The sequence below is a fragment of the Notamacropus eugenii genome, chromosome 3, assembly GCF_028372415.1.
Source record: "Notamacropus eugenii isolate mMacEug1 chromosome 3, mMacEug1.pri_v2, whole genome shotgun sequence".
NCBI lineage: Eukaryota > Metazoa > Chordata > Mammalia > Diprotodontia > Macropodidae > Notamacropus > Notamacropus eugenii.
The window spans coordinates 61,464,932-61,952,518 of record NC_092874.1 but is presented as its reverse complement, the minus strand read 5'-3'; the positions used below and the strand labels follow the sequence as shown (position 1 = coordinate 61,952,518).

At 37.0% G+C, this 487,587-nt stretch overlaps 2 protein-coding genes across 6 annotated transcripts; one reads left to right on the top strand and one right to left on the bottom strand.

Moving 5' to 3' along the window:
- Window positions 1–1,332: 1,332 nt before the first annotated feature.
- LOC140532787 (uncharacterized) lies at window positions 1,333–2,874 on the bottom strand. The gene is made up of 2 exons (XM_072651672.1): window positions 2,793–2,874; window positions 1,333–2,470 (listed from the first exon to the last, which is right to left on the bottom strand). Exons 1-2 carry the CDS (start codon window positions 2,812–2,814, stop codon window positions 1,848–1,850), a joined length of 645 nt encoding a protein of 214 aa, XP_072507773.1. The 5' UTR covers window positions 2,815–2,874; the 3' UTR covers window positions 1,333–1,847.
- A 137-nt stretch (window positions 2,875–3,011) lies between these two features.
- Window positions 3,012–453,594, top strand: NEBL (nebulette). Of its 5 annotated transcripts, XM_072651667.1 has the most exons (33): window positions 256,253–256,457; window positions 257,387–257,675; window positions 258,974–259,047; window positions 294,467–294,545; window positions 302,121–302,275; window positions 315,091–315,188; window positions 315,328–315,399; window positions 325,707–325,811; window positions 330,723–330,833; window positions 341,066–341,176; window positions 358,556–358,657; window positions 359,708–359,809; window positions 371,192–371,305; window positions 373,117–373,218; window positions 382,120–382,224; window positions 384,262–384,369; window positions 388,246–388,356; window positions 390,634–390,744; window positions 392,256–392,366; window positions 395,519–395,629; window positions 395,834–395,944; window positions 397,692–397,796; window positions 399,572–399,664; window positions 403,996–404,088; window positions 405,643–405,735; window positions 409,237–409,329; window positions 410,854–410,946; window positions 413,848–413,952; window positions 415,082–415,253; window positions 420,209–420,301; window positions 421,735–421,881; window positions 441,543–441,649; window positions 447,921–453,594. In XM_072651667.1, the coding sequence occupies exons 6-33, from the start codon at window positions 315,102–315,104 to the stop codon at window positions 448,095–448,097; spliced, it is 3,045 nt and encodes a 1,014-aa protein (XP_072507768.1). In that variant the 5' UTR covers window positions 256,253–256,457; window positions 257,387–257,675; window positions 258,974–259,047; window positions 294,467–294,545; window positions 302,121–302,275; window positions 315,091–315,101; the 3' UTR covers window positions 448,098–453,594. The 5 variants fall into 5 exon arrangements, with proteins under 5 accessions (XP_072507771.1, XP_072507772.1, XP_072507768.1 ...); XM_072651668.1 differs by lacking the exons at window positions 256,253–256,457; window positions 257,387–257,675; window positions 258,974–259,047; ... (2 more) ...; window positions 420,209–420,301; window positions 421,735–421,881 and having other exon boundaries at window positions 314,753–315,188; XM_072651669.1 differs by lacking the exons at window positions 256,253–256,457; window positions 257,387–257,675; window positions 258,974–259,047; ... (3 more) ...; window positions 441,543–441,649; window positions 447,921–453,594 and having other exon boundaries at window positions 314,752–315,188; window positions 418,805–420,301.
- Window positions 453,595–487,587: the final 33,993 nt, after the last annotated feature.

Sequence of the window (487,587 nt, the reverse complement as noted above, 5' to 3'; positions counted from 1 at the left end):
GTTTCTAAGATCTATGCTTCATGGTAGCCTCTCAATTTGAACATTGTGTCTTTAATAGAGGAGGAAAGAAAACATCCAACATTCTCTTTTGCAATTTCATTAGCTTCACATCTTTGATGAACCAGGTGGTATTCATAAATGATTTGCACCAGCATGCAGACCAAAGGATTTACTGTATTTCTCAAAATCAATATAGGCCTTTCCCTAGTATTATTTAATGCTCATGATTAAGCACTGAATATAAATATTCTGAGAAATGGAGATGACTTAAAGACTACAGAGGTTCAGTGAAGGACAGATCCTAAACAGGAAAAAAAAGAAATCAATGTTTTTTTGTTTTTTGTTTTAGTTTAGAGAAAAGGCTCAAGGAATATCTTTATGTACATGAAGGCTTTTATGGGGGGAGGGGAGGCTGCTGGTCAGTTGTCCTTCAAGACAGTGGAGCTCCAGATAAAAAGAAATGAACTTATAATAGAAGGAAATTTTGGTTGATTAACATAAACGATTTAACTGTTTGTGTGGAGAACAGTGGAATGGACAGGACTACTTTGGACAGTTTGAAGGCAGAGGGCTGGACCAGGAGATCCCAACTGGCTCAATAATTTTGAATTTAGAAAGCTTAAGTCCAGATTACAAACACTATCTCAGAACCCTTTTGCATTAGTAAAGGAGGCTTTAAAATCTGTAAGAGATATCCTGAAGCCAAAAAATGAATTTGGTGAAAATAAATTACAAGAGAAAGCAGATGGAATAGAGGTAAAATATAGTACTTAGTATTTGATTCTTAGCCATGGAAAGCAGAAAATAACTCAGTTTCAGTTTGCTAATAATTAATTCAATGCATAGTTAAAATATCTGTCAGGTCCAAAATTATAGACTTCCATTAAATCCCCCCATCTCTCTGCTAAATTAAAATTTTAGATAATGAAATAATTATTTAATTTATTGCATTTAAGGCGAGACAGGAAACTAATATTGATAAACAATCCATTTCTTGTGAACGTAGATTTTTTTTTTTTTTAGACTTCAAGTACTTTCAAATGAAATGGACACTGGATTTGTTGTTTGGCTTGCTTTTCAGATGTGATTGTGAGTTCCATAATAAATGATTCAAAGGCTTCCGAGTTTCACTGACGCTTCCTAAGTAGTTACCTTTCTCAAAGAGTTACACAATAGGGCATTGTTATGTAAGAAACACTCAGTAGTGCCTCCTACCTAATAGAGGAAGTCAATAATTTCTTCTGATACAGCTCTACCAAAGGCTGAAGCTAAGGTGCATATTTCTATCTCTCTCTTATACAGCCTTATAAATTAAAAAAAAAAATAGCAAGTATTATTTAGCATTTACTCAGTCTTAAAGGTGCGTTTTGTTGGCTTTTCTGTAATACTTAGCGTATTAAATTATTAAAACTGTTTAGAAATTCTGCTCCATTCGCTTTTCACGTTCTCAGCTTGGAGAATAGTCAAGTTGGCGGATCCATTCGCTTCATGTTCTGATTTTCATTAGAATGCCAAGAGAAGTTGTATCTGAAATTCTCATGCTGGGTGAGGTAGTTGGGGAATTTACCTGTCATTTATCAGTGGATTTTGATTGCAAAACTTAAAAAACAAACCAGTGTCAATTGGTGTTTCTTAATAAAATAAACATAGGAATGAAATCCCACATGACCAGCCTTCCCTCAAATAGCAGATTTTTTAAAAAACGAGGGGGGATGGGACGTTGGAAGGAAAAGGCAAGTCTTTTCCGCCCCCCTGCCAACAGCAATGGTGCCGGAGAACTGCATCTAACAGGATGGTTCCACTTCCCCAGGGAGAGATCTTATCGTGCGACTGTAACAACCAGCCCTTCACCTTTCAGTCCTCCAGTGTGGAGCCTTCTCTCGGGGATGGGAAAAGGGGGAGGGGGGGTCCTGCTCCAGCCGGTGCTTGCAGCCAGCTGCGAGTACAGCGGCCGCCGATGGTGCCTGGGGCTCCCAGCCTGGGGGATAGATTATAGCGGAGGGAATAAGGAGCGAATTCACTTGACTCTGCTCCTGGGTGAGAGAGGAGGCTGGTAGAGAGACAGTTATCCCTTCTCCCTTTCCTTTTCCCAGTCTCCCCGGAGGGCTGCCGGTTAGGGGCCAGTGTATGCGCGGCGGGGGCGACCGTGGAAGCTGTCGTCCCGCGACCGGCCGGACGCAGAGACGCCCGTGGGTGGACTGGCGCCTCCTCCCAGCCCCCCTCCCCCCTGCCCCCTCCCGAGGGTGCCGGGGTACGGGATGAGGAGCGGGGAGCATCTCCAACTTCTCGGAGCAGGATCTCTGCTCTCCTCCTTCTTCTCCTCTGTCCTCAGATTTAGCGCTCCAACCTACGCCACAGCCCCGCCGCCGCGGGCGCGGTTTCTCCGGCTCCCTTCTCTCCCTCCCTAGATACCCGACGTGCTCGTTCACTGCAACTTGGGTCCAGGAGCGTCGGTGGGTTTGGCTTATTCCTGCACAGCGGGGAGAGAGAGAGGTAGAGAGGGAAGGGAGAGATTATCTATCTCTATGACTCATTTGTACCTAGAGTGAGAGGGAGACGCAGCCCGATCAGCAGCAGCAGCAGCAGCGGCGGGGACAGGAGGAGGAGGAGGAGGAGGAAGAGGAGGAGGAAGAAGAGGAGGAGGAGGGTGCGTTGCAGTGCGTTGCGTTGGTGCTGTCGTTGGTGGCCACACGGGTGCAAGGAGCGGGACGCGCACGCACACACATACAGACACACACACACACACACACACTCACGCACCCGCCGTCCCTCCCTCTCCTCCCCCTTCCTACCCCGCATGCCGTGGAGCTGCATTCGGCCAAAGGAGAGAGCCCGGGGCTGTAGCCACCGCCACCGCGGCCGTCTGCTTCGACCTTCCAGCCCCGAGCAGTAGCAGCAGGCGCCGCTGCCCCCAGCGGGGGACGCCAGACCGCCCGTCCGACTGCCCACCGGCCCGGGGGTGAGGGGGGCTGGTGGGTAAGGGGATGTCACAGAGGCTCTCCGGAGCCCCGCCGCAGGAGCAGTAGCAGCCTCCGCCGCCGCCTCCTCTTAGTCGTCACCTAGTCCAAGAGCAGCGAAGATGAACCCCCAGTGCGCTCGCTGTGGGAAAGTCGTGTATCCCACAGAAAAAGTCAACTGCTTGGATAAGGTAAGCGAGCCAGGGAACGAGCCAAGGGGAGAGCCAGCCCCCTACCCACGGCCGCCTCGGCAGCCGCTGCACCTGCTAGAAGTTTGGCTTTGGAGAAGGAAGGAAAGCGGCGTGTGTGTGTGTGTGTGTGTGTGTGTGTGTGTACGTGTACATACAAGGGGTTGTTTGGGTGGGCAGCACAAAGGAACCCCCCCCCCCCCGGGGAAGGTCAGATGTTGAGTGTTTAAATTTTCAGTTGGACTAGAGGGTTCCGAGGGGGAGAGAGGGCTGCAGATCCTGGCATCGCTGCCACTAGGCAGTGCTCGCCTGTCCTGCCCGAGAAGGGGTCGAGGATGGGACAGGGCAAGCCAGAGAATCTCCCAAGGGGCCGGCAGACCTGCTACATCAAGGGAGACCCTCGACCTCCCCGCCCCCCCTCCCACCTCCCTCGCTCCTTCGGAATGTGATGGGGCATCGCGCGGAGGTAGAGAAGCGAATAGTTATTAATATGCCACGGGGCAGCCACTGCCGCATTGCTAACCGCTGTTCGCCTTCCCCGCCCCGGCTCCGGACCTCGAGCTTTCCAGAGAAACCCGAGGCTTTGGCGCTGTTCCCGGGCCCCAGCACCTTTGACGTTCGCCTTGGGCGGACGCTCCGCTCTCTGGGCTGAAACTCTGGCTTCTCCTGCGTTACCTCCCTGTCCTCCTGCCTCCCTCTGGAGGGAGTTCAATGGAATAGGTGAAGCCCCGCTGTCACTCCGGCTCGACAGCTTTCCGGGGTTGAAAGAGGCCGGGTGGAAGGCACAGCATTACACGATCGTTCCTCCAATGTAACTGTGATTGCTACTTTAAATCGTTCAGAAAGCGCCCGGCAGGGGCGAGGAAGGAGAGGAATTACACAGATGCTCCGGTTCCCAGGCCATTGGCAATTCCGAGGGATGCCTTGTTAAAACAAACCTTTTTCAGGATCCAGAGTGGGTTAGGTAGAAGTCGTAGAAAAGAAGTGATTCTAACCTTATCTCACTCTTATTGTTGTTTCCTTTTTTAAAAAAATCGCCGGACTTTGTTGTTTTTATCGATGCTCATAAGATTTTGAGTTGGAAGGGGACTTAGCGAAGAGATAAGCTAGTCCACCTTCCCTCATTTTGCAAGTGAGGAAATTGAGATCCATAGAAGTTTGCTCAAGGTCACATGAGTAGCAAAGAGCTCTTAGAGGCAGGATTGTAACCCAGGTCTTCAACTCCAAGTTCCTTGCCCTTTCCACTGCCACTAGGCAGCCAGGGTACACAGACCATTCCTACGAAGTAGGAACCTCTCTGAGAGGTTCAAACTAGGTTTTTTTTTTTTTTTAAAGCTACTTTTCGGGGCAGTGACTTCTCCATTTAATCAGTTTCAGAGTTGTTTATGGGTACGGTAAATAGAAATATAATAAAAATCTACTACAGAAAGCTTGTGTTTCTTTCATAGAGTAATATCAGTTGATATTGTTAAGGGATTTTAAGGTTTTTGAAGAGTTTTATGTACATTCTCTTTTGATTTTTAAGTAATCCAAGGTGTTATTATTCCCATTTTCCACATAAGTACACTGAGGCTCAGAGCACTTAAGTGACCCTAGGGTCAGGCAGCTAGTAAATGTCAGGCAGAATTTGAACAAAGCACGCCTTTGACTCCATGACCAGGGCTTTCCCACTATTCCGCCTCCTCTCTTCCCAGAGTGTATCCTGCATGTACTATTGTCGCTCCGCCTTAAAAACCTGAGAATAACAACTTACTTAAAAACTCCTTTTAAGGAGGTTCAAAAGCTGCTTGCTTCATTTAACTACGAGTAGGCAAGCACGTCTTCTGTTAAAATTCCTTTTGTGAATAGATTCTTAACCTTTTTGTTCATTATAGAAACCATTGACTGTGTGGTAAAGTTTGTGGACTCGATCTCAGAGTGATGTGTGTCAGAACATCCAATTCAGAGTGACGTTAGTTAACTCAGCGTCCAACTTACAGTGATATTAAATGCCTGAAATAAATGGAATACGTGGAATTACCAAGGAAACCACTTTGTTGAAATGTAGTTATCAAAATATTTTTAACGGTTCATATACCCTAGATTAAGAATTCCAGCTTTAGTGCATTTTCAAATATTAGTAAGAAATTGAATTAACATTTTTAATTCAGGTAGAGGCAGTGTTGCCAAGTGAGTAGAAGGTATGGTTTCATATTCCACCTCAAAGCCCTCCTCCAAGTCCCTTCCTTATGTCTTCTATGATTTTTAATTCTATATCAAACCTGGAAAATAGTGATGGCATAATATTTCAAATTTTTTCCCCCTAGTACTGGCACAAAGGATGTTTCCATTGTGAAGTCTGCAAGATGGCATTGAATATGAACAACTATAAAGGATATGAGAAGAAACCCTATTGTAATGCGTAAGTATTATAAATGGCATGTGTAGCATCAATGGGAGAGTTCAGACTTCTTACTATGAAGAATTGACTCAGTCAGCCCAACTGTGGTTTGTAGTTAATTTTCTATTCCTAGAAAATGGTTCCTTTGTAGAAGTGCATGGAGTGAAGTTGGGTTCTGTAAGATGATAACTATATCTTTGAGTAAGAAGTTATTCATGTTTTAGGTAGATTTTCTGTGTTTCAAAATAGAAAGTAAGGGGAACTTGTTTGAAGGCTATGGAAATTATCTTTATCCAAAGGATGAAAAGCTAACTCTTTATCAGATAAAGTGTGAGCTCAGCGTAACAGGCCTCTGTAGATTCATCTTTTGTATTAATTTGGTTAGGTCATCTGGTTTTGCTACGATTTTGTATTGCAACTTAGTTCATGGGAATATAATCTTCTTTAAAGACTTCAGCTGAACTCTGCTGAAATGGTGGGGGTTAAATAGAGTAAAATAGCTTATATAGACATGGTTTAAGGTTTTCAAAGCAGTCACAGCAATCCTGTGAGGTGGGTACTAAAAGTATTGGTACCACCATTTTATGGATGAGGGAACCTGGACTCCAGGAGGTTAAATGACTTATTCACTTATCACAACTAAGCTTGAAGCTCAAATCTCCTGATTCTAAATCTGTTGCTCTTTTCATAATCCCACACTGACTTTAGCCCCCAAAACTCAAGAACTAGGTACAACTAAAGTTGCCTAATAATAACTGATGTTTCAATGTTTTTCAATTCCAAATTTTCTACATTCTTTCACTCCTTCCCCTGCTCACTGAGAAGGAAAGAAGTACAATACCATACATCTATTAGGTCATGCAAAATATATTTTCACATTAGCCAGGTTGTGGAGGGGGGTGAAAGACAAGAATAATACAGAGAAAATAATATGCTTCAGTCTGTACTGAGTTCATTAGTTCTCTATCTGGAGATGGATAGCATTTTTCATCATGAGTCCTTTGGAATTGTCATGGATCATTGTATTGGTCAGAGTTGCTAAGTTTTTCACAGTTGATAATTGTTACAGTGTTGCGGTTACCATGTAAATTGTTCTTTTGGTTTTGCTCATTTCACTTTTCATCAGTTCATATAAGTCTTGCTAGGTTTTTTCTAAAACCATCCCCATTGTTATTTCCTATAGAAAAATAGTATTCCATCATATTCAAATATTTTGCCATAACTTATCTAGCCATTCCTTAATTGATGGACCGCCCCTACTTTTTCATTCTTTGCCATCACAAAAAGTTGCTGTGTGTGTGTGTGTGTGTGTGTGTGTGTGTTTTAATACATATGGGTCCTTTTCCTTTTTCTTTGATCTCCTTGGGAGTAGAGACCTAATAGCAGTAATGTTGAGTTAAAGGTATGCACAGTTTTAATAGCCCTTGCGCATAGTTTCAAAATAATCGACATTTTTAATAGACCTTTCAACCATCAGAAGATAGGTAATACATGAATATTACCATTCTCAGATGAGGAAATGGGTTTAGAGAGGTCAGGGTACTTACTCCAGTCATACAGTTATTAAGTACCAGAGGTGAGATTTGAACCCAGGACCTTAACATTCCAAGTACAGTACTGTAGCCACTAAAGCCGTATTGCCTCTATAGTTAGTGTGATAAAGTTAGTTTTGCCACTGGGGTTGATCCTTATTGGGTCTGATGCTAATCCATTTATGAGATTCCAGGGAAGCAAGGAATCTCGAAGGTTTGAACTAGGTCAAGAAGCAGCGGGAAAGAGTTAAGCCCAGCTGTTATTGATATTGATATGATAACAGATCATAACTTCATTCATTGGGTCATTTCTTGCTCCCTTCTCTTGATCCATAGAACTATTTGTTAAATGATGGAGTTCTGGAACTCTCTGAAAATAGAAAAGTAGGGTTTTTTGTCGTGAACCCATGAACCATATCATTCATGATTTTTTGTTTGTTTGTTTTGTTTTTGCAAAGGTATTGGCTTGCCATTTCCTTCTCCAGTGGATTAAAGTAAACAGAGGTTAAGTGACTTTCCCAGGGTCACACAGCTTGGAAGTGTCTGAGTAGCTTCTCTGAGCAGTCTTACCTTAAGCAAAAAATAGTATGCTTAAATTAGTAAGCAAGTTGGTCATGATCCACAGGTAAAAAAATGGTCCATTGCTACAAATATGCCATATTACACAGGCCCGGGAGCTGGGATTATATTTTGTTTCTCTTTATGTCTTCCTCATCAATTAACATTGTGCTCTGTACATAGTGAAGATACTCAACAAATGCATATTAGTGGTGACCTAGAAGGTACTTAGTAAACACTGAAAACAATTCTGTGAATCCTAAAAACTATATAACCTAGCTTTGAATCAGTATAATTAGGATGAGGTTCTTTACTGATTATAAATGATTAAGAGTTATCCACAAATCTCTGTGGGATTTTTTCAAACTAGATAAGAAAATTGAGGAATTGATTTTTTAAAAATTCAAATAAAAAACCCCCACCTTAATCATCCATCAAAATGGAGAACAAGTATTCTGGGAGAATCTTTTATGGGATCTCTTGGGAGAGGTATACTAGTCAACTGGGGTTCAATGGCTGTGGGTCAAAGATAGGAGTCCAAAATAAAAGTAAAGAAATTAATTAGTATGCCAAGGAAGGCTACTCAGCTTCCTAGGATACATACTTGTTTTTCATAATTTTTCAGTTTGACTTAGAGTACATAGCCAATCAACAAGATTCTTCGCCTATGGAGAATAGATAAGTAAGGCATTTCACAGGAGAAGGAAGGATAAATAAGGGGGGGAGTGGGGATCATTCAAAGGAAAAAGATTTCTAGAGGAAATCTTGTTATGCAGTTGACACATTTCAGAGAAAACATTCCCTGTTCAAGGGCAGGAGATGAGGGGAGGTGACCAATTTTTTTTAAAACAATTGTTAAAGTATATTTAGACAAAACCGCATATGTCTCTTACCCAAGGACAACAAGTAGTCATCACAACAGCCAATGAAATCATCTTCTTTACCATGTCCTTGCAAAATTTATTTTATTTTTTTCTCCTTTTTACCACTATTGAGCCACCAGGTGGTTGGGAGATTTCTACACTGTTAACCTATTAAGGTGTCATGAAATGATTGTGGTTTCTCCCCCCTTCCTCCTCAACACACACACACACACACACACACACACACACACACACAGAGTTTGGATAAATGAAATCTACAGCTGATCTCAAGCTCTATCTTTATCAGTATCAAAGGTATCAGAGCTGGAAGGAGCCTCAGAGGCCTTACTGAAGAGGCAAGTAGCCAAATGAACAGATTTGAGTTATATATTCTTTCATTTCCTCTCTATGGAAGCATATGGAGGCAAGAGAAAAGGGAAAAAAATCCACAAACTGGGTAGGTAGCCAGTGGAGAATAAAAAGTAACCTTTATTTCCTGCAACAATTTTACTTTGAGCTTTGAGATTTTCTGACTGGATGCATTTAAACCTGTAAAGACTTAGGTTCTACCAAGTAGAGCCTTCGCAAATGGCTGTATATTTGTCAACCAAGGACCTACTCATCTAAGTTTAAAGAAGTTAACTGGGCAAATCATGTGTGTGCGTGTGTGTATACTCTTAAAACTGCCTTCTCTAGTCTCTTACTTATTGCCTCATTAAGTTTTATTAACTGTAGAATAGAAATGGAAAACTTCCCTAAAAAACTTTGTGCTCCTTAGCATATTGTGTTAGTTTAGTCATTCCCAGTCAAACTTAGTCTTGGATGAGCATAATTAGGATCTTTATGAACTCATATGAACTATAAAGCAAAAAACATTGTCCATTTCTATCTAGGAAAATCCATGTTTTGATCCAAAGAAATACTTTGGATAGAAACACTACCCACAGTGTCTTTGTATCCTCAAGCTGAGCACCTGCCCCAAATTTCCCATGTAATGCTAAATATAGCATCTTTTAAGTATAAGCAGGCTTTCTAAGGAGAGCAACACAGATCTTTGTATAAACAAGTGACTTTCTTGTCCCTTGCTCCAGCTGGCATAAAGTGAGCAGGGAAGGGTTATTGGTTTTGAGCTCACCAGGATGGAAGAGTTTTACTTAAATATGCGTATTTTACTTTTCGATCCCTCTAACACAGCTAGCTGCCTGTTACAAGGCTGTTGTGAGAAGAACCCTACTGTGGACTAGTTAATGTTTATACAGTCCTTTTAGGTTCTCAGAGTCCTTTATGCATATTATCACATTTGATTTATACAACAACCCTGGGAAGGACTTGCTATTATTATCTTCATCTTACAGATGAGGAAACTGAGGCTGAGAGAGGTTAAGTGACTTGCCTGGGGTCACATAGCTAGGAAGTATCAGAGATAGCAGTTCATTTGGTTTTTCCAGACCAAGTCTAGCGCTCTGTTGGGATATAGTAGAAAAGTCTCTAGATGTCAGGTTAAATATTAGCTTGGTTATTTGTTAATTATTTGACCTTGGGCAGAGCACGGTCCTCAGTTTCCTCATCTGTAAAATGAGGGGCTTCGATCTGTTTTGAAGGTCTTTTTCACTTGTATGTCCTGTGCTCATATGATCTTGGACAAGTAACTTGACTCCTCCGAGTCTTAATTACCTCATACATAAAATAGCAATGTACTAGTGGCATTAAGCACCTCACTGGACTAATAGAAATAAAATACTTTATTAAGGTACTACGTATATGAGTTACTACTATTATGGGCTTCAGGAGAATAGATTAGAGAGATTCCTGTGATGCTAGGCCACTAATGGAAGGTTAGTATGATGTGCAATGGCAATGAAGTTCAAATCCTAGTTCCACAACTTAGTACTTGTATGATCTTGGACAATTTATTTAGACTCTTTGGATCTCGTTTTCTCATTGTGAAAAGTGATGGGGTTGGTCTAGATCTAGAGTGGGGAACCTGGGGCCTCAAGGCCATACGTGGCTCTCTAGGTCTTCAAGTATAGCCCTTTGACTGAACCCAAACTTCGTGGAACAAATCCCCTTAATAAAAGGATTTGTTCTGTAAAATTTGGACTCAGTCAAAAGACCACAGTCAAGGTCCTAGAAAGCCACATATGGTCTCAAGGTTGCAGGTTCTCCTCCTACCCCACCCCAGATGATAATTTTTGATTTCTAAGATCTCTTCTGGATGTGAGACTCTCTGATCCTTGTTTAGTTGTTTTAGTTGTGTTCAATGCTTCATGACCCCATCTGGGGTTTTCTTGGCAAAGATATTTGAGTGATTTGCCATTTCCTTTTCCACTCATTTTAAAGATGAAGAGACTGAAGCAAACAGGGTTAAGTGACTTGTCCAGGGTCACACAACTAGTAAGTCTCTGAGCCTGGATTTGAAGAAGACTCTTTCTGACTCCAGGCTTGGCTCTCTATGCATGGTGCTGCCTAGCTGCCTCTCTGATCCTGCATTGCCTTAATAGCTTAGAATACCATATAAGCCAAGCATCAGATGTCTGATTGTACTCTACGTTAGTCTTATGAGGCAATCTTTAGACAAATTCTCTTCTAATTTACAATGCCTTGCAGAGAGTAAGTGCTTGAAAGATGCTTGAATTGAATTCAGACCCCTCCTACCATAACCTGTGCTAGATAGCCTTTATGAAAATGGTTGTGTAAAATAGCTACTAGAATTTTCTCATCTCAATGGTCTTTTACACATACTATACAACACTCCTTGGAGATGAAAGATTCTATGTGGAGGTAAGGTAATATTTTCTCTGTACCTCATTGGGTAGCATTTATATTTAATGAACTCAATATACATACAGATATTAATCTGGGACAGTGACATTTTCTTTCATTGCTTTAGATTCAGTTTCAGTCATTGCTCAATTACTGGCCCCATTTCTGTTCATTGAAGCCAAGGTGTTTTCAGGAAGGACATATGTGTGACATTTCTTCTGAAATTAATCTTTATCACTGAGGATGGCCATAGAACATTCATCATAATGATGTAGGTAATCCAGTCCACCTTTTTCGTACATTAAGAAGCTTGAAAATTGATGTCTGGAGTTCTTTTAAGAAAAAAGTATAATTCCTCTTTATTTGGATCTAAAAGAGATGTTATCTTTAATAAATAAAGTAGGACTATGTTTGCAAAGATTGCCTCCTTAGTTTCAATACGTTGATTTTTTTATAGTCCTCTGTTTTCATAGGGGAAACAAGTCTTCTGTTTGATTTCATGTAAAAGGGGAACATGTAAAAAGGATATACAATTTGCATAATATTTAAATTTTGATCTTTTGATAGAGTGATCAAAGTAAAGTTAGTGCAGACTAGATGTGCAACTCCACATAATACAAATTGGTTCCTAAAGCAGCAGTCTGCACTATTAAAATATTTTAAAACAACATTGATCTGCTTTGGTATATGCCATATTTCTGTAAACTTTCATGTTTCATTGGGAGATGATGGATGATGAAGCCCAGTCAGAATATTTTTTTCATCAGGGAACTTGGGAAGAGAAAAACACTACATAGTATTTTTGTTTATTTCTTAGATGTGCTGAGAATATAGAGCTTGACTATTAGGTAAAAAAAAAAATAACCATAAATCATGAAAATACATTCTAGTAAAAAAAAAAAAACCCATAGTAAAAAACTGTAGTATTTTTCTTACTCAAATAAAATCATGCAGATTTTGATACATTAGTCATATGAAAGAAAACGTATCCAACAGACAATTTTTTTCTCAGTGGTTTTTTAAAAAGAGTTGTGATTAATTTCTCTTGTGCAAAGTCAAAATGACATTATTATGTATAATTACTTTCCAGGAGATTTTCTTGAGTTGTGATTACTATCTTTGATTATATCTGTTATTGTTTTAATTATCTTTATTTTATGCATTCTCCTTCTCCCTAATTATTTATTAAGAAGGAAAGCAGTTCTTTATTTTGTGACTTACCTCTTAGAAATAGTGATGCCAGTTATTGATCAGTTAATGAGTTTTATCCAAAACACAAAGTTATTTTTGGGCAATGTAGGGTTCAGATAATGGAGCAATAGATTAATTTGGCCAGATTCATCCATTTTCAGAAATCGCTTACCTTACAGAAGCTGTGTATTAGATGCAGTAAATTTGCATTGGCTCCATTCATATTTAACAATTACAGCAACTTAGAATCTAGAACTATAATGGTCTTAGAAATTTCCTACTCCAGTGATTCTTAACGTGGAGTTCAGAGATCACTATGGGGGTCCATAGATAGATTTCAGGGAGTCTGTTAACTTGATAGGAAAAAAAATCTTTATTTTCACTAACCTCTAACTGAAATTTGTCATTTCTTTAAAAATGAATTCAAGTGACCTATATTATTCTGAGAAAAGGCCCATAGTGTTTTTCTCAGACTACCAAAGGGGTCCATGACACAAAAAAGGTTAAGAACTCCTGATCTAGTCTAATGTCATCATTTTACATATAAAAATATGAGGCCTATGCTAGGTATTAGATTTGGTGCACCTTGGCCCAGAGTATAAACACTATGGTCATGTAGATAGTAAGTAATCTTGCTTGTCAGGCTGAGATTTGAATGCCAATCTTCTAACTCTAAAAATCCCTAATTGAATCTAGTGCGTCTTCTATGTTGGGTTTAGTGGACCCAAACATCTGACTTTAATACCTACATTTAGAATTATTCTAGTAACATACATACCTTTACTAATTGACTCTGATGTTGTTCTTACAGATTTCTATCCCATCTTTCCGTGAATATGTCCCTACTTAGCACTCGGGTTTTCTATCTTAGGGGACCCCTATATGTGAAGATTTCCATTTATTTTTAAATATCTTATTTTTCCCCCAGTTATATGTAATAACAATTTTAAACATTTTAAAAAAAGTTTTGAGTTCCAAATTCTATCCTTCCTCCTTTCCGCACTCCCCCCCCCGCCGAGATGGTAAGCCATCTGATATAGGTTATACATATACAGTCATATAAAACATTTCCGTATTAATCATTTTGTGCAAGAAACTCAAACCAAAGAAAGAAAGAAAAAAAGGAAACACGTGTGTGTGTGTGTGTGTATGTATATATAAATGAAGCCTTTATCGGAGATATTTGCTATAAAATTTCTCCCCAGTTTTCTGCTTTCCTTCTAATTTTGATGGCATTGGTTTTATTTGTGCAAAACCTTTTTAATTTTATATAACCACAATTATACATTTTGCATTTTGTAATGCTCTCTATATCTTATTTTGTCCTAAATTCTTCCCTTATTCATAGAACTGACAGTTAAACTATTTTGTGCTCTCCTAATTTTCTTATTGAATCACCCTTTCCATCTAAATCATGTACCCATTTTGACCTTACCTTGGTATATGATATGAGATGTTGGCCTAAACCTAGTTTCTGCCAAATTGTTTTCTAATTTTCCTAGCAGTTTTTGTCAAATAGTGATTTTTTTGTACCCAAAGCTTGGATCTTTGGGTTTATCAAACACTAGGTTACCATGATCACTTACTACTACTATGTATTGTGTACCTAACCTATCCTACTGACCCACCACACTATTTCTTAGCCAGTACCAGATTGTTTTGATAATTACCTCTGTGATTGCATATTGATAATACAGTTTGAGATCTGGCATGACTAGATCATCTTCCTTCACTTTTTTTTCATTTATTTTCTTGATATTCCTGACCATTTGTTCTTCCAGATGAATTTTGTTATTTTTTTTCTAGCTCTGTAAAATAACTTTTTGGGAGTTTGATTGGCATGGCACTGAATAAATAATTTAATTTAGGTGGAATTGTCATTTCTAATACATTGGCTCAGCCTATCCATGAACATTTAATATTTTTCCAGTTGTTTGGAGATGTCCATTTATAAGAAGAGATGCATTAAATAGTGATTATTTGATTAGCAGAACATGCTATTTCTATTTGTGAAGAATTCTCCACAGAATTCCTTCACATGGTCAACTCTTTAGTGAATTTAAAGGATAGTTTAATTTACCCAGCTTCACTACACTTGTAACTTCCAAAGGAGCATAATCAAGCAAGGTAAACTTGTATTTCCTAAACTGAATTGCTAATTTTACTTATTTGCAAAGTTAAAGGAAAAAAAGGTGGGATTGGAATGGGAAGACAGAAGAGGAAGCAATTCCTTCTATGATAAGTTTAAGTGATGGTTTCTTAGTACATAGAATGAGTAAAAATCAGAGTATTTTCCAGACTTTGCTATTAGTTTAAAGTATATTGTTGCTATCTTGTTTTCTTTTGGGCTAGGTTAGTTTTGAGGGTTTCTCATTTCTTTGTCTAGGACTCCTTAGTGTTTGAATTGTAGTCCTTTTATATGTACACCTCATAGTATGCCTCTAAGGCTTTACCTGCAAATAAAAACAGACTTCCTTCTTGGCAAATGCATGTAGGAAATAAACCAGATGTGATTGTCAGTTCCTACAAAATCTGGCAGTTCACAGTTGAATAGAGCATTCTGCCCTTTTGAGTAAAAACAATCAATTTCACTATTGGGATAAATCTGTCAAGATGTTAGGAATCAGCTCAGCTGTAAGCCCTTTAATTTTTTTTTTTGTAATGTTTTCCACTCACAACAGGTACCATATGGACTGATTGCATACTTTATGATGGAATTTTAAACGATTATCATTACTCTGCTGTTTAGGGTTCTTGCCAGATGATCAGATGCCCTGGACACATGTGGATTGTCTTGTCCCAGGGGAAGCTCAGATCAAATTGTTGGCTGAGAGACAGAAAGGGTGGGATGGAAAACTGGCCCAACCCATTTCATGTGAAACTGGCAATGGGTTTGGTTCCCTGGCTCTCTTCCCCTTCCAACCCGTCCCAGTTGAGCTCTGTGTTGACACCAAGAATCCAGATCTGAGAGTAACCTTTGATGAAGACATTTAGGCCCAGAGAGAGGGCTTGACTTTTGCAGCCACAGAGGTAGTGTAGAACAGAGCCAATATTCAAATCCATACTCTTTATTTCAAATTGTTCTGTGCTCACGCTTCATCCCGTTGGACCTCCATTGTTCCTGGAAGAATCATGGAGAATTGTTTGCATAGAGTGGCAAATGGAAGTAGAACCCTATGCCACAGTCCATGTTCTCAAATCTTAGGTGAGCCTTGTGGTTATGAGCACAAACAAAGTGTAACCAAGTGACGGCTCTTGGTGCTAAGTGAGGGGGCTAGGCTTGGAACCTGTTTGATGTTCTAATTCAACTAGTTTTATATATAAGAAAGGGTTGCAAAATGTATGCATTGGTTTCTAGGGGTGGGGAACCTGTGGCCTCTAGGCCACATGTGACCTTCCAGGTCCTTGGTTGGGGCCTTATGCTTTTACAGAGCAAATCCTTTTATTAAGGGATCTGTTCTGTGAAATTGGATTCAGTCAAAGGGCTGCACTTGAGGATCTAGAGGGCCACATGGGGCCTCAAGGCCAGTTCTCTACCCCTGTTATCAGTATCCCATTCCTCATCTGTGTGAGGAGCAAAGGAGATAACAAATGTAAAGCACTTGACACAAAGTAAGCATTTTATATGTTGTAACTATTATTATTATTATTAAATGGAGTGTCCCTGTTCGATGCTCCGGATACTACCTAGTTACAAAGCTAAAGATATTCTAAAGCAGCGATTCTTACACTGGGGTCTGTGAAATTGCTACAAATATATGGTGATAAGTGCATGCCAGTATCATTGTTTTCCTTTGTAATATCTTCATTTCATTTAGGCACTGAAAAACATTATTCTGAAAAGGGGTCCATGGGTGCAACTAGATTGCCAAGCAAGTCTGTGATATGAAAAAAAGTGGAAACCCTATATAAAGCTTTTCTTATTGATACTTCTGAGTTAGTTTGACTTAATAAATAGTTATGTAGAATAATTATACTGGGAAAGGTTTCTTCCTTTCTCCTCCTGCTATGGCAAGATTATGCTGCATTTGGGAAACTAAGGTTTAGTTTCAGTTCAAGAAGCTTGCAGTGTGTGGGAGTGCCAGTTAAAGCCAATTAGAATAATCCTTAACTGCTTTACATCTGAGGTTCCTTATAGAACATAGTTTTCCCTTGCAAATTAGACCTTTTGCCTCTTCACTCAGACCTGATGTTGGAAAGTGACTGTTTTTGCAAGGAGGGAAGGAGAAAATCTCATTTAAGACCAAGAAAAAGTTTTTAGTGTCTGTTAAGAGTAATGTTTTAAAGCCTGTTTTAGTGAATGCTTAAGTAAGGGGCAACACCATGTTGGTTCAATGTTACACTGAGGGCTGAATTTAGGACGAACTGAGTTCCATTGATGGCTCTCTTCCTTAGCACCTGTGGGCAAATTAACCTCTCTGAACATCAATTCCCTTGTTTGTAAAGTGGAGATGATAGTATCTGTCATATGTATTTAAAGTGTTTTGCAAATCTTAAAGAATCATATGTCAGTTATTATAAACATTCTTTTAAGAGTTTTATTCTAATCTATTTAACATTTTAAATGTTCATTAAGGCACGAAGAAAACGTTTTTGTTTTAACATTTTTGTGCTGTGCTGAAAATTCTTTTTCCTTCAGGTCTATAAAACATAAGTTTTATATTTTACTATTTTGTGTTTTTTTCTTATTTTCTATTTCTTAAATTAATAAATAATCTAGGGCTAGTCAGGCCTGACATTTATGGTATTCCCATTTTCTCATCATTCCATGGAGGTGACCCTAGATTCTTCAAGGCTATGCCAGCCTAGTAAGTCCTGCCAAGCTGAATTGACTTTGAATATGGACACAGCTGTGGGCTATATGACAGTAGTTCAAGAAGTGTTAGGAGGCTGGTTATCAATGGGTAGGCCACTAATTAGTGGACTTTTTTCTTCTCAAGGCAATTGAGTTAAGTGACTTGTCCAGGGACACACAACTAGTACGCGTCTGAGGCTGGATTTAGACTCAAGTCCTCCTGACTCCAGGGCTGGTGTTCTGTCCTCTGTGCCACCTAGCTGCCCTGGAACTTTTTGGTCATGACAATTCATGAAAACATCTGCTAAGGTGAGGAAGGGCTAGTGAAAGAGAAGAAAAAGGGAGAAATATCTGTATAGATGAATTTATATATTGCCCCAAACCTTTACATATTCAAGTTGTGTTCTATTTTTGGCCTGTGATTGATGTGACAGTACAAAATATACTTAATAGATAATAGCTAATATGATGCCTACTATGTGACAGACACTGTGCTAAATGCATTGCAATTATTATCCCATTTAATCCTCACAACAATTCTGGGAAATAGGTGCTATTATTATTATGTCTATTTTACAAATGAGGAAACTGAGGCAGACAAGTTAAAGTGACTTGTCCAGGATCACACAGCTGAGGCTGGATTTGAACTCTGTTTTTCTGATTTTAGGCATGACCCTCCATCCACTGCACCATGCAGTATCTTTTATAATTTGTTTTTTTAACTTCAAAAGGCTTTTTTTGGAATGTCAAGTACTGAGGATAATCATGTTTTAAAACATTTCCAAAAAGAGGTTTAGATAAGCAGTTTTCTTTTCTTCACAATGGTGTGGAACGGCATTGGAAAAGATTTTGAGTTGAAAAACAGTGAATAGCCTCCAAATCTCAGAGAGATGCAAGGTTAATGCAAGATATAGATGTGCTTAACAGTATATTGATTCTATGTCAAGGGTCTGTATATTAATGCATTTCAGTGTGTCATCCTTAAACATTTTGTAGTTGGGGGCTTTAAAGAGTATTAGTAGTTCATGAGTATGTAAGGAATAAGAGCTTCCATAGACAGGCGCTCACATGACATTCTTATCCTTTGTAAGAGCCTCAAAGCCATCTGAAAGCTCCCTCTCTGGAGTTAGAGGAAGGTAGGTGGGCTCCCCCCTCTCCTTTCCCCTACTACTATTGCTCATACAATTAGTATGAACTACTAGATTAAGGACCTAGGCTTTTAGTAAAGGCATATGTGGGATCAAAACTTTCATATATGTATATATATATGCGCATATGAACATTTTATCAAATCTTATTGATTCTTTCATGTGCATGTTGATAACATAGGTACAGCCGTGTCTGCTAATGTATTTTTTTAAAGTTTGGAAGACTGATGTGTTCTTGAATAATGTAAATCTAATCCCTGACATTTAAGAATATAGTGATATAGTGATTTCCCTCAAGTGATAGTGAAGAAAGTGCTGCACTTATAATCAGGAATACTGGGGATTCAAACCCTGCCTCTGACATGTGTTGGCTGTATGATCTTGGTGAAGTCATTTAACCTCTGACTCAAACAAGCTTTTAAGACAACCCACCATATCATGGATTATTAGCATCTCTTTTGCTGAAAAGGGTACCCCATGCTGGGACCTCCTTCCCACCCTGAAGAAATCAGAAATCCTAAGCATTTGGTGTCCTGTAATCCTAGTATCTGCCATGCAAAGTCATTCTGAAATTGAATAATTTGACTTGGAATGGTTAGGGCTTTTCAACTCAGCACCTGCGTGGTGTTTGTTTCCAGTGAGTGGTACACTCATTGTCTGCCTCTGGAGTCCTTGATGGAGCCAGGTTCTTTCAATAACAACTTTTGTGTACTTTATGCATTCACTGTTGACATTCCCCACTCTGTGTAGGAGGAGGTGTGTGTACAATGGGGCAGTAAGTGGACCTGGTTCTTGTTACTCCTTCCCTTACCCAGCAATCTGAAAAGATCGTGTAAAGAAAAACACCTCATTATCTTCGTGAAATCTCGTTTTTCATGCCAGGGACAGGCATAGACCAGGCAAGCAAACACAGCAAATTTAGCACAGAGTTTTGCAAATACTTTGACCTTCAAATGGCTTTTTAATTTGTCTGGCAAGGGATTGGTGTCAGTATCAACCCTTCTCTTCCATGATTCTCATCCATATTTGTACATAAGTCCTGCATAATGTAGTTTAACTCAATGTAGTAAGTGCTTACTAAGCACCTACTATGTGCCAGATACTGTAGTAGGGGTTGGCGATCCAAAGCCAAGATAAAATAATCTCTTCCCTCAAGGATTACATTCTCCATTCTATTTCTCCAATATGTTCACACAGTCAGCCTCTATCTTAGTGAAGGCCCTTCGTTGTGTGCTGGCTAGACATTTGCAAAAGCCTCCTGATTGGTCTCCTTATTTCCTGTCTTTCTTCTCTCCAAACCATCCTCCATATAGCTGTCAAACTGATATTCTTAAAATGCCAATCTGATCATTTTCTTTCTCCGCATTCCTCTTCTCCCCTACTCTGAAATCATCAATGGCTCCCTAGGATGAAATACAAAATCCTCCTCATTTAAAGTTCTCTACAGTTTGCTCCTCCACACCTTTCCAGACCTTTTTCCACATCACTCCCCTCCTCATGTTCTCACTGTTACCTGCACCTCTCATTCCTGCCTTCAGGCATTTCCTCAAGCTACCATTATCACCTCTGCTGGCTGTTGATTCCATAGATTCCTTCAGTGCTTAGTTGGCATCTGTTTTTGGACATCATTTCTCTTGACTATTCACATTTGTTACAAAGGTTTTTTTTTTTTTCTTTCTTTTTTTTTTGGTGGGAGGAAAAGTGGGAGAGAACACAATACTTGTTAATTAAAAACAAACTAAAGCTACATTAAAAATTGTAACATAGGTGTCTCTTCTTATTTGAAGCCTTTCCTGATCTCCCCAGCTGCTAGCATTCATATTTTTTCTTGAAATGACTTCTCTAGCTTTTATATTTTCTTGAGTATATGTTATATCCAAAGCAGCTAGGTAGGGCAGTGGATAGAGTGCTGGGAGTCAGGAAGGTTCATCTTCATGAGTTTGAATCTGGGCTGAGACACTCACTAGCTGTGTGACCCTGGGCAAGCCACTTAACCCTATTTGCCTCAGTTTCCTCTTCTGTAAAAATGAACTGGAGATGGAAATGGCAAACCACTCTGGTATCTTGCCAAGAAAACCCCAAATGAGGTCATGAAGAGTCGGATATGACTGAAAAAATGACTAAACAACAAAAATATTATATCCATCTGCCCAGTGGAAAGTCTAGACTTCATTGCTTCGTTTTTGTCTTTGTAGTTCAAACACTTATCATGGTGCCTTGCACACAGTAGGTTCTTAATAAATGTTGATTGTATTAGTGAATTGACTAAACATGTATTGAATTCTGTTGAAATCATTTTTGACATGGCAACTTTGCCTGTAAGAATGCTTATCACTAGTCAGAGAGTGTCAGGAGCCATTGAACAACTTCATAGGGTGACTTATTCTCTTGGAAGTGGTATGAATTCTTGGGATCACAGAAGCTGCCTGCCCTCTCTTCTCTTTTCCAGTAACCCTGTTCCCAACTCCTCACCCCCACTTTTCCTTCCCTTTCATCAAGCCCTGTGCCTTTTTATTCAGTCTGTTGTTCTCTTCTTCATCTTACCAGCTTCTGAAACCTTCAGGTTCTCGTTTTCAGTTCCATGGGAAAAAATATACCAACTTTTTAGGGATTTAAAGACAATTAATTTTGAAATAGGGGGAAGATATGATGGAGAGGGGGTAATGAGGTGGGTAGATAGGTCCAATAATATTGAAAAAAAGATGATTGGTTTGCTTTTACAAGTTTTTAATCCTACTTTAATTTTTCAGATGCTTTGATGCTTTACTGTGCCTATTTATCTCATTAACTTGAGTACAAGACAAAACCTCTTTGAACTCTTGTCTACCTTCTCCTGTTAATCTTTTATGACAATGAGTGCTCACCCATATACTTGGGGGCTTTATTCTGGATCAGTGCTCTTCATATTTTTTTGATCACATATCCTAGCAGGAAAAAGTTTTTGAGCAGGTACCCCCAAGTTTTATACATGCATATATATACACACATATATGTATATGTACATATATATTTATGAATTATATGACTATAATTACATGTATTTTATAAAATATACAAAATATTTTTTAAAAATGAGATAAAATGAAATTAATGGTATTCAAAAGACAAATTTAAATTTAATTTATTTATTAATGGTACAGAAACACTTTTGGTCTTAAGCAGGAGACTAATGAGGCATGTATTATGACTGAAGTCAGAGTACAAGAAGGAGGATGGGACTGTATGGGCTTAGGGTTCTGGACTTGGGAATGACTGTTCACCCAGGGAGGAGTGCAGCTGATGACTATCAAAGCTCATACCGGACACAGGGAGGGGAAGGAAACAAGGGTACTCTAAACAGCTCTCCTCAATCTAATATTTTCCTTATGCATCTGAGAGGATTGTGCTGTGTACCCATTAAAGTGTATATTACCTGCTTTGGGGAGGGGAACCACTGTTCTAAATCTTTAGAGATTTTATTATACCAAATAGAGCATGTGGTTGTGTGACCAGTTAATTTTCTTTTCCCATTGTATATCTCTTTGATGATATCATTTAATCTTGCTTCTGTATAGCAAATGAATAATTCATACTAATGAATGAATGAATGAATGAATGAGTGAATGAAAGAAGGAAGGAAGGAAATACTTATTAAAATGCTTGCTATTTCTCAAACACTTCACTAAGTTCTGGGTATTCAAACCACCACAATAAATATCCAGAGTCTACTCTCAGGTACTTACACACTTTAATCGAGGGAAACAATGCATAAAAGGATTTGCTTCAGGGAAGATGGAAAGACCTGGATGTCTAATGGTGTAGCAACAGGGTGGATGGCAAGGCCAAATGATCCTAATGGACAGATAAGGAATAATAAATAAAATTACTTTAGATTTTAAACTAACCATTAATATCACATCCTAGTAGAATAGATATGGAAATGAAAGGGCAATACCTTATTGAAATTGAACTAAATTTAAGTGCAGGAAGTGTGCAATAATAATATAGTAAAGCCATACTTTGTTTGAAGGAAACTGATTTAATATAGGTGCATCAAGAAGGTATATGCTTGGATGAAAATCCATAAACTTGAAGACGTAAGAATTGGGAGTAACATTTGTGAAAAAGATACAGAAGTGTTAATATGGACTGTTTAGCCGTAAGGAAGCTATGCATGATGAATGATGTTTTATCTGCTTATTGACCTGGAATGTAGGCAAGGTCTAGTAGTGATAGAGGATTTCAGCTACCTAGATATTTGCTAGCAGTCTCACTCTGCTTAACAGAGAAGTTCTGATAGATTCTTCCAATTCAAGGTTCACAATTGTAGAGGATGCTTCAGAGAGTGACTTTGGGTTTAATTCTGAAAAACATAGAAAAACTCATTAGTGATACGGAAATTGTAGGAGCTTTGAGAGAAAATTACTCATATAATTTTGAGGCACACTGAAACATTGGGAAGTGAGTTTTAAAACTCCAAAAAAAAGATATGTATGACCCCAGTTTAGCAAGGGGCTAAAAGGGAATATAGTGCAAGAGGAATGGGAAACATCAATAATAAAATTCTGACTATATAATCAGGAATAGGGTCAAAAGAAAAGTAAAGATTAAGATATATACAAACTGATTTATTCACATAGGCTCCTAATTCATATTTTTGAAGAACGTGTATACAGAATATGAAGAGGGGCATATAATTAGGAATAAATAAAAAAGAATAGATTAATCTTTGCAATAATGTCAGAAAAACTAAATATCAGAATGACCTAAGGTGTGTGTGTAAAAGACAGAAGACAACTGAAACAGTTTTTTTTTCACTGCTATGTATAGAAGATGAATAAGGAAGGATTATGGGGACAGTGCTTGGAAAAGATGTAATGTTAACAAAATACAAAAAGAACATTCTTCCACTCCTTTTGTATTACCATTTTCTTCATTTAGAAGGATAGTAGTCTAACTGGAAAGGGTAGGATAAACATCTCTAAAAGGGAAGTGCAGCTTCAGGAGAGAATGTAGAGTTCAAAATCCTACTGAATTGCTTTCCAGGGTACTGAAAGAACTTGCCAACGTTACTGTGTCATCAGTAATCTTTGAGAAACCACAGAGAATGGGAGAACAGTCAGAAGACTGGAAATAGGCAAATGTCACAAGTTTTCAAAGAGTACAGATGATAGAATCCAGAAAGTACAGGCTTGTCAGTTTGACATCAATCTCCTGTAAAATTCTGAAACAGATTTTGTTAAACAGATGGTTCATGAGTACTTAAAAAGGAGTTAATCATTACAAGACATCATGGTTTCCCTTAGAACAAGTCATGCCAAACTAACCTCATTTCCTTTTGGTGAAGGGGTTATAGACTGGCTGATGGGGTGTATGCTGCAGATTGTAGCTTTTGATTTCAGCAAGAATGAAATAAGATCTTTGTGAATGAGATGGAGAGATGTAGGCTGGATGATAGAACACTCCTCCTAACATTGATACCAACAGCAATAATGATAATAAGTCACACCTGAAGAGTGTTCTTATATTTTCTGAGTATTTTTCTCATAAAAATTTGAAGAGGTAGGTAATGTACCTTTTTTCAAAAAGACAAAACCACCATTTTATAAATGCATAAACTCAAGAAAGTCCAAGCAACTCTGTCAAGGTCGTGTCACTTGTCAGTGCCAGAAGCAATACTTAAAACTAGACCATTTAATTTCAGCTCACTTTTCTTTTCAATGTTACCATGCTCTCTCTAAATCATACTGGAATAATTGTACAAAGAGTGCTATTTGAATGGATGAAGAGAGAAGTCTTTAGGGGTATGTTAAAAGTTAGCTCTCTCCTGATCACTGTATTTATTAATGATGGAAATCATAGGTGAAGTCATGGATGAAAAGCATGAATTACACATTTGTGGATGCCACAGAATAAGGAGGGATATCCAGAATGTTGAAGAATGAAATAAAAATTCAAGCCTGACTTGATATGTGTGGTGGCTGAAATATTCACTGGCTTCCATAAGCCCCAAAGCACTCAAGTTGACAGATATGTATAATAAAGATAGGAACTCAGACTTGATTTCTTACCTCTTTAGAGCATCTTTTGTCCTGGCTCAAATTCATTTTCACCTAAACTAGAGAGAATCTTGGAGCCAGTAAGAGTGACTTACTGCAAGTTAGCTTTCTTCTCTAGTGGAGAAACAAATGTCAGAAAGGTAAAACCTAATTTTAGCCATGGGGCACTTTACCTGATGTTCATTAACTGGATATTGTGGTTATGATTAAAAAACTGGCATTCTGACCTTATAAAAGAGATTTTAACCACAAGACTGAAAGGGAGATGGTTAGGTTGGCCTTAAAGATAGGAATGTGCCAGAGAAGACTGAGAACAGCACGGATCAATGAAGCAATGAACCTATCAGAGATGCCTTGCCAAGAGAGTTATAGGTCCAGCAGAGATGCTGTACCCATCAAAGTTGCCCTACCCATCAAGGAGCAGGCCTGGTGAGAACAGCACAATGATGCTTTTTATCTTTCTTGGTATCCCTAACACTTAGCAAAGTGCCTGGAACGTAGTAGCTTGTTGACTGGTCAACTCACTAAAATCACTAATAGTTTTGGAGGTATAAATCACCCTTCCATGTATACCAGGTATGCCACCGATACTGGATATCTTACCTCTTGACTCCTCATGCATGATCCCTATGGATTCTCATTGTCTCCATTGATAATGTGTATATTTATGGGAGGATGTGCCCTACATTTATAGAGAAAATATACTAATATAAACCATCTTATTAGGCTATTTTACTTTGCTTTAATCTATTTTCTCAGGCTTAGTAGAGGAAAACTAAATACACAGGTCTGTGTTAGTAAGCTTTCATTTTGAATATACCTTGAACATGGAGTAGCAATTCTGGCTATCCCATGTGTGATATTAGGGGAGCTACAGGCACAACTTAAAATGACACTTAAGTGAGACAAATGTAAAGTCTGCTACTCAGGCTCAGAAAATCAATTGCACATGTACAGGATTTGAGAGGGCCTGGCTTAGTAGCAATTAATCTGAAAGATTTGGAGTTAGGTTTGTTTTTGTTGGAAGGTCAATATGAACTAGCAGTGTGGTAATCATAGAACTTTAGTGCCTAGCCTGGAGTAGAAAGAACTTAATTTTAGAGAAAACAGGATTTCTCTTTCCAAATTCTCAAAAGATTCTTGGGGAAGCTAATAGATTTCCTTTGTGTTACCTTGGATGTAGAATGACAGCCAAATAACAGACATCTCAGGGAGGAAGATTTTCTTCTTACTAGGAGAAAAGAAGGTAGCCATTGGAGCTGTGTAACAATGGAATAGGCTAACTCAAACAAGATGGTGCTCCCTGTCATAGCAAATGTTTAAGAAGTCATCATATGACTATTTGTTGGTTACTGAGAAAAAGAAGCCTACTTTGCCCTACCTCACAGCATTGCCGAGAGCATTAAATAATTTGTTATATGAAAGTACTTTGAAAACTGTAAGGTACTATATAAATATACGGAGTTGTTTATTATTATTTTTGCATTCAGTTAGATATGTAGTATGTAAATGTTCCTCCACTATCAGAGTCTTTGATTCTATTATTTTGCATGTGTACTGAGGAAGTACTTGTAATTCTGAGAAAGCACATGAACATAGAATTGAGAAAGAAATGAAAGATTGTTCTGATCTTTGAAGATGGTATGGTCATGTGGTGAGGTCTACAATATACATCCAGAGGGAAGAAGAGTGCAGGAATCAAAGCTCAGATGAAAGAGTAATTTAAACTATTGGTGATATTTTAAAAAATGACCAGTTACTCATAAGATGCCTTTTTTATATTAAAGATGTTTCTGATTTGTCATTCTTTTATGTAATTTATAGCATTGAGATGTAGGAAAGTCTGCTGATCTTGAAGTCAGAAGACTTGGGCTTTTAATTTGAGTTTCATGGCTCCTTGCGAGATTGAGTCATTTCATGAAAGGATGGAGTCTGGACTTGGTGATCTCTTTGGTTCCTTCCATGGATTTAATTGAACTGTCATTTGCATCACAGATATAATTTTTATCGCTGTATCTAATTTTGAAATAGCTTAATACAATAGAAAGAGAATGAATCTGGAATCAGAGTTTGGATTCAAATTCCAGGTGTGACATGATTTATTTTCTGAAACATCTTTCTGTAACTAGACTTTTGAGCAAGTTACAACCTCTCTCTCTCTCTCTCTCTCTCTCATACACACACACACACACACACACGCATTCTCCCCAATTACATGTTAACATAAAATTTTTAAACATTTTGAAAGAAGTTTTGAGTTCCAAATTCTATCCCTTCCTCCTTCCCTTCCGCCCTCTTCCCTGAGACAGTAAACAATCGGACATAATTTATACATGTGCAATCATGTAAATCATTTCCATATTGATCATTTTGCACAAGAAGACTAGAATAAAAAGAAAATGAGAGAAATAAAGAAAGTAAAAAAATAACATGCTTCAGTCTGTATTCAGACGGTATCAGTTCTTTCTCTGGAGGTGGATAGTATGCTTCATTCATCAGTCCTTTGGGACTGTCTTGGATCATTGTATTGCTGAGAAGAGCTAAGTCATTCACAGTTCTTCATTGTATAATATGACTGTTCCTATGTACAACATTCTCCTGGTTCTGCTCACTTCACTTTGCATCAGTTCATGTAAGTTTTTCCAGGGTTGAGTTCAGTTATGTAGGTGTAAAATGAAGGGGTTGGACTAGATGACTGGCCTCTTTGAGTCCCTTCAAGCCCTGGACCTAAGAGCTTACTTTTATTTCTAAAGATATACTACCCTTTTAAAAAAATCTGGTGGTCCCGGTGAAGTACCAAATATGTTAGTTTGTGAGAATTTTTCCATTTTAAGCCTTTTGTGTCCATCTCAGAATTATCTAGTGTTTGGTCATTTCTGATGATAGGAAAGCACATTAAATTTAGAAGAAAACTGATTTTGTTTTAAGTTCCTAGAAGATGGTGAGGAAAAAGCTGGCAGCAGTAAACTTCTAAGGTTTTCTCACCCCTGTTCATTTCACCTCCAAACCAAATCCTTATTTGTTTGGCCAGATCTGGTAGGGCTACTCTTCTGCTCACAATTCTTCCATGGATTTCCTGTCCAGTACAAGTCCAAGCTTCATGGCTGGACATTCAGGGCTTTTCATGATTGGCACCACCCAACCTATTTTTGAAAAAATATTTCTCTGTTCCTTTTCAATGTGCTTTTTAGGGTAGCCACACTGAACTTTAAGCCCTACACTATACCCTGTCTTTGTCTCTTCCTTATGTTTGAAACGACCTTTCTTTTGTCTGACTTTTGGATTCCTACTTCCTTTTAAAAACCACCTCAAATGCTATCTCTAAAAAACTTCCCTTGTCTTTCCCTCCATCCCGCTCCCCGCCCCCGATCTCACACAGCACTTTAAACCTCTTTTTAAACACTTATATATTCCTTTGCATATAGTCTAATGGGGATTATGATATGCAAATAATCAAGAGGTCAGAAGCAATATTTGTCTCACCAGGGCTTCTTAAACTTTTTCTACTCACAACTCCTTCAGAGTTTCTTAAACAGTGAGTCACGATCTCACATGGAGTCGCAATCCACAGTTTAATAGTGTCTTAGGCTTCTGCAACTTTGCACATAATAGACTCTTAATATACATTAAAAAAAAAAACCCTTAAAAATTTAAAAAATTTCAGAAAATTAAAAATTGTTTTGGTGGAATTGGGAAAAAAAAGCAAAAGAAATAATTAGTTTAAAATTATACAGAAATGGACACAATTCTAACAACTTTATTTAAACAATAAGAAGAGAAATCCCATTCCTATGAAGTTAACTTTAGTCTATGTTGAAGATTTGGATAGGGGATTTGTGGCCTTGACATTTCTGCCAGTTAGGCTCCATGGACCATTTAAAATTTTGATTAATCATTTTTTAAAACATGAAATATTCTCAGGTTGTTTAGGTTTCTAAAATTACTTTTGTTTTATTACTGTAATTTAGGATTTTCTGTATAATTTGAAACTTGGCAGAGTTTTGTTGTGATGGTGGCCAAACTATATCTGAATATCAGGCATAAAAGGGAGATTTAAAACCATGTTATATGCTATAATAATGACTGTGTTGGTGGCAGGTTGTTTTTTTGGTAGACAACAGGCGTCCTGTTTAGGCCAGCCTTCCAGCTGCCCTTTGCTGCCTGGCAGAAGACTTATTCTCCAATTAAGTTGATTTGTTATAAAAAAACCAAACCAATAAAACCCAACCAAAACACCTCATTTCCACCCTTGTTATAATCAGATTTTAACTTTGAAATTCTAAGCCAAGGCTATCTTTCTAATTTTTTTAATCCATTTAAAAAAATATATTTATTTTTAGTTTTCAACATTCACTTCCACAGGATTTTGAACTCTAGATTTTCTCCCCCTTCTTCTCCTTCCCCTCCCCATATTACTTGTTTTTAAATATGGTGAAAAGAACATTGGACATAGGGTTGAGCTCCAAGTCTGATTTCTCACTTTGTCATTTTGTAGGTGCTATATTTCGGCACCTCTCTGAGACCATTTTCTTCCTCTGCAAAAATTATGCCTTTGGTCTAGATGAACTTTAAGGTTCCTCTCACCTAGCAAATAGTTAAAAGATAGAGTTTAGAAGTTCAGAGTTCTCCCCCCCTTAGCTGGCCTATTTTCACCAGTCCTTTTTGTGTTTTCTGTTACCTTAATAATAATAGTTATGGTGATAATGCCGTATATTTGTCTTACTCTTCAAACTTTACAGAGCACTTTAACACACACTAGTACTGTGAGTCATATCTTTGAATTCTGCTAAAATCTTAGCGAACAGCGTGGTTTAAAAAAAACTCAGTTTGATGGCTTTTTGGCGCTAGGCCTACAGTAGAATTAATTCACAGAAGTGATTTATAATCCAGTAGTCCGTGCTAATGAGTGAATCTAACACGAGCCTTGTTTCAAAATGCCTTTCCTTGATGTCCCGTTCATTTCCCTCCTTGCCTGGAACCAAGTTATGCTTTACTCTTTCTTTTCCATTTTCTCCTCTCAGGTTTAGTGGTTGGCTTTTATGCTTAGCAGGGAAGGTTTTGTCTGTTTGTACATTGTTTTAAAATTTAAAGTGCTTAACTTTTTATGTGGAGGGTTTCTGGTAATGACTCAAAACCACTTGTGAATGTTTATTTTCAGACTGGAATACATTTATGAGTTCTTTTAGATTTTGTTATAGGAAAAGGCCTTATTTCTTTCTTTTTTTTCCTGTCTCTTGATTTTAAATTAAACAAATATTTTAGTTTGTTGGTATAGAAAATATGTAAAGATTTTTTTTACAGTGCTGTTAATTGAGGAAAATGCACTTAATTGTCTTCTTAGCATTTTATCTAGAATCATAATTAGAAAGTTGGAAAGGACTTTAGATACTTAGAAGGCATTTAGTCAGCTTTCTTGCTAGTTGGTGTTTGAATCCCTTCTATTAAACGTACAGCTTTGTGTTTTTTTTGTACATTTCATATTATGTTTCATCAAGTGTTATTGGTGAATTTCTTAATAGCTTCAAGGAAACCTAAAGACAAATGGAAAATGAAATCTTTTCATATTTGTCTCATTTAATAATCTTATTCTCATGTACTTTATAGAATATTGTCTCTCTGGATGATAGTAAAATTTTGATGTAGTTTACTGATAGGCTGAAGAATTTTTCCCATTATGTTTTTCTGTACTTTAAGCAAGTAAAGAGTTCTTAAATATGGAACTCAGCAAAAACTTTTACCCAAAATTCATATATTGAATGAACTTGCTTAAAAATAGATCCAAGATTATTTTATTTTTTAATTTTTAACTTTTTTTCAGTTTTAAAATAATGGCATTTTGCTATAACCGGAATCTGCATTATGAAAAAATCTGGCTATACAAAATTATGCATTAATAACTAAAGGGTTTATGGGGAAAATGGAGTTGAGAGTACAATGCTCTAAAGCATTGTCAGTGATGCACTAGAAAAAAGGAACCTAATGAAAAAGGTGACACAGTTTTATACATGTTAAGTAGTTAAGAAATATGTAAGTACTACAATAAATAGTGGATACATTTGTGGCCTGCTCCACATCTTGTTTGTGGATGGCATTTTACTTGTGTCAAGCCTTAGAACACATTGAGAGTCTGTTCAACGAGATCCACATTTATTCAACATAAATCATCCTTGCTGTCCACATTGGACATGCACATTGGGTGAGAAATACATATTGCTCAATTTATGATATGCCATTGTGTAAGCAGTCAGTTGATTAGTCTAGTAATATATATGTCCTGGCTCAGTATACTGCAAGTGAATGGTGAGCTGGGAGTGGAATTAAACAGGAGTTGGACAACATTTGGAAACTGTGCAGCACCTTCAGTGATTCCAAGATAATTGTTCTTAAAGAAACCAACCTTTCTTCTCCTGGTGTTGCTATATGGTTGCAATTTATAAAGAAATATTACAATATTTGGTGACCCAAAGGCCATTGGAAAGATGGGTGCCATTAGGCTGAAGAATGTTCCCAAAGATAACTTGTGGCAGTTGTGTGATAGCTGGTGTTCAAGACATAAAACAAGACTATGGATGACTACAAAAGGAACTAGGTTGATCATGTAATGAGCATGTTAAATAATGGTAACCCTAAAATAGTAGAAGAACCAGAGGAAAGACTCCTTGACACTGGATAGGTTGTTTTTGGGATGAGAAAGTAATGGATGGCTTGCGACTAGCACTCTATGGAGACAGCTAGGTGATACGGTGGATAAAGTGTTGAGTCAGGAGAACCCAAGTTCAAATTCAGCTTCAGATACTAGCTGTGTGGCCCTGGGCAAGTCACTTCACCGTTGTTTGCCTCAGTTAACTCTAAAATGGGGATAATAATGGCATCTACTTCATGGGGTTCTTGAGAGGATCAAATGAGATATAATATTTGTAAAACATTAAATACATTGCTGACATAATATTTGCTTAATAAATCTTATTTTCTTCTTTCTTCATATAGATGGAGAAGGAACCATATGTGATCATGGACCTATAAAATCTCATATATTTGTAAATGTATGGATTACCTTCTGTTACTATTAATCACTAATCAATAAGCATTTATTAAGTGCCTGCTGTTTGCCTGATATTGTCTTAGGATCTAGAGATGCAAAGATAGAAATGAAACAGCCTTTGCCCTCCAGGAGCTTGTTTTCTGGACTTTTTTACCCTCTCAACAAAGGCTAGGAAATAAGAGATCTGTATTCTAGCTTTGGCTGCCCATCAGACAACTGTTCTGTGTTTAAATTTCCTCCTTAGTCACAAAGGCATCATCATTATCATTTAATAATGAAATAAAATAAAATAAAAGAATACCTTATGAAGGTTAAGTGGTTGTTATGGAGCTTAACAAAATGATATATGGAAAGGACTTTAAAAAACAGTGTTCTACAGATACTAAATGCTATTATGTATCTCATGTTTTTACACACAAATTGATGCATAAGGAATTTGCTATTTTTCCAAAGTAAAATATAAAACTAGTAACTAAGAAATGGAATCAGACTGGTGGTCACTTAGGCTGTCAAAACAATGGTTGACTGACCCACACTTTCCATATCCTTGCTTAACTTGAGAAGTTAAAATAAGCTTCCAAGATCGTGATTTGTGCTCAGTTGTTATTCATTCTTAAAAATAAGTCCTGGTTTGAAAATAAATCAGTCAGCAGATCTAGTAGCTATTATTATTATTATTTTTGTTGGTTCTATTTCCCTTTGACTTGGTTTCCTTCAGAATGTCATTTAGTGGGGGAAACACATCAGGATATTTGTTGGCAGATGTTTTTGTTATTTTAAGGGAATGGATGGATGTCTTGGATGTCTTGGAATGGAGTCTTGGAAGTATCAAAGTAAAAAAGATTTACTACGTGTAAGACATTATTATAGGTACTAGGACGCAAAGACAAAAATGAAGACTGGACATTCAACACATAAAGAGACAGGTAAATGCAAGATGATTTGAGATGGGAGAGAGCACTAACAGTTGAGGTATCCGATTCAGGCACTGAACATGAACCAGGAGTTGGCCCCAGTATTGAATAGGAGGAAAGTACGTTGGTAAATGAACATAGTCAATGCAAATTTTGTGGAATAAATGGAAGAATTGTATTTTAATTTCAACCAATGTACAAGTCTTTATGGATATTGTGTGTTTGCTTTATATTTAAATGAATATTATATAGAAATGTAATATATACATCACATACTATAATGTTGTTCTTGGGGTCAATCCCATAAAATCACTTTATAATGAGACCCATTTTTGGCATGTTAACTAAACCTCCCTGGAAGGTACCCAAAGTGCATTAACCTTATATTGAATTCTTCTGTACAGTGAAAAATGCTATAAAGACATCCCAGGGTATTGATAGGAAATAAAATCCATACTTTACATTATGTGCTTTTGTCTGATACCCAGTAAAATGTTTTCTCCATTAGTCAGTTCTCCCCAAACCCCCCAAAACCCATTTATTAATCATCTACTATGTATAAAGGATATTAGGTACAAGTGATATAAATATAACTATGTAAAATATATAAAAATATAAATGGAATATAAAATGGAAAATCATCCTTTCCCACAAGTAGATTACATTCTTTTAGGGGTGGGTGGACTGGAATAATATAGCAAGTAGGTATCTTAATGACTAGAGTGTTGGTCTTGGAGGCAGGAAGATCTGAATTCAAATCCTGCCCCAGAGGCTTAGCCTCTTTCAGCCTCAGTTTCCTCATCTCCAAAATGGGGACAAGAATAACATTTACTTCACAGGCATTTTCTGAGTGTCAAGTGAGAAAATATACATGCAGCATTTGGTAAGCCTTAACTGGTTGCTATGATGATGGCTGTGATGATTACAGGTATGCCTGGAAAGTTAGACTAGGGTCAGATTAGAAAAGACTTTAAATGGCTGACTGAGAAGATTGTATTTGTTCCAGTACACTGGGGAGCCATTGAAGGCTTTTTAACAGACAAGTGAAATGGTGCAACTTGTGCCATGGGAAGATAATTTTGTCAGCTGCATAGAAGATGGATTAGAGAGGAGAAATACTGAAAGTTCCAATTAGGGGATTGTTGTCATAGTGCAGGTAAAAGATAATAATGTCTTGGACTAAAATGGTTGCCATCTATGTAGAGAGAAGGAGATAGAGGAGAGAGATGTTGTGTAAGTAGAACCAATGAGACTTATCAACTGATTGGATGTGGGGCAGGGTGAGGGAGGAGGGAAAGCTGAAAATGATTCCCAGGTTGCCAAAGTGGGTGACCTGGAGGAATTGTGATTTTTAATAGAGAAGTCCAGAGGAGTGTTGAGTTTCATGGGGGAAGGTAGAGAGTTACATTTTGGACATGATGGTTTGAGATGCTCATGGGACATCCAGGTGGGGAGAGACAACAGACGGTTGTTATGTGGGACTAGATCTCAGGAGAGAGGACAGGCCTAGTCATGTAGATCTAATAGAAATTATATTTGGGTCTTTGAGAGTTAATGAAATCACTTAAAAAAGGAGTGTAGAGAAAGAAACTGGGGAGAGTACTCAGATGGAACCTAGTTGGAGTGGGGTTCTACATCGGGGGTGGGGGGAACATGGATCCAGCAAAGGTGACTAGAAATAATGATTTTAGAGAAAGGAAGAGAACCCAGAGAACAGAGAACATCTAAGAGGATGAACTGGACAACACCACCAAATGTGGCAGAGAGGCCTGGCTCGTTGACTAGACATGAAGAGAAAACTTCTTTGTCCTCTTGGTGCTTAAGGGTAGGTTCTTTTCTTTGGTGTGGCCATCTAGACCCAGTTGTTCAGTACAAGTGGACAAAGGAGCTAGGATGGGGGCCCCGGGCATTAGAGCTACAGCCAGAGGAATAATCCCTCTTTATCCTCTAGCTACTGGCATTACTTATCCGGGCATCAAATGTAATCAAACTGTACTGGTGGCTGCCCTTCATGTGTGTTAAAATATTACTCCCCCATCCCCTCCAATTTCCATACCTTGGCTTATTGTATTTCCAGTTCTTTGCCACATGGAATCTTTCAAATCAACAACAACGACTTGCATGTGGCACATGCCCAACTGTGGAATCTCTGGGTCAAAGGGCATGGACATTGTAGTCATTGTATTTGCATAAGACCAAACTGCTTTTGTGAATGGTTGTGCCACTTTGCAGCTCCAACAATGTGTTTATGTGCCTATCTTTTTCATAACTCCTCCAACTTGGAAGCAGATGCTTAAGGAGTGTTTTCTGAATGAAGAAGTGAATACACTCATATATATATATATATATATATATATATATATATATATATATATATATATATATATATATATATATATATATAAAACTTTTCTTTTGTTTTTCTAAACATTATTGTTTTTTCAGAGAAAAAAAGGAAAAGAAATCTGAAGTGACTTAGCAACTATATGTTGTTGTTGAGTCATGCCTGACTCTTCATGACCCCATGGCCAAGATACTGGAGTGATTTGCCATTTCCTTGTCCAACTCATTTTACAGATGAGGAAACCAGGGCAAACAGAGTTAAATGACTTGCCCAGGGTCACTCAGCTAGTGTATATGTCTGAGGCCAGATTTGAACTCAGGAAGTATGGGCTGGGCACTCTATCCACTATACCACTTAGCTTATGAGGACTATTCATTTCTCAACTGGTGCTGATATTAGGCACTCCCTGCCCTTTCCTTCTATGATTCAGTGGCCATAATTGACTCTGAGTGGAATTGACTGTTGCCATGGCAAACAAGGAGGCCAAGAGCAGCAAGAGCTCTTTAGCTAAAGGGACTTCAGAGGAAAGGGGAAAGTGGGGCTGTCCATACGCAGCTGGGCATAGATACAGTCACTTCCCTCAGAGATCAGTGGTGGACAGCAAACTGAGGTAGCTGTCAAGCTCAGCCACAGATAATCTTCCTGATACTTGACTGATGCAGCCTGGATCTTGCTTCTTGTAACTACACTTTCCCAATTCTCCTTCTCCTCATCTTCTTTCCTCTTCCTCCATTCCCCCCTTTCCTGTTCCCTTCAGCCTTTGCCTCGTTTGAACCAACATCCTTCTCAGACGCTGCTTTCTGCTTCTGACCCCATTTATCTACATAGTTTGCTTATCCAGCTCTTGACTGGGTTCCCACTGTCATTCTGGCCCCTTCTCAGCTTCAAACTCTTCCCTTCCTCTCACCCCCTTATCCCAACACCCAAACTGGGGATGGCTCTGGGTGGCCTTTGGACCTTACCCATGCAGAGACCTTGACAGTTCCCGAACCCTGCCCCACCCAAGGTGGAGGAAATAGTACAGCCTCTTTCTTGACTAGAAAAAAAGAAAAACAACACGCAGAGTTGTATTTTTTTTTTTTTTTTTGCAGCTACATAGTGGCTGACTTTGTTCTGAGAGCCCTTCCCTGTAACCTAGCATAGGGAACATTTTTCTGCCCCTCTTCGGAATATATAATTCCAATACGGAGGGAATGAATGTTGACAGTGGAATGTTACTCTGAATCCAGCAGTGAAGGGCTTGGCCACCTTCCATTTCCTGTTAATTTTCCTGTTCAATTAAGGCACTTAAGAAAACATTTGAAAAAAGTTTTCATTTTGTGAGCTAATAATGAATGTCATCGGGCAGCTGGCAAATCTGTTGGCTTTCTGTGTGACTTTTGGACAGAAGGTATACAAGTAATTGTTACTGCAAAGGTTAATTAAAGCTGCGTAATGATTCTGCCTTTGGAATATTTGAAGCAGGGAAATTGATTTACACAGCTTCTGGACAATTCTCATTCACATCTCATTTTTTTATTTGCCAAACATCCTCACCAGTTCCTTTTCTTGGCAGTGCAAATGTTTGGATACATGCTGTATGTTCTTAAGCACTCGGGAATTTCACATGCTTTTTTGATTCACAGGTTGTGCAGGTTGGATGATGGCAGCTTGACAATCTAAACATACATTTCATGCCACATTTTAATTATTTGAAAAATATTAGCAAGGAAGATAAAGTTATTTTACTCTGAAATTACATTTTTTTTGAGGAGGGAAGTGGCAAATTAAAATTTATGGCAGTGGCTCTGTGGAGCAAAATTTGTCAAAGTTGATGAGAGGTGAGTGCTCACAGCATCCTAATACACGTTCCTTAGCTAAGAAATCTTTGAAGAAGTGAGTGCTGCAAGTACGTTGACATAGCTACTAAGCAATGATGACAATTGTTGGCTTAAAAATCAGTATTTTAAGAAAAAAACCTGCTAACCAGGGAGACGCTGGTGGCCTAATGGACAGAGTACTGACTTGAATGTCTGTAAGACTTGGGTTGTTGTCTAGCCCAGTTACAATACAGATTGTTTAACAATGGGGAAATCACTTAAACTCTCAGTTGCCCTGGCAACTCTCTGAGACTCCAAGTTACAGAGGACTTGCTGACCTGAATTGCTAGAGGAGTTTTCTTCAGGGCTGGGTGGGTTATGAAGTCATAGCTCTTGACAAAACTGTAAGTGTGTGTGTGTGTGTGTGTGTGTGTGTGTGTGTGCGTGTATGTGTGTGTGTATACATATGTATATATTTATGTGTATAGGTATCCATGTATAAGCAGTTGCCTGGGATTCTAAGAGTTTAAATGCTTGCTTGGGGTGATAAAGCCAGTATATGTGATTATGTGTGTATATGTGTGTTTATGTACATCTATCTATGTATAAACGCATGTGCATTTGTATGTATGTTGTAATATAAGGTTTCTTGTTTTATATTTTATCATAGGGGTTGAGATAGCAAAGGATCATAAAAAATCAAAGAGCAGTTAGTAGAGGGGATGCATGAGAGTCCAGGTAGGAAAACAAAGTCTAGGTTCTGTGGAAAATCAGCCCTGTCTTAAGGGGACCTTCAAGTCAGAGGGTAGGCAAGCTAGATCATGGTCTTGGGGAAATCAGAGAGTAGAGGGTAAGAACTGCAGGAAAAGAGACTGTAAAATAGGATCAAGAACTCAGGCACAGAAAGACAGGATGTCAGGGATTCAGGAGGTTAGAACAGGTCCAATGGGATGGACAGGTTGATGGGGTAAGTTCTAGCTGTAGGATTATGAGTAATGCTTAGAGTGGAGGCTTTCTGAAAATGTCTCTGTTTATGTTCCCTGCTGAGTGCAGGTGGTCAGGCATCTGCCTCCAAGTGGAAAAACAGAAATGGGAAGGTACTGAGAGCATCTTACCCCTGTAGGGACATGGCAACTGGATCAATTTTGGCGGGATGGAACAGAGAGGTCCACAGGTAGCTTGATGGTACAGTGGATAGAGCAGTGGACCTGGAATCAGGAACACATGAGTTCAAGTCCAGCCTCAGGCTTCTTAGCTATGTGACCATGGGTAGGTCACTTAACCTGTATTTGCTTCTGTTTCCTCGTCTGTAAAATAGGAATAATAATAACAGGGTTGTTTTGAGGATCAAATGAGAGAATTATTGCAAGATGGAAACTGGGGAAAAAACTCTTTGCTGCAAGTTTTTCTGATAATGGGCTAATTTCTAAGATATGGAGGGAACAGAGGCAAGTTTATAAGAATAAAAGCCATTCCCCAATTGATAAATGGTCAAAGGATATAAAATAGGTAATTTTCAAAAGAAGAAATCTAAGTTATCAATAACCTTATTAAAAATGCTCTAAATTATAATTAGAGAAATACAAATTAAAACAACTCTGAGGTACCACCTTACACTCATCAGATTGTTTAAAATGACAAAACAGAAAAATCACAAATGCGGGAGGGGACTTTGGGAAAAGCAGGAAAACTGCTCTGTTGATAGAGCAGTGAATAAGTCCAACCACTCTGGAATGCAACATGGAACTATACCCCCAAAGCTTATAAAACTGTGCACTACCCTTTGACCCCAAAATACTTCTCCTACGTCTGTATTCCAGAGAGATGAAAACAAAAGGAAAAGGACCCACATGTGCAAAATTATTTACAGCAGCTCTTTTTTTATGGTGGCAAAGAATTGGAAACTGAAGAGATGCCCTTCAGTTGGAGAATGGCTGAATAAATTATGGTATATAAATGCAATGGTATGCATTTATACTATAAGAAATGATGAAGAGGATAGTTTCAGAAAAAAACCCTGTAAAGACTTGTATAAGTTAATATAGAGAAAAGCCAGCAGAAGCAGAACAATTTATGCACTGATAACAATACTGTAAGATAATTAATTCTGAAAGACTTAGGAATTCTATGACCATCCATAATTCCAAAGGACTCATGATGAAACATGATATCCACCTCCAGATAGAGAAATGAAAGACCCAGAGTCCAAATCAAAGCATATTTTCTTTTCCTTCTTTCTTTCTTTTCTTTTTTTAAAGACATTACTAATCTAGGAATTCATTTTTGCATGACTACGCATATTTTTGATGGTCTTTGTTTCTCTTGCCTTCTCAATGGATAAGGGAAATAGAGATGAAGAAAGAAAAATTAGAACTAACAATAAAATAAAATTTGAAAAAATAAGATTGCAGGGGTCTTGAATGCTAGACTACTTTCCAATTTTCTTAAAAGTTTTTGTTGAACGGTGAATTCTTGCTCTTATAGTTAGGATCATTGAGTTTGCGAAACACACCATTACTATACTGATTTGTTTCTGAATATTTTGAACCTCATCTGTTTCACTGATTAACCTCTATTTCTTACCCAGTACCAAATTATTTTGAAAATTATAGCTTTGCGGTATAGGTTGAAGTCGAGTACTGCTAGGCCCTCTTCCTTCCCATTTTTTTTAATTGCTTGCTTTGCTATTTTTTGTTAATTATTAATTATTATTTTTTTGCTAATTTTTGTTCCTTCAGATGAATTTAATTTTTTTCCTAGTTGTATATAAAGTTATCTTTTGGTAGTTTGGTATGGCAATGAGTAAATAAATTAATTTGTGTAGTATTCCATTTTTATTATATTGGCCCAACCTACCCACAAGCAATTAATATTTCTTTAGTTATTTAGATCTGCTTTTGTTTGTGTGAAGAGTTTTTTGTAATTATGTTCATAAAGTTCCTGTATAGGTCTTGGTAAGGAGAACTCCAATTATTTTATATTGTCTGTAGTTAATTTGAATGGATTTTCTCTTTCTGTCTTTTCCTGCTTTCTGGTTTATTTGGGTTTATTGTATATACTGTGATTTTGTTGAAGTTGTTAATAATTGTTTCTGATAGTTTTTTAGTTGACTTTCTAGGGTTCTTTGAGTAAATCATCACGTCATCTACAAAAATGATAGTTTTATTTCCTCTTTGCCTATATTTATTCCTTTAATTTCCTTTTCTTGTCTTATTGTTATAGCCAGAATTTCTCATGCAATGTTAAAGAGTCATGGTGAAGATAGACATTCTTGCTTTATTCCTAATCTTACTGGGAAGCCTTCTAGTTTGTCCCCAGTGGTAGGTAATGCTGGCTCATGGTTTTAGAGAGATACTACTTGCTGTTTTAAGGAAAACTACATTCCAATGTTTTCTACTGTTTTAAACAAGAATGAGTATTTTTTCTCAAAAACCTTTTTCTGCATTTATTGAAATAATCATATGATTTTTGTTGTTTTTGTTACTAATATGGCCAGTTATTCATATAGTTTTCCTAGTATTGAACCACTCATTCCTGCTATAATTCCAGCTTGGGTGTAGTGTCTGATCTTTGTGATATATTGCCATAATCAAATTGCTAGTGTTTCATTAAAATTTTTTTGTGTTATATCCATTAGAAAAATTGGTTTATAGTTTTCTTTGTTTTGATTCTCCATGGTTCAGGCACCAAGACTATATTTGTGTTATAGAAGTATTTTGGTAGAATTCCTTCTTTACTTATTGGTTTCCAGTTTATGTAGTATTGGAATTAATTATTCTTTCAATGCTTGGTAGAATTCACTTGTAAATCTACCTGGCCCTGTTTTTGTTTTGTTTTGGAGTTCATTTATGGCTTGTTCAATTTTTTCTAAGATAAGGTTATTTATTTAAGTATTCTATTCCATATTCTAATTATCTGGATGATTTATATTTTTGTAAATATCCATTTCGTTTAGATGAGTGGTTTTATTGGTATACATAGTGGGGAAAACAACTAATAATTCTTTTTATTTCTTCTTCATTGTGAATATGTGAATATGCCTTTTTTCCTTTTTTGTTGCTGGTAACTTGGTTTTCTTCTTCTTAAAAATGAAATTAGGTAAGAGCTTATTTGTTCTTTTAAAAAGCTCCTAATTTTATTCATTAGTTTGATTTTTTTAAACTTTCAGTTTTGTTAATCTCTTCTTTCATTTCCAGGATTTCTATTTTGATATTTAATTAAGGGCTTTAAATTTGTTTTTTTTTCTGATTTGTTCATTCTTTTATTGATGTAAAGCATTTAGAGACATAAAATTTCCCCTAAGTATTGCTTTGTTTACATCCCACAGACTTTGATATGTTGTCTCTTGCTATTATCATTGATGAAATTATTGTTTCTATGTTCTTTGACCCATTCAGTCTTTAAGATTAAGCTAATAGTGTTTCCAGTTAATTTTTTCTATGGCTTTTCAAAGACACCTTATGGAATATGATTTTTATTACATTGTGGTAATATGTAGAAAAAGATGTTCTTACTATTTTTGCTTTTCTACATTTGTTTGTGAAGTTTTATACCCTAATATATAATTCATTTTTGTGAAGATATCACGTACACCTGAGAAATAGGTAAATTTCTTTCTATTCTCATTCAGTATTCACCAGAGGTCTATCAATCTATTTTATAAAATGCTATTTATCTCCTTAACTTATTTCTTGTTTATTTTAGGATTAGGTTAATTTAGCTCTTAGAGGGAGTAAATTGAGGTTAGGGTTAGTTTTACTATTTCCTCCTGTTTGTCATTTAACCTTTCCTTTGAGAATTTAGATGCTAGGCACATATATGTTCAGTACTGATATTAATTCATTGTCTATGATCTTATTACCAAAATGTTATTTCTCTGTTTAATCCTTTTAATTAAGTTCATTTTTTGCTTTGTCTGAGATCGCGATTGTTACCTCTGTCTTTTCTATTTCATCTAAAGTATTTTAAATCCTGCTTCAACTCTTTGTGTATCTTTCCCTATTTCAAATGTTTTTCTTGTAAACAACATATTGTTGGATTCTGGTCTCTAATCCATTCTGCTCTCCTTTTCCATTTTATGGGCAAGTTCATCTCATTCACAGTTATGAGTGTTATGTATTTCCTCTTCTGCCCCCATTCTACTCTATTACAATTTTTCTTCTCTTTCCCCTCTCTTGACTCCCTTTTAAGAGCTGGTTTTGCTTCTGACTCTCTCCTCCTTTAATCTGCCCTCTCTTTTATTCTCTGCTCCCCTTTCCCTTAACCCTTTCCCTCCTGCTTCCCTATTGGATGTGATGAATTTCTGTACCTAGCTTTGTGAATGTGTATTTCCCCTTCCTTAAACCACTTTAGATGAATGTGAAGTTCAAGTGTGGCCTGCTTCCTCTGACTACCCCCTCCATTGTATGTACTCTTCCTCATGTACCCCATTTATGGGAGAGAATTTCCCCATTCTTCTTCTCCCTTTTCCCCTCTTTCAGAGCATTCCTTTCCCCTACCCTTCCATTATTTTTCTTTTTGTAATCATCCAAACATAATAGAATCACAGACTCTGTCTAATCAGACTTCTTTTAAGACTGGTGATGATGAGACCCTGAGGAATTCCATATATCATCTTCCCATATTACAATGTAAATAGTTTAACCTTGTTTAGTCCCTTATGATTTCTCACAATATTTACCTTTTTATGCTTATCTGGAGTCCTGTGCTTGTATGTCATATTTTTCTCCTCAGCTCAGGTCTTTTCATTAACAATGCTTGAAAGTCCTATATTGCATCAAATATCCCCCATCCTCAGTCCCACTCCCCGTAGAGCTATGCTTAATTTTGCTGGGTAGATTATTCTTAATTGCAATCTTAGATCCTTTGCCTTCTGTACATTCCAAGACCTCTATTCACCTTTCATGTTCTTGACTGTGGCTCCCATGGTGCTTGAGTTACTTCTTTCTAGCTGTTGCAGTATATTCTTCTTGACCTGGGAGTGTCGAATTTTGGCTACAGTGTTCCAGGGCATTTTCATTTTGGGGTTTCTTTCAGGAGATGACTACTGATGAATTCTTTAAATTTCTGCTTTTCCCTCTGGTTCTAAGATAACTTCTTGAAATATGATGTATAGGTCCCTTTTTTGTTGATAATTTTCAGATAGTCAAATGATTCTTAAATAATTTCTTCTCAATATGTTTTCCACATCAATCATTTTTCCTATCAGATACTTCACAGTTTCTTCTATTTTTCAGCCTTTTAATTTTGTTTTATTATTTATTGATATCTCAATAGAGTTATTAGCTTCTATTTGGTTAATTCTACTTTACCAGGACTTATTTTCTTCAGTAAAGTTTTGAATCTCTTTTTTACCTAGCTGTTAGCTTTCTTTTCATATCTTTCTTTCATAGTCATTTAGTTTTTACAGTAAAAAAAATTTTTTTGGGCTATTTTTCAACTGTTCTAGGAATTCTTGTTGGGCTTGTTCTAATTCGCATTTTTCTTTGAGGCTTTGCTTGTAGATGTTTTTAAGTCATTGTCTTCTGTCTTTGTGTCTTGAGCTTCCCTCAAATCATAGTAGCTGTTTATGGTGGGGTTCTTTTTTGTTTACTCAGTTAGCCTATTTTTTTTTACTCTAGACTTTATGTTGATGTCAGGTTCTGTGCGTTCTTGAGGGGAGGGAAAGTTTTCCCTGAACTTTGTTCTTTTTTATTCTTCTGATACTTTTCACACCTTAGTCTGGGGGCCTGCAAATTTTCATTGCTTCCCAAGTGGTATTGTCCAAGGAGAGATCTGTTTACTGATGAACCTCCCCAAACTGAATTTTGTACATTTCTGACCCAGGTTTGGATCTCTTGGCTTGCTCATGTTCTTTCTTCTACCTGGAATATCTTCCTCTCTTTTTTCCATCTCTTACATTCCTACTATATGTTGAAGTGTAGTTCAAATATCACCTTTTGAATGGAGCATTCCCTGATTACTTGTCTTCCCTCAGACCTCACATAGAATATTAGTTCATTAAATGAATGAATGATGATCCTTTCAAAACAGTAAAAAGTACCAGACTCAGAATCAAATAGAGCTCTAGCACTCATGATGTGACCCTTGGAAAGTTAGTCAAATGCTCTGGCCCTTAGTTTTCTTATCCCTCATATATGTATTTTTTTATATAACTCTAGTGAGACAATGCATATGGAATTCTTTATAGCTATGAAGGATTAGATAAATATAATCTGCAATTATCATTGTTGGACCCTATTAGTTCTGAATTTATTGCATTTCAGATACAGTATACATGACATCTGTGGAGTAAAAAAAAAAATGGATTTTTTTTTGAAATTTTAAGATCTTTGCACATGGAGAATCCAGTTGAAAAAAGAAGTAACTTTTGCCAGGTTTAAGAAATGAAAAATTCTTTCAATGTGTCTTTAATTTCTGGGTCTAAATTTTTTGTTTTAGAATATTTTACATATTAGATATATTATTAGGAAATATAAATTTAACAGAAAAAACTTTGGTGAATGTACCTCATATCATTTGTTGGTATCCACTTCTGAATTTGTAGCATGCATGTGCTTTACATTAATAAAATTACATTTCTTTAAATTAGTCTATAATTAGAAACCCTTCCTCCCCCCCCATCCCCTACGCTGTTCCAAATTAGTCAAGTTTTTACTGTTTTCCTAAAGGGATTCTTGTTGGAAACTCTCCCCATCTGTTCTCCAGGATTCTTGATTTTTTGGTATATATGTGTGAGTTCTGCAGTGTAGGGAACTCTTGGGTGTGGAAAACTCACGTAAAACTCCAATTTGTCTTTATCGCTTTAGAGAGGCAATCATTAACCTGGGGTCCATAGCCTCTCAGGGGATTCATGGATAGATTTCAGTGGTTCTGTGAACTAGGAGTAGGACCAAAAAAATCCATCTTTTATTTTGACTAGCCTCTAACTGAAATCTAGCTTTTCTTTTAAAATATCCTTCTGAGACTTCACCAGAATTCCAAAGAGGTTCCATGACACATTGTTTTAGGGAGCTGTCTGGGGCCCTCAAGAGATCAGGTGCTAATGGTCACCTAGCTAATCTATGTCAGGAGTACTTGAGTGCAGATTTTCCTGACTCTGTCCATTCTGATAATCTATTCTCTGGGATAACAAGCTAATATGTGGTACTTCTAATACATATGGCTAGTACCCAGAGTGGTAAGTCAGTATTTCTACTCTTGTCTCACTCTTTGCACAAGAGAAGAGTGACCACAGAGATATGGTTAGGATGTACATCTGATATGTGTTTGTAACACATTCCATTTATGACATAGATCTCATCAGCAAGTCACTATGAGATTTATTCCCTTCTAAAAACTCCCTGTAGAAAATTTCCATTTATTGTTACTGTCACTGCAGCTAATCATGCATGTTGTGGGGGAAGTGAAAGGTTTCTCTTTGCTTCTTTTGTGACAGTGAGGCCAAAAGCCTGACCATTCTTTTGCTTGTGGATTTGACTATCCTCCCAGTGTTTCTGGTTGCTGTTCAGTGGGAGAGGTGGGAGTTAAATCTTATTTAGAGCAAACTTTAATCTTTTATAGACTTGTCCATCATCCAGCTGTTTTCCCTACAGGATCCTGTACTAATAACAACTCTAAATCCTAGCAAATCATAGGGTGGTAGGTAGCCTTTAAGTGGATCGACAAAATTTGAAGCAATTATGGAAAAAACACAAATTTTCTTTAATGCTTATGTAATATAAACATCATCATTGGGATTTAGCACTGTCTTTGGAATCTGGTGTTTCCTAAATTCTGTTGTAAAAATTCATATCTTTTTACCTTATGTGACTGCTCTCATTCCTCAAGCAGTACATTTCATTCTAAAGGCTTTTGAGAGAGTATATCATACTAAGTCAACAAATCTATTTCAAATGTGTTTGTTACTAAGCAACTGTTACTAAGAGCTTCTGTAATTAAGATGAAAATTCCAAGGTAACAGTGCCCAAACACAGCACCATCTTTGGATAATATAAGAACACAGTGAACACAAAAAAAAAAAAAAAGAAAGAAAGGAAGAAAGAAAGAAAATGAGGGAAGTCTTTTTCCTGAGAGATGTCACATCTGGGAATTTAGAATCTGCTGGCTGCCCACAAGCCTATCCATGGCAGAGCTTTGTTCCATGTGTTACACAAACCTGTTTGTGATTTTTCTGTTGCATTAAAAAAAATGTTAATGCTTTCTACAAACACGTAGAGTATGTGTTTGGTGCAGTCAGCATAGATTTAACGTGGAATGGTAATCCTAATGAGGACTGTGGTATTTGACCTCAGTGGATGGATACTGAATTTAGATGTGGTGCTGAGATGAATAGATTTTTAAATGTGCTCTCCAGGAGGCAGAGGGATAGACTGGATGTGGAAATGGAAGACTCGAGTTTCAACCCAAGCTTTGCTGCTTTGTTCTTGTTTGGGCCCATTTCATTTTTGTCTTTGTGTCCCTGGCACCTCACACACAGTGCTTGGCACACAGTAGGCACTTAATAAATACTTGCTGATTAATTGGTCACGAGCAGTTTGCTTCCCTTCTCTGGGGCCTTAAAAAAAGTCGTCCTCTGTGAAATGAAAAGGTTGGACTATATTATCTCCAGGGTCTCTTCTAAATCCTGTTATCCTACAAAATGAATGCTTTTTGTAGTTATGAATGTTTGTCCTAGATTATACAGTGATGGAGGCATGTTCCTGTCTTTCTAAACTTCGAGTACATACTTGTTATTTTTGTTTGGGTGAAATAACAGTCCATTCCTCTTATTTTAACTGTGTCTTCCTTGGCTTTTTAGGTAATTTAAAATAAACTGTTTTTAAAAATGCCTTTTCTTTTGAAAAATGTATTAGAGCATCAACATACTTGGTTTTTTTAAAGAAAGCTACAGCTAGACAAAATCTATTTTTCCTCCTGTCTCTTTTTAAAAAATTAAAATAGGCTTTACTTAAACCTTTTCTTTTTATAGTAATCATTTTTGAGCATAATTTCCCCTGATTCTAATGCTAAATCTTCCCCTATGACAAAGAAAAATAATTAAGTTAAAAACAGCTGATAGATTAGCTTGTGGTATCTGCATTTTGTCCTCAGTCTTCCACCGCTTTTAGAGCAAAGAAGGAGGTTTTGTTATTTGTTCTCTGGGGCCAAGAATCATTATTACCCAGAGTTCAACTCTGATGGGTTGGGGGAGGGCTCTTTTTCTTTTTTCTGCCTTTTCTCTTTTCTTTTCTTTTCTTTTTAAAAATATTTTGTTGTTAATCTGGCACTTTTAAGTGAAGTGTGGACAATCTGTTAAGGTATTCTCAGTGTTTAAAAATCTTAAAGTATTTTCCAAACCAATGTTCTGGAGTGGTACTTAGAACTTGTGAATGTGTACTTTGTCCACAAAGAATTCAACTTTTCTTAGCCCATAAAATAAAGTCATGTCGTTGTCTTATTTGAAAGTGCTTTCCGCACCACCTCATTTCTAAATAGAAATACGATGATTTTCTTTAAAGTTTGAAGGGTTCCAAGTTCCCAACAGTGGAATATTACAAAAATGAGTACTACTATACCAACATGCAGATTGAGTACCATTAAGAAAAAAAAAGATTTTATTGCTTTACTGCAAAAAAAGAAAATCAGGACTATTAATGGAATTTATCCATTTTTTGTCTGTGTTCCTAATGCCTTATAGAGAAGCTTGACACACAATATGCACTTAAAAATGCTTCTTGAAAAAAAAAACCCAAACCAAAAATACCACCTCACTTTTTCATGGTGTGGGGGGTGTGAGGAGACCCAACTTGCAGTCATAGGAGTGATTCTAAGTTGGGAATCTCTTACCACTCCAAGAAAGAGAGTGCATAGTCTACTCTAGCTGTTATTTAGGACAAACACTGATGGGGAAAAATAATAACAGTGGGTAGACAAAGGCAGGATGGTACAGTAGAAAGAAAAATGGATTTAGAGACAAATCTGGGTTGGAATCCTGACTTTGAAATTAGAACCTCTGTGATCTCATACAAGTCATTTCACTTCTCTTGAACCCAGTTCCCAATTGTAAAATGAGGAATTGGAGCAGTCCCGAGATTTCTCTCTCACTTGTCTACCATAGTGCCTAAAATACCACCTTTAGTGAGCTATTCCTTTGAGTTAAGGCATCAACACTCTAGGTGTCCTCTTTTAAAATTCAAATAGCATCGGGGTTGGGAGACTCATTGCACATTACATTAACACAATAACTGAGGGAGAGCTCTGGGGGATTTGTACCAGGTATTTTCACTTGGACTGTATTTAGCCATGATTGAATGATGTGGCTGACCCAATTCCATGACTAAAGAGAATTTGGATGCACAGTGAGAGAGAGGGGAAAAGCTAGTTAGGACTTGGGGTCTGTGCAGGCGGAAGAAGGTAAAGGGTGGCATCACAGAAATGTATGGCTAGAATAAACTAAAGGCCAGTTATGTAGTGAGAATGAGGAAAAGCCCTCTGCCCCACTGATATTCACACAAAGTCAAGAAGTCTAGAAGTTATCCCCTGTGATGGACAGGGATGGACGTGGATGGCTAGGAGAATATGGATGACAGTTGTGTGGGTTGGGGTGGACAAATGGGATGTGAAATGTATCCTGGGAGGGAGTGGATGATGATGGGATCACAGATTCATCAAAGTGTTGGTGTGTCACATTAAATTCCTGTGTTTCTGTGCCATCAATTGTTCTGCCCTCTGGGGGATATGGTCATATGCTATGTGATTTTCTGGTCATCTTATTCTCTAGACGTGATATTTCACTATTCTAGAACCAGACATACCATTCATGGAAGGCCCTCACCTTTATTCCTCTTTGAATCTTAACTATCCTTTGTAGTGAATGAATGGAATGCTGAGCTCAGGGTAAGAAAGGCCTAGGTTTGAGTTCCCCTCTGACCTTGGCTTTGTGACCCTTGGCAAGTCACTTTGCTAACGAGACCCCTAAGGTCCTTCCCAGCAGATGTCAGAAACAGCTCAAATGTGGTTTCCTCTAGGAGACTTTCTTTGATTCCCCTACGAAGTAATGGCCTTGGTCATCTAGTCTCTTATAAGATACTTTGTTTAAGTATATACTTATAAGATACTTTGTATGTCTTCCATGGTTAATATGTTTTATTTTGTATTCTAATTATATATGTATGTATCAGATCCCCTTTCTAGGCTGTAACTTCATGAGAACAGTTAAGGTGATATTTCCCTCAGATCCTAGCCCAGCATTTGACTTTGAATTTAGGGAATGGTTTATAGTAAATCCGTGCTTTCTGCACTGCCTTTCAGAATCCTTTTCCTCAAAGCTATGAAGGTTTTGGAACCTCTCACCTCAGTTTTTTCTCCCTTCTCAAATTTCCCCAGAGCACTTTGTCTCAATTCTGCCTTTGTCCCTTCCTAAGTGTCATGGGATCATAGATCTGGAGCTGGCCCTCTCGTTTTATAGATGAGCCAGCGGAGGCTCAGAGAAGGTGAATGACTTTGAACCTGGAGCCCATGATACCAAATCTAGCGCTCTGCCAGTACATGTTAAGAAATCTGCTAGCATAAAGTATATCCCAAATGTCTTAGTGCATCTCAAAACTTCCCTAAGACTTTAGGGCTACCTCATTGAAATGTTCCTTATCCCTACTGACTACACACTACCATTCATGGAGTAGGTGCTTAATAGATGTTTGTTTAACTTGGATGTGGGCATTAGGCTCAGTGAATAGCTCTTTATCTGACTGCATAATCTGAGGCCATTTGCCTTTCCATGGGGCAATACTTTGTCAGATCATTTTTCTCCCTCACATGTAGCTGAAGTCAGGGCACAGATGGAATAGGAATTTTTGATAATAACTTACATTTGCATAGAGATTTTGTATTTTTCAAAGCACTTTCACACAGACACACACAGACATACACCCACAGACACACTATCTAATTTCATCCATACAGCAACTTTGCAAGGCAAAGAGGGCAGCTAATATTTATGTTTTAAAGGTGAGGGAAGTAGGCATGAGAAAGTTGAAGGCAAATGGAGCTCACACAGCTAGTTGGTATAACTTCACACAGCTAGTTGGTATAACTTGGACTAATCCACATCTCTTCCTAGTTGACTGTCCTGATTTTGAGCAGAGGAGGAGATTCTAGCATGTGATAGGAGGGCTGTGTGGATCTGCAGTATGCGTGTGTGTGTGTGTGTGTGTGTGTGTGTGTGTGTGTGTGTGTGGTCAGGACAGTAGTACAGGGTTCTTGAAAGGAGAAAAGAACATAGAAAAGATACAGCACAAAAGATAAGTTTCCCAGGCTTCATAATTTTGTCTATGCTTAGCTCTATGCTTCCACTGTGGAAGAACAATTACTTAGAATGCTAAAGGTTAATAGGCAATTAGTGTAGTACATAGAGCACTGGACCTGGAGCAGGAAGTCCTGAACTCAAATCCTGCCTCAGACACTTAATAACAGTATAAGAGTGTGACTTTGGGTGACTAATTTAACCTCCGTCTCTAGATTAGGGTTCAAATTCTACCTCTGCCAAGTGGATGTATGACCCTGGGCAAGTCACTTGGCTTCTCAGTGTTCCAGGTACTCCCCTAAGACTATGGGTTGTAGAGAAATTGCCAGGCTGCATTGGTAGAGGGAATTTCCTCATCTAGTTGTTCCCTATGCCAATGAAGTCAAAAGTCTGCCTGTCTCTAACCTCTCCTCTAGTCCATTCTTTATCCCACTGCCAGACTAATCTTCTTTATATATTGACATAAGCAATGCTCTTCCTTTGCTCAGAAATATCCAGTGGCTCCCTATTGCCAGTGTGGCAAAGTGGCTCCCTATTTGTAAAGTTTAAACTTCTTTGCCTGTTTCCAAGCAGTGTGGGGCTGTTCTCTGCCTCCTGAATAGATGTCCTGCACTTTCCATCCTCTGTGTGTTTGCTCACACTGTTTCCGTGCTTGGTATGCTCTCTCCCTATGTTTTCTCCTCAACTCTTCCTTTGAAGCTAAAGTCCTCCTTTTTCCAGGAAGCCTTACTTGATCCCTTTCACTCTTAGAGACACAAAGAGACTTGTTTTGTATTTCTTTAATAAACTTACCATGTATTAGAGTTTTTTATGAAATTATTGAAGTAGCTGGTGGTGCAGAGGACAGAGTATTGGATCTATAATCAGGAAGACCTGAGTTCAAATCTGACCTCATTCACTTACTACCTGTGTAATCCTGGGTAAGTTACTTAACTTTTGTTTGCCTCAGTTTCCTCAGTGGTAAAATGTGGATAATAGTAGGACCTATGGGTTATTGTGAAGCTCAAAATGCTTAGTACTGTGCCTGGCACATAGTAGGCACCATATCAATGCTTTTGCCTTTACTTATGTAGTTATATCTTCTTATAATTTCCATCAAGGTAGGTATTATATCTTGTCTAAATAGTACTTAATTAGTAATTGTTGAATTGCTAACTTTGGCTTGTCTACTAACATGTTCTTTCCCTAAAGTTGGATCCTACCTAGTCCTTGTTGATTATTGCTTGCTTTTACCTGTGCTGGTAATAGCTGACCTGTACATGACTCCTGATGGCCTCCATGGGTCTTCTTGAACCATACAGGGCTTTAATGAACAGATTTCATCTCTACTCCTGACTCTGGGACCTGCTGTAGAACTCAGGGAGTTTCTACTTGTGGTGCTGGCCTCCCTTGTCCTCAGAGAAGCCCAAGTGGATTAACCTATCATTGAATTCTTGTGAGGTTGCTCTGTGGTGGCTAGGTGTTAGGAGGGAGAAGGTGAGCCAGGTTCAGTGAGTTGACTTCGTAGTCACTGTTACTGGTTACCTTTATAGGGAGGAGACAGGCTCATTGGTGTCTTCTGTTGTGTGGGCAGCTGGCAGGAATGATGGTAGCAACTTGAATCTGTTGCTTTCTTGGCAGATGAGTATCAGCTGGGATTCGAAGTAATAGCTAACTTTTTCTTTTTCTGTAGGTCTGTTTTCCCTCTTGTGTGTGTGTGTGTGTGTGTGTGTGTGTGTGTGTGTGTGTGTGTGTGTGTGTGTGTGTGTAAGAATTACCATTTGCTTGGGGTTTTTTCACTTTTAGGACATGTTTCCTGTTTGACCTTTCTTTGATGAGTTGGACATTTTGCCTTTTTGGGGAGGGAAACTTGGATATTTTCTTGTTTTTGAAATGTTCAACAGCAATTGGAGTTGTGTTATCTCCCTTGGAACAGAAAAAAGAAAGCCTATTGAAATTCCTGTCCCTACCCCTAATCCTTCTCAAAGAGGTTGTGTTTCTCCTTCCCTTCTCCCCATCCCAACTTTCTATAGAAATGTGATAAGGGTCTAACTAGGAATTTTTGTGCATATAAGTAGCATGAAGTACTCTCTCCATTGAAGGGTGTGGGTGCAGGGAAGTCAAAGATTCCAGCAAAAAACTCCTATTGGGGGTGGGGTGGGGCTAGGGAGAGCAGGGTGAGGTGGGGAGAAGTGGAAATTGTGGCCCTTCATCTGCCATTTTCCCAATTTAACAGTTTATGAATCAGATGCTAAGTTTAGTTATTATTATGCTGAGGAAGGACCTCAAGTGGAAATCTGGGCACCCTGTGGCAAAGCTGTAGTCTCCCCACTCTCATAATGGCTCTGTTGGTAGGAATGGCTGGATGGTTGAAGGGGTTGCTTTTCCTTCCTTCCTTCCTTCCTTCCTTCCTTCCTTCCTTCCTTCCTTCCTTCCTTCCTTCCTTCCTTCCTTCCTTCCTTCCTTCCTTCCTCCGTCCAATCCTACAGGGCCTGATTGGATGGCAGCTGTACCTATTCTGAGAAGTGGTTTAATAGACTGCATTTAAACTTGTGAAGAGTAATTAGGCAAAGGAACAGGGCCAAATGTTTTCTAGCTCCACTGAGGATTCAACTTGAGTCAATGAGTTTAGCTCAAATGGAAGAATTTTGATATAAAAAAAGAACCCTCTTAGAGTAGGAAATTGTTAAATAAGAGAGGAAATAGCTTAAGGAGGGATTTCCTAAATTGGTATTATTGGCCATGTGGCTTCGTTAACCATCTTTAGCTCCTACAGCTGTGGTTCCTGATCTCTTACATGGGTCTTAGTTTTATCTTGTAGAATTCCATTTCCAAGATGAGATTGTGGGGAATTGACTCAGCCTCAAGGTCAACCAAAATCCCAAGAGTAGCTGCAGAATCCCATGAGGACTCTCGATGAGATGGCTAATCCATATAGTATCCATTTATAATCCATTTATATTTGAATAAAAAACAGGGTCATGTGCTACTAGTATTATCATTATTTCTTATAGTTCCACTGTCAGGACATGTATGATCATCCCCATTTTTCAGAAGAGGAAATTGGGATTCTGAGAGTTAGGTGAGTAGCACAAGCTCCCACAGCTGGTAAATAGTAGACCTGGAGCTCAAATCTGTTGTTTTTTTTGACTCCAGGTCCAGTGAGCTGTCCATTGTATACATTATCTCTCTAAGTCAAGTGTCTGATTTTTAAACAAATGATAACTTTTTCTATCTGAATGGATATCACACCTTTCAAAATAATTACCTCATGAATTCACACACACATACCAAAGGTGCTGCCATTGCTGTAAATATTTTTGAAAATTTGGAATTGACTTCAAAGTCTGTGGAACCTGGAAAACTTGAGATGGCTATTTTCCAGCAGTGTTTAAAAAAGTGTTACCTGCTGCCATTTTGGGGGAGATTACTGAGATGGAGATCACAATTAAGTGGACTTCTTTTTGATTCTTTTGAATAGCTTGCAGTGGGGACAAATCTCCCTTTGGGGAGACTGATTCTAAGTTTTGAAAATAACCAAAAGCAATTTGAATCTAGGTCTAGTAAATGTGGGCAAACAAGCCAGGCAATGCCATTTAAAATTAAAAACAAGCTATGACTATAAAAGAATGATAGTGATTTCCTTTGATAACTTTGATAACTTCCTTAGATAAAAGAGAATTCTTTTTTTTCAAAAGCTTTATTGATTCTCTTTATTGACATTACTGTCATTTCCCAGCTCCTATTTCCTTCCCTTTCCTCCACACAACCCTTCTTTGTAACCCAGAAGTACAATTAAGTCAAACAAATCAGTGCATTTGTCGTGTCTGACAAAGTATTTCTCTGTGCCTGCAACCCACCATCTCTCTGACATGTCTGGAAACAGTTCTTAAAAAGGACTTAAAATATTTTGAGTAATGACAGCATTGTTGAAATAAGTGTATGGCTTTCTAAGGTGATTTCCTTGAAGGGGGCAATATTAATTTGAATAAATAAATTGTGATCTCTAATTTTTTAAGAAAAATATTCTTTTGGACTTTTATGATCAGATCTCTCCTGTGACCCCATTAAGATTATATAGATAATTAGATTTCCTTATATTAATATTAGGAGTAATTTTCAATCTCTGAGTACACACTGGTAGAGGAGGGTGGGAGGTGGTTCAGGGGCATACTGGATATCAGGGAAACCCACTCTAGACAAAACATATTATATCTATGTTGAAATGAGTATTGACTGTACAAGAAGAAAAACCTTGGGAGAGAAAAATTGAAATATGTCCACAGTATCATTTATTATAATACGGATTCAGACAAATTATGGATTCATTACTGCAAGTCTGACATGATATGATTAGCATATAAGGTTGATCGATGATTTTCTGTTCTCCTACACCCATATTAAAAAGGGATCCTGCAATGCCAATGACCTAGAAATATACATATTATATAATAAAAGAGTAATATTTGTCCCTAAGTAGCAACTTTTATCCAGGCTCTGTAGAGTAGTTCATGAATAAAACTCCATTTCATTTTTATGATGTGCTAGTATAGGTACTTGCTTTGTTATTTTTCTCATAATCTAGCATGTCTGTTGGAAAAAAACAGAGATCATCTAGCATCCATCATCGTCATGGCCATCCTCATCCTCATCATCAAATATTTACAGGTCTCTTAGTTTTGTATTGGCATTCTTTTGGAGACTACTTCATCCTTACCTAGTAGAATTCATTATACAGCCCCAAATACTATATGGCTTATATATCCATGTCTATATCTGTATCTAATCTATCTTGGGTAGAATATTGTCTTGGAGTATGATTTGTCTTTAGATATTCCACCTCCAGGATTTACGTTACTCTATCCATGTTACTTTCATGTAGTGCTAAGTTCTCCTCTTTGGCTCTGTCTCTCTCTAGACCTCAAACATAGGTTAATCAGTGATCTTATTTTTATAACATCTTGCCTAAATTCATCTTGCCTGAAAACTGTGACTTCATTATTATATTGAAGCAACCCAACTGTCAGTGAGACTTGAGCATTTGCTTCAGTTGCCAGGGAAAACCTGGGAAAATTGAGATGGCTGTTTTCCAACAACATTTTAAAAAGTGAGTGTTGCGTGCTGCCATTTTGAGGAAGATTATTGGGAAAGAGATCACAATTCAGTAGACTCCTTGTTGACTCCTTCTTGTTTTATTCACCAACCCAGAAACAGCAGAATTGAAGAAAAAAAATAGTTTATCGGGAAGGAAAAAAACGAGTCTGGTTCTGTTTCTATCTTCAGGTCAGTGTTCCATGTCATGACCTGTCAAACACATCAGAGAGTCCAAATGTGTTACAAAGGAGCAAGCTTTAGTAGTGCTGTGGCTGGCAACATGGGCTTTGTTGGTTTTGTGCTGTGTTTTGCTTTTCCTTGCTAGAGGAAAGAGTTCTTTGTCTTCCTTCCTTCCTTCCTTCCTTCCTTCCTTCCTTCCTTCCTTCCTTCCTTCCTTCCCTCCTTCCCTCCTTCCTTTTTTCCTTCCCTCTTTCCTTCCTTCCTTCCCCTCTCTCTTTCAATTTCATTTATTTATTTAACTTGGCACAAAATCCTCATTTTTTGCAAAGTCTGAGGCACTGAATCAAATGGCAGATGACAGATCCTATAATTGTTCTTGATATTCTGTTGTTTCTCATTAATGATTTTATGAAGGATAAAATAATTGGCCTTCAAGCTATCAGCTACTTCTATTATACTATTAATGCCAACACATCTCCAGTGCATTTGCTTATAGCATATGTTTATTCACTCCTTTAATAAATGTTGAGCAGCTACTCAGAGCAAATCTCCGGGCTAGGCACTATGGGATTATCAAGATGAATATAATAACATGAACCTTACCCTCATGGAGTTTATTGTCAAATGGTGGAAATAGGCCGCCTGCCCAAATAATCTGAATACACTAGCTATAGGGGTAGGAGATAGGAACAGAATGTGTAATTTAAGTGGAGAGTAAAGATGTTATTTTTTTATTTTTGAAGAGGACCAGTGACATCATGGGGTAATGTCTTGACTTGTGCATGAATTGGATTTAAATGAGGCAGAGCTACACCAAGTTGTCAGTTTCACTCTGTCTTCTAGAGTCATTGAAGTCCAGTGGCAAGTCAAATGTCAAGACAACTGGCGATGGCCCAGGATACAGTTTATGACCTTGGTATCTTTAATTTCTGACCAATCCCTAAGCACTCCACAGCACCTGCTTCAGCTGCCTTCATGACCACTGTAACAAATTGTTGTCATCCACCCATTCTGCTGGGGAGATAGAAGAAGGGAAGGGAATGACCATTTATTAAGTGCCTACTACGTGCCAGACATTGTGCTAAGCACTTTTACAAATATTACTTTATTCGATCCTCATAACACTCCTGTGAAGTAGGTGCTATTGATGAGGGCTGGAGAGACAGAGGTGTAGGAACTCCATCTGGAAAAGAATTCATGGACTCAATCATTGTTGAGGTCAAGATAAAGGTTTATTATGCTTTTCAGCAGGCAAGAGTTCTTAGGGAACCTTAGAGGGGTACAGGTAAAGTTTATATAGGATATTCTGTAGTAAAACATGTGCCATATATCCTAACTAGGTGATGGGGGAGGGGGGAATTAGGGAGTGATTAGTTCTTAAAAGAATATGCACTTTTGGTATCTATTGTGCAGATATTTTACCCAGAATTCATTGGGAAATAACCCAAGAGGGGAGGCTGCATGGAGGTGTGGTTTTGGGCCTGAAACATCGCTAAGTCAATTAATGGTCAGGACTGACTAAGGAATACCAGGCTGCTCTCTTCAATGTCTTGTTAGACATGATAAATGTTAGGGAGTATATGTATGTCTGAGTCTAGAATGCATGCGATTGGTCAGTGAGTAGTAAATGTCGTTTTGACCCAGTACCACAGCTGGTTCAGACTAATATGTTCTGTAGGTACAGCTGGCCACTGTATAAGAAGAAGAGATGAACATTTTTCTCAGGCAGCCTTTGCTCCAAGGCTGTGTCCTTGGGCTGGGGAGAAACTGCCTGGGATAGTGTTTTGAGGCTAGGGAGAAAAGTGGTTTTAGGATTGGGGCCCAAGCACATGCACCCAAGCATCCCATCACTATCATTATCCCCATTTTAATAATTGAGGAAACTAAGGCAGAGGTTCTGTGACTTGTTCTGGGTCACCCAGCTAGTCAATGGTTGACTGCAGGATTTCCTGCTTCTCAGCTCCGTCCTTGATCCACTGCTCTACCTGGCTTTGTCTTAGAAGGAAGCTAAGGAGGTGTTGCAGTGCCTTCCTTGCAGTTTTCCTGAGAGATAAAATGATCTGGCCAGGGTCACACAGCCAATAACGGGTCAGAGACGTGACTAGAATCTGAGATTTCTTGGCTCCAAGGCCATCTACTTTATCCAACTTTGTCCTGCTGCTTCTCACAACTAACAACAAAAGACAAATAACTCTAACAGAATGGGAGAGGGCAGTTAAAGATTCTTATTGCTGTCAGAGTTTACCAGGGAGAGAGAGGATTGGAATTAAATTAAACTCAGTAGACATTTTAAAAAGTACACTGTGCTAGCTGATGTAGTTACACAAATGATAGAAACTCTGCTTCTAAGGAGCTTGCCATCTTACAGGGGAAAACATATCCAAAGATTACTGGGATGCAAATGTGATAAATGCAGAAGCAAATTTGAGCAATGGATACAAATTTGAAGAGGGAAGGATTGCTTTTGTTGGAAGGGAATGGGGAGATAATGGGAAATTTTCACAGAGGAAGTGGCTCCTCTCTTGGGTCTTGAGGGAGAGTAGGAACTTCAAGGTAGAGATGTGAGTAGGAGGGGGTGATGTGAGTAAAGGCAAAGGAGATCAGAACGGGGAACAAAAAGTGCTTCAGTTTGACTGAATGTTGATGTTAGTTGTATGTGATACAGCTGAAAGATAGGCTGGAGCCAGATAGAAGAGGACCCCGAAGAACAGGATCAGTGGGTTAATAATGATAGCTAACACTTGTAATTATAGTGCTTACTATGAATGTACCAGGCACTGTGCTAAGTGCTTTACAATTATTGCCTTGATTCTCACAAAAATCCTGGGAGGTAGGTGTTGTTATTAGCCCTGTTTTACAGATGAGGAAACTGAGGCAAACAGAGGCTAAGTGATTCATCCAGGGTCACACAGCTAGTAGATGTCCAAGGCTGGATTTGAACTCAGGTCTTCCTGATTTCAAGCTTGGTGCTCTCATTGCTGTGCCACCTAGCTGCCCCTAAATTATTCTTTATTTAGTAGGCAATTAGAAATCTAAAGGCTTTTGAGTTGAGGAATGACCTGACCAAAGTAAAGGATGATTACTTAAGTTGCAATGTGGAAGATACAAGACATATATGGGAAACAGAGAGGACGAGTTTGAGTTTCTTAAAATAACCTAGTATAGTGGCATTGAGGACCTTGATTGAGTAGTTGACTGGGTGATAATTTGAGGGATCACAACAGAAAGGGAAGAGCTAGTTTTGACTCTGAGGTTATGAACCTGAGAGGATGGCAGTTCTATCATCAGGACTTTAGGGGAAGTGATGGTGTATCTATCTGTTAATCTATATCCATCCATCCAGTCTCTCTTTCTTTCTCTCTTTTTGTCTCTCTCTCTCTCCCCCTCTCTCTCCCTCTACCTAGCTTAGATGTGTAGATGAGGGCCAGAGATGTAAAAGAACTCACCTGGTATTACATAGAATTAGTAGAAGAACTGGGATTGCAATCATTTATTAATCATCTCCTACTGTGTGCACCAGGTACTGTGCTGGGTGTTGATAAGACAAAAATAAAGCAGTTGCTGTCCTCAGGGAATTTACGTTTCCTTAGGATAGAGAAATGTACACGAGCACTCATGTATTATATTTGTATATATGTACATGTGTCCCTCAAATGAATGTTAAGTTCCTTATGGGCATGGATTTAAATCATCTATAATCTCTCTCTGTCTCTCTACCTCAGTCTCTGTCTCTCTAGGTACCTGACTCTTTTTCTCTGTCCTTCTGTCTCTCTGCGTGTCTGCCTGTCTGTCTTTTTCTGTTTCTCTCTATCTGCTCTTCTTTGGTTCATGTTGCATTTCGTCTAACCATCTTCTCATAAACTACTTTAAATCACTGATCCAAGAAAATACCTTATTCTAACATTTTTCACTGATTTGAAGTTTCTGGTCAATGGCTGACCCATGGCTTTGAGTTTTTCTATTTGCATGGCACAGTGTGAGGAGAGGACAATATTTGGATTTCAGTCCGTGTAATGACTTTTGGCCTTCAGGCATGGGGCCAATTGCCAATTAATTAATATGAGCATTTCACAAAAAAGTTCAGGCCCAGTACAGTATGACATTTTTAACCAGAAGGAAAATGGAGGGTTAGAAAGGATATAGAGATCAGCTTCTAAAGAGCCTAACCTTGTAAAACACTTTTAATACACTTTTTGGTAGAGATTTAGTTTTGTAAGGAGGTCATCTAGTAGGAAGAGGGAACAGCTATTTCTCATCCAGTACTGGATGAGTAGGGCAATGGTGTGGAGTGGGGGTAGAACAAAGAAGGATGTGAAAGCTCTTTGAGTTTATCTGGGAAGTCCACAATGGTAGAAGAGCTATCCTGAGGGTCAGGTAGCTAAAAAGAGCCCAGGCTCAGTTGGTTAGATAGACCTGGTATTTGGAATCAGTTTGGTGAAAGCTAGAGTGAGACTAGGTCAGTGGCTAGGCCAGAGTCTGTAAGGTGGTGTCTGGGGCCACAAGGGAAACCCAGAAAGGAAGTATAATGTTAATCTTAAGGAATATGGAAAATTGGGAGTTTTAAATCTCTAAGAATAAGGAAGCCACAGGTTCCTTTTTATAGCAGCTTGAAGAGTACTGTTATATATACAAATATGTATAATAAAAAGGAGGCCTGATTCTGGCTTTGGTCTGTGCCCTGTGGTGCACATGTTCACTTCAAAGAGAGCTCTGTAGGGTGCAGACAGAAGAGAGAATGCTTTTATTTCAAACTTTGGCTTAAATCCACCACCCAACTATTTTTCATGGCAAAGAGACAACAAAACTCATTCCTTTAAATTCTTCTGCTTTTCACATTGACCTACCTGTTTTGTTTTGTTTTTTCTCCATCTTCCTTTTCTGGTGGACCAGTCTGTAATATCACCCCAACACTATGCTTTAATGGTTTTAATGGAAAAAGCCAATGATTGGATGGTTCCTATTTACATAGGAACCTGTTTTTTCATTCTTCCCCCCATCCTCTTATAGTAAATCTTCAGAATCCAAAACAGTTGTTTATAGGGCTGTTTAAAACATAAAGCATTCTCTTGAAAGGAATTCCGTGATGTAAAAATGAACTCATGGTGATTTCATTTCAATATAATGAAACCCCTTAGTGATGTGAGGTTATAGCTTCATCGTAATGCGCAGTCTTGGGGCTGTAATGATTTTTGTGTAAGCTTACAAAGACCCTATGATTCCATTAATCATAGAAATTAGAGAGGTAAAGACAGCTTTGGATGACTCAGTCTATCCTTGGCTAAGGGGAGGTTGTTCTTTACATTATATTTTCCTAGCGAGCTTCCTGGGTAGTTTTAAATGCACATTGTTGTCACTCTGGCCTCCTGGTTTACATCCTGCCACTTCTCCTATTGCCTTGGTTTATTGGAGCTTTAGATGAGCTACTGCTGTTATTTTTCTTCCAATCTAGTTTTCAATCTGTTCCATAATCTCCCTTTGGTTTCCTGTTTCTTTTTTGTCTCTCTAGTGTGTCTGGTCTAGTTAGCTCACTTAATTATGCCTATAAGAGCAGTGTGTCTCAATCCCTGGCCCAAGGCAAAGTTTTACTGGTTGGAAAAGCTCACACCTTATCCTCTTGTTGAGTTGTTTCAGTTGTGTCTGTACTTTGTGACTTTCTATTTTGACCTCATTTGGGGTTTTCTTGGCAAAGATACTAGAGTAGTTTGCCATTTTCTTCTCCAGCTCATTTGACAGATGAGGAAACTGAGGCAAACGGTGAAATTATTTGCCCAGGGTTACACAGGTAGTAAATGTTTGAGGTCGGATTTGAACTCAAGAAGGTGAATCTTCCGACTTCAGGCCCAACACTCTATTCACTGTGTCATCTAGCTGCCATACACCTTATTTTACTGTCCCCCTTACTGTTTTTAATCCCAGTTCATAGCCATACCAAGTCTAGTGAGAGGTTACTGAAAATCTGTCCCAAGGTTTCAAGATCTGGGGAAATGAGGTTAAAGGCATAGAGATCCAATTGAGGATAAATTCCTTGTTCATGCCCTGAGTGAAGCAGAGTTGAGCCCAGTGCTGTCCTCTTCCCCACTATTCACCAGCCTGGCATGTCCCTCTGTCATTATCCAAGGTCTTGTGGGCAAACATATTCTTTTCATGGGTTGTCTTTTTACCCACCTCTGTGTAACTGCTCCTCACTGGAGACCTTTCTCACAGCAGTCATAGTCATCTGCAATGGCCTCAGAGTGCCAAGGGACTCTATCTTTCCCTCTTTTTCCCTGACTTCCTTTCCCTCCATCAAACTGATTTGCTCAAGTATGACTCTTTTCTTGCCCCCTACTGTGCTGAGGCTTTGCAGGCCAGAGCAGTCCAAGTCAGAAAATTAATTTATTCTACTGGTTGGCTCACAATAGTATAGTTCTGGCCAGGAAGCACTGAATTAAAGAGTGGGGCAAATGCAGTCAAGGTTGATTTAATCACCATAAGGGCCAATTGGCTCTGCATGGGGAAAAACTCTGGCTTGGTATGAACCTATCACCACTATTGAAAAAACAATTCGAATCCTAAATCTTACTGACAGGGGATTGATAGCATCTTTGACTATGAAGATCAATGGAAGTCAACCTTGATATCCCAATATTCATACGTTTGCAATGTGGAAACCATTGCTTGCAATTCACAGGTCTCCTCAGTCATACCCAAACCAAGAGGTAGTTATTGGGGTTAATGGGATTGTCTGGAGTTATGATGGATAGCAACAGCAACATTTAGATCACTAAATTAAATCAAGTCCAGAAGCATTTATTAAATGTTTGCTTATGTCCGAGGCACTGTGCTAAATGTTGGGTCTGTAAATACAAGCAAAAAGAGATAGCTCCTTCCTTTAAGATCACTTTGAATGGTGAAGATATTACTGAAAAGGAAGCTGAAAAGTGGTGAGGGGGTGAGTGGGGAGGAAAAAGTATCCATACTGGGAATTACGGAAGAGTCTGAACAATCAGCCCTGAAGCAAGGAAAAGAGTAAAGGATGCTGGCCTGCTCACTTTCTCAGACTGGAGGTTCTGTGAGGAATATATCGGTGGTAGAGGGGAGAGGGGGAGAAGGCTGCAGCAATGGAGGGATCTTCCAGGATGAGAAGGTAGCTTAAGTATGATGGCCGTGTCTAAAAGGTTAAGAATAGATCTGGAAGAGTAGAATATTCTAGAAGGTAACTTCTCATTTTTTCTCATACACAAGGCCTTTCTAGAGGTCGTAGGAGGAATTACATTTTTTGGGAAGTGAGGAACAGAATGAATCAATCATTCATTAAATTGAAGTATTAAAGGGCCTACTCCATGCCAGGTACTGTGCTGTGTACTGGGGATACAAAGAAGCAACATAAAGATGCTTACATTATTTTAAAATTTTTATTTTTTCCTTATTTTTTATTTAGTATGTTGTTTTTCCTCATTTACATGTAAAAACAATTTTTAACATTCATTTTTAAAACTTTGAGTTCCGAATTCTCTCCCTTCCTCCCCTCACAATGAGAAAGCAAACGATTTGATATAGATTATATAGAAGCTTGCATTCTTTTGAAGGAAATAAAATGTACAAATATAAGCCTATGCTAATAAATGCTAGGGCATTTTGAAGAGAATTCATTTTGGTTTTGGTCATATCCTTATCAAAAAGTAGGAGTAAATAAAGTTCCAAAGGAGGTACTTTACAGGAAGGTATATCAATCAGAAAAGGAAGGATGCCATGATTAGTATTCTCAAGAATTTACTTTATAGGAAGAAAAAAATAATGTTGGCATGGTGAGTAGGAATTTATGCTGGACTGGGAGGCTCTAGAGACCTGCCCACCTCTGATGCTTAGGGTCAAAGAAGCATCTATTTAGAGCTAAAAAGGCAAATTAGAAGTCATCTTGTCCATATTGCCATAATTTTACAAATGAAGAAACTGAGGCACACAAGTGATGTGACTTATTCCATTCACATGATAACATATGACAGCACTGGAATTTGAACGTGGATCATCTGAATGAATCTAGTCCGCATTTCACCAGACCAGTTGTGTTGTGTTCAATTTAGGCTATGTGAACTTACATTGTGAGATCCTTGAGGTCAGGGACAGTCTTGGACTTTCTTTATATTCCCAACTACTAAGTACAGTATTTGGCATGTAGTAGATGCCTAATTAGTGCTTACTGACTGAGCTTGAATTTTTTTTCATCTGTAAAGTAGAATTAATAACACTTGAAGTACATACCTCCTAGGATTGGAAGGAGGGCAAAATGAGCATATTATAAACCTTAAAACATCGCATAAGTATCAGTTCTTACTATTGTGAGGCAGAGAATGATGCAAAAATTTCTAATTGTGTGGTACCAACTATATATCCAGTAGACGTTCAGATGATGGACACTTCAGGGTGGACTGAATGAGTCAGGAAAGGTAGCCTTGAATGGTGAGAAGGGTTTGGATAGGAAAGGTGATAGGCAAGGGATAACAACAGACAGCATTGATTTGTAAATGAGCATATCTGCAGGAACAATAAGTAATTAATGACATTCATGTAGAACTTTAAGCTTTAAAGAGATTTTCATCAACATTCTGGTGAAGTTTTACTATATTTCTAAAGGGTTTCATGTAAAATCTTCTGTCCTCTAGGGTGAGAAGCCAATTTTGTATAGTGGATCTATTATGAAAGGGAGAAGGAAGTAACTTTATTCCCCATTTGAATTTTACCTTTATGATCGTAAAGCTGTGTTTCTGAAATGCTCTTTTGTCACCTTTTAGGTTATAGACCTCATCAGGTTACTTTATAGCCCATCCTCCCCCCCAAATCTTTTTGGAAAATGATTTATTAATGCTCTCATTGTCATTGATGAAATATTCTTAGGATGTTCAAGGTCTCCCATGTTCCATGTATGGTTGTTAGGACAAAGGTTGGGTGACATTTTTGTCTTTAATCTTGACTATCCTCCAGAAGGCTTGGGTAGTCTTCCTCAGATTATGAGAGGTAGAGATAGTTTAATAAAGGTCTTTAAAAATCTCGTATTTCCTCAACAAGTGCCATGATTAACAGTTGTCCCCAAACTAAATGACTGTTAACTTTAATGTTTGGTAGGAGCTGATCTACTTGTTTGCTAAGGCAGTCAGGAAAGTTGTCATTATTGCCTGTTGTAGCTTCCATCACCTATTTTCTGTATTCAGCCTTTCTCTCACTGCTTCCCAGGGTGAACCCTCTGTGATGGTTAACTATACTTTCCTCCATTTCCCTCAAACATGCCATTTTTATTTTCAGTTTTGGATCTTTACATATGCATATATTCTTTTTATGGAATGGCTTTCCTCATTCCCTTAATGCTAGATCCAATTCATCCTTAGGAAACTATATCAGATTTGGACTTTTGACTTTAAGGTAATTATGAGAAATTCAAGAAAAAGTGCTAAGTAGTGAACTGGATATATAGACTATAGACTTTTAAAAATAATATTTTATTTTTACACAATTACATGTAAAGACAATTTTTAACATTCATTAAAAGTTTTTTGAGTTCCAGATTTTCTCCTACCCTCCCTCATATACCCCTTCTCTGAGATGGCAAGCACTTTGCTGAAGGTTATATATATGTAATCATACAAGACTTATTTCCATATTATGTTCGTCCTTTGTTGCCAAAAAAGACCATGCCATCAGAGAAATGATGACATAACTTGCACTTGACTTTGTTTTGAGTGAGGGAGGGATGTGCAGGTCACCAGCCTCACTTCTCCTCCAGAGCCATCTGAATTCAGTAACTGGATATTCATCAGGTTGACTGGAGATGACCCGGGATGCACTGGGAGACCTTGGGCTCTTTAGGCCACAGTCTTTGTAGGTCCCCACTTAGAGTGAGGTAATACCCATTCATTGAATAGGCCTGTTTAAGAAGTAGCCAGGGCATGAACCATTTAATGAGGCCAAGACTCAGTACACCTATACTGTTCTACCATTTACTAGTGGCATGACCTAGGATAATTTGCTTAACCTCTAAGAATCACTCAGTTATGGAATAATAAATTAATATCCTTACAGGTTGACATGAGCCATTGCTACTATACTACAGTTCATCCTACATATGCAAGTCTGATGATGTCAGTCTCCTCCTAGTAAATCTTTGATGGCTTCTAAAATACAAGTCCAAGCTCTTCAGCCTTCTCCAAGGCCCAAAAGAAGGGCTGCATCCTGCCTTTTCAGCTTCATTTAATTTTACTGTCCCTTGTCTACACTGCAATCTAGCTCATATTATATTCCTCCTCACCATCTCCCAAACACATCCTGTAACTTCCAGTCTTCATGGAATATATCCTACTTCTGGAATAAAATTTTCACCCACTGCCCGTGCTCCAGTCTGTCTGCTGCCATACTATCTAGGTAAAATCACCTTAAGTCCTCCATGAAATGTGTTTGTGACAGTACTCTTGCCCTCAACAACTGGAGTCAAGTACTCATTATTCTTCCTAGAATAGAACGATATTCTAATTTGTATTACTGTTTGTCCTACACTAGATTATAAAATGATTACTCTCTTTCTCAAAACCTACCAGTTTTCACTAGTGTTTGAACCACAGATAACCATAATGATTGTTTTTGTTCTTATGGAATTTTAAGGTTTTAAAAGTGCCTTTATATGATTATTGCATTTTCAGTCATTCATCAAGGATTATTATTTCCATATTAGTCATGTTGTGAAAGAAGACACAAAATAAAAGAAAAAAATGTAAAAAAGTGAAAAGTAGTATGCTTTGATCTGCATTCAGACTCCACCAGTTCTTTCTCTGCATGTGGATAGAATTTTTCATCATGAGTCCTTCAGAGTTGTCTTGGATCATTGCTTTGCTGAGAACAGCTAAGTCATTCACATTTCATCATCATACAATATTGCTGTTACTGTGTATAGTGTTCTTTTGGTTCTGTGCACTTCACTTCACTTTGCATCAGTTCGTGTAAGTCTTTCCGGGTTTTGCAAAATCAGTCTGCTCTAGACTACTTTGAAAGAGAAGTCAGGTTCAATATGTATTTTGAAGAGCTATGATAAGAGATACTTGTTGAAAGGATCAAATGAGCCAAATAATTGTAGGGGCTTAGCATAGTTCTGGGCACAGAGTAAGCACTATAAACATTTATTATTAATATTTTTATCATCATCATCTCTCTTACTGGTATTCAAACTCCTTGAGGGCAAAGACTGTCTCACTTATGTACTCATATCCTTTCTGTGTAGAGCAGTTCTTGGAACATCATAAGCCTTTATCAAATGTTTTTTATCCACCCACCCATCTACTACAAACACCAGTCTTGTAATTGTCATTGGATAAGGAATCAGTTCTGGATAACAAGAGCCACAAGTGAAGTGGAAGTAGACTAGAGAATGATAAGAAAACCCCTTTCCTTGGATTAAACCCATGTGAACATGGTGGAAGAGTGGGAGTTCTCAATGTGTGTTTCTAGGATGCTTGGCCAGTGCTAGAAAAACTCCAGATTCTCTAGCCCCAGATTTCTGAAATGATCTGAGCTTTCTGAGTGTGCTTGGTTTTCTCAGTCTGTTTCAGCAGGTCCTCCCTCCTCTTCAGGGAGGAAGTTAGAGGTTACTGTATGGAGAATGAAAAATGCCGTTTGTTAGATCCTTTGCCAATATTCCAGTCTCCTCTTGGAACACAGAGCATGTTATACATGCACAACTTACACAATGGGAAAACTCCTTTGAAGAAGTAGCCGTGGCCATAGAGAAAATTCCTCCATAACAATAAATGCACATCTGCATCCAGCACTGGTATCATATTTCACTCCTGCCTTCATATATCACATCCAAACGTCTTTCTCCCGAGGTGTTTTCTTCAACTTCTCTTTTCTACATGGATTCTGTCAGATTGAGTCACTATAGCTAGGTGCTTTTATGTCTTAAGAACTAATTATTAGGAGTAAGGTGATAGAGCTTTGACATAGAAAAGTATTAGATTGCTTTTATCACAGAATAGTGAAAACAAATTTCCATGTTATTTTTAGAGCCACTGTGGTTCATTGGCAAGACCACTAGATTTAGAGTAGAGAAATTTACCATGATACCTCATTGATGTGTGACCATGATCAAATTACCTATCCTGTTTGAGACTCATTTTCCTTATCTGTAAAATGAAAATAATAATACTTTTTTGTTTGGTTTCTATTTATTTTATTTTTAATTTATTGAATAAAACAAGCATTTCCATAACACAGTAGAGTAAAAAAAAATGATTGCATATGAAATTGCAAATATACTATGTACAAATTGCTATTCCTTTCAAATAGGCAACAAAATTATCATGAAAATTTCTTTTTTTCTTCCCTCCCTTCGCTGCACCCTAGAGATGGCTACCATTAGACACAAATAGGGATGTGTGTATATATGTGTGTGTGTGTGTAAACACACACACATATATATAGATATATACATACACACATATATATGTGAAATTATTCTATACATGTATTTATCAGTTTTTTCTCTGGATGCAGATAGTATCTTTATATGTCCTTTCTAGTTAATTTGGGTATTTATAATAGACAAAATAACTTATCTGCTCAGTCATTCTTAAAGCAATATTGCTCTTATTGTATACATGTTCTCTTGGTTCTGCCCATTTCACTCTTCATCATTTCTTGTCTTTCCATGTTTTTCTAAAATCATTGAGCTCATCATTTCTTATATCACAGTAGTATTCATCACAATCATATACCACAACATCTTCAACCATTCCTTAATTGATGGGCATCCTTGCAATTTCCAGTTCTTTGCCACCACAAAGAGAGCTACTATAAACATTGTAGAACACCTAGGTTCTTTTCCTTTTTCCCTAGTCATTTTTGGAAATAGACCAAGGAGTGGTATTGCTGGGCCAAAGGGTATAGGTAGTTTAATAACTCTTTATAATAACAATAATAATAATACTTTTAATACTTACCTCATAAGATTGTAGTGAGATAAACAAACCTTAAAGCACTATTATGAGATGTCCCCAACATATTAGAACAATTTTAAGCTTTAAAACCAAACTATGAATTATTGAGACATCTTGTATGTATCATCGTAATAGATAATGGCTATATGGCATGTCACATTTAATGACACTATTGAAACTAAATTAAACCTTTTGAATCATGATATGTTATAATGAGCAATCTCAGTCCTAAAGAATGAAGCTAAGGATACTGGCTATTCTTTTTTCCAAAAGGAAAATGAAGGCTGTCCATATAGAATGTGCTGTATAGTGTCAGAAACAATTACTGTGTCAATTACTTTTGCTTAAATATATATATATATATTTGTATACACACACACATATATATACATTTGTTATAAAGAAAGATTCAGTGATGTTGGGTCGAGGTTAGGAAAAATACCATGGTCTTACAAAAGAAAAGACTACAATAAAACTATTAAAATAAAGCCAATATCAAATCACTATCAAATAATTCCTTATTGAAACGGAAAAGACACTGGTTCCAAAGATAGAGTTCTTAGGTTCAGATTCCTTCTCTGATGCTCGCTGCCTTCATGGTGTTGGCAAGACAGGTCATCTCTCTCAACATCATGTTTTTCATCTGTAAAATGAAGTGGTCGGACTAAATCTCTGTAGCACCTCCTAACTCTACATCTGTACATTGTTGTAAGAGATTGTTACTGGTAACATAACTGTGAATTATTGTCAGAGTTTAGAAAGGATTTGTTATTGGATCTTTTAATAAACTGTATATAGGGCTTTGAAATTTGCAAAATGCTTCTTATACATTATGCCATTTGATTCTTGAAACAGTCTTATGAGGTAATAGATGCTGGAGGTTTTATTCTCCTCATTTTATGGAAAGAGAAACTGAGGCTCAGAGGCATCAAGTGATTTATGTCATCAAATAGGCAAATGACAACTGCTGTCAGAGATGGGATTTGAACCCAGTATTTCCTTATTCTGAGACTAGCTCTCTATTCAGTGATTTTTTTGCCTCCCCTCTACTCTTTTACTTCCTCAACATTAGTAGTAAATTTTAACATTGGATGTTGGTCCCGAAAGTCATTGCAGCTTTAAACTATTAAAGCTTATCAGTATTCATAGCATAGCAATAACTTATGAAGCTAACTATGAAGACAAATTGATGCTCTTATTACTACCCATAACATGCATAAGTAATTAAGAAATCCATCAAGAAACTGCCTTTTTTGGGGGATAAATATAGTTTCTGCCTTATGGTGTACTCATGAGGGTGTCTGAATATAGATAACAAATGAGTTTATTTGGCAGTAGGAGAGACACTTAACTTTCCTATTGTATTTACTTAACCAGTTCTCTGCATAATAAATTGTCATCTTTCCCTCCAGCGACTGGAAAGGCAGATGAACTTATCATTTCATTGCTATAGGGAACTCTTAGGTGAGGAACTTCTATTTGATATCCTTTCTGCAACTGAGGTTAAGTGACTTCTTCATGGTCATGCTGTCAGTATGTGTCAGAGGCAAGTTTAGAACCTGTCTTCCTGACTTTGATGGTTGGATCTCCAAAGGCCCTTCTAGCTCTAGATCCTGGGGTCCTGTAAAGAATATTGTGTAATGGAAAGAACACTGAATGAATGCCCCTAGAGGGCAGAGACCGATTCTCTTTTCCATTTGTGTCTCCATTGCCTAGTACAGTAGTGCTGACATGCAGTAGATACTTAATAAATGCTTGTTTAATTGAATCAAATAAAAAGTCTTGCAAGAAAAAAACTCTCTGAGATCCAGCACCTGGGGTTTGGCAAGAACCCTCGTTTTTGCCATGAATGAAAAATTTCCTTGAAGTCTCTTCATCATGTGCATCTACTCCTACACTTCAGAGGATTCTCTGGAGGTTCTGTCTTTCTACTCTCCCTTATGTCCATGTTAGACTCTTCTGGTTGAATATTTCATCCAAAGGATCACAAGAAAGGAAACTCATAGGAGAAGTACTTTGCCTTAAGCTCCCAAGGACTCCTTTTCAGGGAAACTATTGCACTAATTTAACAATATGTGACCTCACAATTTGTCTTATTTATTTCCTGTCACAACTTTATGGAATAACTCATTTTATCCTAATTTTTCAGATATGGGAAACTGAGTCGCTGAAGGACAAATTTATATACCACTGTCCTCACTCAAAGCACTTAGTGGCAAAATCAATTTTGGAATTTAGAATTACATACGTAAATCTGTTGTCTATTTTTTAGCATGTTGAATATGTTCCTTTTGGAGAAAATTGTAAAAAGTCAGGGTCAGAGGGCATGCAGAGAAGAAAAACAACTCTACTTCCAAAAACAGAATTGAGATTGTGTGAGCAGAGGTATGTGCCCCGGGGTTCCCTGAAAATCAAACTACCATGTCTTCAGAAGAATGGATTGAGCGCCTTTCTCTTTTACACAGGGTGCAAAAATGTTGCTTAGCAACATTGATTCTGTTGCTGTAACGACTGCTGCTACCTCCTGAAACTGACAAGAAAGCTATCTTCATTTTCCACCTTTTTCACCATGATAAAGGAGAGACCAAAAAGAAGGCAAAGTTGAAGAAGAAAGAACATGATGGAAGTGGCATGAAACAGAACCAGCTGATATGGAAAGACTGTGGAAAAAAAGAATATGTTGTTAGGAATGATGTAGATGCTTACTGATGATTGAGAAGGATTAATTTTAGTTAATAGGGCTAATGAATGAAAAAAACCACTGGGAATGAATCAAACATGTATATCAAAATGGGAAATTATCACTGGTCTGATAGACATCTTTACAATTTGGACGTGAAGTTTCTAGAGCATCCAGGTGTCATCAAATAGATTTCTCTCTCATCTCCTTTTCTCTTGTAATTCTTGGATTTCCTGGTTTCTTGGGTGAATTAGGCATGAGGGCTTTGAAGGTGTCTGATTTGATGGGGCAAGATTTTTCTCTTATCTCTCATACATGACAAAAAACCCTGAGCCGATCGTCCTTTGGTTCCCCATGTCTTGTGGAGTCATGCTTGATTCTCATGACAAGTAGCACACAGGAAGGTGAGGTTCCTGCCAGGTAGGAGAAACCACAAACTTTAGTCCTCTGCTCTGTTTACACATAGAATGTTGCCTGAACTTACTACCCTTAGGGGTACGGCTTCATTCTGATTTCATGGAAACAACCAGGACAGTTAGAACAGAGACATACAGGGGCACAGTCATGTTATAGAAGAAGAAGGAATGAGAAATTATAGATGGCTTATCAGCACATCCTGTTTCCAGCTTCACCTGGCACAGATGATAAGTTCTTATAAAAAGTTCTTATAAAATTGGTTGATTGATTCATGGCAGGTTTTTGTATTGGATGGAGATGACTTTGGATTGTTGAAGGTTAAGTCAGGAGAGAAAAAGCTTTGGTAGATCAATCAGTCAATAACATTTATTATACACTTACTATATGCTGGGCTTTGAGTTAAATGCTGTGAATTCAACGAAAGGCAAATGCAGTTCTTGCCCTCAAGAAACTCACATTCTAATGGGTGTAGGCTAAGTGCAAATAACTTTGTATCATCAAGATCATATATACACATACATAATGCATATAGTATATCTGTATGTCATATAGTATGTAATATATAGCATAGCATCTTTATATTACTAATTGAAGGTCATTTGAGAGGGAAGTTACTAGTAGTGAGGGGAAACTAAGAAAGATCTCCTAAAGAAGGTGCGATTTGAGCTGTCTTTTTTTTTTCCAAAGGCAAAACCAAAACATTTGTTTATTTATTTTAGTCTTTTTAAAATTTATTTATTTATTTTTAGTTTTCAACATTCATTTCCATAAGATTTTGAGTTCCAAATTTTCTCCCCATCTCTCCCCTCCCCACCCCAAAACACTATGCATTCTGATTACCCCTTCCCTCAATATGCCCTCCCTTCTATCATACCCCTTTCTTCCCTTATCCCCATCTTCTCTCTTTTCTTCTAGGGCAAGATAGATTTCTATACCCCATTACCTATATTTCTTATTTCCCAGTTGCATGCAAAAACAATTCTCAATATTCATTCCTTAAACTTTGAGTTCCAACTTCTCTCCCTTCCATCCTCTCCACCCATATCCACTGAGAAGGCAAGCTATACAATATAGACTATATATGTGTAGTTTTGCTAAAGACTTCCATAATAGTCATGTTGTGAAAGACTAACTATATTTCCCTCCATCCTATCTTGCCCTCTATTTATTCTATTCTCTTTCTTGACCTTGTCCCTCCCCAAAAGTGTTTACTTCTAATTACTCCCTCCTCCTATTTGCCCTCCCTTCTGTCACCTCCTACACACCCCACTATCCCCTTCTCTCCTACTTTCCTGTAGTGTAAGATAGATTATCATACCAAATTGAGTGTGCATGTTATTCCCTCCTTAAGCCAAATGTGATGAAAGTTTCACTTTTTCCCGCTCACCTCTCCCTTTCCCCCCGCTATTGAAAAAGCTTTACCTTGTTTCTTTTATGAGAGATAATTTGCCTCATTCCATTTCTACCTTTTTCCTCCCAATCTATTCCTCTCTCACCCCTTAATTTTATTATTTTAGATATCCCTTCCTATTCAACTCACCCTGTGCCCTCTGTGTCTGTGTGTGTGTGTGTGTGTGTGTGTGTGTCCCTCCAACTACTTAAATAATGAGAAAAGTTTCAAGAGTTACAAATATCTTTCCATGCAGGAATGTAAACAGTTCAACTTTAGTAAGTCCCTTATGATTTCTCTTTCCTGTTTACCTTTTCATATTTCTCTTGATTATTCTGTTTGAAAGTCAGATTTTCTATCCAGCTCTGGTCTTTTCATCAGGAATACTTGAAAGTCCTCTATTTCATTGAATGACCACTTTTTCCCCTGAAGTATTATACTCAGTTTTTGCTGGGTGTCATATTCTGGAATATCATATTCGAAGCTTTTCAGTCCCTTAATGTAGAAGCTGCTAGATCTTGTGTTGTTCTGATTGTATTTCTACAATGCTTGGATTGCTTCTTTCTGGCTGCTTGCAATATTTTCTCCTTGACCTGGGAACTCTGGAATTTGTCTACAATATTCCTAGGAGTTTTTCTTTTTGGATCTCTTTCAGGAGGTGATTGGTGGATTCTTTCAATATTTATTTTACCCTCTGGTTCTAGAATATCAGGACAGTTTTACTTGATAATTTCATGCAAGATGATGTCTAGGCTCTTTCTTTGATCATGGCTTTCAGGTTGTCCCATAATTTTTAAATTGTCTCTCCTGGATCTGTTTTCTAGGTCAGTTGTTTTTCCAATGAGATATTTCACATTGTCTTCAATTTTTTTCATTCTTTTGGTTTTGTTTTGTAATTTCTTGCTTTCTCATAAAGTCATTAGCTTCCACCTGCTCCATTCTCATTTTTAAAGAACTATTTTCTTCAGTGAGCTTTTGGGCCTCCTTTTCCATTTGGCTAATTCTGCTTTTTAAAGCATTCTTCTCTTCATTGGTTTTTTGGGCATCTTTTGCCATTTGAATTACTCTATTTTTAAAGGTGTTATTTTCTTCAGCATCTTTTTGAGTCTCCTTTAGCAAGGTGTTGACTCACTTTTCATGATTTTCTTTTATTGCTCTCATTTCTCTTCCCAATTTTTCCTCTCCCTCTCTTACTTGATTTTCAAAATCCTTTTTGAGTTCTTCCATGTCCTGAGACCATTGAACATTTATTTTGGAGGTTTAGGATGCAGAAACCTTGACTTTGATATCTTCCTCTGATGGTATGCATTGTTCTTCCTTATCTGAAAGGATGGAAGAAAATACCTGTTCACCATGAAAGTAACCTTCTATAGTCTTATTTTTTTCCTTTTTTGGGCATTTCCTCAGCCAGTTACTTGACTTTTGAGTCCTTTGTCAAGGGGAGGGTATACTCTGAGGACCTTCAAGTTAAGTTCTCAGTTCCTCCAAGGTGGCACAATCAAGGGGAAGAGTTTACTTTTCTCCTGGCCTGTGCTCTGGTCTGGGAGTGACCACAAGCTTTTCTGCCCAGGATCCTCTCTAAAACCTCCACCAGCTCTACCATGCCAATGCTCCTCCTCACCCCAGGACTGACACTCAGGGCTGAGATCCAGACCAGCAGCTTGATTCTCCCAGGGTCTTTAGGTTGAAGGCTCCAAAAATGGGACTGCTGCTGCTGCCTCCTGGGGCCAGGGCTAGGGGAGGACCCTGCTCCCTTCTCACCCAGGTGAAAGAGCTTTCTCACTGACCTTTGAAGCTGTCTTTGGCATTTGTGGGTTGACGGATCTGGAAACCACAGCTGCTTGCTCGGGATTCTGCACCCATCTGGGAACCACAGCTGCTTGCTTGGGGTTCTATGCCCTAGCCTGCTCCAGTCCTGTCCCTGCCGCACTGCACAGCCAAGTCTGGGCTGCGCTCTGCTCTGAGCCTGGTGTGACAGACCTTTTTTGTTGATCTTTCAGGCTACCTGGGGGTGGAAATTTCTTTCACTCTGTCATTTTGTGGCTTCTGCTACTCTAGAATTTGTTTAGAGTCATTTTTTACAGGTATTTTATGAACTGTGGTGGGAGAGTTCCTACAGATCATCCTTTTACTACATCATCTTGGCTCCACCCCCAGATTTGAGCTGAGTATTGAAGGAAAGCTAGGAAGTAGGTTTGAGGAGGGAAAGCATTCCAGTTATGGTGAACAACAAATGAAAAGAAATGGAGATAAGAGATAGAGTGACATTTGATAAACACTCTGTATCCCAATGTAGCTGTTTTGTAGAATATATGGAGGAGAGTTAAGCTGGCTGGAAGTACAGGAATGAGCCAGATTTTGAGGGATTTTATATTTGATCCTGGAACCAATGGGATCCTGGAGCCACTGGAATTTATTGAGTCAGGAGATAACATAGTCAGACCTATTTTTTAGGAAAATTATTTTGGCAGCTGAATGGAGGATGGGTTGGAATGGGGAGAATCTTGAGAGTAGTAGACTGATTAGAATGCTATTGCATTAGTCCAGGTGAAAGGTGATGAGGGTATGCACCAAACTGGCAGCTGTGAGAATGGAGAGAAGGAGATATATACTTAAGATTTTATGAAAGTAGAAAATACAAGATTTGTCAAGTGCCTGGATATATGCGTTGTCAAGTATGATGCTGAAACTATGAACCTGGGTGACTGGGAAGAGAGTGATCCCCTGGAGAGTAATAGAAGAGGTGGGATGAGGGGAGAATTTGGGGAGAAAGACAATGAGTTCTGTTCTGGATATATTTAATTTGATTTGACTATGGGACATCTGACCTAAAATATCTAAAAGGAAGTTGGTCACTTGAGACTGCAGCTCAGTAAAGAGATTATAGCTGGATGGATATGTAGATGTGGAAATCATCTGCATAGAGACAGTACTTGAATGATAATACTGAAAAGAGAAGAGAGCACAAAGTAGGGAAAGCTTTGGGGGAGTTGAACAGTTTGTGGGCATTGACCTGAATGAAGAGTCAGCAAAGGAGACTGAGGATCATATAGGTGGGTAGGAAGGAGAGGAGAGGGAGAAGCAAAGAGAGAGGAAGAAAGGGAGAGGGAGAGACAGAGGAAAGGACAAAAGGAGAGAGGGATATGTGTGTGTGTGTGTGTGTGTGTGTGTGTGTGTGTGTGTGTGTACACAGAAATCATGAAAACCTAGAGAGTTATATTGTAAACTTCTGATGTCTTTGTTGAGTTGTATCTGACTCTTCATGACCTCATTTGGGGTTTTCTTGGCAAAGATACTGGAGTGGTTTGCATTTCCTTCTCCAGTTCATTTTAAAGATTAGGAAACTGAGGCAAACAGGGTTAAGTGACTTGCCTTGTCACACAGCTAGTGTCTTGAGACTAGATTTGGACTCAGGAAGATGAGTCTTCCTGACTCTAGACCTGGCACTTTATGCACTATGGTACCACCTAGCTGCCCTTGTATATTTGTAGAGAGGAGAGAGTGTGCCCAGGAGGTGGGAAAGTGTCAAAGATTATAGAGAGGGGTTGAAGGATGAGGAATGAGAAAAGATCATTAGATTTGGTAATGTGTTCATTGGAAACTTGAGAGAAAGGAATTTTAGTTGAGTAGTGAGATCAGAAGCCTGATCGCAAGAGGGTTTAGAGGTGAGATAGAGGAGAAGAAGTAGAGGCACAAAATATAAGGCACCTTCTCAAGGAGTTTAGACAGGGAGGGCAGCAGAGATACTGGAAACTTTTTTCAGCTTTCATCTGTCTCTTAAGACTTCAATACTGATACTTTCTGAGGATTGCTATTCCACTAAGTCTTTCCACAGTGAAGTCTAAGATCCTTGGCTTAGTGTTTAGGTCAGACATTGATCAAAGTTGGTATCTCAACTAATCTGGTAACAAGTCTGAATGTAAGAAATAAAAGTCCTCAGGACCTATCAAATACTCAAATGTATCTGTAGTCTCAGCAGTTTGAGAGCTCCCTTCAATGAAGCAGATTGTGTCCCATCCATACCTGCCTAGCTTTGCAACTCTTGTTCATGTCTTCTCATAATTCCCTCACAGATTACACCCAAAGGGCTACAGACCCTTCTCACTTACTCTTGACATCATGAGGATATCAGTGGCACACTCTGATGAGTGTCATTTATCATCCTCACCATGTAACCAAACTATCTTTTCTTTCTATCATACATACTTTGATGACATCATCATATACTTCTTTTAAGTTCTTAATTGGTTATATGCTGTAGCCTGTACACACCATCATGTGCCATTGCATTGTCTTTTGTGTGTTATTAATTTTTAGTGCTTCAGAGATGATTGTTGTATTCCATGTTTCATGTACATTTAGCAACACCAACAGACTCATGGAAGAAGTAGCTACCAGGGAGATAGTAATTCTGAACATTAAAGCTAAACCATCCAGTCTTTAATTGGTCCATTAGGCGGCAATGTGCCTCATGACATAGGCATAGTTTTTAACATAGTTTTAACATAATAATGTGAATGACTTGAGCTGCTATGAAGGTATTTTAATGTTAGAAATAACTTAATTTCTTGATTCTACAGCAAAGTCTCAGTTAGTGGGAATAACAACCGTCTCCCTCCCACCAAGAGAGCAATTCAGAGAATTCTTTATTTGCAGAAATCAGGACTTAACTGTACTTATTTTATCCTGTTAACGTCATGCACAGAGAGTTTTCTCTTCACAACCCTTTTAATCAATCCTTGGAGGTAGTGGGTATTGACTACTCATATGAGAAGTTTCAGCTGTTCGAGATTAAATCTTTTGGACCAGACACAGACACGTCACTGCAGCTCTTTGGAGGGTAGATTTTTGATGTGCATTGCAGATGATTTTTTCCCCAGAGTTAAGGAAAAGTCAGAGGACGAAATAAATAAGTACCGGGAGGGAATTTAGAGGGGTGGGGGAGAAAACATATGTTTTCTAATGATATTTTAAAATAGATGCAGGGTTGATGAGACAGAGACAGAGGAAAACTGTTCCAGATGGCAGAAGGAGCAGGAATGGCAAATTCTGTGAAAGGACAGAGACTAGGCTGGCACTAGACAGGTGGAGGAAGTGAGTGGGGAGGAGAGAGAGGAATGACTTGTGAAGTGGGATGTAGAAAGGAGCCATGAGAGGGAAAAGCTGGTGGTATTTTGAGGTTATGTAGCTAGGGAATTATACTAGATTTGTGGGAGTTACACCTTTCATTTTAGTATTCTACTGAGTAGTTTAATGCCAGTCATAGTTGGCACATAAGAAGATATGTCTATACATTTGCAAAAACTTGCTTGATTTGATCTCTTTTTTAATAGTTGTGAGCAAAGCGTAATGACCATCTCAACAGACCCAGTACTGCCCAGGAAAGGAGAAGTTTTCCCCAGGTTGGGTGATGAAAGAGTAGCAATAGACGAGATAGAGTGAGAAGGAGGGAGGGAATGTTTTTTCCCCCTTTTTTCTTTTTTTTGTAAGTTTTGCTTGGGGGTTTAGAATTTTAATGTTGTTTTTGGTTGTTAGAATACCTCCCCCTTTTTTTTAAAGCCCATGATTGAATGTTGAACAATAGTGATACTTTCCTCATAACTGTCTTGTTAGTCATCTCTTTAGGTTCAATTTCTGGTTATTAAAAATGATTTTCAAAAAAATCTAGTCCTGCTTTCTTTTTACAGGGGAAATGATTTTCTCTTTGTACTTTCTGGCATGACAAGTCAATTCATTTAATGTTTTTTTCTTAAAAGCGCCTAATGGATTGCTTGACACTAAACTAGACTTTATATTCTTTCTCTTCAGATTCAAGGGTGTGTGTGTGTGTGTGTGTGTGTGTGTCTGTGTGTGTGTGTGTGTGTCTGTGTGTGTGTGTGTCTGTGTGTATGAGGGAGAGAGAGAGAGAGGGAGAGAGAGAGAGAGAGAGAGAGAGAGAGAGAGAGAGAGAGAGAGAGAGAGAGAGAGAGAGAGAGAGAGAGAGAGAGAGAAAGAATCTGGTTATCCTCAGAGGCTGAGCTGCATCTCCATCCATGTCATTGCAGTACAGCCACCTACCTCTCTGTTTCTGTAGAACATTCCTATTGTGTTTTTTAAAATGTACCTTTTCTAACAGGATTCTTTTCAGTATTAGGTAATTGTTGTTATCAACATTTTGCTTCCAGGATTATAGAAAATAGAAAGGGTTCTAAAATAGAAAATTATAAGTCTTCATTCTATGTGAGACTAGGGCTTAAACATGTTAACTGGGTGTCTAGTCCCATTAAACAAGAAAAGAAATTGTGCCCTAAAGGTGTTTGCTCGTGTATCACTGGGTTCTTTTTATGTATCAGTGACTCCCACATCAATAATGAAGTCCAATAACTTCTTTTATTGTCTAACTATGCATCATGTTGCAGGGAAATGCCAATAATGTCATTTGTTAGGGCTGCAGTGGCGCTTTTCATGCCAATTGCATCCTGATGTCATCAGGAATTGACCTCAGCTTATCTTTTCTGTTGACATTTTTCAGGCTTCTTCATTTTGTCTTGCTGTTGCTTCCCATACAGACAGGTTTGTAAATTCACTGATAACCAGAATGATAAAGGTAAAAAATCATTTTAACAAGTCTGACAATACATCAAAATTTGATGTTGTAGCCAAGCATCATTAAATTGGTAAATATATTACAACAGTACACAGAAGAGATATGGATATTATTACGTTTTTTTAATTGGCATTGCAGAGCAAATATTTCCTTTATTTGCCAACAGTAACCTCACTCCTACAGTGGGGTTTTGCAGGTAATAAAAATCGCTCACCTTTAGAGAATGCTTTACAGTTTGCAAAGCACTTTCCTTTTGACAACCCTTTGATGAAGGTGTAACACAGTTGTTTTTATCCCCATTTCGTATGAGAAAACCAGTGCACAAAATTTGTGGTTTATCCATTTAACACAGCATGCAAGAACCAGAACCAAGGCTCAAACTCAAAGTATCTGACAAGTAGTTTTTTTAAATATGGAAATTTTATTTGACTCATTCTGAACTTGAACACACACAAAATTAGCATTTCCATATACACAGCAGAACATAAAAAGATTGTATATGAAACTGAATTTCCATTTCATAATGCTTTTTAAAAAGTACACATAATAAATTGCATTCATACTTTCAAAACTGTCCTATGCTTTTTTCCTTCTGCTTTTTGGGGTGCATCTTAAAAACATTTCAAGGTCCTCTTTTTTGCCATTACTGGAACTAATGTCTTCCTTCCTCTCCCATTTGAAAAAAAGAAGAAAAAACCCATTATAACAACTAACTATGTCAAGCAAAAACAGACCTGCACAGTGGCTATGTCAAAAAATGTTATTTCTCATTGTGCCTGGAGTCCTGGAGTCATTTTATAATCACGAGGTAGAAAAGATGCTTCAATTGTAGGTCCATTGGTGATGTGGTTGGCCATTGCTTTGATCAAAGTGCTGGTCTTTCAGAGTGGTTTGCATTTCCAATGTTATCACTGTGTAATTGTTTTCCTTGTTCTACTTGTCTCACTCTGCATCACTTTGTATTTCTCAGGATTCTTGAAAATTGTTTCTTTTCTTATATCTTATGGCACAATAATATGATATTTATTTGGATACCAAAATTTGTTCAACTGTTCCCTAATTGATGGGCACCCCCTTAGGTACTAGTCCTTCTTTCTTTTTCCCTCCTCCTCTTCAAAATCAGAAATTTCTTTCATTCTTGCTCTCTCTCTCTTCCCCCTCTCTTTCTCCCTTTCTCTCATTCTCTCTCCTCTTTCCTCTTCCTCCCATTCTTGTTTATAACTATTTCCCCTTTGATAATATCCTCCCTCTTAGTTTCCTTCTATATCTCATATGTTTTCCTTTTAAATTTGATATATTCTTATACCAAACTCTGTGTATGTGTATATATGTTTCCAGCCCTCCTTTGTCTGGTTCAAGCAGTTGTTAGGCTTCTCTGAAATGTGCCTCTCCCCCAGCTTCCTTTGTGTGTGTGTAACAATCTTTACCTTGTATACCTTAATTAAAAAAAAAAAATAGCCGGTTTCACCCCCTACTTTGACCTTTCTACATTAGTATATTCCTTTCATTCTCAATTCTCTTTCTCTTCTTAAAATCCTTAGAACAGTGCCAATATATCCCCTAGGTCCTTTTTCTTTTCTTTTTTTAAAAAAAATTTCCTCAATACTTTTAAAAGATATTATGATCGCGAAAGGGATACTTGTTTCTGTTCACCAATTAGGATATTACTGCTTCTTCATTTTATAGTCTCTTCCAATTGCTCAGGTAAATTTACCTTCTAAGCTTCTCTTGACTTATGTTTGCATTGGAAGTCCTTTATTTCATTAGAGGTACATTTCCTTCCCATAGGTTTAGACTCATCTTTCTAGACTGTTATCCTTCATTTAAGATTTTTAGGTCTTTTGAAATACTGTATTCCAAGCTATCCTTTCACATATAGTAGAAACTTTTAAGACTTGTTTGTGTGATGCTGACTGTGGCTTCTTGGCATGAGAACATCTTTTTTCTTTATGCTTGCAGTAATTTTTCTTTTATGTGGTAGTTTGCGATTTTGGCTCTGACAGTTATTGGACTTTTCTTTTTGGAGTTTCTTTCAAGAGGTTATTGTAGGGTCTTTATATTTTCACTCTGATCTCTAGTTCTGCTAGATCTGAACAGATTTCATTCATGTTCTTGAAATATAGTGGTGAGGATTTTTTTTAAATTGTGGTTTTCCAGTGATTCCAGTGATTCTCTAAATTATCTCTTGACCTTTCTTCTAAGGTCAGTTGTTTTTCATTTTATATATCTTATACTTTCTTTTCTTTTTTCAGTCTTTTGATGTTTTAATATTTCTTACTGTCTCATGAAATCATTGATCTTGTCTAGTGTTAAGGGATCTGTTACTTGGGTAAGATTTGCCACTTTTTGTTCTAAGCTGGTTATGCACCTTCCAATTTTTTCTTCAGATGTTACATTTTTGATATTTTGCTTAATTTCTCCTAGGTATTCATGCAAGCTCTTGGAGTATCCTCTGCAATTATTATGATCTCTCTGTCTCTGTCCCTCTGTCTCTGTTTCTCTGTCCTTGTTTGTCTGTCTCTGTCTCTGTCTCTCTCTCCTTGTCCATTGCTTGGAAACTTTTGGCTGAAATTTTGTAGAAGTCATTCATAGAGTTCCTCATTGAAATTCTTTTATTATTTGACCTGGTGGAATTTTTAGGTTTTTACTGGAGTAGGTGTGGGACACCTTGTTTGCCTCTGTTCAGGCTGCCATTTTTTTTTTTTTTTGCCAGAAATTGACCTGGAGTCTTTCCCCTTGAAATATACTAACTCTAGCAAATACCTAATAAATGGTTGTTGAATGAATGGACAATAAATGAGAGGTATATATGCAACAAAGGATGATTTACTTTTTCTAAACCACTGGCTCTTAATGAATATGGCCATGTTTGTATTTATTCTTTTTTGTAATATAAATAATGCCATTTTCATAAAAATTTTATGGAATTGAAAAGGTAGGCATATCAGCCCAGGTAGCTATTGTCTCTGATTATCTTTTTTAATACTATCATCCATAACTTTTTTTATTCTTTTTGAGATATCATCATCATCAGCATCATCATCATCATCATCATCAGTAGCTATCTAGAACTTTAAGGTTTGCAAAGTGCTTTAGAAATATTATCTCATTTAATCCTTACAACTGTGAGTTAAGTGCTGTAATTACAAAATTGTGCAGATGAGGGAGCTGAGGCAAACAGCAGTTAAGTGACTTGAATGGGGTCAAAGAACTAGTATTTAAAGCTGAATTTGGTCTTAGGTCTTCCTCACTCCTCCTCCAGTCCTCTAGTTAATTCACCACCTAGTTACATCTAAAAATGGATCCCTTAGTACTTTCAGCATTTTGTCACTTCTGACATGTTTGGTCAGGTCCAGATACTTTTATCTCTAATATAAGATAGTATGTGTATCCATATTAGACGAAGGTGTTAATGAAATGTGAAGTGATGCAAACTGAGTGCCCATATTGAACAAAAAACCCAGACACAAATCATATTTACATACCCTAACATTTCCCAAATTGTGTTCTTATGAAGAACTCTGAAGTTCCATGTGACATAAAATAGGAGTTCCATGAGAAAATTCCAGTGCCATCAATATTCCCCTTTTAAAATACTAAATATAAAGTGATATATGTATAAAACATTTGTTATTCATGGTAATCTTTGGTATGAAGTATATTATTTTTCCCATTTTTATATACAAATTTTCCTTATTTTTCCTTTTCCCACCATATTTCATACTCATAAATTCCTTGCAGTAGTGTTTAGATGGATATTCAAGCCCAATATCGTCTAGTGGGCAAGATATTTGGGCAGTCCTGCATCAAGTGCAAAACGTAAACATAAATCACTGGAGTACTGTTTTATATTTCACTTAAGGGCAGTGAGGGGACACAGTGGATAAAGTTTTGGGCCTGGAGTCAGAAAGACTCCTCTTCCTGAGTTGAAATCTGGCCTCAGATGCTTACTATCTGTGTGACCCTAGGCAAGTCACTCAATCCTATTTGCCTCAGTTTCCTCATCTGTAAAATGAGCTGGAGAAGGAAATGGTCAACCACTCCAGTATCTTTGCCAAGAAAAACTACAAGTGGGGTCATGAAGAGTTGGACACGAAAGTGTGGAACTCACTATTTTGTAAAAATGAATGCTAAAAACTTCTTGAGATGAAACTGGAAAAAAATATTATTAAAACATTTTTAAAAAGAGGTGTGACTGAAAAGTGGCTGAACAAACATGAGCTTTAACTATTCCATATCCCTCTGTAGGATAACCTGTGCTATACTTTTTCAATCATCAGAATTTTCCAGTTTCTAGATAAAATTCTTGAAAATAGTTTCCCTCCATTCTTTGCCCACCCACTCCCTCCCTCTCTGTATAGAATGGGAATTCTAAATCTTTTTTGTGTCGTGAACTCCTGTGGCAGTCTGGTGAAGCCTGTGGATCCATACTTAGAATAATGGTTTACTACCTACATCCATTTCCATCCATAATGGATGGAAACGCTACATTTCTGTTAGAGGTTAGGAAAAATGATTATGCATCTTTATCCTACTATGTTCATGGACTCCCTGAAATCTGTTCACCTTTGGAGGGATATATCAGCCCTTGTTAGCAAATGAGAGGAACAGCCTTTAAAAACAAAACAAAACAAAAACTTCCTAGCATTCTTGTTCTGCTAAGGTTGATCACTGATATGTCCCTGTCTTACTTTTGTCCTCTCCTAGTAGAAAGGAGAAGAGAAAAGAAATCATTTGTAAGAGCTTAGTTCTCTCTGTGACAAAAGTGCCTCCCTCCTCGAAAAATAATTGTGAATTGGAGCATTGCCACCCTCAGACAAAGAGCTGAAGGTTTCAGTGTAAATGTGACATATTTAACATTTGATATATTTATTAAAAAATTATTGGAGCTTCGCAGGAAAGATAGTGATTGTCTTAAGCAGACAAATGCGTATTTTGAATCTCCAAGTGGAAATATTCAAACTAAATGAAAAAAAAAATTAGTAAGGAGCTATGGTGTGTAAGGCACTGTGCTAGAAAATAATGACACAAAAACAAAACCAATACAGTCCCTGCCCTCACGGTGCTTAGATTCTAATGGAAAGATATACCATGACAAATATAGCCACTAGGCAGATAAGAAACGAAATATATAGAGTAGAAGGAGAGAATTGACCCCTGGGTTAGGTGGGTTGCTGATGTCAAATGATGGACTTGTGGATAGCTAAGCAGATATTTGGAAAACTATACACTGAAAACCAAAGAAAGGAATCCAGAGACCCAGGGTGCAGAGAGGTCAGTGCTTGGAAGGAATTGTTCAATCCTTTTAGCCTGTGTCAAGCTGAATAACATAAACTTTATCATAATATTCCTTAACTCTGAATTGTTTTGTACTCAGAAATTTCCTCATATCATTTTCCTGCAAAAGAGAAGTTTTAGGGAATACATAGATACTGCCTTCAAGTAATTTAAAAGTTATTTTGTTAGAAATTGAGGGGATGCCCGTCAATTGAGATATGGCTGAACAAATTGTGGTGCATGATTATGATGGAATACTATTGTGCTGTAAGAAATGATGAGCAGTATACTTTCAGAAAAACTTGGAAAGACTTGTACGGTCTGATGCAAAGTGAAATGTACTGTGTACAAAGTAACAACAATATTGTAAGATGATCAGCAGTGAAGGACTTTAGCTGTTCTCAACAATACAATGATCCAAGAAAACTCTGAAGGACTTAGGATGAAAAATGTTATCCATTCCCCAGAGAAAGAACTAATGGTGTCTAAATACAGATTGAAGCAGACTTCTTTTAACTTTATTTTTCTTGAGATTTTTCATCTCCGTTTTCTTTCACAACATGACTATTATGGATATGTTTTGCATGACTATGCATGTGTAACCTATATTGAACTGCTTGCCTTCTTAATGAGGGGACCTGGGGAGGAAAGAAAGGAGAGGATGTGGAATTCAAAGTTTTATAAACAAATGTTAAAAATAGTTTTTATGTGTCACTGACGTAAAATAGATAAAATTTAAAAGCCATTATTTTGTAGAGGAATGATCAGGCTTGCTTTGCTTATGCAGAGGGCAGAGCCAATAGCATTGAGTACATAGTTATTGTAGAGGGTCAGATTTTGGCTCCATTAATGCTTTCAGTCATAAAGGATCCTGATGGAGTAGTGAGTAGCTCTGCCCCTCAAGTGTTGACCACCTGTCCTGAATATTTTAGAGAGGATTCCTATTCATGGAATAGGTGGAGCTTAGATGGCTGTTTGGCTTCCATCTACCTTTTCAATCTTATTTCATGTATTTTCTGCTCTAATCAGATGGGTCAGATAACTTTTCCCTGCATAATGCCTTGTCTTGTTGAAGTCTATCTTCTAGGACTAGCATGGCGTGCCCTTTCCACTCTACCTCTAAGAATGTCTGTTGTTCAGTTGTTTTTGGTTGTATTTGACTTTTTGTGATCCCATTTGGAATTTCCTTGGTGAAGATACTGGAGTGGTTTGCGATTTCCTTCTTCAGTTTATTTTTCCAGACGGGGAAACAGAGGCAAACAGGGTGAAGTGAGTTGTCCAGGGTCACACAGATAGTAAGTGTCTGAGGTCGTATTTGAACTCAGGAAGAGGAGTCTTCTTGATTCCAAGCCTGGTGCTCTGTGCATTGTGGCACCTCTTTGCTGCCCCTAAGAATCCCTAGCTTTCTTCAAAGCACTGCTCAAGTGCGTTCTCCTAAACCAAACTTTTCCTGATCTCTTACATTGGTAGTGCCCTCTCCCTTTTGATATGACTTTGCATATACTGTCACACTGTACAGGATATTCCCAAAGTCTTCCCATAGTACTAAGCTTTAAATATTTGCATGCAAAACTCCCATATATCTGTGCTTATTGTATTCCCCCAGTAGAATTTAAACTCCTTGAGGGCAGGGACAATTTCTCTTTTTTATTTGTATTTTTAGAGTGTAGCATAGTGCTTGCACATGATAAGTGCATAATAAATATTGGATTCCATTAGAAATGAGTAAAATATGATGCTGTTTTCAAATATAAGCTGGTGAATGAGTAGTTTATTATTTTAAGAAGTTTACTCAGTTGCTTGTTTGTTCTGGGTTACATTGGGCCTTCTGCTCTCAGATCTGATCCCAGTGTGACTTGGGAGAAGAGACTAGGATTTGAGAGATGCCTGATTGTGGTAGGGGGCTCCCAGATGGTGGAAAAACATAAGATGAAGAAAAGGAGAGTCTCAGAGTCATGAAACTGTTTAACGTATCCATTAAGACACACACACGTATGCAACACAAATAAGTTTTTTTCTATAATCCTTTCTTCTATTGGAGGGATACACATTTTGAGAAAAGGCTCCCCTAAGAAATCTTTCTGACTCCTCTAAGCCGTTGCCTCAAATTATTACTATTATTGTTATTGCTGAAGTAAATTGTTGGAGAAGCAAACTGGTGTGTCTTGAAAATAAAATTGTACTATTGAATTCCTGTTACATGAGGTAAAAAGCTGATGGGATGATAGGACTCTCTAAGCCTGTTCCTCTCCTCCTGTAACCTCTACTCTGGGTTGTAAATCAGACACTATTACAGGAAAGCTCTCCTTAGATTTCACTGGACCCTCCTTTCTCCCATCACTTTCCCCCAAATTGATCTGAAAATATAACACTGCCTCTCATGTAAGATTGAGAGGATTTCTGGGCTGAGGGACCTACTCTCGTAATGTTCCCAGGCTTCTTAGGCCTGGGTCTCTTTAAGATGAGAACTGACCCCTTCTTCCTATGCATATGGGATTGGGGTGGGAAGAGAGGGATTGCCCTTTTAATTATGTTATTCATCAGATTAGAATTATATATATATATATATGAGGAAATTTACTTTAAAGTGGATCACAAATTATGATAGGCAATACCAAATCTAAATATGACAGGCATAATGATGTGGAGGACAAAGAGCCTTTATCCTCTTTCTAGTATGAAAGAGCTGAGTTCAAGTCTTGCCTCTGAGAAAGCCTCAAGAAGCTCTCAAAGACTTTAAGTTTTAGGGTAGGCAAGGATCAACTTTGATGGAGGGAGTTATTACCTCCTCAGGAATTCCATACACCAATGAACTCATATGTATGGGATAAAAAAAAATTATGAATATAATGGAGAGGAAGAACAAGATTTAATCTTGGAGCAACCTTGTTTAATAATACTAACATGAAAATTATATTCTTGTGGAATTAGAAAAGGACGTTGACAAGACAAAGAATTTTGAATGTAAAACATAGGTTTCACAGTTTGAGAATGTAAAACTTAGAAGCCACAGCTCTGTAAAACAGTCTTGATGTTTCCCCCTTTTAAACCTATAAAAATATAAAGTTTTTACATATGGGATGGGAACAATGGACTCAGCCATCTGATTTTGCTTCCCATTATCTAAACAAGTAAAATCTTTGTGTTTGGACTCAATGTCCCTCCCCCCCTTAAAGAAAAACCCCAAACTAACCATACTCTCTATTTAAACTTCAAATATGATTTCTACTCATAATATCTCATCTTATTAGGAGGGAAAATAGGAAAACATAGAAGAATAAAAAGTCCCCCCAATTTTATAAAAATATCAAAGCAATCCTTTCTTTTGAGGGGAGGTAGGCGAATGCACCTTGCCCTTTGGGAAAGATATTAGTCTTTATTTGACTTTAGCTTGAGCACCATCTTGATTTATGTAGTCTCTATCAGTCTGTCAATTATACATTTGTCTTTCCCACTCTTTGCCCAACGTTGCTTTTGGCCTCTGTCCCTTCTCATCTTACCTTTTTTGGATAGAGAGTTGATGCCTTCCCCCAACCTACTCCTGCTTCCATGCCTATCTGACACATATTACCCTTCCCAAATTTTAGAGTTGATTGGCTCATGACTAGATTTTCCCATAATTTTATTTTATATTTATCAGTACATAAAAATAAATTCTGTATTGAATTTTTTTTTGGGGGAAAATGATCATTCTTCTTTGCAGTTCCATTTTATTTACTAACCAGTTGAGCTATTTGTCTACTAAACTAAGAAGCTAAAGTTCAAAATTATAAGTCTGATTTAGGAATATCACAACATGACTTTTTAAAAATTATTTTTAAATCCAGATTTTCTGTTGACAGTTTAAAAATATTTTTAGCAATAGTAATAACCATACTAATAATGTTATACAATGCCTTTATTCCAAGATTCTCAGAATGATTTTTATCTGTTTGGATTGATTCTATTACTGTGAATTTATAATATATATGTAATATATAATATATATAACGTATAAAATAACTTTTTTTGGGTACATTAAACAATTGCTTGAATGGACAAAAATGACCTTTAGAAGGGTTTACAAGCGTAGTAGTCCAATCCTCTCATCTCATACTGCAATATTTTTGCATCGCAGGGATCAGAGTCCAAAAAATTTTCATATCCTTATAATAGAAATAAGGAAAAGAGGAAGAAGGGGAAGCCCATTTCCTGAATTAGGATTCATAAATTAAGTGTCTGCTGTTTAGTTAGATATGAGGCTGCACTAGTAGAAAGCTCACTGATGTGGGGACATGGCATCCTTGGCCATCATCTCCTTTTTCCACTTGGAGCTGCCACTATAGAAGTAGGAACATAGACAAATCTTGTCTCTTGGCTATATGGTAAGACTCTTTTTAGTAGGTAAGACAGAGACAAACATTTCTTTTCACCTCTGAAGTTGTAAAATGAATAAGATGCCTACAAATTCTGTATTGAGCAGGACAATCTTGGATTCTTAAATTCTGTCCTTGAATTAATATCCTCTTTGATATAGAATATGTTTGAATGTAAGCTCTTTGAGGACAAAGACTTATTTTTGTTTTATATCCCTAGTACTTAGCTAAGTACATTACACGTAGTAGGTACATCTTGGAATGAATGGATTCCTTTGAATCTTCCTTACTTAATGTTTTGAGACTCACTGGGACCAGTCCTTTTCCTTCTTCTTCCTGTTATCTCCCTCATATCTTTCATTCCTTTTATTTTCTCCCCCCTCTCCTCTGCTCACCGAAATGTGTATTTGTTTGGTAACCTTACACCCTCATATTTCTTCTATTTTCACTTCTAGAAGGAATTTTGCAGCTAGGGCTGTTAATCTTTCCTTCATTCAGTATTTATTAAGTTCACGCTTAGTTCAGGGAGCTGTAAAAGTTTCCTGATTGATCCTCTTTTACATAGCCATGCCCATTTCCTTTCTGATTCTACCTAATTTTCTTGGCTACAGTTTCACTAACTTTAAAGCTGTTGGGCTTTCTTGGATATCTGGAGAACGTGCAGCCTCTTTTCTCCTCAGAAAATTGATGCACGTGAACTCTAGCCATTAAAAAAATATATGATGGAGGAAATTGTTTCCCTTCTCTTTCCCTAATAATAAGGAAGCATTTCCATCATTTGCTGGGCTGTGTTACTTTAGGCAATGCTCTGTTGTTCTGGAAACCTCCTTTGTTATTTATCAATTGCAGTCTATCATAGAGCAGTTTGTTTTCCATCCAGAAGATGTATCTGGTCCGTTGGAACTCTGGTGCTCTGATGCCAACGGGCTGACTTGAATTTATTATTGGTGACCTTGTGTTGCCATTTGATGTTAACGGGGGTTTGCAAATGTCACTGTCATGAAATAAAATAGCATTTGAAAAGAAGTCAATTTCAAAGCATGACTGAGTAAAGGCCTTTTCTAGACACATAAGAGAAAGGGGGGTAATCAAATTGAGTGATGAGCCTAAAATGATCAATCAAATCACAAATAAACACAATTTTCTGATGAGAGTCAGGATGGGAAAATAATCTTCCAAAAAGGACAAGATGTTTTCTGGTTCCAAGAAAAAAACAAAACAAAACAACTCTGTACAAAAGGAGGTCAGCAAGAGACTTAGCATGCTTCATGCATTGTGAATAATACATGTCGTGGAAGCTGAGAAACAATTCAAGGAAGTTCTATTTTCTCTTATAAAAGAGTTTCACTGGTGGCTTATTTATATGTATACAAGGTAGTAGATTTCTCAAGAAAAGTCCAATTTCCTTTTTTTTCCCCAGAGACCAAACCTAGAAGTGCTGCTTAATCTAGAAACTTTTGGGTACTCTAGCCACAGAGGTGTAGTCTGGAGAACAGCCACACTAATCCTTTCTTATTTGGTCCTTCCAAATCTCCAGCTTTAATGGAAGGGAGCATTTGTACTATTTATTTCTATGTGTTGGACTAGCTCATAATTTGTGCTTTAAATAAAGCATATATATGTATGCATACATGTACACACATATACATATATATCAATACATACATATGCACACTCCCATTCATTCCATGTAATAGTAAAGTCAATAGCAGCCTTACCCCATTAATTAAAAATACATATTTTTAATAGTGAGATGAATAGCAGTGCATGTTTATTATTCCTCTTCTCAGGGTGGTTCAGTGCCTGAGTTTTAATACAGAACAACACCACCGCACAGTAATAAATTATATTGAAATAAATGTGGCATTTTATAGCCTAAATAAGCCTTTCTTCTTTTAGAAAAAAAATTTCATCTGTCCCTCCCACTACTGTCCACCACTGGGTAAATTAAAACAAACAAACAAACCAGAAAAATAAAGTCCTCAGTACATAGTGGCATAGTACAGCAAAATTAATTCTTAACATTAGTTTTGTCTGTAAATGTATGCCTCTTTCTGTATTTTAAATCTTAACACCTCTCCTTTGGGAGGTGAGAGGGGTGTTTTATCTTCTTTAGGTTGGACTTGTGGCTTATCACTTCTAAATTCTTTTTTTCCCTATAATTTTATCATTATATAAATTGTTTTCCTAATTTTCACTTTACTCTGCATTGATTTGTAAAGATCTTCCCAGTTTCCTTTGAAGCTATTAATTTCATCCCTTCTAATGGGATAAATATTCCTTTACATTCATATAACACAAGTGGTTTAACCATTGCCTAGTAGGAGGATGCCTCCCTAGTTTCCAGAATTTGGCTACCATGAGAAGAACTGCTATAAATATATTTTGTACACATAGGCCCTTTTCCTCTTTGATTTCTTTGGATACATTATCCAGTTTGTTTGCTGGCTTGGCTGCATCTAGACTGATGACCATCACTATATGCAACCTTGAAAACAGATAACTCATCACCTCTCTCTACCAAAACTGAGGTAACTGTGGATGTTTGAAGACTATAGTTGGAAAATGCAAAATGTGGCAGGTTCTACCCAACTGGAAAGGCTTCAAGTATGGTTCCTGTGCTAGACTGTATATCTCTTAACCAAGAAGCAATATAACTAAATCTATAGAGGCTCATTATCAGAAAATTGATCTCTAAGTAATTTTTTAATTAATTTTTTTTGGACCACAGTGACTCATGAAACATTCAAAGATGTGGAGAGGTTATGATTTACCTTGATTAAGTAAAGGAGTACTTGCACTAAAGAAATGAAAGTTCTTTAGATGTATTGAGATAATTTAAAATTCCTGAAGTTTCTGTATTTTTTACCCTGTACAATTGTACTCTTTTTTTGGGTAAGTTATTCTTGGTTGTAAACCTAGGTCTTTTGTTTTCCAGAATATCATATTCCAAACCCTCTATTTCTTTACAGTAGTTGCTGCAACATCTTGTGTGATCCTAATTGTAACATCATAGTAGTGGATTTCTTTCTGGATAATCTAAGTATTTTCTCCTTAACCTGGGAGTTCTGGATTTTTCATTTTGGCCACAATATTCCTGGGAGTTTTCATTTTGGGGTTTCTTTCAGGAGGTGACTAATGGTGGATTCTTTCAATTTCTATTTTATCCTCATTTAAGGCTTTGTGCTCAGTTGAGGCAGCTCCTTTCTACCCTGGACCTGTGACCAAGAACTGTGTGTAATGGATAACAGAGCAGCTGAATGGAGCCTCTTCCTGCTTCCTTGGGATCTCTCTCTGCCCCAGGGCTTCCTGCCCTAGTGCTCTATTGGTCTGTTTGCAACTGCTACTTTGGCCACCATGATGTGCTCCTGACTGGTCCTCACCTCAGTGTCTGAAGAGCTCTCTGTCTTCTTATGTTGCTCTGCGCTGGAAAAAAATTTAAAAAAATGACATTTCTAGGGTCACACAAGTAGTAAGTTGCTGAGTCTAGATTTGAGCTGGGTCTTCCTGATTCCAGGAGCCAGCATCAGCTGCCTGAAGGCATTTCAGGATCTTTGTAGTATCTCAAGGACATCATTATGTACTTGCATTTTAATTCTTATTGTACTGTTATTTTGAAAAAAAAAATTTGTTTGCTTTCTTTGGCGATTTTAGAGTTTAGATCAAAGGGGGAAGTTTATTATAAAAGGGCAATCACATCTCCTTCCCCTGACCCCAAGAATTCTGGTTCTCAACTTCAGGCATGGTATGCAGATTGAAATCAGGTGGTGAGGTTGGGGACTCACAATTAGTGGTGATATCCTTGGCCACAACTGAGGACTACTCTCAAACCAAGTGGAGGCAAAGAGGCCAATCAGACTTGGCTAATGTCCTAAAGGAAGCCTTAGTGCCCCATGTGTAATTATCCAAATGCAAATGGGAGTGTTCAATAGTGTTACAACAAAAGGAGAGCTTGGTCAGCTGCATATACACTCAAACCATTATTTTTAATGTTTCTCTTTTGTATGTTATGAAAATACCTTGGAATGAATTAGGGAAGGACAACAAGGAAGTAAAGTTCAGTTACTGGTGATTTTAAAAGACCATTTACAACCTGCAGCTTTCTTTGGTTTTGATGCTGTGCACAGCGACAATCTGTTTCAGCAAATTTTCTAGAAAAAGATTCTCATGGTGATAAATGCTGTTTTGCAAGTAATTCAATTCCAACAGCATGACTCCTGGAGGCCTTAAGTGCCATGCTTGTCTGACCTGATGTATGGAAAGGATGCATAGTTCAACGGGGAGCTAAGTCAGTCTGAACTTAGGCGTTCCATATTTGCTATGGCATTAAGGCTAGCATTGCATTAATTTTTATGTTCAAAGAACTTAACATGAAGACATAAAATTAAGGCATGTTTATATTAATGAAATCAATGAAAAGCTTAAGCCTTATGCTTTCTCAGATGGATTTCTTTCTAAATTATTTTGCAGGTTCTTAACATTTTTCTTTAGTGTGGACCCAACTGGGTACAGGCTCTGGAAACCCCCTTGAACTCTCCTTGAATTTTCCCACTACATTTGGAGTTCACCTGAGGCTATAATCCCCTTAACTGTCCTTTCATTATCCCTTCACCCAATTCCCTGTAACTCTTAATTTAGCCCAGGCCTCCTTTGTCTGTTACCTCTGGATTGCCTCTGTCTACTTCCCTGCCCTTGATCCTGTCAAAATCCCATTTTTTTGGTTCCTGGTCTCTAGTCACCCCAGCCTACTGACCACTCCCTAGACCCCTCTTCCATTCACTCCAGATTACTTGGCCAACAACCCTATATCCCTCCCACAGTCCTTCTGTATATAAGATCTGTCTTATCTCCATGAAAGAGCTCAGATTCAATCTGGCCCGTTTACATTAGCAATGCAAATGTTGAGAATCCTTAAGAGTCTGGTCAATATGGTGGATCTTTAATAAACCTTGTTTTTCTTTGACTGAAAGAAGGCTTGGGTCAAATTCACTTGGGAAAGACCCCTGTTTCAGGGTCCCAGCACCCCTAAAGCTCAATAGACCTACCAGCGTGTTGGAACGTTAGAGATTTGGCAGAATGAAAAGATGATACATTGTCTAGTTGCCTTTTGCATCATCTACTTCAGTGCTCAATTCCTTTCTACTTTTTAACTCTGAGGACAATTGTTTTATGTCATTTATTTATTTTTTTAAAATGTCACTAGATTTCAAGAAAATAGACGATCTTCTAGTCATTGCAAAGAAATAGTGTTTCCATGTAAACATTTCTGGAATTTTATATACCGCGTCAAATCTCATTACTCCCTTTTTTATGTAGGTTCTTCTGACCCATTAATGAGCTACTTTTTGAAAAATTCCTCACTCTTTTTCTCTAGGAAAACAATAGAGAAATGAACTTTAGGGAAAGAGATTATGAATTTAAACCTGGATTTTTAATTGGGAAACAGGAGTGATCCAAGTATTTATTTGCATACTAGATTTGTTCTTCAAAAAGTTATATGTGCAAACCAGATTCTTATAAATTAAGGCACATTTTAACCCCTCTAGATTGCTATTTCAAAGTACCTTGCAGGGATTCATTTGGTAACATGAATTTATTTTTTATTATGAATAGGCATCCACTATATGGTCAATTTTATGTTAATTGAGAAACCTTCAGGGCTTTTTTTTTCAATATCTTATTTTCCTTTGTGACCCTCAACTCAAAGCTTATTGGCATAAGACTCTTCAATTACTCTACTCTAGTACAAAGAGCTGGGGAAAGGGATGTGATTGAAGTGTTGATGCCTTTAGATGTCAGTTTCTTCCTTGATTCTCTCTTCAGGACCTGAAGAATCTGGAACTTCATGTTTTCTTTCTTGAATCTGGAAGCCAGAAGACTAAAGTCTCCCTTCCCTTCTTGTTTCTTGTAAACATTGCTTCTCATGATCATAGAACGTTGAGTAATCAATCAGTTTCCACCAATGGTGTCTTATGTAAATGGACAGAGAACATCTTGTAATTAGAAAGGCTATAAAGGTACCTGAAGATGTTACAAAGACTTTGTTTCCCATAAACACCCACAGTTAATAGTTACATCCCCAGAACTTTATGTGTGGTGGTGATGAGGTTCAGAGTCTGGGAACTTCCTTGAGCTCCCCTGGAATTTCCTCACTTAACCTGGCTTTTCATACTCAGATTGAGCTCTTTTTGCTTCTCCTCACAGAATCTGGCTTTTCATACTCAAATTGAGCTCTCTTTGCTTCTCACAGAATCTGACTTTCCATACTCAAATTGAGCTCTCTGTTTCTCCTCACAGAATCTGACCTTTCATACTCAAATTGATCTCTTCCTGTATCTCCTCACAGAATCTGGCCTTTCATACACAGATCTGTGATCATTGTCTGTTATCCCTTGATTGCCCTCCCTTCTTCCCACCCAAACCCTCCATTGTCTATCTCCTGATAGCCTCCAGGTGTTTCCAGTCTTTGACCCTCCTTGGACTTCTCCTCAAGACCCTTTCTAAACCCCTCCTCCCATCACCCTGGACTACCAGACCCCCCCCCCCCCCCCATCCCTCCTATACTCTTCTGTATTTAAGTTCCATCTTGCCTCCATGAAGGTGCTCAGATGCAATCCAGCTCAGACTCTGTCTAGCTGTGATTGTGTCTGGCCCGCTTGTGAATACAAGCGTTACAAAAGCTTAGGCTCCTTAAGAGGCAACCCAATTAGGCGAATCCTTAATAAACTTTGTTTTCTTTGGCTTTAAGAAGGCTTGAGTCGAATTCATTCGAGCATGACCCGGACTGTCGGTATTTTGGGGTCCCCTTCACCATAAACCTCATCAGTGGGGCACTTAATAATTTCTTAGTTAATGTTTGTTGATTAACTGATTTCATGACAGAGATGCTTTCTAGACTTTTCTGAAAATATTGATGTTGGGAACATCTCCTTAGCTTTCCTGAGGAACTTCCCAGAATTTCTGGGGTCATAGGCCCTTTGAGGGCTTCTTTAACCGTGGTAGAAGTTGGGAGGTTGTTTCTTGGTCTGGGAGATTTCCAAAGGGAGTAAGATAGCTATTGATTCTCGTTGGACAACCGAGCTTATTTACCTTGGAGAGGCTTACAGAAAGGTCCAGGTTGATCAGCATGCCCCATCATGTTATTGGAACTAAGAGTTGTCTCAAAGACAATTTCATAGGCTTGTAGTCTATCAGTCTATTAATTCTAAGTGGGAAGAGATAACAAGAGAAACAGTGTCAGATGTAGCAGAAGGAGAGAGTACCATTGAAAGATCATATAGGCAAACAGTGACATGATTAGCCTTTGGCCTGCAGTCTGTTTAAGCTCAGCTACAGTGACTGCTTCCTATTTTGTTTATTTATTGTGTGATGATCTGTTGCAAATGACTTAGCTATTCTCAGTAATACAACGATCTAAGACAGTTCCAAAGCACTTATGATGAAAAATGCTATCCATCTTTAGAGAAAGAACCGATGGACTCTGAACACAGATTGAAGCATCTTTTTTTTTAGACTTCCTTAATTTCCCTTGTTTTTTCTTTTGTCTGTGTTCTTTCACAACATGACTAATATGGAAATATGTTTTGCATGACTGCATATGTATGACCTGTATCAAATTGCTTGCCTTCTCAGTGAGGGAGGAGAGGAGAGAAGGGAGAGAATTTGGAACTCAAAATTCTAAAAAAAAATGTTAAAAGTTATTCTTACATGTAATTGGGGAAAAATAAAATATTGAATAAATGTATTTATCATTTGTGTGCTTTAATTTCCTGATCTCAATTTTTAGCACCTCTTTCCAAACTAAATTCATATTTACTTTGTATGTATTGTGCATATATACATATAGAATTCCAACAAAGTTTCAGTATAGTTCTAAGCTATTAAAGTTGCCCTAAGACTCTTGAGAGACCCTTTATTTAGGTATTGTTTCCTTGTAATAGAATGTAAACTCCTGGGTTGCAGAGACTTTTCTTTTTTGTGTTTTTTTTATCTTCAGTCATTAGCACAGTTCTTAGCACATAGCGAATAATTCATATGTTGTTGTCTTTCACTCTGGAAGAGGACCAATGACATCACAGAGGTGATGTCTTGACTTGCACTTTGCTACTACCTGTCAGTTGGCAAAGCTGTGTAAAGTCATTAGCCTCACAATCTCCTCCATAGTCATTGAAGTCCAGTGGCAAGACAAAGGTCAAGATGAGTGGCCATGGTCCAGGATGCAGTAGGTAACCTTGGCCTTTCTAAATTAAGGCCTTTCCCAGGTCTATTTGTCTGAGACCACACCCATTCAATGACTAAGGGCTAAGTTAGAGTTGAGACAGAAGATCACTCAATTTACCATCAAAAAGATATCAGTCTGGAAGGGGAAGATCCTTAGAGTTTCTGGCCAGAACAGAAAACAATTGCTCTTGATGCTCATTCTAAGCCATCAAAATCTGAACAGTGAACTCCATAGTCTTGGGTTGGGGCTATTATTAATAATTCAAGGAAATCCAGAGTGATTTGAGTTTAAAGATATAGTCAAGTAGCTCTATTTAAAACACAATGCGGTTTTTTTCAATGCTTGACAATTAATTGATGTTTTAGGCTTCAGAGAATGCCTACTTTTGCAAAGGCAGCAAGGTCCCCTGGGTGGATTCCTGGAGTTGGAAATAGGCGTATTTTTAGGAGGACATCCTACAAAGGGTGCCTAAGCTCCCAACATCTTTTCCCATTCGTTAGAACCTAGGATAGAAATAGTAGGCAACTCATCCATACGAATAGATGATAAAGCTCACACATCCAATTTTCTTAGAGTTTCTGCAGTTACGAGTTTTTTGACTGATAACGTTTTGGTCTCAGAGATTAGTGAAGGAATGTGATAGTTTAGGAATATTCCTAGGAATATGGGGGACACTGATGATCAGAAGTCTCTAGTTTGATTCAGAATTTCTGAAGCTCTTGGATTTGCCAAGAAGCACTTTTATTATACTCTGCTGTCTATTCTGCCATGATTGGTATGGCAATCCACCTTACCACCCTGTTTCCCATTTTTCTTATGTGTACATAAAATCATGTTCTACCTCTCCTGGGAGATCCCAATTTCCAGGACAGAGTAGGTCTCTCAGACCTGCGTACTTTAGTGGGAGAAGCTGGGAAAGTCTTGTGACCTGAGTCTACTAAGAGTTGTGCTGACTGAAGTACTTAGCCCTGAGAAAATCCTAGGACATAGCTGTTTTATATTTGATGGTATAAACCCCAGAGTTGGGTCTACTAAGAAAGACAGATGGAATTAGGTGATATGTGGATTTTACTCATTAACTGGCAGCATGCATGTGGAGCTGTAGTTGGAACTGAGCTCACTCACTTTGGTGTTAGGCTGCATGGTTCAAGTACCCTTCCAGTAGGAGCTGATGTCACTTCATCATAATGTCACCCCAGAGAGACCACTCTCAACCTTGGGCTATCAAGACAAAAAGATCTGTCCCTACCCAAGCTTGAGTAGAACACTATCCTTGTAAACTTGAGTGAGATCTGATCAAGATGAGTAAGTCAATGCAGTCTCATCAGGAAAATTGAACTTAAAGTCAGGACTTTGGAAGAGTGGGATGGGGGTGGGGAAACTCTGAATCTCCCCAAGAATTGGTTATTGATAATCATTTCTCACATTGGTGGGTGACAACACTGAGAAGACTGTTTTTTTATGCTACTTTCATCTTTGTCGTGGTTCATATGGCAATCTACCTTGCTACCCTTTCCCATTTTTCTTATTTGTACATAAAATTATTTACTTTCTTATTCTTGGTGAAGGTTGTACTTGTTAACATTTTCATGGTCGTAGAGGTGTTAGATAAAGTCAATGATTAGTCAGCTTTGTGAAGGTGGTAGAAAGGCATAAAACATTCAGATTCATTCCATTTATTTAGGTCCAGAGAGATTCAAATAAAATGTTACAATGTGCTAAGACACAGAACAGTATAATTTGTTATTTTTGAATGAGATAGTTTGTTGAAACATTATTCTGTTTTCTTTAAGAGGAATAACAATGTTCATGACATTGGAGTATAGTCAAATTCTGCAGCTTTGTCTTGGGTTTATTTCAGCATTCAATCACCTGCAATGTCCATTTATTGTATCTTGTATCACAAACATTATCTATTTAGTACAATCTCTCTTCTCTTCTTATTTGCCTCAGGGAAGATGAGTATATTTGATTTATTTTCCTGAAAAGCTGACGCATTTACAAGGGAATTGTAATATATTTTTAAAAATAAGTTGTGTATTAATCACCTTGCTTCACGCAGTCTTCTAAAAGTACCAAATGACAGGAGACTCAGGTAATACCTCTGGAATGTGTCGTTGAGCCCGAATTTGCACGTGCTGTATCCAGAGGCTAGCTTAAGTCAAGTTGGATTTTAAGAATAATTTTCTAAATCATAGTTATGAGTCTTTGTACCTTTCCAACCAGTATAAAAGTGCTTTTGAATGGGTTAATTCTTTGTTTCTGTGGGAGGCCTTATAGGCAGGACCGTCTTGATTTTTGCATGTGGACAACTTAAGTACAGACATTGATTATGTGATCAGTCTAGCATCACAAAGCAGCAAGAGCAAATCAATAAAATTCAAGGGAAATTTTCTGTTGCTGAGGAGATTTCATGGGAGTTGTCTTTTCTCAGGAACAACTTGTACAATAAGTAGGACCTAAGGCATTTTATTATGCAGTCCCCTAGTTACCAAAAGGTCAGATTTCTTGCAGCTTTAGGTAGACTAAGTCATTTTATGTGCCATGTCAGAGCATATAGAACAAGAGATGGGGTAGAACAAGCCCAGTTCAGAGTTAAGAAATTGTAAATCTATAAAAATGATCACAAATCTCAAGCATCAAAGTCAATTTTATTATTGTTCTTTATTTCATAGGAGAAAATCTTTTAGGTCTTCACTCAGAGTCCCTATAATATTTACATACAAATGATTCATTATTTAATTTATTTATTTTTAAATCTATATAAGATTAGAAGCTCCTGATTTTAAGGTGAGGAAGAGGGTTATTCAAGGCTAATCATACAGAAAACAGTGAGTAATTACGAGCTGACAGCTCAGTATTAATTGTGGAGGAATTTAGAGAAATATCTGTAAAAGAAGATACATAAAATTAAAATGATAATGCACAGCCTTCTGAGGCCATTTAGTGTAGGGAAAAAAATCCCTCACGACCTCATTAATTTTGAAGACCTCACTGTATGATATAACATAGTTTAAGAATTGATGTTTATAAAGATAATTCCCAGTCAGTAAGAAAAGCTTGTATTTCCCAAATGTAACTGAGCCTCATTCTACCTGACGTCACTATTTTCACAAAAACACAGGATTAGGAAAAGTAACACTATAGACCCATTTAGTTTCCTTGTTACCATGTTCTAAATGTGAGATGTTTTGTTGGGCAGCCAAAATTCAGAGTGGAAAAACCTTTCAGTTAAATCTTTAGGGAGATCTTCCACAACATAACCCTAATATAGTTACACTGGTTTCCCTTCTGGACCTGTTCCCTACTTGAATTTTTTCTTTCTCCCTTCCCTGTTTCCTTATATCTAGTTTTTCGCATTTGACAAATAGGGAGGATGAGGTATCTCATGCATAACTACCTGCGTTTGTGTCTTTAACACCAAGGATGTATAAGGGAGAGGGATGGTGAAGGGTGTCATGAGTTTCCCCACAAAACTATGTATTTTTCTATCCATAGTTCACTACAACCCTCAGGAAGAGAAGCCTGTGAAGCCTCAGTGTAGAGGGGAGGAGAAGGAGCATTGGGAAAGAGGACTGCTGAAGTGGATTCATATATTGGCGTGATTTACAATTCACTAGAGTTCTTTGCCTGTTCGCATTAGAATAGTTAGTGTTAAAAAAAAGTTTGGTGCTTAGAAGAGATAAAAACTTTAGGTATTAGGAAAATTTACTTACATAAAACTCCCTCACTGTGCTGGATAAATTAGGTATTATGGTACTATTTAGTAAAATTAATGCCATATCTCTTGGCTAATCATTCAGCGGAAGATAACCTTAGAAATCTCACCCCAGCTAGATTACCGGCTATTTTTCTATTTAAAAGTAAATGAGTGTGAAGAATTCCTAGGGTCGTAGGAATTAGAGTCCAAAGAAGCTTAAAGGTTATCTAGACTGATCTTCTCATTTGGTAGATAAGGAAAAGGAATCAGAGCAGGAGGAGATCAAGTGACTTTCCCAAGGTTACGCTGATGGTAAGAGGGAGAAGGAGAGTTGCTGTTCCATATAACCCTCACTGCTTCTCAACAATGTCCTGTGAGAGTGATGATAATTTTTAGTGTGTATAACAGGAAATATGCAATCTAGTTTAGATAATTTTGTTTAGAAAATTATCCATAAGCAAATACCCATTTTTGGGTGGGGCATGGCAAATTCATAATTTGTAGTTTTTAGATAGAATTCAGAGAGGTAATGTAGTGTTGCACATAGACATACAGTCCTGGAGCTAGGAACACTGGAGTTCAAATCCTACCTCAGACCTTGAAGAAGTCACTTTAATTTCAATATTCCAAGGAACTCTCTAAATATTATAACTTGCTGCTGAGTTCTGAGTTTTCTTTGGTGGAGGGGGTTTCCAGACTGAGACCTCCACACACTGATGAAACCATAATCACTGTCGTGACTTTGGGATGTTAGCTATATAAACAGGTCAAGAGAATTCTTTAATGTGTGTACTGGAAAAGTTTCCAAAACACATTTTTGCCATAAAAAAATTAAAGAGGCAAAACAAAGTTTGCTTTAATAAAAAAAATCAGATACGTTTGGTTGTTGTCCTTGGTACTTGAAGAGGACCAAAATGACATCACTATGTTGAGGTCAACCTAGAGTATGTCTGACAATAGCTGATCAATCCCATATGAGCTTGGAAGATTCTATCGCAGGTTGAGCACAAGCAGTCCATATGAACCTTGGGGTGGAGATGTCTCTAAGTTTGTGCAGCTCACGTTTCTTTTGAGCTACTACAATTCTACTTTGCTCATAGAACACAACACCTCTTTGATGTGGGCATGTCATGCTGGGTCAGTCTGTGCCATTGTCTTCTCTGTCTCACAATTGATTTCAGAGTTATTCAGAGAGAACTGGAAAGTGTCCTTGTATTGCTTCTTCTGACCTCAGTGTGAGTGCTTACCTTGTGTGAATTATCCATAAAATAGTATTTTAGGCAAGTGTATGTTTGACATTTGCACAGTGTGCCTAGCCCATTGGAGTTGTACTCTCTGCAAGTAGGGTTTGAATTCTTGGCAGTTCAACTCAAGAAAGGACTTCAGTATTCAGTAACTTATTCTGCCAGATCATCTTCTAATCTTCCTAAGACAGTTCAGGTGGAAGTGATTCAATTTCCTGGCATGGCACTGGACTGTCCAGGTTTCACAGGCCTACAGCAGTGCTCTGTAGACCTTCAGTTTAATAGGCAGTCTAGTACCTCTTCTCTCCCACACTTTCCTTCAGAGACTCCCAAACTCTAAGCTAGCTCTGGCAATGCATGAGTCAACCTCATCATCTATGTGTACATCCCTGGAAAATATATACTGCCAAGGGAAGTAAACTTATCCACAGCATTCAAAATTTCTCCATTTGCTGAAATTGATGGTTCCATGGATGGATGGTATGGTGCTGGCTGGTGGAGAACATTTGTTTTCTTGGTGTTAATTGTAAGGGCAGTAAAAAAAAAATCAGATATATGAGTAGTCCAAACTGAAATGATTGAAATTGAAAATGATTCTTAGTACAAAGATTCTTAATTTGGGGTCTGTGAACTTTTTTAAAAATATATTTTGACAACTGTATTTCTTAGTTTACTTTGTTAGTCTATGTATATTATTTTACGCATATAAAATTATTCTGAGACAGGGTTTATAGGATTTACTAGACTGCTAAAGGGGTCCATGATACAAAAGGTTTCAGAACCCCTGTCCTAGTTCTTTGAATTAGGGTGCTATTTGCAAATAACTTTTCAGGAGTATTTCTAGGTTATAATTCAAGATATGCCTATATATTTATTTTTTACAGTTTTATCTGTTGCTTGGTTTCCACAAGACCCTACGTATGGGTCTTATATTCCTTGTAGTTGTGCTTTGTTAAAAATAAACCAAATATGCTGAATGCTAAATATATTATCAGACACACATGTTGATTGGATTTACCGAGCTGCAATTTTCTTCCCTCTTTCTTCCCTGTTATAAGGCATAGCTTGTTGGGTAGGGAGTGAGGGAGAGATAATTTGGAAAACAGGGTGATGGAGAAACAGAACAGTCATTAAAAATGAAAAAAGAAAACTTTCAAACACCATCCCCTCCATTAAATACTTATGGAAGAGACTAGTCAGTTTTTATTTATTCAAAGATTCAGATATTTAAAAGTTTGATTGAAATCATTGTCATTGAAAACTGGTTGTAGAACCCTCTAACATGGAATAATGGGGAAGTTTGCTAGTAGACAATGAAATTTCTAAGTTTCAAATTATTTTCAAAAGAAACAATTTTTACAAATTACTTTTTAGTACAGCATGTATCATGGGCTAAAACTATATTTGGCTAATAATAAACAGGAAAAAGCATGGCCTACAATCTCAGAAAGGTGATTTTCCTAAGGTTTTGTGGTCATTTGTTTTCAGCAGGAAGACTGAGTGCATATGTAGGAAAGAACCATCTGGGCACACAACTCAAGACAAGCAAAATCCTAATTACAACAGAAGAGAGGAAACAGAACTGCCATACCTCCCCCCTTCTTTTTGTCCATAACCTATAGTTCTTTCCTCTAAAAGCATCCATGTCCAACAGCCCTAGCATGCATATACTCTCCCATCAGGTCTACCAATGAGTTGATCGATAGCCGTGTCCATGACCACATGGTAAAAAAATGTAAAGCCTTGGCAGCAAACAAACTTGAGCAATGCTTCTACATGTGACCTGTATGCTTTGACTTAAATATTGCTGGTGACTTAGAAGTAAGAAGGCAGTGACACTGTTTCGTTGATTCAGTATTTAGCGAGGACAAAACCATATGCAAGGCACTGAGGTTCTAGTGCTTTCCTAACAAGACATCTCCAGTTCTCTATTTCATTGGATTCGATGTCTGGATTCTATGTTTTATGCCCATTTCTTTCTTTCCATTCTTTCTTACTATGGCCGACATCCTAGCTCAGGGCTTCATTACTTACCATTTGCCTGACTGCAGAAATAGTATCTCTAATTCTGCTTTCCCTTTGTTTCAGTTTATCCTGCTGTTATATTTTCTCCTGGAAGCTCAACTCTGGATGCATCATTCCATTTCTCAAAAACCTGTAATGTTTTTCCCATTTCCAATAGGAAAAAGTCTACATTTTTTAGCCTGGCATTCAAGGCTATTTACTTGAGTCAACTGACTTTTAGTCACTTTTATATATGCTGTATTTCAGTTAGACCAGACTGTTCTCTATACATGCCCCTGTCCCTGCTCATCTGGATTTTATTTGCTATTTCTACTTTTTGAAATACTACCTACACATTAAAGCCTAACTTAAATTTTACCTTCTCCAGGAAGCCTCCTGCTGCAGATCATTTCCTTCCACCTACCCCCCCTGCTCCGTCCAAATGGAAGGGACCTTTTCCTCTTGTTTTAGGACTTTTCGCTTCTCTTGAAGACAAATCACTTTCATCCTGAGGATGGCAGAAAGAGAACGCTTCAGAAAAGGGTGGTACTGAAGGAATTAGGGTTGAAGAAAAGGAAGGAATGAAGGAAAGTGGGATGTCAGTGGACAAAGATGAGGAAGGAGTGTCTCCTATGTATACAGGGACCTTGTGAATAAAGACATGGAGATGGGAGAGAATGGGGTAGAAATGGGGCATAGTGCTTCAGTTTGGCTAAAAGCCTAAGGAAATGAAAGGAAGTATGATCATAGATTTTGGAGATGGAAGGTATTTCTGAGGTCATGTAGTCCAACCTTTTGATTTTAGAGATGAGAAAATTTAAGCCTAGAGAGGTTGTGAATTGCCCAAGGCCACATAGGTAGATATTAAGTGACTGAGCTGGTATTTGAGCCCACTTCCTCTGTCTCTGAATCTAGTGCTTATACCAATGTTTCCTGGTGCAAGATAAGCCTGGAAAGAAAAATTGTGCAACAGAATGTGGCACATCTTGAGTAATCATATCAGGAATTTCTTTATTGGTAGGATCTAGGGAACATGTATAGGCAAATAGGGAGCTTTCTGAGTAGAAGAATGACTTGATCAGAGCAATGTATTACACTTGGGTCCAAAAGTCTTCTTGAGTCTAAACACTTGTGTTTTCTTCAGGCAGCTCTAATGTAGTATGATCTTCAGATGAGTCACCACCCTGGTTGTCCTCTTCTGGATGTTGTGTGACTTCTCAACACCCTTCCTGAAATGAGATGCCAAGAATTGAATACAATGCTCTAGATGTGGTCGGATGTAGGCAAGGTCTAGAATGCAGCACAAGGTAATGTTAGATTCATTGGATTGTTCCTTGAGGACAAGAATTATCTTTCCCCGTGCTGGTGCCTGGCAAATAGTAGTCATTTAATAATTGTTTATCAGTTGATTGAGCAGCCTTTTCATTTGCTGTGTCATGCTGTTGACTCATATTTAGCTTGTAGACCCCACATTTTTTTGGACAAACTACCATCTAGTAATTCCTACCATAGCTTGTCTTTATGGAATTGATTTTTTTTCTGAAGCTAATTATAAGGGCTTCATTAATGTTCAGTGAGTTTACCATATTCAGTTTGGCTCAGTGTGTAAGCCTGTCATCCACTGTGGGAGCTCTCTTTTCTACTGAGAATGTGATAATCATAAATGCCGATGCTTCTTCTAAGTTACTGAGAAAAGTGTTACTTACCAAAGAATCCAATACAAATCCCTGGAGTACAGCAGTGGAGTACTGTCTCCTTCCAAGTTGACATGGAAGCATTAACTGTACTTTGGGCACAGCCCCAAATCAGGTAACTCAGTTTTGGCATAATCATCTAATTGATGTCTCTTTATTTTATCTGTAAGAATATCATGATAGGCTTTACCAGGTGCTTTGCTGAAAAGCCTGCAAAAAAAAAAAAGAATGAAGATCCAGAAAAATTGGAGGAGTCAGGAAAGGAAACAAGAAAAAAATAATCCAAGTTAGGAGTATCAGAAGTGAACCAGGTCCAGACATTTGTTTGTTTTGGTGGTGGTGGTGGTGGTGAGATAATCAGAACATTCCAGGGACCTAGCAAGAACTGTTGCTGTTGTCCTTTGATTTTAAGGAGGACCAGTGATGTCACAGGTGATGTCTTGACTTGCTCATGAATTGGATTTAAGTGAGACGGAGTTGCCCAAAGTCATCAGCCTCACTCTCTCTTCCTGAATCTTTGAAGTCCAGTGGCAAGACTAAAGTTGGAACGACCAGCAGTGGTCTGGGATGCAGTGTATGACCTTGGTATCTTCACTGTCTAACCAAACTCCGAGCATTCCATGGTGCCTCCTACTTCAGCCTCTGTCATGGCTGTTGGAGCAAATTGTTCTTGTTCATTTATTCCACTGGGAAACGTTTTCACATATTTGGGGTAGACATCTCCCTAACACACCAACAGGTTTGAAGTCTGTCATTACTAGCACCTAGTTTAGCCTATCTACTGAGGCACTACTGTGGGGTGTGGCTGCGACAGCTTCTTGAAGTCACAGGTGAGTGTTGGGTAACAGGTGGACACCAAAGGAAGATGAGCAGCCCTGAAAAGGGCTCAGCAAGCCCCCATACCAGAGATGCTAGTCCTATTGAATATCCCATGCACCCTAGCATGAGCTATTAGTGGTATGGAAGTATGTGGGGATGGGGAAAAACAGAATTGAAATGATCGTTTTGGGTGGGCCCTTTGGTGGTCTTGAACTGAAACTCATCCTCGATCCTTGGTAGTATTGCTTTATAGAGCTTATAGAACTCTAAACTACCAAGTTCAGAATCTAAGGCAGAATGGGGAAACCCAACAAGATAGGGACAAGGTATGGTTCAGAGGTGGTAAAGTAGTGAATCAACAAGGATTTATTAAGTACTTGCCATGTGTCAGATACTATGCTGGGTACCAGGATCACAAAGAGAAACAAAACAGCCCCTGACCTCAATTATATTCTATGGAGATAGAAATGTGGGAAGGGTATGACACATTAAATTGTAAATAGATATGAAGGCAAGGCTAACCTAGGGCTGGGAAAAGGGAAGAACAGGGAATACTCTATAGAAGATGGAGTTATGACATCTGAGTCAGACATCGAGGGATAGATAGGAAGGCAGAGCTGAGACAGAGGGAAGCGATGGAGATATTCCTGTATTTCTATAGGCAAACTTCCTGTTAGCCATTTGTAAATTTTATGTGGAATTGAAGCATAATGTGGTTATCTTGGTTGACTCCAATGAATATGGATGTCCATTGGGTCAATGAACAATATGGAATCAACAGTGCCACCCTGTGGCATCAGGTTAATAAGCACTTTATTAAATTGTAATAAGATGGAGTGTTTTCAAGTCCCACAGGAATCAGAGAATCTTTTTAAAGATCAGTCCCCCCCACCCCTAACCCATCCTTTTGAAAAGAAGAAATTGATCCAGGAAGTGAACCTTTTGCCAGAGTACTCGATCTATTTCGTTTATTAAAATCATTAAAACCCTCAGTGAAGACCTGCCTGATTCATCAAATGCTGTAACTATTTATTTTCCCCTATGTAAATGTGCACCCCCCCTCAACGTAAGAGAATGGTGAGAGTACCTGGAACAGTCACTGTGGAGTCCTGATTGTGTTGGTGTCTGAGGCTCCCCGCACACCTCAGGGTGTTAAGCAAACCAAGGTGTGCATGGACCTGCAGATAAAAGCATACCATGGACTGTCTCAAGTCATGAAATCGTTATTTGTGTGTGTGTGAGAAAACAACTCAACACCTCCTTTCTCACAATCTGATTTTCTGTAAAAAATGTTCTGCTCATGTAATATGCTGTATAATTGTTGCTGCTGCTTATAGCATGAAACCCCCCCCCCACAATTTTTGTCTAAGATGCATTTAAAAGTCACTTTGTTCCTGTCCTTTTTCTCTATAAGAAGCAATGTTTGATGGTCCTAATGTTATTTTATGGGGTGGTAAGTGCAGTGAGTTAATTCAGAGGTCTAATTGAATAAGCAAAATGCAGCATAAGCTTTTTCCTTTATGTCTTCACCTGCTGATTTTATCATTTGCTTTTCTCTTTTCTTTCCTCATGGATTTGTTTTCCTTTCCTGATTCTTTTTTTTTTTAATCTCACTCTCTCTCTCTTTTTGGCTTTTCTTTTCAAAAAACTCTTCAAGTTCTCAAAATACAGCTGGAATTCATAGCCATAACTCCAGTGCTTCAGGGATCTTGTCATTAAGGCCACATCCTGTTTCAGTCTGCATTTCATTTTTAAATCTTGCTTGTTTGTGATATTGCTTCGTTAAATAGGCAAAGAACCTCACCCCCCTCTCCCACTGGTTCTGGGGAACTAGATCCTTAACAAAATATTTGAGATTTTGAACTTTCCAGGCATTTGTAGTGGACAATATACTATTTCCTCTAAATACATTGTAGGTGGGGAAAGGAGGAGGATTTTAGAGGATGTATATCATGTGTCAGCCACAGCAGACACTTTATATCATGTCATTATGGTGTTCACAGCAATCCTATGAGGTGGATAGTATGGGCATTATTATCCCTTGTTTTAGAGGCGAGGAAACTGCAATTTGGAGAGTGAGTGACTGGCCTATGAGTGGAGGAGGAATGAAAATCCAGGTTAGTTTCTCACACCTGGAGATCCAGGGCTTTTCTCTTATACTCGTTGGCTTCCCAGCACCTGGGTTGATGAGGGAAACAGTTACTATTTAGTATTTACATTCACTCTGAGCTAGGAGGGCAAGGACCTATTGGCCAGTAACCCCTGAGTGTCTTCCTCTCCCAGCTTGATATTTCTTTTTTGGTTAAAGGGGCCATCACTTGAGTAACTACTTAAAGAGGCCTATTCACAGAAAGGGCATTATCTCACTCAAAGTGAGAACCTGAAAAAACCTTAGTCTGGGTCTCCCATTGCATCCTGGGGCATCTCCAGTTGTGTTAATGAATATCTGGCCACTGAACCCAGATGGCTCTGGAGGAGAAAGTGAGACTGGTGACCTTGCACAACCTTCCCTCACTCAAATCAAAGTCAGCTGCAAGGCCTGTGATCATCAACATGATGTCATGGTCCTCTTCCAGAGTGAAGGACAAATATAAGAGGATGAGAGAAAGAATAAAAACCTGCACATGGATTACAATAAAAAAAGACTTTAAAATATGTGGAAATAACATATTTTTAAAGTAACTTAGTGAAACTTACTATAGTCTTGAAATCAGTATTCTGAAATGAATTATTTGTTGGGTTCTTTTAAACTGTAGAAAATAAATACTTTTTCCAAAGACCTCCCCTTCCCCCCAAGAAACATCAGAGCTTTCATTGGGCCTTTGTGGGTGGTCATACGGCTTGCTGAAGATTGAGAAGAGAGAGACTCCTTTCACCAGCTCTCACTGTTTAGCTCAGGAAGGACCTTTCACTTCCAGGAAACCAATTCTGATGGATAGAAGCATATTAACATATCACGGTAAAAAAATCTCCCTTTCCTTAGTTCTCAATCAAGGATTTCAAGCTTCACTCATAATGTAGGAAGGCGAGGGACTGAGAAAGTGATAAACTGGGAGAAATGAAAGCATTAAGATTGTTTCATATTTTTCCTTACTGAGCTTAAAGAAAGGCCCCTTAATGTTAATCTGTTTGTGTAAGATACAAAGGAAGTCCTGGGATGTTTTTTTTTTTTTCTTGATCTCATTCCCTTTTGGGCATGGAGGGTGTAAAAGCTCTTTTTAAACTTTTGCTCTCATTTCATCAAGGTACATAATAAACATCTCTTTAATATACTATTAACAAAGGGCAGGGGTGGAGAGAAGAAGGAAAATTGTAGAGAAAGCTAGTAGGAAGCGGAGAATGACTTTTTAGTATTTACACAAGCATTTTTTTGGCAAGGCACCTAGATGAGTTGAGTACTTTTATTATTGATTCTGTATGAAACTTTTATCATTGTATGTTTTGATTTTCATACTGTCCTGGGAATGACATTCTATTTTCCTGAATCAAGGGAATGACTTTTCTCTCATCTGTTGTTTCTTTTCCCCCCTTTAACGACATCTTTAAAGTTAAAAAAAATAGCTGAAAAAGGGGTTCTACACAGAAAAGTTATATTTGTTTGAAAAAATGTTTTGGATCATTTAGATGACATTAAATGTTTAACAAATGCTTATTGGTGACTTTTTTGGTATGCAAAGATTTCTTTTGAATATTATGGAAACATAACCAACTGAAATTAAGGGATTCATATGCAGACTGGAGAGGATGAACATAGAGCACACACCTAAAACATCAAAATATTGAAAAGAAAAACATTTTCAAGTACAGATCAATATAGACTAAACCATCCATCTATTGCTGAATGTTGCAGAATTCTAGAGTGATTATACCTAAGTGGAATTGATTCATAGAAGAGTTTTGTTTAGCAGAAATTTGAAGAAGGGGGAAAGATATTGATTATCATGAGAATAGTATGGTCATCTCAATACATCTACTAGATGAACTATTTCCATTCTCATTTATAAAAAAGAAAATCATGAAAACCTTATTAAATGTGATGGATTCTTTGCTTATGGAAGGTAATAGGGAATAAATCTTTAAGAATGTTACAGATTGATTTAAAGTATCTGGAATGTCAATCCCTTAAGTTTCAATAGGCATTTTGATAAGGATTTATTAAGCGCCTACTTTGTGCCAGACCTTGTACTAGAGATACAAAAGCAAAAATGAAATAGTCCCTCTTCTACTGGGGGAGAAAGAGCTGGGAGCAACACGTACATGGATAAGTAATTTCAAAGTCTATTTGTTTTTGGAAGGGGAACACTAGCAACTCTGAGCAACAGAAGAGGTGGTACTAGAGAGCTGAAATTTGACTTAATTCCTTAATTTTCATCATCTTTAAACTTTTTTTTAAAGAGAAAGAAACAGTCTAACTCTATGATCTAGACTAGTGGAATCAAACTCAAATAGAAATGGATCCCTGTGGGCATTTTAATTTAGAAAACCACAAATTAACATTATCTATGTTGCAGTATATTTTTATTTTATTGAACATTTCCCAATTGCATTTTAATCTTCAATACATGGGGCTCTGAGTTTGACACCTCTGTTCAAGGCAACCATGAAACATTGTTTCCCCAAGGTGGGTAAAGGAGGAATTATTAATATCTTGAATGACTGATATGGATGTTCTGCCCTATGTTTCTTGATTCACTGACAAAATAGTTGCTTCTTTCCTGTCTGATTTGAGTAGGAGGTAGAACAAGTCAAACTGATAGCCAAGTCTTAGGAACACTAGGTGATTTATAGTTTGTCTGATGTTTAGGCTTATCTCCTTTCACATTCATTCCTGTCACCGACTCTATTGGCCAGCTGTTCCTTAAAGATCAACTTTAGTATTGACTCTCTCTCTTTCCCACAACCACTTTTCTTAACAGTATCCTTGGCCACCTTCTTTGCCACTTACTCTAGAAGTGTTTGGGATTGGACTCTGACAAATGGGGTTCAATATAAAATCAAACAATTTTCTACCTGGAAGGAATCTAACAGATTTAGTCAGTTCAATCCTTTGTAATATTATGGACAAACTAATTGACACCTCATAAAGTTAAGTGACTTACTTAAGGTCTTTTAAAAGCTTAGGTTAGTTTGAATATGTGTAAGATTTGAGTTGGATGAATAGACAAACAATCCATTCAAGGGAGCCAAAACAGTGGTTGTAAATTAAAAATTCTGGAAGAAAGCTTTGTAATTAAGTCATTCCATTTTGTGGGATTGTGAGTGATGGTGGTTCACATGGTAGGTAGAACTTTTGACAATGGTGTTGTTTCTTTATTCCTCCTTTTCTCACTCTCTGTGTTTTTGCAGGGAGGGTTAGCTCTTTGGACATCTGATAAGGAAAACAAATGTTTTTCTTTCTAGACATGTCTACCAGTTTAAAATATTTATAGTTTTATCACTATTGGAATGAAGATTAATAACTTACTCATTCCCTAAAGAAACCAGAACAAATTCTAAATCACTCTAGCGCAAAAGAGTTAGATAAGTATGTTTAACGTTTCTTATTAGAGGTAAGTATTTTGGCAAATATAATAAAAGATTTATCATTCAGAATGACTGCTTACAGGAGAGAGTCCACTAAAACAGTGCCTCAGTTTCAGGGATGTGGTATTAAGTCTAATCTCCCCACTTAGGAGTTATCACTCCTCTGGAAACTCATAAAGATAAGGGTTCTTGGGTAATTAGGATATTATACACTCTTTCAAACAGCATGATTCAGTCCAAGTAGGGATTGCTGAGTCCCTAAATTAATCCACTAGGGAACAAATCAAGTGTATATATTACACATGTATATATGTATTATATATAATAGATGTATATATTGGCACTATAATAACTTTCAGAGTTTCACACTGATCTCCAACCATTTCATTGAATCAAGATAATGTCTGTGATTAAAACATATCTAGAAGATCAGAGGCTAAAGAAGCCTGCAGAGGGATTTACTTAAATGATCTAATCAGCCTTTCTTTTCACAGAAGACACAAAACTGAGAACCTGACAACTTGAGGTCATTAACAATTGCAAGGCACTTTTCATAAGAGTCAGAGTATTTAGCCCCAGTGTCCTGGCCAAATTCCAACTCCAGTAATTCCATTTTGCCTCCTGAAAAGTACCCCTGTGGCTTCCAGTAGATGCAGTGTTATTGTGTTCTCCTTATCCTAAAGTGTGTGGTTTTGTACAGGGATAGCTCTGTATGCTGTCAAAGAGATGCTCCATTGCTGTTACATGACTGCATTATGGATGGAGGGGGAAGCTGCCCCTAACTGTTGAGTGCTTAGCATAGACCGATTTCATAGTTAACGATATTAGGGCTTATCTGTAGTAGGTTTTGTTCTGATTATTTCTTCCTACTCCCAAACATGTGATAATGAGTCCTACCCTTAGAAGAGTAGATGATAATCACATTCAATGTAATTGCAAAGGTCCATAGCGATAATGTATTAAACTCGATAGCATGTGAAGTTGTAAAACCATTTCTTTTTTTTAAAGACTAACCTTAAGGCCTTCTTAAAGTGAAATTTTATGTAATTCAATTTCACTTAAGCAGTGTTCATTAAGAACCTACTATGTGCTAGTAGTACGCTGTGCTAGGCACCTTGTCATCCAGGAGCTTACATTGTCCTGAAGGGAAACAATATGCAGAGGCTTGAGGAAATAATAAATATGTTGTATGAGCAATAAATAAATATGCTTATAGAATAAACACAAAGTGATTTGGGGGAGGTACTTGAGAATCTCTAACAATTGGAAGTAGGAAAAGCCTTTTGTAGCAGGCAGTTCTGGAGCTTAGTCTTAAAGGGAACTGGAAGTTCCAAGGAGAAAGAAGGAAGGGAAAACCATTCCTTTTAAGAGACCACATTACCCAAAGTCATGGTGGCATGAAATGGAGACATGAATTGGCTTGAAGTAAGAGTGGTCACTAAGCTGCTGTTGAAGATAGTAGATTTTCCATGAGCCAGGAATTGATTTATTTTAGGCTAGGCAATGGCTTTTTATCAGCCAGACTGTTATCTGGACCAGAAGTTTTCAAACTTGCCCATTTGATGTGAGTAGAAGAAGGTTAAGTCTCAAAAGAAGCAAAGTCCCAGGTGTGATAGATAAGAATGGGATCAAGAATATAAGTGAAAGGGAGGAACTTGGCCTTTATAAGGATGAAAGCCAACTCATCATCTTGTTGGGACATTTCAAGGTGCAGAGGACAGAAGATGAAGATGCTTGTGTTGGATGGCTTGCATCTCTTCAGTAAAGGAAGATGTGTGGTCAGTTACTGAGAGAGAGGGGACTAGGGTCGTGTTTGAGGAAAGTGGAGATGGTTTGGAATAATTGCTGTGGAGTGATAAGAAATGAATGAGATAAACTAGAAGATTGCTGTCATTTTTAGGGGACCCCATCAGAATGCTTTGGGGACTTTCTCTAAGAGTATTTGTGTTCTCAGAAGTATGAACTAAATAAGGTAGATAGTAAGGCAAACCCCCCAACTGGGGATTAATAGTGTATCAGTGATGGACAGATAAGGGACTGTGGGCAGTGGAAAGGTTGAAAAGAGTAGAGTATTGAAAGGGATGATCATTGGGTCAAGACTGAGAAAGAAGGGACATTAAGTAAGAACAGAAGCGATCACTGGGGAAAAAAAATCAAGGGATCAAGACAATGAATGTCATGATGAGTGAGAGCAAAGAGCAGTTCAGAAAGAGTGAGAATGTAGGAGAGATGGAAAGGGAAAAGATTGTGGTTAGGGAGGAGAGCAAGAGAGTTCAAGATTTTGAAGGTACAGCTTTGTTTACAAAGGGCTGGTTCAGGGCCAGGCAGAGGTAGATTGAGACAATCTGGAGTAAGACGAATTGAAAAAGGATTACTTTAATGCATGGGGAGGTAGAGAAAAGGAACTTTTGCTTAGGGTAGTAGTTCAGAATATTGGAAATTGAGAGAGTAGGAGGTTAGGAGCTGAGCTGAAGGAGTGAGCTCAAATTAACCCCAGGGAACACGTAGTAATCAGAATTAATTAAAGGGGAGTTTGTAGAATGATTCAATCCCCGAAGTCTAGTTAGAACTTTGAGGTGATAGTGATAAGTCTTCACAGACTGCAGAAATCAGGGGAATTTTCACCATCTAGATGTCTTGGGTTCATTGAACAGGGCATTCGCATCCTACTATTGATTTGTACTAAACTTGCAGTCAGTAAAAGTTCTTAAGTCTTTTTCATAGACTTGCTAGGTCTCCTTCACTTTGTGCTTATGTAGTTGATTATTTTTTGAACTTAATTAAAGACTTTATATTTATCCTTATTTCATTTTCCTAGTTTTTGCCCATTGTTCACCATGCTAATATATTTTTGAATCTTGATTTTGACCCACGTTGCTGTATGTTCTTTTCAAATTTCAGAACCATGACCATTATATTTTCATTGAAGTTTCTCATAAAAGTACTACAACAGAACATTGCCAAGTTCACAACTGTTCGGCGTACCACTGGAGACTTCCCTCAAGTCATAATTAGGTCCCTTAATTTATGCTCTTTAGTTGTGTAATCACTTACAAATGCACCAAACTGGTCCATAAAATCCATCCAACATTTCTCAGTCCTTTTTTTGTGAGGTGTTTTGAGACTTTGTCACGCTCTTCTGAAGTAAAGCTATATCATGTCTATGGCATTCTCCTAATTCACTGATCTAGTAACCCTTGTCTAAAAATGAAATGAGGATTATTTGGCAAACTTTGAGACATACTTAAAACCACTTTCCCTTAGGTTCCTTCCTTCCTTCCTTCTTACTTTATCTATCTGCCTTCCATCTCTCTATCTGTCCTCATCCCCATTCATATTTCTCTCATTAATCTTCAAAAGTTCATTTCTCCATTCACTCAGTCCTGGAGAGAGAGAGAGAAAGAAAGAGGGATGGAAGAAGGGAGAGAGAGAGAGAGAGAGAGAGAGAGAGAGAGAGAGAGAGAGAGAGAGAGAGAGAGAGGTGATAAGGATGGGAAACTAAATGCTTCATTACTATGATAAGAGGAAGACTCTAGGGGAAAATGATTGCTGAGAATACACACACAACATATAGGCATATTCATTTTTATATGAAGGGGAGGAGAGGTTAGAATGATGCATTAGAGTACTTGCTGAAAAAATGTTCATCATACAAATTAGAGATCATAGGGGAAGAGATCTTAAACCAATTTTAATGCTTACTATTAGACTATATTACCATCCTCACCTACCATACAAATGTATGTAGAAGCCTGTCTAAAATTAGAATACAAGAGTCTGGATAATTGGGGGCTCTTATACAAGATATCCCTTTGTTTATATAAATAAAATTAACAGGACCTCATTACCATGCACAGATCCTTTGTCAGGTTACATACTAATTTAAATCTAAATGCAAGTAGCTTAATCTCTGTTGAAGGCATTGTGGAGCTAATACTAATATGAGACTTCATATTTTATATATCATAAATTAAGTGATTGTAAACTCTTATGCTACTCCAGAAAATACAAGTCTTTTGAAATAAATATCTTTTTTATGTTTTGAAATATTCTACAAAACCAATCAAATGAATGCATTGTGCTGATAATGATTCCGACCAGTTCAATAAAACAAGAAAACTTAATAGGCTGACAGTCTCCTTTAAACATGAGATTCTAATGTGCAGTCCATTCAATAGACTAAACTGATTTCCTGATTGGTTCCCTCTCAGTGGTGTGACTAGGCTGATAGGGTACTTTGGAGTAAGGAATTTGAATTTCCCAAAATATTTGTTCTTTTATTTTAAAGACAAAACCAGCTGCATATTTTATTTGATTTATTTAATAACATTTCCAGTTTGTCCTTTAAGATCGCTATGGCCATTTAAATGGTGTAGTTTCTCCTCAAGTATCCTAGAAAAATGCATCTTAGCTGAGATGTGCATCGTTACATTTCTTTGCTTTCTTATCTAAATTTAGGCTTTTCATTTCTCTCAGTTTAATTTTGACATAATTCTTGACATTATTATTAACAGCAGCAACAACAATAATAATTAATAGTGGTGGTTTGCAATAATTAGCATGAATTAAGTGTTTATCTTAACCAAACATGAATTACTGTAATTTTTATAAGTAGTCTTCGCCATCTGTAATTTTTTTCATACAGATCTCTGTATATTTACCAAATGTTAACCACTGTCTGTCACTACGTTTACAGCCTGTAATTTATTCTTGTTACACTTACCTGTGGTCTACAGTATTTTCAAAATTGATACGGCAGATTATGGACCAATGTCATGTACTGGGTTAGATGATCAGCAAATGTGTTTTCTTCCATTTCTGTCAATGTCATGCTCATTGTGTGTTCTGTAAGTTGAAAGAGAGATCATAACTAAATGGGCCTAATGCCAATGTTGTGGAAGTTCAAGATAAACAACTAACTGTAAATATGTTTGAATACTTTGGGCTAAGAAGGATGGTATCTTTATGAATTATGTAATTATTATCCTATGGAAAAGAAAAACTGAATTAGTGTTTAATGTGTTCTGTGCTTTGAGAGTATGTGATGGAAATGGAATTGGATCTGGGAAGAGTTTGCTTCCTGATCTCTTAAATTTTCTAAAAAGGTTACATTGAAGGTGAAAAGGATGAGTGAATCTTCCATTGGTTGACATATTGGCTGTATGGGAGTATGATTAGAACGCATATTGTATGACAAAGGTAGCATGAAGATTTGTAGCTACTGATTGTAAGATGAGAAAGCTTGCTTCTGGGCTGGAGGGCTAGGGGGATAGATTGGGGAGGTTCTTTTAAAACTCATCACATTTCCCTTGTTGATGGTCTTATCTAATACAGTTTCTCTTCCTATGACCATTCTAATAATAACGTGCCAGATGGAGTGAAAGTATGCCATGCTGGTTTGGACTGGCCCCATCTGTTCGTAGTCCCTGGGGCCTGCAGCTGGAGTTGGAGGGCCAGAGCACAGGGGAAAAAGATAGTGGCAGATGGGAAAGGTTTTATATTTGGTTTGGTAGGTGGGGGGATTCACCCCAACTGCCCCTTTCTTCAATATCATTCTTCTTATAAGTGTGTGTGAGGGAATGGGGAAATTTCCAATGGGAAAACTGGTTGCTCTAGGGACTGGGCACTTCCTAATTGAAACTAGAAATCCTACATGCTGGTATGTCAATACCATGTCCCCACTGAGCAGGCTGGGTTCAGATAACTTGTTTTGTTAGATCCTGCTGCTGAATTTTCTGTGTTCCTTCCACCTTCCTGATGCCACATTAGAAGAGAACAGGTACTTGGCTCCTGGTAATCTCTTTCCTTTCTACCATGTTTTACTGTTCAACAAACCAGTTCAATCAGTTCATCAGACACCTACAAATGAAAGCGCCATGTTAGGTCAGCTAAGTCGCACCATAGTGCATAGAATGCTGGATGACCTGGTGTTAGGGAGACTCCTCTTCCCTAGTTCAAATCTGCTGTCATGCACTTACTAGCAGTGTGACCGCGGGCAAGTCACTTAACCCTGTTTGCCTCAGTTTCCTCATTGGTAAAATGATCTGGAGAAGGAAATGGCAAACCTCCCTAGTATCTTGGCTAAGTCACCTAACCCTGTTTGCCTCAGTTTCTCCATCTGTAAAATTATCTAGAGAAGGAAATGGCAAACCGCTCTACTATATTTGGACGTGACTGAAACAACTAACCCAGGACAAGAATAGGGATACGAAGACAAAAAAACTCCCAAAAGTGACTTCAAGAAACTTATGATATACTTCTAGAACTTATTCATAATTAACTTCAACAAGTTCGATTAAGCAGCTACTACGTCCCCTCCTTTGTGTTAAGTGCTAGTGATGTAAGACAGCAGTGAAAACAACCCCTACCTTTGAAATGCTTATGTTCTGAAGTGGGAAAAAGAATGTATATCCAGGTAAATAAATACAAACTAGGTACCAACGTAAATATAAAGTCATTCTGGAGAGAGAACAGCCGGAGCAGGGATCATGAAAGGCCTTGGATGGGAGGTAGTATTTGATCTGAATCTGGAAACCAAATAGGATTCAGAAATGACAGACAACAAAGGAGAATATTCTAGATACAATTGGTTCAAAGGCATAGTGGTAGGAAATTGATTATTTCACAAATTCATAATTATGGGAGTCTACTAGGTGTTCTCTTGATAACGACCATCTAGAGAAACAGCCTGATTTAGCATGGTCTACCCAAGCCAGCAATGTATAGGGGTATTACTACATTCCTCATTGTTTTTTACTCTTTATTGCTTATCACATCATCAACCACTCAGTATATCCTTTAATTTTCAAAATTATCCATTTCTACTTTTGTATGACATGTAACAGAATACCATTTTAATATTGGTGCTAATTGTGCTATTTACGACACATTGGGCAGATTTGTTGGCAAGGAAATGACATTGTTTTTTCCTCATTCATTTTGGACAGATGTACAGTTAGTTGTTTAATTTATAAAAGAAGGGAAAATGGTCTGTTATTTTTAGAAATAATTTTAGATATACCAAAATTAACATGGCAAAGACCTGTGATTTTGTTGGTCCCCTGAGGCTTGGAGTAACCCGTACATTGTTCACATGGCTAGCAAGCGTCAGATGTGCACGTGGGCTATTGGCGCCTGACCGGTGGTTGAGCCTTCTGAGCTCATCCTAGTCTGATCTGTAACAGCTGGACACCCTGTACCTTGATCCCAACATTATGATGTCCTTTTGGTCTCCTTTGAGCATGAAGGCCAACAACCAAGTTTGAGAGGTGGGTTTGGAACCTAGGATCAGTTCTCTGTCCAATATAGTGTTCATGGGCAAGTTACAAGGAAAACTCCTAAAAATCACAATATCTAAAAAGCACCAAGGAAGTTTTACAAAGGAACAGAGAATTAATGGCTTAATTAGGGCAGCTACAAAGCACTGGACTGGAGTCAGAAGACCTGAGTTCAGATGTGACCTTGAACACTTTAATGGCTGTGTGGCCATGAGCAAGTTACTTACCTGCTGTCTGCTAGCGACACAAAGAGAGAAGTATCTTAATTTCTTCATCTGTAAAATGGGGCTAATAATAGCACCCGCTATTGTGAGGATCAAATGTTATTGTGAGGATCAAATGAGATCCCATTTGTAAAGCTCTTTGCAAACCTTAAAATGCTATGTAAATGCTAGCTCTGGTTATTATTCTTTCAGTTCCCTTTAAATGGTTGCTGAAACCACAGTTCTGTTCACAAAAGGGAGTTGTAAGTATTAGTATTTTTTTTCTTAGGTCTTACATCTTAAATTAGAAATCATGGATTTTCTTTTCAAAAAATGCTTGGCTATTGTGTCAGGCCTTTGTAATAGCTGATGACCTGGATTGTTTGGCTGAGAATGCAACACCCTTCCCCTGAGAAAATCAGTGCTTATCTTGACTCTGCAGTAATCACTTTGAAATACTTTAAAAGTTTTAGAGGAAAAGAACAAATCTGCAGAATTTAGTGGAAATATCTTCCTTTTAATTCATTTGAATGCAAACTAGGTTTTTTTTTCATCTCAGCTTCCAGTATGTATTTAAATGTGCACCAGATGAGTATTTTTAGCATCCATCATTACAGTATTTGTTTAAAAAAACCTCCTTGGGATCTCTGAAAGGTTTCCTGTTGCTGCAGTAAGAATCTGAATTATAACATAGATGGCATTGATTTGCTAGCTATAAAAAGAAAATTTTGATGACCTCACTTTTGTTTCTATGGTTTTCATTAAAGGGGACATTCTTACGGAAGTTTTTATTGTGCCTCTTACACTTAATCACACCCTGATCTAGTAATTAGTTCAGATACTGATAACTGATATTTACTATTATGTTTATGTTTGTCGATATCTCTTATGGGCTAGGTGATGTGCAGAACAGAAGTCTTTGTCTTGACTGAGATTTCATTCTAGAAAATAAGACAGTATGAAATCAAATATGTTCAATTAAGCAAGTGATAGAGTATATCTATATTCAGAAGTTAGTGGTAGATTATAACAGGGAAAGCGATGGTCAAAATGATGAGGGAGTTGATTTTAACTAGTAGCTATTTATAGCAGACTCTCCCTCCTGCCCCTTTCCACTCTTTTGGTCCAAAGTCTGCAAAACCTTGTTTTTAAATGCCAGGGGGTTTATTGTGTCAGTTTGTAGTCACTGTGACAAGCTGAACATATGCAGACAACAACTCATCTGAAAGTCCTCCAGGCTTCAAAGGCCTGTCACAAGATCACAGACACATAAAGCAGGGAGGGTTAGAATGGACCTCAGTGAGGCTAGATAAAGGTCAAAGCAGCAGATTCTCCTGGGTTCTGAAAGAAGTACAGAATGGGGCTAACCTTGCTAGATACTAATTCAGGGGAAAAGTTCTGGGGAGGTTTAGTGTATTACAAGCTCCATTTGAGCCATCAGTGTGATATAGCAGTAGAAAAAAAAGCCAAATGGTCATAGACTTCATTGAGAGTGGTCCAGTATCCGTGATGAGGAGGGAAGTGAAAATTCACTGGACCCGTGCCCTGGTCTGACCACATCTAGAGTGTTGTGTTTGGGTCTGAGGCCTCTGAGTAGGATGGCATGCATCCACGTTAAGGATGGCCAGGAATTCCTTTGTATATACCTGTGAAGCTGCCTAGAAGCTGCCAGGTAACCCAGTGGATCAGACCGTGAGTCCGGAAGACCCGAGTTCAAATCCAGTCTTAGACACTTACTATGTGACCCTGGTCAAATTCTTAATCTCTGTTTGCCTCAGTTTCCTCAGCTACAAAAAGAAGATAATAATAGCTTCTCTCTTCCAGGATTGTTGGGAAGATCAAGTGAGATACTTTTTTCAAGTGGTTAGCACAATCCCTGGAACATATCAAGTGTTTAATAAATGCATGTTTCTTTCCCTTCCCTTCCCTTCCCCCTATAAATGTACATGTGTGATGTTGGGGAATTTCAAGATCTTCCCTGCGCATTAATAGGCATATAGAGCCCTGGCCCAAAGCTAATCAGACTCTGAGCTACTGGGAGTTTCCAGTTAAGTGCTGAGGCAGGAGGATTTTCAAGCTCCTCAGCTCTGACCCAATCAGATTCTGAGCCTTTGTTATATATTCTGGGAGGTTAGTGTTTCTCTTTGGGGATTTGCTCATGAGAAAGATCTTTAGATTCCCTGGATGAGACTCCTGTTTGTTCAGAGCCCACAACTACTCATGTCCAGTGGTGTTTGTAGATGGTTGCATTACCTTGTCAGACAGTAGGAGCCCTGCCTGTTGAATTTTGTGCAAATTTCTCTGCTTGCATTTTCTATACTCATTTCTTTCTATAATTAAAGGAAGATTGTTGACCCCTTTAAGATTGCTTTCCTTTAGAAAAGTAGATCTAAGAACCTGTGCTAGCAGGCCATCCTGGGTATGCTAGGGTGTTTGCTAAAACATTACGTCATCTCCCTTAGAAGCAGTTAAATGATCTTCGAGCTCCTTGAAGGCAGGGACTGTTTTCATGTTTGTCTTGGTTTTCCAGGAACCCAGCATAGTACCTATTGATTGACTGAGTTGATTAATTGAAATGGGGATATTTAGCCTGGAGGAAAGAAGAGCTAGTATAAATGGGTAGAAGTAACAAGTAGGCAGATTACTGCTTGATCTGAGGAAAGACTTCCTAAAGACTAAGGCTGTGTCTAAGTAGAATGGCGTGCCTTGGGAGGTTACAGGTTCCCTTCCATTAGAGGACTTCAGATGTGGACTGGGGATGCAATAGAAGGGATTCATGCCTGGGGGAGGGGTGGTTAGACTAGGTAACCACTGAGCAGTGGAGTAAGAGGTCCCTTCCATAGTCAAGGTGGGGGATTTAACAAACCTGGGTGTGTGTAGAATTTGTAGCATCCAAGCTTTCCCTCTAAGGGGGAAAGTTGATTGTATTTTCTCTTTTTTTTTTCTTTATTGAGTTGGGGAAAGCCTTTGCAAGCTCTAAGACAAACCATAACCTATATAGTAGGAGTAGTTCAATCATGTCTGACTCTTGGTGACCCCATTTGATTTTTGTTTTTTGATAAAGATACTGGTCTGATTTGCCATTTCCTTCTCCAGCCCATTTTACAGATGAGGAAATTGAGGCAAAGATGGTTAAATGACTTGCCTGGGATCACATAGCTAGTGTGTGAGAATACATTTGAACTCAGGTCTTCTGACTCCAGGCTTGGTGATCTATCCACTGCAACATTTTTGTAAAAATGTAAATTTTGTGAAATGATATCTGCTTGTTAAAATTGTGTAACCACAAATTGTGGTAGGCCTGTATTCTTGTGGAAGAATGATAATCTATGTTGTTTGTGAACTATGCCGCCTGGATTTTATCAGAAATGATCCTAGGTGATTTACTCAGGGCAGCAAATATTTCACTGGTGTAGAGTATAAAGGGAGGCACTTATGCTTCCCATCTTACCCTCCACTTTCTGACTTGGTTGATGCAGTCACAGGATGTAGCCACACTTAATTTTTCAATTTGTTGACAAAGTGTACCTAAAACCTGTGATCTCTTTGAGAATTGTGACGACCTTTCAGAGTCAAAAAGGGAACTTCCTCATCTCCTGTTGCTCTCACAGGCTAGGGAGATGACCAAGGAACTATCCATGCTGTATTATCAAAATGCCATGTTGGTTTTTTTTTTCAGTGCCAAATCATCACATTCGCTGTAACTAGCTGGGGAGACTAAATGTTGAGTTACAAATGTGCTTGGTCAGAGGTAGAAAAGGTGACTTTGTACAAATTCCATGGAATGGCCCTCATTCCCCCATTCTCTGTCCATCTCTAGCCCCATCCCCTCTTAGATCCCTGTATGGGTTATATCACATTATTCCCTATACTTGATTCTAACACAGCTAATATTTCTTATCCTTGTCCCTGGGGTTAGAAACACTTAAGCTTGACTTTTTTTCCTTCCATGATGCATTGCTACCATCTGAGTTTTCATTATACATTCATTTACATTTATACAGAGTTTTGTAGTATATGCAACACTCTCCTATCTGTTATCTCATTTGATCCTGAGAACAACTCTGTGAGGTGGACAGTACGGTAATTATTGTCTAGGAGTGATTTGTGTAGTGTCCCACAGCTGATAAATGTGAAAGGAGAGGTTTGAACCCACGTCTTTGGGGCTCTTTGTATTACACCAATTTGCCTTTCCGTGTGTCCCACACGTATACACACCCAGACGAGGCTGGTGACCTTGCACAATCCTTCCTCACCCACATCCAAGTCAACTGCGTCAGGTCATCTTTCCCTAATGTCATGGTCCTCTTCGAGAACGAAGGACAAGCACACACAATAATGCACCCAGAGCTCTTCTTCCTAACCTGACACATTGTGATACGGGAATTTTCTTTCCTTATGGGTATTACTCATGCTCTCTATTGATCTGTTCTATCGTACCAGCTAAAAGTCTTAAATGGAGGAGTTGGCACAGGAAATATTCATCATCCCGAGGCATTGTGACTTCATGTACTGTACAGCTGTTGTTTACCTACAGATTATCCCACTCAACTTTCTATCATTGTCTGCCTCAGGTTTTGCTCTTTTTCCCCCCTCTGTGCTCTATTTTGCATGTTTGGGGGATGGGGGTGGGGGGAAGGATGCATAATAGAATATGAATTTCCTCTAGCAAAGAACAGTTTTCCAGATTGGGCCTTTGTGATTTCAAGTATAGTATACGTGGATTTCATAGCATTTTTAAGGACTATAACACAATAGCATAAAAGCTTCCAGGGGAGCAAAATGCCAACCAGGGCTTTGGGGATGTGCTGTAACAATGATTTTTTGAGATGTAGCTACTTAAATGCAAAAAAAAAGAGACCCCAACAAAAACCAAAAATAAAAGTAGATAGAGAAATATTATTGTACTTAGGATATCATAGATTTAGGGCTGGAACAGTCTTTAGAAGATATCTAGTCCAACCCCCTCATTTTACAGATGGGGAAACTGAGGCTCAGAGAAGTTAAGTGACTTGTCCACAGTTACAGAGGTTGTGAGTGACAGGCCCAGGATATGAAACCAGTTTCTCTCATCCCAGATTCAGCTCCCTTTCCTCTATAACATACTACCTCAAACAAAATCCTCTATGGAAAAAACTTTCCTGGACAAATCATTGCTGCCTCTGCATAAGAAAGGGGAAAAGGAAGAAACAAGCACTAATTAAGCACCCACTGTGTACCAGAAACTGTGTTAAAGTGCTTTACAAGTATTATCTCACTGGATCCTTACAACCATGTGAAGTAGGTGCTATTGTTATCCCCATTTTACAGCTCAGGAAATTGAGGCACATGGAGGTTAAGTGACTTGCCCAAGGTCACACAGCTGGTACATGTCCGGGGCTGGATTTGAACTTGGCTCTTCCTGATTCCAAGTCCAACAATCTGTCCATTGAACCTGCTCACTGCATAAGAAAACTGCCGGCTCAGTGACTTTTAGAATAAAAACATCTTTCAACACAAGCCTTCATTTATGCAACTCTCCTGGAGCAATTGTGCCCCCCTTTTTTCCCTGAACCTCTTTTTCCTTGAGTTGGCAGTAACTGCTTTGGTCAATGCAGAGTCATCTATAGCGGGACTTAGAGTAAACTCATTTACGATGAACTTCAAAATCCTGTTCATTCGAAAAGCCATTTGTCTCTCTTAGTTTTAGATCTGCCCTTCTTTGCCTGAAGAGTTGTCCTCCCACCCTCACATTCTGTGTAGACATTTGTCGCAGCATTGTCAGAGAACACCTCTACTATCTGAATATGCTTTTCTCTTTGTGTCTTGTTTAGATGATTAGCACCATAATTTTTTTTTAACCTTACAAAATTCACGTAAGGGATTTAACCTTGCTAGTATTTAGGATGACAGGCCTTTCTGGCACCGTATTTTTAGTCAGAAGTCACTTTTGAAAGGCTTAAAATTTATGTTGTCTCTTTAAGTGATAACTTCTCTGTTTTATCCTCCTTTGTATACCCTTTCCCCACAATGAAACAAAACAAAACAAAATTCCATAGTATGGCCAGGGTCCTGTGGCTGCTTCTCTGGTCCCTGTTTCTGGATAGATAGCCCTTCATTAGACCCCTGCAGAGGCAAGATGGCGTCATGAAGACCTGACATGCTGAGTCACTGGCCTCTCTGAGTCCCTTTTATTTTCAGTATGTACAATAGATCATTGAGCAAAATCTATTTTAAAATGGACACCATCTGGTGCTAAGTGGTGCATAAGATGAGACAGAGATCACAGGAGACCAGACATGCCCTTTGCAAATACTATACAAAAGGTATAGCAATAAATTATCTTTTATACTTTTATGAATTTTGTTTTGTAGCACATTAAATAAACATTCCATTTATTTAAATTATGAGCTTTAGGTACTCCTGAAACTTTTCTAAGTTAACGAAAATTGGCAGCTAAGTGGCACAGTGGATAGAGTCCTGGACTTGAAGTCAGGAAGACCCAAGTTCAGATTCTGACTCAGACATTTACTTCGCTGCTTGACTCAGGATAAGTCACTTACTCTCTCTGCCTCTGTTTCCTCATTTATAAAATGGGGATATTAATAGCACTTATAGTTTTGTAAATAGTATTTCAGTTTTTCTACTTACATGTGAAGATAGTTTTCAACATTTATTTCCTATAAGATTTTGAGTTTCTGATTTCTTTCTGTCTTTATCTCTCCGTATCCTTTCATCCTCCTCAAGATGACAAGTAGTATATAGAAATGCTGATTTAGAAATAGCACTTATTTCACAGGGTTGTATGAGCATCAAATGGGATCACACATAAAGTGCTACTTATGTGCTAACTATTAGTACTATTAATTTTATTTTTTCTTCATTACATACGATGCTGTCTATGGATCAGCCCTTGCTTAGTGTGGACAGGTGCATGACATAGGCTGGCCTCTTGATGATGACTTTGGCCATGGTGACCCATGAAACAAACACAAATACAAAAAGGCCCTCAGTCCCACATATTTGCCTTTTCCATCTTAAATGGTGGTGTCTGGAAGATAAAGGAGGCAGAAGGCACTAACAATCATGAGGTTTTTAGAATACTAATAAACATTAACTTAATTTAATATTTTAATTGTGAGAGCCTGATACAGTTACCAGTGAATAGACAGTGTGCCAGAGAAATTGAATCACACCAATTTTGATATTCTTACAATAGGAGACAAAAGGAAAGTTGCAGTTAAATGGAAGGATGGCTCATAGGTTCTTTTTCAAAAAGCATTAAAAAAGGAGTTGGCGCAGTGGATTGAATCACATAAAACCCAAAGCAACAAAAATGTTATTTCATAGGACATTTGGTTATTTTGCATTTCAGTGCTCATAATAAGTATTTAAGGAAAGACCACCATGAAGATAATTGCAGACTATATGCCAACATCTGTTGAAGGAGATAAGGAGATAGAGAAATTCTGTGAAAAACTCTACTCGACTTTTCAAATTGAACCAATATGTACCTTATATTTTGTACTGCATTTTTAAGAAAAATTTTTACAAGTATTTATTATCTCTCCCTCTCGCTGTCTCCTGATTGGACAATAAAACAAAAAAGAAAAACAAAACCCTTGTAATAAATATAGTATAGCAGAACAAATTCCCACATTGGCCACAACATATACTTTAATACTCAGTGGGTGACCACAATGTAAAAATGGGAATAAGAGGGTCATTGCAAAAAAAAAAAAAAAAAAATTAGAAAGCATAGTTTAGGCTTCATGAACAAAAAGGCCAAAAGAAGTCTTACAGACTCCTCAGAAGCTTTACCTATTTATATCATACTCTCTTAAAGAATATAGTTTGAAATTGCTGGACATGGCCAGTACTGCATAGGATCACAGAAAAGAAACAACAGGTTACTAGTGTGGAAGTCATTTCTAGATGACTAAGCACATTTGAATTGTTAATTTGTCAGAGAAATGATCAAAATTAACCAAATAATGAGAAAGGATGAAAATAATGATGATAGAAAAACTGTTGCTTGATTTAATTTAATTAGCTGTTGATGCCAAAAAATGTGAAACAGACATGTTTAGACAGTGACACAGTCTTTATTACCATTTTTTCGCTATACTTTCTTCTTTTTTAACAGCCAAAAACAGCACAAGTTTAGAATATTAACTTATTTGTAATGTTTTATGGAGGATGATGGTAGGAGATTATGAGAAAAATCATTGCTGAAGAAAGTGAGAAACATTGGAGGGGAAAAAAAAACAAAGTTGCTGTAACCGTGGTGACAGACTCAACTAATCAAAATCATGGCGAGAGCATTTAAGGATGAAGCTTAGAAAAGGACAAAAAGTGGATGAAAAATGTAAAGATTTCTTAAGCTTTTTACAGCAAATTCTTTTTTTCATTAATGACTTTGGAGCATCCATGTTTTACCCCTGACCTGAATGTCTTATTTTGGGTATGGGAAATTTTTGAAGTAGTCGATCTGTTTTCAAGATATCTGAAATAGAAGTGAGGATTCCAAAAGCTTGGGAGAAAAAAATCACATACCTTTTTCTTAAAGAAAAAGATGATGAAGACAGTATTGATAACCATTAATTCACATGCTTAGTTTACCAGTTCTCTAAAATCTTTGATGAATGGACCATGAGAGAACAGACAGATTTTCACAATATTTACCATCACATAGTTGACTGAAAAGTGTGGAGAATACAAGATGCCAATATGGTTATTGTTTGGAGATTTTTTTTTTACTGGACCTAAGATTTTAATGGTTTAGAAAGTTTTCATTGAATAATTTTGTACACTCATGCAGATCAGCACCCTGATCTTAATTTAATGTTGCCTTGGGCTGTTGAACAGTTAAGTGATTTTCTAGGGTGCGGTGGGTAGCCTATGGCTTTGAGGACAAATGTGGCCCTCTAGGTCCCCATGTGTGACTCTTTGACTGAATCTAAACTTTACAGAACAAATCCTCTTAATAGAAGGATTTGTTCTGTCAAACTTGGACTCAGTTAAAAGGCAGCACCTAAGGACCTAAAAGGCCACATGTTCCTCACCCCTGCCCTAGGGTTTCAGAAACTACATGTTAGGGTCAGGGTTTGAATCTGGGTCTTCTTGATTCTGAGGCTGACTCTCCACTATTTCATTTTGCAATGATTGGTGAGTAATAATTCCAATAATCATATGTGGCATTTATATGGTACTTTACAAAGGACTAAAATGAACCATTATCTCATTTAAGCCTCACAGTAGCCAAATGAGGTAGGTGATACAGGTGTTATTGTCCTCATTTTACAGATGAGAAAGCCAAGGCTCAAGAAGGTAAAGTAATTTGCTCAGGGTCACATGGCACACTTAAGACTTGAAATTTGAACCCAACCTTAACTCACATCTAACATTGTGCTGCCTTGCAAGAATAAAACATTTGATAAGCATAGCCAAATGCTACATAGAAGATTCTCTTCCACTCAGGTGTCTTCCTTGTATATCTTGAAACCCTTTAGGGGTAACTGACTGATACCACAGCAAAGATAACTTTGATCATCCCTTGATTATTAATATCTAGCAATGCAGAAAACGGAGATATCCACTTGTGAATGAAAAATGTTTGACACAATCATCTAAAATATCCAACACAGAATTCAAATGGAAGAGGGATTCTCTGTGGACAGTAAGATTGTCTAGACATTCCTATTCGTGGATAACAGATTGTTGATTACATCCAGCTTCTGATCATTGCAGAACCTCCTAAATAGGATCTGTAATCATGCAAAAGAGTTAGCTTAAATATTCACATGGGAAAAATCAAGTTTTTTTGAGCAACAATTATTATTCGTAATATTTGGATGGACAACCCAGAAGGCTAATTCAGCAGTATATAAATCTTGGATAGGATGTTGCAGATAGTCAATGAACTATTCCCTGAATTAAGTGGAGAAAGATAGTGGGTCTGATTGAATATGGGGAAATTGTGTATTAATTACTCTAAGATTTTCATGAAAACAAAGATCCATTTAAAAAAATACAATATTCCTCCAGTGATGCTGTGTGGCTGTAAACCAGGGAATATCTGCCTTATTTTCTAAAAAATTAAAGTTGTATGTCCCAAACGGCAATATGGAAGCCTCATACTTAGGGCTGGAGTATATTACTAATGCATAGCAGTAATGACATAAAATAAATCATCAGACAGATATGTGACTAAAAAATGAAGTGGCCAGCTTTTGCAGTTACTTACAGTGAGAGATATTCACATCGGTATCCATGCGTGTTGGCTGAATCCCCTGGGGAGGACGTATGAAAAGTCATGAATGATAGTTGTACTGGTTGGGAATGTGTGGAGAGGTTGTGAGTTGTCCCTTTGGAGTGAAAGACCAATTGAAATATTGAAGGATATATGACAAAAAAAACCACAACTTTTTAGTTGTAGTTTGATGTGATTACTTTCACATTATTGCCATTTTGTTCCACTTTTATTTCTAAAACATAAATATTTCTTGGATCTGTGGTTTCAATTGTGTGTGTCTGCTTCCAACAGCACCTATTGTAATGGATTCATGTCTTCTAATCCCACTTAACTCTCGTTCCAATCCCTCTTGTAAATCCTTCACAGCAGTCCACCCACTTTTCTCTAGACTTTCCTATAGATCTTTTGACATTGCAGAGTTCTGAATGGAGCAAGCAGGCTATCATTCAGATATGTTATTCTCTTGCTATATGACGGGTCCTGTTCCCTTTCTGGTCAGACATCTCTTTGATAGATTAAGTCTCTTTCTGTAATACTTCCCCCCATGAAACCACTCATTGTAACATACAAAAACAGTTAATAATAAAATAACCAATACTATGTCTGTCCATGCCTGAAACAGCATGTGTAAAATTCTTTATCTGTAATCTCTCCCTCCTGAGAGGAAGTAATGTCTTTTATTATCTGTCCACTGAAATCAAAATTGGTCATTTTTTGCACTACTTTTTTCTGCACAAATTTAATCGTTGGAAATCTATTGTAGCCTATCTATGCCTACCATGCGTCTCTCCAACGCCCTTTGAGGGGCTCATGATTTCTTTCTCTTGGAAAATGGGTCAGTCCAGTATTTTCAGCCTTATAGCATCCCTAGGAGAATTTTGGTGTTAGAGAGATTTTAGTTACAGGGACAATTTTCGTACCTTTGAAGATACTGCATAATTTCCCAATGTAACTCCCAGTATTCCACTTTATTTTTTTTCCTATTCTAGTCTCAGTTTATTGTCTTAAATGTTTTTCCAAAATCTATGTACTTAAGAACCAATTCTATGTGGGCACAAATGTGAAATTGTTTTAGTTAGTTTCACAAATTGAATTAAAAAATTTTTTTGTGATCCTGGGCAAACCACTTAACTTTTGGTCCTGTGTTACCTTGCGTATAATGAGGAGATTGGATTAATAACTTTTAAGATCCCTCCTAGCTCTAAATCTATGATCCTAATATGAATACACAGGTACCCTTAACATACCTTAGCACCTTAAGGATCCATGATTTTGTCTGTATGTGGATTTCTTCTAGCACGTTGGTCACAGCTCATCCATTCTTTAGCAGAATTCATGACTGCTGTGATGCGGTGAGGTCTGGTGATGAAGCTCTTAGCTAGGATAAACCTTGCATGATAGCCATAACCTTTCTGTCTGGGTGTAGAAACTGAGAAACTCCTCTCATGAACATATGCTTCTATTAAATGCATTTCAATGTCTTGTGAGCTTGGTTTCATGAACATTGACCACATTGCAACTTAGCTTGTACCCAGCAACTCTAACTTTCGCAAGTTTTGTTTTTGAAAACATGAGTTTGAATTGAGAAGACATAGAGAATTAACGGGACCACTTCAGTGTTCAGTTGTAACACACCAAAACCACTTAGCTCAATGTGTAATATAATGAGCATATAATAAATTCTTGATTATTATGGCTTCAATTTGCCTATCATGAGCATTCTGGTTAGTCTTTCGCTCATAAGTGAACTTTCAAGATCACAGATTGGAATGAATCTTTGGAGTCATTGCAATGTGTGATCTTGGAGAGATCCTAGGAGAGAGAATAGGGCTGTAGTATTTGAAAATGTTTTCTCTTAAAAATGTTATTGAGGTTTAATTGGTTTCAGGAATTTTGGAAAGGGGCTTATATTTTATTGATGTATTTGGGTTCATCTCTTTTGTAGATATAGGTCAGTTTCTTTTGTTCTCCTCTGTGCTGGTGTTAAGACACAGAAAGAATCTGCTAAGATTATATACACTGGGTGAAAGAGATAGCAGGAACCATAATTAAACTGTGTTAATTTTTTCATAGACTTTACAGTTTACAGACCACTTTTATGTACACACTGTCATTATTTTATCTACCAAATTACACTTTGAGGCATGTAGGACAAGTATTTTTATACACATTTGACAGATCAGTAACAGGTTCAAAAAGCAAGTGACTTGTGCAAGATCACATAATTAGGGACAAAACTAGGGCAAAACCCATTTTTTTTCCTACTATATTGTTTCATAGCTTATAAAACAAACCCCCTTTGGTTTTCCTGTTGTTCAGTTGTGTTTGACTGTGATCCCATTTGGGGTTTTCTTGGCAAAGATGGTAGAGTGGTTTGCCGTTTCTTTCTCCAGTTCATTTTACATATGAGGGAACTGAGGCAAACAGGGCTAAGTGACTTGTGCAGGGTCCCCTCGTGAGTGAGTGTCTGAGGTCAGATTCGAACTCGGGTCTTCCTGACTCCAGGCCTGGCACTCTATTCACTGTGCCACTGAGCTGGCTGTTCTCCCAGTTAAGAAATATCAAATTTGGAACTTTATGCTGTTTTGGAATATTTATATAATGTCAGAGCTCTTCTAAATTTCCTTGGAAGTCATTTGCTAAGTTCCTAATAGTTGTGAGGCTATATGAAACCCCAAGATGGTATGGCTTGATACTGAATCTTAGATAATTTTGTGTCTGCCTTAAATGTTTAGTTTGATAGACCTGTCATAAAAGAGTATTCTTTCTTTTAAAGAAAGATTAAAAAAAAATCCCACCCAAACACTTTGAAACTTACTTTGACTATTGTGCTATTGTTTCTAAACTATCTAATTTTACTTTTTATTTTTAATTTATTTTTATTTTATTTTTTTATTTTATTTGTTTTATTTTGTAACCTATAGATAGGCTACAAATGATTTTTGGCTTACACACTTTTTTTTTGCTATGAATTTTTCTAATGGTAGTTTTTCTTTCTCCCTATTCATGTGCCTTCCAAATCATATTTGAGTATTTCATTCATTGAATGTAAAAATATTTAGTTAAATCTTTCAGTGCATCGTGAACAATCTCAGAATAACGTGGTGCCAAATTGATTTCAAAACACCCTCAAACAGAGAAAAATGGACTGTCTGTGGGATCTTGGGATACAAGGAGAATATGCTGGTCTCAGCCTCATTGGCAGAATGAAAGGAGACAAGTCCAGCATGTTTGGACTTGTACTGGCTCTTGACCAAAATCAGAAATATTAATGGAGTATGCCACTGTTAGCCAAGTCTGATAACCTGCAAAATGAATGTTATTCATTTGGACAGTAGCTCTTCTTAGTAGCATTTCTGAGAAAATACACGATGTTTATTGCCATTGACTATAAAAGTGGTTTTACATTGGTTTTGTTTTCAGTAATTCCTTGTACTTTCAATTAAAATAGATTTAAAGGAAGAAGGTATCAGCTTCTCCTTTTTCTTAGTGATGTCCCTAGGACGATTTTATCAGTGCCAGTTCTGGTAGTTCCATTCTTGATGACCAAAGTGTATTAGACTCAGGAGAGCACAACAGAGCTTTAAAGGTTCCCCTCCTGTAAGCAGTCTCTCCTGCATATGTTAAGATCATGCAAATTTCTCTGAAAAATGAAACCAGCAAGATAAATGTATTCACTGACCCTCAGATTATTAATGTCAAGCAAGGCACAAAAGGACATGTAAGGTGGTCTATGAAGTTAAGGATACCATAGTTGTACACTGTGCATATGCATTCCCAGATCTATATATCTAGATCTGAACTTTTGGATAGCTTCAATTACATTTCCCATGGGCATCTTAAATTAAATGTGTCCAAAAGGAAAACCATTATCTTTTTTTCCCACCACTGCCCTCTTCTCAGTGTCCCTCTTGCTCTTGTGGGCACCTCTGTCCTCTTAGTCACCTAGGCTCTCAATTTTGGTGTCATCTCCACCTCCTTACTTTCTTTCACTTCCTCTGTTCCATATTCTTCAGGAGACCTTCCCTAGTCCTCCTCCCCTCTCTCTTTACCCCCACCTTCTAGTACTTTTACTTTGAGATTCCATTTCATCTGCTCTGTTTATGTCTTGTATGTATCGTTATTTATATATTGTCTACCTCATAAGAATGTGGAGATTGTGTGAGGTTTGGGGCTGTTCTTTGCCTTTCTTTGTATTGATCAGTGCTTAGCACACCGCCTGGCATGAAGTGCTTAAGTCCTTAATAAAGATGGAACAAATAAGCATTTCTTAAATGCCTTCTTTGTACCAAGTACTCTACCAAGTGCTATTTTACAGATATCTCATTTGATTATCACAGCAACCATGGAAGGTTGGTGCTATTATTTTCTCCATTTTACAGTTGAGAAAACTGTGACAGACAGAGGCGAAGTTACTGGAACTGAACTGATCTTCCTGACTACAGACCTAGTGCTCTACCCACTGCTTTACCTAGCCACCCAATAAAGTCAACAATAAATGTTTGTGGACATTATGATGACTTACCAAGGATGATGTACATATGCTACCGTCATGGACCCATGCATGGTTCAGATGAATGAGGAATTTCTTACAGACAGTGATGTCTTACAGATGCTACTTTTTACATTTGCCGTTGTGCTGATTGTGCCAAGCTTCAGAAAAGCAATGGGAATTTTTTGGCAAGACCAGCAATTACTTAAAAGAGATCAACTGAATAATCTGGTCAGCAAAAATTAAATGGCTATAAAACACCCGTTGTCTGCCAGACCATTTCATGAAGCTGACTGACGGGTTCACTGAGAGAGTACATATCTGTCTTTCTGTGTCTGAGGGTGAACACTGAGGGTGGACAGTGAGTTCATCCCATCATTGAATTGAAAAGAAAAGGATAATTTGCACTGTTTTTGAGACATTGTGTAGTTTTCGGTGATTCCAGATTTTACGTGCATAAAAGAACTCACTTTTTAATGCAAATGATTTCCGGGGGATGCTATATGATCATGAATCTTGGAACACTACACACTCTGAAAGGTCAAAGTTGTGGATGACTTTGAGAACAATGAATATAGATACATGGTTGGCACATTTTGGTTGTAGCTTATTTCCAGGGTCCTTGAAGGCAGGAATAATATCTGCTTGATATGTGCTTAAGTGTTCATTGGCTGGATAACTAAGTATTTGATAGGACTAATGAGTTGTTTTTGGTGATATATCTTAAGTTGACGCTAGACTAGTCTTAGAATCAGAAGACCTGGGTTTGAGTTCCAACTCTGTTCCTTGCTAGTTATGTGACCTCGGGCAAATCATTTCCCTTCTAGGAAACTCCATCCCTTCATCTATAAAGCGAGCAATGAGCACCTCCCCCAACCCCTACTCTCAACTGAGTACCTCACTTCTTACTTTACTCAAAAAATTGAACCCAGTTGGTGTGAGTGCCATGTTCTTCCCTTCTTTTAATCTCAAAACCCCAGTCTTTGAAAATGAGGTGGCTTTTTTCCTTGTCAAGCCCAAACCCTATGTCTGTGCCCATGGTCCCACATTCTTCTTTCTTTGCTTGTGGATTAGAATCTCAATCAAGTCTCTTTAATCTCTAGCTTCTCCTTTTGACTGGTTCCTTCCCCATTGCCTTCAGATATGTTTATCTCTTCCATGCTTAAAAATTCTTCCCTAAATCCTATCATCTTCTCAAGCTGCTATCTTACATCTCTCCTTCCTCTTTCAGTAAGACTCCTAGAAAAAAATTGTCTACATTACCTGCTTCTACTTCTTCTACCCTCTTCCACTCGTCAACACTGTGCAGTCTGGTTTCAAACTGTCACTTTGCCTTCTCCAAAAACTTTTCTCTTCGTTGCCAAATCTCATATTCGCTTTTTCAGCCCTCATCCTTTCTTGGCTTGTCTGCTGCTTTTGACACTGTTGACCACCCTTTTCTCTCATCTATTTTCTCTGGGTTTTTGCGATACTGTTTTTGCCTTGTTCTTTTTCTACCTTTTTAGTCTCCTTAGAGTCTTCTTAAGGCTCTGTCTCAGGCCGCTTACTCTTCTCTCTCTCCATGATGTTATCAGCTTCCTTACTTTAATTATCATCTGTTTGCCATTGACTGCCATGTCTATATATCCAGCTCTGCTCTCTCTCTCTCTATCTCTCTCTCTCTGTCTCTTTCTGTCTCTCTGTCTCTCTCTGTCTCTCTGTCTCTCTCTCTCTCTGTCTCTCCTCTCTCTCTGTCTCTCTCTGTCTCTCTGTCTCTCTCTCTGTCTCTCTCTCTGTTTCTCACTGTCTCCTTAATCTAGCATCACCAGTTATTTCTTGGACATTTTAAACTGGCAAACCGGCCATATCCAAAATAGAAATTATCTTTCCTCCCAAAGACACTTCTTTTCTAAACGTCTTTACGTTTGTTGCCACCATCCTTTCCATCTCCCAGGTCTGTAACCTTGCCATTATCCTCAACTGTTCACTTTCCCTCACCCTGCCCTTTTGAAATTACACCCCCCTCCCCCAACAACACTTTCAATTACAACCTTATCATCTCTTGCCTGGATTGTCGCAATGACCTCCACATTGGTTTGCCTGCTTCGTCTCTCCCCACTTCACCTGCCACACTGCTACCAAAGTGATTTTCCTTAAACAGAGAATTGATCATGTTATTCCTGACTCAATAAACTCCAGTTGCTTTCTACTGCCTTTGAACAAAGTACACTTCTCTGTTTGTCATTAAAAATCCTTTACAACCTTGTCTCAACATTTGAGTCCGGCTTCATTGGCCATTACCTCCCCTCATTCCCGTACCATTCCGACACTCTTTGCTCCAACCACACTGACCTTTGTGTCTCACATATGACATTATCCTGTCTCCATGCCTACAACGCACTCCCTCCTCTTCAGTACCTCGGGGAATATTTTTCATCCTTTATGAAGGAGCTCAAGAATCCCCATGAAGACTTTTCTGATCCCCCCATCTGCTAGGGCCCCCTCTCCCAAACAACATTCTGTGCGTCTCCTTTGTATTTATTCTTTTTGTATTTATTCAGCAATGCTGATATACATCCTTCTCCTCTCTTCCATTAGAATGTAAGCCCTTTGTGAGTAAAGGTGATTTCATTTACTGTGCTTGTATCCCCCAGCACTTAGCCTGTCACATAGTAGGTGTCTGAGAAGTGTCTGTTGATTGACTGAAGGGATTTGAGTTAGATATTTTTTAAGTGGAAAGAGCAGTAGATTTAGAAATAGAGGATTCAGATCCAAATCCATCTGTACGACCTTGGGCGAGACACTTCATGTCTCTAGGCCTTAGTCTGTAAAATGAGGGGCTTGTATAAGCTGGTTGCTAAGGTCTCTTACAGCTCTAAATCTATGATCTTAGATTTCTTTTCACTCTAACAGTCCATTATTCTTGATTTTACTTCTGGGGCCAGCAATAAAAATGGTTTCTTGGTATATACCCTATGAAAAATTGCCTCACTTGTTAAAGCGTGGTAAAAATCATGTTTGTATAGCTCCCTCTCTAGGCCATTATTATATATTTTAGGGTAAGGAATCACTGATTTGAATATAGGAATGAGCTGAGAGTTTTTTCCTTTGAACCATAAAAGCATTTTGGATAATTTCCCTCCATTCTCACATGATGCTCACATATATTCACACATAGTAATTGTAGCTATTTTTGATATGGCAATTGGGTTAGATTGTCAGGGCTACATACTTGTAATGCAGTTTTACAGACCTGGTAGATAGATTTGTGAATTGCTGTTGGATGGTCAATAATTATTCAAAGCTGTTGGAGAATGAGAGAATTAGATTTTATTTATGCCGTGACATTGGTATATCACATTTGACCTCTACAAAATTTTTTAAAAAAAGTTTCATAATATATCTACAGCAGGAGTTATGATATCAAAGGTTTTTTGGGGAAGATGGAGAAACAGAGAGCTTTTTGCTTTGGATGGATTTTTTTCTTTAATATTCATGTTAACTGAATGTTGTTCTTTTTATAATATCCCTTGAGACCCGTGAGAGTTCTTTTAAACCTACAAGTACTCAAAATGAAATTATTTGGAATCGTAAATGTTTTCCCAGAAATTGTGGGTTTTAAAAGTTTTTCTTGGGCTTTATTCCAATCATTTAGGCTTAGTTCAAGATTATGATATGCTATAATGTATCAGATAGAATTAGGGAAGCATATGGCTTTCCAATTTTCTAATAGCAGAGTCTTCTTATAAAAATGACAACATTGAAATGAACACAGCTCTGCTTATTGCTTCTCCAAAAACCCTCTCTTGGACCTCAGATATTATGAAGCTACTAGTGTTCTCGAACGTTAGCATTGCATTTTTGATTCCAATGTGAAACATATTTAGAAGTTAATTTCCCTTCTTCAAGACAGTAAAGATTTATTAGTTTGTGTTTGCAATAGAGAAATCATAACTTAAAAAAAATTAATGGGCTCATCCTGTAAACTAAATAAGGAGCCATCAGCATCTATTTCAGTCTTTTCTTAAATGGAATTCATCTTTGTAGTGTCTAAGGCAGTTGATTCTCAAGTTTATATGACATTTTTGATATTTGGGAATTTTGGAGTAGAATACTTATACTGTATGATTTGGAGTAAATGCTAACTAGTACAGGTCATAAATTTCTTTCCAGCCTGAGTTACATTGAAATAAAATTCCTCTGAATGCAATTAATAGAAGCTCTCAGGCAGAACCAAGTAGGATCATAGTGGTTTTTTTTTCCTTTAAAAATTCCAAGAACATTTTGGAAAAACACACATAAGCTTTCTGCAGCACCACTTCCCTGGGTTTAGACTTGTGTGAATTACAATAAAATGTCTTTATTATTTTTTACACCTCCATTGAGTCTCTCCTATCTCCAGGCAAACAAGGAAAAGCCAGTTTCACTGTTCTTGTTCTATAGCCACAGAGAACCATGACCTACTCACTGACCAGTTGCCTTAGAGATAGTGCTGAGGCCAAAATGCCTGGCAAATTGATGTGACAAATCAGCTGCTTTAGAAAATGATTGAATTTAAGCATTCAGAACCACGCAAGACAACCACCCACCTGCACGGAAACTAGCTTGGAAAAATTGGTATTCAATTTGTCAGCTTGGATTGTATTTGTGTGTTTTCCTCTGCTATTCCTAAAATGTGGGGAAAAGAGAACAGCCACCCACACAGTTATATTTAGGTTATTTCTAGTTCATTACTCACAATATCATATCCCCTAAGTCTTGTGGGAAGGATATTTGGAAAGGTTCCCTTGCAAAAAAATGGCCAAAGCCCTGGATTTTCATGTAGCAATTTTGGGTCTGCATTTGTAAATGGTTTTGGCTGTTATAAGCTCTAGTCCATAAACTTGCTGATAAAATATTCTAATGAGTGCCAAAAGGAGGTCTGCTGTATTGCTACTTTCCCTGTATTAGTGGGATGCTAATTTTGGATTTTTATCCTCCCTTAAGAGTTAGGGAAAAGTGGAATTCACTAACAGATTTTTAATGCAGCCAGGTGGTTTTTTTTTTTTTAAGTTCTTTCAAGACTTCTTTCAGGACTCTGGAACAGTAAGCTATAAAGACTGCTGCATTGAGATGTACAAGATATGGCAGGGGTGGATCGATAGTCATTCATCTGAAAAAGTTCTGGGTTTTTTAGTAGATTGTAAGTTCAGTATGAAGTGACAGGGCACCCTTACAGTTAAGAAAACTGATGAAAACTCAGGCTGCATTAAGTGAAAGCAAAGATCCTCATTTTGGCCCAGTGTCAGGAAAAACTTCCTAATAATTCAAGCTATCCAAAGGCAGAATGGTCTGTTGAGAGACATGCTGACTTCCCCTTCCTCAGAAAGCTTCAAGCAGAAGTTGGATGGACCCTTGTTGGGCACATTCTGGTCGGGATTCCTTTCGTGTATGGATTGGACTAGCTGGCTGCTGAGATCCCTTCGAACTCTTCAAGTGATTCTGTAATTCTCTGAAGCTCAACAGACCAGAGAGATAATGGCATTACTGTTTAGTTCAGTCATGTTTTCAATTGTATTTTACTTTTTGGCCTTTTTGTGACCCCATTTGGGGTTTTCTTGGCAGAGATGTTGGAGGGGTTTGCCATTTACTTCTCTAGCTCATTTTACAAATGAAGAAACTGAGACAAACTGGGTTAAGTTACTTGCCTAGGGTCACATAGCTAATGAGGGCCTGAGGTTAGATTTGAACTATGGGTGATGATGAGCCTGACTCAAGTCTTAGCACTCTATGCATTATGGCGCCGCCTAGCGGCTGTAATGATATTATTGTACAGAGCTCTGAATCACATCTGGAGTACTCTGTTCAGTTCTTGGTGCCATATTTTAGGAAGGAATTTGACAAACTGGATCATCAGTGCTTGAGTTCATGACGTATGAGGACTGTTTGAAGGACTTGAGAGATTTAGGCTGGAGAAGAGCAAAGCCTAAAGGGACCTGAGGAGTTATTTTATCCAACATCCTCATATTACAAAGGAGGAAGCTGAACTAGAAGGCTGGTTAGTTGCCCAAGTTAATTTAGGAAGTGGCTATCAGAGATGGAATTCAAAACCAGGCTTTCTGGCTCCAAAATTGAGTGATCTTTCCATTATACTCCGGTATGAAGGGTACTTCTGTGGAGGGTGGGCTAAAGACTAAATGATTTGCAGAATTTTGCTCAGGGACCTGGAATTTTTCCATTGCAGGTTATTTTGCTGGATTTGGGGAATTTTACTATTGGCATAGCTGGGTTCATTTCAAACTCTTTTTCTGCTCTTCCTTTGCAAAATAATGCATGCATGCATTGCCTTCTTTTCTAATTGAAACATATCAGTTATGAATTCTATACACCAAGGAGAAGTGAGCCATGCTGGCCATAAGGTAGGTATTAGCTTTCATACACACACACACACACACACACAATGTATATATAATAATATAATATGGTAAGTATAATATGTAATAAATTATTTATGTGTGTGTATGTATGTATACATACACATATACATCTTGGCAACAAAGTTTATCGTGGCTAAGCTTATGATATCTGCCTACCTTGGGATCACATGTAATGCAGCTCCAGAAAAAATTTTTTTTAAATCACAGTAGGTGGAAGAGGTTTTCCTACTCCTTGGAAGAACCTAAATTTGGCTGCTATAGATTTGAAATCTGTTTAGCTTTTGGTGTTTTGGGTTCATACTGATTCTATGGTGAACATGATGGAATCTTTTAAATGTGTTAAATGCCTGCTGTGTGCAAAGCCCTGCAAATAATCCTTAGGGAAGATTTAAAATGCTTAGATAGTGTATGGACAACACCCCTATAGTCATATCACTTACCTAATAGGCAAACAGCTAGGATAAGTATACTAGAGAAATGCAGAAAAAAGTACTTTGGTACCTGAGATAATAATTGTAAAGTGTCTGTCACTGTGCCTGGCCCATAATAAGTGCTATATAAATGTTAGCTATTATTATTAGCTATTATCCTCCCATATACTGAGATTTTATATATCTACTCTCTTTTGCTTTTTCTCTCTGTGATATCGACCCCCTCCCTCCAATTGCCTAAGAATAAATACCTACCCCAACCCTAGCTTTCTCATTCCTGTCCACTTCAAACTCCTTCCCCCTTTTCTGCCCCATTCCAGATCTTCCTCTTTGCCCTCTGGAATATCCATTCCATAATCAACAAATTTCTCTTCATTTTAGAGTCTTTACTATCTTACTACTTCCCTCTTCTAGTGTTCACCACATCTGGCCTCTTTCAGGTAACACTGTATCCTTGGCAGTCCTTTCTAGTACTGTTTGCACCTTATCTAATACTTCTAACTCACTGATTATGGTGGGAAATTGGAATATTTTTTGCCTCCCTGTTGCTACTTCTAGACTGTTTATCCACTGCCATAATTCAGGAACCTTTCCTCTTTTGATGTTCACTATTCAAATTTTTCACCTAATCCGAATCCTAGTGGCTACCTTCCCCCTCATAATATTTTACTTAATTTCTCTTTGACTTCAGTATCTGGTTCATAGTGTCTTTTTCTACTTGTACTCCTGTTTTTGTAGTAGAGGACTTTGGCATTCACAATAATATTCCCTCAAAAAGTCTGCTCAGATTTTCAGTTTACTCAATTCTTATGTTCCATTCTTCCACCCTAGAGATAGACAGAAATAGTGGTGACCACAATCTTGCCATCACCTACTTTCTTGTTCAAGAACTCTGAAGTTCCTTTGTCTTTCCATAATCTGTTATCATTCCATCCATCTTTCCTTAAGTCTTATTACTCCTAAACGTATTCTTTATCATCACCATGACCTCCAATCCCTCCACCCTCAGTACTTTCTCAGACCTTTACCCGTGGTTTGTATATTTTTCTCCCTTCTTAATCTTGAGTTAGTTAAACTCTACATTATCATCTACTTTTAAATCCCTTGTTCTCCAGTCCTGTTTGAACTCATGCTTTTCCAAAATTCAGTCATGTATTATTCCTATTATATGCCTCCTTTGTATATACACAATATTTTTAAACTTTTATTTTTTCAATTAACAAGAACTTATTTTTTTCTTCCTCCTATCTTTCCCTTCCCCTCTTTCCCACCATAATTAAAACAAAAAACCCTTCTATCAAATATACATAGTCAAGTAGAGCACATTCCCATGTTGGTCATGTCCAGAAATGTATGTCTCTTTCTGCATCTTGAGTCCATCACCTTTCTGTCAGGAAATAGGGTAGTATGCTTCATCATTGGTTCTATGGAATTATGGTTGGTCATTGCATTGACAAGAGTTCTCAAGGCTTTCAAAGTTGTTCATCTTTGTAATGTTGTTGTTTTTCTATAAATTGTTCTCTTGGTTCTGCTCGCTTTGCTCTACATCAGTTCATTTAGATATTCTCAAATTTCTTTGACCTTGCCCCTTTTATCATTTCTTATGACATAATAGTATTCCATTATATTCATATTCAATAATTTGTCCATCCTTTCCCAATTGATGAGAATCCCTGTAGTTTCCAGTTCTTTACTTTTACAAAAAGAGTGATGATGCTCTAAATATTTTTGTACATATGAATCCGTTAATTCCTTCTTTGATGTCTTTAGTTATATAAGCCTAGTAGCTATATAATTAGGCCAAAGCACATGCAGGACTTAGTGTCTTATTTCCAAAAGACATAGTTACAAATTGCTTTCCAGAATAGTTATGGCAATCCCATAGCTCTACCAACATTGCATTAATGTGCCTGATTTCTTACAACTCTTCCAACATTTTCTGAAACCATTAGTTTTATCTACAGGAACTCCTTACATATATAAAATAAAAAGGCTGGCAAAACCCCCCTAAACATTCTGTGGTGATAATAATATCACATATTTCTACAGTGAGTAATGTTTTTTGAAGTTCTTTCAAATCAATTAAGCCATTTGATCACAATAATTCGGTGAGCTAGGGAGATGTCATCACTGTCATTTTGTAGATGAGTATGAAAAAGGTAGCTGACATTTGCAAAGGACTTTAAGGTTTATAGTATGCTGTTACAAAAATTGTTTCCTTGGATCCTTACAACCAACCTATGAGATAGATACTATCATTACCATTATTTTAGAGATGAGGAAACTGAGGCACAGAGAAGGTTACATTTTGCTCTAGACTATGCAACAATAAATAAGAAAGCTAGACTATTATCTAGGTGTTCTGAATCTTAATATTGCTTTTGCAAATTGGTATCCTGAAATTAATTCACTATGATGGTTTTAAACTTGATATTATGAAGTTATAAATGTGAAGGAATCAGGTCTAGAGTTAGAATCATATATGCCTGGTTGTCAGTTTGATGATGTTCACACACTGGGGGAAAGGGAATGGTTATATTGTTTACCTCATGGTTCAGTTAGTCTTCTCCTCCCTTTCTCCGTCAGCGTGCTCAAGTTGGGCTTTCTGGGTATATTTTCTTAATATGCAGTTGTAATGGGGAACCCTGACTTAGGTTTAGGTTTGATATTGAAATTCGACAGATCATTCAACAGTTAACAAGAGGAGGTTATTCAAAGATATTGTAGCATTTAGGTTGGGTAGGCACAGTCTTCTTTATTACCCTTTGGAAAGGAATCTGGCCAGCTAGGCAGAGTATGGTGACTGATGTAGTTTTGGAATATCTACCAAACCTGAAAGGCCCCTATTTATGTAGGTGGCCTCCCACTTAATTCTCAGGCCTTTGCTCTGTTGAGTATTTCTAGTTTATCCTGTTTGTAGCTTGTTTGCACATAGTTGTTTGCAATGGCAGTTACGAAAATACCACCTGTGCTCTTAAGGTTTCTTGCCCAGATTTTAATAATCCCACTTAATGATTTCTAGATGTCACTTGATCTTATAATTTGTATCCACACAAATCATCAGAGATGGGTAATAGTCACTAGGTCTGATGAGATGGAGAGTTTCTCTGTCACATAGATCATATGGTCTGTTCCTTGTTTTTATAGTTAAGGAAACCAAGCTGCAGAAAGGTTAAAAACTTGCCTCACGTCATAAGATAGTAAATAAAGAAAGCCTCTGGCTTCAAAGTACTCACTGACTCAGGGTTGTCATCACAAATATTTAACATTGATTTGTGCTATAATAAAAGGATGTCTTTGAATACTGCTGAGCAGTGTTAAGTCCCTTAATGACCTAGAGTGCAGAACCATTTGAGTCCTTGTATCATTAAACCTTTTTTCTGTATCTTCCAGTGTCAGTGGTCAGTTCTTGTTCAGATTGCCTTTAACTGTCCCTTTGTTCTCTGTAGTCTTCTGCTTCTAATTTGCTACGGACTAGGAACCAAAGCATCAAGTATTTAAATTGTGTGTAAAGTAAGAGGTAATAGGTAACTCAAAAAGCAGTTTTTCTATGATAAAGGTCATGAGTTTCAGCCCTTGGACTTTATGGCATTTATTTTATCTCTTCAAAGGTCCTTGTGTGTGCGTACTTAATTTCTGGTTCCTAGCTATGTTTCATGTAGGTGAGTTATTATTAGTACTAGTTAATAGCACAGAATCTCTTACAGGTTGAATATGACAATACAATGACTAGAAAAAATATAATAGCCCAAAATGAAAATAAATGAAAGATTTCTGAGTTATAAATTAGTACTAGGCATTTGAGTAAGTGTGAATTAATTCATGGTCTCAATAAACCCTGAGGGAACAGATAAAATCCTATTTCTGAAAGGTATGTCAGAGAGTCACAGAACTGAAGGCCCCTTAAAAATAATGTTGTCCAACCATCTTATTTTGCAGCCAAGGAAAATGTGGTTCACAGAGGTTAAACTATGTGCCCAAGAAAATGCCATTCAGGGCAGAACTGAGACCAGAGTAGGTCTTTCAACTTCCAGTCTTAACACTCTTTCAATAGTAATAGATGATGATGATGTTTCATGAAAGCTAGTATTTATATGGAGGTATTAAGTTTGCAAAACACTTTAATAATAGCTAATAATAATAGCTAACATTTACATGGCATTTATTATGTGTCAGACTTGGTCCTAAACACTTTATAATTATTATCTCATTTAATCCTTACAACAACCCTGGGAAATGGGAGCTGTAATCACCCCCATTTTACGGATTAGAAAACTGAGGCAATCAGAGTTCAATTGACTTGCTCTGGGTCACACAGCTAGTAAGTACCTGAGACTGGATCTGAACTTAGGTCTTTGTGACTCCAGACTCCCAAACTCTATCCTCTGTATGACCTAACTACACCACTTCCCACTTTAAAAATATTGTCCCATTTGATCTTCACAACAACCTTTGGAGAAGGTTGCTATTATTATCCCCATTTTACAGATGAGGCAAATGAAGCAGATGGAGGTTAAGTAACCTTGCCCAAGGTCACACAATTACTAAGTTTCTGAGGCCAGGTTTGAATCCCAGTCTTCCTGATTCCAAGTCGAGTGCTCTTTATTACTTCTCAAATAGAAGGAGACATTGGATGGTGGTATTTTCACTAAGTTACAGTTGTGCCCATGAGATTCAGGCAGAAAGGCCAATCATATCTTTGCTACCATCATGAGGCTTTCTATTGTACATCTCAGTTTATTATTTCTCTGCTTTTATTTAATTTGGGTTTATTTTGTGGGCAGTTTAGTAAATGTAACATACGAAGAGGTCTTGAAGGAAGAATTACCATCTAGGCTATTTTCTGAATGGCAGCAATCAAGAGCTGTCACGGTGAGTAGGTGTTTACATGTTTTTAAGCCCTGGTTTTCAGGATTTGTGACTCTCCTTGGAGGAATTTGGTATTCAGAAGTCGATAAGTAGATTACATTGATCTGTAATGTTGGGTTGTCATCATGACAGATGGAATGCCGACTATTTCAGAACACTGTGTTAGGGGGAAAAAAAACAAGAGGACTGAAATTGCTCATGCTAACGATGCTCAGAGCCTCAAGAATATAACACTGTACAGTCTTTTGAGGCTGCAGTGTCTTAACTTTTTTAAAAAAACATATACTTTAAAAAAAAAAACTTAACTTAAAAAAAAAAACTATATATAGTGATGTTGCCTACTGGGAAATGAAGAAGCCTTTGTAAAAAAGAAAAATCCAGCTGTCACTGATTAGATCCTTAGGAATCAGCTTGGTTTAGATTCTAGATAAACTTTTCTAGTTTATGTAGTTCTAGATAAACTTTTCCCACTCATGACCCCTTTTCACCTGAGAAATTTTTATGCAACCCTGGGTCTACAGGTATAGGAAATAAGTATAGCGATCATTCACTAATAATAAATCCTAAAGAAATTTATTTTAAAATAATTCTTTGGTATACATACAACTTTACATTTATTAAAGAGGAAAGCAAGTCTGCTTAATTATGAGATGGATGTACTTGTTATGTTTACATAAAGAATTAAATCTTGGCAGAATCTTTGATACTGCAGGCCATGGAGCACCATCCATGTGTTTCAGAGTTGATTGATATTTTGGTTTTATAATCTTCAATGCTGTGTTTAGAACCAAGGCTGCACTGGAGTCACACAGTGCGACATGGGCTAGTGCTGCCAGAAACACCTCGGATTCATTGCACGTTTGATTTTGAATTAATTTTTGGTTGTTGCATGTTCAGAAACCTTTTCACTGTTGGCAAATTTTGGGGGACCCCCACATTCAGTTACATGACCACATATGGGGTCCTGACCCACAGTTTAAGAAGCCCTGGTCTAGTGACAGTAACACTGGATTTGAAATCAAAGGACTTGGGTTTTGATTCTGGCTGGTGTGTCCTTAGTTTCCTCCTCTGTAAAATGGGGATAATAATAGCCCCTACCTCCTTGAGTTGTTTTGAGGTTCAAATGAGATAATAATTATTAAATGCTTAGCACAGTGCTTGACACATAGTAAGTGCTATATAAATGTTAGGTATTATTATTAGCCATTATTAAAGTGTTTTTGCAAACCTCATACCTCTGTATAAATGCTAGCTATCATCATTAATTATCATTGAAAGAGTGCAAGACTGGCAGTTGAGAACTAGGTTCTAGAGAATCTGGAGGCAGAACCAGGACCAGAACTCTTTTGTCCTGTTTGTTAAAGCATTTGTATGTGCCATAAATCAGGACATTGAGATTATATGTCATTCATTCAGTCAACAAACGTTTATTAAGCACCTCTGTGCTCTATGAGCAAACAAGAATTGAAACAGCTCAAAGGAAATGCAGAATGTGAAAATTTAGAGAATCAACCCCAAATGTTCATGGGAACTTTTTGTGCCTGAGCTGTGGTAGAGCATTCCAAGTTCATGTTGCTCTGGTCAGTCATAGTCGGACACACTGAAACTTGACGCTAGCCTAGTGGCGCTATTTTGATCCTCGTCAAGAATGAAGGACAACAACCAGCCAATCAATCAATTAAACACCTACTAGATGCTAGGCATTATGCTAAGGGCTGGGGATAAAAGATAGGTAAAAGACAGTCATTGCTCTCAGGGGAAGCAGGTACAAACAACTGTGTACAAACCAGTAACACACAGGATAAATTTGAGATAATCAACAGAGGGACAGAACTTAGAAATAAGTGGGGTCAGGAAAGGTTTCTTATAGAAGGTGAGATTTCAGTTAGAACTTGAAGGAAGTCAAGGAAGTCAGAGATGGAGCTGAGGAGGGAGAACCTGCTAGGTGTTTGGGACAGCCAATGTTGGGAGCTGGAGGATCTTCTTGGAGGAAGAAGAAGGCTGTGTCCCTGGATCACAGAGTCAGGGCTGAGGTACAAGGGTAAGAAGACTGGAAAGGCAGGGGTTGAGGGGATGCTCTGGAAATTGTTTAGATGGAATTTTGCAGCAGATTCTAATGACAACCTAGTTCAAAGGTGATAACTATTCCTATACTGGGCACGCCTCATGTGTAGTCCAGTAGACACTCCATTGAAAGTAACTTTTGAAAACTTCATTTTGATTTTCTCAGCATGAAGTGGGTAGGGGTGGAAAACAAAGTGATCCATAAATGATAGGGTTCTTTAAAGTGTGAATTTAGGTTTAGCGGTAGTATCAAATGTAAATAGAAATGGGTCCACTAATCTGTAGAGAAGGGCAGCTAAGTAGTGCAGTGGGTAGAGCGCTGGGTCGGGAGTCAGGAAGACTCAACTTCCTGAGTTTAAATCTATGAGCTGTGTGACCTTGGGCAAGTTGCCTAATCGTGTTTTCCTTAGTCTCCTTATCTGTAAAATAAGCTGGAGAAGGAAATGGCAAACCACTCTGGTCTTTGCCAAGAGAACCCTAAATGGGGTCAAGGAGAGTCAGACATGACTGAAATAACTAAACATCATCATCAGCAGCAGCAGCAACAGATCTGTATGAGATCATCCCTGAAGGCTGCGTATTGACTTAGTTTTAAAATGTAACATTATCTGTGTTTTATTATATTTTTACTTATCTTGTTAAACATTTCTAAGTTATATTTTAATCTAGTTCATTGAGTGTTGTGGGCTACATGTAAGCTACAGTGAGGCATGTTTGATTTGTCTGATGTAGAACATCAGTCTTCGTGTTTGGCAGCTAGTTGGAAAGATGGAAATAGTGCTGACCTTGGAATTAGGAAGACCTGAGGTCACATCTTGTGTTAGATACTTACTAGCTGTGGGCAAGTTGGCAAATCTGTTGGAGACCCTGTTTCCTCATCTGTGATGTGGGGATGATAATAGCACCCACCTCATGAGGTTGTTGTGATAAACCACTTGTGAGTTGTTTTAAGGCAAACACTTTCCAATTCTCAGAGTTCCGTAGAAATATGAAATGTTATCATAGTTAATTTTTCCTCCAAAACGAAACAAGTACAATGGACAGAGAGTGCTTTAAACATTTTAAATGCCTTTTCTATTCCTCCCCTAATCTGATTTAATAGCATTCATAGGCTCAAAGATACAGAGATGGAAAGGACCTCAGAGGCCAAGGGCATATCTAGGGCATGTCTTTGAGCTAATAGATCTCAGCAAAAATAAGCATTTGACTCAAGTATAAATGTGCACATTAAACCAATAATTTCTTATATTTCTTGAAGCATTACTATATTTCTTCATGATTCCTTGTGGTCTCAGAATAAATTAGCCAAGACATATTTTATTAAAAGAGTTACTGCAGGTGGCTAATTCTATCATCTTTTTTTCCTAGACAATTTGTTACCCAGTTGTCATTAGTGATAAGCCAGTAGCATCTCTGTAAACTCTGTTTTATAGACAGTGATATATTTTTGTTCTATAAATTATAGTCATTGTCTTAAAAATATGAAACTGCAAATTTGAGCATAAAAGAATTAAAACTGTAAAATACGTTTCCTTTTCTCCATCAAAGACAAATAATTTTCCTCTAAAGTTTCTCTAAAACTGTTTGTAACAACTTGATAGCAAGTGAAATACAAATAATGACATTTAAATCATTATTTTTATAGCCAGAATTGAAATAGGGCCTCTCATTTTAAAAAGAAAAGTACAAAATAATTGAAAATGTAGATATTTGCTTTTGTTTTTTTAGCTACTGAGGAATCATTATTTTTTTCTTTTCACATTTTTTTTCTCAATACTCAGTGTTTTTAGGGAGTAAATAGATGCTGAGGTTATATTTCTCTCTATTTTTCAGTTTTCATTTGTTAGCACTATTCAGGAACAATCATGAAGACTTTAAGAGAAGATTTATTTCTTTAAAGGAGACAGTATGTTATGATGAAAGTATGAGATTTGTAGTGCCTGACCTTGGACAGGCAATTGTAATTCAGTAAACATATGTTAAGTACCTATTTTGTGCCCTTTACTGTGCTAAGTGCAAGAGATGCATGGACAAAAACATAAGCATCCCTGTCTCAAAGGGTGTTGACTAGATGACCTTTAAGATCTCTCCTAGTTCTCTGATCCATTGAAATGACATTTTTAGACTTTTCCTCACTACAATTTGCCAAGCCTTTAAGTGGTCAGTTCTAGGCCCTCTAACTTTCTAGGATTTACTGTAGATGCTTCTGATTCCTTAATCATCCTTCTCTTATTTCCCTAAATTTGAAAGACCAAAAAAAAAAACCAAAAAAACAAAACCCCAAACCAACCAACCAACCAAACCCCAGTTAATTTACTTTTACCAAGGGAGTATACTGACAGTGGATTGATTTTTCAAGATTTGATCTCAAGGAGTGGGAAATTTTGAGAAGCAGAAGGTAAATTGGAAGAAGAAAGTTGTCTTTAGCATTTTAATAAAAAATTCTTCAATGAATCTTTTCATATTAGAGAAAAAGAACACCCCTGTTTTTCTTCTGGTAGTGCTTTTATTTCCACTGAGTGACTAATTAAAACCAATCTCACAGTTTGGCTCCAGGCTATTTTTCCAGATTGATTTCACATGACTCTCCCTCAATGCACTTGACATTCTATCCAAACTGGCCCACTTGCTGTTCCCTGTATGAGACAGACCCATCTCCTAGATCAGAGGCTACATTTCCATATCACTATTTCCTCGTGTCATGCCACCACCTTCACTATGCTGTAGCTGATGGTGCCATTTAGCACCATCACTTCTGCTTCTTAGTATCTATAGATCCCTTCATGTCTGAGTTCAGAAGTCTTGTCTGATTTCTCAGGAGTTAATGTTAATTCTTTCTAACTCATTACTTCCCAATTATTTGGCATAATTTTGTTTCTTTGCATTTGTACATTTTGTAGTTTGTCTACCCCTAGAATAAGAGACCTGTAAGGGCAGACACTATTTCCCTTTCATTCTTGAGTGCGTAACCTGATGCTTTGCAGGATTTCATTGTAGGAACTTAATGAATACTTGTTGAATTGAATTAAGGGTGGTTGGGTTCTATATGAATGACATTAGTATTTTACATAGTCTGTTCTCAACTGACTCAGAACTTTATGTTCTGTTCCGTTAAATTGTCCTTTCCAACTTAAGTACTTAGGCTAAAATAATGTGTAAGGCCATTTTCTTCAATCTAAAGCCCAAAATCTAATAAAAATCCCTCCCTTCTGCCAAGGTAAATATCTAAAAAGATCTGCAAGTGGTTAGTACTCTTGTTGACTTGTACTAATGTAGCTGAGCAGTCATAACTCATTCTTTTTAACTATAATTGCCCCCAACCTCACAGAAGATATTAACATTTGTATTCTAAGGCCTTGCAATTACACTTGCAAAAGACTTCCTTGTGTAGTCCATTGGTATAAATCACGTAAATAATGAGGTGCATGCAGTTTAGTTCTGAAAGATCTATTCGCAATGGAGACAAAACCAGGTAAACTAACCTCCTGGTTTTTCCTCCTGTTTTACTAAAGTGTATTCAACATCCTGGTAGGAAGAGGGAGGAGATCTTTTCAACCATTATTATCATTATGCCCTTTTGGGCCAAGAATAAGAAGCAAATGGAAGGCTTTAAATGAATGAAAAAACAAGGAAATCCCTTTCCTCTATGTGTGCCTGCACATGCACCCACACGTTTGTCGTTGTCTTGATTTTATTAAGGAAGAATTAAGGTTTGAGCAGGGTTCAAGAATTAAGGTTGAACAAGGAGAGCAGCTGTCCCTCTTGAATTGAAAAGTTAAGCATTCAAATAAAAGAGCCAATTATCATGTTCATTGTGTACAGGAAGCACAGGGGAAGACATCTTGATCTTGGATTTTTATAAGATTGCAGGCTTTCAATATTCTGACAAGGCTGCTTTTAAATTAGTCACTGTTGAGTGCTGCCTTTTGGGCAGGCTGACAACCGGTGAGGAGTCAAGGCACTATTTGGCTGAAAAAGAAAAACACTCCAAATGGCACCATCAGCTACAGCATGGTGAAGATGGTGGCATGACATGAGGAAATAGTGATATGGAAATGTGCTCTGAATTCTTTGGGGAATGCTTCCCCCTCGCACTATAATTTGTTATATTTATTGTGTTATCCTGTACTCATTAGCTTTTTGGTGACAGACAACCTCTGCTTTCAAAGTTAAATCTTTTTAATGAGGTGGAGTAGGGAAAGCTCTTTGTAGCCATTAGGCATCATATAGTTAAGAGTTGGCATTACAGATGATGTTCATAATAGCCAGTATCCAGTTAAGATGCATATTGACACAATCTTACAATATCTTTACTCCTTTCTTAGGAAGCTGGCTCTTTTTTGCATTCATTACTTTTGCACTACTTGGGGGAAAGTCTCTGCAGGATTAATTAAATGGTTAATATCTATCCCTTTCATGTGATTTAATTGTCTGAGTATTAGTAAAGACGCCTTAACTGTGAAAGACACTTCTGTCTTTGTTTTTCAAAATTGAAAGTGCAATTTTGATCAAGTACAGTCAACTTAATTTAATTGTCCTTTAGTCAAGAGCAACACAGTCAAACTGCAATGAAAAACTGCATAATTATCTGCTAAATGTGGGCTATTTGTTCAGATTGGTTGTCTAGACAGCAGGTCGGCTGGATTCTGCTCCTACATTACGTTTAGTCTTTATTTCTGTTCTCTGACTCAGATTCCAGTGAGAAAGGATATTGATTTGTCCCTTGAATTGGCTGATGGGAAAGTATAAGAATCTGCAACACTGTAACATCTGTGAATGATCAATAAATGCTATAATGATAATTATAGATGAATATTTTTGGAGCCTATTCATGATTAGATAAAAATAATACTGATGGATACCGATATATTCCTTTAAGGGTGGTGATACACTGTACGTGTTTGATTTCATTTGAGCCTTTCAGTCCTGTCAAGTGGGTATTTCCAGTATTACTATCACCATTTTACACATGAGGAAATTGAGACTTAATGACTTGCCTGTGGTCCCACAGTATTATAAGTCAGATTTGAACCCAAATCTCTGCTGACTACAAACCCCAAAGTCTGGATTAAGACTGGTTTTTCAACAGGGATAGTGGATAGAGTAGAGAAACATCATCTATGTACAATTTAATTTTTAAGGCATTTCTTTAAATTCCTTTGTAGAGTAGCTGAAACAACCTACAGATCCACCAAAAGTGTATTTAATGTGCCTATTTTCCCATAGTCTGCCCAACATTTGTTGCTTTTCTTTTTTTTTTATTTTTTCAGTATGATGGATACGTGTTAGAACTTTAAGAGTACTTTTAATTTAGATTTCTCTAATTGCTAGTGATGGGGAACAGTTTTTCATATGGCTATTGATTTCTTCTGTGTCTTCCTTGGAGAACTGTTTGTTTAGAGCTATTTATCAATTGGGGAATAGCTCTTCTTATAAATTTGAATTAGTTTCTTATATATTTTTAAAATGAGATTTTCAGGATTAATCTTTTTTTTCCTTCAGTAATATGACTACTAGGTTTATGTCCCAGAGAGATCAAAGGAAGAGGAAAAAGATCCATACATAGAAAAATATAGTAGCTCTTTTTATGATAGCAAAGAGCTGTAACTAAGAGATTTTCCATCAATTGGGGAATGGCTGAACAAGTTAAGGTGTGTGAATATAATGGAACACTGTTACACACTAAGAAATGAAAAATGAAATGGTTTCAGAGGAATCTAGGAATATCTATGTACTGATACAGAGTGAAGCCTTTTTTCCTTTCCAGAAATCTCTTCCTCTCCCTGCCCCATCTCTATTTTGCTATGGTTTATTGTACATTTCTCTGACATTCTTTCTGGTTTTGTTTGTGATGATTTTACAAAGGAGCAAGGAGACTGCCTAAGGCAAAAAGGAATCTAACCTGTCAAAATTTTGTATACTTTAGATATTGCTTTTAAATTAAATTCAGTTCAGTTCAGGAGATATTTAGTAATTTGTGTCCATTGTGTGCAGAGCTATGTTTAATCAGTCAAGGTCCAGGCATTGAGGATCAAACAACCTTTGCCCTCAAGACACTGACATGGCAAAGTTGCATTGGTAGACATAGAAGTACGTGCAAAGCAGACACAAGGTTATCATGAAATGTTTCATGTAGAAATGTTTAAACCATTTCAAAAGAAGTAAGAGATTCTAGGAGCTAGAAGTAAGGAGGGACAAGATTTTAGGCTCTGGATACAGCCTGGTCAAAGGCACAGAGATGGAAGATAAAATATATATGTGTGTCAGAGACGGTGAGTAGGAGAGTTGGTCTGAACTGTAGGATGTGTGATATGGAATAATGTGCAATAAATCTGGAAATGTAGACTGAAACTTTATTTTTTTAAGCAGTGGAGAGACATACAAAGTTTAACTACATCTTGGAGATGAGACACAAAGAGAATGATTTTCTTAGAGATTTGTACTTTCATTGGTTCAGAGCTTCCCATGGGGAAACTTCATCTACTTATGCAAGAGTAGCAACTAGTCTGGCACTCATAGTCTTAGAGAGTTCTTGGGTCACTGAGAGATTAAGTAACTTCCCAGTATCTTCCAGCTACTTTGGATCAGAGGTGAGATTTGAACTTGGGTCTTCTAGAATCAAAAGCTGTCCATTTGCTATTCCACTCTTGGAGATAATGATATTGGACAAAAATGCACAATAAATATTTTAGAAAGGGGTAGAATGCTATTTGAGATGTGTGTGTGTGTGTGTGTGTGCATGTGTGCATGTGAGAAAGCTATTAGCAACAAATAGAATCAGAGGAAGTTTTATAGGCGAGGTACCATTGGAAGTAGCCTTTAATGATTGTGTACAAAAGAATGAGTGCTATAGGGTGATTAGCCCATAAGAGATTAGGGGAGATTTTAGAAAGCAATTCTGACCCAGAATCATCTATACTTAGTCCAGCCTCCCTTTTTCTTGAGTGGACTTTTCTCTCTCCTAACCTCACACTGCTCCAGTTAAAACCCTGAATATTGTGGTACAGAAACCTTAAAATATTATGTAAATGTTAGAGTTATTGCTAACATGATATCTGGGAAAGTTTGAGTACCAAGCCAAGTTAGATTGTCTTTGGCTGGCTGTATCCCTTATAAAGGACTGCTGATTAAGAGTGGTGCTATTATCGGGAAAGTGGGTTGACATGGCAGGAGAGGAAAAGTCATTGGTGTAGAAACTCAGGTTCCATATGATTCTTGATGAAGTAGCCAACATATTTCTCCAAAACAAGATCTAAGATGAAAATAGCTGCGACTAGGTATGGACTGATTTGTACTCTTTGGCCATAGTATCTAATTACGAAGCCAAACTTACCCTCTGGCAACCCAGGAAGTGCATGAGTTTGGATCAGCAGCACTTTCTTCCTCTTCACAGATCTGTGCTTTAGGAATAATAACGTTAGTGGTTGTATGGAGGATAGATTGGAGTAGGAAGGGACTTGAGGCAGTGAGACCAATTAGATTTTTATCAAAACTGTACAAGTGGGAAGTGATGAAGGCTTGGTAGGATGGTAAACCTGTGTGTAGAGATAAGGGGACAAATACAGGAAATGTGAAGGTGAAATTGATAAAGCTTAGCAGATGACTAAATGTGGCATCTGGGGCTCTGATGAATTGAGATGACTTCAGAGTTTGAATAATGGTGGTGCTCTTGACAGAAATGCAGAAATTCAGAAAAGGAGTGACTAGACGGGTAGGAAAGTGAAGACAAAATGTTTGTTTTGAACTTCTTACATCCCAACCCTCCACCCTTCTTGAGAAGAGAGGCAATTTTTTGTATGTGAGGTCATGCAAAACATATTTCTCTATTAGCCATGCTACAAAAGAAAACCCCCCAGTAAAAATAAAGTTTTAAAAGTATATGTCAGACTACATTCAGAGTTCATCAGTTCCCTTTCTAGAGGTAGACAGCATTTTTTATCATGAGTCTTTTGGAATTGTTTTGGACCATTGTCTTGATCAAAGTACCTATGTTTTTCACAGTTGGTTATTACCACAGTATTGTTACTATATGCAGTGTTCTGGTTCTGCCTTACTTCACTTTTGCATGAGTATATAGAAGTCTTTTCAGGTTTTTCTGAAACTGTCTTGCTTGTAATTTCTTATGGCACAATAGTATTTCATTAAAATCATGTGCCACAATTTGTTCAGCCATTCCCTATTTGATAGGCAGGCAGCTAGGTGGTACAGTGGATAGAGCACCAGTGCAGCAGTCAGACCTGAGTTCAAATCTCACTTCAGACACTTGACACTCACTAGCTGTGTGACCTTGGGCAAGTCACTTAACCCCAATTGCCTCATCCTGGATCATCTCCAGTCATCCTGGTGAATATCTGGTCACTGGATTCAGATGGCTCTGGAGGAGTAGTGAGGCTGGTGACCTGCACAGCCCTCCCTCACTCAAAAGAAAATGCAAGTCATGTCATTATTTGTCTGATGGCATGGTCTTCTTCAGCCATGAAGGACAAACATGCACAATTAATGGGCATCTCCTTAATTTCCAATTCTTTGCCACCCCAAAAAGCTGCTATAAATATTTTTGAACAAATAGATCCTTCCCCCTTTTCTTTGATCTCTTTGAAATATGGACCTAATAATGGTATTGCTAGATATGTACATTTTTATATCCTTTTGGACATAGTTTCAAATTGTTCTCCAGAAAGACTAGTCCACAATTCTACTAACAGTGTGTTAGTTTCTCAATTGTTCCACATCCCCTCCAGCATCTGTCACTTTCCTGTTCTATGTGAGGTGGTATCTCCGGATTGTTTTAATTTGCGTTTCTCTAATCAGTATTTATTTAGAGCATTTTTTCCTCTGATTATTGATAGCTTTGATTTCTTCCTCTGAAAACTACTTGTTCATATCCTTTGACCACTTATCTGGGGGACTAGCTCTTATATTAATGAATTTGACTCAGTTGTCTATATCTTTGAGATACAAGGCTTTTATCTAAGATGCTTGCTGCAAATTTCTCCCAGTTTCCTGTTTCCCTTCTAATTTTGACTTCATTGATTTTGTTTGTGCAGCGTTTTAATTTCATGGGATCAAAATTATTTATTTTGTTTCCCATAATTCTCTCTCTCTTGTTTGATCAAAAACTCTCCCTTCTTCCACAATTCTGACAGATACATTTTCCCATGCTTTTCTAATTTACTTATGATATCTAGATTGCTATGGTCATTTATTTCTGTGTATTGTATACCTAATCGATTCCCCTGTTGCATTCCTCTATTTCTTAGCCAGTATCAGATTGTTTTGATGATTACCACTTTGTAATATGGTTTGAAATCTTGGAACTGCTAGGCCATGTTCCTTCACTTTTTTTTTTTGCATTGATTCCCTTGATATTCTTGACTTTTTATCCTTCCAGATGAATTTTGTTACTGGTTTTTTTCTACCTCTATCAAATAACCCTTTAGTAGTTTTATTGGTTTAACACTGAATAAGTAAATTAACTGGGGTAGAATTGTCATTTTTATTATATTGGCTTGGCCTACCTAAAAACAATTAACTTTTCCCCAGTTATTTAGAAATATTTTTATTTGTTTGAAAAGTGTCTTGTAATTGTGTTCCTGTAGGGTCTTGGCAGGTAGACTCCCAAGTACTTTATATTGTCAGCGTTATATTAAATGGAATTTCTCTTTCTTTGTCTTCCTGCTGAATTTTATTGGTGTCATATAAAAATGCTGATGATTTATGTGGGTTTGTTTTTCATCCTGTAACTTTGCTGAAGTTGTTAATTGTTTCAACAGTTTTTGAGTTGATTCTCTAGGGTACTCTAAGTATACCATTATATTATCTGCAAAGAGTGATAATTTTGTTTCCTTGTTTCAATTTTTTATTTCTTCAATTTATTTTTCTTGGGTTTTTTTCCGTAGCTATTTAGCATGTCTAATACTATACTGACTGATGGTGATGATAATGGAATTCTTACTTCAGTCCTGATTTTATTGGGAAGATTTCAACTTCATCCCTATCACAGATAATGCTTGCTCTTGGTTTTGGATAGATGCTACTTATCATTTTAAGAAATGTTCCATTTATTACTGTGTTTCCTAGTGTTTTTCACAGGCAGAGATGTTGCATTTTGTCAAAGGCTTTTTCTACATCTATTGATATAGTCATGTGTTCTTATTGTTATTGTTATCTATGTGATCAGTTATGCTGATGGTTTTCCTAATATTGAGCCAACCTTGCATTCTTGATATTAATACCACCTGGTCATACTGTGTGATCTCTGTGATAGGTTACTATAATTTCCTTATGATTATTTTATTTAAATTTTTTGCATTGATATTCATGAAGGAAATTAATTTATAGTTTACTTTCTTTGTTTTAGCACTCCTTGCTTTAGGTATCAAAACCATATCTGTTTCATAAAAGGAATTTGACAGGACTCTAAGTTTACCTATTCTTTAAATTGTTTATATATTATTGGGATAATTGTTCCTTAAATGTTTGGTAGAATTTACTTTTGAATTCATCTGGTCCTGGGGATTTTTTTCCTTAGGGAGTTCATTGATGGCTTGCTCAATTTCATTTTCTAAGACAGGGTTATTCAAGTATTCTATTTCTTCTGTTAATTTGGGCGGCTTATATTTTTGTAAATATGAATTCAATTTCGATTGTCAGTTTTACTGGCATATAATTGGGCAGAATAACTCCTGGTGGTGCTTTCACATTTTTTAATTTTTGATACTGGTAATTTGGTTTTCTTTTTTTTTTTCTCCTCCAAATTAACCAATGGTTTATTTATTGTTTTTTTCCATAAAACTTGAAACTGGTTTTATTTATTCAATTTTTTTTAACTTTCAGTTTCAATTTTTACTTTCAATGTACTTTAAAATTTTTACATTTGTTAATCCATCCTTTGATTTTGGCAATTTCTTTTTTGGTGTTTCACTGTGGATTTCAAATTTGTTCTTTTTCTGTTGCATGCCCATTTTATTGATCTGTCCTTTCTGTCTTTTATTGATTTGTCATTTAGAGATATAAATTTCCCCCTAACTAGTGCTTTGGTTGCATCTCACAAATTTTGGAATGCTGTCTCATTGTTGTCATTCTCTCAGATGAAATTATTGATTGCTTTTGTGATTTGTTCTTTGACCTAATCATTCTTTGATTTTAGATGATTTAGTTTCCTATTAGCTTTTTATCTATACTTCCACAGCCTTTTATTTTCAATGTAATTTTTATTGTATTATGGTCTCCAAATGGTACATTTAATATTTCTGCTTTACTGCACTTGGTTGTGGGGTTTTTATGCCATATTGTCAGTTTTTGTGAAGGTACCATGTAGAAGGTATACTCCTTTGTATTCTCATTCACTTTTCTCCAAAAGTCTATCATATTTATCTTTTTAAAGATTCGATTCATTCCTTGACTTCTTTCTTATTTATATTATGGTTCGATTTATCTTGCTCTGAGAGGGGAAAGTTGAAGTGTCCCCCACTAATATAGTTTTACCATTTATTTCCTCCTGTAATGCATTTAACTTTTTCTGTAAGAATTTGGATACTGTACTGTTTGGTGCACATATATATAATTGGCACTACTTCATTGTCTGTGGTGCCTTTTTAGCCAACCTATAGTTTTCCTACTTTTTAAATTAAATTTATTTTTTGCTTTAGCTTTGTCTGAGATTTTGATTGCCACCCCTGCTTTTTTTTCACTTCAGCAGAAGGAAAATGGATTTTGCTCCAGCAATTTATTTTATACAGTGTTTCTCTCTGTTTCAAGCTGCAACATTTAAAATAGTTTGAGTCACAAAATTTCTGGGTAATACAATGATTTTATTAATAATGCCAGCATTTTAATAAAAGGATGGTCATTTGACTGTCTCTTCTTAGACCAAAGACAGTCATGGCAGTGGGCTCATGACTTATATGCCCATTAGAAGAGGGGTGTTCCTGAAGGTGGCAGTAAACCCTGACTGGCTAATAATGAATGAGAGAATGAATATTAGGATGAGGGACTGGACCTGAACTTTGATTATTTTATTTACTTCTGAGTTACCCCCAACCTCGGGCAATCTATTCAAAGAATTTATTCCCACCCAAACCAGAGAATAGCATGGTTTCCACATCTGGGTGGGTTCTGGATAGAGGAGGTTAGCTCAAAATTCAGTGACTGAGGTCTTGAAATGAGGGTAATAGAAAAGAGGAAATCTGAATTTGTCTAAATCAGTGGGTATTAGTAATCATTTTTCTCAAAATGTGACCCATTTTGTAGGTGAGTTCATCCTATCCACATTCAGAGTTATGATTACTAACTGTGCATATCCCTCCATCCTATTTTTTTGTTTAGCTTTCTCTTTTTATCCTGTTCCTCCTCTAAAGTCTGTTTTGCTTCTAACCACTACCTTCTTTTGACTGCCCTCCCTTTTATCACCTACCCTTTCTCTTACCTCCTTTCCTTCTTATTTCCCTGTTGAGTAAGATAGATTTTTATTAGTTTTTCTCTTCCTACTGTTTCTCCCAGGGCATCCCTCTTTCTTGACTATTCAGTTTTTTTATATCATCTGAACATAATTGCTGACTCTGACACTATCTTTCTATGTAGAATTCTTTTAAATTTCCTAATAATGATAAATTCTTAAAAAGATACATATATTATGTAAACAGTTTAATCTTATTGAGTCCCTTATAATTTTTCCTTATTGTTTACCTTTTCATCCTTCTCTTGAATCTTGTATCTTAAAGTCAGATTTTCTATTCAGCTCTGTTTTTTTCTAAATCAGGAATGCTTGAAAGTCCTCTATTTTGTTAAATATACTTTCTTTTTCCTTGAAGGATTTACTCAGTTTTGCTGGATAGGTTTTTCTTGGTTGTAATCCCACCTCTTTTGCTTTCTCATATATCATATTTTAAACCTTCTGCTTTTTTAGTGTGTTAGCTGCCAAATCTTGTGTGATTCTAACTTGTGTGGTATTTGTATCATTTCTTTCTGGCTGTTTGAAATATTTTCTCTTTGACATGAGAGCTCTGCAATTTAGCTATAGTATTTCTGGAAGTTTTTATTTTTACATCTCTCTTGGGTGTGATTGGTGGATTCTTTCAATTTTTGTTTTACTCCCTGGTTCTAGGATATCGAATCAGTTTTTGTTCACAGTTTCTTGAAATATAATGTGTAGGCTCTTTCTTTGATCATGGCTTTCAGGTAGTCCTGTAATTCTTAAATTATCTCTCCTTGATCTGTTTCCTAGGTTTATTATTTTTCTGATTATGTAATTCACATTTTCTTCTATTTTTTCATTGTTTTGACTTTGTTTTATAATTTCTTGATATCTCATGGAGTCATTAGCTTCTACTTGCTCCTAATTTTTAAATCATTTTCTTCATTGAGCTTTTGTTGCTCTTTTTTCATTTGGCCAATTCTGCTTTTTGTGGAGTTGTTTTCATCAATGAATTTTTGAATCTCTTTTACCCTGTGGCCAATTCTGTGTTGTTTTTTTTTTTTTTGTCTTATTTTCTTTAGTATTTTTTTTTTGCCTCTTTTACCAAACTGTTAATTGTCTTTATATAGAGTCTTTATTTTGCTGTTGTTTCTTTGCCTAATTTTTCCTCTACGACTCTTATTTGGTTTTGAAAAATTTTTTTTAACTCTTCTGGGAATTCTTAATGGGGCTTGTGTCCAGTTCCCACTTTTTCTTTTCTTGGAAGCTTTGTTTGCAGCTGTTTTGACTTCATTGTCTTCTTCTGAGTTTTTGACTTGATCTTCCCTGAAAGCACCATAGCTTTTTAAGGTCAGAATTGTTTTTGTTGTTGTTTGAACATTTTCCCACCTTATTTCTTGTTTTTGAACTTTATGATGATGTTGAGCTTTGTTCCCAGCATGGAGGGTTGGGAAGGACTCTGTCTCAAGTTTCAGATTTTTTTTTTTTTTTTTACAGTGCTGTTCTCAGAGATAATTCTGTGGGGTTTGTAAGTTTTTGGTGCTTCATAGAAGGTGTGATCTGAGGAGAGGTGTGGTCACTGCCCTCTTATTCTTGGTCCTTACCCAGGAAAGGCCTCCTGATCCTTTGGGATTGCAATTGATGCTGCTTCTCAGGGTCCCTATTCCCTCTGGAACAGAAATGATAATTTTCCTTAGTCCCTGATCCCTTGTGACCTAAAGTGATATTGCCCCTCAGGGCTTATATTCCCTATTGTCCAAAAATGCTCCTCTCTGCCCTTGAACTATGACCCAGAAATGGATATAGGTAATGGAGCTGCCAAACAACATCTAGTCCTACATCCATTGGTAACACAGGGATACCCTGTAATCTTCCTGACCAGTTCCTAAGCTGTGTTCTCTGGCTTGAGAGTTCCCAAAGCTGCTGCTTATTCTGTTCCCCACCTGGTCCCTCCTCTGTTCATCCATGTGGGCTCTTGGTCAGTTTCCTGTGTCACTGTCTTCTCTTTCTGACCTCCTGTGTTGTCTTGGACTGGAAGGATGTCTCACTCTGACTTTTTGTTGATTCTTCCACTTCAGGATTCTATTTGATGTGTTATTTGAAAGTTGTTTGTGGGGCAAAGTTTGGAGAGATTGACTAAATGTTCTGTACTCTGACATCTTGGTTCTGCCTCCCTTTAAAATTTTTTGAGTATATCATTGGTCCTTTTGATAGTCTGAGGAAACCTATGGACCCTTTCTCAGAATAAATTTCACTTAGATGTTAGTAAAAATAAAAATGTAGTTTTTTCCCCATCCAAATTTATGGACTTCCTAAAATTTACCCACAGCACCCATAAACTCCATGTTAAAGAACCCTTGGCCTCAAAGCAGTGAAGATCTTCCTTTGGTTCCTTTAATGTTTCAAGGCTACCAACAAGGCATTAAGGTCTTTTATCTGTTTTCTTTCATTTTTGATACCTAACCATGCCACCTTCTTTTTTAATTATACACATACTTGAAAACCAAGTTGGACAGTATAAATATATTCTATAAATTGTGGTATAGCCACAGTTATTTAAAAAAAAAAAAGAAACCCAAGCATGGAAATAGATTCCATGTCCACTGAAGTCCTCTTTTGGTACTGTGCTATGGTGTGAAGGTCACTCTAGACTCTCGAGGCCTATGCTAGGAGATTAGAAGCTCAGGCTGGTCTGTATCTTTATAGGAAGTTTATATTCATGGGCTCTGCCAACGACTATTTCTGTTTCTTGAAGACCAGCTTGGCTGAGTAAGTTGGTCACAGGGAGTTGATGAATTTTTTAGTCCCAGCTACTACTGAAGGCCAATGACAGACCCATGAGATGATGTATGTAAAGAGCCTTGCAGTTCTTAAAGAGTTGTAAAAATGTCAGCCATTATCATCTGTCTCCTATATCCTAGAGGGCTTGCAAATTGCATTGACCACTCAGTGCCAACTAATCAGAAATCCATGAAATATTGAAGTAATAGCTTCCTGCTAGATATTTATGTTGAACGAGTAACTTTCTAACTATTTGTAAGACTGCATTATACTTAGAACTCCTTGGAAAATATGAGGGGGAAAAACCTAAATTGTCATTTAACTATCTTATCTAGAGAAATTATATATTTTTCTTTTAGTGTAGGCTTCTTCTTGTTCTAATAAAATGAGTTATTTTCAAATTTTAAAATATTTTAAAAAGTTGTTACTCATGCTTAACAATTGCTTTCAGATATCGTAGCTGCCACTGTGTGCATTGAAAGGTTTCTAATTTTTTTTTCCCTATCATTGGTTCCTTTGATAGTGTGGTGAAACTTTTGGACTCTTTCTAATAATAATGTTTTTAAATTCATAAAATATATAAAATTATAAAGGAAATCATTTATATAGAAATAATATTATGTATATATATTTTTTCATCTAAGTTCATAAACCTTCCAAAATCTATCCACAGATTCCCTGATCCCCAGGTTAATAACCAATGATGTAAATGAGAGGAGTTCAGGGGTTGGAGTCAGAAGAGGAATTGGGTTTGAGTCCAGCAGCTATACTGGGGGGAGGGAACCTTTGACTGAATCAGTCAAAGGGCCATGCTTGAGGACGTAGAGGGCCATACATGGCCTCAAGACCACAAGTTTTCCACTCCTGGTCTATACTGATACTTAGTACATATATGGTTGTGGGCCAGTTGCTGAACATCCTCTAAGCCTCATTTTCCCACCTGCCAAATGAGGATAATTATTCCTGTAGTTCCTTCCTCACGGGACTGTTGCAAGGCCCAAGTGACAGCGTAAAGTTCTATAGAAATGCCTGCCACTGTTAATTGCAATTATGTTTTACTGACAAAATATAGTATGTGCTTTTTCATCCTTCCAGGAGTTCTGTTAAACTAAAAATATGCTGTTGAATATCTCTTACTGGTAATTGGTAATTGGTCTCCTGTGACCCCTCTCTCATCTGATGCTCCATTTAGCACTAGGAAGCTTTAGCAGTAAGATTATGGCACTTTAAAATGGATTTTGCTCTTCGGTTTATTGAATAGACTGAAAATATAAGAAAATAAGAGCAGCTCAGCTGCTTTTTTTTTTATTCCAGCACTTGGTCATCGTTTAGATACAGTTAAATTCTTTGTATTAGCCAGTTTTCTTCTTGACAGTAAATGTTTTGTAAAGCACACATCTGAGCTGTGGAGTATCATTTAATGCCTCGCTTGTGCATTAACGTTATCAATAAAGTCAACAGTTTAGGGAATTGGTCATCTCTGTTAGTCCTTGCCCTTTATAAACAACGTGTAGTCATACAGTTTTTCTTTAAAGTTAACTTTTTGGATTAAAATAAAGCTGAATATTTCACATACATGTAACATTTCCCTCCAGACCATAGTGGTTTCCTAGTGTGGTAGGTCAGGTTTTTATGTATAATCCTTTTGACAGTGGCTCCTGTTATATATAAAAGATAGATGTTACTATTTAGTCTTGCTGAGGAAGTAAATCAATAGGTGGAAAGTCATTTAACCCATATAGCCAGAAAGAAAATTTGTTAAATTGTTAGATGGCTTATTGACTGTCCTTTGGAGTGTCAGCGGTCTGGAGAGGGAATCTACAACTCCCTTCAGTGAGGGCTTGTATTTCATGTATGAGAAAGAACTATATTATCAAAATCCATATTTTTTTCTTTCCTCTAATCTCTCTGTGGCAGTGCTTACAGGGCTCCATTTTGAAGGACATTCAATATTTCTTGGTTTTCATTATCATTTTTTCATCTCAGTGTTGATGTTAACTTACTCCTGACAGCAGCTGTGAGTTGTGTAGAGGTGGATGGCATGGGGAAGAAGAAAAGAAATAAGTGATAATTGCATTAAAGAAATTTACAAATGGGCATCATTTATGTGACCCCTAGTTCTACACATGGGGCAGCTAGATGGTGCAGTGGATAGAGCACCAGTGCAGGAGTCAGGAGGACCTGATTTCAAATCTCACCTCAGACACTTGACACTCACTAGCTGTGTGACCTTAGGCAAGTCACTTAACCCCAGTTACCTCATCCTGGGTCATCTCCAGTCATCCTGATGAATATCTGGTCACTCAGATGGCTCTGTCGGAGAAGTGAGGCTGGTGACCTGCACAGCCCTCCTTCACTCCAAACAAGTGCAAGTCATGTCATTATTTCTCTGATGGCATGGTCTTCTTTGGCAACGAAGGACGAACATACACAGAGTTCTACACATGGATCTCTTTTTCTCTTGCTCAGAGTTTTTTTTTTAGTAGACTCCTAATTGGTTTCCCTCCCTCAACTATTTACCTAATCTAACCCATCTTCCACACAAATATTTTCCTAAAATGTAGGTCTAACATTGTCACTTTCCTGCTCAAAAAGCTCCAGTGACTCCCTATTACCTCAGTGTTCAAATACAAATCTCTCTAGCAGTGAAAGCCACCCCCCCAATTATTTCCCTTCATGCACATTATGTGATAGTCACATTGTCCTTCTTGCACTTTTTTGCTCATAGCATTTCATCCTTAATCTTCCTGCCTTTGAACACTCTGTCCCCTCATACCTTCACCTGTGCTTCTTAACTTAAAGTTCATCTCAGGGGGCATCTCCTACAAGATGCCTTATTTGATCCTGGCTCTCTGACACCTCTTGCTCCCTTGCAAAAATATCCCTTTTAAAACAAATTTGTCCATATTTTATATTTATGTATCTGTATGTATTATTTCATCTAAAAGAATGTAAATGCCTTGAAGACTGGGCAGGTTTTTTGTCTTTGTACTAATCACAGTGAATGGTTATCCAAGTCACTTAAATGCTTTGTTGATCATAAGAATAGACTATTCTAAAAGATCCATATTATTAAAACTGTAAGAGTCCAAGAGAAAGTATGACTACCACAACACATCCTTTATTAACAATAAGTCAGAGTAATGGCATAAATGTATTTTTATATAAATGGCCCTAATCAGTGCCAAAATATGTTCCCCAATTGACCACAATAGTAAAAGTAAAAGTCTTTTAAGAGGCTGATTTATTGCACTAGTATGAAAGGGGTAGTGCTAGATGCTTCAATAGGACTAAAAACTTTATTATAAGAATTTCACTTATGTTATCTCACAAATATAAAAATATAATGATAATAGAATGTATAGACTCAGTAGCTGGTAAGGTTTCTTGTGGAACCAGTCAAGGTAGAAATTACCTGACTTGGACACTCTCATAAAATCTACCTTTCCCTTGTCTCTCTCTTCTTCCTTACCTATTCTTCTGAAATCGCAAGAACTAGACTTTTCAAATACAATAGATTTAAGTTTTAAAATTTGTTTTCTGACAGTGAAGTATCAATAAAAACTATGGACAAAAGCATACGCATTTCTTACCTTTGATCTCTTTCCTTTCCTTCCTATCTGAAAACCCAGGTAATTAAGGAAAGACCACTGCATAGGGTTCCTTTTGGGAGGGGGAGGGCAGGGAGGAAGTGCTTTGTTTTTCAAGTGTAGTTTGGATGTATTTAAAGCAAATTGGAAAATAAGCTCTGTCAAATGTTTCAGAGTAAAGTGTGCCATAGCAGTAAAAACATTTGCAAAGGAAAATGTTCCGATGATTTTGATTCTTTGCATGGCATGGTGCTGAGTTGACTTCCTTCCAGCTCTCCCAGGAATTGGAGGATGCTTCCATTAAACAAATCTGTTAAAATTTTAGTTTTTTTTCTAAAGAATACTGAACACAACATAGATTGAAATTTCACCCCCTCTTATTTTTGGACTGAAGTGTCTCCGGATCACACCTTCCCTTGGTCTTCTCTCCAACTCTATGAATGATGGTTTTCTTATAACACAACTGCATTTAGTTTAACACTCTACATCTGTCCAGTGGTGCCCAATTAAAAGCATATCACACATGATTCTATCTATTCTAGGTATAGAGTTCCTTATCCCTTTTTCACAACTTTTTGACTGATTCATAATCATTGTTTATTTTTTTTTGTTCTCCCTTTTGGCAATTTTTGATGTCATCTCCATCTCCTGGTTCTTCCTCTCTAAATTCCCTAAACTCTCTACTACTATTAGGAGATGGCCTTGCCATCGGTCAGACTAATGCTATCTGAAAACTCCCTCCCTCCTTCCATTCTTCTAAACCTCTCAGGGTTCTTACTTACCTTCTCTCTAATCTTGGAAGAAGAGGTAGCCCTTAATTCACACCATTTATTCTGTATTCTTGAGTCCTTCCTTATAATCTTGTATCATCAGTCTTCCCTCATCTCTCATGCATCTTTAAGTTTTCCCTTAAAGTGCTAAAGAAATGTGTTGTTACATATTTTTCTCATTTTTTTTTCAGTGGAGCTTGGACAGAAACTATCCTGGGACAAGTCATTATCCTAATATTATTCTTTTACATTTAATGTTCTATGTATTGGTACACAGGTAATACAATAATTGCCTTGTGTAGTTACATAAACATATTAGGATGGAAAACCATCCTCTGTGGACTCAATCAAATCATCCTTAGTCCAGTGGTAGACAGGACAACAGGAATGTCAAATGCCTTCTCCTGTTGCAAAATTATTTTAATCTCTTCTTCTTAGTCTCCATATTTTGAAAGCTATGTAGTTCACATGGTTTGGAGGTAGGTTGAGTGTTGGGTATGATGACATCTTTTGAAAACATTATTCTTAACTATCAATACAGTATCCATGGAATTGTGGAACAGTTTGGTCTCTGAGAAAGGTTCAGTTTCAGCAGAATTTACTTAATTCTCTGAAGTATTTGAGGTCAGTATATTGTGAGAATTTGTGGTTTGTCAGTCCATGAGAGAGAGCAAGTTTCTAATATAATAGTAATAACAGCTAACATTTATATAAGGACAGCTAGGTGGTGCAGTGGATAGAGTGCTGGGCTTGGAATCAAGAAGACTCATGTTCCTGAGTTCAAATCCCATCTCAGACACTTAATAGCTGTTTGCCTTGGTTTCTTCATCTGTAAAATGAGCTGGAGAAGGAAATGGCAAACCACTTCAGTATCTTTGTAAAACAAACAAACCTAAATCCAAATGGGGTCACAAAGAGTCAGACATGACTGAAAATGATGGAAAAGCATTTATATAACACAACTATTTTCTAGGTGCTGTGCTAAGTGCTTTACATTTATTGTCTCATTTGGACCTCATAGTGGCCCTGGTAATGCAGATTTGTTGTTATTATTCCCACTTTACAAATGAAGAAACAGAGGCAAACAGAAGCTAAGTGACTTGCCCAGGGTTATATAGCTAGTAAGTATCTGAGACTGGATTTAACTTCAGGTCTTTCTTACTCTACCTTATAAAGGGACAGCTAGGTGGTGCAGTGGATAGAGCAGGAGTCAGGAGGACCTGGATTCAAATCTCACCTCAGACACTTGACACTCACTAGCTATGTGACCTTGGGCAAGTCACTTAACCCCAGTTGCCTCATCCTGGGTCATTTCTAGTCATCCTGATGAATATCTGGTCACTGGATTCAGATGGCTCTGGAGGAGTAGTGAGTCTGGTGACCTGCACAGCCCTCCCTCACTCAGAACAAAGTCAAGTGCAAGTCATGTCATTATTTGTCTGATGGCATGGTCTTCTTTGGCAATGAAGGACGAACACACACACCTTATAACTCTGGCCACCAAGTCATATCTTTCTAGGGGCTAAATTTTTGCACAGTTTTTGCCATTTTCCTACACTAAGTGTAGTCTCCTTAACAAAAAATCTTCTCTAATTTCTTGGTGGCAGTGACCTAGTCCTGAATTTCTGTTATAAATCCTTCCATTTCCACAATCTGTATGACCCAGGCATTTATTTGACTCTTCTTTATTGATATAATAGTGCTGAGTTCATGCAGATGTTGCTAATGGTAGGGTCCTTCTGTTTCCTTTCTTTATAAGATCCAATCAGCAGGTAACCACTTCTGGTGATGTTTGACATTTGATACCTGTAATCAGCCTTTATTGTTGTTTGCTGATGTGATGTCTGCTTGTTCCAAAAGTACTCCTATGGGTTTTTGGCTTATTTAATTTGTGCTCTTCCTCCTGTTTGGTGAGAAAGTATTAACTTTAGTTGAGTGGCTCTGAGTTTTGTTACCATTGTGTATAAATATATATAAACACACACACACACACACACACATACACACACAGATCCATTGTTGCATTGTTGTCTATTCTCCCATGCCAAAAGTATCCATCAAAACTCATATTGTATAAGTAGATATTCATTGCTCTAAATGTATTCTGCCCATTAAGCCACTCGTGCCATTCAGTCTCTTACCATAGATGGTTTCAGCTTTCTCCTTGAGGATTTATGTACTCTTTGTCCTGATAGGAGAAAACTGAGGAATTTGTAAGCGTTACATCTATCTGTTGGTTCAGTTTGGTCTCTAGATTCAACCTTGAAGCCTCTAGTCTTGATTTTTAGGAGGCATGTTAAGAATATTATACTTATCAAGCCCAAATGACATTTTAATATTGCTAGAAAATGTCTCTAGGACATTTTCCGTAGTTTTCTGTGGCACAATATAACAATGCCATACATGAACACATTGGTTATGATATGGTCCTCTTATTAATTTCTATTTAGAAGTGATGATAATGGATTTAAGGTTAGACACAAGTGGTTTCTAGGGGAGAAATTACATCTTTTGATGTGTTGGTAGCATGTTTTAAGTAGAGAATAATTTTCTATATTAGCATCCATCACCTTAGTATTTTTCTTCTACATGATCTATTTTATATATTTCCAGTACAGGATTAAGCCATGACTGTGGAAGTGAATCAGAGACTTAGATACACTCAATCATGTTGGCTTAAATATAAAGGCCTTCATGGATAGATTGTTTAATAATTACTGAATCAATAAAGAGTTACCCTTTATATCCCTGAGACTTTTGGGCACATGGTTTTTGCTCCTTGGCCTTTTTTTTCAGGAGGGGGATTGTTTTGTTGTGTTTATAGGCTTTTGAATGACATAGGTTGTGTATTCCTTGTATAAAATACATAAATATGTAATTGGCCTTTAAATTAGAGGGTTCACTGGTATTCTTTTCTTTTTGGTAATACATATGTGATGCTTTGAGATAATAAAGATGGAGTTGGGCTTATGCGTATTGTGCTTTGGTAGCAGTTAAGGCACTACTACTATGAAGAGTCAATAATTATGGATTTTATTTGAACCTGCATTTTTGGAGAGGAACTATAATTTGTCACCTGCTTTGACATAACCATTTTGGTGGTCATTATCTAAGCTTTTGGCTTCACTTTTGATCCAACTTGTGCTTTGTTTTTTTAACACTAAAGTGACTAGAGATTTTCCACATTCTCTTTGCAGAATTTTCTCTTTGTACTTTGCTTTTCAGGGTTCTATAGAACGGTTATTTTTTGTTGTCTTTGACATTGCTTTGTATTTTCTTCTTTGTGCTGCTTTCATGGTTAATGTTACCTTAATGTATTGACCTCCCTTTTAAAGTGTTGATTAATGGTAAGAAGCAGTGTGGTATGAGTGGATAAAGAGTTGGACTTGAAACCAGAAGATGTGGGTTTGAATCCTGCCTCATATTTTTACTAGCTATGTGATCCTGAGCAGGTAACACGACCTCTTTGTATCTCAGTTTCCTTATCTGTAAATTAAGGGGGTTGAATTCTATGACCTCCACAGTCCCTTCTAACTCTAAATTTTTAATTGTGACAAAGAATTTCATATATATATGTGCATGTATATATATTTATCATATTTCATTCCTCATTCATAGATAGATTATTTAATAATTACTAAATCAATGAAGAGTTACCCTTTATATCCCTGAGACTTTGAATTGGATGTTCATGTTTTCTGCTATCCTCACTAGCTAGCTAGTGTTCTCCCAATGTTTTCTCCAGGTCTTTAGCTGTTTCCTTAACCCCATCCTGCCAGAATTGCTTTTGATATCTAACCTTAGAATATTCTTAGGGCTACCTTTCTTCCTACGCTTGAATCTAATTTATATTCAGATATTTATTATTATTTTCCACTTTAATATTTTTTCTGCCTAGCTGTAGATATAAGCATATCTGTCTTATTCCTTAAACAAACCTCTTCCCTTTGACTTGCCACTTCCTTAAGCAATTTTCCTATCTCTCCTTTTCTCTGCCAAGTGGAAAGAGTGGTCTATGCTCATTGTCCTCACTTCCCCACTGCCCCCTTATGACTGAATCCTTTATAATCTCGCTTCTGTCCCAGTCATTCTGTTGAAACAATTCTCTTGAAGGTCACTAATGAAATGCTGATTGAGAAATACAATAGCTTTCCTTTTTTTTTTGCTGTTATGATTTTTTTTCCTTAGTAGTATTTATTGCTGGTGACCAGATTCCCTCCCCTGATACCTTTTCTTCCTATAGCCTCCATGGCTTCTTTACTCTCATAGATCTTCTCCTACCACACTGAGAACTGCTTTCCTGCCAGTTTCATCTTCTCTTCCTATTCCTAAAGTGTAGATAACATCCTAAAGTTCTATTTATAGTCTTTTTTCTTTCTCTGCTCTTTCCCTTAGTGAACACATGCTCAAGACTTTAATTATAACCTATATGTGAATGATTCCAAAATTTATATTCTACCCCCAACCTCTTCCAAGAGACAGAACCCTGTATTTCCAGCTTCCTGCTAGATAATTTCACCCAAACCCAACTTATCCAAAATTAACCTAATTCCCTGGAAGAGCAGCTAGGTGATGCAGTGGATAGAGCACCAGTGCAGAAGTCAGGGTTCAAATCTCACCTGAGACCCTTGACACTCACTAGCTGTATGACCTTGGGCAAGGTGCTTAACCCCAATTGCCTCATCCTGGGTCATCTCCAGTCATCCTGATGAATATCTGGTCGCTGGATTCAGATGGCTCTGGAGGAGAAGTGAGGCTGGTGACCTGCACAGCCCTCCCTCACTCAAAACAAAGTCAAGTGCAAGTCATGTCATCATTTCTCTGATGGCATGGTCTTCTTCGGCAACAAAGGACGAACACGCTTCCCTGGAAAGGTAGTATTCCGCAATGGAAGAGTACTGTTTTAGAGTCCTAGGACATGAAAGTACCAAGTTTTAGAATCCTAAGCTTCAGAATCCTGAGCAGTTGAACTCAAGTCCTCACTCTATTATTTACTAGATTTGTGACCTTGAGCAAGTTATTTCACTGGTTTGGGCTATAATTTCCTCATCTGTAAAATGAAGGGGTCAATGAAGAGATCTCTTGATACTCAGATATGGCTTATTGACTCTTTTACATCCATGTATTTTCCCATCCACATATCAAGATCATTCACAATTCTTTAGAAAATGAGATAACAGAAATAATTCTGCCCTGTGACTCTGATGATGAAAATCAGGCAAGGAATAAAAAAGGCAAATCTACGTGTGCCAAACGTATTCGCCCTTCTCATGAAAGTGATCCAATTTAGAGTCTTCCCTATGGATGGTGAAGTCCTTGAGATGCTCTTGTTTGTGTATGACATTGTATGGATTGCATGAAACCCTAGAACATTGTAGAATCTCCTGGAAAGTATCTGTGATCACAGCAAAGAGTTTGGACAGTCCATCTGCACAGGAAAGACCAAATGGACATAGAATATCTATTACCTGGATTCTAGCATGCATCTAAATGGACACCATCTAGAACATTTCCAGCTGTACGTATGTATGTATGTGTGTATGTGTGTGTGACAGACAATAGAGATGGACAATGATCAAGGCACAGCTTTGGAAAGGAGAAGGAAAGTGGATTGGACGGCCTTTGGGTAATTGAAAAACATTTTACCCATCCCAGTCTTCCCCAAATAGTATAGGCCCATCTTTTCTATTTGTATTGCTATATGGCTATGAGACCTACCCCTGAAGAATGGAAAAGAAGCATCCTAAAAAGGATGATGGAAAGGTTTTTAGCATGAGCAGGCTGCAATATATAGCCAAATAGGAACTCTGAAAGAAAAAACAGGCATAAAGGATGATCACTAAATGTCAGGCAACCAGACACAATTTCACTGGTACTCTTGTGATGTTGGGAGGAAGCAAGGAAGCTTGGGTGGATCTTTCTATGGCAAACGTTTGGGAGGGTGTGGGTAAGAGTCGTCTATGATAGGTGAGCATGGAAGACTTGTAATCGGTATTATCAGAGAGAATTTCCAAATGGTTGATATCATTGATGTACTGGAGTATGGGAGTTATCTTTTGCTTTTGAGTGAAAAATCCAGTACTTTACACAATAACATGAGGTATGTGGTCAGACAGTGGTTTGTCTGGAGAAGATTTGAGGATTTTAGTCAAGTATGTGCTCTGCCTTTTCTACTTGCTAACTGTGCGAACTTGGGTAAATCAGGACTTCATTTTTTTCATATATAAATGGAGATAAATAATGCCTAAATTAATAGAATTTAGAGCTAGACGCACATTAGAGGTCATCTAGTAGATGTCCATCTCTTCTTAATTTGATAGAAGAGAAAACTGACTCTGAGGGGTTAACTTGTTCAAGGTCACACAGATAGTAAGTAATAAGTTGGGGATCCTTTGATGGCAAATATATTACTCCTTCCCCTTTTTCTTATTGTCTCCTATGTTACTTATTTTACAGGGCTATTCTGAGATTTGAATGAGATAATATTTGAAAAACTTTTTGTAAACTTTATAAATGCCTATTGTTATTAGAAATCCCATACTTGATAAATATTTTAATGAATCAGTGGATTGGTTGTTGTCAATACAGGATTAAATCATGAGTTCTGGGTTGCACATTTCTAAGATTGGTGAAAGTCTTCATGATGATAGTGTGGATAAGACTAATTGTCTTGTTAGTTTTTAAATTGCATTGGCCTGAACATTAAGTTTTGAATTTCATAACATTTAGTGGCTGATAACAGCAGACTTTGTGGCAGACTTTGAAACAATTATCATTTAGAAATAGGTGTTACAGCAAAAAGAACATTAGGTTTAGGATCTCAAGGCAGAAGTTTGACTCTTGACAATTACTAGGTGTGTGATCATAGTCAAAACATTTAACCTCTCCAAGCTTAGGTTTCCTTAACTGTCAAATGTAGGTGATAATTCCTGCCTGGTTTATCTCACACGGCTGCTAGGAGAGAATTATTGGCATGGCTCAGCTTGGGCCAATTACACAAATCTTATCATGGTCTCCCCAGTTTCTAGTACCCTCTCCCCTGAAATAATTTAGTTTGTATTTTTTCATTACCTTATTTATGTGTATGTTGTTTTCTCCCAATAGAATACAATCACCTTGTAGGCAGGGACTATTTTTTGTAGCCTCTCAAGTAACAGGTGATTAATGAAGGTTAAGAGAAAAAAAAATGAGAGCCAAGAAAGGTAGGGATAGTGAGGGGATAGAAAGAAAACTGTGACCTAGGTTGAGGCTACCTTGTTTTTACTTTTGTATGGTTAGCTGTGCTAAACACTGTGCTTGGCACATAGTAGGCACTTGTATGAATCTACAAATGAAAATCAAATGAAATAAAATATGTAAAAGTATTTTAGAAGGGAAAAGCAACAGATGTATTAGCGATGATCGTTGCTGTTACAAAAACAATTTGATTCAGATTTGGGAAAGATATTTAAAATGTTGTTAAACTTTCCTATCTTAAAAATATAACTCTTATGAAATGCAGAAATATTTTTCTTCCATAAAAGCAAATCCAATTAAAGTGAAGATTCCTCAACATTCATGATATTGGCCCTCAGGTGAAATGTCATCTTATGTTAGAATCAGAGAGCAAAAAAGGTAGTCCACAGCAATTCCTCTAGTCTAGGCTTTCACTTGAATAAAAAAAGGAGGGCCAGAAAGCAGGTACAGTAACGTATTTTATACTTCTGGTGGCTCCAGGTCAGAACTTTTGACTTCTAAATGCTTTTAAAAGGTAAGGTTGCATTTTCTCAAAAAATGGCAGTATATTATTAAATCTTAATAAACCCCACCTCTGGAAGGAATAATATGCCAGACTTGAAGTGGTTCATATATAAATCACTGCATAATACAAATTGGTTTGACACTAGAGTTTTGCAGTTAGATCCTCCAGCTGCGATGGATAGAAACTCTGAGGTATGGTAGCCCTGATACTTGAAATGTGGGTATCCTGTATTTTAGCTCTTTTGATTATGAATCTATAATCATATTTAGTATATTTAAATTTCTGTTCTTTTAGCTGTCCCCTGATTTTAAGGCTCTTATTGATATTTAATCTTCTTACTCTTTTTTCACACTAGCCTTGACCTTCTGAAGGTCCAAAGCTTAAATGTCCCTTCTCTGTGCTCACGTGCCCTATGATATTGATGGTACTTTGGGTTCTGTGCTTGGCTTGATCTTTTTGAGTACCTTACTCTACCCTCTTGTAACTCCCTTCTCTTTTCCCCACATAACCTTTACTGCATTTCTTCTTTACCTTCTCTGAGTATCCCTGCAGACTAGATCCCTTCTTATCTCCCATATTTTCCCCTTCCTCTTTTATTTTTTGGATTAAAAATTTTAAATTAAATTTCCTTTTTAAAGTGATCTCAACAATCATCAACAAACACAAATATTTCAATATATGAAAAATTTATATGAAACTGTCATCTTTTATGTACAGTTTGTTTCTTAAGGAGTACAGATACATCCTTGTATCTAGCATAGGTGTGTATAGATATGAAACGATACAAACACATATAAACAAACATTGTAAATGATACATATTTTGTTTTTTAAAGAGTATAGATTTAGCCACCTATATATTTACATATACAAGTGCATATGATACAAACAATACATATGTAAACTTTTCTTAAACTATGTGTATATGTATACTTCTTAAAGATAGCAACAAACTTCTATTTTTATATTCCTTTTCCTTTTTTGTTTTAATTTACACATCTAAAATGTTTTATTGTTGCTCTTTTTATGAGGCAGCTAGTTGGTGCAGTAAGCCTGTAGTCAGGAAGACCTGAGTTCAGATTCAACCTCAGACACTCACTAGCTGGGTGACCCTAGGGTGTCAAATATCTTAACCCCTTTTTTTTTAAATTTCCTATCTATAAAATGAGAAAGGTAATAACTGTTACTTCCCTGGATTGCTGTGAAAATGAAATGAGATAATATTTGTAAAGTGCTTTGTAAACCTTAAAGTGTCATAAAATATTATCTAATATTATTTATTTGTTTGTATCTATCATTACCTAACCTCTTCCCTCTGCCTTTCCTCACTAGGAAAGTCCTTCATTTTTCAAATATGTGCTCTCCAGTGAAACAAATCAACACGTTAGCCATGTTTGACAAGGCAGGTCTCACTCTGTATCTTGAGTCCATCCCCTTTCTCTCTCAAGGGGTGGAATGTACATTATCTTCTTTCTTCTCTTTGTTTTGTTTTGATCAGATTTCTGAGGTCTTTCAAAGTGGTTTTCCTTCATATTATTGTCATCATCCTATATATAAATATATGTATATATATTGTTTTCCTAGTCCTGCTTTGTTCATCTGAAAAAAAAAATCAAAGGCATAGAGTATTACTTACTGGATTCTTGAATATTATCCTACTGTCCTCAGTCTTTTCTACAAGATTTCAATTGCTTTATGGGTCATATAATAATAATGATAGCCGCTGGCATGTATATATAGCTTTAAGGTTTGCGAAACATTTACAAATATCTGACAACAATTCTGGGGAGTAAGTTGCTATTATTATCTCCATTTTACATTTGAGGAAACTGAGGCAAAGAATGTTTTAAGTGATCTGTGCAGGATCACAAAGCTAAATAAGTGGCAAAATGCATAGATTACTAGACCTGGAGTCAGAAAGACCTGAATTCAAATTCTGCCACTTAACTGCCTCAGTTATCCTTATTATCAATTACCCCAGAGACTTTTGCACTCAAATTGCTATGGTATTTTTTTAAAAACCTGGTCTATGATGGACACGTCTCCTTCGCTGGATTACTGTCTAAAGAGTTTTTTTTGAACCTCTAGCATGATTTACTTTACAGAAATCTGAAAAAATTCGTCTTGGTTCCTGTTGCCCTGAGCATGACTTTTCCTTGCAGACGTCATCAACACTTTTGCTTTCACTACTTGGATGCACTTATGTATGATTTTGTACCAGAGGTATTCACATGTAGGTCATATCTTCCTTTGAGACTATCAGCTCCACGAAAGCTGGACTGTGTCTCACCTCAAACTTTGTAAGTCCTGCTAGAGCTCAGCTCAAAGATTTTTTCATGCAGTAGACCTTAATATGTGTTAGATTTATTATATTGAATCAGAACCAAGAAATTGTAATTTGGCAGCTTGGAAGAGAACTTGAATCCCTAAAGTTCTGAACTTTTTTTGTTTTGGAATACATGAACATAAGTAGTTTCTAACGTATGTTCCTTTCACCTCCTTTAATTGACTTTTTTTGGATTATTAATATTAAGTTGGATTTCTTTTTTTTCATGGTCACAAGTTTGTAAGATTTTTTTCTCTCCCAGTTATATCCCTCTAGGGGATGATTTTGTAAGCAATCATGGATTAAATCATGATTAATAAATTATAAAAAATTAAGTCTATAAAAGATAGTGTTGCAGAGACATGTAGTTCAGATTTTTTTTCTTTTTTACTTTTCATAATTTAAATATAGTTGATTTGCACAACATTTTTGTAAATTTGTTTGGGGCTGTGTTTTGGCAATCCCATATTTGACCAGTGGGCTATGCTTTTCTTTTTCCTTTTTTAAAATGGTATTTTATTTTTTTCCAACTACATGTAAAGACACATTTTCACATTCATTAAGAAAATTAAAAAAACAACAACTGAATTGCACACTTTCTTCTTCCCTCTACTCCTTTCCCACTAACATAGTAAGCAATTTGACATAGGTTACATATGTGCAATCATGTAATGTATTTCCACATTAGTCATGTGAAAGAAGCAGACCAAAAAGAAAAAAATCAAACAAAAAATAAAGTGAAAATGTTACGCTTCATTCAGACTGTAGCAGTTCTTTGTCTGGATATGGATAGCATTTTTCATCATATGTCCTTTGAATTGTCTTGGATCATTTTATTGTCAAGAATAACTAAGTCATTCCTAGTTGATCATCATGCAGTGGTGTTGTTATTGAGTGCAATGTTCTGCATCAGTTCATATAAGTCTTTCCAGGTTTTTCAGCAATCATCCTGCTTATCATTTCTTATAGCACATTAGTATTCTATCAAAATTATATACCACAGCTTGTTCAGCTATTCCCCAGTTGATAGGCATCCCCTCGATTCCCAATTCTTCGCCACCATGAAAAGAACTGCTATAATATTTTTGTAAAAGTAGGTCTTTTTCCCGTTTTCTTTTTAAAAAAATCTCTTTGGGTTACAGACCTAGTTCTGGTATTGCTGGGTTAAAAGATATGTACAGTTTGCTCCTTGGGCATAGTTTCAGAATGCTCTCTAGAATGGTTGTATCAGTTCACAACTCCACTAACAATACATTAGTGCCAGTGGGCCCTATTTTTCAAAGAGGGCTTTAGTATTATTTTAGTTTTAAGCCATAGTATGCTAGTAATTATTCATTTATTCAACAGACATTTTTGAGTACTTACTGCATGCACAGTATTATTCTGGGCATTGAGGGAAATAGGAAGTTATCATATAACACTCCATGATCTTTGCCTTCGTGAGGTTACAATATGGTAGATGCTATGAAAGTAGAATATCTGTTAATTTTCTTATAATTAGTTGAAATGGAATGACTTTAAGCAGGTAGTGTTGAAGAAAAATAAACATTTTTAAGGAGGACATAGTTTCAGAGATCGTGGCTCCGCAGTGGACGATTAGGAAGCAAATACCAGTATTTAGGTTTGCCCAGTGTGCAGTGAGAGTTCTAGGTCAAGAAAAGTTGGTAGCATAATCGTAAACAGTAACAGACCCTGCAGATAGCAGTCACCACCTACAGATTGTCTTGTGAAAAAAAAAAAGAACCTACTACTAGTCATGGTTGTGGACACACTCTCCCAAACAATAACCCCTTGCATTTATGTAGAGTTTTAGAATTTACAACGTATTTCTCTGTAGAGAACTGAATTTGAGGATGAACAAGATGAGTGGAAACAGAAAGTACAAAGAAGAGGGGGAAAATAGAATGGAGGGAAATACAGTTAGTAATCATTACAGCAAGCTTCTCTGATAAAGGCCTCATTTCTCAAATATATAGGTAACTGAGCTAAATTAATAAAATATATATATATTTATAATTTATATATGTATATATAAATTTATAAAAATAAGTTGATTTCCTCAGTTGATAAATGGTCAAGGGATATGACCAGGTAGTTTTCAGAAGAAGAGAAATCAAAGCTATTTATAGCCATATGAAAATATGCTCTAAATCACTATTAAGTGGAGAAATGTAAATTAAAACAATTCTGAGGTACTACCTTACACTTATGAGATTGGCTAATACAGTAGAAAGGAGAATGACAAATGTTGGAGAAGATATGGGAAAATTGAGATATTAATGCATTGTTGGTGGAGTTGTGAATTAATTGAACCATTCTGGAGAACAATTTGTAATTATGCCCAAAGGATTATAAAACCATGCACATCTTTTGACCCAGCAATACCACTAGTAGGTCTATATCTCAGAGAGATTTTTTAAAAAATGCACAAAAATATTTATAGCTACTCTTTTTTTTTTTGTGATGGCAAAGAATTGGAAATTGAGGGGATGTCCATCAATTGGGGAATGGCTGAACAAGTTGTGGTATGTGACTTTGATGGAATGCTATTGTACTATAAGAAATGACAAGCAGGATAATTTCAGCAAAATCTGGACTTACATGAACTGATGCAAAGTGAAATGAGAAGAACCAGGAGAACATTGTGCACAGTAACAGCAACATTGGATGATGATCAATTGTAAATGACTTAGCTATTCTCAGCAATACAGTGATTCAAGACAGTTCTGAAGGACTTATGATGAAAAATGCTATCCATCTCTAGAGAAAGAGCTGATGGAGTTTTAATGTTGATTGAAGCATACTTTTTAAAAAAACTTTTCTTTTTTTTGTCTGTGTTTTCTTCTGCAATATGACTAATCTGGAATATGTTTTGCGTGACTGCACTTGTATATCCTATATCAAATTGCTTGCCTTCTAAATGAGGGAGAAAGAGAATTTGGAATTCAAAATTTTAAAAGATGAATGTCAAAAATTATTTTTCAGGTAATTGGAAGGATAATAAAATGCTAAATTTCAAAAATGGTGATGTTGTTGTTGAGTTGATTCAGTCATGTCTGACTCTCCACGACCCAGTTTGGGGTTTTCTTGGCAAAGTGATTTGCACTTTCCTTCTCCAGCTTCAGGAAACTGAAGTAAACAGGGTTAAGTGTCTTGTTCAGGATCACACAGCTATTAGGTGCCTGAGATCAGATTTGAACTCAGAAACATGGGTATTCCCTGCTCCAGACCCTAACACTCTATTCACTACACCACTTAGCTGCCCCTAAATGGTGATAATACTTGTAGTATGAGACAGCAAGGTGGCATAGTGGTCAGTTCACTAAGCCTAGAGTCAGGAAGACTTGAATTCAAATCCAGCCTCAGACACTTATAAGTTGTGTGATCCTGGGCAAGTCATTTATTCTCTGTTAGTCTTGGTTACTCAATTGGAAAATGGGAATCAGCTCCCAGGGTTCTTGAGAGAATCAGATGAGATATTATCTGTAAAGTGTTTAACATAGTTCCTGGCACATAGTAGGTGCTTAATAAACACTTTCCCCCCTTCCCCTTCCCTTCACTATTATGTATCTCACAATATTATTATTAGGTTCAATTGATATAATGTCTGTAAATGCTTTGCAAATGATAAAGCACTCTCTAAATGTCAGTTATTATTAAGTGGGCATATATTTTATAAATAAATGTACCTAAAATAATGTCGTATAACCTTTTTATAAATTAATTGTGTTCTTTTAGGCTGTTCATACTTGTTCTATTGGAGGTTTTTTTTTTGCCTCTGGTATGTCTAAATATGCCTGATTATAAAATTGTATGAGGGGTCTTACAGTATACTTAAATATTGATATTTCAATTTCACTTGTCATTTTTCAGTCACTACCCAAAGCAGTCCTTCACTACAGTGGCAGATACACCCGAAAACCTTCGGCTGAAGCAGCAAAGTGAATTACAAAGTCAGGTAATTTCTCAATGACTAATTTAGCATCCCTAATACTTGATGCTATAAAAGCACCTGTTCAGAGATTTTGTTAATAGTATTGCTAGTGGGGTTTTATGGGGGTGTTTAATGTCATTAATACTATCATTCAAGCATGTAAGTATAGTTATAATTATAGCAAATACTATATGATTTGGCATATTAATTATTTTGTATGTAAAAAATGAACCGACAATGTAATAAAAATAAATGACAGTATTAGCAATGACTATGCAGTAATAAAAACATGAAAATCAAAATGAAATAAAAGAAGGGAATGATTTTGCATCAATAATAAAATTAGTGTTTACTTGTTTGAATGATTTGTCATTCAGTGACTTAAAAGCAATTTCCCAAGAATGAATGCTGATTTAATGAATTTTACTGCTGCTGTATTTGTACAAGGTGAGCAGGTGACTCCTCACACTAATTTAGAAGATTTTCTCAATCCATAATAATTGAGGATGAATTGATTATGATATTTATTTTCAGAGACTTGGTTTTCTGCATCTTGGTTCATAGTGGGTGCTTCTTTAAGCCTGTTTTCTTTCAGTTAAGTTGACAAATTTTGTGTCACTCTCCAACCTTTTGAATATTTCTTGAGGTAAATGATTCTCTCTCTCTCTCTCTCTCTCTCTCTCTCTCTCTCTCTCTCTCTCTCTCTCTCTCTCTCTCTCTCTCTCTCTCTCTCTCTCTCTCCCTCTCTCTCCCTCTCTCTCTCTCTCTGTCTCTAGGGCTTTGCCATCAGACTTTCCACACATATAAAATGTTTATTTTGTTCAAATTTGATTTTGGCCAAATGATTAGCCTGGAAAAGAGATGAAAAGCAGAGGTCAAACTAGAAAAGAAATCAGCTTCTCTGTATATCTTTAATACTAATTCTCCAGCTTTGTCTTTAGTTTCATTTTATCCATGTTTTTATATGTAAGGATTCATTATTGCCATGCAAAAAATTGAGGTTTTAGATAAAGTATTCTGGTTAGGAATCTTCCAAAAATAAGGCAATGTACTCTGGCTGGAGCGAATGTTTGACATCTTTTAGAGGCAAGGTCTCATTCCTTTTTTAAGAAATTTAATCTTAACAGCTGTTCATTTTGGCTATCACAAACACTTGTCCATCATTCTGCAGACAGGAACTAAGTGGGAGGGATCATTGAATTGGGAGTCAGGGGACCTAATTTGTAGCTTTGATTTTTTTAAAATGAACTTTTATTTCATTAAAAGTTTCCCATTTACGTGTAAATTTTTAAAATGTTCATTTTTAAAATTTTTGAGTTTAAAAATTCTCTCTCTTCTTCCTGCATTACCCCTCTCCTTGAGAAGGCAAGTCATTTGGTATTGATTATAGATGTGAAGTCATGTAAAACAAATTTTCATATTAGCCATGTTGCAAAAGAAAACAGAAAAAAACAACCCAAAAAAGGAAGTAAAAAAAAAAAGTATGCCTCAATCTGACTTCAGACTCTGTCAATTCTTTCTCTGGGGATGATAGCATTTTTCATCATAAGTCCTTCAGAACTGTCTTGATCATTGTCTTCTTTGGAGCAGCCGAGTCTTTCACAGTTGAGCATCTTTGCAGTACTGCTGTTATTGTGTACAATATTCTCCTGAGTAAGTTATTCCCCAATTGATAAATGGTCAAAGGATATGAACAGGTAGTTTTCAGATGAAGAAATGAAAACTATCTATAGTCATATGAAAAATGTCCTTCATCGCTATTGATTAGAGAAATGCAAATCAAAACAACTCTCAGGTAGCACCTCACATCTAGCAGATTGGCTAACATGACAAAATGGGAAAATGATAAATGCTGGAAAAGATGTGGGAAAATTGGAAGACTAATGCATTGTTGGTGGGATTGTGAACTTATCCAGCCATTTTAGAGAGCAATTTGGAACTATTTCCAAAGAACTATAAAACTGTGCATAGCCTTTAGCCCAGTAGTATCACTTCTGGTTCTGTATCCCAAAGAGATTATAAAAATGGGAAAAGGACCCTCATATACAAAAATATTTATAGCAACTCTTTTTGTGGTGGTTAAGAATTGGAAATTTATGGGTGCCTATCCAGTGAGGAATGACTGAACAAGTTGTAGTATATGAATGTAATGGGATACTATTGTGCTATAAGAAATGATGAACAGGTGGACTTTAGAAAAACCTAGAAGGACTTATCTGAACTGATGCTGAGTGAAGTGAGCAGAACCAGAACATTGTACATAGTAACAGCTACATTGTGTGATGACTAACTTTGATAGACTTACCTTTTCTCAGCAATGTAAGGTTCTAAGACAATTCCAAAAAACTCATGATGGAAAATGCTATCGACATCCAGAGAAAGAACGATGGAGTCTGAATGCAGAGCAAAGCAGACTATTTGTGCTCTGTTTCTTTGTTTATTCATTTATTTTTTGTTTCTTTTTTCTTGTAGTTCCTCCTATTAGTTCTAATTCTTCTTTACAGCATGACTAATGCAAAAATATGCTCAATATGAATGTATATGTAGAGGCTATATCAGATTCCATGCTGTCTTGGGGAGGGGACAGGGAGGAGGAGAAAATTTAGAACTCAAAATCTTATGGAAGGGAATGTTGACAACTAAAAATTAATTATTTTTTAAAAAATCCATCGATACAATGAAAATGGATCTATAAATGTAATTAACGTTCCACACCCCTGGACATCCCACCTCTCTAAAGGAGTGGGAGGAGAGGTGTCTTTTCCTATCTCTTCTTTAGGGCCATATATATTTTTCATAATTTTAAAAGTTCTCTTTTGATTGTTTTGTGACTTTTGATATTTCCATTTATGTTGTTGTAGTCAGCGTCTATATTGTTTTCTTGACTTAGCTTAATTTGCATCATTTCATGTTGGTCTTTCCATGTTTTTTTTTTCAGTCAGAGTTGTTTTGTCTAAAAACAGTAATATTTTATTTCATTACTTTACTTTGATGCGTTCAGTCATTTCCCAGTTCACGCCTAGTCTTTGGTCATTTGTTTCCAGTTCCTAGTTACCAGAAAAAAGGGTATTATAAGTATGTTAGACATATGTGAACTTTCTATCAGTGACCTTCTTGAGATATATGCCTAATAGCAGAAGCTTTAGGTGAAAGGATATGGACATTTTACTCATTTTATTTGCATACTTCCAGTTTGTTTTCTGGAGTGGTTATATTACTTCACAGATCAACAAACAGTGGATAAGTGAGCTTATCTTTCCATAACCCTCTAATATCTCCAATTTCCATCTTTTATTATTTTTGCCAACTTGCTGGATATGAAATAAAGCCTAGCCTTTACTAAAATTTGGATTTCTCTTTTAATTAATAATTTGTAGCATTCTTTTATATGGTTCCTAGTATTAGAAGAACTGTTTACATCCTTTGGTTTTATCTAGTGGGAAATAGAGTATTTCTAAGTAGTTGTATTAATAGATGGTATTTATATAGCTTATAAAGCACGTTACAAAACTATTATATCCTCATCATGACCCTTAGAGGGAGGTGCTGTTATTATCCCTATTCAACAGAGGAGGAAACTGAGCACAGAGAAATTAAGTGACTTGCCCTAGGGTCCCCAGATAGTAAATGTCAGAGACGAAATTTAATTTCGTCTTTCTGACTCCAGTCATCCATCCACTCTATCACTTAGCTTCCTTGCTGTTCAATGAATTAATCCATACATACTCAACTTAAAAAATACTTTCAAGTTTTAAGATTCCAGAGGTCAAAGCTCTGGCTAATTTTGCAGTCACACAATATTTTAGAATGTCGTTGTGGCTCATTGACTCTATTTCTGCCACAGTTCCCATTTCTAGAAGCATATGTGAAGATTTCATATTCTTCATTGAGTTTTCCTGATATTTCTGTCATATCTGATGTGAACTTCTAAATACGAAGAATTCTATCTATCTCAATAGGTTAAAAAAAAGTCCTCTGTCTGCTAGTTAAATACAAGTAACCGTTTAGAATAATCTTCCCTTTTCTTTTTTGAGGGCTTTTAAATTTGCCATCTTTTGATTTTTTTTCTTGTTTGTTGCCTGACTGTAACCTAGCAATCCGATTTTTTTCTTCAGTGAGTTTATGACATGAGGTTTCTTCTGACTTCTTCTTAAGATTTTTGTGTCGGCAAAAATAAGATAGTTTTTAAATGTTTTGTTTGTGGGAGTGATGAAGATTGGAAGGGGAGGTGAGACCTCCCTCCGCACTCGTCTTCTACTACTAAGACCAGAGTACCAGGGGCAGGTCACCTGGAATGAATTGGGGGATTCAAGAATTCTTGAGGTCAAGGTAAAAATTTTATTATGCTTTTCAGAGGGCAAGAGTTCTTAGGGAACTTACAACCTTAGAGGAGTAGAGTTAAAGTTTATATGGGATATTCTATAGAGAAGCTTGTGCCAAGTGTAATAGCTAGGTGATTCAGAGTGGGATTAGGGAGCGGTTAAGGAGTGGTTAGCTCTTAAAGGAACATGCACTTTTAGTATCTACTGCACACGTATTTTACCCAGAGTTGAGCGGGAAATGATCAGAACTGACTAAGGAATACCAGGCTGCTCTCATCAACGTCTTGTTAAACAAGATTAATGTAAGGGAGTATACGTATGTCTAAGTCTAGGATACTTACGATTGGTCAGTGAGTAGTAAATGTAGTTACGACCCAGAACATAGCCAGTTCTGTCAGTATACAGCTAGTTCAAACTAATAAATTTGATAGGTGCAGCTGGCTACTGTAGCAGAAAGGGAAATAATATTTTTTGCTCAAGCAGGCTGTGTCCTTGGCCTAGGATAGTGTTTTGAGGCTAGGGAAAAATGTGATTTTTAGAGAGAAATGTGATTTTAGGATTGGGGCCCAAGCACATGCACCCTATCAGGAGCATATTCAGCACTCTATATTTTGAGCAGAAGCCTGCCAGAGACAAATCCTTAGGTCACTGTTTCAATTCTGGCTTCCAAAAACTTCCTAAATTTGTGGGAAGGTAGGTGACCTAGCGGAGAGAATGCTGGGGCCTGGAGTCAGGAATCTGGCCTCAGATATTTACTAGATGTGTGACTTTGGATCAGGCATTTAGCTTCTGCCTGCCTCAATTTGCTCACTTGTAAAGTGAGGATAACAGCAACCCCTACCTTACAGGTAATTTTGAGACTCAAAAGGGATAATATTTGCAAAATACTTATAGCACAGAGCCTGGCATTCAGTAGACACTGTGAAATGCTTTTTTCTTTCCCCCTCTTAATCACACTATTCTAATTCTCAGCATCTCTGTTTAAAAGACAGAGAGGGAGGGAAAAGGCTGAGACTCATTATACTTTAGGAAATCTCTTGGACAGAAGCCATTTTCAAGCAAGTATTCTGAGTATTCCCAGACGAAGACAATATTCCACAATTAAATAAAACAGAGAGCTCAGGTGGAAATTCCCTTAGCAGTCTATCAGGGGTGTGGCCTCCAGGTCACATATGGCTCTCTAGATAGGTGCTCAAATGTGGCCCTTTGACTGAGTCAGAGTTTGGACTAGGGGCCATATATATAGGCTCTGGGCTGCAGGTTGTAGACCCCTGGTCTAGATTCCTTAATCAGAACAAGTCACTTAAAATTCTGGTGCATCTAGCATTTTTAGGAATTGTTTTCCTAAACCATCAATTAATCCGTTAATCAAATTAATCCATTAATCCAGTTAATCCACAGCCACTAATCCAGTCAACAGTGAGATAGGTAATGACTTTAATTAGATTAAAATGTGTGTGGGGTGGGGCAGTGAGGAGGGAACTTCTAGGTGTGGCAACTACCTCAGTTTATTTTCAGATGTTTAGAGTCCTTTCTTAAAACTGGGATCCAATTTCCTCTCAGAAAGTAGTAAGATCTGTAGTTGGAATTATTTGAAAAGATTTTAGGGCAGAGCATTATTCAAGAATTCATAGTTAAAGGCTGATAAGGATTTCTCAGATTAGGTGAAAGATTTCAGACAAAAACACTGGCTTGATATTATTTCTTAATATGTAGGCTAACGATGAAATGGAACTATAGGAGGGCTCAGAAATTTTCCATTCTTCGCCCTTTGTTCAAATATTTTACTTTATTATTAAAATACCGAATAGGTTTCAAAAGCAGAATATTAATATATTTCACATTTATCTCAGGGATCTTAACAAGCTTTGGAGATGTTAGCTCATTAACCTTCGTAACTCCCTTCACCTTGACAATTGCTGTAAAGTAGGAAAATCATGATTACGATTTTCCTTTTTTTTTTTTTTTTTTTACTAATGGAGCAATTGACACAAGGCAGTTCAATAGGATATTGATGGCAGCGATGGAATGTAACCAACGTTTTTTGATTTTGCTTGGTCATGGCCAGGGTTCTATGACTTTTCCTTTGTTGATAGCTAGTTTTCTTCATAGTAAGTTATTATCCTGAGAATGGGGGAGAGGAGGGAGAGAGAGAATTCCCTCCCTCCCCCCACTGTCTTGCACAGATATGATTCACTTCCATCTGTTTCAAACAGGATTGGCCCCATATAAACTATATTTGGAAGCTTATCTTTGTTGCCTTGCAGCTTCCCTTTTTTACCTCACTCTGCAGTTTCTTTCTTTCTTTCTTTCTTTCTTTCTTTCTTTCTTTCTTTCTTTCTTTCTTTCTTCCTTCCTTCCTTCCTTCCTTCCTTCCTTCCTTCCTTCCTTCCTTCCTTCCTTCCTTCCTTCCTTCCTTCCTTCCTTCTCTCTCTCTCTCCCTCTCCCTTTCCCTTTCCCTCTCCCTCTCCCCCTCCCTCTCCCTCTCTCCCTCTCTGTCTCTTTCTCTCTCCCTCCCTTCCTCCCCCCCTCCCTTCCTTCCTTCCTTCCTCCTATGGGGGGGGGGGAGGCAAAGGCACTATTCATTTCAGGTAAGGATAAGCCCCATGGGGTTGGTGTTTGCGTGTCTGTATGGATGGGGCAGGATGGAGTGGGTGGGAGGCAAATGGAAAAGTATCAACATTCTGTGTATGGGGTTTAGTTAGTCAACAGAGGGCATTGAGAATAATCCTCTCTTCTAGTTTTAATTCCTAATTAGGGTTTGTAAGTCTCCTCTTAGATCAGGGGAGGGGTACCTGTGGCCCCAAGGTCACATGTGACCCTTTATGTCTGCAAGTGCAGCTTTTTCTAGACTGACTTTTTCTAGATTCTGACTCTATACATTCTGACCTGCCCCAGCAATGGGGACATCCATGGAGTTCCATTTTCAGAGGGGCGTGTTTTAATTAGCTGTTATTTACGAGGGTTATCCCTCTCAGGCGTCATTGCATCTTGATAATTTTTTTCAAAAGATATTAAAAAGCCATTAAACCCTAAAGAAGGATATTTTAGGAGTAGAATTTCAGGCATCCTGTTAGATAATTTGAGGAACATTTGGGACTAGCATTCTGGGATAGCTGTCTTCAAATAACAGACTGACGTTGTTTCACAGTAACAACAACCGCCAAATAACCAACCAACAGTAACTGGCATTTATATAGTGAATACTGGGTGCCCAGGGAGTGTGATAAGCATGTTACTTAGCACTGTTATTTCATTTGATCTTTACAACACTGGGAGGTAGGTGTTTTTATTAATCTCCTTTTAGAGTTGAAAAAGCTGAGGCAACTTGCCCAAGGTCATACAGCTAATGAGTATCTGAGGCTGGATTTGGACTATGGTATTCCTGACTCTGGGCCTGCTGTTTTATCCAGTGTACCAACTAGCTACCATTCCACAAAAAACAAATTCTTAGGACATTTCTTAATATTTCTCCCACCAGTCTTTGCTGCTTCTAGAGTTCATGCACAAAATTTGGAATATTTCATCTTAGTTGTCACTTGGGGCTCAGGCCAGATTCAGATTTCTGCCCTTGTACTGGACTGTATGTAGTATAGTAATGAGTGCTCCAGCATTTTGATGGATGAACTTTTGGCACTGTGTGTAGGAAAATAGGAACCATATTCTTTTCATCTGACTGAACTAATGGTGTAGAAATCCTCCAACTACATGGTAGCTTGATAGTGGAAAGTAAAGAGAAATAAAATGTAATGAACTTTGTAAAGTGAATAAGAAACACCTTCAGTCTTGTCTAAATAGCTGCCTCAACCTTGAAATTTTTTCTCTTTCACAATTATTATAAAAGTATTATAAAATATTATAAATGCTAGTCTAGGTGAGAAAAGAAGGAGGCCTTCACCTCCAGGATAGTACCTGTGGGAGAGACAGGTATTGTGGAGATGGAAATGACAGGACTGGCAAGTGATTGGATGAGGTGAGGCGGTGTGTACTGGGATTCTGGGAGTACTCTGGACAGAGACGTTTGGAAGAAGGTAGAAAGACAATGAGTTCCGTTTTTGGACAGAACTTTGAATTTGAAATTGCTATGGGCCATCTACTTTGAAATGTCCAAAAAAATTGTTGGTGATGGGGGACTAGAACTGGAGAGAGATTTGGGGGCTGATTATGCAGATCTAGAAATCATCTGCATAGGGATGGTATGCATTAAACTCCTAGGAGCGAGTAAGGTCTCCATCTGACAGAGTACAAAGAGAAAAGTGGAGGATACCTAGGAGGGTCCCAAGTGTTCTGCTGTCCTTAATGTAGTTAGGAGCTACTACCAATGTTCTGTATCCTCTTTATGCTTACTCAGATCTCTCTAGTGCCTTGTGGGTGACCTGCAATTTTGATTCTTCAGAGAGTGTAGTATTTTCTATGGTTTGTAGCCATATGCCAGCCAATTTTGGGAGAATATTGGTGTTGAAAAGAAGCCTTGAGGAGAAAGCTTGGGGTTATGAAAAGTGCTGTGCCATTTCTCTCAAACAATATAATCTACTTTGGCTAGATTTGCTAAAATCTAGCAGCAATTCTATAAATAAAAATCATTTCTTAGTAGGCACATTCCTGACATTGCTTATAACATTGATTGGGAAGTTAAATATATCTATATGTATTAACACAAACATAGGTATAATGTAAGCCAAGCCATGGTAGCAAACTCTAGAGTAAAGCAAGAATACATTTTTAAAAAGGGTTTAAATTGGCAGCCAAAAAAAGGAAATTGGAAGATAATTTGAAGGCTTACACGTCTTTTCCTCTCTTTCTACTTCACACTGAAGATAAAGAGGAATATAATCTTTGTCAAAAAGAAAAGAAAAAAATTTGTAATAAACTCTTGATGAGATGTTTGCCCAACCCACCCAATTATAAATTAAATACTTGTAAAGGAAACTATAATTTAGTCTTTTCTGCCCGTTCAAGTAACAATCAGGGCTGCTACTTCATTGACAGTTACATAAACCCATATGTTCTCTCAGGTAGTTAGGTGGTGCTGTAGATAGAGATCCAGACCTGGAGTCAGGAAGACTTATCTTCATGAGTTCCAGTCTGGCCTCAGACACTTACAATATGTGGCCTTGGGCAAGTCACTTTAACCCTCAGTTTCTTTACTTGTAAAATGAGCTAGAGAAGGAAATGGTGAACCACCGCAGCATTTTTGCCAAGAAAACCCCATCCAAATGGGGTCACAGAGAAATAGACGTGACTGAAAATGACTGAACAGCAACAAAAACAAAATATGTCTTAGGCTTCTTTCCATTTACACTGTATAGGTCTTACATGTTCCAAGCTATTTTAATATGGTCACCCTTATTAGAATGTGAGTTCCTTGAGGTCAGGGACCGTATTTTTGCCTTTCTTTACATCCCCAGGATTTAGCTAAGGGCCTGTGGTTTTTCAGTTATTTTTCAGTTGTATCTGACTCTTCATGGCTCTATTTGGGGTTTTCTTGGAAAAGATACTGGAGTGGTTTGCCATTACCTTCTCCAGCTCATTTGACAAGTGAGGAAATTGAGGCAAATGAGATTAAGTGACTTGCCCAGAGTCGTACAACTAGTGTCTGAGGCCAGATTTGATCTCAGGAAGGTGAGTTCTTGACTCCATGCCCGGACGCTCTATCCATTGGGCCACCTACCTGCCTCAAAGATGGTATTACTTTCTCCCTTATGCACTTCTTAGGGTTATTTGTTCAAGTTCAAGGCAAGAGCACTTTTCTAAATAGATAGCTACAAATTGATTTTTAAATTCTATTTGCACCCTGTTTGGGGTTTATAGTATTTCTACTGAACAGCAGGAGAGCTTTGGTTAGCCAAGTTCCTGCCCATTCAAGTTACATTATGCAGCTTGCTAAACATCCACCTCCATCCCACCTTCATTTCTCCCCTTCATATAAAGCTTGTTAAGCAAAATCTTTGGAGTTGGGATTCTGCAGGAGCTGCTTCATAAACTCAAGATGCCAGGTTTTGACATGCAGTGTCGCTTTTCATTTCAGCCTTATTTTCGTGGTTTTGTTTTCTTCCTTTTTTGAGGGTTTTGATCAACTAGTAAGTCAATCAGTAAACGTGTTTAAAGTGCCTACTACGTGCCAGACACTGTGCTAAGACCTGGGGATACAAAAAGAGGCCAAAGACAGTCCCTGTCCTTAAGGAGTTAAGAATCCAAAGATTTTCCCCTGATCCTCTCTGAAATGCAATTCTTCACTCTTACATTTTCTTTCTAGCAGCAGTATTTTCCTTTTCTTTTTGCTGATGCCTCCAAGCTTGAGCTGTCAGCTAAGGTAATTCAATGCACTCCTTTAGCTGCTCAGAGCTAGAGTTTGGTGGGTCTGTGCAATGCCATATCTGTCTCTTTTCCCTTTCATATGTAGAGCTAACTTAATGCAATCAGATTTCATGAAATTAATGAGTGAGGTGACCAGATAACTCTCTCCCCATAAGACATCTTCTGAAAAGAGGCATAATCTTCTGAAAGTGTCAGTAAAGTATCACCCCATGGGGGCACTGGGCAGTATAAGTCAGTTTTCCCTATGACATAGGATTCAGACAAAACCCCCCAAAGCCTTTGAATGTGAGTCAAACTAGAGCCTAAGCCTGATGTCCCTCATTAGTGTGTAATAATCTTTCATCTCCCGTAAAGTACCTCTATTTTATTTTGCCTGAAATAATCTGACCTGATTTTCATCTCCCTTTGCCCTTGGACTTGACTCAGAGCTTCCATAGTAATCAAAAAGCACTCCATGCAAAGAATGCTTATGCCAGAGCATCACTGAGGATGAAAACTGGGCCCATAAAATTGGTGGTAGGATGACAATTATATCAGTGTCTTGTGGTTCATGGAGCACCATGTAACAACTTATTCCTCAGGATCTTGGGTCTTTGTTCTAAAATGAGAGTTGACCTTTCAAGAAAAATGTCTATTGAATTTTTATATGAGGTATAATTTTTCTTGAGGAGCTTGGTTATAATTCTTTAATCGTATGAGTTAGCTTTTTATCCTTGGTAAATGAATAGAGTGATCCAGGTGCCAGGTAGCAAAAATGAAAGGACTGTGTATTCAGTCAGTCTGGCATAGTGAATTCAGTGCTGGAGTTGGCGTTAACAAGGCCAGAGTTTCAGTTGTACTTTAGGTATTTATGAAATGTTGAAAAAACTTTTTGCAAATCTGTAATCCAACTTTCACATGATATAATTTATCCATGGCACTTAGATACTTTTGCAAAACTCCATATTCTTATGAGGATAAATTGTTATTAGTATATTCAATATTATATTAATTATACATAATATTATTGTATATTAATTACCCCACTTCAGTTAGGATGGAACTCTTAGCTTTTACATTTTTGTATACAGACATAATATTCATAGTTTTTGTTGAGTCATTTCAATCATGTCCAGCTCTTTGTAACCCCATTTGAGGTTTCCTTGGCAGAAGATACTTGGAGTGGTTTGACATTTCTTTCTCCAATTTATTTTATAGATGAGAAACAGAGGAAAACAGGGTGAAGTGACTTACCCAGGGTCACATAGCTAGTAAGTGTCAGAGGCTAGATTTGAACTCAGGAAGATGTCTTTTTGGTTCCAAGACCGTTGATTTATCCACTGTACCACCTAGTTGCTCCTACATATGCATACACACATACATACACATGAATACACACTTGTATTCATGTGTATGTCCTAGGCTAATGGAAGTCAGGTAATTAATAATTATTTCATCTATATCTGTTTCAATGGGCAGCACCATCAACCCACAACTAATAAAGATTAAAAATGCACTTGTTTTGTCTATGGTCATATTTTAACCATTCTTTGCATTAAAAAACAAACAACTTTTTAGTATGTTTTCATCAGTCTTGCAGTTAAATAACTGTAATATGCCAGATTCTATGTTGGGTGCTAGGATTACAGGAACAGGAATAAAACAATCCTTTTTCTCAGACTACTTACATTCTCCTGGAGGCATGCAGCATGTACACAGATAAGAAAATAAGAAAAATATATGAAAAAGTATCTATTGAATAAGTTGATGTGATGTCAAGATATAGAAAGCACTAATGAGGAGAAGATTGGATGTAGGAGGTGGTATTTGAGTTGTGCTTTGCATGAATAAACTGGAAGGGAAGAGCACTTATTAGACACTTACTACATGCCAAGCACTATGCCAAACACTGGAAATGTGACTAGAATACTGAGACAGTGCTTACTCTAAAGGAACTCATGTTTTAATTAGGCAAGACAGCACATAGAAAGGATTCAGCTTCAGACAAATAAAAAGGTCAGATAATCCTTAGGACTTGGTGGGCCAGTAGGGAAGACAATTAGGTGCCTTGGATTGTGGGGAGAAATGGCTAGATCAGATGGTCCCAGACCTATGACTGTTAATAGGAAGGTAGCATGCCCAAGACTTGGAATGTAGAAGGGCTCTCTCGGTTACTTCTAGTAGAGGTATGAATGTAGATGATCATCATTCAACCAAGAAGGGGTGTCTATTGCCTGGTGGGGAGTGGGGAGCGGGCAATGGAGGCAAGGAAGGTCCTTAGCTCCCAGTGAAATATTGGTGTTTATCCTCTTTCAGGCTGTACGTTTGCAGAGGGAAATGGAGTATTCAAAGAAGCAGAGATGAGGATTTATATTAGCCCAAGAATATGGGACATAGCCTGGACAGAGATATATAGGTGGTTGTTGGAATGTCAGGAGAAGGAAATAGTTCAAAGGTTAGTTTGACTGATATGAAAAATACATGGAGAGTATTATGAAACAAGATTGCAAGGGTAAATGGGAGCCATCTTCTGAGTGCTTTAAATCCAGGGGGAAGATTTTTAATTTTGATTAGGTGAAATAGGGAGCCATTAAAGATTTCTTAGTAGGAGAGTGTCACTATCAGGTCTGTAGTTTAGAACTACAAATTTGGCAGCAGTGTAGAGGCTGGATAGGAGAAAGTAAGGGGACCAAAGAGAAAGCTATTGCCATAGTAATATGATACCCAAGTTGTAAGCTTGGATGCCTGAGAAAATGGTGGTATCCTACATAGTAATAGAAAAGTTAGGAAGAATTGGGGACTTGGGTGGTGATGAATGACTTCAGTTTTGGACATATTGAGTTTAAGATGTCTACAGGGCATATAGTTTGAGATCTCCTCCAAACAGTTGTTCCATAGGAAGGGGAGGTACTCTTCCTTTTTTGGGGAGAGGCAGGGGAGAGATACAAAGATGGTCTTGTCAGAAAAGTGCTATCTTTGATACATCCTGACTTTGTGACTCTGTGTAAGATATAACATCTCTCCATTCCACAAACAACATTCAGTGATTAATTGTAGAGCAACTGTCAGTTTGTGTTGATAGAGTTTCCTCACTGAGGAATTGCCTATACAAATTAAATTGTAGATCTAGACAATAAAAGGCAAAAAAAAAAAAATCACCTACCTCCCCAAACCCAAAGACTTGCTCATTTTGTCATGGTCAAAAACTTAAATTTTTTTTAAAGTGAGGACTTTTGACTCTTGTTCCTTTATATTGCTTTGTTGATCTCAATCCTTGGGTACTCACAGGCAATTAAGTAGAAGAGTGGATGATAGACTGTTGGACTTGGAATCAGAAAAACCTAACTTTGAATCTACCACTGGGACATAAAGTCACCTCTGGGGCATCTGAGACACTAATTGTATATTTCCTGGGTAAATCACTTAGCTTCTCAGCCTCAGTTTGCTCAGCTGTAAAATTCAGATTAATAATGATAATAATGTTGATAATATATATCTCACCAAATTGTTATAAACATCATAAGAGAAAAATGTGTAGAACACTTTGAAAAGCTTAGAGTGCTGCACAAATGCTACTTGTTATTACTTGTCTTTATGGTCACAACAAATAAGAATTGTATCTTTTTGGGAGAAGAAATAGAGGCAACTATGACCTTAATAGTGGGATTGGGCAAGAAGGGTAGGTAATATTAGAGAAGGAAAAGCTGCCAAATGAGTATTAAATTAAAAAAGAAAAGAAAAGAAAAAAAAAACACCTTGTATGAGATAAGGAACTGTCTGGCATGTATTCATTGTTTGTTGGTTATTTTTCCCTAGTGCCTGAACCCCTTTTCCAAAGCTATTATGGAAAAAAAGACACTGATATGCTACCTTGTGGAAATGGTTCAAAGTTTAATGATTCCTCATAACTGCTGCTTTGTAGGACTGATTGATGCCTGGAAGGTGTGATAATTTGAATCAGGTGCTGCTGTGGAAGCAGAGAGATTACCTTGATTGGCTTTTAAAAGAGGGTGATACAAGAAAATAGGCAAGGGGAGAGAGGAAAATTATCTTTACCCTTGAAATGTCTTTGTTTTGTGTTCCACATAAAATGAATATAGATAAAAATAGAGAATGCTTTAAGTAAATTTTAAAATATGAAGAAACTTGGCTCATTAAGCATTCTTTTTATGATTCTATAGGGCTGAAACATCTTTGAGTGCCTTTCTTTTTATGAGTTAATGATATTTTATGTTTGGGGGAGACTTCATAAACAGAAAATTTTTGAGAAGATGGTGTTATGGTTAGTCCATATGTATAACTTCAACCTGAATGAAAATAGAAGAATGTGTACCAGATAATTGAATAGCAAAAACTCTAAAAAATATAGTTGAAAATCTGTTCATCATGATAAGAATGTCTTGGAAGAAATCATTGAACATATACATGTATTTATTCATATATGAGGTTTCTGCTTATTAGTTTTACTCTATTTTCAACTCAGGGAATGATAGAAATTGTAGTGTGATCTATGATGTTTTCCTGTGCATTTTTCTTTGTAGTGCCTTGGATTTGTCTACACAGTACAATGCAGGAAAGAATTGAAACAATTTCCTTGATAATTGGGGCCATGTGCTATAGATTTATGTATGAAATGGCCATGTAATTGAGACAACATTGTGGCATTAGTTATCTGGATATCTGTTTAAAATTTCCATTCCAGTGTGTACATCTATGGTGATAGATATGCTATCACCATATCTTCGACATCCTTGTGCTATTCTCACCTGACTTACCTTTATCTCTGGAGCTTTTTCCTGGTCAAATCTTACTAATTAAGAACTCTACCTGTGACATCTTTCAAAATGAAGAGTTCTTGATATGGAGTCTGTGAGTGTGTTTTGAGCAATATTCTGATGACTCTATTTTTATATGTGAATTCCTGTATGTCCTATGTATTTAAAACTATTTTGCACAGAGGTCCATAGAATTCACCAGATGACCAAATGGATATAAGATACAGAAAATATGAAGATGCTTGTCTTGAAGACCCTTGTATGTGAAAGCCAGTCACTATCAACAAAATCTTTGGGACCAGTCTCCAGAAAAGTCCTATTCTGATGTTTCATCCTGGTGTGACACTGACTCTGCTTTATTGAAGGCTTCCCTGGTGGTGTATAAACTGTGACCACTGTCTACCAAGCTGGAAAGGCTTTGGGTAGTGTCCCCATTGATAAGCAAGTTTTGATCTCAGAACAAGTCTGGTTAAAGACAGTAAAGCTAAGTATCTTGATTCACCATTTTATGATGATTTATTTGGTGGAAATACATAAAACAAAGAGACATTAAAAACAGTCCTCAGTCATTCAGCTAGGGTCTGGAACAGGGTGGTGAGCATTATGATGTAATGGAAGAGATAAATCTTAGAGTTATTTCAGAGAAATAATTGTCAGATTTTAGTGACTCATGTGACATGTAAACAGAAAAAAGAAGTCATGCATAATGAAAGGAAGATTCTCGGAGGTGGTTAAATACCTGACTTACTCTATCAGAAGCCTAAGAGATTTTAAACTGGGGAAAAACTCTGGATCTTGATGTAAAAAATAACCCTGATGTGAAAAGCAAAATGCTGTGCTTTTAGGCTTCTTATTCATTTAAATAATTCATAATAACAGATTATTTTAATCAAATATCCTTTGCATTCAAGTACAAAAATACGAGGTCAATAATAGTAAAGTTCAGTGTGTAGAGAATTGTGCCAGGTGAATGGGAGTGATCATGATGTCAGATTTAGTTAAGATGCTTCTCTGGTAAGGATGAAATGCCTACCTGCCCTCAAGGAACAGTAGGGGGAAAAAACACAGTAAAACATGTCAAATGCATTAGTCATTTAACAAAAAATACTATGTGTGGTCCAAGGGGGTGCAAGTCTTTACCAGTTAGAAAGAATCAGGGAAGGCTTTATGGAAGGACCTTAAAGGCTGAGTAGGAATTCACCAAGGAAAGAGGGCATTCCACTAATAGGGAACAGCTTGGGCGCTAGGTATGTTGAGGCAGACAGTTGTTTAATTTGGTTAGAGTGTAGATTGTGTGAAGTGAGAAATACAAGTTAAGTGCTAGGTTATTATGGAGGTCCTTGAATACCAGACATAATACTGTAAATTTTATTCAGTAAGGAATAGGGAACCATTATATATTTTTGAGAAGAGGAGTGATATGCCTACTTCTATATGTAAGAAAGATTAATCTAGCACTGGTGTGAGGTAGAGATTGAAGTTGGTATGGTGGGAGGAAGAACGTGGGAAGGACTGAACTTTGGAATAGTCCAATTATACAGACACAAGGGCAGTAGGAGGAGAAATTGAGATGAGAGGATTGAAGCTGATAAAGGTCATGATGGTTAGATGGGCAGGAGCTGGCAGCTGGATATGAAGGGATGAATGTCAAAATCTTAAGTTTATAGACTTGGCAAATATATACTTCAGAGGGACATTATCAAATGAGGAGGGGAAATGTTTTAGAGGAAAACATCTATGGAGGCTAATTTTTAGGGATATTGAATTTGAGGTGCTGATGGCACAACCAACTGAAAAGATTCTATAGCAGTAGGGGAAATAGGTATGGAACATAGCATGATAGGGTGGAAGGAATATTGAGCTTGGTTCAAAAATGGGGAAGCTTTGTGACTATCACATTTCACCTCTGAGGCTTGTTGCCCCATCTGTGAAATGGGGATAAGTAATATTCATGGGAGTATTACCTACCTTTCAGAGTTGTGAGGATGAAGAGGAAAAAGTATGTAAAGGATTTTATCCACTTTAAAATGTCAAATAAATGTGCCATTTTGCTCCTATTTCTTACCTATGTAGTGATAGCAGAGTTAATGAGATTTCTAGGGAGAGAATAGAGAAAAGGGTTTTGAGCATCTCATCAGTACTACCCATATTAATGGGTCACGATAACCAGAGAAGTAGTGGTTCAAGGGCTTGGAGGACCAGGATAATGTATCCCTGAAGCAAAGAGAGGTGAAACTATTCAGTATTGGGAGCTGTCCAACTGTATCAAAGACTAGAGAGAGTTCAGGAAAGATGAAGACTGAGTAGAAAGTAGGTAGTAATAGTGGAGTGGGAGTGGCACAAGGCAGAAAGGAAGCATAGACAAGGAAGACAGTAGATAAGTAGAATTTATTATTTATTTAAAAAGGAAAGTAAATAGTGTGAAATGGAGAGTCACAGTGTCATTTATTATTTATTTAAAAAGGAAAGTAAATAGTGTGAAATGGAGAGTCACAGTTTTCTATTTTATTCTAAATGTGTTGTTGTATATACAAAAGTTTTTTAATTTTGTGTAATCAAAATTTCAATTTTTTTCTATTACAGGAGTCACTATCCCTTGTTTGGTTAAGCGTTTTCTCCCTAGTCATTGTGGGGAAAGGTATCTCTTTCTATTCTCATTTAAAAAAAAGTTTTTAAATTTTTTTTAAAAGTACACACATTTTTTGTGTGTTCTGTATGCCTACTCTTTTTTGGTATCTAAGCTCAGAATAAAAAGAAAATATAAAAAGCTGGTTAGCTATAAAATGAAGGCACTGAGAATAGACATCCACCAGTTATTTCAATTGATGGTCCATATTATTTAATATTATTCCTATTTCAAATTCTAGATTTTTTTCAACATGTAGGAATTGCTTTTTGGTATCAAAAGGATATGTCTCCCATTTACTATTTGTTTTTAATCTTGTAAAAACAATCTTTACTTTTTAACTTGGGTATTTGAAAAGTTCTGATGTCTTTTTCTTCTATAAGAGAAGACACTTAAAAATTCATTAAAAAAAAACAACTATTGAAAAAGCTATTACTACCTAGGGGTAAAAATGAGCTAGGAACATTTTGATCTTTTGTGTGCTTTGAGGTCAACATGTAAATCAGAGAAATGTAGGGGAAAAAAAAAATCTCAGAATCCATTTGGGTTAGGTTTGCTTGTAGATACAGTGGTTTTGTATACCAAATTGCCACCTACTGGGTCCACAAAATCTGCAGTGATTTTGTGTCTGAAAGGAAAAAAAATATGGTTAGCTATGACCAAAATCTAATTTTAAAGAGTATGCTAAAAAACGTGAGGTCCTACTAGTATGGTTATGTATTATGCTAAGATCTTCATCTCCCAGTTATTTAAATAAAGGCTTGACCAGTAATGGGGCTCCTTAATTACCAGCTTTCACATACTCTAGGGAATGTGCTGGCAGTAAAGTGGTTGCTAGAGGCACTACAAATCTTGTTTGTCATTTAAATTTTATACCACAAAGTGCCACTACTGTCTCTGGACTATATTTAAGAATTTTATTGATGCCTTTTGTTTTTACTTCACATTCATTAGTCATTCTGAATATATATCCTCCCCCTGACTCTGGACCCAATGAGCCTTACTTTATAAGCAAGAAAATGAGCTAAGCCAAACCAAATCGACACAGTGACCACTTTTGACAATATGATGTAATATAGCTTACTTGTGGGGGCCTTCCAAAAGAACACAGTTGCTTTCTCATCCCTTTTCCTGGGATAAGATTGGTCACTATAACCACTCAGTGTTTGGATTCATTTTAGCATCTTTTTGTCTATGCTATTGTCACTGTATGTATTGTCCTTTCTCCTGGTTCTGATTCTTTCACTGTATTGGTTTGTGTAAGACTTCTCAAATTTCTCTGAATTCCTTATGTTCATTTTTGCTACAGTAATAGTATTACATATGTTTACTGTAACTTGTTCATACAGTCTTCAATTAATGGACACCTACTTTATTTCTATTTTATTTTTGTTACCACAAATGTGCATTTATGCATATCTTGTTATATATGGGGTTCTTCCCATTACTGACCTTATTGAAAGTATATAGCCATTAGTAGGGTCATGGGATGCAGTTTTTGTAAGAAAATATCATTTTTTGTGACCTTTCTTTGGGAATAATTTCAAATAATTGAGCTCTTATCAAGTGCTTGATGCGTAATAGGAGCCTGTTAAATGCTTGTTGACTAAATACTTGCACTGCAGCTTTATTAAGTATATTATTATAGCTCTTTTGCAACAGCTGGATCAAAATTAATTATTTTGACCTTTTGTCATCTTTGTCAGTCTTCTAGATATGGCATGATGCCTTAAGGTTGTTTTGGTTTGAATTAAATTTTTTTTAGTAGTGATTTGGGAGAATATTTAGTATGGTTGTTGACAAGTCTGCATTAAAAAAACTGATTACTCAGATACTTTGTCTATTTATCTATCATGGAATGGCTTTTTCTTATTTATTTTTTGTTAATTCACTGGGATATCAGACTACGATGAATGGTATTTGCTGAAAAGTTCCACTCCCTCCTGTGAACAGTTTTCTATTTTATTCTAAATGCGTTATTCTATATACAAAAGTTTTTTAATTTTGTATAAACAAAATTATCATTTTTTTTTCTATTACAGTAGTCGCTATCCCTTGTTTGTAAGGCATTTTTCCCCTAGTCATTGTGGGGAAAGGTATCTCTTTCTATTCTCATTAAAAAAAAGTTGTGAAATTTTTTTAAGGTAAAAAAGTAAAAGAAGTTGTGATCTTTTGTCTCTTGCATTTGATTACGTGTCTGTTTGTAACTCATTGTAGTATACAGTGTGAGGTGTTGCCTTCAATTTATTTTCTCTGATGGAACTGCATGCCTGTTTTTCTTGCAGTTCTTGTTGAATAGGGTATCTGTTGTCAATAGTCTGTGTTTTCAGGTTTATCAAACACTGTGCTGCTCAGTGAATTTCTGTATCTGGCCTGCTCTTCCTGTTTATTTTTTGGCCTTGAATGATATGAATATTATTGTTTTGAGCAGTTGTAGCTTGGTATTATTTCTCTAGGAATTATATGTGATTTACCAGATATATAGGAGACATCTATAAGATAACTTTTTATCCAACACTCTGTTGTATCAAAATAAATACTTTTCATTCAATAATATTCCATAATATTCTCCAATAATTTCCCCAATGGTGTGAAGAAACATGAGTAAGAATCCACCTAACCGCTATGATCTTAATTGAAAGCATCTCCTAGAATGAGGTTCGCAGTCAGATGGGAGTTAAGTCCTTCCTTGGAGCTCAGCAGGGTTTCTAGTCCTTTACTACATGGATATGTTTCTCCTAATCACTGCACAGGTCTTTTTCATGTCTCCTCTCTATCCTTTTTCTCTCTTGGTCTCTCTCTCCCTCTGTTTCCTCCTTCCTTCCTTTCCCTTTCCCCTTTTCTTTCTCTCTCCCTCTTCTTCCTTCTCTCCTTTTCACCTTTCTTTCCCTTCTCCTTCTCTTTTCCCTTTTCCTTTTCTATTTCCCTTTTCCTTCTTACTCTCTCCTCCTCCATAGTTCTTTGACTGACTGCCCTGTAAACATTGTTTTTGCAAACTTTAAAATAGTACAAATATGAATTGTTATTGGTATTATTAACAAATCAGCATAGTAGAATCTTGAAACCGTTTTGTCAGTTACATGACCATAAAGATGTGGACCATTGTGTGAGGGGGAAGAAATGTGAAATCAGTCTAGGCTGATCAGGATGAGGTATTTATTAAGTGCTTATTATGAGTCAGGCACCAAGCTACAGTTGGAACCAGATTTTAAAAATCTTTAAATGTCAGAGAGGAGTTTGAATCTTATCCTTGAGCAGTAGGGAGCTATTAAAGTTTATTCTTTTTAAAGCTCAATTTTATTTTAAAAGAAATCAAAGATTTATTTTTTCTCCCTCTCACCTTTCCTCCCTTTCCCCTTCCACCCTAAAGGGAAAAATCCCCTTGTAATAATTAAGCAGAGTCAAAAAATTCCCATATTGGTCTCATTCCAAAATATGTCTCATTCCATGATTTCTCCATTAGGGGGTGGGTGGCATTCTTTTTCGTAGGTCATGAATCATGGAATCATGATTAATCATTGCATTGATCACAGTTCTTAAGTCTTTTCAAACTGTTCATTTTTATAGTGTTGATGTTATAGTAGAAATTGTACTAGTCATGGTAATTCACCATGTCTCAGTCCATATATAGCATCCCAGATTTTTCTGAAACTATCTTTATTCACTTCTTACAGCACAATAGTATTACATCACATCCATATAGCATAATTCCCAATTGATGAGCACTCACTTAGTTTCTAGTTCTTTACTGCCACAAAAAGAACTGCTATAAATATTTTCATACATATTGGACCTTTTCCTCTTTCTTTGATATTCTTAGTCATAGAGACCGAGTAGTGGTAGTGTTGAGCATTGTACACACAGTTTAGTTTAGGGATAGTTCCACATTGCTTGCCAGATGGCTGTACCATTTCACTTCTCCACCAATGGTGCATTAACATGTCTTTCTACAGCCCCTCCACTATTTGTAATTTTCCTTTGACAAAAAGAACAAATTTTGGAGGAAAACAGGCACATTGATGCACTGAAGTTTCTTGAATTGGCAGATGACATGGTTAGACTTGTGTTCTAAAGATATCAATTTGGCAGCTGCACTTAAAAACCTTTCCAATCTGTCCGCATCATATCCATTCATATTCAACTTGTGCTTCAAGAACTAGGGCATCCCACCTCTTCCATGAAACTTCTCCAGATATCTCTAGCTCACCTAAATCTCTGTGTCCTTTTTATTTCTCTTGTACTTGTCAGTACTGCACACTTTAGGACTTAAATTGTTCCCTAATTCATATATACTAATTTTGTCTCCTTAGGACAGTTGTTAGCTTCTTGAGAAAATAGGTTCTGACTCATAGAAAGACTATGCATTTTAGATTCAGACCGAGTTTGAGACCTGGCTTCTGTACTTATTCGTTTGTGATCATGGACAAGTAAGTCACTTCCTGCTTCTCAGATTTAGTCTCTACTTACATCAAATCAGGGTAATGATACTCCTCCTTATCAGGTTCTTCAAAGGGAAGCCCTTAAAAATTTTTAAAGCTCTATAGTACGAGTTAGTTTTCTTCTTGGTTTCTCTCTATAGTATCTAACAAAATCCAAGTATTTGGTAAGTATCTTTTGATATATTAAGTGAATTAACTGATAACTATTGTGGATTCAAGATATGGTTTCACTGGGCACCAGAAAAGCTGTTTTCAGGGCTTTGAAACAGAAGCCAATGGATTTTGTTATGTAACAGCCCAAGAGAGCACGTTCACTTTGACGGGAGGGGGGTTATTGGAGGAAAGAGTCGGGGAGGAAGAGAGAGGAGGGAGGGGTTTTCTGGCTATTTGGATTTTGCTTCACAGCAAACTGACAAGTTATATTTTCCATCTTGATGAAGCAGAGACATAAATTGCTTTGTCACTGTCATTGTTCTCTTCTTTCTCCTTTCCCTCCTCTCCCTCTTATAATAGTAATTTGATTCAGAAATTCTTAGTCAGGCAGGGCTGGTGCTGTCCAATTGCTGACGGTTTTGATTACTGTAGCAATGATAGCTACTAAACTTTCTATTTTCTTTGTAATTCTCTTCAGTGCCTAGCATAGTGCCTTGCATATAATAAGATTTTTCCAACCCCCCCCCCCCCCAATGTTTAGTGATGGGATGAATCTTCTATTAAGACACTATTTGAGATCCCATTTCTATGATTTAGTCTGAATGATTTTTCTTTCCTTGGACCGTACTTATCAGTAGGACAGTAGGGGACTTTGGGAAAACTGTGGTCCCAATTCTAACAGCTCTTCATTTTCTGGATTCTTTTTAAAGAAAAAAGCCAGTTTTTTATGATGAAGAATCCTGATAGAATTTATTTTGGCTTACTTTTAAAGTAGACATTTTGATTTTTCCAGCTGATTTTCTTTTTTCTTTTTCTCTTTTAAAAATGCAATTTTTGTGTGTGTGGGTATCAGCTGGTCAATTCATTTTCTTCACATTTGTTACTCATTACCATGGGATTGACTTGGTAAATTCACTATTTTATCAGCTTTATCCATGTGTTCTTATGTATTGAATATATCATATTTTCTGAATGATGATTTTTTGTCTGCCTTTCATGTTTCAGACTATTCATTTCTTTAATTATGATTTCTGAACTACTTTTAGCCCCATTGTTTTTACTGTTGCTACACAGTTTTGAGGATAGTGAAATTAGGAAGGAATTGTTCATATTATAAAAGGATTTTTCATTTTTTTTTACAAGAGGATTTATTTCAGGGATCCATTAAATAGTAGGCTTTTCTGATGCATTTGTATATTATTTTAGCTACAAAAATTGATCTTACATAATTTGTAATAAAAAATTAAGGCAGAGACATGTTAGGAAGCCTTTGCATTAATCCAGGCATGAGGTTAGTCTGAAGTAATATGATTTCAGTAAGAATGGAAAAGGAAAGGCTGGTAGAAACATCTGGGTCAGAGAATTCAATGCAATGAAGATTTGCATTCCTATTGTGAATTAGACCTTTCACAAGGTAGAGAAAGTAAAGTTGAGAAGGGTTGATGAGTGATTAGATCTGGGATGAAAGGAAAGAATTGGAAGTGACCTGGAGGTTTGGAGTATGAATAACCTGAAGGTATTATGATATTTCTGACATAAATAGGGAAGTAAGGAGGGTAAAGTCATTGGGGGAAAATGATGAATTGGTTTTTGAATTTGAGATGATGGAAGAGTATCCAAGTGGAGATATCTAATGGGAAGTTAGAGAAATGGCCCTCAAAGCCAGAAAAATGTCTGAAGTCAAACATGAATTTCCAGAATTTAACAATATCTTCCAAAACATGATGACTGACTTTATGGAAAATATATTTCAAAACTGGACTTAGACATTTGGAAAGAAACCATTTGTTGCTAAAATAAAGGTGATTAAGTTCTCTAAATACTCTCCATTTCTTAGAAGTACCTATCAAAACATACTTTGACAATGATAGGACACATGAATATGGCAGGATTAGGCCATAGTTTTATAGAGCAGAGAGAATCTCTATTACCACAGTCTGTTTGGAGAAGATGTTAGAGGCTGCTAAAACATTGATTCTGGTCAGCTTTGTCTTTAATAATTGGATTATAGATTTGCATTGTAGACACTACTTAGAGCTTTGTTTTCAATAGAATGCATGGCAGCACAAAGGTATTATATTTAGGGAGCTCACAGTGATCATGTTTTGTTGATGTTCATATTTTCTTGGCTGAGACAGTATGTCTTGGTGGGCAAAGAGACTTCCTGACTTCATGTCAAGAAGAAACTGACTGAAGTTCTACATCATACCATGTGACCTGGAGGAACTCATTTGAGCTCTCAGTGTCCAAAGCAAACTCTTCAAGACTGTAAATTACTGTACCAGTAGAGGACATTTCCATATTGGGAGTTCCCTACATTAATGAATCCAGCCAGTACAATCTAGCCTACAGTAAGGAGAGGGATTGGGACAGGATCAGTGATTTCACTGATGTAGAGAATTGCTGGATAAATAAACTACTGAGTTAATCAATCAACATTTATTAAGCACCTGCTATTTACCAGGCACTCTGCTAAGGGCTACAGATGCCAAAAGAGGCAAAGAATAGTCCCTGCCCTCAGTGAGCTTACAATGTAATAGGGGAGGGACCACATACAAACAAATATATAAAACAAGCTCTATTTAGGACAAATAGGAAATAATTAACAGAGGAAAGGCACTAGAATGATGAGGGGTTGGGGAAGGCTTCCAGTAAAAGATGAGATTTTAGTTCCATTTGCAAGGAAGATAGGGATGTCTATAGTTGGAGCAGAGGATGGATAGCATTCCAGGCAGCAGGAAGAGCTGGTGCAAATTCCCAGAGCAAAGAGGTGAAGTGTCTTGTTCTTAGAAATAGCCAGGAGGCCAATGCTTTGGACTGAAGAGTACAAGTCAGGAATAAGGTGTAAGAAGACTGGAAAGGCAGGAGGGGGCTAGGTTATGATGGGTTTTGAGTGCCAAACAGAGCATCTTGTATTTATTCCTATAGATAATAGGAAGCCCCTGGAGTTTATTGAGAAACAGAGAGAGAGAGAGAGAGAGAGAGAGAGAGAGAGAGAGAGAGAGAGAGAGAGACTGTGTGTGTGTGTGTGTGTGTGTGTGTGTGTGTGTGACATCAGATCTCCATGTAGGAAAATCACTTTAGTGTCTGAATGGAGAATGAACTGGAATGGGGAGAGACTTGAGGCAGACAGATCCACGGGCAGCTATGGCAATAGTCCAGATGTGAGGTGATGAGGGCCTGTACTAGATTGGTGGGAGTGTCAGAGGTGAGAAGGGGGCATAGTTGCAAAGGTGAAATTGACAGGCCTTGGCAACAACTTGGATGTGGGGAGGTGAGAGATACTCTACCAATGAAGGTTGTACCTCATTTGTAATCACACTGTTAGAGAGCCACCTGAGTACTGAAAGCTAGGTGATTTGCTAATCGCACAAGGTTAAATCACACAACCAGTTAGTCTGAGGAAGAATTTTAACCCAGGCCTTTCCAGCTCTGACCTCTCAAACCCACACCTGGAACACATATACCCTCCCTCCCTCCCTCCCCCCCTCTCATTTTCTCTCTCTCCCTCCCTCCCTTAATAAAGCAAAACTTTATATATAATATATATATATTAAGAACACTACGTAGCTTTTAGTCACAAAGTGACCCTGATCTGATGTGAAAATAAGTCTTCAGTCTTATCTTATAATTTCTTCTCTCTCTTTTTTTTTTTCCTTTTGGCTCTTGGAACAATAAAGGTGTCTATAAATTACCTGCCAAAGTTATTTGTTAGCTTGCCTTGCAGTCTATGACCACGGTAGTCTCTGAAGGCTTGATGGGAGCCTTTGAAGAGATGTGGACTGAATTAAATACTGCTTACTGGAAGTAAATAGGAAAGGTAAGCAGTGTTCACACCTCTTCAGTTGCTCTCATCAAACCTTCAGAGACCTTGATTGGAAGGGGGTGGCTGGGGCCATATCATACCAAGGGAAGGAAATTGTTCCCTGGTTTGCAATGTTGTCATGGTTTACAACTATTGTTGCTACATCCTCACATAATCACTTCCCCAAAGGGGAGTGGTAAGTTATATGAGTAAATATGTTGTTGATTCCAGAATAACTCTTAATAAAAAATTGAAAAAGGGAGTATTACCAATTGATACTTTTCATAGGCTTAGTATAATGGCTGTTTGCAAAAATAGGATATAAGTAGTGTTGTTTGGACAACTTATTTCTGGGAATAATTATGAGAATATTGGGAAAACTTTGGGTAAAAAGTCAAAATTGGAATCAAGGGATGCTCTGGAAGCTGATGGAATAATAATGGTATCTCTAGAGAGGCTAACAAAGGTCATCACAAATTACCTGATCACATCTCATGACTGTCTGTGTCCCTTTAAACGAGTAATCTTTGGGCAGTTTTGATTTTTTTAAAAGGATAATTGCAAAAATTTCAATAATTAAAGGAGTTAAAAACCAAAAAAAAAAAAGTCCAATAAGACCACCAAAGCAAAACTATTTAAAGATGCTCTTAGTGACTATACGTTGGAAAATCTCAAAGCACTGCAAATATGATCATTAAAAACATTAGCTTTTGCATGCATGAAAACAGCTTAAATCATATACAAAGTCTCTCTCTTTCTCTCTCTACACACACACACACACACACACACACACACACACACATACATGTATACGCACCCCCCCCCCCCCCCCCACACACACACCTCAGCATTAGACAAAGGAAGTCAAACAGAAGTCTTTTTGTATTTAGAGACCATTAAAAGACAAAACCGCAGTGTTATGGGAAGGAAGGAAAAGCTTGTATAGTATCCCCTATTATATAGGAAGCAAAACTACTTTGGGGGAAGAAATCTTGCCGAGACAATATCCTGAATAGACTGGAAATTTCCCAGCCATTCCAAAGTGTAAATAAAAGGATGATTCCATGTTGTGGTGATGGGCAGAAATGACAACCATGTGTTATCTTCCATCTGCACGGGTCTTCACAGGTGGTACTTCCTCCCTACTTGGCCGACTTTCTTGGAGGCTGTGAAGCCCAGACTCCCGGCTCTTGTGGTGAAAGCTTTAAGAACACTGTGGACATTTGAGTAATGAGGCAGAATGAGTTTTCCTAAGAATGTGGATCATAGAAATTTGTCTAAGGAAAGCTCATCTTTTTGGGTGGGAGTTGTCCTCTTCTTAGATTAGAAATGGGATGGTGGAGTTTTTTTTTTTCTTGGAAATCATAAAAGGGAAAGAACCATCCCCAGAAAAAAAACCAGTTGGTTGAGGAAGCAAGAAGCTAGTCTGCTGCCAGCAATATGTAGCTGGCCTTGGCCCTTATCTCCTCAGGAACAATTACTTTTGCACCAAGGAGTATTTGCAGAGACAGTTTTGAAGCAGCTGCGTCAGCATTCAACATATGTGAGAACAGTTCACAGATAAATTACCTACGGAAGTGGGCTTTTAGATCATTTAAATCAGTTTGGTGTTTTTTGTTTTTTCTGGGTTTATGTGAAAATGGCAAGTGATGAAACTGGAAGTCTTTTATTCTTTCTTTCTGAGCGTTCCTGTTTATCCTCTTGATCGATTTACCTCGCTGTGTTACAAACTCGGTCCCCAGCCCTGCTCCACGTTCCCTCATTATTGCACTGAATGGCGGATCCCACTCCTCAGTCTTTCCCTTTGAGCTTTGGGAGCCCCTCCTCCTTGCTTATGTAGGAGCTTTTATTTTGCCCAGAAATGACAGCTACTGTCCAGCACCTTTTGTCTCATTGGCAGGGTGGTCAAGAAGCTACCTTCACAATTGATGCAATTACTAATGTGTTTCCTACGCATGAAGGCAGACTTACAATTCCCCTGCCCCAAGGGACCGTAAACATCATCTTTATGATGTCTGCACTGCAGGCCCTGTCAGCTCGGTGTTCATGTTCCTGAGTACTGGGAGGCCCCGTGATTCAGGGGGGAATAACCATTCCTTTTCAAGTACATTTTTCTTTCTTTCATGTTTCCCTGGCCCAATTTTCAGCTCCAGCTCTGCAGCACAAGGGGTTACATTGGCAACATGCTCTCTCAACAGCTTTTTCAACCCCAGGATGTTGATGCTTAGAGTTGGCTGTCAGGAAAGTTGTTTATAAGAACCATACCTCTTGGCTAATTACTTTCATAAGGTAAAACAATGGAATAATTGGCTAGAAAGGGAGAAAAAGCAATTTCTTGGAGCAGGGCAAGTGAAAGAATTTTCTTTGTTGGGAAAAAAGTTCAGCTTATAACGATGTATCCCTATGTGCAAAATACATTCTTACCTAGCATCCTCTTATTGGGATGATCTTCCTATTAAAGTCCTTTGGGGGAATATAGTGGCTCTTTGGGGTTCTATGATAATATTCCTCATTGTACATTTGTAGATTCTTCCTATGGGTAGGGCAGATTCTTTCCATGATACCCTTTAGAGGTGTGCTGTCCCACTTTGCCTCCCATTTATCTGAGTTGATTTGGCAAAGGTCATCTCTTATAATTTTTTCAAACTTTTGTATCCATATTTTTTTCTGATAAAAATTGTTATTTTCTCTTGCTCAGAAAGACCAAAATGAGCTATCTATGCAAGTTTTTAAGGAAATGTTCAGCAAGAAACAAAACTATTAATTATGATGACATTTGAATATTAGTTATATCAGTTGATATATTAAATTACAATTAACTTTGCAGTTTGAAAGAATTATTGAAAGTTATCCAGTTTACAAGATTCCACTTACATTTACAGGTTTATGAATGAAGTAATGGAAAGTGTTTCATCAAAGAGCTCTATTTCTAGGTCTGCTAGTATCTGCTTATATGACCTTGTTCAATTTATTTTATCCTTCTAGGCTTCTGCTAAATCATCTGTAAAATGGGGGAATGAGCTTCCATTGCTAAGACCCCTTTCAGTGCTGACATTCCTTATACTGGTATGTCAGTTGGGGTTTGCTCCCCATGTGGAATGTTTGTTTTCACTGAGCCCCACTTGCTAGAGAACCATTTCACAAAGGGCTAGATAATCAGCTGCATGGGTTTAAACAATGCTGATATTAGTGTATTTCAGTGATTGGTAGTTTTCTTAAGGAGTACTAATAGAGAGGAATACTTTGTACAATGATTTGCATAAAAAAACTCTCCTCTTTCAGAGGCAGATTGACAGTAAGTAATAAAGAAGAATCCATGATGTCTTGTTACCAATTTATATCTCTTTAAAAAATGAATATGAGATTTCTTTTAATATAATTATATTTACTATTGTATAAGGATTCTTTTTAATAATCCTGGTGGTGGGGAAGAGAAGGGGACAACTCCTACCAATGAGATCAACACCTGGTCTTCCATTTATAAGTTCTGAGAGTCGCTTTTGGCAGCACTGAGAAGTTCCTCGTGATTTGTTCTGGGTCACACGACGTTGTGTGTCAGAGGTGATCCCTGAATTTATTTGAGTTAATTGATTACTCTTTTAAATTATAAAAGAAAAATGGAACCTATCAGTTCTTCATAGTCTAGTGTAATTCATTTTTTTCTTTTAAATGTGTTTTTCTACATAGCTAGGTGACAGATTAGATAAATTGCTAGACTTGGGAATCGGGAAGACTTGAGTTAAAATCCTGCCTCAAATACTTACTAGCTGTCTGATCCTGGGCAAGACACCTAGCCTTTCTTAGTCTCAGTTTCCTCATCTGTAAAATGGGATAATAGCACTTATTTTATAGGTTTGTTGTGAGATAATATATATAAAGCACTTTGTAAACTTTAAAGCGCCATGTAAATGGGAGTTATTATTTCAAAGGAAGATGAACGGCAATGGTACAACGTTTTGTTAGAACTTCATGGAAACAGGTAGAAATAAAACAGTAGGCACAAGGATGACTTCTAGAACATGAGATAGTACACACTGTGTCAAAATTACTCTAATATAATAGAAAATACTTACATTTCTGGGAGACTTGGTGGTAGAAGGAAGGTATGATGAGGGTACAGCTGAGGTTAGAAGGTGATGGGATTCAGACATTTTGTCTGTGCTCAGGCAGGGAAGGCCAGAAGAGTGAAGTCTGGTGCACTATACATGCCTGGGAAAGGTAGACCTTGATCTTGATAGAGTTACAGTTTCCCTTCTCTTTGACAGCTCTGAGGACTAGATTTTCATGGGTTTTAACTGGTTTCCACAAGTGATCAGAGGGGCCTTTTGGCAAGGAGTGGGGAAAACCCTGGATTTTTTCCATTCCATTCTCTCCTTATTGCTAAAGTCATCTAAAAGACAGTCATAACTAGGGTGTGATATTTGAGGTTTTGACCCAGGGTGCTAACATTAAAAGGTAGTGAAGCACTTACAACAGAGAAAAGAATTAAGTTTAGCATCTGGTTGGGGTTGGGGGAAAGAGTGAGTGAAAGAGAGAGAGAGAGAGAGAGAGAGAGAGAGAGAGAGAGAGAGAGAGAGAGAGAGAGAGAGAGAGAGAGAGAGAGAAAAGACAGTCATATTAGGAAGTTACCAGATGCACAGAAGGGCCCGATAGTTTCAAGAAGACAGACCTTGGCAGTGAAGGGATCACTTGGTAGCAAGGAGATCAGGGAAGGTTTCACTGAGGTGTCTCCTGAACTGGACCTCCTTGAAGAAAGATAGGGTTCAGACCTCTTGTGGCTATTCTGTTCTTTTCTGATTTATGATTTGAGACCATATCTAATCCCCCTCCCCCAACATTAGATTAGAAACTCCTTGAGGTCAGGAACTTTCAATTTTCATCTTTGTGATTCAAAACTTTTCAAATAGTAGGTGGTTAATGTTTCTTAAGTGAAATGGGATGAGGTTAAAAATTCAGGATTGTTGGGGAAGATGCCAATATCTTCCTGTTCTTCTGCACTGGATTTTCCAAGGCTAATTCAACCTTATCAGTCCACTCCAGTCTAGTGTGTTTCTTTCCCAACTTTGCCTTTCTTTTTCCCTTCTGGGAAGGAATGAACAAGTATTTATTAAGCACATTCTATGCACTGTTCTTAAGTACTTTATAGTTATCTGATTTGATCCAACCATGGGAGGTAGGTGCCATCATGAGGCAGACAGAAGTGATATGACTTGTCTGGTGTTACACAGGTGGTAAGAGCCTAAGACCAGATTTGAACTCAAGTTTTCCTGACTCCAGGCTCAGAACTCTGTTCTATTATACCACCTAGTTAGTTTCTGGGAGGAGAAAGAGAAGAGGAAACAGGAAGATAAATATTCCTAACTCTTGAAAATGATCAAGGTCAAGCTCTTGGTTTCATAATGTCTTTTTTAAATACCCTACCATACCAAAGATAAAGGGGAAGAAGGCAGAGGCAGATTGACAGTAAGTAATAAAGAAGAATCCATGATGTCTTGTTATCAGTTTATCTATCTTTAAAAAATGAATATAAGATTTCTTTTAATATAACTATATTTAATATAATCTGAGGATCCCTTTAATAATCCTGGTAGTGGGATAGAGAAGGGGGCAATTCCTACCAATGAGATCAATACCTGGTCTTCAATATATAAGTTCTGAGAGTTGCTTTTGGCAGCAGCACTGAGAAGGTTTTCGTGATTTGTTCTGGGTCACATGACATTATATGTCAATGGTGATCATTGAACCAAAATCTTCCTGCCTCTAAGACAAGCCCATTAGATACTAGCCATACTGATTCTTAAATCTTTTACCTATAATATCTAGAGGAAAGAATCATAGATTTAAAACTGGAAGAAATGTTAGAGATACTTGGGATCATTTTACAGATAAGGAAAGTGATCTGCAGAGATTGGGACTTGCCCAGGGTCACACATCTACTAAGTATCTGAGGTCACATTTGTATTCAGGTCTTCCTGAAAATTTTTGCATATAATTATATAATAACTATATATATATGTAACATAAAATTATATAAATATATCATATATATTATTATACATATTTATAATAATATAAAATAATTAAGGAAATGTGCAAATTCTCCGTTTTTATATGAAAAAATACCCATAGGACCTTTTACATTGTGAACCTTAGTAGTTTAGAGTTGTAGTATCAATAGACAACAAAGGAAAAGTTCCCTTTTGTTCCCTGGTGTAATCTTACTTTCGATGATGAAGAGGGATGGGTTGATCTTCATACATGTTACCAAAAAAGGGTTTGCTAAACAAACTGTTAGTTTCACGTTAAAGGGAGATGTGTCGTTTCAGCGCCAAACCATTCCAATAATAGCGACACCTATTCCTAGACAATTGCTACACTAATTACAGTCTCTTCATTAAAGCAGTTTCTCTTAGAAGAACTGTGTTTGAGTTACTTCAGGGAATTGAAAATAATCAAACTTGATTGTAATTAAAACTATTCTGTAATTCAGATTTTAATTCATACTTTTCCCATTCTTGTTCAGTAATCTTGTTCAGATTATTGACACCTTACAGCATTTCCTTTGGTGCAGTGGAAATCAGGAAATGAGTCTGGGAAGTAATGACTTAGCTTCTCCTGGGGTTTGTTTTGTATTTTGAGCTTTCTCTCTGGACAGAAGTTATCCAATGTCAATACTGGCGTGAGACATGTTCCAGTGTGTTGATCAAGGGTTGTTTGATAGTAGACCTTTCTTGATTGTCTTCCAAACTAGAGACCCAGATGTACAGACTGAGTACAGTTGCTGACAGGGAAAAAGGAAATTATTTAGTGTTTCTTAATGCATGTCCTACAGCAGTTTAAGTATATATGTGGTGATGTTTTGGATGTCAGATGAAATAAGTATATATCATCTTGTTCAATGTGAATTTTTCTTACCTCAAATATACACTCGGGTAAATATTGTGTTTGGGGGTAGTTAGATGGGGTACAATGGACAGAATGCCAATCCTGGATTCAAGAGAACTCATTTTTGTGAATTCAAATCTGACTTCAGACACTTATTAACTGTGTGACCCTGACCAAGTCACTTAACTCTTTTGCCTCAGTTTCCCTATTGGTAAAATGATCTGGAGAAGGAAATGGCAAACCAGTCCAGCATCTCTGCCCAGAAAACCCCAAATGTGATGTCACAAAGAGTCAGACAGTACTAAAATGACTGAACAACAACCAAGTAGCGTATTCACAAAATTAACATGGATTTGTTAACCTCAAAACCTGAGGTATCGACCTCACAAAGAGCTTGAGAAAAATGGCCACCCTTATTTTTTTTCTCTTTTTAATATTTTATTTTTCCCCAATTATATGTAAAAAACCAATTTTACCATTCTTTTTTCTGAATTTTTAGTTCCAAATTCTCTCCCTCACTCTCCTCTCCCCCTCATTGAAAAGGCAAACAATTTGATGCAGGTTATATGTGTAGTCATAACGGGTACCCTTATTGAAGGGTAACTGTACCCCTAGAATATTGCAATGGCTTTCTAATTGGTCTCTATATCCTGGTCCATCCTCTATACCACCACCAAAGACATTTTTCCTTAAGTACATATCTGACTGTGTCATTCTACTACTCAACAAACTCTGTTTCCTGTAAGATAAAATTGTGAAATCATCTGTTTAGGTTTTAAAGCTCTTTGTCTTCTACATTCTAGCCTTACTGTTCATTGTGAACTTTTCACTCTAGCCAAACTTGCCCTCTTTCAGTTCCTTACACACAGCACTTTCTCATCTGTTGCTCTGTCCTTGTCTGGACACACTCTGGGCCTGGAATACTCTCTCTCTTCAACCTCTGCCTCACACAGAATTCTTCAAGAACTACTTCTCTATGATGTTTTTTTTTATTTTCCCACCTGTTAGTTCCCTCTCTGCCAAACTACCTTATATTTAACTACATTGTATTAATTGATATGTGTTCTCTTGATAATTATGTTTAGTAGTAGGCCCTCAATAAATACTTGTTGGTTGAATGAGTTCAAATCCTAGATTGTTGACATATTAGTCATATGAGTATAGGAAAGTCTTGAGGAATTCAATTTTCCTTAATTTGTAAAAGAGCTACATTTTACTAATGTACATTTTCTATGGGCAACTAGATGACACAGTGGATAGCGTGCTGGGCCTATGGTCAGAAAGACTCATCTTTCTGAAGACACTTACTAGCTCGGTGATCCTGGGCAAGTCATTTAACTCTGATGGCCTCAGTTTCCTCATCTATAAAATGAGCTGGAGAAGGAAATGGAAGATTACTCTAGGATCTTTGCAAAGAAAATCCCAAATGGGGTCACCAAGAGTCAGACACAACTGAAACATGACACAATACCATCTATCTCATACTTTATAAACTGCCATATAAATATGAGATGTAATTTAAAATAGAAATAACAACAAAAATAGAAACAGCTCCCTGAAGGCCAGTCTGTCATCTCTGTCATGAGGAGGTTGCAGCAGTAAAGCAGGGTGATGTCTAGTGGGAATCCTGTGTGCTCTGAGACCACTATGGTGCTTGAAAGGACCTCTGAAACATCAACCTGGTGGGCTGTCATGGTGCCGCTGATGAGGTTTTCAATCTGCCCTGTGTGATGTAACTGTTTCTTTGAGTCTGAGGATTAGGTAAGGTTGTAGAGGGTGGAAAGGTACCATCATAATTCATCATGATGATCAGATTGACATGATGTCTACATGTTTTGGTTACATTGAAAGGCGAGATATTTTGAAATAAATCAGCAATACCAGTACTCCAGCTGTTGGAAGTTCTTTGCAGACAGCACAGACCACTGAAGTGTACAAATCACATGTACATAGGAAGGGGACAGAAGATATAAAAGGTTTTATTATGCAGCAGAATTATGTTGAAACAAGATGTAAATGATCTTACCGGTCCTAGGTAAGGCCTTCATGTTATTTTTTGTTAATGATTTCCTCAGCTCCAAATTACACAAAAGTACATTGCAGATTAATGCAGAGAATTGTAATCAATAACTTTGTTGCTAAACCAGATTAGATGGAACAAAATGGAAATTAAGAAGTCACTTAAATCTGAAGAGGAAAAAGCTGACATTTGGATAAATCTACATTTATCCAAACTCTAGAAGTTCCCTTAATAATGAAACGTATGGCAAAAATATTGTTAACATCTTGGATGAATTTTGAAAAGGAGACAGACACACTTAGAATTTTAAAGAGCCCCTGTGGAGTTTTTTTGTCATGGAATTAACTAAAAGACCACCTATATTTGAACAGAGGAATTTTTTTTAAAAAGGTGACATTAGCCACTGGCATCATGGATGAACTCATTTTCTCATATTTGATTAAGAGTACAAAAACATTTCAGTATTTACACATAACAGTGTTTGCTGTACTCATTGTTACATTTAGGACTACAGAGGGAAAGTCTAGTTATTGAGGAATTTAAACTCATTACAAAAATAGGTTTGCTAAAAACTACTATTATATAAGAAGCATTTTGAGAAAACTATTGGAGGCTTGCAGAAAGACAATGGAAGACGTCACTTATGTGTAATAGAAAGCTCGTTTCATATTAGCTGATTAAAGGTAACAAAATATACATATATATATATAAGGCAGTCACCTGAGACAATTGATGACTTATTTAAATAAATAGCAAACTACCTCCTGGCAGTTGAAATTCTTCATATATGTAATTATATACATATGTATATATGATTTCCAAATTCCAAAAGAAATAAAAACTAGGGAATATGACATGTCCCCTGTTATCCTGGATGGTACTGGAGTTTTGCTGAAGATGCTTTTATTGAGTCTACAGAATATAAGCTTACATCCTGATTCTCATATTCAGTTACTAATAATGATAATCGCTAACAATTATATCATACTTTCAAGGTCTGTGAAGCACTTTCCTCCTTACACGTACTCGTCACATCACACATACCCAGAGACATTAAATGACTCGCCCATGGTTACATACTTAGTTTCGGAGGTAAGCTTTGAACTCAAGTCTCTCCTGACTTTAAACCTCGTACTGTTGCCACGAGATGATGGAGTAGGGATGCAAATGAGAAGTTCCAAATTTGAAAGCCAAAGGAGACTCCTTAGTGATGAGTGGGTGCTGAGAATCTTCTGTTTGAGGATGACTTTTCACTGAGCCTCGGGCATCATTAAGGTTTTGTGCATTCTGGGCCTGAAAGAAATTAGCCTCGTTTTAAAAGAATTCAAAATGGCTCGTCAGAAATTCTGTACAAACTGGGGAACCCAAGCACGGCCCTAGATTGGTAATTCTAGCCTTATGATACTCATGGCCACAGGGCTTAAATCATTATGACATGGGTGGGTATGAGTTCATAGTCGAGTTTCATTTTACTTCTTTCCGCAATGTTGCACTCAACCAATGTTGAACAGTGTTTTGAATGACATTGTGAGATTCTTTCCCTGTAAATGAAAAATATACATGATTACCCTATGTATTCCGTGTATCACACACATGCACATACACATGTGAATGAGAAAAACATGAGTGGGTTGTGTTATTGTGTTTTTTTGTATAGCTAGCATGTCAGACAGCAGGCACTTATTATGTAGATAGCTTTGAAAAATCACACATCTTCTGTTTATCTTTATTAAAGGCAGTCACCTGAGACAATTGATGACTTATTTAAATAAGTGGTAAACTACCTCCTGGCAGTTGAAATTCTTGGGGCAATCATGTCACCATATCATCTGTAAAATAGGAGTCCTTTCAAGCCTCATTCTGAAAACGTCCAATTCAGAATAGCCTCTGAAAGCCTCTTAGCACTCCAACTTTAAATGGATCCATAACTAGGGCATTAAGTACAAATGTTTCAGTAAAATATTATATATTAGGCTAAAGGAGCAGTCATCTTGGTGATAGCTATATTAATAGTTTTATTGTGGGTAGTGTATTTGTAGTGATAGGCAGATGCTAGCTGTTAATAACTCGGTCAACAGAAAAAGGGGATTTTAACCATTTATTTTGAATAACGCACTGGTCATTGTCTTGGAAATGCCTTAGTCTGTTATTTTATTTTTATTTTAATTCTAATTGGGATTTCTGTCAGTATGGAACTTCCCAAATAGCAGATCACAAACAACACCTCCTTCTTTTAATCTCTACTTCTCTAAGATGTAAAAATAAAAAATAAAAAAGAGCTCCTTGTAAATAGAAAACATATTCTATAACATATCTGTTTCTTTATCCTAATATTTATATGTAAATTTCAATTTTTAATTTAGTATTTCTTCGTATTTTACTTTAGTAAATAAATACTTCAGTATTTCTTAAAAAATTATTCTTCCCTTTTGGATGGGATTAACACAGAAATAACCAAGAGGGAAAAATAATTATAAAATGTATTTAAATTTTTGTAATGAACTACGAACTTTAGTATTCATCTAACCTGTTCATCATGACCAAGTTTTGGGGTTTCAAGAGTAACGATGGGGAGATTTTAGATGTACTTGGGGAATTGTGCTACCTGAGTTGGAAGGGACCTTAGGAATCAGCTATGCTACTTCATTCAAAATATACTGCTGTCTCAACATACTTTGGAAGAGTATCAGTTATAAAGGAAATTTTAATTTGCTTCTGGCTTAGCCTCGTCAGAAGAGTCTTATGACAAAATACAGACTTAGTGAAATGATCTGATGTTGACTTGGGAAGCCAGCTGAATGAGGATTCCCTTGAGCAGGATTCCCTGTTTCTTACATTTAGCTCCACAGTTGGCATTTGCATTCATGTAACTTATCTTTTAAAAAAGTGTTGACTCTGTAGTTTTCATTGGATCGTTTTAAATATTTCATTTCCTGTAAGCCATTTGTGGATAGATAGACCATTTTTGAACAGGTAGACTTTTGCAAATGGGCTATAACCTATGTTTTATGAATGTGATATGTGAACATTCAACAGACTACACATGTTAGAGCTCTACAGGAAATCATGCAAATGCCTAATATCATCAGTTTCCAATAAACTATATATTTTCCTGGTGGCTTTCACTCCTCCTGCTCCTATACTATCCAGAACCCAAATCCCATTGGATATTTGTAGTAACCTGGTATTGTCAATGAAATACTTCATTCAAAGTCAAGGAAGATCTGAGTTGATGAAGTCCTACATTGGAATCCTGCCTTACTTATGGCTCTGGACAAGTCAGCTGCATGGAGGCTTGATTGCTTCATGAATTAATATAAAGCATTTATTAAGCACTTATTGTGTGCTAATCACTGATAAACTATGGGAAAACAAATATCAGAAAGAGTTCTTGACTTCAGTAGGCTTATATTGTAATGGAAGAAATAACAAGGAAAGTTGTGATCTAGGGTAGGGATTCTTAACTTTGTTCCATGGATGCCTTTGGCAGTCTAGTGAAGCCTATGAACCCCTTCTCAGAAAAAAAAAATATATACATGAAATAAGATACTAAGATTACAAAGCAAATGAAGTATATTGAAATAGACATCCAGATTACTTGAAAAATAAACAACAAAAACAAGTTCATAGACCCCCAGATTAAGAATTCCTCTTAGGAAGTCTGAAAAATAGTGAAGGGAACAGTAGGGCAGCCTATCCAGAGGCAATAGTGGTATTGATTTGATTACAGTCTGCAGTGTTGAAGGCTGGAAAGGGAGGGGGGAGAGGTGCACACGTTGGCAGGGCAGAAAATGGATGCTGGGAAAACATGACTGTGCCTAATCCCATTTGGGGTTTTCTTGGCGAAGATTTTGGCGTGGTTTGCCATTTACTTCTCCAGATACTTGTACAGATAAGGAAAGTGAGGCAAAGAGGGTTTAGTGACTTGCCAAGGGTCACCCAGCTGGTAAATGTCTGAGGTGAGATTTGAACTCAGGAAGAGGAGTCTTCCTGACTCCAGGCCAGCCTCTCTGTCCACTGTCCTATCTTGCTGCCTGTCACAATAAGTAAGTGTCACAGTTCAAATTTTAACCTAAGTCCTCTGTCTCTGGAATCAGCGTTCTTCCCACTGTATCAGGAGGGCTAAAAATAACAATAACAATGATTATTTTTGTTGTCTTTAGTTCTGGTAGTGATGGCAGTAGCAATAGTGGGTAGTTGTTTTTCAGCACAAGACTGTCTTGTGTTCTTATGGATCATCTTCTTTTTTCTTTTCTTTTCTTTTTTTTTCTTTAACTTTTAACATTCATTTTCACAAAATTTTGGGTTACAAATTTTCTCCCCTTTTATCCCCTCCCCCCCCAAGCTTTCTAATTGCCCCTCTGACCAATCTGCTCTCTCTTCTATCATCCCTCTCTGCCCTTGTCTCCGTCTTCTCTTTTGTCCTGTAGGGCCAGATAGCTTTCTTTACCCCTTTACCTGTATTTCTTATTTCCTAGTGGTAAGAACATTACAGTTGATCCTAACACTTTGAGTTCCAACTTCTTTACCTCCCTCCCTCTCCACCCCTTCCCTTTGGAAGGCAAGCAATTCAATATAGGCCAAATCTGTGTATTTTTGCAAATGACTTCCATACTAGTTGCGTTGTATAGGACTAACTATATTTCCCTCCATCCTATCCTGTCCCCCATTACTTCTATTCTCTTTTGATCCTATCCCTCCCCATGAGTGTCGACCTTGAATTGCATTCTCCTCCCCATGCCCTCCTTTCTATCATCCCCCCCACCCTGCTTGTCCCCTTGTCCCCCACTTTCCTGTGTTGTGAGATAGGTTTTCCTACTAAAATGAGTGTGCATTTTATTCTTTCCTTTAGTGGAATGTGATGAGAGTAGACTTCATGTTTTTCTCTCACCTCCTCTCTTTATCCCTCCACTAATGAGTCTTTTGCTTGCCTCTTTTATGAGAGATAATTTGCCCCATTCAATTTCTCCCTTTCTCCTCCCAATATATTTCTCTCTCACTGCTTGATTTCATTTTTCTTTTTTTTTAAGATATGATCCCATCCTCTTCAATTCACTCTGTGCACTCTGTCTCTATGTATGTGTGCGTGTGTGCATGTGTGTGTGTGTACTCCCACCCAGTACCCAGATACTGAAATGTTTCAAGAGTTACAAATATTGTCTTTCCATGTAGGAATGTAAACAGTTCAACTTTAGTAAGTCCCTTATGACTTCTCTTTGCTGTTCACCTTTTCATGGTTCTCTTCATTCTTGTGTTTGAAAGTCAAATTTTCTTTTCAGCTCTGGTCTTTTCATCAAGAAAATTTGAAAATCCTCTATTTCATTGAAAGACCATTTTTTCCCCTGAAGTATTATACTCAGTTTTGCTGGGTAGGTGATTCTTGGTTTTAGTCCTAGTTCCTTTGACTTCTGGAATATCCTATTCCATTCCCTTCGATCCCTTAATGTAGAGGGTGCTAGATCTTGTATTATCCTGATTGTATTTCCACAATACTTGAATTGTTTCTTTCTAGCTGCTTGCAATATTTTCTCCTTGACCTGGGAACTCTGGAATTTGGCCACAATGTTCCTAGGAGTTTCTCTTTTTGGATCTCTTTCATGCGGTGTTCTGTGGATTCCTTGAATATTTATTTTGCCTTCTGGTTCTAGAATCTCAGGGCAGTTTTCCTTGATAATTTCATGGAAGATGATGTCTAGGCTCTTCTTTTGATCATGGCTTTCAGGTAGTCCCAAAATTTTTAAATTGTCTCTCCTGAATCTATTTTCCAGGTCAGTTGTTTTTCCAATGAGATATTTCACATTATCTTCCATTTTTCCATTCTTCTCTCTTTGTTCTGTGATATCATGCTTTCTCACAAAGTCCTTAGCGTCCATCTGTGCCATTCTAGTTTTGAAAGAACTATTTTCTTCAGTGAGCTTTTGAATCTCCTTTTCCATTTGGCTAATTCTGCTTTTGAAAGCATTCTTCTCCTCATTGGCTTTTTGAACCTCTTTTGCCAATTGAGTTAGGCTAGTTTTCAAGGTGTTAATTTCTTCAACATTGTTTTGGTTCTCCTTTAGCAGGGAGCTGATCTGCTTTTCATGCTTTTCTTTCATATCTCTCATTTCTCTTCCCAGTTTTTCCTCCACCTCTCTAACTTGATTTTCAAAATTCTTTTTGAGCTCTTCCATGGCCTGAGCCCATTGGGTGAGCTGGGACACAGAAGCCTTGATTTCTGTGTCTTTGCCTGATGGTAAGCATTGTTCTTCCTCATCAGAAAGGAAGGGAGGAAATGTCTGTTCTCCAAGAAAGTAGCCTTCAATAGTCTTATTTCTTTTCCCTTTTCTGGGCATTTTTCCAGCCAGTGACTTGACCTCTGAATATTCTCCTCACACCCACCTCGCCTCCTGGTCCTCTCAGCCAGAGTTTGGGGACTGAGATTCAAATGCTGCTTCCAGCCTTAGGGCTTTTGGCGGGGGCAGGGCTGCTATTCAGTGTGAGAATTAAGTTCAGGTGGTCAGGTAGGGGCAGGGCCACCTCTCAGGCTCAGTTCCCTCAGGGGGTTTATGCACAGACCTTCCACAATGGATCCAGGCTCCCGCCCGCTTGGGGAGCCCCTGTCTGCAGCCGCCTCTCAGCTTCTACCTCCCGGGGGGGGGGGCCCGAATCATGGGGGCACCCCACTCCCCTCTCGACCCGCCAAAGAGACTCTCTCACCGACCCCGTCACCTGTGGGTGGAGGGACTTGTGCGGCCGCTGGAGATCCCGTCCCTGAAGCCTGCTCGGGTCTGTTTCTCTTGGTGCCGTGGCCGCAGCAGGTCTGGGCTGGGCTGGGCTCCGCGTCTGCAGCGTGACGGACCTTTTGTGAGAGGTTTGCAGGTCCCTCTGTGGGTGGAGGGACCCGCGTGGCCGCTGGAGATCCCGTCCCTGAAGCCTGCTCGGGTCTGTTTCTCTTGGTGCCGCGGCCGCTGCAGGGCTGCACTCAGCTCCCAGTCCCGGTGCCCAGTCCGCAGCGCGAAGGACCCCCCGCGAGAGGTTTGCAGGTCTCTCCGGAACAGAAATCTCCCTTGCTCCAATATTCCGTGGCCTCTGGGTGCAGAATTCGCCATAAGTTACTCCCCTGTAGCCGTTCTGTGGGTTGTGGGTTTGGAGCTATGTGTATGTGCGTCTTTCTACTCTGCCATCTTGGCTCCGCCCCCGATCATCTTCTGTTTTACTACAGAACTACACCTATCTTCCCCTCTTTTCACTACTCCATCACTAAAGATAGTTGAAAGTTGACTATCGATTTTTCAGAAAAGCAAAGATTGAGAAGATTGCCAGGAGTCCCTTTGTTCAAGCTGAAGTTTTCTCAGATTCCTGAAATGTTTGTCTTGTTAAGGAATAGTTTTTGTTTTTATTTTAAATGAACAGGAACATTTCTATTAATCTCTTCCTTTCTCTAACGATTCCATTGAACAAATTAAAACAAATTCTCAATGCATAGCAATATAGTCCAGCAAAAACCACTTCCCATGTTATTCATATTTGAGATATATGTTTCTCTTTGTAGTATTAAGTTCGACACCTCTCTTTCAAGAGGACTGTGACAGGTTTCTTCATTCTTTTAGACTCATGGTTTATTATTGAGTCAATCAGACTTCTAAAGTATTTCAAAATTGTTTTTCTTTCATTGTATAAATTGTTTTCCTAGTTTTGTTCACTTAGCTCTGTATCATTTTATAGAAGACTTCCTAGCTCCATGTCATCATTTCTTATGGCAAAATAATATTCCATTGCATCTGTCTGCCATAATTTGTTGAGCCGTTCTCAAGCGAGGCTCCTCCTTACTTTCCGATTTTGTTTGCCATGAAGTAGTTGCGTCCCATCATAATCCAGTTCCCTTAGCAGTTCCTCGATAAGCCAATTTTCATGAAGTAATGTGCATAGACTGAGAAAGAAAAGAAAGTTGCTACTGCTACTATTATTGGCAGCTAGGTGGCACAGTGGATATTATTATTATTATTATCATTAGACGTTCAGTGGCACAGTGAATAGAGTGCCAGTCCTGGCATCAGGAAGCCTCATCTTCTTGAGTTCAAATTTGGCCTCAGACACTCAATAGCATGACGCTGAGGAAGTCATTTAACCCCACTTGCCTCAGCTTCCTCATCTTTAAAATGAGCTAGAGAAGAAAATGACAAATCATTCCAGTACTTTTGCCAAGAAAACCCCAAATGGGATCATGAAGAGTCAGATACAACTGAACAACACTGCTATTATACACCGCATGACTGACTGGAGAACAAATATCTCTTGACGGCAAAAATTACAAGCCAAGAAAAGACTTTTTAATAATGTTGACTGTGTACTTACCTTTCCCCTGCTCCTTCTCACCCAAGGCTTGTACCCTTAATATGCTCCCATGACTCATATATTGAAGTCACAATGTTGGTTTCATTGGCCCTATGCCCCAACCAATGAGCTAGAAATCTACAGAGGATAAGGGAACTATTCACGCCCTTGGTCGTAATCCTCAAAGTAGAAGGTACTAATTTTGACTTGGAGATTTTTAGGAGGGAATTTCTTTTTCTCTCTTTGTCTCTGTCTCTCTCTCTCTCTGCTTCTGTCTCTCTCTCTGTCTCTGTCTTTCTCTCCCTCCTAATGTTTGCATCCTGCAGAGTAGAGGAGGGAATTATGCTTCATGATGTTCTCTGGAGTTTTCTGTTTTTGAGGCACAAAAGTTCAAAGTTCCATACCCTGAAAAGTGCTGACCAGTCCAAACCTGATGAAACAAGGATATTGCCTCTCCCCTTTGATTTTGTAGTTTGAGAATTCACTGGGTTTGCCTTCTGTTCTGCAGAAGTAATAGCTTAATATTTTGAACTTCCTGGTTTTCATTTTGTTCTATATGAAAAAGCATAAATAACTTCCCTTTCCTTACTTGCTTCCCCCAATTGCTGTGCATTGTCCCTTGAACCCCGTCAAACAATCTGACAACTAGATTGTTTGGAGAGCTCTGAAACATATCACTTGGCGCATTAAGATGAAATAATATCACATCATGTTGATATGAAATGATACATTATAGTATAAATCAATGCCACGTACTTGAGTCTGAAGCCTTCTGCTTATGTACCTGTTTTTAATAGAATTCTTAAAATAGCTCAATGAGTTTTCCACACATGCTTCTGGGGAGTCCTATGGGATCTGTGTTTGGGAAGGTTTCAGCAATAGAAACAGCAGTTTTCTTTTTCAAGGGTTCGAATTTATGTATTCTCATTTTTTGGATGATCTGTAGACAATATTCTAAAAGGCTTGGCTTTTATTTACAGAATGGCAAAATTTGTGAGTGATGATTGGCTTTTAGAAAGGAGTCATCTTAGGAGTACTTTGGACTGCAAGCTCTTCTAAAGCTCCTCTAAATCATAAGTAGATTTTAAAAAATTGGATTTACATCTTTTCTGTAGTATAAATCAACAAGAACCAGTATTTCTTTTTGTCTGATTAATTGAGGTGTTTCTGGTTATCCTGAGGCTATTGGATGGTTGATATTTTCTGTGCCAACTCAGCAACAGCCCATAAAAGAGTCACACTTGGTCTCACTCATTTGTTTGTCTATGTCTGGTTAAGCTCATGTATGTGGGGTGAAGTGCTGATGAGCTCAAGCCTGTGAACTTAGTTCAGGTGTGGACCAGATACCAGAGTTTGACTCCATCTTCATAAATGACATTCTCAACCGTAGCAAGGTATGGGAATAGGTTCTTTTGTTCATAAAGGAACCAGTATGAGAGGGTACGGATGAGTAAATGGAAGTTCATCACTGCTACTAGAGAAAAGATGCTGCTTTCTTACTGAAAGCAAAAAGTAGTGTCATTTTTGCTAAGTAGAAGTTAGGTGAAACTTTCTCACTTGAGGCAGAAACACTTGCACTTCATTCAAAGCATGACTTCTGGTATCTGAGTGAGGGAACATGAAGTTAGAATTCTAAGTATTTGCATGTATGTGTGCATACGTGCGTGTGTGTATGTGTGTGTGTGTGTGTGTGTGTGTGTGTGTGTGTAGGTATCTGGTGGCCTGAAGTCAGGAAGACCTGAATTCAAATCTGGCCTTAGACACTTATTAGCTGGGTGACCCTGGGCAAGTCACTTAACCGTCTTTGCCTCAGTTTAGTCATCTGTAAAACGAGCTGGAGAATTAAATGGTAAACCACTCTAGCATCTTTGCCAAGAAAACTCCAAAAAAGGGATCATGAAGAGTTGGATAAAACTGAAAAAAAACCAAAAACAAAGGGACTACATGATAACCTGGGATTTAATGAGAACATCTATAAAACAAAGGCACTTACTTGCTTTTCACATAGTAGGTACTAGATAAATGCTTATTCTCCCCTATATATAAAATAAAACACATACTTATTAAAAACCTACAGTACTATATACATAATACTGTTTCTAAGTGGTTAGGGAAAGAAGTATTCTTATTAATGGAATAATTTTTTCAACTGAAGAGTTAGCCAGATAAACCATTTGTTGCAACTTCTATAGTGAAAAATCTGTTAAGGGTATTTTAAAAATCTATTTCCTTGCTTTAAATGTTGAGAATATTAAACCACAGACTGTTTGATGTGGAAGCAATATTGGAGATACAGTAGTCCAACCCCTTAAGTTCCCTGCCTCCATGCCAAATGGATGAGGAGTCTGCAGTCCAGAAAAGAAAAGGGATCTTTATATACATGTCAAGGTGGCACCAGAGTCAAAGGTATAACTCAACATCCCTGGCAACCCTGTCCAGGGCTTTTTCTGCTGTACAATGTTGCCACAGGGATTGAATCTACAGTAACCTTGGATTATTTCTTGAAAAATTAAAAAAAATACCCTCTGACATCTAGTGGTTTTCTTGTCATTTTCATGAAGGTTAATTGAAGGTTCTGAGTTTTTACTGGGATAAATTTTTTGTTTTCATCTCTGTTGTCAAGTCTGTATATAACTGGGCATCATTCCTAAGGAGATGACTTGACCTGCTACCAAGACTGAAATATCTATCATCTTTTTATAAGGCATTTCTAAGACAGAATTGAAATTTTGCTCAGGGCTGAAGAACAAAATTCACCAAAAAAAAAAAAAATCCAGAGAAGCTTAAACATTGAGTAAGGTGAAATGGGAGTGAGGAGAAAGATTTGTAGAGTCATTAAATAATATTTGAACGCCCACTGCTAGTTGAGTACTCATTTGGGTATTAGGAAGATTTAAAAGAAATGATATGGGTTGTGTGTGTCCTTTGGAATCCTGCATGCATATATTTCAAAGAAATATAGATCGTTGTATATTTTGGATTGTTTATGATATACGTCTATGCAGATATGACCAGTTCAAAAGTCAATGTGACATAGGGATCAGAGGGCCAGCTTTAAAGCCAGAAAGAGTGAGGTTCAAGTCCTGTCTCTGAACATACTGGCTTATGCGTCCCTTCACCTCTGTCAACAGAAGGAATTTCCTTTCTTGGGATTTCCTATACCATTGAAATTTCTGTCCCTTTAACCCCTCTGTGACAGAACGTACAGTAGACATCTAAAATTCAACAAAGCAAACTCGTCATATTCTTCCCTCTAACCCTTAAAATTTTTTCCTTGCAGCTTTTCCATTTCTGCTGATGGCACTATGGTCCTTACAGACACTCAAATTCACAACCTCAGGGCCATTCCTGAGTGGTCCTTCTCCTTCAAACTCCAAATCTAATTACATGCTAAATTTTGTGAGTTTCATCTCTACAGAGTTTCTTGTATTTCTCTTCTCTTCATTCATATAGCCTATACAAGGTTCTCAACATGAGATCTTCAAACTTAAAAAAATTTTTTTAAACCATATTTCTTTATAGTTGGTTTCTTTTGTAATCTTATGCATTTTATTTTAGGAACTTAAAAACATTCTGAGAAGGCGTCCATAGGTTTCACCAGATTGTCTAAAGGGTCCATGACACAATAAAGAGTAAGAACCCCTGGTCACACACACCCTGGTTCAGACCTTACCACCTCCTGCCTAGATGATTAGAATAGCCTCCCTTAATTCTAGTGCCTTCCCTCAGTTAATTATTTCCTATTTATCCTGTAAATAGCTTGTGTGTTGTATATATTTGTTTGCATGTTGTCTTCTCCATTAGATTGTGAGGTACTTAAAGACGGGGACTGACAGTCTTTTGTCTAGCTTTGTTTCTATCCCCAGTGCTTAGCATTGTGCCTGGCACACAGTAGGCACCGGATAAATGTTGACTGATTGATAGAGGGAATTTTCTGCATGGATGAAATTATAGGTATGGAACATCCTCTCAAAAACATAAAAGGAGAATGCAATACTTACCTACTATGTTCTTTATCAAATATCTATTTCTCCTTCCTGAGTTGCTTTTTGATTTTCAGAAATCATTACTAGGAGGAGTGAATGTATGACTGTAAATAAATTCTACTTGTAAATAAATCAATTAGTTCATCTGAAGTTACAACTTAACAGAATCTTTGGTTAAAGGTGAGGGAAAATAATAATACTGTCTTGTTATGTAACATCTGTCTCTAAGGCATTAAGAAGCTGCATTAAGGATTGTTAAAAATATCTGTACCAGACACAAACAACATCCCTTCCATGAGGGAGAGAGGGATTGTTATCTTTGCTCTACAGCTGAGGAAATGGGAAGACATAAGAATTAAGAAAATTGTTTTTAACATCATTCGAACTTATCTCAGTATGGGACCATCTGACAATGTTATTAGCAGAAAGGTTAACCCAAAACCTGGGATGTTCAGAAATTTCCACTCAGCAGTAGGGAATAAATATTGTTAGGAAAAATATCAACCCCAAACCAAGGAGGTTCCAGGAATGTCCATTTAGCGCTGGGTAACTGAAATTTAACACGTAGTTCTGGTAGCCTAGAGTATAACTTCATACCAAAACTTACGTATCTTTCAGGCAGGGGTTCTTAACTTTCTTTTGTGTAAGTAACCCTAAGGCAGTTGGGGTGAAACCTATAGACCCTTTCTCAGAACAATGTTGTTGCGTAAACTCATATTTATATAACTCGGTTCATAACTATATCTGTATGAATATGTTTATACCAATGCATATATATATATCTATATTCAAATTTCAGTTTGAAGGTGGTGAAAATAAAGAAGTAGTTTTTCTCTTTTCCATATAAATTTATTTTCAGTTTTCAACATTCACTTCCACAAAATGTTGAATTTCAAATTTCTCCCCTCTCCCCCCACCCCAGGACAGCTTGTATTCTGATTGCTTTTTCCTCCAATTTGCTCTCCTTTCTGTTCCCTCTCCCCTTTATCCCCTTCCCTTCTATTTTCCTGTAGGTTAAGATAGATTTCTATACCCCATTGCCTGTATATCTTATCTCCTAGTTGCATGTAAAAACAACCTCTAGCATTCTTATTTAAAACTTTGAGTTCTGCATTCTCTCCCTTCCCCACTCCCTTTGATCTCTATAATATCATATTCCAATATCATATCTCACTCTCATTGAGAAGGCAAGCAATTTGATAAAGGTTATACATGTGTGGTTATGCAAAGCACCTCCATAACCATGATGTTATTAAAGACTAACTATGTTTCCCTCTATCCTGTCCTGCCCTTCATTTATTCAATTTTCTCCTTTGACCTGTCCCTCTACCAAAGCTTTTGCTTCCAATTACCCCTTTCCCCAATCTGCCCTCCCTTCTATTTTCCCCTCTCTCATCTACTTCCCCCCCTACTTTCCTGTAGGGTAAGATAAACTTCCATACCCCATTGAGTGTGCATGTTATTCCCTCCTGAAGCCAAATCTGATGAAGTAAGGCTTACTTATTCCCTCTTACTTATTCCTTTACTTATTCCCTTACTTATTACCTCCCCCTTCTTGCCCTCCATTGTAGAAGCTTTTTTTTTTGCCTCTTTTATGTGAAATGATTTACTACATTCTACCTCTCCCTTTCTCTTTCTCCTAGTACATTCCTCTCAGTCCTTAATTTTCTTTTTAGATATCATTCCTTCATATTCAGTTCACCCAGTTCACCCATACATATACATACACCTACACATACACACACATGTGTGTGTGCACACGTATTTCTTCCAACTATTCTAATACTGAGAAAGGTCTCATGAGTTACAAATATTATCTTTCCATGTAGGAATATAAACAGTTAAACTTTAATAAGTCCCTTATGGTTTCTCTTTCCTGTTTACTTTTTTGTGCTTCTCTTGATTCTTGTATTTGAAAGCCAAATTTTCTATTCATCTCTGGTCTTTTCAACAAGAATGCTTGGAAGTCTTCTAATTCATTGAAGTTCCATTTTTCCCCCTGAAGTATTATACTCAGTTTTGCTGGGCAGGTGATTCTTAGTTTTAATCCTATCTCCTTTGACCTATATATTCATATTCCAAGCTCTCAGATCTCTTAGTGTAGAAGATGCTAAGTTCTGTATTATCCTAATTGTGTTTCCACAATACTTGAATTGTTCTTCTGATTGTTTGTAATATTTTCTCCTTGACCTGGAAACTCTGGAATTTGGCTACAATATTCCTAGGAGTTTTCCTTTTGAGATCTCTTTCAGGAGGTGATTGGTAGATTCTTTCCATTTCTATTTTACCCTCTGGTTCTAGAAGATCAGGGCAATTTTCCCTGATAATTTCTTGAAAGATGATGTGTAGACTTTTTTATTTTTTGATCATGGCTTTCAGGTAATCCAATAATTTTTAATTTGTCTCTTCTGGATTCGTTTTCCAGGTCAGTTGTTTTTCCACTGAGATATTTCGCATTGTTTTCTATTGTTTTGTTCTTTTGGTTTTGTTTTATAATTTCTCAATTTTTCATGCAGTCATTAGCTTCCATTTGCTGCATTCTAATTTTTAAAGAATAATTTTCTTTAGTGAGCTTTTGGACTTCTTTTTCCATTTGATCCATTCTACCTTTTAAAGCATTCTTCTCCTCATTGACTTTTTCAACTTTTTTTTGCCATTTGGGTTAGTTCAATTTTAAAGCTGTTAATTTATTTTCTTCAGCATTTGGGGGGGGGGGCGGTTTAGCAAGCTGTTGACTCTTTTTTCATGATTTTCTTGCATCACTCTACTTTCTCTTCCCAATTTTTCCTCTACTTCTTTTACTTGATTTTCAAAATCCTTTTTGAACTCTTCCATGGCCTGAGACCAATTCATGTTTTTCATAGAGGCTTTGAATGCAGGAGCTCTGGTGTTGTTGTTTTCTTCTGGTTGTATATTTTGAACTTTCTCATCACCAAGGATGTAAGAAAATACCTCTTCACTGAGAAAGTAAGAATCTATAGTCTGTTTCTCTCCCTGGCCCCTCTTTGCTCATTTTCCCAGCCAATCACTTGACTTTTGAGCTTTGTTAAGTAGAGGGCTACAGAAGCAGTCTCAACTTCAGCAGTGGCTGCAGCCACCCTGGGGCTGGAGCCTGGCTGCAGTGGGGACTTGGGCTGGGGTGGGACTGGAGCATGCTTCCCTTTCAGCCAGGTGAAAGACCCTTCCCACTGTCCTTTAAAGCTGTCTTTAGAGTTTGTGGGTTGAGGAGTCAGGAATCCACAGCAGTCATCAGTCATTCAGTGATTCAATTCCCTAAGGTCTACTCTAACTCCATTTCTGCCAGTGTGGCCCATGTTGAACTGTGCTCCACTCCCAGCCTGGTGTAATAGACTCTTCTGGTTGACTTTCCTGATTTGTCTTGGGCTGGACATTTGCTTCAATCTGTGATTTTGTGACCTCTACTGCTCTAGAATTTGTTTGGAGTCATTTTTACAGGTTTTTTGAGGGTTTTGAGGGGAGAGCTATAGCAGTTTCCTGCTTCTACTCTGCCATCTTGCCTCTGCCCCAAGAGGTAATTTTTCCCATCCAATTTCATAGACCCCTGAAAATCTATCTATACCCCCATGGGGAGATTCAAATTCTATCCATGGACCTCAAGTTAAGAACCTCTGTTTTTAGGACTTGTATAAATTATTTTAAATTTTGATAATTTAGAGAACAGCATCTATCAAATAAAATACTTACCATCCTAGGCTTTCCTAGGACAGAGATTTCAAAATCCCAAAGCAGGGTGGTTCCAGGGAAGATGGGACATGACGGTTTGATAAACTTTAAATAGAACTGTTGTCCTGTCTAATGGCAAGGGAATGCATTAGTGGATCGATGAAATTTTTTTCTAGTCTGTCATTTTTTCATATTTATATATTTGTATTCATGTATACTTGTATTCATAGTAATGTTAGCATCCCACAGTTCTATGAGAAAAATTAAGACACACTTCATGGTGAAAAAGTATTTAAGATTTAAGTTTCTAAGGTGATGTGGTAAGATAGATCTTGTCATTCATAGGGCAAATGTTATAGTCATAAAATACTTTATTCTCTTGTAGGAGAAAATAATTGCTCCCATTTTTATACCCAAGAAGTCTTCCCAGATGACCTGAGAGATTTGGTTTGACTATTGGCAGAAAGAGAATTCTGTATTTGCTATATTAGGACATAGTACTAAATCATTAGTCTGGCCTTAATTTATTGAGGTATATTGTCACTTTCAGAGAGAACTGTCAAAATCTCATCTTAAATGTTTAAAACAAAATCCCAATTGTGGCAACTAAGTTTCCCTGCTACTTAGAATATATAAGGTAAAAAATCAAATCATTTTATTCTTTATTGCTAAGGGGCAGTGAAAGTGATTTTTTTCCTTCTGTAGGTATATGGTAACATCTCTTGGACATGGAGGAATCACAAACGTATAGTCAATACATATTTAATTTTTCCCCTCTGAAATGTATATGACACCGTGACTTCTATCCAAAGGGTAATGGGATGACCTTTCTGGGGTAGCATCTCTCTTCTGGAAATTCATTTAGAAAGATTTATCTTGGGGTGTTTGGGCAAAAATGAATATGCTGGGTAACCTTACTTCTGATTCTTTTTCTCCATAGAGGCTGAGTAAGGGGTTACAAGACAAGGTTTGTTAATGTCAGTTTCTACTCATCCTCATGCTTTGTGAACTGTAGAAGAAACTGAGATTTCTGCTAATTTCTTTTGACTTGCAGTTAGGGGATTATGGTTCTTTAAGGTCTGCTTGTTGGTTCATGTTGTTGATTTAGGTTTAGAATATTATTGGCTGTGAAAAGTGATGAAGAGAATAATTTTAGAGAAATCTGTGGAGACTTATATGAACTGATATAGAATGAATAAGTGGAACCCCCCAAAATTTATAATTACAACATTCTAAAAATAGACAACTTCAAATATCTTAGAAACCTTGATCAACACAATCCATGATTCCAGAGGACTGATGATGAACAATGTTACGTATCTCTTCACAGAGAGGTAATGGACTAAACATTTGGACATGGTCAATGTCAGAATTTGTTTTGCTTGACTATGCCTATTTATTACAGAATTTTTGTATTTGCTTTTATTTTCTAAATCACGACCCACAATTTAAGAAGTACTAAAGGGGTCATGAGTGGAAAAAAGTTTTAGAAGCCCTATTGTAGAGGGGGAATGTAGGAGGAGGAGAAATTAATGCTTATTGATTGGAAAAAATAAAATATCATAAATCATGACAGGGCTTGAGCATAGCTGGATGTAGCCTCATTGATGTTAGATAAATCAATTTTGGACATTTTATTTTTCTGGCCTCATTAAGAAATTTGGAAGTCTCTATTTCCTCAATATGTAGTTGCATATATGTGTTTTTTTAAATTTCCCAAAAAAGTTTTCTTATCTTGTTTTTCCATGGAGAGTCTAGTACATCAAGCAGATCATAGGATCATAGGCTTAGAGCTGGAAGGGACTTCAAAGGTCATCTGGTCCTATCCCTTCATTTTATAGATGAAATAATTGAGGCCCAGAGAAGCGTTAGGATGCTAGGTTTAGAGCTAGAATAGACCTTAGGGGTCCTCCAGTTCAATATTTTCATTTGAAATATATTTTTTTTAAATGGAGTTTCGGAGAGAATAAACCATTTTTCTGTGATCATACAGACTGAGGAGATTTCGAACTGACATCTGATTCCAAGTCTAGTGGTGTTTCTAGTATTACATGGATATTATTGCACTTTCAAAATCTGGTGATTTGTATTTTCTATTATATATTTGATTACATTTCCTGCACAATCAAAGGAAATCATGCACTTGTTGCAGCATAATTTTATATATATATGTATATATATATATATACATATATATATTGAGACAAACACATGTGTGATAGTCTACATAATTTTGATGACTGTTCTTGCTACTGACATATTGGAGGTGGTGCTGACAAAGAGAAAACTCAGACCAGATGGTTTCCAAACAGTGAAACCACCTGGTTGATGAGGAATGCCAACCTGCCCTCTTTCTTCCCCTGTGCCCCCCCCCCCCCCTCCCAGTAGCTTTACTACTGCCGATTGGGAAATAAATGTGCTATTGAGACTTCTATTAGCTCAAGTAGAAGAAAATCACAAATTAAGAATATCAGAAAAGAAATCATATTTTTCATTTTCAGCCTTAAAATGCAGCCTCCCCCCCTTTCATACATGTGGCTACTGGTTTTTCTTCTTACCCTATGTAAGCAAATCATGCCCTTGTTCTATATTACAAAGGAATAATCAGAGTCCTTTCCACTTCCACAACTGCAACCGTTGAAGATACTTTCAGAGGATGAGGTAAATATCTGCCTTAAACATTTACCTCAATTTTCCCAGAATCTTATCATCTGAAGGAAGCATGGCTATATGTATGTATGTTTTAGCACGTAATTTAGCATATAATGTGCATGAGACTTTGTTTGGGTCAGTGTCTAACTTTATTTCCTTCCTCCTCTGACACACAAGATAATATTGGTATGTTTTAGAGGTGAAGCCAGAGAGATGAATTCTCTTTCTCTCTCTATATAGGGCCACTGCTGATTGCTACTACTATTTGGGACTTCTGCACAAACATAGAGCCCGCTTCTGTTGGGAAACTATTTATTTTACTCAGTCCCTGCCCCTTAAGACATCATGGTGCTGTGTGCAGGTCTAGGAAAAGTATTACATGTTGCATGATGAAATTATCAGATCATGAAACATCATAATACTATGTGCTGGTGCTGTTGCTTGTTCTGCATTCTCAAAGAGGACCATGATATCAAGCAGGTGATGCCATGATATGCAAGTGAATTGGGTTTAAGTGACGGAGGGCTGTGCAAGGTCACCAGCTTCACTTTCTCCCCTGGAGTCATCCAGGTCCAGTGGTGAGATATACATCAGGATGATTGGAGATGGCCCAGGATGCAGTAGGAGACCTGGGCCTTTTTAAGCTAAAGTCTTTAACAGGTCTCGGTTTGACTGAGGCAGTGTCCATTCAGTGATTAAGGCTAGGTAAGAAATGAGTCAAAGAAAAGTCTCTTTTACCTAGTCAAAAAAAATGTGCCATAGTAAATAGATCATGATATTAGAGCCAGAAAGACCTGGGTTAGAATTCTGCCTTACACAGTTATTAGTTGCATGACCCTGTACAAGTCCAATAGTACATATTAGGCTGATAGAAAAGGAGATTTATGCAATGACCATTCCAAATACTAATATTCCAAATTTACTTTTAGATTTTTAAACTTCTTTTGGATCCAGTATTATGTACCAGGAACATAAGTTTTATAAAATTATTGCTGAACCAATTCATCCAGGCTTTCTTTGAATCCTTTTCAGAATGCTTTATTTTCAGTTTTAAGAGAAAATATTTTGAAAAAGTTGCATATGATTTCATTTATGCATGCAGCAGGCACTTAGTGTCTGTTTGAAGATAAATTTTATAATAATCTTTGGCAAGCTTACCCATTGTGGTGTTAAACTTGTATGTGATCAAGATTTTTGTTTTTGTTTTTGTTATAATGCTATAGTACCTGAAATAGGTAAGAATAATTACCAAACTAGGATCCGCTTTCTACCTTTATTGTATAAAGCCTAATCATTTGTTCGGTAAAAAAAAGATCTGCTTCCAAAATCATTAGTCATTCATTCAACAAGCTCTTATTGAGTTCCTGCCTACTTGAAAACAAATTCTGTGACAGTCATTGGCAAGCTCACTCACTGTGGTATTAAACTTGTACGTACCCAGCATTTGTTTTCTATTGTTTGTTTGTTTGTTGTTGTAATACGTTAGTGCCTGAATCTGTAACAATATTTATCAAATTACTACTGTATTTCCACTTCTGTTTTGCGAAGCCCCATTGGTTTTGTAAGAAGACTTGACTTCTAAAGTTGCTCATGTCTGAATAAATGAAAAAAATGTTTGTATTTCACACATTTGATTCTGACATTTATTCGTTCAGCTTTTCTTGGAATGACAACTGCTACTATTTCCAAGATTTCATTTAAGCTAAAGAATGATAATTTTTCACAGGAGAAACATAAATAATTTTGATTCATGAAATTACTAATAGTTTTCCACAACTGTAGGTATCAGCCAACAATCATTATCTATGCTTTATCATTTATAGGTAAATGCCCTGCAACAGTATCCAATAGGTTATAAATGAATACTGGGAATATGTGTGTGTTGGGAGAAAGGAGAGTTTAGTTCTGTGTTTTAAGTGGAAATAACCCATTTAAGGAATAATGTCCTTAGATCTTGATCAAAATGATAAGCTATACAGAATTGCCTTATTATCTGAATTCTTCTAGATGGAGAAGATTGCTAATTATAAAAGTGTTTTTTAATTATAGAATCTTGGTTCAGGGAGAGAATTTCAGTGCTACCACTCATGCACACTATGTTTCTATTAAGGTAATTTAGGATTATGTTAGGTTTTTTGTTTTTGTTTTTGGCAGTCACATCGTATTGTCAACCTTCAGTGAGCTCTCAGTTCTCAAAGCATTTATGTCTTAATTGCATGAACACATCCCCCGTATCAGTTTTCTTCTTCTTCTAGTGAGTCCATTGTTTTGTTTTGTTTTTGATCTTCTGGCATCCCCATTCTATTAAGGAAAATATTAGCTGTAATGATCAACTTTGTGTCCTCTGTAGATCTCATAAACATGCCATCTATCTTTTCATTCAAATTTTAACTATAATGTTGACCTGAATAAAACCAAGCATACCATGGCAATCTTCTTCCCTCCCCTCCAGATAATCAGCATCCCTTGGATCTCATCATTCACCTAGTTATAAATTCACCTAACTGTTCTCTCATTCAACCCAAATCACTTCATCTTGTTGGTGAGGATATTGTAAGACAATCAGATACCTTGATACAATCCAGGTGTATATTTTGTAGCCTATACAATTACTAACCCTACAGAAAACTGGAATGTGATTAGTGTGCCATGACCTGTTCTTCTTATCGAAACTGTGCTGGCTCATGATGATTGTCACTTCCCTTTCTAAGGGTCCACTAACCATCTGTTCATTAGTTTAGCAGAGTGCCTGGCACATAGAAGGTGTTATATAAATGCTTATTCCATTCTCTTCCTTCCTCCTTAAATTTTTCTAGTCAATCTTAGAGTTTAAGCATCTGTTTTATTTAAAAATTGGGACAACATTCTCCTGCTTCCAGTATGGTGGCAACTTTTGTGTGTTCCATGGTTCCTCAAAGGTGAGAGAGATGATTATTTTTCTATTATATTAATAACCAAATTGGGATAGTAGCTTTTTTCTTGGTATTTACTCATTCAGGGACCAGTCCCTGAATTGGTCTAATCCTCAAGGAACATTCTTCTCAGTCTAAAGTGGGACCCCACCCAACTACTTTCAATTAAAGTGTAAATAGAATCTAATCTAAGTGAATTCCAGTGGTCTGGGTAGAGATGGATTCTTTTGTCTAGAGAGGTGGATGGAGGCAGCTCCGGATCAAGCCAGGTTCTCAGCCCACCCTCACATTAGAAGTCCACCTACCCATTAATCACTAACCAGTCAGGATTGATTTCACCTTTCATTGATTTCAGAGGTAACACCTTTTCCAAAGGTATTTAAGTATTCAATGATCTCCATGGTTTTTGCCTTTGGTTTTTGAGAGTGACCACTGACCATCAATTTTTTGACTATTTGCTAGGAAAATTAATAATAAATTGGTTATTAATTACCTGTTTCAGGCTTTTCATTCATCTCAAAGATGGCTGACAACTTTTTAGCACTTGTGAGTGTGAATTCTTTTTAGTATCTTACGGTACAATTGGAGATTCTTTTTCTATTAAAAAATAAAAACTTTTTTCCAATGGGAAAATTCGTTCTTCCAAAGAAAGACTGTAGTTTCAGGTATGCCAACATCATGAAAGGCAATCTTGATGACATAAATTTTTTAAGTAGTAAGCCTTTGCGAGGAAACTGACACATTTGTCACTTTCCTGTCACCTGTGTTTCTCTTCAGAATGAAGACCTTATTGTTTGCAACCCCAGGCCCTAAGTATTTTGGTTCAGCTGTGATGACTCATGCATGCTTGATCCTTAATTTTCCTCATTATTTTCTCTTACCATGCTCTCAGAGCAGTTTTTTTCTTCTATTTTGAATTAGCTTAGTTTTGAAATTCTCATTTTCAACTCTGTAGTTAAGATCTTTAGTTGTTTTTTTTTTTGTCTCAGGTTTTTTTAAAATGATATTTTCAGTTTAAAACAAATACAATAATAATTTTTTTTTGCACATGTGTATGATTTAGTGTATTTACATTTCTTCAAGTGTGCTACTTAAATGTATTCATGACCTCATAAATTTGAGTTCTCTTTAGTAATATAGATCAAAATCCATTCATGTTGGCCCAATCTGTGTGACTGTTATCTGTGATCTCCCAAGAGTTCAGTCTAGGAGGTCCTTTCAAAATACCAGAGTTCTTCCTTAAATGTAGTCTAATCACAAAACCCAGATGGAGTAAATTATCTCTTAATAGGTCAGTATTTTTTTTAAAGAGTTGTCTCCAAGTCAGGATGAAGAAGCTAACTTAAATATAAAAGATTGTTTAAAATAGATGAGTAAATGAAGAGTAAATGAAAAAGCAGTCATTAGGAACTTATTGTACTTCGGAGTACAGTGCAAAGCACTAGTGATCTAAATGTATGACAGTGTCTGCCTCCAGGAGTCTAAAGCCTAGTGGAGAAACCATATACATTGTAGTTATGTCTTTGAAGGCATATTTTTCTTTGGAATACTACAGAGAGACTGAGTAGAGCCATAAAAGAGTAGATTGATACATCTTTTCCCATAGCAATGTTAGAGTTGATGACTTGATTTTGACTGTAGATCTGGAAATGAGCAAGGCAGATGGGATGGTTTCTGGAGAAAACTGCCTGGTGGTTGGTGAGTAGAAGTTCACAGAGTAAATAAATAGGATGTCTTACAGACAAAATGATTCTTAGCTATGTATAAATTATTTCAGAGCAATAAGTCAAGAGTAATAAATTTTTTGAGAGGTTTATGAATTTTTTTCAGGTCTTTATAGTGACTAAATTGTTAGTTTACTAAAAGGGTACTATAATTTTCCAAAAAAAAGAGATAATATTTCTGATTTTAGACTGCTTAATTTATTCACAGAAGTAAAATACTCCCAGGATACCTACAGGGAGATAGCTGGTTACTTTGATGCCATATCAGTGGAAAGAGCACTGGATTTTGGAATCAGAGAACTGAGTTAAAATCCCAGCTCTATCACTCACTGTTTTGGGGACTTTGTACAATTCACTGAACTTCTTAGGGTCTCAGTTTACTCCACTGTAGGATGAGGGGATTTGAACTGTGTTTCTATATTCGTTGTTGAAGGTAATTACTTTTAGCTTTAAGTGATTTTATCAGTGAAGGCAGAAATGTGAAATTTGAAGCAACTTCTTAGGTCACTGAATGTTTTTCTAGTCTTTTTCTTCATGTTCTTTTTTGAGTTACTTTTTCTTTTGAGTGATATTTTTAAAAAATGTTTGGATAAAAGTGGGCATTTATTGAGCCAATCATCTACTTACCTCAGCCCACTTAAGGTAAATCACAGTGTATTTTTGTCTCAGAAAACCTTTGGATGAATTAAAATGATGCCACATCGTAACTTTGTCACGTCCTGTGGGGCATGTATTAAACCAATGAGTTAGTTTGCAGTTGGAGATTTGAATGCTTGTAAGTTTAGTGATAGAAGCCTTCCAGTCAACTCCCTGAGAGGAAGTTCTTGGAGGGTGGGAGGAGAGCTCTTCAAGTTCTTTCCCACCACCACTTATCACGGATTTGTACTTAATCAGAAGTATCCTAGAAGTATCCCCAGAACAGTATCTTTGCCAGGAGCTAAAAGCCTGAAGACAGAGGAAGGGCAAACTCGAGGTTCTATAGGTAGCCCTGCAGAAATATAATCAGCTAGGTAGTGCAGTGGATAGAGAGCCTTGTCTGGAATCAAGACTTATCTTCTTGAGTTCAAATCTAGCCTCAGACACTTTGTAGCTGTGTGTGACCCAGGGCAAGTCACTTAATCCTGCCTACCTCAATTTCCTCACCTGTAAACTGAGCCAGAGAAGGAAATAGCAAACCCCACCAATAGCTTTGCCAAGAAAACCCCAAATGAGGAGTCAGACACAACTGGAAAACAGTTGAACAAAAAAAGGCAATATCTTAAGAATTCAAGCCAAAGGACTTTGAGGAACTGTTACTTATACCCTCACATACTATTGTCTAAACCTGAAGCCACTTCACCTTGGACTGTGTATATATTGGTTGGAGTGTGTGGCATAGATTTTTGAGGGAATGTTTTGTGCCAATAATTGTTATATCATCTTCGTGATACCCCTTTCTAAAAGCCAGTTAAAACTGATTGACAAATTGATATCAACTGATAATCATGGGAAGGGGAATCACAATGATGGGGGGCTTATAAGCAGTAGAAAGAAACCTCGACCCATTAGGATGAGCCCCTAGAAACCTACAAACAGGGAAGACATAGCAGCTGGGCTCTGACACCTGACCTAACATCTGTGTGTATTAGGACAGTGAGTGCAGTGCGTATCTGGATTACACTCACATTCATAGTTTTAATGATAACTTCTTTTAATCCATATTTTTGGTAATTGTTAGGTTATATTAACTCTCCAAAGATAATGTAATTATAGTTACGTAATAAACATTGAATTCGCTCAAATGTCAAAGTGTGATGTCATTTTGATGTTATTTACAAATAAATAAATAATGAAATCATTTCTGTTTCTCATTTACATATCCAGGACCTCATTTGTATCTTAGGTGTGTGTAATTCAGCACTTTAACTCTGAGAGAAAGAGAGGAAGAGTGTGTTTGGCCATAGTATGGTAGTAGAGGGAGCACAGATCGGAAATACCCAATTCCATCGATATTCTGGGATCCTCTCCCAGTCGATACATAGATTGTTCAGGTAAAAGTCCTTCTACTCCCCCAAATTATTTTGTACTTATTTTTGCATATATCTTCTATTACTTATCTCTGTGTACATATTTTTAGTAGGATGTAAAACTCCTTGAGAGGAGTGTCTCTTCTCTTTCTCTCTGTATCTATCACCCAGGTCAAGTTAAGTTATACTTAGTTTGTATCCTTTGTGCATCATTAATGTTGGTTGAATTGGATTCTTCTTAAAATGAGTTGAATGTTAATGATTTATAATTAATGCATCCTTGGTGGTGATTCATTCATTCTTTCCACCATAAATTTATCTAGTATCTACAATGTGCAGAACACTGGGTTAACCACTGGGGGAACTTTGAGGATTGTAGATTACCACGATACTCTTAGCTTGATGCAAAATTAATTTTAGAATGTGACAATATATGTATATATTATATATAGGCATGTATACACATACTTTTACATACTGGTATTTTAAAGATTAAAATACTGATGAAGATGTAATAACAAATTACTCCAGACTGTTAGAGTTGGATGGTGAATAGGTATGATAAAGTCCATATGTAGAAACTGGCCCATCTGCAAATAACAGATGGCACTTTTCCAAAGACAAGGAAAAGCTTGATTCAAGGTATAAAAAATAATAAAAGTTAATATAAAATAATTTTTATTGAGTTAAAGGCAGTTAATAAGAAAATGTACTTTATTGAGTTATGTTAAATTTAAAAAACCTATTAGATTAATTTAAAAACCCTTTAAGGTTTTGTTTTTTAAGGGGAAACTGTTTTGGATTTCACTTTTTCAACTCCATCACATTATCTTCAAAATGAACTTTACTGTTTGTAAACCCCCTGGATCAATCTTTTCCTAGCATTTGGTCAGATCCCATCTGGTGATTTGTGGAGTTAGTGTAGTTTCTAAAAGCTTATGGGCTTTAAAGCACATATCCATATCTATCAATCAGTGAATGTTTGAGCCCCTTGAATGGCTTCAGCCCTGTGGGAAATACAGAGGAAAGAATATTGTTTAGTGCCCTCCAGGCCCTTACAATTTAATTAAGGAGAGACAAGACTAACACAGGAGACAGTTAGAGAAAGATACAAGACAGTATGTAATTAAGTGCTAAGCTGTGTGAAGAAAACTAAGAATTTTTCATTTAATGTATAAATGGGGAGGGGGGGGGGTCTTCCTTAAAGAAATGCAAAGAATGCCACCATTTCTTGAGAGCAAACGACATTGTTTTTTAATTTTTATTTTTTTGATTTAATTTTCATTTTAGGAGACAAGGTTTTAGAGTGAAATGAATAAAGGTTGGAATAACTACCTGGTGGTAAATTCACTTGTTGATTTTAAGCTTTTGCTGGTGACAGTCTGCAGAGGGAAACTATTTTAAGGCTTGAATCTTCAGCCGCCTTGCTCTGTTCACCCCTTTGATCCGTAGTTGGTAATTATTAGCCTCATTTGGGGATGGAAAGAGTTTTTCATTTCTAGAGTAAATTTCCTGTTCGTTATCATTTCATTTTAGATCACTTTGAATTTAATTCAATTCAACAGATACTTAGTGCATGCTTAGTATTTGCAAGACGCTGTGATACAAAGACAAAATTGAAAGAAATCTTGGCCTCCAGGAGTTTACAGTTTACTTCAGAATTGGGTTAGTGGAATAATAAGTACAAAAGTAATTAAATATCAGTCAACCCATCAATGCATTCATAAACATCTACTCTGTGCCAGAGACTATGCCAGGCCCTGGGACTGTAGATACAGTTAGTGGAACAATCCCAACTCTGGAGGAGCTTAAATTCTAATATAAAGTATGCTTTGAAAGTAATTTCAGGAAAAGGAGAACACTAACAAATACGTGTGTGTGTGTGTGTATGTGTGTATGTATGAGTTTATGTGTATATATGGGAGAAAGATGAGGAAAGGACTTATGTAGGTGGTAGATCCATTTTCCCACCATTTTCATTTTTATGAATTCCTCTTCTTCCTTTTCCCTGTTTTGAAATCAGTATTGCCCCAATCAGGTAGATTTGGAATAGCTTGATTGGGGTAAAATCATTAACGATGATTGAAGTCACATTTCATATAGACATAATTCTCTGATGGGTTCTTATTAAGATGATATCAGTGATCTGCAAATGTTACCTGAATTTTTGGTTCCCAGTGTCACTTTTGGCATTTTCTTTCAGTTTTTCAGTTATGTCTGACTCTTTGTGACCCCATTTAGGGTTTTCTTGGTAAAATACTGGAATGATTTGCTATTTCCTTCTCTAGCTTATTTTATAGATATGGAAACTGAGGCCAATAGGGTTAAGTGACTTGCCCAGGGTCACACAGCTAGTAAGTGTTGGAGGCTGGATTGAATTTGGAAAGAAGAGTCTGTTTGACTTCAGGCTCAGTGCTCTGTTCACTGTTCCACTTAGCTGCCCATTGGCATTTTCTGATCTCCTTTAATCTTTTTGGGACACACCCACTTTAAAAGAATAATAGCTAATATTCATATAACTTTTACCATCCTCAGAATGGATTAGCTACAATTTCTTCTTATTAAGAAGAGGACTACTTTTACCCTTTCTCTTGAAGTTTGTTCTTTCTTTCCCCCCTGGATTTCATTTATTATCGACAGGAAGGAATATATTATTAGAATCCCTATTGTAGATTTGAGGGCTCTAGGGAATGCTTTTTATATATTTTCAGATAAATAATATCCTTTTTTGCTACTGCTCACAATTATGGGTTCATAATTATTCGTCTTCATCTACAGCACTTCTCAGCAGGTGGGCAAGGACCACCTCCTGTGGCAATGTCTGGGCATTCGCATGGCCTTATGGTGTGCTGCTTGCTGATGACATTGGGCATAAGGTGTTACTGAGGATGCCTAACACAGTAGAATTGACTAAATGGAGATAGTAAAGGTCATTACTACAAATCTATGGTGAGTGGAGTATGTTAGTTTATTAAAATCAATAAGTATTTAATGGGATAGTAGAGGACATGCAGAATGCCAATAAAAACAGCACTCGAAGTGTGGAGTTTAAAGTTGTCCTTTGGACCAAATTTGGCAGATTCAGTGCACTTTTCTCCTATGCCTTTATGGAGATTCTTGTCTGGGTCATTGCCCCTTTAAGAGATATGCAGCCATGGAAAGTCAACATTTCTGTAGCCCTTCAGCTTATTTTTTCTCAGATACTCTTGAGATACTGAAACTACTTTATGATTGAACGCTGTAGGACCTCTTCTCCATCCTCCTCTTCTCCTCTTGGGGACATTCTTCTCTGAAGTTCCTCCAGAGCTGGGTAATTATTTGATATGAGTTACTTTAATGATCTTTTGTTTCTTTCAAAAAATGAGATAATGAATTTCAGTTACTGGTGTAATCAAGTACAAAAAAAATCAGCTGTCACTTTTTCTTTTACTTTAAGACCCCAAGAGGAATTAAAACTCTATCATGTTGGATGTACTCTGGAAAATTTGGAACAGAAGATGGAAGAATACAAGATGGGAAGGTCTAGATGGGTTGGGGTCTGCATCGTTATTAAGAGCGTTCACATTGCAACCATCAGTCAGACAGTCAGTAAACATTTTTTAAAGCAGTTAGAATGTACCAGGCACTGTTCTAAGTGCTGGGAATCTAAAGAAAAGTAAAAGATAGTCCCTGTTCTCCAAGAATTCATATCTAATGGATTACAGTTCTGCCAGTATATTCTAGTTCCCTGGATGAGGGAGGATCACTGTTTGGGACCCATAATGTGCTTGATTAACAATCTCTCTGTCCATTCATCTATCTATGTACTCTACTCTTGTCTGAGCACATCTGGAGTATATTGCTGAGTTTTGAGTTCTGGGTGCCACATGAAGATGGAAGATGTTTGCAGGAAAGCAAACAGGTTGGCATATGTACCATTTGATGGTGAAAAGCTTTTACTTCTTTACATATAATGGTAAATTGATGCAACTGTGAAAGCATTGAAAAGCAAAGATGAAGGAGGTTTGGCTCTCTCTCAAGTGTTGTGGAGACCATCATGTGGTAGAAGCTACTGTAGTTATTCTGTTTGGTTACAGAGGACAGACCTTAGAATAATGGACAGAAGTTGCAGAAAGGCAATTCTCATTTCTCATAGAAGGAAAACTTCTTTTGGACTTGGAGATACCCCAAAGTGGAATGCCCTGCCTTATTACTCCCCTTTCTGCACCCTACATTCTAGCAAAATTGGTCATCTTCCTTGTCACACATAACACTTCATTCCCCATCTCTATACCTTTGTGAAAGGGTATTTCCTAGATTTCCAGTCTCTGTATACATACTCTGATCTACCTGCTCTACAGTCTAGTTACACTGTCCTGCTCACTATTTCTCCTACCCAAAGATCCATCTTTGCCTTTGCATGGGCCATCTTCCATGGCTGGAATGAGCTCTGTGTGTCTCTGTCTCTTGCTGTGTCTCTGTCTCTCTCTGTGTCTTTCCCTGTCTCTCTCTGTTTCTCTGCCTCTGTCTCTGTCCCTGCTTCTCTCTCTCTCTCTCTCTGTCTGTCTCTCTCTCTCTCCCTCTGACTCCCTCCCTCTCTTACCTCTGCTTTTCAGAATCCCTTTCTTCCTTCAAGACTCAGCTCTCATGCCTACTTATTCTCTCCCTCTCCCTCTATTTCCTCCTCTCTTTTTATCCCTCTTCTTGCCCCCCTCTCCCCCCCAGCTACTTAGTGGCCCAGTCCTATTACTGATTGACATTGGGACTTTAGTCTGCTCTGCTTCTAATCTGGTTGATTTTCCCCTCTTTAGAACACCTGATCCACCCCACTTTCAGGGGCTCACCATATTAATGCCAAACATAATGAGGACACCCATACCATAGTCTGCTCCAGCTTTAAACTCCTAAGCTTAATAGATTGCCTCAGATTCAGTCTCTAGTGTAGCAGGGCTTACAGGTGTTACCATTATACTGGGTCCCAGTGTCAACCTCTGTAGGAAGCCTTTCCTGGTCCCTCCAGCTGGTTGTGCCTCCCCTTACATCTCCTTTCCTGACAACTCCAGGAGAAATGCCAGGAGCAGAGCAGAGGTCTGTACACAAAATTTGTAAATCTGACCAAGGCCTTTGGCACTATTAGTCGTGAGGGCTTATGGAAAATTATGTCAAAATTTGGTTGCCCGGGAAGTTCATCAATATTGTACATCAGTTTCATGATGGCATGTTTGCCTGGGTTCTGGATAATGGACAAAGCTCTTGTGCCTTCCCAGTCACCAATGGAGTGAAACAGGGCTGTGTGCTTGCTCCCATGCTTTTTAGCATGATGTTTTCAGTCATGTTGACAAATGCTTTCAATGAAGGTGAACCTGGCATTAAGGTCAACTACCGTACCGATGGCAAGTTCTTCAATTTGAAAAGGCTAAAAGCCAAGACCAAAGTGGAGGGAGTGCTGGTGCATGATTTTCTGTTTGCATATGATTGTGCATTCAAGGAAACCTCTGAAGCTGAGATGCAACAAAGTATGGATCAATCCTCTGCTGCCTATGCTAATTTTGCCCTAATAATTAACACTAAGAAAACATAGGTGTTCCATCAGCCACCACCACACCATCCCTAGGTGGAGCCATCAGTTACAACAAATGGAGAAGTTTTGAATGCTGTGGATAAGTTCATTTGCCTTGGTAGTGTACTTTCCAGGGATGGACTAATTGACAATGAGGTTGATGCATGTGTTGCCAGAGCTAGCTCAGTGTTTGGGAGGCTCTGATGAAAAGTTTGGGAGGGAAGACTGACTACCAAACTTAAGGTCTACAAAGCCATTGTGCTGACCTCATTGTTATATGCTTGTGAAACATGGGTAGTCTACCAGCGCCATGCCAGGAAACTGAATCGCTTCTATTTGAATTGTCTTAGGAAGATTCTGAGGATCACCTGGCAGGATAAGATACCAGACACTGAAGTCCTTGCTTGAGCTGAACTGCCAAGTATTCAAACTATGCTTCAGAGAGCACAACTCTGATGGGCTGGCCATGTTGTTCGAATGCAAAATGTATGCTTGCCAAAAAGACTATTTTATGGAGAACTTGCATGGGGCAGGAAATCACATGGTGGCCAGAAGAAACGATACAAGACACTCTCAAGGTCTCTCTCAAGAACTTTGGATTTGACTGTGCCACATGGGAGACACTGGCACAGGACCACTCAGCATGGTGTGCCCACATCAAAAAGGGTGCTGTGCTCTTTGAGCAAAGCAGAATTGAGACAGCACAAAGTAAACGCAGAATACACATATTTGGGATATCCACCCCAAATATTCACATGGACTATCTGTGCCCAAACTTGTGGTAGGGCATTCTGAGCTCATATTGGTCAGATCAGCTACAGTCAGACATACTGAAATTTCATGTTATCATGGTGATATCATTTTGGTCTTCTTCTTCGAAGAAGGACAGTAGCCAACTTTATATGTGTCTTATGTGTGTGTGTGTATGTTCTGTTTCATATTGGAATATTGTGGGGAAACTGAGGAAGATTCTCCCCGGTCCCTTGCATGACCATCACATGACCTAACATAAGGAATGTAACTTAAAGCTGAAATGCTTAACTGGGAGTGCCAGGGAAAGCAGCAGAATTAATGAAGCATCCAGTCGTGGTGAAGGGACTCTTATCTTAAGAGTCATAAAGCTCCTTAAGGAAGGAGGTGTCTGTGTTCAAGGACCTGGCCAGTTCTTGGGCACATACATCAAAGTCAACAGCTGGAACTTTTGGCCAGAGTTCCTTCTTTGTTCTTACGGTCCTCTTTTCCCTGAAGTTACCTGTATAAAGGGACTGAGTGAGAGCTGGATCTTTGGAGGTCTTTTGCTGTGGAAGTGGGGATGCCTGCTTCTGCTTTCCCAGTCAGGACCTTTATTGACTGCTTCCCTGCTTTCAGACTCCCCAGTTGTGCCAAAGTGTTGGAGCTGAGACTTGGCAGGTGACGTATATGTTTTCTTTGTCTATTCCGTTTTAACTATTATCTACTGTTTATATGTATACACTTGCTAACTTGCACCATTTGTAGTAATAAAACTTAATTGCCTTAAGCTTGTTTTAGTGTGTGTCATTGTATCTTAAGATCCAACCTAAAGTAAAAGTACTGTGCCGTCTATGTAATCCCTTTTGATTACAAATGTAAACTCTGCACCCCCAATGTTTAGCATGCTGTCTAGTACATAGTGTTTACCAAATACTTGCTGACTGATTTGCATTGGCTCTCCTCCCTATCTGGAAATCATGCCATCCTTTCCTCCATTTTGAATGGCTAGTTTCCTTCAAAGTTCAATCCAAGAGCCTTTTTGTGTATGAAGCTTTTCTTGATCCTCCCAATGGGAAGCCCACCCCCATACCCAGTTATCTGGTACCCATGTGAATGGCAGTGCTATTTCATCTTGGTGCTTTTTAGACCTTAAAGTGCCATATACATATGAGCTGTTATCATTATTGAGCTATTAGTCCGCTAATATAATGCTGGCTTTGCTTTCTATTCAACAGCAACCCAGAGGAAAGGCTGTTATTGATCATAGGATCATAGACTTAGAGCTGGGAGAGACTCTCAACCAATGATGAATTATGTTTTCCACTTCCTTACAGAGTAGTATAGGTAAATTGATGGATAGGTGATGTGTTCAGGGTTCATTGTAAGCCATATATTTTTTTAAACATGACTAATGAGGGAATTTGTTTTGCTCAGTTGTACAGATGTATATTACAAGGGGCTCATTTGTTTTCCCCTCATTTTATGGGAAGTATGGAACAGAGCTAGGATTCAAACCCAACTCCAAATCTGAGGCCCTTTCTGCTGCACAGACAATGGAAGAATTTTTTTCTTTAATTATTTTTAAAAAATTTCAATTGATATGTTAATATCATTAATCCGATAATTTAATTTATCAGTATTAAATTAATTAATGTTAAATATTTAATAAAATGTTCATTAGATAGAAACATTTAAATATTTTTACAAAAATCCAAAGATCCCTTATTAAAAATTACTCTGCAACACCTTCCAATGACAGAATAGGACAGTTGCCCCAAAGAATTAAGGAAAAGAGAATTAGTCATCTTTAGGAAGAATTCTCCAGTATTTAACAGATCAAACAGATTTGTATGACTTGTGTCTGAGACAGATCAAGGACAGATTGTCTCAGAGCTAACCCAGCAGGTACTAGTGCTGCAGGACTCATCCCTGACTGTCATTTCCATATGACAAATTTAAAGTATTGGGGAAAGTCTGCTCTTTGGAAATAACATGAATTTAATTTTGTTCTAGCACATCATTAAAAATATACATACATATTAGCATCAAAGTATAAATTTTTATAGGTAAGTTAAGGATTGCTAAGTTGATAAAAAATCAAGTTTTTCTTTATTGACCAGTAATAATATTTCTGATATTTAAAGAGTTTTCTATTTCCATGTCACACTCCATGAATTAGGTAATCTTTCCAATCCAAGGCTAGGGAGTCTTTACATTCTTTTCTGTTATGGTGGCCAATGCTAGGCTGAGCTCTTGGTGAGCAAGGGCAGGACTGCTTCATACCCAGTGGTATAATAATGTACCTGACAGCTTTGAAGAGGCTCTTACTTGGGAGGGGATGTGGCAACAGTCTAGGGTCAGATTATGGAATATCTGACATGAGGCTAAACTGTTGTGAAGAAAAGAGGAGAGAGGAAGAAAAAGCTAATGAAGAATGATAGCTATTGCTGACATAAATGAAAATTGGGATAAAAAGGGGGAGGGACCACAAAGCTTCAACCTTAATGCACATGTATAGAGAGAGGGCAGTTACCTCTACATTACACTGCTCTGCAGTTAGAAGACTTGGGGGAGGCCTAGAAGACAGACAGGACAAGCCTGGAAAAAGAGTAATGCCTATATGTCATTTAGAAGGAGGGTATAAAACAGGGGCCTCTGTTTTATACATGGCTATACATGGCCCTCTAGGTCTTCAAGTGTGGCTCTTTGACTGACTCCAAACTTCACAGAACAAGTCCTCAAAAGGATTTGCTCTATACCTATCTATACTAAACTCCTTTATAGTCAGATCTATAATGATGGTCTAGCATTCAGTTCAATACTCTATCTGCTTGACTTCCATGTATCTCTCTCCTCATTTATCCTATCTTTTCTTGCTCTTTCTGGCCAAAGCCTTTAAGAGTTGAATTATGCATAGTAGGCAAATTTAGATATATGATATTTAGAACTAGTTCTGGACAGTTGCCTTTTTAGTTGAATCAATATGGCATAGGGACTGAGTCATAGAGTTACTGTCTTAATGAGGATTTCCTAGATAGTCAAGATGAATGTTGAGCAAGATGCTGGGCTGAGGAAGGGATATGTATTTATAAACCATTTCAGTGGACTTCATCTCTTATAATTTAAAGGACAACATATGATTCCCTTTCAAATAATATTCAAGAATTCTGGGTACCCTTGTCACAACTCTGTCTATGTAAATGAGTTAGGCAGAGATAGCCCTTTTATAGCCTGGGAAGAAGATGCTCTTCAGTATTAATTAGCTTGAAGTCTGGACATCATGAACTTGGTTTTTCTTTGTTTTCCTTTCTGGAATTTATTATCTTTTTTCTTCTTTATCTCTATTAAGATACTTAATGAATTCCATTCTAAAATTAAATTTCTGAGTGTTAGACTTTGACTTAGGGATTTGTTTTCCTGTCATAATTCTGCATGCCTGTTGACATTTTTATCTTAGTTTCTCACTTTTGTTATTTTATGATGTCCTACCTTTCTCAAAAAAGGCTAAGTAGTCTCCTCACATAGCTAGGCATGCAAAGAACAGAAGCCTAGATAGTGTCTATGCATAGAGGCGTGCTGGGGGAGTAAGAGCAAAGAGGCTAATCTCATCTGTAGATGGAAAATAACAGTTCTTTTTTATGACTGAATCACCATTTGAGAAGGTGGCTATCTGGAGGACTCAATGCTCACTTTTTTTTTTTTTTTCAGTTGGGGAGATAAAGGGAGGAGGCATTCTTAGCCTGAAAGTGTTCAGTATGTTTTGCTATTTCTTGGTATTTAGTGGCAAAAGAGTATTTCTTCCTTATATTTGTTTTTCTTGAGAAGAGAAATGCTGGTAAAATAACTTTTTCTGACATTTCTGTACCTGAATATAGACGTAACGATAGCTGGAATTTAAATAGTACTTGAAGTTCACAAAGCACTTTATGATTATCTCATCAGATCTTTGAAAGAACTCTCAGAGTAATATTGTTTCTCAATTTTATGAATGAAGAATTTGAGGCAGGGTTACATGTCTAGTAAGTGTCTGAATCTGAATTTGAACTCAGGTCTTCCTGACTTCAAGTCTGTTACTTTATCCACTGTGCCACCCATCCTTTGTTCCAATAAAGCGACCTGACTTCTCCTAATTTGAAGTACTTGAAACAAACAAACAAAAAAGGAATACTTTTAAAATTTAAAATTGCACTGCATACCTCCAGTGTGAATTCTGGGTATCTTCTTTGGGATGAGTGGTGTCTTAACAGAAGAGGGGGACTTTATGAGACAGGGGTGAGTAACAAATGCATTCTAGGAATGTGAGTCAGAATGACGTTCACCAAGATGGAAAATAGTGTATCAGGAATGGGGGGAGGGGCGCTAATCAGGAACAGAGTGAAGTCCCAACTCGTCTCTATGGGGATAAGAACTGGACTTGTGATTTCATTGATATAGACCAGTGTTTCTCAGATTGTGCTGCAAGGGACCCAGAAACACCATTAAAAAATGAATCCTTTATTGCTTGCTAATAGGCATTTCAAATAATCACTTTAAAAGGATTTTAATGCAAGAATTATGTGAATATTTTGTTTGAACTAAAGAGTTCTATCACTATAGAAAAATTTGAGAACCACTGATATAAACAATTCCCAGATGAGGAAACTCTATATGTTAGTGCAAGTTGGCCCCTCTGTCACAATTTGCAGCCTTAGAGAGTTGCCTAGGACATGGAGAGATTGTGAATTGCCCATATAGCCAGAAGTCTGACTTGAACCCAGGTCTTCTTGACCCTCAGGTAAATTCATCATTTACTACCCCACACTGCCTTTTCACCTCTGATCTCAAATATATATATATATATATATATATATATAAACACACACACACATACATATATATGTGTCTGTATGTAACTGTGTATACACATTTCCCTTTGCAAACCTTAGTTATATACATATTATATATATATAGTTATATACATATATACATAATTGGTGTTATTATTTGTATGCATTTTTCCCCCTATGTAGATGGAAAGCTGCTTGAGGACAGTCTTTTTCTATTACTTTTCCCATGTGTACCTCTCCTCCTTGTTCTTTTTGTCCCTCTAATTTCCTGTCTTCTCAACTTCAGTTGAGAAATAATGTTTATGGACTGAAGCAGTATTGTTGTTCCTTTTCAACATATTTTTTTTCTTGTAGTCAACATCTTTTTTCCTCTATTGACATTTTTGGAGAAAAGAAAAAGTCCAATGCTGTTAGGAGAGTGTGACTGGCTATTGAATTCATAGCTACCTCCTCTGGGTGGAAAATCTTGTTATCTAGTGATCGCTCATGGCTGTTGATTTGGGATTTTGCTGCAGTCTGCAGGTCTTGCTTTCAACTTTTCTCCTTTGACCCAGGAGATGAATTGTGACAACCTGAGAAAGACACCTGATCCATTTGAAATTATTCTGACCTGATTTATTTTGAATTGTAAAGGTGATGTCGCTTGTATTTTTTTTTTCCTCTGTTAGGTAAAATATAAAAGGGATTTTGAAGAAAGCAAAGGAAGAGGCTTCAGCATTGTTACAGACACACCTGAGTTACAAAGACTGAAAAGGACTCAGGAACAGATCAGTAACGTAGGTGACAATTTCCTTGAGGGATGGTCTCATGCCACAAAAATGGCCATATTGCAGCTGAAAGGTGTGATTGGGTCACGTGGAAAGGCTTTGCTGCTGGAACTGATGAGAGTGAAAAGAATGGACCCCCCTGTTGATTTCAAGTGTGTATGTGTAGGCAAGAGGGGAAGTGTTCCCAAATGTGTGAGTGACTGTACTCTTCTCTTTATACACACACATACAAAACATAGCTTTCGTTCATTACACTTTCCCTTGTCTGTTTACATCATGGATGCCTAGAATACTGGGCATTGGAATGATATATTTTTGTATTTTTACCTTTCCTATTCTAAAACAGACCTTCCCTTTAACATTAGTTATTATGGTTCAGAATCTGTTTGTTTATTGTCTACATATTTATGAATATTTTTTTTCAGAAAGTAATTTTGGAAACACAATGAGGTATCCCTCCCCCACATTGTGATCAAGCGTGTAATAATGCAGACAGTAGGGTTGGTGTCCTGAAAAACCTAATGTTTGCAGTTATATCCGGAGTTTTGTGTATTAAAATTGGTTAGTTCCATATCTACATGGGGCAAAAGGTCTCTCTTTCAGCAGGTAATCATATGTGTGATTGCTTTAAGCAATGTATCTTATATGAATGAATTTGATAAGTTGTTTTCAGCACCGTAAGATATACTTTGAAAAAGGAAATTGAGACTGCCGTCTAGTAATATGGAAGTGTTAATTCATCACTCATTAAAATAGGAAAGGGAAGTGGTTTTATTAACCAGTGTAGAGCTTTAAACCTATAAGACAGCCCCTTTAAGGAGTTATTTATGAAAGAACTATTAATAAAGTACTTTAGTAAAATTTTATTCTTAGATCCCTATTCAGTGAGTATGAATTAAAACAGTGGTTGAACACTATGAAGAAGCATGTGAAAGTTTGCTCATTTTGTTGCCTAAATTAGTGATCCATCTTGTATTTCCCTCACTCCTCCAGACTTTATAAATGGTATAATCTCAATTTTCAGGGAATATTTTACATTATACAGCTTTGAGTTTTATGAAGTTTCATACACTGGGACATTTATTAAGATCACCTGGGTTTTCACCTGTGCAGACAATATTTATAACACCTATGATTTCAACAGCAATGTATCTTCTTTTTTTGGAGGGGGGAGGCGGTAGAGAGGAATCTCCTCCCTAAAACTTCTAAGTCATTTTTGTCCCTGGGGATTAGAGAAAGCTATCTTAACATACATGGTGGTGGGGCAACATGGGTATATCTGGACTAGTATTCATAGAAAAGGTTCAGCTCTGCTAGAGTGATGTAGTGAGTTGAATTCAGGGATCCTTAACTTTCTGACCCTGATATGGCTATTTTTTTCTCAAAGTTTGCATTGTTAGCCACTGTGCAGGAGAAGGTAGGTGGAGAAGGAAAAGAAAACAGTTTGGAAAGGTTAGTGAATTGTATTACAATTATTTGTGGGTTTCCTTTTTTTTTTTCTTTTTCTCTAAAAAGATGAAACTGGAAAGTGAATATCCAGTCTTCTGACTTAGGGCAATCCAGGACAGGTTTGCTCTTTCTCCTTTATATTTGAGCACCTCATCCTGCCTGACATTGCATGCCTCTTCTTGCTACCACCCTCTGATCATGGTTCTCATCTCAGAAAAGGGAAGGAGTTCTGAGAGGAGCTTGGTAGAGAAAGCTGGGTGTGAGATAGAGAAACAGAAAAAAAAAACAAAACAACCAGAATCATTAGAGGCAGTGAATTGTGTTTATGCTTTACCATCTGCCCAAACTTAAAATGTTGGAAAATAAGACCTAGTATGAAGAGTTTAAAATAAAAATTTCAAAGAAATTAATTAGAATTTTCTTTAAAATAGAAATGGATGAAAGGAAAGAACTGTACAATCTATAGTGAGACCATCAAAGACAAACTGCTTGTTTTATTAATTTACCTGAGACTAGCCCTATTAAGTTAGTTATTTGAATAAAAATCGATATTTCTAAGGTCTTCTTTTTCTCCCCATGACCAGAAGGGTCTTAATTCCTTGATTTTTATCCCATTAAAAAATGCTCCAAATATTAAAGTTGCCTCCTTTCCCCCTCCTTTCCCTTTCTTCTTTCCCCCCATCAATCAAAAGGTTTTTTTCTTTTAAAAACTAAAATGGAATCACCAACATATTCCAATCAAAGTTACATTCAATGACATTTCTTTTCCTGACCACCTTTTGTGAAACTGCATTAATTTGTACAAGGATCATGCTACATACGATACTACATTTAAAGTTTCCATCATCAATCAACTCTTTTTCCCCAAAATTCAAATTTTCACCTCAGAAATGCATATGATGACTAATTTAAGGATGCCAATATGCAGTAGCTGATGAGAAGGTAAGCAAGCGCTTTTAAAAAATTCAAATCTAATTTAACTTTTGCACTTAACAAGAAAATAATTAACTGTTTTAAATCCATTTTTTATCATTAGCAGGGATATAAAATTTTTTTAACTCTAGAGGCTCTTTGAAAATCCTTCCTGTAGTGACCAGTAAACCTCTGACAGGTATGTATTTTCTTTTTTTTTTTTATCCTATGTCTTTATTAGTGTATCACCTTATAGCCAGAGTTTGAAAATTGAACTGATTTCTAGGGGAAAATAATTTTGCTCTTTCATTATTTTAAAAATATAGTCCTTTTCTTTTTAATAATGTGTATAACTCAGTCACATGTGTGTGTGTCTGCATGTTGGCAGGTTAATCCAAAATGGTAATTATATGATTTTTCTTCTTGACATTGACTCCTAAGGAGAGTATAGGCTAGTAAAAAGTTTTGCTTCATAATGAAGCTTTTACTTATTTGTGCTGGTAACTTTGAAGATATTTCCAGGTTACTCAAAGATGTATTTCATTACTTAAGTTTTCTTGTTAAGATAAGTTGAATAGATTACAAGAGATTGTAAAATGCTGTTACTAGCTGTGTGAACCTGGGCAAGTCTCTTTAACTTTCAATGCTCTGGGCAACTCTCTGAGACTAATTTACCGGGGAAATACAGATTAGCATTGGTATGGGGAGTTGCCTTATCAGATGCGTCCTATACTAAAGAAATGCCAGATCCAGTCTGGGGAAGGAAAAAAAAGGTGGCGCTTCCATCTTTCCAAACTAGTTTTAACCTAGGCATTCTAGTATATTAACCTAGTCTATTATTTTATGTATGACATGACAAGATAGGCATTTGGAATTTCTTTTATGTGCTTCCTTGTAGTACTGTGTTTTTATATACTTTTAAATTCATTTACCTAGGATTTAAAACCATTTAACAATCAACACGCACTTGGAAATTTCAAATTTTGTCTGTAATGAAATACCTTAGTGATTTGGATCCTGGCCTTTTCTTTTAGTGTTGGCAAGGATAGTGTATTGAAAATGGATGGTTTTGTAAATGTTGCAATTAAAAATTCTTGTTCTCACTAGCTTGTTCTCGTCTTATTACAGCTGCAGAGAGAATAGGGAGCTGGAGAGGAGGCAAGATTTCAAGTTGACTGGCTAGATGTAGAGAAATAGAACCCAACTGCTAAAACAGAAATGGAGAGCTTCGTGTAGGATTGCTGAAGAAGCCTACATTTGACTTGTATATGTTAATATTCACGAAGAACCATTGGACTACGCTCTTAAGACATCCAGCATGTGACTCGAGGATCAGCTCTATAGGAATTCTACAGGAATTAGTTCTTGCATTTAACTGAAGATTACTTTTTACTAAAGTTACTTTTTTCTCCTAAAGGTAAGTATGTTTGGTCCATCATGGTTCTTCTATGGTTAATTACCGATGGCCAGTGCTGACTCAGGAGTCCTGAAGCCTGCCTGCTTGTTTCTAGCAGCTTTGCACTAAGAGAAATGACTATTTCTTCTATTAAGATTTGATTGACTTAGGACTTAGGCTTTTCCTCCTTTCTACTTCCCCATTCAGAAATCAGCCTCTGTAGGTTGTTCAGGCAGCCTTTGACATGCAGGGCTGATAATGAAGACAAAAACTCAGATCTGTTCAAAAAGTAAAGAGATTTTAGTTTTGGTAAATTGATGAATTCTAGTCCGTTGTATTTTACTCAGGTCTGTGAAAATGTGGATTCTCCCTTTTGTCTGGATTACCCTACGTGGGGTGATCTGGGTATAGGTAAGTCTCTTTGACTAAGATTGGGTGATCAGTCAAGTCCCCTAGAATCTGATTAGAGTAGCCTACCTCTCATTACAATATTCATTTTCTCATTAATTGTCAACCAATCAGAGTTGATTGCCACCTTCAGGAACACCTGCTCTTCCAAGGGCATATAAGTGAGGAGTGGGTTTTATGAGGGATATTTGGTGTTTGAGAGTGCCACTGAGCACTTTTTATTAATTTTAGGCTAGCATGATTAAAAAAATGATTAATTACTCAGAAATTATGTCTCTTGAACTTTTTGTATGTCACAGGAGGGTCCTACCATTTTTTCCATGCCAAGACTACCTGGCTGCCATTTATTTTTATAAGCATCCTAGGGTTTGAGGACTTGGTTAAGAATTATGTGAGTGCCTATTTAGTTGAAAACAGTTTCTTTATTTAGCAAGAAGTCTCTTTTGGGAATTTTTTTTCTAAAAGTGCACTGCAAACACACATGAGGAATCTAAGAAATGAAAAGGGGTTCTTGCTTTTAATGTTTTTAAGCACTTTAACTGTCATTGGGACATTCTTTGCTTTTTTTTGTATGTGGCAATTTGGAAGGCATATGAAAATGGCTTATTCGAATCTCAGGCATTTACTGTCTCTATGTCTACAGCATCAAGCCTGTCTGTGGTACGCTCACATAACAGAGCTGTTACCATAGCTACCCATTTAAGTGACAGGGTAGTCTTTGGAACATTATTGGCACATTTTGTTCTGCCTGTTTCCTAACTACATCACAAACTGCACTCTCAACTAGCTGAAACAGATTGGAGATAAACTCTCTCCTTAAAGGCATCATTAAGCCTGGGGGAACACTTGCAAACTTTGTACATGGAACCTAGAAGATAACTATTCCTTATTTATTTTCTCATTTAATTTAGGGGAAGGAGAAAAATCATGTGAAAAGCAATAAAAATGATGGCCATATGATATATTTCATAGAATGAATTATCTGGTGAGTGTATTTGTTATTATCTTTGTGTTTATGATCATATCAGGAGAATAGTGGGGGTTGTGTGTTTAAGGAGAATTCTGAGAAAAAATAATAGTAATCATAATATTAGCGAAAATTTATACAGCCTTTAAAGTTCACCAAAGCACTTTACGTATATTAACTCATTTGGTCCTTACCGCAGTGTGGTTGGGAATATGTCATCATTATCCCCATTATGCCTACGAAGAACTTGGGGCTAAGAGAATTCAAATGGCTTGTCCAGCATTACCCTCTTAAGCGTGGGAAGCAGAATTCAGACTCAGGTGTTCCTGCACTCAAGTCAGTCTTGGTTAGTAAGTCCCTGGCCATTTCGTGAGGGACTCCAGCTGTGTTCATTTCATTCCTAGATCAGCATACTCAATGCATGATTCCATTTCCTCGCCAGCAACCTTGAGCTGGACCATCTCCCGTTGTCCTGATTTTTATCTGGCCACTGGACTCAGGGTGGCTCTCGGGGAGAAAGCGAGAAGGGTGACTTTGCACAGTTGTTCCTCACTCAAATCCAATTCATTTGCAAACCATGGCATCATCTTCCTGATGTCATGGTCCTCTTTGAGAAAGAAGGACAAACCACAAGCAACCTTGACCACTTATGAGACCTACTCCCCCATCCCCCAATTTCTGGCTCCCTTTTAGGATTTGCCTTTTTCTATTAGAATATGAACTCGTTACAATTGGGAATCATATTTTTTTTTGCTGTATTTTTATCCCCAGCATTAGCAGAGTAAGTTAAACATAGTAAGTGCTTAATAAATATTTTCTCTTTCCCCCCTCCCCTACCACCCCCATTACCTTTCTTCTTTTTCTCTCTCTCAACCTTGCCTTCCCTTCCCCCTCTCTTTTCTCCTTTTTCGCTTCTCCCCTGTCTGTTTCCCTTTGCTCCATCTATCTCCTTTTCTCTCACTCTCTCTTCCCTCCTCTTTCACCATCTCCCTCTCTTCCTCCATTGCTCTCTCTGTCCTCACATGTCACCTTGGGTCACAGCAACCATGTATCCTCCTTTCACAACTAAAAACTGTATGTTTCACTTGACAAAATCTTACCTACTTAAAAATAAACTCATTCTCCTGTGTACACTGATTCTTTTCTTTCATAAGAAATAATTAAATGCTCAACATCTTTTAAAAAAATTTCTCCACTGGGATTATAGTTGAAAAAAATTCTTAGAATTTCTGAGAATATTGAAATGAAAATTTTTATTTCTTATGACAAATTGATAAGCTATTGATGATTGAAGCAGTCTTTTCAGTGATGTTATTTATCACTGAAATCTGAGAATGTAGTGTAAGTTAATCATTTACAAATTAGTTGGCTTAAATGGACATACATTACTGATCTGGTTCTCTTTGATTTATTGTGAGTCATCTGCAGAAATATTAGATCGTTGAAGCTAGACGTTGCCTGGTGATTGAAAGCCTATGTCCATGATCTATTAAAACATTTGACTCAAAGTCGGGTTGAATATTGAGGGTAGGCATGAGGGTGGGAGCGATTATCTAGTGATTCTGAGTCTTTGTTTGTAATTTAAATAAATCATTTTGACAGAGACTGACTGTAACCATGTTCAGGATGCTGACAGTGTGAAATTGAGTTGTATGGTGGACATGAGACAAGCAGTCAAGAGAAATCCCTAAAGGCATAAATTTGTTATGTAATTGGGTCAACTCATGCATGAGAAATGCATGCTAATTGTAAATTGGTGGCAAAATTATAGTGTATCAGGCAATTAGGTCTTATATTAACCCAAACAATTGACAGAGTGACACTTTTTTCTTCCTTTTTTATGTATAGCAAACATGAGGGTATTTAGAAATATGAGATGGGTGAAAAGCAAGAAGTCTTTTGAGGTTAAAACGGAGGGCATTCTGTTAATATCACTCAGAAACATAAATATCTTACTGCTATTCGGATGTTTTGTGTGGAAGCCTTTAATTTGGAAAAGGATAATCTTATTATGTATATGTCTGTATGTGTATGTATATATGGGTGTATGTATATATATGTGTGTGTGTGTGTATGTATGTGAAATTGAAAGTTAATTTTTAATTCTATTTTTTAATATTTAATCAAGCTAGCATAGATTTAATATTCCCCTTTGCTGTGTGTGTTTAAATTCATCACTTTTGCAAATTCACTGGGTAACCCCAGTTCACTTGGGTCACAGTTCTGCTTTGTAACTTGCAACTCCACCCTTACATTGGGACTTGTACCTCTACCCATCACTCAGTTTCCAGAGAAAATTGATTAACCTAAAGGTCAATTTCATCAATTTAAAACTGCTGTAGCAACTTCCATTACCAGAGAACTGATCTTAGCTCCCAATGATATAGTGGGGAGGAGCTGAGATGATTCTTATCCCTCTCATTAAAATTAGCCAATCAGAAGAAGACACACTTCTATTGCTCGGAATTTTGCTCTCTCATCTTGTATGTCATGATAAAAGACCCTGTCATTCCTAATTTGGGGTATTTGGTCATTGGGAGCCCATTGACCCCATTTTTTGACAATTGCTAGCCCTACTAATAAATAGATCTTGCTCAGAACTTTGTCTTTTGGAATTTCTTTTGCAACTTGCATACATACATTCGTATATACATACACAATATGTATATATATACAACATATACATATATACATACACATTAATTATATATATGTATATCTGTGTGTATGTATGTATGTGTATGTGTGTGTGTATATATATATGTATATATATGTATATACATATATATACATACATACTGGAAGCTGGAATTTGAGCTTCAATGGTAACATCACATAGATGAAAATTTCTTCTGTTCATGGATTGCATTTTAGTCATATTCAGCAAGTACATTAATAGTGACCCAAAAAGACAACAGATGGTTCAGTAAAACCTGTCCCTAATTAACAAACCTGAAGTACTTTCCTAGGCAATTCTACCTTTCATTATCTTTGTGTATACAGAGCAAGTGTGCCTTCCTTATTTGCTCCTATCTCACCTAAAGAGGTGGCCTTTCTCCTTGCCAAGGCAAACTCCTCTATGTAAACAAATGCTTATTCTACCTTTTCCAGAAGATTTTCTCCTCTCTATCTTTGCTATCTCCTTGTCTATTGGTTGCTTCCCTACTATCTACAAACATGGCCATTTCTCCCTCAGCCTCATTAAAAGCCCTTGCTTCATCCATCCCCAGTAGTTATCATTCCATAGCTTTCCTCCCTTTCATAATTCAACTACTTGAGAAGGCTTTCTACACTTGTCACTTGTACTTTCTTTCTTCTCATTCTCTTCTTTAGTTTTTGCAGCCTGATTTCCAACCTAAACATTCTACTGAAACTGTTCTCCCCAAGTTCCCAATGATCTTTTAATTATCTCAGTGTACATCCTTCTTGACTCCTCTGTGTCCTATAACACTGTTGATCACCCTTTTCTCCTTATACTCTCCTCTTTCTAGGTTTTTGTTACATTGATCTCTTTTGGTTCTCCTTCTGTCTCTTGTATTTCTCCTTCTCAGTTTCCTTCTCTGGATCTTTACCAGGTCACATCCTCTTGGGTTTTGCCCAAGTTACTGGGCTTGACTGTTTTTTCTTTCTCTCTTCACTACTCTTTCACTTGATGATCTCATCAGTCCTGTTGGATTTAATTATCATCTTTGTGCAGATGATTCTCAGATCTATTTGTGTGGCCCTAACCTCTCTCCTGACCTCCAGTCTTGTATTTCCAGCTGCCTATTAGACATTTTGAATTGGATATCTTGTAGACATCTAAAACTCAGCATATCCCAAATTGAACTAATTATATTTCTTCTCAATCCCTTTCCTGTTCCAAACTTCTCTATTACTGTTGAGGGTGCCATCATACTCCCAGTTACCCAGGCTTGCAACCTCATTGGCTTTCACCAGCCATATCCAATCAGTTACTAATACCTATTGATTTTAACTTCAAAATATCTCTTATGTAGGTCCCTTTTTTGCTGATGACTTTGTCACCACCTTAGTTCAAACCCTAATTGCTTTGTTCCAGGACTATTGCAAATGCCTGTTTATTAGTCTCCCTGATTCATATCTCTCTCCACTTCAGTGCAATCCATCTTCCACTTAGCTGTGAAACTGATCTTTCTAAAAGTTCAGGTCTGACTGTGTCATATCTTTCTTTCCCCTCCCCCATCCTGCCGCACCAGACTTTCAATGAATTCCTTTGGCTTCCTATTACCTCTTCCTCATTTGATTATGAGCTCCTTGAGAGCTGGGGTGGCTTTTTCCTTTTAATTGAATTTTTACCACTTAGCACAGTGCCTGGCCCACAGTAGGCCCTTAACAAATTTTTGTTGACTTGAACCTGATACTCCATCAGACTAATTTAATGTGTATTTTCTGAGTTTGTAATGTTTGTAGATTAGGTCCATGAAGCCATTGCTGGATCCAGCCCTTCTTTACTTTATTTTCTTCAATGACATTTTCACCTCAGGTAGCACATTGACTACTGAGATGTGAGGCTTATGTTGAAAACAAATAATTTCTCGCTATAAAATAAAGTAAATGAAAATAAGATATTTTCATTTGTGATGTGGTATTGCCCATTGCTCACCATGCCTTCTCAATCTCTCCTTGAAGAATGAATTTATAATACAGAGAGGGGAGATTTCTTAATAGCTTCCTGCTTCTTTCATTTCTTAATTTTGAACTGCATTTTCCAAACTGTTTTTCTCTACTCTTCCATAGTCCCAAGTTCATGTTCAAGTCATTGAATAGTCTTCATAGGATTTCTTTGTTTCTTTATCTTTTGTAGCAGATGTTAGAACATCAGTTTCAATTATCTTCATTGTGAATCAAATTTCTATGCTCATCATGAGTCCTACAAGTCAAGATGACTAAGTATCCCATGAAATGATTTTTTTTTTTCTCTCGTTAGGGGTAGTGGTGATTCCTAAAGAAACCAATTTAACTGACCCCTTAAATAATATCTCAGAAAAGAAGCCATGAATCATCTTTCCATTTAGCTACAACTTTTTTAAGTCCTTTAGTTTATTTGTAGTGAATATGATATGTTTCTACTGCTAAAAATGGCTATTGGACAAAACTCTCATATTAGAGAATCAGCAGGTAAGTTCAATTTTTAATGTTCTAAAAACCATGTATTCTTAACAAACTGCTCTCTTTTCCATGTCCCAGTTAAGATTTACAGTTCGGAATACCTACTTCTTACTTTGTGTACAAGACAAATGTGTCCTGCACAGATGTGACACTTAGATGGGGGAGAGAAGTGATGATAGAAGTAGAGAATTTGTATGTCTGTGGAAAAAAGGAACAATTATTTTATCTGTAGATAGTGAAAAAAAACATTTCTGTTGTCAATGCTCTATTTTATTCCTCAAGATAAATTTGAGTCTTATTTATGCTAATAACCACTTTGCAGGTTAGCTTTAATAAATCTAGTTAGAAATGTGTTTAGCTTTTCTGGACCTCTAACTGTGAATAAAGTAACTTACAGCATCACTGAATGTAATTTCACATCAGGTAATAGCATCATTGAATTTTTATTGGTATATAATGTAATTCTATTACATTTTAGGTAGACAAAATGACAATTTAGTCTAATTTTTAGTTGGCATAAGGTATGAATGGGGGGGCCATTATTAAAATCTTTTTAAATGACTGACAACCTCAATGAAGTTTTCATATTCAGGAAGATTAAATGATTTGAAGGTAGCAGGGATTTTTTTTCACTCCTGTATTTTCATTTTTTTGCTGTTTAAAGATGTGTTCTCTTTTCTAATTTGCATTTTTCTTCTCTCATTTTCCAGGGTGAATTATATGCTATTAAAATTGCTTTTTCTTTATTTTCTCCATGTGCTTTATTCTTTTACCTAACAGTTGCCTAGGCAGCATTTGAGACATTGTGTTTCTTGTGACAGAATAAAATGTCACGGTCCTGCTTCCTTACTGAAGCATTTTTCAAAAACCTCAACTCTTAATTCTCAAAGAATGATGTCATTCTTATAATGCCCCTAGACTCTACTTGGCCTTGAGGATGGGGAGATATAATCTGTTCCCGCCTGTTCTGATTTCTTTTGGATTTCCTTCTGTGGCTATATTATTAATTGTGACTAAGCTAACTTGCAATTTATTTGGAACAATTTAACTTTTTAATCTCCTTATTCTTTGAGGAAACAAAAGGGATAGAGTTTGCCTGTGTCTCTATAAAATCTGAGAGAGAGATAGGAGGATGAGATTGTCCATTTCAGTTAATAGTATTAGAATAAAAGTAGAGGATGTTAAAAACTCATTTGTTCTAACAGTTGAATTATTACATGAGCAAATAAGTTACTTTGCAGAAGTTAGAGCAATTTAAAGATTTGTTTTTATGCTTGTAAAATCTCATGTGTATTTTCAATATTAACAACAAACATTATCCATGTTACCCTACGATAATAGTTCTGCTTCAGGTATACAGAGTCATTTAGCATCTATTTCTCGAGCATCTACTATGTGCATCACACTGTGAGGGTACAAAAGAAGCTTAACACATAGTTCTTGCCCTTAGAGAACATATTTTAGTTGGAGAAACAAGACATACACATTTAAATAACATTACCAGTAAATAGTGGAGAAGAGGAACCTATTTTAAGGAGCAAGTCAGTAAGCTAAGTAGTGCACCTATTGAGAGTAAAGTAAAAGTAGGTGAAAATATGTTGTGCACAGTTAGAAATATGAGTCTGGAACTCTAGAGAGAGGTCAGGTGTAGAGATAGAGACTTGAGGATCATATGTATTGGGGTGATAGTTAAGGTCGTAGCAGAGAATGATATTGCTAAGGGAGAGAATGGAAAGACAGGGTAGGAATAGTAATTTTCTCTGTGGAGAAGATTAATGTTAAGGAGTAGAGAAGACCAAGAGGACCTAGAAAAAGAGATAGAGAATGATCAAAAAGAGAAGTGAATTACCAAGAAAATGTAACTACAGTTTTAGAAGTCAAGAAAAGTTAGTGGATGGTGAGAAAATTGCAAGATGAATTCTCCTTGGAGGTATTTAAAAAGAGGGTGGACAGCCAGTTGTCATGTATATTATAGTGGGAGTTCCTTTTAGGAATAGGCTGGACTAGATGAGTACTGAGGTCTTCTCTAGGTCTTAAATCTGAGTACCTTCAACATATTCCTGCAGTTAAAAAATATGATTATATTGCTGTCACTTGCTTTTATTACATCAGTTCTCTCTCTCTTTCTTCCTCCCTCCCTCCCTTTTTTCTCATCTCTCTTTGCTCTCCTCTCTTTCTCTCTGTGTCTTTGTCTCTCTCTCTCTCTTCTCTTTTTCCCCCTCCCCATAGAAACTTCATTGAGGTTGTCAGTCATTTAAGAAGTCAGTACTAGTCAATGTAAGAGCCAAGCAGGCCTTACAAATAACTAGACTTTACTATCTTAACAACTATGATTGGAAAAAAATCACTGTACTACTAATAATAGGAACTTAAAATGGAGAAACTACTAAGGAACTCAAAGAAACTGAAGTAACTGAGCTGTAGGGATTAATAAGGCCTCATGTAGCAGATAATGTTTAACCTAAGCTTCGAAGGAAACTGTAGATTCTAAGAATGAAAAGCATTTATGGAATTCTTACTATGTGCCAACACTTTGCTATACTCTGGGCATGAAATTACAGAAATGAAACAATCCTTGCCACCAACAGGATTCCATTCTAATAGAAGATCACATAAACAGAGGAATGTTGGTCAGGGTGGGGCATTTTGGCCTAGAAATTTATCAGGATGGTGACTGTAGGCTAAAGTGAAGGGACTAGACTGACCCTCTTTCCAGGAACAGGTACAGTGGTTTCGATAATTATTTAGGATGAAGATAGTGGTAGGGAGTATAGATAGAGGAAAGGATTCTGTTCAGAAGATGGCCAGGAAGTAAGGTATAAGAAGAAACATTGCTGTGACCAGTCTGACAGAGTGGATCAAGTGAGACATTCATTGATTATGACAGGGGGCCCCCAAGGGCAGATGTTCTGGAGGTAAAAGTCTTAAAACCTTCAGGGGATGGTCTAGGTGGCGAGGCAGCTGGTAAAATGGCCAGGGAATAAAGAGTAGAGAGGAGGGAGTGAGAAGGAAATACAATCCAGGTACAGGATGACAGCTTGTACAATTGAATGATGTGTGATTTTGCCGCAGCAAACTGGCCATTTTCTTTTAGCTGGACCTTGGATATGACATTTGTATTTTGGCTGGACTATGTTAGAGGGAATGATATGCAGTAAATTTGGGAAGGTTGACCAAAATTTGATTGTGAAAGATTTTACATTCCAAAGACAGGATTTTATATTTTATTTGTATTTCTTTTTGCGTTCATAGGTTTGTTGTTCAGTCATGCCTAACTCTCGGTGATACCATTTGGGGTTTTCTTGGCAAAGATACTGGAGTGATTTGCCATTTCCTTCTCCAGCTCACTTTATAGATGAGGAAACTGAGGCAAATAGGATTAAGTGACTTGCCCAGGGTCACACATCTAGGAAGCTGAGTTAAGTTCCCAAGACAACCAGTAAGTGTCTGAGGCTGGATTTGAACTCTGGAATTGGAGTTTTCCTGACTCCAGGCTCAACATACTATCCCCTGCACCACCTAGCTACCCTTGAGTTTAGGGTAGGTGACTAAGTGGTGACTCAGAGTCAGGAAGACCTCAGTTCAAATCCTTCTTTAGATATTCACTAGCTGTGGACCCCAGACAAGTCACTTTACCCCTTTCTGCCTCAGTTTCCTCACCTGCAAAATGGAGATATTAATCGCACTTACCTTTTAGGGTTGTTGTGAGGATAAAATGGGCTAATATTTATAAAATACTTTGTGAACCTTAAAACTCTCAATAAATACTAGTTATTTTATTATTATTGCTACTACTATTATTGAAACGGAAACTTTGGAGATTTTTTTTTTTAGGGAAGGCCTGACATCATTAATCTTGAACTTTATGAATATTACTTGGACATCTCTATAGAGCAATGGCCCAGAGAAGGGAGAGGTTGGAGGCAGGGAGGCCAATTAGCAGGCCACTGGCAACAGTCCAGACCTTTAGCACTTGCATATTTTTTGTTGATGAGAGGATCTCAAACATTCATAAAGTGTGTGATTTTTTCCACATGTACATGTACATATACAAATACTCATGCATAGACATACATCTGGCATTTTGAGTAGAGGACTAGGAAAAAGGAAACCGTAGAGATCTGTCACCCCCACTAAGTTTTCACCTTCAATATTTTGGTCCTGTCTGCACTGAAGAACTCACTGTTGAGACTTTACCTTAGTGTTCTGGGGTCTTTTTCTGCCAAATACTATTCTTTTGCAGGATTAAATAGTCAAATCAGTGCTGCCAGAATCTTGATCCTGCTGAGAATATTAAGACCCCATATGGGTTATGATACAGATTAGCTAGGGAGATCTCGGTTGGAGAAATAAAGTGCGTTTTTCTAAATGAATTTAACAACTGCTGAGAACCTTTTTGTAGTGTCGTGTTGGAGTGTGTGCTGTAGCAGTAAACTGCTGATTTTCTCCATGTTCTTTCAGAAGTTGCTGTGGTGAGTCCCTGTTGATTTATGAAAGCACTTCATAATTTTATTTTTTACTTTCCTTTTTTAACCAGATAAGACAGTGATTGATCATTTTCATTAGCTAAGTAATTTGAAGTGTTATTCATTATCTAGTTGATGTAAAGATGAGGGGGGAAGAGTTAGGTTCATTTTTATCTGTAGTCATAAAAATGACTCGGAGGGCATTCAGTGTCAGTTTTGTTTGGGTAAATGAACCACATCAGTAGGTAATATGAAATGCACCAGTGGGCACATGCTACTGATCAGTCTTTTACACTGCTGGTCAAAAGGTGAGTCCAGAAAGGCGATTGGACCTATGATTTCAAGCTTTCTCTGCTTCCATCCTCTACCCCTTTGTCTCTTATATGACTGTCAATGATGCTTCGGATTAACTCATGTGACTCTTTTTATCCTTTTTATTTGTGGTAAATATTAATGGCTGCTACCCTTGTTACTTCACATAGTCCTTTAATGACTTTAAAGTTAATATTAGGATATTAACTTTAAAGCTGCAAAGGGAAAAATATGATTCTTTTGTCAGGTTTGGTGCTGTGAGTTGTCCGAAGGTTTCCAAATAAAGGTGTACTGTGTTAAGCTAAGGAGCATGGAATGCTGGACACGTGTTAATGCTGTGACAAACACGCAATTGGGACTTTTTCCTGTTCCCATATTGTATCCTACAGGCTACAGTTACTTCTTGGAACTCATAGTGTCAGATAAATAACTCTAGATTTTTTATAAACTCTCTCCCTCTTTCCTCTGGGTCCATGATTGTTGTATACCGTGAGAGCTTGTCTGATAATATATCACCAACACTTTTTTCAATATACCTTTCTGTAATCTTACAGCTGACTGCCAATAAAGCTCCCTGCTGGAATGGAACTAAATTATAGAACAGATGGGAGATTATTTAGAATTGTATCTTATATTTCTTTGTATCCCCTACAGTGCCTTGCCCATAGTAGACTCTCAATAAATATTGGCTGAATGACTCTCCATACAGCGTAAGTGAAATACTAACAATAGCAGTGCTTTGTGTTTGGATAGCATGTTAGAATTCTCCCAATGTATTCTTATCCATTAGGTCATTTGATCCTAACAGTGCCCCGAAATGATCAGGGAAAATCACAGGTGATGTTGATGCAAAAATGGGTAGTTAAACCTTTGTTGGTTCCTCAACAAGTACCAACTCAGTATGCCTACTTTGGTCATGCTTTGATACAACGGATCTGTCATTTCCCTGAAATGGGTGCTCCCTCCAATGACAATAAATGATGTCATGTCCTTGCTCTGTTTTGGTCTTTCTTTGTGTCAACAATGCTTAGCACAAATCCTGGCACATAGTGCTTAAATGTGCTTGTTGGTTGACTTTTAACTGACTCATGTCAATGTCCTCCCATAGCTCCTTTGCAGTTTTTCCACCCGACATATTGAGGTTTGCTTTCTGGATCTCTTCATGTGTGGTTAGCAATGGAGCATATGGGCTTTCCATCAGTTACTCCTCACCCTCATCACATCATCAGCAAACCTCTTTTCCTGCTCATATTTCTCCTATGACACCCGCTCCATTGCTTCTCCTGTGTAATTTTTCATTGGTATAAGGGTTTTAGCCTACTCACACCCACAATGTGCCTTTCTGCTGTTCTCTGGATGACCTCATTTTGAATTCTTCAAGGACTGTGGTACTACATGACTCACAATCACATTGCATCACGATAAAAATAATGATGTTAAAAAAGATAGGCTTTTGTTTCCAGGAAGATCTCAGAGTCATTAAAGGTAGTGCAGAGTTTTCTAAAGGTGATACAGTCTATTCTGTTTCTGTTTAATTCTGGATTTTCTGATAGACTGTAAGCTCAGAAAAATCAAAATTTTATGTAGTCCAAAGGGAGATAATATTATGAGGATAAGCAGGTATCACCATGGAGAGGCATTATCGAGGACTAGGTTGCAAGAAAGGATGAAGGCTATTCCCAGAGTAAGAGAGTTGAAGGGTGGATAGCCTGAGTATAATGCTGGCATCCATAAGATATTAAAAGACCTAAAGGAAAGTATCCAGAATATTAGGTTCATCCATTGTGGAGAACTGATAATTTTAAAGTTTCTTTTTGGAAATGTTGGCACCTTAGCAGTACAATGGGTTTTTAGATGGGGGATAGGATTTTCTCTTCAAAGAGCTGTTTGGTACTTTACCATTACATATGTGTGAAATGGATACAACATTTATCTTTGAATTATTCTTCAAAGAAGACATGAACAAGAATCACACAGGGCAAGAAAAGGTGGAGGAATTGTGAATTAGTGGAATTCACCCATATCTATGAAATGATGACTCTGTTGCAGTAAAATGACCCTTTGAGCTGTGTAGATAGTCACGATGACACATACACCATATACTTATTAGAGATGAGTCATTTCAGTACAGAGAAGTGACTTGCCTATAGTTAGACAGTTAGTGATAAACTAGGAGTGGATGAGAAGTCATTTGATCCCTAGTCTAGCAGTTCATCCATTACTTAATTACTATTTATTCTTTCAGGCATGTTGATGCTGCCATACTGTGCAATCATTTAAGAGTAACTCCTTGTGTTATTGCCAATATCCTTACTGATATATTCTAAAATAATAGGCAACATTTAATTTTCTCAAGATCAAGGCACTTTAGCAAAAGCTTTCTAAGGGTTGAACTATAATTCTAGAAATTCAGCTATATCCTAACTGCCATGCCAGAGAATGGCTACTTTGCCACAAACAGGACACCACGAAGCCTTCTGTCACAGGAGGTGAACTTTGATGAAGAAATTCCATCCCTCATTAAATCTGCCATTTTAGCCTTTGAACCTTTGAAAAGGAGAATATTTGAAAAGAGTAGGGTCAGATAAAGTGAATGTTTTTACCAATTCGATTTTAGCACATGTGCCACTGAAGCACATATAGTAAGCATTTTATTTCATTCCATTGTTTAATGTAAGACACTATGGCAAGTACTGGGAGCATACAGATTAAAAGCCATATACTTCTTGCCTTCAAGGAGCTTATGGAGCAGGATATAACTTAGAAGTCACTACAGAATATGTACCAATTTCAAGAATGAGATGGTGCTGAGAGTAAACAAAGCTTTTTGTAGTAAGTAAGTGACCCCTGAGTAGTGTGTTTTGAAGAAAACCAAGACACTGGGTAAACATCCTATGTGGATGAAGTATTTGAAGATGAATCCCCCAAATTGGAAGGGCAAGGGATTTGGATAGATAATCTGGGAAAAATTTTGAAATGTCATCAGGCCTAGCCTATATCCACCATTCTAGGTCTGATGCAAGTGAAGAATTGAAAATCCACAACTGGAAAGTTAATGGGAAGTTCCAAAGGGGTCCCAACTTTGAAAATGAAGAAAAGTATGTTTAAAGATAACACTGACATAGGCCTTATACCTTATAAGTCATTGACCATCATAGCCCCAGAACCTGTATCTCTTACTAGTCTCAGGCAATAGAGAGGTTAACTAAATATTATGAAAGTATGAAGTGAATTTCTTCAGGATCTTAAGTTGTTCACTGCCACAAATATTCATTCATCTTTCGTAACATCGATATTCTCCTAGTGACACTGTATGACTAGAAAGTTTGAAATACCAGTCTTAAAAGAATTGAAATTGCAGGTGCCACCCCTCCTCCAAAAGGCAGTAGATGATATGCAACGTGATGCTTGTAAGAGGGACGCCAGTTGGTTTTCTTTGACTGAGGATGTCTTTTAATTGATTTCTTTAGTTTTTATATTAGCTAAATTTCCCCTGATACACCCTCTCTTCTTTCCCAGGAGGTCATTCCTTTTAAGTCAATCCTTATAACAAAGGAGTTTTTAAAAAAGAAAAAAAGGAAGAGACAACAAATTCAGCCAATTGAATCAATATATTGAAAAAATCTGACATTATCTTCAGTATTCCATACCCTTGGACTCCCTAACCCCACCCCACCCCCCAACTATGCTTTCATCTCCACAAAGGAATTGTGGGAAGTATTTTCTTATTTCTCTTCTTTGGAGCCAATCTTTCATTTATTTTTTGTAATTTTCTAAGTGTTCTTTTTAAATTGTTTTATGCTGTTTGTTCTTTCTATTTTTATTGTTATAGCCATTGTGCATGTTGTTTTCTTGGCTCTGGTTACTTTATTTTGAGCCAGTTCATGTTTTTCCTTGTTTTTTTTCCCCTCCATATTCATTATATTCATCATTTCTTACGGCACAGTAATACAGTCAGTCCTCAACATTCAAGCATTTAAATTTCATGACTTCATGTATTTGCATGATTTTATTAATGACCTCATTTTCACTGTCACATCGGCAACCACACAAGTGCAGCTATGCACAGTAGAGTAAAAAACAAGAAGTGTGCATGAGTTTGTAGAATGGCTGGTGTCCTACTAGGTGCTTCACTATTGTTTTCTGTATTGTGGCAGAGTGGGGCAGCTAGGTGGTGCAGGGGATAAAACTCCAGTGCAGGAGTCAGGAGGACCTGACTTCAAATCTCACCTCAGACACTTGACACTCACTAGCTGTGTGACCTTGGGCAAGTCACTTAACCTCAATTGCCTCATCCTGGGTCATCTCCAGTCATCCTGAGGAATATCTGGTCACTGGATTCAGATGGCTCTAGAGGAGAAGTGAGGCTGGTGACCTGCACAGCCTTCCCTCACTCAAAACAAAGTCAAGTGCAAGTCATGTCATTATTTCTCTGATGACATGGTGTTTTTTAGCAATGGAGAATGAACACATTGTGGCAGAGTAAAGAGTTCTCCTTGTGCATCTGTTACATATCTTTGTTGTTTGCTTTTAAGGCTGAAGTTTTGTGTTGTAGTGAGGCCCTCATTGGTCTGGTCAAGCTAGTGTATCCTTCATGGTCTCCAGCACCACCCTTGGCCATGAAGGTCAATGTTGGAGGTGATGTTGAAACCTTGGCAGTCTTAGCTGTGAAGGAGCATGGAAGTATAGGATGTTACTGGAATATCCCAGTTCTGTTGCTTATTGCAAATGGAACCTTGGACAAGTCACTTAATCTCTCAGGGACTGATTTTCCCCATTTCTAAAAATAACAGGCACTTCAATGAACTGGTCGTAGAGTGGTGAACTGGCCATCTTTTCTGGAAAGCAATCTGGAACTATTCTGCCAACGTTACTAACTTCACATTTTGTTGAGCCCATTAGTAGCACTAATAGTACCATAACCTAAAGAGATGAGATATAGCTAAATAAAGAGTACAATGACTTATATGTACAAAAGAAAATTATAGTAATTCTTTTTTGGTGGCAAAGAACTAGAAACTAAGGAAGTAGGGGATGCTCATCAATTGGGAGTGGCTGAAAAATCTATGGCATATTAATGTAATGAAATATTATTGTGTGGTAAGAAACAGTGAAGGTAATGGTTTGAGAGAAATCTAGGAAGATATATGTGGACTGATTCAGAGTGAATTGCGCAGTATCTAAGAGAACAATTTATACTTTATACAATACTTATAAATAAATCAGCTGACTTTGATGCCCCCTAAAGTCTCTATCTGCTCTAAATCTATGAACTTGTGGTTATTTTCATGATAATGATAGGGATGAAGGTGATGCCACTGGTTTTCTAAGTGAGACAGGAAACTCCTACTTCCTGGTAGTTGTTGCTGTGAGCTCCATGATGTTCTCCTGGGGGAGAAAAGGACTGTTTGGATGGGAACAGTGACTGTGTCGGGGAGTGCCTATCTTTGGCAAAGAAAAGAAGAGACATGCTATCTTACATCTTGGTGTTTTTAAAAGCTGTGCCAGTCTTTTAATGACTTAAGCAATTTGGTTGCATAAATTTAGAATTGAATGACAATGCGAAACTGAACAAAGCTGTCTGTGTGGTATGTAAATAGGACAGTGGTGTGCTTGAACATTAAGTGGTTCATGGGACCTTATATAAACCCAGGATATCTACTCACAGGAGAGGAAAAAAAAAATAACAACCTAAAATAACATGTTGACAGACCAGAGAGTGTGACTGCCCATCCTTTTATCCACATTGAAGGTGCTTTTTAACATTTCATCAAAATTCCTTATCCATTCTCTTACAGGATTATTAAAAAAAAAATTAGGTAAAATGTTCTAGGTGTGATGTTCTTATTGCTTCATTTTTTTTTTTGGGGGGGAGGAGGGTTATTATTGGTAACTGAGGATGAAGCAAAAACCTTTTCTGTTTTGGTTCTTGCCATGGACTTTTTAAAAATAGTATTTTAGTATATTCTCCTGCCCTAGTAGAATTTGATTCAGTAACACAGAAATCTTTCTTTGGTTTAGTATTTTCTATTTTGCCCTAGTACCGTTTTGACAAACAACAGAAATCTTTCTTTGATTTACTCCCTTGCAGTATTGCACATTTGTTATTGGTGAATCCTTTAGACCAAGATAGGAGACATTCAATGTTATCTATATGTGCTGACCCCAGGGCTTATGCTGAGTTGTTTTTTTTTTTTTTGTTCACCCTGCTGTGAGATGCAAGCTTTCTTGATAACAGGTGGTTGTCATTTACTCCTTTCTTCTAATATAGCAGTGTGAAATTTTTTTTTATAATTAATTTCTTTTATTTTTTTAACTGATTTAATTCTATAATTTATGTTTAGTTTTCAATATTCACATCCTCAAGATTTTGAATTCCAAATTTTCTGCCCATCTCTCCCCTCCCCATCCCAGGACAGCATGCAACTCCAACCACCCCTTCTCCCAATCTGCCCTCCCTTCTATCATCCCCCCCCCCCCTTCTTTTCCCATCCTCCTCCTCTCTATTTTCCTATAGGGCAAGATAGAGTGAATTTTTTTTTTTTTTTTTTTTTTTTTTACAAAAGAGTGTTGTTAAGGATTTAGATTAGCTGAGGTTAAACTACATTCAGGAATTAGTAATTGCATACTTAAGAAACAGAGTATAGGCCTATAGTTCAAAATGAAGGGATTCTGGCCTAAATTTCAGGAGGACAGAGATAGATAAAAATGAGAGTTTTTTTTATTTTTGAAAACTGTGAATGGTAAAATAAATCCTCATGGTTTCTTCAGAAGTTATAATTCTCTACTTATTTTTTTGGTTTATTTCAGTAATAATTGTGCTCCTTGTTTTTTTCTCTTGAGCAATTGGTTAGCTATCTGATATTTGAGAGAATTATGGGAAATTTTTTTCAGTGACTCAGAAGAAAAGTATCATTAGATTAAAAACTCTTAGGAGATTGATAGATTAAGCATACTAGGTCCTTTTCACCTTTAACACTAAAAAAAATAAAATAGCGTTAAATAGTATTCATCTAGGAATTCAGTATATTTTAGAAAGAGTTGGGAAAAGAAGTAATCCTTGACTTGTAGAAAAAAATAATAATACCTGTTCATGTTTATATAATATTCTCTCTATATCCTCTTATTTGGTCCTTGCTACTGCCCTATAAAGAAGGCAGTGCAACTATTATTATTTCCATTTTACAAATGAGGAAAAGTGCTTGTGACCAGGGCCACTCAGTCATTAAATACTTGAGTCAGCAACGAACAGCACATTCCCTGAGTCTATACCTGGTGGCCTTTTTATATCACAGCTCCCTCCAGAAGAGCATATGCCATTGTCATGTCCTCTACTTGGCAAATATACCAACACATCCCACTCAGTCACACACGTCAGAAACAGGACAATAGTAGCAATTCTAAAGCATCCTCTAGTCTTATTAAATGAGGATTAGGGATTGGGCAGGTTGGTGGTACAGTGGATAGAGTAATGAGCCTGGAGTCAGGAAGACCTGAATTCAAATTTGGCATCAGGCACTTACCAGCTGTGTGACCCTGGGCAAGTCACTTAACCCTTTTTGCCTCAGTTTTCTTACCTGTAAAATGAGCTGGAGAAGGAAATGGCAGACCACTTTAATATCTTTGCAAAGAAAACCCCAAATGGCGTCACAAAGAGTTGGACACAGTAACAGCAGGACTTGTTAAAATCTAGGATGCGTATGTGTGGTAAGGAATATTTCCCTGTATTTTGTTGAACCTTTAGCATATTTTTAAGGGAAGGATAACTTGTGAATGATGCTCTTTGAGGGGAAAAAATTAGTCCCATTTGACAGTGTATGTGGTAAAGTGGAAGAGAGTGCAAGTCTATTGAATAGTGTTGTTCAAGTGGACATTTAAAAGGACAGAAGAGAAAATATTAATAGACAGACATTAAGCAGTAATTAAAGTAAAATCCTAAAGGAAAAGTGAAACAGAAAACACTGCATTATTTATTTGGGTTAAATGGGAATTTGCCAAGGGAGAGACAGCTGGCTTTCTGTTTTTTGCAATTGTTTGTAGACTTTAGCTCATAATTTTCACCTTTGAAACAGTTTTCATTCTGAGGCCAAATCTAGCCAGAGGGAAAGGGAAGTGGAGAATTGGTGCAAATATCTGGATAAATCAAGAGGAGACATTTTCATTTTAAAAAGTCAGGTAATTGAAGAAAGATAATGGCTAAAATTGTTCTAGATGATGGTGAATTGGATAAGAGCGCTAGACTGTGAATCAGGAGTTCAGCCCTGGCTCAAACATTCACTATCTTTGTTATCACAGTGCAAATCACTTAACTTCTCTTTGTCTCAGTTTCCTCAACTTTAAAATGGGAATAATAATACCTCACAGTGCTGTTGTATCAAATGATAATACACACACACACACACACACATATACATGTTTTAAAAAGTACTTAGCACAGTGTGTGGTGTATAGTAGGTATTATTAAAAAGCTTATTCCCTACTTCTTCCTTAGTGTTGTCAGGCTCACGTGAGATAAATCATACAGTTCTTTGCAAACCTTAATTTGGAAACCAGAGTGTACTATGCTTGCTATTTTATTATGAGTATACTAATTGGGTACATTGTATACTTTGGCACTCATAGATACAATGTGGGTTGCTATGTGATGCTATTTCATTGCTAATTGTAGAGTTCCACCATTTTGAATACTAGAAATTGTAGCTGACTCAAAGATCAATACCATGTGTATACTCATTATCAATCTTTTTGATAATGACTTGTAAACAAGGAGTGATACAAAAGCTACCAGTCAGGAAATGTGTGATTAGAAAAGGGAAATGGGCTGGCAGTGTAAAGGGAAGGGATGATAATAGATGGATGACCCACAGATGATGCTGGCACCCAACCTTCAACAGGTGTTGGGTATGTCTATGGAATATTTATAGAAAGCCTTGGACAAGAATTACACAGGATGAGAAGGCAAAGGTGGGTCTTAATCAGTAGTGCTAGAAGGAATATCTGTACCAGTGAGATCCTTGAGTTTTTGAGGTATGAAATTCAGAATGAATGATAATAATTATTTCAAGTTCTGACCCCTCAAATTTATTATTTCATGTGTTCGTTTTCTTATAATTATCAAGAAGTAGGAATTATGGTATCAGTCATTCACAAATCTTTGGTAAACCCAAATGGGTTCAAAGGTAATTTCCAAATCATGAACTGATCTTGATCTCATTCATGTATTCTCATTGATGAGAGTTTATGTGGGTGCAGTCTGTGAAGGGGTCAGTTACTTTCCCTTGGTCATTTTAATGGGAGGTGATCTATTGATCATCATGTATCCAAGATACAAGAAAACCCTTTCGTTATACAGCCCTGAATGACAAAATATATTACTACAAACTCTAAAAAAAATAGTATCTGTCCAGAACATTACAGAACCCTTACAGTATTTTGTTTTCTTCACAGTATTGTAAGAAAAACAAATTATTTAAATAAGAATTGGGAGTGAAATATAATTCTCTTGAAATTGTTGATTTTGTATATGAGGCTTCATTAGCAAAACATTATGGATATTAGCTAAAGATTGAGAGGTTCTTTTTATCCTGGTTCTATATCATTAAAAAAGTAGAAATTTCATTTTCACTCTTTGAATTCCACATTCTTGATGCTAGTAAAAACGGAAGCAACCTCTGTTAACAGAGACACAAATCTAAATTTTTGTTTTATTTTTACATATAGAAGTGCTTGCTCTATGGTTATGGATAACTATGGTATGCATGTCCACTCACAAGTTAATTTCTCTTCTCTGGGCCTCAGTTTACACCAATATGTATCATAAAAAAAGGTGATGGACAAAATGATCTCTGTGGTTCCTTCCAATTCTAGATGCTATGAATTCTAGAACTTGTCACTCAGGCTCTGTGTGAAAATCAATTAGTATATGATGCCAGAATAGAGATGAAATAGTCACCAAATTACATTATTTTACTATATTAACTACTTTCTATGATTTTTGGAGGGAGTTATAGTGGGGAATAATTTGAAAACTACATTCCCTTTCAGGCTATTTGGTACCAATTTGTAAACTGAATACTTAAATGTCCTTAATTAATTTTTTCGGACCCCTAGAATCCCATTTAATAATTGAGTGAGCTAGCAATTCACTAAGTGGTACTGGGGTAGCCTAAAGATTTCAGGCTACTTCCAGCTTCTTAGGGGGTAGCATCCTTGCTGGGAGAATCTGGTCCTTTCTGATGGATTATACCTTTGTCTGTCACTCAGACTTGTGCGTGCACTTTGGAAATGTTAAAGCTGCTAGGTGTCTAAGGTTCCTAATTTATGCAGATGGGTATTTCATAAATGGATATTTTTTGCACGCAAGCATTTGAAACACTAATATTTATGCAAGTATTCAAATAAATGCAAGTGCATCTGTCTGAATATAGGATGCCCAAGTATGCATATGCATGAACATTTGTACTGGGGGGGCGACAAGTCCCCAAAGTTAAGGAATGCTAAGGGTACATTTTCAACTTTTCATCTTTTGATTATAAATTTCCTTAGCTAGAAAAACCATTAAAGGGAATAAAACTTCTAATAAAAGTCTAAATTACTTTTAAAAAGTCTCTTCCAGCATTTCACTTCTTCACCAATTCCTTCCCAATTTTGTAAGCTGATATAGGTTATTTAGGGAAAGGTGCATCAACGTACGCAGTGGTTTTTCACTAAGACTACATCTGCTAACGTTCTATTTTGTAAATAACAGAATCACAGTATCTGAATTGGAAGAAACCTCTGAGGTCATCTAATCCAGCCAGTCCCCTCTATAGCTTTACATAAAGTAGTTATCTAGTTTCTGCCTGGAGAGCCTAAGTGAGGGAAATCTTGCCACCTTTGGAGATGACCACATTCATTTTTGGAGTAGCTTGGATTACCCTCACCAGCACCATTACCATCACCAGCACCAACATTTCCTTATGTAGGGCTTTAGACTTTTACGTATGTTTTCACATTTCAGTTTCATGACAACTATATGAGAAAGTATCTAACTCATTTATATTGTAATTTTTTGTATTATAGATTTCTACATCCTTCTTTGTTTCCTTATTAGATAGTAAATACCATACAAAAGCTTTGCATTATCTAAACTTTCCGTCTCCCCCAGCCTCTAGCACAGGGCTTTTTATACCACAGGAACTTAATTATTTATTTAATCAACCATTAAGTATTAAGTCTGGCAGATGCTGGGGATATAATTACAAAAATAAAACAATTCCTACTTTCAAGAAGCTTACAGTTTAACATTTAATAAAATTAACAATTTCTCACACTTAGAACAATAATTAGCATTTAATAACATTAACAGTCAATTCAGTAAACATTTATTAAGTCCCTAGCCTATACAAGGTATTAGAAATTGAAAAACTGAAGCTAAACTATCCACCCAGGATCTTACATTCTATGGGATATAACAAGAAAGAGTAAATGCCACAAAGCTTCATCCTTGGCTCTGTTCTGCTGGACGTTCTATATTGATGATTCAGGTTGGACTATAGAATTCATGCTTATAAAATTTCTAGATGACATGGAACAGGGAGGGAAGGTGCATCCAAAATGATTGCAGTAGGCTAGAAAAATAGGTCAAATTCAATAAGGTGAAATTTAATCATTTCATTAACTTTCCTCTTTGGGACTCAAATTTAGCACTTTGATTTAAATTTGGAATTGCACTGACCTCAGAGCTGCCTCCTCTCCATCTTTTTTTTCTTCTTGCCTTCCAGGAAATCCTATTTCCCCCCATTATCATCATTTCCCTTTCCCAAAGTATAGTTTTGGTAGCTTCACTATTCCTGTCCTGTACCCAGAATAGCTACCCTTGGCATTCTGGTCTGTTTTTTATCCTTTGTCTGAGCTATTTTAGAGACTGACACTTCTCTTGTTAGCAGTGGCATGTGATGACTCTCCTTTCTTTCGCTATCTCTGACTTGTAAACAGTCTTCTGATTTCTAAGTTGGTGGGTTTTATCCACCTCATCCTTCCTGCTCCTAATCTACACAGCTATTCACATTAGATCCCTGCCCCACTCCTTGACCAAAGGAATAATTCTCTAGCCCTCCAGCTTTGGTTCTGAACTATTTCCTGCCCTCATCTAGTACCTCCTATGTTAATATGGTGTACAATTTAAAACCAAATCTTATAAGGATTCCTTTATAAGTCAGTATATTTCTTATCCCTTAATTTTTTGGATTAGGAAATCGACAGGCATCAACAATCTTGATCATTTCCTTATCCAATGAAGAAAAGAAAATTGTTGAAAATAACTCCTGTTACACATTTTTTAAAAAATACATTTTAAATAGTAATTCTAATACTGTCGAGCAAAACAAAATCACATATTGACCCTGTCAGAAAACGTTTCATTCTGCACCTCTATTTCATCTCATCAGTACATTTTTTTTAAACATAGAAATACAATGTCTATGAACTAGGGAGAAAGGGAGCGTTTCTTCAGAATGTGGTAACTGACATGGGCAAGTCCCAATTCACTGTAATATAGTATTGGTTCACTTGCAAGATAAGGTTAATGGGCATCATCCTCCTATGCAGGAATTCAGGGCAATGTAAGCTCCTGGAGGTTAAGCACTCTTGTTATATTCAACCCCTTTTTGGTATCTTCAGCATTCTCCATGGTGTCTGATATATTAGATGTCTAATAAATGTTGAATTATTGAATTGAATTATGTGAAGCCTTGATTCCAAATGTTTTCTTTGGTGAAGACTTTTCTACTAACAACAACCTTGAGAAATAGCAATTTCTTCACTGAATAACATTCTGTTTTAAGAACTTAGCAAACTATTTGGGTTTTTTTTGCCATTGAGGTCCTTTTTAAAAAAGTTTTTTGTGCCTTCAAAATAACTATTATATTTATTGAACAAAGACTGCATGTGTTGGGACCTAAAACAAACATTTTTATTTCTTACTCAGTTGATGTTTGCCGTTAAGCCCACCTCATCATTTTAGGACATTTACTGATTTCAACTTCCCTTAGTGAATAATTTTTGCTATTCAGGGAAACAGCATGGGGTAGTAGACCTAAAAGTCAGGAAGATCTGCATTCAGATCCTGCTGCTGACACTTATTAGCTGGGTAACCTTGAGTAAGTCACTTAACCTCATTAAGTTTGTGTCCTTATCTGTAAAATGAGTATTTCATAGCACCTATCTCCCAGAATTGTTGTGTGCAACCAGTGAGATAATGTGTGGGAAATCTATTTCAAGCCGTAGAACATTATATTAACGTCAGCGCTTATTATTTATAATCAGACAGCTCCAGATTCTTGAGCTCATGTGTTTCTTGAATATCGTCATGCTAAAGAGTGTAAGTCACTTTGCAAACCTTAAAACGCTATATAAACGTTGCCTATCACTATTGATATTATTATTAATATAGTTGTTATTATGGGGGAAGGAACACACATTTATTCATGCCTACTATTAATGCCTACTACTTATCAGATTCTAAGCTAAGGACTTTGCAAATATAACCCTGTCTGCCCCAATCGGGGCTATTTCCATTTTTGTCTTTGTGTATCCAAAACCTAGAACGGTGCCTGGCACATAGTAAGGGCTTAATAGATGCTTGTGGAATTGAATCAAATCGAATGACCATTTGGATTGCCTGGTGTCTGGAAGAAGAGCCAGAATTTATATTGGACTAAATATAGATTTGGTACTACTCTCAGTCAGCTTAAAATGATGGCTGAATATTCCTTTGATAAAGCCTTTCAGCAGGTTTGAGGTTAACTTGAAATTTTTGTATGATTTATAAAATGCAGGTAACACAAACTTTACAAGTAATGCTTAGATGCTGCATTGCATTTTGTTTGTTTCGGGAATGATGCGATTTTTCTCTCTCTTGTCTAAACAGTTTTCTGTCCTTCCTAATGTCCTGGTACCTTACAATGTATATGTTGCAGGCTAAATGCCCAGGAACTATTAATACTCCCAGCACTTGCCAAATGAGGTCAAGTAAAAACCACTCTCTGTCTGCTGCAGTTAATAAGGGACAGATTTCTCCCCCGGAGTCAGGGCCCAATAGTAACGTGTCCCTCAGGAGCAGACTGAGGAAATCCTTAGAATATGATATGTAACATGTAATAACCCTGGAAAAAACTTTAGAGATGCATAGGTATAAAATCTAACTCACTATTTAAAAGCCTCAACGTATGGCCGCAAACTTTGGGAAAGAACCCAGGGACTGTATAAAAGATGCTATTTCACGTAATCAAATGCATAAGTTTGTTTACCTAGACCCTCTTAAAGAGATCAACTTGAATTACATAAAGGACAGCGAATGAATTGAGTTAATACAAATCATTCCCCAAGTTTCAGGTTACTTCTGTATTTATATGTGGTGCTTCAGATCATTCTCCAGGCAGGTATAAGATTACCGAAATCATTTTGCATCCATTTCAATGTGTATCCAATGAAAAAAGGAATGAAACTGTATTTCTGAGTCATTTCTTTCTGTAAAAAGACTAAGCTTCTACAAGATGCCAGTAGCCATCCTGCATTTCATTTTCTGTATGAATGTGTATGAGATGAAGAGAAACTGATATTTTTGTTTATGGTTTACAGAATTTCATACATGTCTCATGGGAGGAACATTGAAAAATTTGGTTAGAGCCATTTTTTCCCCTGCTATCCTGTGTATTTTTTTTGTAAAACCACAAACTAGGTGTGATAGTATCAGAACAGTCAGGTATTTCTAAACACCTGATTGACAAAGGATTGTTTTGTCCCTCCTTGAATATAAATCCCCCTATTGTCGAAGGCGTGAAAGTGAAAAATCAGAGAGGCATTGATGAATCTATACATTCAGAAGTAGAATAAGTTGAGGAAAGTTGACCTGAAGGGTGAAACATTCATGAACGACTTTTGATCCGTAGGAGGAAGCTTGTGAGGGATGAGTTCACTGTAAACAGGCTCAATTTGACCAGTCTACATAGCTTAGCCTCTTCTTTCCAATATTCTCCTCCTTCCTCCCTCCTCCCCCGCCAAGTCTTGCCTCTGGATTTCATTTTGTGGCAATCATTTAAATTCTGATGGAGAACATTGGACTAGTCTTTGGAAATCCTAGACCAGACATTGATCCAAATTGACAGCATTCTTTTAAATCCTGGTACCATTCTGGAACCTAGAAGATAGGGATCAGAGATTAACAAGAGTTCTGGAACCTGGGTCCTGCCAATATTTAATTTCATTTGTGTGGACTAGTGGGGCCAGCATCTATGTGATATGATGAAATGTCATACTTGACTGCCCTAATCATGAAGTGAACCATTGTGCTGGGACTTCTATATGTGAGGTTATCAAGACAAATATCTTCATTACAGGCATAATTGGTAGAATGTGCTTTTCAGAGAATCCAGAATCCACTTTTTTTTCCCTTCTTGTCTGAAGTATTCCATTTTCTAGGCAGTTTGGCATTATCATTTAATTTTATATTCAAAAATCTTTCTTGCTAGCACAAATTCTGAATTTGCGTAGATTGCTTGCTTCTTTGAGAATCAATTATAATTATAAGGGAGAGGGAAAAGCAATTGAAGGGATGGTTAAAATTTGAGGATTTCGCTTCAGCTAAGTGTTAACCTTCCATAAGTGTGCACCCATGCTGGGCTACATTCTGAATTCCCCACTCATCTTGCCTTGTATTTATAGGATGTCCTACAACACATTGGAGTCAGCTGCCAAGGCAATTTGTAGAATCATTTTCCCTGGAGGTCTTTAAAAATAGAATTAGATACCCATCTGTTCCTTGAAGTTTTGTTGTAATCCTGTTTATAGGCAGGGGACAGACTAGATTACCTGTCAAAAGTCCCTTTCAGAGCTGTGTCTTTTTTAGTAGGTGGCCAGTGGAGTGTTCCTAAAGTAAATGGGTTTGACAACTGATATAAAACAGAGACTCCATTCCAAACATTTGGTATATGATTGCAGACTTGGTAGCTATAATATAAGAATAATTAAATTTTACTTCTATTATAACTTTTTCAAAGTAGCTTTACTTTTGTTTTCTTTAAGAATACTGAATCTGGAGTCTAAATATTAATTATTACTTATATATGTTTTTTGCAATCCTAAGTCACTGTTAGGGCTGTGTATGATGAGGTAGATTTTAAAATGGCCCAGTTCAGTTGTTGAGTCATTTCAGTTGTGTCTGACTCTTCATGACCTCATTTGGGATTTTCTTGGCAAAGATACTGGAGGGATTTGCCATTTCCTTCTCCAGCTCATTTTATAGATGAGGCAACTGAGGCAAACAGGTTGATGTGACTTGCCCAGTGTCACACAGCTAGTTAAGTGTCTGAGACTGGATTTGAACTCAGGAAGATGAATCTTCCTGACACTAGGCATGACACTCTATTTATTACACCACCTGGCTGTGTCAACTAGCCCAAGTTCATAGTAATTTTAATGTTGGAAATATAGTTACTGAATGGCTTGTGATTATGCCATGAATAAGAGAACAAAACCTCTTTAAAAATTCTCTGGGATGATAGTGGGGTTGAGATCCCAGTCCTGTGATAGGAAAGGTCACTTTCTTCTGTGTGGTTCTCAGAGCGGTCCTGTGCCCTCATACTATCTTCCTCTTTTTCCTCTTCCTCTTCATCATCATTGTGATCAATATATCTCTTTAAAGTTTGCAAAATACTTTGCAAATATTAACTCATTTTATCCTCACAGCAATCTTGGACAGAGTCAGTTGCGTATGTTTATGACAAATAAGATTAGATCTGTCCAAGGCATCTCCATTAGAATAACATCGGCAAGAAGAATACCATTAGAAATAGGTTCCAGTTTTATCCAATCAAAATAAGACAAGATTGGGTGTAAATATGGGTAGTTCTTAGTGTCTTTTTTTTTGTAATTGGTACTCCAGCTACTTCTAGTGAGCACCTGTGATCAAAACCAAAACCAAAATCAAACTAACCCCAAACTCTACTTGTCCATTCAGAGATCACCTCTCTTAGTCTCCTATGAAGGCTTGGGTTTGAATTGAAGAATGGCCAATGGCACTACCATCACTGGCCAAGGTCATGCTGTTGCTCTGTGTATCTGGGTCCATACTACCTCTCTCATCCATGCTACTTCTTAAAACTTCCTCCTGCCTTCTAGGGTCTTTGTTGTTTAACTGAAGTCTTGCCAGAAGGCTGTTTCATTCATAGAATGTTTTTAAACAAGCATGTAAGCAGTTCAAAGGTACCAATGATAGATATTTGGAGGCTGCCAGGTGGCATAGTGCAGTGACCTGAGTTCAAATTTGGTATCAGATACTTACTAGCTGTTAGACTCTGGGTGAATTGCTTAGCCCTGTTTGCCTCAGTTTCTTCATCTATAAAATGAGCTAAAGAAGGAAAGGGCAAACCACTCCACTATCTTTGCCAAGAAAACCCCAGGAGGGGTCAAGGGAAGTCAGAAATGACTGAACAACAATATGATAGTTACTTAATAACTAAAAATAATATAGCAATCCCTGCCCTCAAGGCATTTACCTTCTACTTGAAAGTTTGAAAAAGCTTTTTTTTTTTTTTTTAATTACAACAGTTGTATGAAGTAGGTCATACAGTCGTTTTATTGATGCAGGAAAGCTGAGCCTCAAATAAGTGAACAGAGTTACCATTTTTTGCCCTGTCAGTAAAAGACAAGTTTGGATCTTGAACCCACTTTAGTGACCTTTCTCCTGTGCTCCAGAGCCTCAAAAGATCTGGGTTCAATTCTATCCCTACCTCTTTCTATCTTTTTGACGCTTGGTAAATGACCTGACTTGTCTCAGTTTTAAGTTTTTTTCCTATATAATATGACAGGAGTGAATTAGATTCCCTTTAAAGTCCCTTTCATCTCCAACTCCTTTGAAAAGGAGCTTGGGAAGTAATATTACTACCATTTGACACATGAAGGAATCAAGATATAAAGAGCTGAAGAGTCTTGCTTAAGGTCATATAACTAGGTAGTGCCACAGCTGGGACTTAGTCCCATAGTTTCAGATCCCCAGCCTGTGTTCACTTCATTGGATTGTCTGACCTCCAAAAATATCCTGAGATCATAAATTTAGAGTTGGAAAAGGCTTTAGAGCCCATTTAGTTCAGCCCATTACTTTATAGATGGGGAAACTGAAGGTCAGGAAGGTTGTGATTTTCCCAAGGTCACATAGCAATGATCAGAACTAGGATTCCAAAATCAGAACCCTTTCTGGTTCTGGGTAGTATCTATGTTCCATATCTAAGAGTCATATAAAAAAATACAAAAGGTGTGCTGAATCTGGCACCAGAGATTCTGTCTTCACATCTGCCACTTAGTATTTTTGTGATATTGGGTGAGTCCCTTCTTGGAACTTGGTTCTTTCATTTGTCAAATGAGGAGACCTGACTACCTGATCTCTAAGGTCTTGTCTGGCTCTAAAAATTATTAATTGAAGCTCATTCAGCTTCAAATTCTGTGTCTGGAAGTGCTATGAAGGGAGTATTTAAAAGGGGCCTATTGTTGCATTTAATGGCACGGATGCCAAGTGGTTAGGGATGTAATAGGAATCTTCTTGTGTTACAGATCTGGACTGGAAAACACAACAAAACAAAGCAAAACCAAATGCTCTTTACAACTCATTTCCGTATCTATCAGTCTATGCTTGTACAAGCATTTTCTTTTACTTGCTAGTTTTATTTATATCTTAAAGGGAATCTGTCAAAACATACAGGTTTCAGTTAATGTTTGGAAAGAACAGGTTGATTTTAGCCAGTTGAGAACATTCTTAATAGCTCCATTTTTTAATACATCTCCCACTCTCTTCATTGCATTTTTAGGAGATTTTGAATATATCTTTTTTAAGTACCATTGGAAATTTCTGTTTGGTAGTCTTTATTTTGTATTGTTTATTAGCAAGAACTGAAAATGAGTTTTGAGATATACTAATCATTTTATCTAAAAATAGACTTTGAGGTCACAACTATAGATAGGAATTCAGATGGATACTTGGTCATTCAAGAGGGAATCACTTTTGCCTAGAATCGTGTATATGAAACATACTAATAATATGGTCTTAATAAATGCTTTTTGATTGAATACTGCAAAATGTTTTAGGAAGCTGGAACCATTGAAATAAATGCTGTTAATTTTTGTCTCCTTATGTGTTGAATGAGCTAGGATGTTCACCTTATCAATTCTTATAAACCTCTTTCAAGATGCTATTTTTACAATTTTTTTTTTTGTTCTATGTGGTAGGATGTCAGAATCCTAAATATAGAAAACCTGACATCAGAGAATCTTAATTTCAGAGCTTTAGAGAAACCTTAGAAAGTATGTGGAACAGTACCCTCCCCCTCCCATTTAAGAGATTAGAAAACAGATCACAAGATCATAGATCCATTTGCAAGGGACCTCAGAGACCATCTAGTCTAATTTTCTCATTTTGCAGAAGACTCTTCTAAGTTAGAAAGAATGAAATAACTATTGTTGCTGTTACTATTCAAGCCAGTCTGAATTAACAAAAAAAATCTGAATGACAGAATACATTTGCCAATTAATTCCTGCAGAACACATGCAACAGTATGAATGAAGCGTGTGCAAAGTATTGCCTCCTACATATTGAATTGAACATGAGTTCCGTTGTGTCAACAACTATCTGTTGGACATTGGAAATCCTAGGACATATCAAATACATCATTCAAAACAGACCTTGTTTCCCTTTTCTCCAAAATAACCTTCCTTCTGGATATCCTTATTTCCATTAAGGTTATTACCAGCCTTCTTTCCTTCACATTTCAAACTTAGGACATATACTTGACTCTTTAATCCCCTTCACCCTACATCAGTTGCCCAATGTTGCATTTTTTACATGAACAGTGTCGCTTATATGAATCCCCTCTTCACTTCTCCCTACTGCCTCTGGGATAAAATATAAATGCGGATTGGTTGATTGACCTGCTACAATGAGGAAGGATGATTGAAATGCCCATTTACTGCGAGCTGTAAAAGTGGTTTAGAGAATATGTTAAAACAGATGGGATTCTTAAATAGGTCCTACCTTCATCTTGTAGTATTGAGTACACTCATTTGCCTGGAAAACTCTTTTATTTATAATCAGAAAGTGAAAAAAAAATCTTCAAATTCTTGTTAATGGATGTTGTTACTTTCATAATGGAGACAAATGATACAATAGCACTTTGACGAATGGGAATGCTACTTAGGCTGTGCATTTCAGTAATCTGAAGTACTGTCATTGGAAATACTTTTTCAAAAACCCAGAGTTGCTAATGAACTCTTTAATGAATCCCGAAATTTGGAGCACTTACTTTGTTTTAGTTATGACATCATAGGCATTTCTGTAGATAGGATGAGGGCATTACCAATACTGTTGCTTTCCCACAGAGAAGCACTGGGGGGAAATTTCAAAAAGTTAATGAAATTACAGGAGATCAATACTAAATTGCAATATCGGTGCATAGGTTAAGTGTAATGTTTTGCCTGAAATGTCTTCAATTGGAGACATTGTCGTTCTGGGGAAAAGAAAATCCAAAAGAGTAGATTTGGCATTTATGTGACATTGACCTGGATTGAAATCCTTAGCTCTGATGTTCACTGAGTGGTCATGGGTAAGTCACTGAAACTTTCTAAAGCTCCATTTCTCACACATAAAATGGGAATAAAAAAAGATATAGTATTCCCTAAAGCTCTTTGCAAATCTTAAAGCACTAGATTGTTAACTATTTTTGTAATACTTTTCTCATACAGTTGTTTTGAGAAAAGTGCTTTGTGAACTTTGAAAGCCCTTTATAAAACTTGGCATCTACTGCTTCTTTTTCTGCCTCACCCCTCCGCCAACACTAGATTGGTCTTTTTGTTTCCATACTCTCAACAAAGATTCAGAATGATTTATGATTTATAATGATTTGAATATTTTATTATAATTTATAGTATCTCTTTCCTCTCTATCCCAAACAGAAATGCTTACTTCTCATGTGATCCCATGTGACCAAGACACTCTCTCCTTGGTTCTCTTTATTTATATATAAAGTGAAGGAAATGGAAGAGATGTCCTTTGAAGTCCTAGAATAGATGTCCTTTGAAGTCCCATTTTCTAGATCTATGATATAGTGCTATCAAACACCCAGAAAACTTTAGTAGGTTTCCAGTGCCTTTAAGATAAAATTCAATTTCTGTTGCCTGGTGCTAAAGCCTTCCAAAATCCAATTATGTTCTCAATTTTACTTCCTTCTCTCTTATATGAGTGGTTAGAGCCACTCTGTGATCTATGTGTTTCTCTCCAGATGTGGCACATGCTTTCTACCCTTGTGTCTTGTTCATTGTGTTTTTCCTTTATGTAATCCCCCTTTACCCTTCCTTTAAGGACTAATTCAAGACTCATCTCCATGAAGACCTCTATACCTAGGAGAAAGAGGAGAAGAAGAGAGTTGTTTGTTGCTCCTTCCTTTGAACCCTTTCAACCAGTCTTATAGTATCTATATTTACATAATGATTTCACCATTACCATGTAATAGCCCCTTCCATTCTGTTTAACTTTATGTATATGTCTGGGGTACTGGGACAGCCAGGTGGCTCAGTGGATAGAGCACCAGGCCTGGCATCAGGAAGACTGATCTTTCTGAGTTCAAATCTGTTTTTAGACATTTACTAGCTGTGTGACCCTGGGCAAGTCACTTAACCCTGTTTGCCTCAGTTTTCTCATCTGTTAAGATAAGCTGGAGGAGGAAATAGCAAACCATTCCAGTATCTCTGCTAACAGAACCCAAACAGAAGAATCTGACATGACTGAAAAGAACTACAAAACCACCTTTCATTTTGCTAAACTTTATGGATGTGTCTGGATTCCCCATCTAAGGTGCTACATCGTATGCCCCTTTGAATCCTTAGTGATTAGCATAGTGCTCTCCATATCCATAACAGGAGCTCAGACAAATTTGCTGGTGATAACAAGGAAGTATTTCTCATGAAGTAAATGCCTCATTTCCCCAGAAAAATCATTTATTTATTTATTTTCAAAAATTTAATTAATTTGTTTTCAGTTTTCAACAATCACTTCCATAAGTCTTAAATTTTCTCCCCTCCCTCCCCACTCCCTTCCCTAGGCAGCATGCAGTCTTATATGACATATATATTACATATATTCTTATTAGACACATTTCATAGTAGTCATGTTGCATAGAAGAATTAAAATGAATGGGAGAAACCATGAAAAAAAACCAATCTAAAACAAAACCCAAGAGAAAATAGTCTGCCTCATTCTGTATTCTGATTCCATAGTTCTTTCTCTGGATGTGGATGGCATTTTGCCTCAAGAGTCCTTTGGGAATGTTTTATGTCCTTTAGGAATGTGAAGGGCTAAGTTTATCAGAAACAGTCCTTGCACACTGTGGCTGTTACTGTGTGTAAAGTTCTCCTGGTTCTGCTCATTTCATTCAGCATCAGTTAATATAAGTCCAGGTTTTTCTGAAGTCCACCTGCTCATCATTTCTTACAGAATAATTGTATTCCATTACATTCATATACCACAACTTGTTTAGCCATTCTCCAGTTGATGGGGATTTCTAGTTCTTGGTCACCACAAGAAGAGCTGCTATAAATATTTTTGTACATGTGGGACCTTTTCTCATTTTTATTATCTCTTTGGAATCCAGGAAAGATTACTGAAAAGATGTTTACGCCTCAGAAAGACTTGTTCAAGGAGAGCATTTTTTTCGCTCAACAAAATGTCAGCTAGTGAGATTCCATTTTGGTGAGTTAGGAGAGGATTCTCCTTTTTTTTGGAAGTTGAAATCTCTTAAATTTTTTTTAAAGGATAATTTTAAGATAGATACTTCTGTATAACTTCAAAGTAATCGATTCTGTGTTTTTTGCTATGAAGAACCACAAGTTCCAATTTATGTTTCCCACAAATAAATTCACATAAAGACTTCCATGCCTGAATAGACCCATGATACCATCAATGTGGATACTCCCTCAAACTGGGCCGTCCCATCCCGTCCCATCCCATCCTTCTCTCCATCTTTCCATAAATCTCCTATATGTAGATCCTCATATCTATACCTACTGTGCTGGAAACCTTCTTCTTAACATTCTGTGGGTACCTCTGCAGCATTTTGGTGGCTATTATCTGTTGTTCTCATTGCATTTTTGGCTCATCTCCTTCTTAGATCATTTATTTTCTGGATGAGATCTTTTATGAACTCTTTGTACTGCAGCCATCTTACTCCCATCATGAGTCTCTGCTTTGCCCTTTGGGTCATGGAGGAAAGAAAGCTGAATTTGGATTCACTGGAGATGACTTCAAGCATTCAGTTTCTGTTTGTTACTCTTCCTCTCTGTGTCTTGGTTCTCTCATGTGCATAGTGAGGATCTTGGACCACATGGTTTCTAAAGTCTCTTCCAGCTCATATATTTTGTAATTCATATAAACACAGTAGCTAAAAAATTCATCACAGCAGAGAGAGCAATAAAAAGCCATAACTCCAGGCCTATTTCTCTTTTAGAAGGGGGTGAAAGGAAAGGATGCACTGAAGATGTCTATTTCCTTCCCCAAGTTTGGTGAAATGAAAGCTTTCTTTTCTTACGATGAATCTGACTGCCAAGAATATTTTTTATTTTATTTTATTATTTTTTTTGTATGTGACAGATTAAGTGCTACAATCAGTTTCTGCCTTTTAGAGCTTTGGAGAATGTTGTTGCTTGAAAAGCAAGCTTGAACTCCTCATGAGATCATGGGAGAGATAAATGCTTAAAAGCTTTTCAAAGCTGTACTCTTGGCTCTATTAGAATTTAATTTCCCACTGATTGTGTTTATATCCTTTTTGAAATACGTAGCTATGAATATACCAAACATGTGTACTTAGCTGCTTCATGTGTCTTTGGAATGCAGACTTATTTTCATTGGCTCATACAATCTACGTGCACTCTCCATATACCAAATTTCCATCAAGTTAAATAAATTTGTTACTTTTAAAAGCGAATTTGAAGATTGTCCTGTAGTCTGTTAAAGTCCTTTTTCTCTAACAGCTAAAGTACACATTGTAAAAGTGTGGTACCCTAGGAGTGTTGCTAATTAGAGGCAGAGAATAACTTGGGTTTGAATCCAAGCTATGCTACTTGTGGTTAATATTTGCCCTTTTGTAAGCTCCTTAACCTCTCTGGACCTCTGTTCCCTCATCTGCACTTTGGGTCATGTAGCGAACAAGCATTTATTAAGCATCTCCTGTATGCTGGGCACTGTGCTATGGACTGGGAATATCAAGGAAGACAAAAAACAGTCTTTGCTCTCAAGAATGCCCCAGTCTAGTGGGGGATAAGCCATGAAAAGCAAGAAAACAATCTTATGTATCTATGTTTATATGCATATCTATTATATGTATATTATGTATGTTACATGATATATATATCATATACATATATATAGGCTAAACAGGAGATAGTTTAGAGGGTTTCTTGTAGAGGTGGGATTTTTGTTGAGACTCACTTGAAGGAAGTCAGGGAAGCCAGGAGGAGTTGAGTGAGACAACACCTGAGGTCCTTTCCAGCAATAAATCTGTGATCCTGCTTATTAGCCTGTGTGCCCACAGGGGTTAGATTTTTTCATGTAAAACGTGTTTGAGTGGTTACTTCATAATCACTACGTAGACTTTCCTGAACATGGAACTTAAGCAAATTGTGAAATACTAGCTATGTAACATCTGTTTGCCTCAGTTTCCTCAACTGTAAAATGAAGATATTAATAACAATCTACTAGGGTTGTTGTGAGGATCAAATGGGATAATTTTTGTAAAATGCTTAGCACAGTGCTTGGAATGTAGTAGGTGCTTTATAAATGCTTATTTAAACTAAATTGGACAGTTGAGCCTATTTTCTGGATATAAGGATTTCTAAGCAGTATATGAAATAGATCTGCTCCCGAAATGTGGCCTATACAGTAACTTTCTCTGCATCAGAATCTATGTGGATTGACTTTCATTCAACAATTAATTTTCCGAATGCTTATTGTGTTAGTTGAGGGAAGGAGCATTACGGACTTCCTGTTCATGAGAGAAAATGACATCACACGTTTTGCTTAAAGAATATATAGTCTAGTTGGCTTCCACTCTACATTTGGAAAAAGGTGGAACAGCCAGAAAACACTTAATTGCAATGTATCATTGAAAAATGTGTTATATAAGAGATTATAAACTGTTCTGGGGTGGGATCATGTGTTACTGAGGAGTCAAGGAGGCAAAAGAGAGATCAGAGACATCAGTGATTAATTAATGATTAAAGGCAGGGGATGTTTGGGTTGGTCTGGAAATAAAGAGAAACTGTAATTAGCAATGCAGGGAATATATATATATATTAATGTCCTAGAGACTCAAGATGAAAATTCTGAAGCAGAACTTGTGCACAGAAAGCATAAAATGGGGAACAGTTAAGAAACACATGGGGGGCAGTGAGGGGAGCATCAGGGGTTCTTTTTCCTTGTGAATTACCATTTTGTTGCTTTCACTTTTTCTTCACAGTTTCTTTCAATAAATCATCACAAAAGAAAAAGCCATGGACTCATTTCTAGGTCTATATTAACTTGCTGTGTGATCATGGGTGAGTTACTTTTTCTCTGCTTGTGCAGGAAGCCTTCCCAACCCCTCTTAATTCCATTGCCTTCCCTCTGTTAATTACTTCCTATTAATTTTGTATATATCTATATCTGTGTGTGTGTGTGCATATGTGTGTAAGTGGAGATAATGTCTCTGTTACCTCCCTACATCACAAGTTCTTAGGAGGACAGAACAAGGTTATGGATATGAAAATTCTCAGGAAAATTGTGAAACTCTGTAGAAATATGTTCATCTTCCTTTTCAAGTAGGTGAGAAAGTAATGATAATGGACCTTGAATGTGTCATATATATTAATATTAAAGATTATGACAGAAGCATGTCTTGCCTGTCCTCTTTCAAGTTTCTCTTACCTTTTTACGAGAAAGAAAAGAAAATCCTCCATGTGACTTCTCATGTCGTGTCTCTTTTTAGTGTGGCAGCTAGGTGGTACAGTAGATGGAGTGCTATAGTCAGGAAGATCTGAATTCAAATTAGGCCTTAGACCCTACTAGCTGTATGACCTTAAGCAAGTCAGTTAACCTCTATTTGTCTCAGTTCCCTCATCTGTAAAATGGGGATGATAATAGCACCCACCTTGCAGAGGTTTTGTAAGGATCAATGAGATAATATTTGTAAAACACTCAGCACAGTGGGTGGCACACAGTAAGCACAATATCAATGTTAGCATTTTATCATCATCACCATTATTATTTTTACTAGCTGTGTGACCTTGGGCAAGTCATTTAACTTTTAACAAACATTCTATTTGCCTCAGTTGTCTTATATGTAAAATGAGAATAATATGGCACTTATCTTGCAGGGTGGTTCATGATGAATAAATAAGTTGATGATTGTAAAGCCCTTACATAAGTGCTATGTAAATGACAGCTATTATTAATAGTGTTTGTTTTTCCTGTTATTTTTTGTTCTCCAAGAGTACCATGACATCAGGAAGGTGATGCCATGACTTGCAAGTGAATTGGATTTAAGTGAGGGAGGGCTGTGCCAAGTCACCAACCTCACTTTCTCCTCTGGAGCCATCTGGGTCCAGTGGCCAGATTGAGATCAGAATGACTGGAGATGATCCCGTTTGTTTTCTTAGATTGGAGCTGAAACCTAGGTGTGGCATCCAGGGCTAATAGAACCTGCAAAGTTTTAGTATAGAGTGGGTGGGGAACCTGCAGCCATGAGGCCCTCTGCATCCTCAAGTGCAGCCCCTTGACTGAATCCAAACTTCACTGCATATATTAGAGGATATGTTCTGCAAAATTTGGACTCCATCAAAAGGCCTCCCCCAAGGATCTAGAAGGCCACATGTGGCCTCGAAGCCACAGGTTTCCCACCCCTGGTAGACCTATGGGATGGTGGATCAAGAATTGGAAGATACCTTGGAAGTCACCTATACCACCCCCCTCCCCCAATTTGCAGATCAGGAAACTAAAGGCTAAAGAAGTTAAATGATACGTCTCTGGTCTGACAGTGTCTGATGCAAGTCCCCTGACTCCACAACTCTGTACCACACCAGCCTCAAAGAGGTTTTACCAACTATTTCCGGCCCTCTCCATTATTTCGCAGTGGAGTTCAGTTCTGTTCCACAGTCATTTATGAAACACCTACTTAATGCCAGTGACCAAGGAGCAGAGGTGGAGAAGCCTGTACACAGAGAAGTAAGAACAAAACACCTACTAAATAAATGCAAAGCAATTTCTACGGGATTTGGGTGTGGAGAGTAGAGTCCCAAAAACTGGAAAATTAGGAAAAATTTCTTGTAGGCAGTAGCATTTCAGCTGGAATGGAGCTAGGGATGCTAAGTGGTACGTTTCTGTAGAACTTAAGATTTCTATAAAATGCATTCCTCCCTATGAACATGTAAAAGGGAGCATTGCAAGTGGAAGCCCTGAATCCCCCCTCTTCCAGCTCTGGATTCATATTCATTTGGTTTCTTTAACAGAGGAGGTTCCTGACATTTAGACAACTTCAGTGCCCTTGTAGTTTCCAAGAAATGGAAGAGAACACTGGCACTCAGCTCTCTTAATGAATCAGATTCACTGGCTGATTGTTTAACTTTTTGCTTTTCTTTTTAGAGAAAGTTAAAGCTTTATGTGTATACTTAGAAGAGCAAGGTGATCAGAGCCCCATGCCATTTTCATTTTTAGTGCCCTGGCCCAGGTTTCATAGGTGTTTCAAAAGAAAGACTGATCCAGTACATCATTTTATAGAGGGAGAAAGGGGGAGGCTTGTCATGACTCTGAATTTCCATTCTTTCACCGTTGATTCATGTCAAAAAATACCCTAGATCTCTGAAGACTGAATAAGGTTCACACTAAGTTCTATTGTCTCTTTCTCTTTGTAGATCCGTAGAAACCTGGATAATGAGACCATTATTTGGATCAAAAGAGACTGGAATTGAGAGTTAAGATCTGGGTTCTAGTCTAGGTCCTGCCATTGGCCAGCTGTGTAAATTTGGCCCAGCTATTTAGCCCCTATAAGCTTTAGCATCTTTGAGGGGTTTGGACCGGGAATGATCTCTATGACTCTTTTCAGTTTTCAAATCCTATTATCCCTAGGACTAGATGATTTGTAAGGTCCTCTTTTTTCCAAATGACCCAGCCTGCCTCACTCACTTATCTGACTAAGGCAGGTGTTTGTCTCTCTCTCACTCTCTCTTTCTATCCATCTTTCTGTCTGTCTATTGCCAAGATTAGGGGGCAGGTTACGGAAAAAAGTAAACAGAGTTGAATTCTCAAGTATTCACTAGTAGCCCAAATTTTTTGCCTTGACTTTCCATGCTTAGGTATAGCTTCTGTTTATGATCAAGACCCACTGAAATGTATAGATCAAGAAGCTGACAGCTTAATCATCCCCTTACCACTTAGATCTCTAACACATTTGGACATAAGCAAACTCATATAATTATCTTGGTCAAGATGATTTATACTTCCAAGTGCTTAGTTGAACTTGTTGGGCGAGTTGTCTTTGCATTCATTTGGTTCCTACAGCAAGTCCTCCATGTCTTATTGAAAGTTTTACTTCATTTGTTAGTGGTGTCTTTGGCCAGCTGGGGAATAGGGATTTTCTTTTTATTCTCAGTAATATACATGCTTATGATAAAGAAGATCTGTTTTCAGTTTATTCTTGAATTTAACCATATGGGACCCCACTTTTAAAAATAAGAATGATGTATGAAAATGAAAACAAAATCCCTGTTATAGTACAATTTATTCTTACATGGATTCAACTATGTCCTGCCTCAAATCATATCTCCCAACCATAACTACTATGCAGTACAAAAACCCAATGTAAAAAGTCTGCTTATGGTGTAGTATTGAAGTCCATGGTCCTTTTAGGACTAACGTACTTATCAGCAAACGTTTTACATCAGGTTTTCACAAAGAACCGTCACCACTGGGCAAATGAAATATGTTGTTCATCACTGTGCACATGTTAGCTGATTTGATTTTCATAACACTCATGTGAAGATAAGCAATGGAAATATTGTTATCTATGCATAGATGTGGAGACTGAGACTTAGGGAAGGGCTCAAAGTCATTATAGGGGTAGCAAGTGGGCCTCAAATGTACTCCTTTCCCACCTACTTGCTACTACTCAGCAGCTACCCCTTATACTAGGATTATAAAAGTATTCCTTTGAGCATTGGTCCATGTACGTGTGTGTGTGTGTGTGTGTGTGTGTGTGTGTGTGTATACACACAAATGTGTCGTGATCTTACAGAAGTGTTTGGTTCTGATGTCAAGTGTGATGAAATCTCTAAATGTTCAGCTATGTCAATAAGCATCTGAGATATTTTTCTTAAGTTAAGACCTCATGGCTTTTAATGATTTTTGCTGCTGTTAGTGACATCAGGGATTATCAAAAGAAATCAAAGGATAAACATGGAGTTTAAAAGGATTTAACCAAATGCTTCCTTGAATATGCATGGAAAGAACTCATATCCACATAGCACTTCAAGGTTTCTGAAATGCTTTACATACACATGTTATTTCCTCTGAGTTTCATAATAACTCTACAAAGATGGGCATGGGGGAATGTGGGGAGGGTGGTCTACAAGATGATCCAAAAGTTTCAATGTACAGTTATCCTTTCCACACTGTAGGGTTTGGGGAGGATCCCTCTGTGATCTGAAAAATCAGTGTAAAAATTTTGGCCCTCCATTTGTAACAGGAAAGTCTGAATTTTTTTCTTTTGCGTTTATGGATTGTTTACTTTAAAGCAAAATTTTGGTTGATATTATACTATACCATACATATATTTTACGCATTTCTGAGTTTCTAAACTTTTTCTGTGTTGTCTGCTAGCATTTACTTTTAATCTATGACTTCTGCAAAACTCCCCCCAAATTCCCGTGTAATTTTTTTATGCCAACCTGAAATATATTGAAACGGCGATGGGGGAAGTCATGAAGTGAAAGGAATAGCTGTAGTTTTAAGCTGTTGAGCCATAAATTTAATTAATTAAAGCTTAAAACTTTGCTAGTTCATATACTTCATATAGACACCTGACCTTGGAGTCAGAAATCCAAGATTCACAGCCTGCCTCGCTGCTTTACCCACTGTCTCATTGTCCTAGACCAGAAGCATCAAACTGGTTGCCCCCAGCTGTGAAACTCAGATTCCTGGAACCAGATGAAAATGGTATTGGCAAACATTTAACAACCAAAATAGAAATACAACACAACATAAAAAACGTTAATATATGGTTTCTAGGTCAATATGTTGTCAACAGGGAGTGGTTTCTGTTTGAATCTGACACTACTGGTCTAGACAACTCACTGACTGTAGATTGCAGCAGAATTGCTATCTGCATTGGTAGAAAGTGTTTCCTCACTGAGGAGTTCCTGACTCCTCATGATGGATCCCAATTAAAAAATAGCAAACCAAAGAAAACTCCCTCAAACCCATGAAATAGGTAGTTTATGTTTAATGATCTCATTTAAAAGATTGACGATATTAAGTAAGAATTAAATTAATTAGGAATTAAAAGACTAGGCATAGAGAGTCAAGAATACATGCTATATATTATAAGAGGAATTTAACATTTGAAGTATGAACAATACCTCTCTGGTCTACCATATTTGATGCAACGAGATTTGTACCAAAGCTAATATATCCAGTCTTAAGCTTTTTGTTTAACCAATAGAATATCATGTAAATATAGATACCTAAGTAAACCATATATGATTTGAAAATTTGAGTTTATAAAAATGATAGATTCTGGGAGAATTACTTGTTTTTACCAAAGGAGTCTGCCGTTTATAAGAAATTCCATCAGAGAATATTTTAAAATAGATTTTAATTCATTGAGTATTCCCTAAAGGCAGTCATTTTTGTTTCTGTGTGCCTAGGACCTAGCACTTTGCTTTGCACATAGTAGGCACTTTAAACATTGTTTGAATTGAAATGAGTTCCCCAACCATCTATGTGATTTGATTTACAAAAATGTACGTGAACCCTTTTAGCAACGCATTTGTTTTGAGTAAGGTACATATGGACGTTTTCCAGACTGAGTATTAGAGAATAAATCTTATGCTGCCTCTGTCGTTATGGAAACAGAGACAGCATGTAGCATCTACTTACAAAAGAGAGTTTTTCTAAGGCTTATATTTCTTAGTCATTCCTTGGTCTTCTGGTCTGTCAATTCATTTCATTCAGTGCCCTGGACCAGATAGGGAAGGGCTTCTAAGTTTCTCTTCTAAGATAAAATTACCAAGGCCATTATAAGTTTGTGAGGTTCATGGAATATTGGGTAGAGCACCTGCTTTGGAATGGACCTAATTTTGATTGTTACAGTGTTAGTCTATCATGTATTGAAAGCCATTAATGAAGCTTCCTTTACAGTCTGGTATAAGCAGCTTTCAAATGGAGCGGATTCTTTGGATGCCAAGGCTGTCTATGGAGAAAGGGCAGGCTGTATTTAGACCCAATGAACTTCACGCCTTGTATCATTCTTCATTCCATTCCATTTGTATCATTTACTATGCATTATCTACCATGCATGTGGGTGTGAATTCAGGCTTTCACAACAATGCTAATGGAAACTTGATTAATACAGGATACATTCAACACTCAGAAATGTTGCCTCTGTATTCCCTGATTTTTTTTTTTCTGATATTGGCTGGAATAATGTCCAGAACTTGTAAGTAGAACATGGAGTGCTGTCAGAGAGTAATTTTATAAATCTTAAATAGTTGATTTAAAAACATAACATATTTATTTTTCACAGGTTGATCTGAATGCTACATTTAATATTAGATGCATATGTTTAATTTTTATTGCTAATTACAAATATTTCATCAACAAATTTATTAAGAAAATCAGGTCCTCGAAATACATTTTGAGGAGCTGCACTAAGGAGGATCTTTCTCATGCCTTCGTTATAGCCTTCTCTAACTTTGGCTTTTGTATCTCTAATAGTTTAGAGAAATATAATGTGTACCTCTGTTGTTTCTAGGCCAAGATGATTACCCTTAATCATTATATTGCTTTAAATAGCAATTAGTAATAGTGATTCCTTTTCAGCTAGAAATATGAAAAGGGTGATCATGGAGAACATTTAATAATATCACCACTAGACAAAATTATAAATGATTTAGGAGCTGCCCAGAGTTCTATAAGTAACCAAATAAAATCTCACTGGCCAGCTCTTAAGCTATTTATGTGCATGGGATTTAGGAAATTCCCTAAATTTAGGAAAGGGATTGGGTCTCATGTCTGCTTCCAAGGGCTTGGGCAAGTAATTTAACTTCTCTGAGAGTCAGTTTTGTGGAGATGATAATAATTAGACTACCTGCAACATCAGATTGGGAATCCTTAAAGAACTATACATCTACTTATAAACTTTAGTAATCATGTTAGAAGCAGGCTGTATGCTGTTCCAGTTCAATGATGGGATAAAATGAGGCACTAGTAGATTATTAACAACTTAAAAAAAAGATCTACTTAGTCATAGCATAGAAGACATATTTAACAAGAATACATAAGAATTTAGTTTGGGCAGATTTCACCCCTTTTTCTCCATGTAGTTACCATATACCCTGGTCAGCAGGGCAGAATGTGGTGACTTTCAAGGTCTTGGGACATTCACTAAATCTGAAGGACGCTGACTCTCATAGGTCACTCTCTATTGTGACCCATCAGCCCACAGTTACCATTAAGCTTCATCAAGGAAGCCACAGCTTGAACCTTACTTAGCTTTCTAAGCTAATCAACTTTTAGGGATTTTTTTGCTGTCCTTTGAGGAAAAACTAGCCTGATCTTTATGGGGGGGTGGGTGAGGGAATCTTGGTAGATCATATCAATCATAATCACGTCACTCTTTTTTCTTTTATATCCTTTTCCTCATTGCTTTTATAAGATTTATTGTAGTTTAATGAATGTTGACTGACTTCAATAAACATTTAAAAAGGCATTTTCTTTCATGAGAGACTTTGCAATTACAAGGGAAAAATAACGTGATAGAAAGCTTTCATGTCATTGGTTGACTTCTTATTTGACTTTTTTTTGCATGTGTTTATATGTTTGTCTTAAAGTAAACCCACAATAGGTATCATTTTTCCCCTCAGTTATTGTTCAAGAGTTTCATAGCTTGAAGAGATGAATTTTGGTGTTTCACAAGACATAGGAACTTCTAAGTGGAAATGGCAGCACTCCTAAAATGAAACATAACTTCCTTTGACTCTTCAGGGTCCCTTGGATTGGCATCTCATAACATAAAAAGGTAAGAATACTCTGAGGATTTCATTTTAATGAAAACTTATAATTTCTTTAAATGAATCATTTGTCATTATAATAAAATCTCGTAGGTTTTTATGCTCTTGAATGTGACAGATTTGCCTAATGGACAAAAAAAATAACATCTAGCCAAGCTGATGCATCCTGTATTTTATATCTGGTGCCCCTTGGATATAATAGCACCATCCATCGAGGTCAATTACACTTCCTTTTCTTAAAGGGAGCTGCATCAAAATGGAAATATTTCACTGACCACTGCTTCCCATATATTAGTGATACAAGGTAGAAGTCTAAAAGGCAACTTGGATAATGTGAATGTTTTAAAAAGTAATTGAATACATTATTTACAAGTCATTTAAACTTTGAATAAAACATATTCCCACTCAGATGATTCTGGTTTAGATTCAAGATATGATTATTACATTATACCAGAAAACATAGATGCAAAACCGAGACACCAAAACAGTGGTTGTAAATGTGATCGCTTGTGTTTTAGAATTCTGAAATCATTGTCAAGAGGCAATGCAGGGGATAGAATTCTGGGTTTGGAGTCAGGAAGATTCAAGTTCAAATCCTGCCTCAAACGTGTACTAGCCTGCCTCTTTTTCTCTTCTGTAAAATAGGGATCATCACAACACCCACCTCACAGGATTGTTGAGAAGAACAAATGAGTTAATAAATGTGAAGCACTTAGCACAGTGACTGGTACATAGTGGACATTTAATAAACGCTTCTCTCTTCTCTTTTCCCCATCATCATCATCATCATCATTATTATGAGAGGCATTTATATGGCATTTTCATGCAGTTATGATTATTCTCCTTTACATGTAAATAAACCGAAGCTCAGAGATAGTTAGTGACTAGTCCATAGCCACACAGCAAGTGGGTGTCAGACAGAATTCAAATCCAGATCTTCTTGGGTCCAAGTCTCCCTTGCTTTATCCTCTACACCAGTGGTGTCAAACTTGAATAAAAATGGTGGCACTCAACCATACATAAGGATCCTTCTGGGTGCATATTGACTTAGAAAACCACTAGCGTTATCTGTGTCCTGTTGTATTTGTATTTATTTTGTTAGATAGTTCCCAATTTAATTTTTAATTTGGTTGGGGCTGCACTTCGGTTGTGTTACCCATGACTTGTATAGACTACCCATGACACCTCTGCCCTACAGTCCAGTGCCAGGTTGTTCTTCATATTCATCAGATCTTTAAGTCTTGTTTATTTGTTGGATTGCTCTAAGCGATATACAGATTAATATTTTGAATTTCAAAGTATCCAGAGACAAGTGCCATGGATATATGCCATAATCTTAGGAAAGGGCTTCTGAAGCAATCACATCATATGCAGAGTCAAGAGCATTTTAGAGAAATGCCTGAGGGAGGGCAAGCCTACATCTTACAGGTAAACTAATCAGTGCCAGACAAGGAAAATTTCCTTCTCAGAGGGAAAAAAAAAACATGGTGAGAGGAAAAAAAAACCTGAAGAATTTATTGTTGGTTAAATTTTGAAGAAAAGCAAATATTGTTAACACTGAAATTAATTTTAACCACATTCTTGTCTCATTACATGTATTACTTATATTCTTAGATTCTGACACAGTGCTATTTTACTTTAAATTTAGATCCAGAAGATCTAGAGAGAGAACAAAACTATAAATTAGAATCATGCATTAGCAAAAGCTGGAAGGGACCAATGTGATTGCTCATCTAGTCACCTCACCTCACTTATTTTGCTAATCAAGAGATCAAATCCCAAATAATTTGTTGCCAAATTTGAGTCACAGACTTTATAAAGTGACAAAGCTAGGGTGAAAACTCCATATTTCTTAAGTAAAACTTCAAAATTTTTGATCAGAAGTTAGCTAGAAACAGTCTTTATTCAAAGAAAAAAAGAAGTTAAGAGATTGAGTCATGAAAAGGAATACTTCTTGTACATCATTGTTAGTTGTTTTTAGAATATTATCACAAGTACTGCAATGAAGTCACGTTTGTCTTATTTTAATCTAATTTTGATATTTGTCTTCTACCTGGCTTGCAGGAGAGTTTTCTTTCACAAAAATGATGGGAATAAGACTCAGGAAGAAACTGACTAAAGAACACTTATGAACATAAACTGTGACATTTCCTTCCTCCTAAAGTATGGTAGATGCATGATAGTAAAAGGGAACCCTAGGGAGTTTATTAATTTAGCATTTACAGTTCATGCGGGAGTGTTAATTTCATTTACCAAAGAAGAGAGAAAAGATGTTCACTACAATTATAAACTTGTAATTGTAAGAATGTAGAGGTGTGAAATTTATCGTAGTATCAATATTTTAAAATATAAAATGCAAATATTGTAAAAGAGTAATTAGAGGTTTAGGTTTTACATGGATCTTCTGCAAAGTTTCTATCACTGAAAGTTAAATATGGGAATAGTTTTTTCACAAGGAAAAGTTTACATGGGTTAGGCACAGTAGGGTTACAAAGTGATTTATAGGTATTATTTCATTCAGTCCCCTCACCATCCATTTGAAGTAGGTGGCACAGTTATTATTATTCCCATTTTTACAGATGAGGAAGTTGATACCCAATGAGGTTAAATAATATGACCGAGGTGACAGGAATGATAAATGGCAGAGCAAAGATTCAACCTAGACTTTCTGATCATGCCCACACTTCTATGTTGTGATGCCTTTGTTTTTTGTAGTTACTTCTGCTGGTCACTGGTGGAAAGGCAGGAGGGCAGGGAACTGGACAGGAGGACATTAAAGGGAATAGAACAGAGAAAGACCACATTTCTCAAGGAAATTGAGTTCAAAGACCTGGATGCTTTTTTCCCCCAATACCTCATTTCCATGCCACCCCTCCTCTACTTCCTAACTTTAGGCTTCTGCTCCTCTCTATGAGTTACTGTTCGTTCCAAGGTCTGGGAACAGTGTTTCACGTTAGACTCTGTATCCCAGCACGTACCACTATGTCTAGCATACAGTAAATATTTTAATAATAATGTTTCTTAAATGGAAATTGCAAAATTGTGTCCACATGCATCCTATGGGGAAGGTTGACTCTATACTGACCTTAAATATAACAGAGATGTTCTGAGGATTGATGGCACAGCTGAATAAGACTTGGAATTCTCCACCCTCCTCATATCATTTTCCTTTCTTTTGAATTAGGCTACATACCTATCCATCAAATGGTTTTATTAGAGTCATCATTTCTTTCCCTCATGCATATCAAAAACACACCTTCCCCCCTCTTCATCTTCCTTCACCTGTTAGAATCCTTCTCTTCCTTGAAGGTTCATTTCTGGTGCCTTCTCAGTAAAACCCTTTCATTTTCCCCTTTCCCCCATTTGTTTAAGCTCTCTCTTCAAATGTGTTAGAAGTACTTTCTCTGGCTCCCCCCTCTTTTTTTTGTGTGACTGTTGCACCTGATATTGTATCATATATATATATCTGTGTACATACTGTGTGCTCCCTAGTAGAATGTAAGCCCTTTTAGGGCAGTGACTGCCATTTGTTATCTTTTCATCATTAGCACCTGGCACACTGCCTTGCATATGTTTGTGCTTAATGGATGCTTGTTCAAAGACTATTAAAAAAACTTTTCATAAAGGGCTTTAACATATACAAAACATTTTATATGCGTTATCCTATTTGGTATAGTACTATAGCTATAACTTTGCTCATTGTACAGATGAAGAAAGTGAGTCTCTGAGAAGTTGAGACTTGCCAGAAGGTACACAGTTAAGTATTGGAGGTGAAATTCAAGTCTTAAGTTTCTTGATTCCAAGTTTTATATTTTCCCCACCCTACCACCCTGAGATAAAAGTAAATACTCCAGTATTCATCCAGTTTTGTAATAATAACTGTTCTGATAAAATGATGGCTCTTAAATATATTCTACTACTCCTAGAGGCTGGTTTTTTCATTGTTTCATCTTCACTTTAGTGTTATAATTTCTACATTTTGATACACAAATTTTAACTCTGCGTATCATTCCTGGAAATTTAATATAATTATCCCCTCCGATTCCCCTGCTTTAAGCTACCATAAGATTATTTACTTCACTGTTTTCATAAATTTCATAAATGATAGAAGCAATGGAAAATATGAAAGGGTTAAAGAATTGCCAGGATTGATCAAGCCTGCTCTTTTTCTGACTCTTGAGATGGTGTTGACAGCCAAATGATGAGTTTCTTCAATAAATCCACTCTCATAGTCAAGTCTTTCCAGATGTGAGAAGTAATTAAGACTCTGCATTTATTGAGGCTTTGTGTACTTTCTGAAAAGAAATTGGCAGCTGTGGTGAATTAGCTACATATATAGCATACATGTACATATTGCATATAATGTACGTGCATATGTACTATACATAAAGAATATGCTATATATAAAACAGAAAACATACGATCTATAAAACACACACATATATATAGCACAATAAACTGAAAACCAAAAGCTAATTTCTGTAATAATTACATATCACCAGTGAAGGAGCCAGACTTTGTGCATTTTATTTTGTACCTTTTCAAAGGAATGTTTAAAGGAAGAGGAAATAATATTAAAAAATACTAAATGTGTAATTCAAAAATTCTGTGACTCCAATTTGGTAATAAATTTGTTTTATTCTCTCATTCCTCCTTTTAGTTATTGCCCTTATCTTAGCCACTCATTCAGGGGCTTCCAATGAGGAGTAGTTTAGGACTGATGGAATGATTGTGATGTCAGCTTTAATTTTATTAAAGTATAACTAATATTGCAAATAGTTAGCACATTAATAAACCAGAATTGTCTCTTCTGACTAGGAATAATAACGTGCCAGTGTAGAGACATAACAATGACCTCTTCATTCATTGAAATTAATGGGTAAAGAGGAGAACTCCAAAGAACTCGTAATGAAAAATGCTGTCCACCTCCACACAGAGTATTGATGGATTCATTGCAGATTGAAACTTTTTTTTCATTTTTAAATTTTTCTTGATTCACCCCCCCAGAACATAGACGGTGAAGAAATATTTTGTAGGATTTCATGTGATTAGTGGATATCTAGTTCCTGACCATCTCAGTTTATTGGGGGGGAGGGGGAAGGAAGAAAGAAAATTTGTAACTGTAAATAAAAATTTAAAAAAATTTAAAAATTAAAAAAATAAGAAAAGAAAATAGTGGATAAAGGAGGACATACTTTTAGGTTTTTTCTGTGCCAGATAGGATGAACTTTAAATATTCTGTTCAAAACCATTGTTTAAAATCTGTCATTTATGGTGTTTCTTTTTTGTTTAAGAACTTAAGTAGTTACAATAATATAATAATAACTCAGACGTTTCTTTTAATCTTCACAACTGTTTTATTAATTATTATTATATTATTATAATTCTATGTTATATTCTTATGTATTATATAATATGCTATTATTATCTTCATTTTACAAATGAGGACAGTGAAACTGAGAGGTTGAGTGATCTGCTCACAGCCACATAGCTAGAAAAGACATGAGGCAGAATTCAGACTCAGGTCTTCTTGAGTACAATTCCAGTGTTCCATCTACTACGTCAAGAATCAGACTTTTGATGAAAAAAAATATCCTCTAGGCTTATGCCAGAGGATATGGGTATTTGGCAATTTTGTGGGCAAACACACGCACACAATTGGTGTCCCAAAAATTGTAGTGTAGCTTTAATAACCTTGTTTAAAAAAATGGAGACCACCATTTGCTGTAATAATAAAAGTAGTATTTGACATTGATTTCAGGTGGCCCTGCAGTGTAGTGGGGAGAGCCCTGGCCTTGGAGTCAGAAAACCCCGATACTTACTAGTTGTGTGACTCTGGGTCAATCACTTAACCTCCCTCTGCCTCAGTTTCCCCATCTTCAAAATGAAGATCATAGTAGTACCTCCCTCCCAGGCTTGTTGGATCAAATGAGATAACATATCTAAAGGGCTTTCAAAACCTTAACTTGATATATATCAATGTTAGGTATCATTAGTAATGCTTTACATCAATCATTAAAGAACTGTGTAAATACTAATTATACCTGTTATTGTTCAAGCTACCTTCACTATGTTCAGCTTGAGTTCTTGTTATCAAAGTGATGATAAAAGGCCCAGAATGACATAGGCTTGATGAATGCAGCTTTCAGAAGTAAATTAGACAGCTATTAACTAGGGTTCTTTTTCAAAAGAAGGCTTTTCGAAATATAAAATTTTTACATTTCTCTTCCTAAGAAACCATTTAAAAGAATCGTTGCCTAGCAAAGTCCTCTTTCAGACAAATGTCCGAATAAAGGCGAATATGCGAGATAAAGGTAAGATAAGCAGCTGTTAAGCCATTGAAAATGCTGAGCCCTTTGGAGGAGGAGGAAGAAGATACAGACAAATAGAAGAGAAAAGGGAGGATAGAGACAGAGAGGAAGAACAGAGAGAGGAGAAAAAGAAGAGGGGGAGAGGAAAGAGACAGGGAAAGGGAGGAGAGAGAAAGACAGAAAAGAAAGAGATAGGGGAGAGGGAAAAGAGAGAGAAGAGGTAGAGAAAGGAGGTGGGGAGAGAGAGGAGTGAGAAAGGAGTGAGAAAGGGAGGACAGGGGAGAAGAGAGAAAGGAGATGAGGGGAGGAAGAGAGGAAAGAGAGAGGGAGGGCGGTGTGTGTAGGAGAGAGGGAAACGGAGAGGGGGGGGAGAGAGAGAGAAGAGAGAGAGAGAGAGAGAGAGAGAGAGAGAGAGAGAGAGAGAGAGAGAGAGAGAGAGAGAGAGAGAGAGAGAGAGAGAGAGAGAGAGAGAGAGAGAGAGAGAGAGAGAGAGAGAGAGAGAGAGAGAGAAATGGAGGGGGGAGGGGGAGAGAGAATTCAGATGACACACTGAGTGAGTGCATAACAAAGTTCCAAATCCCCAGATGGTGCTCCAAAAATGTGTTGATGATGATGATGATGGTGGTGGTAAACAACTGGCTTAATTTGCATCTGCTTGCCATGTTTGAAGCTAGCAATTTAGAGTCAGTGTTTTTCGCGAAAAATGCTGCTATTTAAATCTTTCAAATTGTATTAACCTATTTTATCTATACAAATTCTATCAAATTCAGAACTTGGTCCCTAGCTTCTTCCTTGTTTATTATGTTAGGGGGGAGAATATATATTATGTATATATTATATATATATATATATCTACATATATATATATGTACACACACATATATATACACACACAAACATGTCACAAAACATTTTATCCCACATATAGCTATATATTTACATATAGAGACACGTATATGTATCGGAAAGGTGGGGACAAAAAGGATACTGTGTAACAAATATTATTCAAAATCAGGAGATGCTTGTCCCATGTCATCCTAATAGCGCTGGAGACAGACAAGCAATCCATGAGTCATTACTGTGGTCCAGCTGTGTTTCTTTGGGCAGGTGATTTGAATTACCCATGTGACTGGGCAGTTGCTATGGAAATACAAATGCTTGTGTGTCAACAGCAAACCTAAAAAGATTAGAGACTTGCTTATCATTGGTGTCTAAATGTTTCTGATTTTAAGGTAAAAATAACTGGAAACTTCTCTTGCCTTGTGGGAAAGAGGGTGGGGTGGAAGACTGATTATATTATATGACCCTTTTCTTCATCATCTGTGCTTCTTTGTATAGTTACTAGTAAGTCTTTTATTGGGGAATTAATGTCCTACATTGGGATGGTGTTATAATTGTTTTTTTTAAAGCTTTCTGTTTACTAACTCTTAAAAATTCATAGGACATAGATATTGTCATTTTATAAAATGGTGAAACTGAGTATGATTTGCTTTAAGAGAGGTCAAATGGTACAAAATCATTTGCTCAAGCTTACCTAGGAGGACTGGATCCTGAGGTCCTTCCCATTAGACCTCAGTGTTTAGGTCTTTAGCAGTACCCCCATTTCTGCAGGTATAAAATTACCAAAATAAATTTTTGAAAAAATATCTTGCAACATGAATTAAAATTCTTAATAACTAAAAAAGATTGGGAAAAAATCTAGCTAGGTTATTTCCCTCTTGGAGAATATCAACTTAGAAAATGTGTATCACATTATAACATTGAACTCTCCTTTTAAAAAAAATGAAGAAGAAAAGTTTGGGAGGAAATTCTGAAATAAGATAATTGTCCATGGAGAATACTCTCTTCATATTCCTTGAAACAGGTATTTGGAGTGTTGGCAAGAGAGCTGTGCTGTGACAAACAATATCATGGTTTTTTTTTTCTTCTCCTTTTAGAGGGAAATTGATCAGAATTGTGTAAGAATTTTTATAGAAAAGAGGAATGTAGCTATCTTAAATCATAAGAAACTGTGGCTCTAAGTTGTCAAATTCTGTGTAAACAGGTCAATCTAGTAAGGTTTTATTTGTGAACTAGTGACAATGAATTTCTCCAAAATAATCTCCTTGTTTCCAAGAACCAAGAACCTGTGAAATCAGATTTTGAGGCAACCTGGCTTTGTACAGAGTGTGAGATTTGTTTAGAAAATCTTAGTTCTAATGGTGGTTCTGCCACTGTATTAGCAACATTACCACCCCTACCCCCTCTTCTTTCCTCTCTCTCTCTCTCTCTCTCTCTCTCTCTCTCTCTCTCTCTCTCTCCTTCTCTCTCTCTCTTTCCCCTCTCCCTGTTTTCTTCCTCCAAATGAAAGAATAAACCAGGTAACCACAAAGGTGCTGTTGGTATCTTTGATTGTATCTGGAGCATATCCTGAAAAGAAAGAGCCTAGTTTATTTAGGGCATGATTCTTAATTTCTTGTGTTTTTAAAAAGCATGGTGAATATTCAGTAAGAATTTATTGACTGATGGGCCTCCTGTTTCAATTAATTCATCATGTCAAAGATTAAAAACATCAAAAATTTTTCCTCCTTGAATGTAGAAGGAGATTGTGTAATATGTATAATAGGATATGTCCTCAAGATATTGGATGAAAATGGTGTAGTATCATAAAATGTTCAATTACACCTCCTCAAATTTTGGAGAGGCTCTCTGCCTAAACTGCTAGTCATTTGAAGGAGAAGAGGAAGATATTTTTTTTTTAATCTTGGCTTCCCTCGATCCACAACTATTACTGATCTGTAGCAGGAGGGGTAGGATTTTAAGTGTGGAATGAGAACACTGGACTCACATCCAAAAGATGTGGGTGTGAAACATGGCTCTTCACTTAAATGTGCAACTTGGGACAAGTCACAACTTCTCTAAATCTCAGATTCCTCATTTATAAAATTCAGTTAATCATACTTTCATTACCTTTGCGGTCATTGGATCAAATGATGTAATCTGTGCCAAGTGTTTTATAATCCTTGTATAGCTACATAAAGAGAAACTGTTCAATCAGTCAGGAGTTTTGAAGGGAATGGTGAAGACTCACCTTTGGTGACTCTCTTAACTTCTCTGATTTCTCATTTTATTTATCTGTAAATCTGGGATAGCAATACCCATTACCTACCCCACAGGCTCATTGAAAGGATCAAATTAAAGAAAGTATGTGAATACCCTTTGTAAATTATTTTATAAATGAAAGGCATTATTTCCTAGAGAGAAAGTGGAACTGGAAACTAGGTTTTAAGGCTTCAAGTTCAGTGCCCTCTTCACCAATATTGTACTTGGCATCATCTTGAAGGTAAGATGAGGGATCATTTTGTGAAATAAAATCCTTTCTGGTACTGTGTCTGGCAAAGGTACAAAAAGTTCTGTAACAACTAAACTTTAACTGTTATTTTTTGGAGTTTTCCACTTTTCAAGTACTTGGCACTGGAATCATAGTTTTAGACTTTGGAGATTATTTAGTTCATCTCTTTTGTCTTACAGATGAGGAAACTGAGGTTTACTGATGTAAAGTGACATTTCCAAAGTCATACAAGACAATAAATTAGCAAAAATAGGATTTGTATCCAAGTCCCTTAAATTCAAATGTGTTTTTCTGCCTTGAGCATCTGCCATTGGCAGGGGTTCACATACCTTTATTTCAACCTTTCGCCTGGTTTATTCCAATAACATTAACTGGTTTTTCCACCTGCATTCTCTCATTTTATCCCAACTTTTTTTCTGTTTTAAGAGAAATCATTCTAATACTCGATTCTGATTATTTTACTCCCATATTTGAAATCTTGTTACGCCTCCTTGTCCTCCAAACCCTTGCCTCCCAGATAAAGTCCAATCTGACATTTGAAGCACTTTGGGATGTGACACCATCATGCCTTCTCCAGTCCTACCTGACTCTTCCTCTCCACGTAGTCTACTTTTTTGTCAAACTGGACCTCTTAAGGTCCCTTGTGTATGTCCTATGCTTTCCCACTGCCATGTTTTTGCCATCCTATTTGTTAACTACCTCTATAGTGTCCCCTCTCTTATCTCACCTGTTGAGATACTCCTATGCTTCAAAGGACAAGTTCTGTGCCATCCTATGCCCCTGGGCATCAGGGAAGCAGCTTTGACTCTAAGGATTATATTGCGGAGGAAATCAAGAGAATAATTTCTATCATTGTGTACCACTTCATTTATGCCATTCAAAACTATTCAAGTCTTAACCAATTAACCAGTATTTACCAACATAATAGAATAATCAAATATTAACCAGGCACCTTACCTATCATATTTTGTTTCTTTTCTTATTTTCTTGTCTTGATCTTTCTCTCCATTTTCTACATTCTATTCTCTTTGCCTTTTCCTTCAACTCCTCTTTCTCTTCCCTTCCCTCTAGCAATACACTGGGATTTCATCTCAAAATGCAACATAATATGGAACTAAAGAGTTGTGGAATTTTTCTTTTCTATTTAATTCAGTACATTTTATAATAATAACTGGTATTTTGAGCTTTTAAAATTTTCAAAGTGCTTTTTCATTGGAACCTTAAAGCCCCTCTGTGAAGCAGGTAGTATAGCTACCATCATTGCCATTTTACAGAAAATGATTAAGCTTCCAGAAGGTAAACCTATAGTCATGCAACTAATAAGGGGCAAGGGCTGGTTTTGAACCCAGGTCTTGCTGACTCCAAGTCTCCTACTCCATGGATTATGCTGGTCTGCTTTGCAATCTTCCCATTTTTTCTTTTTTAGTTTTAGAAGCATGTAAACTGAACATTATTTATTTTGTTGGGAAAATCTTAAATTAAATTACATTTTGTATTTGGCTTTCCATTTCCCTTTTCTTGTATCAGTGACTGAAGAAAGAATGAGGCACTTGGAATTTTTATATATACCAGATTTAATTTCTTTCTTTTTCTTCCTCCCCCCCTCCCTCCCCCCTCCTTCTTTCTTTTCCTCCTTCCCTCCCTCCCTCCCTCCCTTCCTTCCTTCCTTCCTTTCTCAAACTGAAACCACTGTGATATGGTAGAAGAATCAATGAATTCCACTTCTAGTTTTGCCATTAAGCAATTTAGTGGTTAAACAATTTAATTCTGCCACTAACCAGCATTATCACTTTGAAGAGGTCACTACCTCTCAGCCTCAGTTTCCCCATCTATAAAAATGGCAAAACTACTACATGATCTTAATAGTCATTAATTTCTGCTTCCTCCTCTGTAAAATAGGACTACTATAAAATGATACCAAGGTCCTTTCTAGCTATACATTGCTTTGATTTTGTGGTTGATAGTATAACAAGGTTGATATGTAAATATGTAGTGACAACAAACAAGGCAAGGTAGCAATCACTGAAGCATTTAGTAGGTGTTGGGTACTGAGATACAGATACAAGCAAAAAAGAAAGATAATTTCTGACCTCAAGAGGCTTAAATTCTAATTGGGAAATACAACACATAAAAGAGTGCCTAAGAAGAGGATTGTAGGAGGTGGGCGTGGGGCAGGGGTACCCCTGAAAGGGGATGGTGGCAAAATTAGTAGCAAAATTAGAAGACTAGCTGGGAAAGAAGCATGACCAGTCTGGGTTTCTCCCCCAAATGACCTTGGATTATGGCAAACAAATCAGAAGGCTTTGTCTTCTGAAAAGCATTCTGCTTGAATCATTATCTTTGGAGTAAGAATGGTTTTAGAATAACAAATTACTTTAACTTACTGATGGAAGCAAATGTCCTGAAACACTCTCTCTCTCTCTCTCTCTCTCTCTCTCTCTCTCTCCCTCCCTCTCTCACACACACACACACACACACACACACACACACACACACGCAAACTTCATAGGGCTTTAAGCAATTTCTAAATGTGGGGCTTTTCAGAAAATGATCTATAGACTGGCTGTTAACTAAAATTCCCAAGGAGACATTCATCCTTCTTGAATTTAGTAAAAGCAGTAAAAATTTTCAAAACTCTTTCTCCCCTCCCCCCCTTCCCTTCCAGCCCCACCAAAGTAGAAGTATGCCTGACATTTAAGGGAAAGTCTGATTTAGATAAGGTTGGAGAAGCTTCAAGATAACGGGCTTTAGGCTTGACATATCTAAAGTGTTATAACTGGGCAGTTTTCTCATAATCCTTTAAGTCCCTTTGACCCTTTCAACCTGTTAGTTTTATGAATGATCTCTGTCTTCAAGGATTGAATTAGAGAGCTATAACTTAATCTCTTCTTTTGAATTTCTTAACTAATTCAGAGAAAGTTGACTATAAAAGATCTGACAATTGAATTTTATGTTAAAAATTATTACTGTTCCTGAGGATTGTAGCTGGCAAATCGTCCTTGATGCCTTTCTGTTTCCTCATGCCCAGTTGAGATAAAGGATGTCAAGTGTAAGCTAAATAGGGAAGAGGCCTTGGAAAGGTTAAACAGTGCAGGCAAGCAGTCACTGAGATCTCCAGGAAGCTCTCATATGCAGTAAAGGTTACACTAGTAGACTTTAAAATTTTAAAGGAATTTTTCAGAAACAACAAGCATGAGAATGCCCATCTTAGAGGACTGCAGAGATGAAAGTGAAGGAGAAAAATCTGAGGAAGAAGATGCAGAAGATGAAGAAGAAAAGGTGGTTACCACTTATTTGTTTCCAAAAGTTTCACTGAAGAACTGTTTTGCATTTTACAAGATGAGTGATCTTGGATTTATTCTCTCCTCTCTCTCTCTCTCTCTCTCTCTCTCTCTCACCCCCTCCCTCCCAATAATAGGTATTTCTTAAACCTGTCATTGAAGACCGAAACATGGAATTGGCTAGAAAATGCACCGAGCTAATTAGTGATGTGAGTAAATGAAGCATTTTATTGAATTTGTAGCATGCATGATATTATGTCATGAGCTTGCAATGACTTGATAACTTTTGAGATCAGTTAGTTAGCGTCACCATTTTTACAGATGGGGAAACTGAGGTTGAAAGAGGGATAGTGCCATGTTTGAAGTTATGATCCTAGTTAGTGGCAGAATTAAGCCAGAGCCTGAGTCTGCTCATTCTTTCCTAGTATTTCTCCATGCCATCCTATGATTCTGGATGAAATAATGTACAGAGTGAACCTTAGAGTATTGTTCTTTTTAAGGAATAGGATTTGTTTCATAAGTACTATGTTATTTCTTTTGGGGGGAGTTTCAGCTAAATGATGAAACTCTAGAGTCCAACTCAGAGGGGAATCATTTTGTTCAGAAGTTCATTCAATGCTACTTGGTAGACTAGAAGATTAATTCACCTTATACTGTAACATTTTCATTCTATCGTTTCACTGGAATTGCTACAGAAAATCTGGAAGCACAGAGAAGACATTGCTGACCCTTGTTTACACAATACTGGAGGATATTGTTTCTAGAATGGAGGGAAGATAGCATATATCAAATGATTAGATGGATGTTCCTTCATTCAGAACAGGAAAGAGATGAGATCCCATTGTCCTCATTTGTTTGGTTTGTGCAGGGTTGGGATTGATTTTTTTTTGTTTTTGTTTTCCTTTTGTTTTTAAAATGATGGAAAGGATCAGGGCATTCTGTGCTTTTTTGGTTCTTCTCAAAAGGTCAGATATTATAAATTCCTTTATAAACAACTCTTTTACTAGGAGTATATATGTATGGTTTTATACTGCTTTCTGGTATTTCAGAGGGATCCCAAGAGTAATGGTCAGTGTGAATGGGTGTTATGAGTTCCTCTTTATAACAGATTTGCTTTACTACCCAAAGCCTTGAAATTTAATAATTTTTTTTTCTCATTACATTGCTTATAGCCAGAAATACTATTAAAATTTTAAACTCAGAAACCCTGTAGCAATCTACATTGTGACTGAGATGAATATTATTCCTTAAATCATCTTAGTTTAATAATTGATTTTAATCATCTGATCTTCCTGCTTTTGTCTTCTTCCCCTTTTATTTCATTTAATACTTTATCAAATGAGATATTTGTAAAGTACTTAACACAGTGACTGGCATGTAGTAGGTGCTATATAAATGTTAGTTATTATTATTAATATTAATTCTCATTGCCAGAGTAATATTCTAATTTAGATGATGTAACCCTCTATTAAAAATTCTTGATGGTGCTCTGTTGTGGAAGACCTTAAATGACCCTTCCAATAGCTCTTTAGTTTACTTTAGTGATAGAGTCATCTGGTTACTTATACCCATAACTGAACTGTTGTCTACTTGAGGGAATGGCTGTGTCTTATTCACATCTGAAGCTACATCATCCTTTTACCAAAATGACCATAAAAACAAAAAAACAATCACTTGGAATGAGAATTATAGTCATGGCTACCCAGTGCGTAGAAATGGGGACAAAGGATCATCATATAGGAGGGCACAGTAGACCTTCCTGATGGCAGCCTCAGGGTTTGTGTAGACATCCCAAGATCCTAGTTTGTTTAATACTTATTTTAAGTTATGATGCCATCCATGAATTTGCCAAAATCTTTGTGAAGGCATTTGTATTTAGTCTGTGCCACCTCCTAGAGTAATTAGCTCCTTAAGTTTACTTCCTGTTATATAAGGTAAAACTGCTAAGATTCAGGAGGAGAGATAGGATAGGTAGAAGACCTGTAGTGGACTAGAATTCAAAGGACTTGGGTTTGAATCCCAAATCTTGTACTGAAAACCTGTGTAGACATGGTTAAATAATTTTAAGTTTTTGGGCCTTTGTTTCTTTTTCTAAAAAAAATAATGGGTTTAGACTAAAATGGTGAGATAGCATTGTACAATCCAAAAAGTCCTGAGTTTGACCACACAAAAACAGAGCTCCAGTCCAAGCTCTGTCCCATACTACCTGTGTGTCCTTGGTCAGACATTGCTCTAGAGCTGTACAGGACATTATATGCCATCTTTTTGTTGTGGTTATTTAGACTTTTTCAGTCATGTCTGACTCTTTATAACCCCATTTGGGGTTTTCTTGGCAGAGATACTGGAGAGGTTTACTATTTCCCTCCTCATCTCATTTGACAGATTAGTAAACTGAGACAAACAAGGTCAAGTGACTTGCCCAGGGACACACAGCTAGTAAGTGTCTGAGACCAGATTTGAATTCAGAAAGATGAGACTTCTTGACTCCAGGTTCAACACTCTACCCGCTGTGCCATCTAGCAGCCCCAATCCACCATTTAATCATTTTATAAATGAAGAAATTGAGTCAGTTTCCTCACCTCTAAAATGAAGGTATTGAACTGTATAAGGTCTAACATCTCTTTCAGCTATCAATCTATCACTCTGTGATCTCTTCTCACTCTAAACCTCATAATTCTGATCGTCACATCACACACATTCTGACTTCTTTGGATTTAATGAAGAAGATGTTGATCCTATCCATTCTTTTCATTATTTTCTAGATACTGATGATATTCCTTTAGCTTTGGATCTTCAGCCTAAGCAGTCTTAACATTTTCAGTCTGGTATCATAAAGCCACCCTTGTCTCATCTTAGTCACTTTGTCTTTCTGTAGAAGCTGACAAATTCTGTATCTTCCTTGAAGTTAGGTAAGCAGCAATGTAGAAAACATGACTTGATTGAAGGCAAAATCTTTAAAATCTTCCCAAATACCTGATAGTAGATATTACATATAAGATGAAAATAATTCATGCATTTGGTGAACTGTACACCATATCCCAGGTGTTGTTGCACCCATATACTGTTCAAAGTGTTTTCGTTCGATGATGCCATTGCTAAAGATTGCTATGGTTTTGTCAGGTTCTTTGCTTGCAGAAGCCAGTCTGGTTAATGTTTTCAGGTTATCATTGAAAGTGATTCTCTACTTTCTTCCCTGAATGATAATAGCTCAAAAACCCATCTTCTTTCAAGTATACTTTACGTTATTTTAGACTTACCAGTGTAGAAACTCACTTTTCTATTCACTCACACATCTTTGCAAGATCATCTTGTAGTTTTTCTCTCTCCGGTTGACATTTCAGAGCCTGGAAGACTTCAATGGTGGTTGCTAACCTGATAATTTTACTGTGTGTTCCTCCTTCCACATCATTAATAAAAATGAAAGCTGGTTCTAGGGTTCCTAGAGCTCTTGTTTTGCCCTTCTTGGTACCACTCATCACATTCTACCTTATGCTGTCATAATCTTCTCTCCTCTAATAGATGCTATTTTCTATGTGAACAAGTACTATAGGATTATAACTATAGTATTGAAAGGGCTCTTAGAGATAGGTCATCTAGTCATTTTATGGGGAAGCTGGATGATTCAGTGGATAGAATGCTGGGTCTAGAGTCAGGAAGATTCCTGAGTTCAAATCCAGCTGCAGACATCTACTAGCTGTGACCCTAGGCAAGTCACTTAACCCTGTTTGCCTCAGTTTCCTCATATGTAAAATGAGTTAGAGAAGGAAGTGGCAAACTACTCCAGTATCTTTGCCAAGAAAACCCCAAATAGGTTCATGAAGAATCAGAAACAACTTAAACATGACTGAACGACAAGTCCTTTTATAGATGAAGAACATGAGGTCTAAAGAATGGTAAAATACTTTCCCAGAGTCACAGAAGCAGCAAGTTTTAGAGCTGGGCTTTGAATTTAGATCTGAGGCTCCCAAATCTAATACATTTCCACCGTACTGTGCTAAGATTACACCTTACTAATTCCTATAGCCTTTATCATGCCTACTGCAGTGTCTTATCCAAAGTTAATACTCAATTAACCTTCTTTCTTAAAGAATGAATCACTTCAAATGAGATAGTTTATGTCCCTTTAAACACAGATTTTCTGAATTATTGTGGGGTTCCATTAGTTAAAATTCTGTTTCTTAATATGTGTTTATATTTATTATATTTCTCAGTTCTAATCTCGTAGAGTGACTCAGTTTTAAAAAATTAATGTAAAACTGAGTCAAAGTTTTTTTTGAAAGTGAAGAAAAGATAAAAATACCTTGTTTTCTCTTGATTCTTATTTACCTCCAGCAGTTGCAAAAGATAGCTCATGCATAATTTTAGCTTTATAGATATAATTTTGTCTTTGCCTCAGTAAAGCATATTTAATATTCCTTAGATGTCCAGTGATCCTATCCTTTGTTAAAGAACTTCATCAGTTTATATGATCTCATTATTATGGAATTTCCAGCTGACATTCTGGAAGCCTTTTTATGGATGAGAGCCCATAGACCACTTGCAATTATGAACTAACAATTCCATCTTCACTTCTCTTCGAAATCTTCTGGTGTGTTATACAGATAGGAGGACAAAAGGAGTAGGAATTTGTATTGTTGAACTGGGCATCCGTACTAATAAAAGGATGGATCCACTAACTTATTCCATTTGATTCCATATAATTCTAAACATCTCCTGCTATTCATACATTTATTATTTCTACAGTTTGCCAAAACTCAAAAAAAAGGCAATGAAAAATTTCCAAGCACTCCCTCTATAAGGATTGGAACAAAAAAAATTGTTTAATTTTGGCATTATTTTATGTTCATGTGTGATTGAATATTTTGAATGGCTAAGTCAAATGGTCCCATTGAGCATTCATTTGGTTTCTGCTGCAGATGTATTAAAAATCCTTTTCTTATTGCCTTGAAGGTTCCTTATATAAGGTACTTCTCATATTCTTTTTTGTTTACCTAATTTCTGACTTGTACTACTCTTTGTATTTTCTTGTTATTTATGCTTTATATATTTAATTTTATTTTCTCTGCATGATAGTCTTTTGTTTTTTAAAAGCTGGTAGTGAATTGTAGGTTCAAGTGTCTTTTTTTTTTTTTTTTGGAAACATTGATTTCATTAGTTCAGTCAGTAACTAGTCAACTCAATTAAAGAAAGTCAGTCATTTTAGACCAAAATGACCAATTATTCTTTTTCCTGATAATATCATAGGTATAGGTTAAAATTTTTTTTTTGAAATATTGCAATATCTCACATGCCAATGCCCATCTCCTTTCCTTATGAAAGGAAAGAAAGTATGCACATTCTACTACTATAACTACTACGACTACTGCTGCTGCTACTACTACTACTACTACTACTACTACTACTACTACTACTTCTTAAATGTGTCTGTAGAAATGAAATGTTCTCCTTATTAAAGTATAAGTTTTCATTATTTTACCTTGGAAATAAAGGTCTGAACTTAGAGATAAGGAAATTCCACTAATTCTGGCACCAAAATAATAGTAATAAATGTCATTCTTTACCCATGTGAAATGTGGGTATTATTTCCTTTTCATTTTAATGGGAAAAAATTGGTGGGAATCATAGAATTAGAAATGCTTTTTTTATAAACCTTTTTTAAATTTGTGAAAACACAAGCATTTCCTGTAACATTATAAAATAGAAATATGATTACCCATGAAACTACAAATCTATTATGTACAACTTGCTATTCCTTTAAAATATATAATATACTTATCATGTAAATTTTTTCTTTTCTCTCTACCCTTCCCACCCTAGAGATGGCTACCATTAGACACAAAAATGTGAACATATATATATATGTATGTGTGTGTGTGTGTGTGTGTGTGTGTGTGTGTAAAATCATTCTACACACGCTTCTATTTATTAGTTCTATGGATGCAGAAAGAATTTTCCTTCATGGGTCCTTTGCAGTTTATTTGGATATTTATAATATTCAATATGAGAGGAAATTGCAGGGATGCCCTTCGGTTGGGGAATAGCTGAACAAATTGTGATATATGATAGTGATGGAATACTACTGTGCTGTAAGAAACGATGAGTTTGTTGATCGTAGGAAAACACGGATAGCCTCGTGCAAAATAATGTAGACCAAAATGAGAAGAACCGCAAGGATGTTGTATACAGTAATAGCAATGTTGTTTTAAATAAGCCATTTTTAAAACATGAGGGACAAGAAGGGAGGAGAAAGAAAGAGGAGAAGGGGAGACCATGAGGGTGTGCAAGAATTCTGTTTTCTATTTGTCGGTTCAACAGAGAAAGAAGTTAAATATTTAACCCTTTTTCCAGTACTCATGTCCTGAACAAGTTACTTATGTCAGTGCTTATCAGGAGGTCTACACTTCATAACTGCACACAACACTACAGTGAAGAATGTGAAAGTGACAAGAAAAAGGTGGTGGTACAAGATTAAAAATAATGAGTCTAGCATTTGCCTAATCATTATCACAGGTCATTTTGTTGTCACTTAGTGATATAATGTCACTTGTTTTTCTCTCTTTAATATATCAGAGTAATATTGTTTATTATACAATCATCATTGCTTTAATTACTGAGCTTCATGGTTTCCAGAAATCCCAAATTATATCTAATATCTGAGGAGAAAGGGAGGAATTTGTTTGCCAAATACTTAAGTCCCCATGTTTTTTTCATATGATAAAGGAGTATGCTAAACAACTAAAACTTAAGATAGTCCTAGAGGCCTATTTCTCACAGATTTAATTTTATTATCTTTAGGAATCATTACATAGTTAAGATGCCTGAGATGACATGATTTGCTGTTTCTCAGATTTGGCTAACCTGTAGGTTAAATCATGTCCCTGACATACAACTGCATTAGACCAAAGGCGCTCCCTAACATGATTTTCCAATGAATCAGATAATAATCTTACTCCCTAGCACCAATCTTGTTGTATATGGTATGACGTTGCATAAAACTGTTATATTATACCTCATTATGCTGCCCCTTAGAGAAAACGGATTTCTTGTTATCTAAGTACAATCGTTCCTTCATTCTTCTGTCCAAATGGCTTTTCTAATGTATATGTCACATCATTACTCTGCTCTAAAACTATCATTGGTTTTCCACGATCAGATATAATATAAACTCCTTTGCCATTCAAAGCCTGCCAAAACCCGATTCCTACCTGCCTTTCTAGTATGATTTTATACTAGTTCCTTCATGTACACTGGAGTGGTCTATCGATCCTGGACTATTTTATGTACCCTGATCTTTTCTTCTCTTCTTCTGCTTCCATGGTTGGATATACCTTCTTTCCTGCTAGAAAAGGATTCTTTGTCTCCCAGTTCTCTGTACCTTACATTGTTTTTATATGCCTTTAAGACTCACCTTAGATTCAGAGGTCAAGCCACTGGCTGGGGAGAATGCCCAGAAAAGGGAAAAGAAATAAAACTATTGAAGGGTACTTTCTCGGAGAAAAGACACTTCATCCCTTCCTTTCTGACGAGGAAGAATAATGCTTACCATCAGGCAAAGACACAGAAATCAAGGATTCTGTGTCCCAGCCCACCCAATGGGCTCAGGCCATGGAAGAGCTCAAAAAGAATTTTGAAAATCAAGTTAGAGAGGTGGAGGAAAAACTGGGAAGAGAAATGAGAGGGATGAAAGAGAAGCATGAAAAGCAGATCAGCTCCCTGCTAAAGGAGAACCAAAAAAATGTTGAAGAAATTAACACCTTGAAAACTAGCCTAACTCAATTGGCAAAAGAGGTTCAAAAGGCCAATGAGGAGAAGAATGCTTTCAAAAGCAGAATTAGCCAAATAGAAAAGGAGATTCAAAAGCTCACTGAAGAAAATAGATCTTTCAAAACTGGAATGGCACAGATGGACGCTAAGGACTTTATGAGAAAGACAGATATCACAGAACACAGCGTGAAGATTCGAAAAATGGAAGATAATGTGAAATATCTTATTGGAAAAACAACTGACCTGGAAAATAGAATCAGGAGAGACAATGTAAAAATTCTGGGACTACCTGAAAACCATGATCAAAAGAAGAGCCTAGACATCATCTTCCATGAAATTATCAAGGAAAACTGCCCTGAGATTCTAGAACCAGAGGGCAAAATAAATATTCAAGGAATCCACAGAACACCGCATGAAAGAGATCCAAAAAGAGAAACTCCTAGGAGCATTGTGGCCAAATTCCAGAATTCCCAGGTGAAAGAGAAAATATTGCAAGCAGCTAGAAAGAAACAATTCAAGTATTGTGGAAATACAATCAGGATAACACAAGATCTAGCACCCTCTACATTAAGGGATCGAAGGGAATGGAATAGGATATTCCAGATGTCAAAGGAACTAGGACTAAAACCAAGAATCACCTACCCAGCAAAACTGAGTATAATACTTCAGGAGAAAAAATGGTCTTTCAATGAAATAGAGGATTTTCAAATTTTCTTGATGAAAAGACCAGAGCTGAAAAGAAAATTTGACTTTCTAACACAAGAATGAAGAGAACCATGAAAAGGTGAACAGCAAAGAGAAGTCATAAGGGACTTACTAAAGTTGAACCGTTTACATTCCTACATGGAAAGACAATATTTGTAACTCTTGAAACATTTCAGTATCTGGGTACTGGGTGGGAGTACACATACACACACATGCACACACGCACACATACATAGAGACAGAGTGCACAGAGGGAACTGAAGAGGATGGGATCATATCTTAAAAAAAAAAATGAAATCAAGCAGTGAGAGAGAAATATTGGGAGGAGAAAGGGAGAAGTTGAATGGAGCAAATTATCTCTCATAAAAGAGGCAAGCAAAAGACTTATTAGTGGAGGGATAAAGGGGGGAGGCAAGAGAAAAACATGAGGTCTACTCTCATCACATTCCACCAAAGGAAAGCATAAAATGCACACTCATTTTAGTAGGAAAACCTATCTCATAATACAGGAGAGTGGGGGACAGGGGCACAAGCAGGGTGGGGGGGAGGATGGAGGGGAGGGCTTGGGGAGGAGAATGCAATCCGAGGTTGACACTCATGGGGAGGGAAAGGATCATATGAGAATAGAAGTAATGGGGGACAGGATAGGATGGAGGGAAATATAGTTAGTCCTATACAATACAACTAGTATGGAAATCATTTGCAAAACTACACAGATTTGGCCTATATTGAATTGCTTGTCTTCCAAAGGGAAGGGGTGGAGAGGGAGGGAGCTAAATATGTTGGAACTCAAAGTGTTAGGATCAAATGTAATGTTCTTACCACTGGGAAATAAGAAATACAGGTTAAGGGGTCAAGAAAGCTATCTGGCCCTACAGGACAAAAGAGAAGATGGAGACAAGGGCAGGGAGGGAGGATAGAGGGGAGAGCACATTGGTCACGGGGGCAATTAGAATGCTTGGGTTTGGGGGGGGAGGGGATAAAAGGGGAGAAAATTTGTAACCCAAAATTTTGTGAAAATAAATGTTAAAAGTTAAATAAAAAAAAAAGACTCACCTTAGAACCCATTTCTTCCATGAAGCCTTGCTTGATTTTCCCTGTCCTCTTACTAGAAACAATGCCTCCCATCTTAGATGTTTTATAACATTTTATTTGACTGTGCACTTAATTATAGTTTAACTTAAAGATTTTTTGCACGTGTCTCATTTACCCTTGCTAGATAGTAAGTTCCTGGAGGATATACCGTTTGAAATCTTTTGAACCCCATGTGAATGAGAGACCAGTTAACAGAGACCTAGGCTTAGATCCAGGGAGATCTGGGTTCAAGGTCTTCCTCTTACGCATGCTGACTGTGTGACCCTGGGAAAGTCACTTAAGTAATCGGTGCTTGAGGTAGCTCTTTGAGAAGTAGTAGATAAGCTGGGGACCTCCATTGACAGGAATGTTCTTATCAGAGAGTTCACTATATTATTGCAATCACAGGACCAGTTTATCTCTGTCGTATTCCCCCCTACCTAAGCAAATACTGGGTGTTTAATAAATGTTTAATTATATAATTAATCTCTCCATTTATAAATATATAAAATTTACATACACTATACATACATGCACATGCACAAATATATATATATTTATACATATGTATGTATATATATATGTATGTGTGCGGTTTGGTAAGAAGTAAATTTTATATATATGTATTCACACAGATGGGTTTTCTCATTGCTCTTCAGAATGACTCCCAGTTCCTAGGCATGATTGTTCTTTTTTATCGTTTGCTATAGAGATTGTTGCATATTTGGCAAGGACAGTGCGGTATCTTAACTGGTATTCTCACCTATAAACTGAAGAATTTTTGCTTGATTTCTCAGGTTTTTTTCCAGTTTCTGATCAGGAATTCCAGCCATCCTTATGCAAGTGGTGGGCAGAGTGCACTTTGAGAAATTTTTTAAAAGTTTCTTACCAGTTTTGTTGAAGAATATGTAATAAAAGATGTCTTCTTCTCTTTAAGGTCAAACTTATGTTGCTTTATTTCTTTGTTTTTTAGATTCGCTATAGAGGAGAGTATAAAAAGTCCAAAGATAAGTGTACATTTGTACCTGACACCCCTCTGCTAAACCATGTAAAACATATAGGTGCTTTTATTTCTGAGGTAAGATAATGGAAAATTATTAAATATTTTATTAATAAGAGTGTTTCATTCCTATGAACACATAAGTCTCACAATGAAGTTGGATGACATACTTGGAAAAAAATCAGATTAACTTTCTATTAAAGACTTGTAATCCGTGTTAATATTAATTTAAATAGTACTTCTGAGATTTTATATTGAATTACTAAAGTACCTATGTTAGCATTCATTATTAATTTACCTTTCCACATGCATTTTAATTACAAATTTGTTGTTCTGTAGGCCAATGCGAAGAGATGGATATGCTTCATACTAGATATGTGTTAAGAGCGTTTTAATTTTTCAGTAATGAGTATAGGATTAAAGTAGTTGGCAAATATGCAACTAATTCATTTTAATTATTAAGGTACTCTGAGAAATAGTAATCACTACTATCACTTCATAGTGTTAGTTGCGTATTGTCACCTACTGGCAGAAATTATCAGTGGACAATGAAAAAATATGCTAGACACGTATTTTATTCCATTCTAATGATGTTGGTTTTGTTACTAAGACCTCTTATATATGCATGATATTTCCTAATGTAATATATAAGAAAAGTATGCTTTCATTAGATCAAAATCCATCCATGTCCTCTTATCAAATAATTTTTATAGGATCACAGATTTAGAGCAGCAAGGAACTTTAGGGGCCACCAAGACAACCCCCTTTATTTTACAGATGAGGAAACTGAGGCTATGAGAAGTTAAGTGACTAGCCCAGAGTCAGCTTTCTAGTAAGTGTCTAAGGTGAGATTTGAACTTGAGTTTTACTGATTCTAGTGCCAATTCTACCACTGTACTGCCTAGTCCACTTCTCCTCCATATCATCTACACTTTGAGCTTCAGGGATTCCTCTAGATATTTTAATATTTGTTGAATATAAATATAACACTCAGGAGATCCAACTATTTTATTTGCTTGTTTCTTCTATTCTTTCTATATGATTGACACACTTTCTTTCCCAGACCTTAAAGAGTGCTCTTGAGGATATCTCATGACACTTCTCGTACATAAGTCATCACTCTTAATACTCTGCACCCTCCCCCAATGGTGCAGGTCAAAACCCCAAATGCTTATTCATTGTGCATGACTTTTATCCATGGCCTCTCATCAATATTTCTCCTGAAGGGGATCCACTGAACACGCTGAAGGCTATTGCAGAATCATTTGATACTTCAACCCTTCAGAGACTGTGCTGCTAAAGTTCACAGAATCAAAAGAGACTTCATTGTCTATCCAGTGATCCCACTTACTCCTGAAAAAGCATTCCATCACTGACAGGTGGCATGATGCACATGGTCACTCTAAGTGAGAAGAATCACATTATGTCCCAAAGCAGTCCATTTTTGTTTACATGACTCATTTTAAAGGTAAAGAAACTGAGGCTCACTGATGTGACATGATTATACAAGTGTTAAGTAGAAGAATTGAGATTTGAACCCAAATCTTTTGACTTTAATCTTAGTATTCTCAAAGAGACAACTAAAAGTAATAGTTGGAAGTGTAAAGATGCAGATTTGGGCTTAATGTAAAAAAGGACTTCCTAGCAGTATGAGTTATGCGAAGGAAGAATGGGAGGTAGTGTAATTTTTCTCATTTGGGATGACCACATGCTGCATGTGAACTTTCAGCATCACAGTCCCTGAAGAACTGAAGCATGATATGATTCTGCGATGGTCTTCAGCATGTTTGGTGGATCCTCTTTGGAAGAAAAATTGATGAGAAACCATGGTTACAATGAATGAGCATTTTTGGATTTTTGACCTGCTCCATTGGGGAAAGGTGCAGAGTATTACCAGTATCATTGAGGGAGGGGGAGGATCCACATCAATGAGATCCACTGAGGCACTCATTTTTTTTTAGTCTTATTTTCTGCCTTTTTAAAAACTTTTGTAGAAGAATCTCTAGAAATTATGATCATGCAAATTAGAACATTCTCAAGACATAGACAAGAAACTGGGTAGCAATTTGAAAAGAAATCCACTTGAGTTTTCAATATATGCCATATCTGCAAAAATTCTCCCTTTTCCTGATCTTTGCCATTTAGTTTTCTGGTTTCTTTGCATCCTTTTTTAATTTTTATGAAAAAACAATTTTGAATTTTTTTTGAAAAAATTTAAAAAAATTTTTTATGAAAGAACTTTAAATACTTGCAAATTGGAGGATACCTCATGATGATCTCAAGAATCTTATTAAAGGTTAGGGTGGGGGAAAGGTCTCACTTGGAAATGGAAGATAATACAGATTTTCTAGCAAAAGAGAGAAGGACCTATGATTTCACAAACTTGGGCGACTCCTGAATGAGGGAATGCTCTCTACCAGTGCACATTGGCACCTTCTCTGCATGTTGGGGTTTTGGAGAGTTGCACAGAGCACCTGATTTGTCCAGCGTTCCTTAGCCTACATGTGGCAGAGCCTGGATGTGAACCTCAGTCTTCTTTCCTCTTGTCTCTGAGATTAGTTCTCCATCCACTGTGCAATGCTGCCCCTAACAGATTTTTGTAAGGTGATGAAAATGTTAGCCCATCAATAGAGTCCATTCATTTATTATGAGAGTATTAGGTGCTATGGAGGATATAAAGATGGCCTGTCTAAGGACTTGCATAATATTATAACTTAGCAATGTGAGATTTTTACTCAAATCCATTATTATTTACATAGACTTGCTCTGGTGATCTGTTGGATTTATGTAACACACAGAACAGATGGGTTATCCACATAGCTCTTTGTGAATGCTCCCTTATTTCCTTTCTTAACAAGCTCATTAAATGGCTTTAAGTATTGAATGTCAATGTGAATGAGCTTGAAAAAAGCACACCCATCGATTTTGGTACAGCTATTTTATGTGATCCCTTCAGATCAATAAAAACTTAACTCTCTTTAACTTTTTTTTAAATGTGAGGAAAGTCAATTCAACAAATATTTATTGAACCCAACAAGTAACAATTATGAACTGGTTGAATGGCCAATACAGTAAAATCTAGTGACTGGATTGATTTTCCACTTGTAGTTATCAGAAATTGCAATAGAAAAAGGATATAAATGTTTTGGGGACAGTTTCAAGTTCTGAGGGAAAAGGACAAAGGTTGATATGCATACACACACATACATATATATACACACACATACACATGCACACACACATATATATACATACATATATCTACTTATATATATATACATACATGCATGCATACACACATACACATGAAGTCTTTGGCATAAATTTTCCACTTATTTCTGCAAACCCTGATAGACAGCCTACTCTGGCTACTGTGCTGGAGATATAGAGACAAAAATGTCATTGTTCTTGTCCTCAGGGGGTTTACAGTTCAATAGTGGGGAAAAGGAAGGTATGAATTGAAATTTAAGTGAAATTGAAAGGTATGAAATGTAGGACCAGAAGGGGTTGTGGGGGGGGGGGTGTTAGGGGGCAGGACATTTTAAATTTATAAGAGAGTTCCAAGAAAAGTACTATGAGAAATTTGAGGAAGGAGAGATTCATTTTAATTGGGGGAAGGGATGATGATTGGGGAATTGGGCCATGAAGAAAAAGGAAGAAAAATAGGCATAGATGGGCCTGTTTTATTCCAAACATGAAAGACTGCATGAATAAAGGCATGAAAATAAGTGGAAGGAGAGAAGAAGAAAAGGAGAGGAGTTGTTTAGTTTCTTTGGAGCTTAGTATGAAAAGGAATGAAATTCCTTCAGTCGTTAAGCGCCCATTGTGTACAGGGTTCTATGGGACCTACAAAGTCTTGATAAAACACAATTCTTGTCCTTATGGACATTGTCTAATAGAGGGATAAAACACCAATACAGATAATTGATGTACAATATTACATGATGCCATAAAATAGCTATGAGATGTCATGGGAGGAAGGTAGCTGCTAAAAAGAGAAGGCTTCAGGGAGGAGGTGGCATTTTGGTCTCTAAAAAAAATTTTTGCCAGCCATATATCCCCTGGGTTGATTCACCTCTCTGTCTGTTCACACCTTTCAGTGTACCTGAAATGTCGTCTATCCCTTTCCCTGTTGACATTCTACCCACTGAATCCCCTAAGGAGTGCAGAACCAGCTCAGGTTGGAAATGAAATGGGTCAAAGTCTAGAACTGTATATGCTATATTATCTAGTTGCTATTAGCAAATATTTGTTGTTTAATTAGTGTTTCCTCATCTGTAATGCAACTGTTCTGCCATGTACTTTTCTAGTGAATGAATTTTGTTATTGTGATATGTAATTATTTTTACAAAAATTTGTAAAATATGACTTGCTTCTTTCTTCTGAATCATTTTGCTCTGGAGTAGAAAATGGGAGTAGGCAATCTGTTGGGTTGATATTTTACCTACTCTTGCCAGGAGGAAGTTATGTGTGTGGGTGTCATTCTGCCTTGGTAGAATCAAACACTGAATGTGGAGAATTCACAGCATTGTTTTTTAAAGGCTGTGGATAGAAAGAATTTAATTATTAGTTATTATATAAATTAGTTATTCTGGTCTTTGTATTTAGGTCTTTTCTAGTGAATTTTAATAACTTTCACTTGCTCAAAAATTCTTATGTCCCATTATTCTGGTTTTTGTTTCACCACTGCCCAAAATGTGCAAACATCCTTAAACCTGCAAATACATAGATAATTTTGCTTATTGAAATTTGCAGAGAATTAATGGAAATAGCAACATTTTTATTTCCTTGCTTGCTTCATTCAAAGCTGTCTCCATAATCTCTTGAATTCATTTATCATCCATCTCTTAATACCTTGCCTAAAGGTTTCTGGAAGTCTTGGAAGTTGTTTTTTTAATTTTTGATCTTCAGTTCAATTCCAGTAGAATGGTTCTATTAATCCTCTTCCTGGCAAAAGATATAAATATTTTTTTTCTTCTGTTTCACCAGGCAAAGTACAAAGGCACCATCAAGGCAGATCTTTCCAATTCTCTGTATAAGCAGATGCCAGCCACAATTGACAGTGTATTTGCAAGAGAAGTTTCACAGCTTCAGAGCAAGGTAAAATTTTTCAAGACTGTTATCTGATCATGGAAAGCAAAAGACATAATCCAACAAAAATGATTTAAAATGAACAAACATTTACGTAATTATATACATAATGATTATTTGCCACGAGTAAATGGAATTGTTTTTAAAAACGAGTATCCAAAGTCGAGTGACAGTCAAGACCAATGGTGCATGTATTTGTATCTATTTTTAAAAAAATAAATATACACATGATTATTTCAGGTAGAGGAAGTGGGTTTTTTTTGTCACAAGATTCATTCAGTGATGCTTTGTGGTCAGATGACACATTGGAATCCCATACATACGAGTTTCCTTAAAGATAGCATGGAGAAATTACTTTTTAAAATATAACTTGCTACGTACGATATCATCATCACCATCAATCATCATTGTTGTCATTGTCACCATCATTGTCATCATCACAATCGTCGTCATCATCATCATCATGGTTGTCATTGTCCTTGTCATGATCACCTTGCCATTTTTTTCAAGGAGCCCTGAAACAAAGAAACTTAGCCAAATATATAATGGTTAGCGCTACACTTCCAATTCAGTGCCCTTTAATCTGATCAATATTTACTGAATTTCTTAGGTTTGTGTCTCAGTAAATTCCCACTGAGACCTTTTCAAGCTAGAGGATTAGGGCACTACAACAGTTAGATAAAACCCGACATTTTAGACGCTGAAAATGATACAGATACCTTTGTGCGACCAGCACCTCTGACAGCTCTCTAACCCAAGCCCTCCCACCATTTCCAGTCTCTCCGTTCTCAAGAAAAGGATGCTATCCTAAGATATCCACTGTGAACTGTCCTTAAAAGATATGAACCTCCTATTTCAAAAGACTGTTTCTGGAGAGAAATATTCCATACTTCTAGGAAAGTCCTTATAATATTTTACAACCACATATTTGGAAGCACAGAATTTCAGAGTTGGAAGAGACTCTGTAAGCAGCACAGGAAACCTATACCTGAAAATGTTTTCCCATAACATACACTACTAGTGCTATTTAGCCTCAGCTTGAAGCCCTCCAGTAAAGGTGACCTCCCTCCCTCCAAAGACATTCTACTTCTGAATAACTCTGCTCCCAGGAAGTTTTTCATATTATCAAAACTAAATTTACCTCTTTGCATCTTCTACCCCATGCGGGTCAAACAGCATAATACATTTTCCACATGATGGCCCTTCAAATACATGAAGTCAACAATCATGACCTCTGTGCTCCTGGAGTCATCCCTTCTCTAGGATAAACATGTACAGTTCTTTCAAATGATTCTTATATGATGTGAATGTAAGACCTTCATCATTCTGGTTGCCCCCTCTTCTAAGTTTGCTAGTTTGTCAATGTCATTTTTAAATTGTGATGCCTAGAATTGAATAGGGTGCTCTCTTTGAGGTCTAATGAGGGCAAAGTACAGTGGTACTGTGTCACTTCCCAGTCCTAGAAGCTGTGACCTCTCAGTGAAGTTGAAGATCATGCCATCTTTTTGGGTTGTCCTATTATACTCTTAATTATACTCTTGACTCAAACTGAGCGTGCAGTCTGCTAAAACCTCTTGATACTTTTCAAACTACTGTATAAAACATGGATCTAGCTTATACTTATGAAGTTGGTACCTTGAACATCACTCTACACTTTATATTTGTTCCTAGTAAATTTCGTGTCACCAGCTTCAGCTCCATTCACCAACCTGTCAGAATCTTTTTGGATCATATCTCAGTCATCCATTATGTTTGTGATTCATCCCAGCTTCATGGCATCTACCAACTTTATAATCATGCTATTTGTACCTTTATACAAAGCTCTGATAAGAATGTGATCTAGCCCAAAGTCAATGACAGATTCCAGGAAAATTCCACAATAGACTCATTGCTATATTGGCATCAAAGCATTAACTGCTATTTTCTTTTCAGCAGTTGCCACTTATCATGAACGATTGGGACTGTAGTCAAGACAAATCAGGAAGAATGAGTCAAGAAGCTGCTAGAATGAATGGAAAGCTACCTTTTGAGCCTGCCATTAACCAGTTCTAGATTCATTTAATTGTCCCATTGCTTACCTAGGTAGACAGCAAGGCATAATGGATAGAGATCTGGAACTGAAGACAGAAAAATCTAAGGTCAAGTCCTTCATCTGTCATCCTAGGCAAGTCGCTTAAACTGTTAGTGCTCTAGGCAACTCCCTAAGGTTACAAATTGCAGAAAAGGTATCACCTTGCATTGATAGCATGCATTTCTGTACCTGGGATTTTCCTATACCAATGATATTGTAGGTCTAGCTGTTATCCACATCATACAGCCCACGTCTCTTTATCTTTTCCACAAGTGTATTCCAGTATTCTAATAAATCCATGATCGGTCCATTATTGGGCAGCAAGGTGGTGAAGTGAATACAGCACCAGTGCAGGAGTCAGGAGAACCTAAATTCAAATCTCACCGCAAATACTTGAAACTCACTAGCTGTGTGACCTTGGGCAAGTCACAACCCCAATTGCCTCATCCTGGGTCATCTCCAGTCATCCTGATGAATATCTGGTTACTGGATCCAGATGACTCTGGAGGAAAAGTGAGGCCGGTGACCTGCACAGCCCTCCCTCACTCAAAACAAAGTCAAGTGCAAGTCATGTCATCATTTCTGTGATGGCATGGTCTTCTTTGACAACAAAGCATGAACACACACCCTCATTGGCACAGATCATGGTTTTATCTCTAGTAAAACTGAAATTCTAGGCATTACCCATTCACTTTCCCATTCCTCATCACCACTTTCATTTAATTCTTCTGTTCTTCCACTATTTTTAACTTTATCATATTCAAATTATCATGGTTTATGGTTCAATGTGAAGTAAGTGTCTGTGTCTGTGAAATGGATATATAAATAAGATCAAGAGCCCTGAATATGTTTCTGATCTTCTGTTTTCTAGGACAAATCATCAGTTCCTTTCATCTTTTCTCTAACTCTTTGATTATCTCTGTGACCCTTTACCTTTCAGTGAAGAGCTTTCCTCCTCTTCATTGGTTCACAATCTTATCAGGAGTTCCTAACTCTTCCTTGGAGATGGACCTACTTTCAAGACCCTTGGATGATAAGTTTACCTGACTTTCTTTCCCCCACCTCAGCCTTGACACCAGCAAACAGTTTAAAATCCTCTGTAGACAGACCACTTTTTTTCCTCCATTTTATCCCCACTGTTGGTTTTTTTTTTTTTTTTTTTGGCAGGGAATGCCTAGTTTGTTTCATAGCTTTGAAAACAGATAATTCTTTTTAAATGTTGAGCCTTGGTATCATTTCCAGCACATCTTTTAGTACTTAGTAATTATAAAATCCAGCCTCTACTTAAGTCAGCAGTAAAGAAATCTCAGATACAGGCTGTGAAGCTAAAAATATATAAGATTGAGGTTCTATATCCCTGACCATGACTAATACACACTTTATTTTTACCACCAACATCTGGTCATCTATCCACTTGCTGATATAGGCTACTGTATAAAACAAATAATTATATGTTGCCCTTCATATAGATGACAAGAAACAATTAAGCAATAACTACAAAATAGAAGCAAATCCTTTTCTTGTTATTTTTCAACAAAGGTAACATTTTCAGATCTTTAAACACTATTTTGGGACCAACACGGTTTTCACCACTTTGTGAATTCTGTGTGTGTGTGTGTGTGTGTGTGTGTGTGTGAAGTGGTGTCAGTTTGCTTAATGAGTCAATGACCTTCAAAAATTATGATTTGTATTTTCCTTAGTGAATAATATTTTGCATATATGTATTTGTGTTTATATATATACATATAAATGTGTGTATGTATATACATACATTAATTTATTTAATATTTTGTGTGGAGACATGGAGGTGGTATGGTGGTATTCATTGCTGTAGGGAAATCTCATAAAGCATCCTCCACTATTACACATCATCCTCTTGTATTTTACTTATGGTCTATTATAGAGTTGCCTGGAACACGGAGAATAAGTGATTTGTCCCTGCTTACGCAGCTAGTATGTGTCAAAGGTAGCATCATTTCTTCTTAACTCACCTTCTAGATACTATTCCATTCTTCTTTCTTCATGGTATGGTACTGGGAAAAATGACTAGGCTGATTCCAATAATTTATTGGATTCTGCCATATCTGGCTATGACTCCTTTTTGGGGTCTTTCTTGACAGATACTGGAGTGGTTTGCCATTTCCTTCTCCAGTTCATTTTACAGATGAGGAAGATGAAGCAAACCAAGTTAAGTAACTTGTCAGGGTCATACAAACTAGGAAGTGTCTGAGGCCAGATTTGAACACATGAAGATGACTCCTCCTGACTCTAGGTCCAGCACCCTATCTACTGTGCCATTTAGCTGCCCCTGGATGTACATACTTTTGTTAATTAGCTTTTTATGCCTCAGTTTTCAAATGTGTAAAATTGTGATTCAAATAACTTTTTTCTATGAACAAGAGACCAAGGAAGAACATGGATTAATCAACAATTTTTGGAAAAGTTAAGTCAGTTAATGCATATAGTATTTTATATATGTGTGTGTGTGCGCATGTGTGTGTGCGTGTGTGTGTGTGTGTGTGTACCTTGAATGAGAAATCAAGAGAATTTTGGAGTTCCAGAGAAAACTGAAGTAGAACAAAATGCTACCTGAATGATAAAAAAAAAAAACCCACCTCTTCTCAAACAACTTAGTTCATGCTGTAGAACTATATTGATGTAGAAAAGAAAGCCAAGTTAGCAATTGGTTATAAACATTTTTTCCATAGATATTTATATAGCATGTGTGTGTATAATTTTATACAGAAGGTAAGAGAATAAACATTTATATATATATGGTGCCTACTGTGTGCCAGACACTGTGCTAACTGCTTTTTATGGATGTTATCTCATTTGACCTAAAATAATGATATAATTCTTGGAAGAATCCTTTACTAAGTATTCCATTAAATTTTTATTTATAGGAAACCTGCATATTTGTTATTCCTTCCTTCCTTCCTTCCTTCCTTCCTTCCTTCCTTCCTTCCTTCCTTCCTTCCTTCCTTCCTTCCTTCTTTCTTTTTTTAAAGATCTCCAGCTTGGTAGAGAAAATGCCAGATAGCTCTTCATTTTGGTTAATCAAATTTTCTATCATTGCAATTCAAGCCTACTTTTTCTAATTCTAATGTCTATATAAAATGTTTTTCCTCTTTTAATTCTTATCCTTTTATTTTCTATTCCAAGTAACAATAATATATGGTAACCTTTATGGGAGACTGATTAGAGAGCTGGCCTGAGAACCTGGGAGAGCTCTTTTCAAGTCTCTACTCTGATACATACTGGCTGAGGATCCTGGGAAAATCTAGCGACTTCTTAGCATTCTATAGCCCACTTTTTATCTAAGGCTATTGAGTTGCATTGGGAGAGTGAGTTTCTTCATCCAGAAGTTACCTATATCAATAAAATCACAGGTCAAGTCCAAAACAGCACATGTTCATGTAGAGCTTTAAGATTTGTAAAGTGCTTTTCATTCATATCCAACTCTTATCTTCTCTTAATAGATCCATGTTCATTTTCTTTAATGACCTTGTTCTCCTCTTTAAAAAGCTTAATAATTTCAACTTTCATGGGTTATTATTCTTTTATAATTATTTGGAATTAATTCTTTTTAAGTCACATACTATAATAATTTTTCCAAGAAAACTCGTAAACCTTAACAAAAAAGCTTTTCATTTTTATATGTCCATTGTGTGAACAACCTTATACTGGTTATTTATACAATGTCAAAATGCATGTAAATGTTCTAGAAATTTCATTTCTGCATAGACATTTTGAAAAATCCTGTAAAACTCAGATTTTTTTTTCACTCTTTAGTTCTGATATGATAAAATCTTAGGGCAATCAGTTGCAAATAGGTCTTAGGGTTGTGATTAAGACTGTCATCTTTTCCTGTCTTTGTAGGGCAAATCTTGTATTTCCCACTGCCTTGGTTGAAAACTAAACCTTGAGTGTCTGCCATCTTGAAAAAGTTCTCATCCCTTAGGAATGGCTTCCATTCTTAAATGACTATTCCAATTTCATCCAGTTCCCTCACACAGATATAGCCTATGTCTCCTTAGCTTAAGTTGGAAGATTAGAGCTGAGTGCTAGGAACTGAATTTGAGATTTATGAAGCAAAAATTCTGAAACGCATGCCTAACCACAGTCGTGTAAGAGCAATGACTACTCAGCCTCTAAGGTCCCACACCAAACTGAGAAAATTAAAACAGAATGTTTTCCTTCACTTTGGCCAAGTCAATACCCCTTTATGGTTTGAAACCAAAGTAGTATAAACATTTCAAATATATAAGCAAAATTTCAGAATTTAGATGATGAAATGAAGTCATAAAGTTGGGAGTCTAAGAGCATTTGGTCAAGCTCCCTTATTTTATAGACAAGGAAACTTAAGTTCAGAGATGTTAGAGGCAGTGCTGGAACTAGGATCTAAATACCCTTACTCTTAATATATTATGCTTTGCTAGTAAAAACAGAACAAAAAACTCAAATAATATTTTTTAAGTTCTTTAAATATTAAAGATTCAGGAATGAAAACACTTAGTGCCTCAAAGAAATGAAGAATGAGCAATATTACCATAATCTTGCTTTGAGTTCTTAATCATGGTTTTAGATACATGCTATGTTTGGTTATGAATGGTTTTTAGGAGAAAAGTTGGCTCCAGTAGCTACCCAAAGCACTGGTTGATATTGTGTATGATGTTGTACTAGAAATAGTAGTCAACACAAGAAAACTTTTCCTGAATGCAAGAGAAAAAAGAAAGAAAGAATAAGCAGATAAGTGTGACCTCCAACCAGAGGGTGGGATTGCGAATTCAGAGACCAAACAAAGGCATTCAAACTAGAGGTTAGAGGGTCCTTCAGAAACAGTCAGGAATTACTCCAAAGAACATCAGAAGAGGGCTATGACCTTATGGCATTCTGCAGTGATGTCCTTTGAGATTAAGCTGTGGATGTCCAAAGCTTTTGTGATTTTGCTAGCATAAGGAATTCTCAGTGTGAGAACTCCTTCCATCAATGCAGATCTCAACCATTCTATTAGACAGTGAATAAGTTCTTAGGAGTAACTTGTGGCACACAAAGGCTGAGGGACTTGGTTGCCCAGCCTTATATAACTAGTCAGTATCAGAGGTGGGATTTAAACCCAGCTGTTCTGGATTCCAAACCTAGCACTCTATTCATTCCTCTTCAAGACTTCTAATTTGTACTGTTTTCAATGACAATTTCATCACTAAATATTTATTAAGCACCAATTATATATATATGCACACATATACAATTGGTGCTTAATACTGACTGATGAAATATGCATATAGATGGTTGGTATAGTGTGATGTAGATATGTAATATATAAGTATATATCTCAATCTATCATCCATCTATCTATATCTGTCCATCCATCCATCCATCCATCCATCCATCCATCCATCCATCCATCCATCCATCCACCCATCTATCCTATCTATCTATCTATCCATCTATCTATCTATCTATCTATCTATCTATCTATCTATCTATCTATCTATCTATCTATCTGTCTGTCTGTCTGTCTGTCTGTCTGTCTGTCTGTCTATTATCGATCATGTTCTTTGTGGGACACAAAGATAAATGAAATGTCATCCTTGACCTTAACCAGGAAATGGCATTCCATTTCCTTTCCATTCTGAAGTCTTGGAATTATAAGTCTTGCTAATATCTTGCCAAAGTGAAGTTCAAAGTTCACTTTAAAAATTCAACAAATATTTATTAACTTTGAGGAGTTTCCTGATATGTCTGGACAGTGTAAAATTGATCCAAGATATTTAGATTCTTGACTTATCCAGCTTGACTGTACAGCTAGCAATAGGTTTTTCATTTTCCTTTGGTTTGTAGCCATGGATTCATTTAATATAAATAAAAGAAAATCAAAATAATAAACACAACAGATAAGAAATGACAACAATAATTAAAAAGAAGGTATTTTAGATTCAACATATGGAAGAACTATCATATATCACTTAAACATTATGAACTTATCTGTGAATCTTTGTCATCCTTCTGCTGTTAATCTAAATATTTTATATGACTTTTTCTGGGACTTTGTTCCAAATAAGGCATGCTGTAGAGTGTTCAGCATATGATCTGTCTAGTCCAGTAGTCTGTTAAAAGTTTTACTGCAGTGCTTCCAGGCAGCATGGAAGTGAACCTTGGTTTTTGAAGACCAATGCCAATTCCGCACAAGTTCCAGGAGGTCCTTCCATGGTGGAAAGCCTTTGAATAAAGCTCCAGCAATCAGTTACATAAACTCCTCTCCCCAAAGTTCTAATGATTTCTTAATTGTCATATCTGATATCCCTTTTACCCCATCTGCATCCTTCTTGACCTCCCTGCAGCCTTTGTTACTTTTGATCTCCACCTTCTCCTTGATCCTCTTTCCTCTCTAGGTTCTCATGACATACCTTTCTCTTGGTTTTCCTATGGTCTATTTGACTTCTTTTTAGTCTCCTGTACTGGATATTCATTCAGTTCACATCTGTTAAGTAACCCTCCTAATAGGTGTCCCAAGGGATTCCAGTTCTAGGCATACTCATGACACCATGGGCTATTTTAGGGGAGAATATGTTGCCCTTCTTTTTTTGTCCTTCAGTCAAATTTTTCTTTCCTATGGGGTGTTTTGCCTTGAGACCAGACACTTTGATCTGCCCTGCTGTATTCCCTGACCCTGATTTTTAATGCCTTCTTTCCTAAAAAGAGCATTGATGGTGATGGTGGTGGGATTCCTTCCTTTATGGTTCTTTGTTGCTCTGTTCACAATCATAAGAACATGGTTCATGTGATCACAGATTTTGAGTTGGAAAGGATTTTTTTTTGTCTCAATAAGCAAAATGATTATCTGCTTGTATTCCATTATTTTCTATTTTCTTTCATAATTATGGCCTGTTATACAAATTTATTGAAAATGTATGTTTTCTATCCCTTATTTTCTCTTCACAGTCTCATTTTTTATTGTAAGTAATGTATTATATCATTTTACAGTAAAATGTGATGTTCATCACATAGCATTTGCAGAAGTCTGTTGAAATGATAAGATATTGGAATTACTCGGTACTATGAAAGAAGAAAAATACCTTTAAGATAATGCTAAGTTTTAGCAGGTACTGATTGCCATCTACAGTTCTTTTGCCCAAATTTTAAAAATATCAGCACAATTAATTACTTTATATTTTGCCTTCATACTTAGTTTTAATTATATGACAGGTATCAACTTAGCTAAACAATTTAGTAATGGAGAATATTATTTTCTATAACAGTGATTTCATCGGACTGGGGAGCTTCCAGTGTGGAAACTCTCTTTTTTCAGTGTGGAGAGGCAACTTGTTTGTAACTGACAATTTTAGATGGTTGATTGGAGAACTGAGAGAGTCACAGCTTGGATATATCAGAAGTAGATTTTGAAGCCTAACTTGACTCTCCAAGATCCAACCCCAATTGACTACAACATGTGTATCTCTCTCGTCATAATAAACTTGGATATTGACTCATTAATCCAAAATTTTTAGGTGGAGAATCTTTTAAATATTCTAGTGATGCTGTAAAAATTTGGAAACTTGGAGATCATTGAATTAGATGAAAAATTACTGTAGGTGATATATTTTTCTGATGTTGACTTGAATGTGTGGAATTTGCTGCTGTCATAACTGTAGCTATATAATGGTAAAAACAATCTTTAGATGGGTGAACAATTCAGGAACTGTATCGTTTCCTTGCCTATGCAATGCAAAACAGATGGTTTTCTTGATCTTTTCCCTAACCTCCCATTTTTGGTTATTTTGGCATCATATAGATAGACCCAGTTATGTGTTGAAATAACCTGAAAGATCCCCAAATCCTATAGATTTCCCCAATATGTGGTCTAAGATTTGAATTAAAGTAGGATTTGGGGTAGATCTTAGTGGACATTCATTTGTTGGGAGATTTAGTAATAGCTGAAGGGCTAAAATTAGAAATTTAAACCTTAGTACTGGAAACAAAGAGTCATAGATATCGTCTTGGTTAGATGTTAAAACAAATTCCATCTTTGGGGGTTAAATTCCAGTGTAAAAGAAAACATTTTTTCTGTTGTATAATCTTAAAATTGTAGTTCTTGTTGAATGAAAATTAAAAAGATTAGTATTTGATGTAACAAAGGGAAAAATCTGCATGTATTTTTGTTTTCCAGGTTCTCTACAAACAGAAACATGATGCTGCTAAAGGAATATCAGACTATTCACATATGAAGGAACCACCTGACGTAATGCATGCCATGGAAACCAGTAAACATCAAAGTAATGTAAGAGTGTTTATTTATCATTTGTCTGTTGACAGACATACAGTCATATTATGTCTCTGTCCCAATGGCATGTAAGCTGCTGGACAGTCAGTAGTGTCTAGCTTCTGGCTTTTATCTTCTCAGTGACACATAATAGCTATGTGACCCAGATTAAATCACTTACCCCTTGGGTCCTTTAGACTCAGAGGTGTCAAACTAAAAGTGATGGGGGGCACTCATCTATATGTAAGAATCCCTTCTACCTGCCCACACTTAGTTCTAAAATGTAATGTTATCTCTGTGGGTCTTTTTTTGTATTTTCATTTATTTTTGTATTTATATTGTTAAATATTTTCCATTTAATCTAGTTCAGGGGCACAAGGGAATGTTGCCAGCAGGTTGAATGTATGACATCTCTGCGCTAGTCAACTCTCTAATGTATAAATTATAATGTATAAGAAAAGATGATAATCCATGTTGGTGGAGGGAGTTTTATCCTCAGGAGATCCCTCTACCAGTGAAGCCCCAGGTCCATGCTCTATCCTTATCTCAAGGGATACCTCTGCCATAGGAAACCCTTAATCAATGCTTATTGAATTGGATTGCATTGCTTCATTAATTAAAATGCCATATTTCCTTTTTTTTTCTCTTCTAGGAATATTTTGGTACATATTTAAATATTATGACAAGGTCAATTCACCTTTTTTACAGAAAGGATAGGAGTGAGCTGCAACCCCTCCCCCATCCCAGTTCTGTATTGGAGAGTTATTCTCTCTAACTGGGGTAACAAGCATCAGTAAATCCACAACTACACTTCCAAGTTCAGAATGACCATGAAAGTAGGCCATGTCTTATAAATCTGCCCTGCAGACACGAACTGATGTTTCATTTTAGAGTCAGAAAGATGCTTGTAATCTATTGAGGATTAGTTATGTATAACTTAATTTCTCACCATATATGACTTAAGGGTCATACACCTCAGCAGAGACAATGTGCAACAGGTATACATCTTGGGAGTGACTGGTTAGCAATATTACATTGGTGTAAGTCAGGGATCAAATAAGAATCTAGTAAGATTTTACTTTAAATAATTGTCAGAAAATTAGTTATTTTCCAATGATGGGTTAAAATTGATAAAAAGAAACTACATATAAAAGTTATGACTGATCCCAGTGATGTCTGTAGAGAGATGGTTTATAGTGAATTTCCAACCTAAGGTGCTATGCTAAATGTTTTAAGAGCAAAACAAAACAAAAAGCAATCTTCAATACTGCTGAAGAGAATTAATCAAAAAATATAAAATAAGATTTTACAAAGTGAATACCAAAGTTGGTTGTCACACTGCAATTTAGTTTTGAGATGTGCCGTCATCCAGTTTAAAAAGAAGGGGAAAAAAATGAAAGCGACAAATTTGCTTTAAAAAAAAATCTCCTAGACCTTTTAAATGTAACTAGATTTTGTAAACAAAGAGATAAGAGGTAATGGTTTAGGTATGGTGGGTACACTGACTTTCTAGATGAACTCTGAATGATAGGATCTAGGGAAATGCAAATAGAAAAGCATTCATTTTGTAAGACTTGAGTATCATTATTTTTGAATCTTCATTTTTAAAGGTATACTGTTCAAATGCCTAAGAGGCTGAGGGAATCCAAGTAGAAAGATCTTTTTATCCACCATTCAATACCGTATACCTGGGGGATGCAAGATGTATGTTTACCTAGACTCCTCTGCCAACTCAGTCCAACCTTTACATGTGGAGTTTGTACATATAATAGGATTAGAAAGTGTTTAACGTTATTTGCTGAGTTTTTCAGCAATACTGGTACTTGTAGTCTATCATGTGAAATATGATATTCTGTTAGAGTCAAGACCATGTCAAATAACGCATTTATCTTTATGAAATTTTCATGTAAGCATTCAAAGTCACAAGAAAAATTTCCTTTGGTCCATGGAGATAGACATGTATGGAAGGCAGGTTGTTTATCATTTCTTCAACAATATTACTTTGTAGACCAGAAGAATTCACTTTACCTTAATACTTAAATAATTATTCTTCCTCAGAAAAAGGTGACATTTATTTTTAATTATAAGGAATTTACTTTGAAGAATTACCAAATAATGGAAAACAAGTCACTCATTTTTAACCAAGATTGTTAAATTATTAATCCCATTAACTATAAATCTGAGGTGCTGATTTATTTAAAGCAATGGAACAAAGATGAACAAACTCAACAGATAATTCTCTTGTCTTCATATTGTTATGTTAGAACTAGACTAGAACTTAATATCTGTGGTAATGGAGAGAGTGAGAACCATGGGTAATGGAAATACACAGATACAGATAATGGAAATACACAGATAATCCCCAAATTTCATTTCAGCTCTCAGTTGCAACATTCTTTCTAATAAAACCTTTTACTAAATCTCTTAATAATGAAAGGAGGGAGAGCTTCCAGGAATGGTGCCAAGATGGCAGAGTATAGAAAGTACTCCCCTGAGCATTCCAAACAACGTTGAGATAGAGCCTCAAATTGAATTCTGAAGTGGCAGAACCAATAAAAGGTCAGAGTGAGACATTCTTCCAGCCCAAAACAACTTAGGAGGTCACAAAGAGACATCTGTGACACAGGGGAGGAGGCTGACTTGGAGTCCATGTGGCTGAACCCCTAGTGGTGGGACCAGGTGGTGACAGAAGTAGCAGTAGCTTTGGGAGCTCTCAAGACAGAGACAGTAAAGGGAATTGGCAACTTGTGAGAAGGAGATTGCAGGGTACCCCAAAGCTAGCCCTGGAGACAGGACCAGATACTAGCAAATCCATTACCTACAAAGATGTCTGGGTGCAAGAGAGGCACTTTTACTCCAGAGGGAGTAGAAGCCCTGGGGATATTATCTCTTTTGGTCACAAAGGATCAGGGACCCTGAGGAATGGTATTTTTTTCTGGTCCTAAGGGATCAAGGACCCTTAGGAACAGTATATTTTCTGATCCCAAGGGAGCAGAGCAGAGGTCCTTTCTGAGGAGGGACCAGAGTGCAGACCAGGAGAGCAGTGGGCACACCTCTCCCCAGATCACACTGCCTTGGAAGCACCAAAAAAAAATTCTAGCCCCCCAGAACAAGCTGTGAAAACACCAGTGAAAAAATGCCTGAAGCCTGAGACTGCCCCTCTCCATCTCCATTGCAAGGAACAGAGCCTAACTTTAACATAAAGTTCTAACTCAAGAATATGAGTTGGAATATGAGAAAGCAACAACATAAAAAAGGAACCTGACCATAAACATCACAATGGTAACAGGTAAAATCAAGACACGAACTCAGAAGAGGACCATAAAGTCAAAACAGCTACAAGCAAAGCTTCAAAGGGGAAAAATGTGAATGAAACACAAGATCAACAGGAATTTCTGGAGGAGCTAAAAATGATTTTCAAAATCCAGTAAGTGTTGGTAGAGGAAAAATTAGGTTAAGAAATGAAAGGAAAGAAAGAAAATTATGAAAAGACAACACCTTAAAACAGAATTGACTAAATGAAATAAGAGGCACCAAAATTCACTGATGCAAAGAATTTCTTAAAATTTAGAATTGGACAAATGGAAGCTAAGGACTCCATGAAACATCAACAAACAAAAAAACAATATCAGAAGCATGAAAAATAGAAGAAAATATGAAGTATCTCAGAAAAACAACTAACCCAGAAAATAGATTGAGGAAAGATAATTTAAGAATTATTCATTACCTGAAAACCATGATCAAAGAAAGAGCTTAGAGATCATATTCAAGAAATTATCAAGGAAAACTGCCCTGATGTCATAGAAGAGCAAAATAGAAATAGGAAGAATTTACTGATCTCTGCCTGAAAGATACCAAAATTAAATCTTCCAGGAATATATAGTCAAATTCCAGAGCTCCTAGGTCAAAGGGAAAAAAACCCCTCAAATCACCAAAAAGAAGCCATTAATACCATGGGGCCACAGTCAGAATCACAAAAGATCTAGCAGTTACTATGTTAAAGGAGTTGTGGGCTTGGAATATGATATCCTGGAAGGCAAAAGAGCTGGTATTATGAACAAGAATAACCTGTCTATCAAAACAGCATAATCATTCAAGGGGAAAAGTAGATATTTAATAAAATAAAGGACTTTCAAGCTTTCCTGATGAAAAAACCAGAGTTGAATAGAAAATTGAGAGAGAGAGAGAGAGAGAGAGAGAGAGAGAGAGAGAGAAAGAGAAAGAGAGAGATAACTTGAAGAAAATAGGATGCAGAGGAATGCACAGTTAGTAATCATACTTGGGAATGGGAATGAGATGAACTCCCCATAGAACAGAAGCAGATAACAGAATAGATCAGAAATCAGAATCCAATAATAGGTTGTTTTCAAGAATCACACTTGCAACAGAGACACATATACAGTTAAAATCAGGGGCCACAGCAGAATCTATTATGCTTGAGCTGCAATTTAAAAAAAGGCAAGAGTAGCATTCATAATCTTAGAAAAAGCAAAAGCAAAAGTAGAACTAATTAAAGTGAATAAACAGGGCAAGTATATCATGGTAACAGGCACCACAGACAATGAAATCACAGCAGCACTAAACATTTATGCACCAAATGGAAAAGCATCTAAATTCTAAAAGTAAAAGTTAAATGAATTACAGGAGGAAGTAGAGAGTAAAACTATACTAGTAGGAGACCTCAACTTTCCCCTTTCAGGGGTAGATAAATCTAACCATAAAGTATAAAAGAAATCAAAGAGGTGAATGCAATTTTAGAAAAGTTGGTTATGATACACCTCTGGGATAAATTTGCATGGAAATTGATAGGAATATACCTTTTTTTCTTTAGTTGAACATGTCACCTTCACAAAAACTGGCCATGTATTAGGGTATAAGAACTTCCTAACCAAATATAAAAAAACAAATCTTTTTCTGAACATAATGAAATAAAAATTACATTTAATAAGGGATCATGGAAAGATAGATAAAAATTAATTAGAAATTAAATAATCCAATCCTAAAGGATGAGTGGGTAAAAGAATAAATCCTAGAAACCATCAACAATTTCACTCAAGAGAATGACAACAATGAGGTAACATTTCAAAATTTGTGAGTTACAAATAAAGCTGTCCTTAGGGAAATTTTATATCTCTAAACATTTAGATCAATAAAAGAGATAAAGAACAGATCAGTGAATTGGGCAGGCAACTTAAAAAACCCTAGAAGAGCAAATTTAAAATCCCCAATTAAAAGCCAAAGTAGAAATTCTGAAAGTGAAAGGAGATATTAATAAAGTTAAAGTTAAAAAGATTGAGCTAATAAAACTAGGGACTGGTTTTATGAGAAAAAAACCCCCATAATAAAATAGATAAACCATTGGTTAATTTGATTTTAGAAAAGAAGAAACAAAATGACTAGTATCAAAAATCAAAAGGGTGAAAGCAATCCCAATGAAGATGAAATTAAAGCAATTATTAGGAAGTATTTTGCCCAATTATATGCCAATAAAACCAATAATCTAAGTGAAATGGATGAATATTTACAAAATATAAACTACCCAGATTAACCGAAGGGGAAATAGAATACTTAAATAACTACATCTTTATAAAAGACATTGAATAAACTATCAATTTCATCCTTAAGAAAAAAGGTCCCTAGGACCTGATGAATTTGTAAGTGAATTCTACCAAACAGCTAAGGAACAATTAATCCTAATACTATATAATCTATTTGAAAAGAAAAAGATATTGCTACCAAATTTTTCTAGGACAAAAATATAGTTTTGATGCCAAAACAAAAGAGCAGAAACAGAGAAGGAAAGCTAGAAACTAATTTCCTTCATGGATATTGATAGGAAAATTTTAAATAAAATACTAGCAAGGAGGTTACAACAATTTTGACCAGGTGGGATCATAACAGGTATGTAGGGCTAGTTCAGTATTACAAAAACTATCAGCATAATTGATCATATCAGTAAGAAAAACAACAAAAATGATATGAATATCTCAATAGATGCAGAAATAGCCTTTGACACAATACAACACCCGTTCTTATTAAGAAGACTAGAAAGCATGGAATCAATGGAGCCTTCTTTAAAATGATAAGCAGTATCTAGTGAGAAAACAAAACCATCACTCTTTTGCAGATGGTATAATGGTACCCTTAGAGAAATTTCATTTAAAGTAACTACAGACAGCATAAAATACTAGGGACTCTACCTGTCAAGACAAACTCAGGGATAATATGAACACAATTACAGAACACTTCATATAAACAAAGACAGAGCTAAACATTTGGAGAAATATTATTTGCTCATGGGAAGACTGAACCAATATAATAAATAAGACAATTTCTACCTGTTTATTTATTCAGTGCCATACCAATCAAACTCTTGAAGAATTATTTTATAGAACTAGGTAAAATAATAAAATTCATCTGGATGAACAAAAGGTCAAAATATCAGGTGAATCAACGAAAAAAAATTTGAAAGAAGGTGGCCAACAGCTGCAGATTTCATACTATGTTTCAAAGTGGTAATCCTCTAAACAGTCTAGTACTGGCTAAGAAATAGGTTCACAATTCACAGTAATAAATGACCATAGTAATGTAGTGTACATAAACACAGAGATCTAATCTTTTGAGGTAAGAACTCACCATTTGACAAAAATTACTGGGAAAATTGGAAAGCAATTTGACAAAAATTAGGCATAGGTCAGCATCTCATACTATATACCAACATAAAGTCAAAATGGATAAATGATTCAGACATAAAGGGTGAAATCAAAAGTAAATTAGGGGAACATGGAAAAATATACCTGTCAGATCTATAGATAAGGGAAGAGTTTATGATAGAACAAAAAATGGAGAAGATCAGGGAAGTAAATGGAGATTAAAGAAATGAAATTGAAATGAATGAAATGAAAATGAAATTAAAGCAATTTTGTACAAACTAATGCAGTCAAAATTAGAAGGAAAATAGGAAACTGGGAAAAAAGGTTACACCAAGTTTCCCTGAGAAAGGCTGCATTTCTCAAATAGATAGGGAATTGAGTAAAATTTATAAAAATAAGAACTATTTCCCTGTTGATAAGTGGTCAATATATATATGAATAGGCAGTTTTTGGAAGAAAAAAATCAGTCATTAATAGTCATATGAAAAAATGTTCTGAGTCAATTCTAATTAGAGAAATACAAATTTAAACAGCTCTAAGATATCACCTCATGTCTATGAGATAGGATAACATAACAAAAAAGGAAAATGACAAATGTTGGAAGGGATGTGGAAAAGTTGGTACACTAATTCACTGTTGGTGGATTTGCAAACTAGCCCAGCCATTCTGAAGAACAATTTGTATCTATGTCGAAAGAGCTATGAAAATGTGCATATCCTTTAGCCTAGCAATACCACTGCTATGTCTGTATCCCAAGGGGATCAAAGAAAAGGGAAATGGACCTCTTTGTACACAAAATAGTTGTAGCAGCTCTTTTACGGGTGGAGGTGGTGGCAGTGAAGGATTGGAATTTGAAGAAATGTCCATCAATTGGGGAATGGCTGAATAAGTTGTGGTATATGATTTTGATGGAATACTATTATGCTGTAAGAAATGACTACCAGGATTGTTTCAAAAAAACTTGGAGACACATTAATTTATGAAAGTGAAGTGAGCAGTAGAAGGGAAACTGTACCGTCTACAGTAACAGCAGTATTGTAAGGATGCTTAAGTGTGAAAGACTTAACTTCTCTGAACAAGACAATGAACCAAGATAATTCCAAAAGATCCATGATGAAAAATGCTGTCCATCTCCAGAGATAGGACTGATGAACTCTGAGTGCAGATTGAAATATATTTTTTATTTTATTTTTATTTTATTTTTTGGTCTGTTTTCTTTTGCAACATGGCTCATTTGCAAATATGTTTTGCATGATTTCATATGTGCAACCTATATCAAATCGCTTTCCTTCTCAGGGAGGGTTGACGGGTGGGAGGGAGGGATAGAATTAGGAACTCAAAAAGTTGAAAAAAACTGTTATTTTTTACACATAAGTAATTGGGAAACATTTAACAAAATAAAAAATATATTTTAAAAAAGCCAAACCACAATGATTGGAGGCACTGTCTTGCTTTTCTAAGTGTATCTCCAGTATTTAGTGCAGGGCTTTGCATTTAGTGTTTAATAAATACTTCATTCTTTTAGAGAGCAAGCAGTTTTATCATTTTTGTTTTTCCCTCTCTCCTTGAAAGAGCTATTAGTAAGATGTAAGGACTAGAAGGAGAGATAAAAACTCATACTATTTTTTCGCTACTATATACTTGGCCGTTGACCATATACCTTGCTAGGCCAATTTTGCTGGGGGTCTAGGGAAGAATAAAAACAAATTATAACCCCACCATACTTGGTCAGCCCTAGAGGGCTTTGTTTATTAATTATCTGGTAGCTTAATGATCCTAAAATCTGAAAATAGATACTTTTCTGTTCCCCACAACATTCTCATGAATAAAATAATATTCAAAGTGAAATTCAAATATAGAACTGATGGTTTTGCAGTCAAGGGTGATGTCATGGTTGATTTCAATTGACCAAAAGGTTTGTTTTGTTTAAGGCCCAAATGCTTACAGTATTGATTTTAAATACCTTTACGTCAGTGGGGTATAATCAAAAGACTCAAACTCTTAAACTTCATGTTTTCTAGTTATACTAATAACAAAATAATTTAAAAAGAGTCCACCAATCCAAATCTCTTTGTATCCAAAGGGACATAGTGCTTGCCAAGTTTTTTTTTTAATGAAATTAGCAAATTGGAGACATTTTATATCTTTTCTTTCCTCCAAAGATAGATTTGTAATGGAAGTAATACTCAGGTTATTAATGCTCATCAGTCTTATCAAAGTTGTAAAATCTAGTGGTTTTGAAATGAATCAAACTGATTTTACTCTGGTTCATGTTTTGCAAATAATTGTCTATTCATACCTGATAAAATTTAAAGTGATAAACTTTTTTAAAAATTGAAATTAGTAATCAGCCCAATGTATGTGACTTTAATATTTGGTAAGGGAAAGAACAGGCTTAGCACTCATTTTCAGAATGACAAATGAGCTTTCTTAAAGGTAATAAAACAATATAACATTTTAAAGATTTTTCCCCCCTCAAGTAAGTGCTCAACTTTACAGCTAAGTCAATAATGGATTGCTGAAGGACATATAAAGCTCTACCTGAGTAACCAATGCAATTCGTTACACTGTGGCTTATAAGTGCTTCTTGGGAAGTATATTATCAGTTGAAGTCTAGAGCTCACCTCACATTTCAATTTATTCTACTGTATTCCAAGACTGGAAGAATGCCAGCTTCCAATTCCAATTCCCACATTCCTCTACCTTCAAAAAAAAATGAATTTAGATTCTGTTACTTTGAAAAGAACCCTACTTTTAAAAGTTAGGTTTTCCTGCTGTGTGCCTTATTCTATAGTACCTTTTATTGAGGTAGTATTCTCTACTTAAAAATGTAGTAAGAGGCAGAAAAAGGTAAAGAAACAGGTCTAAAGTCAGGAAGACCTGGGTTCAAATGTTATGTACTTCTGTTAAATATCGGCTCTGTGACCCTGGGCAAGTCAATTCACTTCTTAGTGATCTAAATCAGTGGAATCAAAAAACAACAGCCACTAAACTTAAACTAAGAATCCCTGCGAATGCATATTGATTTGGAAAACCACATAATAGTATATTTTTCTTTACTTTAGTAAATATTTCCCCAATACATTTTAATCTGGTTCAACTGGAAAGTGTTGTGGGTTGTATGCAGCCCGCCATATGTGCTTGACATTTCCACTCTAGACAACATTGTGTGTGTAACTCTTCAGCTGACCTACATTAGTAGAGGGACTTTTATAATCTGGGAGTTTCCCTCTTCAGTGAAATCAGAGGTTCAATTAAAAAAAAAGAGAAAGCAGAATACATTTGATGTATGAGAATTATTGCCTTGCATTTACTTCTTTTTTCCCCTTCTTCTCCATACTACACTCAATTAAGATCATTATTCTGAGAAAGATACCTTTTTAAAAAGAAATAAATATATCACCAACCCAGTATTGTCAAGAAAATGGAAATAAGTATTTTGCATATTATTAATTTAATCTGAGAAGACACTTATGTACTAAGTCTTGCTTATTTTTCTCAGGATCTAGATGGAGACACTAAGAACTCCACTGTTTCTTTAAAAATTGAGAAAAAATTGAGAAAAAATATTTCTTTAAAAATATTTTGCTTGTGTAATGCTTTTATATTTTTATGTAGAGGTAGCCTATTTAAATTTCACAAACTAGGAAGACACGAGCTGTTTAATTTAAATTTAAATTTCACAGCCTTTGACATCCTATTGATTTAAAAGTTAATTCAGTTTGAGATAATTTTAAAGTGCATTAATTTTTCAATTAGCAAATATTTATTTTCTTTCCCTCCCACCCCCATCAAAAAAGGAAAAAAAAGAAAACCTTTGTGAGAAATTTTCATAGTCCAATAAGATAAATTCCCACATTGTACATATCCAAAAATGTAGATATCTTCCCACATATTGAGTTAATTACCTCTTTGTCAGGAGATGGGTGGCATTTTTTAGCATGAGTCCTCTGGAATTGTGATTGATCCTTGCCTTGGTCAGAGTCCTTACATCTTTCAAAGCTTGATGTCTTTATAGCATTGTTATTGGATAAATTGTTGTAACTCTGCCCACCTAACTATATACTTCTCATGTTTCTTTTACGTTGTACATTTTGTCATTTCTTTTAGCATAATAATATTTTGTTGGTCTGATATACCATAATTTGTCCAGCAATTCCCTAACTGATGGATGCCTTCTTACTTTCATTTCTTTGCCACTATCAAAAGGTTTGCTATAAATATTTGTATACATGTGGGTCCTTTCCACTCTTTCTTTGATCTCTTTGGGTTATAGACCTACTAGTAGTATTGCTGTGTCAAAAAAAATCCAGTCATGTTTTAGGCATAGTTTCAAATTGCTTTTCAGAATGACTGGAACAATTCACCACTTTACCAACAGTGCACTGGTGTACTTCCCCCCCTCCCCCAAGTTCTCTACAATGTTAGTCATTTTCTTTTTGTTTCAACTTTTTCAATCTAATGAGTGTGAGGTAGAACCTCAGAGTTACTTTGTATTCATCTACTTATTGGTGATTTGGAGCATTTCCATATGACTATTGATAATTTGGTTTTTTTCCCTTGAAAATTCTCCTTGCTCATATCCGTTGACCGTCTATCAACTAGGGAATGGCACTTATTCATTTTTCATTAAAGAAACTTGCCAATTTTTTCTGATTAATTAATTATTTCCCCTCCCCCAATTCCAAGCAATCATTTCATTTCTAATCCTGGCTGTATTAATTTTGTTTGTGCAAAACATTTTAAATTTTACGTAATCAAATTTATCTCCTTTGTCTTCTATGATCCTTTTCCTCTTGTTGGGACATGAACTGTTTTCCTATCCATAGCTGTGAAAGGTAATTTTTTTCCCTCGCTCATCTGATTTGCAAAATGATCATTTATATCTAGGTTATGTGGAGCTTATCTAAGTACAGGATCAATAAGCATTTATTCATCATTTATTTTAGAGCTTACTTTGGGATCCTCAGCTTTTGATTGATGAGTATTTATCATATATATCTGTGACCTAGATCCATGATGCTTTGTCTCTCAGGCTATTCTTTGTGATGTGCCTTGTGCCCTTTTGGCCCTCCCTTCCTACTCCTTGCTTTCTATGTTTAACTCGGAGGAAATAAATCAGATTAACACTCTCATTTCTGGAAAGGATTCACTTTCCTATGACTCTAAGCACCTTTCCTATGGCTTCCTTGACCAAAATATCTCTCCTTGGTCACCATGCTCCTTTACATATTATAATCTCTTGTTAGAATGTAAGCTTCTTGAGAGTGAGGATTGTCCTGTTTTGTGTATTGTATCCCTAATGCATACTTGACACTATGGGTGGTGAATTTCAAGGGGATTGTTCTGTTCAGTGAAAGGTCTGCACTTGAGGATCTAGAGGGCCACATGTGGCCTACCCCTGCTTTACACAGTGCCTGGTACATGGTAAGCACTTAATGCTTTTTCATTCATTTGTTTATCCATGCTGGTAGTACAGTGAACAGAACACTGGACCTGGAGTTAATAATACCCATTAAAATCTAGCCATGGTCACTGATTATAACCTGGGTAAGTCATTTAACCTCTGTTTTCCTCAGTTTTCTTATCTGTAAAAATGAAGATAATAATAGTACCTATCTTGCAGGGTTCTTGTGAGGATCAAATCAAATAATATTTGTAAAAAGCTCTTAACCTAGTAATTGGCTCATAGACACTACATAAATGATTTTCCCCTCTCTTCCTTTTCCCTTTCAAGACTGTGCCACATTGGAGACACTGGCACAGGACTGTTCAGCATGGCATACCCACATCAGAAAGGATGCTGTTCTCTTTGAGCAAAGCAGAATTGAGACAGCACAGAGTAAATGCAGGATGTGCAAATTTGGGATATCCACCCCAAATATTCACACGGACCATCTGTGCCCAACCTGTGGTAGAGCTTTCCAAGCTCATTGGTCTGAACAGCCACAGTTGGACACACTGAAATTTCACTTTACAATGGTGATGTCATTGTGGTCCTCTTTTGAAGATGAGGGACAACCAGTCAGGCATTACATTAGTCATTAGGAACACAAAAATAAAACAACCTCTTCTTTTAAGGACTTTATTTTCATGGGAAGGTTTAAGACATGATTACAAAGCAAAGAAAATTCCAGATCATAAACAAAGTAAATTTCAGGGAGATCTGGAGACTGCTAACACTTGGAGGGTGGTGTTTTTCAAGGTTTTGAATTAGAGGTAGCAATGAGCTTTGAAGAAATCTGGGAATTCCAAATAAGGAAGATGAGGAGGGAGAGGGAGAGGAATTCAGATCTTTCAAAGATATGGAGGTGGGTAATATAATAATCAGGAAAGCAGAACAGTCTGGTTAAAATAGAGACTATATGACAGGAGGCAGTCCAGACAGATAGTTTGAAGTCACACTGTGATGGGCTTAAATGTTAAACAGAAGAATGTGTATCTTATCCAGGAGCCAACAGAGTCACTGAAGCTTCTTACCAAGCATTAAAGTAACTCTTAAAAGACATGGCTTCTATGCTTTAGAAATTTCAGTTTGGCTGCTGTTTGGAGGGTGGATGGTAGAGGAGAGAGATTAGAACAATACATTATGTCATGTGGTTCTTGTTGCCTTTTTCTTCTTTCTGGGGAAAAAAAGGTCTTTTGCATGCAATGCAGAAAAATCTATTGGCTTTGGTTGACCATTTTATTAAAGTACCATAGCAACTTGATAGAGTACAGCTGGAAGATGGTTAATAATTTACTAAATTCATTTGAATTGATCATTTTCAAGGAGACTTCTTATATGTAATACCACTCAATAAAAGTGTGCTGTCTGCACTGATGGATGCTTCCTTAGTTCAATATTGAAGAAACTAAAGAGCAAATGTATTCCTCATTCATTCAGAAGAGTAGAGGGCCAAATTAATTTTCTCCTTTTAAAAAAGTGATCATCTTTTAACCTATTCCCTTTCTCTGTTTTGAATTTTCCAAATATTTTAAGACATCTTCTCTTTTCCGATAGTCTTAGTCACTTTTAGAACTCACTACCTGTGTATGCATGACTGGAAAGTGCTTTGAGAGCTTTCAAAAGCTTTTCATACTTTTTGTGTTGTTGTTGTTAGACAAAGGGGAAGGCAAGGTGCTAATAAATAAAGCATGACTAGCCAAAGGGAATCTGGTCATCATGTCTTCCTCTGTCATCTTGCCACCGTCAGGTCAACATCAGTCATGTGATCACTGTCATTAAATGAAGTTGTGGAAGATTAAACCCTAACCATTGAATCCTTTACTTGCACATGTTACTTTGGCTTATGTGGTCTTTAGGAGCTTTTCTAACACTCTCACTTCCTCTCTTCTCCCTTCCCATTATGTTAAAAACCTAATGCCATAAAACAAATTACACTAGACAGGATAAGATCTCATCTGTGTAAAAGAGGCCAGCCAGTTGTCCCCACGTGAAGGGTCAGTATCAGAGCACTGAGGTGACTGAGGAAATAGGAAACATATTTTTTCTTTCCTTGGCTTACCTCTGACAAACTACTGTTCCGCTGTCTAACGTTTTTATTCTCACTGGAGTATGACAGACCTCAGGATGGAACAAATGCCTACTGCAGATATTTGTAAAATGTTAGATGACTTTCTTTCCAATGTAAGTAATAGGTGCTCTGGGTTATGGTGGCAAAGGAGGGAGGGTAGAGTGGGAAGACAAATAATTCACTTGCAGAAACATATTGCTGTAGACCTGTCTTCTGACATCACTGCAAAGGGTGAAAAATCAAAGGTTGTCATTACCCTATGCTTTCAATGAAACTCTTGATGAGCCTTTATTTCATGCGCCATGCTAGTGGCACATGGAAATAGTAAGTAACTACACTTTCTTCACCTTTTTCCTCTGAGACTCTGTGGTTTATTCCTTGGATTCGAATGTAGCCTTCACTTCAGTCTTAATATCTGTTTTGAACCACAAGTGCTGGCCTTTAATTTGTAATTTACATGGATGGCAGGGCACTGTTCACAATCCACGCTCCTGCTGCCTTTGTGGTGTTCACCTCTCTTTATGTGGTCATTAGAGCAAACAGTATATCATCAGATAAGCCTATAGAAAGCATAGATTTCAAAACATAAGGGTTTCTATTTTCTTTCCCCCTTCTGTTTTTGTCCAACAGAATGATCTTTTCTCCAACCTACAATTTTCTTACAAACATAATAATCTGGAAGCATTTAGTTTGGGAAGTGGGTAATAATTTTGGATCAGCTTTCACCTGAGAATCCATTGCTTATGCAGCCTAAGTTTGACTCTCCACTGACTATAGGCTGAGACTGATTTGTCATCATCTCTGCTATTAGCTCTCCGGCATTCTAAAGTGACACTGTTTCAAGTGACTGGACGTTTGAACTCTACCACAAAAAGGACAATTTATTTTCTAGTTCATTTTCCCATCTAGTAATTTAATTATTCTGTGTGTGTAAGACTGGAACAGGTAAATGTCTAAATGTCAACAATAGAATATCTAAAGTAAAGACATACTCACCTAAATTATACTGAAGCCAAATTCTTGGACAAAATCCATGATTAAATGTATTCTTTTTAAAATACATTTAGTCTTAAGACATAGGTTCTTAGTCTTTTTGTGTATGTCATGGAACCCTTTGGAATTCTGGTAGAGTTCATGGATCCCTTTCTCAGAATAATGTCTGTTGCCTGTTTTCATAATTGAAAGAAGTTCCAAGTTTGATTTGTGAAAATCAAGATGTAATTTTCCCCCTTCCAACTTCATGGACCCCCTGGAATACGGGTCCATAGATCCCAGGTTAAGAACTTGTATTGTAAAAGTCATCCTCATCGAAATGAACAGTACATGAAATGCACACCTCAATTCAGACTTGAAATTCATGGTAAAGAAACTGCCAAAGAGAGGAGAAACCCTAATAATTGTGGGTTTACAAGTGAGTTTTATCATCTTTTTAGAAATAATACCTGTACTACTCAAATCATTCTCTAAACTTGAGAAAGAAAACATTCTACTGAATTCTTTGTATTCTACAAATGTGTTCCTCATCCCAAAGCCAGAGAAAGATAAAACAGAATAAAAGGAGAGAGAAGTTAAATTAAAACTGATTTGAATATTATGTTTTAATTCCTTAAACTATCTTTGGTTTTGAAAGGTGGAAGAGAAATATGATTGTTTTTATACAATGTAATCATGAGCTAGCTAAAGGGAACAGACAAATAGTTACATGGATGTTGTCTATGAAGTAATTCTGTCAATTAGTGAAACTAACATCCTTCTCTGAGACCTCGTTAATCCTTCTCCGTGTTCTTGCGGTGTATCACCTGCTATGCCTTGAAATATGAAGAAGAATGTTTTCCTTTTATTCACCAGTTGATGATCGTTATTTATTGTACTACTTTCATGTTAAAATTTTTTGTAATTTCATAGATGAAGTTACTCCTGTCTAACCAACTATGCGGGTAGGTGGTGCAAGGGGGAGAATTCCAGACTTGCAGTTCAAATTCTTCCTTAGACACTTACTAGCTCTGTGAACCTGGACAAGTCACTTTTTCAGTCTCAGTTTCTTACTCCATATAATGATTATATCTACTTCCCAGATTTGGTGTGAGGATTAAATGAGATCTTAGTTGTAAAGCATTTCGTAAACCTTAAAGTGCTCCATAAATGCTGTGGTTACAACCTTGATGTAGATGACCATCCTTCTCTGTCTCTTAGTGGGCTGTCTTCCAGAATTGCACTTCACGTTCTAGCAGTGACCCATGCTGAAACTGCACAGGCTGAGTCTGATAGGAAACACCTTCTGTTGCTAGAATTATATTCGAAACCTTTTAAACTTTGTTGTTTTATGGTTATTTCTGAATCTCTGTGACCCCATTTCGGGTTTTCTTGGCAGAGATATTGGAGTGGTTTCCTATTTTCTTATCCAGATCATTTAAAGATGAGGAAACGGAGGCAAAGAGGGTTAAGTGACATGCCCAGAGTCACACAGGCAGTAAGTGTCTGAGGTTAGATTTGAACTCAGGAAGATGAGTTTTCCTGACTCCAGGTCTGATAACTCTATTATGCCACCTAGCTGCCCCATGTATACTCTCTCTCTCTCTCTCTCTCTCTCTCTCTCTCTGTCTCTCTCTCTCTGTCTCTCTCTTTCTCTGTCTCTTTTTATCTCTCTCTCTCCTTGTCTGTCTCTATCTCTGTCTGTCTGTCTGTCTGTCTCTGTCTCTGTCTCTGTCTCTCTCTTACTTGCACAACTCATATGTGTATATGTGCTCACTATAGTTGATTTTATACTGATTTCCTTCATTGTGGTGCCTGGATGCAGGAGTGTTCTAAACTCAGTACAAAAATCATTTTAAGAAAATGACTGAGCTCCTTTAGTTCAGACCCTTTGAGTAAACCAAAATATAATCCAATAAATAATTCACCTAAAGCAAAAATGAACTGAGATGGATACTCTGCAAAATATTAACCTGTACGCATTCATTGCCAGGGCAATGTTATGTGAATACTTAATAGAGAATGTTAGACTTGGAATCCCATTAGCTCTGAGATGGAACATGAGCTTTGGCAAGTCATTTAAACTTTCAGAGCCTTAGTTTCCTTATTTGTAAAAATGGCATAATACTACTTAGAATATCTACTTCATGGAATTGTTGTAAAGAAAGCATTTTTCAGACTTTAAAGCACAATACAAATGTTATGATGATGATGATATATGAATGCATTTATTAATGAAATTTTGTCTTAATCAGATTTCTTACAGGAAGGATGCAGAGGATAATCATAAATACAATGCAGGGATTGACAGATCAGACATCAAGATGGCAACCCAAGTCTCCAAGATCATTAGCAATGTAATTCACCTTTTGTCATTCTAAAGCTGAAATAATTTTCCTCATATAGCCTAGAAACTCTGTTCCTATTTTAGTAATATTTTAGTCATTGTTTTAGGAATATTTTAGTAATTTAAAGAATAGCCATTTGGAGGATAGCTGGTTAAATTGTTCAGTGTTGACTACTTACCCTGATTATTTGGGTTCCAAAGTGTATTTTAGAGCCATAATTAACCATCTGGTCATGTATATTAATCAGTTTTTAATGCAAAACTTTATAGAAAACTTAGCTAGAGCATCAGGAAAGGAAGTATACAGTTGGTAGAGATTATATTCACACTCTTTATCTTGGTGCTCAAGCTGAATCTACAGTGCTGACTCAAATAATTCTTCCCTGAAATACATTCTACATGTTCAGTTGTGTTGATCCTACCCTTTCCTCCTCTACTTTCATAGACACTTTTACCCTCCTTCAAGTCTTGGGTAAAGTTCTTCAGTTTCAGGGAAGTTTTTCTTTGCTAAATACTTTCACCTTTTCTAAACAACTTATTAAATGGTGAAATAAATCATTTGCTATCAGATACACCAACCTCTCCTCCAAATTTCTTCTCCTTTCCACCCCTATGAGAACAATGAGCATTTAACTGAGTTCATCTGATTAACTACTTCAAGCCAGTTTCTGTGAATGGATATAGCCATATAGGTTTCCTGCCAACAACATGGTTATTTATCCTGATAATTACCATCATTTTCCACTTTTTTATAAATACAGTCATGAGATGCATAACATGCTAAAAGGATTACCAAACATGGTGATTTAAAAATTGAATTAATTTTAATAACTATTTTAATAGCCATTATGTTTTATTCTGTGGTGCTTTGTTTCTGAAGAAAAATCTATTCCTACTTTAATAGTTACTATTTAGTGTTAAGTCATAGTTTTAAATTTTTTGGTAAAAAGCTTTAGCAATCAAGTTATGGTTTTTCTTTTTTGGTAAAAAACGTTAGCAGTAACAGAATTTTTCATTGGTAAATAGAAACCATCCTAATTCTTTTGTTTATTCATTTTAGGCTGAATACAAGAAAGGAAAAGGGGAAATGTATAAAGAACCAGCCGTCATTGGAAGGCCAGATTTTGAACATGCTGTGGAAGCTTCTAAACTTTCTAGTCAAGTAAGATGGCAGTGGAGGCCTCACAATGACTTTATTCAGAGATCTCATTTCTTGTAACAATGTAAAATATTTCATTTTTGATGCTATCTTTAATTGCATGAAAATTCAAAGAGAAAATTTCTGAAACTAGTTTATCAGCTACGATTGCAATGATTGGTAAAGTTTGGTACAGCTTTCAAAATTATAATAAGGTATAATTTGAGACAGAAAATAAAGTCTTTTTCCTCCGTAGGCTCAAATCCTCTTCTCAGTCAGTAGGTATAGCCCCTTCATCATCCTTTCTGGGATTTCTAGAATTTACAGCTGATTAAGTAAGGAGTTTCCTGCCCCTAAACAATCATAAAACATTTAATAATTTAATATTAATTGGAACATTTTGTTAACAATGTGTTAACATTTTAAAATAAAACATCCATTTTCCCCACCACATTTTAAAACCATTGATCTTCATTTCCATCCTTTGAAATAAGAAGCAGTATGGCATGGTGGGCAGAGGGCTAGCTGATGAATTGGAATAACCCAGTTTCAAGTTTCCCTGAGACTTCTTGTCTGTGTTACCCTGAGCAAGTCGCTTAACTCACCAAGGACCACAGACCACTTTCTAATACTTTAAGGAGGAGCACACTACTAGTTTGTGTTGATAGGGAGGGTTTCTTCACTAGAATCTCCCAACACCAATGAAATAAACCGCAGGTCCTGGCAAACAATCTTCGCATATTCAAAAGAAACCAGATGGTCTTAATTCTAGCTTTTCCAATTAAATGTTATTTTATTTTTAGATTCACCTTTACTATGACTCTAACATATTTTTCTGATCTCTTACTGAGAAGTGGTTTGGTACAATGGAAAGAGCTTTGGAGTCAAAGAATTTGGATTCAAATCTTATCTCTGCCACTTACTGCCCATGTGGCCATATGACCTTGGGCAAAGCATTTCATCTCTTTGGCTCTCTGTTTCCCCATTTGGAAAATGAGAGCCCCCAGAACAGAGTGCTAAAATAAATTGAGCAGTCATTTTAAAGCATTTTTTTAACCTAAATATTTTGGTTCTGAATGTTCAGATGCTTATTATTGGGACTAAGAGGGTGAGAGAGGGTAGATAGGAAGATGTAACTTGAAAGTTTATCTGACATGACCCAAAACTGCTTCCTTTCTGCCAAGACACACACTCTCTGTTTCTGTCTCTCTGTGTCTCTCTCTGTGTCCCTCCTTTTCTTTTCTCTCCTGCTTTTCCCTCTCACCACCTCTGTCCTTCTCTCCCACCCTCCCTCTCTGTCTCGCCCTCTTTCTGTGTCTCTCTCTGTCTCTCTTGCTTTCCCTCCTTTTTTTCTTTTTTAGTTCTATCTCTTTCATCAGATGATTTTATGTTTACATTTTTTTCATGAATACCCAAATAAGATGTAAGCTCTTTAAGACTGGTTGCTGTTTGTCATTGCAGGAGCAGTATTTAGCACAGTATCTTGCACGCAGTAGGCACTTGACAAACTATTATTGCATTGAGCTGTATTACTGGAGAGCCTTAATAGCCTGATATCCTAAAGGAGTCCCAAGAAAAATCATGGTGGTGCTACCACTCCTGAGCATCTGATGAATACATCCCATCCTTTGTTGAAGAGTTATTGGCCAGCACTAAGGGTGGTTGATGTAATTTTCCCATTCTTCTGTGAGAGTTTTATAATTTTAGTTTCTATCTCATCCCTGCATTGATGAGAAACTATGTGACCAGAGTCATCCTTGCAGGCAAAGAAATATAGAGATAGGAGAAAAATGTTGGAAGAATGTGAGATAAAGAAGGAGTAGTAAGAATGAGGCAAGATAGGACCAGGATTTATAAAAAGGCAATGACAAGACAAGAGAAAGGAGTGCTATGAGTAAATGAAGAATGAGTTATCAGAAGGTAAGGACAAAAGAGATACGGAGTAAAATTGTTCCCCATTTTGAAAGATCTGTAAATTAAATTCTCTGTGACTTAACAGAGAAAATGTATTAGAATGAGAGGTTAACCATTGGATCTGAGACCTATAGTCCATCACTGGGCCCATAATGGAAGTTTTTGCACCTTGTACTTCTCTGGTGCAGTCTTCAAACAAACCCTTGGTCACTTCCACATTTTAGTGATAATCAACAAACATTTATTAAGCACTAACTATATTATGTTCAGTAATTTTAATGTCTTTTCTATATTTTTTTCTTTTTTACATGTACTATGATTTCCCTTCCATAGCTCTTATCGTCATTATGAAGTGGAAGTGATCCTTCTATTTTAGTAGGCAGTAATATACATGGAGAGCAAACCATTCTAGTTCTAGTTTTATCAAACTAGAAAGTCTCAGAATACAAGTCTAGTGATAAACCATATCCATTATTCAAATCCCTTCTTAATTAAGTTCATGGAAGCTAATCACCACAAAGTTTGCCACAAGATGATTAGTTTCTTTGAGTAACAGCAGCTCATGAGCATTGTATTTTAAAGCATGTATGGGGTTGCCACCTTTGTTGGTAAAAAGAACTTGAATGTCCAGCATGATAAAATCACATGGATCTTGCATTTTGGGATCATAGAACTTCATTCAGAGTTGGAAGGGACTTAAAAAATCTTCTGTTGTAGCTCTTATCTGAATAAGAATCTCTTCTCTCATATATCCCCAAATTATCCAGCTATTGTTTGGAGACCTCCAGCAAGAAAGAACCTACTTCCTCAATGCAGCTTAACCCACTTGTTGATAGTTCTAATTACTAGGATATTTTACCTTGATCTCAAGCCTAAATTTGTCTCAACTTCTCCTTGTTCCCTTTGGGGCCAAGATGAACAAGTCTAGTCTCTCTTTCCTGTGTTATTCAAGAATTCTAAGACAGTGATGAGGTATCTCCTGTATCTTCTCTTTGGTTGTCTAAACATCCCCAGTGCCTTAAAATGATCTTCATGTGATAGGAGTGACCACTTTGTCATTACTTTTTAAATCTTGGATGCCTTCCTTTAGACTTGTCAACTTGTCAGTGTTTTTTCCTGATATGCACTATCCAGAATTAAATATTCTACTCCAGATGTATTCTAATAACAGTGCAGACAGCATTTTGGACATGATGCTTTTCTTAATGTAGTGTATGATCCCATTGGCTGTTAGCTGCTTTACCCCACACTGCTTGGAGTCCATTAATCCTCCAAGATCTTTTTGAAATTATTTGCTGTCTCATTCTATCTCCCCCACTTGGGAAGTTGATTAAAAAACAACTTATATATATGCTTATATGTACAAACTTATACTTTTTAAACATATATATACATATATGTTAAGATTCTTTTTCAATCCTCACTCACCTAATGTGTTAGCTGTTTTCCTTAGCTTTGTATCATCTGCAACTTTAATATGATTATAATTTCTGACTTTATCTGGGTTATTAACAAAAATATTAAACAGCATAGGGTCAAGTACAGATTCTAGAGCTCTCCTTTCAAGTTATCATAAAGCCATTAATTGCGTAATCTTTGAATCTGGACATCCAAACAGTTCTGAATCTACTTAATTGTAGTATTACATCTTTTCATCTTATCTCGAAGAAAAATAAAAAGATGGTTTTTTCCCTCCCTTTTTTCTTGCTGATAAACATATACACAGAAAGGGGAATGATGCATTCTTAGAGATAGTCTGTATAGCGTAGAAGTAGAGACTGCATCTTGTAGTGCAAGCACTTTAAAATTTTTTTTTTAAATCCCTCCCTCCAATTACATATAAAAATAACTTTTGACATTCTTTTTTTAAGTTCTGAGTTTCAAATTCTGTTCTTTACTTCCTCCAATTACCCTCCCTGAGACAGTAAGCAATCTTATATAGGTTATACATATGCAATCATGTAAAAATTTCCATGTCATTTTTTGAAAGAAAACTCAAACTAAAAGAAAAAAGAAAAGAAAGGAAGAAATGAAGAAAAAGTGAAAAATAGTATGAGTTGCTCTATATTCAGACTCCATCGGTTCTTTCTCTGAAGGTGGATAGCAGTTTTCATCATGAGTCCTCTGGGATTATCTTGGATCATTGCATTGCTAAGAATAGCTAAGTCATTCACAGTTGTTCTATAATGTTCTCCTGGTTCTGCTCACTTCACACTATATCAGGTCACATAACTCTATCCAGGTTTTTCTGAAATCATCCTGCCCATCATCTCTTATAGCACAACAATACCCCATTACAATTATATAGTAGTGAAAGCACTTGGAGGAAGATTGGATGGAGCAATAAAAAATTCCCAGGGCCCTCTTGGACAATGATTTTGCATCTCTTGGTTAGGTAGAATAACAAGAGAGCTTCTGAATCTCTTCACCCTCAGAAGGAGAGACCAACCCAATCATGTAAATTCCCACCAAGCTGCACGTCAAGGCAGAGAAGGGGAGAAGAACACCCAGAAACGTAAAACCATCTTCTCTAACCAAGAAATAATACAAAAAGAGAAAAGGTGAAACCAAACAAAATGAAAACCTCTCTCTGCTCCTCAGTATCAGATAATTTATCAGTGGATTTCAAAGTGCAGAATGCATTTAAAGCATTGATATTTCTATGGTAGGAATGCCTTAGAAGCATTTCTTTGTTCAAGTGTCTATTTTCTTTTTAGCCTAGCCTTGCAAACCCTTGTTTCTTTCCTAGTTAAGGTCAACTTAACTAGTGGCACAACAATTTCATTATAGAGCACTTAGATATCTTCTTCAACAAGTTTAATTTTCTATGCAAGAGATATGGAGGAAAGAACATCTGTGGGGTCCTGCTTTCAACTGTGTTCTGTCAGGTTTGGGTCTGGATATTACAGATGACATAGTTTTTCTGGGCCTGATCTATTTCAATTCCGAGCAAAGTTAGGCTTTTGCATGGTAAATTCTTGTAATATGCTATGCAAATGGTATGATATTCAGGCCTTCGGGCAACCAGACGGGTACTTTCCATTTCTATTTCCAGGGATAAGAAAAAGGGAAATGATTGGGTTTTCAGAAAAGTTGAGTCATTTCTTAAGGTTGCTTGTTTACATCTTCCTGCTTCTCCTAATGAGACCAATTCAATATTTACATGTGCCACACAAAAACACTATTATCCCATTAGTCTGTCTTTCATGGGCCCTCTCATAAATGTATACTACCCATCACCAGTGGTTTGGTCACTAGGGGTGGAATTCTTTGGCTATGGCAACTCATGAAATAAAGAAAAATGAAATATGTTCCTTGGTCTTGTGTAGCACACTTCTCTGCTGTAGTGACGTTACAGAAATTACAGAAAGCAGGGTGACCTGATTTTTAGATTGGCTTACATTAAACTAAATTTGTGATCTTTGTCCAACAACAACCCCTGAGTAGTCATACTCCGGGAGCCACATAGTGTTGGAACCTAGAGGAAGCCCCTTAGCATGCCAGGTGGATCACGTTTGACAGAGTCATGGGAGGACATGAATGCAAGTTGCATTGGTTAGGAAAGCAGTGTTTGGTAATGATCTGCTTTAGAGGAGGTGACCCACACTCTCAAGTCACAGGTCCTCATTTCATTAAAATAATGTCATGCATTTGTGTACTGATACCAAGTGGGATTTATGATTATTTTTTTTCTAAAAAAGACCTGCTTACTTAAAAATCACTACTAATACTCAGTATTAATTGTAACTTATTAATTCTAAAATATAATAAAACTGCTACTAATATTCAGCATTAAATGTAGTTTATTAATTATAAAATATAATAATCAGTTCAATTATACTTCATTTCACTGAAATAATCTCATTCATTTGTGTACTGATATCAAGTGAGGCTTATAATTTTTGTCCATGAAAATTACTTGTTTAAAAATCACTACCAATACTCAGTATAAAATGAAACTTATTAATTATAAAATATAATAGTCAGTTTGATTGTAAATTGTGCTATTCATTTATAATTGGCAGAAAATCTATATTCTATTAATTATTTTTATAGAAATGACTGCAGAACTGCTATTTTGTTTACAATTAATATTTCAGTTTTAATAATAAGTTCACAGGATGCCCTGAATCATTATTATTCTCTTTATTACCTCTTTCTATAATCTTTTAATTCCACCCCAAATTTCTAGAAACTGATGACTTGTAGATAAATTTTATGTTTCATTTTGTTATTTGTTTACTCTGCATTTCATTGGCAATCAACTTACAGTTACGGATTTTCCATTTAGATCCTGACATGTATTTGTGTGAGCATGATAAATGCTCTAAGTGAAGTGGCTGATTTCTGGGCTGCCCTCCTTGCTGAAGGATTGTGCCTTCTTATGTCCTTTGTAAATCTGAACAGTGGGTGATGTCATCCATTTGTGAAACCCAACACTCTCAGTAATGAAGGCTTTGAACCATTTGATTTAGAAGCAGTGCCTCAGACCTTTAAATTAAGACACTGGTTTGTCCTGAAGCATGACAGCATTCCTCCAGTAAGGAGGAAGTTCATTTCAGTGACTCCTTTAAGCATTTGATTGTATGGAACAAAGTATGGATTCTGTGACTTCTACACTGAATGTGTTCTATCTGCCAGTGGGTAGAAATCATTGCTTTGGATAAAGAACTTTATGCATGATTTTTATAACATGATTAAAGAGCAGTTATACTGTTTATCTATGTAAGAGTTAAATGTAGATATAGGACTTTATATATGATATTTATAATTTGATTAAAAAACTAGTCATATATCTTAAGATACTTTGCACATCCATTTTCAAAATAGTTGTACTAGGTTTAGAGGCAATACAGGGGTGTTACTTTTCCATCTCCCTTTATCCTTTGTGTCTCACATTATAGATTGTCTTACAGATCATATGGGGAGTCGCTAAGTGGGGTGCTATTCTAATCTAGCAAGAAGGATCTTTTATCAGTCATTATTCCTTGTTTGTAATATCTTGTACTCTATATGTGCCCAACATGGTAATCCTTTCCATTGTCCTTTTGTGTCAGTCACAATTTCAGCTCTTTGAAGACAGTAGTATTCCATGAGTCACATCCATGCATTTTAGAAAGAATGGACCTGTTATTTCATTGGCTGAGAGAATTTCCTCTGCTAATATAGGCAGGGATACTCTCTTCAACTTCTAGGTTTAGAGTCTAGAGCATGAAGAAATCAAGTGACTTTCTAAGGGCTACCCAGCCCTCAGAAAGGGATCTTCCTGACTCTGAGGCCAGCTGTTTAAATTCCTACACCCACCCTGTCTTTCACAAGCAGAATGGAAGGTGGAGGATATGGACTAGACCTGTGATTTCATTAACACAAGGAACTCCCAGTTGATAGAACTCCCTCTACAAATGTAGGTCAACACTTTTTCTACAATTTATCATCTTAGATGCCTAGAGCACTGAGAGATAAACTACTTGTCCAGGTTCACAGAGCAGAATGCCAAGGAATAGGACTCGAACCCAGATCTTCTTCACTCCAAGGAGAGCTCTGTATTATACAGTATTGCCTCTCCACAGGAAGAATATTGGTATTAGAAATATAGACCTTTGTTTCACATAGATTAATGGAGTCAAACATTTGTGACATCCTGAAAGTAATCCTTTCCTCCTCCTGAGAAGCCCAACTTATTATCTTTTTGTAATTTATATCCAAGATACACACACTTGGTGATGGATAAGATAAATAGCTTATCTGTCTAGCAACGTATTAGAATTTTGTTTTATATATTTGGTTATTCCCATGTGAAGAGTTAGACAGAACTCTTTTGAATGATTTTACGTTTTGTTGAGGATCTTGATTACATAATCAACAATAGTCTCAGGCCCCTTAGTGACAGATAAAGGGCCAGGATGAGAAGTGATGTGACATACTGGACTAAAAAAATCGACACCATTGTCCATTACTGGACTTCTGACATCTGTCCCATTCTTTTCAAAGACTACCAGCTTTGCTAAGGGTCACTTATGCAGCTTTTCTGGGCTAGAGTGTTGGAATGCCTTAGACCAGCTACTTTCTTGATATCTTTTCTCTTATCCTGGACTTCAATTCCATTTTAACAAATGTTAAAATAAAAATTAAATGGTTGCTTTTCACCCAAGATTTTTCCCTTTTTCATGCTATCAATTCATATTGAGGGGGTTGGGGTGAGAATGAAATCCAAGATAGCAGTTGTTTCTATTACTGCTTAAAGAACATTATCAGAAAGGCAAATGAAAAATTCATCAGATATTTATCTTTTCATATTTTAATTTTTAATAGATGTTGAGATAGTTTGGTTGAAATTCCTGTCACTTTTGGGTTTTGCCTCTCAATTTTTTTATTAACATATCTGATATCACAAATGATGATCTATAACTAGATGGTGGCTAGTTCTTTATAAGATTACTCTTTATCTCTCTGTTCAAGTACAAAAACAAACAAACTAACTATTCTTTTGGAATGTTTGACGTTCAACAGGGATATATTTTCTTAATACCCAATACCCCTCTGTATCCCTTTGCATTAGATCAGTTTTTTAAAAAATATAATTTAATTTTTCTTAACTAAATTATTTTTCTTTTTCCTACTACCCACTTCCTCAATAAAAAATAGAAAAACAAATAGATTTGTGCTTTAGAAGCACTAATTTGGCAAGTATACTAAAGAAGGATTGTAGAGGGAAAAGACTTGAGGCAGAGACCAATTAGAAATGTATTGAAATCATTTAGGAGAGAGGTAGTTAGGTCAGGCATGAGAGTGGTTGTAGTGTGAATAGAGAGAATGGCATGAGTGCATGAGATATTGTGAAGGAAAAAATATCACAACTTGACATTTATAAGAAAGAAAAAAAGTCAAGGATAGCTCCAGTTTTATAAATCCGAGTGAATTGAAACATGATGATTCCTTTGATGGAAACAGGGGCATTTGGAGGAGGGGTAAACTTAGGGGAAAAGACCATGAGTTCTGTTTTGACATGTTGAATTTAAGATTCCTTGGGGAGATTTCAGGAGGCAGTTGGGGAAGCAAGATTGAAGCTCAGGAGAGAGATGAGGGTTGTATGTTTAGTTTTGGGTGTCATTGCCGTAGATATGATGGTTGAACCCATGGGAGTTGATGAGATCACTGAGAGATGAAAGAGAGAAAAGAAGGGGGCCCAGGAGAACTCTGAGTTAGAGGCGTAGGATGTGAGAGGTAGGGGTCTATCAAGAATAACTTCTTGCTTTTGAACATAGGAAAAATGTTGGTGCCATTAACAGAGAGATAAGAGTCCAAAAGATGAGTTCAGTAGATAATTTGTTCTGTTTGGGAAACATTGACTTTGAGATGCTGGTGATTTTTCTAGGATGTTGAGTAGGCTATTAGTTATCTGTCTAAGTGGAGAAGTCAAGGCTAAAGGGAATGAATGTAGCCTTCCTCTACATTGTGATCATGGGTACAGTTGTGGGTGTAGATGAGGTTAATAAGGGATGAAATGTGGAAAGAGAAGACAAGAGAACTGAGAATAGAGCTTTATTGAATTTTGAGAGGAAGGAAAGTGGTGGAAATGTTGCATGAGAATATTCAAAATAGAGTTACCCTAGAGCCATCCTTGTAGCCAGTGCAGAATGAGAGAATGAAGATGTAAGAGAAATGGAATCACTGAAGGAGTAAGAGCCTGGCAAAGAGGAGAGTGATAAGGCCCACGGGCCTAGGTAAAAGCTCAAGAACAAATGCTCCTTTCTTCAGAGGTAGGAATAACAGAAGGATGATGATCCAAAGAATTTTTGAAGGTTGGAGGAATAGGACTGGAACAGCTCCCTTTGGCTAGCCAGTATATCAGTGGAATTGTCAGCAGAACCTCTCAAGAATATGGCTTAGGAATGGGCTTGGGGGCCTTGAGAATGGGAAATATGAGGAAATAGTGGGTCTGGGGAATGGGATAGGAAATCCATAAGATGTCAAAAAAAAAAAAATTTCCGAGCAGCTTGTAATTTCATGTGCCTACCAAGATTATTCATAGCCCATCCAGAAATTTTGCTAGAGATATGACTATTTCTTGGCATATGCTCAGTGAGAATGAAAGTGATTTACACTCAAATTACTTTCCAAAATAAATAACAACAAATGCTACAGAACAGATACATTAAACACTTGAAGAAAAGTATGTGGTGATGTTGGATGGGTAAGATAGAAAGAAGGAAGGAAACGTATTTATTAAGCAGCTACTATGTGCCAGACTCTGTACTAAGTGCTTTACAAGTATTATCTCATTTAAACTTCACAATTTTGGGAAGGTGGTGCCATTACTATCCATATATTACTGCTGGGGAAACTGAGGCAGATAGCGATTAAGTGACTTGTCCAAGGTCACGTAGCTAGTAAGTGTCTAAGGCAAGATTTGGATTGAGGTCTTCCCAATTCCAGGCCCATCACATATAAGCTTTGTGACTATTCTTTTTTTGGTCCAGACTTGTGATTTCATTGGTGCTAAACATAGTATGGAAATTTTCTCCAATAAAGTAGAACAGTGACTTCTCTGTAACATAGTGTTCAGAGAGGCCTAAGAAGGCTGGGAGAGGTGCAATAGCTTGTCTTTGGTCCCACAGTCAGTGTGTGTTTCATAGGATAGCTCAGAGTGGGAGAGAAGCTGCAACCTCCATTACAGTGATTGGAAGCAATCAGTTTGGGCTGTTCTTGTGTGTGACTTTTCATAGGTCTTCCTTAGAGGCCCTCCTCTTATGTTTTCATCTTCTCAGGGTTTCCCATGTACCACTGGGGCTATCCATCTATCTTGGTCAATTTCTGCTACATGAGCATCCCATCTCTAGCCATGCCTTTCATGTCACTTCTTGTTTCCAAGTCATCTTGGTAATATGTTACAATCCACTGAAGTCTCTCCATTGCCCTTTGGGCTCTTTGTAATTCCACTTAGTAGCTTCAAAATAAATAACATGGGTTAAATAGTAGAAATCTCAGCCTTCTACATACAGCTGCAACAATAAAGGTCCACAGTCACAGGCAAACAATTTGTCAAGAATTTGAATGAGGAATTATTAACTGCAGCTAATTTATTTAACTCCACAGTTGATGGCAGAAGAACACATGTCAAGGTGTTAAGGGACATTAGAAACAGTGGATGATCACCTTTTAAAACTGTCATGTACTTCACTGTTTTTATATGAGTTAAATTACACAGGTATATCTTCACTGACCTTTGTATAACTGGTGGCATCTAGGAGCTTAAAGAAACGTGTGTTGTATACACATCATTATGTCATATTGGTAATGCAGAAAGACAAACATTTCCTGGGAAATGTCAGCCTGGCTGTGCACACAGGCTTTGTAACTGATTGCTGACAAGGATGCAAGCTACTGTATATCTCTTGATCCAAATGTATTACTACCATATTCTTTACCAACCTGTTATACTTTTACAGGGCGAAGGTAAACTCTTTATTCTTGTTTTCTTTTTGATCACAGGTTAAATACAGAGAAAAATTTGATAATGAAATGAAGGATAAGAGACACCAGTATAATCCTCTTGAAAGTGCTTCTTTTAGGCAAAGCCAGTTTGCAGCTACCCTTGCAAGTGATGTAAGTTCATTTATTTCTTTTTATTATCCTGAAATCTATAGAGGGTGTGTGACCAGAAACATCTGAGGAAACAAACAAACAAACAAAGTGTTCTGTGTTACTACTATATTCAGCATTAAGGATCAATTGACTCTTTTTTTTTGTTGAAAAGTTTTATGTGCAGCAATTTTTAAATGATATTTTAGAGGGAAAAAAGAACAAACAAATGTGTTTTTGTTCTTGATTTATTTGCATGTGTATATAAATAAACACACGTGTGTATATATTTCTCTGTCTATACATATTCCCATATTCATATACATTTCCCCTTTCCCTATCCCCTTTCTTTTTCCAGGCTCATGGTTTCATCTATATAGGGAACTCTGAATGTGGAAACTAATGAAGATCAATACCTAGATTGTAGCTTATACACTTAAAGAGTTGCTTGGGGACATTGAGGGGTTAAATGACTCATACATTGTCATGTAGCTAGGCTGCACCAGAGGTCTCTGACTGAGGCCAGCTCTCTATTCATTAAACATCTTTATTATAGGGGAAAGAAAAGAAACCTGCATTCTGCGTTTGTAACTACTGGTTTTCATAAGCAAAAAAGAATGACTGAGTGTCACAAATGGATAGGCTGTTTATATTTCTATAAAATAATAATGTAAGTCAATGTGAAAATACAATAAAATTAAATACATTTAGATGCAACTTTTTCGGGAATGTATCCAAAATCTTGCCAAAAAAAAAAAAAGAGGAGTGAAGTATCAATTTTCCATGTAATTGATAATCCTTCACTCTGTAGTCTACAAACTGAGTCCTCAATGTCTTTGATTTAAAAAAAAAGATTTAAAATTATTTTTATAATTAGAAATCATTTTCCTCCTAAAATATATACTTTTAGACTTTTCTTTTGCTTCATGTTCCTAACTCTGCCCCATAATTAGAAAATGCATGCATTTTGCTCTGCCCCATAATTAGAAAATGCTTGCATTTTGCTGTAGCTAAACATGTGTTTTATTGAAAAAAATCTTAAAATTATTGAGTAATATTTTGTTAAATCATTTACACCTTTAACTCCAAGCAAGTCTTTCAGGAATTAGGGGATCTTGATTTCATGGATAATCACATAAGAAGGACATAGTCGTGTAATTTATATTTGTAGTTAGAAGTTGATGTTCTTGTCTTCTCTAGCAATTAGGAATCTTGCGTTTCTCTTTTGTTGTTCTTATTTCATTATTGTTGTTTTTTCAGTTGCTATTAAATAAAAATACAGTGTAAAAAAGGACAGGATCTAATGAGTGCAGCTTTTTGAGGACCTTGAAGTTCATTCCATTCTCTTCCCCCTAAGCAGTCAATGTGAAATATCCTGTAAAGCGAAAAAAATTATAAAGAATACTGGTTCTTTTTTTAAAAAAATAACGTTTTTACAAATTTTCATGTGAAGTTAAGGTCAGTCGAAGATTAAATAATGTTCTCACAAATCATAAATCAAACACCAAAGGATTGGTTTGAGGAATAAAGTTATGCATTTTATTTTTTTTTGTTTTTGAAAAGCAATGATTTCTTTAAAAAAAATGTGACTCAATTAACTTTGCTGCCTCGTTTTTATGAACAATTGGAGTGCCTATCAAAACATTTTCCAACATCTGAAAATGGAAATGATTGGATAATTGAATTTTCTACTTGTTCAGAAGTGAATGAGCACCACCTAGTGGTCACAGGGAATTAATCAGGCCCCTTGCCAACAGAATTGTCATGTTTTGCTTTTAAAATAGAGCTTACTGTGTCTTCTGCTGGATTGCATTTTGTTCTACATTATTTTACAGGTGCAGTACAAGAAAGACGCTCAGATGATGCATGAACCAGTTTCATATCTCCCAAGCCTATTTTTAGACCATGCTTTGAAAACCAGCAAAATGTTCAGCGATGTAAGTTGGCTTTTATTTTATGAGAGACTGACTGGCCACTTGTAATACAGATGTTTCTCAGTTCTCCCTGCACTTTCTGCTGTGTGTATTTACTTCTTTCTGGACAACTAATTTGATTCAAAATAGTGATCTCCTTACATAAATCATCCCAAGACTATCATTTTCGAATAATAATTCCTGTTAGACCTTTAGTGTCTACTGCTAGAAAAATCTCTTTCTGAAGTACAAAGACCCTGTTCTTCAGAAAGATAGTTCCCATTTCACTTCTTGTCTTTCCTCTGCTTTCTAATTTTTTAAACTGATTCTCAATGTCCTTTTATGTAAATGAAATATCAATATGGATCTGTATAGATGCTCATTTTACTCCTTTTCCTATGTTGCTGCTTGTTTCTTTGAATCCATGATGCCAAATTTGTGAAGGAATAACCCAGCGTACTTAGAGGTATTCAGTGGAAACAGTTTTTTAAAATAAATTCCTTGTCGAAGATATTTCTGACATATTCCAGTCTGGACTCATAGTTTGTGCCTCTTGCTTTAGTCATCCAGAACATTCAGACCCTTAAGAAAAGTATTTCTGGTTTTCATTATGGCCACCGGCTGTTAGAAAAGTCCTGTTTTTCAGAGATAACCCTGGACCAGTCTTCCAAGGAAACACTCACTTAGTTGAGCTCTTTTACTTGGCCTCAAACATGTTATCGGGTTTGTTGTTGTTGTTATAGAGCATATTTTTGAAAGAGACAAGGAATGAGAGAAAAAAATATGTTATGGATGAAGATACATGGCACAGATGGAAATCCTTGCCTTGGACTGTCATGATCATGAATTCAGAGTTCCATTTTCGTAGTTAATATGTAATAATTCCAGACTCTTCAGCAATGAAGGACCTCTTGGTTTTAGAACATATTGATATTATTTTTAATGAAGAGTGCTAGATTTGGAGTGAAAGAAACCAGAAGTTTGCATGTTAGCTTTGTCATTCCTACTGTGACCTTGGGCAGATCACTCAACCTCTCTGACTTTGTGGCCAAGGCCTGGCCGATCTGTTAGAAGGAGGATTATATCATTCCTCGTACACAGATCTCTATCCCCTAAAGCAGTGCCTGGGTCATACTAGAGGTTTCAGAAACACTTGTAAGTTGCACGGGCTCCCATATGCATCAGTTTCCCGTCTGCAAATGGACAGTTAGCTTATTTGTCTGAAGCATCAGCAAGGGATAATTTATTAATTTGCTTATTGTTCTTTAGGTCTTTATTCTGAAACATCCTTCTGTCATTCCCATTTTCCCAGATACGAGTATTATCTACCACAGCTGTGCATGCAAACTATTTGGCTTCTAAATTTTAACCTAAAATAAACTGGAAATTTCTTCTCTTAAAAAAACACATACCACTTCCATTATAATTGTGCCCAGTAATACATTCATATTTACTGTGTCCTTGATGTATTTCAGAGTAATATAGTAATGGCATACTTATTTTAGGTTATTTTAGGTTCATTCATTCATTATTATGTAAACCTATTTGAGGGCAGAAATTTGGAAATTCTCCCTCCCTCCCTCTCTCCTTTCCTTTCCTTCCTTCCTTCCTCCCTCCCTCCCTCCCTCCCTTCCTTTCTTCCTTCCTTCCTTCCTTCCTTCCTTCCTTCCTTCCTTCCTTCCTTCCTTCCTTCCTTCCTTCCTTCCTTCCTTCCTTCCTTCCTTCCTTCCTTCTACCCTTCCCTTCTTTCTTCCTCCTCCCTCTCTCCTTCCTTTCTTCTTCTTCTTCTCCTCTCTCTTCCTTTCTCCCTCCCTTCCTCCTCCTTCCCTCTCCCTTCCTCCTCCTTCCTTCTCCCTTCCTGTTCCTTTCCTCCTCTGTTCTTTCTTCCTGCCTTCCTTCCTTCCTCCCTTCCTTCTTCCTGCCTTCCTTCCTTCCTTTTCTTTTTCCCTTCCCACCCTCATTCCTTCTTTCCTGCCTGACTTCCTCTCTTTCTTTATATCTTCCTTTTCTCTTCTTCCCTTTTCCTCCCTTCCCCTCTCCCTCCATCTCCCCTCTCTGGCTGTCTTCTGTTTCTGTCTCTTTTTCTTTATATTTCTAGCATCTACTGGCCTGGAACAAAGTATATGCTTACTATATCCTTGCTGTATCTGCTGAATGTGTTTTGAGGATCACATGAACAATTGTACTCATAGTTCACTGCAAGTGTCTAGCCTATAGAAATGCCCGCAATTATTATTATTACAATGAAGGAAATGAAACATAAAGAACTGTTGACAGACCCTAAATTAGATCTCAATTCCAAGCCACTGAAACCACATTGTCATGTCATTTCCTCTAAACCCACAGATGTGGAATTCCATACTTATGCATGTTATTGACTCTGCCTCTTTTTCAGTTCCATTCACTTATTCTTGACTCATAGCTACCCTTACAAAAATCAATAAATTTCCTTGAGCTTTCTACTTCAGTTGTTTTTCTTGCACTCTTTTTTTAACCTTCAAACGACAATCAAACCATCCCCAGTAACTTTATTCCATGTCACACATTCTTGTGACCTAGACTTTGTTGCAGGGTGCCACATTTCTCTTACATAAATGATTATGATAAATTAATATAAGGGTACATTTAATTATATTATTTTGGTCAGAAACTGGGTTTGGAAGGATCTGGGCATAAGATGGAGGAACTGGACTTCACCTATACATTATATGCCATGCGTAAGTCAAATTTGTAATCCGCTGTAGGGGCATATTTGCAATGATCCATCAGTAAGCATTTAGTAAACTCTTGTCATGTGCTAGACATTATACAAACAGAAACATAAGTGAGACAGACCTTGCCCTCAAGAAGCTTACATGATAGGGACGTCTTAATGTATGTACCCTTATGCATTTGAGTCAGCTGACATTCATGATAACTAGCCAAAGCCATAGATTCTTGTTCATATTTAACCTTGAAAGTTTAATGTCCCTTGTCTAAGAGAAGAATACGGTCTTGATCCCTGGTTTTTCCAAGGGAAGACAATGACTACTGATGTTGATTTCCTGGTATGGAATGCTAGACTTGTGAAACTCACACATATCTGTGAGTTGCAGTCTCTTTCATTTCTTTTAAAACCTGGTGCCTCATAGTTTGCAAACAAGGTGTAATCTTATAGATAAAAATATCAATGGTTTGCTTGTTTGAAGTTTCAACAAAGGAAATTTTATTAGTTTGCTGATTGTCCTTTAGGGCTTTTCTCAGAAACATCCCCATGTCATTCCAAGTTGCCCAGATAAAAGTATTAACCAGTATGGCTGAGCATGTGAAATACTCCTAATTTCTTGTTGACTTTGATAAAAAAAATGAATTGAATTTTATTCTTAAAAGCTCATCCATTAGAATTTTATCAAAAGATGCTTAGTATATTTATATTTTAAAAAGTTGAGCATTTGAGAATTAAAATTATATTTTGAATGATGACCTTCAGCTGACCTTGATATAAGCTAACCTTGATATAAATCAGAGGTTCTCAACTATTTTTGGGTGACAGAGTCCTTTGACAGTCTAGTGAAGTCTCTGGACCTAATTTTTGAATTTTTTTTTTAAATCATCATTGGAGGAAATTTTAAAATTTCAGATAGAGTTTGGTGAAAATAAATATGTATTTTTTCTCCATGTACCCAAGATCTCTACATGGTCTTTTGATAGTCTATAGATACCAAGTAAAGAACTATCGATTTATAAATCATTATCCTTTCCAGCTTAATATAGGAGAGATAGAATTATAGGTAGTGAAATTAAATACCCTTTTATATGCAAAGTATATTACAATAAATTTCAGGATATTCAGTTTGAGATTGTTTTTATGTTTTCATGAGGAAATTTTAAGTTTGTTAGGAAAATATGACTAAAACAGCATTTAGTTTACTCCAGTTTGATGAAAATAGGGTTTTAGTGATTGTTTTTCCGCAAGTATGCATGACTCCCACTAGGAGGCATCAGAGACTGTTAAATAGAGTGAATTTAATACAGGAGAAAGTTCTTTGTAGTTCCAGAAAATTGATGTTTTTTAGACATTTCTAAAAGTCTTTAGAACTAAAGTTAATATTTATTTTGGGACCAAAGTCTTTGTTATATATTTACTTTGCCAGATGTGATAACAACAAACTCAGAAGTTTGCAGTTTTAGGAAAAAGCAATTTATTCATTAGTTCATTCATCAAAGAGATATTAAACATCTATTGTGAGCAAGGTACTATGGTAGGTGCTAAAAAGACAAAGGAAAAAAACAGATTCTGCTGCTTTCGGAGAGACATTCTTGCTGTGGTTGTTGGAGGTCAGAGGCAGGGATTATGATATTTATGCAACTAATGTAACCCATCTATAGTCAAAGTAAAAATAAAGTATTTGGGGGAAAGAGGGGCACATTAATACCAGCAGTATAGAATTCCCGCAGCCTATCACAGTTGAGCTGAACTGGGAGGGTGATATAGGAATTGCAAGAAAGAGTGGTGAGACGAGAGGACATTGTAGGCCTGTGGAGAAGCAAATGTGAAAGATGGAATGTTGCGTTTAGAGAATGGTAAGGAAGCCAGTTTAACTGTGACTCCATAGGAAAATAATGTGAAATCAGTGCAGTTGGGAAAAATAGATTAGAACCAGATTGTGGAGGGTTTAAATGCAGAACAGAGGAGTTTTTTTTTTTTCTACAGGTTATAGATCCTTCAAAATTAAAGAAATTAGGAAGGAAAGCAACATTTTATTAAGCACCTGCTATGTGCTAGGTGTTATGCTAAGTACTTCATAAATATTATATCGTTTGATCCTCATAATAAGCCTAGAAGTTAGGTGATTTTTTTAATGTCCATTTTACAAATGAGGAAATTGAGGGAGAAAGTGGTTAAGTTATTTGCCTAGGCAGGGGCAGAGAACCTGCACCCTCAAGACCACATGTGGCCCTCTAGGTCCTCAAGTGTGACCCTTTGACTGATTCTACAAGTTTGTATTTAGTCAAAGGGCTGCCCTTGAGGACCTAGAAGGCCACATGTGGCCTCAAGGCCGCAGGTTCCCTGCCTCTGGTAGGGTCACATAGTAAGTATCCGAGGCCAGATTTACCTGATTCCAGACCCAGCTGTGCTGTTATCTACTGCACCACCTAACTGCCTCTGGAAAGAAGCAAAAGTCATCAAGTCCATCAATGAAACAGTTAATCAGCAGGCATTTGCTTCATGAGTAGAATCTACTGATATTTGTTACATCTGATTTATGATTATTTTAGTTAAAAATGTAATATGATAATACCAAACAATCTTTTTGTTTCCCTAATTGGGGAAACCATATCATAGTGGTTAGAGTTGGACTTGGAGTTAGAAAGCCAAGTTCAAATTCTACCTCTGATGTTTTGTAGCTTTGCAGCCTTATTCAAGTCACTGAACTTGTAAATGCTGCATTCACTTCCTTAGGACTTAACTACTGATTCATAGATGAGCTGTGCTGTCTTCTGATGAAGGGAGTTTCTACGTTGGTAGTTCCATGTACTATTGAAATGATGCCTCCTTTGGCTCATTTAATGCGGATGGTATTACATGAAATGATAAGGCAGGAGTTGATGGTATTTTCTACACTGAGCAGATAGAGAAATTGAATATTCAGCTTGCTATATGGATTGGGTAATGAGTGGCAGGGCCAGAATTTAATTTGAAAGACATCAAGTCATCAAACGTATGCATGCTACATGTAATGTGTTATGTTAGTCACCAAGGATACAAATGTAAAAACCAACAATCCCCTATATTCTATTGGGAGAACCAGTGGAAACCATTAAGTTAGTCATTCCCTCTACTTGTCCAGTCTTCTTACACCTTACTCCCCACCTAGTAACCTGTGATCCAGTGACCTCAGCCTTCTTACTGTTCCTCGTATACTCCACTGCAGGTATTTTCACTGTCTGTTCCCATGTCTGGTTCTCTCTTTTCCCTCCTCTCTATCTCCTACCTTCTCCGTCTTCCTTTAAGTCATTGCTGGCCTCCTTAATCTCCTGGCCTTTGCTCTGGCGCTACCTTCAATTTATCCTGTTTGTATCTTTGTACACAGTTGTTTGTATGTTGCCTCTACCGTTAGACTGTGAACAGCTTGGGAGCAGCACTGTTTGTGTTTATTTGGTTTTCTGTTATGCCTTTTGTCATATCCCAAGTACTCAGCACAATGCCTGGCACATGTTGTTACTATTATCGTTGAGTTGTTTCAGGTATGTCCAACTCTTCGTGTCTGGCACATAGTAGGTGCTTAATAAATGCTTGTAGACTTGATCTGAAGCATATACAAAATAACCTGAGGGAGCCAAGCATGAGTAACTGGGCACCTGAGCTGAGCCTTGAAGGATGCTGAGTTTTAAGAAGAAGTAAAGACAGAGTTCATTCTCAGTAGGGTGTTTATTGTTTTTCAGTCTTTTCCAGTTATGTCTGACTCTTTGTAGCTCCTTTTGGGATTTTCTTGGCAGAGATACTGGAGTGGTTTGCCATTTCCTTCTCCAGCTCATTTGACAGATGAGCAAACTGAGGCAAACAGGGTTAAGTGACTTGCCTAGAGTTACATAGCATGTAAGTGTCTGCAGCCAAAATTGAACTCAGCATCCTATCCACTACAACCCTTAGCTATCTCAGTAATCCTCTGTAAAATGTGGGGAGTCAAGAGATGGAAAGCTAAGTCCATGGAATCAAAAGTAGGCCAGTTTTATTACAAGATAGTGTAAGTAACAGGGAGTAAGTAATGTGAACTATGTAAAAGTAGGCGATCTCTAGATCCTGACAAGTGTTAGATACTTTATTGTAGAAGTAATGAGGGACCACCAAAGATTTTTTGAGCATTCAAATGATGTGATTACACCTCTGTTTTAGGAAGATTATTTTGGGAGTTTTATAAACCCTTCCTAAATGACTCGGTTTTCAAGAAACTGATGCTGGACTCATTTTTGTCTACAAATCTCAGTTCCCTCTCTTCTCTTTCAACTTCAGATTCGTGTCCCAAGCTTTAGATACATACAGTGGAAATTTCCTTAAGGTCTCCTCTCTTCTGGTTCCTCTTGATACCCATTTCTGACCTCTCTCTCTCTCTCTCTCTCTCTCTCTCTCTCTCTCTGTCTCCCTGTCTCTCTGTCTCTCCCAGAAACTGGTTCAGATTCATGATAATCTCACTAGAGGATGTCTCTTGGTTTTGCTTTGCCTTTTGTCAGTCAAGATTGCTCCTTACCCTGAATGATTTCTCCAACAGTCATGTCACCACATAGCTGCCATGTTTGCTCTATCCCTGTCTATGAGTCCTCTGTCCAATGTGCTATCACATTCTTATTTTTAGTAACTCCTTTCTGTTCATCCTCATAGCTTTCATTCAAGGTCATCACTGAGTATTTCAGAATTTTTCAGCTGGCTGCTCCTAGATTCTTGGTTTCCTTCATGTCCTTAGTCATAGGCCTTTGTCCTCCTTTTAAAGTAATCTAGGTCAGTGTCCAGTTATCCTACTCCTGGCTCAAAGGCTTTCTTGAACTTTAATGAACCCATGAGTCTTCCTTCTTCTTTCCTTTTTCCTTCCCTTCCTCCAGTTATTTTTGTATTTTTTCTATGAATCTATCCCTGATCAATTTAGTTCAACAAATTTGACATTTATTAAGCACCTGCTGTGTGAAGAAGGATGAATATCAGAGAGAATATTAGAGAGAGCAATTCTTGGTGTCAAGAGGACTTTGGTTCCAACAGTGTGGTCTCTGTGATCCTGGGCATGTGATTCAACCTCTTGGCTCTTCTAGGCAACCCTCTAAGGCCATAATTTCTAGAGTGATTGATGATTGGCATTGGTGAAGGGAATTTCTTTTTTGGGTGTTCCCTAGAGCAGTGAAATCACAAGTCTAGTACCTTCACTACCCTACACCCCATCTTCCCAATGTACAGAGCACTGTGTTAGGGAATGTTATGGAGATTAAATAAAAAGTGATTCCTCCCTTCATGGAGTTTAAAATCTTATAGGGCATTATTGTACATAATGCAGCCTGGCATAATATAAATCACAGCCTGGGAGGATTGGAAGGGAGACTTAACAGAAATCTTTTAAAATTCACTTGAAGGAGTAGAACATTTTAAAAGTCTGAACATTCAATTATGACCTCTTTCTATTATTACTTAATATTGTTGTAATTCTCTCTGGTGTATAATGTTTATGTTCCTAGTTTATTTAAAGGATTGACTACACAGAGGTGTCAAATTGCAGCCTGAGGGCCACAAGCAGCTGGCAAAACTCCCAAGTGCAGCAGAATCAGATTAAAATGTAATTGGGAAATGTTTAGCAAAATCAATAAAAATACAACACAATATGGATGATATGAATTTGTGTTTTCCTAAGTTAATATGTGGCCCACAGGGATCCTTTCTATTTGGATTTGACACCATCAGACATCTCCCATATGTATGTCTGTGTCTTGTGTGTGTGTGTGTATGTATGTGTGTTCATGGAAGGCAGGCAAGTCTGGTTTGGATTATAGGTAGGGAGATTAAATGTAGAATGCGATGAAAACCACATCTCTAAGTAATTAATCCGTACCTAAGGGTAAATGCTATTTGATGATGGTCCATTTCATTTCAATGTTTAATTGCTATTATGAATTAGTCCCTTTTGTTTTAAATGTTTGAGGCATTAACAGCTTAGTGGGTAAAGAGCTGACTTTTTATCCAAGAATTTTGCCCCTGACACATACTGGAAGGGTGACATTGGACAAGTACCTTGACCCCTTACTGCTCCAGACACTCTCTTAATATTATCAGGTGTAATGAAGGTGCCTTCTGTTTTGGTTGGTGGAGTTTCCTCAAGTGGGAATTTCCTCTTGTAATGAAATCATTCATCTAGCTCTTATTCCATCCCTATGTTTTTTAAATGCATTTCCATATTCCCTATTTAGCGTGAATATAAGAAAGGATTTGAAGAAAGCAAAGGAAGTTATCATTTTGAAGCAGACACAGCTGAACACCTCCACCATAAAGGCAACACAGCCCTCCAGAGTCAGGTATGCATTTAACTGGATAATTCTTTACCAAACTGAGAGGGACTTCCCCCAGAGTGGCCATTACTCCATAAGGACAAAACAAACAAAAAAAAACATAGTAAGACTTGCTGATATTAGGATGGATTTAGAAATAACAGATATTCTTTGGAAAACCTCAAATGCCATTTTCTAGACTCAGTTTTTTGTAAATACTAGGACTTCCTGAAAATCTATGGTTCAACATAAAACTTCAGTTTGCAAAATAAAGGTAATTAACATAGATTTATAATTTTGAGTTGTGAATTAATTTGTCAGGAACTAGAGTTTTAAAAAAAGTTTTTCAGTTCGTTTGCTTAGTAATATTGAGAAAAGATCATCAAATTAAAACAACAAATATTGGTGACACCCTTTGATGGAGTCTGTTCTCATTCAGTTTCCTTCTGTGTAAAATGAAGAGTCTGGACTGGTATCTATGAGATCTCTTCCAGTTCTGCTGTTCATTCCATGTGTATTCAAGAAGAATAAATCTCTGTTTACATGGGACGCATGTTTCTGCTCAAAACTTAACTGGGAGTACAAACAATGCACTTTTGTAAATGTACCAGAAGAGACATTTTCCATTTCCCTTCCAGATTTTCTTTTTAAGCCATACTTGTCTTTTAGTTAGAGAAATCTTTTCTGAAGCTGCTGTGGGGTTCAAGAGACTACTCTTGGGGAAAGACATCATAGGAGCTTCTGGATATCTATTCAGTGTGGCTCCCAGCCCTTTCCTTGGTACTCTTCTGCAGTAACTCTTTTGGGGAAATCTACCAGCAGGGCAGCTTCTGCAGAGAATGACTATTTTTGCATGAGATCCTGTGTAAACCTATTTCAGCTTATATTTAAAATCACCATAAATTTAGAGGGTTAAGATAGAGTGTTATTAAGAATGTTGTATGGTCTTTGTGACATATTCTCTCTTTTTTTCCTCCCCTTCCTTCCCCCAGTGACATCAGGATAGAGAATGAGGTTCATATTTTCCTCCCTGTTATGTGATTTACTAATGTACTATTTACTAAAGTTCAGTATGACCTAAAGGTTATGTTCACTCATGTAATTTATGTTGGCAGTAGGTTATTTTGTACATGTCATAATACAAAATTGTTTCTCATATCAAATCTTAAAAAAAACCCAATATGATAAATTAATTCCTCCCTTGATACACTATCTGATACATAATTTCCTGAAAATATCATATTGCTTTCTCTCGGAATTTGGTGCAGAGAGGGAAGACATTTTTATTTTTGCACAAATAAAGGACCTAAAGGGAATTTCTTAAATGATTAGAATGACTATAGCTAGATTTCATTTTAAATAGATGATTCCTTTTCAGTGTATGTTAATTTAATGCTTACCTAACATATTAACATTTTTGATGCCTTTCTATTACTTGTATTAAAGGTAATTAGAGTATAGTGTAATAGAGAGAACATTGTCCCATGAAGCAGGATCAGAGTTTTAGTTCCCTATTCCACTTTTTCCTCATTCCCCTCCTGCTATGTGATCCTGGTCAAATCACTTAACCTCCATAGGCTTCCATTATTTCATTCATGAAATAAGGATGCAAATATCTGGCCTTCTTGAAATCAGGGCCCTGGATTAAACAGAGAATATATTATAGCCCTAAGGTCTATAATTTTGTGTTTAATCTTTCAGGTTCCTTTCAACCTAAGCATTCTATGAATCTAAGAATGACGACAAATACCTAATAGTTTTACAATGTACTATGGCCCAAATTAATTTGCTCTATTCCCATATAATTTATTTCTTCATCAAAAATTCTTATTTTTATTTTGTTTTTATACAGTATTTTATTTTTTCCTAGTTACAAAAAGATAATTTTAACATTCTTTTCTTTAATTGTTTCAAATTTTCTTCCTCCCCCCCAGATCGTAAGCAATTTGATATAGGTTATATGTATTCAGTCCTTCCTTATAATTTATGAACAATCTTTTTTTAAAACAATGAAGTTGCATTCTAGTTTGTAATGGAAACTTTTTTTTTTTTTTAACAATCTAGGTTAAGTACAAAGAAGGGTATGAAAAAGCTAAAGGCAAGTCGATGCTTGAATTTGTGGACACCCCATCTTACCAGGTTTCCAAGGAGGCTCAAAAAATGCAAAGTGAGGTTGGTAATTTTTTTTTTGTTTGATTGGGGTACAAGATCCTTAAGTTGTTCATTTATTGTGATGTCCAGAGTAAGGCTCTGACAGATCCTAACACACTAAAAAGGCTTCCCCTCCATATCTGGGTCATATGTTGGTCATTTGAGGACCAGTGTAGCCAAACTCAGATGTGTCAGGGAGGTGATTTTTTTCAGCCATAGCAACTCTCACAAACTATCTACTAAGTTGCAGAAGGGTTGCTTTCTCCATCATAGGAGGGAATATACAGAGATGAAACCACAGCCGGTGGAAATGCAGAAATATTAAGGAATGGTTGTTTGTACAATTACAAGTTGTTGCGTGGACTGAGTCAGGAAGACCAGCTTTCAAGCTCCATTTCTAGCACATACTCATGTTATGACCTTAGGGAAGTCCTTTGACTTCTGTATGCCCTAGGCTCTTCTGTAAAATTCTAAGTTGTAGTACAAGTGATGTTGTGGCTTGATAAAGGGAATTTCCTCACCTGGAGTTCCCTAGACCAGATATTCTCAGAGTGTGGTCCTGGGACCATTGGGGTCCCTATGACTCTTTTAGATGATCCATAAGGTTAAAACTATTTTCATAATAATACTGACATTTTATTTTTTAATTGAGTAAATTTTAATTGATGTAGCCCACTTAAACAAAAGCTCTTTAGAGACTCCTTCAAAAAGTTTGAGAATGACTGCTCTAGACCAATGAAATCACAGATCTAGTCCAAAAAGAAACAAAACTCTCTACAATGAATACATTAAAAAGAAAGGACAGTCAATTCACTGGCTACTTTATTTGAATGACAAATAACAATATTCGCCAAATCTTTGCATAAATTGACTTTGTAACTGAATTCATAAAATCAACAAAATTTCAACATTGTATGGATATAGTCAAGGCAATTAAAGGTCTTAGTTCTTGGAGAAATGACTGCAGTTAAATAATTATATGAAGCATTTTATACAGTAGATGTAGCAGGGTGGGTGGAATGAGGGTCTTTCTTATACTTTCTTAGATTTCCTAGATTTTTAGGTTCCAGAGTACCTATATTCCCATCCTGCCTCCAACACATGCCCAACTACCGGTATGACCATGGATGAGTCATTTAACCTGAGAAGTGACCCATGCAACTTCCTATAAGTTTGTGTAATTGTATCTGCCAAAGGAGTTTATACATTACAAGTTTCCACACTAGTGAAAGGATGATTTTTTCCCTACTTTAGCTACTAAAATATTTCTGTAATGGCCTCTGCCAGACAAAGAACAAAGCATGCATAGAAGTGTTATTCAGTGAATTATCTGGAAAGAGTGAACTCCGGGTCTCGTTGCACCTGTATGGATTACAGTATTCTGATTATTGGCACTAACTCCCCTGCCCTTGTCACTAATCCACCCAAAGGGAATTTTCTGGAAAGTCTAAGGACAAAGTGGAAGATCTATGAGTTAATCTGCAAACTAACGTTTAAAAACAGTGATAAGTGGTAACATCTTGACACACCAGCAATCAAAGGGTAATTTATTAGTGCTTCAGGACCGATTGTATGTTTCCCTTTCTCTTTCCTCTTCTCTTTTCCCTTTTTGTCTGTATTTTTCACTTCCTTGGTATGTGACATCTTCTCTCTTCTATTCATTGATTTTCTTTGCTATTTCTTCCCTTCCCCTTCTTCTTCTCTTTCCTTCCCTTGTTTTCCCTTCTCCACCAAATTTCTTAAAATTAAACCACAAACTAATTTAACTAGCTTTACTTCCATGTGACTGTGAATTGATTTTGTGGGTCAAGGGCATTCAACAGACAAAACAGATTCCCCACTCCTAAATTATGCCATCTGGAGGTACTCATGTGAATATTTTGTACTTTCCTGCCTTAAGACATGAAATGACTTTAGCAGCTGATAAACATTTATCAAGTACCTACCACGTGCTAAATCTTAGGGACAAAGAAAGTCAAAAGAAAGTCGCTGCCCACAAGGAGCTAACGGTCTAATGGGGAAGATGATATGCAGACAACTATGTACAAACAAGTTAAGTTATAGAAAGGATAAACTGGGAAAAGCAGCAAAGGGAAGGTACTGGAATGAAGGAAAATTGGGACAGCCTTCTTGTAAAAGGAGGAATTTTAGCTGACAGTTGAAAGAAGCCAGGGTATCCAAGAGGTGGAGGTGAGGAAGGAGAGCATTCTAGTCATGGGGGACAGCTAGAGAAAATGTCGAGTGTTGAGAGATGTTGTGTCTTATGTAAAAAGACCTGAAAGGGGAGGGTGTGTACACACACACACACACACACACACACACACACACACACAAACACACACACAAACATATACATACAACAATGGGGGAGGGTAGAGAGAAAGGAAGAGACAGACAGACACTGACTTTGAATGCCAGAGGATTTTATATTTGATCCAAACGTTTAGCTCTTAGAATTGTTAACTTAGTTTGGTTATAGACATATACTTTTCTGCCTAACACTGGAAAATTTCTTTGGACTTCACTTTGCTGTTATATCTGTGTCTAAAACAATCAGACAAAAGAAATGTTGATCATTAAAGAGTGAACAATTCCATTAAATTTCTGGTTTGTCTATGTGATAACATACATATACCTGGTTACATACACCTGGTTTAATTTTAAAAATCTGAATTGGGTGTTTGGCATCAGAAAATTAGTCTTAGTGACCTTGTACTCAGCTGTGAGGATGACCTCTATTTCTCCTTGACTTCTTCCCTTCACTGGCAGCTTCTACAAAGGATTTATTACCCTCGGAGGAATTGATTTAATTCTTGGGCTCTACGGGCCTTTGCTTAGTATCGACTTTCCATTTGTTTTTTTTCCCCTGTTCTAAAATCTAGAGTTTTTACCATGATTTTAAGGAGGAAAGATCAAGGATTGGATGTTTGAGAAGAGAGCCCTGGGGTTTTTGTTATTGTTGTTAGTTAACTTATAGCAATTGCTGTTTTAAGCTTGGTTATTATGCTACAGCTTACTAGGCTTTTGAGGAGACAGATGAATACTTACCTCTGAACAATATCCTTGGGCTGAGCCTTGCCATAGTAAGAGATATAAATACTGAATAGATAAAATTCATTTAAAAACATCAGCTGTAGCTTGGAGGTATCAGTGGTTTTCATTTGTAGAGAGAGAAACATCATGATGATTCTTCTGGACTGTTTCCTTTTTGGTAATGACATTGTAAAAGCTGCTCTAACTGAACCTAATACACATGCTGTTAATCATTTACTACTGCTAGAACTCCCTTTCTGTCTTCAGGGAAAATATATTTAGATCATTCAATCAACACGTATTTATTTAGTCCTGTTTCTACCAATTGAATATATTTGATGCTAAAACACATGGGCATCAAGGAAGAAATTACTCATTATACTTTTAAAAACTGAGATGCTCATTTGTAGATTTGAATACCATTTGAGGACTTTGGATACCATCAGGGTTTCTTCAGAGTGTCTGTATCCACTGGGGTCTCTGGATTACCAGTCATTTTGACTGAAGTAACCCATCAAGCTAAGTTTGATTTCTTTTTCGAGGAATTTTTAGACTTAATTGGGCAGTTCTGATATCATGCAGTCATGGCTATGTGATGCTGAGTAGCCTCACACAGGCTACTTTGCCAGGAGAAAAAGAAGGTAATGAATGTTTTTCATTTTGCTTTTCACCCTAGTTCAACAGTGAAATTAATCATAGAAGGCAGTAATCAAAAATCTTAGCAGAAACTTGAAATCCTCCTGTTGATAAAAGGGCTCTGAGTTAGGAAAAGAATGACAGTGACCAGCTGATTTGTTCTTTGACATATTTTCAATAGCTATTGGTATTTCATAAACTAAGGGGTCATTCTATCTTCTGAAACAGAAAATTTACCGAAAAGATTTTGAAAATGCAATCAAAGGAAGGCCATCACTGGATTTAGACAAAACTCCAGAATTTTTGCATGTAAAGTATGTCACAAATCTTCTCAAAGAGGTAAGGACTTTCTGGTATTTGTTTTGGTTTTTACAAAAGCTACCATGAGCAGAAAGGAATAAAATGGCCCAGGGAATATTTCCCTGGCAATAGCTCTGTGTCGTCAATTTCTGTGATATTGACATGGTCATGCAAAAGAATGGCAAGATCACTGGATTTAGAGTCCTGGTTCTGTCACTCATTGGCTATATTGCCATGGTGACCCTCAGGCTCCTCATCCATAAAAGAGATAATAATATTTATGCTACCTCCCTCATAGGGTTTAAACCTTAAACAGTATAGAAAGGAAAGTTATTATTACTATTCAGTTTGATGGATTTTTGTTTCCTTATGTCCATTTGCTCTTTCTAGGTGGCAGTGTGGATAGAGCACCAAGTCTGGAGTCAGACCTGAGTTAAAATACAACCTCAGAAAAAATAGTGGTTAGGAGGATCAGATGAGATTATATACATCACTTAGTACATTATATATAAACATTCTTTTGCTTTGTTCATATTGCCAGGCATCCTATATTTAGCCATTTTAATTTCATTGAACCCTAAATGATGTGAGTCTAATTTTTTTTTCTTTGACACCTTCTTACCTTGACCTGGGAAAAAAAATCTGTTGGTTGTTTTCCTTCTTCTACCATATAGTGAAAACCTTAATTCTGAACTTGTCCAACATTATTTATATCTGATACAGGTAGTGAGATGGATAATGAACTAGACCTCAAGTTGAGAAGGAGGAGGATGGCCTGGATTTGGGAAAGTACAGAATTATTTAACTGACCTTAAACTTCCCAGGAAAGCAAAGGCTCATCTTTGCAGTGCTAACATGTTAGTGGTGTTAGTTTATGGAAAGAAGGGACCGTCACTGAATCTGAAGAAATAATGATGAGTTTTGAACAGAAGGCAATGAGAAGGCTTATGCTGAGTATGAACAGGCTGTAATACATAACCAGTGAGGAACTCTGAAGAACCAGTAGTAAAGGATATATCATAACGAAATTATATGACAGGAAGAAAAGTTAAGCTGGTCCTTGAATGATAGAAATAAATATAGTCATTTTTATTGGCCTTTATCTGAACCCTTTCCAACTTCTTAGAATCTACTGAAGCTTGCACTCTGGAGTGTACCTTTGAATAACCAAAGGTGCAACCATCCCCTAATGGCTTTAAGTGAATCTGATTTTAACCATATGGTTTCAGATCCTACCTATTCCTTAGAATTTCCTTTTATTTTATAAGAGAATTTTATGAAAAAATTTCATAAAGTGAGGACATCAAAAATGATCTTTAGCTAAATTACAAAGCTTCTAGTTTGTTTACTTTCAGAAAGGAAATCTTAATTATTTAGTGAAATGGAAGTGAAAGCTCTTCCAAAGTGTTGGCACTTAGGTCTAAATTAACTTTGGTTGTATTGATTTCTGTGACTCTCTGAAAAGTAAATGAATACAGACTAAATAATGTAATATCTGGCAGGACATTAGCTAAGTTGAATACCAGTTAATATCTCACTACATTGAACTGAAGATGAGACTAAGGGAGAAAATGAATCATTCTCTCAACTGAAGCATAAATTCTGATCATTAAAGGAAGCCTTGACTTGCATTTGAGAATTCAGTATTTTACAACAATACAACATTACTAAATTAGAATTGGGGGCAAAATCTTGTGCTTTCTAAATTGAATTTGCAAAAATATCCATCTCTATTGAAGTCCATTTCTGTTAATAGAAATAACCTTACTCACTCCAATAGAATGAGAATGTTTTAATTATTTTAGCATCAATCTATAAATCAAGGTTGGTTTTGCAAAGATGATAGACACATTCAGTGACTAAAATGAATCCATACTTATTTTTTTTTAAACTTGTGATCCATTATATTTTTTGATTTGTAATTTTTCATTCTTTTCCAGCTATGCACTTCAGGTGATTCATATTTTATAGAGGATTTTCAAAGAAACAGTTCAAATAATTAATAAGAAGCATGTCTTCCTAAGATCTCAGGCACCATTTAAAGTGGAGACATATTTTTTATCGCTGACTATGGGACATAAAATATTGGGAGAAGGGATAAAAGGATAAAGATTGACAGTGTTGGAGAATCTTCTGGACTTGATTAGACTGAGAAATGCAGTCCAGAAATGAAATAAGGAGCATTAACACTAGTCATTCTCAATTACTCCACCACATTTTTTCTTCTCACAGTGCACCCTTTTAAAAAAAGTTTAAAGTATTCCATCATTTAAATTGATATTTCCTGTCTTGAAATTGAACATTCTTTTCCTACAGAAAGAATATAGAAAGGACCTGGAAAATGAAATAAAGGGAAAAGGAATGGAACTTAGTTCAGAGATCCCTGACATTCAGAGAGCAAAAAGAGCGTCTGAAATGGCAAGTGAGGTTCGTACATCAAATTTCCAAGTTTCCATTTTTGCTTTTTTATTTGAACTTGTTACTGAAATGTTGGCCATAGAAACTGACTTTTTAGAGTAGAAGTTAATTTAAATGATTTCCATTGTTTATTTGTATATTACATATTATATTTATTATATTACATACTATATTTATAGCACTATTTCTCTACCCATAATTATGCTACAGAAAATAAATGACTTAATGACCCCAGAGGAGTTAACTATGTTAAACTAATATGTGTCAAAGGCAGGATTGGGACCCAGGTCTTCTGGACTCTAAGTCCAGTGCACTATGAACTATACCACTGCTGTCAAACTCAAATGGAAATAGAAACAACTAAGCTGTATATAAAGATCCCTGTGGGCCACATATTGATTGGGAAAGCCACCTATTAATACTATCTGTTTTATTGTATTTGTATTTAGTTTGTTTAGTACTATTTATTAATGTAATAGTTATAATTAGGTAATAAAATTACATTCGTTAATAAATATAATAAAATTACATTTTAATCTGGTTTGGACCACACTGAGCCTATGTTTGATATGACCACTACACCATCATGTTTCTTCTAGATCTTGAATCTCAGTTTTATTCCTCTCTTTATCTCATGCCTTGGCTCATTCCCTGACAATGATATAGAAAAAGAGGTTAAAGGGTTCTGTTACCCAGAATTGAATAGGAAGAGGAGTAAGGCATTTTTGTAAATATTCCCAAACTTCCTTTTGAAATAAAAGTCCATCTTCTTAATACTAATACTGTTCTTGTAACATTGAATGGTTTTAAGTCAAGAAATTAAAATCTGCAAAGAACTGAAGCTGACAATCAGCTAGTTCGTAATGGGAGAATATCATTGTGAATGTGAACATATATTAAAATGAGGAATTAGACTGGAGAAATGGTGTAAAGGGTATCATTGGAGGAATGTATGGTCAAGAAAAATAAGGTATGAGCATATGCTGAGCATTGCTGTAATTAGACATTACAGCCCACGGGAAGGGACGCAGGCAGTTGATGGAATGTTGAGTTTGAGGTCAGTCTCAACCAGGACTACTGAGGGTATGAAGGAGAGTACAGGGAAGAAGCCTGAGAAGGCAGGCTGGAGCTCACTTGGAAAGGGTTTTACTTCAAGTGTTTGGAGTAGGGATCAAGGCCCCTTGAGATGGTGCCACTGGGTGTAAGGAGGGTACCTTGGCCCCAGAGACAGGGATGAAGGAGGGCTCACCCTGGTCTTGTTGAGAATAAAGGGTGTGGCCACCACCGTATTTAGGAAAATTAAGTTCTGGCATTGGCAACTAACTCTCCACTTAGGTTTTTGACACTAGCACGATGGTGATGTATTCCAAAGAGTTTTGAAGATTTGTTGCCATAATCCATGGTGCAGATACATTGTGTGGTTTAAAAAATATCATTTTTCTAAATTTCTAAGATGGTTCTATTCCTGAGATATGCGTGATAAATGTTATCTGAATATTTAAAATATTATTCCCCTATAGAAGGAGTACAAGAAAGATCTGGAAACAGAAATTAAAGGGAGAGGAATGCAAATTGGCACAGATACCCTTGACATACAACGAGCCAAAAAAGCTTCTGAAATCTCAAGTCAGGTTAGTATAGTGAATAATCATGCCTATAGACATCTTTTTTGACCAACCAATTCGTGCCTGGGTTTTCAAAGGGTAAAACTCCACATGAGTTTATTTTTTAAAATTATTTTTAATTATTTCTGAGTTACATGTAAGTTTTTTAACAATCATTAAAAATTTTTGAATTTCAGATTTGATCCCTTCCTCCCACCATCTCTCCTCCTTGAGAAGGCAAGCACTTTGATTTTAGTTATGCCAAATATATTTCCATATTAGCCATGTTGCAAAAGAAAATATAAATAAAATTACACAGTGAAAATAAAGTTGAAAAAATATGTTTCAACCTGAATTTAGAGTTCATCAATCCTCTCTCTGGAGGACAATAGCATTTTTCATCATAGTTCTTGGGAATTGTCTTAGATTCTTGTCTTCCAGAGTTGATCATCCTTACAATATTGCTTTTATTGTATACAATTTTCTCCTGGTTTTATTTACTTTACTTTGCATGAATTCGTAGAAATCTTCCCAGGGTTCTCTGAAACCATCCTCCTTGTTATTTCTTATATCATAATAATATTCCATCACAATCATATATCACAACTTGTCCAGCCATTCCCCAAATTATGGGCATCCCCTTGACTTCCAGTAATTTTCCACCACAGAAGAGTTGCTATAAATATTTTTGTACCTTTCCCAGTTCTTTGATGTTTTTGAGATGCAGACCTCATAGTGGTGTTGCAGGGTCAAAGACTTTTTATAGTTTTGTAGTTCTTTTGGTATAGTTCCAAATTGTTCTCCAGAATGATTGAACTAGTTTCACAACTCCACCAACGTGCATAGTGTCCCACTTCCCCTCCAGCTTTTGTCATTTTCCTTTTCTGTCATGTTAGCCAATCTCATATGGTATGAGGTGTTATCTAATAGTTGTTTTAATTTGCATTTCTATCATCAGTATTGATTTAAAACATTTTTTCATGTGATTTTTATGGGCTTTGATTTTGTCTTCTGAAACCACCATTTCATAACATTTTATCATTTGTTAGCAGAGGAATGGCTCTTATTTTTATAAATTTGGCTCAGTTCCCTATTAATTAGAGAAATAGAGAGTTTATTGGAGAAATTTGTTACAACCCACCCACCCCAGTTTCCTGTTTTCCTTCAAATTCTGGCTGCATTAGTTTTGTTTATGCAAAAGCATAATTGCATGTAATTAAAATTACCCATTTTTTTTTCTTGTGATTACCCTCTGTCTTTTCTTTGGTCATAAACTTCTCTTATCCATAGAACTTACAAGGACATTTTCCATGATGCCCTAACTTATGTAAGATATCACCCTTTATATCTAAATCATTTTTCCATTTTGACCTTATTTTGATATATGCTGTGAGATGTTTGCCATGCATGGTTTCTGCCAAACTGTTTTCTGGTTTTCCCAATCGTTTATGTCAAATAGTGTGTTTTGTCCCCCCCAAAACTGGGATCTTTGGGTTTATCAAACACTATATTATTATGATCATTTACGCTGTGTCTTGTGTACCTAATCTATTTCACTGATACACCACTCAATTTCTTAGCCAGTACCAGATAGTTTTGCTGATTACTATTTTATAATACAGTTTGAAACCTGGTATTGTTAGGCTAACTTTGTTTCCATTAATTCCTTGATATTCTTGACCTTTTATTTTCCAGATGAATTTTGTTATACATTTTTCCTAGCTCTATAAAATGACGTGGTGGTAGTGTGATTGGCATGGCATTGAAAAAATTAGATAGAATTGTAATTTGTATTGTATTGTATTGTATTGTATTGTATTGTATTGTATTGTATTGTATTGTATTGTATTGTATTGTATTGTATTGTATTGTATTGTATTGTCTGGGCCTACTCTTGAGCAGTCATTGTTTTTCCAGTTGTTTAGATCTGATTTTATTTGTGTGAAAAGTGTTTTGTAATTGTGTTCATATAAATCCTGGGTTTTTATTAGCAGGTAGCCTTCCAGATATTTTGTATTGCCCAAAGTTATTTTAAAAGGAATTTCTTTTTCTAGCTCTTGCTGCTGGACTTTGTTGGTAAATAGGTAGACATGTTGATGATTTATTTGGGTTTAATTTGTATCCTGCAACTTTACTAAAGTTGTTTATTATTTCAAGTAGTTTTTTACTTGATTCTCTAGGATTCTCCAGGTATATCATGATATCATCTGCAGAGTGATAGTTTCATTTCCTAATTGCCTATTCTAATTCCTTCGATTTCTTTTCTTCTCTTGTTGCTGTGGGTAAAATTTCTAGTACAATATTGAATGGTGGTGATAATAGGTATCCTTGCTTGACCCCTGATCTTATTGGGAAGGCTTGTAGTTTATTCCAATTGTAGATAATGTTTGCTAATGGTTTTAGATAGATACTACTTTTCATTTTAAGGAAAACTCCCTTTATTCCTATACTCTCTAGTGTTTTTAATAGAAATGTTTTTTATTTTGTCAAAAGCTTTTTTCTGCATCTTTGGAGATAATCATATGTGTATTTTTTTTTTTTTGTTATTGATATGGTTGGTTTTGCTGATATTGAACCTAATACCAAACCAGCCCTACATTCCTAATATAAGTCCCACCTGGTAATAGTATATAATATTTGTGATCTGTATCTATAATCTCCTGGCTAGTATTACATTAAATTTTTTTTTTTGGATCAATATTCATTAAGAAAATTGGTCTGTAGTTTTCTTTCTCTCTTTTTGCTATTTTTAGTTTAGGTATCAAAGCCATATTTGTGTCATAAGAGGAATTTTGTAGGACTCCTTATTTTTTCAAAGCATTTATGTAGTGTTGTTATTAATTGTTCCTTAAATGTTTGGTACAATTCACTTATGAATCCATTAGGTCCTGGGGATTTTTTTCTTAAGGAGCTCATTGATGGCTTATTCAAGTTGTTTTTCTAAGACAGAGTTAATTATTTGATTTCTTCTTTTAATCTGGGCAGCTTATATTTTTGCAAATATCAGTTTTACTTAGATGATCAGTTTTGCTGACAGAATAGCTCCTAATAATTGTTTTAATTTCATCTCCATTAGTGATACATTCACCCTTTTCATTTTAGATACTAATAACTTGGTTTTCTTTTTTTTTAATTAAAAGCTTTGTAGAGGTAAACTTTATGCCTTTTGTTTTTCACAGAAAGAATACAAAAGAGATCTGGAGACAGAAATTAAAGGCAAAGGAATGCAAGGGGGCACAGATACTCTTGATATCCAACGAGCTAAGAAAGCATCTGAAATGGCAAGTGAGGTGAGTAGAGGGGAAAAAAAGAAAAATTTGTAAACTGAATAAACCTATGTGTACCTTGCAATAAAATAGGAAATCTCGACATTGGATCTATTCCTATGGGTTAAATTGGTTAAACAGGTGTGAGTAAACATCAAATGCATACATTATAACAGTCTTCCAAAGGACACTAAACGAAGATCTTCATACTCCCTTCTGACCTCTTAGAAAGAATACAAGAGAGACCTGGAAAATGAAATTAAAGGGAAAGGAATGCAAGTGAGCATGGATATCCCTGATATGCTGCGAGCCAAGAGAGCATCTGAAATCTATAGCCAGGTTGGCCAAGAATGAAAGTGTTGTGTTACATGTGTTAATGACCCGTCTGTCTCTGTGTGTTCCCCCCAAACACCTGCACCCCCAACCAGGAATTCCACTTCATGGACAATGATTATTCCATTATTGGGCAAAAGGTCATAAAAGTCACTTGCAATTGCTAGCATTAGTATACTGATTTGCCATGAATAAGTCATAGGGCCAAGGCCTGGAAGAGACCTCAGAGGACATGGAGTCCAACTTCTTCATTTTGCTGATTAGAAACTGGGGCTCAGAAAGATTTGATAATTTACCCAGAATCCCACAGGTAGTAAGGAAGGAAGTTGGATTTGAACCTGAGTCCTTCTACCTTCTCCTTTCATTTTGAGTTATTGTAGGACAATATAAATGGTAAAAATTAGATTAAGACTGAATGCTGGAGTTCCCATGGTTTTAGTTGATCCCTTTACTCTGTTTCTGTACTTTTTTAAAAGTTACCTTTACCTTGTGTCTTTGATATCTATTGCTATCATCAATGTCTTTGTTTAATTTTTAATAAAGAGGACATGATTGCGGATAATTGCCATAATAATCCAGCTTATTTGTGGCTCTATCTGCAGTAAGTAATTTGCTTTGGTATACAATCTAGTTGAGAAGAAGAAGGGATAGAAATAGCGTTCCTTTCTATTAGCCATGAGAGGTAACTTAGTAGCTTAATTACCAGTTTCTTATAGACAGAGCATCACTAAACTAACTAGTAGTCAAAGTTCCAGTTTTAGTTTCTGAACCAAAGGAAACTGTGTTTAGAAAGAGTGTCAATTCTTTACCCATTAGGTAGACCCAGGGATGGGACTAGGGTGGTCCCCAAGGCTTATGAATAACCCTCAATACATCATTTGACATGTGAAAAAACAACAGTTGAGTCTACTGACATTTGCAGAGCTGAAGTCACTGGAGACTATACATTTTGAGTTTGCGGAGAAAGGTTACTATGTCATATAATGCTGTGCTGTGCCAGATTTCTGATTTTTACTACAGTATTGATTCTTAAGGAAATTTATTCAGTTATAATCCACAATGGTACCTTGCCTTAAGCAGATTACATCAATGCACGGCACTCTAGATAGCTGAAATAATTTTAATGATAAACATATCAGACTTTCTTTCATAGTTTTACTTATTGGTCTGGTTCTCCCTAAAACATGTCTGTCTTGTTTCTTTGACTCCTTTGGATTGCTCTCTGTAGCATCTAATGCTGCCATCAGGTTCTTTCTTTTGTCATCTTATACCAGAAAGCTCTTTTCTTTAAAGTGGATCAAGGAATTAGGGGACATAGTGTAATTCCTGAGATGCACAAAGTATTTTGCCTTTAAACAACTATCTTTTCCATCTTCTCTTAAAATCCGAAGTAAGAGGACACTGAAGTCTAAGGTCATATCATTTTCCAGCCTCATGTCTTTAAATTATCTAGGGTGATGGCTAGGTCTGAAAAATCTTACTGCCTTTGATTTGAGGTTTGGGGATAAAGGATAGGAATTTGTCTAGAAAGGTTAGATACAAACTCAGAGAGTACCTACATGCCACACCCCACCTCAGCTAGGTAACTAGTGAGACTTTTTGGAGAGTAAGGATAAGACTAAGCATGAAGACATTTAACTTACTTTATTTCATGCCAAGAGCTACTTTGGGATATAATGGCCATATATCAAAGTGGAGTTGGGGAAGGTCAATATCTTATTAATTTTAAATGTTCCCAATTTTTTAACAAAAGAAAAAATACAAAGATGAAGCAGAGAAGATGTTGACTAGCTATTCACCAATGGCAGATACTCCTGAAATACAGAGAATCAAGACAGCCCAGAAAAATATCAGTACGGTGAGTAGAAAGCATGCCATGTTACTTTAAACTAGGAAGGTACATTTTTGCCTTTTGTTCTTCATTAATTTTTCTGGCAAGGTCCTACTTGCCATCGTAGGGGTTCTTAATCTGCAGTGCATAGATGACCCCATGGATAGATGTCAGGGGGTCTTGAATGAGAAAAAAAAATTAACTTCCCAATGAAATTAGGCATTTCCTTTAGTTATCTACAAATATTATTCTGAGGGGTCCGTAAACCTTCTTGCAATATCACAGAGGTCCATGATACACACAAAAATATATAAAAAAGCCCTTGTGCTATATGAATTCCCCCAGCACTGTAAAATAATCTTGCAAACAACATGACGTTGGGTGAAACAAAGTTACAAGGGGATATTCAGGAACGATATAAGTGTGAAATTTTTACATGTCTCCAACCCATATGGTAACAGTTAGTGCCCCTGGGCTTCAAATGCTCACTGGATTATGGTTGGGTTCTGTTCTGCACACTGCCTTTATGACAAGGTTTCAAGGTATTACCATGGGATTGGTCATAAAGCATTGATAATACTTCTATAGAACAACTTTAAGGCAGGACAACTTTGTGCAGTGCACCCTTATTCTTTAAAACAATATCTATTCCTTATGATAGTAGAAATGAAGTGATCTCTAGTTTCTCTAAGGTTCTCTAAGCCTCTGTTTCTTCACTGGCGAAATAAAGGCATTGAACTAGACCTCTGAAGTACCTTTCAGATCTTCACATTTGTTAATTTTTAAGGTTATTCAGTTAAGCAAATACTCATCATCATGATAGAGAGTGTTAATTTCTAAGACTTCTGAAGTGTTTTCTACTTTCCAATCAACTGGCAAATTTCCATCACTGATCCTGGTGTACTCATATGTGTGTGCTCAAGAACACACTAGTTGCATGCTACCTTTACAGAGGAGATGCAAGCAGAGTTGAGTTACTCAAATAATCCTTTTGAATGACAGAACTCTGAGAGGAGAAGGGAAAAGGAACTATCTTAGCCTTGGACCAGGCTCTATAAAATGGAAGCTTCCAGAGGCAGCTTCTACCATAATTGAATCCTTCCATCTGTACTGCCAGTAGACTCAGAAATCTCAAACATGGCTCAGAGGGAAATCATTTTGCTATCCACATATGCCTTCATTGTAATGTTCCATATTTGTATGGAAGATTGAAGGTGGGGGTGATGGGAAGAGAGGATTCAGGAATAGGTGGAAAGTTAGGAAAAATAGACTTTGGAAGAAAAAATAAGGAAAAAAAGAAAGTCAGATTTCTTTTAAAGACTACTAAAGTAGCTATTTGGATGGTGAGTGATAAATATTTTGAATTTCATGCTATTTCAGAAAAGTGGCTAAGAATTTGGTGAATTTTTATGGTATAGGTTTCGATTTCCTCCAAGCATGCTTACAAACATTCCCGATCTTTGTGAACGGAGGACCTGATTTGACTTTTTGCTCATTTGAGAGAATCAGTTGCAAATAGTTATAGTCAGAGTCATGTTTGAACAGTACTAAAGTGTGAGACTGATGTGAGAGTTTATCTGTGCATTTGGCCAGAAGGCTAGAAGGGAAGGATATGGAAATGAAACTGAACATACTAGGGAATCTAATTGATTTATGAAAATAAAATGATGTTGGGATTTTAAGTTGGAACTCTATTTACATTATTGTAAGATATGTAAGATTACTTTTCTTTTAGGAAAATTGGTCTGAGGACTTGAAATCTTAATAGGCTGATAGTTATTTTTTCTTCTGTTGTAATAAAGGTGTTTTATAAGAAAGGAGTTGGAGCTGGCACAGCTGTAAAAGAGACCCCAGAGATTGAACGAGTCAAGAAAAATCAGCAGAATATTAGTTCAGTAAGTTCTCTGCAGAATCAATTATCCTTTTTTCTTTTTTGGAAAAAAGCAAACATGAGTCAGATAAATGCCTTCAGGTTGTTTACTAAACAGATCGGTCTAAAAATTATCCCATACGTCATTTAAATGCTTCTTCATCACATTTCAAAGGTTGAGCACTCCGTATGAAAGCTATGTAGCCTTGCTCCCTTTGAACCTAAGGCAATGTTTCATTCTGATATCTCATGGTACATAAGAAATATCATTTTAATAACACTGTAATGAAATTTATGATGAGATTTCATCTTTCAGAACAAAATTTTAGCTATGTTGACTTTTTTTGCAGTGTAAGGAGGAATTTCAGTAGCACTACAATTACTTGATTGCATTGTTGGAAAAGAAAGATTCCACTGAAAGAATGAATTAAAGGTCTAACCATTTATTTGCTGCATTTTCTTAAGGCTTAAATTTTATAAGAAAAATTTCTTTCTCTGTATTATGACATTGACGTTTTCTAGACATACTTCTCATGGCTTTCCACCTAAGAGAAAAATCAATGAACGATTTTGCTTTCTGTTGAGAGGCAGTGTGGTATAGTACATGGAAGACCAGTTTTGCAGTGAAGAAGACCAGGGTTCAGATCCTTCCTCACATCGATCATAGCTGTGTGACAATAGGGTAGTCACATGAACTATGAGTGGCCCAGGCATCACTTGAAGACTCTGTGTTATAGTGCTGTATGGGGAGGGAGTTATGCCACTGAGAATTTATGATCCAACCAATTCCCATCTCATTTCCTTTTGAAAAGAAAAAGGAAAAAAAAAGATGCTTGCAGTGGTAGTAATCTTTATGTTCCTTGTAGCATTTTACAATGAATGGCAAAGTAAAAAATTTCCAACTATTTCTGAGTCTTCTTTCATATGTCTAGTTTCAAGCAGAAAAGTAAAAAAAAAAATGCTGCTGTATCAAATGAGAGAGCCAACCTCAAAGGGCTTAGGTCTCACCTCTGACATATACTGGTTATAAAAGCCTGGACACAGTTAGCCTTCATCTACTCTAGTAACTCTTTCATTCCTTATTTGCAGAGAAGATGACAACTTGAATTAGGAGGAATTTTCTGTATCAATGAAATTGTAAGGTCTAGTCTCTTTTCCCAGTAATTATGATGATCATTACTTTTAGTGGTGGTGGTAATAGACGTAAAACTATTTAGTGATTCCTTTGTCCTACCTTCCTAAGTATATCCCCCAATATTCATATTCATATTCAGACTATAATATACCTTTAGAGCCCAGGTGGCTTATAGGCACTCCCATGGTGTGTCCAGTTTCCAACTGTTCCGATAAATCTGTTACAAGATTGAGTTTAGATGTTGTTAGCCTTTCTGTAACCTTCTAGGTTAAGAATGATGGAGGTGCTCAGGCATCAAGAGAGAGGGGGGATGAGGAAGGATAGTGTAAGAGAAGAATAAAACTACCCCAGAAATGAGCCATCACATACAAATAACTGGAATAACAGAGGGATAAATCATTTGTCATATCAGTTAATGCTTCCTGAAGCAGACTTAAGTTGGATGTCTGGTAAGATCAGGACAAGGGCAGTCAAAGGACTGGTGTTTGTCTGATATAGAACTAGTTTGTCATTGGGTTCCGTCCAGTTTATGAGGAGAGAGACCTGGAGCATGATGCTAAGGATGAGTAAAATAAGTCATTGTAGAAAAGAAGACAAAAACACTCAAGGTCATTTTTTTCTAAAATATTTAAAATATAGGTGAAGGATCTTGATTTCATTAGCATAAGGAATACATGAGTGTAATGAATGAAAAAATATAAGACACTTATTAGCTCCTCATTAACACACATCTACAACCTATAGGTCAAAACCCAAGACCTAGTGACTGCCAGAGGACCATAGAGGTTATCTCTATGTGGTACCTCTAAGATCACATAGCTATTAAGTGCCATAAATGAGGTTTGAAACTAGGTTATCTTCACCACAAGCCCAGTACTCATTCCACTATGTTGTGTTGCCTCTATGTATATTAAAAATGTTCATATCTACATATTATGTTAGACTATTTTAAGCCTTCTTTCACTGACAAGTTTCAGCATTGACATGTGAGTTTGTGTGTGTGTGTGTATGAAATGGTCTGTCTGTTATTTAGATTAGCCTAATGAAGCACCAAAATGATTATTTTAAATGATATTTATAATCCAAGAAAAAATCACACCAAATGGAACGTTATCTTTTTTATCCTGGATCTCAATGACATAGAGTAAACAGTAAAGTCCTGTATATTTTTCTCTGGGCTCTTTCCATAAACTCTGGCTTACTATTCAAGTAGAAAAGTTACCCTTTTCAGATTAGCAGGTGATGTCAAGCCAAGATATAAGATTCTCTAACACTGAAAGGTCTCAACATTTTCTACCTCTGGGGTAGATTGTCTTTTAAATCATCAGGGTTTCTCAGTTAAGAACTATTCTGTGAATTTTATGGCTATTTAATCAGGCTCTATGTGCCTCTAAAACGAATTGTTTTGGTTTTGGGCCTAGTTTTGATCTTCTAATAATATTACATCTGCAAGTATTGCTGCCGATGCATTATTCCAGAAACACCTTTGAACCATTTCAGGATTTGAATTCCAGCCTCAACTATTCTAAATAGTATCCAGTGATTTCTAAAGAATTTTGGCTAGAGTTAGATCTCTGGTAAATTTCCACACACCCTGGTCGAGTCCAGCTCATAATTTGTTATAAATATATATAATATCTCTTTTTTCTCATTCATGTTTTCTCTTATCTCATCTGCCATGGGCTTTAGATATAGCTAAAATACCACATGATGTGATGGCAGCTGAGGTCGTTATGCAGTTTTATAGCCAGCCTCTCATCTCATGCATAAATGTGTATCAAGCTGTTTCCAGTCTCCTTAATCTCATTCTGAATAGAAGCATCTGGGTATGGCAGTGGATAGAGGGCTGGGCCTGGACTCAGGAGAACCATAATTCAAATCTGACCTTAGACACTTAATAGCATGTGATCTTGGACAAGTCATTTGACCTCTGTTTGCCTCAGTTTTCCTCAACAGTAAAATGAGGCTGATAATAGCATCTGCCTCCCACAATGCCTGACATATAATAGACACTATATAAATGCTAGTTATTGTTGTAGTTCCATTAATTGTGGGAGGGGGAGGAAGTTCTCTTTAATGGAGTTGAAGCTAGGCTTATAGGTACCTGCTGATGCCTTTGGAAATAGGAACATATACTTGCTCAAGTGAGAAAATTTGTCTTATCCCCTTTATAGCCTTGGCCTTGCTTGCCATATGGAGAAATATAGACTAAGAGGTTGTTGGTGCTTAAAAAATGGTTCCATTGTCTTTTTTTTTTTCTGGGCACTTTATCATTTTTCCTTTTTCTTGTTGGTTCATATTGATGCTGAATGCTATGGCTTATACAGACAAGATTTAAGTAAATTCCTAACTAATTCAGTTGAACCTTGATCCTCTGGCATTTTTGCCTATTTCTATATCAGCAAATAAAAAAACCTACTCATTCCTTTTTCTATAGAAAATAAGAATTGATTTTAAAACTTACCTTTCTATAGGCAAAACAGATCTTGTCAGTATTTGGTAAAAAGTACAAAAAAGAATTTTTCATAGTTCTATCTATTTAATATGGAAAAATGTTACTCATTGCAAATACTTCTGAATATGAAAAAGTCAGTGACAAAATTGATTTTAAGGTCAAGTAAAATATGCGTGTTTCACATATTCACTCTGATAAAACTCTTAAAAATATGCAATAGGAAACCAGACATAAGCCCATTTGTTCACTGAGAGAAGAAAACTTTGCTAGGCATGGTGCACATGCTTCTGGGGAGGTTGAGACTGGTCGATTGCTTGGTCTTGGTAATCTAAACTCCAGGTTTCTTAGTTAGGTTAGTTCAGGTTAAGTGTCGTCACTAATTCTGGCATCAATAACCAGGAGCAGAGGGTCACCAGGGTACCTAAGGAGCTGATGGAGATTAGAAAAACAGAGGAGGTTAAAGTCTCCATGGTGATCAGTGTTTCAATAAAGCCCATAAGTGACTGCTGCTTCTTCCAGCTGGGCTGGCATAGGGAGACTCTGCCTTAAGCCAACAAAGAAACAAAACAAATAAACAAGCAATTGAATGAATGGGGAGTTTTTGAACCATCAGAAAATCAAGAGTCAGTTTTGGACATTTTTGTCATGTTTTGAAATAACTTTTATTAACAAAAGTAAAATGGAAGAAAAATATGAAAATATTTCTTAGGCGTTGCTTTGGTGGAAAAAAAACATCCTGAGATTATATTTTCCATCCATTACACAGGTGAAATATAAAGAAGAAATAAAGCAGGCAACAATGATTCCAGACCTCCCAGAGCTAAAGAGAGTTAAAGAAAACCAGAAGAACATCAGCAATGTGTGATCCCATTACCCTAAGTATTTTTGTCTTGTTGAGCCTTTAATCCCTCATCTGTAAAATGGGGATAATACTCTCAATATTCTTCTCACAGGTGTGGTGAGGCAAGAGCTTTATAAATTAGGAAGTGTTTAATGTAAGTTCTTGTGGGGCAAACAAATGCTCCATTGGCATTACCTGTAGTAATAATGCTTTGTTCTAGTTACTTGTTTGTTTGGGTTTTTTTGACAGACTGAGGCTATACAGAAACATTTTTATTATGGTTTCTCTCCATGAAATAATCATTTTCTTTAATGAGGGTACCAATTATGCTTTGGATGCATAGGAGGTGAGGAAGGGGAAAATATTGGAAGTTCTCTTGGTCATCCATTCAGTGGCCATAGACTTTTAGACGTCCCTCACTTTATTTGTTAATCAGCCTCTTTCTGTGTCTCAAACATTAGAGATTTAGAAACTTGCTTAAATTTCTGAATTGGTGTGTGTGTGTGTGTGTGTGTGTGTGTGTGTGTGTGTGTGTGTGTGTGTGAAAGAAGTGTGAATGACACTGGGCTAAAAGCATGTTCCAGGGAGCCTGGGCCTTGTCTCAATATTAGACTCAGCCCTTGTTGAGTAAAACTGTGAAACAGCAAATAAGCCACTGCAGCGAAATTCCTGCCTCAGGAAAGCATTAAGGATTCCTTATGCAATTCATTTTTAATGGGATTTTAATTATCACTCTTCTTTGCTTTATTAAAAAAAATTACACTAATTTCAAGGGCATGCTGTTTAATTCAATAAATTGAAAATAAAATTTAAAAAAATAAATTAAAATTAAATAAAAAATAAATTAAAATCAAAAATAAAGAAAAGCATGCTGTTTTATGTTTGACAGTGCGTAAACCTCTTTTCTTTTTGTGGATTATTTTGGTGTGACAATGAAAATGCACCAAAAGTTGTTCAGTTGCATCCCTCCAACAGAGTGTAACTCCCTCTTCCCAAGAGGGGAGGTAAAGTCCTATAATGTCAGAGCACTGGATAGAGCTGTTGAAAGGCTGAATTTTGCAGGCAACAGGAACATGTTAGAAAGAGAAGAGAGAGTGCCACTGTATTGGTTGCTCATGGAAGAGGCAGGGCTACATTTGAAAATCTTCTGGACTGTCCTGATTCTTTGCATATAGCAGGTACTTGATAAGTGTTTGATAGATGATGGAGTAATGATTATTAAGAAGATAACAAGTAGCAGATGGCTAGATGTTACTCCAGAAAGTGAGAAAATGGTGGTTGTTGTTTTTTTTTAATTATCACTAATAGGATAAGGTCCACAGAATTAACTATTAGATAGCTGGAATTTAGAAGGTAGAAACCAAAAAGGAGAAATTGGGAATACCAGGATGAAAAAAAGTCTAGCAGGTAGAAACATTAAGCAGACTGGGAATGCTAATGAGCCTTTACTATAAAATCCCAGTGAAAATTTTAGTAATAAATCACAACCATCTGTGATTTCCTTTTATCTCTACTAAACTATTATTATACTTTTACTTTGCCTAATTAAATGTCTTGTACCCTGTTTCTCAGCTTCAATATAGAGAGCAGAACTACAAAGCTACTGCTGTTTGCATGACTCCTGAGATCGAGAGAGTGAAGAGAAACCAGGAGCATCTCAGCTTGGTGAGTGCTTTGAGATTTTCTTTCTCAAGATGAAATAAAAGAGACTTTTTTGGGAACAATGATAATATGATCAAATCTGATGGGTTCAGTTTATAATAGCTGATAATGAGTTCAAATCAGACGGATTCCCATGGATAATAGCTTTAAATACTTTAGTTCCTACTTCTTTCCCCTTTTGCATTCTGGAGGACTTGAACTAGATATAAATGAATGAATAAAGAACGTATTTACTAAGTACCTATTCTGTACCAAGAATTGTGATAAATATTGGGGATAGTTGTTGTTTGTCCATTCTCGAAGAGGATCGTGATGTCAGGGAAAATGGTGCCATGAATTGGATTGAAGTGAGGCAGGGCTGTGCCAAGGTCACCAGCCTCACTTTCTCCTCCAGAGCCATCAGGGTCCAGTGGCAAGATACAGATCAGGATGACTGGAGATGGCTCAGCATTGAGGACACAAATAAGAAAAGTAAAATGGTCTTTGGTCCTAAGGAGCTCACATTCTAATGGGAAGAGACAAATTAAAAGAAAGTTCAGCTAGAGGGCAGAAGGAAAGATCTACAAGGCTAAAGCTGCAGCAGAGGGACATATGGCAAGGTCCCGGGGGCCTTAGGTTCACCAGTAGATCAGATGATAGTTCCAGTGGTCTGTAGGGTATAGACTGGTAAAGGTTGATTGGTCCTCCATCTCTCGAGAAGGAACAGTATTGGTTACTCCCACCTTATCCAAGCTTTGTAAACAGTCAAACATCTTGGATGGACTCTAGGCTGACTTGGCCAGTGGTATAAAGGAATAAAGATCTAGAGAAGGACACTCATGTTTGTGGCACTTCCCAGCCATCCTGACATTTTACAATATATGCTATCTCTCTTTGATTGGAGGTAATGTGGTATAATAGTGTTGGATTTGGAGTTAAGTTTGGATCAAATTCCACCTAAAGGCAGTTAGTAGCTGTGTGATCATGAGCCATTCCCAAACTCTCAAAACCTCAGTTGCTTTATCTATAAAGATAACCACACCTGCACTATCTACTCAAAGAGTTGTTCTGAGGAAAGTGTTTTGCAAACCATGAAGTGCTACCAAGTGTTGTTACTGAGGAATACACCAAAATGGAGGAGAGAATTATTGCTATCAGGTATTTATAGGAGAATTGATTTTGTAGCTTCTTTGAAGAAGACGTTTCCATGTTAATTTAAGTCCCAGAGAATAATGTTGAGACAAATGAAAAAGAAAAATTCAAATGCAAAATCATGACCCATCCACAGTTGGAAAATTTTGTGTTTCAGATCCTCAAGCTGAGAGATCTAATGAAAATTATTAGAGGAGAGTGAGGGACCAGATTCAAATATGGACCAGATTATATCAGAACTTATTGTTGTCTAAAGAGCCAGGATGGCGAGCAGATATGATAGTATGTTGAATCATGAAGGAAACACGTAACTTGAACATGGAATTAAAAAAATACAAAAACAAAAACTGACCATGCATATACTAACATTAGGGCACACCACTTGAAGTTTGAAAGAGGAGAGTTTAAGGCAAATAAAATAGCTTTAGAATTCACTAGTCCAAGAGGTGGTATAGAAAGAACGTATCAATTAGTTCCACAAAAAAGCAGAGATGAAAAAGTTGAATCCCAGAATCTGATAGTCAGAAATTACCGTCTAGTCCACCAAGTAGTTGGCCAAGAATCCCCTTTATGATGTTCCCAACAAATGGTCATCTAGTTTTGGCATAGATACTTCCATTAAGGAAAAATTCACCATCTCTCAAGGCTGCCCATTCCATCTTTGGATACATCAAATAGTTAAGATTTTTTTTTTCCTTTTTTTATCCTCTTAAGTTTGCTTCTTTCTAATATCTACCTATTACCCCTAGTTTTGCCCTATGGGACCAAGCAGAATAGTGCTAATTTCTCTTCAACATGGTAGTCCTTCAAAAACTTGAATAGCTATGATCTCCTCTTCCCTCAAAAAGCCCCAAAACATTATGGGACTTTTTTCTTCTAATTGTATCTTCAGAGATTTGTTCTTTCTACGTTACGTGGCCCTCCTGTATGTGATGCTGTCCAAGGATACACAATGGCCTTCTCCCTCCAAGTAATAGACACGTGAATGACATCTGAGTTAGAGCTTTCACTGTGACATTTATCTTGGTCCTATTTCTGTGAAACAGATAGGGGCAGGGAGAATTAGAGATAGATGCAAACAAGAGACTGAGACAGAGACAGACACAGAAACTGAGACAAAAAGAGCAGAAGAGAAAGGAAATAAGGGAAAAGAATAGAAAAACAATGGCTGTCCAAAATTGCCTACCTGGGAACAAGCCTTGGTTCTGCTACCAGTTGATTCCAAGGCCTTTTGTTCTCTCCATTTGACTGCAATGGCTTCTTTCAAACATTCCTTTAAAATGTGCTGCCTTGCATTTTCCTCAGTGTTATTCATAGAGTTTTCATTCTCTTCAGTTTTGACCTTTAAGGAATTTATCAGAAAGAGTATTTTTTGGGTGAAAAAGGAGTAGTTGTTTAAAATGGCGGGTAGACCAGAGCGGTTGGAGCAATATGTCTACATCAGGGGTGGGGAACCTGTAGACTCTGGGCCACCTGTGGCCCTCTGGGTCCTCAAGTGTGGCCCTTTGAATCTAAGCTTCACAGAGTAAATCCCCTTAATAAAAGGGTTTGTTCTGTAAAACTTGGACTCAGTCAAAAGGCCACACCCAAGGACTTAGAAGGCTGCATGTGGCTGGGAGGCTGCAGGTTCCCCACCCCTGCTACATTAATGAGACTACTTTAGAGTTAAATAGTTTATATTGTTATCGTTTTTCACTCATGTCCAACTCTTTGTAACCCTGTTTGGGGTTTTCTTGGCAAACATAGTCGTATAATTGGCTGCTTCCTTCTCCAGCTCGCTTTGCAGCTGAGGAAGCTGGGTAAACAGGGTTAAGTGACTAGTCCAGGATCACACAGCTCGTGGCTGAGGTTGGATCTGAACTTAGAAAGATAAGTGTTCCTGACACCAGGCCTGTGCTCTGTCTGCCCTACCATCTAGCCACCTGACTAATTTTTAACATATGAATAAAGGTTTTAAAATTTGAATTGTATTTGCATATGTCTATATATGCATGTATTATGTATGAGTAGTTAGCACAGTATCTGGCATATACTTAGTGCCTAATAAATACTTTTTTCCAACTGACTGATTGACGTCCACTGTGGCGTCGTGCATAAAGCACTGGATGTGCAGTCAGGAAGACTCTAGTTCCCTGGCTGCGTGTTTCTAGATAAATCACTTAAACTTTTTCAGCCTCAGTGTCCTCATCTGTAAAAGGAGACATGACAATAATCCAAATATGCATACACTTACATAAATGCATGTCATCTCTATGTGATTTGTTTTGACTCTGAAGATTCATTGTCCTTGTTGCACTGTTATCACGACTTCAAAGATCACGTCTAATGGTTTCTCAAACATCGACTAACATAAATGCCTTATCCACCACACAGGTGAAATACCGAGGAGAAACCAAATGTGCCACATCCATTTCTGACCCGCCAGAGCTGAAGAGAATTAAAGAAAACCAGAAGAACATCAGCAATGTGTGATCTTCCTAGAAACATTTCCCCTCCATGAATTGTCACATGTGGTCTATTTGAGTAAAAGGATTGGGTTCATTGGGGCTATATAACATGAAGCTGGTGGTGTGCATTCAGTTGTTTTATGTGCCCAAGTAGTCAGAGAAAATGACCGTAAAAACATAACTACAGAGGGCAGCCTTGTTTCTTTTTCACTCTAGTGGATACATGATTTTATATTATGATGCTTGGCTATCCTTAGGCCTTGCTTTTATGTCTTCTAATATGGATCCTCTGTCCTTCTTCTCCCAACCCCAACCCAAAGTTGGTAGCTTTATTAAACAGCTATCGCCACTGCCATGACAGGATTTTTCTTTTTCCAGGTACACAGTTGGGTCATCTTCCCAGACCTATAACTTACCTCTCTTTTGCCCAAGTAATCTACTCAGGCTTATCATTTCTCCCATAGGGGCTGCAATTATGCAATTGCTTTATTTTCTTTGATTCAGGTCCCAGGATAGAGATTCATAAGTTTTATGCATGGGTGAAAGAGAGTGGCTTTGTTCAGGAGAGATGATAGTACAGGGACTGTGTTACCACTGAAAAATCTTCATCATGGTCCATTTAATTCCTTCCAATTTGCATAAATCATGAATGTCCCTGACAGTCTTTAATTTCGTTTAAAGCTTCTAATATCTGCCATGTTCTTTTTTTTTGGAGACATTTGAGGTTAAGTGACTTGTCCAGGGTCACACAGTTAGTAAGTGTCTGAGGCCAGATGTGAACTTGGATCCTCCTGACTCCAGGGCCAGTGCTGTATCCACTGTGCCACCTAGCTTCCCCCTACTATGTTCTTTTGATCCACAGATTTTGAAATATATTATCTTCCAAGGAGTCTTTGATTCTTTGAAAATCATTTGGGAAATTGTTTTTAAGACATCAAATTATTGAAAATATTTTCCAGTAGCTAAAGTTTTCAACAATGATTTTCTTCTTAGTCATATATGTGGATTCATACTACATGGCCCCTATTTCCTCCCAATAAAGAGCAGAGAAAGTGGTGATGAAAAATTAAATAGCTATAAGTATTCAAAAATTCTCTTACCTTTTGTGGATTTTGCAGAGGGAGGAATCTATTTAAAGTTATACCTTGCTCAAAGTTCCTCCTCTGTAGTTAAATGTTTATAATCCACTACAAAATAGTGCTGTAATAGACAGTGACAACTCTAAAAGGTACTTTTTATTATCATTCAGGGCAAAATGGTTCTATGAACATTCTTATGAAATAAAGCCTTTTGTGATTAAATATATATGCCTTCTAGCTTAGCCATGACATGTGCACATGAGGAGTGTGTCCACATGCACATAGGCATGTTATGATGATAGCTGTGGGAATTAAGAAGACTATGTGTCCCCCTCAACCAGTGGCTTCCATTTTTTGCTTTCTTTTCCTTGATGGTTCTTTGAAGGCAAATAACTTAACACTTATCTGATCGTGGCTTGGTTAAATTAATATTCAGAACCTTCTTTTTGTTCTATAAATAATAGGTTCAATATAAAGGACAGCTGGGCAGAGCAACTGCCATAAGTATCACTCCGGAGATGGAAAGAGTTAAGAAGAATCAAGAAATTATTAGCTCGGCAAGTGGTGCTTTGAAATCTTTTTTTAAAAAATAAAACAATATTTCCAATTCCCCCAAATGTAACCATAGAGCTAGAACTAAATTAAGTAATCCCTTCTTACTGCTTACTTTTAAAAAATGTTGTTTTAAAGATTATTGGATTGTACATATGTGTATGAATGTCTGTTCAGATTGATAGAGCCTCAGGTAACTGAAGTTTCCTAGAGGAGATCAATAATCTTTTCAGAGTTCAGCCTAAGAATCTACAGATGGGATACATACATGCGTGTATATATGGTGTACTGTATGTCTCCATGTATACAATGAAAAGCCAAGCAATAGTTCAAGCTCATAAAGTAGATGGTATTATGACCATGAGATCCTAGTTAATTTGATGAACTAAAAGCATGAGGCCATTTTTTGGTATGAAAATGTCTCTTTGATTCTTACTTTATGTATCACAAACGCCATGTAGATATACTATACACGTATATGGTAAGTAAAACATATACAAATAAAAGAGAATTTATGTATTTGTTTAAGAGTGTATATGTTATGAGAGCATTTGAAAGTGTATGCATGTTAAAGAATGTGTGTGTGGGGGAATTATGTTTATATGTGTGTGGGAGAGAGAGAGAAAGAGTGTATATTAGAGAGAAAGAGTTTGTGTGTGGAAGAGAAAGACAGAGATACACACACACATTGGTGCTTAATCATGGGCTTTTCTCAGATTCTCTTTTTTAAAAATAATTTATTTGTTTTTAGTTTTCAACATTCACTTCCCTAAGTTTTAAATTTTCTCCACCTCCTTTCCCTCCCCCTCCCCAAGACAGCATACAATTTGATATAGGATCTACATTTATATATTCTCATTAAACATGTTTTCACATTATCATGTTGTATAGAAGAATTAGAACTAGTGGGAGAAACCACGAGAAAGAAAAAACAAAACAAAACAAAAAAAGGAGAGCAAATATTACGCTTAGATCTGCATTCAGACTCAATTATTTCTTTCTCTGGATGTAGATGACATTTTCCATTATGAGTCTTTTGGAGTTGCTTTAGGTCTTTGCAATACTGAGAACAGCTAAGTCTATCAAAGTCAGTCACTGCACAGTGTGGCTGTTACTGTGTACAATGTTCTCCTGGTTCTGCTCACTTCTCTCAGCATCAGTTCATGTAAGTCTTTCCAGGTTTTTTCTGAAGTCTGCCTGCTCATCATTTCTTATAGCACAGTAGTATTCCAATACATTCATATACCATAACTTGTTCAGCCATTCTCCAGTTGATGAGTGTCCCCTCAATTTCCAGTTCCTGGCTACCACAGAAAGATCATGGGTATCATTCAGAATGCTCTCTAATTCTCTGAGACTTGATGTAGTCAGCATTGCCTGAAAGCAGAAGCATCTAGAAGAATTCCGTCTCTGTATAGCTCTGACACATACCTACATGTACAGAGAGGTACTGTGGAGCAGTGCATGGGCCCTTGAGCCAGGAGGACCCCATTAAATAAATAATAAATTCTGGCTCTGACCCATATTGGCTATGCAATTCTGGCTGTGTGATCATTTAACCAATGAATCCTTGGGATAACTCTCTAATATAAACTGCATATAATTGCTAATGCATTTCCAATAGGGAATGCCATGTATTAATGAATTCCCCCTTACCTCCTAACAGACACATACTCATAATGCTATAGACATGTATTTGAACCCAAGTTCAAACTTGTCCTAGGTGCAGACAATCTGTTACATACAAAAATTTGTGCCACTGGGTAACTTTCCCCTCGAGAGTAGCCATGTGACTGATATTCCATCAGTGCTGGAGGGCATAGTTGCACATTTGGTCTTGTAAAATGGTATGACTTTTAATATATTAAAATTTTCAAGGATATTATTTTAACTAAGTTGTCTAAACATTTCGATCCTTCATCTTAATGTAAACATATATTATTGCAACATCTATACGAAGCAGAATAATCAATTAATTAGTCGTTGGCCATGAGCCAGAACTCCTAAGCAAAAAGCCATTTTTAAGGGTATTAAAAGTAGGACTGTGCTAGTTGGTAGTCACATGGCACACATATAGGGATGTCTTATTTGGACAATTTTTTTTCAGTAGAATTCATGCTTCAGTATTGAATTATACATATGCCTTCAGGTTTATAATAATTGACGCTCTAATCCTACAAATAACCAGTCTGATAAATGATGGTATTACATTTTTAAGTGCCAAGGGTACATGAGCTGTTCTGGCATATCCAGAAGATTTTTGTGCCTGAAGAATAAGTTTTTAAGCAGAGTTTAAGATTTTAAAACCTGTAGATTGCAGCTACTACTGTTAAGGGAATCTAAAAATGTTTTCCACCTAAATCACTTTTAAGGTATGGTTGTGAGGAAGTTAAAAAAATGATTAAATCATGCAGCTATCTTTAAGAACTGTCCTTCCATTGGTCCTTATTCCCAGAAGATGAGGAGAAAAGGGGAAATTTATTGCAGCTAAGGAGCTACTCTGTGAGCATTCATCCTCTGTGTTTTAGGGGGCATTAGGAAAAACAAATCTGGTACCCTTTAGGATTGGCTTTTCCCTTATCTGTCTAAATCAGAAACCAGTGGAGGAGATGATACAAATAGCTATTGGTCACCCACCTAACTGTTGCGTGTGTGTGTGTGTACAAAGTTATTTAGAATAATCTTTTGAGCCTCTTGAGAGCATTAATCTGAAAAAAAAGTTGTTTTGTCAGTGGGTGAATGCTGATTGACAATTTCTTGAGCTGCTTCCTTTGCAAATATTTTTAAGTGTGTTGTATAACGTTTGCCCTTTGAAAGGGGGTGAGGGGAAGAAGAAAGTGTATGTGTGTTTTTAAATTTCAATAGTGTTTTATTCTAAGTATGTCCTGGTTGTTATTGCTTTACAGGTTAAGTATACCCAGGATCAGAAGCAGATGCAAGGTAGACCAAGTTTGATTGTAGATACCCCTGGACTGAGGCATGTTAAAGAAACTCAAAACAATATTTCCATGGTAGGGTACAACTGCCTGGCTCTTCTCACAACGAATATACACTAAAGAACAACATTGCATCATACCCTGGAGATGTTAGTTCACGATTAAGCTGGATAATGATTAAAGCACAGTAGCTGGGATTGCTCAGTTTGCCTTATGGAGAATTTTCTAACTGCACTTAAATGTAATGGAAGCACTTAGAGATTCAATAAAAACATTTTCTCTCCTGGTTGATTTGTGCCTTTTTATTTTCCACTTTCAAATTCCTTCTGTCCTTTGAATGCCTTGTGTGACTGACAACTGCCTGGACGTCCCTCAGTTTGGTTTTGAGTTTGTGTTTGGCATGTTTGCATGTCGCAGAGCATATTTCAGAGTGCTGTTTGTGTTTTATTACCATATTAAGACCATTCAGATTTATAATCCAGTTGCTCTATGAGTCACTACTATTTTTTTTTTTGGATAACTGTATGGCGCTATTAATAAAAATGATTGAGCACCAGGGACTTAATTCACAGGTATTGTTTTAGTGAGAGTTTAGAAAGTAATCACAGTAATATATTTGCGTATTTGTAACTTAAATATATATACCTGCATATTTTAACTTTAAAAAGCATACATATACATATATATTTAGATGTATATATTCATAACTTCAATACGTACTTTTTTGAAATTATGAATATATAGGTTTAAATATATATGATTTTTGAAGTCAAATGGAGATTTAAATATATGTGTATATATAGATTTGTTACAGACATGTACATATATGACTATAGTTAAATTTCATGTAGTTTTATATATCTATATAATCTTTAAAGTTACAAATGCATAGGTCTAGATAAATGCATATATATAAAATTTTGAAGTTATGAATATATAGACTTAAATGTAATTTTAAAGTGATGAAGTTAGCAAAATAATTTATGGCTAACACTAAGAGGAGAGATGAAGAATATTGATTTAGGCATTTAAAAAGATGCACATGGAAACCTAGTAGGAAAAGTGATCAGTTTCATCTGGGAAGTAATTAGAGAGGTTTGACCGTATCTAGGCATGAAGAGAATGATTTTGCCTCAGTAGCCTGTAGAATATCAGTTCAGCTAAGTTACACCTCCTGTGATCTCTTTTTCTTCCCTTTATTCAGGTCAAATACCATGAAGACTTTGAGAAGACAAAAGGCAGAGGTTTTACTCCAGTTACGGATGACCCGGTAACAGAGCGAGTGAGAAAGAATACCCAGGTTGTCAGTGATGCTGCTTACAAAGGTATACACCCACAGATTGTGGAAATGGATCGGCGACCTGGAATCATTGTGGGTAAGCTGAGCTTCTGTGGAGGGAGTGACCCAAGGTTAAAGGGATGTACTAGACTGAGAATTTGTCCTCTGGATCACTGCATTTTACATGATAGTCTACTCCAAATGGGTCCTATTGAAAGTAGCACAGCTTTTGAGACTGTAATTTTTAGGCTAGATGACCCATTTCAGAATTCCTTGCATGTATGTGGTGGAAAAATATCCCTTTAAAATAAGTGTCTTTTAATATTTGATATCTGAAAACCTATAACCCTTTTTACAAATCTCTTTGGGAGGGGGGTGGTTTTGATGCGTTTTTGATATGTCCACATTGGTCTTTGCAAATGGCAATTGCCTAGCAGAAACACTAAAAATATCTTATGTGGGGAGCTGTAAATGTATTAATGTATTAATTAAGTCACGAAAAGATATTCTACATGGGTTTTGCCTTGCTCTTAATGGGAGTAGAATTCTCTCAAAGCTCCCTTTAATCATCTTCAGTGTAAGGTTCCTGCTAAGAAGGAGCATTACAGTGGCAGCATCCTCGGAGAGGCTATTTACAGGGGTGATAATTACACACATTTCTAGAAAAGCACTTTGGAATTTCAATTTTAATATTGCATACATAAGGAGTAAGTGAACTGTACTCTAGATGTATGGAAATGAAGCTGACAGTCTTTATCACTGGGACTTTTTAAGATTAAGAAGAATCATTTACTGTCTTAGAAGATCCTTGTCACTAAAATATGAAGGCTTCTATTGACTTAAAGATAATGCAGGCCAAGGTCAGAAGACCAATTGCTGGAAGCTGTTTTTCTTACTCTGTTTAGTGATTTTACTTGTTATAAATAAGCAGTAGAAAGTCAGCAGAGAGAACAGAAAGATAACTTTGGAATCAGGAAGATCAGTGTTCAAATTTTGCCTCTGACACGTGCTAGATGTGTCACCCTGGGCAAATTACTTAATCTCTCAAGGTTCTCGGAAGTTCTGTAAGGCTCTGAATTATGGAGAATGTGCAGATTTGACTTGGTGGAGAAAGATCCTTCCTGGGAGTTTTACACCAATGAAATAAAAAAGAAGAGGAAAATACGATTCTGCCCAAGTCCCACTTGACCATTTCCTTGACGTATGAAGGTGACAATGGGTTCTTGAAGACTTTACCAAGAGGAATATAAGATCTGGAAAGATCTGCAAAGCTAAATGGATTCTGAGATATTTATGTCTGTTATGGGAAGGCTAGACTGAGCATGGAGAGGCTTTTTGCTGGATTGGTCACAGGAAAATGTCTTCTTTGTCTAAGCAGCTCATAAAGACCATATAATCGAGTGTGTGCATGCGTGCATGTGTGTGCGTGTGTGTGTGTGTGTGTGTGTGTGTGGTGTCAATTTGTAATGACACTCACTCAATGAATATCATGGATCTTTGAAGTTAGGAGAGACCTTACCCTTAAGTCTCTCAGCGCACATGTCACCATGCTATGAATTATTTACAAGCTGTAAAAATGCCCACAAATGAACTGCAAATGACTGATTTTCTCAAGTAAGAATCCCAGTCTTCAAGTACGGTAGTTGAATTGAAATGGTCAATTAAACTTCAGTCTTCTCGACTTTCTGTTTTCTTTTTGAAGTTGCTCGCACAAAGCAAGATGGGTGGGTTTTTAGTTCTATTCTGTCTGTATCAAGCACTGTCTTTTATACTGCTTGGAGCTGTCATTCTCTAATAAGGGTGTTTTTTACCAAGGGAAAGGGCCACATTGGGACTCAAGGTTACTTATGACACAGATAAGACTGCTTTATACATTTATAATTTCTGGTATTCCATTTGTTGCAGTGACATTACAATGTGAAAAGCTTCAGATTTGGAGTCTGTGCCTTATCAGGCCCTAGCTTACCATTGAACCTTTAAAGTCAAAGGGTAGGTCTCCTAATGACTCCAGGTTCCTTCCATGAAAAAAAATATAAAAGTCCCAGCAGAGTCATCAGTGAGCAAGAATTTATTTTTATTTTTAAAAAATATGTTTTTGTTAATATCTTCTATTTCTTACATCACCATAGTTATCCTAAGTATCCTTCCCTTTCTGCCTCTCAGAGAGCCATCATGTATAATTAATCATTTCTTTTAAAGAATAAAAAAAAATCAGTACAATGACTAATACATTGGAAGAGTCCAAAAGTATGTACAATATATAGCATCTGTGGACCGCACACCTCCACAAAGGGGTAGATTGGGAGTGTCCTCTCATATTTTTTCAATCAAGTCCTCAAGAAATATTTAGATACCTACTATGTGCTAGGCACTGTTCTAAGTGCTGGTGGTAGAAAAATAAAAACCAACCTTTGTTCTAAAGGAGCTTTCATTTTAATAGGGGAAGGGTTTCAACATGCAAAGAGCTATCTACAAACAAGATACAGACAGGATAAATTGGGGATATGCTCAGTGGAAAGGCACTAGCAAGAAGGGCAGATAAGAAGGGCTTCTTGTGGAAAGTGGAGCTTTAGCTGAAGGAATATATATAAACCAAGAAGAAGAAATGAGGGGGAAGAGAGTGGCTTGGGGTGTGGTTACAGCCAATGAAAACACTCAGAATGAGGAGATGGTAGAGCAGCAAGGAGCAGCAAAGAGGCCAGTGTCAGGAGTCAATGAAATGGAATAAGGTGTAAGAGAGGAGTGTTAAGGTAGGAAGGGGCCACATTATTAAAAGTCAAGCAGAAGACTGTTTCTGTTTGATTCTGGAGGTAAATGCACATGTACGGACATGGTCAAATCTGTGTTTAAGGAAGGTCAGCTTGATAGCTGAATAGAGAATGGACTGGAAAAGAGAGCCTTGAATCAGAGACACCAGGCACTAGATTATTGTAATAGTCCAGGCATTAATTAGGTGATGAGGGCCTACACTGTCACAGGAAAGAAGGGAGAGTACATGAGAGATGTTAAGAAGGCAAAAATGACGAGACTAGACTACTGATTGAATATGGGGAGTGAAAGAGTGAGGCATTGAAGATGACACTTAGATTGTGAGCCAGAGTGACTGTTCAGATAGTGGTGCCCCTGATAGTAATAGAGAAATTAGGAAGTTTGGGGGGGTTTTCATTTTAGATAGGTTGAGTTTAAGATGCCTGTGGGACATTTGCTTTGAGATGTCCAATAGGCAGTTGGAGATGAGACTGGAGGTCAGGGTGAAGTTAGGACTAGGCAGGGAGATCTGAGAATCATCTATATAGAAATGACAGTGGAATCTGATGAGATCACCAAGTGAACAGGACAGAGGGAAAAGATAAAAGGGCCCTGGACAGAGCCTTGTAAGACACCCATGGTTAGGAGGCATGGTATGGATGACAATCCTACAAAGGAGACTGAGAGGTGGTCCAGTGGGTGGAGAGCCAGGAGAGAGCATTGCCATAAGAAGCTAGAGAGATGAGAATATTGAGGACAAGAGGGTGTTAGATTATGTCGAAGGATACAGAAAGGTCAAGGAAGTTTAAGATTAAGAAAAGGCCATCAGATTGGGACTTTAAGCAATTATTAGAAACTTTGGAGAGGTCACTAACTTCTCTATAATTTATATTGTTATAGCATTCCTTTGGGGATATTTGGAGCTTGAATTGCCCAGCTTACACAAGTCAGTATATATTAGAGGTAGGTCTTGAAGCTGGATTTTCTTAATTCCAAGAGTGACTCTCCATCCATGATGCTATTCTGTCTTTCTCTTCCTAGTTTAAATTGAGTAAAAAATACAGTAAGTAGGGGAAAAGTTTCTAGAGGTGGTTCTTGTGGCTTTGGCATGCATTATTTTAAAGTCACTTGAAGAGATCCTAGATTTTACTATCGGGTCAAAGAGAAGTGAGTATCCAGAAGTACTTGAATATGTTTACTTTGCTGAATTCAAATTGCATTTACATGTAATTTCAAAAATTTGAATGATCAAATATCTGCTTGTCTTATACCTTCCTTTCATGAATAAATTTCTAGCAGTGAAATTCCTTTCTTAATGGCTCTTTATTTTTTCTGGTAATGATAACAATTATGGTACCAACTTATATTTAGATCTATGTCTACAGCTAAGAAATCTTAAGTGTGGAACTCTTGGTTCAGGAATGACTGAAGTCATTCTCGACCACAGAGACAACAGGTTCCAGTTGAACCAGCAATGTTTTCCTACTCTATAGCTCACATCCTTGATTAGTTAGCTGCAGCACGTTGGAGTCTGCAAGAACATAAATTCCTACTTCTGACACGGCCATGACCATATCATCTAACCTTTCTAAACTTTACTTTTGGCACATTGAATAATGACTACATGTTTACTTTGCTTCTTATAGAAACAGAAAGAGCAAAAACTTTTTTTCAATCTCATTCTCTCCTATGACAACATCAAGAGAAAAGTTAGCAAACATTTTGGAGAAGAGATGCATGTGTGAACTTAGAGGCATGTATGTTTGTCTTCTATGAAACATTTATTGACGTGGGTGTTTCCAAAACATTTCCTTCTGATGTAGAGAGAAGGATTTGTTTTCCCCAGATAAAAAACCTCTTAGTGGTTTCTTATGAGTAAGTAAATTCTTTCTACCTTTAATACTTTATCAGGTTCAGGATATGGTAAGAGAAAGACTTGACATTCAAACAATATGGTACAATTAAGGAATACTTGCCTTGTGTAGACATGGGCCATGCCATAAAAGATTTTATGGGGTTACTGATGATTACATCAAAAAGCACTTAAGTTGTTCTCCAACGTTAAATAAGCTAATAAAGCTAAACCAGGGAACAGAACTTTAATCACATAGTTCTCTTAACAAATACTTGTGCAAATGAATGTCTGTTGGCTCATTCTGAGAATACAAACAGATATCTCAGGAAAGCTCTGTGATCTTAAAAAACTCTAACAACAACATGAAGTTGTTCATATTTGCATTTCTTTGTTAGGAGTTATCCTTACTTTTCTCTTGGTTTTCTTTTATTTCTTTCTTTTGGTGAAAGACCTTAAAGTTTGGCGTACTGATCCTGGCTCCATCTTCGACATTGATCCGTTGGAAGACAATATTCAATCTAGGAGTCTACGTATGCTTTCTGGTATTACTCATATTTTGAGTTCTTCCATCTTGGTATGGTTTTGTCCTGAAAATGAAACCCCCATAAACATTCAGATTCAATTAGTCCACTGTGAGTTTTAAAAACAATTATGAAAAAATCTTGACTTTGAAATGAAATATTGTTTATAGTTACATATGACTTGAGAATAGATTTTAATCATTAATGTAAGTGAAACTTGATAAAAGCACTTCTATTAAAAACTAGATTAGAATGTCCTATTATTCCTAGATTCAGCTGAGTGTAGAGTTTCCATTCATCTGCTTTTTATTAGTAAATATGATTTCAGTAGGCTTTGTGGGTTCTCAAATGCAGTTATTTGGATTTCACTAAACTTTTGAGACATAAAGTAGATTTGAATTCTGCAATTCGCTGTAACCGTGTTTTCAAGTCCTAATGTAAGAATTTCAAGTGAAATAGTATAGAGATTTTCTATAACCTGGATAACCTCTTAAAATAAAAGAATTTATTTTTGGTTACATTCAAAAAGATACGATATTTAAGCATTTTAAAAGAGTAAGCTATATTTTCAGTCTGTCCTGAAAGTTTATCTTTGGACTTTGATTAACTTAAAATGGATAGCTTATGGGTAAGGTTTATGTGACTTTTAACTTGTGTTATCATTTCTAAATTAAAGGTAGAGGAAGTACAGGTTGGTAGTGATAACAGTTTATCAGAAACTGTCATTTTGCATTTTAGACTTCCAGACTGTGGAGGTTTGACAGTCAATCCAAATAATGCATTGAGTCAAACAAGATGATTCAGACCAAGGATCTACATCCTCTTTGCAAGATATGACTATTGACTTTGATCACATGAACAGTCCCAGATCAAGATCCTCTTGTAGTCAGTCTTATCGGTGTTGACATTCAGGTTCCAAAAAAATAGAGACAGAAAATTAAGCAACCAATTTAGCATACCTGGGAGTGTTTGTTGTATTTTAATGATTGGCTGTTTGTTGGTAGAAATTCAGATTGTCATCTGTGTTTTCCTAGTTCTTAAAAAGAGGTCCATTCTTTCTTCCCTATACCTACCAAAAAAATGTATTGTACGATGTGCCCTAGGAAGGTAATGTGGTACAGTGAAAAGAGTATTAGCTTTAATGTTAGAGGATCTAGCTCCAAATCCTGAATCTGCTGCTTAGTACCTGATGACCCTAGGTAAATTATGTAATCTCTCTCAGCCTCAGTTCTTTCTGGGCAAAATGAGGAAGCTAAACTAGTTTACTTCTACAGTCCCTCCATTTCTCAATCTGTAATCCTGCATTCACTGGTTTTTGGTCATAGAAACTAGGACTCTTATGGCTAAAATTCAAGTACTAGGTTGTATTTTTCATGTTAAATTTTTATTTTTTCCTATTTCTTTCTGTTCTTCAATGTAACCATGCACATGAACATTCTTTTCCCCCAATATAGAAAAGGCAAGTCTCTACAGTAGACATCGATCTCATTCAACCAGTACCCTTGGTGTAGGACCAGGGGATGACAAGTCAGAAATTTCTGAGACAAACCCTAGCTTTTCCTTCTGCAGTGACATAACAAGACCATCTGAGGAAGGAGGAGGTATCAACTTTTTCCCATGTGGACTACTAATTCATTGATCATTTGTGGAACTGTGCATGACTTCTATTCTTAACACATCTTCACATGTGTTTTTGTGTATATGTATAAGTATTTGGCTCTTGTGAAATTTGGAAACTTGAAGTGAGCTTCTGCAAGCCCTGGGTTTGCTCTCCCAGCATGCTTTTTGGCACATGAGCTCTGCATTCTACTTGGGTATTGTTCCTAAAAGTGGAGCTCTAATGATCTGAAGGTCATCCTTACTACCATCAGTCTCAAGATGACTAACTGGGTGCATATGTTTTAGAACACTAAAATGATTGACATGAATATTAAACATTGGTGTGTGCCAAATTGGCCCATCGGTAATATCAGAACTGACCAGGAAATAATGCATAATTCATTTTTGATTTCTAATAGCAAAGTTTATGTTACAATAATATTTAAATGTCAGATGCTTCTATGTGTGTGAGGGAATATTAGTCCAAAGTTAGACTAAGTCTAAAAAGTAATCAGTGGCACGTAAGAATTGTAATCACAATTAAAAGTATGATTATTGGTATTGTCCTTTTCTTTTCAGGCATAGTAAGTAGAAGGGTATCTTTCTCCCTATCTTTCCCCTTCTATACCTTCTTTATCCTTTCCTGTTCTCTCTCTCTCTCTCTCTCTCTCTCTCTCTCTCTCTCTCTCTCTCTCTCTCTCTCTCTCTCTCTCTCCCTCTCCCTCTCTCTCTCTCTCTCACTTTTCCTGCTCCTTCTGAATTTGTATTTATTTTTAGAGGGAGTGAGGGGCAGGGTTTTTTTTTTCATTTTCAATAAGGGACTTTTGAAGGTCATAATCCTTCACATGGAGAGATTCAAAAGAATGAATCTCTGACATGAAATACAAGATCTAAGAGAAAGTGGTGTAGGGGACATTTAGGGTAGTGGTGGCTCCCCAAGACTCTCAAGTTTTAACTGTCTGGGGAATCACCTACTCTGCCTTTACTTAAGTTGGGTCCTATTGGGTGTCTTTGTGTAGATGTCACACTCAACACTCTACCACCAACAAATCCATATTATGGTGGTGCTTTGATAATTAATTTTCACTCTTATAAGTAGTCATTAAAACATACCAAAAAGGTAGTTAAAGACCATGTGGCTTTACTTATGGATGTGTGTATGTATCATAGGGACCTTCCTCCATTTATTTTCCTTATGTGCACTATGACATTTGCACAACCATTAAGCTACATGAAACCATCTTTTTATCTCCATTGAAATAAGCAAATATACAGATTCTGAATTTAATTAAAATATAATTAGTTACGTATGATATTCTACATAATACATGTTATATGTAATATAACATATAATAAATATACCAATATATATTATAATGATATATATAACATAATTAGTTATAATAAAAATTATAATTAGCATTATAACAGTCCTGTTTATTGCTGTTTAAGAGTACATTTGTAGTGTTCAAATAGTTTTCCATGAAATCGTTGAGCTTGTTTTTGTGTTTACCATTGTATGGGATTTTTTTTCATGACATTAAAACAGTTGACAAAGGGACCTAAAAATGAAATTGTACCCTTCCATTTCTGCTGGTGGACTCAAGGGGAGGAAGCTAAACCCCTGTCTTTTTGGTTGCTTTGACATTGTCAAATTGTGTCGGTGCTGGGCTCTCATGAGGAGGTATCGATTGAAATTTTTTGCCTCCTCAATGCTTTCTGGTAATGACAGTTTTTTGAGGATATTTGGTTTTCTCTGGACAACCTATCAAATTTTTATTTAAGAGCATATTCTGAAATTTGAAGACAGTTTTAAAACAACTTCATAGCTGTTCAGAGAAAAAAGGAAAAAACTAAATATGCAGGAGCTAAGATTTCACATATCTTTGTTTCTTACGTGGTGAGGAATTTGCATGGCCTTGTTTCTTTCTGGTAGATGATGTCTGGTTTTTCAGGATTTTGTACAAATATTAGATTCTTATTATGTATGGTAAAAATTGGTTTCATGTTAAAGAGAAGTACTTAACGTTGCATTTCGGTCTCTAGCTCTTGGTATCTAGAACACTACCCTCTCCTCTCCCTTTTGGTTCCAAAGAAGACAGACTCTTCTTGTGCCCTGACAGCAATCTATTTCACTTATTAAAAAAATAAAGGGCACATTATTTTTGTGAACTTCAGGTTTATTGGACTCATTACAGATTAGAGGAAAGCTTGATTGTTAGCACAAAGGGTTAAGCCATCAGAATTCTTTGCTTTCGTGACTTTGATGCAAATGTACCTCATTTTGAACTTTCCCATTTGGTTTTCATGAGCATTCATCCACACATGGAGACTTTCTGCATTGTTTTAGTTCTGTGTCGTTTATGATATTTTCCCTTCTTGCTTTGATTGTGGAATGTTTTCATTTTCCAATATGATTTGGTTGGCTTGGGAGCTGCTCTTTTAGATTTTGGTTCTATCTTCTAATGGCTTAGATTTCCAAAAGGTTTACATTTTAGTCCACATTTCATTGCTTAGATACAATAAAGGAAAATTTCTTTAAACTTCTCTCAGTTCTTTTAAATTCTGGATTCTTCTTTTATTAAATGATCCTAGTTGTCTTTTGCCATTAGATTGACTTAATGTATTTAGATCTGACATGCTATTTTTTTTGGTAGAAATCTACCTAATGGCTTTCTCTCCTAAGACTTTCTTTGATCTCTTTTTTTTTTGTTTTCATCAATTTGCTTATATGAAGCATTTGCCTCCTAGTCCCATTTGAAATCTAACACAGTGTTTATATCATCTTTAGTTAAAAGCAATTTTACATTTACTTTCAGTTCTTTTATTTGCTTCTGCTTGTCAATGTAAGGGGGATGGTAGTGGTAGAATGGGGCAGAATAGGTTAGTGAAAGGTTATGGCAATGTTACAGTGAATTAGAAACAGAAACACTTTACAAAGTTGATATTTTCCTGTTTCAGCTGTTGTGATTCCTTTCAGTTTTGGAAAAATGGGATGACCTCTTCTCTGTTTTAGCTGACCCAAAGCAAGTCCTATTTTCTGTGACAATTCAAGCTATCCCTAACTCAGTCTGTTTTTTGTTGGTCCTCTGCACAAGCAGTGAACCAGTAAACATTTATTAAGAAGCTACTATGTGCCAGGTACTATGGTAAGCCTTTGGGATACAAGGAAAGGCAAGATTATACCTGCTCTAAAGGAGCTTGCAGCTTAATGAAGGAGACACCTTGCAAACAACTATTTACAAACAAGATACATACAGGATAAATTGAGAGTAATCAATAGAGGGAAGGAACTAGATTTAAGGGACTCCAGAAAAAGGTGCCCTGTAGAAGATGGGATTTTAACTGGGACATGAAGAAATCTAGGAAGCAAAGTTGAGGAGGGAGGGCTTTCCTAGCATGGAGAATAAACCAGTGCCCATGCATGGCATCTGCAGATCAATTGTCCCGTTCCAGAACAGGAAGGAGGCCAATGACACTGAATCACAGTGTATGATGGTATGGGGAGAGAGTGTAAGGTTAAGGCTGGAAAGGTGGGGGGGGGCATTTTATGAAGGGCTCTCAATGTCAAACAGATGATTCTGGAAGTGCTGTTTCTTTGTTCTCTGCAGATTTTCACTTCAAAATATGCTCCCGATTGTATCTTGATTATCCAAAGTATAATGGTAAGGGTTCTGTAGCATTGTCAAGACCTCCCAAGAGTGACTGGGAGCATTGTGAATCAGTACATGCTGGTTTAGCAGAAGGGACATAACAAAACCCATAGTATAGAGGCCATTACAGGTTTTCTATATGGGTCAACTGTGATGAAGCTTATTAAGTGCTTTGTAATACTTTAAAGTGGCCTATAAATGTCATCTATTCATAATAGTTACAGCAAATGTGATTATAAAGTAATCAATATTTTTAAGAGCCTACCCAATGTGACGGGCACCATGAAAGGCAGTGGGGAACAATCTCGGAGACCCCCACACCTACCTACCCCTGACTACCTCCCACTTTGAAGTACTTTGCTATTCCTTTAAGGTTGAGGCATGCCTTGATTTTTGGCCACGTGGCATGAATCAGTTTCTTTACGCTACTTACATCGACTTCTACTTCTGTAATACCGCAGATGGCAAAATATAGAGCAAGAATATTGCAGTTTTGTCATTTCTCATTGCAATAAAAGCTACTGGAAAATTCTTAACCCAAGGAAATGACATCTTAGTATTTGCGTTTAAGGTTGATTGTCAAATTTATGAAAATTGAAGAAGTTGATATATGCAAGACCAGATTTTCTTGGTGATGAAAAATTGCAATGGAAATGGAAATTTTTCTTAATGAAATTCTACTAATGGTATCACACTGGGTTTCTATTTAATTATCCCACAAGTATGACCTAAACTATTAAAGACTCCCAATTAGCATTGCGCACTCCCTGGGGAAGAAGCCCCAAATCATATTGATGGAATCCAAAGGCTCCATGGAGGATAATAGCAGGAAGTTTCATAAGCTTTATATTTGAAATGTGAAGTTGGGAAAAGAAAAAAAAATATTAATGGAAAGAGCTTGTTTGCTCAGAGGAGCACATGTGTCTTTCATAAATTTTTCCAGATTTATCTCAAGCCATCCACATGAATTTATGAAGAACAGTTTTGATCTTAAAACTTGAAAACAATCAAATACTGAAGAATATTTTTCCTATGTGGGTGGGTCAATGAATAAGTGACGTCTGGCTGTTATTCTTCTGTTTTGAAATGTCTAGAGAAGTCCCTAAACCAGAAAGGGGATCATGTTACAACTGTCTTCATATTCCTAGTTTGCAGAGATAACAAGAAAAATGATATTGCTTTTTAAAGATAAAAAATGACTTTCAAAACAGCTTTTAGGACAGATATATACACACACCCATTTTTAGGCACAGACCTACAAATTTAACCATGTAAGTTATGAGAGTAGACAATTAAATATATCTGCGTATGTTAAATCTAGTTTTAGAAATTGGCTCAGCACTTGTAGGTACCCTGCTTTCAGCCAGGTGCTCCCACTTATCTGCAAGCCAAAGGATACTTGAGCTTGGCTGATTGGTTTTTGGCTTCATAAGAAATATATAAAAGTACCTGGTATTTGGTGCAGTGTTGACTTACCAGGATCACTTGTTTTGATATTGCTTAGGGTTCTTACCTGGATTCTGTGCCAATGACTAGAATCTTTCCCTGGGCTCTTGGTTCATTTTTGTCTAGTGTCTTTGCCACAGTGGCTGATTTTTACCATCGCATCACCCTATTAGTTTCTTTCCTCTTCTGTTCCACTGATATCGTAACCTCTTCTTCCTTATTTCTTTACTCAATGCTTATCTAAGGCCTTTGCTTCCAGAGACTGCAAATTGTCCCAAGTCCTTCTTTGAATCTCAGCCAAAATCTCACCTTCTACAAAAAAGACTTTCTGGTTACTGCTCTCAGGCTAGTGTCTTCCTCCTGGGCTTAGGTTCAGTTAATAGTGTATCTGTCTTGTTTGTACATAGTTGTCCTCATGTTGGCTACTGCATTAGATGGTGAGCTCCTTGAGGGCAGGAAGTCCTCTTACCTTTCTTTGCAAATGTTTGAACTGATTTATTCACCCCTGGTCTACCTTTGATTCCTCTTAGTTCTTCCCAGGCCTTTCGATGGTCATACCAGTTCCATAGCTGAAAGACTTTAGAGACCACCTCATCAAGTCCCTCCCTTTCCCTCCTCCCCTGGAGCTTTAGGAAGTTTAGTGACTTGCTCAGCTTCATAAATGTAGTATGGGTCAGAGGCAGGTTTTGAATCTGGGTTGCTTGACTCCAGAAACATTTCTCTTTCCTCTATAACATACTGCTTCCTGTTTCCATGCTCACCTTGTGTTTAGAACATGCAACCCACCTATGACTCAGCTTGTCATCTGTATGGTATTAAAAAAATTCCAGTGTGCAAGTATGTTCCATAATCAGCATTGTATCTGACTGTGTAATATTACATATCTTATAATATTATATGTAATTAGAGATCATGCATGATTACATATGCATACACATCCTAACACATGGGATTTCTTTTATAATAATGAATTTGCATAATCCATTACAGTTTGCAAACACAAATACAACCGTAGAATTATAGCAGGAAGGAGCCTTAGAGACCATTGAGTCTAGTCTTCCTATTTTGCAGGTGAGAAAAATTAAATGACAGAGAAGTTAAACGACTTGCCCAGGGTCAGACAACTAGCGTCTGAGGAGAGATTTGAACCCATGCTGTCCTAATTTCTAGTCCAGCATTCTATCCATTACACTGTACTTGCATTATTCTTTTACATGTAATGATCTTTTAGCCTTATGAGAGCTCTGTGCCAAAGATGGAATATATATAGTCAAATGAGGTAAAACAGTTTGCAAAGTGCTATATAAATGTTAGCTACCATCATCATTGTAATCATCCTCATTCTCATTTTGTTGTTCTTCTGTTGTTTCAATCAAGTCCAACTTTTCGTGGCCCCATTTGGAGTTTTCTTGGCAAAGATTCACTGGAGTGGTTTGATATTTCCTACTCCAGCTCATTTTACAGATTAAGTGACCTGTCCAGGGTCATACAGCTAGTAAACATCTAAGGTCACATTTGAACTCATTAAGATGAGTCTTCCTGACTCCAGGACCAGCACTCCATCCACTGTGCCATATAGCTGCCCTGTCCTCATCCTTATTTTGGAGATGAGGGAACTAGACTCTGTAGGACCACATGCCAACTCTGGTTGGATTTTGTTCCTTTTGACTGTAAGACCTTATCAGTTTTTAGTGGCTAGTGCTTCTTGTCTCTGGATTTGGGCACTATTCATGCTCCATTGAATGTATGAGAGAGGATCTGGATCTATTCCATACTGTAATGTTTTAAAACTGCCACTTTTCTTTTAGGATTTTTAATTATTAATCTCATTCCTACTAAGCATTATAGAGAAATTACCATAATAACTGAAGAACAGAAGTGAGAAAGTTGACATTGATTTTTTTTCAGTCAATTTTCATCCTCCTGAGTTCCCCTCCTTTTGGCCAGTCCTTTGTTTCTACAATATGTTCCCCTTAGAAAGTTGGCCCTTTGCCTGAGCTAGACGTTAGCTCTATTTTCAGATTAAGACCAATGGATTTGGTTTGGCAAAACTCCAAGTGTCTCAGTCCTTCTGTCAATTAATCAGTCAAGTATTTATTAAGTAGGGCAGCTAGGTGGTGCTGTGGAGAGAGTGAGAAAGATTCATCATGAATTCAAATCCAGCCTCAGACACTTCCTGGCTGTGTGAACCTGGGCAAATCACTTAGCCTGTTTGCCTCAGTTTCTTCATCTGCAAAATGAGCTGGAGAAGAAAATCACAAACCATTCCAGTATCTTTGCCAAGAAAACCCCAAATCAGGTTGCAAGAGTTGGATAGAGTTGAAAATGACTACACAACAATTTATTAAGTATCTTCAGCGTTCTAGCTACTGTACCAGATACTGGCGATAAGAAGACACAATTCCTTGCCCTCAGGGAACTTATATTCTCTAGGAGGAGACAACATGTACACACAACAGTATTTACCAAATAACCATACACGAAATACATAGAAAATAAATATAAGATTATTTCAAGTCTCCATGGCCAACCCTTAGCTCTGGGTATTAAAAGTAGATATTCTCCTTTCTTATAGTTTCCCCAAAAGAATTTCCCTCTCTTTTCTCACCCTGGCCTTGGGAAATATCCCTGTCTTTGCTTCTTTGTTTACTGGATAAAACTGACTCCATGGTCTTCTCAGGATTTCTCTGCTTGGGCTCCAGACACAGCACAACTTTCTTGGTTATTTTACTTAAGAACTTGAGGCCTTGGCTTTCAGTGTTTAGTTATTCTCTTTGCCTTGGTGGGTTCAAAATCAATTCTCTTCAACACTTGCAAGTCCAACACTGTCTTTACAATGAGACTGTCTTTTTAGACTAGCTCTCACATCTGGGTGTCCTCTTTTGGGAAGGTCCTACAGTCTAAGATCACAAATTCTAAGCTGTCCTAGAATAAATTGTGGATACCTTGAGGACAAGGACTGTCTTTTGCCTCTTTTTGTATCTCTCATGGTTAGTACAGTGCTTGGCACTGTAGGTGCTTAATAAATGTTAGCTCATTTAACAAGATCTTAACTGCTCACAAGATTTAAGATGCCAAGGCCCGCTTTGGGCCAGGCAAGGGTCCCTCACATTGCTCTCATTGCTACTAATGTAGCATGCCTTTCTCATTTGAGATTCTTTCCATGTTCAAACTCTGCATCAGTGGTGGCCTCTTCAACACTTCCTAGTTTTTGTCTCCTTAGTTCCTAGCTCATATGTAGAACCAGCATCATGAATAGGTGCTGGGATTAATAAGATCATAGATCTAGACCTCAGAAGATATCTAGTCCAACCTTCATATCTTGAGGTTCTGTTATCCCTCATGACCTACCCCCTCCCCACCCCAGGGACTTCTTTCTACTCCCTAGCTTTTACAGAAGGCACAATGTCAAAATTCTTGGAGTACAGACAACATAACATCAATCAATGAACCAACAAGGATTTCTTAAGTGTCTACTATGTGTCAAATTCTGTGTTGAGAGCTTAGGATACAAATACAAAGGATGAAATCATCTCTACTGGCAAGGAGTTTACATTCTAATATCAAATATATCCACCTGACCACTACCTCACAGTGTGAACAACATCTGGTAACACCAGCTAACAGAGGTTAAATTATATGACCAGTACAAAGCCACATAGCTTGGATGTGGTGGAATCCTATGTAACTATAATCAGTCAAATATTCTGTGTCCCATGTCTGGGCTCTTTCCAGGACACACAGCTGCTATACTAAGCCCTCCCACCAAGAATATCTAGTGCCAAATTTGGAGCTTATGAGATCCCCTTAGAGACTTTAGATATTGGGATAGATTATTCTTTCAGACCACATGCACATGCGAATTTAAAATCTGTAACAAATGCAATGTAGGCAATAATTTTCATGTAATGTATTCCCAGGATACACATTATATTTAATAATGGTGCAGTAGGAAGTTATTTCATTCTATTTGCATGTTACATAGCTGCATGAAAAAGCTTGGGCCCTGGGTTAGTTAAGAAGTGCAAGATTAGAAAAATGCAGGATTTTGTTACAGGTGGCATATCCCCAAGGAAAATGAAGAGCTTCTCATGACATGGCTGACTCTTAACTTTAATCTATCCATGTTGAAAAATCAGGTCAGATGGAATACTTAAAGAGCCTGAAGTTATTTTCTAAGTCTCTTTCATCCTGCTGAAAGCTCACTCCCTATCAAAAATATTGTATTACTCACTGTAAAAATCTGTATTGGTTAAAGTTATCCTTCTCTTTGGGCACACTCACTTTGGGTTGGGGGAGGGGCATAGTGATATTACTTGGAGGAATATGCTTTTTAGGGCTCCGAGGTTGTAAGGAGACTTTGGATCATCCTCCTCTAATGATATTCTTATTTCCTTCTGTGATGCTGGTCACAGTGTGGGAAGTTTATTCTACTTTTGACTGTTGAAATGACACCCTAGAGAAACAAGGGAAAAAATAATAAACGGAACTCAGATCTTAACATAAGGATAAATTGGATGCATTAAATGAAAGGAGAGATGTAATGCCCAGATTTATGAGTTTGTTATCCTGTTCTGTTCAAAGAAGTTATAGTATGATTCAAAGGGCACTGGAATTTCATTAGGTCATGAGCTCCTTGAGGGCAGAGATTGCCTTGGATCTTTCTCTGTATTCCCAGAATTTAGTATCTGGCACATACTAAGTGCTTAATAGATGCTCATTGACTGAGTTTGGATACTGGTTATTTCCTATGTTTATTGACCTCTAAGAACCTCAATTTCCTCATTTGTGAAAAAGGAAATGATATTTGTGTTACCTGTCTCACTGAATTTTTAAGAAAACAGTTTGGGAATCTCAGAATGCTATATAAATGTGTAATTAAGAATCTCTACATGACCACTAATCTTCATTCAGAGTACCCCAGTCCCAGACTGGCATCAGCATGGGAGGTCTAAAGGACAGAGAGGACAGGATGGGGAAGCATAATGGAAATCACAGAAGGAAAAAAATGAAAAGTGGGCTGGAGACTATATGAAAATAAGATTATGTTGGTAGGGAAAAGAATAGATATTTTTTTAAAAAGCCCCACATACAAAGGAAGTCCATTTAACCAGATGCTAAACTGAATTTTCACAGAAGAATTTGAAGGCAAGCTTTTAGAAAGAGTATTTTTTTATGTGATGTAATTTTAATTCTTTCAGGTCACACTATATTTACAAAATGGCATATTGGTAACTGAAGCATGAGACTCATTGAATGAACTCCACAAACCAAGTGATCCATCTGAGTAAGGCGGCTTCCATTATGAGCAGCATGCTAGCCTTGTTCCCAACTGCAGTATTATTACTTTGGTAATGAGGTTTAGAGTTTACCCAGTTGGGATCTTTCACAATCACTTAATGCTTATTTTAAAACTAACAGCATCTGCATGCTTCCTCCAGTCTAGTCATTTTTCAGTTGCATTTCATTAGTTTCATCTTAATTGTTTTGTGGGGGATTCTTTGTCCTCAACAACTTTGGAACCTCTTTGATGTGTATTAAATGAGATGTACAGAACTATAGCCATATGTTAGAAAATATGAAAATGATTCTTTGGGGTTATGCACTATAAAAATATGTCTTTTTTTTGAAGTGTACTTTCCCCCTCATTTAAGATAAAAACAGCACTGATCCATGGCAGCCGTTCTTAAAACTGTCTCCTCCTCATGTATGCTTTATCTCTAGAGTCCTCTGTTCAACCCTCTTCTCTCTTGATCTCTCTGTAGTTTTGACATGATGGAACATTCCTTCCTACTGAATATGCTTTATTCTCTTAGTTTTTGAGATATTATTGTCCCCTGGTTCACTTTCTACCTCTCTAAGTATTCCTTCTTCATCATTCTCATTTATTCTCCTGATTTGTGAATGTTAGCTAGACTTTAGAGATCTGTCCTTGGTTCTCCTCTCTCTGCCAACTCTCTCATTACCAAATGTTTCTTTCCGTGACTGCAAATAGAGCTTCTCTGCAAATGACCCCCAAATCTCCACCTCCATCTTTACCTCTTAATCCCCACTTACAACTATTGGCAGGGTGCTCCCTACCTGAAAATCCACCTCAAACCCAACATATCAAAAATCTAATTAAATATTTTCCTTCTTATAAATCTGCTTATTTCTTTTGTCTTCACCATTTCTGCCTAGGGTACCAACATTTACCATGTTTGTAACTTTGGAGTTATTTTTGACTTATGTTTCTTTTTCACTTCCCATATCCTGTCAATTATCAAGTCCTGGTGATGAAACTTCTCTTAGCACTTTCTCCTCCTCTCGCTACCACCTTCCCTGCCCCCTTATCATCATTACTACCCAGCTGGACCATCCAGATCTTCCTCCATCTGCTTTGTTTCCTCCTCCCATAGACTGATTACTCTCTGAGCATCAGTACAAACAGTCATGGCTTAAAAATCCTCTGTGGATGACTATTGCCTGTCAAAATTCAAGCTTTTTTTTGTTTGACCTTTATTGAATTGGTAAATATTTTTTAAAAAAATTTTTAATTCTGATTTTAACTTACAGAATAAAACTAGCATTTCCATAACATAAAAAAGATGATTGCACATGAAACTACAAATCTACTATGTACAACTTGCTGTTTCTTTTAAATATGCATCAAAGTTATCATGTAAATTTCTTTTTTCTCCCTTTCTTATGTGTCAGGTACTGTGCTAAATGCTTCAGGGCTTTCTAAAATTTCCAGTCTTATTTCGTTGTATACACTCCATGAATTCTTTGGTCTAACATCATTGAGCTATTGTTTTCCTCCGAACGTACTCTATTGTCTCTTGCTTTGTCTCCTCCTCCTCCATGTATAATCCACCACACAGGATTGTGAGGATCAAATGAGATAATATTTGTAAAAGATGTTTCAATACAGCCCAGTACCTGGCATACAGTAGGCACTATAGAATTGCTTATTTGTTCTCCTCCCACCCCTCCACCTCCGTCCCTCTGCTTTCTCTTACATCTGGAATAACTTCCCTTTTGCCAAGGACAGGTCTTCATCTGTTGAATTTCTAAGTATTCCAGGTCTCTTAGAAGTAGCATGGTGTCATAGGTAGTGTGTAGACTTGAAGTCAGGAAAATCTAAACTCGATACCCTCAGATACCCTAGCTGGGGGTGACCTTGGACAAATCAATTCATCTCTCTTACACTTAGTTTTCTCATTTTAAAAATGAGGTTAATAAAAGCAACTACTTCACAGGATTGTGGTAAGGATCCAAGGAAGTGTGTGTGTGTGTGTGTGTGTGTGTGTGTGTGTTTATTTGGGCAGCCAGGTGACATAGTGGATAGAGTGCCAGGCTTGGAGCCAGGAGGACCTGAGTTCAAATCGGACCTCCAGCACTTACTATCTGTGTGATCCTGGGCAAGTCACTTAACCCTGTTTGCCTCAGTTTCCTCATCTGTGCAATGAGCTAGTATCTTTGCCAAGAAAATCTCAAAAGGGGTCATGAATAGTTGGACATGCAAAAAACAGATTTATATTTAATGTACATGACATATAGTAATACACCATGTTATATAATTAAATATGCTTGATACATGCATATATGTAACATTTTGAAAACTTAAAACTGTATAAATATTCTTTATTATGATTACATTTCGTGCTCTGTTGATGATCTCTGGTTCCAGTTTTATTATTCTCATTAGGTTTTTCAGTCATGTCTGTGACCCCATTTTGGGGGTTTTCTTGGCAAAGATACTAGAATGGTTTGCCAGTTCCCTCTCCCTCTCATTTTACAAATGAGGAAATTAAGGCAAGCAAGATCACACAGCTAGTAAGTGTCTGAGGCTAGATTGAAGTCAAGAAATTCAGTCTGCCTGAGACCAGGCCTGGAGTTTTTTCCACTGAGTCACCTAGCTGCTGTATCTGTCTGGTCCCCATACTAGACAGTAAACAGTTACCCTATTGTATTGATTGATCACTCATTAAGCACCATATTTTCTTTAGCTACCATCTGGTCGTCTTTACTTGTTAGTTCATAAACATTGTGATATCACCTTAACATTTGACTTCTGTGTAGCAAATAAGCATTTTTGTGAAGTACAATTGTTCTTATCCCAAGGGAAACCCCCTTAAGAACCCCTAAATTAGATGTCCATTTTGCTAACTCCTCGTTGAATAGACAGATACTACTTTGACTCAATGTGTCTTCTGTTAGCATTATTTGGATTTACTCATATTTTCATATTTGGAACTGATTCATATTTATTAAGTCATCTTTCCTAGAGTCATATTTTACTTTCCCTTCCATTCTTCCTTCATTGAAATCTTCTCATCTGTATTTTTTCAGTTTTTCTTTTTTCTCTTTAGGAACAAATAATAAGTAGGAAATAACTCCATAAAATAGACTTTATGAGTTTTGTAGTTTTAATACTTTCTAAGACCCCAAAGAAAGCCCAAATTCATCATATTTCTTGGAGCTTGAGCCAGCTTCCAGGCCCTTGGTCAATCAGGCTTGCTGCAGTGAAATGAATTTTGAGTTCCATTTCTGTTTTTATTGTTGCCTTAGGTTAACTACAACTCTTGTTTGTGCAGATGCTGGAACTAAAGTTCCTACTTTAAAATTTGGGACCACAAGACAATTGTGTTTTTGTGTTTCATCCATTGCAGGGGTGGTCAGCCATGACAACTAGGTTCATAAAAAGTATACTGGGAATTTTTCCACGGATGAAAATTTTTTTAACCCTTGCAGAAATGGAATAATCTCTTACTTTCCCCTAATTCCATGTATCCCATAGTTTTGTGGGAGGGCTGTGACATGGATGGCAGATTAACTTGAACTAAATATATATAATCAGCCTGGATTTTGAAATGGTTGAAATTCATCTTTTTTCTTTTGTTTTCTTTAGTTTCTAAAAGAACTCAGGCATGTGGCATAGCCACAAAAACATCATCTACATTATTGGTCTTAAAAATATTAGAAGTTAGAAGTGCCCCTAACATGGGATTCCAAATGGCCACAAATATACTTTAATTTCCCCACTTTCTTTTGCATAAACAGGCTGCTTTTGCAGCAGTGAGAGGAACTTTCTTGTTAGAAAATGGCCTTAGTAAGGATGATGATAGCTTTCAGTTTTGTAGCTCTTTGACATTATGCGTAGAGCTTTATGACTGTAATCTCATCTGATCCTTACAACCCTATGCAATAGGAACACATTTTATAGGTGAGGAAACCGAGGTTCAGCTAAGAATCTTGCCCAGGGTTATACGGATAATAAATGTCTGAGGTAGCATTCAAACCCATGTCTTGCTCATTCCATTCCAGTGCTGCGTCTACTATACCTTGCTGTCTTTCTGTACAAAGGTGGAAGAATTTTATTTTGGATTTGATTCCCACCCACAAGGAGAGACTGTTGCCAAATTGTCAAGGCAGGCAGATGTCACAGTGGATAGAGTGCTTCTGGACCTGGAATCAAGGGAATCCGAAATTGAAATCTGGCCTTAGACACTTACTAACTGTGTGACCCTAGGCAAGTCACTTAACTGTTGTGTGCTTCAGTTTCTTCCACTGCAAAATATGAATAATATTAAGACCTAACTGAAAGGGTTGTTGTGAAGATCAAATGATATAATATTTGTAAAGTGCTTAACACAGCGCCTGGAACATTGCAGTCACTTAATCCCTACCCCATGTTTCCCAATGGAAATGATGAAAACTTGGGGCAGAGAGAAGTTATGATCATTGTGATAGAGGAGAAAAAAAATCCAATGGTAGTCTGACATGTATCCTAGATTTGGGGAGATCATGTTTTAAATGATTCAGACAAAGGTGGGATTCAGTGGGCTAAAATTTTACAAAGGAAGCCAGCCCAGGAAGAAGCAATTCCCCATCAGACTATTCTGATGAGGAGGGAAAATGGGAGCTATCTAAAGAGGCCAATATTGATACATAGGGATCTTAATAACCACTGTAAAGTTTTGAAAGTCACTTCACCCTGTTTGCCTCAAGAATACAATTAGGTTCTTAAAATGTCAAGCTACAAAGAGTAATGATTAGTGGTTCAGTGTGAATTCCACAGGTGGACTCCAGTAGAGGTTCCTGGAATCTGTATTGTTCACTGTGTGATCTAATATTTTGATCGATAATTCGCATAAAACCATGCATGGCATGGGTATTAAATTTTTCAAATGACATAAAGTTGGGGGGCTAGCTAACATACTGGGTGATGACAGATCTAGGGTTCATAAATATTTTGACTGGCTAGAGTACTGACCAATAGGATTCAATGTAATAGGAATAAAAGTAAAATGTGCCACTTGGATCTGAAAAAAAAAATCAACTTCAGAAGTGAAAGGCGGAGCATGTCTGTGACTAGAAATTAGCGCTGCCATTTTTTTTTTTAGCATTTTTATTTGTCTGAAAGCTCAATACAAGTCAATAATATAATATGACAGCCAAAACTATATGATTTTAGGCCATGTTAAAAGAAATATAGTATGTGTCTCCTGCTGCCACAGTCTGCATTGTATGTACAAATACTCAGGATCTGTCAGATGAATGGATGGATGATTGAATTGATAGTGGCTGCCTCCATCCCATATAAATATATATTTACACACAGATATGTACACATATATATATATATATATATAATATCCGTATTTGTGTGTATATATGTTTATGTCTATCTAATCTGGTGTCCCAAAAGTCTTAGTGCAATTTAAAACTGATACCTATTAATGTAATACAAATAATATAAAATTAATATAAATAATATAAGCATAAATTTAATATAAAATTACATAAATAGCTTTAAAATAAAAGTTCTAATATAATAAAAAGTTTTGATATAAGTAATTATCCAATCTTAAAAATGTATGCAGACTTCTGGAATGTTCTGTATTTTATTCTTTTGTGTACAATATATGCACATTTGTTATGTATGTGTTCTTTTTCATCTAATTGCATCTAATTTATAGTTTTTTAAAATAGTATTCTTAAAGAGAAAAGATTTTAATGATATGCTTTGCATTTTACTGCATATTTTATAATTTGGTTGTTAATGATATGATATTATTTCCCAAGGTTCTCGAGATGATCTTTCGATAACTTTATAATGTGATAATTCTTGCCATTTTCTTCTTAGTGGCATGCCTGGTCATTTAAAAATAATTTATAACAACACTGACATATAGATTATCAGAAGATTGAAAAAAACTCTAACCACTTAATATCATGATCATCTGGAGAACATATTAATGAGCTGTAATTTTCTTATGATTAAACTGCTTTAAAGTACTCATGCTCTCATATTTCACCAGAATGAACTTGCCACTTACAAAATATTCATTATTAACAACACCCCAGAATTACATCTGTCAATTGCTTCATGTTATAAACCTGTATACAATAAATCAGCACATTAACTCTACTTCATTTACTAAACACCTTAAAGTGTGGCCTGGTATCATGAACTGCCATCAGTTTCAGACAGGTAGGTGACACAATGGATAAAGTACTGGGCCTGCAGTCAGGAATACTCACCTTCATGAGTTCAAATCTGGTCTTAGATACTTATTAGCTGTGTGTGTCCCTGGGCAAGTCTCTTAACTGTATTCGCTTCAGTTTCTACATCTGTCAAATGAGCTGGAGAAGAAAATGACAAACCACTTCAGTATCTTTGCTAAGAAAACCCCAAATAGGGTCATGAGGAGTTAGACATGACTGAAACACCAGAATGACAATAGCCATCAGTTGCATATGTAACATCCATATCAATAATGTACTGTATAATAGTTAAGAACATGAATGTGAAGGATAACAAATGCCTTCATTGTAGGTAACTGAAAATGTGCTTCTAGATGCTCCATCTCCCCTCACACTGTTCCCCTTCCTCAAATCTGTTTCCCCAATCTGTTTCAAAACCTAATTTACTTAGAGATTTTTGCCATGTATAACAAGGGTTTCATATTGGTTGCTTGTTGATTCCAGAGTCTTATAGTGATAGGGAATCTCAAATCTTATAGTCTAACATATACGTGGCTAAGAATCCATTTTGCAATATCTTTGAGAAATGATCAGCCCTTGCTTGAAGATTTCTGGTAAGGTGGGGACCTACCTCTACCTGAGGCATCCCATTCATTCCACTTTGGGATTGTTCTCATCTTATGTGGAACTGAACTCTGCCTTTTTGCAACTTCCACTCATTATTTCTTGTTCTAGCAAAGGACACCACATAAAACAATTCTAAACCATCTTCTACATGATGGAACAGCTGTTCAGTACTTTAGGAGAATTCTCATGATTTCTCTCAGTCTTCTCTTTCCCCAGCTAAACATTCTCAGTTCTTTCTATCAGATCTCATTTGGATGACTGCTGGACGCTTTGTTATGCTGGTTGCCTTCTGAATCTTCTCCAGTTTAACAATATCTTTCCTAAAATGTGGTACCTAGCATTATAGATAATATACCGTATCTACTTTAAGTGGTACAGAATACCTGAAGACATTGTTCTGAATGTTCTTCTATCTTTTGAAATTCCCATTTGTCCCCCCTACCAGCAGATATTTTGGGGGGTGAACTATGTATATCCTGGCGTCTCCCAGCTTATATACATGGAGTTGAGTTTTTGAATGCCAAGTGTAAGACTTGAAATATACCTTCAATCCATCAATAAAGATTGATTTAATAAAAGATTCCTATATACTAGGTACTGTACTAGGCTCTACAAATGAAAATAGAAATATTGAAAAGTCCCTGCCCATAATAAGTTTATGATATACTGAGGTATGTGTGTGGGGGTGGAGGTGGAATACAAATGTTAATAGATGAGAAAATTTTAGATATATAAAAAAATCAATATGGTGGCACAAGCCTATGAGCCCTGCTCCTTGGGGAGACTGAGGTTGGTACATCCCTTGATGTCCCAGAGAATTCTGAATTTCACAGAGCCTAAAGCCAATCCATTGTCTGTATGGTCTGGCAATAATACAATGAGTATGATGAATCTTTGGAAATGAATGATCACAAAAGGAGGATGAAGCAACTCAGGCCAGAAAAATGGAGCAGGTTAAGGTTTCTTTGCAATCAACATTAGGGTTTAGTCCATGAATGACCACTGTACTTTTAGTCTGGGTGAGATGGAGAGACTCAGGCTAGAAAGAAGAGAGGAAGGAAGGAATGGAGGAGGGAGGTAGAATGGTATGCAGAGAAAAAATTATTTCAGGGTACGTGTAGGGAAAGATACTAATAACTTGGAAAAATCAGAAAAGGCCCATTGAAAAAGATGATGCATTGGATTTTGTCCAGCATATTAGCTCATTAGGAGTTTTTTTTGAATCTTGAACATGTTGAGAGAGAGAGAGAGTGTGCCTGTTTTCCTGTCCAGCCTGGTGTCATTTTCAGATCAGGGGTCCCTGCAGGGCTCACACATGATATTCTGAAATACTTATAATACAATGTAAAGCATCAATTTAAAATTCTGTTGAAGCTTGCAGAAAAATGGGGGAAAAGGTAGAGGGGTAGATATATTACTGATGGCTGCATTTTCTGTTTCTGAGTTCTAGTTTCTCCAGAATTTGATGTCCTTCAGAGTACGTACCATATTTCTTGAATTTCAATTGTTTTTAATAGTGGGGAGAATGAGTGTATATAAGGTATCCCAAGAATCTTAGCACAGTCTTAAGATTGAATCACTTATAACTGATTTAAAACTTTTGGATCCTATATAATAACTGAGCAAACAATCTGATTAATGGAAAAGGGAGACGGGGAAGCGATGCTTATGAGCTAAGTGAACACTATTCTGACTAATTAAAGGGGAGAAGGGAATACCTAAGAAATTTTAAAATGTTTCTAGCCTTTTTAGAATTGTCAGTTTACTTAGATGCCATGGTTAGGCTGAATCTACATAAAGTGTAGGCATTCAGGCAATGACTGTACAATATGTGCGAAAACACGTACAAGAAATTCACAGGATGAGAAGACCTGGAGTGATTGCATTTACTGATTCCATCAGTAAAGGAAATATCAGGGCTTATAAAATGGAGGATCATTCAAAGCATCTAAGTAATTTAAGTAAACTCCGCCCCCCCTCCCAAAACCATAAGCATCTGCTTTTGCCTGAATCATTTATTATTTTCAGGAGACTACTGTTATGTGTAAAGGAATTCTTTTAAATGGATTAAGACTTGTAATTGACCAAGACACTCACACCACTGTTAATAACTATGAAATAATAATCAGCTAATCCATAGGGGTGCTAGTGACTGGCAGTTTTGAGAATGACCATTTATCATTTATCTGAGATACTAGTAGGATGTAACATTAGCCCATGCTTCCTGATGGGTTGAATTCTAACTACTTCAAATCTTTGAACATCTTCATTTGAATCCAGTTAGCATAATTTATGAGCCTGACGAAGAGAACCTGTAAGTATTGCCACATCACTGAAAATGATAATTCATCTCCAAAGCAGCTTTCATTGTTGGTGGCCTATTAAGAAGTCACCTGAGGAATCAGGAAGGATGTTTTGAAATCCTCTGTAATGATTTTTTTTGTATGTGTGTGTTTACTATGCAGCCCCTGTACTTCCTGGGGCCTACCAGCAAAGCCAATCCCAAGGCTATGGGTATATGCATCAGACCAGTGTGTCATCTATGAGATCAATGCAACACTCACCAAGTCTGGTACGTATATAATTTATAAATTTATGAATTTACTTGTTCTTTTTCTAGTAGATATTGACCCACTTTGGTCTTTAGTCATGTCATGCATACGTTGAGTGAAAGAAAAATATGTTAAATGTACCAGTTTGCTTACAAATTGGGAAACTAATGGCCGAATATTAAGGGGAGGAGAAATATCTATTCTTTCCTGTATCTCTTTACTATGAATGTACTCAGATACTAAGTGCATGGAGCCTCTGAATGAGGAGAGATGGTAGAGTTAAGCCAACCTCCTAACTGCTGGAGAAATCCTTTCTACACTGTTCTTGAAATGTGAAACCTTTTTGGTGATACTTCCAGTGATAAAAACCCTGTTATATTTTTAAGTTCAACATGTGATTAAAATGCTTTCTGTGTATAGAACATTGTTATCCATTTATGAGAGAGAGATAGAAGACTTAAAGAGGGCATGATTCCTGATCTTGTGGTACTTATAGCATAACGTTTTATTTTTTAAGGTAGGCTGTTATTCAATTCATTGCAGAGAACCCTTCCTTATACTGAGCTGAAATTCCTTAATATATGATATATTTTGTCAAAATTAATACAGGTGATATTGAGATTAATTGACCACTATTAGCAACTAGGTGGCACAGTGGGTAGTGTGCCAGGCTTGGAGTCAGGAAGAAGACCTATGTTCCTGACTAGCTATGTGAACCTGGGCAAGTCACTTAACCCTATATGCCTTAGTTTCCTCATCTGTAAAATGAGATGGAAAAGGAAATGGTAAACCACTCTAGTGTCTCTGCCAAGAAAACCCCCTATGGAATCACAAAGTGTTGGACACAACTGAAAAGGCCTGAACAGTAGTGACAAAAGCATTAGCCAAACATTTTCTTTATTTTACCCATAACGAAGAAAATAAAATCCAGTTTAAAAACTCTTGATACACTACGGATTTCGTGATATTACTTTTTTTAGTGTGAAAATAACTTTATTGCCTCCATCACTGTGCCCTAAAATCTTTCAAAGGCCATGTTCTTTTTGTCCAGTGACACCAACTGTTCAAAAGGCTTTTACTCAATGAACACTATTCAATTGATTCACAATAAACCTGAGTGAAGTCCATGAAGAGATGACGTGAGATGACTGAGGGAGAAGAGTGGCACAAGACAAAAGCTCCAGGACTTGCAGTCTGGAGAGATGTGGGTCAAAATTCCAAACCATTGTTCTGAGCTTCAGTTTCCTGACCTGTAAAGGGGTGGGTTATACTCCTACTACCCATTTCACTGGGTAATGGTGAAGATCTATTGTGTGTGTGTATCTATATATCCTTTTGCAAATCATAAGGTATTTTATGTGTTGGCTATCTTTATGAAGGATAATTACCAGTAGCATTCATATAGTGCCTTAAGGTTTGCAAAGTGCTTGACAAAAGCTATCTTGTTGGACAGTACAGATCTTTTGAATCTCAGTGCAGTGTTGTTTCTACCGCTACATCACCCTATAACCCCAAGGGTGAAGGTGGAAACATGATGGGCCTAGACCTGCACAGGCTAGAAAGAATCAGTAGATAACTGTAGGGAAATGCACTCACTCCTTGGAAAGCACCTAAGGAATGGTAGCCAGGAGGGTGAATTCATATCCTATGGGCATCATTTGAAGGAACTGGGGACATTTAGCAAGAAGGAGAAGAAGCTGTTTTAGGACGCCTGCCTTAATGCCTATGTTAGGAAGCACTGTCATGTGAAAGTGGGATCTGACTTGGCTCTAACTGATTTCTGAGAATAGACCTTGGAGCCATGGATGGGTGTTACAAGGAGAAAAAGTGAAACTTGACAGCAGGAAAACTGTCTAACCAAGGGCAGAATGGGATACCTTAGGAAGTGATGGGTTCCACTTCACTTGTGGTCCTCCAACAGGCACTGGATAACTATTGCTCCTAGATAGTATAGAGGGGATTTCTGTTCAAGACTTGGTTGGACCAGGCACCTTCTGAGGTCCCTTTTAATGCAGACATTTGGTGATCTTGGGATCCTTCAGGGACTCTGAAGCACTACTAATGATTGTAATGGCTGTTTGAAAATTTAGCATGTTATAATATGCTTACATATAGTGGCTATGTGAGGCAATTAGGTGGCTCAGTGGATAAAGTTTTGGGTCTGGAGTGAGGAAGACCTGAGCTGATTCTGTCTCCAGACACACTGGTGTGATTTTGAACAAGTCACTTAATCTCTGTCTGCCTCAGTTTCCTTAAATGTAAATGGGGATAATAACAGCACCTACCTCCCAGAGTTGTGAGGACTAAATGAAATAAAATTGGTAAAGCACTTAGCACAGTACCTAGCACATAGTAGGCATTTAACAAATTTTTCCTCCATTCCTTGTTCTTTCCCTCCCTTTCTTCCTTCTTTCCTTCTATATACCAAGGAGATAAATGATTTAAAGGGATAATATATATATATATATATATAATATACATACTCACCCATATGTATATAAAATATGTTTTATATATGCATATGTAATGAATCATATGAATACACTGAAATTCTTTTGATTAATTTCACACTTCCTTGAGAAAATAAAGATTATTTATGTATGTGTGTATATATATACATATACAATATAACAAGAGTAATTGATTACTTGATTAGTCTAGCCAACAATCATTAATTAACTATTTAGCATGTGCCATACACCATGCTAAGTCCTCAGGATACAAAGAAGGAACAAAAAATGTCCTACTTTCAAGGAGATTACATTTTAAGGAGTAGGAGTAAAAAGTATATCTATGATATACAATATACATACAGAGTAGATGGAAAGTAATCTCAGTGGAGAGCTCCTTGAAACTGGAAGAACTGAGAAGGACCTCTTGGAGAAGATGGCATTTGAACTGAGTCTTGAAGGAAGCTATCCACCTTGAGGGAAGGTAAAGAAGGAGAGCATTCCAAGCATACAGAATAGCCAGTATGGAGCTTGGTGGACCATTTGGGAGCAACATCAAGTAAGCCTGTGTGGCCGTATCAGAGCGGGTAGGGAGAGAAGTAATATTTAAGAAAACTAGAAAGAGACTAAAGAAGTTTAAATGCCAATAAGGTGTTCATATTTGATCCTAGGGGCAAAAGGAAACTGCTGAATTATTGAGTGGAGGAGTGACATGGCCACAGCTATGGTTTAAGAAAATTACTTTGGCAGAAGTATGGAAGATATATTGGAGTGAGGAGAGACTTGAGGCAAAGAGAGCTACTAGAAAACTATTATAATAGTTTAGGCAAGAGGTGCTGAGTGTCTGAACTAGGGTGATGGCTATGTGACTAGAAAAAAAAGGGATATGTATGAGACGTGGAAAAATAAATTAAAGATCTGGCAACTGATTGGGTTAATTGAAGTAAAGAGTCAAGGATGACATCAAGGTCATTAACCCAGATGACCCTTGATAATGGGAAATTAGAAGGAGGGGTGGGTATAAAGGGAACAGTTTGAGGTGCTGTATCAGTAAGTATCCCAAAATACACAGGGGGACCTGCTACCACAGGTGCTTAGATCTGCATTCATAAAAGAAAAACAACATTCAAGGGATTAACAATCATTTTAGTCAATCACTCCTTTAACCAAGTACATATATCATTCAGTTAGGTCAGGGAGTCAGCATCCTGAATTTCAAAGAAAATACAGAGGAATAAAAAAATCAATAGATATGGCTTCCTCTGCCTGAATTCAACAGGCAACTGGACTCCAACTGACTGACTATGGTTACCAGACAGAGAAGCACGACATCTGGGTTCTCAAAGCCAGGGGGCTCCTTAGTGGCTTCCCAGAGTCCTCATCTGGCCAAACTTTCTTACCAAAAACTAAACCCCAAAGTAAAACCTCACCCTCAGAGTATTTATACCTCTTTTAGAGCCAGAGGGCATCAAAACCCTTTGACCTAGTGCCTCAAAGAAAAAACAAAATGTGGGACCCTCCTACAAAACAACTCCCCAGATCAGGCTTCCCACAATGGGCAGGCCCATCAATGGGTGGGAAAGATATTTAATCACATTAAAATAACTAACAATACAAATACATACACAGTTTTTAGTTAAAGAAACTCTTGTTTCTGTACTTTACTCCTTGTAAAGACTCTTGTTTGATAAAGGCAAGGTTCAGTCAGAGGCACTTGATTATGCTAAAACAAAAACAGCAAAAGATCCTATTTTAATTGCTATCACAGGTGCCTAAATTTTCCATTTGGCATTTGGTGATTTGAGTCCGAACTTCATGAGAGAGATTAAGACTGGATATATAGAACTGGTAATCATTTATATGAAAATTACCATTGAACCCACTAGATAAGAGCACTAACAGAGAAAAGGGTCCTGGGACAGAGCCTTGTGGGATACCCACAGTTAGGAAATGGGACATGAGTAAAGACTCATCAAAGGAGATTGAGAGGGAGTGGTCACCTAAGGAAGAACCTAGTCATAACCACAATTCAGAGAGAAGAGAGTATCCAGGAGAGGAAGGTTGTCAGCAAGGAAATCAACATGGTCAGGTACTGTAGAGTGGTCGAGGATGGGACCTGAGATGGGGGAAAAAAACATAGGATTCAGCAATTAAGAGATCATCAGTCCCTTTGGAAAGAGCTGTTTTTGTTGCCTGAGAATTGGGAAGCCAAATTACTGAAGACTTGAAATAAAGTGAAAGGAGAGAAATGGGAGATATTATGTAGAAGAATTTTAAGCAAAGCCCAATATATTAATGGCTACGCAAGCACTGAATGTAAAATTGCTTCCTAGTCCCACAAACATTATCTTGATGAATAACTTGGAATGCCAGTAGTAGTAGCAATAATCACTACTAGCATTTTGATAGCATTTTAAGGTTGACATTTATATGCCACTTTAAGGTTTACAAAGCACTTTACATATATAATCTCATTTGGGAATGGGATAGTGTTCATTTTCTTATCTTTTGGGGGGGTATGCACATCTTAAAGAGAAGAACTCCTGGCTCACCTGTTCTGAATTTACATTTTAATAAGCTAGCTGATGAGTTGAAATCACCTTATATATTCTTTGAATCTCTTGGACCTAACAGAATTCTCAGCATCTTGTAAGTACCTAATAAATGCTGTTGAATTGAAATCAAGTTCTATACATTCTTTTACAACTGTTCAGGTTGATGCTAGTGAAAAATCCCAATAGGACCCCAGAGCCATGTTCCAGCTGCCAGGTGGTGGGTCTGCAAATATTCACTCCCTGGTTTGGCCTGGCGCAGAAATGGTTCTTTGAAATGACTCCTAGAGATGCTTTCTCTGATTGTTTAGATATCGTCAGAGCTTACTAAATAAAGTTTGAGACTTGGAGACATAAAGATCTTGTTCAGATCTTTGCTATGATACCTACCCCTCTGTAGGTGGGACCTTAGACAAATCAACTTATATGTGTGAACCTCAGTTTCCAAATCTGTAAAATAGAAGGGTTCATACCTGTAGCATCTAACTTGCAGGGTTGTAATGAAGCTAAAGTGAGATGACATTTGCAAGATTTAAAATTCTATATATGTGTTGTTTATTGTTAGTTGTATTAATGAGGTCAGATAGTGATACTGTAGCAGTAACGTCCAGTAAAACTTTAAGGTGTGCTTCCAGGAAAAGGCTTACTCCCATGCTGTGGGATCCCAATGACCCTCCATTTGCAAAGATTATGGCAGCATGGAACAAGCTCCAGCAGGTTCTTTGGAGCTGGGAAATTTTTCAGACCTGGCAGTAACCTATGGTCCTGAGAGAGAGGAGATACTTTTGGATGGTCATAGCAACAGATAAAGACTGTCAACTAATGATGAAAAAAGAGTTATGGTTGAGTGAGCATAATTCCTCCTTTGGTGAAATCACAGGTCTTTGGAAGTCTCAATATATTGCTTAGCAAAGTAAAATAACTGGTATTTATATAATGCATTAAAACTTGCAAAGTACTTTTTATATGTACAGGGTACCCCAAAAGTCATAAGAGCAGTTTTAAGCTATTAAGCTTGAAAGTACTCTAAAACTTTTGGGATATTCTGTGTGTGTTGCCATTTGACAATAATCCTGTGAGGTAGGACCCATAGATATCATGAACCCCATTTGATGGGTGAGTAAACTGAGCCTTAGGAAGATAAAGTGACTTGCCTGTGGTCTCTGGAGCTTATCAGTCCAGCTAAGATTTGAACCAGGGCTGCTTCCTGACTCTCAAGTCTTTTGCTTGATCCATCTATGATTTTACCTTTTGGTACTCAGATAACATCCTTTCTTTTCCATTAACAGAGGACCTACCGGGCAATGTACGATTACAGTGCTCAAGATGAAGATGAAGTTTCTTTCAGGGATGGTGACTATATTGTCAACGTGCAACCCATCGATGATGGATGGATGTACGGCACTGTGCAGAGAACTGGGAAAACTGGAATGCTTCCAGCCAATTACATTGAGTTTGTTAACTAATTCTTTCTCCTCCTTCCCCTTTGAGCTTTATTCTAATATATTCTAAAACCTAGCCTTTTTAAAAAGATGGAAGATACTTTTAAGACCACTTATTAGCTATTTTATCACTGAGATAAGTCAGTCCTTAAATTGAAAAATAGACACAAAGGTCCCAGGAAGAAAGGATGGGCTCTCAGCCAAAAGCAGTAGTAGATTCAGTTATTCCAAAAACCAACCAATGAACTCAGTTAACTGTGACTGGTAACTGTTAATGGTTTCTTCCGATTGGCTCCTGATCCCTTGCGTAGAATGTACGTTTTTGGTATTGAAAAGAAACCTTGCTTCTCCCTCTAAATCTGATAAGTAAAGGAAACCTCTTAGCTGTCACTATAGAATCAAGAGATATCCAGTCCATTAATATAATAATAGCACATCTAGTAATTTCCAACCTGTTTAAATTTAGACTTGTGAGGCAGGTCCCAAATCCAATTGTAATCATCCTGTTGGATAGTTTTTTAAGGACTGGTAGAAAAGAGGCTAGTTAAAATCACCTTGTCTTATCCAGTAGCCATGAGGTAAAGAAAGCTTTGCTTACATTGTAAAAAGATTCCCAGATTCCTCGGCACAATGGGATCTATGCTTTCCATATGCATTCCCAGGTGTGCCCCTCTCCTCCATTTATATTTGATAGGGTCATCTGGTTAAGACTTCCTTTCTGCTTTCTATTATTTATCCTCTAACTCTAATTCAGGGAAAGAAACATAATATTTGCCTGGCCTCAAAAAAAAAAAAAAAATCAGGGCCGAATAACTCCATAGCTACTCTGCAAAGGCCTAGGTTCAAATGTTGCCTATTTTCCTTCCCTAATCTCCTTTACATTGATTTCCCCAGGCAGGCTTAAGCTTATGTACTATATGCAGCATTTCTGCATAGCCCATAACCATTCTTATTCCTGTCGTAGCAGCCAAGTGCATAGCTGATTAAAAAAAAAACAAAAACAAAGAACCTTCCTATTTTCCAGCTCATCAGAAAAAAAATACATTTTAAAAAGTTGCTTGAGATTCTTCTGCTGTTCTACATTCTAATTTCAAAGGAGTTACAACCTTAGGAAGTAGATTTATATTCTAGTAAATAAATAATTTAGGTATTCCTTGAGCAGCTCTCACTGACAATGCTTCTATATTAAGGGGGACAAAAAACGACTAACACAATCTGGTGAAAAGTTGAATTTGAATGAAAAGTATTGAAAATGGCAAAAAGAGAAAATCAGTGGAAAGAGATTCTGTTTAGGGTATAATGAATGGGTGGTTCTCATTTGACTTCTGGCATGATAATTCAGCAACCTAAACTGGTTATAAAAGAATTCTCTTTCTGCTTCGTATTAAGTCTCCTCTAAATGTAATTCTGGGGGATGGTGGGAGTGGGAATAGGAAATTCATTAGAGATTTTCAGCATAGACACAATGAGTTGCTCATTAGCTGAGGAATGATCATGAAGGCTGATTTTTCCTCCAGAAAATGAGTAGAAATTCCCATCAAATTAGTGCCACTCTCCCCCGGAGGTCACAGTGTCATGAAGCCAAAAGCCGAAAGGAGGAGCCAAGGTGTGGATGCACCTGCATTTTTTTCCTTCTGATTTGTAGTTTATTGTCATTTTCAATGAGATTATACACAAAGAACTTTGGAATTTTTGCACCAGGGCTAAGCTTTGCTTAATGCTTTATTTTTTTAAGCTCTCCAAATATTTAGTAAAATGTACAGTACTTAGAGGAGATATCTGTATCACAGAATGTATTAGAAAATCTAAGGTAATGATAAGCCTGAAAAAATATCTTGTAACTGAAAATCTTATGGGGCCAAAGTTAAATGTCTGTCGAGATTTTATACCTTTGAAAATCTATATTATCTCACTTGGGGGAGATGGTGGAGCTACGAAAGAGAAGAAGCTATATTCCAATTCAATCATGTCTACTTGTCATCACTAAGACTTGAAAAGTGAAAAATTTCAATCAGGCTTATTTTGGATAGGGGTTTGGGTGGTAATAACATCAGCTAATAATGGATTTGACTGTTCATTTGTCATCAACTTGGAAAGTTATTTAACTGAATCCATACAATCAACCAGCTGTTTTGGGGGTTTATTCAGGCATAGGTTAATATGTAATTGAAGAATGTGCTTTGACAAAAACCCAATCTAAAGGCAAAAAGCCTCTTCACTCCCACTTGATTTCTAAGTAAATATCTAAATTCCAAGATAGTCCATTTTCCGTGATAAGTTAAAAAAAAAAAAAAAGAAAACATTTGGTGATTGAAATTTCAAACTAATCGCAAGATGGCTATAATTTTTTCAAACCCATCTGTAGGATGCTCATGGAAAACTGACTCTAAAAAACTGATCATTAGAATCCGGGCTACAAAGTGACTACAAACCTTGTGGCTTATAGGTATTTTGTGGTTTGAAAACTCAAATTTAGAAAATGTAAACACCTACGTGAGTGTATATGTGTCCTCATAGATACAGTGTTCCATTTCCAAGCTTCACGTAGGATCTGGATATCAATCAAGATAATTATTGTTCATGTAATACCAACCAGCAGTAATTAAAGGGCAAACATCAGCATTGAACTAATTGACATTGTTCTAGATGAGGTAAAGCTTGATGCCATGTACTCTGAAGATCATAATTCATTATTATTGTTCATGGCTACAAAATCTTGTGCTGACACTAAGTATCTCTGAAGCAGGAGGAATGCTAGAAACAGAGAAATCTTATACCAAAGTACTATTTCTACAGTGTCACATTTTTTTTTTTAAAGTACATTCCTTATGTTCCTATTGGATTCTTTATTAATAATCCTCTTGACAACACCTCCCTTCCCCCATCCTAATCCAGCTTGGTGACATCTCTCTCATATAAAGCACTGAGGGCAAAAAAGCAGAGTTAAGAATTAATTATTTTATCAAATCAAAGAGGACTGCACCATACCAAAAAATTGAAAGGGTGAATGTCCCAACCTTTCTAATATGGGATGTTTACAAGAGTAATAAAAGCAGCTAGACCAGTTTGATACATTTTTAAAGGTTCCCCCAAAGCAACTGCAACAACAAAACATTCAAAACTGTGTGTGAATCCTTTTTCTCTTGAGAATGACATTAACAAAGACCTATTTCTTCTGTTGTAAGTAAGGTTTTGTAGTACACGTTTTTACTAATTCTTATCTAGGAAAGCTTTCTATTTTTAACCTGTGGCAAAATGAATTCTCCTTTGTCATCTTGTTATCAATTCTAATTAGCAGCATAATGCAGTTTGTAGTGTTGGGATCCATATCTCACATCCCACTGAGCTCAGCAGAACATACAAAAGTGTAGAAGCACAATTCTCAGAACCACCTTGCGTAGACCTGCTCTTTTAGCAGGGGCATCACTCAACCTGTGTTTTTGCTTCTCTCATCAATTAAATGAAGTGATAAGTTTTCTTTGTAGAAGTATGTTATTTTGCCTGTTTTTTATTTTTTATTATAGACTTACCTGTTTTTGTTGTGCTTTAGTGCATTTCAAAGACTGGGGGAAGTCCCTTCTCAAAGAAGCAATGGAATGATCAAAGTTGGCCCTCTGCTTCAGGTTCATTCACTTCTACTGGAATGCTTGAAATGCAAAAATAGTAAAATGTGCACTACCCTTTAAAAGTACACATGTGTAGACATGGGAATAAATAAGATTTCATTATATATTGAATAAATTGGGTCTCTTGTTGATTACCCCCATTGGTCCACATGGTCTTTGAGAGAAAACTGAGCAAGCTTCTGTTGCCAGTTCTACAGGAATGCTCATATCATATGTGATTTGTATTTTAGGAAATGGGAAGTTCTGGAGAAAGAAGAGCACTCTTTGCTATCCAACCCTTTTGGAATTAATAACTAATTTCATTTCACTTTCAGAAGATTCAAACTCATAAAAATGAAAGGGTATTTTAAAACTCTTCCATCCCTTCTTTGAGAGTTCCTTGGATGACTATCATTCTTTATAACACAAGGGTTAAATTTAGGTTTGGGAATTTTTAGTATCTCCTAGACAAAAAAGAATTATGAGACACAAGCATTTGGCAGAATTAACTTCATGAGAAGAGAATTGTTTCATGGTTTCATAGCTCCTTCAGCTCTTTGCCTGCAAGAATCTAAAACCTGTGTAGATAGGTAGGCCTAGAAAAGATGCTAGGTTATTGCTGTCCTGAGTAACATGAAATATGGAAACAAAAAACCTTAGTTTAAGTACTATCTTTGTAGTAAAACATAAAAATTAGATTAAAAATGCTAAATGAAAGTAGCTCTTTGAAGTACTATATGCCCTTCAGGGCTTTGCAGGCAATTGCTAACTACTGGTGATCCAAAAAGCTAAGACTTCAGATAAGCTGTAGCAATTACTCCAAGATGCTTTAGACTACAGGAACCCCGCACCACAAGGCTGGAGGAAGCCTCAGGGCCATCCGTTCCCCCTCAAACTCTGTGGTTCACTACAGTATATTTGTGGGGATTTCATGTGCTTTTTGTGTCTGATATTCCATATAAAGTTTGCATACTAGATTTAAGTTGTAATCCATTTGTTGTTGAGAATAAATTGTATTGCAAGATCAAAGGATATTGCATGACAATCATGTGCTTGGGTATTGCACTGAACGGGGTGTTGGACCATCAGAAAATAGTACTGAATGTACCGTTGACGTGATGTAGAAACTATAAGCTGTTGGTTTTTGCTATGTGATATTAAAAAAAAATAGTAAAAAGGAACCACTGGGCAGTTTGGCTTATATTTGCTTTAAAGTATGTAGAATTTGAATTTGTTATCCTGCTTCCTCCCCACAAAACTGTGTTTGCTTAAAGGGCATGCAGTTAAGAAGGAAATAATGTTTTTTGAATGGAGGGACTTACAGAAGGATGTCATGTGTTGACATAATTTGGTTTTTGTTATGCAGATTGTTAACACCAGCTATTAAAATATATTTTAGTAGAAATGCTTTAATTCACGTTCTTTTCCCTTGACACTGTGAATCTTGAAGCCTTGGTGGACTAAGACAACATCACGCTAACCCAAATACTTACCTATGCAAACGAGACCACGTTTCATTTGATGTCACAGTGTATGTAACATATTTTTTCCCTGCCTAACATGCAACAGCATTAAAAACAGACAGTTGAGTCTCACATCGTGTATGTCCATTGTAGTCACAGAACCCTCTCTTCAATGAAACTGTCATCATTAGGGTGAGTTTAGGAGCAAAGCACCAGTTTGTTTAGATTGGTTGATGGATTGTTAAAATGAAAATGTCCAGTGATGTATGCCTGCTGGAGCTCCAGCTTGCCCACTCTGAGTGTTTTCCTCTAGTAGAACTGTGTATAAAAATGCCCTCACTTCAGGGTATGGATATTCTTTTCTCCTTTCTGTATTTGTGAAGCTTTATAAAAGCATTAATTTTCCATCCCTACACACTTGGTTTGCTTAAATAAATGCAGGTAATGATGAAACGGGTCTGCTGCTTGACTGTCACTTTGGGAGAAAAGATAATGGCTTATTAGGCTGAATACAATCTTATTGGGCTGTGACTCAGTTGAACCATGAGAGGTGGATGTGATGGCTTACATGGTGCCCAGTCAGTTATAGGTACACTTAATGTTAGTCAACTACGTAAAAAGTCTTTTCCAATTAAGATGTAGTTAAAAGGAATCATCACAGTTCTTGTCCAGTGTTCTTTACAACATCAACGTATGCCACAGAAATAGTCTTGTGTTTAGTGTTATTTTTGCTTCATTTATTTACCAGTATTATACTCAGTAGTTTAAATTTTATCATTTAGCATTTATTCAAGGGTAAAACCAATTTATAGCCAAGACAGAAAGCAGAGATTAAACATATGAATGGGACAATACTACAATACTCGCATTATGTGGTGTTCCATTTGTCAGATAGGATATTATTGCTTTTCTAATTTTGCTCTGATTTAAAAATCGAAGTCCTTAAGAAGACTTTTACTCTCATCTAAATCACCCGTGGCCTCATTACATTTTCATTTGTTAGTATATGACTTAGGGCAGCATGATGAACTGAAATGAAAACTGGTTTTGAAGTTGGGGACCTGGGCTCAAATCTTAGTTCTTCCATGGTGTGAACTCCGGCAAGTCACTTAAATGCTTTGGGCCTCAGTTCCCTCATTTGTAAAATGAGAGAGTTGAACTTGATCGTCTTGGAGATCCCTTCCAATTCAAGTATACAATCCTGTAATCTTTTGAGTACTAAACTTATGAACTTTTCAGATAAATCTCAGTGTAATTCTCCTTAAAATTCTTTGTCTAGGTGGTGCAGTGAATAGAATGCTGGACCTGGATTCAGGAAGACTCATCTTCCTGAGTTCAAATCTGGCCTGACACTAGCTGTGGGACTCTGTGCAAGTCACTTAATGCTGTTTGCCTCAGTTTCCTCATCTGTAAAATGAGTTGGGAAAGGAAATGGCAAATCACTCTGGTATCTTTGGATACCCCAGATGGGTTCACAAAAAGTCAGACATGATTGAAGCAACAACCACCACCACCAGCACCATCATACCTTAGAAAGCAAACTTCAGTTTTCCTATCTAACAAATGCATTCATTCTTTTAGCGGTAGTGGTGCTCAAAAATACTGACATTGACATCAATGGAAAACATAATTTTTTTGGGGGGAATGATAAGTTCTCTCCTGAAGTCTTTCATTTTTGCTATTTTTTTTTTCAATGTGGCTATCTTTCAATTTCTGCAATGTAGATATCTGGATAACACGGCAATGTTATTTTTTTGGAACATAAATTTTTATGTAATGAATAATTTTTATGAAACGTTAGGGAAATCAGTTTTAGTTTGAAAATTCAACATATTTTACTTTTTATTATGATATGATATAAAAACTTGCAAAATGAGTTATATAAATAATAACCTACCAGAAACTATCTTTTCCTATTAAAATTTTAGAAATGCCAAAGGACTAAATACAATCTATCAAAATTCCATTTTCCCCCCTCATTTCCTGCATAGAAAAATCTGAAACTGATTTTGATGATTTTTTAGAATGTAATGTAGGCCATATGCTAAATTAACATATCATTTGCAGTTCTAAGCAAAATTCTTAGACCTTCATCTATTGTGTGAAGCATCATTGGGGAGTGAGTTGGTATAGTTGGTGTAACCTGGAAGATTAAATAAATTTAAAAGATGAGGAAATCAGCATGAGAACAGAGTGTCTAAGTTTCTGGTTTCATGTATCTACCCTTGCATCTCATTCTCTACTTTCTCTCAATATTTTTTCTTTTCTTTTCTTTTTGTTCAAGCAACTATGAGAGATGAGGAGACTCAGATAAGGGACTGAGTGAAATGTATGCTTTAGTTAATCCATCACAGATAATAGTGAACTTTTCAGCATCCCTAATTTAGCAGTCAGCAAAATGTGTCTTCTCATCATTTCTCCCTTTAATGCCACTTAGAGGCATATTTTCTAAACTTTGGGGACTTCCCCTTGATTCTAGTATTTTTGGAATTCTCTACAATTTTAGTGTGTCATCAAACTCACATAACTGTTAGTTATTTTGAAAATTCTAAGTATGTGAAGCCATTCTCTAAGACTTAAAGTTGAAGATGAGATGTTAACTTGCATTGGTAAAAGGAATTTCCTCTCTGGGAGTTCTCTATGCCAATGAAATTCAAGGTCTCCTCCAAAATAAAATAAAATAAATTCCTCTTTTTAACCTTCGAGTGCTAGATGGAAATTTCTTTAAAATGGGATGAACTTATTCCTTATGGTTCCATGAAACAAAAAAGGTGAAGAAGGCCTGTTCTAGGACATCCTACTAAAATATCTTGGCACAAAGCCCTCTACTTCGTGTTTCTTCCTCCCTGCTTCCACTTTGTGTCCAGCTGAGCAAACATAATGGAGATGAGAGTTTTCTTCCAAAGAAGTCTTGGCAACCACATTAATGCACCATGGACAGCCGAAAAGGCAAGAGGCTGGCTTACTGCAATATGGAACCTGCAGAACCAAACTCTCCCCCTCCTTATTTTTCCCTACAAATGAAAAGAAATGCTCTCAGGGAATCCTCCCAGCCAGAACAGCCAAGAAGGTAAGTTTGCCATGGCTGAGTGTCTTGATCTGTTTGATAATGATGCAATCTAATCAGTTCAGTGATTCATTCACATAAGTGGCAAAGAAAACCCAAATAGCTAACTCCACTCACTACAGCAGAGGTTTTTCACCATGTACACATAATGATAAAAGTCATGAAAAAACCCCCATCTCAAACTTTTCAACCACCTTGCCTACAGAATACGACAACGGACTGATGAATTACATTTTCAGGGGCTATAAAATTATTCTGAAAGACTACTGACAGCACAATGGGTCATATAGATCACATTTTTATCTTTATAGATGCACACATAAGCCCTGATTTCTTAAAAGCTTCACTACCATAGCTTAAAGGAAGGCATGATATTTGTCTAGATGAATGATTTTGCACATCAGTATCACAAAATTTGGGTATGATGTATTTCCTTTCTTAGAGACATCATTATTTGATAAAGAGCAAAGGCATCATATCAATGGAAAAGTTTGTAATTATTTTAAAACCTAGGATGAATTCTAGTGAGGTTCCTATTGCTATAAATATAGTTCTAGAAAGCAGCATAATTCTGGGGGGGGGATTCCTATCACCAAGAGAACATTGTTCATCAAAGTCTACTCAGAATTGCTGTTATTGGCAAATTAAAAGAGTCTCAGCAGGACTTTTGCTTCAAATCTATTTCAGTACAAAAGATAGGAAGTTGTCAATATCAGATAAATTTAGTAGGTTAACAAATTTTATAAGTTTAGAAAAAATATATTCAAATTGGATGGAATGCAATCATTTACCTTTCAATGGGTTGGTAGAGAAAAGGTAAATGACACATCTACAACTATCACAAGGTCATATGCTTTTTGGCAAAGCCGTACAAAAGACAACTCTTGAATGAGAGTGTTGAACTAGTGACCTTTTTTCCAACTTTTTTCAGCTTCTTTTCCAACTTTAAAATTTGTGATGCCATAATCTAGTAATTTGGGCAGTTAGGTGATGCAGTGGGTAGACTGTTGGGCCTGGAAAGCTCATCTTCCTGAATTCATATCTGGTCTCGGACACTTACTACCTGTGTAACCATGGACAAGTCACTTAATCCTGTTTGCCTCAGTTTCCTCATCTGTAAAATGAGTTGGAGAAGAAAATGGCAAACCACTCCAGTACCTCTGCCAAGAAAAGTCCAAATGGGGTCATGAAGAGTCGGACATAATTAAAATGACTGAGCAGCAGCAAATCTTGTAATTTACATCCTGATTAAGTAGGATGGTGTGGTTAGAGCTCCCAAATCTCAGGAAAGGAAGCCTCGCACTTGCCTGAGAATGAGTATGGGATTATAGAGTGTCTGAATAAATGTTACCAGAAGCACTCACGTAGATTAATTCCATGTTATGAAAGGGGAGCACGTTTATTCAGTTGAGAAGTTATTCCATTTGGGTGGGCGGAGTGTCAGAATGTGCCTAGAACCCTAGAAGAATGAGACTTGTAGGGGGGCGGAAGGAATCAACTTGACATTTTGTATTGTTCAGTACTGAACAGTCAACTGGCAATTTCCCAGCCTGCAGAGAATTATTTTATAAACTTTGGCAACCATACCTTTGCATATTATTTCTAAATTTACATATTGACTCATGTATCGAAGCAAGAAAATACACTCTTTTGGACTGTGTGGCAGCCCTGGTAAGAAAGTAAAGAATTTATGTATGTTGTTTCTAGGACACCAGGGGATTGTGGTAATAGCAAAAAAAATAAAAAATAAAAAAAATGGGGAGGATACAGATAGTATGTGACTAGGTATTGATTTCTGAAAGTTAATTCAATCAGTTCAGAGACCTATAAGGTCAAGGTACCTTGATCCAGAGGTTAGATTTGAGAGAGATTAGAATCCAGTAAAATATTAACACTTCCCTCTCTCTCTTCCTCCTTCTCTCACCAAAGAGTCTTCTGAGTTATTTTCAAATAGATTAAATCCTCGGTGTTTCTCTTGGGACTCTCAAACTTCTCTTTAGGGTGATCAGGTGGTGTCTCAGAGCAGTAGAAATGTCTGAAATGAAGCCTGGATTGTATCTGAATGTTTTCATCATCACGGTGTTTCATCTACTTCTATGAGAAGTTACTTTCCTTTTAGGAGCCACCCCAAATGTTCACACAGACTGTTTGTGGCCAACGTGTGATAAAACCTTTCCAGCTCATATTGGTTTGATCAGCCACAGTTGGACACATTACAAGTTGACTCTAGCATAGTGATACAATTTTGGTCCTCTTCAAGAACAAAGGACAGCAACCAACCAACCAATCAAAACTAAGGCTCATATGATCATAGATTTAAAACTTCAAGAGATCTTGGAGGCAATCTATTTGGTTAGATCTCTCCCCTTCACTTTGTTTGCCTAAGATTACATGTATGGAGAAGGGGCAGCTAGGTGGTGCAGTGGATAGAGCACCAGTGCAGAAGTCAGGAGGACCTGAGTTCAAATGTTACCTCAGACATTTGACACTCACTAGCTGTGTGACCTTGGGCAAGTCACTTAACCCCAATTGCCTCATCCTGGGTCATCTCCAGTCATCCTGATGAATATCTGGTCATTGAATTCAGATGGCTCTGGAGGAGAAGTGAGGTTGGTGACCTTCCACAGCCCTCCCTCACTCAAAACAAAGTCAAGCGCAAGTCATGCCATTATTTCTCTGATGGCATGGTCTTCTTCGGCAATGAAGGATAAACACACACATATGGAGGAAGAGCCTAGATCTGAACCCAGATTATCTGATTTCAAATGTAGCATGAATTCTTTTAACTCCATTCAACATGACATCAGGAAGTCCAACACTGAAATCATCTCTCACTACTTCTCCAAATCTCAGTTTCCTCATCTGTAAAATAATAGCACCTGCCTCCTCTAGAACCCTGCTCTTCTGATTGATGACTAATTTTCCCAGACCATAATTTCAGGGAAAGCTTCAGCAGTTCTTTACTTCCCTGTTGACTCTCTGGCAATCTCTTCCAGTCCCTTGCCAGATGCCTCATTGCTCCAGAGAAATGGTAGCACTGTGACTTCACATTCTTTATTGGTAACTAGGCTAGATTTTACTGCTCTCCTCTTCATCAAATCAATAATATGCTTTGATAGTCAGTGACTTTAATCCAGAGGCATATTATTGACTTGGTTTGGAGGCTTTTGTTAAGTTCTTGGCAGTGTTTCTCCACATTCTTTATAATAGATATTGGCACATAAGCAGTACTTATGTTCAAAGTGGTCTTTTTTTTTAACACTTCATGAACCCTACAAGGCAAGATAACCAAGCATGGCATGAATTGATAGTTATTTCCTTTCCAACTTTGGACATATGATGGAACTATTTCCCTTAGAAGTATCTCTAAGTTGACCTTCTATTACTTCAACCATAGACAAAATATGAAAATCTTAATTAGTGAACTACACTCCCTAGAGGTGAGGGGGTACTTTCCTACAAGACAGACAACACAACATAGTAGATAGAGGCTGGATCAGGAAGATCTGAGTTCACGTCTTGCCTCTAACCCACAGTGGCTCTGCCCCTTCATCCCTCTCTAGTCCTATACTAATAGAAGATGTTCCCTCACTGGGGAGTTCCCTGTACAAATGATATCACAGTCTGTCCCTATCCTAGAGGACCTAGAACATGTTTATGAGTAATCTGTTATCATTGGTGAGAATTTGGTTAATAACTAACAAGTTTTCTAGAACTTACCTTCCTCTGAGGCTATAATGGAATGGTAGTTAAATCATCATAGAAAAGGTTAAAAGAATCATTGGAGATCTAAGGATGTCCTTACTTGGATGAAAAATTCAAATAAGCATCAAGTTGAATTTTTCAAGAAATATTCTGGGATCAGAAAATGAAGCCTCCTTGAGTTTGGCCATAGAGGCTTCATCTGGCCTTTTAAGTCATGGGCAGCTTGAGTATTTCCATAAAATAATGCAGCATTTCTACATCTTGGTTTCATCTTCCTTTCACAAGCCATAGCCTTCTAAAACCCAGGACATCTGGAAAACATTGAGATTTTTCTTCATGCTTGTGTTAGTTCGAGTGGAATAATAGGAACTCAGGATTCCATGAAATACCCTAAGCTTCTCTTTGTTCAAACAAAAGTATCAGATAATTGAGTTGATCAGAGGATTGGGAATGGAGCATGGAGTTCACTGGATACCATGTGTGGTCCAGCTACCACCAAAGTTGAGACACATTGGTTAGAAAGTATATCTGATTTTCCAGTAAAAATCTTACTTAGAATCAGAGATGTTAAGATATCATCTCATCCAGCCCTCTGCTTTCAGGCTAGCAAGTGTGTCTCATTTTACAGATGAGGCAACTTAGATTTAGAGAGGTTAAGTACTTTACTCAAGGTCACATAGTGATTTAGTGGGAAGGAGGGGAAAAAAGAATAAAATCCAGACTTCCTATCTTCCAGTATAATGCTCTTTCCACTGTATAAACTGCCTCTCTTGGTTAGCCTGTTTCAAATTTCCTTGAAGTGGAAAAACAGAACCAGTACGTCTTTACAATTATCCACCATCATCCTTTAAGGCCACAATAGCTACTTCGTGACAGTGGGTGATGCAGTCAGGTACTAGCTGGGAGAATTAAGGAAAGGAATCACAGGAAAGTTGCCCACTTTTGATCTTGTTGTCAGTAGGGAACGACCTTTGGAACAGTAGAAGTGTTGATGGTGTCCAGAACATTCACAGCCAAGTTAGCAATTTGCTATCATCTTCTCTTTAAGGTTCTTTAGGTGAAGCTCAATGTATGTTGGCTACAAATGCAGGGAACAAATAGGTTTTTTTTTCCTTCTATATTCAGCCTTTGTGCCATCTTAACTTATTTCAGGATAGTGATCTGAGCTGCTATGTGGCCCCAAAGCAAAATCTCTCGTGGCCCTCCTATTGAGATGCTTTTGGGGGCTACATAGCTTCTAGATTGCTTACCTTTTTAGAACTTTACTTATTTTTCTCTTCAACAAATGTTTGTTGAGAACAAGTTATGTGCTGTGGGAGTTGTCACAGGTTGAATTTGTGACTCTTGCTCATGATGTGTTAAGACTTAGAAGTAGAAAGGTAGGTGTGTGTGTGTGTGTGTGTGTGTGTGTGTGTGTCCATCCGTCCATGTAAAGCTTCATTATGGATACCCTTGTCTGCTACAGGAAAAAAAATCTATGTGATTCATGTAAAGGGGATTTACACATTTATAACTGGGAAGAGTTCAGCTAATAGGATGGAGGTCAGTAGTAAGATCAGACAAATTTATAATTGTGTCAGAATCCCAGAATTCCAGACAGAAAACTGAGATGTAAAGAGGTCAACAGACTGGTCTAAGGCAACATGATCAGTTTATAGCTGAGCCTGGATCAGAATCTTGGTCTGCCTACTTTGTCCCATGCTCTTTCCACAAAGGACAAGAGAAAAGCTGTGGGAATTCTTTTGTTAACCTCTTTTATGACATGGACCCCTTTGAAAGTCTATGGACTTTGAAACCTATGAACACTTAAGGACACCTCCAAAAAAAAGATTTTAAATTCATAAAATACACAGTATTTCAAAAGGAATTTATACTAAAGTAAAAATATAATCTTTTCCCCCCATCTGCTGAAACAATGGGTCCATGGCTCCTAGATTAAGAAGCCCTTTGACTAGATGGCTGCTGAAGTCCTTTGAACACTTGAACTATGAGCTTGTGAAATCCAGGAAGGGATGGAGTGTGAACAAATTGAGATGATGAAGTATCTTAATTTAAAGCCACTTCGGAGATATGGCTTGGGGAGAAAGAGGAGACAGAGACCTGGAAATACTAAACAGAAAGACATTTGCTTTCGTATTATTCCTGAGGGACTAATGAAGTTGAACTCTACTTTGGATTCAAGGCCAAGATAGAACTAAGAGAAAAAGTCATATTTTAGGGCATCTAGGAAGAGTCAGGGTTAGGCTAAAAATGGCTGCATTTGGGAGAACTGAGCAGAAAGCTTCCAGAAATGAGAAAAGCCCAACTGAGATGTTATCCCAGTCCGAATATAAGTAACATTCCGACCTCCCATGCAATCTCATCACCACCAAATTTGGCTTGAGAGTGGTTTATAATTGGTTTATTTTTTGATTTGTACTTAGGTGTTGTTTTGCTTTTTCATTTCATCATATGTCATTTTCAGGATACTGTCTGAATTTTTTGAATGGCCTATATTTGGACTTATATTGTTGTATTCTGAAGCTCGTCAACATTGGATTCTGTAGCGAGGCTTCAAGGCCTATGACTGACCAACTCACATGTCCCGCAAGGCTCATCAGGCACTTTGCCTATTATGGTAACTCAATATTCCTCAGAGTATAGCAAAGAACTTCTAAATAGCAGACTGTAAAGTTAATGATTCATCTGGGAGAAAACCATGTACTGAAAATTGTGCGCAGGTTTCTGTTTTAGAGACACACATCTAAAGACATACTTGGACTGGAGCAGCAAACTAGACCAGTAAATGTAGAATTGAGAACTCTGTTTAGATTGCTCCTGTCCTCTGTCAAAAAAGGAAGAATTTTTAAATTTTATTTTTCTCCTGAGGGTGGGAATAGGGACCACGCAATGATAAACTGGTTATGTGAAAATAGTTCGTTAAATTTGACTCCTTCTTCCAACATTTACTAGCTATGTGATCAGGAGTAATCCATTGAGCCCCTCTAAGCCTCAGTTTCCTCCTCTGTCAAATGGATAGAATCATACTTATACTATTTATACTTGGTTAGTATGAAAAAAAGTATTCTGTAAACCTTATATAGTATGAGTTCATGAATCCACAGGAACTCAAGAAATATTAATTGATGGGTATAGCATTAAAACAATCACATTAAGACCTTTGATTTGGCTGACAGAATGTTCGAGCAGAGAAAAATGATTTTATATTAGAAATATTTCAGTGTTCATACCAAAAAAATCATGCTTGCATATTGAAGTAGAGATAGTTATAACTTTTTTATTTTGCATAATAAGCTACTATTTAGGATTTCAATTATAGACAAAAAAAGAATGATGGCAGATGGTGACCTTTAAAAACTTTTAACTAATTGAATTTCCAATAGTTTTTTTTAATAGATTTAATTATATGAAAGAGACACAAGAGGGCAGCTGTGCACTACTTTTAAGTAGGTCTCATGGCCAAGCACTTGGCTAACACTGAGTATGTGAATAATCAGAAAGATATTGGAAAGCTGTTTAAGTAATCAAATTTGCTATGGTATAGATCAGGCAAATTATGCAATTTAGAATTCATTAAATTGTCTATTATGATAAAATTCGGATCTTCAGCAGCAAATAAATAGGAGTGAAAAGTAAACACAAAAACATTAGTGATCATAGTGTCATTTATGTAAATCTTTAAGGTTTACAAGGTATTTTGTTTGTAATGATCCCATAAGGCAAAGCAAAGCAAGGATTATTATGCCCATTTTCTAGGATACTGAGGATTAAGGGGGTGAAGTGACTGACTTGTTGGAAGACATTCGCCTTGCAAGAAATATAAAGGTAGGTTTCCTAACTCTGAGTTTTTTGACTAACTTTAGCATTCTTTCTGCTATACTATATCAGTGATTTTTTTTAAATAACAGGATATTTATGTATTTACTTATTTATCCCCATAGCATCTATAAAATTCTTTGGTGAACTTAAGAATTAAATCCTGAAAAGTAGAAGGAGGGTTGAATTTCTTAACTCAACTCACTTTCTGGACTTTCTAACCTCCTCACCAGCAGCCTTCCCACCCTGGGGGGCATCCTTGCCCTAGAGCTTGCTCTCAGGATTGGTGAGTCTCTATCCCTGACCACCATTTTGTAAGGGTCCCCAGCTATGATCACTTTCATGATGGGCTTGACTCACCCTCTGGACTGCTTCCGCCCACCCTCTTTACTAACTCTTCTTTATGTGTTTTCTTTCCATTAGAGACTGTAAGATCCTCAAGAGAAGGACTGTGTACTTTGCGCGTATTTGTATCTCCGAGACTTAGCACAGTGCCTGGCATGTAAAAATACTCTAGTTAGCTATGAGACACTTAGTTGTTGTTGTTGAATCATTTTAGTCATATCCAACATTTCATGACTCCATTTTGGGATTTTCTTGGCAAAGATACTGGAGTCATTTGCCATTTCCTTCTCCAGCTCATTTCACAGATGGGGAAACTGAGGCAAACAGGGTTAAATGACTTGCCTAGAGTTACACAGTAAGTATCTGAGACCAGATTTAAACTCAGGAATGAGTCTTCCTAGTTACCAGCCCGGTGCTCTACCAACTGAGCTACCTAGAGGAACTTATAAGAGAATTTTGAGGTTCAGTATAGACAGAAATGCTATGTAGTCCTCTCATTTTCATTCTCTAGCTAAAACTTCCTCTAGGACATTCAATTTCTGTGGGCTTAGGGTATGCATAAAGGACAGTTCTTTGGTGGGGGCAGCAGTTGGCATGGAAATACTATGCATCATTTATTATGGATACAGTCCTACTAGGAGAGAGTGCTCAATCTTCAGAGAGTCCTACTGGAACATTTGTGCCTTGGACTTTTGAGTGACTGTGAGATGAGGCATTAAGTCCTCACAAAGAGGACTCTTTAGAAGCCTGCTTTCTCAGAGAGAAAGCCCATTAACCTTTCTTCACTGCTCCCAAAGTGGCAGAGTCCTGGGTCAAAGCTAAACTTGTCCCATGCTAGTTATGACTCTGAGTGTAAGATCTGTTGATAGTCACAAGGGTGGCATGGTAAGAGGAAGCTCTTGGCTTATTTCTTTTCAGATATATTGTGAATATTGTCATACTCTGCAGGCCCTGAGTCATCCAGGCCAGGAGTTTCCTTCCAGGAAATAAACACCTCCAGTGGTGCCTGCTGTCTCCTTTCAGGCCATGGGTATTCTCCTGACAAGTAGACCTTGTCCTGGAAGGACAAGTAGACCTGTCTATGGTCCTCTCACACAGTAAGGGAACAAAACCAGGCTCTAAGAGATGATGAAATTGTGAGCTGAAGCCACAGGAATTTTAGGATTATTGGGATGTACATTTTCTAGGTCACTTTGAAGTTGGTAGCAGTTACAATGCCCCCAGTGGATCTGGTTAGAAAAAAATCCCTGCATAATGGGGTTTTTATTTACGGCTTTGAAATCATTTAAATCTCTGTGCCTCATTCCAGCCATAAATGATCCTATGATATGAACAAAATGGATTTTAAGAAATTTATAAGGGCGATAGTGGATATTTCTCCCCTCCTTGAAAGTTTTTATAGGTAGAGCCAGATCCAGCGGTAAGCAGAGAGAGAAGCATTGCTTTCTGGACATTAGACCCAAGAGACTTGTACTAAGTTGTTTTCTTGGACCTGGGGCAACTCAGAAAGGGATCATTACTAAGAATTAAACACATGCGAGGCATAGATCCACTAAGCATGCTTTTTGGTTTCTGGGGGTCTGTCCCAGGGTAGCCCCACCTGTCTTAACTTTGTTTCATTGCCTAGATGAGCCCTCAAAGTAGTGGAGGATACCAAAAATACTCTACCCACTTTTTGTGGCCTTCTTTAAATAACCAGTAGTTACCAAGAAACAGAAGTTTACAAAATCCTTCAAAGACCTAGCAGGGTGTACGTGTGTGTGTGCGTGTGTGTGCCGGCTTATTCTTAATACTGGGATTTAGTGTCTCCCAAACAGAACTGTTTATCCAGTTTGTTATGTCCTATGTTTATAGCTTCACACCAGAATTCCAGTAACCAGCTGCCTTAATGAAAGGATCAGAGATTTTTCAACTTCTCCTGAGCCAGAAATGCATTTGGTATAAGTTGGAATCACTGTTTCTAACAGTAGGAAAACAGTCATATGATGTTTTCCTGCAAAGGGTCAGATCTACCTAGCTTTGCTCAGATTAGTAGTCATTGTTGTCTACCCTGTTGAGATAGCAGTAGACACATACTAGTAGTAGAAGTCTGCATTTATATTCCATGTGACAAACACTTATTAAGTATCTATTATGTAGCGGTAATATCAGTAGTAGCAGCAGTAAGAGAGTATATTATATATATTATATCCTGAATTTTGTCTGTATCACAAATGGTCCAGGAGTCCGAGAGAAATATAAATGCAAATGAAGGAACCCTATTGTTTTGGATTCCTCTCAGAATTGCAACACACTGGGGTGGTTATCCAGGCAACACGCTACATTCCAGTGAGTACCAGTTTCACCTAATAGAGAACAGCTGAGGGCCTGGACTCCTTTAGAAGGGAGACCCACTTCTATCAGCTACTAGGTAGTCAGCTCTTTCCCACTTGACCCATACTAACTGATAATTGTGAAGTGCAAAGACAAGGCTTTTCTTCTGCCCTATTATGGGGTCCTTCTGAGGCTACAGCTTCTCTGTCTAGGTCTCACCATTTGTTCATTTTAACTCAGACTTCAGCTCATCTCCAGGCTGCCTCCCAGGTGATGAAGAGGTTCAGTACATTGGCAGCTGGTCCTAAGGAATTCCCCTATCCCATGGTGCCTATCTGGGCATTCCTTTCTGACAAGAAAGTCTGAAAAGAAGAAAGAGAGGCAGCTATTCCAAAGTACAAAGTCTGGGCCTCTGAAAGGAAGAACCGGATCTTGACTCTGACAAGTACTCTTTTCTTTTCTTTTTTTCAACAAGTACCCTTTTCACAGGTACCTGCTACATCCAGCATTTCAACCATGTGCCTCCCGTATCTCTTTCAGCCTACACTCCAGACAATGCAGAGGAAGAAAGGTAAGCTTTGGAGGCCACTTCTGCAAAGGGTGACATAAACAAAATAAGACCAAATTATTTCAAGAAAGAGAGGGTGCTCATAATTGGTGGGGGAGAGGAGTGGGATCAGGAAAGCCTTCGTGCAGAATGTAAGGTCTTTGAGGATAGAGACTGTTTCATTTTTGTCTTTGTATTTCCTAGCACAGTGCCTGGCACATAGTAGGCACTCTATAAAACCTTGCTGATTAATTTGCAGGAGGTAGCCTGAGCTATGCTTTGAAGAAATGTTATAACTCACGACACCATAGCTGCTTGGCCTGATGCAGATTGGCAGCTCAATTCACTGGTGATATTGTTGGAAAGACAAAAGAGGAGGGGTGTGCTCCCCTACAATTTTGTGAACACTAAATAACAATTTCTGGAGTCCCTCTAGTATAAAATTTCCACAAAGAACCCCACGAAAAACCCTATCTCTGTTAAGTGTTTGGCTTCTAGATTCTCAATCCTTCCATGGCAGGAAACCATGTTTTCTTCAGACTCTCTAAAGCCCCTGGGCCCTTAGGCAATGTTAATTAATATTGATGGGTAATTCACAGTCATGGAATTGCCCATGGGCATTCTGAGGAAACCGAATTCTCCCTTGTTTTTTGGGCATTAAAGGTGCCATGGGAACTGAAGATTCTCAGTTTCTGTTGACCATAACAGTCAGTTAAATATGTCAAACAACCCAGTCTGAATTCCAAGTTTTTTCAGACATCTGCAACAGCTAACAGCTATGGGTCCCAACAAAGCATCCTGGCCAAAAATTCTTTCAGGCTGACAAAATGTGCTAGCCATTTCCAAGCATGAAATAACACTTCGTCATTTTAAATGAGAGACAGAAAGCCTCGCAGTCCATGCTTTATGAGCTTTGCACCCTTGTGGAGTGAGGAGACACAGGGAAATAGATACTCATCTAAATCAAGCCAAAGTGGCATTCATTTTCCTGTTTTGTAAGATTTTTAAAAAGCTGCTAGATATTATAAAGAGAAGGCAGGCACTAAGGCATGTTTCTAATGGCTTTTTCTATCTTTAGCCAATGTGTAGCTGATGTGAAGTCAAGGCTCTCATCCTAACGAGTTTGGAGAGAAACATTGATCAGGTGTACTTTTGCACACGTTTATAGGGTGTGAGGCTATGCCAGAATTCCCCAAGAGATATGAAATAACTCTTGAAATTAGATCCACTGATTATTACTGGTCTTGAAGGACAAAGTGACCCCTGGTTGATAGTGTGTGAAATCTGCTGAATTACTAAATTAAGTAGGGCAAATAGTTTTTTAAAATTACTTTGATAAGTTTAATAAGGAGCAAATACAGAGGAATTTTATAGGGAGGGAAAGTAAGCTCGATAACTATATGGTACAGAGGTTTTGCTTAAAGGAGAGAGAGGTGCAAAAGATTTAAGGAAGAAGGAGGTCACAGCAACTCAGTAATAATTAATAAAAATAATAATAACAGCAATTATAGCTAGCATTTATATAACACTGGGGTTTACAAAGCATTTTATATATGTCAACTCATTTGATTCTTGTTAGTTAATAGGAGGGCAGTATGATAGTGGTTTTTCAAAATCAGAATGAGATTCCTTTGGCATTTGATCCCTTATAATCTTGTATGCTCATTCCCTTTACTAGAATGAGCATCCATCCATCCATACCTTCTCATCCTATGTGTTTCTTGTCCATGTTTTTAAGAAACATTTTTGGATACCCAGGCACCATTTGAGCTATCCATCTATTGACCCTCATTCTTACTGTATGATTGATCCACATACTTTTCCCCCCATTCACACATGCCATTGATCATGGAGTGAGAGCCAACAGGATGTACAGAGGTGGGCTAACTTTAATAAGATCAAATTTATTGGAGATAAACATTAAATCTTATAGTGATTTTTTTAAAAAACCAACTATACCTATATGATAGAGAAGCATAGATACAAAGTAGTTGGTCTGAAAAAGATCCATGGTTTCAGTGGCTTAATGTAGCTGACATTTTTATAGTCCCTTAAGGTTTGCAAAGTTCTTTATATATGTATTTTCATTTGATCCCCCCAATGACCTTGACCTTGTGAGGTAGGTGTTATTATCATACCCATATTACAGATGGTGAAACTGAGGTTGAGAAAGGTCAAGTGACTTTGAGACCATGCCATATTAGAATTGGTTAATGGAACTGAGCATATTTAGCCTTGGGAAGAGAATACCCAGCTTGATATTGATAAAGTGGAGAGTGATCCTAGGACAGTAATGGGGGATAATGAATGACCTTGAGTTCATGCCATATGATGATTGATTGAAGAAAATAGGCATGTTTAGCTTAGATTCAGAAGGGACATGATAGTTATCTTCAAGTCTTGGAAGGACTATTCTGTGGAGAAACTATCAGACATATACTGGTTGACCTAAGAGGTTAGAATCAGGAACAATGGGCAGAAATCACAAAGGGGCCAATTTCACTCTTATGTCAGCAAAATTTTCTAAGCAATGAGAACTGTAAGAAAGTGGAGTGGACTACCTCTGGAAGAGGTTGGTTTACCCTTCTTGCAGGTCTTTAAGCTGAGGCTGAATGTCAACTTGTTACCAATATCTACTGGACCAGAACAAGTCTCAAACCTGTGGGTGGTCAGAACCAAACAAAGTAGGCTAGAGAAAGGAGAGTCAGAGCTATCTAACAGTGGGATAGGCTTAGAGGTGAATTTGCTCTTATTTAGGACTTATAATAGTGTATGGATACTCACTTATGGGGATACAGAGGAGATTTTGGATTAGATGACCTATAAACCTTCCAAATATAAGATTCTGTGTCTATCTTTTTTTCATGAGTAAATCATCATTGGTAATATTAATCAAGCCTACTTACACACCACCACATTTTTTTCTGCTGCCTTTAGGGTCACCAAGAGATATTCTTCACTTCTGTAATTGTCAGCCTTATAGCCTCATCTGAATAAAATTGGTTTTAAATGATGGGCATTTGCAACTGCAAGTAGCTTGAAAGGAAATATGTAGAAATTGGAAAATAAACTTACTATGCTCCATGAAGGCTGACATATCTCCTAATCTCTTCTGTATTTTTAAGTTTTGTGTTCATAGGAGATGTCCAGCAGTTATTGATTAAATGAATGCATCGCTTGTTCCCCAAAGCCCTGATCTCACTTTTGTATTATAGACCTTTTCAGTCCTTGTACCTTAAACTAGCTGTTGAAGACAGGGAGAGGGTTCAAATGAGAGCAATAAGGAATATAAAAGACTCATAATGTAGTTTCCAATATATATATATGTATAATATATATGTATTATATATATATATACATATATACATATATACACACACACACACACACACACACACATATATATATATATATATATATATATATATATACACACTGGGATACAAGGCATTGAGATGAGGAATAATGGGATTTCAGAGTGTCCATGATAAACAAACAAACATATGTAGGGTCAATAACCACCAGAGGATGTAGACTAGCTACTCTTCATTGACACACTGAGCAAAAGCCAAGGAAATAAGTTTAAACAGGAGTATACAGGATCTATTCATTTTTTCCAATGTATTCCCTTAAAGGCAAAAAAAAGTCTTCAGATGCAAGCCTACCAAAAATCAATCAATGCAACAATTAAATTGATGGGAACAATAACACATTCAAATAAAAAAGTCAGCCTTCAGTCAACAGTATTTATGGCACCAACAGTTTCTTTCCGTCATGCTCCATCTAGACAAGCCAAATTAAAAAGGAAGTGTTCACACTTCACCCAATAAATTAAGAGACTAAAATTTTATGCATCCTCCATGTGAAATGTGCCCCTTGAGTATTCAAAATGCCAACTGGGAAATGTCTGTTGGGCTTCATTGATTGCTATTAAGCTGATGATGTTGCAAGATGTACAGTCTTGATCTTATGATTATTTCCCCTCTTTCTCAAAGATCTGAGCCTTGTCATTGTTCATGTAGTAAGATTTGTGAGCACTTGTGAACTTTTAGGACAAAGGGTCAATAAAGAGAATATTTCGTAGGTAAATTGGCTGCATCAGCAGAGTACATTTCACATTCACTTTTAGAGTATAGTGAGCGAGGAAAATAGTCTTCAGGCTGGGACTTTCTTGTGAGGCAGGAATCAGACAAAATAAATGGTGAACTGAATACTGTTCCACCAATATTCTGGTCAGAAATGATTTTGTCTTAAATATCCTGATAAATCATCTGGATAGTTGCTTCAGTTCTTGACTTCCTTTTGCTAATGCCATCCTTTCCTGTGGTTGTATTTTTATTGTATTTCATGTTTTTTCATCGGGCAGAATCACTTAAAGAGATGATCATTTTCCTGCAGTCTTCTCACTGAGACGTTAGAATTAAGTAAATATTCTTACATTTTACAACTCTCTCTCTACTTTTCATTCCATCTGATTCTCAGATGCAGCTGGGAAGTTTTCCTATGAGAAGGGAGACGGGGTGAAAATCTACAAGATCGTTAGATAAAAGTTGCTATGGTATCCAGTACATAATATTATTTCTATTAAATATCACATTTTGATTCACTGGACTCTGGCTGTCAAATTTAATTTTCCCAGAAAGCAATTTAATACCCAAGTATATTTTTGCTAAAATTATAAATATTATACATCATGAATAGTCCTCTTGGTGGGACTTGCTCCCTAATAGATGACTACTGGAAAGAGCCAACCCTAAGCCCCAAAGCTGATCCATCCCTGGACAGACTCTGTTCTACTCTTATGCAATTTGATAGAATCTGAGCTGGAGCCACTCTGATTGAAAGTCAGGGTGGAAAGTATCCAGGGCAATGTCATACATAAGACAGATAGATGCTCATTCACGGCTAGATAATGATTGATTATGATAAAAGGAGCATGAAGAAAAAAAATGGAGGGAGTAATTGGAAATTGGGGCCCGAAGCAAAGTGAATGAGAAAAATAGATTAACCTCTAGTGCTTAGAAGGCAAAAACATAAGATAGGACCATTGAGGGCCAACTTTCAGATTTTATTCAGGAGCTTTCTCCAATATTTGAATCTTCTCTTCTATGGCTCATTAATCTAACCTGATTTAAAATCTAATTGAAAAAATAATCAGAGGATGTAGTATAAAGTGAGAAGATTTGATAAACTTTCTGAATGCTTCATGGGAATTTTATTCCTTCCCTTCAAACAGAATTTGGAATGATGTAAAGCCAAGCAAAGTAGAATCTTTCGCTGTATTTGTTTTACTAAAAGTGCCTCTGAATAATGTGATTAAGAAGGATCTTTCCCACCTATTGTTGAGCCTGGGAAGATTTGTAGGAAGGTCCATGACTTTTGTTGATGAAGCACAGGTTCTCAAGGGATGTGATACTCTCTGGCTCTAGAAAGTGTATAAAGACTCTGAAGTGAGTTTGCCCAGAGGAGGACTCTGGGAAGCTGCCAAGCAGCCCCGCAGTTTTGAAAACCCAGATGTCGGTGCTTTCCTCTCTGGTAACGATGGTCAGACAGTTGGACCCGTCTGTTGATTTGTGATATGTGTATTGGTTATGGTCAGACAGAGGAAGCCACGTTTGTTGATCTTTGATTTTTCTGTATTTTCTTTGGAGTTCAGAGTGCTGATTGCCTTGAACTAGGTGAATGATATATGTGCTTGATTAAAGGAATGATACATGTGCTTGATTAAAGTGATTGTTAACCCCTCAAAAGTTGCCTTTCCTTTTAGAAAAGCAGATCAAAAAACCTGTGATAACATTCTCTCCTGTGTATGTTGGGGTACTTACTGACACAAATGAACAGCCTGGCTTGCCATCCCTTTTAGTTTTCAGAACTCAGATCAAGGAATAAAGAGCCAACCCTGAGAACTGGGGTTCAGGGTGGGTCTTCTGGCCATAATAAGACTATGGACAACAAAAGGACACCCAAATTCTGAATGAATGAGTATGATGGTCATTGAGATGTGGCAGAGCTTGAGCATGAGGGAAGTAGATGGGAACTGTAAAGTGTCTTTATACCTTTAGGGAGTTTGTTTTATTATTTAGAAAATAATTTGTTTCAGTCTTGTCATGAGGAATTCATGCTTTGTCACAACATCCTCTCAATCCTTTGCATTCCAAGTGAAGAATTTGGTGAAGGCATAGGCAAAGACAAATTGTTCCAAGTGTCAAATTTAGAGGTTACTGACAATGTTTGTGATCCTTCACCTGAGTAAAAATAAGAGACTTTAGTCTCTAGCTCTCAATAATATTTAGTTAAAATTAGAAGCTCCCAGATAGCAGAGGCAAATGCACTTTCCTTCTCCCTACCTCGAGACTTCATTGAGCTGCTCTGAAGAGTTTCTATTTCTCTTTGTAGGGAGAGTATCACAAACATACAAAATCAAGTTAAGCCACCTTTCATTCCACTTGCTCCCAGATATCTCTTTTAGTAATTACTTAGATACTTCCTGACTGTCTACACACCATGCTGCCTCCAATCCCACCTTCATTCCCACCTCCTTCTGAGAAGAAACATGGACTCTTCTCAGCCATCCTGGACACTTCCCTATCTTGATCAGAATCCTGGGAGCAGAACCCCACATCCATCCTGACCACAACTGTCTGGTGCTTCTCAACTGGCTGCTCCCTCTTTTTCACTCAGCAGATTTCCTTTTTGGTAGCTAAGACAAATTTAGCCCAGGAAAAATTACAAAAGAAGGAAAAGTAGCAGTAAGAGGGGACAAGTGTACTCACTGCCAATGAAAATCTTTTTGGAGCCATAATGAAACATCTCACCAGCTCATGAAAACTTCTCGGTGCTCAAGTGCCCTGATCTCACCTGCTTTGGCCACAAGTGACTCTACTTTCTCTAACTGGGGCTTGGAGTTCCAGTCATGAATGCCTTCCCCATGTACTTTCTGACTGGGAATGGTGATTTTTCTTTCTAGCACACCTCCATGTTAGGCTATCTCTGCCCAGCTTCGTCTTGCCAGGTTATATGAAAATTCATGACCTTCCCTCATCCAATCCTAAATGACCTTGGTTGGAACTTAGCACTCCACCCACATATTCCCAAATGCTTTCTCCTTGACATCCTTTTCTCTTTCATCCTTCAAATAGAAGTAAGGCCTTAAATGAAGGCAAGGCCAGACAAAGAGGATGCCTATGAAAGCATGACTTGGGATTCTAAGATTGATATCAGGAATGCAAAGACTCAGAATTCTCTAAGCCTGGCTGACAAATTTAAGGACCTCAAAAAAAGTGGGGTTTTTAAAAGCAATATTTCGGGAAAGAGGAGGTTCAGTGCAGTGGTAAGACCACTGATCAGGATAACTGACAGCAGATAAAAGGAGGAACTTCTCAGTTCTCTGTTTTCTCTGCCAAGTAAAGTGACCTTTGGATGAGAAAAAATAAAACAGAAGCAGCTAAGGGGGAATTAACCAAGCAAGGTTGCAAAAGATTATCCAGCTGCTCATATGAATTTGAATCTTCTTGTCAAGATGTACTTTATTTTTGGGTGTGGGCATATAGGATTGCCAAACTACTGTCTGTGATAGTTGAAAAATCACGGAGAATGGAAGGGATGCCACAGAACTAAAAAAATCAATTTTGCAAAACAAACAATATATAAATGTGCATATGCCACACACAATGTAAGCGTATATGTGTATGGACCTATACACATATCTTGGCCAAATAAATTTGCCTTCGTGGTCCTCAGTTTCCTTATTTGTAAAATGAGGGAATTGGAATTCAGTTGTATGGCCACAAACTATAAGTGAGTGAATTTGACTTTCATTCCTGGGAAATTATCATATGAATTATATGACAGGGTTTGTTTCTAAAAAAACAACATGGTTATCGCACATAACTAGCAAGGTTTCATTAAAAATGAGTCTTTCTAGACTCCCTTTGACTCTTTTTCTTTTTGACAAGATTGCTAGATTGGCAGATCAAGGAAAATGTAGTTTACCAATACAAATACGGCCTCAGATACTAGCTGTGTGACCCTGGGCAAATTACTTAACACTGTTTGCCTCAGTTTTCTCATTTGTAAAATGAGTTGGAGAAGGAAATGGCAAAGCACCCCAGAATCTTTGCCAAGAAATATCCTAAATGAGGTCATGAAGAGTCCAATGCAACTGAACAACAGCAACACATGTTAGCAAGGCATTTGGCAAAATGTCTCATGCTCGTCTTCTGGAAAAGACAGAAAGATATAGACTAGACAGTAATACAATTGGATTTAGAATTCCCTGAATGGCTAAAGTGAAACAGTTGTTATAAGTCATTTGTCGTCTACTTGGCAGAAGGTTTCTAGTGGAATGTCCTAAGTATCTGTGATTAGTCTTGTCCTGCTTAATGTTTTTTTTTTTTTTTTTATCAATGACTTGGATAAAGACATAGATGACATGCTAATAAAATCTGTGAGAGATCACTAATACTTTGGATGACACTCAGGATCCAAAAACATCTTGATAGGCTAGACCACTGGGTTGAATCTTTTAAAATGAAATTTGATAAGGACAAATTTAAAGGCATATAGTTGGATTTTTAAAAAATCAGCTCCACAAATATTAAATTATAGAGGTCTAGTTGAATAGTACTTTGAAAACACACTAGATATTTTAATGGAATGCAAGTTCAAATTCAATTAAGTGACAGATGAAAGAGCTAAAATGATCTTGGTCTGCAGTAAGAGTCATTGCTTTCAAGAATAAAGAGGTGCTAGTTCTTTGTACTCTGGACCCTTCCTCTCTTGGATTATTGTGTTCATTTCTGAGTACTCTGACTACTACAAAATAGCCTCAGCCTGAACCCTACACTCTCAGAATCCAGCAAGATCCCCCTTCCCAAAAGTCCCAGGATCAGGTTCCTTCAGACCCCTGACTGAAATGAGTAGGTAGTCAAGTAGGCATAATCCTTCCATCAACGTGGAAGACCATGCAACTTGGTTACTTTTGGTGGTTTTACCATCTGCCATACTACTGAGATCCTGTAGTCTTTATTATATAATAATATCCTTATTATTTTAGTCCATGCTTTGCTGTCTGTGCTATAAACTCTAGTGACCATTGGATCTTATCATCTACCCAGAATCTGAAATCTTAAGGACCTCTGGAACTTTCCATTTTCCCTATATTTGAACTCTCAATATATATATGTTATCTTCCTCAGTTAGAATGAAGTCTCTTGGAAAACAGAGACCATTTTACTTTTCTATGTACATTTTCATGGTTCAAATTTTGTGTCTATTACCTACAACCTACTTACCCTTAGGGAACATTCTAAATTTGGAAGAATAATTTTAAGGATTGTGAAAATGTGATCAGTCTTTCAATGTTTAAGGGGCCATTTAGGCAGCACGGTGGATAGAGTGCTGGACTAGGAATCAGAAAGACCTGAGAGATCAAATCCTATCTTAGATACTTGCTAGGTCTGTGTCCCTGGACAAGCTGGGTAAACTTTTTTAGGCTCGGTTTCCTCAGTTGTAAAATAAGGGATTAATAATAGCCCCCAACTCCTAGAGTTGTTAGGATCAAGTGAGATAACATGTGTAAAATTACTTTGCAAACCTTAATGTGCTATATAAATTCCAGCTTATCACCATTCCACCACTACCACCACCACCACCACCACCATCATCATTATAATCTAAGATAAATATCCTCTAGTGTATGTGGTAAATGCTATCACGACTCCATTAACAGGAGAAAAAACCCAAAGCACTAGTCATGTATAGTTGTATTGTTGTATAGTTCATCAGGATTAATTCAAATCGCAGGTGTATAGAAGAGCCTGGGACTAGTACTTAGCTTTAACTCTACTGGTAGAAATGCATAAGAACATAGCACCCCAAATGGTGAACTGAGCCACAACCAACGGTGTGTTGGTAACTATTTAACAACTAAATTTCTGAAAAAAATGAATGCATGGCACACTTCTTAGTTTAATCTGCACTACTAACGTTTTCTCCATTATTTTCCTAAGTCCATAAGTCAACAAAATAATACATTAAGTCCTGACTTGTTGTGTTTCCAAGTAACAAATGCTTACACTGAAAATTTAACAACTGGCTCCCTCAAGCTGGTTTGAGCTGGCTCCAGCACACCCTGTTATAGCCTAAATTAGTGCCTCACAACTATAATTCTCTAAATTATAGCCTGCTCTTCCATGGATGCTGGATTTATTTGTGTGAACTCACAACTGGTCACATAAGATCTGGATCAACCATATCAACCCAGTACTGCAAGTCATGTTACCTCTATAGAGAATTCATTTTCCTGATTTATAAACTAATGTCATTATATTGGATGCCCTGTTGAGCCCCTTCTGGTTCTAAAGCTATAATCTTATGGACCTATTATTTCCAGTTTTGTCCATCTAATTTTCACTTGAGTCAAGGCTGCAACAGAATCCAGTGTTTGCTCATCAGTCAACATAGTAAGTTTTGAAACTTCCTAAGTTCTTCTTTGAGAATCAGAGAAACAGAAGCAGCCTTAGAAGTTATTAGTATACCCCTCACCATTGTTACCTCATTACTTTGCTGTTCACGATTCATTTTTGAAGTGGGCCAATGGCTTCACTGGTGATGTCGACTTGTGCATGAATTGGATTTAAGTGAGGCAGAGCTGCTTGAAAGCAGTCTTTGAAGACTAGTGGTTAAACAAAAGTCAGGATGACTGACTAATGCTTCAAGAGTCTAATTTTCATTAAAAAAACACAATATCACTTTAAATTTGTGGTGTTACTATGCAATACACCATCGCTTTTCATTCAAAGGTACTTCTATTTACTATTTCAGCTTCAAAATGATACTTGAAGGGTTTTTTGCTTTGTTTTTGTTTTAACCACCAGCAACTTTCATCCTTTTAAGTATTGCTAAATGGCAGCTAATGAAGTCATATTTTATCTTGACTCAAAGAGATCTATGTGCAAAGAAGGTGAGACCTTTTTGATTTCTGAAATACTCCAAAATGCAGGGAGCATTTCAAAATAACTTCATAGCATTGGGATTGAGCCTGGACTTCTAAAAGGACCACATCCTCAACCATATTATCTAATTAATTTGATTTAAACAGTACTCACAAGTCCCATGGGTGTCTTTCTTATCTGAAGTTATTGATGATCTAATGGTGTATAAATGTTGGCAAAAAGATTGATGTGTTTATACATAGAAGCTTCTATTAGTACTATTAGTGGCTGTTGACTTAGCCTCTGGTTAAAAGATCATTGTATGTGTGTTTTAAAAAGGCAGATATGAAATTAATCATATTCTTTGATTCATGGTCTGTCTTTCAAGCTTTCAATTCAACTTTAGCACTTTCAAAGTGGTATGCAAATTAATTGAGACAGTGTAAAATAATTAACTTTATTGACTTTTACAGTAAATCTTGCAACTTTTTATATTTTTAAAAACTTTTAATATGCAGTATAGTTTCCTTTTGCTGCAATTGCTTGTTACACACAATTTGGTCTTGATTTCACAGGATTTTGATGCATTTTTCTTTGAACTTCATCCTGAATCCACATTTTTATCACATTGTATATTAAGCATGCTTTTGAAGGACAGAACATTTTTTCAGCCGTGTTTATATCCCATAGGCTTTGAATGGACTTTAAAATTGGGTAAGGTCATGCTAGGTCACAACTCTGATCACTTAAAGCTGGGAATTTTAATGTGTGGAAACAGAATTCCTTCCTCTGTTTCCTACACCTACAACAATCATTTTTTTCTTCATAACAATGATTAGCATGTCCTTTGTAAAAGCCAACCTTGCTATTCTTCTAACTTCAAAAAGTTTATGCTGTCCTGTAGAGAAATCAATAATGTCCACTTCAGCTGCCTGTTTCTTTTGGTCCTTTTAAAAAATTATTAATTAGCATCTGTTGTAGCAATTGTTTGTTCATTTTTGGCACTGATATTCACTTTCAGAAAATTCTCTTTTATACTGCATTGCAACTGATCCTGCTTTATCATAGGTTTGAGTGAATCTTAAAACTCTTGGCTTCTCTGCATCAATAGCCTCTGCAACATCTCTAATAGTCACAGAAGTGTGCTCTTTAAGAGCTACACTTTTTGCTCTCATTTTGAGTAATCTTCATATTTAAAAACCATATAACCTAAGAAGCAAAAAAGAGGAGTGGAACTTTTATATAGCACAAAATCTAGCACTTAATTGACAGAGAACTAAATTGGTATAGAAACCAGAACAATATGATTTTATCTGGTCAGGTTCATATGTTCTTAGTTTAGTAGAACCCTGCACATATGGTCATGATTATCTTAAAATGAAACTATATCTAACTTACTGTTTATCTCAAGTATTTTTTACATATACTACATATCAGATGCCACAGGGAATAAAAAAAAGGAGTGGAGAACATACTGTCTAAGAGAGTGAGACTGTTGGCTTTTGCTAACATAGTTTTCTCCCAAATCTATTGCTATTTCCAGGCTTTAAGAGGTCTTTTCTTCCTCTTTTCCTTTATTGTACTAGCCCATCTCAGCTGACCATTTAGCAGTTTCTGGGATAAGCAGTTATAATGTGTTGTCTTTTTGTCTGATGTTGGACAAGCTACTTAACCCGTCTAGGCTTCAGTTTCCTTAACTTTAAAATGAATGGTGTGTACTTGATCGTTTTGAAAGTCCCTTCTACCTCTAGATGTAGGATCCTATGTTTTTTGTTCTTGTGATAATGTCAAATATAATTTGGTGACCCAGTTTGCCATAAAGATCTTACTTGTTACTGATAACATTAACCTGATAGGCTGGGAGTCAGTATGTGGTAAGATTATTGGATCCAGAAGATTTGATTTTACATATGTAAGGGACTGATCACTGGAGTTCTCCAATTGATGAGCTTGCAAGAATCATCTCTCTCTATGGTTGAATAGGAATGCTCATTGTCTGCATGCTAAGAGACAGAAGACAACTGTTAGATAAGTCTCAGTGGCTTAAGGGAATTACCAAGAAATCCTTTTGGCCAAAGGGTGAATGGCTACAACTCTCATCTATTAGAGTTATATAATCTCATTTGATCCTCTCTACAATCCCATGAATAACATAGTATAGAGATTATTTTTTCCCTTTTACAGATGAAGAAACTGAGTTATAGAAAAGTTAGGTTATTTAGACAGGATCATTTTGATAGCTGGTATCAGAGAGAGTTTTTAAATCCAGGAATATTCTGACTCCAAGTTAAAACTTTTCCTACAACATTACACAGCCTTACCAAGAAGGTGGTAGAACTAGATAAACTTAAAAGTTTCTTCCAGCTCCAAATTCTATGAAGTCATTTCTAATATAATTTCAGTTTTACAGATAAGGAAATGGAGGTCCATAAAAATGAAATGACTTTTCCATGGTCCCAGAGCTAGTATTGGAGTTGGGAGATGAATCCAGGGTTTTCCATAAACCAAAGCCTTCTTTTTCCCATCATGATTGCTTCTGCATATACTTTCTCTGTAAAATGATTACTTCCTTCTCTCCCTGCCTTCTCTCTCCTTCCTTCTTTTCATCTAAGCACCTATAAGTGCAAAGTCCTAAGGGATTAAAAAATCATTTTTCTTGCCTTTAAGGGTAGACCTCTTCTGTATATGTTTATGGGGTACATTCATTGATATTCCACAGGAATTATATGTTTTAAAGGACTTGATTATAAGATAATTGAAGAATCAGTGTACAAAACTGAATCTATTTTATAAAATGGGTTAGAAAAAAATCTGATTAGTTGGATTGACTTCCAGTTAATATTTCTTAATGAAATAGAATTCTCTGTTAACTCTGAGTATTTAAAAAACTTTCTTTCCAGTTTTTATATATACTTGTCTTATTGGGTCTTCACATATACACTTTGGAGTAGCACAGGGTCTTTAATCCAATTAAATTTAATCAATTTGATGCACTCAGTAACTAAGGTGCTAACAGGTCAAAACTTAAAAAAAAGAAAGAGGCAAGAATTAGAACTCAGGGATTCTTGACCCAGAAGTCTTTTTGACTTTGAACACTCACTCCATCTTAGGATCATAGGTCTAGAGCTAAAAAGGATTTTAGTGGTCATTTAATTCAAAGCATTCATTTTAAAGATGAGGAAACTGAGGCTTATAGAGGTTAAGTGACTTGCTCAAGGTCAAATAGATCATAAGCATGAGAGGCAGGATCTGACCCAGGTTCTTTGACTTCAGAGGCACTGCTTTTTTTCCTCTGTATACCACACTTCCCCCTTCTACAAGCCATTTACTAGTTGGAGGTTAGGAATTTGTGGGTGATCCTTTAAGTTCTGGGGGGATGCCAAGTACTGCATAGTACATGGAATCATATCATATGCAAAGTGGGTATGATTTTCCCAGAGGCAATAATTGAAGAAAAAGTATTCTATTCAGAGGAAATGAATAAGCTGGGATAATGTAATCCAACAATGGGGGGAGAGGGAGTATTAGGCACTTAGTATAGAATACTATGCTGGGCCCTTGGGAAGAGACAAAACTGAGATAAATAAAGGCTGGTCCTCTTATGGAAATTGAAGTCTGGTAGAGTGTATTAACTACCAGTGACTATAATTAAGTAAAATATAGGATCAGTGCAAAAGAGAGATGCAAAATACTAGGTACAAATTGTTAATGAACACTTGAAAACCTGTTCAGGCTCTAATAATCAGAGATATACAAATTAAAAACAACTTCAAGACCATAGGATTCTCATTATAGTATATATAGCTGAAAGAGACTACTGGGGTGATTTAGTGTCATACAATTGTCAGAAAATAGCTGAAAATAACAAATGTCAGTGTTGGGAGCAGCTGTGGGGAAACAGGTGGTTTCTAGATTGGTATGATTTTGTACTGGAGAACAACTTGACATTATATAATGAGTTACAAAATGATAACTAGAAAGAGTGGTGGGGTGGACAGATCACTGACCTCTAAGCCAGGAAGACCTGAGTTCAAAGGATGTATCTTATTGCCTATTTCATTAAGAGTTTGGTACCCGAGAGATGTAAACAAAGAACTATTGTTTGATGAAAATCACTTACATAAAGCTTGTGCTTATGTAAAGCAACAGTTTTAGAGGAGATATGAGCAGTTTAGGTCAGAAAATGAGCTGTGTTATATAAATATAAAGATTTAAGTTATGTTAGGGTGAATGCCTCATTTGTATATTTTTTTTTTTATTAATTTTTTTATTTTTTTAATGTTTAACAATCACTGCCATACAATTGCGATTTTATCCCTCCCCACCCACCCCCCACTACCTCCCTCCCTCCCCACGACTGCATACAATTCTGTATAGATTCTACATATACTTTCCTATTGAGTATATTTTCACTATAGTCATGCTATGTAGTCAGACTAAGATAAATGAAAGAAATCGTATAACAAATCAGAACATGATACACAAACACATACACATACACAAACATGATCTGTTACATTATGTGAGTGACTTCCATATTTCTCTCTCTGAGTGTGGAAGGCATTTTGCCTTGAGGTCCACCATTGGGATTTTTTTTTTTTTTCAGAAGTTCTTGTGTTATTACAAAAATCTAAGTCTACCAGAAAAAACTCTCACACACTGTGGTTGTTGCTGTGCATACAGTTCTCCTGGTTCTGCTCCTTTCACTCAGCATCAGGTCATATAAGTCCTTCCAGGCCTCTCTGAAGTCTTCTTGTTCATCATTTCTTATGGCACAATAGTACTCCATTACATTCATATACCATAATTTATTCAGCCATTCCCCAATTGATGGACATCCCCTTGACTTCCAGTTTTTGGCAACTACATAGAGTGCTGCTATAAATATTTTTGTACATGTGGGACCCTTTCTCATTTTTATGATCTCTTGGGGATATAGTCCTAGTAGCGATATTGCTGGGTCAAAGGGTATGCACATTTTTGTAGCCCTTTGGGCATAGTTCCAAATTGCTCTCCAGAATGGTTGGATGCGCTCACAGCTCCACCAACAATGAATTAGTGTTCCAACTCTCCCACATCCTCTCCAGCATTTATCATTTTCTTGTTCTGTCATGTTTGCCAATCTTATAGGTGTGATGTGGTACCTCAGAGTTGTTTTGATTTGCATCTCTCTAACCAATAGTGATTTAGAGCATTTTTTCATATGATTATAGATAGCTTTAATTTCTTCCTCTGAAAATTGCCTGTTCATATCCTTTGACCATTTATCAATTGGGGAATGACTTGTATGATTATACATTTGGGTCAGTTCTCTATATATTCTAGAAATGAGGCCTTTATCCCCGAGCTTAGCTGTAAAAATTTTTTCCCAATTTACTACATCCCTCCGGATTTTGGTTGCATTGGGTTTGGTTGTGCAAAAACTTCTCAGTTTAATGTACTCAAAGTTATCCATTTTGCATTTCATAATGCATTCTATCTCTCCTTTAGTAAAGAATTCTTCCCTTCTCCATAGATCTGATAAATACACTATTCCTTGCTTCTCCAGTTTGTTCATGGTATCAATCTTTATACCTAAATCATGTACCCATTTGGACTTTATTCTTGTGTACGGTGTCAGGTATGGGTCTATGCCTAATTTCCGCCACACTGTTATCCAGTTTTCCCAGCAATTTTTGTCAAACAATGGGTTCTTATCCCAGAAGCTGGGGTCCTTGGGTTTATCAAACAGAAGGTTGCTATATTCCTTGCCTACTGCATCTTGAGTGCCAAGTCTATTCCACTTGTCTACCTCTCTGTTTCTTAGCCAATACCAAGTGGTTTTGATAATTGCTGCTTTATAGTACAGTTTAAGGTCTGGTAGCGCTAGGCCACCTTCCCAAGCATTTCTTTTCATTAGTCCCTTTGATATTCTGGACCTTTTGTTTTTCCAAATGAATTTTGATATTATTTTATCCAGCTCTAGAAAGTAATTGTCTGATAGTTTAATTGGTATGGCACTAAATAAGTATATTAATTTGGGTAGAATTGTCATTTTTATTATATTAGCACGGCCTACCCATGAGCAACTAATGTTTTTCCACTTACTTAAATCTGAGTTTATTTGTGCAAAAAGTGTCTTGTAATTGTGTTCATATAGTCCCTGGGTTTGTTTTGGCAGGTAGACTCCTAAGTATTTTATACTGTCTACCCTAACTTTAAATGGGATTTCTCTTTCTATCTCTTGCTGTTGAACTTTGTTGCTAATATATAGGAATGCAGAGGGTTTGTGTGGGTTTATTTTGTACCCTGCAACTTTGCCAAAGTTGTTTATTAATTCAAGTAATTTTTTACTTGAATCTCTGGGATTCTCTAGGTAAATCATCATATCATCTGCAAAGAGTGATAACTTAGTTTCTTCTTTGGCTATTCTAATTCCTTGAATATCTTTATCTTGTCTTATTGCTACAGCTAACATTTCTAGTACCATATTGAATAATAGTGGTGATAATGGACAACCTTGTTTCACCCCTGATCTTATTGGGAATGCATCTAGCTTATCCCCATTGCATATAATGCTTGCTGAAGGTTTTAGATAGATACTGCTTATTATTTTATGGAAAGTTCCCTTTATTCCTACGTTCTCCAATGTTTTTAGTAGGAATGGATGTTGTATTTTGTCAAAAGCTTTTTCTGCATCTATTGAGATAATCATGTGGTTTTTGTTAGCTTTGTTGTTGATGTGGTCGATAATGCTAATAGTTTTCCTAATATTGAACCAGCCCTGTAGTCCTGGTATGAATCCTACCTGATCATAATGTATTAATCTCGTGATAAGATGCTGTATTCGTTTTGCTAAAATCTTATTTAAAATTTTTGCATCTATATTCATTAGGGAAATTGGTCTATAATTTTCTTTCTCTGTTTTGTCTCTTCCTGGTTTGGGTATCAAAACCATATTTGTATCATAGAAAGAATTTGGGAGGACTCCTTCTTCCCCAATTTTCAAGAATAGTGTATGTAGTATTGGAATTAACTGTTCTTTAAATGTTTGATAGAATTCACTTGTGAATCCATCTGGCCCTGGAGATTTTTTCCTAGGGAGTTCATTGATGGCTTGTTCAATTTCTTTTTCTGAGATGGGGTTGTTTAAGTATTCGACTTCCTCTTCTGTTAATCTGGGCAATTTGTATTTTTTAAAATATTCATCCATCTCGTTTAGATTGTCGAATTTGTGGGCATAAAGTTGGGCAAAGTAGTTTCTAATTATTGTTTTAATTTCCTCCTCATTGGAGGTGAGTTCACCCCTTTCATTTTTAATGTTAGTAATTTGGTTTTCTTCTTTCTTTTTTTTGATCAGATTAACCAAAGGTTTATCAATTTTATTAGTTTTTTCATAAAACCAACTATTGGTTTTATTTATTAATTCAATAGTTTTCTTTATTTCAATTTTATTAATCTCTCCTTTGGTTTTCAGTATTTCTAATTTGGTATTTACTTGGGGATTTTCAATTTGTTCTTTTTCTAGCTTTTTCAACTGCAAGCCTAAGTCATTGATCTCCTCTTTCTCTATTTTATTTATGTAAGCATTCAGAGATATAAAACTTCCCCTAATAACTGCTTTTGCAGTGTCCCATAAGTTTTGGTACGTTGTCTCACTATTGTCATTCTCTTGAATGAAGTTGTTAATTGTTTCTATGATTTCTTCTTTAACCCAATCCTTCTTTAGAATTAGATTATTTAGTTTCCAATTGATTTTTGGTTTCTCTTTCCATGGCCTTTTATTACATGTAATTTTTAATGCATTATGATCTGAAAAGGATGCATTGATTATCTCTACCTTTCTGCACTGGATTGTGAGATTTTTATGTCCTAGTACATGATCAATTTTTGTAAATGTTCCATGTACCGCTGAGAAAAAGGTATATTCCTTTCTATTCCCATTTAATTTTCTCCAAAGATCTATCATGTCTACCTTATCCAGAGTTTTATTTACCTCCTTAACCTCTTTCTTATTTATTTTAAGGTTGGATTTATCGAGTTCAGAGAGGGGGAGGTTGAGGTCCCCCACTAGTATAGTTTTGCTATCAATTTCTTCCTTCAACTCCCCCAACCTCTCCTCTAAGAATCTGGATACTATACCACTTGGAGCATACATGTTTAGTAATGATATTGCTTCATTGTCTATGGTGCCTTTTAGTAGGATATAGTTTCCATCCTTATCCCTTTTGATTAGATCTATTTCTGCTTTTGCTTTGTCTGAGATTAGGATTGCTACTCCTGCCTTTCTTACATGAGCTGAAGCACAATATATTCTGCTCCATCCTTTGACCTTTATCCTATGTGTATCCCCCCGTTTCAAATGTGTTTCTTGTAAGCAGCATATTGTTGGATTATGGCTTTTAATCCATTCTGCTATCCGTCTCCGTTTTATGGGAGAGTTCATCCCATTCACATTCACAGTTATGATTACAATCTGTGTATTTCCCTCCAACCTCTTTCCCACCATTTGTGCTTTTAGCTCTCCCGTCTCCCTTCTCCTCCTCAATAGTATTCACTTTTCTCCCCCTCCTCCTGCAGCCTTCCCCTCCTTCTTTTGACCCCCCTCCCTTTTAGTCCCCTTTACTCTTATTGCTTCTTTCCTCCCTTTTAGCCACCCTCCCCTTTCTTCCCCCTTCCCCTCCTACTACCTATAGAGCTAGTTAGGATTATCTGCTTAAGGTTATTGTTCCCTCCTTTGAACAAATCAGATGAGAGTACCTCTCAACCAATGCTCATCTCCCTCCCCTCCTTCCCTCTACTATGGTTTTGTACTTCTTCCTGTGATATAATTTGCCATTTTCTGCTTCCCCCTTTCCACACCTCCTATTACATTCCCTTCTCATACTTAAATCATATTTTTGCCATGACATCATTTACTTTATGCCCGTCCCCTCTACATATATCCCTTTTATCATAATAGCTGCACAGTTCTCAAGATTAACAGGTATCATCTTCCCTTACAGGGAGGTAAACAGATTGCCCTAATTGAGTTGCAAGTTTTTGTTTTTGTTTTTTCCCCTCTGTTTACCTTTTTATGATTCTCTGGAGACCTGCATTTGAAGATCAAATGGTCTATTGAGTTCTGGTGTTTTGGTCAGGAAGCTCTGGAAATCCCTTATTTCGTTGAATGACTTTCTCCTTGCCTGAAATGTTATGCTGAACTTTGCTGGGTAGTTGATCCTCGGTTGGAGTCCCAACTCCTTTGCCTTACGGAATATTGGGTTCCAATTCTTTCGATCTTTTAATGTAGAAGCTGCAAGGTCCTGTGTGATCCTGACTGTGTGACCTTGATATTTAAATTGTTTCTTTCTGGCTGCTTGTAGTATTTTCTCCTTCACTTGATAGCTCTGGAATTTGGCAACTATATTTCTTGGGGTTTTGAGTTTGGGATCCCTTTCCGGTGGGGAACGGTGGATTCTCTCGATGACTATTTTGCCCTCTGAGTCTAGTACTTCTGGGCAGTTTTCCTTGATGATTTCCTGAAAGATATTGTCCAGACTCTTTTCTTCATCATGGGTTTCTGGCAGGCCAATAATTCTTAGATTTTCTCTCCTGGATCTATTTTCCAGGTCAGTTGTTTTTCCAATTAAATATTTTAGATTTTCTTCTATCTTTTCATTCTTTAGATTTTGTTTGACTGATTCTTGTTGCCTCATTGAGTCATTAGTTTCTACTTGCCCAATTCTAATCTTGATCGT

Bases quoted from the DNA above. Each gene is read 5' to 3' on its own strand.
- LOC140532787 (XM_072651672.1), bottom strand. From the start codon at position 2,814: ATGCAGCTCCACGGCATGCGGG. The intron at 2,471-2,792 runs GTAGGAAGGGGG...CCCGCTGTGCAG, and splicing joins GCAGCTCCACGGCATGCGGG to GAATAAGCCAAACCCACCGA.
- NEBL (XM_072651667.1), top strand. From the start codon at position 315,102: ATGAGAATGCCCATCTTAGAGGACTGCAGAGATGAAAGTGAAGGAGAA. The intron at 399,665-403,995 runs GTAAGTTCTCTG...TCCATTACACAG, and splicing joins ATCAGCAGAATATTAGTTCA to GTGAAATATAAAGAAGAAAT. The intron at 421,882-441,542 runs GTATCAACTTTT...TTTACTATGCAG, and splicing joins ACCATCTGAGGAAGGAGGAG to CCCCTGTACTTCCTGGGGCC.